A 549,323-nucleotide genomic window follows, 5' to 3' on the forward strand; every position below is an offset into this window, starting at 1 on the left:
ACAGAAAGGAAATTAAAAGTTTCATTGAAAAATTTCTTTTGTAATGATGTTATTTTGGGAGATTTTTTTCCATTAAGAGGACTATTTGGTGGTGAAGACCCTCTGCTGAAAATGCTTGTAAAGATGCATAGGAGTTGTCCTATCAGAAGTTGTCTGTTTGAATTGATCAGTGAAAGGTAATGAAAAATATTTCTATGACATTTCTTCTGTGAGGAAAAGCTGAGAGAGTTGGGGTTGTTAATCCTGGGGAAGAGAAAACCCCAGGGAGACCTTATATAGGCTTTTCAGTACTTAACAGGAACTTATAAGAAAGAAGGGGACAAACATTTTATTAGGGATTGTAGTGATAGGAAAAGAGGTAATGGTTTTAAACTAGTAGAAGGTCGGTTAAGACTAGATATAAGGAAGTTCTCACAGTGAGAGTGGTGAAACAATGGAGCAGGTTGCCCAGAGAGGTGGTCAGTGCCCCATCTCTGGAAACATTCAAGGTCAGCTGGACAGGGCTCTGCACAACAAGATCTAATTGAAGAGGTCCCTGCTCATTGCAGGTGGATCAGACTAGCTGTCCTCTAATCGTTCCGTTCAACCCAAACTAATTGTAATTCTATGATTCTATGACTGCATGGTAAGGATTGAGGGATTCAGTTTTAAAGTGGGCAACTACTGCAAACAAGCATATAGAGTGCTCTGGGACAAAATTTTGAGATTATACATTTAAGCAAGGGCTGGCAAAGTGTGTTCTTTTCAGTTTGGTGCCAGCTGTTCTCCAGGAAGGGAACTTGGCCTTCCTGGAGGAAAAATCTGATAAACCTCATTTTCCAGTCAGTTAGGATTTGTGTTACCTGGTTAGACTGGAAGACCTGAAGCTCTCTCTTCCTACTTCTCAGCCATATCCCCATGCCTGAAGCCATCTCTTAGCTTGAGCAGATGCTTGGCCCTTTCCCTGCAAGAAAAAAAAAAACAAAACTACTGCCATGGTCTGCCCATTGGCATGGACATGAAGTAGAAAGCTGCTGCCTTTTCCATCTGAAACCTTTGTAGGAGAGTAGCTAATACCACACACCAGTGGCTTTCCACACCATGGAGAGACACCTCTTCACCCAGGAAGGAAAGCCACAGAAGTTGCCTTCATTTTTAGAAGAAGATTCATTTAAAGCATGTTTTAAATTAAATCCCAATCTGCTTGGTATGTCATGTCTCTGATGTAAGGACAGTCAAAAAAGAGCTTTGAAAATGCAAGAGGGTGATATGAGAACTGAAAAAAAAGAGAGCAAAATACTGGGGTCTGCAGACTTGTTTCCATCCAGACACTCTCTTGGTGGATTTTCACCCAAGCATTGATGGTGCTAAGGGGAAGGGGTACCAGAAGGATTTCATTATCCAAACAAACAGGGTGATCCAAATTCTCCAGCTTTGTTCAAACTGGTGGGTAATGTTCAAATAAAATTGAAAGACTGTTATGCACTGGCCATCATGATCTTTTCAAAGTTCAGTCAAATTGCTTTTTAATCAGACAACAGAGTTTTTACTGGTTGCTGAAGCATCTCAAGGCTCACTGTCTATTTCAAGATGACGTTTTACAGGCATGCCTTGCTCTCGTTCTCAAGGTCTCTGAATGCAGCTCTCTGTGCAAGCCTAGCCCAACTGCACCGAGTTTGTAAGTATACAGAAATGAAAGCAACATTTATGATAGCAATGAAGTATTAAAAGAGGAATTAACACCAAGAAAGCCACTGCCCCTCCTTATAGCTCTTCTTTTTGCAGGGTGTGTGGGGAAAGCTTTCTGAGAAGTCAATTTCAAACTCAAAACCAGCTATCATAAGGAGGCTGAACACAGTAACCTAAAGGAAAACAGTTTTACTTTTGCTAACAATGGAGAGATTTCATAACTGTTGCTTCTGAAAGTGACAGTCATCTGACCTTCAAAAAGGCATGCCTAAAATCATCAGAGATCCATTTCCCTGGTACAGCTAAGTGGGTAAATTTTCCAAGCAGGGACTGTTTTTGTTGACTCTAATGTAGTGCAGTAAAGACTGATGACAATTGTGACCCAACATGCATTTAGCACCATACATACACAATTGGATTCTGAGAAAAATGTTTGCTATTAAATGTAACTAATATCTACCTAACCATTTCCCAGCATTAATCAACCTACAGAAAGCATGTCCAGAACACACCACTGATGTCAACAATGTAATATGATTCAAATACATATGAATAAGAATATTCACAATAATATGGTAGAATGAGCTCTTCCATGTGAATCAAAGGGAAAAAAAAGACTTTATTGCAACATCTTCCATGCATTTTGTAACAGGGGTTAATCAGAAGCTTGCTGGCTGTTTTCTGACTGTCCATTGCCAATTTATTTTTCCTCTTCCTTCCAAGGGTGAGGTACTGGCCTCTAACTCCAGACTGCTGTGCTGGACAGACCAGTTAAGATACTTGGCAATTTCCAAGTGACTATCAAATTACTCATGCATATTTTTTACCTAGTTGTAACACATAATCTCTGGGAAACATCCAAAAGAACACAGAAGACTGATAATAAATTTCAGATCCTGTGTGACTAGTTCAAAAATCCAACCCTGGCAGGAATCTAGACTAATTTTCTGATAGTGTTTTCACAGCCTTTTTAACCCAAAGGAACAGGGAGCAGCAAAGCACACATCCCTGCACTTGAGCTGTGTTAGTAGGCTGCCCTATCAGCCTTGGGACTGCCTGCTTCACAGCACCATCAACATAAATGAAAATACTTCTTAATCAAAAGAAAAAAAAAGTTGAACAGGGGATAAACTTCCACTGGGAATGGGAATGGAGTTCAGAAAGAAAGGGATTCATTTTATATTATTGTTACTTTTGCAAATTTTGTTTGGCATTGTCTAACTGCTGCCATTTTTTCACCAGCTTTGGAGGTTTTTTCTAAATTCTTTGTCTTTCCAGAAGCAAAATAGAGAGAAATGAGCAGTTAAGAAGTGAAAACCAACTTTTCTCTTTTTTTTTTCTCCAAAGAAAAACACATCATTCCCAGCAGTTTTTTTTATTTTTCTCAAAAAAATAAAAAGTTGAATGAACCTTGTGGGCAGCTCTTCATACAAGTTTTGGATTTCCCACAAGGAAGAAAACAACAGCTTAGTGCTGTACCTAAAACAATAGGGCACTGAAGAATCTCCCATCCAGCAAATCCACTGCACAGGTCATCAGCGCCTTATGATGTCTCTACCACTAAAGCCTAATTTTCTCATGGGCATGGTGATGCTGAGACTCATGTTTTATTATACTGCTATGAAATTAGACTTCTGCGAGTGAAACATCTGACAGCAAAGAGTGGTGCAGGTTCCAATCCAAATGTTGCTATTATTTCTGCCAAGTGAGAACATAAACATTTTCTTTGAGCCCTCCTCTCTCTGCCCCATTTTTGCTTTTTTGCTGTTTATGAAATTCAGAACTTAATTTTCTGTGTGATCAATATTACATCTCATATTTCCATTTACAGACAGGATGGCCCAGTATGAGCAGCAGCCCCTTTCAGCAAAGAGCAGATGACACATCCTTCCCAGTAGGAAGGGCCTCTCTCCCACCAGGGAAATGGACTGGCTGAAGCAGGTAAGGACACAGGAGCAGCCAACATGTTTTGGGCTTACTGCATTGCCACTGTACCACAGTGTAGAAAACACTGCTGAGGTGTGAGAGAAGTGAGTGCCAACACAGCTGGAAGCCCCATCTCAGCAGGACTTTGTCCTCTGATCAGTCCTGGATGAGTTCCCACGGCCACTTGAGCTGATGCCGAGGGATAGATATGCCATCCTGAATACCCTTGATATGGAGAAGGACTGTCCTCTGACATGTTGCATTGCCATTAAAAGATCTAAAATTTTTAATATGTTGTAGCTACCTCTGAAATTTGAGGACCTAGTCACATTAATTCCACTGCAGACATGGGACAGCTTAAATAAAGCAAACATGGCAGTAGGGAGAGAGGCTGAGTAAAAGAGAAAGACATGTCAAAGATGAACATTAACAAAGAAGACTTCTGCACACAGACTGTGCATCCATCTGGCTTGCTAAGGTGATACATTGTGATGCTCTTGCTTAAGAGTGCCTTTGTCCACTTTAACTTAAACCTGTTCCCAATCAGCTGAAGCAAAGCTGAGGTAAACCTGGATTAAATCAAGAACTGGAATGTACAGAGAAGGACTACTTGGAAACTGTGTCCCAAGGCACACGCTTATTTCAGCTGGATGAAGCATTGATTTATATGATGGGTTTTCAGGATGGAAAGTACATATTAATAGAAAATACATTAAAAGCCATTTAATTGAATGTACAGGACATTTTGGATGACCTTTTTTCAGTTGTTTTTTAGAAAGCATTTCATGAGGCGGCAATCTTTGAAAAATAATAGTACCAAGAAAAATATAAAATGATGGCAATAGCTAATATATCTAGATGAGAATAAAAGCTGCATGCAATCTGAATGGCAGGGGATCAAAAAAAGGACCTTATTTTTTATAATTTTTATGTTAAAAAAGCCCCAGCTGTTTTTATCCTTAATAACCAACACTTCCAATATAATAGAATATGCCAGAAAAATAATATATCCTGGAGTGTTATGGGTGGCTTCTACAGGATTTACAAGACTAAAAAGATCAGATAAATAACTCATCTCCCAACAGCTGGGGAAACAAGACAGACTTTCAGGAGTCCCCAGCTCAGACCCATGATCACTCACACAGATACTCAAAAAGACCATATTGCTCAGGGCCACAGGTTTGGGGTGCCAAATTGCCTGGTCTGAGATGGGCAGCTTTCAGTCAGCTCTGATTTGCAACAATCATGACCTAGGTGTGATAAAATTTAATGGCCTTATTTCATTTGCAAGCATAGTTGTGCTGTCTGGTCAGTTGAGATTGTATTCAGCCTCATTTCAGGGCTGCAAAATATGCTGTTCATATCATTACACCTGCATAGCTATATCTACGTCCCAGACCTGCTTGGTATTATCTTCAGTTCAAAAAATTAAAATCTCAACCATTAGTTATTTCATTTCAAGTTAACATTGTCCAGTGTTACTACCAAATCTAATCTTTTTTATGGATATTTATAAAATTACCTGTGACACACCAGCAGTAGCTTTCAGCATTTCAACTTTCCGTTCCCATGGTACCACTAAAAGGCAGTCATGCGAAAAAGTAAATCATAATTAGGTTGGCCAGACAAAAGTGTGGAGACATCTATAATAGCACAACTGACTTATGTCTTGGTCCTCCTGCCACCGTGCTAGGACAACAATGAGAAGATTCAAAGAATGTAGGTTTTTCTTGTCTTGAGCACTATGCTGTTCCATCAATACTACAAACTTCCATCCAAAGTCCACTCTGACAGTTTTGAAATGAACAAATATACATGACAATAGAGTCTGCTTAATTAAGTGTTCGTGGAAAGGATTTACAAGGGATTTGTTGGCAATTTTAGTCTTAGCTCCCTTCCAAATCCATATGCATACTTCTAGGAGAGGGTACGTAGTTATTCTATTTCCAGCTCCTGAAGCTATGCCACAATTCGTGCTTTGCAAAATTAGAAACTAATGAAGTATGCTGGCATTAGGAGGAGTCCTTGGGAGAAAAAAACAGTAATAAAAGGTTGGTAATTGCTGCTGAACAAGGGACTGATGGATAGCACACCATGCTGCTGCAGGTAGGTCGGCAAAGTGACTCATTAAATAGGCTATATAAAGGGATGAGTAATCAGGAAAAACAGAGTGAAAGAACAAACTGTCTCATATGAGAAAAGCAGCTGTTGACAGAGATCAGCCACTAGGACATGGAAGTAGTAACGAAAAATTTGTTGGAGTAGAATAAAGAAGGGTAATGGAAGAAAGTAATAGAGTAGCAGCTCGTGGTCCCAATTTCCCAAGAACCAGAATCACTCCTTGTAGCTCTGACCATGAGCAGACAAGGCAGAAAATTCTTTAAGTAATGTACTCTGACACATTTTGCATATCCACAGTAGCTTGTGGAGAAAATGGAGGCTGAGAGCAGACCTGCGATGGTACCTAGAGGTTCATCTTTTCTGACACTGAGACAGTGTAGATTTGGAAGTGAAGTGGAACATGTGGTATTTTAAGGCAAATATATTGTCTTTGCTTTTGGATGTTAGAGCATGAAGATCTGTGTGGTCAACAGTCACTACAGAGGACAGTAGAGCTCAGTTTTACTAAAGGGGCTTCTTCCCAGACGCCAGTAAAGCAGACATGTGCTTCAGTCCTCTTTTCCCTAGCAGTGCTCCAAGGAGCATCACTGCTGTGTATTCCCACAGCTGCACAATCAGCAGCAGGGGGAAGATGAAGCTGGTCTCCCCAGTAAAGGGATCCCACTAAGAGCTGGGACAGCCAGCACAAGCTCACAGATCCAGGAGAGCCAGAGCAGTTGTGTCAGTATCTGAGATACAATGTACTGTGACTTTTCTCTTATTTGGGTAGTTATGGTCAATTTACACATTAAATGCAAACCACCTCTCCTCTGTGATTACTGAATGGCAACCAGTTCTAGAGACAGGGAATACACTCTCACTTCAGCCCTCTGATTTGCTGTTTACCCAATTCTTTCAGGTTCTGCTAGATATTTATTAAAGTATTGCCTCAGTAACTTTGTATAATTTGACCGTATAGCCAAACAATGCTTTTGAGTAAATCATGATGCTAGTCATTGGGACTGAACAGGAATGGGATAGATTTGCCTTTGTTCTCAGAGGGGATAAGCCCACCCATTAGGAGAAAGTTTCCTGCTTTATGCTCTTGGCATAAAATGAAACTCCCTATCTGCACTATTCTTGCTTATACCCTGAACCCATAAACACTTTCATTAAATATTTGCAAAGAAAAGGAAACACAGCCAAATCCTACTAAGTTATAATGAACAGCAATCATATTGCAGAACATTTGTCTTTTCTGCATATTCCACTGGGGAGAGGTTGCTTTAAAACTTTCAATATGATTTAAACACAAATGCTTTTTATATAGGTCAGGAAAAATAAATGTAATTTCCCTTCGTTTTGTTTGGTCGAAGTTCTCTGTTCTAGCACTTAATTAATGACTCTGGTGAAATGCTTTAAAACCAGTAACGTTTCTAACCCCAAATGTGTTGCCAAAACTAGTACTTCCTGGTCATTATCTATTTTGGAGTGGATGCTGAACATACATGCATGTGCTGTTAATAAACTCAAGGAAACTATTTTTATGGCTGTGGAAAAAAAGGAAAAAAGGTATTTCTTCTTCAGTACTCATCTCTGTCAGTTATAGCTGTGGGAAATAAAAAAACTGAAATAAGAAATGTGGAAAGCAAAGGAGAGGAGGGGAGGAAAGGCACACAGGGCTGTGCAACATTAACCTACCTGGAACGGTCAGCTTCCACATTTGGCTTTAACACTTTTCTGATGTATCCAACCTTGAAACCCAATCATTCCAAAGACAGCCCACATAAGGACATAAGTGCCCAGAACCAAAAATTAGGCAGAATTGGGTCCAAAACACAAACCTCAAATGTTTACCTAATCCAATGACTGCCTGGGTTTTTGCCAGTAATTTTTCCTATGGCTTTAAGCTTTTGTGTTTCTTACAGGCCAGCCTCTGCCTCAGTCACTGCAGCCCAGAGGGTATGCACACCCAGAGGTCCCCTTAGGTTTGTTTCAAGTTCCCACTACAATCTGACAACACTGCCATCAAACATCTCCCTAGAAAAGGGGTGACACACTTTCAGTTGTGCCACAGCCTGCTGTCCCCTTACCCAGGCAGCATCAAATGCACTGATCCTGCAGGCACTACTGTTAGAAACACTTTCAAATTGTCAGAGCCCCTAATTGCCATACTTCCAAGTTTTCATATTCTTAGACTGTCCTGTCCCCCAGGAAGGACAGACTTCCCATCCTTCTTCTTCAGGTCTTTTGCTAACAGACCTTCAACTCAAGAATGGAGAAAAGTTCATTGATAAGATCATTGAAAAGTTCATTGTCTGGAAGATTTCTCATGGAAGTCCTTGTCACACCATGATATCACTCAAGCACACACACGTACCTGGAGGAGCCTCCATTAGGAAGCACTGCATGGCTCTCAAGAGGTACAGAGGGACTTAAAAATACTCCAAAGGTGTAAAAAAAAAGAATCTTGAGTGTTACTGGCATATCTTTATTCAGAAAAGAAACTGTAAAAGCTTGTCAAGGCTGTGACAATGAAAGATTGGACCTGCATGGCACACAAAGCATGAAATAGCATCAGGCATTCATTTCTTCTGAGTGAGTGGACTAAGTCTGCATCCTGATGCTCATATTGAGGTGGGGTGTGCTGCTGGGCATGACAGCAGTGATAAGGTAAAGACACCACAAGCAGAGATTACAAGGTTTCACTTATAAGTGAGGATAGCAATGATTTTGGTTCTGACACACAAAGAGTTATTCCTGAAATAGCTGGTGAAAGAGCTGATCAGTGCATCAATATCTAAGAGAGACTGAAAGAAGATGTGGTTCTTGAGATCTCAGGTAAAGGTAAAAAAAGGAACATAAGCTAACAAGTAAACCATGAAGCTCCTATCTGAAATATTTAATGGATGCATCACCTATCTTTAAACAGCACAAACACTACTCATTAAATGCTGTTCCACAGACCCCAGCGTCTGACAAAACTAACAGCTGCCCAGGGCTTCTCATTCTGCATTTCTGCTTTCTGCTGGAAAACAATGGTACTGGCTAAACATGTGTCTTGTAAACATTTGTCTGTGGTGTTCTTGCTTTGTATATTTAAACAGCCATGTAAATTTTATGCTTTACTTTTGACAGAGAAAACCTGCAGTGACTTTTACGTTTAATGCATTCTTTCTGAAGTTGTTGCGTCACCTACTACCAATATGCTTATTTTTTTGTTTGAAACCATTAAAATGTGTTAAGAAAACATACGTGCTGCATGTAACCTTCACACTGCTGTTACATGTTTTAGTAGCCAAGAAAGTGATCTATTCCAATTTTTTTTGATCAGTGAGGTTACTCTGCATCACTGGATTTATTTGGCAAGGCCAAGAAAACAGAGTTCAGAAGGCATGGGGATCCCATGCGAAAATTTGCCAGCCTGGGAAGAAAGAAGCCAAGGCAATGCCAAGTCACAAATGCTGAATTTGTTGAAAAGTTGGATCATGTTAGCAGGAGATGCAACACATGGGTGAAGAGAACAGTGCAGAGGCTGTTGAGAGCAACATATGAAGCTTTAGACAACTAATCAGCAAGCTGGCATCTTTATTTTAAGCTAGATGTAAACTTTAGAGGGACTCTTGCTATCGGAAAAAAAAAAGCAAGCCACAAAAAATAATAAAGAAAAAATAATAAAGAAATTAAATAGAGGACTTGCTTTGATCACTGCTCCTTGCTAAAGGAATGTAAGAACTAAAGTTACTACAAATATTTACAAAAATGAGCAGCCAAGGATTGTAAAAGAGGTATTAAAATACTCACTGTTTCAAAAATAGATCCCATATGGATCTCATCAAGCTGACACTCCTAGGAAGAACAGGTAATCCATGCAGTTAGAGAAGAGCTTGAGGGCACTGGGAAGGCAAGAACCTGATAATAAACACAGGCTGGGGTTAAGAGAACCCAACCATCCTACTCATCATGATTCAAAAATTATTTCTCTGCCTTAAAAGCTGAAACTGAAGAAGATTTTTTTTCTCATGAAATTGTTGAAAATCGAATACCTGTCTAGGATGATTAAAAGAGATAAAAAAGCTTTAGTGTGAAATCAGTTTAGCGTTCCTAAGGAAAGCCATTATTAGCTCCAATTGACCTTAAAGCAAGGGTTACTTTTTCCAAAAGTGACCTCACAAACATTTTCTTGGTCTACAAAATGCACAAACACTATCTCCAACTTCAAGCATCCAATCTGCCAAGCACTGGGCAGCACCCAATTTAGGGTGGTGTTGCTACTTTTCTGAATAGAATGGTCAGAAGAGCCATGTCCCGAAGTATGATTTCAATCTGATTCAGAAAAGAATACTGCATAACCCCAGGTAGACTTAGACTAAGTTTGCCAGAGCTTGTGCAGGTCTCATGCAGAAACAGAATCCAAACAAGTAGCAGGTTTTTTCAGCTTCTACTGGAAGAAAAAAGGATAGGTAGGAGTCTCAGTATTAGCTAATAAGATTTTTTTTTTAATTATAGGTATTTACAGGACTTATGGAATTTGCTCTGCTTTGACTGTGCTTAACTTCCTATCTGTAAAGAAGAAGTACATTCTGTTTCTTCCTGAAATGTTTAGAAAAGGGAATGAGGACTTTTAAGACAGGCAGAGCTAAAAAAAAAAAAAATAAAGCTTGAGATTCCTTATGCTGTCTCTAGAGGAAAAGGAAGCTCAAAAGTTGCTGTGTGTGACAAAAGAGCAGGTTAAGTCAGGCAAAATGTTCCAGCATTAATATGGACAGAGGCAGACCTTGTAGTGGAACAGACATGTAAATTCATGTCCCAGACTAGGATTTTCTCCTCCTTCCGCAAACAGGAATAAATGGGCATAGAAAAGCTTATGCTGTGCCCATTTGCATGGGGCATAGGGCAAATAACACAGGAATGAGGCCTGAATAAGATCCCTAGCTAGTAGGCAGGAATTGGAACTTTTAGATGCAGTATTTAAATGTGGATACCTTACTAACAGCCTTAATCCTTAGTCTAGGGGAACAGTGGTATCAGTGATAGCATTATCAAAAGCCAAGCCCGGATGTAGAGCCACAGCTCAAGCGTGTCTGCTGGTTATTGCCTTTGCTGAAAAAAAAACCTCATGAAAACAAAGCAAGCATGTATAAAGGAAGGATCTAAAACATGTTCAGAGGAAACAGCTAGCTCCAAATATTTCCCTGTGCTTGAAGTGTAACCTGGGTCCCACAGGTGCCTTTGGAAAATAACCAGCAAGTCAGAGCAAAAGCTAATGGCTCCCTAAATCCATGCTGTGAGACACTGGCATCTAGTAATTTCCATACTTCTCCTTTCTGATGGCTGGAAGTGAACCACATCTTTCCCAGACACCACACCTTGCTCATCTCCTAAACAAACATAAGGCTCCCGGGAGGAGGACGCAAGCCCCACAGCCCCAGGAGACACCCTGCTCCTCCTGGCTCTCTCCATTACACTGGGGTCTTCCTCAACAGAACCCTTTAACCATGTTGTAGCTCTGCCTGCTCTGGTATCTCTCTCTTGGTGTAGTGAAGACAACCTGTCCTGAGGGTCTGATGTTCAGTTGTTTTTTTTTCCTTTCTAAAACTTATTTCCCTGATGTACCACATTTCCAAGACTCCATGAAAATCACTTTCATATCACAGCAAGAGAGTGTTATTTCTCACTATCACACTCAGATCCTGGGAGAATGCAAAGAATAATGACTGCAAGCTAATCCATAGAGGAAAAAAAAAGAGCCTAGACAGATGTTTTGTAAATGTAACTTAGACTCCTGTTTGCCACTTTTATTTGCTAAGATAATGAATTCCAAGCATTTCTGTCTGCCTTAAAACACCATGTAGAGTTAAAATATGCTCACCAGGAAGATGGACTAAACTTTTGCCAAAATAATAGCACTACCATCAAATACAGATTTTGAGGGAACTTCTTGACCCTGGAAAAAGAATTTGAACTGGTTTCTTCAAAGGCCAGAAAAACATTAACTAGTCTTTGGTCAGCTGCTGAACTGGAAAAGATAAGCCTGAGCTTTTAATGTAATATACTTGGTTTCTTGAATACATGCTGATATGGTCTCTACAGAAATACAAATCAGGGTAGGTTGGTCTTACTATGCAGAAAGCAATATTTCTAAATGAAAGTATGAAGTAAGCAACCCATTGGGGTCAGAAGAGAGGAAAGCAATGGAATAAATTACTGATAAAAGAAAATTATTACAAGCTGCTTAGCTAGACTTCCAGAACACCAGCTGGGGAAGGAAAAATGGCAAAAGAACAAAATTGCTGCATATTTAGCCAGGGATAGAAAAAATAAACACATTAAATAATCACTGTATTTTTATATATTATGCTGATCCCTTGCAGATAACTTGCAAAATTAAGGCCTGAGTTTAGTGCCAAAAAGTCCATATACATTTTTGACACAGAAGCTAGAAGAAACACGGTCTGGCCCATGGATAGTATAAGAAAAACAGAACCAAGCCAAATATTATTTTTCTCTTTATTGCCAGATATTTTAAAGGGGAACTAGAGATTAACTGTGTTCACCATAATAGAAAACATTTACTTTTAGAAGGCGCTTGTCCAAAACCTTTTTAAAAAATTAGAATTTCTTTTAAAATATCTCAAGTTACTACTGAAGAACGTTTGAAACCAAAAAACACCAGTCTTTTCTGAAGATTTAATCAAAATATATATAAAATTAAAGTGTAGTTTTTTCCCTCTACATGGTGGCAAGATTTGATTAAAAGTTTTAGTTGTTATGTGTTCAGCATCTGGCCTAAAATGCAATTATATGAAGATTTGATACTTTGAGCCTATGAATATAAAAATAAATTTCTAGACTTTATGGCTTTCACTGCATTTTCCTGAAGTCCAAAAGCACATATCTGACAACCTCAGATTGCAGTAAAGTTCTGTCTTTACATCTAGCCAAACGACAGAATCCTTGATTCTTGGTAATCTTTAGTAATATTGGACTGTCATTTCTTTATAGGAACAAAAAAGAAAAAGCAACCACAACAACAACAACAGAAAAGGAACAACACCGCCACCAATGACAAAATCAGCCCAGATTTTAGAGTATTTTATAAGAAAATCACTGTTGTTGAAGCCTAAATAAATACATGAAGAGAATACCTGAAGGAAATATCTGTCATTTATAGGAAAGATATATGAAAATATGTAAATCCTATTAACCATAATATATACTTGGAAACCAAGTACCAAGTTTGTGCTGGTGTTTCACTATTATAACACTAAAACTCTCCTTGTATATATTTTAATTAGTGTCCTGCTACCTACAGAACATAATATTCAGTCCACATCTATCTATTTTACTAGGCTGTGTATGAGTTCTGACCTGATATTCCCAGAATCTCCACCGCTTCTGAGGTATTCTCTTACTTAACTGTGTTTATCACTATAAAATAAACCTGAAGCTAACATGAAACATGGTAATACAACACCACTACCAATTCAGCCAGATGTAGCTTTCGAGGGGAAAAAAATCCTGGGACTTGACTTTAAACCACTTGGCTGGCTTTGTTTCAATGCTCACCCACCAGGGCTAGGATGGGTGCGGCCAATGGCGTGATTTCACCATGAGCGAGTCCTGTGGGAGACCCTAGCTCCAGTTATCTATAGCTGGTCACTGCATTGCAATTGCAGTGCTGTTGAATTGCAGCCTTGGACAGGAGGCTGCCTGGGCCTGCAGAGCCTTTATTCCCATTGCAGTGCTATGCTGGAGTGTTCTGGGCAACAGTAAGATAGTACTACCTTGTAAAGGCTTTTATGCAGTAGTGGGTAAATATTTAACTTTTAAAAAGTTCTCTGATGTTTTGAGGTTATAACTTAGCCTCTAGGAAGGAAATCTGCCAGAGTGCTGCAGTTGAAGTTACCTGTTGCTTTTGAGATGCAGCAGGTCAGCTGCACCTGCTGCCCCTCCCGTGTGATCTATGGTATCACAGAAAATCCTCCTGTGGCTCCATATACAGGCACTTGTGCAAACACTGGTTCCTGGGACCCATGATCAAATAGCACACCTGGAAACTTGGCAAGGGTCAGAGACATATAAAACAATGCCAAATTACAGCCTGAAGGCCATAAAACTGAGACACCAAGGAACAATCTGGGTTGTTCCTGCACAGAGTGCAGCAAGCCCTGTTGGGGCTCTGCTGGGGGAAGGAGGTAGGGCTGGCAGATGCAGGGCCATGCTTCCCCAGTCTGGTGGAGCAGTAGCCATGGAGCAGCCTCATACCATGGGAAATATCACAGCACTGGCAATGACAGCCTGGGACTGAAGAGCACAGCACAGGGCATGCAAAGCCAGGTCAGAACATACAGCAAGTGTGAAGATCCTTTCTTTTTTTTCTCTTTTTAAACCAAACAGTTTTACTTTTCATGCAAACATTACAAAATATCAACTCTGAGATTTCATAATAAATATAATCAAGCATCTAAAGCATCCTGCTAACAGAGTTTAGCGCTAAAGATCTCCTTGACCACTAATCACTCCTTACCATCTCCTGGAAATGGCCTTTCGCTGACATGCAAAATAAGCATGCTAAACCACCACAACAAGATCCACACTGAAATGACAGTTTTTGCACACACAAACTAACAGAAATCAAAAACCTAAAACAGATTGCAAATATTCATTTCTTTACAGCAGTGAGAAAACAGGTTTCAGAGAAGAGGAAACAAGTAGATCCAGGCTGTAAGAGATGATAAAAAACTGAACAAAGTGTCTAGTAACCTTGTAATCTATTCATTGGGAGAATTATTTTCATACCCTGCATGAATGATATGCGGCTATTAGGACACTACACTCTCCTCTTCCTCAAACTGCTGTACCTAGGGGACTGCTACTGGATAGAGGAGCAGCTCAAATCTGGTCCAGTTCTTTAGTGAACCAGAGTACTTTACACAACGCCTTGAGGTTTAGCAACATGGAGGGTCAGCTCTGGGAGCTGCTTTTCTTTCTAGGGCATTCAGTTTTCTCCCTTAAAATTTAATCAAAAATAATTTGCCCTTCTGAACAGCAGGAAAGTTTGCTGTTACCAAAGCCATGCAACACTGCCAAGCTTCCGGAGAGGTGAAGGAGGCTCCCAGCCCTCCAATTTAGCCTATTCCTTCTAGGGAGTATGCAGAAGAGCATTCCAACAGCCTACTTGACATCAGAAGGAAAAGCGGTGCATAGTTCCATTGAATTTAATTGAAAAAGAAGGGTGACATAGCAAAAGAAAAGATTATGGGAACATGAAATCATTTTGTTTCTGGTTAGTAAGGGAGGTCTCTCCTTACTGAGTGCTGGGGATCAAAGCATGTCCCAGGCAGATCTTCAGGCTTTGAGAGCTTGGCACCCTGACCGTAGTAACTGTTTTAATGTGATGAACCCTGCATTGAACAATGTAAAAGGAGTATGCTCTTTAAAATATGTAATCTGTGCTATTAGGTGTGCACGCATAGAGCAGGTATGTGTGTGCATGTGCAAACAGTCACTGACAAAGCACCATGGACTCTGATGTCATACTGATGCCAGGGATTGTACCCATCCTGTGGGAGGATATGGGCTTCCAGGAACAAAAATTTCTGAAGTCTTAATATAAAATTATGAGATGACAGGGAATGTCTTCCACATGATACATTGTGCCTTTTTACCAGAGATGATTTTGTGCAAGATATCTCAGTAGATGATTTTGTGCAAGATATTTCAATGTTGCAGAAACCACAGACAATGAGAAAGAGGATGAAAGAGAACTTGTGAAAATGCTGTCTGTAGCATAAGAATGATAAATGTCCTAGGAAGAGATCCTTTAATCACTCCAGAAAACTCTATTATAATCAAGGTGTAGGCAAATAAGAGGCCACTGTATTCAATAGTGAATCAAAAGAACTTTTCTAATGCTAAGAGGATTTGAGAGGGAAATGGGCAAATAAGAACTTTTAAGGCAGATGTGGGACTCTCATTACACATGGTTAACAACTGGCTTTTGCACTGGGAACAAGGACATAATCTAATAAATTTCTTAATCTGGCACTCCAATCAAATATCATTACCAAAGTCAGCATGATTTTTTAATTATATGGTGTGATGTCCTACTTTTAAGGGGAAGAAAGCACTCAAGAATCATAAACGCTTGTGGCCAAAAGAAATTATAGAAATCAGAGGATCCACAAAAAATTTATTAGTAAAGTACACACTCAGCATGAGAATTTGGACATTAGTCTCTGACCTACTATGAGAGAAAGAAAAGAGAGAGAAAGAGAGAGAAAGAGAGAGAAAGATAAAGAGAGAGAAAGAGAGAGAAAGAGAAAAAGAAAAAGATGTCCCTGTGCTTGTGTTGCACTGTTTTGTGCATATCTACAGGGACTAGAACAAAGATGTGTGCCCCAGAAAAATGCTTCCCTATGTCTTAATGACCCTTTCTACAGTCACATCTTGCTCCTTCTCATGCTGTAAGTGCCAACAATCCTTGGCTGGCCTCATGGCTATCCAGAAATTGGTGTTTCAGACATACCCATTAGCACCTTATCTTCTTTATAACCTCTGCTTATGGTACTAACATGCTAACTGTCCAGTCCCAAACTTCCCTAATAGGAGATTGAGACATATTTCCTGATATCAGAGGAACAAAATACATATCTGAAAGATGCAAAGGTCTTTAGCAGCCTGGGGAAAAAACAGTCTGGAGAAAAGACGTGAGCCTCAGATTTCTCTTTGGTTTTCCCAAGACCTGGTTCGGATATATCAGTCTTGTTTATGGTTGAATTAGTTTGGCTAGAAAAAAAACTACCAGAAACCAGAAATAATATATACCAGTGCAGTCAAGAAATAAAGGCAAATTATTTTCCCATATCAAATTCTGGCCTTAAGATGCAACTGAAGCTGGATAAAATTAGGTGGATGTGATACCTAGGTATCTTAAAACTTGCAGCAAATAGCCACAAATGAATGATAGCTCAAAGATTAAAGTTACATTAAAAAGTGCTTCTGTTTCACGTGTCAGGGTGTGCTTCTTTCAACTTGTCTTGTCAACTCCATTTCCATTTCTTGGCTAATACGACAAACTGTATAAACTGACAAAAGCCTTATGACTGATGCAATAGTCACAAAGGTTAGCTGCATAATTTTAACTTTTCATTGTTCACTGTGTCCTTACTGTGTTGCATATTATCTGATACACTGTGATTGCCTCTGGGTGGGGGCAATTATAAATTATATACACATTCTCCAAGTACAAAGTACTCTAAAGGAGCTAGTTAAATTAGCAGCAAAGATATAACAAGCACAGTAGCCATTAATTAAAAGAAGAAGTGTTAGTCGCTGTTCTTATAAAAAAACATCAAATTGTCACCAAACATTTGCAAAATATTCCATTCTCAAATTGCTTTGGCAATTGCATTGGAAAATCTCCAAGTTCAGAGTCTCTGCTAAAGTGGGCAGAGCAGCTGAGCCAAAGCTGCAACAAACTTGAGGTCAGGATATCATCTTTGGACAACTTTTTGCAGAAGGGAACCGCCTGCAGTAGGATTGTACAGCAACCAATTTTCTTTACAGATGAGTATTAGAAGGGGAGTCAAGCAAATGCTGGACTGACTCTGTGACTGCTGCAAGAGACTGAACAACGGGTAATGTTTCTCAACTGGACATGCTAATCCTCCTTACAAAAGCCAGACAAGTGTGCTGAGCATTCATATATTTAGCCTAGGAGTTTGCTTCAGCAACCTTCTTATGGAATAACTGAGACAACCCAGCTGTGTCCTGGCCTGGAGGGAGCCTACTAATAAATTAGAAGTCAACCTTTTATATTTATACAGTGAGATTATAAGTATGCAACTTTTGTTTCCACTAGATATCATGGCAGCTTTGGTAAGTGCATAAGACAAGAAGAACAGAGGTATTTAGCTTACAGGTAAGCAAGCCTGCTCTTAGGCGGGAAGTAACAAATTCATTGAGTTTTAGAGGTGCTTCCCCATTCTTTTTGCTCCCCATACTATATTGGTTTTTTGAATTCAATAAGCCAAGGGCCAATTTTGAAATGTCATGCTATGCAACACGGCAAATATTCCGGGTCAGGGCAGATTATGGCATGGAGCCAAGGTAGTGCAGCACTGGAAGCAGAAGACAGTCAAACCCAGCCTGGATTTGGTCATTTTAATAAACAGAGAAATAAGGAAACCCAGTGTCCTATTCCTTCACAGCTCACAATGGCTCCCTTTGCTGCATCGCCATTCACTATATCCTTCCAGCAGGCCCCAGCTACTACACCACACGGATTTGTTACGACATCCTGCTTCAATCAAACTTATTGTGCCATTTTCAGAGAACCAGGAAGGACAATCTGTAGTCTTTACTGAGCCTAATTGCACCACTTTGCAATCACTGTCATTTAAGGCTTTTTAGCCAATAGGTCATCAAAATAAAATTATTCCAATAACTTGTTCTTTTACCTGCCTGAGATTCACAGAAATAGTAATCAGCATTTAAAAACAATTTCTCTCTCAATACGAAATTGCAGGAAAACATCTGAATTAAGGGGTACATTTGAAAAAACATAGGAGCTTTTCACTGAACAATGGTAATAACAGGAGGCCTTTAAACTCTATTGAAATATAATTAAATGCATGTTCACCTCAAAAACAATTTTAAAGAATTAAGCTTAAAGCCATTCCATAAAGCCCCTTGGAACCTATTATGAATCCTTTCAATAACATTTACAACTATTCAGTTATGGGAATTTGGTTTTTTTCTTGTTGGCTGGGTACATTTCATGAGAGCAAAACTGCCTAGTGCCATTGTGTTAGCTTTGGGGGAAAATACAGTGCTATAAGCAAATGCAAATGCTCTTTTGTTTTCCCCTCATTAGCCAACAGAATAAAAATAAGGGTGTAATTGAACAAGTGACCTCACATTTGGACACACATAGGAAAGAATGAAATGTATGTTATTGTAAGTTCTCTGGAGTTCCCATAAGCAAACCTCTCCAGATATTTCTCTAAATGTCAGATCCTCCTTCATATGAAGTCAGTGGGAGGTTTGCCATTGTCTTCTGTGTCAGCAGGATGGAGCCTCTGGTACTTGTGTTCAGATGTGGTGACTTATCCATGCCCACCAATGTCACTAGAGCTCTGTCTGCTTAGGTTGTTGAAGATCTGGCAAGATTTATTTATGCTCTATCACTATTGAAATCACAGCATGCAGAAATTCAAAAAATAAAACCAGAGAGGGCCAACAAACAAACAAAACTTCTTCATTCAAGGAAGCTCTGAGAACAGTCCAGTGCCTTTGGGAAAGGACTGCACATGAACAGAGCTAAAGAACATGGAAAACATTTAGGTATGGTAGAAGTCAGAGCACGGCACAGAGGATGAGCTTATTTTGCTCACTCCCAGGAGCTCATGAGCTGTTGCTTTCCACAGATGGATATGTGGGAGCTGTAAGGGAGAATGAAGTAATTTCTCCTCCAGCTCACGGGGCCCAGCAGAGTAGGGATGGGAGAAGAAATATGTACATGCTGGGTGTCAGCAAGGGATGAGGAACACCAGCTGGACCCCAGGTGATGGAGGGAGAAATCCAAATTCCTACCAGCAAAACCACTGGACCATGGTAGCAGAGATGGCTAGCAGAGCCAGCACAGGCAGGGAATGGAACTGCATACAAACCTTTCCATCTTGACATTTTTTCCCCTCTTCTGTTCTTTATGACCCAGTCTCTTTGAGTTTTCTCTGTCTAAAAGACAAACCTTTCTAAAATTAAATTTGCAGTTTAAAAGTCCTGACATTTTCCTGCAGAAACTCATTGTAGGGGAGAGCCTTGGCAGATCTGCCCCAAACCTCTGGTCATTGCAATCCTGTCAGAAGAACTAAGACCTCATCTGCGGTGACTCATTAAATTTAAGAGGTTTTGGGGTTTTGGGGGTTTTTTTGAGGTTGTTTGGTTTAATCAAAGCCATTCCCCTTGCTATCACCTAAGCTGGAACATAAACATACTCTTCTTAAAATTACAGTGCATCTTTGTTTGGTTTGAATGTTACTTTTTGGAAAACAAATCCTGCTGAGATTTACGTCTTGCTCAGCCTTTTAATTCAGTGCCAGATGAAAAGCAGACAGGGTGAACTGCTTAAAAAGGACAACAAGTACACTTTATTTTGGAGTCAGCCCACCACAGAGAAAAGACGAAGAAAAAACAGCTGTGATGAGATTCATATTCATAAGGATCCTCCAACAATGTTTGCATTGTCGTAATGCCATCCGCTTAATGAATACGCCCAGCAACCCAGTGAGGTAAAATAAAAGTAATACTCTCAGCTGAAAAATGGAAACAGAGGTGTTAAGTGACTCTCCTGAGGTCACAGGACTTGTATGTGGTGGAGACACCAACCCACGGCCTTCCAGTCCAGGGCTTGACCAGAAGACCATAACTTACCTATTAACTTGTTAATCACTGTATGCACAATCACAGAACCTATGACATGGAAATCCAGGACTTCTGCCACAACAGAATGTGAAGCTGATCACAATTACAGATGTTTCTGATGACCTCTGAACTGGGAAAGAGCTGCTGGCAAGCAGTGGTGCTGAATCCTGGAGCTGCTATCTCCTGTGTGATAACAGGATCAGCATTTGTTGACAGTAATAGAGCCACCCCCTCAGAAACAGTAATTCTTTAGATTTAACTGTGTTATATTTCATTCCATGTAAAACCAAAAGTAGCCGCTGAGAGCTGAAACATAACTTGCTCACTGAACACCATTTGTGATGTTGCTAAGCTGCTGCTGAAGCAATGAGGAGAGATACATGAAGTCCAAGAGCTTCTGGCCAACCACAGGGTGAGAAGGGCCACTCTCTCCACACCAGCCACTGCAGAGGACACCATGTGTGTATGCAGCCGGGATGCTCCATGGTCATTAGCCAGGTAATTCATACATCTCTGCCTAGAGAGGACCATCCATATTCTCTGAAAGTCTGAAGGAACAGAAAAACTTTTCCCTACTCTGGGACTGCTGAAGCTCCTCTAAATCATGGCAGTCAGGGGAAGTCTATGATGGCTGGAAAAAGGGAACTGCAACCCCAGTTTTTTAAAAGGGGCAAGTGGAAGACCCAGGGAACTACAGAGACCGGTCAGTCTCATCTTTGTGCAAGGCAAGATCCTGGAGCAGATTCTCCTGGAAACTCTGCTAGGCACATGGAAACAAAAGGGTGATTGGTAGTAGCCAACATGGTTAGTAACAGCCAACTGATGGCAAATTGTGCCTGGCAGATCTGGTGATACCTTATATATGGGATGATAGCATAGGGGGACGGGGCAGAGCTACTGACATCCCCTCCTGGGCTTACACAAAGTGTTTGACACTGTCCCACACAAACATCCTCATCTCTAAATTGGAGAGACATGGATTTGAGGGTGGATAAAGAACTGGCTGGATGGCCAGTCCCAAGAAGTTGAGGTCAAGGGTCCATGGTCCATGTGGAGACCAGTGAGGAGTGATGTCCCTCAGGGGTCAGTGCTGGGGCCGATACTGCTCAACATCTTTGACAGGGACATGGACAGTGGGATGAAGGGCAGCCTCAGTGAGGTCACTGACAGCACCAGGCTGTGTGGGGCAGTTGACATGCTGGAGGGAAGGGATGGCATCCAGGGGGACCTGGACAGGCTTGAGAGCTGGGCCAGTGCAAACCTCATGGGGGTCAGCAAAGCAAAGTGCAAGGTCCTACAGCTGGGTCATGGCAATCCCAGACACACCAACAGCTTGGGCACAGAAGTGATTGAAGCAGCCCTGCAGTGAAAGATTTGGGGTGATGGTTCATTCAACATTAGCCAGCAGTGTGTGCTCACAGCCCAGAAAGCCAGTTGTGTCCTGGGCTTCATCCAGAGCAACACAGCCAGCAGGGTAAGAAGGGGATTCCGCCCCTCTACACTTTTCTGATGAGACCCGAGCTGGAGTGCTGCACCCAGGCCTGGAGTCCCCAACAAAGGAAGGACAAGGAACTCTCAGAGTCAGACCAGAGGAGGCCGTGAAGCTGATAAGAGGAATAAAAGACTTCCCCTTTGATGACAGCCTTAGAAAATTTTGGCTGTTCAGCCTAGAGAAGATAAAGTTGCATGGAGACCTCATAGCAACCATCCAGTATCTGACAGTGGCCTACAAGGGCAGCCAGAGAGGGACTGTTCATCAGGAGCTGCAGTGATAGGACAAGGAGTAATGGGTAGAAATTGAAATTTACTGACTGTGTTGAGATGCTTGAAAAAATTTCCCAGGAAGGTTATGAGTGCCCCAACCCTGGCAGTGTTAAGGGCCATGCCAGAAAATGTCTTGAGTAGCCTGGTCTGGTGGGAGGTGCTCCTGCTCATGGCAGGGGGAGTTGGGACTAGATGATCTCAAGACCCATTCCTACCCCTTAACATCCTACGAGTCCATGATTCTATGATAACTGTGACCCACTTCCAGAAACATATCTTACCTGTGGTATCGCAGGCAGTGGCCTTCCCTCAAGCTTATGTCCCACCTCCCATAGCTGTACCCTTTCTTGTGCACTCTGGGAACTACTTCCAAAGCAGAGCCAGCTAATCAACTAAACTCACCCAATAGGGTTCTGTGTCCTGACAGAAAAAGGGGAGCCAGTAGACACAGAAGTGGAAATGTTTTCCCCCTCTGCTGAAGGGATTCAAAATAACAACAGAAGTGACCCAAACTAACACCAAGGAAAGCTGATGGAGATGAGTGAAGCCCTTCACTGCACCAGAAGGTACTCAGTACTCTTGATCACAGGGTCAACATGCCAGACCAGCATTTCTAGCTTTGGGGTAAAGGACAGAAAGGCAAAGGAAGAGAATATTAAGGCAAGGATATTGATGTGACAAAGCTGAAATCAGGAAGAGAGACAAAATCATGCATCAGTTTTCCTCAGAGGTACCTCAATGACTTGGCTATGCCTGTGTCATTTATCCATTATATATTTTTTCCCCATTCAGGTGGAGAACGGTCATTAATTGTTAAATGAGGATGTTATGGTTATTGTTAAAATGAGGATGTTTCCTGCTAATTCAGTAACTCCTTGCTAGGCCAATAAATCTTTGGGTTTTGGCCTGACTATATTTGTTTGCAGTATATTTTACCATTGTGTCAACTCACTTTTGGGCACCAGGCAGCTGAGATGGCTTTTTACAAGCAAGATGTGCTGTGTCTGCCCACACAAAGCACAAAGTACACAGGCCACAAAAGGAGTTTCAAGTAAAGAGGTCTGCCACAGCCATCCATCCATGCTCAGATGACAGACCCAGCCTGGAAGGAAAGAGGACTCTTCAATTCCTAAGTGCTCACTGACATTTCTTCTACCTGAGGTATGAAGGAGAGGAAAACAAAAGTCTGCTCATTAAAGCTCAAGTTATTTTAAAAGTAACACCTGCTAGGCACTTCAACCAAAATCACAGATCTTCCTGGAAAGGAAAATAAGTTATATGGCTCAGCATAACAACCCTGAAATGCAGAGATTTCTTGCCTGTGTGTTCCTAATACCATCTTGAAGTAAACTTGAAAAAGAAATTAGCTAAGGTCTCAGTGCCCTTGGATAACTATAATTACAGATTCAGTGCTTTGAAATCTGATGTATGAAGGGTTAATCCAAAACTATATCATATACTGCAGTGCCATCATCGCAATAATTCATAAATAACTGACTTCAGCTTTGCAGGACAATATGGAGGCAGTATTATGAAACCTGTACAGAAATTGACGGTAACATAATTGATATGAAAGGTTTTATTGGAGGTGGGCTGTTGTCTTTAGTGGTACGGTTAAATTTTTCCTCTGTTTTTATCCCTAATTGTGAAGGGTGTTCCTAAATCATCTGAATAAAAGCAGTGTTTCTGTTTCTGGTAGTCAATAGCTCCTAAATGTCTTTACTATTTGGATCTACAGCTGCAAAACTTGCATGTGAATACCTCTAACAACGAATTAATTCAGGATAAGTTTTAGTTGGCCTAAACTCACATCCATCAAATGAAGTTGCCCTGTAAAAAAATTGGTTTGATCATTTCATGCTTGCACCATTAAACACACTGTTACCTAAGTAGACCATCTTACCAATAGTCTTTGAGGTGAATTATACCTTTGTAACCATGCAACAGGACATGTTCTTCCCATCAAATATGTGCCTTTCAAAAGCATAGGCTACTCCACTGCTAGAAGAGTTAGTGTTTAAAAATACTCTTTTGCCCTTTTGCTGTACTTTGAAGATGTTACTCCTTCAAAGCAAAGGCACTCAGTTGCATCAGAAACATAAACATCTGCCAAAAATATGTTTGTAATCAGCATTCAGAGACAGGAAAGCATCCCTATGCAGAAAGGTTAGTTCAGCATGTGTTTAAATTTAAGCACATATTTAAGTCACATGAAAGGAAGTTATACTTGGGCATTTCTCCTTGCACTGGCTGTTGTATCTACTCTCTGCTGGAGAAATCAATGGTTCATCCAATGAACTAAATGCCATGCCTAAATTTCTTAAGAAAATTTGACATACACATTGAAATATTTTCCTAGGCAGGCATTTAAGATTTCAGTATATATACAAGTAAGTTTCAGTATACACACAAGTAAGTTTCTAGATGAAGGTCTAAAATCAGAAAAGATGTATGGAGAAACAAGAATTAATTACCTGTCATTCCCAAAAAAAAGATCTTTCTTTAAAATACAGCCTGTATTTTTCAGGGTATTAACTGTTCTCTGTAGTTCTTGACCAGCTGGGCTTCAGCTGGCAAGATTTAGTTAAGAGTGAATGGCTGCCACTTGATAAAACATTCTCATTCCCCAGCATGAACAAGAAGCGGCCTGCACAATATTGAGTTTGATGCAAATAAAAAGGGCATGCAATTTCAAAGACACCTACTAATTTCTTTTAATTAGTATATTAATAGTTATGACAATTAAATAGCTTATGGGTTTTGATAAAACTAACTTGCCTTCCTTTTGTTAACTGAAGACTCTTTTTCTATCAGCATTATATTTTTCTCTCAGATAAGCACGTGTCAGCTTCATCAGGGGTAGCAATTGTTCTGCTTTGTAAAAATGTCACATGCTCCAATTTTACGGACTAGAATTATACACATCATGCTGTTTAATATAGGACTGTCAGTAACTTCATTTTAGGTTCTGCTTTATAGTGTTGTTTGCTTAGCTCATAATCTTCTGTTAATTTTTTCCTGCCCAAAACATTTATTTCTTTACTTGGTTTGTATTTAATTGCCATAAAGCAATTAAAGAGCTGTAAGAACTCTGTACACAGAGTGATTGATCCACTCCTTCACATACTGTATGTATCTCTTGCTTAACTAAATTTACAGTATTGTTCAGTTCCTCACCATATACTTCTCTATCAAACTTTACAAAGGTTTTCAAATTCTTTTTTCCAATATATTGACCAAAAAGCGAGTAAATTTAAGAACAAAGTGAAATTTGTCTCGTTCTTTTAAAAACTAGAAGGGAGAAAAGACCTATCTTACGCAAATATGACCCCTATGTATGACAACCAGCTAAAAATAGAATGGACCAGTTCATTTCATAGCTTTGATGTTTGCAGAATGAGCATGAGTGAGAAGTTATTTTGGTATTCAGATTAATACCATATTTTCACTTTATTTATCCCAAGGCTCAGAAAGTGAAACAGAAAACATGCACATGCTCAGCACTGTATAGCATCAACCTGAAAACCCAGCACTCATATGATTTATGCAGCTGGAACAGTCTAAAGCTCCTCAACATTTGCCAAAAATATCATGACTAAAAGGACACAGTCCCGATATACCAGGACAGAAATAGTCCTGTATCAGCACCCTCTTCTAACAGCACAGCTTGCACACCTATCTCATAGTGCAAGCACAGATTTAAATACCGTCCCTCACAGAAATGTATTTGTGCCTATTCCCCATCAGGTCTTCTGTGCACAGCACACAACTAATGGAAAGTTATAGCAATTTCTTGCAGCACCATTTTTAGCCCATCAGCATCCCAAAGGTGGTTCAACCCCAGAGGGGTAAAAGCTGAGAGGACATGTAGAGTGTAAGGAGACAAGGAAGTGAAGTGCCAGAAGCGGGCAGCTGACTTCTCACGAAGTACCAAAACCAGACAGAAAGGTGAAAAGCTGATAGGTCAAATTCTTACGAATACAAAAATCTGAACTGCTGTAAGGTTCTATTGGAGACAAATACGGCCTAGCAATTGCCACCTAGGGTCAAGAGTCTCCGCAAGAATCTCTCTCTGCAGACATCTGTGTCTGATTGTTCCAATCTGACTTACAATCATGCTGTTTCTCTGGAAGACAAGCAATTTGTTTTCTCCTTGGAGTTTTGGTCTATATCAAGATAAAAACTCAGCCCATCCTCCTCTACTTCAAAGCTGAGCAGAATAATATTTAACAGGGAAATAATAAAGTAGAAATCTGACTGAAACTAATTTCCAAAGATCACTTTAACTTCATCTGCTGTGACTGATCAGCACTCCTCAAAATGTACACAAGTCTTGTAAGTGGTGTCAAGGAATTTTGCCCGAGCCAGTGCTTCCCAGATGCAGCATCTGGTTTTCAGCTTTCCAGCAAACTTAGAGTTTGGTTTATTAGAGCACAAGGGAGGTCAAGTGACCTGACAGAGGTGTCCCAGTGAGTGGAGCATAGCACTGGGTTTGAACTCAGGTACCACCTGATTTGCAAACATCTACTTTCTTGTTTGGATGCTTCCCATCCATCAACCTTGCTTCTTTCTGCCAACTTCACAGCCAACTAACTCACCAAGCCTTCTTCCCAATCAGGCTACAAACAGGTTTTATTACCATTCATCCAGCATACTGGGTTCAGTAAAACTTCAGTCTGTACTGAAAATGTTTTGAGTGCACAAGAGTGGGGGAACAGCGCCCCCACAAAAGCCCTTCTTCTGACCCACTCTCCCCACCCAGCATTCTTACATGCTAATGGATAGGAGAGTTTCTGTAGTGCCTAAACCAGGGCTATCCCAAACTGGTCACAGCAAGAAGAGCTACTGCTCCCAAATATGCAGAGTCTGGTGTCAGTCAAAGCCCCACAAAATATTAGAGGAATACATACTTTCCTTCCTCATGGCAGCCTTGGCATCAGCTTAATGTCTCACCTCTCTAAGTTGCTCATCACTGCTCAGCTCTGACATGCATGTGACTGTTCCCTTGCTCCTCATAGCCATAACTGAGTCCATCAGAAGTCTGGCTGAATTGCTTTTGGAATTGATAAGAACTTACAAATCAGTACATTCAAGGGTTAATAAAATAAGATTTTAAATTGGTTTTTTTGTTGTTGTTTTTATTATTAAAAATAATAAGTTGAACAGTAGAATACTCAGACAAAGAAATGCATTTTTGTCTTAAAATGTACAAATCTTTTGTTGCCTTTGCATGAAACATGAAATCAGACAGAGAATCAAAAAAGTTAAAACAAAATCCAAGGCTTCCCATTAAACAACTTTACAGTTTGTATAATTCATAGCATTTCTCCGTGCTTCAGTTCCATCTCTTACAAAGCAGAGCTATTCAAAAATGTCTGCCTTTCCCAAAAAAGTGGGTTTTTCAGGAAATGAGGATGGTATGAGGTGTAATCCTGAAAGTCTATAGGCTTTGAAGCACATCCTCAAAATTGAAACTATAGTCTGTGTGATTTGGGTTTTTTGACTATCTAATTAAGTACTTCATTGTGAGCTGTCCAGCAAGAAAAAGAAACATTAATAAAATATGACCGTTCATGGGCACAAGAAAGAGATACTGTCCTTCACACAGAGCAATGGAACATGAGACTGGGGCAGTCGTTCTTGGCTTCCACCTCTGTCACCTCAGCAGTGTATAGGGCTGGGCTCCAATGCCATCTGGGGAGCTAAACCAGCTCAGAAACCAAACGTACAGATCCACTTTTGCTAAAGAGTTTCTTTGGAACAGGCAGCTCAAGGTAGGACTTTACCAGAAAACAAAAGGACTGTTATTTGCTAAATAACAGCACTGTGCATAGTATGACTTTCTACCCAGCCTGGCTCTTAGGAGGAAAGCTGTCCACCTGGGTGGACAGGTACATACACAGTGAAAGTATCAGTGTCAGCTAAGCTGAAAAACACTGCCTGGGACTACCTCTGTGAGCACTGGATGATTTGGGGTTTATCAAGGAGTGGTATATGGCTCTGGAGGCCTCCTGAAAAGCCACCACAGCTGTTTGTAATGATGCCCTTATATTATTTATAGCTGAGTTCACTTATTTGTCTAAAGCATGTTCTACTAGATGCTGTTTTAAAAATGCTGCAATGCAAAAGCAGAAAAAATATACTGTCATTTCTACATTGCAGTATTACACTAGATTAAGCCTCTAGCAGTGCCTCAGATGGATTCTCTTCCTGCTCCAACTGTCAAACAATTTACACCATCAAAACCTGGTTTTGAACAAGGTATAATGGACAATATCAGAGTGCTCTTTCCTTGTCAATTCAGATTAAAAAATTATTCTCAAGTAACAAATTATTAAGGCATGCAAAGCCTTAGCTCACTCTTTACCTATTGATCACAATTATTTTTTAAAGTAAAAAGAAACCAAAAAAACCTGACAACAGCAAAATTTTTAAAACCCTTTACAATTGTTTGAATAGCTGAGATTTCTTTTGTGGGTTACATCCCAATATCTTGCTCTATTTTATTACAGTCCTGAAAGGTCACAAAGCATTTACCACTTTTTTTAATCTTACCCCACAACATATGCTATAGCTCTCAGGTTGATCCTTCTCATGACCATCCAATTCTCAGTCTCTGTAATTCAGAAGCCAGCAACAGACATCCCTCTCTGTATTGCAACTTGCTCCCATCAGATTATTCAGAACAAAACAATTCCTAAGCTGGACTACATAGCAGGGGGAAAAATGGGAAATTTCATGGCAGCTTTTAAACTACCACATGCCATAACCCTGCACAGAGCAGCAGAGCCACTTTGTTGACCCAAGCTAGGAATGTATGTGGCTGTGGCAGATGGATCTTATTAGCAGCAATGCACAGCTAAAAAAGGGGTTTGTCTCCTCCCTTTGAAACAAGCAAGTTTGAAGTGTAAGACACTTGTAAAGCCTTAGAAGCAGAATATGCCTCAGTATTTGACATTGCTTAGTTTTATATTACAAATAAAATAGTCCCTGTGTCTCTCCAGCCTAGAAAGCAGAAACCTTGCACATGCTTTGGCCTGTATCTCCATGTGAACCACATGATGCACAGCCTCACATTACTTCTGTCTCTCTACTTAAAAAAAAAATTTAAAAAAAAGGTACATTTCTCTTGAGTTCAGCTCTGGAGTTGGAAATACAGATTTTGAGATGAGAAAGAAAAGTTTCTTTTCCTAACTACAGCATATTTTTCTCTGAGGAGGAAGTGAACACTAGCCAAAAGCAAAAATATAATCCATGAGTTCCTGTATTTTAACTGTCTCTCATCTTGAAGCAATAAACAAAGGTTAATCAAATACTTACTAGCTGAGTAAATATTTTTCCTCATATGTATAAACCAACCTAGGTCAGATTCTTGTGTTTTGGCTCAGCATTAGTATGTCTTTTCATGGTTGGCAGATTCAAAATTTTTTTTTTCCATCTCAACTCCATATGCTAAATTGAGATGCTATGCATATATACATATATAAGTATATACACACACTCTATACACATTGTTTTTTACAGACCCTCCAAGAACTGTTTCTTTTTCCTCTAAACAAAGCCCAGAAGCATGCTCGTGAAAGTATCTCTGCAATGACCATTTAACAGAGGTCAGCATGTTCCAGCAAGGTAACACACTCCAGGTGCCTACAAATTAGGTGGAAGGATCTTCCCAGACCACCTTTCAGAGGATGGTGACGTGTCAAAAGTTCCATTTAGGCAACATGCTCCCACCCAGCCCTGCGTAGCTTGCATTTTCACTCCTATTTGGCTTTCAGCAAGCCCAGGTCCTGTATCATTCTTATTGTGTGCCTAACATAACAGAGAGCCCTGCACTGTGGATACTATCAAACATTTCATTTGCTCCAGCTCTATGAAGGTTGTGATTTAAGCCCTCAACTCCATTTGAATCCTTACATCAAATTTCTCCATTGCCTGAAAGCTCTGCTGAAGTCTACAAGGAGCATGACTCCACTTCTCCCCAAAAGCTTTAGAGAAGGAAATGGAGAAGGAACTTTTCTCTGAGTACCTCCCAAAGGAGACCTGTCTGCCAGACAGCAGACACCCTGCCACTGTCCTCCCCGGAGAAAGAACCAAGCTATAATAATGTCAAGTAACATTAGCCAGCATGATTATCATCTATACCTTCCAAAGCACTACTGTTCAATTCTACAAAACTTGTGGCTACATGTTACATTTTAGTGTGGGGAACTGCAAGGAATTATTTTAAAAAATAGATGTTCGGGAACAAAATGAAGGTGAAGGAGGCAGACACTGTATCTGACAGCTGTTTATTGGTAACAAAAAGGCAAAAAAAAATTTCTTTACCCCACTAAAGAGCGCTAGAGAACACAGAGCAAGGGGAAACAAAATGGGAGAGAGGAAAGAGAGATGGGACAGAGGGCAAAGAGGGCGTTACCAGCCGAGGTCGGGGCGTGCTGTCGCTGTGCCGAGGCGGGGCTGTGCACGCTGCCGGCCGGGGCACGGTCCTGCGGCCGCGGGCGGCCGGGCACTGCGTGAGTGCCGCTCGGGCAGAAGGGCCAGGAGGGCCAGGACTGTGGGCAGTCGCGACGAGGATGAGCAGCGGGCTGGATCGCTGGCTCGGACCGCTGGATCGCAGGTGCCTCAGGCAGGGACGCAGAGGCGAAGCAGGCAGGGCGTCGGTCAGGGACACAAGGAGGCAGGACAGACGCGAGGGCGAGCAAGGGCCAGTGAGGGCAGGGGAACCAAAAGGCAGGACTCCAAAAGCAAGTTGGAAAAGCCCCCAAAGGAGTCAAAAGACGAGGGACAGAAGAGCCCGCGGAGCTTGTGACGTCGTTACTTTTTATGCCCCCGGCTCCTCCCCGAGTGTGCCGACTGACAGGAGACCATCGGGCCAGCCCGATGTGCCGCTGCCGTCCATTGGCAGAGACCTTTTTCAGTCTGACTGGAGAGTGTCTCTGGGGTACAGTGCCTTCGGTGTTCCCGTGCTGTCCCCCCGCCTGTCCCGTGTGAGACATGAAATGGTGGCCAGGCAAAGTCCCCCAGAGACAAAGCTTTCCTGCATCTTCTCCTGGCTGCCTCCTGGACATGGCACATGACACATAACACATACCCATTGGGCCTCTGACAGCCGTTGCTGAGGCCTAACAGAGCTCATTGGCTCCTCACACGATGCTTCAAAAGCTTTTCTTTTCAAGCAGGCTTTGTTCCAAGCTCTTTCTGCATTTCACAGGATCGCATATATTGTGGTTGGGCTGAACTGTTTTAAGATAATAGTTCTGCCATAACCTTTCCTTCAGGCAAGTGATCAATTTATGTCCTGAAAAACATATATCAAACATTATTTTTTCCCCCATGTCTGTCTCCTGATCCTCTAAGACTCAACTCAGCTTTTTAAGGACCACAGCCTTGCAAACAAGCTCCATCACTAAACTGTAAGATGATGACCCTGGACTGTACCTGAGCCGGTGACTTTGGATCCAGAAAGAAAAAAGTGGGTGTTACCAGGCCACCCATCCAGTCCCAGTCTGTTGCCCAAGTTTCTCATTAAGCCAATTCAAATACAGGTCCTTCTTCTCATCTCCCTCTGCAGAGGTACTACCCATGGATGCCAGATGGATCTGACACATTGGCATCTAGATCTGACACACTGGTATCTAGGACATGACTCCACAAACCAAGGCTCCCCAAGGGATAGGAGGAATGTTTCCTTTACAGGAGCTAGCTATGCTTGTTTATACTCTGTGAGGACAATGCAAGTTTTGTCTGACAGAAAAATCATTAAAACATTTTAAAATGGAAACTAGACCCTAGATAGTACTCTGGTGCATAGAACATATAATATAAGAGAGATCAGAGGAAATAGATTTATGAGAATCTAATTTTTCTTCCAATATTCACAAATCACTTGGGACTGGGGGGAATATCTTGCACAGTTACCCCATTCCATCCTCCTCCATGGGGCTCAGTGAATGCATTCGCCCCAAGAGACCAAAAGCCAACTTTCCCTGCAGCCGTTTATATGAAATTAACCTTTTGTGGATCCAGGCCAGACCACAAGGAAGCAAGCCACAGCTCTCTGCCCATTTTTTGCCTTCTCCTGGAAAGATATAACATTGCATGCCTTTGTCAGCAGTGGTCTAGCTTGGCTCTATCTCCAGCCTGGGATTTAACACTGGGAAACACTCATGTGACTTCTCCTTACAGAATCTCCACTTGAGCCAGATTTCCCTGAAATTTTCCCCTCTTTATTTATCTAACTATTGGCTTTGTTGTTTTGGAGATATTTATAACCTTTCAATTTCATGCTTTGGGGCCCTAATTGTAGGAAGACATGACTGCAGCTTCTCCGTATAAGAACCAACTTCTGACTGCTGCTGTCTCAGAGGGTCAATTCCACCACTGAGACTGAATATTTTCCCTCCTCTTGTTATTGCTACAAGTTTCTAATTTATTTCAATCTTTAAACATAGACCTATTTTAAAAATCCACATGTACATTAATGATGTTTTAGATATTTCTTTGGGAGTCACTACATCAATCAGCATCTGAATTTCCATGTAAAGCAGTCTGACCTTGCTGGTAAACAGGTCTAGGGTGGAGAACAGCTGACAAAGGGAGAAAATAATCAGATGAAAAGTGTGAGTATCATTTTCTCATCTTCTCCTCACTTTACGTTCTTCTTCTCCCAAGTTCAGTCTCCGCCTCTCTCCTCTTACCTAAAACCCTGTGGTTCTCATTTACAGTTTCTGCAGTTACAACGTTCAAGCAGAGAAGCATGGTTAGGATGGTATCAGCTCTGCTCACCATGGGTGATAAGGGTGAAGAAGACTTTTCCCAAGTTGCTGTCAGGGTTGAGTTTCAGATTTTTGTCCTCTGCAAGGAAGTGCTTCTGCCAGAGGCAGCCTACAACCTCTACTCACACAACACTGCTACTCACCACTTAGGAAGCTGGACAACACTGGCATCTTTCCATGTTTAGTACCTTCCTTAAAACTTGTAAGTGAAATATGTGGGTTTATGTCTCACTGAATCCTTTGAGTAATCTCGTTATTTTTTGTGTGATGGTCACTCTAGGGGAATGAGTGTGGTTGCAGAGGAAATCAGTCCCAGTTATTAACTCAGCTGCCACAGTTCAGAGGGAGAACTTGTTTCTGACTTTTACACAGTCCCTCTGCAAGAACATCCTTTCAACACGAAGATCATTACTAAGGTCACTACTTTGTGTATGAGATCAAGCTGCATTTTCTCCAGTGGTTCCTCCAGCACTTTCTAAGGAAGCTGAGCTGCTATTTGAGGTGTTTTCAGAGAGATAGGTTACCAGAAGGTGTTTGCAGTGGGATAGTACAACATTTTCAAAACAAGTGTCTATTAGCCCATGTTAATAGTACATTCCTAGCAAGCCTGTACCAGTCATGTTATTTCTCTCTCCTTAACAATGGCAAAAATAATTTAACTCTATCAATTTAATAAGCACACAACTATCATACTGTCTGATTTCAGGCTCCAGTTGTGTTTCTTTACCCGTTTCTGGATCCCTTGGCCAGTAAAAATGATGTGTGGTTGTAGGTTTTCCACTGTAGACAGGTCAAAGGCCTCTGGTCTTTAACAACTTGACTTATGCATGGGATTTCCAATTAGCCAGCAACCTGGTGAATCCATACAAGCCCATATGGTGGAGCCTGCAGTGTGTAGTGCAGGGGTGGAGTGTAGATGTGCGCAAGGGAAGTGCCCACTCTGTCATTAGTGCACCCAGGCCACACCCCCCAGGCTTCCAGCAGCTCCTCTGGGAAGGTATCACAGTTTCACTGCCCTGTTACAGGTACAGAGAGGAATCTCCCATCCTCTGCTGTAATTTTCAACAAGACCTGAACAACAAGATGAGGGACATGCTTTTACACCAGCCTAAGCAGGCAAAAAACCAGTACATTTAATGCAGGAATGGCAGGGGTGGCAGGGACTGGTTGTCCTGCCCAGTGGATGGGGACATCTGGCTTTACAGATGTTTTCAAGATTTGTAAAAATTTGAAGATCTGAGTTTTGGAGAAAACACAAAGATAACTTGTACTCTGTCCTTCCTGGGTTCACTGCTCTCTCTATATCCATGAGAAGCTATGATCACAATTCTTGGAATCATGAATCAGTGTGATCATGGGATTCAGGAGCTTCTGGTAATTGGAATGACATAGCTCTTTTTATGTCTGGTGGAACACCTGAGTACATCTGCCTTACTGAGCTCAGCACTGCAGGCTCACTCACTTACAGCAACTCAGAAGACAGATCCACTTCAAGCAAGGAGTCAAGGACACCTGAAAACTATGGTTTGGAAGTCTCATTTTCCTAAGAATCAGGTGACTTTCCATGTATTCCCAGTTTGCTGCCATTGGTATTTGCAGGACAGTAAGAACCACAGGGTCTGGCCTACAGATCATTGTGTGTTTATATCACCAAGCGGCCCTATAAAGATGTATGTTCATTATTGCTCTAAAGCCATTCTCCACCTGCAGCCTCTCTCTGGTCAGATGTCTGTCTTTCTCCTTTCCTAGCTCGGAAAAGAGAAGCCCTTCTCCAAGCCTCTGAGGAGCAGTTAGTAACCAAATTTAGATGTGCAAGAAAAGAATTGGGTCCGAGACACTGACACTAGCTAGTTTCAAAATGTTTTTAGTTATGTGTTCTAAGTTATTTGTAGAGGATCTCCTCTGAGTTTTACTATATGGTTGAGAAGTTTTTCTTCTGTTCTTGCTAATTAAAATGATAGTAAATAGACACTTGTGTACAGTCCTGCCATTACACAGTTTATACCTCTCTCATCTAGATGCTTCTTGGGACATGTTTTAGTTAAAATATTTCTCTGGTAATGATGTGACTCTTCTTTCTACACAATCCCCTCGCATCTTTTTCATTTCATAAACATTTCAGATACCGTTTGCCTTTCAATTTCTTATCTTCATCCCCTAAAATTTCTGTAATATGTCCACTCTAAGGGAGTATATTTTCTGAAGCTACTAGAAGCATTTTCTTTCCAGATACTGGCTCAGAAATGAGCAGTGTTCTTCACTTCAACAAAGTTCTGCATGGTCATTGCATTTCAGCTCCCACTGTGGAGAGTGCTGAAGCCCCAATTTCTTGAGGTTCTAAGTAGGGCATGTGATATGCTGAGAAATGAAATACTTATTTCCTCAGTTTTGTCTCTTGCTCCCTCTTCCTGTCCCCCAGCCTCAAATAGCTCAGCTTTAAGTTATGCCTTGCTTTAGATCCAAACACAGAGGGACAGCTTTCAAAGGGCAGCACTGGTGATACTAATCTGTGCTCAGAATTAATGCATGCACATCTGCCCCACTAAGGTGCCTCAGCACTAGCATACTTCACTTATGTCAAAAGAAAGTTATACAATACAAGATTTGCTGTAATTTAATATAAACCAGTTAGCAGCTTCTAAAGGAATAATCGAGCTCAAAACAGTGTTTAAAGTGAACAGAAACCATAGATCCAAATTGCTTCAAGCAGACACAAACAGTAGAATTCAACTTTGCTCTGCCCGATGTTCAAGATGCCTTTGTTTGGCAATTTAGTTTGTAAACTAACCACTGTTATTTGGCACATTCAGAGAAGTTTTACTCACAAAAAAGAGGACAGCAAGGACTGATGTGATATTAAGGGATACAAACATAGAAAGCAATGAAAATGTCACTATATCCTCTTTGGCCAGCTGTATTTCCAAGTCTTTATTTGATGGAGAAACAACATGTTATTTGTCCTCTGCATACATATGAATTATGAAGTTCTAAAAGTACCAAGTGTGCAATTACAGCTGGATTTTGCATACAAAGGGCAAAGGAGAGTGATGTGGCTTCCTACAGCTTCTCTTGTGCATTTCTGCTGGAATTAAGCCCTTCCAATGAGAAGACTATTGAGTAAAGCAGGAAGAAAGGGTCTGTTTTTGCCAAATAGGAGGTTCTGCCACCACTTTGGAGAAAGATATAGGGGGCTTTGGCTGAGCTGTGCAGCTAGCAGCTATGGCCTACACAGAATGCAAAAACCTACACAGGATGTCAAAACAGCCAGTTCCCAAGGGAGTTTCACTCCCAAGGCAGGAGGCAGCCCCAATGACTTCTTGAGAGCTGGCATGTGTCATCTCTAGTGCACATATCAAAAACTCTTCATCCTGACCCCAAAACACACCTTGTCTTTTAAGGCAGAGCAAAAAAGTAAGCAATGACACTGTTATAAAAACAATGAAGTTGATCTTTTTCAGAAACAGCTGTATGTTATTCTGGTCTGAATGCAGCCATAGTTCACATCTGTTGGACTTAATCCATGCAAAATCTATACATCATGACTGAATCTCGAGAGATCATGTTTCAGCCCTGCAAAACCTATGGATTATGAGTGAATTTCAAAAGACCATGTTTTGCAATTGTGTACACAAACCCACTGGAAAAGGGGTGAATTCAACAAAGACAATCACTACAAGATAGGGAAGGTCTCCTACAGAAATTAGGTCTAGAACAGAAATGTTTTAAGAGTTGACTAGCAGCAATGATACACAGAATGAATGTAAAATAATTAGTAAGGAGGTTAAAAACATACTTAGGTAAGAAAGAGGGAGAACTCAGAAAGCACTTGGCATTGAAGCAAACTGCCCTTTTAAGAGCTCTTGCAGAAAAAAATACACAGTACAGTTATATTTAGAAACTACACTGAAAGTCATCCGCAAAACTGTAATAATAAAAAACCCAAGTGTTTGAATTCATTGGCCTGATTCTCAAAAATGTGTTTCATTGAAAGCTATGAAGAAAGAAGAGCTATTTTAGTAAGCTCTTTGGAGGGTCTTGCTCTTTCCAAATAAATATAATGAGCAAGGGATTATTACAGTTTTGCAATTTGATCATGATGTTCCAGGTACACAGTGAGTATAAAGAAAATGCATGTTAGATTATGCCCAAAGAATTACTCCTAATGAGAGCTGTAAACAGTGTGTTTATTGAAACCCTGAATAAGAGAGGGCAAAATACTCTGTGTGACTCAAACACACACTGCTTGCTACAAAAAAAAAACCCAAAACATCAGCATTATTATGTCTAAAACAAGCCCAGGCACTTGTGTGAAATGCAATAGAACTTGCCCACTCTTGTTAAAGTTGGGATGCCCTGTCCCAAAACACCTGAGAAAATCCCACTGAGATCCAAACCAATCAGATGGCTCCCACACCTATGTGTCCAAGACAGAACTCATGGCCCTGAACTGGGCTTTTGAGGGAGAGGGCATTTCACAGTTTGGTTTCAGGGTTTACCTGCAGAGGCTTCCCACTGCTGCTGGGAAGCTCAGATCAAAACCATATCTCAAATCTGCCATGAGAACCTGAGGGGAGAGGACCTGGAAGCAGCTCAGTCTATCCCAAATAATGGCAGTAAAACTGCTGTGGTAACCTGGCTTTGTACACAGGAGTGTGATAGCAATGGTTCTGTGCCACACAGAACCCTGGGAGTGCCTAGTGTTGCACCACAGTAGCAGCTGCCATTGCCACTGTTACCATCAGGAACCACTCTGAAGTTGCACCAATGCTGAAAGCACTGCCAATGCCACAGTCAAGTCCTGCACTCCCCCTAATAAGAAGAATTAAAATAAGATGAGACTGAACTGGCTGCTCCAGCACAGAAACACCATCTAACTGAGGCTACTAAAATTTGGTATTGCCAAGGGCTGCTGTACAATTTTAATGGAGCTTAGCTGGTTGTTTCTTCCCTCTTCTTTCCCCCCTTTCTGGTCAGCTGTCAGGAGGCAGACCAAGCTTGCTGCACTCAAGGCTGCTCCTCTGGCCAGCCTGCTCCAAGGCTTTTCCACAGGCTACAGTGGGGTCAGTACCTTGTGCTCTGCCTGTGAGCAGACACATGCCTCTTCTGCTGTGAGCATACAGTGTGTGAACACTGGGAGAAATAGGCTATCCTAAGCCTTTTTATGCCCCAACTTGCAGGTTTTTCATAACAGGTTTAAAACATTCAACTCTTTTAACACAAAAAACACCTGGCTAGTCAGGTTTTTTAGCAATCAGTACTTCTCTCTTTTCATGTGCATTTTTCACCTAAATCATTAGCTTTTTGTTGTTGTCATCCTTGCCTTCTCCACTGTTAGCCAGTGCTTTCTGATCCTGACTACTGATCTACAATTTCACAGCTCTGTAGTTTTAGGTCTGTCCTGTGTTACGTTGATGAAGTTTCTGTACCAACCATCCTATCATAACCTAGCACACTCTTCACATTTACAAGGCCAAGGACTAAAGGATTTTAATTTTTTTTTTTTTTTTTGTTTCACTTCTGGAAAACTAAAAACAAAAAACAAACAAACAAACAAAAAAAAAACCAAAACCAAAAAAAAACCCAAAAAACCCACAGAAGTTGCAAGGAGGAGGAATGGAGACACAAGGAGCTCATAATAATAGAGAGGGCAGGGCTGCAATGCCAAGTGCAGTTATAACCTCTTGTAACTGCCTTAATGAGGAGTCAGTTTATTTTTACAAAAAAAGGAATTAAATCTGAATGTCATTATCAAACATGCCACGACTGATACATCCTCTGCGCACCTTTAGAGAGATCTGCCTGTCTAGTTTTGGTAATGGAGAGCAGCCAAGCAGGTCTCTAACTGGGTTGGTCTCATGCCTGGTGGAGCAGCATGACAACTCTTGCAGGGCTTTGTGCCAGCTGGCAGTGCTTCAATCTAATAATCCCATACAGCACTTTCCTACAGTGCACTGCAGGGTGTTGTAAGGCTTCATTAGATAAGTCTTGTAAAGGATTGTGACTGGTTAAATAAAAGGGACTAGTTTAGTTTTAAATATGAGGAGGACATTTTTCACCATGCAAAATTTTTTCAGAGAAGTCAGCTCTCATCCTACCCTCAGCTCTGCTAAAGAGAGGCATCTGCCAAGGGCACTAGTATCAACAGGATTGCCTGGAGTGGCCTGAAAGTAACAGTGACACACAGGTTTCTTTCACATTCAAAGGAACATTTCACTGATTTCTTGAAAGAAATGTTAATTTTCTTCCTTGGCAACAATTTAGCAGCTAAAACTATATGCAAGGGAGTCCTGATTTTTGCCAGAACATTTCATTCAGTTACATTTAAAGCCTTTACAAACAGTCATTTTAAAAAGTAACAAAAAGGAGGTAAGAAGGCTATATTTTAACCTGAGTGAAAACTATTTCCGTTGCAGTTAGCAGAACAACTCACGCTCAACAGCAGTAAGCTTTTACTGCTATATTACATAAATAAATGACAGTTTAAATTAAAACAGTTAATCAACTGCTAGCCATGCAAACCTTCCTGCCCTACATCATGAAGACAATATAACCATAGACAACAAGGACCTTTCTGTCAAGAAAATGAGTTCTGAAAAGGAGAGGAAACCTCCCACTGACTGTGACCCTAGCAAATGGTTCTGCACCATACCTTCAAAAAACCCAAAACCAAAAATTAAAAAAACTATGCCAGATTATTTACTGGAGGTTGATATGACAAATTCAGAGAATAATCTGGTACCACAGAAGAACCCTTCACTGCACTATAATTTAAAGGTTTCAGAAATTAGTCCAGTAAATCACAAGAGTCACTTTTCTAAACCATGTCCCCAGGTACCATATTAACACGTCTTAATGTGGTAACTCCACCACTTCCCAAGGTTGTTCCAATATCTAAGCACCCTTTCAGTAAAGAAATTTTTGCTGATATCCAATTTAAACCTCCCTTTGTACACCTCAAAGCCATGTCCTCAATTTCATGGAGCAAACAGGACTGCCTAGTGCTGAGAATGACATGCCACGCACAGCAAAGCACTATTTTGCAGGTTAGAGGAGTGGCCATGTTCCTCTTCCCATGATTCTCTCCCCTTTTCTGCCATTCATCTCTCTTCCCATGTTTATTGGCTTAATGACTTCTGCCATTAACTGCATGGGCTCTCCAGCTTTTAAGGCTCAGCAACCACTAAAGAGAGCCAAAACTGTTGACTCCTAAAGAAGTTTACAGTAGCTGGTATTTCTGCTGTCTCTGATATTCTTAATGACTTGCTGGTCGAAGAGTGAAGAAACAGCTGTTTGTTAATATTTCTGACCTCCACAGCCACCACACAGCATTTGTCCTTCAGTAGCCAGGATGTCTTTCCCCAAGGCATCCTGGGATGGGTTAAGTCCAGACAAACTGTAAGGTCACCTAAGTAATCCAGGTTTTGGGAACACTCACTCTGCAGCTGAAAACTCTGTCAGAATGTCTCCTTTTTCCTTACTGACACTCAGACTTTTAATTTTACTCCAAGTGCTTTTATTGTGGTTATATGCAGCACAAGCATGTCAAACAAAATAGTCATTACTTAATTACTTGATATCTAAGTTAGAGAGTTTTGTCAAACATCTCAAGTTTTCATAATTATAGACAACTTTATATAAACATCTGGTGGCAGACACGAGGCTTGCATGCTTGAAGGAAGTGCACCACAAATGACAGGAGAATAACCTGGGGTAACAAAATACACACTGTTGCTCATCTAGCTTGCTAATCTTCTGAATATCTTTCTTCTCAACTGATTTTGACAAGCATTTTTTAAATTCAACCAGAAGTCTGTGTATCATTGGAGTGGTTTACTTTGAAACTGTATTACTACTACAGACCAAAGGTTGAGACAATATTTTTATCCTGCCCCTGGTTTGTCAGGGAATTCTGTCATCAACATTATACCATTACCTTTATGCATAAAGCACAGCAAGCAGCGCCCTAACCTGGTACAAAAATGTATACAAGTAATTTTGTATCTATAAATTTTAGTTCACCTTTCTTTTCACTCCCAGAACTCTCTCTTAGGTACAGCAAATGCTAATTTTTTGGCTGGCCAATAAGGGCTTTTCTCTACTATGTAATACCACAGAGAATGCGACTCCAGGCACTTCCTCCAGAAAAAAAAAAAATCAGCCTTTTTTAATTGGCAGAGGAACCTTGTTCTTTTATCTTCTTTCACTTAGATGCTGAAGATCTCTGCCAAATCTGTACCCAGATCTCCTTGTTGAGCCTTCCAAGAGGAGATCTTAGCATGAGTAGGCATAGATGACAAAACTATTCCTGACATCTCCAAGCTCTGGAAAAGCTGTAAATCAAATGGAAAAGAGCTAAATCTTGGTCTCTTTTATGTGCTTTGGTTATCACAGGACATCTACAAGAGCAGTGACCTTCATGGTCCATGATGGTGGAGAAAGTGGATGCCAGTGCAGCAGTGGGTCACTGTGAACTGCTCCCACATTATTCTTTCAGTAGAGAAGCCATCTCGTTTCACCACCAATCATCCTCAGTGGCAGCTGTGTCACTCTGAGAAGCCAGGACACAGGGCATTATGACAAGCTAGTGTTTGCATTATTTTTTGTTTTCTAGAAGCACTAGTAGCAAAATTATTTTCTCAGTCCATTTCATCAGCCTTAAAGTCTTTCTTAGGATATCCTTACTCCCTCTTCTTGTTTGTCTTTTTGATTGTTTGGCGGGTTTTTTTATTTGTTCTTTGTTTTGGTTTTATTTTCAGTAGTATGGATGTTGTCCAGTCTTAATCTATGATTTTATTTTGACTCTGAAAGTTAGTGTCATCTCAGCTCCTCGTATGTGATCCCCCTGCAGTCATCTGTTCTTCTCCTCAATGTGTCTGCTGACATTTTTGTCTTGTAGCACCTGCATCCTATGGAAACCCCTCGTTACTTCTTTATGGTTCAAACCTCCCTCTCCTCAGGTGAACCTTTTCCTATCTTTCCAGTGAGAACAAAAGACAAATATTGCCATACTTGCCAAATTTGGCATCAAATGGACCTCTTATCTTTAGAGGAGGCAGCTATGGAGACTAAGTCCAAGTTTCTACCTGGTGGAGGTGCCCAGGTTCCTGGAAAGGTATTTTTTCCCCAGACTGCTGTGGGCCATGGTATATTCACAAGACTGTCTCTATGTCTAAGCAGGGGGACAAGGAGACAGGAAGTTCCTCATTGCTTCATGTCCTGATTTACTCCTATCCCATCTTACAACTCTAAGTGAAATTAATTCACTTTCTGCAACCTTTGTGATTGTTTACACTTGATAAAATCTGTTAGTATTACAGAAAAATATATATGATCATTCTTTCTAAGCATATGAATGGCAATACACAGCAATATATAGTATTTAATTATGACATATCCAGCTGTTTCTGACATTACATGTTGTCCCAAGGAAGAGGTACAGCTACACAGGCAATTCTCATTTTGCTGTAATCTGTCTCTGGTCACCATAGCAGGTAGCCCCTCTGTTTTGTCAGGTGAAATTCACAGAATCATAGAGTCATAGAATGGTTTGTGTTGGAAGGGATCATCTAGCTCCAACCTCCTGCCCTGGGCAGGGATACCTTTTACTAGATCACATTATTCAGAGACCTTCATCACCTTGTTTCCTTTCCAATTTTTTTCTAATATCTAATGCAAACCTGCCCTCCTTCAGCTTAAGGCCATTCACTACAAAAGTGAATAAGAAACACTATATAATATGTAAGAAAAAGAGTTGAGTATTTCCACTGAGACAAAGTTTTGCCCCTGCAGTTTCTTGTGACACTGAGCTGGTGAAGAGGCTTTGCCACAGGGCTTCCTGCAATTACCTGTCAGTCAGCTTGAACTGCTTCTTAGAACATTGTCCTGAATAAATGAACCTCTAGATTAAATCACTGTGATGGACACATAAGCTCATATTAATAGGAACAATTACAAGAATCCTCATAAACTTTGTATTTTTCCTTATGGGAATTTTGTAATGTTTCAAGGTTTCATTCCATTAGAACTTCATCAGAAATGTGAATCTATGTAACTGTCCCTCCCATTCAGTAAAAAATTGGAAGATTTCGTATAAAATCCAGTAGCCAATTATTTATTCTGTGAAGCTTTCAAAACATACTACCAATTTAAGTTACACTCATGTAGGTAATAATGTTAATCTCCTTTAAAGCATTTCTCTCCTTATTGTAAATTAAATAACCTCCATGTTCAAGAAGTGCCAAATTCATATGCAAGAGCTGATATATGTGATACTTATAGGAGTATATAAGGCAGGTAAGGGCATGAGTGCAGAATGTCATCAAGGAACTAATGACTGCAGAGAATGTAAAATCCTTAGAGAATTTTTCTGGCCTCCATACTGTGAACGACAGAAAGGTTAAATAGCCCCCAGCACTCTCTCTACAAAGAAGGAAGGAAGACCTTCTCAGCCTTTTTTTTTTAATATTTAGCATATCGCACGTCAAAGTATTAAACTATTACCCACTGATCAGTAATTTATTACATTGGTTAATACACCCAACTGATAAACCATCTGTGGCAGAATCCTTATCCTGAGTGTCAAAGCTCTGAAATTCAAAGGAAGCAGGACCACTGAATTCTGATTTCATTAGAAGCCAAGATGACCCACATTCCTTCTGGGTGAAAGTATATAAAAGTGTATAGACTATTAGAGTCTAATCCTATTATTTATATTTAATTTAAAAGTCTTAAAAGTAAAGTGCTCATCTATTGCAACATGTAGAGTCTCCACCTACCTGGTGAAAAATGGGTTTTTTTGCAACAAAGCAGGGGGAAAAAAAATTAAGAAAAGGAACTCTCACTGCTCCAAAACACATCTTTAGGCACAAACATGTTTACCTTTGCTCAGCCTAGCAGCAGACATAATCAGGGCAGCCACCAGAGCAAGTGCTTTTGCCAGAGTGACCTCCTACACGGTGCAGATGTCAAAGTTTCAGCTGCCACTGAATGTACGTAACATGTGGCTGTTAGAAAGCAAAGTGTTCTCTGTCACAGCCATATTACAGCTTGGTATGGAAGGAAAATACTTTAAGCTTCATGTTACACATCTCAGGGGAGAAAAAAACTACACAGTTCTGAAAGGCAAAGCTAAGCTCTCTGGATTTTTTTTCCTTTCTTGTTTAGTCAGTGAACCCTCATGACCCCCTTCCTCCCCCAAATGACTTATTTACACAAACTCAAGCTGCCCAAGAATTAATTTGTGACAGTGAAAAGAGAGGAGATTGTTATACCTTGGGTAAGAACCTCCTGATATGTCAGGGACATGTAAGACAAGTTATCAGTGGTATTTTCAGACTTACATTTTATACTCTTCTTTTGTGAGTTTATTGAGGGTTTTGGAAATGCAGTTTCACATGTCCACACCAAAATCTACAAATCCCTAGCATTTCACATTTCCAGTTGCTGTGAAACTGCATTAAAACACAACAGGAAGAGAAGTCTTGCATTTCAAAGACATGAACCTAAATGCACATCAAGATTTCTTCTTTAATTTGCTTAATTATTGCACCATTTGCAATATTTTCAAAGCCTTGGATTTCAGTAGTGTCATGTCCCCCATGTCACACTGATAAGGAATCTGAGCATGTACCATCCTCAGATCCTGTGACATGTACTATACACTACACCAGGTGAAACTAGTGATTATGTCTACAATCCCTGAATCTTCCGGCTCACAGAGATTTGAAATGTAAAGTGTGTTCCTTGCCTCTGCCCAGCCTCAAGAAAACAAATATCTGAGGATAAATGATTGCCAAGGCAGAGCAGAGACCATTTGAATGAGAGATGCCATTCAAATTTAAAGAAGCATAAAACCCATGAAAAATAGAGAATTATATGCTACTGAAAAGGAGGCAGAGAAATAAAATATATGAGTCTTGAATAAAAATGAAAACCTAATCACATTGCTGAGGCTGTAGATAGGATGTTTCATCCCCTTTTTTGTATTCTGTTCAGTCAGGCAGGCATAAAAATGACATTTCTTGTATTCATGTTTTCAGAATCCTTTTTCAAGCAGATGTTTCTTTTAGCTGCCTGGATCTCAGCTGGCCTTCAGCACAGATGATACCAGATGTTTTGCGTTTAAGGACTGCACTCTGAAAAGGTAAGCCTGGGCAGTATGGCAGGTGTCTGTGTGTGAGTAGTTCACCTTCTTCATCCTCGGGATCTTTCAATGCTATGTGACTTCAGCAGAGGCTGCCAGTGAGCAGGAAAACTGCCTGTTTCGTCAGCTGCTGTTAAACATGTATTGTCCAAGAGCTCTGGGTATGGTTCAAAAGGTCCTGTGCTGATCTCAGGACCCTGGCCCACAGCATCAGAAGTACCCTCTGAGAGCTTTTTTGTGTAGACTTCCAGTCTTGGCACTACACAAGCCTTTGAGCCATCCCATGCTCCTACTAAAGTGAGGTTTCCTCAACAATGAACAGAAGTTAAAACTGAGACCATTTCCTTCCTTTAAGCCTCAGACCACAGGCAATTTTCCCATTCTGTTTTGTCGAGAGCTTAAATCCAAAGAAAGCTGCCTGCCAGAAGCAAAAGGATATTTAGCTATTTAGCTTACCTAGTACCATGTATGAGGCCATCTGGAATGTGCCATACCAAAAGATCCCTGAGACTCAAAATCTTCTCTCTGACAGTGGCCAAAAGTAGGTGCCCATAGAAGGTGGCAGGTAAGGATACACCCATAGGTTGATCCAACTAATGTCACAACATCCGGCACCATGGGGATAATGACCACAGTGAGGTGGGGGTGATTCCTGTATACTGGGTAACCCCAGGTGCATTTATCTGTCATTAACATACTCAGTCTTCAGACATGAACTTGTGCATCTGTGTTACCCTGTAGCACAGAGCTCACGGCTGAGCTATACTTGGGCAGATTAACAGAGAGTGGGTGAAATTGCACATGTCAACAAAGGTGTGTACAAAAGGAAGTTCTTTAAAAACAAAGGAATGAACACTGAAAGGTAAATGGCACTAAGGGAAAAAAAAAAGAAAATTAAGTATCACCTATATTATAGTGTTAATTTCTTACTTCTCTTTGATCCTAACTGAGAGGTACTGGAAATCTAGAAAGGTAACACTTGCATCTTGTGTGACGATGATGGTGATTATTATTACTACTACTGCTACTACTACTACTACAACTCCTACTACAAATATCTGCTTAGCTCAGATCAAAACCCCTGTAATCATACTACACATCTCAACTGCTAAAAAAGTATTTAGTCAACTGGCATCTTGTACATTTTCTTGATGAAAAGATAGTAATTTTTTTTAGGAACATTCAAGTTACAGCATATTGGGGGGGGGAAGAGGTAGACACTCAAGAGAAAAAAAGTGAAAAATGAGAATGGGCTAATCAAAGAAGAGAATGCAAATTCCTAAAGCGTAAGGATATTGATGAAACCTGAAAGTTATCACAGTGGACTTCCTTCTTTTCTGTTCTTAGTGTGCCTGGAGACCTTTATCAGTCCCAGCAACAAAAGGTCAGCAAGTGGAAAGAGGGGCTTTACTGACTTTTAATAAGTGAGTAAAAGAAGAGTGGTCAAGAGACATCTGCCACTCGTAATCCACTTACCAGCCAGGATTTTGGCTTTCAGGAGATTTCTTAGTCTGGACCGACAGAGGAAGGAAAGTGAAGAGGAATTAAAACATGTCTGTTCATTCAATCACTTTGTTATGAATCTAAAGGATTTGACTGAAAGATCTCATCTGGTCCTAGAATTTTCCAGTATAAGTATCTTGATTTGTTTGTGGAAAATTATAGAGCACAGTTCAGAGAGCAGTCAAATTTTCTTGCACATGTCATTTGAGATTGTAATATTGTTTTCAAAACATTTATATCCCTCTGGAGTTTTCCAGCTCCAACCCGCATCTTCATATAATGTGTTATTATTGCTGCTATATCTGAGAGCCCTTAGGAAAACCAAACACAGACTAATACGACCAGAGCCAGTTTGCCTGATTGCAAAGAAGAGCATGTACACATACAGAGAGATGCATGAACAAGGAGCAAAAGTATCCCTGAAAACACATCGTTACTGTCCCTAAGAGGCACTTGGCTATTCAACAAGATTTTTTCACTATTTTCCAGTGTTTAATTACATTACTATGGATGACAGGAAGTCATCCTCCTTCATCCATGTGGGGATATAGAGGTTACTGAAGGGTAGGCTAAAGAGCTGATTGCATTATAGCATTAACACAGTTTTATACCCCATTAATGAACCTTGTTTAAAGAGAATAAAAAATAAACACCTTTGATTATAGATAGGAAAAAGATGTCAATGCTGAAAGATATTCAGTGCTAAGAGGAACTCACACAATTTAGTGGGAGAAAAAATGAGGCAGGGAAACTATATGATGCAGTCTCAATAAATGCTGTTTTAAAACCCACAAATATTTATTTACATAATTTCTGTAAAACTTCTTTACTTGCAAACTGCCACTGAATTAACTAGTTCTAGAAAGAAGCCATATACTTTCACATCAAATACTAAATGTCAAAATAATGGGAGCAGTTGCATAACAATTGCTGTGGCACAGAGGAAAAAAACCCCCTTTTTTGTACACACAGTATAGAGCAGAATGGTTATTTGTATTTAATTTCTATAATATCGTGAAAGGCTTTTAGTGTATAAGGTTTCTGAGTATTTCTCACAGTTCATTAAGAATGCTGTTCTACTTCCTGTGCTTTTCCCAGTGTTTTCCTGACAGCTTTTTTCATTTAGATGGACCTTGATAAAAGACCCGAGGAAAATTTCTTCTAATCAGCACTAGGTCATGAGCCAAATGCAATAACCACTTGGTTAGGAGCTGTGTTCCACGTTCAGCAGGTCAAACTGGAAGCAGGAAGGTACCTTTTTGCCTAACCTGAAGGTTGTGACCAATGCAGCCCTTGTGGCACACCTAGCCCAGGTTAGACTCCGCTCAAAACACTTTTTACTCTTAGGTTGCACAAAGTACCTCTAACCCCCAAGACACCTGGAAAACAAGGGTAATGCCCCAGACTTGCTTCACAGAGGCCTCTCACATGCTAGTAATTTTATCCACCAACTCCCTTATCCATGTTCAACTGCTTATAACCCTGAGGTAAGAAGCAGCTTATTTCAGGCTCCAGGAGTAACATCATGTTGCCTAGAAATGTTTCATGAGGTACAGATTATTTGCTGAATGAAACCACTGTGCTGACCTGTAGCACATACGTGACTATTTCCCCTCACCCTCTTCTGCACAGCACATGCAGCAAAAGTACAGAGTTTAAATTCTATTAAGAAGTTTACTCCAGAAGTGTGATCATTTAATAGGATCATGAAATTGCATAAAATACATAGTGAGATTTAGCATAAGAAAGCATGGAATTTTTTTTTACAGACACACATTTTTCCATGGTTCTTTATTTATTACAAGCTTTAAAGAGGAACGACAGACCTATCTCTATACTGTCTAATAACCAAGTTTATTCTTTATTTAAAAAATCATGTTTGTCAAAGATAAAAGTGCATGCTCAAAGTATCAGAGCACAAAATTACTTGCATATCTAGCTGACAAATCCTGAAAATAAGGAAATAACCCCTGGTAATTCCTAAGTGTTTTGGATTACCCTGGAATAGCACTAAAAGTAACCTGGCAAATGATTTAAGAATGCCTCCAAGTGTAATTATGTGCAGATAGAGGTCATTGGGTAGAATATTCTTGCAGTAGTTTGGAGTTCATAAAACAGTGAGGGTCATATTCTAAGGTACTTTTAATTCCATTCTGTGTAATTGAGGTGCAAAAGTAACAGCATGACAGTATCTGATTTAACTTCGAGGTAACTGTAACACCTCTGATAGGATTTTTCCATTGAACAATGGGACTGGCAGGAAGTATGTGAAGCAAAGGTCAAGGAAAGAAAAAAAGATCTGAGTTTGAAGAACTCAGAAGAAGCATATCTTGAGCTATTTTCTTGTCTTCAAGAAAGGAGGAAGGCAGAAACTTTTGCCAAACTGTAAGGAAGCTTCTTTGTGCTCATCCAAGAGGTTTGTCCTTGTACCTGGAGTGCTTCCCTCCTGAGGTGTATATTGACTGAAGCTCTCTCTAGAAAACAGTTTTGCAAAACCAAGGCTTGACTCATTGTTAAGGGGACCCTGGGAGTTTGTTTCTTTCCTGGCACAGTTCCCTGACTGCTCCTCTTACCTCCTCTTACTGTTTAATCAAGCATATGAAGAAAAATATGCATTTTTTTAAAACAAAAATCCTGCATTGGCATGCAAAGACTCTCCCTTATGCTAGAAAAGCCCTTTGTTACTTGCCTGTGGCATGTCTCAGGGGCTTCAGAGGGGACCTGTTCAGGTCAAGAACCCCTGACAACGCAAGCACCCTGCAAAGGCTGCAGAGGAAGGAGGAGAAATACACAGTGAGCCCACCATCTGAAAGTCCCCTGGTAGTGCCAGTCTCTTCCTCCCTCTCCTCTGATAACCACAGCACAGGAACTGTGCTTGCAGACAATTATGAACCAAAATTGAGTAAAAGTATCAATGAACATGATGTTCACAAATCATCTGAACAAGCTTTATTTATTTGGAAAATCTATTACTTGTCACTGTGATCAAAATTGCAAATGAAGTCACAATTATAGCATTAACTTTCCTTCACAAAGACTAATGAATCAGGGACCTGACATTTAGAATTATATTTACTTTTATTAAGAAATACAAAACCAATGGAATACAGAATTTGCCTTTTTCAAGCCACACAAGTTTCACTAATATTCAGGGTTCTTCTGGAAATAAAATAGGTTAATATCAATTTATTATAAAGGAAAAGAATTCATTCGAGTAAAAATAAGTTCTCTGATAAATTACATGTAAATTATATTTTGTCAGGAAACTAAAACTGACAATCAAATAAAAATACCCTGAATAGTCATTATGGTAGCACAGATGTTCTCCTGCCCACATTTCACTTTGACTTTTTCTATTCAAGCAGCTCTAAAATAGATAATTGAATAAGAAGCTCTAACAGCAGGCTACAGAACCTTTCTTCTGAATACAACTCAGGCTCACAGATCTTCCTTTTCCACCCTTATTCACAAACCTGTTGCTCCTGAGCCACATCTCCTGGATATTGAACATGGGGAATTCTATTAAAAAAAAAAAAAAAAAGAAAAAAAAAGTTTTGAAGAAATATAAGCTCTGCAGCTGTTATGGCACTTTTTTTAGTCACTCTGCACTGCATGCTATTAGCATTTCATGGAACTTGACTAAGGAGTTCAAAATGAGGGCAAATGTGAAGTTCTCAGAAGATCAACTCATTCAACAGCTTGGAGAGAGTAAGTGTTCCAAGAAGTCACATAAAAAGCTGTTGAAAGTGCTGAGTCAACAACAAATTTTGCATACAGAGTCTGCTAACTGGTTTCATGGAAAATTTATGCTTGTGCCTACAAAACCTTGCTTTTACTCCTTGAGAACTACTGAAGAATTTTGTTTTAAACAGGCCTTTGCAGACCTCTGCATCCCTTCTGAAAGCTCCTGAGAGTTTGGTGCAATCACTTGCTTAGGAATTACATGATTATATGATATTGTCAATTTGCTATGCTAACTGAAAAAAAAAAAAAGGCAAAACAAAAAAAGCCACCAAAACAAACAAACAAAAAACCCTCAAAGCATCAGATTCCTCAGCAAAGCAAGAACTGGGAAAATATCATAGGGAATCAACAAAAATGTTTCCAGTGGTCCAGACTGGAAAATGCATTTTTAAAAATTAAACACAGTCAAATATCACAGCCAAGGGTTACTGCCATTATTAATTAGCTTTTTTTTTTGCGCAAACTCCTCCATTCAAGACTATGCGCCGGGAAAATTTCAATTGTCTTACTTAGGGCCCAGGCAAAACATGGCTTTACCAAGTTCTGCCTCTATGTACAAATGGCCCTCCAGTACTGCTTCAGGGTAAAGCATATCAATTTTACTTGAACTCTCAAAAAATTCTGTGACTGACAGGGCAGAACTTCATGCTTCCAATCTAGCAGAGTTTTAAGCATCTAAACCTCTTTGAGATAATAAATATTTGTCTTAAAAGCAACTCATGACATGGTTTTCTGCCCCACCCCATTGCACACTACCCAAGAAAAGCGTGCAGCTCAACATGGACAGTGAAGGGATGGTGAGGATGTAACCCCAGAGCATGACCCACTCTGCACTTGCTCTCCACATCCCAGTCAGGATTAAGCATGTCCACTTTTACCACAGACAGAAAAATTGATATCTGCACTCTCATTCACATGAGATGACAGTGCTCCTTGTCCCATGTTCAATCCAGACCAACACGTGAAAACAGCTCAATTTTGTACATACTGAAGCCACACCACATGAACCAGACCTCTCATCAGGAAGTCAATGTATTTGTGAACCAACCATCCTCAGCATTGACTCACAGTCCACAGAAGTCAACTCTGAAGCCCCAGAAACCCCTTGTGTGGTCCCAGAATCACAGGATGGGCCAGGATGGAAGAGACCACACAGGTCATTTGGTTCAATCTCCTTCTCAAGCAGGGTTATCCTGTTGAGGATAACCTGATGCAATCCTGTGCCAGAGTACATGGCACAGGATTGTATCCAGATGGTTCTTGAATATTTCCACCGAGCTATTCACAGTCCTACAGGGAACTTAGCACAGGAACTCATCTGAGGGCTACAGGCTGGGACTGTATTTCTGAGAGCTATGTTCCATGCATCTGCGATGTTTTTTCCTTATCTGCCAGGGCTTTAAATGAGAAAAATCTCCTTTTCCTGCCTCAGCCATTAGTCATTTTGTGTTTAGATGTCCCTTACAAAAATACTCTCCTATTCATTATTTCTGCTCTTTTTTCCTTTAATTCAAGTAGCTCATTGTGGCTAAATGAAAGCATTTGAGGTCAGCTGACTAAATGGGGTAGCATTTTAGCTGTCAGCACTTCAATTTGGAAAAAAAAGAAAGCTACAGCAATAAAACATTGAAAGGCTAAAATGGGCTGTTCCTAGTACAGAGATTCACTCTGAGCTGTTCTGAGTATTATATATTTCAAAATCTCACTCACAGCTATTTAATTAAATTGGCTTTTTACTTTCCTTCCAAGACATCAAAGTCCCAATATCTGACGTTGAGAAGTAAGTCCTGAGACACCAGCAGGTACCTTCACTGAGGAAAACTCAGCTAAATTGTAAAAATCTCCTTTGGACCCTCCTTACCAGAAAAGCAGAGCAACTGAGGAATGTTCCAGAAAAGAATGAATCTGGTCCAGAAGGCACAATTCTTTTGGAATTATCTAGAAAATGGCTGAGCAACATGTCATGCCAGAGCCTGATGGTACAGTCCCACCTTGCTTATCCTACAGGTCAAATATATAGTTTCCCCCAACTCTGTTATTTGTAGCTTTGTGCTTGTAATAAAAGGATTCGAGAAGGGTTTCTAGAATTGTGAGGCTGTGTTACATTTCCAATCTAAAGGACTTCTAGGGATAGAGGGATAGCTGAAGAATATTTCCTGCTATGTCTGAGAAACATGTGACACAAATGGCTAATGTAAGGATAGCAGGTTCTTATACTTCTTCCTGTGACTGATGTCTTGAGATTTCCAATGCATGGCTGAGGGGCTCATTTCTAGCAGCTACTTGTGAGTACAGAGGATTTTGCAAACAGTGGTCCTCACTGCTTCTTGCCTGTGAGCTGCTATGCTTTTTTTAGTAATTGCCTAAATTAGCCTGATTTTCGGTGCTCTCCACAGCAGCAAGGCTGTCACATGCTGGCTAAAGGTCTCTGATCCCTGTGGCAGATAAGTGACCACTGTGCTGCTTTTCCTCTCACATTTCATTACCAAACTACATCCGGATACCACAGTCCTCAGAACATTTCCTGCCAGAAATTACTGCAGGCTTTCTAGTGTATGTAGGTGTGTGCTTTTCTACCACTCGTTTCAGCCTGTGTGTCATCCAAGAGAGCTAGCAGGGAAGAACATGTGAGAGCTATCTCAGTCTCTCTTTTCTCCTTCTTTAACAACATGGAGCTGATGTGATGAGATGCCATAAAAAGTCAAAAGATGAAGGCAAAGTGGAAAGTAGCTTGTCTCCACTGCACAGTCTTGGAAGCCATCACTCACTGGTGTAGACACTTCCAGAGCCAGAGCTCACACCCTGGCTCTCATATGTGCCTATTTACCATGGGCTTGACTAACTCTTTTTGTGACCCCATTCATACCTTTGGCCTCCCAAACATCCTGTGATGACGAGTTCCCCAGTTTAAGCATGCATTGTGCAGAGAAGGACTTCCTCCTCTTTGTTTTCAACCCACTGTCTGGTATTTCCACTGGGTGTCTCAGACTGTGAGATCCCAGGGAATGAACAGTCATTCCCTGGAACAGTCATTCCCTGATTATTGTCTCTTTATACCATTATCCTCTCTTTATACCATTCATATTTTTTTAGTAAACTTCCTCAATCTTTCTCAGCCCTCAAAACTCCCTCCTATACTGAACACAACCTACCTGTACCACAGAAAAACACTCAGTGTCAGTTCAATTAAGCAAAAGCTCTTACATACTTTTATTTCTGCTTTGTTTACATAATTTTCCAAGTTATTCACTACCCTCAACTAAACCCAAAAATGCTGAAAAATACAAGGCCAGTAGTGCCATGCTTAAATCTTCAACTGAATTAGGATTTCCAAACCAAAGACTGATGAATCCCCATACACACACACACACACACACACACACACACACACACACAAGGATCACACTGGCCCTGTTTGAGAGAAAAGGTCCCAAAGGCTTGTGTAGCTCAGATACCAGAAACCAGCATTGATGCTCCCTTGCTCCAGGACAAAGATTCCAGTCTGGAAAACTGCTTATGAACTATTGCAACCAGAGATCTACACCTGAGCACTTCACCCTCCAGACCTTATTCTAGTGCCTACCAACACATTCAGCACCCTAAATGCTTAGTCCCAGTGGAAAAAAGGCCCCATGACATTTAAAAATCTGTCTCAAAGAAACTGCCCATCAATGGAGAATTAGAGTGGCATCGCCATGGTGGTAAACAGTAACTGAACAATAGTACCCTGGAAGCATCTCACTGCAGCCACAGGGGCAAAATAAAGGTGCATTCCATCAAACAGGAGCAACACGGGAATTCACACAGTTGTAGCATAATGAGGACAGATTCCTAGTTTTATGAGAACAATCACAGATGTTTTAATGCTTGATGTGTATTTAAAACTAAGATTTGTGCCTAGTTCCTTAGTTTCCCTTCTTCAGTTTGAAAGTTGAAAAGTTGTGAATATTATGACCTCAATCTCATTTTCTGGAAACAAGAATCTGATTTGAATCAGATGAACAATTGTCAGAAACCCTGGATAGCTTTATCACGAGAGCAAAACCATGCATGTAGTGTGTGTTTGTATGTATGTATTAAAGATAGGGGAGCAAAATCTATTATGAAAAAATTAAGATGCTTTAAAATATCAAATAGTAAGAAGAAAATACTGTGTTCACTGAACAGGAATTTAGCTCTAAGCAAAAAAGTAACAATTTTAGAACTGTAACTGTGCCATTTTGAACCAAACAAATCAAGGTGATATCCAAACTGTAGTAAAGCTAGGCTGACTGTTTAAACACAGATGAGTAGTACATCTTCTGTTAATTGTTAAAGTGCGGCTCCTTCAGGCACCATAAGATTTCCAGCCAGGAATCCCCAGCTGGTTTATGTCCCATTTTGTACGTTTGCCAGATCATTGCTGTACTCAGCACCACACTTCCTCCTCTCAAGGGCAAATCCTCCCCGAAAATAAGCAGCAGCAAGCCCCTGAACATGCAAGGCTGGTGGCAATGCCATGGGGAGAAGCATCTGGTTCTGCTCCGCCCAGTGCTGGCAGTGCCGTGGGGATGCTGCTGGAGTCCAGGACTGGAGGTGGCAGTCCTAGGAGAGCACCTCCAGCCAGTATGCCTCTTGCCTGCCCGTCTCACAAGTTTGCAGAGCAGCTCTTCCAACATCTCCTCAGAATCAGATGCCACACAGGGAAGGCAAGGACACATGTTAAATCAGCTTCCAGGAGTAAGGAAGGCTCAGTTTCTGCATTCCACCGGATATTAGATTATATTGAAATAGTGTATTGATATCAGGACTGGCAGAAAGTGGAGGAGTGTTTGAAACAGCCCATGTACAGCCACTCTGGGTTCACAGCTGGGTGGGATGCCCTTACTAATACACTGTCTGAGGCAGGGTCTTGTTGTGGAGCTCTGACTACCCCTCTGCTCAGCCAAGCACAGGGTCACAGGTCACAGACAGGTGACAAAGGCAACATCAAATTCCAGTGTATCAGACTCATTGCAACTACCTTAGAATCATATTTTGACACAGTTACAGGCATTTATTTTGCAAGGGATTATCTTATGTTTCACTTCTGCTACTTAAAAACATAGCTGAGGCCATGATGAACACGGCAAAAGAGAGAAGATTGCTATGCAGATCAGATACCCATCATTAACTTAGAGAGTGATAATAAGTGAGGTTAATAGTGCTGCTGAAAGAGGGTTCAATGTGCTGAATGTAGATGAGATCTGTAGCCAAACTTCCTGAAGATTTCACTGGGGATAGGAACCTGCATCACAGCTTCAGACTGGATCCAGCTGAGCACATCACTGGGACTAGGATATCTCCAGGTTCCAACCCTAGACTGCCTCTGCCCTGAAGACTCACTGTGCAAATTCTCCTCTCCATGACAGTTCTATGGCACACACATATACATAATGGAAACTCTTTAAACAATTCATGTTGCTTCCATGCACAGCAGAGTAGATTATTCCCACAGAGATAGTACTTGTGGTGATCTAGCAGACCAAGGTAATGTAAGCGCCAGAGCAATGAGGAGTAAGGAAAGGCGAATATCACAGTCTGCTGATTTATGATTATACTTGTTGATCTTGCTAAAAATTTCTAGAAATGTATGTTATTTAGGCAAATAAACTGTCTTCAAGTCAAAATATTCCTCATATGACAGCAAGTTTAAACAGGCATTATTTAGTATTGTTTGCTTCCCAGTGAATCACTCAGTGAATTTCCAAAAATGCACTAACATTGTGTTGGACCAAAGTAATAACTCCCTGCAAATACCAAGAAAATAAGGTGATTTACAGTTCTGTCCTTCCATCCACTCAGAGAGTACTCCACACTACATGCACTCATGAATTTACCCTCACTGTCTGCGAGGCCAAGGGAGAAAAAAAAAAATGTGGAAAAATTCAGCTATAACACAGAACCCTAACTTACTTGTGAAAACATAATACAAACATATTTTAAAACTGATTTCTTTTTCCACAGGGATTTTCCATTATCATATTTTTCATCATTAATATTAGTTGCAAAATATGCTCCAAGCTGATAAATTTTAGTAGTGAAGAGCCTTAATAAAGCTGATGCTAAGATCAGCATCAGAGTCACCTTGAGTCACCTTAATCCTTCTCCAAAGAGAACATACTGTATCTAGAGTAATACTTCCACAATATGTTTCTAGTTATTCACTGTAAAGCTAATAAAATATTTGTATATGGCATAACACTGCATGAAACAATAAATCTCCAGCAGTTTAAGTAGCAACTACTTCCAAGGAGAAACCATAGTTCTGATGCCTGTGTGTCTGTGAACATCCCAAACATCTTAATATTTAAATGACAAGCACAAGGTTTCAACCAGAAAAAATATCTCAGATGAAAACCTATTCGCCTTCCAGTAGATGCTGGAGGGAGATTTAAATCATTCATACCAAAGTGATCAATATTCTGTATGGCACGTCACAAAGGAATTAGAGAAATCAATTTCATACAGACCTTCCTATTCTGAGCTTTTTTATGAGTCAATGACAGCTGAAGTGTTTGCATCCTCAATGGGGTCTTTCAGCACATACCTCAAACACCGCACAAGACCTCTCTTGGGAGGCATAAAACAAGCTCACTTGTTCTGATGTGCAGACTTCAGAGCAACAACCAGAAAGCATGGCTGCATTACACCTCTCATATGTACATACACATACATCCTTTTTGAATCTAACTTGTATTATGCAGAGCAACATATTTTGCTAGCACTCTGAGCTTAGTTGCATTCATGTGGAATACCCCAGACTCCATAGGAATCACAAAAAGCAAAGGCACAGCTATGTGCTAGACATTTTAAGTCATAGTGGCAGAGACTGAAGGAAGAAAGGAACGCTGTATGAATTGCAAAAGGGTAATATGGCTGTTCTTTTGGTGTATGGTGTATGCAGTAGCTGCATGCATCTTAAAATTAGATGGTTTAGCTGGTGAGCTCTCCAGTCTAGAAGTGTAATTTAGCACAGTAAGCAGCAAATTTAACTGAAGAGATATGCAGGAAAAAATATCGAGAGAGCCCTACTCATGCTCACTGCCTGCAGGAACAACTAACCAATAATCTTGCTAAGAGGTTTCCGCTTCTGTGGTACCCCATCTCTCAGAAAACAATGCCTAATGGGGACCGTTGCCTGTGGGGCAGCCCTGACTGCTCATCAGCATCTCCCACAGGCTGCAGGAGTCTCCTGCTGAGAGACAGCACAAGAGTCGTAGAGATATTTAAATTCTCTATTTTTTACTGAGAGGAAACACCACTCTGCAGCCTCCAGCTCTCTGTGGGTTGGTGTGGTCCTCCTCCTGCCGCTGGCATGCTGCACATATTCCTCTCCTGTGATCTGCTTTTTTCACTGCAGTTTTTGAAGACAGCTTGCTGTGTCCTGGACTAGTTTGCCAATCAAAAGTTCGCTATCACAGTTTTAGAAAATACACTTTTTCGGCTATTCCCTCTTATCAAACACATTAGAGCTAAAGAAGCCCTGTGCCAACTTGGGTGCTTTGTGCAATATCTGGGAAATTTCTAAGATTTAAACCTCAAGATTCTGAAAAAAAATTCTTCTTCTGACTTCACCTGCAACTAGCCCAAAACTCTGCAATAGCTGGATGGTTTGCTGTGTTGGTAATTTTTTGCTCTACTTGCCAGGTTACTCCAGGGCTCTGTAGGAGTAGAAGGAACAGGGCAGGAGGCACTTCAACTCACAGAAAGCTTCAAACAACATCCATGTTGTGTATCCAAACTGTTGTCCAGCACAGGGAGCCACCCCAGTGAGTGCAGCCTGGCTATGCCCTGAGGCAGCCTTGGCCAGGTACCCAGCAGGGCAAACAGCAGCAGTGTTGCACCAGTAATCTCCTTTGCAAACAGCAGACAGGTCCTACTCTCATGTCATTTGGTTCCTCTAAGTGAAGGCTTCAGTTGAATTTATCTTGTCACAGCTGAACCCGCCTTCTGTGCCTGATTTACCATCTTTTTCTACTCAAATTATGGCAGAAAAACGCAATATACAGATGAAAAATTGGTGAAAAGGTTCTCCAGACCCAACAGTAACCAAATCAGGGTGTGTGGGTATCATCTCTACCCCAATGTTTGGTGTTTCCATTGCTGTTTATGCAAACTGCAGGGTTTGGGTATTTTTAAAAGAAACTTGCAGCAAAAGAATATTTGCAAAAATATCATTTTACAGAAAAAAAGCACTCACCAACAACTCAATGACTGCATTCATTCACTCAACAGGAGCTTTATAACATAAGTATTTCTTAGGTAAAGACAAGTGTTTGGGGAAAAACCCTTGCTGATGCTACAGCACTTCACTACAAGAGCCTGACCATCTCATTAACTGGCTAGATGATCCAGTCACTAAAATAAATAAGCTACACTTTTGCAGGGCTAGAAATTCAGGAATCCATACTGCCCTATTATCTTACAGTGAATAAGAGCCTGTAAATTATGCAGACATGTAATTATAAGCCAATCAAAGAGAAAAAAGGATACATTCTAAGGAGTGTATTGTTTTCTTTCTTGTTTTTTTTCCAAAAAATTATTATCCATCAAAAATCCCACATATTCCCCAAGAAGCTCTCCAAAATCACATGCATGAGATGAACCCTCAAACACCATAATCAGTCAGATTAAAGGTTTAAATTCTTTTGCTTCATGAAGTGAGTAAATTAAAGGCTCATCTAGCGGAACACAGATATTCTTGCACAAGAATCACCTACCATCCTTACAATTTGATTATCATTTGATTGCTTTGAAAAAGAGGTGAGGCAAGCTGGATGCCTATCTAATTTAAGCCATCCCCAACACTTGTAAGACACAGTGGCAAATACAAACCTAGACAGAACACGTACTAAAAACCAAGCATACTTGCACTCTGGGCAAGGAACTTTCTTCTGCAGGCAGATATTTCCCCCCCTCCTCTGCCCTGCAGAAAAGAACATTTTTGTCTTTCTCTGCATGCCCAATGTTGTAACTGAGGTAGAGAAAAGGCTAAGGGTAAGTAAATTCTCCATTTTTCCATGGGATATATTTATCTATCCAATACATATCTGATGGTATCACCTCAAATCAACAACTTTAGTCCCAAAGTTCCTACCACACAAATCAAAGGACTAGAGTGATTTTTACTAATTAGGACTGTTCAGACTATCCACCAAAGGGATATATATTTGGACTAGAGCTGGTTTTGAAGTGTTTTATTGTGAAAATTTCACAATGAAGGAAACTTGACTATAACTTACTATAAACAACTCATTTCAGGGAATACGATGTCGCAGAGAACAGGATTATCAGATACTCTGGTGAAAGTAAGATCCTACAAAGTTATTGCCTGTGAATTCAATGTATATTCCTGCTGCTTTTTCTTAATTGGATTTACTACTAGTATGTCAGGTTCTACCTTTTTTCTTCTGTTTTTATCAATCAGGCTCATTAGTTGAAATTCACAGTCAGTCATGTGAATGAGGAGAAGCTAGGGCCTCCTGTACAGAAGAGGATTTAGAAAATGCTTTTTTACTACTTTTTCAGAACTTGGCTCTGAATTCCTCATCCTGAATAAGCTTTTTCCTTCTATTTAACCAGACAAAGCACAGATCCAAGAGATATAGGCTATTTGGGTAGAGATGAGATATGTGTGGTTTCATTTTTGGTTAATCAAAAATTCTTTGGGCGAAGTACTTGAGGCAACATGTGCATGACTAGGAAATGACGGGCAGGCATATAAATATGCATAAGTGTATATTCAGACTTAATTTCTCATATCCTGTGGCTGAACATTACCAGCCATAGGGTGCAGGCGTGGGGAGGGGGAAGAGAGGGAATAAAAATAAAAAGAGCCATGGGTCTGTTTGCTGCATACTATTCAGTATCTCCTCTGCCCTAAAGGAGAGTCATTCAGCCTGCATTCTAGGAATTGCACAATCCAAAGTGAAGAATATTGTATATATTCGAGACCAACAACCCACACTGAAATGTTCTTGTATCTCTTAATAAATAGCAATTATTTGTACACTATCTTCCATAAATAAAAATAAGCCTTCATAATCAGGTTATGTAATGTTATCAAGGTTTGTTGAAAAGAAGTCTTCTGGGAAGTATCAGAAATACACATCCTATCCCTGAATTCTGGGAAATCACTTAAGCCTGATCTAGCTGACATTTGTCTAACAATATATGGAGGCAAATACCTTATGGTTGATAGCATATTGGAAAGACCACGGCAACCTAATTGTTCCAGCAGTGGTCAGAAACAAATTATATTCCAAAACATGTGTTCCTTACCTGCTTGTTTATGGCTATCTGACATGCAGAGCTAAAACCCCTCGCTTCCAGTTAAAAGAAATTTCATTTACAGAGCAAAGGTCATTTGTAGCTCTTAGGGACAAGCAAGTTGAGCGAGCACATCTCTGTCAATTTACTCTCTGGCAGGGTTGCGATGTCCTGGAGGCTACACAAGATTTGATGCAGTAATTGCTGATCAAGCTCTTAGATGGATAGAGAATGCCATTTTGGTTGTGTTTCCTGAAAGATCCTTATGGCTGCCAGGAGGGGAATTTCAGAAGGAAAGACAATAAGATTACTCATTAAAACAATGGATTTGCCATGCTCATTTTAGATTCAGTTGAAGGAGCAATGAAATTCCTTTCTGTATAGTAAAAAATATTTTTGAGCTGCCTTACAAGGCATAAAATTGCAAAAGAGGTCAAGGCTAAGCCATTCCACCTGAGAGTTTCCACATATTGCAAAAGAAAGAAGAGACTGGAATATTAGTTTTGCTGGACTTTGGAGACACAAAGTCAGGTGAAAGGTTTGGAGAGGAAATTGGGGAGAGATGGACTTTCTGAATGTCTAACTTCTTGGAATGAGTCTTTGGATATAGTAAGAGCTGTACCCAGTATGTACTTTTTATCATTTATTAAAATAAAAAAAAAGTAGTTTTCATTAACTGAAAGGATAATACCAATAAGTCAAATTCATAGTCTCAGTCTGCATATAAATGATACATAACTCTGTAAATTCTCTGATACATAACTCTGTAAATTCTCTCTTCTACAGTTCACTCAGGTTTTCAAAAATTCCTGAAGAAGCTGACTAAATTTCCAACACTGCACAAAACAAAAGCTCAGTACATTTAGGAATTTACAGGAAAGTGTCACAATTATGACTACAAAAGACCAACAATGAGCTCACAGGACTCCAGAGACTGTTTTTTCTGACTTTGTCCTGATTCTAAAACTGAGAAGTGGGCAGTGTAAGGACTGAAGAGACAATGAAAAAGAGTCTATAGGTAACTGATTGCTTAAAATTTCTTGAGGATGTGAAGGCAAGGTAAAGCTTCAGTGAGATGGAGGAAATGTCTAATTACACATAACATATACATAAATAAATACATAACTGTTAGGTATTGCATGCACATAATTCTAAGAAAATGTAAACCCATCTTTCAAATCAGGTCTCTGCTTATGTAGCAAAGTATCACATTGTGTGCTCTTGGGAACTGATAAAAGGGATGGAACAGATGAGCAAACCTCTCCTTTTGGTTTTCTGCCACTGGAGCAGACTGGACCATTGCTACAATATGGAGTTCTTTATAAAATAATAAAAATAAGGATTATAAATATTTAAAGAGGTTTATCCAAAGAAAAGTTTAAAAATATTTGATCCAAAGAAACTGCTCATCTTCACTGTTCTCTGTCCACTCTTTTCCCCAAGGCCAGAACACCCACTAGGGCCCATCCATTCTCCTCTTTCTCTGAACTGTTTTGGTTTTTTTTTCCAAGGAATAATGTAGAACATTTATGAAGCGTGGTCTCGCTGTTTGTTTTCATTTTCACTCTAAGCCTGTTATGCTCTTCTCCGAAATCTCGGGCAATTCATTTGCTGTCTATTTCTCCATTTATGAAGTAATGGGTAATTATTGGTTAAGTTCTAGAAATTTTATTTGCACTTTTCATTTCAGGGCTTTGAGGATGAGGTGGGGATTATTTTGAAGGGCTTTTTTCTGTTTGTTTTTAAGACCACAGAATATCTTGAACCTGGACTATTTATTGTTTTTCCAGTAAATCCTTCCATGCTTTTTAGCTGAGCATTATTTTACCTAACTGAGGGGTTGGACTGCTCTATTCTTGAACTAGAACATGCTATCATATTCCCCTTCAGGAGTTTTTATTAATATATTGGGATTAAGTTTGAAGCTAGTTCAGGCAAGGGCACTGAGGCCACTGTTCATTTGCTGTGGCTACAGCTGGTAAGTAGTTATATAGGATTCTTTCTTCCCTCTTTATCAGGAATAGGTATTTATTCTTTCCATATCTCTTAATCATGTAAACAGTAAATTGAACAGATTTACTTGGGGCATTTGCCCCACTGTACTACTGAATACCACCAAACAGCAGACGGTGCACTTACTTGCAAAAACCTGGATAATACACCCGTTCCATGTATGCAAGAATAATAATAATAATAATTAAGTGAATAATAATTTATAGTGGAGTGAATACATATACGAAGCTACTGACAGAGGTCATCACATTAAATGGCATGTCTTCCCCAAATAATAAACCAAATAAACAGTTCAAGGTCCAGATGCCCATAAACCTCAGGACCATTTGAGCTGACTGCTTCTTATATGCAGGAGTTTCACTCCCCATGCATTTTGCATGTGTTAGCTATTCAATTACCCAAAATTTTAGATAGGAATCTCCATAAGCCCTGATATACAAATGCAGTACAATTCAGACCTATGTGGTATCAGTAATCAGTCTATCATAATCCCAAGAGCTGTGCAAGAACATCATCTTCTCAAGAGCAATCATCCACCACCTCAGGAAAAACTTAACACCAACTCTCTCCAAAACATAACAGGATTTAGTCAGCTCTCTGCTGTCTGCACTGGCTTTGGCTTGTTCTTGCTCTAAACCTCTCCCCTTGCCATGAAAGAACCGAGGTAAAGTGAAAAGTGTCCATTTGGTTATCATAAAGATTTGTGATTATTAATATTTGGTCATGTATTGAAGTGCCTTGTGATAGTCAAACTATGCTGCAGACTATTCAATCTGACTTGTATGGACTGAAGTAGTGGTAGCTCAACCACCATAGCTGAACCACAAAAGCCTGCACTGATCATGGAAGTACCATGAATTCTAATGTAAATTATTATTCAAAATAATAACACATGATAATGGTATAATAATATAAATACCATGTATTCATTATAGGTTTAAAATACTCTGACTTGCAATACTTGGTCCATTTTGACTTGGACCTGCCACCGCTTAAGGCAACAGACATTACGTCACAGACCACAGCTGACCATGATGTCAATGACCAAGGTGAATGTCAGCAAATAGTCCACCCTCCGTAAAAGTAGCTAACCACTCTACTCACTGAGCCCTAGGAGGAAGTCTGGTAAGGCCCTCCACGAAACAGGCACGGTCTGATAAAGGCAAAAAGCACAGAGAAGGCTAGAGCAGGATTTTCTTTCTGCTAAGGGTAATGTCTTTCCTCCTCCTGCCAGTCCAAAACCACCTAGCAGAAGACATTTAAGGGCCCCAGACCTGCTGTCCTGCTTCTTTACTCTTACCAGCTCCTGCAGCTCCCAGAACACCTGGGAAGTCAGTCCTGTGAGACTGGGAGCAGCAAGGAGTTCACCATTGGTTTCACTGAACATCATTCACAATACATGAAAGCTCTTCATTTGCAAACAGTCATCACTTCAGATATTAATTAGTTGTAATCTCCCATTTTTACACTGTCTTCTTGTTCAGTCTCAGCACACACACACAGCTGTGGGGTATAGAAATCTCCAGAGAAGTCAGCTGGCAGACTAACATAGAGATCAAATTTACACCTAAGAATGATTGAAGAGATAAGATTGTTGTACTTCCACTGGGAATATCAGGAAGACCTGGAGAAGCTAAAAATGTGAGATCAGAGCCATCAGGGAGCAATAATATAAGCCCAAGAAACTGGAGAAGGAAGGCAGAAGTGGCTTAGGGTGTACTCGAGGCAGTAGATCAAAGAGATGACTACTGAATGAAATAAGTCAGATTGAAAACTAATTTAGTAAAGCAGACAACAAAAAGATTGAAGCAAGTCTGGCTTCCTTTACTATCTGTAGTAGTATCTCTACTGTGTTTACAAAAGTTACCTTGATTATCATGGCAAGCAGGGCACCAGCAGAGATGGTGATGTTGACATGCAGAGTGATTGTATCAGAGGTACTGTTTATTAAATAAAGTTGTATCTTCTGCAACTGACAAGGCACAGCTGTTACTTGCCTGTTCTCTCTCCCTGTTCAAATAATATTTATGAAGGGATTGCAAGAGGAGCTCAGGAGCTTTGAAGCTGAGATGCTTTGCTTCATCCTGTAGGCACAGAGTCAGAGGTCACTCACTGAGGGCACTTGAAGGAAGATGTTGCATAGGACAACAAGCTGGAAAGGGGCCAAGGAGACTTCCGGATGCTTCGCAACATAAAATTGTCTCTAAGATTTAACCTGCTGAGGAGCAGATCCCTGTAAAAGCAAAGATGTTTCATCCAGACCTTTCCAGTTTTGACATACAGTTAGATAAAGCATATCAAGAGATGAAGCAGCAGCCAGTATAAGGGCTCCCTTTTTACTCTGTCAGTAGCACCTGAGGAAGAAGAGGTGAACTGAGATGTTTCTTTTAGTTCTTAAAACCTTCTTTCTTCAGTATCTTGTTCATACCTTGCCCTAATAATCTTTAATTGAGGTACAGAAACATCTCAATTACCTGAAGCCAATTTAAGAAATAAATAATTAAAAAAACATACCATTAAAACAGCTTTCAGTGAACCACAGAATCATATAGGTTGGGAAAGACCTTTAAAGTCATCAAGTCAAACTGCTTTGGTCTAGATTAAATGAGATTTATAACCAGGTCTGGGGTCCACACATCTCCAGCAGCAAAAGGTGAGGCTTTCACTACAGAAAATTCTCTAAGAAAAGAGCCCCACAGTCATCAAAAGCCTGTGAGAGAGAGACCACCCCTTCATGTTAGCTGCCAGGCTAGACAAATGGATCTTGTAGCTCTCTCCATGCATACTTGGTGGAAAACGTGTCTGTGAGACACATGCCCCTAAGTCAGGAAGATGCTTTGCACACCTGGCTAAACAGTGTCCTGGTGAGAACTGCAGCTCTCAGGGGTATTGTCCCAAAAAAATTATTATTTACTTCAGGGCTAAGTGCCACCTGGTCAGATTAATTGCAAACATTGTAGCAAAATGTGAACATTTTGCTACAATGACTGCTCTGAACTGAGGTTCACAAAAGAAGGCAGTCTATAGCATAGGCAGATTGAATAGGAAACACATTTTTCTATCTTACCACATCTTCCTGTCTTCCTCCTCCAGTTCTGTGACATGCACAGTCACACAGATAACCTCCATTTGATATTTTCATCTGTAGAAGTCCAATGAGTTGACTGGCAGGCTTCTCACATGCCAGTTTGTCACAACAAAAAGACAGAAATGGGTGTGTGAGTATTGCTGCATTTCAGCCCCATCAGTCAACTCAGCAGTGATGATGGGACCAAATAAAGTCTATCCACTCATTAAATTCCTGTGGTCTGCTACGTGCCAGGAGTTTGACCACAACTCTCTGGTGTATGTAGATGGCTTCTGTGATTCCCAGGTGGTCTCTCACCAAAATATATCCCAGGCCCAGATCTGGTTAACTTTCAAGAACAAATGACACCAACATAGCCATAGGCTCCAAAGGTGATTATTTCTTTTAAAGTACACAGTTTTTAGCAACAAAGGTCAAAAAATAACCACCACTTGTGGAGTCAGAGGTGAAAAGTCAGAGCAAATCTACCTTGTTTTGTTTGAGAACAATGAAGAAGCAAGGCAGTCTTGCTGCTTTCTTAACCAAAAGTGTACTTTAAAAGTAAGACCTTAAACCCCAATAATTTTCTTTATTTTCAAGTAAGAAGTATTATCACTTTTACCTTTAATTCTTAGCCACTGTGCTCTCTCCCTTCCCTCTTCTGGACAGCTCTGCTCTGACACCCTTCAGGCCCAGATGACTGCAGGACTAAGGAACTAATTCTTACTGTGAAAGCAAGATAAATCTCTGGTTTTATCAAAGCCCTTTTACAATGGAATTTGACACTATTTTATTCTTTGATTCTGCAGAAAAAACCACCTTGAGTCAATACAGAAATTATTAAAGGACCTGGGCACTGATTTGATTTCCAGGCAGGAGAACAAGGTCTCTCTGTTTCGCTACCACACTGCTGGCACAAAAACATACAAAATGTGCAAAGAGGATTCAAGAGGATTCAATAAATCAGTAGAAAGACTTATAGCTTTTTTTTTTAACTTCAAGGGTGAAATATAGGAAAAGGACTACAAAAAGCAGGGAGGGAGAACTAGGAAAAGGCAGCAGATGTTGTAAAATATCTACTTTCATGTTCCCTGTGCACCAGAAATGTGCAGACGTACGTTGGCAGAGCTACAGTCAAGAGTCCACAGTGAGGCTACATCTTACACATCTGGAAGGTATTTGGCAGGGTGTAGAGTTCAAACATTTTCTTCTTCAGCTGACTTCAGACATACCTCTCAGTGACAGGCTGAGCTGGGGATAGCTCAACCAACAGACTCGTTTAAGAAGTCATTCATGGCAGTTCCAGCTCGCCTGCTCCGACTGCTGTCAGGAGCAGGCATGGGGCTGGGCTCTGCTCTCCCCTTGGGCTAAGGAGTGCTAGTAACACTCAGCAATGAGAATGATAATAGAGGAACTGGGAGGAGAGCAGGCAGAAGAAAATGGCACCATAACTCAGCAAAGTCTGGCCTCGTATCAAGAAACAGAATGTACTTGGATGAAATCCAGGGTGTGAGTTAACTGGAGTGCAGAGCAAGCCATTCAGGAAATAAGAAGGTCTGCACTGCACAGAAACATGGAAGGGTCACATTAGAGCTCATGTGCTTTTTTTCAGAAATCTCTCTGTTTTAAAAATAGATAAATACAAATAGAAAGAAAATTTCAGTTTCTCTGCCCTAAAGGAAAGGCCAGCTTAAGCCAGCAGGGAAGGTGAGGCATGTTGCTGTGTCTGGGACTGCCTGACATTGCACTGGCCCAGTATGGGAACTTACAGCAGTCACCAGAGGTTAACTCTGCTTTGGTAAGAATTTTCTCAGCAGGAATGCAGCTGGTATAATCCAGTGCCTGTGAGCTACCTGCTGAGCCTAGTGAGGAGAGAGCAAGTCCCTGGTGCGGTGCATAATTTACATGATGAGCTTTCCAGGTGCAGAACACCTTGCTGTGACAAGCCGGCCTGACAGCTTGCTGTGACCAGCTAACCACTCTGCTAACAAAGCCCTGCTGATGGTGCAGATCATGCAGGTATGGAACAGCTCATGGCAGAGGGAGGCTTTCCCCACCTCACAGCACAGGTTCTGGCTGTGCCACCATGGGAACCAAGCCAGGGACTACACTGATGAGGAAGGACACCTTGTGTGACAAGGAGACAGAGAACAAGCTTTACCCCTGTAAGCTGCCCTTGGACCACCCAGACAATGTTTCCCTCCGGAGTCTCGACTGTGCACAGGAACTCAAAGCAATTCATTGATCTTTTCAATGCTTCACACACTTCAGGCTTGCAATGTAGAGTATGTTACACTCCTCCACTTCTGCTTTCACCTTCTCTGCCCAGAGCAATACTGGAATTACAACATGGAATGAGAGGAGGAATAGGATGACCAGTGTCTAAAAGCAGTGTGCCAAGACACTACCACTGAATAATGCTGTCTGTGGCAGTACAGCACAGTTACTGCAACACCTCCACCTCCAGCTCTCCCACACTCACCTATTTTTATTTTTGCATTCTTTAACAACACACATATTTAGATGCAGGTGATGTCGCACTTCTGCTTAATTCATTCTCCTTTAAAACTTGAAAAGGCAGCAATATTTATTTACTCAAATTGTTGCTAAGATCACAGACACAGACAAAGTAGGCTTGATCCACAAATACAGTAGAGAGATGAGGGAATGGAAGATCCCCATGATGTAACACCTCTGTATGGCCACTGCAGTCTTCTCTAACCACCAATCCAGGTGTCCAGATATGTAGCCCCACTTTAGAAATATCCAGCAGCAGGGGCTTAGAGCAGGGCTTGTTCTCATAGGGTGCTTCTCATCTACCTATCAGCCGAGCCATCAAGCTTGATATTTTCCCTGGGTCAGCATTTCCTAATATTTTTTTAACCTGACTCTACCACCTCTGACCCGCCATGTGCCCCACAGCACAACTGTGCTGACAGCTTCTCCAGAACAAGTATTTACTCCTTCCCCTTCCCTCAGTTACCCATGCCCCCACCACACTCATCCACAGCTCTCCCACTCTAGTGCTGATATGGTGGAGCCACACTATTTCTTTAGCCAACATAATGAGAAGTTCAGTCAGGGATGAAAAAAGCCCAAGAGAAGCACTAAGAAGTTTTATAAAAACTTGAAATTACATCAAGTCAGGACTTTTAAATTGCTGGTTCCACACATCAAAAATACAGCCAAGGTGTGCACTCATGGCATGACAAAAATCAAAACCTGGAACGTTAAAATTTATCTGATTATGAAAACAGGCTGAGAGACGTGGGGCTGTTCAGCCTGGAGAAGACAAGGCTTCAGAGAGACCTTAATGCACTTTGTAACACCTGACAGGAGAAATAAGATAGAGCGCGGCAGTGATAGGACAGGGGAAATGGCTTAAAACTGAAAGAGGGCAGGTTTAGGTTAGATATTAGGAAGAAATTCTTTTGTGTAAGGTTGATGAGACACTGGAACAGATTGCCCAAAGAAGCTGGGGGCATCCCATCCCAGGAAGTACTCAAGATTAGGTTCAATGGGGCCCTGAGCAACCCCTTCTAGTGGAAGGTACTCCTGCCCATGGCAGGGGGCTCAGAACCAGATGATTTTCAAGGTTCCTTCCAAACCAAACCATTCTGTGGATCTGTGACTATGGTGACTGGAAAATCACAGCAGACAGAGACCAAGGTAATTACTCTTTTCCTTACAAATAGCTTTACTATAAAATACATATAAACCATAAATAAAAAATTCACTTCTTTTTTTCAAATTGCTGTGCCTACTTTAGCAATATCAACGTGACATGGTGCTGTGTAGACGAACAGTCTGCAGAGGAGGACTGGTTTAACCACAATGTCCAACTGCTCTGCTTCAGCACAGCAGCTCACCTACCTATCCCAGCCCAACGGAATAGAGGAAAATACTTTTGAAATGGGAAACCACCCACTGAAAACCACCTGAAACACCTGTGTTTGGCTTCTATGTAAATAATCCGAATTCCAAAACAAACTGCAGGTTGTCACCTGATGATTTTTCCTCTAAAAAAAGCAACAGCAGCAGCAAACCAGGGAAGAAGCAGCAATCCTTCAACCTTGCAGGTGTAGAGAGCCAGGTCAGGGTAAACACACAAATACCTAAATCCAAGTTGGTGGCAGGAGCCCTGGGGCAACGATGCAACATGTGTGACTCAGAAATATGTGATCTTTCCCAAAGCCAGGAAAGAGGAGAGGTGGTTTAAGCACTAGATCAGCTGTTTCCCTCAAGACTGCTTCAGAAAAACCATAACCCCAGCAGACTGATGCGCCTGAGCTCTCAGTCGCAGCACAAACAAGAGTTACTCCATCTTGGCAAGGGTGGTGCTAGAAAACATGGGGTATAATGATCTAAGAACATAAAGCAACAAGATCTGTGGACAGAGGGGAATATGTTTTATTAGAATAACTAACACAGTTACAAATATAAAACAGACCATCTTTCATCATGCAAGCTTTCTCTCAGGTCTGAAATGGAAGTGGCTCTCCCCAGGGGAGAACCATGACCCATGGTGACCACAAAGAATCTGAGAAAATAATGGGATACTGAAATTCAGCGGATTATTCATGCATATTTGAAATATTAAGTGGCAGGATGGCTGTTGACTAGCACAGGGGTTGGCCAGAGGAAGAGGGCAGCCAGCTGCCCACCAGGGGCTCCCCAAAGGCTGGTGGGAATCAACCACACTGTGATGAGCAGAGCAGAGTAGACCTTCCTGCAGCTGACCTATGTGCCTGGGATAATAACAGTGGAGGATCAAGCACTGCCCAGGTTTCCAGGCTCCCAGGGTTTTCCCAATATGTCAATGGCAGCAAACAACTTTGCTCACAGCCCTGATGGAAGCCCTGTTAATGAGCAAAGCTGCTTGGCTTGGTGAGGCTGCAAAAGCCTCACTTGTGTTGAGGCTGAGCTGGGAGCCTGTCAGCAGTTACTGCTGCAAAGTGCAGAGCTATGGGGCCCCTTGGGGGTTTTAGAATTCTGCAAAAAAAAGTTTGCAAGAGATGATGTTATTTTTTCCAGCTGTTCACAGAACTTGCCACATCTCTACAGAGCAACTTATTTTTTAAAGAGTATGAAAGCTCTTATAGTCAGCCTCTAGCACACTGAGGGAAATGCTCTCTTCCTGCTGAGATAAAGGTCCAGTGGCACATGAAGAAAGGCCTCTGCTCCCTTAGAAAAATGACAAAACCAAGTGCATTAGTATTGTTCTGGCTGAGCAGAGGCCATTGCAGCTGCCCTGCTTCATTCTGTATTCTCTTTCTTGTCATCTATACAAAGGGAAAGATGATGAAAGCATAGCCCAGACCTGCTCCCACAGTCAAGTCAAACACGAGTATGGAAGAAGAGCTTGTCTCTGATTTTGAATACCTGCTGAGAAAAAGGTCTGCACATGAAAATTGGAAAATACTTGGTCTGGTAGAAATAGATGTAAGTATGTACCATTGGATGATGGGATGAGACTAATTAGAAAAGTGAGGGAGGACAACAGGTGGTAGAATTGAACACATGGAAACTGAAATTTTTGCCATTGACATTAAAGAGCTTCAGACCTACTACTGAATGGTGCTTTCTACCCTTCTGTAGCAAGAAACATCTCAAAATTAGAAAATTATGATACAGTCAGAACTAATATCTACATTTCAAGGAAATGCAGGAATATGGATATTATTTATGCATGAGGAGTCATTGTAAAAGAAGGGGAAAACTATACTTGAGTGGAAGATGAACTGTTGAGTTTCATGGCATAATCTTTATCGGTTGCCTCTTCACAACAGGTTTTCTGCTTTAATGAAATCCCAAGAGCTGATGAAAAAGGAAGGCAGGCTGCCAAAATGAGTGAGGTACTGTCATTGCAGAGTGGCCTGAGTTCCCAGTGCTCAAGCTCACTTGCAAAGCTCAATATGTCAGGCAGGAATTACAGCTCATTGCTGGTTTTCCCTTATAGGTGAACCTCAAATATATATCTGGTGTTAACCAAATTGAAAATAGTACTAAATTCTTTTAAGTCACAGGGCCTTCATGGGAAACCAAAAGACATCAAATGATCTCAAAGTCTATTTTTAATCCTTCACCTCTCTGAGGATGCTATCAGCTGTGATACTTGGTGCCACATCCTCCTCCAAAGGCTAAAACTGCCTCAGACTCAGCTCAGGAAGAAAAGCAAGTGTCTGAAATGCTACCACAGAATGTAACCATCCTTTGGCTTCACAAAAAAAACACAGGGAGAATAGGCCACAGGTTTCTCTGCAGCCTTGTCTGTAGCAGTCAGCACCCTGGATAAGTAAGGCTCATCTTTAGAAGTTTGTAGGCAAGGATTTTCTGCTGACAATGCAGCACAGATGCCATGGCATTGGTACCTGGTACCTAGTTATTTGCCACTGCTGTACTGAGTGATTGCCCCAGAGAAAGACTGAGAAATAGGATATGTTGCTTTTGCACGTTGCCAAGTTGCAGTTTAAGAGAGAAAATGGGTCTGTCTCTGCAGATCTCAAAGATGGAGATGAAATACTTCTCCTGGAATGACAAGATAGTTTTCTCACCGCAGCCAACAAAATAGAGCTGAGAGGTGTGCTGCAGGGTGGAAGTGGGGGGAAGCTACATCAGGCTTCAGTTGCCCTCCAGCTCCAGTTTTGATTCTTCTCCCCTCTAGGGCTCAATGAAATTTAGGACAATGTCCTTATGTACTCAACCCATAGTCACAACATGGCTGGAGTGACTTCCACAGAGAGACACCTTACATGTGATTGCTACTGTCATTTGCTTCACTTCCAGTGTAGATTGGTGCCACACAAATTTGCTCTCTTGCTTCAAACCTGTCCATTCCTGTTTGGAAAGTAACAGACTGAGTGAAGAAGAGGAAGCTTTGTCAAAACTAAGGGTTTCCTTCACCTTTTGAAACAATACTTACACATGCACGAGCACAAAAAAGATAATTAGAGAAAATGCAAGAGAGAAAAAAGATAATTAGAGAAAAAGCAAGTTTTTTATAACCCACATACCACAGATCTCTACCAGTTACCTAACTGGTGCTATAAACTAGCTGCAAAAGGGTTCAGCTCACATAACCCTGGCAAAGTCAGCTCTGCCCTGCCCTACATGGCCCTGGGTCCTTGGTGCCATCCTGCAAGGAGGCACAGGATGTGATATGAAACCCATGGGGCAGCCCAGTGTCCTGCGTATTTTTCTAATTGATGCCAGATATTGGCTGATGGTTTGAAGTTTATATGTACTATGTCTTCCACATAATTTTCCTTCCATTGTCATGAGGAACTGTTTTCATTTAAAGCATGTCTTGCTTAGCTATTGTTTAACCCAATCCTTTGTACTACTACATTTTTCCATGTTAAATCACTTAGGACCATTTTTACTGAAGCAGAGTGGGAATCTGGCTTTTTTACCCCAATTGCTGGCCACCAACTTAGACACAAAGGCCTTGCTTTTTAAAGGCAGCAACAACAGACAGAAAGTTTGCTGTATAAGTACCTGAGGTACCTTGAAGGAGCAGGGACCATAAGTCCTTCTAGGGATGATGAAGCAGGATAACAGCAACACCAAGACCTCATCACTCTTAATGGAAAATCTGTATTTCTTGCATCATTTCTACAATGGACCTTCAACATCATTGTAAGTAATTTCAAACACTCTTGCCATAGGCAGCCCCCTGATTTTTTGTTTCTGCCCTTTTTTGTTTCAGAATCCACAGAAACAGATTAATGGGTGTGACAGGTGATTCTAAAACAAACAGCAACCAAATAAATAGTTTCAGAGGTGACAAAAATTCATTTGTTCATAATTCAGGTTAAATACTGTTAGGCAAACAAAGACAGGTGATAATTTTTAAATGAACTGTGTAAGTATTCCAAAGTAAAATTTTCCTTTTTTATTACATTTTACTGGAAAGAAAAAACAGTACCCAAACTTGTGTGGTTTGTTTTTTTATTTCCTTCTTGGAAGCTGAAACATAGTTCAGTCCAAACTTTTATTACACGGGACTTTCATATTCCTTTCCCACAATTCCTATTGTCTCTGAAGTACTTTTTAATGGATATAATTTCTAACCAAGACGTAGGTTTGTCATTACGTCAACAAATATATAAGACAACAAGAAGGGACCACATCAAATTTTTTTTGCCAGTGTGCTTTATCAAACTGTGGGAAAAATGTGAAGATAAATCAAGAAAGGGTGCACTGACAAAGTTTAATAACATATTTTCACTTGTGAATTATGACTTGATAACTTGATGTTTTCTCTGTAAGGCAATATGAGCTGTGACCCCATTTCTCTTTATCACATTTGCAACCTCACTGAAATCTCTGCAAAAGACAGTCTACCAGAGGTACTGCAGACCACATGGGTCCCTTCCAAAAGGCCACTGCTTTCATCTCCCCACATAGGAGTTTGCCAAATAGAGGCTCAGCTCTTTAGGAGCTGCAGAGAAGGGAGAATATGAAACCAATGAGAAAGGAAAAAAAAAAAAAAAGTTTTAGGAAGCAGAACTTACAGAGAATTACCCTGCCTCATTAGCAATCAACACCTTTTTCTGACGCTCTACTTGAAAAAGACAGACAACAGGACTGTTACAAGCACATGGGAGGCTATAATCTTTACCTGAACTATTACCTACTGATATGGATCTTTCTGAGGGCCTGGTATCTCTCTCTCACCCTACAGCTGACCTACAAAGCTCTGCCATGGTCCACCTCCCTTAGGCAGCTAGATAGAAATCCTATTCCATTAAAACATCTCAAACATTTTATATCAGAATTAAAATCAGACCAACATTTTTGAGAGAAGAAGTGACAATATTGCATTCTGAACCTTTGTTTAAAATAATTACCAGGAAAGCAACAGGCTGAGGTTTAAGTCTTGTTTCTGCCTCATTCAGAAAAGGATCTGAAAACCAGACCTGAGACATAGGCATACCAAGCTCCAGGCTTTGCAGGGAAACCCTGGTGTGCAGACAAGATCCCTTGGTGCAAGTGCTACTTTTGAGGGACCCAGCTTTCAGGGTGCTCTGCAATAAACATGGTGCAAAGGCTACAGGGCATGGTACAGGAAAGGTACAGACAACCTCCAACTTAGCGTCTGTGAAGCTGATTAACTTCAAACTATAGTTATTTGTGTGAGGGAAAACAGACTTTGCACACCACTTCTCTTTTCAAGAAAAATATTTCACTGAAATAACCTGTTTATGGGCTTTAGCTACCAAAGAGAGAAGCCCAACCTCTTGCCTGCAGTGGTAAGTTGGTCAGAGGCTGCGTGGGTGTGAACTCCCATGTTTGAGCTCCTGGGATGCCAGGATGGAAGTGCAGCTGCAAAGGGAATGTACAGTCCAACCTGCAGCCAGCTATCTCTTTCTCTTGCATTACTGTACATCAAGGTTTCAGTTTTCAGACTTCTACAGTGTTAAACTTAAGAGTAACACAGATTTAAATAGCACACAGCACAAGCTTATGAAGAAATAATCAAGCAGTTGCTTGATAGACAGAACAGAAAGCTTAGTAGACCACTAAGTCATAAATCAACAGTACAACATAAATTTGACCTCACTGATGGGAGGTAAACAGGGCACCTGTTTTGTCTCACTAAGTGTCTTCAGCAAAAATTTTTAAGCAAATGGAAGTTGCAATCCCCAAAGAAGGAAAGTGATGCAGGAGAATTAGGTAATTTTCTTCTGGATTTTAGATGCACTAATTTCAAATGCATGTTGTGATGAAACAGGAATTGCATCAGCTCCACACAGTCCCTCTCCATGGGATTCTGTGGGCTGGAGCTGATTCTGTGTAACTGTGAATCAACTAAGCAGCGCTTTCCTGTACCAGCTTTTCTTTAAATTCTCAGGGAGGAGCCTGGGGTTGCAAATAAATAGTTCAGTTAGTACTGATGAAGAAGAGGTGGAAATGACATGCCACAGCTGTCAACTAATCCTGTTCTATTACGGGATTCTTTCTTTCAGGTTTGGCAGCCTGCACTAATCCCATCAAGTCTTTGAGGAAGTGCTCTTTGAGCAGAGCATGGCAACCTGCTGAGCAACATCCGTGGCAGAACAGCTCACAGCTCCTCTGTGTAAAGCTCTGCACACAGCAGAGATAAGTCACACAGGCTCTGCCACTTCAGGAACAGACGTGAGAGCAGAGATCCATACTGTGTTGGATGAAATATTTTTGGGACTCCTGTTGTAGTCCCCTATTGATCACACTCAATGAGCAATTGCAGGCAGTGGGGATAACCCAGAGCAGTGCCAGAGGAACAAAAGGGCAGCTGGAAGTGGAATCTTATTCTTTGGAAGAAGCTAGCAGGTAGAGGCCTGGGGAAGCTGCATACAATTTGACTTAGTTTCTAACCATCTGGTTAAAAATCTGGCTTGTTGGGGCAAATTTGGTTCTCCCCTTTGATCATCTTGATGTGGAAAAACCACAAAATGAGGAAGCTTTCAAATAGAGTTGTGTAAGATCTCTCTCCCATCAGGCAGCAGCACCCTGCTCAAGTTACCACTTTTTGAATAAGTGGTTCTGCAGCATCATCTGTTTTCCCATTGTCTGAACATTCTGTAATCAGTAAAATCAAAACATCCTAATATTATGTATTTTACTGCAATATTCAGTGCTCATCTGGAGTCAGGTTGAGGAGTTTGTTGAAATATTTTAAAATAATTAAAGTGTCTTATGAGAAAAATGCTAAACTATTCTACTGTTCCCCTTCTTTGTGAAATTCTAGGAAAATCAACCTGATTTCATAGAACTGTTCAATTTTAGTGGAAATGCTTGAAATTTCTTTCTCCAGCCGGACATTTCTATGTCCTACAAAAAATGTCTGAAACTCTTTGTCATAAAACTCCAGAGTAATTGCACTAAGCTTGGAAGCTGGAAGCATCAAATTTGAGATGCTTCTTTAATGCATTTGACATAGCCCTTGATCACTTCTTAGAATTTCATTATAGTACATAATAAAATAAGCAGCTCGAAAAAATGTTATCTGACATTATAGTACCTGCTGCAGCTGAAGTACAAAGTTTTCTTTGAGGATTAAGAGGTAGCCAATCCAGTCTACCTTTTTATATGCCCAAACCACTAGATCTCACCTGGAATTTTCAATTTCTCCCATATACCCACTCACACATCTTTTCTTCCCTTTTACAGGCTACATCTTGCTCATCTACCTCTTTACTAAGAAAAACCACCAAAGCCACATTCTCAGCAACACTATTCTTAGCTTTTTGTTTCTCCTGTAGGAATTGCACAGTTCATGTTACCATGAAACCAACTCACAAAAACTTATTTGCCAAATCTAGCTGCAGCTGGAACCAAGTTCTGAACAAGTTGCATTTGACAGATACCTTTGTTCAGACAAACTACATACTACAAAGTCTAGTATTACATTCATCAAAATACACACAAAAATGAGAGTCAACGGGAAGCAGTGACATTTAGAGCTCTGTACAAAGCCACATTAGAAGTGGTGAGATTCGAAACATTCATCCCATGTCAGAGTACAGCCACAATTAATTGCAATAGAAACTCAGAATACATGTTTCTTATCTTTCTCTTTCATGCTGCACCACCATCCTTGAAAATGAGCTGAGACACCTATTGCTGTGGAGGGAAAAGCTGTACCACCTGACCTACCAAGAAAAGTCTGATGCCAGGTTGTCCTCTCTTTCAGTTTGCTCAGTACAAAATGCTTTGAAATATTTGTGTTGTAGACTCATGGAAGGATACAGCTGAAAGTAATTTGAAAATCTATGGACTTCTTACCACTCCTCTGAGGTAGAATCAGCTGCTCCCGTGTCACTTATGTGTCTCTCTATGGCTCTTAAAAACTGGCATCTCATTCCTGCAGTTCACCATCACTACCACCAGAAAGCATTTCCTATATAAAAACTAGAAACTATTTCACTGCTGTTTACAAATTGCCATTCCCTCACTCCACAGCTGTTCTGCAGCAGCAAGACATTATTCTTCCATCTTTCATTCTCCCATTCTTTCTACAGGAAAGCCCTCAGTCTTTCACCGTCAAACATTATTTGCTGCATCCCATACCACTTCTTTATGGATGTTTTTCAGTTGCAGCCCAACTTATATGCTGTTGACACAGCTCCTGAGCTGCTTTGTCACAAGCTCAATGCATCCTTTTAGAGCTCACACTGCTGTCCTTACTGGCACTTTTTCCACATCCCTCTGCAACTGAAAGTTAATGTTGCCTCACATTCACTTTTGAAACTAAGTACATGCCCCAGAATACCTTTCCTCCAAACTCCTGCTCATTTAGCACTTCCCCACCTATGCCCATTGATCTAATAGCTTCTGAGAAGGCAGAGCCGTGGATTATCTTATTTACACCACCATTTGTCAGTCCATATCTTTAATTCACTGAGATTCTTTACATTTCAAAACCCTTCTGAGATATGATCACAGCACTCTAACCTTGGTGTTACCTGCAAATTTGATGAATTGTCTGTACTTCACTAAAATATTGAGTAGCAATGGGCAAAAACCAAACTCAGACAAACCTCTCACAACCATCTTCAGTTTTGATTTATCAGTTTCTCAGCCTTCCTCTTGAGTAGGGCAGTTTTCTTGATAATGAATTCACCTGTACTTCCCCCCTGATTATATAAACACAATCCAGTCTTTGATATCTACCTGTGGTGGGGTAGAAATAAAGATGTCACTAATGCGGGATGAAACTTTCTCAAAAATAAGTCATCATGCCTAATACGAGATAACTGCAAAAATCTGCACCATAGGAGATACCAACCCAAATGAAGAAATCTCCCATTTAAATGCATTGGTAGCCATTGCTTCCACTTTCCTTCTGGCTTTTAGAACATTTCATCTTTAATAATTCCAGGGACAAAAGCACTAAGGTACTCACCGATCTTCTGCACAGTAAGGGACAGAGCCAAAAACCAAGCAAAGGGGAAAGTAAAATGTCAGCCACTGTAGTAAAGTCTAGAGAATAGTCTTTGGGGAAAGCAGCTAGAGTTGTTTTATATTTGCATTGTAAGTAGCATTTCTGGTTCAGTTTAGACTTTTGCACTGTGCCAGGTGTATAAGGCCTGTGTCTCTCACAACTGTTCATCCCTAATTTATAGCATTACAACTCCTTCACATAGGTTATTCCCTGAAGCACTAAACACAATTAAAAACATTAAGAAGATCAGTACACATTTCTAGGGTAATCTTCTGATATTGCTCCACTGGTTGTCTTAACTCTAGTTCTTCCTCATAATATTCTTTTTGTTTGTGTAAAATCTGACAATAATGAATTTAAAAATTACATAATTATTATTTGCAATTGTCTTGAAGATCATTGCTTCTGCAATAGTAATTGAAACTATGAACATTCCCCTGGAGTGAAAACTACACAAAATCTAAGGCTACAAACATGTCATGTTTCTATGATTAATTTATTTTTTGTCATGTATTTTTGATTTCCTTTGGGCAAAGCTTCTGGTCAGTTACAGGTTATAGTGCTGGCCAGGCTGGCTCCTGAATGCTGCACAGGTGCTCCAAGCAAGTACTCCCTAAGCCACCAAGCAATCCAGATAAGATACTCAGGCAAACTTAGTCCCCCTGCATAGTGTTGCCATGGGTAAATTTCAGTACTCATTTACCCATTCAAAAGTTTACCCATTCTTGCTGTCCACACTGCAGTGTTCACCTGTTTCCCACAGTGAAGACTGGGCAAGATGAGGGAGTCAGTCTGTCCTTCCCATTTACTGACACACCACTGATCATTGTCCCAAAGGCTTTACAGTCTGCTTTGAAGAAAGGCATGAAAGAGCATAAACAAACACAGGAAGGACAAATGGAGATCAAAGGCATCTAGGGCAATGAAGATAAGATTGAGTAATGATGCATATCTGCCCTTGCTCAATTCAATGGTTTTAAATCATCTGAAAATCAGCTGACCTTTGAACAGATTCAGGTATAATCACATTGTGTGTGGTTTGATTTTGCTATGTTTAATCAGATTTTTCTTTTTCCTCAGAGGTGTCCCAGCAGAAGTAATTCTAACTGGAAACTACCTGGCCAAGCTTGACCTAGTTCAGAAACATAAATCAAAACAGAACAGGGAAAGTCAAGGAAGGTGTGAAGAAATGAGCCATAAGTTGCCAGCTCAAGGAATGAAGGGAACAGTCACAGAGATCACAGTTAAGAACTGGTGGTCTAAGATACTTGGAGATCTGGAGATACAAACCCAAACACATTTTGTTGAAAAAGCAAATCTTGTGGCAGGGCTTCTTAGCCGCAGGATGGCAGAATTGCCTTTTTTTTTTTTTTTTACCAGGGACATATACAGAGAAACCAGAGATATTAAAGAGACTGATGTCTTTGAATATTGTGTCTGACAGCACAGTACAAGAGTAAGAAGCCTGAGGAAGACTGCACCATGAATTTGCAAGTCCAGTAGGCTACATGGAGCCCACAGAGCTGTGCAGAGCCCTATTGAATAACAAGCTGGAGACAAGGGAAGCTAGGAACTTAGAAAACCCACAATGTAATCCTATCTGCTGTGACCCACTATTTAATAAAATTAAGATTTAACTTTTTCTGTAGTTTCATGTAGATAACTAACACTATCTAATACAGATTCAGCTCAACAGAGCTCTAATATCCTGTCTTGCTGTGAAACTATATTATTCCAAATGCTTGGCTTCATTATTACAGCAGACAGATCACCACTGTTACAGTACCTTTTTATGTATGATGCACAAACCATTGCTACCCTGCTCCCTTTACTATCCTTTTTCAATTTCTCCATGAGGCACAAAGTAACAAGAAACCCTGCTGTTGTAATTTACTCTGCTCAGTATGCTATTTTGCTTAAATATTTTTCTTTCATATGGCATCCCAAAAAATACATAAATATGAAAATATTACTGTGGTTGAAAAATCAAGCTATTTAGGCAATGTTAAATTGGCAGACGTTCAGCATTCTTCAATTACCCCCCCCTTGTACATATGCATTCTGGCATAGCCTTTAATTAACGTGATCTTACCACTTTTTTCTTGTGAAAACACGTTATTAAGTACCCAGGATGAGTGAGGACCCAGTTCAGACCATTCTACCTTCTCCATAATGATTAACAGGCTTATTTTCTATAATCCTCAAAACCCTGCTCTGAAGACAGACTAATTAATTTCTGCCTGTTTTCTCCCATGCCACTACAATACGTGAGTGCTTCAGAAACAACATGTTCATTTTCAAGACAGCCTGGAGAGATGGGCAAGGGGTAAGGAGGTGTGGGAAGCAACAATTTTCACTTTACAAGAAGCAAGGCCTAACTGTGGTCCTCAGTGGGGGGCATACACAAAGACAGTCCCTCCTATATCACCCCAGACTAAAAGCATAAACCACTCACCACAAGCTGAAGCACAGTGCTGGGCTCCATCCAGCACACACTCTGGCTGGTGGCAGAGAAATCGGCATGGGCTGGTGCAAATCCCAGGGCATGTGGCCCCACCAAGCCACTCCAAGGGTTTAAGCAAGTGTGGGTTGCTGCAGGAGAGGGTGTCCACCAGGATTTATGTGCTCAGGATCTGTGATTAAAAATGGCCAAGTGTTTTGGCTGAAGATTTCCAGCAAAATCAGCTTGACTCAGAGATCTGGTGAGGAAGTGCTCAACGCAGGATATTACACTTTGTCAGAATCTGATAATCAAAAGCACCTAATAACCATAACAATAAGCTTTAACCCTTGTAATGAGAAAAAAAAAGTAGCATGTCTGGCCATGTCAAAAAATTAGATTGATTTTGACACTCTGAAAACACAGTTTTGATTGCTATTTATTGCACATCACTTTTGTGTACCCACATAATCCATTAGCAGAGCTGTCAGCAGCTAAAATACAGCTACATTTGCATACCAGCTTGAGGAGATGGACTGGGTGGTCTTGCCTGCTCTGGGCTGCAGATGGGCTGGTACTGCTCTGGCCATGGCCACCCCTACCGAGGGCCACTTCTTACTTTGACTAAAACAAGGGCACAGCCACCAGGGTCACTTTAACAAAAAGAATAACAGAATGAGTCAGATGGGAAGGGACCACATCTTGTCCAGCTTCCCTGCTCAAGCAGGATAATCCCCAAGCACTTGGCACAGGATTGTGTCCAGGCAGTTCTTGAATATTTCCAGTGAGGCAGATGCCACACCCTCTCTGGGTAATCTGTTCCACAGCATGGTCACCTGCACTGTACAGAAGTTCTTTGTCATGTTCAGGTGGAACATATTGATGGGGTCCCCTCTCAGTCATCTCTTCTTGAGGCTGAACAGGCCCAGTTCCCTCTGCCATTCTTCATAAGAAAGATGCTCCAGACCCCACATCATCTCTGTAGCCTCTGCTGGACCCACTCCAGGAGCTCCATGTCTCTGTTGTCCTGAGGACAACAGAGACATGGAGCTGTGTCCAGAATTGGACACAGCATTCCAAGTGTCCATCTCTCCATGATCCTTCTGAAGGGATGAACAGCCCTCTGGAGTACTGGCCACTCTTCCCAGCTTTGTATCATCAGTGACTTTGCTGAGCAGGCATCCACCCCTTCATCCAAGTGATGGATGAAGAAGTTAAACAATTCAGCATTGAACCTTTGGGGACACCACGAGGACAGGCCTCCAACTAGACCCTGTGCTACTGATTGTAACCTTTGGGGATCTGCTGTTCAGCCAGTTCTTGATCCATCTCAGTGTCCACTCATCGAGCCCACACCCCTGAGTTTGTCTATGAGGATGTTGTGAGAGAAGCTATCAAAGCCTTGGCTGAAGCTGAGGTAAACAATATCCACTGCTCTCTACACATCTAGCCAGGCGGTTGTTACATTGCAGAAGGCAATCAGGCTGGTCAAATATGACTTACCTGTAGTGAACCTGTGCATATGTATCCATGTGAACTGAAAAACCTTCTTGCAAGGACACATACAGTTCAGGTCTACATCAGCACCAGAGGCTTTTGATGAAGAAACCAGTCTGTAGGAGTTCAAAGGACTTTACTTTAATCATGACAGGTGAGTACAACAGTGTGTTCACTTGTCCAGTCAGTGGAGAAGTACAGCTGTTAGGACTGTGAGGATGAAAGATCCTGGGAAGCATACTCTTCCAGCTATCATGCATCTAAGGGTCACAGCCTGTCACAATGACTCTCCCTTGGCATGGTGTCATTACTAAAAAGCAGTAACAGTCAGAGACCTGACTGTTTGAGCCAGAGCACAAATCATTTTCTGAACCACTTACATGAGAATTTTACTCAGCTACCGTGAACAGAACAGACATAGCCAGATCTGAAACACAACAGCTAAAAAAAGATTTTCAAAAAACACATACAAAGAAAGCTGGCAGCTCAGGCACACAGACAAGTGATCACCAGAGCCAGCTATATGTGTCAGATCGGTGCCATAGACTAAAGTGCTGCAGGTGAAGCCTTCCCTACTCAATCTGAGAGGCCTTACAGTGAATCACATGAAAAACCTGCACCAAATGATACTAATTCTCTGCTACAGCATGCATGCCTTCAAAGGCATCACAGTGCTGCACCACCACTGCCACTTTTTGCTCTCATAGCCAAAGACTAGAAAGCCTCTGCAACAAACCTTCATATGTCCATCTCTCAGAAACCCCCATGATCACATTCTTTGACTTAGTGGCAGTCACCCCTCTTTTGCAGCCCCTCTCCAGGCAAAGAAGGTGCCTTGAAGACACACAGTTTACTCTTAGAGGGAACAGCGTAGGCTCCAGACAATGCTCCTCCTCTCCTCTTGAAGCATCAGTGAAGCAGTGTTATATCCTTCTCAGTATCAGGAGAAAATAAGACAATCCTCAAATTTAAAAATGTGCTTGCAGGGCTGAATTGAAAACCAAGATTAGATGATTCTCTAAGTCAAAGCCAGGAACAATTCCTGGAGTTCACCCCTTTTGCTTGACATTTGTCACAGTGGCAGATAGACAGAAGTTTTCATTGCTTCCTTGGTATCAATGTGAAGTTTAACACATCCATAATTACAGTACTCTGAGTGGCAATCCCACAATATCAAAAGAAGAATACAAAATCCTAATCTCTGCAGGACCATACTAGCTCATGGCAAACAGCCGTGGGAATAGCACACAACACCCTTTGAGACACAGGTAAGACAAACTTTACAGCAAATACCAGCATATTTTAATCTTGCTCTCAAATGAGCCACGTGAGTGGCATTCATTTGGAGGAATTTATGTAAATACTTATATTCAAACACCAAGCCAATCCATTTGCAAATCTTATCCCATTTTGCTAGCTAGCAGGTGACTGCTTTTGACTCTTAGCAACCACAGGCTCTTGCTGTGCGAAAACAATTATTTTTCTGAAAAGTCCCATAGTGTGCAATAATTTTAAACCTAAAGAGGAAGCAGAAGCTTTCTTTAGTAAGCCCTTTCTGCCAAACTCTCTGAACATGTGTGCCTCTAAAGCAGGCTTTGACAATATAAATATATATTTATATATATATATATATATATATATATATATACACGCATACATACATACATACATACATACATACATATATATATATATATATATATATATCAAGTGACACCAAAAGGTTCTAGTAAAACCTTCAGGCTCTGTTTTTATGAGCTGAGAACAAAGAAAGTTACATTTTGGAGGAAAGTAGAGTTGCAAACCATGGCTACCAATATTCAAATGACAAAAACGTCTGAGAGAATTCCAGATGTCAGCCATGTGTTATGGTTTAACAGTTCAGCTCTGAGTCACAAGCACAAAAACCTGTTATGAAACACATGCCTGCTTGCATATGTGTGTGTGCACACAACAGTGTGGGCTAAAAAAGGAAAAGTCATAATTTGGAGGGCATTAAGAGCACTGGAGAAAAGCAGTTAATCTAAGCTGAGGTGGGAGGAAAATAGCACAGTTTGTCCTATGCCATGGACCAAGGGTGTGATGATTTATAGTTTCAACATTTACAAACTGAAGTTATAAGTGAAGAGAGATTAAACACCCACTTGACAAGCATGTGTAATCCTTTCAAATCCTGAAAATCCAATCACAGCCTGTGTCTTGAATAATCACTAGCCTAAATCACGCACACCCCTGACATGTGAAAATCATGAAAGTTCAAGTAATTTCTAGCCCAGATCTTTCAAATAGCAGCACTTATACTGTGATTTATTAGGTCCTTTTGGCATTTTTTTTTATTCTCACATAAAAGGAGCAAGTATCTGTGGCACCAGTTCTCGCAAGAGATATCACATGCCTCATCTTTTCTGGCAAAGAAACACGATCATTTATTGCTCTGTGAGCTGTTGGTGTCCATGGGCAGGCACCCCTCACTGGTTGATTTCAGCTCTCCCTGACTCTGGGTGGTGGGCCTGCAGGGGACCTAGCAAGCAAGATGTTCCCTCTCTGCCATTCTCCAACTTGGCCACCTGACCAAAGCAAGGACCTGCACGCAAGCAGAATAACATACTTTACCTCACTCATTTTTGACTCCTGAAACTAGTGTAGCCTGTGCCATGCTCCCACACACTTCCATCAGCCTGCTCTCCCTCACTGTCTCCCTCCATCTGGGTGAACCTTCCAGGGGCACAGCTTCAGGAGCTTTGGGATCTGAACCAGCTGCTCTCAGGGAATTTGCACAGCAGTGCAATCTATAAGGAACTGCAGACAGTTTGTCACCCCAAGAATTACACTCTGAACATCCACAGGCAATTGTACACTGCAGGTTTTCATGGCTGATAGGAAATGCCATTTGTATTTGGACATGCTCCTGGCAAGCCTGTGCTCCCACACAGCTAGATGGGTGCATGCAAGCCTGAGCCAGGCAGACCAGCACATCAAGGGCACACATGTGTGGAACACAGTAACTGCATGCTAGGCATGCACAAATAGATACACACTTTTATGAAAATTACACTTTTAAAGCAATGTTTAAATAACCCATGTTAGAGGAATTTAATGACTCTGAAAGGACAAGTGGCATAGTGGCAGTGAAGTGGCTCAAGCAAAATCACTTCAAAGCAGTTCATGTTGCAGACTGGAGAGTGGGAGGAAGAGGAGCGAACTTCAGCTGTAGGACACACAGCAAGGTGGTCCTTGGAAGAGGCGATGGCAGTAGGCTGCCTGCTGTCTGGGGCCACCCAGACACACTTATCAGCCGCTCCAGGTGGTAATCAGATTAAAGAAATTGAAATTATGCTGATTCGGTCTCTGTTTTGGACTTGAAAAGCAAGAGACAGCGCTTGATAAGGGCCCATGTGCTAAAAGTGTACCAAAGGTTTGGGTCTGCCTCAAGGATGTTGCAAAGAGGACAATCCTCTGCTTGGGAGTTCACAAGAGCCCTTTATATTTCCCTCAAACCTCCCTTCACTGTAAAGCACAGGTTTGGGACAGAAAAGTCTGAATGTCAAGCCATACGGTAAAAAAAGCCTAACCAGCATTTGTCAAACACATTTATGCTCCAGTCCTTGTGAATTAAGATTTTACACGGGAATTTGGACAGGTGCAGTGCCACCAGACCTGGCAGTAGCAGCCCGCCGCCTAGACAGCTGACCCTTACGTACCTTGCTGTCATTTCCTGGGCTGGGTCCGCAGCAGGGAGTATCTCAGGCCCCGTGGGGCTGACAGGCAGCGGCCGGCTTCCAGCACCCTCCGCTGAGGCGGGCGAGGGGAGCAGGCCGCCTCCAGCACCCTCCGCTGAGGCGGGCGAGGGCAACAGGTCGCCTTCAGCGCCGGGCAGTTGCCTGGGAAGGAAACCTCTGCCCACTGGCTGCCGGGGTGGCCATGGATTCGGGGCAGGCGCTTGTTGCCAGCAACACCTCATCACAGAGATAGCACTTATCTCCCGGGTGCCAACAGAGAACACCAGCTTCTCACAGCAAGGCCAGCACAGCCCTGAACCACTTGCAGCACAAGCTGCGAGCAAGTCGTGCTCATGATACCCTTCTTCCAAGCATTACAAACATTGCATATAAACCTGGCCCTAACTTTGACAGCTCCTTCTGAAAATCCCCAGACGAATGCCTTTCCCTGAGCTGCTGCTGTTTATAGGGGCTGCAGTGTCAGGGTATGCTCAAAAACAAGGGCAGGAGGTGTTTGGCTCTGTTGGCATGACTTGATCAAAAGACAGGCATGGCACGAGGTTTTCAAACATATATCATAAAGCAACAGCATTTGCATGAATTTTTGTCTGTATTGTGACCCAGTGGAGAATGGGGCTGGTGGGGATAAAGCAGAGAGGGAATGAGTAGATGCTGCGGTGGAAGAAGATGGCACAGACGTAACAAGACTTTAAAAACTTGATTGAAAAGGACAGAAATGTCACAGGAGAGGGTCATCATGATTCAGCAAAGGCAGTCTGCTGCCTCAGAGGGCTGATGATTGCAGACTGGGGCCACAGTCAAGGTCTCATGAGTGTCAAAGAGCTACCCTGAATGTACTCAGGACATGGGGCATTGGAACTTTCCTCAGCCATGGCAAAACAGACCCTCCAGAAGGCTGGGTGCACACTCCAACAGCTGCTCCAGTGTGGGACAAAGCTGCAGTTTCAGGGTATTTACCTCCATCCCCTGGGAGCAATTTTTGCTAGAGGTCTTTTGATGACACAGTCTATCCAAATGTCCATTGAGCTCCAGCTGTTGCTTTTGGAATTTGCCCCTTTTTTGAGTGATAATTTTTCATAAAATTCTACCCACTTCAGAAATACTGCCATGGAAATTAAATTAAAATAAAATAAAATAAAATAAAATAAAATAAAATAAAATAAAATAAAATAAAATAAAATAAAATAAAATAAAATAAAATAAAATAAAATAAAATAATACAATATGCAGTAGCACACTTGTTCACCATGGTTTGCCAAATCCATGTTAGAATAGCTCCATCTCGTGGAAATCAATAGTAGCAGTGGGAGCAAACAATGATCTGGAAAAAAACTGTAGGAAAATATTGACAACTTTCTCCTTGGCCACATGTGCCAGCAGTGGCCTTGATTCCCATCAAAGGGTTTTCCTAGCCCCATTTTTCCCAGAATTTCAGCCCAAGCTGCAGGCTTGAAAAAAGCAAAAAATACCTATTTGCAAATCTAGCATAACTGGCATATTTAATTGGATTTTTGACATATAACTGTATAATATTAACACAGTTACTGTATGATCATGATCAGAGCTCAGGGGCTGTGTGGAGGCTTCAACCTCTGCCACCCAGAGCTCCATCTCAGGTGTCTCCCATAGGGACTCCCTCGCCTCTATCACTCCCTGCTTCCCTCAATTAATTTTCAGCTGCATCCGCATGTCAGCACTTTTTTCTCATCTCTGTCATGTAGTTTTTTTACATGTCTGTACCACTGTAAAGACAGAGGTACACCTTTGTCTGTACCCTTGTGCATGCATTTGTTAAATGAAGGGAACATCTGCACTGCAGAGCTCAAACTCATTTCTGACTGTCCAGTTTAAATACGAAGTTTGTGAGGTTACATTTTAAAATAATAATTACTCCCTCGTTCCTAATGTACTGTTGGATTTATTCTCTTGTTTATCCAGACTCTAAGCTTTACACTCAGACAAAAAAGTCACTTAAAACTGTTATTTAAAAGCCTGTTTAATCTATATCCTGAAGGACAAGAAATGAATTTCAGATTTAAGTGTGTGTCTTTTTGGTTTTGCACTGTTACCACCACTTAGAATCACCTAAGTGATGACAAAATCTTTCAGGCCTAAGAGGTCTAACTAACATCCCATAAACTACATCAACAAGCCACCAGCGCAGATCACTGAACATAGACGTAACAACATTTTCAGGTGAAACTGCACTCACTTGCAAGATGCACAAACACTTAAATAATACTACGAAAATGGATTACCCTGAAGAGAACTCTTCATTGTCTTCTCATGCTCAGGGTACCCCATGGTGCCTTAGCAAACAGTGCCCATTCAGCACATGGGCATGAGATGGAGCTGCAGACAGGCACAGCAGCATGCACTACTGGGGGATCCCATTCAGCTGGCCAGGCTGAGGTCCTGGCTGACAGCAATTTAGAAACAGGACCTTGAAAAGAAAGGCCATGGAAAAGGCTGTTAACTGAAAATCTAGACAAAGTCATGGCTGTGTCTCAAGTAATTGGCTAGATTTTCCCCTGACAGCAAGCAGCCAACTATATCTGTTACAAACTGCAGCTCCCCGAGGTCCCACTCACTGCACAGTGCTGGGTATGATTCCTGCAAGATTGGGTCTGTAGTAATTGCGGCTTAGGTATCTGAAAGAGAGAAGAAGAAAAAGGTAAAACTAAATACAAGGATAATATGAAGGCAAATTTTGGAAATCTCATCAAGGTCATAGGAGTTTTCCCTTCTGCTGTTGTTCACCCCAGTGTCCTCTTCTAGAGTTATTTCCACTTGTGTGTAAAACAGTCAATTTGTACAGTCCTAATGCCCACACCCAGCTTCTGTCATTTAATCAAGCCAGGCAAACCCCATCTAGGGCAGGCTTAGCACTCACAAACAGCAGCATCCTGTTGTTTGTGAGTGCTAAGCCTGAAAGACAGTGTCATTTCTATCACACCAACACATCTGAAACTTCCTCTTTGTTCATTAAAATGGAGTGCCAGTGCCCAACCCCCAGTGTTCCTTTAAGACCCACTCTTCTGTGACCTAAGGAAAATATACATCCCATGGTGCAGTGCAGGCTAACAGAGACGCTTGTCTGCCCCAAGCAGTGCAGCTCAGATCAGGAGAGCAGCGTGACAAACTACAAACCACACACCTTCTGAGAGCACTTCTTTAAATACAGTTTTGTCCCCACAAGATGAAGGTGATGGCTCTGACCAGGCAGAGAAGCACTGTAGGAGAGGGGATGGGGCTGCAGTGCCGACAGCCTACAGATGCTGTGGACGATATCAGGTGAAGGAAAGGGTCAGTTGTTCTCAGCTGTCAACAGCAAAATAAGCAGCAAGTTAAATTAGAGCAAGGAAAATACAGCTACACCAAGAGGAAAAAGCCTGTAATTGACAGCAAGTGTGATGGGCAACAGGCCCCAGTGGAAGAGGAAGCGCTGACTGTCAGCCAGCACCATCCCAGTGAGACTTTGCTGTCACTGCATGCGGGAGGATGGAGCCCAGCCACTGCTCCCTTCCTTTTTGCTAGGGAGATTAGCCATCCCAGGCCTTCCCTGCTATGGGAGTGGCTGTTCAGCTGCTCCCAGTCATCCCAGAAGAGCATGGAGAGCTGAGTACAGTCTCTTGAGAATTCCACTCCTTTCTTTGAAGTTAATGCAGAAAACCAAGAGAAGGCTGATGCATTCCTTTGGAGGAAATTGGTATTTCGGATGGATGGCAATATGCAAAGAACTAACACCCAGACAAGCTGCAGTGTGAAGCTCTGATGTGCTTTCTCTGATGGAAATAAAACCTTGCCAAAGACTGAGTTGCCAAGTGAAACCCTGTTAAAAGACTAATGACCAACCTCCAGACTATTAGCCCTGACTATGCTGTACGACATCCATCCAGAGATTTTTCAGGGGGCTGAGGAGCAAACCAGGATCTGGCAAACTCCACAATTCTAAACATTTGGCAAATTCTTCTCCTTGCACATAGTTTTGGAAACAGGGACTAGGTATTTAGTGTATAAATATAAAAAGAAAACCATAAGAAACTTTACATTAGAGCAGACAGGATTTCAGGAGCGGGTAAGTGGTGGGAGAAATCACCCAGGCCATTGGTTACTTCTGAGGCCAGTGGGCAGAGGGGTCACAGCTGACTAGCTATACCCTCATCTCTAGTCTGGTTGAGTAATAAGAATTTACCCTTTTAAAACTGTCTGATAGAAACAGCTTATTAGCTGTTTCTATTAGACGCCCAGCTGCAAGAACTAAATCCTGAATTTTAGCAAAGAGGTTGGTTTGATCTCACATCAGTCAACGAGTCAACTTGGCAAGAAAGGAAGACCACTGTGAGCCCCATCTCTGACACACGGAAAGGACAAAGGAAGAAATGTTATGCTGTGGCAAAATATATTTATTTTGACATATTCCCGAATGGAGAATGCATTTCACATCCTTAGATCACATTAGTAGTTACCTGGCAGTTGGATGGATGATCATCAGGCAAAGACCATCAGTGTGAAAGATAAGAATACTTGAAGAATTAATTGAAGCAATCAAAACACTGGTGAAACATCACTGCAGGTTCCTAAAACATCTGGCTGAGCATGACCTATGGTTTTTTTTTGTGTTACTGCAGCACTTTCAGGTTTCTCCCATTATTCTTACACACCCTGAGCAGAAGCACAATGCTCCTGTATTTCAGCAGGTGGAGGAGGAGAGGTGGCTCTCACCTTCTCACACAGTCTCACCAGGGGCCACTCTGACCTGAAGGGTCATGGAAACCCTCTCACAGACAGGATGTGGCTGAACATTCCAAACTGGAACATTCCAAACTGGAACATTCCAAATATTTGGATGCAGGTATGGCTCCTCACCAGCATTTCTTCCTTGAAAGCAGCAGAGATTTCTCTCTTATCTTCCTGGAATTCTATATACAACAATGCATGTTGCTTAGCAACAGGGCTTCCTTTTAAGATGCTCTTTTGTAATTTCAAAGCCTCCATGCCAGAAGTTCTTTAAATAGTCTGAACTCACACCAGCTTCATCAGTTTGGCTCTTTTCCTTTATCTCTGCCTGGTTTCCTTTCATTGCAAGGTTAATATCTGTGTCCAGCCAAACCAAAACCAACAGAAATGCAGCTTCCAGTAATCAGTCCAGCTTCTCTGTATAAGAGCTAAGAACTACCTTTTCCCCAAAATCATCCGAAGCAACACCCAATAGAGACCAGTAAGGAAAAGGAAAGCTTACAAGTGTTTTAATTCTGATTTTTTTTTTGCTACTCAAGTCAGAGCTGTTGCAATTAGGAGGTTTCTGTATTTCTTGTTAAAAATCTAGGATTTAAGACTTGTGATTTTACAAAGCCCAGTTTGTCAGGCTCTGTATTGTTTTTAAGAGAAGAATTATAGCTTGTTACGAGTCATTGAAATCTGCATTTTAACTTGGCTTTTTAGTGCCTTTACAGTACTATAAAGTACTCACTCCCATGGGAACCAGGAACACTGAGTATTTTGCTTGCTTAGTATGGAACAGAGGCTGAATTTTTGAGACAGAGAAAAGTCTTATAACTGTTTCAAAGAGTTACAGGGAGCTCCAGCACTGAGATCCTCAAGACACCTTCTAAATTTTTGAAAAATCACAAGCTACTCGAGGAGAGTAACACAGCAGCAGTAACTATACAGAAGCTGAGTCTGCAGGGAGCTGTTCCATTTAAAGAAGAAGCACGGATGAACACAACACCAGTAATTAATCTGTTGCTAATTAAACTTGTCAGCAATTTCTTTCCTACTTAGTGCCTTTGTCCTTATAGACTGTATTTGATAGGACTTTGCATAGTTCCACGTGCCCCAGCCATGGCAAATTCAGCTTTCTGGCCACCAGCAGGGCTCAGGAAGAAGGCACAGGGTCAGGAAGCCCTGTGTCCCCTGCCCTCTAGCAAGCTGCAGTCATCACCTGAAAGTGTGTTCATCCTGTCTGCTAAAACAATAGCACTGCTGCCTCCTCTGAAGTCGGAGGTTCCAGGGCAGTAGTAGTACCCTGGTTAAGCACCTGCACCATCAATCCTTGTGGAAGTTACCACAAATAAAATCCACTGGAGAACAATCCAGCAGTGGAGAGGCCACTAGAGAAGTGCTCACTTTTTTTGTTTGGAATATTTCTACACACAGTCCTCACATCATGTCCATGGTCACTGTCCCTTTCGTCCAATGGGTATCCAGGTCACTATCTGTGCAAGTGGTTTTCTTAAGTAATGAAAATTTTGGATTGAAGCTGGGGTGTGTCTTCAGCAGTAACCTCAATCATCAGTTCCAGAGAAAGAAGCTGGTGGCTTAGTCACCTGCCTAGGAGTGGTGGCAATCAGAGGAAGAGGAATCCCTGGGGCAGGGGCATGCTGCAGCTTGATCCCTGGCTACCCAGAAGATCCACTGGTCAAGCTGATGCCCAGCTGGGAGGGCACCACAGGTGCAGTCCCGCAGCTCTTGTCCCACCTGTGTCCCTACCACCCCCAAGGGCAGGCAAAGGGACATTGCTCACATGCCCAGAGTGTGGGCTGGAGAGCACATCTGGCTGCTGTCTCCTGCCCTTGTTTAGGATTTCAGAAAGATCAATTGCTGCAGCATGAAACAAAGAAGCTTTACATAGTCTGGTAAAGTCTGATATGTTTTACAGCAGCTGTTTTTTCCTGACAGTGATTTATCCTCTTGCTTCATCACGTTGTTTTAGGCTTTTCCTTAGAGTGCAGCCTGCAGCCTGAGCCTGCAGCGCCTGCTGCACTGGCAGCAAGGCCCATGCAGGTTTTCCTGCTGGGAAATGCAGGTTTGAGTTAGATCAGGTGGTCCTGGCCCTCCCCAGCTGCCATGTTTCACCCTTTAGTAGTATCATGGAGCCACAGCAGGGGAATAGTCACAGCCTAAATCCTACAGCTCCAAAGCATATCCTGAGTTCTTAACATCCAGCATTCAAACATTTGGATTCCTATCTCATTTGTAATACCAAAGAAAACAAAAAATGAGGAAAATCTTGAAATCCATACTTGAAGGAAATAGCTGAAAACTATTTTAATCCTTTGATCCTGTGTAGGATTTACGGGTAATTTGAAAGCCTTGCTGTATTGGATTGCCAATCCCTTTCTCTTCAGAGCTATGGAAGGCACAGAGATCAACAAGATTTATCTTTTGAAAAAGAGAGAATTAGCATCTTATAGGGATTCTGAAGATACTAAAATCTTATTAATATATATACACAGCTCAGTGCACTTGGCTGGTTTTTGTTTGTTTGTTTGTGGTTTTTTTTTTTTTTTTAAATAATCTTAGATTGATTCTCACTTATTCCTACAGTCTTTACACATATTTTTCAGGTTCATTCAACCTGCAGCATTCCTTGGCACCTGGGTTTTTTGAAGGTGTGGCACTCAGTGATCTGGCTGGGACACTTTCCTGACATAGGGGCCAGGCGAAGCCTGGGTCTGTGCCCTGGGCTGAGCTGAGGGACGTGCCAGCACTTCACTGCCACAGGAGTGGCACTACTAGGAGTGACACTATATCCCTGATGGGTTTCAGATGAGGGAAGATCCATCACCTGTGGGCAGACACTGTGTGTGACTCAGAGCATTCTGGTGACTTTTGTGAGCTGTTGCTCCTGTCTAGTTCAGGATACCAGTTTAGGATAGGGAACCTGGGGGTGTACCACCTTCTCTGCAGGACTGTTTGGCTGCAGGCCAGACTAACTGGGGTGCCACAGCACTGGAGGGGCAGAGCAAAGGCAGCAGAGTGTGCTCAGCCCTCTGCAGCATGCAGCAGCTCACAAGCATTTAGTGGCAAGTACTGAGGTAAATTATTACTGGTGGTGCTTCCATGCTCCTTAATTTTCCCCATCATCAATAGTAGCAAGAGTTTCAAATAAGTACAGAGAAAATTTAATTAGGAGCAGCAACTTACTCTTGAGAGCACTGTCCCAGCAACCCCTGTAATCTGACAGCCACCCCTGTGATATGACACCACTGAATGCAGTGATGGAGAAAAAAATCTATCCAGCACTTGGGAACAGCAAATACCAGCATGCAGAAGAGGAGCAGAACTGAGCGTGGGAAGTGAATCAGCCTGCAACAGCCCTGTCTGTGGCTGTCACAGAGGATCTGCAACCTGCCTGAGGCCATTGGGGGGGGTATCTGTAGGAAAGGCCCCTGCCAACATCAAAACCCACTCCCACTAGCTATTACCATAAATTTTTACCCCTCTCCATTTTGCTTTAAAAGCAAAAGATGTAAATGAATAATTTAAAGGCCTAAATTAATCAGATAGGTACATATAATGAATAATGTAAAGCTACTAGGAAGTGTCAAAAGGATGGCAACAAAAATGGTGAAAGCCTTGAAGGGAAGCCATATGAGGAGCAGCAGGGGTCACTTGGTTTGTTCAGACTGGAGGAAACTGAGGGAAGACTCATTGCAGTCACAACTTCCTCGTGAGGGGAAGAGGAGGGGCAGGCACTGATCTCTTACCTCTGGTAAGAAGTGGTGGGACACAAGGGAATGGCCTGGAGTTGCGTCAGTAGAGGATTAGGCTGGATATTAGGAAAAGTTTTTTCACCCAGAGGGTGGCTGGGCACTGGAACAGGCTCCCCAGGGAAGTGGTCACAGCACCAGCCTGAGAGAGTTCAAGTGTTTGGACAATGTACTCAGGCACATGGTGTGATCCTTGGGACTGGCCAAGAGTTGGGCTTTAAGATCCTTGTGCATCACATTTCATTTCAGTTGTTATTCTCTGATTCTATGAAATTGAGTTAGGCCCTAGAACTCATTATTTGAATAATATATTTTCCCATTTTCTCAACAGTCCTACTCCTGCCCCCCAGCCCACTTCCCAAAAACAACCAACCAACCAAACAACAACATCAACAAACAACAAAAAAACCCACCCAAAACTTACTGAAACAAAAAACATCTCTGGAGGTATTCCTGCTTTTTTATAGGACACATTAGCTCAATGATGCATAATAATAGGCTTCACTGCACTGCAGAATGAGACAGGATTAGCTTTGGCTGATGCCCTTCTTGATTCAGAGGACTTTTCTTCTAAAATACCTCATTCATTTTAAATTTGAAAGTTTTGATAAGGATGGTCTGAGGAAATATCTATGCCACCAGAGCTCACAGTCTGCAGAAATACAGGTCATGGGGTCCAAGTGTGAGTCCAAGCTGCTTCACCCCAGGAAAGCACAGCAGGGATCACCGGGTATAGAGGTTTGACCCTGGCTGGATTCCAGGCATCCATCACTCCCTCTATCACTCCCCTCCACCCGCTGGACAGGGAGAGAAAATATAACAAAGGCTCGTGAGCTGACATAAGGACAAGAGAGAGCACTCAACAAATACTATTACTGCCTAAACAGATTGAACATGGGGATATTAAATAAATTTATTATCAACTAAATCAGAGCAGGATAATGAGAAGCAAAATAAATCTTAAAAACATCTTCCCTCCCACCACTTGCTCCTACTCAGACTCTGTTTCCTCCCCCTCAATGGCACAGGGAGTGGGGGTTATGGTCAGTTCATCACAGATTGTTCTTGCAGCTGCTCAGGGAGGGGAGTCCTTCCCCTGCTCCAGCATGGGATTCCTCCCACAGGAGACAGTTCTTCATTAATTTCTCCAGTGTAAGCCCGACCCACAGACACAGTTCTTCATGAACTGCTGCAGTGTGGCTCGCTCTTCCATGGGGGGCAGGACTTCAGGCACAGCCTGCTCCAGCATAGATCTCCCACAGGGTAGCAAATCCTTCCAGGAAACCTGCTCCTCTGTGGGCTCCTCTCTCCATTGGTCTGGAGGTCCCTGTCAGGACTCTGCTCCAGCCTAGGCCTCCCACAGGATCACAGCTTTGTCTCAGGCATCTGCCTGCTCTGGCCTGGGTCTCCTCCAGGGGCTGCAGGTGGATCTCTGCCTCCCCTGGAACCTCCATGGGCTGCAGGGGCACAGCTGCCTCACCATTGTCTCACCACGGGCTGCAGAGGAACCTCAGCTCTGGTGCTTGGAGCACCTTCTGTCCCTCCTTCACCAACCATGGTGTCTGCAGGGCTGTTCCTCTCACAGATTGTCACCCTGCTCTTCTCTGGCTGCAATTACATTTGCAGAGTGACTTTTTTTTCATTCTTAAATCTGTTATGACAGAGCCATTTCTAATTGGCTCAGCCTTGGCCAGGGGCACCTCCATCTTGGAGCGTCCTGGCATTGGATCTGCAGGTCATGAAGGAAGCTTCTAGCATCTTCCCACAGAAGCCATCCCTGTAGCATCCCCACTACCAAAACCTGTCTGTGCAAATCCAATACACAGGGACACACCAAGCCTTAGCTTTTGAGCATTAACATGAAAAATGGCAGCTAAACAAGAAGCAAGCATACCAATTAAATTCTTTCAGAACTGTTTGTGACCAGTTGCAGGGCAAGCAGGATTTCCAGCAAACACAGAACTGGCTGGGGAAGTGGCAGACTATTAGTGGAATGTGGAGTCAGCTTCTCAGCTGGTCATTGAGATAAGATATTTACTTTTGCATACCATAAATTAAAGAGGAGGGAATAAAGCCCAGCCAATCAGGTCAGCACAGAAGCATCCTAGTAGCAAACAAATACAGCAGCAGGGCACTGGCTCTGTGGCCTCCCTGTGCCTGCCAGCCCCAACAGCCCACCCAACAGGTTTAGGCAAGTATGCAAAATGGAGCGAGCTCTGCACTTCTGGCAGCTTCCCTCCTGCCTTGTTGACTCCTCTCCTCAGCTCCCTGCAGTAATGAGCTCAGCATGACTCAGGTGAACCCTGAAATCAGCTCCAGCTACCAGCACAGCTGTGGCTTTTATACCCAGCCAAAAGGTATGCACTGATTTTGTGCATATCCTTAGCACCAGAGAAGCTGAGGTGTCTTCACCTTCCTGGGTGCTGACCTTGATGCACTCCACATGGCATCTTGATTACTTGAAGGTTCCCAGATTGAATACAGGATCTGGATTAGCTCTGTCGGGCTGACACACATTTTCTAAACCCAGTAAGTTTACCTCATGCCTTTTTCTCCTAAGTGGTGGAGAAAGAATGCAACTTAAGGCAACAAAACTGTCAAGCTAATATATCAGCCAGTTAAGAAAGGAAAGAAAAAGGTAGACTGAGCTGTTTGGCTGAAGTTGGTGCTCAGTGCTGCCCTGGGCAGTCAGGACCTGGGTTTGGTGAACCAGATCCCCTCCTAGCACCAGAGGGTGGCTGGCTGGCACCAGATCCCCTCCTGCCTGCAGCTGGCAGACACGCACTCATCTTGGAGATGGTTAGAAATATTGTCCCCCTTCAAAAAAGTGATCATTCTCTGTAACCTAAATACAAAAGGAACAGTGTTAATTTTCAGATTAAAGTGTTGCTTTCTAGCTTTACTGTTTGTACTGCAGTAGTTGTGCATCAGCAACACAATGCATTTTGCAAAAGTGTAGGCAGGGATCTTAGAGTCGTAGAATGGTTTAGGCTGGAAAAGATCTGTAAGATCATTGAGCCCACTATAAAGCTAATCCAGCCAAGTCCACCACTGCCATCAGCCCCCAAAGAAGAATTCTGACTGTCAGCTGGTTTACAAGATTTTGTGCCTTTCCTAAATGATGAATCAAATTTTGTTCAACTTAAATTTCCCATTACATGAAATTCTCCTTTAGTTGTGTGCTACTACCTCATGTGCACTATCCTGTGACAGAGACATACCAGTCCACATGAACATGAAGACCAATTTTCCTCAGTTTCCACTTTTTAAAAATCTCAGAAAAGCATCAGTGCACAGTAACCTGACTATATTTAAAACAGGCAAGTTCCTGTTTCACTCCGACACTACTGTTTTGCTCACAGTGAGTTCAGCATGAGCACTTGCTTTCCAGCCAACTCTGCTGGTTTGTCTGACCCTCTGCTCAGCCTCACTTTCGTTCAGAGAAGACAGCACGAGATCATCCAGAGCAGCAACCCACCTCTCTGCACAATGTGCAGTTGTGTGATTTACATCTGCTGATTTTCACAGTGCCCACCTGTGCCAGCTGCAGAACACCCAGCACCGCAGAGGCGACGCACAGGGCGGGGAGTGACAGCCACCATCCCGCTCGGTGATGGGCTGCAGACATCGGGGGTAAACACTTACCTGCTGAAAGTTTCCAGTTCCCACAAGATTTATCTTAGGGGATTCGGGAGGTCTTTATCAGAGGAATAAGACAGATGACTCGGTATATGCTTAGGGACATCAGCCACTGTCCCTCCACCTCCTCACACCTGTGCATCAGGGCACCCTCACACGCTCTCCCACCACGGATGGGGACTTTGGTAGCCCCTCAAAACAGCACTGTACTTCATGCCACAGAGAGCTTGAAGGGTGGTCAATTTCCCAGGGGTGTTTAACAGGTATGAGAGATTGACAGAGGAGAGGTATAAGGATTTTACCTCCTGTACTGTGCTCCTCATACAGGAATTTGTACACAGGGGGGATATGATAATATCTCTATTTGCTATTTGGTTGGTGTGCAATACCACATGAGAATAGTAAGAAAGTGCTTTTCCAGGGACAGAAGAAAAGACTGACCCAATAAGCTTTTCTTATCCTTAATGCTTTCTTTTATCTTTGCTTTTCTTCTCTTTTTTTCTTTTATCTATTTTTTTTCTATTCCAAGTTGGAGACAACAGAAAAAAAAGGCAAGGCTTTTGATTCAGGGAAAGGCAGCCCTATGAAATGCACACCTGGGGCTAATAGCAAATTCCTCAATGAATTAAATCTACAAATCTCTGAGCACTAGAGTTGCACAACAGGATCCCTCTTGGGATAGATTCTCCTCAGTTCACTGGGAGAGCCACTCCACGCCTGAAGCATATGAAGAGAGCTTACTTACTCACTGTTTTATTTGAATGGCAAAACATAGGCACTCTTCTCATTTACAGCAACAGTTAAACTATTTTTATCTGTCTAAACTACACGTGGCAGCAGTCACCTCCATAGCTTCTCCTTTGCTTACCAGTATTGAAAGCACCACCTTTTCTAGGTCTGTATTTTGTCAGTTTTGTAGGTACTGACACCATATCAGTGTTTTAAGGCTGTCCCCAAGTCCGTGTGCTATCACCAGTGTTATCACAGCAGGTACTGGGCTGGCTTTCTGCCCCCGGGTCATGCCAAACATCTACACGTGGGGGGCTCAGCCGAGGGCAGCACTGGCTTATCCCTCCTTGCTGGTGCTGTCCCTGCGTGCTGTCTGCCTGGCACTGAACTCCAGCTGGGATCCAGCATGCCAGAGGGAGCTGGACAATAGAGGAGCTGTGCTCCCCACCCAGATGGGGAATTTTGCTGTGACAGCCCCTCTCCACTTCCTTCTACTCCACCACACTGCTGCTGACATCTTTCTGCCCCTACCTGCCAGGCTGCACTGTCTGCAGCAGTGGAGGTCCACATTGCTTCCCCAACACTCCCTGGCACCCTTCAGTTACAGGATTTGTGCTTAAAGGAAAGGAAGACAATGTTCACCAAACCCAGACTGTAGTTTGCAACAAACACTGCTGCTCTTCCCTTTCTCCTGAGGCTGCTGTGTGCAGGCACAGCCCACCTGCCTCTTCTAAGCCAGAGACAGGCAGAGACGTGGTTTAGTCTCAAATACTCACAGCTGTGCCAGCAGAAAGACCTGAGCTCCATGCACTGCTTCCCAGGGCCCACACACGTGCACCTCAACAAACCCCATCAGACCACGTGCTCCCACCCACAGGGCACACACCTGCACTGTCCTCCCCACGTCATGGCTCCAGCACGTTCTGCTCTGGACACACAACTGCTGCCCTGCTTTCTTCCACTAGCACACTAGCTTTGTGTCAAATTAAAGTGCTCATATTGGCCAGCTGTGCCATACATGTGTTTGTTTCCCCACAAGATCAACATCTGCATGGCTATGAGGCAGGGAATTGCCAGAGCTGCAGGTCCTACACGGCCATGGGTACCCCTCTTAGGCTGGCCCTGGGACCCCCCAGGACAGGACATGCCTCTGTCCTTCAGGAGGGGAGTGGAGGAGGCTGGTGCTGCACTGGCTGTTCCTGTGCTCCCCGTTGCAGTTGGCAGCTGGGACAAGTGCAATGCTATGAGCATTCCCATGCCTCAACAGCGTGGCAGGCCATTTCAGGGGGGCAGTAACCTGGGTCTGGCTGACTTTCATGTAATCAGCAGGCAAAGGCAGGTCAAGCATGCTCAGTGAATTTCTCTGGTATCCACAGAGTTCTATTCTCTGTTTAATAGATGGATTTATTTTCAGATAAAACTGAAAAGCCTTTGTAGACATATTAAGGACTTAGCATATCAGGCATGATCTTTGTATAGTCTGAGCTAAACATTCCTGCTGTCTCCTCACTCCAGTGTGTAACTGAATTAATATCCAGGTAAATTTGGCCACATTCCTTCTAGAAACATTTTCCAGACCTGCTCTTTTCTACTTCCTCTCTGTAAGGTTTACTTAAGACTTGTTTTAGAGTAAGTTTCGTTACAAGACTCATGACATTCACAATTTAAAACTACCTTGTGGGGATCCTTTTTTAAGGATTAATAATTAATCCAGAAGAGTAAGCAATCCTCATACGTGCTAACTTTGATAAGAAAGCAGTGCCAAAGAGACACTTCAAATTAATACAAGAGAGATTCAAGGCATTCTTTTTAAAAACACACTCCCCCAAACCCCAGGGCTATGCGTTGCAAGCCTGTGCTGAGGCTTCCTAGGGTTTTGACTGCTGCATTTTAAATAATTCACAATTTTCTTTGGGTTATTTTGCGGGTTATGCTAGTTTGGGTGGAGGGGGAGATGGATTTTCCAAATGCTGTGTTTTCCTATTTATATTCACAGTACATAACTCTTTCAAATTCACTGTGTATTTTCCACAGATTACAGAAAATAAAAGCTATGCGTGGGAAAGTTTAGGAATGAGAGAGGTTCCTATGACTATTTGTCACAACAAAAGTCCTCAATTTCAGTTTCAATGTGGTCCCTTCCCTCCAGAATTCAATTTCTCTGACCTGAATTCTCTTCTCTGCTTGGACATAACAAGGTATGGAAGGAGAATCCTCACTTCTGCTCATCACAATTGTGAACCCCCTGTCCCTGTCAGAGACAGAGATTTCTGGAGCACACCACAGCAGCATCTTCCTGCCTTCACAGGGAAACCACTACCAGCAGCTTCAGACAGCTGGTGAATTTTTTTGCTAAGCAGAGATCAATCCACTTGGGCAATATCTCAGCTTCTCTTCTAAGGACAATCATTTACAGTCCAGTGGATGAAATATGCATTTTCCAGATATTACCACTTCTAAGACAGTAGTGACAGCAAAGTCACCATAGTAGATTTTCATTAGTTTTTTCTATTGTTCCCTAAAAACTGGAGAAAGACATGTTTGGCTCTTGGAAGTGGCTGGCTTTTTATACAGCAAAAGAGATTTTCCTATTAAGTTAGACATTAAACACTTCATGTCTCCTGACTCTCTGAAATGCCTCCTCATACTCATCATTTCAGGACAGGTTTTTCTTCTCAGCAGAACCCTGTAATTAAATGTGAACTTTAAAGTACCAGGCAAGCATCAGTGAAAGAGACACTTTTACCCTGGTGAGGGCAACAGATAATGGAGTTCAACAGATATGAGGTGCAGTTTTGTGCAATCACATTACCAGGAGAGTTTGTGAGACAGGCCACTAATGCAGTTTTCTATTGTTTTCTCAAGGTGTCAGATCAGCTGGGTGTGTGATGGTGCCTTTCCTGGAAACAGGCAGCTGAAAACAGTAATTCCGACCAGAAACCTGCTCATGTTTCTGTCTGTCACAGCATTTGCTGGCCCACATTCCCTGGAGCATCTTAACACAGACAGGAATAACAAGTATGTGCTTTATTCCAATGACAAATCTTGGCAGCTTAGGTATCTTCATCTTGGGCAGCATCCACATCTGCTGCAGCTTCCTTCCAGCTTTCCCACGCGAAACCTCAAAACACTCAATTTTCTAATGAACAACATACAAGCAATCACAGCAGAAGATGTCCAAGCTCCACAGAAGACCAGCAATGTAACTCTCATCCTTAAAGGCAATGACATTACATACATTGAACCTGGATCTTTTCAGTCATATTTCTACAGTTTGGACTTAGTGGGCTGTGCTGACATCCCTGGAGCCCTGGTGGGAATACAGAACTCCACAGCTCAGCCCTTTTGGCTGGGAATATTTTATGGTGTGGGAAAGGAGCCCTACGTAAGCTCAGATATTTTACAAGGCCTCTGTAGTATCTCTGTCAAGGATCTCTATCTGCACTTACGGCACCTTAGAAATCTAAATGCTGACACATTTCAGAGCTTAACTAGGCTCCAAAAGCTGAACCTAACCCAGCCCCACATCCATGCACTGCCCCCTGGCATCAGTGGCATGAGCTTGCTAGAGGAGGTGGTTCTCAGTGCAAACTGCTTTGAGCAGCTCTGCAACACCAGCTCTGCTGCCTTTGCCTCCCTCACCTGCCTCCACATCAAGGGTAACTCACAGGGGCTGCAGCCAGGCTCTGGCTATTCAGAAAAACTGGCAAAGCTTCAATATCTAGATTTAAGTCAGTCACTTTGAAAGTTCTGATGCTCTAGCAAAGTGCTGAGAGCTTTGAGCAGACTTTGTTACCTGAATCTGAGCCACAACACACACCTCCATCTCCAGGAAATGCTCATTTAGGACAGTGCTAGCCTAGCTGCTGGACTTACCCTTCACTCCTCTCTGTATCAACACCTTAGAGAGCCCTTTCCAAAATCTCCATCTCTAGCAAGTGCTAGAGATGGTCTTTCTTCATCTCACATTAATATTAGCACTCAGCATGTCTTTAAAGGCTTGAAAAACCTCATGTTCTTGGACCTTAGTCAAAATAACTTTGATTTGGGGATCATGCCAAAGGACAAACTGTTCCAACAACTATCCAGTTCAGGGGTGCTAGTATTACCATCCTGCAAACTAACATCAATAGGTAACCAAGTGTTTCACAACCTCAGGAAGTTACAGCACGTTGATCTGAATTACAACAAATTTACTGCATTTAGCACAGATGCATTTTCAAATCTCAAGAGTATCAATCTGTCTTGTGTCCATTACAGAATGCACATTGTACCAGGTGTCCAGCTAGTGCCCCGAGATGGCCGCTTTATAATCAATTTGAGCTACAACCTTCTGGACTGCTCCTGCTCTAAGATTGATTTAATCACCTACTACAAGCAACATCTGGATACAGCTGAAGACCCTGAAGGAACAAGGTGCTCTGAACCCAAACTTCTAGCTGGGTTCAGCTGGCCACCATCTCACGCTCCTGTGGGAAGGATACGTCAGGAATCATTGCAGTTGTCCTGGCTGTTTTATCCTGTAGTGCCATCTTCATTTGGGGTGTTCACTATTTCAAGCAAAATTACCAGCAACTGTGAGTCTAGGATGGGGACACAGAAAATACCTGCAGCAACTTTATTAAGCTGAACGACACCTCAGCTTGGTTTTATTTGTGACATGTATTTTCTTGACTTTTGTAATATCCTCTCTACCTGTATTAAAATTTTTAGAAAAATAATGAAAAATTAGAATAAATAAATTATGACCTGAATCTTGAAAATTAGTTACTTATCTTATAGAGAGGTCCCAGTTCAACTCAGTGGTAGCCCTGTTGTACTTGGAAAATCCAACAGCCAAAATACAAATTTCCTTCTCTTTAAAAAAAGAAAACCTAACCACCACCACTCCCCAAAAAGAAGAAAAAAACCCCAAATAAATATCCCAACCAAAACTCAACCAACCAACCAAAAAAAAAAAAAAACCAAAAAACCAAAACAACAACAAATAAACCAACCAAAATCCCCAACCAAATTCCACCCTCTATCAAATACCCTTGAAAATCAATATTTTATAAGAGCTGGCAGTAGTGGACCCCACTCTGCAAAAAACAAAACAAAACAAAACAAAAACCAAAACAACAACAACAAACCACAAAACAACAAAACAACCACTACCTGTGAAGAGCAGACAGATTTATAGTTATGTAAGACATGCCTGCAGGACTGGCAGAAACAGCATGTATCACCTCTGTGATTTTTTAAAAAATTTTTCTTTAAAATACTTTTGATCCTTAGAGTATTCCTGGCCATTGAAATTCTGTCTATCCATCTTTCAGCCTGAGGCAGGCCCTGCTCCTATGCTCTTTTCTAAACTCCACAGTAAGTAAAGACAGAATGATCTTTCACCATAAAACTGTAGATTTGTGGGTCTAATCTGTTGGTCCAACACTCTGTTTGCTTGCACAGGGCAAAGCCCCTCCATGCTGACAGGTATGAGCCATTCCTTTCCCAGGCTGGAGTGGACTGTTCCTTTCAGCCACAGCCCAGGAGAGAAACCAGAGGCCACAAAGGGGGCAGTGCACTGGACAGCCTCATCCTACACATGCTCCTGGTGTCAGCAGCTACTTCGTGTTGCTTCTGGTGTGAATTCAGAGACAATGATCCCTGCTTCAATTGATATACAACAGCTAGGCAGGAATAAAGATTTATTACTTATATAAAGCCAAATTGTTTTCTCTGCTATCACATGGGAATAAACCCAGAGCAAGGCAGAGTATGTGCATTGGACCAAAGATCTAATGGGAACTTGCTGGGCCTACTCATCTGCCCCGTTCCACCATAAAGTCATTTATGTTTACTTACCATTTCTATAACAGGCTTACCCAGATGGGTAGACACAACTTTGCTGGTGGTACAACCTTCCTGTCTCCTGGAGCATGCACCATGGGGAGGCTGTGCTAGGCTGGAGCTGCCGTTTCTCTCTGAGATGTGGAAGGCCAACTCTCTGCCAACACTTCCCGTGCAGGACTCCACATTCAGCTTCAGCTGCTGTCCAAAGGCATTTCCTCAACATTTTCCTCTCTAACGTGCTGACTAGCTAAAACTTCAAAGATTCCTGCTGGACTAGAGAGTTTTTGCTCATTTCTGATGATACTGCTGACAAAAGCCCCTGACTGATCTTCTCCAGTAAGAAATAACCTCTCATTTGAAATATGCCCCTTTTACTACCTGTTAGCAGATCAGACTCATGCAATATGCATGTTTGCAGCTTTTAGATGCCTTTGCATCACATGCATTACTGCTCTATCCCCCAGTTTCTCCTCCTCCTGCCTTCATAGCTGTGCACTGCCCAAGGGTACCCAGGGAGAGGTCTTCGCTGCTCCTCTCCAGTTGCCTACAAACACTCCCAGATTTATCATACTCAAATGTTGCCTCTGTGTACTGCTGGTCCCTGTTCCCTGTTCCCATGGCTGCTGAAGACTCCTACTGATCCCATGTGCAGGCCCTGTAGTCCAGCTGCCCAACATGAAGCTGCATGGGCTGCCTGCCCTTCTGCAAGGACTCAGCTACACCACAGAACTGCCCCTGAGCAGACCACGCTGCCTGTGCTAAGCACACCCTGACTTGACTTTGGGAGCAAGGCAGGAACATTCCTGAACTCAGCCCAAGGTTCAAGGTGTATTTTCCTCTCACTCTGCAAATCCAGTTGGTTAAATGTGCAACCTCCAGTATCTTAAAAATCCAGCACGACTGCCAGAGCGTGTTCCACCGAAGAGACTTATTTCTCTCTTGAAATGGCTGGTTCAGGAAGGTGTTAAGACAAATACTGGCATCAAAAGGAAGCAAAACACACTCCAGGGGCACAAAAAGAAAATTTAACTATGGGAGATCCACCTATAGTCATGACTTGAGGGAAAACTGCATGTTGTGCTGGAAGGTATTCTGAAATGCCTTCTGTTTGGAGAGACCACGACAGGATTTAACCACCACTAGTTTCTGAAGTGCTATCCTGTGTCATGGTGCAGACTCAGGTGTACACTTACTGTTAAAACTCAAATGTTTGAGAAGGCAGAATGTGTTTCCTGTGCCATGTATATTTGCACACGGAGTATTAAGGCTTTCTTGCAATCTATCCCTTGCCCCCCCCAAACTTGTTTTAGATTACCATATCTTCAGGTGTTCTAATTCTGCACTTTTCTTTACGGCCCACTTTTTTCTGTTCTGTTTGCCTGAAAAAATGTGATTTATAAGACACTGTGCAAACAATGCTGAACAGCATATGCTGTATATTTCAGAACACACAAACCCTAAATACAGGGACTGACTATTCTAAAGGAAAATTTATCTCCGGATGTAATACACTAAAATGTCCTAGATTACATATAAAGACTGTTAAATTCAAAGATTTAATCTTGTGGGATTACTTAGTAAGGATATACATGGAAAGAGGCAATAGATTTTTTCTTACAGAATTGTGTACCTAGTCAAGCTCTGATGTGATGTCTTCTGGCTTTCAGTCATGCCTTTTATCTCTTATTTTTTCCAAATATGGCTATGAAGCAAGCACACAGAGAGAACAAGAGAACTGTCTGAGGTGAATGGTGCCTAACAAAATTTAGCTTGTCACCACCCTAGCTCCTGGACTACACATCCCTGAAAGTCACAGTACAACTCAATACCACAACACAGAATTTACCACTATTTGCAAAGAGAAGGAACTTGAGCACATCTTCATTATTTCACAGACTGGAAAGCACTTAGCTTTATTTCACCAGGACAACCCAAAACTCAGAGCCAAGTTATTTCCTAAACTGTGCTTAATCAAGGTCCCTCAGTAAGACGCAAGTCAATTTTTGAAGGGGCATTTTACTCTGAACAAAATGGTTAAGTGGGCCAATTTCTACATATGTTAATTTCAAAATACGCACCCTGATGTCAATGGAGCATCTTTTAAGAGCTCACTCTCATTCACTGGTCTTATCTGTACCTGGAAAAAGAACAGGTGAAGTCCCTTTCCAAACAATCTATACTATACCTCCCATATCAAACAAATTAGAATTAGGAATTCTTTTACCCTGGTAGCAGAAGACTTTTTTCCCTACCAAATCCCTTGGACATCCTCTTCCCCTTCAGATATGCATTTCTTAGGGCTTGATGTGTTCTAGAACACAACTACTGTAACTGTCTTCTTACTCTGCAGTCCTCTCAGCTCCTCCTGATGCTCCCAAATTTCCCCTTTTGAACTATAACCTTTAGCATTGCTTCCTGTCCATGGTGGTTGGAACTTTAAGGTCCCTTCCAGCCCAAACCATTCTGCGATTCCTACACTGAGTTCATTCAAATGCACCCTTGGCAGGTGCATTGAATGAACTCAGTGTAGGAATCGCAGAATGATTGATCTGGTCATTTCTAATTAACTACTATATTACAGATACAGTCAATGGATAGAAAAACTGTTGCTAGCTCAAGGCAGGCAATGGGACATACATCCATATACCCTCTAGTATCTTCCTGTCCTGCGATCTTTTCCCTCTGGTCTGCCCTCTCAGTTTTGATCCAAATCAAGCTGGATGTCGCTGTGAAGTCTTGCAGGCTATCAAACACTACAATAAGGGGCCTAAGGGGGTTCAGCAAACTGAGAGTTCAGTGCTGAAGAAGGGAGCTCACATTCCCCTTCAGACCATGGAAGCATTACTATCCCAGGCAAGGTGAAAAAGATGACAGGCCATGCCAGATATAACAGTGATAACCCATCTCTCCCAGCTTCCCCCTTAACACAAACTCCACACACCACCCCCCCTTTCCTCTGGCCCGCAGCACTCTGGGGGCTCACTGAGCAGGCAGGATGCTGTGCCTCTCCTGACAGAGACAACTATGCTGTTCACAGTCATGCATAGCACAGCTGGCAGAGGCACGAGACAGTCAACCCCTCAACTCTTGTCATTTGCCTTCCCTCAGCTGCTGCATCCTGCTCTTCTCTCCTCAACCCAGCACCCCGTCAGCACACCGCATTTTCAAGACCACCTGCCTTCTGTTGGGCTGCAGCAAACTGGAAAAGAGGGGGGTGAACTGCAACTTCCCTTCACCTGTATGTTTCAGAGAGAAAAGCAGCAAAAGTGATGCTGTAACACTGCTGCACTTAGTGCTGTACGGAGGAAAAATGAAGAGAAAACAATGCAATAATAAAATGTGAACAATGCAATAATAAAATGTGAATAAAATTCCCAACTGCTGGGCAGCTCTGTCAAGTTAGGAGCAGTGGAAAAGTTAAGAGGTATGTACTTTAATATATACTGCTCCCATAATAGTGCTCCCAACAGTGGAGCAGAGGATCCAGACATGTCCTGAGATGAGATACTCAGCCATGTACACCTCCTCTGTCCCCAGACCAGAGTGCACCTCCTCATGCAAAACCCTCCACCAGCACGTCTTTTTTTTGAGCTGACCCCAAAAAACACCAAAACTGCCAGCCTCTGAGTACAGCAGAGATGTGCCTTACATTACTGCAGTGAAAGCAGTTCAAGAAAAAATGCCAACACAACAATTTCATGCTGAATTTTTATTTCAATTTTATGCAACTGCATAAGTATAAATAACTGTGTTCAATATATAACAATTATGACATCCATAAGGAGTTTCTCAGAGAAAATAAGACTGCAAACACTTTATTGCACAGACCCTAACGATTTTTTTTTAACTTTTAAATTTTTTTGTAAGCTGAGAAATCTACTGCAGGAAGTCTACGAAAGAACACATCAGATTTATAATCACATTAAGACTGACCAAGAAGAACACAGGCAGGAGGACCTCTAACAGCTCACTTATAAGGTAAACACCAACAAACAGTTACTACATAAACACAAGCTTATGCACTGTTACACTTCCAAAATGCAAAGAACTTATTTGTCAGTGATAATACAAAATATTCATAAAGGTATACTGTAAACAAAAGCTAGATGGGTTTTAAAAGAAACAAGAGGATAGCTGAAAAATGCAGAGACTGTAAACTAGGAAGTATCTCCCAGACAGAAATGTTATTTTGAAGTGCATTAGCATTCATTTGTATTAAGCACAGATGAACTGTAAATGTCAAGACCATTTTATTTTTAAGACTTCTCAAAAATGATTATCCACTGCTTACTAGCTCCTTTCTGAATGCATCAAAGGCAGTATTAATGTTCTAGTGCCACATGTAAAATCAGGAGTTGTTTGTGATACTGGATTTTCCTTAAAGGTTTGCTGTAATCCAACTCAACAAATCAGTGTAGTAAAATTTTCAGCAGAGGGAAATGAATTCTGCACACTGTCTGTTGTCACTCAAGTCTCCAAGTCAAGATTACACTGTGCTTTTACAAAAAATTTTCTAGCTTTTGAGACAGAAAGACAAACCATAAGCACTGGTCAAAAATGTAGGGGCCTAGCTCTACTGTGGCTAGAGAAAACAGAAATAAGCAAAACAACCATTCTATTGATCCCCAATTATTAAAACCCATGCGCCTGCAAGGGTATTTCGTAGTGCTTCTGTACATGTTTCAAATTTTACCTTTCATCCCTTCAAAACAAGCTAAATGCTCCACACAAAAATGATCAAAGCACACATTCCACTGTATACAAAATTTAAATAAGGCTTAGCAAAAGTAAAAAGACAGTAACATTCTAGCACCAAATAGCTCCAACAAGTTCCTTTGTTAAAAAATGCTTCTTTTATAATTACAGTATTGAAGTTTTTTTGCATACAAATAAAAAGATTATGTTATGAAATGTATGGAGCTACTCAATGCATTTCAAAATGAATATGAAACCGAGGATTACTTGCTAAAAACAGCAAGTTAGGTCTACAACATAAGGCCCCAGCTATGTATGAAAATGTGTCAGATAGCCTAAACTTTTCTGAGCATATGATACCAAAGTGTATTTTTCCTTTTTACCTTACTTGTCATAAAATAGAATACAGCTACCAGCTGTATGACACTAATTAAACAGACCTATATGCCATAATACTTATCCTCTAAATGTATTAAGAACAGGGATGAACATACTAGTACTACCAGTCATGTGCTTATACTTGAGCCTCACACTGTAAGGGCCTGAATTTAAAAAAGCTCAAGGAACTCGAGAGGATTGCAGCAAAAAACTAAGCACATGGCCTGTGCTTCTGAATTTCAGCCTTGTCTGAGGTGAAAGTCACACGATACAATCCCAACAGACAAGACAAGAACCATCATTTCACCAGAGAACACAACTCTTGCTGGGATGCCCTGATAATGAAGTGGTCTTCTCATTGTTTTAAGGACATCTGCTCTACTCAGACTTTGTGCAGGAGGGAGATGCAGTTACTTCTTTTGTTAGATCTGGTGAAGCAGTCAGCCAAGTACAGTACTATCAAAATCAGATTATTAAAAATACAAGTAAAAACTCACAATAGGTCACTGTATTATTCTGTACTAGTATTTTTAGCCTCTATCTAGGATTTTTAGTTAGTAAAAATGTGGCCTGTTGATTTTATTCCCAGTCAGACCAATGCTTGTGCATGTCCATGCCAGCTCTGAATTTTAGTAATTTGGTTTCATATTCGAGTATGGCAAATACTGGCAAAGCAACTATCTTAAAAAGGGAAAGAGTAAACAACGCAACCAGCAGCAAGGTATATATGCTACATTCAAACCCCAAACACATTGCTAAGTATTTACAGAAGAAGTATTTTCAACAGCTCTAGGCTGTAAAGTATTTTTGTACAAATACTATGTGGTAACAGTTTTACCGGTTACAATTGGAAAGGCATTTTGAAAAAAAGTCCTCTCTTTACATATCCCCTTGTATTGTTTCTTCAGTGACATGAAAGCTTTGCCGCACAAAGACACGACACAGTGCTGGTTTAAAGGCAGTACAACATATTGAAATTGTTTCAGCTAGTGTTGAATAAACACTTGCCAGGTCTTAAGAGTTAGCACGTTTTTTTGTGAGCACTGCTCCGTGAAACTTCCTTTCCTCGACGCTGCCGAGCTGAGTCTTTGTCATCTGAAAGTGCGTTAGGGCGGTCAGGTGTGGCTGCTGACCTAGGTAAATCTTTACCTACATTCTGTTTCCTTGAAGCAGACTGCTGAGTCAGAATAGTATCTTTTCCCTTTACATCCACAGTGTTAACGAAAAGAGGCTTTTCTTGATTTCCCGGTTTCCCCCCAAGGTTTGAAGCAGGGTGGTGGGCTTCTGCTACAATAGTGGCACTGAGCAAGGCCATCAGTGAAACACTCTTAGTCATTTCTGCCTTACTGCTCCCTGTGGAAGAGGTGCTTTTCTTACTTAGTTCCTTGCAAGTTGCAGGAAGCTCTGATGAGCCTGGTTTAACCTTTGCTGAAGATGCTTCACTTTTGGCTGAAGCAGATGAAACAGATACTTCCTGCCTACATTCAGAGAAACTGGATGAACACGTCAGTGGCTTTCCCAGTGTTGCAGCCACACGACAAGAACTTTGCCCACTGGCAGCCGGCAGATGTTTTATTGCAGTCTGCTTGTTTGCATCCTCTGGCTGTTTCTGATTAACTTGTCCCTTCCCTTTTATATCTTGGGAGATTTTGCTACTTGTGGTTGCCTTTTCTGCTCCTTTCCCTCTGACATCACAGGCTGTGAGACAAAGGGTAGGCTCCACTTTGCCACTGTCAAGCTGAATGTAAAGTGCGTCAGTGCATATTTTTCCTTCAGGTCTTTTGTCTGCAGCGATCATCTCATTACTAGGACTCCTCTCTGCCTCTCTGTTCAGTGAGAGACAGTCTTTCACAGTGGAAAACTTTGGAGCAGTGGTTTGTTTTTCACTGAAACGAAGTTGCTTTTGATCAGCAGATTCCCCCAAGCCTGCTGCTTCTTGCTTCTGCATCTGCTTAGAACTCTCTGGGCCTGCTGGTAGTGGGCCCACAGCAGAGGATTTGGGTTTGGTGTCAGGGGCTGTGCTGCTCATTTGGAGGGTGGTGACTGAGCCATGGTCCAAACCTACAGGCCTTTCAGCCTGCACATGTTCAATGTTCATTCTTCTTGAAGAGCCTGGAGCAGGAGGAGGGTGATCTAGGACACTTTTACTGGCATGCTTTCCATCCTTCCGGGAGCTGGCAGACAACTGAGTAACAACTTCTTTTTCTTTTAGGGTTGGAGCACATGGTTTTTGTGACAGTATCTGTTTATCCAAGGACTTAGACTTGGAGGAACTTGTATCAGAGGCTGGCCTGGGTTTATTACTGCTGCTTTCCACACAGGTGGCAGCAGGCTTTGAGTGTTCTTGAATGCCTCCATGAACTTCTATAGTGCTGTGTCTGCTTACTGCCTCTTTCACAGCAGGGGAGCCTGAAGTGTTAAGTTGCTGCCGAGGAACTTGGCTGGACTGCTCTCTCTCACTAGCATGAAGCCTTGTATCAGTGAGTGATTTCTGATCTTTCTTTCCCATATCTTTAGCACTGTCCTTCTGCACAGAAGAAACTGGTGCAGACTTCTCAGTTTTATGATCACAATCTCTTGAGGGTTGCACAGGCCATTTGGATGGAAAAGCGTCACTTTTTGTCTCTGTGACAACTTTCTTAGACTCAGCTTTCTGCTTGGTTATTTCCCTTTCCACAAAACTTTTAGAAACACTGCTGTCATCTTTACCTAACTGTTTCAGTGATTCTCTGCCATCCTTAGGTTGTGTCTTGGGGCCAGCTGACTGTGTTTTTCCTTGCATCTCAGGAGGAATGGCAAAATCAGCACAATTTTTTTCATTGCTCTTGGAACAGGTTGTTATCAGGACATCTGAGACAGAAACCTTCAGAGATGACTCTCTGATCACTTCCACCTTTGCAGGGATGGGTTCACAACCTCTCTGGGATACTGGCTGTTTGACAGGCAACTCTTTCTGTATTTGCTTCTCTTTTCCTACAGCTTTTTCAGGAGTGCTTTGGCCAGCAGCAGGTTTGGAATATGTTTGAGTAGATTTAAAACTCTGGCTTTGAGCAATACAAGACTTTACCTCCATTGAATGGTCTTTTTGTTTTGAAGGGGAGGTATCTTTCTTCTGAACAGCTTCAACAACAGAAATACTGCCTTTAGTGGCCGGACTAGAAACCTTTTTCTCTGTCACTGCTTCTGTAGCCACAGAGATGAGTGGTGGATTTGGACAACTCTTGCCAACTTGTAGAACCTGAGGCTCTGCTATGCTGACTTTGCCAGATTTTGGGTAGCTTAACAACTGCTCTTTCTGAGAGACCATTTCTGCCTTTCCACTACTGCCTTGTGGCACTGTGGGTTTAGGAGATCCCCCATCACTGCTGGTGCTCAGTCCTTCTGGCAGCACACACAAAGGCAGTTCAGTCTTCAAAGCCTGTGGCCCAGAAAGTAATGCAATGTCCAGCGTACCTTCTATTGGCTTCAGACAGGAAACAGACCTCCCATCAAGTTTATATTCTGAAGGACTTTTTCTGACAGGAGCTTCAGAAGAAATAAGGGCTGATTTTTCCACACTCATGTCTGCTCGGCCACTCAAGGTCTTGAGAGGAACAAAAGAAACTGAGTTCATCTGAGGAGCATGCGCGCTGCCAATAAATGCTCTACCATCTGCAACTGCAGTGGAGTCCTGCTGTATGTTTACAGGTCTGCCTGCACTAAGTTGAAGGCATTCATGAACATTAGATGTCATCTTAGGTTTTAGTCCTGGACACACACTCTCATCTTTTTCTTCAATAGACATTTTCTTTCTGAGATAATCAATATTTGCAAGTTTACCATCTAATCTTTCAAATTTGACAAATTCTTTTGTTGGTACAATTTTATCTGTGTTTTCTCCCTTTCCATTAAGTATCTTGTCAGAGTACTGAGGTAGCACATCTTGGAGGGTACATGAAGGGGAAATTCTTTTCGAGTCATAAGAAATATGACTGAGTTCATTAGGGGGAAGCCCATGACACAACATCTGTCCATCTAAAGCAATTCCATCATTTGATCTCAAGTTTGCATTCTTTTGAAGGGTGTCTTTGAGTATGCCACCAGCTGACTGGGTCTCCACAGTAAAAATTTTCGTTTCAAGCTGGTTTGATCTTTCTAATACCCTCTGGAATGCTTTTTTGTCTCTTTCTTCCAGTCTTAAGGTACTGGGATTTTCTGGTTCACTGCTAGGTTCATGTATAGCAGCATTTGCTTTTTCAGCAAAATCTTGCTTTTTCATAACTACCTTGACCTTCAGCTTCTCTCTGTCTAGCTCATCAATGGATTCTTGTCTACCTAATTTTCGGGAGATGGGTCGTTTCAAGCAGCCCTGCTCTGCAGGCCTGACTCGTGTGAGTGATGGCACATCACAAACATTCTCCTCCAAGCTCTGAAGAGTTACTTCTCTTTGAGACAATTCTCTATTCACTTCTTCCTGGGTCACTTCCAGACTGTGTTTTCGTGAACATAAGTGTTTTTTATCACTGCCATAAGAGGGTGCAAGTTTCTCTTCAGACTGGACTCTCTTCAACAGTGGAGATCTTGGTGGCTCTGCACTCTTTGGCCTGACAATATGCCTCACAATAGTTGGAGGTGAGTGCATTTTGCTAGGAAAAGTCTGAGCTATTTTTGTATTTCCAATCGAATGTCCCAGCAACGGCGATGGAGATCGCTGAGGAGATGTTGGCTGGGGTGTCGGAGAAGGTGTCCGTGCCAGAGGAGAAAGGGGAATGCTGCCAGCTGATTTGCGCCTTCCTGATCTGTATCTTTGCCCACCAAGCTTAGGACCCAAGCCATGAAGAGTGCTGGGTCTTATGTGCCCTGAACCAGCTGGAGAATTGGGAGCACTGGAACTAGGGGAGCTACTCTGGGAAGAGTTAGTACCTACAAAAAGAACAAAAAACCAAGCAAACAAATATAAGATTAGCAAGACTTTTTCTATCTTGTCTAAATGTTCAGTGAGAAGTAGAAAAAAAGCCCTATGCTGTCTCCTGCTACAGTATTCCAAAATCTGCAAGGTTTTAAGTGGAAAAGGTTTTAGGCTGCAAAACCTAGATAATTCCAATTACATATGCTGTTTCTCCCTTTCTCTCTCTTCCATCATCCCCTTTAAGTTATCTCTTGCTTTTACTTAAATAGAATAACTAATGCTTTTTGACACTTCAAAGCAATGATCAAGGCTTTCCAGATAATTCACCTTTGCCAAGGGATTGTACAATAGCAGTCAACTCCAGTGCACACTACAATTGAGACAGAAGTTAAAGAGGAAAAAAGGGGCAGGCCTTTAGGAGTCAGAGAGATGTATATTTTAGCACTCAGCTAATCTTTTCAGCAATAAATCTGCATTCGTGAGTGCCATCCTAGTTCTATTATGTAGCAACTTTTATCTCAGTTTCACTCTTTTATCATGTAGCCTCTCTTAGGCAAAATTCTCTCTTTTGCATCAAATTGGGAGTTTTTATTATTCAACTTTCAGCTACTGGACTGAGCTTTAAACTAGGGCAAATTTAAGAGACAATTGCTTTTTAGGTGCTTCTGTATCATAAAAACACCTTTTGTTTTGCATTAGGAATCTGTTTCCCTTTTCCAGACAGAAAACAGTTTTTCTGTGATTATGCTTGTCAGAGCTGACTGCTCTTAGGAGAGTATATCAGATCTGTGAGGGCTCAAAAAATGTGCAGTACTCTTTCAGACCTTTTCCTCTGCTCTCCACTGCTTCACACCCACCTGATGGAAAATCAGGAGTAGAACGGTAGCTTGGGGTAGGAGATCTAGGAGATAAGCTGTGGGTTGGAGACCCAGGCAAGCTCTCCCCTGAAGAAAGTGATCGGTTCAGGCAGGAAAAGCTTCTGCTTGTATGAAGAAGAGGTGAGGGTTGCTTTGCCAGCTTTTTAAAGAGAGATCTTCTCCTTGTGTGAGAAAAACACAGCATTAATCATAAGTTATGGTGCACAGAAGATACTATTACCACAGGAAAAATTCTTGCAAGTTGAAACTGTGAGAATAGTGAATCTATCTTTACATGAAAGCAAACCATACTGCAGACTAGGAAGTTTAGAAAACATCCTGATTCACTAACAGGTAGGACAGACACTGTAACTAATTTTATTCATACTAAAATTTACTATATTTCAGAAGAACATCTATGTCCTTATGAGCATAAATCTTTATTTTCTAAATTTAGCAACCTATCAAAACTGAAGAAATATCTATAAGGTACTAGCAATATATTTATAAAATACACATGAATGTATCATATTAAAAACACTGATAAGCACTAGCAATAAGAAGTTTAATTAAACAATTGCAAAATTATGTAGTTAAGACAAATTAAGATGCAACCTCAGTTATTCACTATTTTTAGAGGTTATTTTAGCTGATCTAGTTTAGGCAAAACAAGATTTGGAAGGCCACAATCTCAGAGAGAAGGTAGAAATATAGAATATGAGAAAAAACTGTATTCACTTCATATTTTAAATTTATTGTTATGTACAGACACACACACAAAGAAATGCCTTCACTGTGAAAGCAAAGGACTGCTCACCTCTCTAAACTCTCCTTCTTCTTGGTCTTCTTACTGCGCCTAACCATTCGGCTCCTGTAGCTGTTCCGCCTGGCAGGTCCTGTCTTGATGGAAGTGTTTTCAAAAGGAGTTGTCATTACTGAGACTTTGTTGCCACTCTGCCAAAATGAAAGAAGATGCCTTAAGTGTGAGTAATACGAGCAACACAAGACAACCTTGCCTTATATCAAATCTACACCATGAATGCAAATGCAATGAGAATCAACTCCAGAATAAGAGGTGTTTCTGCAGGGAACCCAATGCAGACATTGCAATGCATAGTTAGTAAATGAGGGTTGGGAAGTCCTCAAAGTCTGCCATATTTCCCAACTTCTTCCATTCAAGCTCCAAGACAAGGAGTAATTCCAATAATTGCAGCTAGACAGGAGGGCACCAAGGATTAACCAAGACTGAAAACTTCAAGATAGAAGCTTCTACAGGAAAACCTGCTTTTCCCACAAAGAACAGCTGTGACTGCACAGTGGTCCACTCCCATCTCAAGATACCAACTGTTACAATGATGAAACAGAGGAGAAAATTGAAATCTTCATCGGCAATCCCAAACCACATTTTTATCTTGTTCAAAAGGATTAACAAGTATATGATTAACCTAAGCTTTTCAGCACTGATTGCACAAAGAGATGACTAAAAAAAAAAAAGAAAAAAAAGTATTTCCTGCTGTCGTGGGGTGACAGCCTTTATCCCAATATCGTGCCTTATGTCTGGCATGTGTGCCTTTCTTCCCCCCACCCCCCCGGCCATCTTGCAGCGGCGGGGTGGTGGGGGGGGGGGGTGGTGAGGGTGACCGGGCACCTTGGCTTTTGCTTTTGCTGGCTGGCTGCTGCTGCTTAGCTTGCTGGCTGCTGCTGCTTTTGCTTGCTTGCTTTTTGTGCTTTTTTTTTCTTCCCTCTTTCTTACCCTCCCCTGAAGATACCGTACCGGCTCTGGACCTGACCTGGGACGTCCAGGACCCCCTGGAGTCTGCAAGAGACACTCAGCACCCTCCACAACACTGCCTGGTTTTTTTCCTTTTCTTGTGTTGGGGAGTGTTCCTTTGTTACTTGTTATTAAATAGGTTTTATTTTCCACTTTGCTCCTCCGAGGAATTCCTTCCCAAACCCGGTATTGGGGGAGGGGTGGTTGGAGGTTTGTTTTTAGGGGACTCCCTTTCGGAGATTTCCCCTAATTTGTCCTAAACCAGGACACCTGCTAATTTTATGTTTTAAAAATCTCCTGCTCAGCACTTTATACCCCTACAGTGAATTTTCTTTTGAAGAAATTGCAACAGCCCAAATTAATTTATGATACAGCCTAACAAACTAAGTTATGGATAAACAATGATCTCTTGTTTTGCATTTCAGTAGTGAGCAGGGTTGTCATGTTTCTTTTTCTGTATCTGACATAGACAATGAGAGCATAGCTGATTGCCTTAAGTCACAGAACTTTCTCTTACATATTTCTTCAGAATTGGAAAACTTGGAAGTTCCTCCTGGTTTCAGAGAAATAAAATAAAGACTGAAGAAAAAGTGTATTTTTCATCTTTCTTTAGCTTCTTCTATTTTCCCATCACCTCACTGCTTTTCAGTGCTTTTTTTGGACTTCTTTTGAAACTGACTTCTCATTTTGAGCTCTGCACATAACACCATAAATTGTTAATAATATGGGAAGGAAATATACAGCTGTCCAAAGTAATTCTGACATCCAGCATTAGCTTACATTGGAAAGATTACATGATAAATGAGATATGATGAGCTACAGTGAAAAGAAAAGGTTTTTTTTTTCTTTTTGTTTGGTGGTTTATTTGTTTCCATGGAAAAACTATGCCTTTCCAATAGGACAGACTTCAGAAAACTCCACAAGAGAAAAATGTGACAGATTATTCATGGAAGTCCAGCTGCAAGGCGAGAATTTCATTAAATGAAGAAGGTCTGTCAGACATGCCCGGGAATACATGAGACAAAAACCTTTTGGGCCCTAATATGAAAGGCAACCTCTTGTATAGCAGGCAAGGAAATATTTAATATTCTTTGTGCTTACTTTTCCTCACTGATTTCACTTTTAAAGAAGAAAAATGAGAGGTATCATCATTTTCAAAAGCCTGAATTATCTGAGGAAGATGCAGGCATTCGATAACATGCTTGAAAAGGTCAATTTTTTTCAGAGACAGAGACATCTTTGTGTCATTGCCTTGAATTTACTTCAGCTATCTCCGCAACAGTGCTAGTCTATGGCAGAGAAACTAAAACCATAGCATGATATAGGAAAGTTATTGGCCCATCTCCAGATCTATGGCAAGAGCAGCTTAGAGTTTATTCTTCTAAGAACAATAAAATCTAGTAACTAATCTCAAGAAAACCAACATAACCCCACCATCATTGGTGAAAACAGCAATTACTTTAGTATCCCAGCTGTCCAAATTACCTTTAACAACAATTCAATGACTTCTGTATGAACAAGACCATGCACTGGCTCTCCATTGATATGAGTAATCAGGTCTCCAGCTTTTAAACCTGCTTGGTAAGCTGCACTTCCTTCTTCCACATTCTGAAAAAGAGAGAGGAAGAGAATATACACAAAATGAACCCCAAACCAGTTGGCCATGAAGAAACTTACAGATACTAAGTTATATAAAGGAAGAAAAGAAGAAAACTACCTTCAGCTCTTTCACCATCCCCTACTTACTTCAACTTCATACGAGTATCCCCTATTTACTCAAACTTTATATGGGGCCTGGAATGGTTTCAAAGATCACTGAAAAACTGCTGGTTGCTATGGGTATTAAGTAAGCTCTGTAAAACGGAGCTTTCATGCATGGTAAGAAGGGATGGTTCACTACCCACTAAAAAATTTCATAATTAAGTGAAGATTTTTATCATCTGAAAATGAGAAACACTATGTAATTAAGACGAAGGTCACATGCAGTACTCTAATCACAACAAAAATTAACTCCACCATATGGTTAAGGATTGTTTCTGTTTGGTTCAAATTCACCAGGCTTCCCATTAGAGGGGCTGGTGCAGCACAAAAGTGACAAAGGACCAAAACAAACTGAATTGAAAAATATTTCAAAGGTTGTTTAAATAATTTATTATATTTTTAAATGAGTATTTTAAGTCATGAAGACAATACTGAAGACTACAATGGAAACAGAGCTGAACAACAAACTTACAATACTTTAAAAAACCCCAAGGTTTAACTTTTTCTGCAATGTACCATTTTTCCCCTTCCTTTCACTGGTGTGATGTTACACTACGAGCAAGAAGTAATTTTTAAAAATTTATTCAACTATCCACCAAATGTATCCAGTTCTCCAGATTCAATGTTCTTGCTGGATTAACAGGTCTAAGGGGTAAATAATATGAATAAAAAATGAATACTACACTACATCAGCACTGCTAATTCAAAATCTACCATACGTATTTAAAACTAGCAGTGCAAAAAACTTGAAGTCTTTTGGTAAATTTGTGGGGTTTTTTTAGGGTAGCTGAAATAAATAAATAATTAGTAAATAATAAATAAATAGTATTTATATATATACTATTTATGTATGTGTAATTTATACCATATATAAAATTATAATTTGTTACTAACACAAATTATTTTAAAAATGCATATATATGTACCTAAGTATATAATTATTTACAATTAAGGAGGCTGACAACCAAAGAATTGCTTTAGCCTCTGTCCCACTATGTAGTGGAGAGAGGATGAAAAATACATGATTTATTCAAGACAGTCAATCTTTTCCTATGCCATAGAAACCTCAAAAGTATTCACAACTGCAAACAATATGCACATTTCTACACAACAGAAATCAGTGCTTGAGATCAGCTTACGTCTGTCTTGTAAAACAGTGCTGACTTTCATGAATCCCTTAATTGATGTAGTTTAATAAACTCCACCTATTTTTCAACAATTTCTCTTTAAAATCTCCTACATTTGCAAATCCTGACCCCAATAAAAGAGGGTCTGCACCAAGCTTTTGGTTTTCTAAGACATAAAACTCTGAACTCAAGACACTATTTTTCAAAACTGACAATCTTGCCATAAGTTAAGAGAAGTTGCAGAAGTTCAACACCACATGTAGATAATGCTTCTGCCAAAGATGGCTTTGCCTTCCTACAGGCAACACTGCTCTTGTATATAGGCAGAATTTCATTCTGAGAAAAACTGCTTGGCATACATTGTAATTTACACAGTAAGTGTTAACAAAGAGATACCACAGGTACAAAAAAGCAAATCCATCATGACAGTATTCTGTGGCCATGTATCAGCAAGAAAACGTGTATTATCTTACCCAAACAATGTGGTGCACAGTGTAGATATCGCTGTCACCCACATAAACCCTGATTGCTCGGATGGTAAAGCCATACTTTTTCCCTGAACTGTGAATTACAATCGGCTGATGAGGACTTGCAGCAGCAATTGATGAATCACGGCTGGGAGACGAATCTCGGGATGATGAAAGGTCAGACGATAGGGAATGAGGAGACATAGGACTTCCCAAAGGAGAAACACCAAACACATCTGGAAAAAAAAAATTTGCCTATTACACTCAGAGCACACACAAATTTTGTTTGGCTTAATGATATCTTTGCATTAAAATATATCATTGTATTTGTCTAAACCACCTCTCCTCCTCCTCCTCCTCATCTGGTGTTACTATTAGTGAATAAGAAGTTCAACAACCAATATTAGAACTTATTATTTTCTCTGGAGGTGTAAACTGTATTATTTAATGCAATATTTAATGTGTTACATATAGATTCCTTTTTCCTTCTGCAAAGGAAACACACTCATTGCTAACTTTGCAAGAACTATTCTCAGCCTTTCCTAGCAAACACTGACAAAAAGAAAATCAGAGTAGAGTAGCAAATATTATTATGAATACACCCAAAATCATTCCAGAAGTAATCCCGCAATGCTTAATAAATTGCTAGCTGTTTTCTTGGCTTCAATTATATATAAAACCAGATAAAGACAACTCCAATTAAACCACAAGATCTACTGGATACCTAGGGCAGTAACTCAGTGCTTGTAAGAAGGCTCCATTGCTACATTCTGCTAAAGACCACAAGAGTTTCTCGCAAAAATACCAATTCCAACTTTGTTTTATTTTATTGAATGCACTATGTGCTCACGCTTGTGCAAATGTGAATACATTGCAGCAGTTTGGACTTCAGTTCTGAACAACAAGAAAGCAAAGTACCAATCCTTCATACGAAAACACTCAATATTACTGTTATACATCCACTTACAGCATTATTTCTGGCTCCAAATTTTGAGCACTTGATCTAAGTCAGAGTAGTACAAGTAGGAGGCTACATGCTATTTCTATTTTTGTGACACTGCTCTCCTGTTTATCACCTTTTCTTATGGGGGATGAGAGAGAACTAGTCCTATGCTGCTTTAACAAACATCTGTTTTTGTGACCTAGTTAAAACTTAATCTACAACCCTACTGTCAGATGGACCAGGGACTGAGGTTGCATCCTGCTGTGCATACTCAAGATCAAACACCATTAAGACACATTTCTGCCTGTCAAAGAAGGCCTCTCAGCTGTAGTGTGAGCACCATGACTTGCTGACAAGATTGCACTGACTAGTCATGCAAGTGAACAAGAGGGAAAAAAAAGAGTGACGCAGAATCAATTCTGGACTAAACAGAATCTTGCATTTGCATCATAAGCCTTCATAGCATTGCATAAATCATTAACATTTCAACTAAAGGTATTTATCTCTACCTCCTGGGATCATGAGGGACAAAGCACTTGCAGAAAGGGACTTTGTGACTTTTCCAGAGATCTTCTTTTTCTCTGTGCTTTCCAATCGCTGTCGAGCCATATGAGATGCAACTTCACCAGCTGGCTTTGAGGAGTTATCTGTACTGTCCACACTCTCACTTCTTCCATTTATTTGATCTAAGTGTTCTGAGAAACTGCCAACTGTACAAAGAAGAAGGTGTAAAGACATTGAGGGAAAACTGAATATCCTTTTGCTAATGGACCACAGAAAAAATAAACTACTCTCAAGTGTAACTAGTTAAGTGTAAGAAGAGAGTAACATGGTTTGGAGTTACCACTGTGTGCAGCTGCTGTGTTAATGCCAACACCATTACACAGGACCCGGGGGATAGCAAGCAAGACTTGGGATACAGCACAATCAACATCAAGGTTTTAGACATGGGAAGGAGATGGATAACCCTGTGGAAATTTTTTTCTCCATGAACAGAAAGGAGGGAGGGGGAAGAAAATGTGGACTACATGGGAAATTAAGGGCTTGAGAACAGAAGGGTGTATCAGTGATGGTACAGAAGAGAAGTAAGCTGAAAACTGGTAGATGTGTAGAAATAAAACTAAGGCCCTGGAGTCTACTGAAATGCAAGAAGTATTTGAGCAGGGAGACTCTGCTAAAAATTAATTAAGTAGAGAATGGTTTGCAACACTTCCTCCTAGACTTGCAATCACCAAAGTGATTTCCACAAGTCAAAATAAATCCTCTCAATTCTGAAATGTGTACATTGTACTGAAGTCATAATTAAAAACCAGAAAAATATGTAGTACAGAATGTCAGACCTGATCTGATCCCAAACCAGATCCCTGCTGGGATAGCTGTTTTGGAACGCAGTTTTGAAATGCATCACTTCTAAATTTATGAATGCTACTGCCACAAGAAGGTGGTCTGCAACTGTTTTTAACATCATCAGTCAAGACACCCCTGTGAACTACCTGATAGTGTGGAGCTGCTGATTGTACTTGCTGGAGTGGTTACTTCAGGTTCATCTTGCACTATTTCATCGCTCACAAATGCCGACTTTTCCTGTTCCTCCCGGGGTCCTCGTGAGCTGGTGGAATCATCCTGTTCTCCTTCAGCTGATACAGACAATTTTGGAAGCAAACCAGAACTGCGTTGCTGCCGGCTACTGTCAGTCTCAGATGAGATGGATGTCGATATTTGCTGTCTGCATAACAAATAAGCAAACTCTCATTCAGTTAATGAAAGAGGATGCCTGCTATCTGGCAAGCAGGATGTAGATGATTTGCTGTACATCCTTCTACTTACATTTCAGAATATTCTGAACTCCAGCTTAAAGATTCCACAGAAGGCAATGCTACACTTTTTGTTTTGCCTCCTGCATCTTCCTTTTCTTCACCTTGAATTTGAGTGACTCGATCTATACTACTAAAAACCTATTAAAGAAAAAAAAAAACCCAGCAAAAAATTTGAATATCACCGACACGTTTGATATTAAAAACAGATATGCAGGATCTACAGTTCTATGATTTTAAATGCTTATATAGTATTTCAGATTGCAAACTTCAATTTCTTACACCTTTTCAAATTTCCAACACTTTGTTTTATTAAAATGCTTTCTTGGCTCCTCATGTATAGATATACAAACACAGCCTCTTCTCATAACGTATTTATCAGTTTTCTCCTCATTTCAAAGTGCGAACCAAGACAGAAAAGCCAAAACCATGGGCGTTCTTTTCCACTATTTCCTGTCAATTCACCTTCCACTGTATTGCCTGGGCATGTCCACCCTGATCAGCAATAATTAGCTCTCATCTCAGCTGCTAGAGTAATACTACCTTTTGGGCAGTTTTACCTTTGATTCAGAGCATTCAGATCATTTCCCTCAAATCTACATTTCTCCATGACTGTAACACATGCTAACCATTACCTTCTAACACATGCTAACCATTACCTTGCTTTTCCTTTGGTCAAATGTCACTAAATTAATACCTACTACACAGTAGTACTGTAATATTTGTTATACTATCACCTATGAGATACCCAGGACACAACTGGAGCAACATTAAAACTATGCATAAAGAAACCAATGCAAAGAACACATATTAGCATTTAAAAAATGCTTTCTTGACACTTTCTGTTATGCAATGATGAGTTTCTACAGAAAAGATCATATTTATATAATTTTCCATTAGTATCTTAAGGATTTAAAAAGTAACTTTTCTACACAATCTTCCCATATTTTGATTTAATTGTATTCATTGTATTCTTGCTCAATTTCAGTTAACTTCATAGTTTCTTGAGAAAATAAGGCCCTATATATCTCCTCTATATTTAACATTTCCAAAATTTGCAAAAGTAGAACAATACATACTAAGATGACAGAAATTTTTACTTACTTTTGAAAATCTGTGTGAACATGAGGAGAACTGTCTTATCTCTAAATTAAAATCTTCATCATTGGTATCATCTTCTTCCTCAGTTTCCATATGGTGGTATTTCTCAGAACGAGCTACAGACAAGGGCAATAAAACATCTGAATTTATCAGGAAGAATGGATACTATATGTTTTAATATTAAATAAAAATCTAGTTTTACTCTTGAGATTATTTTTACTGAAGTATCAATTCACTGGTGAAACTGCAAACTGCCAGTGACTCTGATAAAGGAGACTTTAAAAGCAGTAAGCACAGTCAAAGACAGTGATTACTTTAAACAAGGTGTTCATCACTTTTTTTTTGATACCATAAAACACCTACTGTCAAAATAACTTGTGTCGTCTTCAGACTCCAACTGTGGAATAAATTCTGCTTTCTGCCTCAGCAGACTATTCCAGTCAAGACTCCTGAAGAACTGATGCTGCTTTACTTCATATGCACCACCTGGAGGAGCCAGAGGAAAACATTGAGCAAACTGTACCAAATCCTCTGACAGTAAATGAACGAAACCCCCAGCCAACAATGCAAATAGTCACGGAAAGGCACTGCTGTACGCATGAACATCTACCACCCACTCCCATTAGAAATTCTAAACCTATCAGAAATAGTCTCTGCCCCTGTTTTCTTGCGGCCATTTCTTTTAAAAGTTTACTGCTTTATCATCTTCTGCTTTTAAGATTTTTATTTTTCCAGATCCACTAATCTGTTAGCTACACATTAGTCAGAATCATCATATGCAGTTCTACAAATATAAATATGTGCACTAGGTGAGTAAGTACAAGTTATAAAGCAAGGCAGAATGATTCTTAATAGTTGCTCAATAAAAATACTATTCCTGACTTAACAGATCCTTTCAGTGTTTTATGACAGCAATACACAATTGTATAGGAAATACCCTATAATTTCTCTTATTTATTACTGCCTGCTCATTAAATGCGCATTAAATTATTACACTAGTTTAAACTTAGAAAACTACTGTAAGAACACAGTGAAATACTGGAAATTTTGCCCTGGGAAGGGGGAAGATGGTATCACTAATAAACATACATCTAATTCTAAAACCTGAAAAAGTACCCTGCAGCAGCAAGACCTGCTGCAAGCTTGTTTCGGGTTTATGTTGCATGGTTTTGCCAGTGGGAAGGCTACAGGGATGGCTTCTGTAAGAAGCTGCTTTCCTCTATATCCAACATAGCCACTGCCAGCTGGCTTCAAGATGGATGCACTGTCAGCCCATCAGCATTATCCTGGATAATGTACTAAAGAAGCGGAAAGACTGCTGCACAACAGCAGCCAGAAGACAAGAGTGAGAACAGGTGAGCAGAAGAATCTGCAGACACCAAAGTCAGTGCAGAAGGAGCTCCAGGCACTGGACCTGAGATTCCCCTGCAGCCCGTGGTGCAGACCATGGCGAGGCAGCTGCATCCATGGAGGACCACAGTGGAGCAGAGATCCACCAGCAGCCCATGAAGGACCCCAGGTGGAGCAAGGTGAGGTGAAGTAGACTGCAATCCCGTGCAAAAGCCTGTGCTGGAGCAGTGCCCTGGTAGGACCTATGGCAGAGAGGAGCCTACACTGCAGCCAGTTGCTGGCAGAACTTGTGACCCCATGGGAACCCATGGCTGGAGCACTCTGTTCCCAAAGACTACACCCTGTGGGAGGGACCCACACTGGAGCAGGCGAATAGTGTGGAGAGGAAGGAGTGGCAGGGGCAGCATGTGAAGCACTGACCACTACCCCCATCTCCCTTCCTCCAGCGCTGCTTAGAGGGAGGAAGTAAAGCAGTTGTGTTAATTGGTGATAAGTTAAACTAACTTCCCTGAGTTTTAGTATGCTTTGCCCATGATGGCAAAGCACCTTATCTCAACCCATGAGCCTTAGGCATGTTTTCTTCTCCCATCCAGCTGAGGTGGGAGGAGACTTGGTGGGTTACCTCCTGGCCAGCAAGGGTCAACTCAGCACATTGATACAGCATGTATGTCAAAGCTATGGAGAAAAAATGAAATCTCCAGGACTGGTCTTTAAGTCAGCATTAGGATTTCTAGACTGGGTTCTTTGCTTTTCATACTGCACCAGGGAAAAATTCAAAGAAGCCAAATCTTTCCAAAGCAGATCAAAATCACATCTCATTATAAGTCACTAGCTAAGCAGTGACTTATTTCTCTGAGCACAGTAATGGGATATTACATAAGAATTGTAATATTCTTGATTGGTATCAGACACTTCAAGCCCAAAGAAGTCTTTTTACTGCCGTTTTCCTTCTTCAAAGTAAGTATAGAATCCATCTCTCTTCTTTCAACTTGCCTTTGCCACTCAGGTCTCCTGAGCAAGTAAATTATGATTTTCACGAAGTGTTATGCAGCTTGCTAATACATATTAAACACACAAGACTGAAATTTGAAACGCATGGTGGAGCCTGGCACAAACCATGGTATTTTTCAGTCTCCATGTGGGACCTGTCACACTGCAGCCTCCATTTCTGTGAGCTGATTCTAGCACTTAGAGATCCTACAACTTTGTTGTGGTTTCTGAACCCCCTGCCTCAAAGAAATAGCTGCCCATTTTCCTTCTTCAGACTGCCACCTGTTAAGAGAGACCAGAGGCTTTAAAGAGCCTCTGAGCACCACAGAATCACCACAGGTGATTCATACTGTGGCACTGGCCATTTAGTATTTAAGGTATCTTTATCTCACCTCATTTCTCCACCAACTGTATAGCAACAGACACAGAATTTGCAATCCACTCCTGATCCAGTCTCTCACATGGCAACAGTCTTCAATTAACACTGTATTTACCAGGAAAATCATCCTGGCAATGAAACAACAATGTCTGGAAAGAGTGTACTTAAAAAAAAGGAATAAAACTAGTTGTGGATTTTCATTTTGCCTTTGGCATTGGTGCCCTCTGCAGCAGATGATGCAGGGCAGCAAGTGGAGAAGCTACTGGGGCATGACACCTTCCTCAGTCTTAACTTGCTCAGCATGGGGCAAGGGACAGCAATAAACTTTGCTGAGTGCCACTTAGTCCAGACCATCAGTCACGGTGAAGTCTAAGGGTTGCTCACAAAGATCCCAGCCATTCGGGCTGCGAGGGACAATGCAGCTCATTCCTATCAGTCACATCCTCATGCCTTAAAGGAAGTTAGAGGAAAACATGTCATTTTGGACAATGTCAACACTACTGAGGGTCTGGGTTATTATCACATTTCCCCTGAGCAGCTGTGATAACACCAGTTATGAACTGATTCCTAAATCCTCTTTTTAATTAGGCCTAAAAATATGTAGCACAATTGGACTCAGTTTTGTGAGCCATTTGCCAAGTACTCTCATGCTTACTCAACCTGCCACTTGGTTTCCTTAGCATCCTCAATGTATTTCTGTTCAAGGGATACAATGTTCCCTGTCAGCAAGATTATACCTCTGTATTTGGGCTCATTTATGCAGGAGGCTTTTTTTTTTTTTTTTTTTTTTTTTTTTTTTTTTGCTGTGTTTACCTAGTGCTTTGCCTAAAAGGATGGCAGTCAGTGACTAGGGTTCCCATACATTAACACTTAAAAATCACACACAATATTCATTACTGCCTCTCACAGAAACTCCCAAATAAATCCTGGTGAATCAACCACCAAATAAACTCTAATTACATACATGCATAGTACCTTCATTAGCCTACGGAAGTGTTAATACTTCCTTAACATTCAGTTTTATTTTAATTCTTTTTCATACAAGGCGGTAGTGCTTGATAAATGAGTATGAGAAGGCTTTTCACCACACAACCTCAGACAGTCATTACTGAATAAGGATTTTGAGTACTCATCACCCATCCTAACACCTGGGGGAATTAATCTGCCAGGCTAAAATACTTCTGAAAAAGGAAGTTGTGTATTGATTCCCCTCCTAGATTTCTGTATTTATTCATTAATTATAATTAATGAAGTTTCTTCATTAATAATACTGTATTAATGAAGAAACCCAATTCACTGACTAACAGGGTCTTTGAGAAATTTCTGTTATATTTATCAAATTAGGAGAAGAATAAATACAAATGAGCCCATGTAAATCCCACAAAAAACAGGACAGATATCATTGTGTTAAGGTCCTATAACTGGTCTTAATCTATAAATTATCATGGCATATGATCATACTACATGCCATGAGAGATGTTTCCCAAGCAAAACAAACCAGTAAGCAAAAGCTCCCAATGCTGAATACAGAAGCTATTTCTAGTACAATAACAATTTAAAATTAATGCCTCCTAACCTGTTCCCAGTCTTTCCAAAGGATTCTGCCTAAGTAGCAGAGTAATCAGATCCTGGGCATCCGGAGGTGGTGCTTCATCCTTTTCAGGCCAGTTGATTTCATCTGAAAAAAAAAAAGGAAGTTGTTTGATATTGCTGAGGTCTGATCCCAGCACAAACTGTATTAATGCTCTCAAAAACAATCTAACAGCAAAGCAGAGTTAAAGCAACTTTCTCCATTTACTCTGCTGCATACCATTTATTTCTGATTTTTATACCCTCTGTACAGACTGCATAAACATACTATGTTCCCTTTCCTTTGGAAGTATCATTTAACACAAAAGTGTTTAGCAGGGGAACACATGAATGCTTGGCTCATGGAAAACTTTCAAAATATTAGCACAATTTGTATGCTCTCTCTTCCCCCACCAAATCAAGGTTTAAATTGTAGTTATGTTCCATGGAAACTGCAGTTAAGATGGAAACTGCTGACCTGACCCAACAGTTGATGCTCACATCTGTGTTCCTTCTCTAATGCTAGTAAACTCCCTGAGGTCAGTATTCCCCTGACTAAGGGTCAAGGTGACAGACTGTACTCTGGCAACATATATGGCAATGAAGATTTTTTCCATAAGTCTCATACTTCCATACACACTCCCTCTACTGACTCTTATATACTACTATGACTTTTGCACTTCATGGCAAGCTGGACTTAAACCCTGTAATCAAGACAGGATACGCTGTGTATGAACATGAACTTTCTAACAGCCTACAAACAGCAAGTTTTGCCTGATTTTTAGTGGAAGCTACCTCCACAAATGTAATATAGTGCAGGTTTAGACAAAACTCTGAAGAAGTTTCTTGGGAGTTTCAAGGGTTTTGGCATCAGACAAACAGCATACTTGGAGCCCCAGAAACAACGAAAGCTGTTAAGGATTTTGTTGTCATTTTATGATCTAGACTTCTTTTATAAAATAATCATAACTGGATAAATAATCATCAGAAACTACATGTGGGTTTAACCTTCCTATTTCAGAGATTAAGGAAAGGTACTGGTAAAACAGACATGAAATGTAACCTGTTTCTAAGACAATATTTTAAATTCTTATCACTTTAGGTATTTAAGTTTACACTGAGGCCTCCCACAGCTGTCCTTGCACAGCCTGAGGGCAGGAAAAGGCAACCTACAATGAAAAAGGAGGCAGCAAGATTTGAAAGAATTTCAAACAGAATGTAGATTTTGCTCATGGAAACTGGAAGAAAAACTCTAGGCTACTGTTTGGTTCTTTAAGACGGCTCTTACAGTCAAATAGAAGGAAATAATTTATTTTAGCACAGGAAACATATCCAAGAGTTCTCCTAGAGATACTAAGAATTATTTCTGTAAGCAAGGATATTTCAAAGAGAAACAACTGACAAATCAACATCAAAACAAGAAACTGAGACAACCAACAGTCTTGTAGGATGAGTGGGAATAGATGATGTTTACAAAAAGACTTCTACAAATAACTTCTATAAGATAAATTGACACATTCAAACAGACGAAGATATTTACAAAGGTCTCAGCTAGACTGTAACACATGACAATATATTTTGCAAAAGGTAAAATTAATGCCAAAAAAAGCCTAATGTACAAATTTTTTCATTAATTTTAAGACTATTCCCTCTCCTTCTCCCAGTCAGGGGGTATGAGGATAAAACCACAGGTGTGTGTGTCTGGAAATGCAATAAAAACTCGAGTTATTTCCACATTTGCCTGCCTACAGCTTCCACTGCATTAAATCTGATTTGGAAAGTAAAGCATGAATATGCACTGCAGCCATGGGGCACCCAGAAAGCAGACAGCATTTGCTGTTTGTGTTAATTAACAAGTTGATTCTTCTTGCCACTCAGGCCTCAGCATACCACATCAGAAAACAACACAGTTATGAATCCATAAACATGTAGGATGTCACATGCATTTTAATAGTGTACAAAGATGTCTGGCTTTCAGCTTCAGAGCTAGAGGAAATAAAGATGATGACAGAAAGTCTCCTTTAGTACAAAAGGGGATTAGTTGCATTCTCACAGAATGAGGAACCAGAGATATATTCTTAGCTATTGGACTTTTTAAGCAGACCATAAAACAGACTGGGAAATACTTAGCAACAGAGGTGCCATTCTGTTAACCTTGTGCCATAAATAGTGACCCTCTACATCTATGCATTTGGGAAATTTATGGAAACAGCAGGTAGGATAGTAAACAATTCTGTTTAATTATCTTTCAGTTTTGTCACAAGACACATAACAATACTTAGGGTCAGTTTGCAGGTTAAGATCCAAAAGGTTATTGAATTTTAAATGGAAGAAGAACAGCTGCTACAGAAATAACATTACACTCCAACAATCACCAATGAAATCATTAACAATCTGTGAACTGAATTAGTTTCTTTCTTTTTCTCATTATTTATTACTTGGAAGACATTTGTTTTAGAGTTTTATTACATCTTTGTTAATTTCTTTTTTGTGCCATGAGGCACAATTTCCCATCCAGGCAAATCATTGTAACTGTTTCTTCTCTGGTATAATTTATTTACCAAACACAGAAATCACTAGTGCATAGTGGCATTACATTTTTTTTAACATAGCTTCTCTTTTTCCAAACCGTGCAGCTTAACCCCTGGACTCTACATTAATGAATTTCTGTACTTAGCAGAGTAAGTTCATTTTTTAATTTAAATAAATTGTTACTGCTTTGATAGGAGATTGTGTAGTCTATCAGTAAAATTGTAATATATTTACTATTACCAGATTTTGCATTTTTTTTAGTGATCCTTACCACTGATTACTTGTCCAAAGAGCTCTTCTGGTGTATCTCCAAAGAATGGCACACATCCAACCAGAAATTCATAAAGAATAATTCCCATAGCCCACCAATCCACTGGTTTTCCATAACCCTGTCTCAGTATCACTTCAGGAGCTATGTATTCAGGTGTGCCACAGACCTAAAAGAAAGGAAACAAGCATAATGGCAAAGCAAGTCTTAACTGAGCTAGATCAAGAATTTATAATTCTTGAAATGTAAATTAATATGAAAACATGGGAAAAATGGAATTTATTTGGGCTTAGTCTGCTGAGCTGGTACAACAACTTACATTTTTAGAACAACCTACCTAGATTAAGAGGCATCATATCAATATTTGTGCATCTGTCATGCAAAGGACAGTTTTTGCTTTGTACACAGGAGTCCTTCATGGCAAGTATCTAACTTAACTTAAAACATATTATTATCCTTATATGAAAGTTGTGATGATATTATCTTAAGTAACTTTTATGGTGAACAGATTGTGAGCAACGGTAATGAGGCATGCTTAAAGGGAAATGGGCCATAGCACAGATTTTAGCACCCTTGGTTGTACAAAGCATGATGAGCTCCACAAGTACTCTGCTGAGACTTCTGAATTCTTTATAAAACAGTTTTCCATTTGTCTCTCCCACAGATTCACTTGCACAGCATAAGGCTGTTTGTCTTACTAATAGATCTTAACGTAAAAAGGAAAAAGCCTAGAATAATCTTCAGGGTACCAGTTAAAGTACCTGATATACTCAATTGGAACACCAATGCAGAAATAACTATGGTTTATTCAGTATTCAGTATGTTGTGCTGGCAAAATATTATTTCATGAGAACACTCAGTGTAGAAATGAAAAAGGTTGTTTCTTACTTGTTTGTCGAGGAATTCCCTGGCATCCTTCTCAATGTGACCCTCGTACAGATTGGTAGTCAAACTCATTAGCCCCACTTTTGACAGGCCGAAGTCTGTAAGCTTTATATGGCCCATGGATGTTACCAACAGACTGAAAACCAGAAAGTTTTTAATGTGATATAATTCAACATCATGTGCTTGTCATTGTCATTATTATTACAATTATAATACTTAGAGGAAAATAGCATTAGCACTGTGGAATTATAAATACAACTTAAAGGTACTTAACTGGTACCTTTAAGAATGAACAGGTTAAAAATCTCTTACATTTGTTACTATTACTATCAGAAGTAAACAAACTTTTCATGTGCAACTGAACAACATCTTACAGAACTACAGAGGTCTTGAGAGCTGAGTGCTTAAAGCTTTGAACAAACAGTTATCATGTGAAAGACCTAAAATAGAATATGTGTCATTCTTGAAGTGAGGTGAGTATTTTCCATCTGTAACAAGCTGTGTCAGTCAAGCATTTGGAAAAAATCCCAGGGTATTAAGTTAGTAACTAATACTAAACTAACTAATACTTCCAGCTATGAAGCTATTGTCAGTCAACACCCATGACTTCAATTATTTTTCTTTTTTCTTAATTGTGAAACAGAAAGAAGATTAATGAAGTTGCAAGGGCCATACTTTGTATTTCAGCTACTTGCTGTAATGTCAATTTACTTGTATAGGAGCAACACTGTACTTTTAAATATTGAAATTAAAACTCTAATGCCTCAAATAATAAAGCAACCCCAAAACTCAAGCAACGGGAGATATTTCTGTATTTGGTGAATTTTGTCTTTCAAACATGCAAATACCTGTAAGTTGATGATATTTTGTATCAGTGTTTTAAGTACACTTTGAAAAAAGATTTCCTAATTGCTAAAATGTGTTTCCCTTCATTCTAACAAGAAGAATAAATGCTTTTTTCTTTTTAGCTACTCTGATTGTCTCTTCCATCTTACAGAAAACTCTTAACAGCTCTTTTGGAAAAAAATGCATTTTTTGTAACCGCAAGTAATAAAATTAAAATATTGTGAAGGAACTGGTAATCTATGTAACATTTACGATAAAAAAAATAATTCCAAGGAAGTTTAAACCTTTTATATCTTATCTAACAATTTCAAACTCCTCTTTCAGTTATATTCTATATACATACTTGTCAGGTTTCAAATCCCTGTGTACAATTCCATAATTATGAAGGTATTCCAAGGCCAGAACAGTCTCTGCAAAGTACATCCTTGCCATGTCTACAGGTAAGGGACCCATATTCTTCATCAAAGTAGCACAGTCTCCACCTGTGTAAACAGTATATGAAAAAAATGTTCCAGATGACTCTAAAAATTCTGAGGTGTATCAGTATAAACCATATACGATGCTAATAGGAACAAAAACTGCAGTCCTAAGATTTTATTTTCTAGTTAGATGATTCAACCAAACTTGAAAGCCTCACAGCTACTCTACTGGAGGTAGTGTGAAGCTGGGAGAGAGCACTACAAGGATTCAGTGGAGAATCAGTAACATACGGCTACTTAAGGAGAAAACAAACAAATAAATTGGGGGGGTCGGGAGTGGTGGAAGCTCACACAACCATACCTCGAGATCCCTTCAGTTCTGCTTCTGTCCACTGTTCTCCTTCAAAACTAGCACCTTTTCCAAAACATTTCCTCTTTCCTGTTTCTTTCTAAAAATAACTACTACAAATCCCCCAACACTTGCTAATGAAAATTTCAGCTTCAGAAAAAAAGCAAACATTCTCACGTGAACTTTGAATGCTTAGCACATTTTTGATTACTATCTATAAGGAACTTACTCTAAGAGCAGTTATTTCCCTTTATAGCTGGAACACAAGTGTTTTGCAAGCTGTTTACCAGGAGATAATGACTGGTGAAAAAAAATGACCACCTTGCTGTTGGATCTGGTTCCTAAATCTGAATTGCCAGAGTATGGAGGACACACAGGGGGCCCCTTCTAATTCATGTACCATATGGGTTATTTTTATTTTGTGGTGTGAAGAAATTCTCTTCTTCCTCTGGAAAACAGAAGAGCAATTTTACCTTCTACATATTCCATGACCATGCATAAATGACGTCTTGTTTCAAAGGAGCAATACATGCTGACAACAAATGGATTTTCTGCAAATGTCAGGATATCACGCTCAACGAAGGCCTGTTGGATCTGGTTTCGGAGGATGAGATTCTGCTTATTAATTTTCTTCATGGCAAATCTTTGTCTGGTTTCTTTGTGTCTCACAAAATAAACCGCACTGAAAAGTTTGAATGGGAAAGAAAAAGAAAGAAGTCTAAATAACTACTAAAAATGCATTTGAAAATACATTTTTCACTCAATTTTTTAAAACTATATCTATTATAAATAAGACTTGTTCTCAATTTAACCTAGTCTTTCACATTAAAGAATGGTTACAAATCTCATTTTGTTTAAAAACCAGTACTTAAACTAAAACAAATGACTCTTCTGCCCTTCCCTCTCCCTCCCAACCAACAGCAAATATAACAGCAGATATAATAGCAAATGCTTTTAGCCCAGGCAGATTTCAGGCATTCCCATCAACAAAGGATTACATACAAAATCCAGCTATGGCACAGTTATAAATCATAGTGACAAATGCTTTTTCTGTAGGTGTGCTGAAGGAAATTATGACTCAGTCCAGGAAATTTTAAAACATATCACAGGTCTCTCATGAAGGTTGCTTAGAAGTTGCTCAAAGGGGTGGCTCCTCATTAGCCAGTGCAAAATCTCCTGTTCTTGTTCAGTCCCTGACATCAGTACTGATCCATATCAGAGGAAGGTCACCAGTAGGTAACCCAAAACAAAGATCACTGTGTTAACTGCATGGTAGTGTGGAGCTGTGGTGTATCTTGACTTGGAGAACTTCCACTGGGGTGTTGGGTACAAGGTTTCCTGTGTTATTTGGTTAGTAAAGTTAATGCAGTGAGGGAAGCAAAGAAAAGGAAACCTCACTTGGGCAGCTCTTCTGTCTTTCGGGTCTAAGGAGAAGGCTATTACCCTACTGTGATACACTCAGAGCTGCACTTCTCCAAATCCCATGAGGCAAATCCTGAACATTTTTGCCTTGCCTGAAATCTACTTTATATCATTTAATGCTTATACCATTTCCAGTACATAACTATCACAGTGTTTATGGAAAGAAAGCACTTAAAGGAGAAAATAGAGGGAGGAAGGACAAAGAAATGAGATTCAATTGTGAAGTTTTTTAAATTCAATTAATTATCCCCATAAGGTCCAACTATCAGCATACAATTATTTATATAAACACAAAAAGTAACACTTGCCTTACTATTTCTATAAAGATCTTCACACATTTACCGAAGTTTTAGGCACTGAAAAAATTAGGACTTCTCCTTTCCTTTGTGAAGGAGGACTTTCTAGACAGCATAGCTTCTCTTACTGATTCTAAAAGCTTTTATTAATCCCTCATTCTTGCCTGAGCATGGGGCAGGTAAAAGACATTACACAATCATGAAAGTAGGTAAAAACTACCTTGGGCAAAACCCATGACAAACCCCACCCTTTGTGCCTCCTACTAAGTCTCACTCCCTTCTGCCCCTCCCAATCTGGAATACAGAGTTATTCATCTCCAGTACTCCTCCCTGCTGACTTCATGCCTTGTGTCCTGCAACTCTTCCTACTGCTCCCCTCATATCCACTTCTCTCTCCAACTCTTATGCTTACAAGCCCCTCCCATGCTTTTCTTTCCCTTGCATTCTGGTTTTCATCTCTCACTTGTTGCTTTCTCCTGTCAGCTTCATAATCTCCTATAATATCTTTTAACTGTTTCAGTCCCTCTCTGCATTCCAGCATGGAGAAAATTATTGCCCGAAGTCTCCATCCTTCAAAAAAACCTAGTTATATGAATGAACTAAGAACTGACTGACGACTTGGCATGCAAATATTCCTCTAGAGTTTCAAACTGGACAGTGTGCAAGATGGCCTCTTAAAAGGCAAAGAGAACCCACAGCATATTATTACTGCATCTTAATAAATCCTCCTTTCAGATCATACACATCTGCAAGATCATTACTAACATATTTTGAAATTATTAAAGAGTAAGTTCCAAGGACTATGTAGTCCTGTAAATATCTGATACATGTTGCCGTATTTTCCCAGCTGTCTAAACTGCATCTTCAGTCTTACAGTCACAAGAAGGTAACCTTCCACTTGGATTCTGCTGTTTCTTAGAAAAAAAGGTGTTAAGCTCAAATGTACTAGACTCATGAGACAACTGCAACACAATAGTCTCTCCTGCTTTTACAGATGCATACACTATTTATGCTACAAAAAGTGCTTCTAAATGATCTTCAGCACACAAAATGTCTAAGATCCTTCACATCCTCTGGTCACAGTAACCCCAGCAAACAACATTTACGCCTTATGAAGAAAACTATACCCTAGCCAGCAGCATGTTGATCTTCAAATGCTACCCATGATCTTCAGTATATTATAAAGACAGTTTCAAATGTAAGGATTCTGTGACACAAAAACAGTGTAGGGAGAGCACCCAGACTGTCTTGTCAATTGGCTGATTGACAGTGGCATGCCCTGTTGCCCTGCAAAGCCACAACCTGAGTGGTACTATTGCATCCTCCGCTGTTTCAAATGAAGAATTTGATTTACTATCTTCCCTCAGTTTTCTGTTTTCATAACAGCAACAAGAATTTCCAAAGCATCCTCTGATTTCACAGTGTGAATTTCAACAGGTACGGAAGTGCTCTGTATTTTACTGATGCTGTAGCTCAACATGGCAAAAAACCCTTATTTTCAAAACAAATAGGAACATTCATAAAGAATAAACATTCCTTTGGCAGTGTCCAAACAGTATCTTATTTCACTTTCAACCTAAATCTCAGTCTCTATAATAACTGTAGTTAGGCACAACTATAGAAAACTGCAAAAGTGGTAAAATGATAAAAACAAGCTAAAATATTTAACTGGGTTCCTGAAGTAGTCCAACTCAAATATCATGCCATCACTCCTATCTTTAAGTCATGATTCCTGTTTTTCTCTAAGTTGAAAAATCTCTAATTACCACAAAAATCCACACAGACAGGTTTCAGGCCTACTTTACAGCTCTCCAATAACTCCAACTTTTAGAGCCATTTTACAACCCTGTCTACATTCAGTGCTTACGGCTAATATAGCTGATACTATTTTTTAATCTGTTGGAAAAGCCTGAACTCCTTGTGGAGACACAGGGACTGTACCTACTGCTTAAAAATTACAGCTGCTGACCAGGAACTTTGTTTTTCATTTTTTACCAGCAATTTCCTGAGAAGAGACTGCTAAATTCTGTTCTACCCTGGAATTATGTCTCATGCAGCCTCCAGTGAAGAGAATCTGCTTGTGAGGCTGTGGTTTGTATTATTTGGTTAAGTTTATAGTTAGTTATTTAAGATTAGAATTTAACAGCAGCACTGCCTTGCCTCTTAACAAAGCAATGCCTGCGACCAGATCAGAGTTATCTGGGGGCAGAAGGAAACGCTACCTAAAGCGCTGCAGCTCTCGGACAACGCACCCCAGCCTTCTCCTTGCAATATTTCAGACTTATCCTAGTCTGCCTAGGAGGAAATGAAAAGCTGGCCATATGACAAAGAGAACATGATGGCTTTGATCCTTCTCTTACAACTGGCATTAGTGCTAGTTGTTCTAATATGTCATCAATTTTGAGTAATTAAACCACCTCTCCATACCTAACAATACCAATGCCTTCTATCTTCATGGAAGCTAGTAAACACAGATTCAAAGTAATGAAACTGCAGTCCAAAATTCTGATGGGTTAACTGTCTTGTGCTATTTTAGTGAACTTACAAAGTCACACTTCCACCTGTCGCCTTCCACTTTTGAATCAGTGGCCGCCAGACTGATGATGAATTAACCTGACTGATGGGGTTTTATTCTACAGCTGGTAACTTTCTTAATCCTGCTCCAAACATAGCTATACATGAGCAAGTACTATCAACAGAATGGAGAAGAGACAGAAGCACTACTCACAAATTACATGCAGCAGCTGCTCAAGATACATTGCTTCCGAGTTTTTTAATTTATCAAGCAACACCATTAGCCAGTATGTCATGTACACACCAACACTACCATCCCTGCAAAACTAAAAAGCATTCCAGAGAGAAGCAAAAGTGGTATCATGTATTTGCTTTAAAATGATAGAGTTATACATTGAAGAGATACTGAACTAACATCACTTGCTTCCCTGAAATCAAATGTAATTTTTATTTTGTTGAATTTTTTCAGAGACCCAGGCTGATGCTAACCTGAAGAGATGAACACTACTACCTGCTACCTCTCACAAGCTGGAATGTGGAAAAAAATGTTCTTGTGACTGCAGTAAAAATTTAAAATTTGGGAAATATGAGTTTTGTCTGGCTGAAGAAAGTCAGATAGACAGCTTGTGAAGCCATTATTGACTTGGCCAGAATCCTACACATTTACTGATTCACAGCTTGTTTAACTTCTTGTACATTCCTAGCCATTCCCAAAAGCCTCATCTACTCATCTACTACACCTCATGTACTATACAGTCATTTAATTGCACTACAGATGAGTTAACCCAATCAATTAAAAGCAGACAACTGCTAAGATAGTTACTCAAGCCTTCACAAACCCAACAGTTTTTATTTAAACTCATCAAATTTAACATATCTGACAAATCGCTGCTATAACATGCCAAGAACAACAATTACCCTGTTAAGTAATCAAAGCTTGCCATTTCACTGATAAAGGCAAAAACACCACAGCAAGGGAAAATAATGTAATAAAATAATGTTTTCTTTAATTAGGTCAGATTTAAGCCCTCCATTATAGCCTCAAAGTAAGTAAAATATTACAACAAAATACTGCAGCTTTGGAAAATCAGAGGACAAAATATGCCCACTGACATATTTTAGAGAATGAATCAATGAAGCACAGGCAGAATTCACATATACTTATATTATTTCAAAAAATTTATTGGCCTGGAAAAACAAAGAAGGGAAAATACAACTGTTGTAGAATAACAACAATTCCTTTTGCTTCAGCTCCTTGTACTTGTAAAGAAACTACAATAAATGCCTTCAGGATAGTTTCTTGCTTTATATTTACAAGAAATAGGTATTACTGGTTTATTACACTCCATTTCATAGATGGGATACACAGCATTTAGGTTATCTTCATGTGTTTTCCTTTAAAGATGACCATGACTTTTGAGTAAATAAACCATCAACTGTATTGTTGCCAACAGCAAAAAGAAAACCCTACTTTAATAAAGACTAGAAGAATGGTGTGTTGATTTTACAGTCTGTCTGACATAGTAGAGGTTTTCAAGAACACAGATAGTTTTGAAAAAATCATATCCTACAGAACTTAAGAGCACAAGCCTCCTCAATTTACAGTGCAGGTGCTAAAATCACTTTTAAATGTGAGTGAACACTTTTAGAAATTTATTGTCTCACATTTCACTGTGTTCCTTTCCCTCTCCATGTATTGGGTTTGTACAACAAGGTTTTGGTAGTGGAAGGACTACAGGAGCCCACAGTGGAGCAGGTTTCCTGGTACAACTTGTGATCCTGGCAGGCGCCCACACAGCAACAGGCTGTGCCTGAAGAACTGTACCTCACAGAAGAGGGACCCCCAGTGCAACGCTCTGAGGAGGGCTGCAGCTCATGGGATGGACTCACACTGAAGAAATTAATAGAGAACTGTCTCCTGTAGGAAGGACCCCACAAAAGCAGAGGAAGGACTCTCCTCCCTGAGCAGCAGCAGGAGCAACATGTGATGAACTCACCATAATCCCTATTCTGTGTGTCCCTGCAGCGCTGCAAGGAGGAGGCAGAGCTGACAAGGATGGAGTTGTGGTGGGGGGGAGGGGTTTAAGGTCTCACTGTACTTCTCATTATTCTGCTCTAATTTTGTTAGCAATAAATTGAATTAATATCCCAAATTTCAGTCTGTTTTGCCTATAATGAGTGATCTTCCCCAGTCTTTATCTCAACCCATGAACCCTTCATTGTGTCTTTCCTCCCATGTCCAGTTGAGAAGAGTGACAGAGCAGCTTTGGCAGTTGCCAGGAATCCAGCCAGAGTCAACCCACTACAGGCTGTTCTCTCATTTTTGATTTTTTCTTCTAAGTAATCATTTAAAAGAAAATTAAAAACCAACAAAATCTACTTTGTTATTACTTCCTTAAAGATGGAAGTAATATCACTCTATTAAAGTGATAAGCTTTTCAATTTCCACTAATACTATGGCATTATAACCTGGCAGCCTACCCCTTTTTTACACTTGCTAATGTGTACCATTCAATTTTCACACATTGCAATGCCGATTTTGTGTTTTACTGGCATTTAAAAGATAATCAATAAGCCTTGATTTTCCCTGCCACAAACACGAAGAACAAACTTTGTGTGCCATAGAAGACCATGGCTTTTAATCTGTTCTTTTCCATCTTTGCAGATGCCTTTTTGTCTCTTTGGTTTCAGGTGGACAGTTGTCTCCAGTCTGTATTTCTTAATGGCTCTTTGAGATTCCTTCTGGCTGTAACACCTACAGAGCAAGAGGTACACGTAGGTCTACTGAACCTCTGCCTTCAGGTGCCAGGCCTCACTCTGCTGATGGCTGTATGCTGAGCTGCAGCTGCTCTTTCCTCTCCCTATCCCTCAGCATCTGAAAACTGCTTGGAACTGAGAAAGGTTCAGTGACTGTTGGCACTTCTTTCTCCGACAAGGGCCTACCACATACAGTTCCTTTTATCCTCCAGTAAGAAAAAGAGACAAAGGGAGGAATGGAGGGGTCTTAACATGCGCCAAGGGAAGGAGAAAGGGGTGCAGCCAGGGAGGGGAGTAGCATCTACTGCTAACTGCTGAGAGGCAGGCTTTTGAGATAACTGGGGTAACTGGGAGAAGTTGAGATATGATAAACAGCAAGTTTGTCTGTGAAGAAGTTCTGAGAAAATTAATTGAGCAGAGCTTGACTAGTGAAAAATTGTATTTGAATATTTATATAATTTTAATACAGATAATACAATTTTGCTTGGGACTTTTGCTGAGTTATGAAAAAATGTCTTGGACACAAGTAGCCTCCATACAAGCTACCATGGTCAACAGTCTAGGCAGTACTAAATGCTTCCTGTTCCAGAGCTCATGGCTACCTTTAACTAAGTTTCATCAGAGAGAGCCCAACAGCCTCAGGCCATTCAGCAGGCCCACAAAACTCCAGTGGGTAGACTGCAAGTGTTTTTTCTCCTATGTCAAAGATCCCCTCACAGAGTGCTCAGTCCTAGCAGCTCGCTGCCACTTCCCACCTCAAGTAGAGTCCATCTAATGGTGTCTGTGCTGGAAGGCAGCACCATCCTCCTCCTCTGCCAGGCTATGACACTGGCACATTTGGCAGTGGGCTCCTCACCTCAAGATGGAAACCTCTCTTTTTTTGAGCCAGTTTACATCCCTCTTGTTCCTGCACATTACACAGAACAGTTCCTGTCTTGACACATTTCTGTGCAGAGGAGGAGCCAAACAAGGATCTAACCAATAGTACAGGATCAGGGGGACTGAAGGGGACTGAAGACAGACACCACCACTACACAGTACTTCCAGAGAATATTATGTGTTTATTCAGAGATACAGAATTTTCTCTTAGTCTTCTAGAGTATCTTCAGATGACTTACATATTGCTAGGCAGTAAGCTGTGTATTCTCCAAGTATCCAGAAACAAACCATGAAATAGCAATTCCTTTAAAGCTAATTGGTTAAAATTTGAGAACTAGAACAGCATCCACAAAGTAAAAAACACTGCTGCCCTACTTCAGGAAAGTAGTTTCTATTGCAACGATACTTCTAGGTCAAGTAAGCACTCATTTTTATCAATCTGTCTCCCTACAGGTGACATATAATTCTCTCTCACATCTGCATAAATACAGTATTATAAAGGTGAGCTTAAATCTGCCCTTTGATTTATTCACATTTCATATCTCGCAAGCTATCTGATTCTGAAAAATCTTCTGATGTACTATTCAGTACTTTAATTTACTGCCGCATAGAGTAATTCATTACTGCCTAGCAAATGTCCTAAAACCTTGTCAACTTAAAATACTAGTAACAAAACAAGAATGCAAAATGAAAAAAGCAGGGTGCAAACTCAGTCCCTCACACAAAGACCCCTGAAATAAGAAACAATGTGAATTTAAGCAAAACCAAAATGCAAAATAGCTGTCACAGTCAGAGATTACTCACCCATAAGCTCCATTACTAATCAGTTTAATTGTTTCAAAATCACTTTCCCGAGGTTTCCTCTGCAGCTTCAGTGAGGTATTAGAGCTCTTCAAAGTAAGAGATGAGAATGAACAAAGTTAATAGAATACTTTTTTTTCAAAAATGGGGAGAAAAACCCAAACAAAAAACCATCTATCACCAGGCTGTCTCACTGATGAACCAGGGTAAAGTTCTGGACAGCCAGCCTCATAGCCAACACAGAGAGGGACCAAGGGGCTCCTGAAACAGCTGCTTTTTCATCAAACACGTATAAGCTGCACTGTAGCAAACTGTCCACTTCTCTCCATGCACAGGCTACCGTCATGAAGGCTTCTGGTAAGTAGTTATTGGCAATTCTTATCTTGAGTCATGAACTTCATGAATTCCACATGGCACTCGCTGGATACTGCCTTACCATTCTAGTAAATCTGACTTTTGTATTACAGCTAGTAGCAACAAACTGCTGATGAGCCCTTCTTCACTCAAATAAACTGGGCACACTTCAAACAATGTTAGGATAGAGTGTGATATAACAGGGAGGATGGTGAAAAGAGACAAAATAAAAGAGAAAAAGATGGAAAATAAAAACGCATTAGATCTACCCCTGAAGAGGTCACTTTATAATTACTTCTTTGTCAGAACTTTTTCAACACCAAGTTGCCCTCAGTACGGCAAAACCTTTTTTCTAGTTTGAGATTTACTTAATCTTAAAGATGGGTGAATTACAATTGGGGTTCAGGGGGAAAAGATGAAGGCATAGGACTCCAAATGCAGACTTCCAAACCCACAAGATCTTTTTCAAATGTCTTTTGAATCTCCAAGAAATTCCATGATCCTTACCCAGGCAGTTTAGTAACAGTTGGAAGTTGAAAGCAGAGCTGGTTAAAACATTTTCAATTAAATGGTTGCTAAAAAAATTCAGCACAAGACTAGCTAATACAATGAACTCCACAGGAAGTGACAGAGAGGACTTAGTAAATAGTTCAGCCTACTTGTCTGCCAGTACAGGATTCTTCCTAATTGCTATTTATGATGATTGTGAGCAGTCCTGTACTTGAAAGTTATGCTTCCTATCACTCCCAACATATGTTTATTGCACAGCTGGAAGATATTTCCAAATATTCCCTCTATAGTTTTCTTTACTGATTTCATCATCTCCCCTATTTACATACCTTTATTATACCACATTATCCTTTCTGAATTTCTTCAGCATTTGCACAACACAAATAACTTCACAATTTTAACTGCTTAGCTGATGCTAAGCCACTTTGCACCTTAGATTCAGTTAGGTATTTGGCCTTAAGCCTTCTAGTTATTTTGTCCTTTCTCCAATTTGTCAGTAAATGCTGCCCAGGTCTAATACAGTATTTCAACTGGAGATTAATTAAAGCAGCAAAAATACCTTCTTTGTCAAATACAAGTGGCACTTTGCCAGATATCCCAGAAAATATCCCAATATAACAAGACATGTACCAGAGAATGATGTTCTTCTGTTATGAACAGGTTGAACAGATCATCCATGCCTGCTAACGTTTGTAAATCCTTGTTAAGTACCACTGAATTACCTAGACATTCCCTAAAACTGCTCTTGTTTTCACTCTCCACTTGCACTGAAAATCAAGACTAAATTGCAGGAACTCCATCTACTCTGTTGACTGACATCCAAGGTGTAAAACCAACTTTTAAAAAGAATTTAAAATAATGGCAGTTAAGCTCACAAAACTTGCATTTCTTTTATCATCCTGAGCAAACATTTAACAAAATATTACTGTAAGATACACATTGTTGTAGGCAAGTGTTTTCAAACACAGATTCAGAAGAATGATACACAACCTTTCCAAATGTAAACTAACTTTCTGAATGCAGGCTATTTGCTAGCATACTCATTTCTTCCTTGTGTCTTCAATGGATCTGTTCAGAATCTCTCAATTTGATCATTAGCTTCCTCTGTGAAAAGACTTGTTTTAAAATCTCTTTAAAATACATTGTTTTATTACACAGCTTACCAATCCTTCCAAAAAGAAAAAGGAATAAATTGATTTACTAGAAAAAAAGAAAGCAGTGGTGGATTTTGTGGTAAAGTTATTGCCACAAGGTGAACACGAACTTTGTGGAAGATGAAAACACTGAGATGTCTACAAAAATAAGTAGAAAGCTTGGTTATACCTTTTGAAAGCTTTCTGCCTGAAGAGCTTCACAGAGTGAGTGTGAGTATTAACCAATATTTATTCAATCTGTTCGCACATACCAGGAGAAACCAGAACAGGAAGGGTTGGGGGAACACACCAGATTTTCCTTGTTCACATTCAGAAAGAGCAGCAACATAAGAGGGAAGCTTACATTTATTGATTCTTCCGCTTCCAGAGTGTCTGCTGTCCCACTGTCACAATTAGCTAGCTGAGCTATTTCTGGAAAGAAAAATTAAAAACTTAATTTAAAACTATGGAAAATACAAAAATAAACAAAGCACAGAAAACATGAGAAGTGACATCTTTCTGGAATACTTAATAGAAAAAAAAAAAAGAACAAAACAAAACAAAAAACAACAACAACCAAAAAAACCCTAAAAAACCTGTAGCACTTGAAGAATAACTTTCAGGGCATCTCCAAGCATATATTAAAAAATCCACACAGGAAATGAAGACTTGCTGTTCAGTGCCTATGTTGTAATCTTCCACTGAAGTAATGAAGATTAGCCATGAAGCAATGAAGACCAGTACTGTTTTCACTGCTGAGACCTGGGAATTCCAAGAGCTGTGTGCAAACGAAGCACTACGGGAAAGACAGCACTAATCTGCTAAAACTCCTGAGGATCTCAGCCTCTGAGGGGTTAACAGTAGGTCCCATCCTTCTTGAGCTCCTTCACAGTTACAGCAAAAGCTTCTAGTTTAGACCTGAGACGGACTCTAAATAGTTTGCTTTTTCTACAAAGAAGTGCTGATAAGCCTACTAGAATAAGTTAAAAGCCATTTTCATGGAAGCTTATCATTCACAGAGTCACTAACACAGAGGAATTCTCTGGGAAAGTAAGATTTTAGAAGCCTACAACTTTATCAGATTGTCCCTGCCACTGTCAACCTGTGCTGCAGAGCTCCTAAGCCCAGCCTGATCTTCAGGGTGGATAGTAACCAAGAATTCATCTGGGTAAAAAAAGCCAAACAGGACAGCCAGTCACTAAAAGACCCCAGCAACCCTACACATATATTATTATAGGATACGAAAGAACACAAGTGCACACTGCTGTTCTTAAGGTGAAGAAGAAAAGGAAAATTTATTTTCTGACACTAACATTTATAGTTTTCTAAAAGTGACAGTGGATTGGAGGGTGACAGTGCCACCTCTCTAATGACACTGGACAAACTAACAGTCTATCAAATTTATTTTATTCTATTAAAGAATGCAAAACAATTAGTTATTTACAGGAAGTGTGTGAGAAAGTTTGTTACAAGAATGTAAACATCAGAAGCCTTAGAAAGTTTTAAATAATCAGGGTGACACATATATTTAATTATATATCCTACATAGCCAAAGATGCAAATTTTATGACAATTATGTGCTGGACATCAGAAATAAGACCATCTAAAATTTGCAAGAATAGTTTTTATCTCAAGACTCTTAACTGAATTTATGACTACAAAATATAACTAAATATTCACAGAGAAGACCTAAACTGGATTTTTCTATATAAAAATAAATTATTTTTACAAGTGAAATGCTCTGCAACACTTATAGCAATTTTTAAAGGCAAATTAACCACATAGATAATTTTCTGTTGGAACAGCTAAAGATTTAAAGAGTAACTCTTATTTGTAACCACTATACACAAACCAAAACAGTAACTGTAAGAAAAAGAAAATATTAGAATGTCACTTTAAAATCCAAACAGATCTTTAAAGCGTTAAAGAAGCTAAAAATATTCCAAAAATTAAATCAATAAACAATGAAAAATATCCCCACTAGAATAAACAAAATCTATGAGAAAAAAAATTATACAGACTGAACCTGAAGTGGATTTTCCAGTCAAAAGTCATGGTTTTGTGAACACGGGGGTTTTAGAATAGAAGTTTTGAGGAAACCTTTACTGTATGGGCGAGAACCAAGCTAGCTGGAATAATACACTTTGCCAGCCTTCTCAACTGAAATTGCTTTCCTAAATTGCAAATTAAAAATTCCTTTTTGAAACAAAACTTCTGCAAAATAACCATTATCTGAGAAATCCATATTATTTGCAAGCAGTAGGTACTAATGGGATGGAACCAAAAGTCAGCTTTCAAAACAGGGAGCTATGGAACCATTTTGCAGTGCCTGAAGAGATTTTTCTGACTCATCTAAATACCATTAAACATCTGTCCTTTTTCTTCCACTGATTTAAACCTTTTCTGAAGACTTATGATTCAAAAAGGTAAAGATGGTAATTTAAAAAACATGGGGAAAAATTTCTCCCCAGGGAACTCTTCAGAAATGCAGCCACCACTCTTTGCTACGTGATGAATCTGTTGTAGTATTGCTATCAGTTTAGTATAAATTTATCTAGCATTATTGCCAAATAGTACAAATAGTACTACCATTTCACTCAAAGAAAGGACACTGCAGTTATGACAGCAAACAAAGGAGGCAAGTAGAGAAAGATCTACAGTAGGTTGCTTTTTCCTGCCAGTGAAAGAAAATCCTTTGCATGAACATTTATGAACATTGAAAACACGAATTAACATATTGGTTGAAAATATACTTCTATGTTACCAGATAAGTAAGTAGTGCAACTGAGATGCACTTTTTTGTTTTGAACACCTTGGTTCTGCTTTTTAAAAATTTCTATTTTTACAGAAAAGGCTTTAAAGTTATAATATAAAGTTATAATATTTTTATAATAATGAATACAGTGCTCCCATTAATTCTCTTTATAAACCATCAATTCCAGGGGATAAATCCATAGTGCCCCTCTTTCATTGTTGCTTAAGTAGCATCCCTATATATATAGACACCCATTAACATCAAAACTAGACCATCTAAGAAGTCATTGCACAGTGATTTATACTGCATATAAATATTACTTTTTCTGGAGTGTGGGAGGAAAGCATTAACACAAATCAGATGGCCTCAATTACCTATTACAAATACTCATACACATTAATATTAAAAAAAACCCACTAAATAGTTCAATTGCTCCAACTGAAATCAATAGTTCAAATCTCCAATTGAACCAAAAATCAGTAATCCATATGTCATACACCCTTCAGTATCTACTGGCAAACCGCACAGAACATTTTTTCCTTCAGAAAAAAAACCCAAACCCCAACATTTCAATTATCATTTGAAAGTTTCAAAGTTTTTTATATTCATTAATATTCAGTTTATGAAATATACAAAGATGTGTCCTAGATGAAGTATGCTCCCATTAAACAAATACTTAGTTAAAGAAAGCAGTATTCCTTATTTATATATAGGTATTTGTTCCTAGACATCTCTTAAAATAAACTGTCCAAAAAAAATTCAAAGTTGTTATTCAACATGGGTAGTGACAGATCCTACTGCTTAGGAACACTTTTATCCAAGTGGCCAGGAAGAGTCAATGAGAAAGATAAGGTTCACCTGGCAGAACCAGAGTCAATAATACAGAACTCTCAAATCACACTCCAAACTAAATCTTGCATACTTCAACAATGAAGAATTGATGAATTGTCAGTTTAGGACAGACCAACAGCTCACTAAATCCAGAAGACAATGCTTTATCCCACAGAGAATTTCAATACTTGTTTTTTTCCAAAACCAAAGGGAAAAAAGTATTTATGTATATTTTCCCAATTTGTCTGCTTTCCTTTGCTGCAGTCCAAATATAAACAAAAAGCATCAAAGCTGTTAATCTGTATCTCAGACAAAAAAACAACACTAAATTTGGATGAGGAAGTTCTCTGAAGATAGGAAGTGGACTAATAATAGGCTTGACCTTCTTCAGGTCTGTTAATACAACATTAATGTCATCTGTAACAATACTCAATCTAACTGAATTAGAACTAACCAAATTCCTGGCATAACTGGCAGTGCTGAACCTCTGATTTAGTTCAGCAGAAGGGTTTTAAAACACAATGATTTATTAACATGTGATCTTACATCATTAAAGCTAGCAAAAAAAAGGTTTATCATAGTTTTTGCTATAATTTTGTGCTATCAAGCCCTTTCCTAGTCCTGGTTGGTAACACAGTAGACAAGCTAATTGGCACCAGCTAGGATCATTTTTCCATTATCACATTTCTGCTAATTTCTTCCAAATTGCAGAACTAGCACTGAATGCAATGAACCAATTTCTATTTGTCACCACTGTTAGAATCTGGTCTCAGGGTGGCAAAGAAGATGATCTGGCTAGGACAGAAAAGTAATTTTAGTCTTTTCAATGCTGTCCTTCAAAGAATCATAGAATGCCTTGGGTTAGAAAAGACCCTGAAGATCATCTTGTTCTAAGCCTTTACCATGGGCAGAGACACAGAATCACAGTACCAGCTGAGCTGGAAGGGACCTAAGAGGATGACAAAGTCCAGCTCCTGGCCCTGCACAGGACCACCCCCAAGAGTCACACCATGTGCCTGACAGTGTTGTTCAATGCTTCTCGAACTCTGTCAAGCTGGTGCTATGACCACTTCCCTGGGGAGCCTGTTTCAGTGTACAGCCCCCTCTGGGTGAAAAACCTTTTCCTGATATCCAACCTAAACCCTCCTGAACCGCCACAACTTCAGCCCATTTCCTTCAGATAGATCCTGTCACTGGTCACCAGAGACTGGTCCTGTCACTGGTCACCAGATCAGCATCTGCCCTTCTCCTTTCTCTTGTGAAGAAGTTGTAACTGCAAGGAGATCTCCCTTGTGTCTTCTCCAGGCTGAACAGACCAAGTGACCTCAGCCCCTCCTCATACAGCTCCTCCTCAAGGCCCTTCACCACCTCCATGCCCTCACTGGACACTCTTCAGTACTGTCCTTCTTACACTGGAGCACCCAAAACTGCCCCCAGCACTCGAGGTGAGGCTTCCCCAATGCAGAGCAGAGCAGGACAATCCCCTCCCTTGCCCAGCTGCTGATGCTGTGCCAGATGCTCACAGGACACAGGTGGCCCTCCTGGCTGACAGGGCACCGCCAGCTCATGTTCAACTTGCCATCAGCCAGGACCCCCCGGACCCCTTTCCATGGCACTGTACATCCAGGGTTGCTCCATCCCAGGTGCTGAATCTGACACTTTCTCCTGTTGAATTTCATATGGTTGATGATTGCCCAGCCCTCTAAGGGCTCGGCAATCATCCCCCCTTTCCAAGGTCTCTCTGCAGGGCCTCTCTGCCTTTGAGAGAGTCAGCAGTTTCTCCTAGTTTTGTATCATCTGCAAAGTGGCTTTGTATTCCTCCCAGTCCTGCACCCAGTCATGTCTGAAGATGCTGAAGAGCACAGAGCCTAAGGTGGAGCCCTGTGGAACCCTGCTAGTAACAGGTCACCACTCTGATGTCACCCCATTCACTGTAACCCTCTGTGCCTGACCCTTTAACCAGCTGCTCTCCCATCATGTGATGTGTTTATCCATCTGTGGGCTGGACATTTTGTCCAGCAGGACACTGTGAGAGACAGTACTGAAAGCTTTACTGAAATCCAAGAAGATGACACCAACTGGTTTCCCTTTACCAGCTAGGTGGGTTACCATGTCACCTTCCACTAGACCACACTGCTCATAACCCCACTCAGTCCAATCTTAAACACTTCCAAGGATGGGGCACCCACCACTTCTTTGGGAAACATGTTCCTGGGTCTCACCACTTTCACAGTAAAGAAAAATTCTGCAGTGACAATACCTCCACTGGAACCCAATTTCTCCCTACAAAAGCCCCCAACATGGACTCAAATAACACAGAAAATTCATGAGACTCCAAGCTGAAGGAATCTGGTAGCACTGAAAGGCAAACAACCATTCAACCAAACATCCTTTGTAACTGTGCTGAGATAACAGTCACCATCAAATTACCCCAGTAAGTTCCAGCTAGAGCTGCAATGAGGAAGTGGCATTGTCAGGCTGGAAGACGATGAGTGGTATCATTGATGCAGTGTATTTTTGAATGATATTTGCAAAAAAAAAAAAAATCCTGTTCAGAAGAGATGGCCTTTTAAATGTGTTTGTTGGAGCTCAGGAGACTACAGCTGAAGTCAGAAAGTGCTTGCTCTGCTACATCTTTACTGTGATCCTTTTCAGGTACACACAGATTATCAGAATGATAGAACACATTGAGAAGGAAGAACCTAGAAACCTATAGCTATAACAGGAGATTCACTTACCTTCCAGAGGATCTTTATTTAAGCCCAGCTGGCTAATAATGTATCGAGGGATGTCTGTTTTAATGCCTTGCCCCTCTTTAGCATGGCCTTCAGCTGCTTCCAAAAGATAGTAAAACTCTTCAGGATCAAATTCCTAGAGGAAAAATAATCATCATCATTTTCTCTGTTGAAACTGGTTCCTTAGGGTCTAACATAAAAAGTTCCTTTGCTTCTTCTAACTCCACATATATGGCATGTTCCTACTAAAAACAGTACCTCTTTATTCTACTAGTAGTCTATTAATAGATTCCAATTCTTACACAGTGTAACACAATGTAAGCAATGGAATTGCATGTCACTACTTTAGAGCAATAATTTACATAAATATTATATTCTTTGCCATCAAAACTTCATGTAATACTGAATGAAATTACCTATAAGCAGCAAAAATAAGATTTCAGAGAGAAGACTATCTTCCTCCATGTGTTTGCTTATAAAAATCCACTACAACTATGTAAATATATTGCACTACACTTTTTACTTAAGTATTAATTTTGAGTATTTCTAATCAATATATATGCATTGTGTTTTATAGAAAATACAATTTAAAAAATCACTAACTTTAGAATGAAGATAAAATTGAAATTTGATTTTAAAAATCTGAGCTTCATTGACCAATTGTTTCAAATTCAGAAATTAAACATTCTCCTGTGGGAGCTAACTATATTACAACTATCATTTTTAACATACCAAAAAGGCAAGCCTCAACAAGGAACAAAAATGAACAAAAGGAACAGAAACTCAAAACGTTATGCCCAAGTCCCTTGGAAATACATTTCTTTTACTAACTTTTATAGAGTATAAAAAGAGAAATACATTGAAAGGAGCAAAGCAGATTAACAAAACAATGTGAACGGGATTTTTTAACACAATTTTTCTTCCTACTGGCATGAATTCATACCAACATATCTGTTCATGGTTATTGCGTTCTTCGAGGTGTTTGTGCCTACAGGTACAATCCTTAACACAATAATAGCCATCACTTATGTAACAAAACAGATTTTTTTCCTTCAGTAGGTCAGCTCTGTCACAAATATCTGTAGAAGCCAGACAGACTGCTGAGATAGCTAATTTCCTGACTGTTTTGCAACCAAACATAACTCCATGGCATTTTAGACTACATGTTGAGTCACAAGGATCCTGTCCTAAATCCTCAGGCTACTCAGGACTTGGGAAGTCACCATCCCAAGTGACTTTCACATCCCAGAAGGCAGCTTGAGAAATTTGGTACCATGCTTCATTTTGCAAGCATCAAAACAGCTACAGCTAAAATGAGGAGCTGCAGCACGTCTGAAATCAAGTATCTTTAGAATTTTCAGTCTTATGGAAACAATCTTAGTTTTACATGTGTCATGAAACAATCTTCAGAATGTACAACCTACTGCAAAGGACTTAACCACAAACCCATGAACTGTCCAACCTGCCTCACTTCAGCCCAAAGTCACAGGATGCTGCAAACCTACCCAAACATCTGAACCAATAACAAAACAGTGCATGCTATTTCAGTCCTAACTCTCCTCATCTTACATGCCATCCCCCGCTGTATCTCTTACATGTTACTCCTTGGCACTAAAACAGGCAACAGGATGATGTTGTGTGCCAAGATTTCTATTTACTTTTGTCATGAAAACATTATCATCTCCTGACCTGCTGCAGTGACAGATAAACAGCTCCTCCTCCTCCTTTTACTAGCAAGACAAGGCAATTTCAAAACAGGTAATTTTAATCATATGAATGTGTGTGTGAGTGTGTTTGTATGTATAACTATCTAAAGAAACACATATACATAGCCAGGTCCAAATAATGAGAAGCAATGAACTTCACTTTCTGATCTTCACTTCCAACTCCATATTTTATTTTCCATGTACAAATGGAAAAAAAATATTTTAATGAATGGCAGTAGCTCTTACCACATATGAAACCATAAAACCTTTATTTGTATGATTATCAAATAAACTGAAATAGGATTTCACATCTATGAACACCTGAGACAAGACCACCATCAGAAAACTTTACTGTATGGTATCTGAAATGTCTAACGACCACAAAGCTGGAATTTTTTTCCTACAATTTTATGAACCTTCTTACAGAGGCTGAAGTTTTCCACACCTAGTATCTATTTCAGACAGATATTCTAAAATACCACACCGTAATATTCAAAAGTTTCCAGAGAGATGCTACAGAAAAAAATACTGTTTCTGTAAGTTTACAATTATGTTTATGATCTAGGCTTAACATCTTCTTGCATGAAAAATGTATTGTTGCTTGACTGTATGCCTAAATTTGTTCAAGCTACCTGTATCTGCAGGGTTGTCACAACCCAGTTTAAGCCTCCTGAATATTCTAAGTGAGAACACTAGAAGCAAGCTGTGCTGGCTTTCTCTGCCACTGCTGCTCTAAAACTCAATTATGAGATATAGTCACATCTGGACTTTGCACTGCTGTTCTTCCAATACCTTCAGCCCAGCACAGGAGGGGTGCATCTCTACTTTAAGGATAAGGCAGAGCAAGTAGCCTAGGATAAAATCCCAGTGGCAGAAAGTGGGAACTAAGTGAATAGAGATTTAGACTAGATCCCATTAAAACTTAGCACTTAGGGAGAATAAACTAGTAGGCAAATAGACCACCAATAGAGAACTTGAATTGGAACCACAAAATCATCATAGTCCAAAGAAACCTTTAAGATAATTCAGTCCAAGCATTCACCCAGCACCACCTCTGTAACCTCTAAACCACTGAACCATCACCCAGCATGAGATCCAAACACCTCTTGAACACCTCCAGGTAACTCTACCACTTCCTACACAATCTATTCAAATGCCTGACCTCTCTAACAGGGGAAAAAAATTTCAAATATGTAATCTGAATCTCCGCTGTCTCAATTTAAGGCTACTTCTGGTACTACTGCAGGTGCTATATGAGAGAACAGCTCGCACCTGGCACCTTCCTTTCAGGGAGCCATAAGAGTGATAAGATGCTCCCTGAGCCTGCTCTTCTTGAGACTAAACAAACCCAGCCCCCTCAGCTGTTCCTAGATACATTTTCTAGACCCTTCATAATTCTTGTCCTTCACTGGACACACTCCAGCACCTCAATTAGAAAGCTAATAGAGAATGATGATGCTGGGAGCAAGGGTTGATGGGAGAAAGCTAGCAAGCCTGTAATGAAAGATGTAAAGTATTATTAAGTAGTCTTGGTCTGACTGCCTACAAGACAAATTTAAGAGCATTTCTGGATATGTGATAACAGAGAAGGATGCAAATCAGAAAGAGAAAACACAAGGATATGAGAAACTGGATGATGTGGAGAAACTTACAAACACTGTAAATAGAGCAGGGAACAACACACCAGACATGGAATGAACTTCTCATGGAGGAGGACTAAGACAAGTTTGGATTCAACAGCAGAAGCAGGACATGCTAAGATGTCCTTCTCTCTAAAGCCTTCCTTTTTGTTTGTTTTTGTAGTTTTGTTAAAATATCTCACATCTCTTTCATGCTGATTCAGAGCACATACCTTTTTTTTACTCTCCTTCTGAACTGCAAATCATGAACAAAAAAGCAACTGGGAACACTGAGACTTGGTGTTTCAAAAACAAAATAGAGGCAGCTCTCAAAATGCCCGTGGCTGAACGAGCCAGGGTGTGAATTAACTGTGCCACAGATGAAGGGACTCAGCACAAAGCCAAAACCAGGTTGGAAATACTTACTAGCTAGCTTACTAACTCAGATTCAGTGTGACGCAAATGCAGTTATGACAATTTCAGGCACAACTTATGTGGAAGCCAACCTGCTGAGTCTAGCAGCAGGCTGGCTTCCACATAAGGCCTGCCAGCCTCAAATAGCTGTATGCAGCATCAACACTGATCTTATATTGGCAAGCAGAGTGGCTCAAAATCAGCTCAGGCTGCCTGCCAGGCCTTTTGGACTCGGGCTGGCTCTGGCATGGTATTTGGGTGTCTACACCATCCTCCTGTGCACACTGTGTTCTGCAAGTGTTTATTAGTTCAACTGAACAACTGAAGTACACTGGCTCCGTGTGTGCAACTTCCCGCACCTGAGCCATCCCAGCTCCCACGGCATGGGCAAGAAGCAGAAACACTCTCACACAGCACACACTAACCCAGTGTGGCAACATCGCTGCTATGCTCATGCATAAATCAATCAACTCTTCTGCTCCTTCTGGTCCCCAGTAAAACACCAACTACCTGTGTATCCAGACAGCCTAACCCCTCTGCTGCTCTTATTGCCAGATCAGGTGCTGCAGAACTGACCTCAAGCTGTTTATAGTTCTGGCAGCTGTTGAGTGCAACAAAATTATGAAACTATTAAGAAATAGTTTCAAAAATCACCAAGCAATTACAGTTCTGGAGCAGTCTTCCCAAGAAATGGAGAAGTATAACAAAGCAACAGAAAAAACCAACTGGTTTTAAACAGCAGTATCGTCAGTTGATGAAAGGGATTCTATACCATAGTATCTGCAATAGCAGGGAATCAAACAAAACTGCAGGAGGGTCCTGCCAGTACACTATATCCAATAAGAGAAGTGGAAAGGATCCCACTAACAATGAAGCCCTACCACACTGTTTGACAAGTTCCTTGACTACTGATTTAGAGAACAGGCTGCACTACTAAGTGTAAAACATTAACTTACTAAGCAAAAACATAGTAAGCATGACCTTACCAGGCATTCCAGTAAGCGAGCAGGACGAGCAATAACTATCAAGATTTTGCGAACAAGTTGTTTAATAAATGCCATTTCTCCACTCTCTGATCGCTCTTGCGCCTAAAAGATAAAAATAAAGTCATATTGAACCAAATCACATTCAGTGATTTTTAAAAAGCAGTGATATTTAGGACATCTGTAGGGTTTGAAGAATATACTTGATACAAACGGGGCATCAATTTCAAGATGCCAGCAGAGATAACAAAGATCTGAGCAACACCAACTTCTGTTCAAATAATCCTAACCTTAAAACTCTAACACTGTAACAACAAAAATGCCTACAATAAACACCTACTTCTTTTTTTTTTCTTGTTTCTTAAGCGTACAGTGTTATTACCACCAGTTTTGCAAATGGATAGTGTATCAATAGAGATCAACACTGATCTATACATGCAGGTTATGCCTCAATTAGTTAACAATGTTATGCCAAAATGAAAACTAACATAAATATTAGTAATAGAAAAATCTATCCCAAATTCATACATACTCTATATAAACGCATATTTATATACTTTATATTTATATATTTATATATTTATATATATATATATATATATATAAATATATATATATATATATTTATATATTTTTCTATAAATAAAACCTTTACTTGCAGAGAGGCTTCATTTAAAGGTACTTGTAGATAGGAAGACAATGAAAAACTGAGTTCTACAAAGATTACAAAAGAGAGAGACGTGCTATAGAAGAATATATATAGAAAATGTACTTCTAGAAGATTTGAAAACATATGCACAGTGGTCTGAGTTGCATTTCAAGTTTCTTTTAAATGCTCCCCTCTAAGAAAAATTACATTATTTAAGGATGCTAGTGAAAGCAAAGCAACAGTATAATTCTCCTGATTAGAATGTACTAATAGCCCTTGCCTTAAATATCAAAGCATTCCCTTGCTCTGAACAATAAAACTCACAGACTTAAGTTTCTCAGTGTCTCTTACTTATTCAAAACCACAAAGTAAATGAAGAAACTAACACATTAAAAATTATTACTATGGAAAAGTACAATAAGTACTTTTCCTATAACACATTACATTTTAGAAAAAAACTCTAGGAAGCTATGCGTATTGCTCATAATGTAAATACCACAATTTTAAACATCACCAAATATATGAGAGGAATTAATTGTGGAGTTTAAAAAGGAAAAGTGTACAAATATCATCTAACCCCTTGCAACAGGTTTCAGAAGTACCTTAACTGGACAGAAGCATAATTCTGAACATTATCAACTTAGCCCAAATAAAACTCTTTTGAAAACAAAACACCTGCCTACTGTAACCACCAACAATTTTAAAGCACCTTTGTAGAGTTTTATGAACACTCAGGTGCCTAGGCGAACAAAAGATTCAATACATATTACATTTAAGGAGGATGAAACAGGAAATCATTCAGGTACACTTGATCTTAAAATTCTAAAAGCTTTGGGTAAACCAAGCTGCTTTGACCTCAAGGGAGTCTTCCCCTAGTTATAGAAACTGCACAGTGTCAAGCAGCAGCAGGAAATGCAGCTTTCTACTGAAGATTACAGCTGGGAATTAACAACAAATGAATCCCATGAAACCAAAGCACAACTAAATGCCCATAACAAACCTGTGCAAAGAAAATGTTTTCATACTGTCATGCTGTTAACAAGAAGCAAGCAGTGGACTCAAATGTTAAGTCTGAATTTTTTAAGGTATGTCTTCAAAGAACAGGAATCTTTTCCATAATATACAATTAACATCATAGAATATGACAAAATGAGTGGCTTAGTGATTTTTTTTTTGCTTTATATGCAGGTTGAAGAATGTGGTGGCATGTTTTTTAGCAGGTTTTGGGAGAGGTGTTAGTGAACACATATTCTAAACTCTACTTAATGTGTAGCCATTTTAAGGTATATATTGTTAACAGTGGCTGAGCGAATCCTGGCTCGGACATGTTTTCTGGTATTCTGACCTTATCAACTGGCCAATTCTGCCTGCACTTTGGCATGACAGAACTATGACCATCTCATAAGAAGGTTATTAGTTTAAAACTTCCTCTTGACTAGTAAGCAAAATCTAAGTATTTTCAATGTTTAAAAAATAGGGTTTCAACTATCCAGAATAAATTTATTGATTTCTTAAATTTTGTTTTGCTGTATGAAGAGAAAAAGTTCAAAAAACAGAAGATTCAGAAATCCTATTTACTGAATAGAAATTAAGAAAAAAGCAGTATAGAAAAACAAGAACAAAAACAAATCCAAACAAAAAAACCAACCAACCAAAAAAGACATATCAAAAAACCCCACAAAAACTCAACCAAACTGCTTGTGTATTCAAAAGAAAGCAAAAGACCAATTAAGACAGGCACAGCATCTTAAGATATCAGCTAGAAAAAATTTAAATAATTTCAAATCTGCTGCTCTATCACATTAATTCTGACCCATAACATACTAGCAAATCCCACACAAATAAATTAGTACATTACATGTTGCACTCATTCTTTTGAAAATGATACATTAAAAAACTACAGAAACTTATGTGACAGCATGTTTGTCAAGTTTCAAGTTCTTAATTAATTTAGCTGATTTTTCTATGAAAGTTTCAACACATTTAGAAAAGACATTTTTGCTGTTAATCAAAATTTCAGCTATGAGAGGAATGTTACAAATAATTAAACAATAAATAATCTCTCATTAATGGAAAGCTAAAGGTTGCTGTCTGCTTTCTCATCACAATAGGGCTGATAAAAGGAAAAGTGTGTATGTTATCTCATTTATTTAAAGTAAATGAAATAGCCAACCCTGTCTGGGGATCATGCACACATTTCTGTAAGCAATCTACAACTTGCACTGCAGGACATAGTCGTTGTTTCTGGAATTTTCACAATCCATCTATTCCACACCAATATGCTAGGGTGCCTTATAGTTTTTGTAGGAGTCATTATGTAGACTTCGACAATACCACTTCGACAATTACTTGAGTAAACAGTTGTAATTCAAGACAATATTAAAAAAAAACTCTAAGGCAAACAGATTTAAACAATTTTTCAGGCAAACATACAGCAGTCTCACAGATCATACCTCCTGTAGTAATTTGTCTAATTTCTGCTGTAATTCAAGGAAGTATCGTGATGTGATGAGGCCCTGGTGAGATTTATCCAAACAATCTCGAGCCAGTTCTGTGATCTGATGGTGGGTAAAACTGAGCACTCCATCTGCCAGAGGAAGGGTGTTCTCTGGAGAATGATTTGTTATAATATCCTGAAGTTTCTCTTCCATCTGAGCTGTAGCCTATAGAAAAGTAGTTGTTCAACACATTAAATCAGCTTTATATGAAACCAACAGCCGTGAAGTTATTTCTGACTCTAGAACATTTCTGTACTGCCAAAGAATTTACCTAGCTAGAATGCATGAAATTACTGAACCAAAAGGCAAGTACACAAAGGCAAAGTGACAGATGACATCTCCCCACATTGCCAGTACAGAAAAGCGACAGCCTTGTTGTTCTACTACACAGTTCCCCACTTTGTCTGCTAATGGTGATTAACTGTGCACTAATTTTGTGATAATCACTAACAGAGCTAAAAGCTTTTAAGTCAAGCCAAAGTAGAAATATATATAAAAGAAAAAAGAGAACTCATAGGGGGTCTACTTTTCTCTGCTAAAATTGCAGACACTAGACAGCAGAATATAGTCACTACTTTCACAAAGGTTATTCCACAAAAATATTTCACTGATCAGAGTTTGAATGAGGCTCATTTGATTAATTAAAAGCACCACAGGCTCACAGGTCCTGCCAAACGTGTCTGCAGGTTCCCAGATGCATTTGTTTTACAGAACCACTGTCTGGTTCTCACAGAATTGCAGATGCTTTAAAAAAACCCTTGAAGATATTATTATTATTATTATTATTATTATTATTATTATTATTATTATTATTATTACACAGTAATCCCCCACACCTTAGTTCTTATCTCAAACAGTAAGATGAGTTTTTTGCACTTCATATGGTTCCTCGATTACTCTGCAAATCCTGACAAATCTTTCTTTATGTTTATATGAAGAAATGCAAAAGAAGTTTCTCTCTTTTTTAGGAACAGTACCTTGTTCTATTTTCCAGGGGTAACTAAAGTCCTAGAAGCAACTGAGGGTATAGTGCTTCAAGCTGTGCACACACACCTGCACCTAGGAACTCATCTGTGTCTCAAGATCTCTAGACAGGAAAGCAAAGCATCCTCCTATCTCATAGTCAAACCCCCACATCTGTGTACTAGTGCATTAGATCACTGCATATAATGCATATACATGCAGGTAAATATAGAAAGAGTCTGGGAAAATGAAGAAATGGACTAAACAAGGCAATCTGCTGGTATATCACAGCAGATGATTCTCAAGACTTAGCACTGGAAACTGCTTTCAGTTTACTAATGCAGTATGCATTTACCCCAAGTACACCATCTATTGAAACCCAATGTATCATCAGATTCCAATCAGCAGAATATTTTACCAGCATGATTAATTTCAAAACCAGTTTGGCAGCATTGCCAAATGAACGTCCAGTTGTCAGCCAGAGTTTTCTTTATCATGATTTTATCGTTTCAGTAAGAGATCAGTGATGCTTTAAGGAAGCCATTACAGGGCTGGATCATCACTTCCCATAACAAGAGCATCACTTGCTTAAAACCTATGTTGCCTATCCACTTAGATACTGGGTATCTTAAATATAATTCATTACCTTAGGGAACCTTTCTTTGTAGACATGGTTCATCATAATTATTTCATTGTCACAGCAAGCAGGAGAACGTCCAGGGCTGCAAGCAAAGCAAATTATCCCTTTACACTTATCCCAGCATGAACTACAGTTAGTTCTTATATTTTTGTATGATTTATTTGCAACAAAAAGTCAGCACAGACTTCACTGGAAAGGTACGGTCTGCAATCAATAGTACACTTAAGTTTCTTTCTGCTATTTCTGTTCAAATCCTCATGATTATTTAATGTACTTGACATCTAACTGCTAACCATGTTATTCTCCTAGTTTGTTCATGTACTTCAAGGCAGATGAAGCCTTGTGAACATTTTATTTTCTTCAGAATGGTAACACAGATCTTTTTAACTGGTCTTACACCTGTACCTTTGAAGATTAGATACCATCAAAACAGCAAGGTCTGACCAAGAACTCTGGTAGCTGCAAGTGAAAAAGTACAAAATGAATTTGTTTGAGTTTTGTTTGTTTTTCTAAATGAATAATTTGAAAAAAATATATCAAAACAATCTATTTTCAATCTGACTAGCAGATAAAGGCAGTAACTTCCTACAAATAATGTCATAAATATGCACGTGTCAAACAAAGCTGGAGCACTGTGCCTGTAAAAAAAAGCACAAGACTTTGAGGAAAAGAATTCATAAAAGATACCCACAAACCTCACAAACCTACAAAATTACTTTTTGCTATGATGAGTCTCACTGTATACTACAAAGCCCTTTAAAAAAATATCAATACAGATTTCCAGGTGTTGGTGATTCTGGCCCATTCAATCTGTCTAGAAGGTCTGGTCTAGTGGAAATGTCCCTGCTCACAGCAGAGGGGTTGAAACAAGATGATCTTTAAGGTCCCTTCCAAGTTAAATCATTCTGTGAATCTAAATCTGCCTTCTGGTATTCTTAAAGATCAAAACTGAACAGTAAACTCTGTCATGGATATCACAACAGCGAGTCCTTGAACTGATACAGGCAGCCTCTTACAGACACGCACAGGCTACTACTGAGAAGAGAGCAGGTACACAAATTCAAAAAAGGAATACTACAATTACATCATTAATGACTAGGTCATCAAGACAGTCTCTGCAGGTTAGCTGCCTTCACATTAAGACCTATCTTTACGATATTTACCACTAAAGTACGTCATGACCAAAACCAGAGCAAGTATTTAAAGGACTATTCTTCATTCAGCCTCAGTTACATATGCATTTCAGCCATTTCAAAAACTAGTACACATCCCCAATGTAAAACACCATTATGCTACCCACAATATGTGAATTTAGATCCAGCCCCTGTTTTCAGATACACAAACTCACCTGAGACTTCGGGACCGAGGGCGCATTGCAGTTGTCCTGCACCTGTTATCACTGGCAATGCTCTCAGTGGTACAGAAATGTTTAGACAAAAAATGTAGTTCATCAGGTGTTGGTTGGTATGGTAACTGGTGTAGCTTCTCTTGGGATGAGCAGGATGACTGAGAGAGCACAAGAAAACAGATACTTCCATCAGAGTGAAAAAAGACCATTTTCAGGAGCATATTTGATGCTCACAAATAATTAATAATGTTATTTAAATTAACAATTATAGTTACTGTTTCTCGTGGCTGACTACCAATTTAAAGAAGAAAACAAATAATTCTCAAACTCATAAGCTAAGTATAGAGTAAATATTAAAAAAAAAGAACCACTTCAGCTCCAGAAGACACACTGCATTTCAAAAATTTAAATTCCCTAAGGCAAAGGTGATGTCTGATGTCAATGATACACAAGAATAGCTAAAATGGAGTCTGCTGAAAATTAATTATTGGAATAGGATGGCCTAAGTATGGTAACCGTAAAGTACAACTTATTGTCACAGTGCCAATTGTAAATCTTCATAATAAAGGTACATTATTTATATTTAAGACATTACTAATGCTCTTATAAATACAATTAAATACTATCTAAAATTTTGCTAAAAAATTAATACACTAATATCTTATAAAAAACTGTACTCTAAAAATAGAGTGAGAGAACTCAACACATTTATCAAGACTGGTTTTTGGCTGACAAAAAGTGAACATAATTACAGCAAAACCATCCATTTAGTATAAAACTGGAAGATATGGATAGGTATGAAAACGGCAGTGCTACCACAATAACCACCTTGCAACATTCCATGTACCGAGCTGCATTACATAAGCCATCCAAATGACCATACTATGTCCTTTAAGGGTTTCCATGCAGGTCTGCCTGAGCCATGTTAGATGCTTGGAGGTAGAACTTTGAACTTTTCTGTGAACCTGGATCTGGTACCCTTTTTAAAGAACACATACATAGTTCAAATCATTAACAATCAGTCTTGCTAATGTGGACTGACAAACATAGAGAAATGTTCTACTGTTTCTGGTACCAAAATCAGTTTCCAAGTCAGCTGATTTGTAAATATTCTTGAATGACTGCACAAAGCTGCTTAGTACCATGCAGACATTCCCTGTATTTTACCTGCAGAAGGCAAAAACTTTGGTATCTTTTTGGAGCTCTTCAGTCTCTAGCTGTATTTCTCAATAAAATTAATTTTTTCTGTGTATCAATTTACATGTGCCCATTACTGCTTATCTGACTTCTCATATTGAACACCAAGGCCCCCGCCTGGGTGCTCTTTTAATGGAGGCAAACACAGTAAAGAATTTCTCTTCTACATCATTTCTAGTGAGGGAAATCAATACACTTCTGTAATGTACAAATATTGCCCCTGCATTGCTAAGATCAGCAGATAATAACCGGGCTGGTAAGCACAGAAACTAGGAAGTAGTTTTAATCTCCTGGCAACTTGTGCAGTCAAGGCTAATATCCTAACTCTTAGAAACAAAAGAAAAGTTTTCTCACACTAGATCTCATTAAGTCATCTCCTAAAAGCAAAAAAGAATAAAACCCACTGGCAGAAAAGGCTAAGAAGGACTGGTCTACATGGGAATGCTGCACCACATCAGAACAAGCTGAAGTTGGCAAGACTGTGTTACCTTGCTTTGCTGCGGGCTAAGAGGCATGCACACCAAGAATTTACCACAGCTCATCAGATAGGTGGTAACTTGTTGACTTACAGTAACTCATGCATGAAATTCTGCCTCAGCACATTACCATGCTATACCATAAATCAGCATACAGCATAGGTAAGGTAAGCTCTTTCTTATCTCACACTGTAGCAGTTAGTTGCAGTTAAACTGTTATGCCACAGCCATGCTCTGTAAAATAAAAGATACTGTAGCACTGGAGAAACTCCCAATATAGAGCATCACAGGTGGCTATTCCTCTAAAATAATTCTCTATCTCTTTGGTTTCAGGGTATTATGGGAAGATCAGTGGGAAAATAACTCATATCACACTTCTCCTCATATAAGGTACCACAGAGTTTAGATCAAACATGACTGAACAGAGGATGTTCCTAATGCTAACCACTCTCAGTTGTATCAGGACCATCACAGGCACAAAGTACATTTTTTGGTGATCTAAATTCTTATTTCAGTACAAATCCAAATTCTTACAACAAAATTCTAAACAAAATAGTTCTCCTAGCATTCTACAATTAATTTCACTCTTAAATGCTCTTAATGCTCTTTTTGGAGCATTAAGAGCATTTAAGAGTTAAAATATTTTTAATATGTTCAACTGTAGTGCATTATGGAAACGTAAGTGTTCTTCTGAAACAGAAATGCAGGTTTGAAAAATATGCAGCTTGCCTCAGTTCAACACTTTTGCGAGGCTTGCTCTCCTGGAAGACATAATCATCTCAACTGCATTGTCTAACTGCCAAGATTTGATCCTACTGTGTTAGAATAAGATATACCAATAGCTTCTTTCCAACTAAATAATCAAGCAGAAGGTATTTTAATTTGATTTTGTTGTGATAACCAGTATTTGTGGTACTTGCACCACTTCTAAACCCAGAGCCTTCCATTAAATTGGTAATTCTATCCATCCCATCACTTTCAATATTAAAAAAACAAACAAACAAAAAAACCTGGGTAACAAACGGTGAGCTACACTCACCTCAGCATAACTGTGGTAACTACAGACACTTTGGCACCTACTTGGACTTTCACTTGCTCATGAAGAACAAACTTGTGGTCTAATGCAATGTGTAAAAATTCTTTCTGCTCGCTGGTTGATACATGTCTAGATTAATGTTAATTTTATTTATTCATCACTGAAAAGGGAGTGTTTCATATGTACATTTACATATGTTGTATGAACTGGCCTCTCATATCCTTTAAGAATAAGTAATGATGTGGAGAAGAGTGAACTGTGCTAGCTCTTCCAGATTATGAAAATGTACATAAAATCAATCATATGGGTACACTCCTAGGTTTGGTTTTGTGATTCACATATATCATCCAGGGGCTAAAAGAAGAAAATTAAAAACATCTCCAAGAAGTGTCACTAGATTTAGAATCCAAAAGCTATCCAAGTGCTTTTGCAGGGCTTATCAGCTATAGCAAAACAGAACAAGAAACTAACCATGAGATACTGCAGAAGCCAAGACAATAAAGGCCAATGTGTTTGTCTCAAACACCAATAGCAGGGTGGCTGTGGCACTAACCAAGGACTTTAGGTAACAAGAGCCAAGGACTGTTGGCATTAACATGCTGTGAGAAAGGACAAGATGTGACTGGACATGAGGCCACACAGAGGTAGGACAGCACTTTTCTGGGACAAAGGTCTTTGATCTACCTCCTGGAGATAAGCACAGCTCAGTACAGCACAGACAGAGAATGGGGTGGAGAAGCAAGCACAGGAGGGAATGGGGGGGAATCAAGACTGCCAAAGATCTCTGAAGCTCTCCAACCCCTTTCCACAAGAATCTGGAAGACTCAGAGTGATCACTAATTTGCATAGAAAGTGAGAAACCCACCTTCAGGGTGGCAACAGCTTCTCTATAAAATGGTACCCCTCCCAAGCCTCAGGCATCCCCGGGATCCTGAAATATCCCAGCAGCTGGACTAATGCTGGAACCAGGACTGTGATCTCTTCCTCCCCACTCACTCCCCCTTTTTCTTCTTTTTTTCTTTCCTTCCCACCCCACCCCTTTATGCAAAACCCACTGACATGTGGTTATAGAGCAGGTCAGAGACTAATACACCCGTTTCTATGCCAAGTGTGTAATTTACAAATATAACACAGTGAGTTTTTGTGGATCATCTGAATTCTGTAATTTCTTTCAACCACAAGTATTTAGCAATCTTGGGTGATTCTTTACTCTTAAGAGTAGGCATCAGTCTAACCCAGGACAGATATTTACGGCATGAATTCTCTACTGCTGATTTCTTCAACAAAATTAAAATGTATTTATTGGAAAAATGGGTTTATTTCCACAAGTAAGAAACTGTTTACTCAATGGTAGGAAAGACATGTAAGTATGTTATTATTTATATATTCTAGTCAGAAATAATCATGGGGTAGGTCAACAATGATGTATTACAGAAATTAGGACATTTAAGTCCATAAATCTATGGACAGTAAATGCAAATACCATGTAAAACTGCTCCATATGCCAGGATGCCTACAGTAGCTAGTAAACTTTAGTGGGCAAGAAAGGATATTAATTAGAATTACCATTTCAAAACTGAAGGTATCAAAGAAATTAATATGGACAGAAAATTAGAAGTGTATTTTGATCTGGTTTTGACACAGCTTTTAATCTCCTTTCTAGCACAAGTCTGTTTCTTTCAATAGTGACAGTGTTTCTACAGCAAATCCTTTATTTGATATAAACTCCTTTAAGTCAATATATTTTAGGTGAAGAGCATATCTGATCTAGTTCCAATAACAGGTATACAAACATGCCCTAATGAAAACTGCTTACAGAATTAATGTGAAACCAAGGAATTTACTTAGCAAAAGTAACATCTACACAGAAAAGAAAGCAGAGGTCAAAATTAGGGCTTTAGAGAACAATTCTTAAGAGATTAGAAATTACTCAATATGGTTTAAGAGAGATAAAATTGTCCTTCCAGAAATCTTTGTGGGCAAAAATAAAATAAGAGTTCATCGTAACACAAAATGGTTGTATTTCACCATTGTACGGAACATGGAACTCTATCGTTTCACAAGAGAAACTGAACAAACCCACTGGAAGTAAGAAGAGAAAGCCTACTTAAATTGTCAAAGAAACGGCTTAAAAAAATCAGTTATTACCCATTCAGTAAAATGTGCTATTCGTAAGAGGTAAAACACCTTTTATAGGCATATAAGGCATAAAACATTGAAGAGCCATAGTTAGATCTACACACACCATCACTTCCACTGCAGTGATGTGCTCTGACTGTCTAAATGTCAACTATTTGCTATTTCCAAAGAAGGCTTTCTCTACAGCTCTATCTCCACAGCCTCTAGGTGTGACTACCAGAACCAAGAGCTCTGCTCCAGGTTGTAACAGTCGTTCCTCTCCAGTACAGAGATGTGCAGATACACAAAGTAGAGGCTGGTATTTCTGCAACAGCAAGCTCCCAAGTCCTGGAGCAGGATCCAAGGCACTGCTGTGGCATACGAGATGCACAGGTATGGCAGGGGCTGACACAAGACTGGCAGAAGCGAGCTTGAGGGGAGCTGGGAGCTGAGCTGAGAGCTGAGCTGAGCCCAGCTGAATACTGACAATGACAGCTGAGCCTAGCAGTCTGGCAGCAGACAGCAAGACATGGACAACCCAGCTTTTTTGGGGATTTGTCCCTCATTGTTTCTTTTTCTGGCCTCAGGTATGGGGAAAGCAAGCCACAGAGAGCAAATGCCAACTTGTCCTTGTGTCTCAGCAGCCACACAGAACTGAGCTGAGGTGCTGAACACCTTTTGTGTGTTAAGCACTTTCTCTTTTGTAAATTTCGTTATCAATACTGTTGCCATTACTGTGCATTTCCTACTCCTTAGCAGTTGGTTTTCTGCTGTTACCTCAAATCATAGTCTCTGCTGTTGTTAAATCAACCCATAGTCTCTGCCTTTATCCCCCTCTCACTGAGCATGGCGGGGAAAATGGGGGTGGCCTAGCCGAAGTTTAATTCCCAGCTGTTTTTTTAAACCTCCACAATCACACTGAAACAACTGGTCCAAAAGGTAAAAATTAGTAAGTTAAACTTATTCTATTATGCATTCCAAAGAATTCCTTTTATTCTGATTACAGCCATCTGAAAGGCTAGGTATCTAACCTATTATCATGCACTAACATCTCACAATTGCCAAAGGAAAAGAAAGGCTAATGTACGATACAACTCATCCTAAGACAGCAGTCTAACCCAGGACAGATGAATCATGTCATTGACAGTTTCTCTTTCTTCTTGTCATCAAGGCAGCCTCAGTTAAGACTTGATCTCTAACTATTATACGGTTAAAATAAGGCAGATCAAAAGGGAGTAGCTGAACACTATTCACTACCAAAAAGTATCTCTAAGCAAAGTACATATTGTGTAAAGTTTTCTTCTACTGGCAGGGAAGTAAAGCAGTTTCCTATCCCATGTTAGTTCTAAGTCTATCAAATAAAACAAAACCTACATTGTCTTCTAAGAGAAGCATGCTATATTTGAGAAGATAAAGCGTGCAAACGATATTTATCAGCACAGCAAAACAGATACTTACAGAAACAGTTGAGCTGGGTGTATTTGTACCATAGCCAGAAGAAGGGAGAGAAGCCAAAGACCAGCGGCGACCATCAGTCCTGGAAATTATGAAATGGAGGTGAGTCAAATGAACACTGCAGTATCCTAATGCAGTAACATCTCCTGAAGTATTACTGCGTAAAACTGCATCCCAAAAGCATGATACAAATAGGGGTTTTAACAAACAGTATACTTTCACAAGGCACCACAGTTAACAAGCATTCACCAAGCATCCTTTGTCAAGGATGAATTATTTTTATTGTGGTTTTCTTTATGATTAAAAATCTATGAGATGAAACAACCACAAAGAGAATGAATAGGTCCACAGAACTGGTATCTAATACAAATGGACAAGAAGTTCAAACTTTTAGGTCTATCACATGAAAATTAATGAGAAGCAAATTAAAAAATTTGTGAACAAATGCAGACCACTGTGCTCTGAACCACAGAATAACCATCACATTTTGATTGATAAAAAGGGTAGTGCATTCTTCAGTGGCATCAGCAGAGGGTATCAGCAAACTAGCAGGCTAATGATTAGGTAAAACCAAACCTAAATGTTACATACATGAATCAGGAAACACAAATCTTCAGGAAAAAATCATGCTCACTCCAAATAAAAAAATAAAATAAATACACAAATTATAACCAAAACACAATTTATGTTCTTCATTGTCTGGGGTGATCTACACAAAGACAACATGGAACTTTAACATTCAAAGTGGCAAACAAAAAACCAACTATGAGAGAATGTTTGGATTTTTGAGAAGGTAGAATTTACCTGTCATTTCGATGCCCATGACTGCAATACAATTGAATCAAATATGTTAAAGAAAAAGTAAAATAATGTATAAATAACAAAACAGGCCAAGTTTTTATTAATAAACAGTATGGCAGTATAGAAAGGAGAACTGAAGACCTGTTTTACAAAGACCATCTCCCAAGTCTGATGGACACAACAAGTAAAATTCTGAAGAACTGAAGCTTAATTGAAGTGTATTTTTGAAGAACTGAAGTCATGTCAAATCAAGCTCTTAAATGTATTGGTGCAGAGGTTGAAGAGGTCCCTTCCTTCAAGCTAATAGTCTAAAAAGCCCCTTGCTTCTTTCCAATATATCCACTAATTCACCCACAAACTACAATCAAAACTCTGGGACTTGTATACATGAAGCTTAAAAAAAGGAACTACAGTACTTTATTAGTATTATAATATGAAGAGCACATGTGCTAGAGACTGCTAATTTGTCAAATACTGAACTCTGGAAAAAACTTCCACCTCTGCCATAATCTTGTTCTTAATTGTCTTCTTTACCCAGGTATGGAAAAGATACCTCCAGATAAAAGTAGTTTTCTAAAAGTAGTTTTCTCTTCATTAGGCTTAGCTGTTCACAATTGAAAGAACTTGGGCAGTATTTAAAAATGGGTGAGACCCATGTATTCTGCATCTGTGAGAAAGAAACTATTTATTAATTGAGAAACTCACAGTGAACAGGGTACTTTAAACACACAGAAAGGTTGTCAAGGGCGCAGACAGGCTACTCCAGTAATTTATCTGGGAGGCTAACATGGCCAAACAGGAGGCATTCATAAGGGATTATGGGAAAAAAGGCCCTACAGCATTTTTCCCTGGACTCTTGCTACACCACTTGCTTCTGTCCTAAAGTATGGCTTTACTGCAGCAGCTCTAGCAGGGCAGCCTGTCACCCACTCACAGGTTCGTAGATGCTGGACTTGTATGTACAACAGAAGCGCTGACTACCAGAGGCACTGTCTATTTCTGGGCACTGATCACCCCACCAGACATGGGCAGAGGAAAGTAAATCTCCAGATTGATTCCAAGGTGCTGGGGAAGGCTGCCTCCAGCCCTGCTGACCAGTTGGAAGCACAGCACAGGGCCATCTCCCTGAAGCAGCTCTCTTTCCTGCAGCTGCTGCATGGCATGGCCCGTGTGTGATGAGAAATGGCTACACTAAGGAAGCAGCTTCACAGAAGGTCTCAAATAATTTCCTTTGCCTCTCTCTCTCTTCCTCACACTGTCTCAGCTTTTTGGTATCCCCAACGACTTGGTGGCAGTGGATAAAAAAGGAGTATCCATACCCCTACACCTCTGCCCCTGCTCCTTCAACCTGCTCTATATCACCCTTGTCCTTTCCCCTCCTTTGTATACCTAATAAATTTACAAAATATAACAGAAAAGGCATAAAGTCAGAAGTCTGCTCTCATTACCCACAGTGCATTTTACTATGAAAATTCATCCTACAACAACTTATACGAAAACAACCACAACAGACATACCAAATTCATAAGGAAAAAAGTTGCATCAAGGCAGTTTTTAACTTCATTGCCATCAAGCATTTTCAACTTAAACACAGGAGAAATCAGTTTCCACAGAAAATTGCTCTAAATGTTTCTTGAATCCCACTGGAGTGGTGAGATATTTTTAAATCAGAGAAATTTTCTTCAGTTAAAGAATCTATTTAAAGCCCATTACAGGGCTCTAGAGAGGTCAAAATCCAAAGGAAACACCGGAAAACAAATCCTTTTTTTCCATTAATTCTGAATCCTAAGGTTTGCAAAAGTATAATGTGTTAAACTTTCTCTTGATTATGGGTGGGGAAGAAAAACTATTTCACAGCTGCTGTATTTCTAAGCAGCTTGATCTTTCACATCTGCTTTCTCCGTTACCATCTATTTCTGGATTTAATGAATCTTTCCAAAAATATGCTCACAAACAAATGTAATCTCTGAAGAGACAGTATCTCCAACAAAAGGAAAACTATCAAGAGGGAGTAGATTCAAAAGAAATATTCAACTTTCTTAATATAATTGAAGAAGCAGGATCATAAACTACTAGAAAGAGTGACAAGATCTACTTTCACAAATTAACTACATCCAGATTTTAAAATTATGCAAGCTTTCACCCCTTTGCAGCTTTAAAAAAAGAAGTTAAGCCATTTTCTTGCATTTACTTTTGAAAATTTTTGTGTGCTACTTTACTGATCTCCCAAAATAAAGTAGCTGAAACTTTACAGGGAAGTTATGTAGCTCAGTGCAAACCCATCAGTTACAGGCCTGACACTGCTCAAACATTCCAATTTCATTTTTTAAATATATATACACCTGGCTAAACATATAAACTGCTTATCTTCATAGACATAAGAGTTAATGAACATATTATTTGCAGTAGGGTGACAATGTGCTAAGTAATGGGGAACCACACTGGCACAAACAGGCAGTCTCCCATGACATGCTATCAACTTTGGTTATGGTTCATTTAATAATAATTTACTTCATAAATCACTTCAATCACTTCAATTCACTTTAGATCTCCAAAAATTCTACTAACACTAATTAATCCTCGCAACACTCCTGTGACAATGCTTATTGTCTCACAGACATTGGTACAGATATTGAAAGAGGTCAATGACAGGTATTCAAGGTATGGTAATGGTATTGCTGCTGTCAGTAAAATCAGGACCTGTATTAGAGTGAACTTATAAGCAATGCACTTCTTATATCATTAAAAAAATATAGGAAGAAACCTTCAAGTAGTTTAAAATTTCTCCACATCTCAGTAGGTAAGATGATAATGTCTGAATCAGATTCATTACAATTAAATCATTATTCTATTTTTTTAAATTAAAAAAGATATGATCACATTGCGTCGCACATTCTAAAGTTTGTTGCCACTGTGGTTTAAAATGGTTTACAAAAATGAGCCAATACGTATTATTCTAAGTGACAGACCTGACAGATGTATTTGCAATCACCTTTTGTATCAGCATACAACATTTCCTGTATCCAAAATGTGTGCTGAATACTACAAACAACCTCTTACCTTCGTGCAAAAGAAAAGTGGGCTGAGGCACTGGGAGAGAAATTCCTAGGGCTATCCTGAGGACTGTTTCCTGTTGAAGATGATACACAAAAAAAATTATTATTAGATGGTGGGGGCGGAGAGAAGTCATTAAAAACATTCAGATGTATTAATGCATGCATTTCCAGTGGGTTAGAAATAATTTCAGAATTTTTTTCTTTCACAGCCTCTCTGACAATAAATTCTGAAACAGAATCATATTTTGACTCATGTTTCATTTATACTGAGTTTTAGTCACTGGATTTTGTAACTCACAGAGAATAGTTCATTAATAGTTCAAATTTTTCAATTTGAAAATCTCAAAACGATAATAAAGAAACCAGCAAATTAGCTTGAAAGAACAGGTTTTCAATGTCTCAAAAAATACTGTTTTTTAAAAATATCATACAAAACAATAAAAGATAGAAAAATCATTATCAAACAGATTTAGCCCATATGTGAAGTCTCTACAGCACTTCCACAGGCTTCCTTGCAATTTTTTTTTTCATTGCTCATTTTTTTTCTATCTCCAAAACAAACAAGCAGGTAAAACACACTGAACTGAACTTTTTTACCTTTAACTGCATTTTGTGAAAAGGTTTCAACTTTGGGGTTTGTTAATCCTTTCTACTAGAACACCTGACCTCCTGTAGACCAGCATGAGTGCAGAAAGGTAGCAGCTGCTGAGAGCTGCTTCTGCCATCTCCACCCCTTAGCCCGTACAGTTACGTATAGAGAAACTCTATTTCTTCCTTTAGAAAGAATAAAAATTACCTCTAAAATAACCCAAAAACCTACAAAATAAACCTCCAAACACACACAAAGACCCCCAAACGCCGAATTAAAAAACCCAAACAACCCCTCCCCAACTCCCCCCTCCCCCCAAAAAGCCAAAAAGGATCCAATTTAAAGTAGTACTGGCATACACCTAACAATCAATCTTTCCTTAAACTTTTCTTTAAAATGACTGTAGCACCAATACATGAAAAGAGAAAAAAAGTAATGCATTTGTTGTAGCATTTTATTTTTGGACATAAATGAGACTGAAACAAAAGCAATTGATAAAAAAATAGCTCCTATGTAGCCAGCTAGAAACAACATGAAACTTCTGAGGGAAAAATTACTACCTATGCGTGAAAAGGCCAGAACAAAAAATTGAGTCCTTTAAGGGCTTCAAGTGGCCTTGACTGCTATTCAAATGTTTGAATTAACATTGCATTTACAACAGTGATGCCCATAACAGATTGCATTAATTCTATAAGGGAAAGCATAATCATTGAGTGATTGGGTAGCAAACACAGCAATCAACGCACATCCCCACACTACCCCCACCCCCCCCATCCCCGTTTTGTCTAGAAGCAGATGCAAGATGCTTTTTGAGCTGTGCTGAGAAGCTTTTGCAGCTGCTCTTTCCACAGCCTCAAGAGACATGGATTCCACTCTCACTGGCCAATACCCCCAAGTTTTTTTTACCCATTAATCTATCACAGCAGAATTATGTTTTTCCTACATTCTCTGCATCCCCTCAAGACCCCAGCTTCTCCATTATCCTTCAGACACTTCTGAGGGCCTCAATAATTTCAAGGTGGAAAGAATTTTCATTCCCTGGATGGGTTGGAGCAGAGGGAATCTGAAGCCACAGATTCCAATCTTTATTTGGGGACTAAAAAAAATTTATTTTTACCCTGCATCAACTGTAAACACCAAATTACTGAGAGCAACAGTTCGTTCAATTTAACAGCTAAGTGGATTTCTTTTTCTGCTACCATAAATTATTTAACAAAGATAAGCAAAAAAAAAAAAATTTGTAACACTGTGCAGATAAAACACAGTCACAAACTTTAACTGCTGCACTAGAAAAACATCAGCTGTGATCCGGAGTGTGTTGTGGCTTAGATAAGCAAAAAAGACAAAGAAGCTACCTTGAACTCTGGCAGAAGAGCACAGAATTAGCCTCAACACACTGAGATAAACAGCTTTTGAAAGGAAACAGTTTCACAAATCAGAATATGGGGCTTTGTAAACCAATTCCTTTTTTTCTCTAGCTGCAGTTATATGGATATAAAGATGTTTTTAGCACACATCAAGGACATACCTTATCGTCTACAAGTTAAAATATACACAAAAACTTCAAAAGAATAAAAAATATTATTAAATAATGCAGCAATTTTATAGCTATCAATGTGAATTTGGATTTGTGGAGTCACAATGCTGCAAACTATGTTGCTAGAATCAACACAGATCACTTCCTTACAGACAAAACCTTAAGAAGTCAAAGTCTTACTCAGGAAGAGCATCAGATCCTGTTATTAGGAAAATCAACTTGCAAGCATTAGTTTCAATAGCAAATCAGCTTTTAAAATAACAAGACTGGTGACGCCATATACATAATACCTGGATACTAAATCCTGAAGGTTTATCTAGAAATTTTAAGAACTCAGACAAACCTGGAAATAAAGAATGAGAATACCCCTAATGACTGCACAAACAGCAAGTGCTATTATCGGTATAAGGTATAGTATTCCTTAGGAGCAAGACAGGTTGGAAGCAGAGTCCCACAGGTGACCTCCATCCATCAAGGCATTCACCCCCCCATCTGCAAGTCACTACCTGGGAGACTTTCAAATAAAACCCAGTGCCAGTTAGCTCTCTGTCCATATGCGCAGGACTTACTGATGAGTCAAAGCCTACAGTTCTTTGAAATCTGCTTGTATTTTATGTTTTAGTGCTACAGTATCTCTGTGTGACTGAGATTACTGCCCTAGTGTCTGATTTAGTAAAGTAAACTGAAGCAGTGGTCAGACATAAGATAATTAACTCCAGCATCCTCTGGGAGACACAATGAATAGGCAATTAATGTAACAAAACAATATTTTGCTTCATAACAATTCACAGGGTGGCTCATTTTGCAAGCACCTATTGTTAAGAAAACTGTATCAAGACAATTAAACTGTGATTGTTTTGCAAGTAGCTTCAAGAAATCCTGTGTCATTGCCACTGAGGGAAGATATTTCAAATTTTTTTACAACAGCATATTACAGTCACTGCATATTATTAATGTACTTTTAATAGGTGCCTACCTACAAAACAAAATGTTTCAGATGCAATGACCTTCTGTTAGTATGGAGATAATTCCAGAATAATGGTAATTGTTATCCCAAATTCCTGACGGATCAAGGACAAATCCAGTTCCAATTTTTAAAAAATGTATCACAGTACATCAGTGCCCCATTAATACAACAATGCATTGTACATTCCTCTGTGTCAGTTTACATGGTGATGAGCCCCGACTGTGAACTGAGTAATATACAAGACATCATTCACCTGCAGTTACAACAGCGCTGACTTTCTTACCATAACAAACAACATCAGTCAGCAGAACATACAGCTGGGCAGTAGAATCATTCTGAATACTTCTGCATGTGCTTTCCAAAAAGTGAGGAACTCAGGCTACTATTTTCATGTGAGGAGCTCAGGCTATTTAAAAATCTGGATTAACTATACCTGAAATCAGCCCCTATGGTAAGGAAGGTCTGTATAATCCTGAAATCCATCTACAAGAAAGCTCTACATGTTCCAACCATTATTTAAATGCTGAGAGTGCTTTTTTTACAGGATTTAATTTCTATCTGCATGTAACTTACCGTTTAGAGTTTCTTCTGTCCTTAAACTAGAAGAAGATTATTTGAAATTTACATAACCATTAATTGCACCCAAAAGAAAGGCTCAATAAAAAGTTCTGATTAAGCAAATCTGTTTTTGTAATTCTAAATGTGACAGTAGTCAGAGTAATTGATATACTGCATTAGTTTTCTTTCAAAATCTGACATTCAGAACCCTGCTTTACATCCCAGCTTCTAGCATTTCCATACTTCACCACAAAAACACCCTACGGGGCCTCATTTATTTACAAGCATAGTCTTTCTTTTCCTTAAAATATATGGTGCAAACAGCTTTGTTGATTACTATGCTTCAATGTTGCTAACTAAAGTGCATCTCTCAAACAGCATTATCTGATGCAGTGAGCCCTGACATAGTGAGACCAGACTATGAACAGCCACCACTTCATCAATCGCTACCTAAAAGCCTGAAAAATCCTAGAAATAGGATTACAAGGGGAGGTAAAACCTTCTTGAACTTTTAATTTTGCTTTAGGGAATTGCATCATGTAATCCCACTTGTGAAAGTCTGATGTCTCAAAGCATTTTGGGACACGTGTGCTAAGGAAAGGAGCAGGTCAGACCTTACCCGACAAGGCAGCGCTCTGCCCTGTACAACCCCAGCCCCCTAGAGCCTGTATCCCCCCCCCCCAACAAAGACATCACTCATTAGCACAGTGGAGGCAATCCCCCTCTGGAGCCCCTAGCCCAGCTCCTGAGTGGCCAAATGACTGGAAATCCCACCTGGGGAAAGGGCCCAGGAAGGACAGGGGTATTAAAGGCTGAACACAAGGCCATTGCATTGTCTATACCTCACCTCCTTGGGGAAGTTCTCCCTGAACACTGCTGGAACACAGGGGTTGGGCTCTTCTGTATCTTTTCTGTCTTTCCCTCCTTCTCCTTCTTCTAATTACCCCTTCTTAGAATTTCTGAGTGACTTAAAATCAATCATGCTTAGTATTTGCTTAGTTTAATGGGCCAAGTCAACACTTTGAGAAGTTGTTCTCTGCTGACTGAATGTTGCACTAAACCTTTCGCCCAAGTTCTTTGATATTCTTAAGTTGCCAGTGAAGTTGTTTTTTTGACCTCTTAAGAATATCTTGTCAGTATTTCTATTGCACATGCAACTTGGGGTACATGAACAACCGTAAGTCATTTAAAAATTTCACTGAGCAAATTGTTTGGGGCCTTATATCTATTTATCCAATCTCCTAAAGAAAGCCGGGTTTGTCCCGGCCATACTTGGGTGAACAATTCTTTAAGACCCATCATGTTCCAGTATACAGGACCAGCATGAGTTTCTCTTCCTACTGCATGAAGGGGTCAGGGGGAAAAAAGGCAATTCTGACTGGTTTAGATGACAATACCATCTCTTCTAGTCTTCCATTATTAAGGAAAGCAAGCAATATCTTTCAGTCTTACACAGAAATCTCCCACATTCTATCCCATCAGCCCTTCTCCCCCACATGTTCTCACCTGAATATGTATGCCAATAAACATATGCAATATTCCAGATGAAATCTAACCAGGACATTGTACAGCGGCTGTACAGTGTCCTGGTCAGATTTGCACTGTACAGTAATTTTAAAATCAAAATTACTTCCTTTACACATCTTCTGAGATTTCATTTTCAAAGCTGCACTAGACTGGTCCTTGCAAGCATCATCTTATCCAGAAAATGCAGTCAGATCCTAAGCTAAACTCCTTATAATAGGTGAGTTCACAGTTTATCATTTCTGTTACAAGTCCTCCAGTACAAAATGTTGCATATTGCAATTTCATACTTTTTTATTCCAGTCATTCAGACATTCTCCAATGCTATTTCATACTGGATGTTTTCCAAATTTGTATAAGCTACAGTAATTTTATGCCAGTGCCACTTATAAGAAGAATACAATGTTTGGCCACAAAAACAAAACCTGATGACACGACTGACAACCTCTACTCACACTTTATAATATTCCTCATTTTAGCACAAGCCTCTTTATACCCTTAAATAATTTCCTACTTATCTTACAATCCTTGTTCTAGTCATCTCAGTGGCACCACATGGAATATTCTTAAAATACAGACAAATAAAATTTACAGCATTGCTCCTAACAGCTAAATCTTGCCCCTTCAGCAGATACAATTAAGAAGCACCACCTGTGACTATTAATCATTAGGGATTAGTATCAACCACAAGAAGAAGCTCCTGTGACTTCTGAGGTGGGGACACCTGAATGCCCTGACTTGCTGAGATTATAATCGTTCACTTTTCAGGCTGGGTGCTGCAGATTACCTGCCTACACAGCATCAGACAGTCATCTAGAAAAGCTCATTAATGACATGGGCACCAGGTACCATCCATGATAATGCTGCAACTCTTAGTTTCCCACAATTCTCTATGTATTCAACAGCTCATCAAAAACTTAGAAATACTTTTCAGCAGATTTAACACCTTTCAGCCAAAATACTAAAAGCAAAAGATGTCCAGACCACTAACCTAAGAAAGTTGCTAATGAACCTAAAGATATTACTTAGCATGTTTTCTATTTTTGAAAGAAATAGAAACACTTTATGTAGTGAAAGCTGATACTGTGTGATCTTTATTTGTATGCATAATGCATGACAAGAGGCTTCAGCTGCAAACTAAAGTCTGACTTTCCAGACAGAAATTATCTCGGCAAGCAACTCCAGATCCTGCATAGAGGAAAACTGATTTGCATATATTGTATTAGCAATTAACATACATAACAGAGACATATAATATCTGCTGTACACACTGTCTTTTTTGTATCCTATTTACTATCCTCAGTCTCAGACCTTACACCTCCCTGTGTGCTCCCAATCCTTGGACTACTTACTCCTCTAATAACACTTTAGTGCAGCCCAGAAGCTTTTATGGTCACTGTTGCTTACAAACAAATCTGCCCCTTCCCTGACAGGTGCCACTCATGCACTACTTGCACTCTGCACCAAGTGTGGTGCTGTCTCACTGCCTCTCCCTCCCATCTGGCATGGAATCTGAGTATGACTGGGATGGCAAGGCTAACATTTAAAAAACTTCACATAGTATTCAGTGTTTGTCCAAATCAGATTGCACCTGTAAAGATTAACAACAAAATCCCTTGAAGGAAAAATCTTTTATTATCCCCAGAGTAAGCAATGAAAACTGCAGGGGGAGAGTGGGGGGATAATTCGCCTGAGGTCTCTATGTAAAACTTTCTCATATGGGGCAATTATTATTACCTTAAACTTGGGCCACTGGTCCTCCTCAAAGAACATCTATCTAAACAAGAAAATAGCTGATACCTCCAGTTCAGACTGCATCTGGATGAAAAACAGGACTACAAGGAAGAACATAGGTAGAAAATGCACTTGAAAAACTATGCTTACATTCAAGATGCTCGTCCTCTAAAACAGAGCAATCCTATTTACATCCAATCTAGCTCAAACCCAGTTTATGGTTAAATAGTAGCTACCTGAGCAGATCTGAAGTAATGGCACATTGCTTCCAAAGGTGCTGCAGCCAGACCTCTAAATGACTGGTCTGCAGATACCAAAGACGAAAATGTTCTTGAGCAAAGTCACAGGTACTGGCAGGAGTGGGTATGCAGAGCACTCTAAGAGAGCTCCCCTTTTAGATTCCAGAACACACCTTCACTCACTTTGCTACATTTGACACAGAGGAATCACAGCACTTCTCTGTCCTCAGATACAGGAGGTCTTTGGGGAAAAAAACCCAAGTAGCTTAACCTAGTGGTCCAAATAAAATCATCTCAAGTATGCCATGCTTGAGAGAGAGTTGACTGAGTATCCGTTCTGCTTGGTCGCAACAAGCAATGAATTAATGTTGAAGGGAAAAGCTTGTTAGGGAACCCAAGGGTGTCCTCGCAAAGAATGAAAAGACTCACTTCTGATGCCTCTGGGGCAACGAATTCCCAAGCAATGCCACGTATCTCATCAGGACTACACACAAAGCCAAGGATAACACTAAAGACTATTAAGATGATAACTAAAAGAAATTGATCGTGGGTAGATGTTGAAAAGCGTGACAATTTTCATTCAACTCAACTAGAATAGTCTAGAGTAAAGGGCATGCTGATTTCGGCTTGGATAGAATTTTCTTCTTAGTCTCTGGTTCAGTGCTCTGTTTTGGGTTCAGCATGAGAGCAATGTTGGTAACATGCTGATGTCTTAGCTGCCATGAGCACTGCTTACCCTTAGCCAAGCACCTTCAATGTCCCACTCCCCGTCAGTGACCACGTGCACAAGGCACTGGGAGGGAGCGTGGCCGGGACAGCTGACCTGAACAGGCCAAAGGGATGTTCCACACCACAGAACATCATGTCCAGGATTAAACTGCAGGGAGCTGGCCAGGAGGGGCTGACTGCTGCTGGGGGCTGGGCTGGGCACTGGTCAGCAGCTGGTAAGACCTGTATTGTGGGTCACTTGTTTCTATTGGGTATGATACACCACTCTCTCCTTTTCATTACAATTGTTATTGTTGTTATTATTGTCTTCGGTAGTAATATTGTAATTTTTTTTTGTTTTGTTTCAGTTATAAATCTGCTCTAATCTCAACGCAGGAGTTTTAATTTTTTTTTCTAATTTTTCTACCTGCTGTAGGAGGATGGGTGGGTGAGCAGCTGCATGGTACTTAGTTGTTATTGCAGGTCTCTATCCTTTTGTTGTGCTTTAACCCCAGCTGGCAACTAAGCTAGTACAAACATTAAGAATCTAGTCCACCTAAATAAGAGCAATGAACGGAACTCTTTTCAGTAAGGGCAACAGCAGGCTCTTCCCGGAGATGGATGAAGCACCTGGGAGTAGGGAGTACAAGAGTGGAATCCAGCAGAAGAAAAAGCATATCATGCAATGTGAGGAAGCTAAAGATTTCTAGGACAGGTGATACTACAAGAGTCCTCAATGCCTCAAGTTCCTGGCTTTCTCAACAGTTAGACTGAGTCCCTTAAAAGGCAAGTGATGCAACAATCGGTATTTTCTTTTGACAGTCCAGAGACAAGAAATTGTGCAATGGTCTCACAAAGTTGAATCAGATGTTAGCATCCATGCAAACTGATCCTCAGCCTGCACTCACCTGGGCAGATTGCATGAATGAAAAAGAACTCTAACAACACACAAGAAAAACTTCTCTAGAACATGTGCTCTTCAACGTCCTCCAAATTTTGCATAATCTCACTAGAACATATTTGTCAAAAATGTTCATGCTATTACCACACTTCAGCCAAGAACAGGCTGATGAATAAACCTGTTTTCGGTAAATGCAAGCACTGACACTTTGCTGCGCTTTCAGCTTGCTACATGCTCTTCAAGGACTGAAAATACTTTTGTTTGCCTCTCCCTCTTCTGTTGTTTCCTCTTCCAACAGCAAACATTAGTAACAAATATATGAAGGTTTTAGAGAATCATCTTCAGTCTCTCTGAAACTTAAGCTTGAGGTACATGCTCCAGGCAGATGATCTAGCTGTAAGGTAAAAACTTCCAATTCAAAGAACTTTCTTAAGAGAGTATCAGCTTCAAAAAAGACCCTATAATAATCTATAGCTGGACAGGAGATATACCAGGTTCTCTCAATGGAGTCATGGAGGCCTCTCTGACTTGGAGTAATTCCTCTTTGTTACCTCGTTCTCAGGGGTCCCAGGATGAGGGAAGAGACGAGAAAGTTGACCCTATGTACCAGAAGGCTTGATTTATTATTATATGATATATAACATATAAAAACGATACTAAAAGCATAGAGGAAAGGATCTCACTACAAGGCTAAGCTAAGAATAGAAAGGAATGTATAACAAAGGTCTTCTCCCAGACCGAGCCCGGCCAGACAGGTGATCTGGGAAAAGGCTCTTAATTGCAAACAGCCTAACAAGGCCAATCAGAGATTTCCCTGTTGCATTCCACAGCAGTAGATAAGAATTTTACAGTTTGTTCCTGAGGCCTCTCAGCTTCTCAGGAGGGGAAAAATCTTAAGAAAAGGATTTTTCATAAAACATGTCGGTGACACCTCTCAGCCAAGAAGAATAAACCCAGCAAGCTGTACAGCACACACAGTCTCTTGTCACATCCCTCTACCACACTTCACAAGGAAACAGGCCTTCAGTGCATGCCACCACAAAGAGCAGGAAGGCAATTTGAGTGTGCAGAAGCTAATGCAGTTTAACACTTGGCAGCTCTAACAACAGAGAAATTACAGGATCATGATAAATCCAGCCTCTCAAGTCTGACAGTCTCACAGATTTATAGACATTAAGCACTTGAAACACTGAACTCCTATTGTCTATGTAGAGGAAACTATTTAGCTTATTAAATTTGCATATTTTTTTATTTGTGTGGTAGGATTCCATTCCATACACATTCACAGGGATCTGACCTACAGACTTGTCTAGGCACACTAGCCAGCTGAGCTAAGAGCCAATATTTGTGTGAATATTTACTATAATTAGCCATTTACAGAAGCAAGCTAATAACAGAGCTGGACATGCACATGCAAATATTAACCTCATATATGTGATGAGATTTACTATGAGATTTACTAGTGCAGCTCAAGTGCCTAGCACATTTGCCGTCAGAAGTAGCCAGTAAGAGAACCTACTGTATCCTGTGTAATGGGAGAAGTTGCCAAATTTCTGCAATATGTTTTTGAATAAACAGTATATACTTCTGAGTTTATGGAAAAGAACCACTTACACTTAATCTTTTTACTTATAGAATTGTTTTTCAACTTTCTCAGCTGTAAAACAATAATAATACTGCTCATGTCACAGCAGTATTATTTCTCTTTTATTGTCTGAGAAATCAATTCAAAAGATGAAGCAACTTGCTGATTGCCTGAGTCCACTGCCTGACAGGAATTTTCCACCATTTATCAAATACACAACCTATATCCAAATCCCAGGTAACATGTGCTGGTCACTCCACACTTCAGAGTTCATTAGACATCACTGGTCCAAGGTTTCCATTTCAGAACACATGGTATAGTCATTTACAGCAGCAGACACACTAGAGCAAGCATTGTTACTGCTTTCCTCAAGTCAGCACAGCACAACCAAGGACTTTTTATGGTGATCACAATCTCCTCTCCCAAATGAAAATTTCTCTATTTGGGAGACCCAAAATGGCATTCCAAACATTCCAAAATTTAATTTTTCAGTTTCAAAACAGTCTGCACCATGTTTTACTTTTTTTTAAATGCTCTACTGTCTTGAACTCTACAAATTTTCATGTTGCCTGGATTCCTACCTATGACAGCTGCTTCTGAGAGTGAAAATTACCACCATATTTTCTCTAACAATGTTGCTTCCGTAAGAAAACTGGAGATGCCTTAATATGCTGCAACAATTCATGTGAAGCTCTGCACCATCTTGTTTAGCATTTCCCTGCAAGGAGTTCTCTAGAGTATTCAGAGTCATTGATTACACAAGGATTAGTGTGGTGCTTTCATTTTGGCCTGTAGTTACAGCTAATGCACCCTCAAAAATAAAAAGACAATAAATCTTTGTGTAAATGTGAGGTGATATGCTAAAAATGTTACTTTTAAAAATGAAGGTGATGATTATAAATAAAATATTTATTTATGGACATTCATTCAAACTTTAAGTGTTTCAGATGTTTTAGAAGAAAAACAAAATTATCATCAATTTATTTCCATGCAAAGTGAAGTACAACAACTACCACCAAAGTGCCCAACACTATAAATCCTCGGGAGCAGAAGTTCCAGGAACAGAATGTAACACAGACTCCGCTACCTTTATTATGTGGTGCAAGTTATAGGAAGAGCAATGGTAGGAGGGGGAGAGAAAATCTACCAGAATGCAAGGTGGAGAAATAAAAAACAGCTACATGACATTTTTGGACTGCTCCTGATTATAAGATAGGATTTATGGATCTAAATGTAAACCAGAAATTTGGATAGGATGAAATACAACTTTTTGCTATAACAGTGAAAAGAACAGTAGAGTATGTTTTCCTTCAGTTATAGAGGCACCAAAATAATTTCGTAACACCAGTAGTAGTGTAGTTATAAAATCACCTGTATGAGCTGAGAGCGGTGAGTGAGGCCGAGGCAGAGCTGGAGACTGGCTACTGCCCATCAAACTCTTCCTGTTACTTGTTCTACAGCTGTGGGCAAAAAGAGAGGAAAGAAGACATTAGCATCAGAAATACAGCATGTACCACATATGGGCGTTTTGAGATTCTGCTACTGCGTTCCTTGACTTCCCAGTTTCCTATTAAAAATCAGAGCTATTGTTGTTTTTGTAGGCATGTCCAGGAAGTCAATGATTATAATGGATAATGGGAAAACCAGAAGTTTTCAAAGAAAATACACCATGGATACTTTTCAGGCTTGCACATTTGTTGTTCTGTGCAATGATCAGGATTTCCCTTTAGAGTAATTTACAAAATATTCTTCTCTGACTAAAGCTTATTTCTCTGCCATACACTTTTTATAAAATATAAAAATAAATATAATGTGAAACACAGTCTCAGGTTTACAATCACCATTCAATGACTAAAACTATTCCTTTTTGCACGAACTGTAGCTCGAAATCACATCCCAGAGAGAGAAAGACTTATCAATCTGAGATTGATGCAATAATTATAAATCTAATTATTGCGATAAATTTCACATTTGTGCCTTCTGTCAATGGAACAGATGATAACTAAGAAGATGAATGAATTTTTTTTACTCATACATTTTTCATCTGCAAAGCCACTAATTTCCCATACCACATGATCATTAAACAAGATTAAAAGTAAATTAAGACATTGATTAAACTTGGGAAAGGAGGCATTTTTATTATATTTATTATACAGTTTTTATTATTATTATTATACAGTATTAGCTGGCAGAAGTAGTTTCTTCTTCCCTCATTCTACTATAATGAATATTCTCATAAACATAAATCCTCAGCACTCCAAACACTCATGCAGAAGGAAAATATTATCATGATTTAAGAGACCTTAGCTGTGTATAAACTGGAGGGCATATGCTAATGTTTACAGCACTGCAATCAGAATTTTTCTGAAAATGTTTAGAAAAACTCCAAAACATCTAAAATGGAGAAGGTTTATACACAAAAGCATTTAATTACTAATGCAGACTGCAAGAGAAGCAGATTCAGATCTTATTTGTAGACCTCTCAAAAAATTAATTCTGTAACATTATGATGATCTCTCATTATGTAACAGCCAGAAACCAACACTAATTAGTCTTGATATAGTTAAATCAAGTAAAGTGCAAAAGAATGGATGGAGTTTAATAGCATAAAGAAAAACAGATGCAGAAGTACTCTAAAGTAATACAGAAGACAAGGAAAATAAAGGAAAAAAAAGCAGATTAAAAGTTGAGTATGAAATCAGTATAGATGGTATCTGCAAAATGCAAAAGAAGTCAAATACTAAGACCACCCTCCCCTTCAAAAATGCTTTGTGAAGCAGCAAGAGTGCCGCTTCCGAATTTTTAATAGGCTAATGCAAAGTCCACCTGCACACGGCACAAAGTTTTGCCATATTACATAATTATTATAGTGATTTACCCTTCAAGTGTATCATTACTGTAGACCTTTCTAAGAAAAAAATGTACAAAATTATTGCAAGTTTCACAGAAAAGTCAAAACTTATTTAAAACATATACTGCCATTTTTAAGCTAAACAAAAAGAACTTTTAAAATGTGAAATTATAAACACAAGTTTTTAGTAATCTGTCTAGATTAATTCCTACTTTTTAAATCACAAAATCTGAGCAAATATTTGTATTCCATTAGACAACAAAGTCTCACTTGATTACCCTTCTCTAAATTTTGTCCAGAGTCACTGAATTCCTCTCTTATCAAAGAATGGTTCAAAATTTTCCCTCTGGCTTCATGCAATGTCACCATAGTTTTGCTAACTTTCCTCCCCTTATCTGCTACTCTTGTTTTAAAAGCTTGAATAACTGTTTCTTTGCAATTCTCCTATCTAAAATTGAGCCCAGGAAAACTTCTGGTATTTATTAGACATTCATTAAAAGATACAGTCTGCTTCTATCCATGATGATGTGATGGTATCACTACCAACATCTGTGATGCAGGCTGGGGCTCAGAGTACCCATGATGTGACTTGAAAGCAAGTTTTTCATAGCTGAAGTCTGGAATTTAAAGGACCACCACAAATTCTGGCAGAAGAAAGTAATACATTTAAAGCACAAAAATTTTAGAAACCCTTCACAGATTTTGCTACATGGATGATTCCTTGCACTTGTCACTTGCCCTAACTTGTAGAAATTGAGACTTTTATAACTTTTGCCAGAATTCCTATGCAAATAAACAAATGCCTTGTATTCACTTTTACATTAATATCCTAACTTTACAATTCTCAGTTGAAGGTGCAATATCTTTCACAAATCATTATCAAAAACACCTAATAAAACTTATCTTTGGGTTTGGTTTTTTTTTTGGAGGACGTGTATTTTTAACACTCTGGAGTGTATGATGGCATTACCTTAAATATGAAGATCTTACACAATGAGAAATCTTTCCCTCCTGCTGCCATTTCAAAAACATGTTCTCTACTTGCTCAGATGTGGCTGCAGAGAGAATCTGTCTTCTATCATACTCAAATGAAATGTTATATTGAGAAATAAAAAATAAAAGATATGAAGTTCTCCTCTATTTGCCTTACCAGTAAGGTAAGATGCAACTCACTGCATGGAAGGACAAATCCATCCTAGAGTTCTCACCGTAAATATTGTTTCTCAGCTGTGCTTCACAAAGATTTTGGAAACTACGTAATCCATCCTGTATAATCTGTGAAACACAATTCCTTCCCCAAACAAATGCTATTATAAAAGAGATAATTTTTAGATGAAAAAAAAAATAAACTTCAGGGATCCTTGGAAGTTGATCTAAGCTGCCAGAACTCCACAACTTTGAAGCAGGGTGGCACAAAGGAAGTATCAAAGCATTACTTACTGAACTGTATTTAGCCTTGAAACAGCAATCTTCCTTATACAAAATAATCTCAGAAGTTGAAACTATTTTAAGACAAAATAGTTTTTTCTAGATCTCTGAACACATCAAGTAACTTTCCCCTTCTATTGTTCTCACAAAACTATTCTTCTCCCATTCAAATCTGACAAGATAAACCAACTGATAAGAGGCAGCCCTGAAATAAAGCTTCTTTGTCTGCAGTAAAGTTATAGCCATGCAGGGATTGTAACTTAGGGAAATATAAACCTTGGTAAACCACAGAGCACTAATCTCCAAAATGCAATTCTCTAAGCCTTCAATTTCATGCTGTGATCAGGTTGCATGCCAAGAACAGACTAGCAAGCTAGGCAGCAGGTAAAATGCAAAGCTTAGAACAATTTAAAAAAAAAAAGAAAACCTTTTTACAAGATGAAAAAGAAGAGAAGAGAGCACAGAAAAAAAAAATCTGTCACATTTAACAATAACTAAACTTTGAGGCATGCAGAAAACTTAAGCAGTACAGAAAGTTCACGTCTGTTGCCCTTTGCCTTCTTCTCTGCCCCACAAATATCTTTTCTGGACTTTATTCCTCCTGGGTGACTACCTATCTGGAAGTCATTGACCTTACACTGTATCAGCAGTGCCTTGGACAAATGGCACTACTCCTTATCTTAGAATCCAATTCATAATTTCTTACTTGTTTTCCAAATCCACCCCCCACCCCCCACCCCCACCAAGACAGGTTCTGTCATACCTCCTGTTCCCTGTCACTGACACTCCTGCCCACTCACTCTTCTCCTCCCTATCCTGACTTCTCACCATGTCTCACTGTGGGGGAATTCCTCCTTCACCTCAGCTCCAGTATCACTCCCAATGCACTAACTCCAAGTCACTTCTGCAGCTGCTACAATCAATGTTTCTGATGAAAAGCACTCATGATAAAACAAACAGAAGACACTACATAGAAAGTGGTTTTGCTGAACTTCTATTGTAACAAACCTAGGGTGGACAGCAACTGCTAAAAGACAATCCAGTTGCATCAAGCTTGATTACTTTGCTCCTTAAATAGCCACAGTTCTTCCCATATCAGGCAAAAGCTGTTTTGGTAGAAATTAGGGGAACAGTTAGACTGAAATCAGCAAAGCTCAGGACTCAAGTATGAGTATGGCTTTCAAAATAGAGCTATATTCCACGATCTCCTGGATACATTAAACAGAGCAAAAAGGTGAAGCAGAAATGCAGTGCTTCTAGGACAGACAATACTTCATCCGGAGCTGAAACAGGTTTCATGGTACAGTAATCAAGAAATAGTAACAGTTGTGAAATATGTGCACTGAAATGGAAACTTCTTTCTCTGAATGAGGGCTAAAAGAAGAACAAATTACTGGCAGTGAAGGTTAACCACTTTTATTTATTCAAAAGGTAGGGAAAGCAGGCAATTTTGTCAGAGCCAGGCTTTTCATGGGAAATATGGCATCAGCCTTTATAATTATTTCATGTCACTATCCTCAGTCATTAATATTTACACTTGTAATGAAGATGCATTTGGAGACTAAGCTATTTTGACAGTTCACCACCTCTCACAGGCTATGCTGTGTACAACACTACTCCAAACCATCTTAATTCTGGTCTTTGTGTAATATATAGTGGTTTAGTGGGAGGCAAAGATTGAAATGGGATTTCTCCCATTCTAAGAAGAGGCTACAAACAAATGGTTTTAGTTGCCAATACAAGCACAAAGAAATTAAGTTAGTGCCATACCCAGAATGCAAAGCCTAACCAGGTACACACGAGACACTAATAATGCAAGACCAGCCTTCCTATAAAGGCTCCAGGGATAGAAAAAGGAGTTATAATTTTTCTGGTGTTAGAACTGCATGGCTGAAAACTACCCCAAGCAGGAACATGCTGTCCCCTAGCAAAACTTGAGATGCTGTGACAGTGGTTTTACAGGAAAATTAATTTTAAGTTCTATCTCAGTTATACTTAACTTCCTATGAAGGTAGCTAAGGTACGACTTCATAGTTATTATCTTCAGCAACAACAACACTGAAGAGTCATTGAACAGTGCACACTGAATTTACAAAAATCCAGAACATCTGAAGTGAGAAATTTAGTTTAGTTTGTCTTGGCTATTTTGTCTGGTTGGTTGGGTTTACTTCGTTTTTAAAGAAGAAGCCTTCTGCATTAAAAAGCAGTTCAGTGAGTACTTCCATGTGCTCCAGAACCCAGACAAGTTCTGCGGGGATATTAACTGGAATAAATGCAAAAACCAGCTGCCCTGAAGAGATGACGCACACCGATACTGCAAGCAGCTTCCTTGTCGAAAGTAGCCTTGCAGCTTGCATTTGATGAAGCATCTACAGACTCAGAAAGCCAAACACAGCCCACACTTAGTGCCAGTTCACACCTAGATGCTCTATGCAAGGAAACAAATTGGCCGAGAACATTCCTCACTGAATACTGCAGAATTAGTGACACTGGGACAACTAAGAGACTCCATCCAGAGATAATGACTGCTACCCTGTTCTAACTTACAGCTAGGAAAGACTAATGAAGCAAAGGCTTCCATTTTTGAGAGGTATTTCCTATCTCTCTGAATTAAAATTTCAAGGTGATACAATAACTGAGAGAAGTGTGCAAACCATCTGAATGCAAGTAAAATATAGCATCAGTAACACACACAATTTTCATCTTATTCTTTTAAAGGCTGTCAGTATTTCACATTCATATCAATTTATTGTCTAGCAGTATTTTCTGACATATTTTACCTTGAGTGTATGTCTGCATATACACTCTCCAAATTTGTTATGTGTATACAGATGTGCATATATGCATATACAGACACACATTCATATTCATATGCATAAAATGTATGCATATATATATAAAACATCCTACCTTTACAACATTGCACATACAGTCAAACATTCTACTTACTCTCTTTATATGTACTCTCTCTGTGAGGAATTATTCTACATCAGTCGGTAATGTGCTGTGAAAAACAGGCTACTGGGATTTAAATTTTAAGAGTGATTAGGTGGGAAGAGTTTCAGATTTTCCTCTTTTGTGTGTAAGGTTTAGTTAAGAAAGGTGAGCTTTTAGTCTGAAGAAACGAGAGTGCTGTCAAAATATAATGAAAACAGCACACCAAGATGCAGGTGCTTGCAGCCCTAGTCTGGTGGTCTGTCTCGAACCTTTGCAACACTACGCTGAGTGCTCTGGTTTTGGCTACTGGCCAGATAAACATGGGCAGTAAGGTACAGGTCCTCTCTAAATACTGAGAAATGTGCATGCAACATTCTCCCTATCATTAATATCAATTACCATCAATTCTGATGGCAAGCTACCATGCCATCAGAACTTCACCTTTCCTCAATCATACATAGGAAGAGACTTTTTCTTCATATTTCTAGAAAGGAAAAATCTAAAAAATCTACAGAGAAAATAAAACATAAAATGCAATCAACTAGATGTATGATCACCCTTTGCACAGACTGCCTAAAGGATTCAAATGCATGCAAGACAGCATCACTGCAAAAAACAGACACCAGGAAAAATCGCAGAATTGCAAAAATATCTGCCAAATCTCTAATAACCAGATCTGAGGAAGACTGACACAAAGACTATTTACACTGAGAAGGGCTTCTCAATCTCCTTTGAACCAGAGTCTTACAATACAAATAACAAGGTCATTATGCCTCCTCAACTGAACTTGCTAGCTGGATGTGTTCAGGGTCTTCAGCTTCACTGACTGCTCCCACTTTTACTCTAATCAATTTTGATCCATAATTTTTCTTCTTCTTGCACAGGAGAATCATCAGGAGTTACAAGAAAATTCCAAATTTCTTCTACAGATTTAAAACGGGATACTTCTATCTGTCCTGAACCTTCCTAAACCCACTGATTCACATTTAACTCACATAATTAAATATTCATCTCTACAGTAACAAAAAAAGAGTATTAAGGTAACTACTAACTCCATAGTTGTACAATATTCATAAATAGCTGCACACAAGTTAAAGCCTGTACTACAACCAAAGTGAGTATGCAAAGGAGTGCATACAAAAAGAATGCTCAGCATCACAAACCACCAGGCCACTGAGCAATTCTGTTTTATTATACCCAAAATTACGTTTTTGCATCTTCACATCATATAACCCATCGAGAACATGATGATGGGATCATTTAAATCCCACTGTTTCTTGAATTTATAATTTATTTTATATTCTGAGAGGGGAAATAAACCAAGTTACTAGGTGTCTCCTATCATACTGAGAAATTTAACTAAATTCCTCAATACAAAAATGTTATTCATTCAAAACAGAAGGGTAGTTAGGAAGCTAGCACCAAATGCAGAGGAAAAACATGCAGGGCTGGCCTAAATTGCTGCTAAGCATGATTATCTGCATGCTAAATAATTCAGAACATGCAAAAAAGACCCCACAAACAAACAAACGAAAAACCTACCAAAAATAAAACACACAAACAAACAAACAAACAAACCTAACTGAAAAAAGCCAAAATCAGTAGCCACTGTGAGGGGTTTATACAACAAGCCATATCTTAAAAAAAAAGTAATACATCACACCTATTAAGATCACAGCATCACTGCTTTGGAGGCGTTAACCAAATGAAGTAGTGCCTTGACTTACATAGTAGATAATAGTGCAGAAACTGTTTGCATTAGACAGGAAATACCTATTTACCAGAGGACACACCTACCTAGGCTGCAGACAGAAGGTTCAAAAATGAGGCCTCCCTGGCTTTTGGGCCATCCCCTATGGTTTACATTAACCCTTATCACTTCATATTCCAAATATAATTTCCTGGTGCATCTCCTATGCTGAGAGAATGCAGCCAGAGATTTCCTACCAAGTTGCAGAAGGCTGGGGGCAAGATATTTCTCACTCTGACACACTGCTGGTTGTTAACAGCTTGGGAGAAACTGGGGGAGCAGATGGAGGTGAGTCAGGATCTTGGATGCCATTTCCTCTGGAGCCACCACTTCACCTCAGGCTGGTGTGCTGTATGCAAGGCTATAGTACAGTACTGTCCCAGGCGATGCTTCCACTGGCTCTGTCCTGGGTTCAGGAGCTAGGCTGGAGCCCTGTTGCTACTGCTCACAACACAAGCAGTCAGACTCAGACAAGGGACCCCTGAGCTGAGGGACCACCTCCAGTAGTCTTTCCCACATTTACGTTCAACAAAGCAGTCAATATACTGACAATTTTTACCCAGTCACCCCCTTCAAAAAATAACCCCAAACAAAACCAACAAACAAACAGGTCCTGTTCCAGCCATACTTCCTTTGAACAACTCCCATCCAGACTCAAGAACTAACACAGACAATTGCGCAGGATATTTCAGTACTGCCATGGAGCCAAGCACATACCCTGAGTTTTCTGTAACTCCAGTTGAAACTGAGGCCACCAGAGTTCAGAATTTAAATAAAACTGTGTCCAGATTACAGACCAAAGACCTGTTTGTCCAGTTACCTACCACAGTGAAACCCTGTTCACCTTCTTTCCAGCTTTCTCATTCTGTTTTTCCCTTAGAACTACCTCCTCTTGGGCTTCTTTCCTTCTTACTTCTCAGAACAGCACTGTTTCTAACTTATCATGTTCCAGGCCAGGATGATAAGCCATATAAACCTCTTCATAGCAATGAGCACATTCCTTAAATAGCATGCAGAGAACTTTAAGGAGTGCTTCTCTTGGCTCAAAGTGTCTGCATGGCATCAATACCCAAAACATCTCAATGGGTTAAAGTCTGTCATGTTTTGAAATTGGGTAGTTACATGCAGCCAGCCTAAAAAAGCCTACTTCCTTGGTAGACATCTAAGAGACACTGCAAAAATTACTAATCCATTTTCAGTTGGGGGAAGAAAACAAGAAACTATTTAATTTGCCCTGCTTCTTGCTATGGAAGTTGTGCTTCATCTTCCTTTCAACATCCTCTATTTGTTGATACCCATTAAAAAATTTATGTTGCCAGGATGACTTCTTCCGTAAAAAGAATCAGAAGCTTATTAAAACAGAAATCTACACAGCACCCTTTATCACATGAAACATGGTCTGCATTGCACAGTACTCCAGAGACTCACTCAGGAGAAAAGCCACTAAGAGACATAGTCCTAGAAATACTTTTTCCTATATTATTTTACAGTATTTTTAAGATAGTTTTACGATTTTTGTTCCCCTTTGTTTTCCACACCCTTCCCCCAACTTTTTTTCTCCTAATAGTGTTCAAGTAGTAGAACTAAAGTAATCACATCCAAAAATTCAAGGGTAGGAGATTGGCAGCTGCTTAAAGGAGGCAGATTTTACATGGTTTTACACTCTAATTCAGTAGTTCTTTTCTGGTTTAACCTCTAACTATAATTAAACTTGACTCTTTTCTTCTAGAATTAAATAGAAATTATTCATTTTTTACTCCAGACAGGACAGGACTGCTTCTTTCCTTCTTTAATAAATCTGGTGGCCCCCATTCTCTCAAAACTATGAGGCTGAACATGATGGATTAAATGTGTTGTCTTCAAACCTTTAGCAATACTACCAAAGACTTAAGAAATTAACAGGTAAGACAATGTCAGAGCCAGGCACCTGACTGAACGGAAACTATACAGCTGATCAAACACAGTAGCAGAAGAGTCTGAATTCTTCTATTATGACACCCAGCAGGACAAGAGTCTGAATTCTTTTATTCCTACTTGTGCAGGCTTCCCACTTGGGCAACAAGAAAAACAAAGGAAGGAAAAGCACTTAAGGAGAATAGTCCACAGGAGACACATGCTCCTACTTAGAACATAAAGTTACCTTTTAACCTCTGGAGAACCAGAAGTGAGGATGCATATCTACAGAGTGGAAAGCAGTACAGTGATGAAGCACAGCTGTCTACTGAGCATTTGACATGTGAGGGAAATGAGCTTCATTCCTTCAGCAGTTTATCTTCTTTCTTCATCCAAACATGGGCATTGCCAAAAATTCACAATAAATGCCTAATCTTCAACAACACAGTGTAAATTTCCACCTTTTCTTTAACAGAATCAATGCAAGTAACAGGAAAAGTGGTCCTATTCCTTTTCCCTTCCCAGGTTTTAAAAAACACAAGAGGAAAGTGTCCCCCTTTCTATACAAGAAATATAAACATTTTGCAATTAATATTCTGTCTTGCCTTTTGTTTGTTCATAAGTAGTCGGTAATGCTTAAGCAGTTAATGCACTGGATTTAAGGAAAAAAAAAAGAAAAAACTTTTAAAAAAAATTAAAATCATTATTTAGGGCAAAATACGGGTGTTTGAAATTACTGGTTAGGAGACTGAATATGAACAATTAAGTGGAAGGCATTCAACCTCAAAACTATGTCTGTTCCCACAAGACCTCTGGCAGCACCATCAGTGTCCCACATTTGAGCGTGCAGCTCAGAAATTCAGTTTGCAAACAAAAGATCCTCCTCTATTTAGTGAGACCCACATTCTCCTTTCCACCCACTGACAGCTGACCAAAAGTTTTTTAATTAAATGATAATTAAGCATGTAGAAGCATTATTTTCCCAGGGAAAGGTGAAAAAAAAAAAAAAAGAATTCCATTCACTGCATCCATTCAGCTGTTGGTCTCTGTCAAGCCTGTGGCAGAGGGCATCAATTAATGCCAGCTATGGCAGCTTTCATGAAGAGGGTGTTTGTTCTGCAGGAACCAGACATCTGCAAAGTTATGCTAAAAGGTAAGTGACCAAACACTCCACAGTGTCATGATCTTAAGACACCGCTACACATTATCTGCAGCCAGCAAGGTACCATTCCCCAACAGTCTTATGGAGCAATAATAAATTAAAGTCTGTTTGTGTTGGAGTTTCCAAACACAGTAATATCCTTTTAGTAGCAAAACAATAAATAACTGTTATAAAAAATGGGTATGTCTGATCTAGCTTTCTTCCAGATTAAAACTGAGCTTATGTAACAGACAGAATTATTGATCATTACTTTTCATTTAACAAAGCCTCATGAGAAATTTACCAGAAAAAAAGATAAATATGTGCTGGCACATAGTTGACACAATTTACAAACGTACGTAAATGATTTCTTCTCCCCACAGATTTGTATTAGATATACAATACCCACAATTAAAAAGTTAACTGTGTATCTAAATTGCCATAGTCACAAGAGCAATCTCCCTCCTAAAGACAAAGTTACACCATATATGAAAGTCTTTTACTGGTTCAGAATTTCCCCATTAGAAAATAAAAATTTTTATTTTAACCATGAGAATACAAGCTGCCTTTTTCAACTGCAATGGTGTAGTAAGAAAGCTGTGTCAGCAACATTAACTTGACACTAGCTACAGCTCAAATTATCGTCCCTGTATAAAACACAACACCAAGATTAAATCTGGGAGCAAACTTCAGCTCCACATGGCAATACAGCTACTGAGGAAGGGAACCTATTACACATGCAGATCATCACACTGCATAGTCACAGTGAGGTAATTGGAAACATCTTAATAATCTCTAGAGAGGCAATTTAAACATCTCCAGGCACAGTCACAAGTGGGGATGACACAAGGCCTCTGACATTCACTCACTTTTTTTTTTTTTTAATAGTAATGCTTAATCATCAAGCACCACAGAAGCCAGGAAAGATCAGATTATTTATGTGTTTCAGTGTGCTGCCACAGACGTGCATGATATATACATGAACATTTATTGTATTAAAACTAGTGTGCATGGTACTGAAAAAAGTTTCAATGCTGTATGCTTCATGTTTCAAGTGACTGGATTACTCAGTGAGGTCAGAAACAAATTAGGCCACTGCAAATAAAGTACTGATAAAGCATTCATGTCATGTCATCAAACATCCCTTCCTTCTGATAATGCTGTGCCGCTTTAGTAATCCAAGTCTCTAAATCACAAACAACTGTTCAATTTCAGAAACCCTTTAGCGTATCAAAGATAGGTTTTCTGAAGATCAAAACACCATAGTGCTGGGTTGTGACCTCTCATACAGGCTCTGAGAAAAAACGATGTATTACCCAGGGAAAGGGAAATCCTTCTCTGCAATGATATACTTCAAGCTCCCTGTCACAGCTGGTGTCCAGTACAACTAGAACACAATATGACTTTAAATTTATCCACCCAGTTATGCCTAATGAAAATACGGTGAGTGAAACTGGAAAATTAGTAGCTTCATTCTAGCAAAAATACCCAGTAAACATTCAACACTAGAAGTTTCCAATCAGAGTGAAGCATATCAACATGAATAAATTTGGCCCACAAAATCCATTTACAATACGTCTTAAACAAGATTTCTTACTATGAGTGAGGTTTTGCAGAATAAAAAGGAATTTCCAGAATAAAGTAAGTTTGATTTCTCATTTACATCTCTCCTGACCACTTCAATGGTCAGTAACACCTTATTGTCTCAGAAAAATCCAAGAACACAGCAGCACAACAACAAAATAATAAAATTAACTTGTATACTTTCTATACCAGACTTAAATCTATACATCAATACAAGAACACAGGGAAAAGGCTAAGACCATCTTAAACACATTACAGAGTATATAAGCAATTTATGAAAAGAACTTTTGTATGTACTTTGCCCTGTAAAAACACCCATACCAGTAAAGGACCATTTTCCCACCAAAGCGATGTACTAATTGCTCACAAACAGAAGTAGGTCACAGAAGATTCATGAAAGCAAATGCCTGTGACTCAGTGTAGAAGGAAGAAGAAAGAAAATGAAGCAAGGATATGATCTATAGTGTGTAAATAGGTATGAGCTAATAGTGTGAAGAGGAATAATTCCACAATGAAGATGTGTTTAATTCACCCTGATGTGTCAAGAATGAAATAACACATAAAATGAGTAGTAAAGCAACATCCACTACAGAGACAAAAAAGCAAGTAGTGGTAATTATAGTAAACATTCTAATTTTGAACACATCAGTTAACTTACTGTCCTTAGCCACAACAGCCCACAGCCCATGTGACGTAACTGCTGCAATAGCTCAGTGGCAGATCTAGCAGCGCTACTGGCATCAATGAGAACCACCCGAGATGGTGCAGGAAATACTGCTTGTGGAACCACACAACGCAAGACTGTTAATATCTGATTTTAAACTTAACTGATGAAACAATATCTGCTCCAATACAAGCAGAATTGCTGACAAAGGAGAGGAAACCAAAGTGAGTATATTGCTGCCAAGTCTTAAATTACTTAATGTAGTGTGTGCAGTCTTCAAGTTACATGTTCTGGATTCATACAGTGACTCAAACAGTCCAAGTTTTCAGTGTTTGAGGGTAGGGGTTTATTATTGTTGGGTTTGGTTTTTTGCTTTGTGGTTTGACAGTTTTTCTTGGAAGTTCATGTTTCAAGCTGTACTTTCGCAATGGAGAGATTCAAGATGAACGGTAAGTATCTACAACCAGACAAAATTAACTTCTGCTGAACTCTACACAGCATTAATGAACTCCAAATAAAAAAGGAACACTGGCTGTTACAGTTAAACACTGTAATCCAGTGTACAGTCTTCTTCACACATCAATCTTTTCAAGAATTTTAGAAATTTTATCATGTAGTAATCCTGCAAGAACAGATCTGTATAGGCTTTTAAACTTCTACTAAAATTCCACATTGAAGCAGCAATGTCTGGGGCAGCAAAACATGACAGTAGAAGAAGAAAACTGGAAAGGGAATTTGTCTCAAAGTTGTCAATTCTCTCCCCTCTCAGAGGAGAGCTGAAATCCTACCACAAAAGGCAATTTTACATTAAGTCTTGCTGCACATAAGCAGTTCATTACACAAAAGCTGTTAAGTTGAACAAGAACCATGAAACTTACATGAAAAACTTGGGAAAAAATCACATATTATGCTTCAAGGGGTACATGAAAAAAGTAAAAATGGTATCCATAATGAGAAAATTTCCCCCTTTCCTTAACTATAACTTGAAGTACCACTAGATCACGTCACACCTCACAAATTCTCTAGACATGTTACTATGCCAACAAGTAATTCTTACATGGACAAGCTAAGAGTTTCCACACATTCTGTACTGCCATAAGGCTAGGGTCACCATTACTATTCTGAAATTCACATCCATGATTCCACCACAGAAAGCTGTCTTGCAGATTACCTGTCATCTTAAGCAGCATGACTGGAGAGAAAAGAAAGCTGAACCTACAATTTAAGACAAATTCACTGGTTTTAATAGAGGAATACCACTGAAAACAATTCCACTGTCTGTTTGACATCATGTAGACAGGTTCAAGTAGAACTACAACACCTGACATTCTGTGATCTCATAACCCTCTCAGTAGTAAGAAAGAATGCTCTGAGAGTTGGAACACTAATTCTTTGTTTCCTGTTTTTTATAAAATAGAAGCCCCAAAGCGCTAATTTGGTTCAGTGGTTTAATCAAACATCAGATTTTCAATTAGCATAAGGTCTAGCTCAGTTTTTCAAATAAGCATTACAGATGACCTCAGCCTACATACAGCTTGAAAACCAAATGTAGGCATACCTCTGAAAAACAAATAAATGTCAGGAAAAGCTATTTTCTTAAATGTCTTCAGTATAAAAGAATTGAGACGTGTTGGTATTATCCTTTCTTCAAATCATAACCACAAAAATTACCATCTTGAAGATATAAATTTAATGATAAAGCATAAACAAGTCAATTTTAACATAATATTATGCTTCTTAATCATGTCCCTTCCATAAATCCATAACTAAACATTAAATCAAAATGATTTTTCAATCCTTCAAAAACCTCGAGAAAGTCCGTGCAGGTAGGTAATAGTGCCATACAGGTTCAGGAGGGCTGGACAACTAGCTGGATATACATATGGGTGTGTAACCAATTAAAAAGTGACTGACTGTTTTCTCAATCTAGCTTCTAGAGTTCTGACTTGTTTTTACAGGAATATATAATCTCTTGTCTCACTGTGACTAGCATAAATTTAGCTGATACAGGAAAACAGTGACAATGAAATACTAAAAAATGACCAATAAAAAAAAAAAACAACCCAAGGTTATAACTGGCAAAATGCCATACAATAATTTGGTGAAAAACAAACGCAATCTCATCATCTCTTTCTTCCAAAGTGCTTAATTAGGTTCCACACAAACATTGAAAGCATTTATTGAGTGACTAGGATTCTTTTTTCTTCATTTTACAGAGAAATATAATATCTTGCGTGCCTAATTTTTCTTTACTGTTTCTTTTTTCCCAGAAAATAAACCCAAACACTGAAATAACAGCTTCACACCTCTTTAACATAGGACAGGTACAGTATCATTCTGCAAAAATCTGCTAAACTCCCAAAGTTTCTATAAAACTGAAGCTGGACTAACACTACATTACTGATAGTTCTGTATTTGATATTACAGCTTAGCTACTGAAGCATTTCCCATTCGGAGCTCTAAAAAGAAGTTATAGTAATAACAATAACAGAAAATAATATTCTGTTTTTAAATTCTGACTACCCAGTATGTTATACCAGCCATATTTTTGAAACAGATAATGTAGTCACTCTCTCCAAAGGGCAAATTCTCATCTTCCTATTCACTAATGTCTCCCAGCACACTCTACCACACGTAGAAGAGTAGAACCATGTCCTTCACCAATGTTGGAGACAGGAATCATGCTGCAGCATGATACAAAGCCACACATCACATTCTTTACAAGTCTAGCACAATAGTCCAAATGCCTGCAGCCGCACTGGCTTGCACAGTGACTTTTTCACATCTTGGGCTATGCAGCACTGGACTAACTAGCTGCTGCAGGAAATGATGATCACCTCCGAGTCAGAGCTAAGCACACACCCCAGCATCATGCTACAGGGTACAGTGCTGTTTTGCAGATGAATCTGGGCTGCCAAGCACATGAGATCATTAGAGATCACTGCTTTGAGGAAACGTAAATGTAGTGAAGCACACACACTTGTGAAGAAACTTACTGAACATTCTGAAATCAAATCAACTGAATGTGTTTTCCTCAGTCCAGCAGTCCTGGGCTGCTCCTCAAGATTGCAACCAGCTAATTAAAGAAAAAATCCAACTATTTAGACAGTATATTTGTGTTAAGCAACCCCCTAATTACCTTAAACATTTGTCTTCCAGCGCTTAATTTAAAATCAACAATGTCTTTTGATGGGGAAAACAAGAAGAGAAAAAAACCAAAACCAAACCAACCAACAAAACAAAAAACCCTGCAAAAAATACAACATTCAAAAAACCAAACGAAAACAAAAAACCCACCAAAACACCTTCCCAAACTAATAAAAATAAGTCTGTACACACACTATGTATGTACAATTCACCAATCAAGAGAACTTAGCATTTCTGACAATAAAATGTGATGAGTATAGTTTCAGATTAAATTTAACATTACATAACTATCAAATCACAGACCAAGTATAAAAAGTAGGCAAATCATATTGATAATCTTGTTTAAAGGTAATCACCACTGAGGATGTGAAGAAAAGCGTAGAATTTCACTCCACCTGTTAAGGCGATCAAGTGGTCTGCGGCCACATTAAAGATTAGAGGTCAATTCTTCATATACAAGCAACTAAATCATACCCTCAAGTTACATACGAATGTTGTTTTTAAAAAGTACTCAGTATAGCTCAATATGGTCATTTTATAAATTTTGTGTGCTGGAAGAAGGGAAGGAAAACAAAAATGAGCCTTAAGCATAGAGACTACTGCCTTACAGTGTAACAGAAGGTAACTTCCAGCTAAGTTCAAACATAAAATCAACAGAAATTATTCATACTTTATGTTTGTAATCATACATGCTTGAAAACCTTGGCAATAACAAAATTACCAAGTAAGTACATTAACACTATTGCACGTTTTCTATTCCAGAGTTAACATGCAGAAAATGTGTGAAAAAATAATCTGCAGTTTTGCTTTCTACACATCTTATCTTCTACAAGGACATACGAAAACAGAAAATTGTAGGTGCTCCTATGCATGACCCTACAGCCACGTGATTATTACTCACAGCCAAAAAAACCCCAACTATGCTAGTACAGATAGAAATAATGCTGCTTTTTGGCTGAAAAAATCTTTGGAATAAATGATAGTGGGTTGCAGATGCTTTTACTCAAGATTTTATTTAAAAATAATGACTGGATTATTTTCTTTGTTCTTCAACACTGTACAATGATTTCAGATTTTAGCCTTCTTTCTTTAGGCTGCAATGGAGTGAATTTGATGAAACTCTGAAAAAACAGCCATCTTTGACCAAGACTTCTAAAAGAAAACTATCTTGAGAGATCTGTCATTTCCCATATTTTCTACTTTCAAGAATAAAACCATCTGGGTCCCTCAAGCAACAGAGCCAAGTAAAGTGAAGCATTATTATTTCTTAAATATTCAGAAGCATTATTATTTCTTATATATGCAGTTGTGCTACAAGTCTTCATTGTTCTCCACATCACAGGAACACAACAAAGGACAGCCTCCGCTCTGAAGAGCTTACACAAGCCCAAAAACCCAGGCTCAACACACAGACAAGACAAACATCTCCAACAGGTTAGAACAGGGTGTGGATGAGGTAAGGTGACAGAAAAGGGTGTGCTACAATTTTTGGCCATCAGGAAGAGTAATCACCTCACTACTCATCCGGTCCATTAGCCCATTAGCTAATTTAGGGTTTCTATTTGCATCACAGCAGAAGGATGCCTTAAGAAGAAATGTCCATAAAGCATAAAACCACCACTTCTGCAGCCTTTATTTTTGTTTGGAAAACATCTCCCGTCTTATGAATACCACAGAGGGTTAGAAAAAAAGGAAAAAATGTGACACTGGTCAAAAATCTACTTCAGTATCTTATAGTCATAGTCAAGTCACAAAGACAGGAATAAATTCACCTACTACATGAGTTTCCTTTGTTCTCTAAGGTTTTTATGAGGCAACAATAGCTCTTACTTTTGACAGGACCTGGAAGAATACATTGCCTAATAAAGGCAGAAGCTAGTAAATTAATGGGAGTTGTTATCATAAAAAAAGACAATTAAAAAACAAACGCCTTAAAAGCAAAAAATCTGATACTGCATCTATCTTATCCAAATAACAAAAAGCACCACATTCCTTACAAATCATATTATAATGAATTGCCTTTTAACTACTTGGACTTCAAGTCCTATTCTCATTTGTCCTCATTTATCTTGAGTAGGTGTATTGATAATATTTGCTGCCTTTGCCCTAAGGATAGTTAATGCAAAGTGAAATAATCAACTCACGGTTTATGAGTTTCCTATTTACAGAATCTTGGTATCTATTACAAAAGTGGTTTTATAAAATAATACAAATTTTATAGGAAAATAACAGCACAAATTGTTCAGGTGAACTATCTATAAATGTACAAAAACTAGAATGAAAACTATGTCTCCATCCTTGGTTTTGGTTGTGCAGCATTATGCGCCTTCCTGCTGTGACTTAAAAGAGGTCACTATGGAATGCAAAACAAGGAACTAGTTCTCAAACTCTAATCCTTCCTCTAATATTAAAAATGCCTGCAACTAAAAAATTATGCTTTTTCCATATATACTGGGCAACACACTTTCATAATTCTTTATCTTCTGTTGAATGCATGTTTCATATGCCTATTTATATAAGAACAGCAACACCTTTGTGTAAATTTAAAAAAAAAAAAAAGCTTAATTTGTACTTCAAATAATCGGAAACATGATAGATACTCTTATTCCACAGACATATGCTACCCCAATACCAAAACAATGTTCAGCAAGTCATTTTATTAGGGTACTGGATTTCTAATATGCACTGGATGTTCCTGCCACATGCTCCGGGTTCTTACTGCATATGCTTTACTTCATTCCTACATCTTTTTTTTTTTTTTTTTTTTTTTTGCAATGACCTACCTGATTTACCTACAAGATAAACCTGGGAGCAGCTCTAAATAACTTAGAAGTCTCCATTAACAAGACCAATGGGACACTTTTGCCTCCTGCTTCACTACAATGTTCCTACAACACTCCAGTAGGACACATTCCTTCATAAAACTCTCACAACCTCCCATCTTTTCAGATAGCCTGTCATACCTAAGAGAGAAAAGCAGCACACAACTTCCCCCTCCAAGTCCTTATACACATACTACACTCCCACAGGGAGCCAAGCAGCCCCACCAGACAAAGAGGCCAGACCATGCTGTCAGCTCCTCAGCCAGCTTTCCAGGGCAGGTGTCTTCTAGAAAACACAATGCTATTGTTCCTTCAGCATGACTTGAAGGGAAAATTAATTTTTCCATACCAACTGAGGCAGAAAATGCCAACAATCCTTTGGACTTCTCTTTAGATTGCTTCCTTCTATTAATATCCATCTGGCGACCCTTGTACTGGATTTAGGCAGGCACAGTCACAAAGAATGTACTGAACAATTTCAGTATTTATTGAGAGACTGGCCCAATATCTCAGAGGTTATTACTGAAGTTAGTGTGAAAGACAAGAGCATCAGCAATAAATTAGTAGTGGTAAAAGACAGCTCACTTAAGGAACAAGAAAAAAAAAAAGTTGTCCTGAGCAGTGTTAAATCTTTCAGATTTTGCTAAACTCATCAATGATTAAACAAACAGGTTACCTTATCTGGGAGAGCCAAATTACTAAATCTCTAACACTATTACTCTTTGTCTTGTTTGCTGTAGACTGTCAGAGTAGGTGATCCTACTGGTTTCTTCTTGCCTTATAATTTATGAATCAGAAGAAGGAAACACATGATCGCTAAAAGGTATTAATTTGTAGATAATGCTGAATGCTTAGGTCTGACCCACACAAACAATTTGCATATTTTAAAAAGTAACCTAGTATATTCATATACACTAATATGTTTTGTATTTCCTTTACAGAAAAGAGGGAGAAAAAGAAAATAAGGGTCTTGCTCTTCAAAGATTTGAAGAAGAGTCAGAAGAAATAATGTGAAAATATAATTTTCAAACTTAAGAAAAAAAAAGAAAAACAACCATACAGGAAGAAGTTTCCTTTATCTGTTTAGATATTTTTCCCACAACAGATATCAAAGTCTTGTTTTGATGGTAATATTTTGACATTTGACAAGACAGAATAACACATCAAAGACCAAAGAAAAAACAGACAGAAGTGTATTTCCAAAAAGAACTGTTCTCCAGTTACTCATAGAGATGGGGAGGAAATGCCTCCAAACTCAACAGTTCAATCATCAAAACAAGGCAGAAAGGCCAGGGATGAAGCCAAATCACCAAGCTTTATGTAAGAAAAAAAATTCATAATGCAAGCTTACTTTAACAAAGTGTTGTATGTTTTCTGTGTTCAATATGCGGGTAATGCAAAAGATGCTCTGGTAAGACCTGATGGTGCAGTGAACTGACATAATCATCCTTTTGGTTGGCATGTTCGCAGACAAGGTGAATAGAGCATACTGCACTTGTCTGACTGCTTTTGCTTCTACTGTTACAGCAGTTATGGAAATTCCCTTGACATACCCACGCATAAAAACAAGCTAGACAGGCCTAGAGTCACTGAAAAGGCAAATGTGTAAAACAAACATATACAATCTACTTTTTATAACTCCAAGAGGGTTACCAGTATTAATACAAAGAATATTTGTTAATTACAACTTCTTACTGAACAGCACTGTCTGATGAAGGAGATACTAATCAAGCATTCTCCTTCCAGTTTCCCAAAAAGGGAATTTAAAAAAGCCATGTATTGATTTACATTATGAAAACCATGCTGAAGACAAATTGTGGTAAACAGCAAGACAGCTGTGAAAGAAACATGTCTGATTTATTCATATCATCAGTAATTAACTTCTGTTTCATCAAGGACTGGCTTGTTTGGTTTATGATTGAACTATGCAGAATCTGTAAAGATACATTTATCAACTGGAAATTCTAATACAGATTTTTGCTTTTTCTCAGTCAGCATGGACTGTAATCAACAGGAAACAGCCCATTTCAGAACTTCAATGGAACTTCACTCTGGACGACTAGGATCATTGATATTAACCAATACACTGCTTAATTAAATTACATTTATCTGTAACAAATAATTCTGTCAAGAGAATAACCAGGGAACCTACATATTGTATGGATCCATGTCCTCTGGTTCACTCACAACACTACATCTTCCACAATGCTTCTGTGAAATGTTCATCTCTCATACTCCATTTGCTCCCCAAACTCCCTTTGAGGGCCAGCTTCCCTCACTGTCATTTAGCAATCCCTAGTGCGAGAGATGCTTCAGGGGCCACTGATAAGCCATCTCTGGGAGGCACTGATGGCACTTCTAGGCAGAATGTCACCATTTGGCTGGAATAAGGTCCTGGCCTCCAGTTACACAAACCTCTCTGTGTCCATCAGCCACACCAGTTAAGTTCTAATGTTCCATTAGAGCTCAGTTTGGGTTTGAGGAGGGAAGGTTTCAAGGTTAAAGCACATAAAAAAATATGGTATTCTCAGGACTACTTTTCTTTTGTTTTCTACTGTTGAGGTTTCTTTTATGTATATGAGTATACTTACATTTTATGAGGTATACTTTTATGTAGGAATATCTTTCCAAAACATTCTAGCATCTCATCGTAGAAGTGATAATAACAGTAGCTCCAAAAGGATTTTAAGAGTAGGAACAATTTAAATTAGAAGCCAATTCATTATACTCAGATTTATTAAAGGAAGTTTAAACTACTATAACTATCTTCCCTAGAATAACTTTAGGACTTAGAATCGATGCTTAAAAACATAATTTTTAAGTGTATTTCAAAAACAAAGTAAACACTTCTCACAGAAATCCATGTCTGATGAATAGCTTTAATAAAACAAGCAACTATCATACAAACTCCTCTTTTCCAAGCATGCATGAAAAGAAATTGCCAACAAACCCAACAATAAAAGCACTGCAAGTTGTTTCACATATCAAATCTATCTCCTGTGAGAAATGGGATTCTGTTCATAAGCCTAGTAGAAATGCCATACAGGAATTAAGCCCAGCAGCCCAGGGAGGAAAGCCTTACAAGGCACTGTTCCCAAACGCATGCAAGAAAGCAACCAGGGAAAAATAAAGAAATTTACCTACTACCGCTTCAGTTTTGCATATCTTGAGTGCCTCTTAAAACAACCACAAGTGGTTAGTACCAGCATTCACCAAAGTAACTTTTAATTTATTAGCTCTCTCAAGGTCAGCTTCCACGCCAAACCAATATCCACAGAATTACTTCAAAAAAGTGAATTCTTAAATCCTTCCTCTATTACTTATGGGAAAAAAGACTCAGATTATATGGTATTCCAAAATGTAAACACTACACTAGTTTGAATTAGTCTAGTTGAAATTTTTTTCTAGTTCCAACCCCCTTGCCATGGGCAGGGACACCATATATACTGATACATATGAAAATCAAAAATAAACAAAAATATTGACATTTTCTCTTTGACCTCAAAGCAGGCAAGTTTATGTTCACATATGCTTGCCAAAACCAAAAGATAACAATTTTGTCAGATACATTAAAAACATTAACTAATAGAGGTCCTTATTGACAAAAAAATAAACTGTTTGTTCTACAACCCACCACCTTACTGCCTTGAGAGAAATAATGGTTTTTAAATTCTGGAACACACTCTAGAATACTACAACCAAGCACTAAGAGAATTGATGGTATATACATTTTTATTTGACTAAATTATTTCAGTGCTTAACACTTCACATTGCTTGTTTCAGTAAATCAAGCAGCAAAAGGAATGGTGTTTCTTGAGTCAACACCCTTGACTTTACACAGAACTACCTTAGTCTACCAAACATTTAATAAAATAGATACGTGGTTTTGATTTTTCCATATTTACTTCAATGTTAATAACTATGTTTTAAACCAGTCTAGTTAGAAGAGACAGACTCTTTGACTATATCTATCTATAGACACATTTAAAGCCATTTCCTTAGCTGTAAGTAGTGCCTCATTTGACATAACTTTCAACTTTTTTTTTGAGGGAGGAAAACAAAATTCACCGTGGGTAAATTTTTCCTTGATACCTTATTTTAAATACAGGTTAAAGTCAAATGATAGAGATCAAAAGCTTTAAAATTTCACAACGACCACAGTTAGTGAATTTGCAAAGGTTCAAAGGAAAAAAAGTCCTCTGAAAGGTTCTCAAGAGAAAATCCAGGAGCCATCACTGAATGCAACATGACCTGTTAAAAAAGGCTGAATCAAAGATACATGAATCTGCTGATTCTCCTCAGATATGCATCTCTCTTCATGCCATCCTAGTGTTCCTCCAAACAAATCTAATTCCTACTAAAACTCTTCTAATGACATGTAACATCACAGCCTATAGATAATATGACAATATACACAGAACTACTGCATGAAACAATCAGTTTTCCATAGTTTTCAGTGCGATCCATTTAATACACTTTACTTATAATGTTCAACCTAAACCAGTTATCAATATCTTCATATTCTAAACACAGCAGTACAAAATACTGAGTGATTCCACCTCCACCTCCAACTAACAAAATCATTACCATTCCTGCACAGTAACATGTAACAAATTTACAGAATCACAGAAAGGGGAATGCTGGAACCTGAAGACCACAGTGGCTCATGTGGTCCAGCCTCTCTGCTCAAGCAGGGTAGTCTGAGAGCACATGGCATAGGACTGTGTCCCGGCAGTTCTTCAGTATCTCCAGGGAGGGAAACTCCATACGCTCTCTCTGGGTAATCTGTTCCACAGCATGGTCACCTGCACTGTAAAGAAGTTCTTTGTCATGTTCAGGTGGAACTTCCTGGGCATCAGTAGCTGCCTACCGCCTCTTGTTCTACTGCTCAGCACTTCTGAGAAGAGGCTGATCCATCCTCTTGAAATCTATCCTTTCGATATTTATGAGGTCCCCTCTCAGTTGTCTCTTCTCAAGGCTGAACAGCCCCAGTTCCCCCTGCCATTCCTCACAAGAGAGATGCTCCAGACCCCTCATCACCTTGGTAGCCTCCGCTGGACCCACTCCAGGAGCTCCTTGTCTCTGTTGTGCTGAGGAGCCCAGAACTGGGCACAGCACTCCAGGTGAGGCCTCAGCAGGGCTGAGTACAGAGGCAGGATCACCTCCCTCCACCTGCTGGCAAGGCTCTTCCTAATGCCTCCCAGGGTACCACTGGCCTCCTTGGCCATCAGGACACGCTGCTGGCTCATGGAAAGCTTCTTGTCTACCAGGACCCCCAGAGCTGTCCTTCAGCAGGTCAGCCCCAGGCTTGTTCTTCCTCAGGTGCAGGACACTGCACTTGCCCTTGCTGAATTTCCGATGGTCTTTCTCTGCCCAAAGTCATCAGAAAACTCTCTTGAAATCCACTTTCCTGACCACCATTTCCAGCTTTGACAAAGAGCTACTAGAGGCAAGCCCATCAATCAGCAGGTGCAGCTGCACAAGTTGGTACTCATCTTCTCACTAACAAAAGTTTGAATCTCTCAGAAGAGAGGCACAGCAGAAGAGGCAGCTACTAACAAGTGCATGGGGGAGCTTCTGTGCGCATAAAAAAACATTTGATAAGGATGAGCTGAAGTCTAATACAGCAAGAACTGTGATGACTGCAAAACATCAGTAGCAGATGTAAGCCAAATACAACAGAGTGAATCTCTGTGTGCTGTGCCTAGACCACGTAGCATGTCCAAACCACAGCTCATGAAGGGATGTCTGAACTACTATTCTTTAAATTCTCTGAGTAAGAAAAACAAAGACTGTCTCCTGCCATGTCACAGCAGATATTAACCATGACAGTGGGAAAAAAAAACAAAAACAAAACACCAAAATAATTACGGCTTCTTTCAGCATATTCCAGCATTTTCCTAAGCCTCTTTTTATTTAGTTTATGTATCACCTTTCCTCAGGCTTTCTAAAACAGGACCCTCCAGTCACTTCTTAAGGATCTTGACATAATTCTAATAAAATAACATTTTACCAGTGAAAATGAAGCAAAAAATAGCAGTATGACCAGATGAATCCTTACCAGTCTGGCTGAAGCTAAGAAATAATGTTGGCTCATTCAGACTGTAAGCAGAACTGGATATATATTAATTGCCTGAAGAAAAAGATTGGTCAATTACTCCAACCAAAATAAAAACAACACATGCAATTTGACTGTGAGACTGTAAAACTATCCCCCTAACAGATAGCCTTTACTGTGAATGAAAGGAAACACAATTACCAAGATACATTAACACTTCACTAGGTAGTAGAGAAAACAATGCCATCACTGGTCCAGCGCATTAACTTCTAACAAAACATATTAAATGACAGTATGTTTGGAAGCACATAGAGGCTGCACAGATGTAGTTTTTAATCCCCCCAGTTATGGGATAGCAATCTTCTCTAAATTTACTCAACATCTATTAGAATAATAGCTTCTCTCTTGCATGTAGGAACTAAGGTGAATGAAGGGAACTGAAAGTCAAGAAATGAAGTGAAGCTCTTCAAATTACCACACCCTCAAAGATACCTATAAAAAAAGAACATATACATCAAAAAGAAACTTTTTAAACAAAGTTTGAACTGATGTTTACTCTTATGCAGAAGTAAAATAACTCCACTAGAACCTAATTTCAGCTGACATCAACATAATTAAACATTGGCTTTCTTATATTATCAACAGGACCACTATGAACACCTGTTATTAAATAAAAGAATCCATTTATAATATACTTTTAGTATACTGCATTGACAAAGTTCAAAACCAAGGTCTATAGAAAAACCAACAGCAAGAGTTTACATCGTAATTTTAACATCCCTGTGCATATTTGAACTATCAAGCAAGAGACATTCAAAACACCTGCTTTTACAGGCAGCATGCTGTCCCAAAACTAACAGAAATACAAAGAAGTCTGAATATTCAGTTCTCTCTGTTTCCAGTAAAAGTTATAATTTTCCACTGTTTTTAAGGTTTCGGAAAGGTAATGAACTGTCATAACATATTTGATGACTGATGAATATTTTAATCTCATGTCATGAAAGACTCACTACCATTTCAGTGACTGTAAACAAATAAAATGAAGTTTCCACCAAATCATCTATGAGTCTATTATGGTTCAGAGGCAACTGGGCATGCATTCATGAATTTCATGCCTTTGGGGGAAAAAAAACCCAGTCTGACTCAAAAGAAGAACAATTGCACTGATGTTGTTCCAGTGCAACTACCATAAAAAAAAGCAAGAGAAAAGGACACACACAAAAAAGATCACTGGCATGTTGGATTTGTGAAAGATACACAGAGGAAATCAAACACAAAAAGTGCTAAGCGTCAGAGAGAACCAAATATGTATCATTAAACCGAGCAGAAAGTAGTGATTTTTCCATGAGAAAAGAAGTGTATCTGTACACACTTATCCATCTGTAAATCTAAACAGCAATTTCTATAAGTAGATGTCTACACTAAGGGATCCTCTCTCACTCACTCATGTTCTCTATATGGTGATAGATGTATTTCTTCACTGTAAAAGCACATGGTATTTACAGTCTCAGGGATTTGAATAACAAATGCCTCCAATTTATAATTGAAGATAATTTCTCTACCCGCCAGTCCTGAAAACCCACTCCACTTGAAAGTCAGGCCGTGATACTTCTTATTCAGGTATCACTTCCCAAAGAGCTGCTACAATTGGAAATCAGCTAAGTCAATTGTTGGCAAACTCCTGAAGGAGGCTATCTCTTAATTCTTTACTTTTTAGTACCTCAGAGAGGTATATAATTACATCAACTAAATCTGTACAAAGACACAAAATTAGTAGTATTAGCAGACAATTCTCATTATCCCAGGTGTTAAGAAAGGAGGGTAGTGCTCACAGAAACAACAGGGTCTAGTAGGCCACATAAATCTGGTAGCATAGGTAAAAATAATTGAAGGGGCAGAAGGAACATAACTGAGAGGCAAAAATGCACAAGTGAACAATAAAATTTTTGCTCTTAAATTGGGAAGGAGTCCCAAAGCCAACTGCAGATACAACCAGAAAGAAACACTTCTTCAGAAGTTTTCTTGAGGCACCTAGGCATGCACCAGGCTAGACAAGTTTCGTAGGCAGTGTAACTATTAAGAAAAAACCTCTCTTGAATCAGTGGACCCAAAACTTTCACTTATGCCCAGCAGGAGATTCAGATGACAGGAACTGATCTTCCTTCAAATCTCACTGCTTAACCTACTCTTCAGGCATCTGAAATGCCTGGGAAACTACACAACACATGAGTGGTTACCAGCAGCTGTCTTAGAAAAAAAGGAAGGCATCCTGTGGCAAGTTAAGCTAAGTAAGCAGCTATCTGTCCAGTTTTTACATGCAGCTGCAACTATGGCTGACTCAGCCTGTTAAGATAATGCAGGTGAGACACAGCACAAAACACATAAACCTGGCTTGTACCTTAATTAATCCAAACCCATTTCTACAGCAGTTAGGAGAATCTGTGCTGCCCCTGCTGGGTTTTATGCTTCTGACAGTTCTATTGCTCCTTAAGTTTTATATCTTACATTAATAATTGAATTATGAGTACAGGGGGGCAGAGGGCAGTTCCACCCTTAAGAAGAGAGCTGGAGAAGTATGTGGACAGGCTTCCACAGGAGACATTAACAGAGGAGATTTTGACTTCCCACCACTCAGAAGACAGAACCAGATAGAACCTGACAAAGGAGAGATATCTGGGCCCATTAAGAGTAAGCAGCCTTGAAATTCTGCTGCTGGCTTAACCTCACAGTGCTGTGACACACTGATTTGGGTACAGAGAGGGCATTAAGTATTTAGTATCTCTATAATACATGAAATGTAACTGCATATATGGCATGTACTATTCACTGACATACCATTTATGTGACATGCTGAGGCAATATTCAGTGCCACTTTAAAAAGACTTTCAAGTATTTCAATAAACACAGTACAGCACTGAACATGTCTGAAAAGAAGGCATCCAAATACACAAAACAAACAAACCAAAACTACATATTTATTTCATGCTTCTTGTGAGAACTAGAAAGTTTCTCTCCTCCTCAACCTGCCACACAGCCATACATTTATAAAAGGTATTTGTAGGTCTTCACAGTTACAAACCCTATTTGAGTAAGAACAGGGAAGACAATTTGAATAAAAAACCCTTAACACATCTCAGCAGAAAAATCTATAAGGCCTATTCCAATTCTCAGTTAATGCTGTGTAAGAGTGAAAAATTATTTACAAGACAGGATCATAATGATAAAATAATTCCATATGTCCAGCTACCCCAAGCAGGAGACACAAAGAATAGGTATTTACTGCAGGAATAGTTTTTTCATTGATGTCAAACAGGCCACTTGTTTTTCCTATTTTAAACTTTCTGCCATTAAGCAGAGAATAGTTTTCTTTTGAAAAAAAAAAAATCAGACCATAAGTACTGAAAACTTAGTAAAAGCCAACTTTGCTAAGCCTCTATCCTGCTTGCTTTGTGCCACCTTATTAGCCAGCAGAAGAAACATTTTACGTACATTCTCCAAAGATAAGACATAAGCCAATACCCAAGGTAGTTTCACAGTCAGAAGCTTGTCATGATTTAACACCACACCTAGTATGTCTCAAAATGGCATACGGGGCACTAGTGTACAAAGTTACAAACTTATATACATTTTTTCTTATCTTTGTGATAGGGACATATATTTAACTGAAAGGGCCATCATGGCACAAAAAATGACCATGACATGACATCCTGTCAGTCTTTTGCCCACCGACGGCACAGCCCTTTAACTTTTACTCAGCGTTTAGTATTTCCAAGCCTTTTTCCCGCCCTCCTGACAATAATGAAAATGCTACAAAACCAAAAAAAGCCATTCCTGTACTAACAAATGTTAAGCTAGCCTGTTTTAAAAAAGGTACTTATGCAAACGTGTCTCTTTAAGAACACCAAACAAAAAAGCCTATCTTAAGTTGCCCATATAAAGAATATCTGTTTCCAATAAAATGTGGAATACTTGAGAGCAAGCTGGAAATGTCTTTAAGGGGGGAAAAAAGAGGAGGGTAGAAGAGCTGGACAAAACAAAAGATCTTATAAATGGAAGCAGAGTACTATGAAGCGTCTGATTACAAAAACCACCACCAAGGGCCTCGCAAGGAGGGGCTCTCAGCTCTCACAGCTCCAGACGGGCAGAAGCCAGGAGGCCGCGGGTCCCGACACCTTCCCAGGGCCCTCCTGCCGGGGACCAGGAAATCCAGCGCCCGCTCCCGCGCACCTGGAGCGGCCTGCCTCACCTCTGAGTCCGGCGGAGCCGGCTGCCTCGCCGCAGGTGGGGCAGCGTGAAGTTGGAAACGAGCGTCCAAAAACTGGGATCCGACATATCCATTTCTCTGCGTCTGAAAGCTTAATAATTCAGTGCCATAGTACGACGAGGAAGAAGAGGAAGGGACAGCAGCCCTGGGAAAGAGAGCGAGAAGGCAGCCAGCCTCCGAGGGGGCGGAAGGAGAGCAGAGATAGCAGCAAACCGCACCAACAGAAACTTTTCCGTGCGGCTGCTCAGCGGGTCCCGCCCCGCCCCGGCCATTGGCGGCCGCGCAGAGGCCGCGCCGCTCCGCCCGCCCACCGCGGCTCAGAGCCCCCCGTCCGTGCCTGCTGCTCGGCTCGGCTCGGCTCGGCTCGGCCCGGCCCGGCCCGGCCCGGCCCGCACCCGGCACAACACAGCCTCCGCGGCTCGGCTCGGCCCGGCACGGCACAGCCCCCGCCCTACCCCCACAGAGCCCCTCGCGGGTCGGAGCCGCCCGCCGGCCGCGCTGGAACGGGCTGGGAACTGTAAATTAAGGACCAGTGACTGTCGGGGCAGCGCACAGTGTACGTGTGTCATGGCCGGGGCTTCTGCCTCTCCCGGGAGAACTGACGGTACAGGTACTTAATTACCGTCTGTCACACCGGCTACCTGCCACTCCAGACGTCAGGCGTTTGCCACGGAAAGCTGGGACACCCTCCATTGCCAGCTACCTCTTTTGAGAAAGCTACCCTGAAGCACAGGCTGGCAAGAGAAGCGTACTGAAAGGCTGAGTACCTTTCCCACTCATAACAATGACCTAATCCCTCAGGTACTTTGACTCATTTCTTCCCCTTCTTCCTTCCAACTTTCTTCCTTTGCTTCCTTCTTAGCCATTTGCCAGCTGCCTCCCAACGCAGCTGATTTGCTTTCTTGACTCCCACCATCCAACATTCCACCTTCACTCCTCGTTTTAGCCTCTGCTGACTGCTGTCCTCAGTCTTCACACCTAACTCCAGCACCACTCTCCAGCCCTCTCCTCTGTTCCTCTGCAGCTCTGTCTAGACTAGCATTTTTCCTCACATCTCTGCAGTACACAAATAAAAGCATTTCTAAAATTACTACTCTAGTATCTTGTCATTCCATAATGTTTTAGCTCCAGATGTGAAAACAATAACAATGATGGTCAGGTATAGAAGAAAATACAATGGATTCAAAAACTAGGGGCTTTCTTTCAATGTACTTAAAAATTTCCATTTGCCTTTTTGTTTATCTGAGGGTCACAGAGCAGAGCTGGAAAGGCTCACATGACAATTGGGACAAGACAGCTCTCACTCTACTTAGCACCAAAGGCTTTAGTAAAAATCCCCAGCAAACACCATTTACTGTCATGATACAGAAAACATCAGGGTAACATTGATCAAACACAAAAGAATATCAAACACTTCTTTAAAGACATACTAATTTTAAAGGAGACCATTTCCATGTAAGAAGGGAAAACAGCCTCATCTAGGTCTCAGGTCAGATTTTCTTGTACAAGAATGGCTGAAATGGGTGCAGAAGCTGGTATTTGGGCTGATGTCCATTTGTGCCCTACAGGAGGGCACTTCCCAGCATGACTGCTCTTTTTATACCTCTCCATTAGCACTGAGTATTCACATCTACTGCAGCCTGTAAAAGGAAAACTCTCATCCATTTATTTTCACTTTGAGGCATGCCTGAGCATACTGAGCATGAAGTTTTAAAGGTTCACATGAGGGCAAGCATGGCTGCCAACACTCCTTCCTTAAAACTGCATAAGAAGGAAATTCTCAAATCTCTACATAAGTACCAAGAAACACCTCCTTCTCCATGAACTCCTCAACTTTATCTTCTCTGCAACATACACAAGTTTTTTGCCTGTAATCAGCATATTTGGAGAAAGAACTGTACACAATCATGAAACCAGAGAATTATACATAACTGATGTTGTGAACAGCACTGGCTAAAGATAAAAAACAAAGGCTTCTACCTATCACAAAGGGGAAGTTGCAGTGTCCTCACTGCCCTGCAGGGTCTCCCCTCACCCCATGACTCTACCGAAGAGGCAGTTACGAGTAACAAAAGCAGTTCTCAGGTTCCGTAATTCAGTCAAGCACATCACTTGTGGGGTGATCATGGAACATGGAGTTCAAACTTTATTTCACATTAAGGCCAAAAATTACCAATCTTTTCTGTTCCAAATTCATTATTTCTTTGTGAAAATCTCTACCACTTCATCAAAATTATGTGAAGTCTCAAATTCTGAAACATACCCTTAAAGCTTTTAAAAATTAAGCAAGACTAGCCAATCATAATGTTGGCGAAGACCCACCAGAAAAAAAATAAGATTGCTGCTTGCAAGTAGACAAATTCTGATGGAAAAAAAGTTTAACCCTTCTGTGTACAACCAGACATAATTATACCGAAAGTCTTACACAGATTTCACTATCTGAAAAGCTGGGTTTTTGGAAAAGCACAAAGGCGAAAAAATAGGATAGAAGAAAGGATAAATTCTAGGCAACTGTTTCTGTCCACATATATAGCAACAGAGGGTCATGGTTTTAGGAGTAGTGTTCCCCATCTTAGTGCTCTCACTGAGACTCTACAAATCATAGATACTCACTCCTCTCTCCCCCTCCCCCCCATGCCCCTGTGGCAGGATGGAGACAAGAATTGGAGATACAAAGCATAAAGATCACAGGTTTAGATGAGAAAAATTTACTGGGAACAAGATTAAAAATTAACAGTACCAGCACTAATAATAAAAGTGTACAAAAAAAATAACTATTCACATCTGAGTTCTCACACGGCTGAGAACTGGGGTGTGAGATTACTCCCTCCACCAACCTGAAAGAGACCCTTTCCCCCATCCCCAGAAAGCTACATGAGGTAGCTTCACTTCCTAGCCATGCCCCCTTCTGGCTACTGCAAAATTTACCACTGGCCAGAACCAGGATACATATCAATCAACAGTGAACACTGTTCACTTCAAACAGTGATGGTCAAATCCCTTGCAACTCAGTCTCTAGATCCTGTACAGACTATTCACAAGCAATAGCTTCCCAAATTCCATGAGCTGTAGATCCAAACATAACTTCATCTTGGCTTTCTGTGCACAATTACATGCACACACAGTCCCGCTAATCAGTCTTGTTGTTTGTAGCATGGGCTTGAAAGCAAGGAGACTTTAGTAATTACTTTTCTGAAATACTTGCTGGACACATGCATATTAAGACACTTCAAAGACTTTGACAAATGTATGAAAATGAAGAGAGGAGCTGTAAGAAGTACAACATCATCCCACAACAACCTTAGACAAATTATATGTTTCATAAAGCAAAGCAGAAGCCTTATCCTTTAGGAGCTGAACATGTAAATGGTGGTGAGGACTTTTGCAAAGCCTGTCAATAAACGACATAGTTTCCAAAGTGGTGCCTGTGGTTTGTGACTTTCCATGGCACAGAAATGCCTGATTTCAAAGCACAGATCTCAAGGGAGTGAGGTTTTGCAAGCTTATTAGTATTACAGAGGACATCTAAGAGGACATCTTCTCTCCCAATTTAGTGAGCTGAATCAGCTCAATGAAGGACATCCCAGGACCAGCCCAAATACAAGGGATACAGATGGAATGAAAGGTCAGGCAGAGAGGCAGGGGCAGCAGGACCACTTCTTTTTCAGCAGCTGTCACTAAAATTGAAGCCTTTTTCACTATCAATACTGATAATGCTGCTTGTCCTTTACAAACATGGGATCAAGAGATGTATTTTGTCGTGTTCCGTAAGCCACTGCAATTTACTTACCTCTGCCATGCAGAACTGGACAAAAAAAACCTGACCAATAAATACGATAAGGTCTTAAAAATATGAAAACCCCAAATTATTCGGAACAGATCTATGTCATATTGATAAATGCATAGTTGACAATTAGCTGTAATTTTCTTGCAACAAAATGTTATTGGCATGTTCAGCAACTTTCCTTCAGTATTCAACTAAAACAGAATTCTGCAGCTGTGAAAAAGAAATAAAATAACAAAGTTAAAAACTTGCAAGTATGTTCTTAACAGCATTTACTACTTAAGTTGTCCTCTATACAACCACTTGCAAAACAACAAGCAACTTGCAACTTCATCTCTTAGGAGATGCTTTACTGCAGAACTTGGGTGACAACTTTTATTTATCACAGAGTTACATAAGCTAGCATGTAACAAAACAAGTGATAAGGATCATTAAGTTTTCCCTTTTATATTCACTTGAAATCAAAAAAACATCATATCACTCAAGTCAGAAAGCAGAAAAGATTGCTTTGAAGAAGATTAAATTCCAAAAGCAAACTTATAAAAAGCATCCTTAGCAAAGTCTCATTGGATATATTAGAAAAAAAATTCAAAATGTCAACATTTCCTTCAGTAATTAACAGCAATAAAAATACTTCCCCAGTAACTTTTTAATTGTATAACTCTGATTACTGATTTTAAGTACCACCATAAAATGCTGCTTGGGAAGTTGAAAGTGCATGTTTAAAACCACAATGCCATACCAATACTAAATCAATATTTTGCACATAGTATTCCAATGCAAAAGTTATCTAATCTACCATCTTCATGCTGATGGGTAATTACATTAATAAACACTAGAATTTTTCAAAACATAAGAAAATCTTCAGAAGTCACTGCCCAAAAGCATTACAGAATGCTCAAGTCTCATCAAATTTACAGGACAATGTACACTGAGTGCAGGTCACCAGCAACAATACAGAAAATAAGGAGTTCATTAGTGATACTAAGACTAGTAAAATCTTAAAAGCATAGGCCTCATACTGAAAAATATGAGTAAATTTGTGAACCAGGAAAAAAAACAGGTCACCTTGAGGCACCTTCTCTCTTTTTGTGGGCTAGGAAGATTATGAAATCGCATCTTGTAGCAACAAAGAAATGCTTCTCACTTCATCAACATCTTAGAAGTACGATACATCAGAACTGAGCTAACATATCCCTTGAGAGGAGTTTGTTTTGGTTTAGTTGAGTCTCTTTAGTCAGATAATTATTATCCAATGACTAACAAAGGAACTGGTGAAGTCGCTCATTCAATTATTGCTATTTTCAAAGTGTCTTGAAATAGCTGGAAGTTATTACACTGGCTGAACAAAGCTGTCATGCCATAACACTCCTTGAAAAGGACAAACAGGATACCAGCTGCTTCCAGTACTGAGTTCAGGTATGGTAGTTTACTTAGTATGACATGAGACAGTTTGCCCAAAAGGTGTTTCAAGTGAGATTTCAAGTCTGGTCAATAACCATCTCAGCTGACTATGTATCAAGAAATGTGTAAAATACTCCACCTATCTCCTAACAATATGGTAATAAGTTCACTACACAACAGAAAAAATTTATGCATAAGGGAAACATTAAAACTCACCTAGAGATTTGAAAAGGTAACTGCATATTAAACATTCCTCGTAGATCATGCAGGGTTATGTTTTTCATCTAACACAAGTAAAACTGCTATCAATGAGCTGAAAAAAAATATGATACCCTTTCTAGCAAAAAAGACATAACAGGTAAGTAACCACATGAATAGGTTAAGTTATCATTGGACAAAGCAGCCTTATTTGCATTACAACCGTGCTAGCCATCAAGTCATACCAAAGGACAAAACCACCCCCCAGTCATAATATACATACATATGGCAGAATCTGGAAGGCAGGTATCAGGCAAACTATTTAGATACTATCATAGATAAATAGCCAAATAAGAGGTTTTTTTGTGAGGTATAGATAAAAGAATAAATGTCCCTCAGTTCTACAAGCAGGAAAATCTCTCATGTGACCAAGGAGATGATGTAACTGAGCACTGAAGGGCTCAATGCAGCTAGTTGTGGCATTTCCCAAAGGCTGCAAAAAAGATATGAGGAATTCAAGAAAAAAAAATATAATCTGAAATATAGTGTACAGCTTGAAAAAATTTATTTATTTTACTTGGTCAAGTCTGTTGGAGAACCTTCGTCATTCAGTATGAACTTCCACAACAGAAAGAGATTATAATGAGGAATCAAGAATGTAAGAACAGCAAATTCTGTAATGTCCTCCCCTCACATACAGAGTTATGGGTTCAGACTGCAAGAGGCAGGCAGAAAAGCAGTTTCAAATTCTTTTATCTTATCCATTGTAACACAGGGATTTTCCATCACTGTAAATACTGTATGTTACATGCCTTTCTAACTAAAAAAATAATCACACTTCAAACAAGCATGAGAGGATGGATAAAAAAGCCCTAAGCGGTAGATGAAGTCTACAACCTATTTTATAAAGGCTGTCAACCTAAAAGATCTCACTGGTATATTCAGACCTTAAGATGAACAAATTAATTATTATCACGACAGTTAATTACAATAATTGAACTCTTGCTCCCCCTAGTGGTTGATGTTGATGCTTATTACCCGCTAGTGACTGCACAGGATTTTCGCTGGGATGTTCAGGGTAAAAATAAATTAAAGAAATCACAGTACAAAAGAATATCTTGTGAGTGTACAATACATGTCTGCCAAGCTTCCAAGTTTTCTTAGCTATGTTTATAAATACACATAAACATTATTACTCTAACCAGTTTTGAAGTAATGTGCAAAATATTTCTAAAAACTCTCCCACTGATCTAGCTTATTATAGATCATCCAACATAAACACATTTAGGAAAAGCAATGGCCCCAGCATCTCCCTCCATTTCTGAAAGGTTCTAAAATTATGCACAATATATTTGGAAGTTAAAAATATTGTCAATCATCTGCATCAGGCATCAAAATTCATATCAGGCAACACTATTTTTAATCCAGCATTTTGCTGTCTATAGTGGGATGAGCCAACCATGCTAACAGCTATGTGCCTGTTTATGCTGGCCTAGAGAACTCTCCTTCTGAGTTTATTTAGCAAGCCAGCTAATGAGAAAATGTAGAACCATCTCCCATTTTTATCACTGAATTTTCATTCATCTTGGCATGCAGAGCAGCATTACTAAATTTCAGAAGTGTTCCTTTACATGGTAAGCAAGTCAGAAAACATCTAATAAAAATGCTGTAATTTTCCATGACTTTCATGATGCTTGAACCTTGGTTTCATTACCACAAATGCCAGGTGTGGGGAGACGCATACTGTATTAAAAAGCATTAGTATTATTCTACCCTACTTTGATTGTTCAAGTACCTTTTTGCCAGCACTTAACAGCATCCCAAGAGGATTGCAGCATCTTTTCAAGTCATTAATTAACAATTTTTGTGGCTGCAGTACCACTGTGTGATGTGAAGGCCCCATGTTATCTGACAGATATGTAAGAAGTCATAATGAAGTTTTTCATGGTTCTGGGCACTCGTGTGAGACAATCACCACTTGAGACTTATTTCATTGCATTGGTTTAGACCACTCTACACACTTAGATGTTCTCCTGACATCACACACATCCAGCCATATTTTACCAAGCATCTTTTTAAGTCAACAGCAACAGCCTACGTGGCAAATGGCATTATTAAAGGTCAAGGTGCCATTCCTAAGTATTTCTTAAGAAAACATGGACACAATCATTCTTCTGAAACAGTTACATACTTAGCTATTGCCATCCATTCCGGATAACAGCTGTAGTCAATTAAGCCGTATTTTTTGAGGAAAAAAATACTTATTAATTAAATTGTAGAAAATCCTTTTTTTTTAACAGAAAAGCTTTTTTGGTTTTTCCACTGGAAAGTTAAAATTTTGTTTCTGATATTTTGAAATAAAGTAAATCTGTCTAAATCAGACTTAGAGCACACAATCTTTCTTTACCTTTTAAAGATGTAAATATTCATACATGACTTCTCTTTATTACAGGAAGCAGAGTACACAAAATAGTTTGAAACATACATTAAAAAAAAAAATACCGTTCAGCCCTTTTAAGTTTATCTGGTTTTGTTTCATGTTCATAAATTTCTAATTGTGGAAAACAGAGTCCAAAACCCACAATCTTCAAAAGGCAGTTATGTGGAGCATTTTATTTTGCCACCACAGCTTTTTGGTTTGAAGACTCTCAAACAACATACTCCTCCGAGGGAAATGCTACCCCTTATACAGGGCTGTTTTCTAATGTTCAGTTCTTCCCTGGGACATCCCAGTGCCATACTCACAGATCTGAGTAACAAGACTTCAGTGATTCTCAATTTTTAGTCAAATAAACTAGGAAAATAAATCAAACTCAAGTTTTCTTTGATAGCTTTTAATCCTGATAGGTTTGGGGAAGACATCATCATAACCTGTAACTTTACTCATTCTTAAAACACCTCTTGGGGTACAGGGGCGGTTTAATGGAGGTCAGCACAGCAAAGTTCTCAAGTCTGTTACTCAAAGTCTAAACAAATCTACTCCCGTGATACTGAACTGGAAAGCACTTATTCAATATAAATGCTGAGTTCAGTGAGAGAGAAAACTTCATCTGCTGTAATATTTACATGCTGAATTTTCTAAATGAATCACCCAATTAGCAGGTCTCTCAGAGCAAGGACATTACAGGCTCTTCCCCAGAACTGGCAAGTACTCTGTTTGCTTCCTGTATTTTAAACACACAATTTTCTTTAAATCATTATTTAAATGACAGTGACTAAAAACCAGGTGACAAGAATTCAGAGCTTTGCAATACATATACACCCAAGCATTTTCTGAGTCTTCCCTGCACCCATCTGGCTTCATGCTTCAGTTAATCCATGTGATGGATCTGTTGTCAGCATAACGGTGTGAGATGGAGCACCCCATGTAGTGCAAGCTGGCAAATTGGAACTCAGGTCCACAAGAAGTTGAAATGGAAAACATTATCTTTAAAAGAATATTATGTGGACTGCCCATTAATGCTACCCTTGGTATTTCAATGACCTGACCACACAGCACTGCAAGTTTATAATATCCTTAAATCACTTTACAGTCACCCTTAATGCTCTCCTCCTCAAAAGGCTAAGTAATAAACAATCATAGGTGTGCATCAGCACACACCTCTGGTTTAAATCTGAATTTCTGAACAACCATAATGACACTCAGCACATACTCTTATTGTCTGTGGGGTTTACTAAACAGTTAACTATCAGACATGCAGATGATACAGCCGCCAAACAGACCACGGGAAGCAGTAGAATTAACTACACAGAAAGAAGGGAACTTTACAGAAACAAAATTAAAAGCAAGTATCTAGAATTGCAAGAGTAGTAAAGATTATTTTAGTTAATGGTACTTATAAAAACATGACAGAAATTTCTCAAAATTAGGGACAAAATACTAAAAATTACCTCATGGCTAAGGTGCCTCAGGGACTAAGACCTGGGTGTTATCTAGTTATTTAATCTGTTTGCTCTTCAGTTCTCCACCTGTAAAGCAAAGATATTTCTACTTCTTGGGAATGCAGTGAAGATAATTCCAGAAACACCTCCATCAAATGTTCAGATATTTAAAAAAAAGAGGAAAAACAGAAGTAGACAGTAATAATGAGATCTTCTTTGGGCTGACCACTCTGCAGATTCAGAGGTACTGAATGATTTCTACATTCCTGTCTCCCTATATGGCAAAGACCATATATGCATAAGTTGAAAGGGATTCAGATGAGTCAAGAAATGATCTTAAATCTCTCTGATATGCACATCATGAAGAGTCAGGGAGGACACCATGGTGAGTCACAGAATTTCACCCTCCACTTCCTAAGACAGGCAATCACATTTTGGTTTATTTTTGCTGGACTAAGAGTGCACACCAGCTCTAACAAAGAAGCTAGAGCCAGCACCTGAATTGTTACCAAGACTGTCTAAACTATGTAAACCAAGAAGCAGATGATCAGTACAACCCACATTAGCCGTTTTAGGCCTCCAGCATTCTGAAAAACTCAATCATTGTAGAAATGAGGTGATAAACGGCTCAGCTGTCAAATAACAGTTCAAACCACTAAGTGCCCTAATTTCTCTGACACCAGACAACCTTATTATTCCATTATAAATAACAGAATAATAATTGTATGTAAATTTGTAGAAATATTAATATCCTAACACAAAAGAGACTTGTAAGTACTTACCACTAAAATATATACTCTCCCTATACTAGCAATAAAAAAAATCCAAACCTATCTCAAAACGCCTTCGCCATTCAATCAGCCTCTCCTTTGACCATCTCCAGTCACATCTGGACATGAATTACCATGAATTTTAATGAGCCTGAGCTATGAAAATGTATTACGGTTTGTTTCTTTTAAATCATCATACTCATTTATCTTGGTATTTTGCCTTTCATTTGGCAGAGGGCTTGGATCTTTTTTAAATTATGCGAAAATTTTATTCTGCAAAATTTAGTAATAACCATGCTTAATGTTGACAAAGGATTATCTCAGCTTATTCTATATTCTGTTGTTCCTCAGCATCCACACTTGCACTTCTACATACTCACAAGAGGAGCAGATTTCATCAGTCCAGTGGCAGACGGCATGGGGAGAGCCTAAATGTTCACTTGGCAAAGAAACAGCAGTATGAAGCTGAAGGTGAAGGAGGAACATACCAGGCTGCTCATAATGAAATACTGGCTTCAGCTGACAAATATGTACACCAGCACTTGCCATCATCCCCTTCTCTCAGGTACTACAACAACTTTTAGAAATATTTCTAGGTTTTATCAGCTGGGGAAGTTACACAGCACTTACAACCTTCCCAAAGTCAACAGCATGTGTTCCTACGTACTCACCAACCAGCAACCAGTCTACATGATAAGAACTCTGTCCACTGTTGTGGCTGCACTTCACAGTCCCACAGACATGTCTTTTACAGTAATTTTGTTCTGTGAAAGTTTAGGCTTGTTTCTGTCACCATTTACTTTTTTATCAATTTGAAAAATTGCCTTCCTAGCCAAGCAGTATCATGTCATCTCCCAAGAACCCCTCTTAGGGCAAGAGGGATTTGCATCCAAGAACCCCTCTTGGAGCAAACCCTTCTTTCCTCTTTCAAGGTACACATTTTGGCTGTAAGACACACTAATGGTTTGCTAGGTAACCCTGAAGCTCTAACCTCCCCCATTTTGCTCTGCTGAAGTGTTACTGTGCTCGAGCTGCTAACTGCAAACCACCTTCTCTTTTACAGCCCAACCAGTTTTGGTGGTCTCTTTCTGAAGAGCAGAAAAAGTAGCCTCCATCACTCCTGGCATGAACAAAGGGTGTGCCATGATTCTGCTCTATGACAGCAACTCTTATTGCTACAAAAAAATTTAACAGGTCTGCATCATTCCCTCTCAGTCTGTAATATTAAGAAGCAGTTTGACAGACAGTGCACTGTGGATTTGAGCATCAGACTGCTCTCGGACAAGCTCAGCACATCATCCTGCTTATCAAAGCCACATGTGACAACATACACCCAAGATATACAGAATCATATGAAACTGACATTATTGTCACACTACACAGGGAATGGCTACCACAAACTAACAAACACACTAGTGTGTGAAAGCTGGGTTACCAGGAGATATTCAAGTTCCAACATCAGGTTCCTAAATGCTTTCTGCTTCCCATCACTATGTTCTAGCCCTGGAGGAGCTTCCAATACTTTCTAAGAAAAGTGGTGTCCCAGCAGTAGGTGGAAATGCTTCCTCAGAGATGCTCAGGACTACAATCACTGCATTCACTCCGCGCACTTACAAGAGCCCAGCTGCATCTCATCTCATACCAGGGATGGAGACACTGGGATAGCTGATCAGTCTGTGTTCCCAAACCATGCCATGAGGTATCCCTCTCCCACAACATCCAGGGAAATTGCCCTGCTGTTACTAGCCACTAGAGACTATTTGCTGAACAGCTCTTCTGATAAGGAGCACTGGTCTTCCCTATGCTAACCACTGACACATCTCATGGATAAAAACCAAACTAGCCACAGCTGGCATCAAGGAAAGAACTGTAAAGTCTCAAATACAGCAGTTTAGTGACATTCTCCAGTCTTTTACAGCTGCAAGGCTTTGCCTCTAGAAACCTACACATGTACTTTCTTTCTGAAATGGTTAGTTGCAAGCAAGAGTAGAAACAAGATTTCTGAAAAACAAAAGGACTGAGAAGATTTCTACTTCTGGGGGGCTCAGTCTCATGCTTTTTCATTCCTATTTACCACTTTGTTTCTACAAACATTCATTTTTAAAAGGTTTTCAGAACTCTGCAGCTGTGAATCTATCACTACTATAATACTCAAGAATAAGCAATTACCAAAGCAAAACATCCTAAGGGATCACCAACTTTCAGTGCAAAGCAATTCAGCCAGCACAGCAGTGGAAATAGTTTGTGTTGTGTACAACAATGTATTGGTTTGGAAAGACAGGTGTCTGCTAAGGAAGGCAGGAACCTCCCCTGAAATGGAAAATGTAAACCCCCTCCCTCCGAACTGTTATAAATTTGAAATTAAGGGGGGCTCTCAGGCAAAAATATGGGGCAGGAATAACAGTTCTTTATTAGGGAAGAAAATAAACAATGCAGTAAACTAAAACAACACTGACAGAGTAAGAACACAACCTGACACCCTGGTCAGGATGTTGGTAGCAGTCCCATTGGAATGGTGGCTGCAGTCCTCCTGGAGTGTCAGGTCTGGTTCTGTTGGCGCAGTGATCCTGTAGAAGGGTGTAGTCTTCCTCTGAAGATCCAATGGAAGAGGTAGCTCTTCCTCTGGGAAATCCAGGGGAGAAGCTGTGCTGGTGTGTCAGAATCTCCAGATTATATCTGGGTAGCAATGCTTGGCTCCTCCCTCTGGGCAGAGCATCTCACAATGGGATGTTATAGTTCTTATCAGTCATGCAGTGACATTCAAATAGCCTGTTATCAGCAGATGTCTCCTGAAGGGAGGATTGGGTGTGGAAGAGATAAGGAAAACTGCCCACTTAAAAGAAGACAACTGCCATTCAGATGACAAATAGAATACAATTTGCTTGGTAATCCAGGACAAACAGAAATAATGAAGCCCTCATAAAAGGCCACTGCAGGGACAGCAGTGTGTTTCCAACATACACCTTCTTCTGCATTCCTCACACAAAATCTTTGAGAGTCTCAAAGCATTTCCTCTGCTGGAGCGGTGTGTTGTAGGGAAGGCTGATGCACACAGCGCTGCTTTCTGTTTTGCATCTATTTTTATCAAGGTGCGATAAAATGATGCAGATGCAACATAATGCTGCAGCATTGGCACTGAGCAAGGTTAAGAATTTCCATCTCAAGAATATAGCTGCAGGATTTTTTTCTCTGGGATCTCATACAAGGACCAGCTGAAAATTGTCACTGCACTGCAAAAAGACTGCAGAATTTGTGATTTTTGGTGGAATTACCTCAGGAAACATTTCTGCTGAAAGTGCACCACTGATATCCCTATCATCCCTATCATCATCCGTATCAAAATTTTCAAAGAAAAATATAGGACAATTGGCAGGTTAACCTAGCAATTTCTCCATATCTGCAAGAACCGACTGGCAAGAGATTACAGGAAGTCACATTTTGGACAGTAAGTGGACCTTGAATTCAAGATGTACTAAATGCATTCTTATCAAATCAGATTAGGTCAATTTTGAAGCCATATTACAGAAGTTTGAATTGTACACGCAGGCTGAGGGCAGCACATTTCAGTCATTACTAACAAATATGTCACCTGACAGGCAAAGCGAAGACATAACAGGAACAGTCACACAGTGACTTATGATGGCTGCAAGCAGGTAGCTTGCCTGTACATGAAACTCCGTAGTATGACAGCACAGGAAGAGAGCAGACTGTCCATCTTCCACTACATTTCAAGACACACCTTTAGAGTTATTTTCATATGTGGAATGCAGATCAATTGTTCAAATTGTAACCACCTCCTTGAACTGTGATTTCCTAACACCACAGCATGCAGTAACCAACTCACCTAGTCTCTGTGTGGCCCCAACAGAACTCCCTGTCATACTCCCTCCATTCCAACAATTTTGGATTTAGGTGTGGTATATTTTTTGTAAGTATTAACAACTTACTCTGTGAGGCTTTTTTAATTAAAAATGCAGGGGAAAAAAAATCTAAAGAGTAATGTCGGGTTTTGATTTCAAAATGAGGCTATACCAGATCATTTGTGTTAAGACCTGCATGTTTAAGACCAAAAACATTCATAGATTAGCCAATAACTACTTTACTAAGTAAGCTGAGCAGCTTACTTTAGGTAAAAGTAAGCATTATTATGAGGGAATATCTCAGTGGGAAATACTTCTACAGTATTTTAATTCTCTGTTTTAGGAAGCAGTAAAGCAATTCAAGAACTCTCTATTCAGGTAATTTCTATGACTGCATAACTTTCAAACTTGTAATACATATTTTCAAGCAATATTTTGAGTGAAAAACAAAAACTGTCTTCAGATTCCGCATTCCCACATTACAGCACAACTCTAAAATTACTCTAATTTTCAAATTCAAATTCATGTTACCTCCTCAAATGCATAGAAGGACTAACATACTAAATTCAAAATTCAACATTCAATGGTAAGCATAAAATGCAACCCAAAAGGCCAAAAGATTTAATAAAACTACCACACAAGTACTTTGGAAGGATTTTTATGAGAGTTGAGGGAGAGGAGATCAACAAACTGGCATTTAAAATGATTCAGATGAGCTCTGTGTCTGTAGCTTTCAGTCTACCAGAAAAATAACTGTCACAAAAAACTTTCTGGCTTTCTTAAGATGTACCTTATACATGTACTAAAAAAAACCCAAACAAAACAAAAACCAAACACACACACCACCCCCCCCAAAAAAAACCAAAAAACAAACAAACAAAAAAAAAAAACACACACAAAAAAAAAAACCCCAAACCCACAGGATTAAAGCAAAAATCTCTATTTTTGGTAAGCTTTCTAGAATTCTGTTGTCTGTGCCTATAAACTAGACAGAAGATCCTGTTCCATGCTCTACTTGATCTAAAAAATATATACCTAAATCTTCCTGCAGAACAATATCAAGTAGTACAAGCCCCAAAATAAATTGAAAAAGTTATGTGGATAAGACAAAGCCACATAGAAGAATTAAATTTGTCCTGGGAGCTTTTAAAAATGTACTTAAAGCCGAATCTTCATTATATAAGAAAACTAAGTTTTATGCTCCAGAAGCTTTACAAAACATCATCATAACAATACAGCCTTACTCTCCCTGACTTTGCACCAGAGGGGGGACAAGTAAAATCGCACCTTCTTTAGCACTAGCTCAAAAACCCCACATGGAATCAGAAATTCACATCCCTATATCCCTCTTGGATGAAAATGAATAGTGAAGAACCTCCAGGAGACCCCATGCTCACTGACGACAACTTTGCAGCTCCTGCAGTTCTCAGCTGAACCCTCATTTACACTGGTGCAATGCCATTACATACCAATATGCTTATGCACCTGCAGCAGACTAGCACTCAACAAGAGACTGATGACTCAAAAGCAAAAATCTCCTCCTCCACTGTGACTCCAGAGAACTCAGAAGACAGAAAACTTTTTAAAGTATTTCATAAGCTGAAGCTATAATAGCACACTTGAGCACACAAGAGAAGACATCTGCTGAGTAAGGGGCTGCTTTTATTTAACCAATCCTCAAAACTCACTTCTACATCACAAAAAACTTAAACATGCAATGAAATTGTTTTTTACTTTCCATTTTCAAGTTCCAATGGAAACAGCTCTCCCTCTGACCTGTCATAAGTTTTAATATGGGAAAAATGGGAAAGAGCTGAGGAAAGTGTTTTAGAAGGTTAATTACATAGACACAAAAAGATTTAAGAGAACAGAAAGGACATAAAAATAACTTCAGAGCAGACAGACTACTCTTGGAGGAGAAAGCCAAAGATTAATTTATTTCACCTTGAGGAACTCGTGCTTCTTGGCTGATGTTCATGAATACTAATCAGATTACCTTGAGAGATGAAACAGCAGGTTTTCCTCATTTTAAAGAAAAATCTGAGAAAGAAATTGAGCCAAGTGATTTTTTAATTCATCCACATCAGCCATTCCCAAGAACTTCCCCTTTCAGGGTAACAAATCAACAAATCAATTAGCTTCATCTTTCAGCATAAACTTAAGGTCAATGTAGTTTGTACTGGTATCAGAAAGCAAAGGTGGAAATAAACTTTAAAGAAAAATGTCTGCTTGGGTGTGGAGGTTATGTCACTCAGGAAAGGAGAGAAAGGAGGTATCCTCTGACGTGTACTCCTCACATGTCTTTTATAAAACCTTATGAATCCACGAAGTAGCAGCTCCACAGGAAAATTACAAAGAATTTAAACTACTCTCAGACCAGAAGAGTCCAAATTTAACAGCTAACTCCTCTAAGACAATTTTCCTCTACCTTGAGAGAATCATGTCATGTCTCTGCACAAGTCCCTCCTCCAGCAGGGAGTGAGTACTAGTCCTTCTTTTTCTGCAGTATTTTCTGTCTACACAGACTGTATTGCTTACACCAGATTTAATCATTAGCCAGCACGTATAACAGCTGTCACCTTGGCTGTTGCTCTCAGGTCTGAGTGGGCAGCAGCTGCTGCCAAAGGCAGCGGAGTGCCAGTCCAAGAACGCACTGCCGCTGCGCCCCCCCCGTGCTGAAAAGCGCTCCCCCACTCGCTCCTCGCTCCTAGCAAAGGCCTGCTCTCACTCACCGGGGAGATTCAGCCTGGCGCAGCGACGCGACCACAAGCTAACGGAGAAGAGGGCAAGAATGTGATCATGGCAGCAGGGTCAAGGACCAAATGGGCAGGGCCTCTGTCCTCAGTCTGACTGTGCAAGCCCTGGAGGCAGTTCTGGCCCCACCAGCCCCACGGCCACCCCAAGAGACCCAGCCCTGCCAGCCCACACAGAAAGCAGAACACACCAACACTGTCCACACCACTTTCCTCCTGAAACACAGGAATATTGCTAACTTTAGAAACAAACTATTGCCTTCAGTAATGTAAAAACCAAGTAGCAAACTAAATTCCTACTGTCCATTATATCTTCCATATGTGTGTATATGCCCCACATGCCCACACAGAGACAGAAAACATTTAAAAGCTCTTTAAACATGCTCACTTTCAGAACAATAAAGAAATCACTATAACTAGAAACTTTACTGTTAATTTTTCAACATCAGTCATTCATTTCATTGATGATTTGATAATACATTGATGATTTCATAATACAACCAATACAGTTGTTAGAAAGTAGCAATTTTAAGCCTTCTGTCTTTATCTGATTCTGAGATGCAGAATGTCATGGGGGGGAAAAAGGGGATGCAGAAAGAACTGAAAAAATAGAAGCACACTGACTTTTTATTTCTGTATTCAACAATTTGGTATATAAATTTAGACAGCTTAAATAAAGTTTCTTATAAAATTTAATAATTGAATTTTTATTTGTATAAAATTATATTTTAAAGTCTCATACTAATTCTCCCTTTGTAATAATTCCTCATTCATATTATAGATTCAGATTACATTTAAAGAAAATGCAAGTTTCAACATTTTTTGGTAACTTTCAGATATAAAAACTTAATACTAAATACGTAAAAGTGGCCAAGCTATCTGTGACACTGACATTTGTTTTTCTTTCAATTCAGTACCACAGGATGAGGTTTAATCCATGCCAGTTATACTTCTAATTGCTGCTCTTGGTAATGCATACCTAATCATTACAACATGACCCTATGTAAAATGCAGTGTTTACAGTGGCATTCTCACAAGCTTCCCAAAAAAGCGAAAGGTTGAATAAAAAGATTTTTTCGTGGACAATCATCATTCTGTACTCTTCAAGTTCAAATGCATGCTGTTATATATTTTTTAATTTACTATTGCAATTTTCTTTATCACTTTTACTAGAAGCCACCATAACTTAGCACAGCACTTAGTGCTTCCTCCTGGTCTTTTGCAAATACTTTCCCCACTCCACTCCCCATTACTGTGACAAAGGACTTCAAATTATCCATAGAAAATAAAACCACTAAAGTTATGTTAGAAGAATGAGGATCCTTAATATCTCAGTAGCTGTGCTCAGTTATTTACATCATCTTCCCTCTTTCCTTGCAAATCTGCTGCTTATAATTATTAGTACTAGAACTGCACATACTTTTCCCCCAAACAGCAGTTGGAAATTTTCAGGTGACTCACGTCAAAGATAAAAATGTAATGGAAAATGTGTGCCTATCTTCCTGAGATCTGAAACTCCACTTCATCCCCCACCCTCTCTCAGAAGCAAAGAATGGATAGCTTCGCACTGTACCAGCAGGCAGGTATTCCCATTCACAGGATGTTACTGTTTATTTCAAAAAGATCTTCCTCATCTAGCTGGCAGGAAGCTCCCTTTAGACTACTACTGTATGTGACAAATGTTATAAGCAGAACTTCAAGAAAAACAACCGCCCAAGGAGCAGCTGTGCAAGTCAAAGGCCATGAGGGAGATGAGCCAGCATGTTAGAGAGAAATACCTCAGGAAAACCCTATCCATTCATTCTGGTAAGGCCTGCATGTTAACATTTCTGAATATAAGCAGAAGTAGTGTCACTGAAGTAATTCCTCTCCTCCCACATACGCGAGTACTCTGAGCTAATGGAAATGCTAATTATTTATTTAGCCTAAAAACCAACATATTTCATCTTTCCACTATGCTAGGTCAAGCTTAATAGTAACTAATAACTGAAACATTTGATGTTCAATACACCCGCAGCTACAGATAAATTCAGCACTCTGTTTCAGATTTAATCAGACTTTAAACATTTCCAATCCAGGGAAAAAGTAACCATTCTGGCATCCTTACATGAATTTCAGGACAAAAGAACCAGAGAAAAATCCCTATGAACTTCGACATTTTCCAGCCATATGAGGGGATGAGGCTTCACATTAAGCACTATCAATAATTTCCACACTATTTCTACAAAAAGTATCTGAAAAGTCTGCTTCCAACAGCCTCCATCACAGGATTAAAAGCTCCAGCTTGGCACTGTTGGGAGTCTCTGCCACCCAGAGGGGTAAACAAGGTCTGAGCTCTAAAAACACCGAGGGCTTTGTCTATCACACAGTTTGCACAGCAGCACATCCACACATCTGCAGAGGCCATTCAGCAAGTCATCCAGGTCATATAAAATATAAAATTCGTATACAGCTTTTTTATTCCACAAAAGTGAAATTTTGAAAAAGAGCACATCCTTCATCAAAAGGGAAGTGATTTTTCTGGCTGTATAAAATAAAGACCCAATTAGAAAATGCTAATTTCACCAAGAATTCTATACCAGCTGATGATTTTGCTGATAATTTATCAAACAAACATTATGAAAGTGTTTTCACTGAGGAAAAAAAAAGTGTATTTATTTAAATCGTACTGAAAAATGCACAAATAAGGGATTCTCATACCATGTCTTCCCTAACAAAACAGAATATATAAAGAACTGATATATTTCTTCAGAAACACATCTCAAGTCTTTAGGTTATTGTTCCATTTTTCAGTGTCATGTGAACCCTTGATAGAAGAGCTCTCTCCTATTAATTTGGTTTAAACTTTAAAATATACTGAAGCAGGTTAACACACCAAAGAAACCTCACCTCTGCCACACAATGTTCAAAGTCATACCAAAAAAAGCACAAATATACTTTATTATGTAATTTAAGAAAGTGGTAGTTCTTATTCCTACAGAAACAAGTGAGACCTCTGACCAAAATTAGAAGTGGTTTGGTTTTGGTTTTTTTAATCCATGAGGCATTGATGTCTTATTAGTAACTCATTTTAAAAACTACCTTCCCTATGGAGCAGAATCTGAATGACTGACACCGATGAGATCCCTCACTAGCAACTTCCTGCTCTAAAAAGAAAAGAAGGAAGGAGAAAAAGTTTTCTGCATCAGAAACATCCATCAATTACTATTTATTATAATTTTACATAACATGAAGGACTACAAAGTATTTTTTATCACTTAATGATTTTCTGACCTCATGAAGATAACTACCATTTTGACAAGTGCCAAAAAAAAATTATTCTTATGAACAAACATGGGAGTTGAAGAAAGAAGAGAGTGAAAAGGATGTTGTATGTGGCTGTTTGAGCTTATCTATAATATTACTGAAATAGAAGTGAATCCTCCTGAATAGAAGAAATCCTCCTAGTCCTGAGGACAAAACAGTCCTACCAGTTACTGAATATGACTTTCTGTTCTTCTGAATCACTCAATTCACTAAGCATACTACTAGCCCTCACTTAAGCAAAAAATAACTATGTGTTTCATAGAATCACCCTCATTTCTGAATGTATCCTAAACTTCTCACATAACAGAACACAATCTGAAGTATGATCACAGGAAGCAAACTATAAAATTTCAGATACACTCCTAAGCAGTCAAAGCAACACAGAATTTTACATTAGTATCTTGAGTCTATGTATTAGGTCTCAAAACACAGATTATCCTGGGGTTTCTTCCATAAAATACTTACCTTCAGAACAGCAGCTGGTCAAGTAAAACGTATTTTGGCAGAGACATACTTAATTTTATTTTTCAATTTTCCTTTTGCAATATGTTTTGATCATTAGGTTTTGGATGCAGAAGAAAACATCAACAATGGAAGTTTACTTGCTTACCTCCAAAAATGAAAAGCGAACAGAGGACTGCATGGACTGCAGGGGCTTGTTGGGGTTGGGCTCAGGCTCCTTGGGGTGAGACTGCAAGTTAAAATAATGTCATCTCTAGTGAACAGAAGGTTTAGCAAGAGTTGCATGTTTTAGTGTAGGACTTATGAAAGGAGTTTCGGTTAGAACCAAAACATGACCATCCTCCTGAATGAAGTGATTGACAGTAGCCACACAGGTTTTGACTTAAGATGAAATTGATTCAAATAAAAATAAGTATGAGAACTGGTGTTGATGCATGTGCGTGACTACCTCAGGCTTCTTCCAGGAACAATATTTGTGTATAAAGTCTAAAGAGGGGTGAAACATGGTAACTTTTTTTAGACATCTAACCAAACAGAATATGTAAATTGGATGTTTTTTCCCTCTTAAACAATCTTGGGGGGCAGGGGTTTAAGTTTTTTATATGCAAATCAGATTTAGCAACACAAAAGGAAAACTAGAACTGATGATAAACTTCCATCAACAATATGAAAATTGTAATAAAATTTTCCAGTTTGAGAGTCTAAAATTTGCACACTTACTGAAAATTAGAAGCGCTCCAGTTAGCCTCAATTTCATTATGAAATGTTTCCTCACAAACACTAAGTTCTTCTTCTAGGTAATCAAACACGGATATAAACAATTCATCCATAAAAATTGTTTCTGGAGCATTTGACTTCAAAGGTGTCTTCAAGAAGTTGCCTCAAGTACATCTCCGTTCAAAAGGTTTCTCAAAAAAACAGCCGGCCACTGCCAGATTCAGAGATGCTCTTTTAAAATATACTCATCCTATCATATGCACATTTCCCCATAAAATTCAGAAGAAAGCTTCTTTTAAAAAACATGCTTATAGCATGCCTCTCACTGCATTTTTGCTTTAGCTATCTGTCAGAAAAACCACTCTGTGCAGGCTGAGCAAAGGCAGAAGCTTATGGGGACCTTTTTCAGCTCATCTTCATGAAGATTTGTTCTGCTTTGTACCAGACCCTTGCAGCCAGCCAATGCTAGCACTCCTGTCCTGTCCCCAGTGGAGATGCAGATGGCCAATAGGTTAAACACAGCAAAGGTCCATTTTTTCAATTGTGTAACACTTTGCCAGATATTAATACACTGCCTTCCAAATCTTTCAAGGTGGACATTCAACATTTCAGTAGGAAGAGCACTACTGCTTTTAGAACAGATTACGAATACAATTTCAACATGGTACATTTTTGCAACTTTGTCCTTTTTGAGATGCCTAGGAGAAGACATGAAGTTTGGCAGGGACATGCACACTGAGATAAGGATGGGCCGGCAGGTAATTTCTGACAAGGCAACTGTGTATGAGTATATTCCTCTCAGGCTGCTGGCTGTGCTTTCATAATCTCTGAAGGAGGTGCACAGAAGAGCACTAGCAGCTGAGTACAAGCTAGCTTGGTTTTAACTGCAGACTACCTGTGCTAGCACAACAGTATCTTTGAGCTGACAAGATCCATTAAGAGCCAATGGCTCAATACATCACTCTGAAAATGGCTAAAGTGAACTCAGGTTCACACCAGCCAGCCCGTACAGGCCTCCAGAAAAAGGTGTGGATCAACAGGCAGATTTCAGCTGTTCCACTGGGGCAGTCTCTGTTGCGTTGCACTGCACTGACCTGCATGCAACAACATGCGCTGGATGGATCATTGTTTCTGTATGATCAGTACAGTACAGACTTGTAAAAACTGCTTTTGTATCTCTATGCTTCATCTGCTCCATCTCTTCATCTCCACTGCAGCAGAACTGATAATTTATCCCCAGCTGTCCCTGTTTTGTCCACCCACCAGCTCGGGCCCTGACTGTAGGCTGGGAAGCAATCCTGTGCTGCACAGTCGGTGCTTGCACTGCGCTTCCTGGGGCACTGCAAGGTAAGATGTGGAGGCAGGCCATGCAGACCACCACCAGCCTCCATCAGGATCAGAAGCAGTGAGGGGAAGCTGGAAGTGATCCAAAGATAGTCCAGGTGGAGGGAGAAGAGGGCTGGCACCAACTGGCCAAAAGCACAGGGCTGCAGCAAAGGGAGAACAAGGGGACTACTATGGAGTAACAACTGGGGACAAGGAATCTACTAAAGCCAGATTGTTTAAAAGGAGAGGAAAAAGCCAGCTCTGGCATCTAATAAGAAGAATATATTACCTTCAAAGCCCACACTGAGATCCCTAATTCACCTTGCTATGAACAAATCCTAGAAATACTCTATGACAAAGGGCATTGCCCTTCCTCTACTGCTCACACACAGCAAGTAGAAGTCCTACACTGGCTAGTAGCTAGCTACTCATACTTTTCCTCATTTTTACTACTGTAACTCAGTAATGGCACAGACTCTGAGGACATCCAATATCAGATGTGCTAGTACTATGGATCTAAAAATTCCCACTGAGCGATGATACTGGTGTGTCAATCCAGTTCTTCCACAGAACTCACTCTTCAGCTTTTTTAAGACCTAAGAAAACCTGTTAAAAAAAATTATCACAGTGCCTGACAACCCTGCTTCTTACACTTACTAAATTTGGAATGCTTTATTTTGGATTTAATATTCTTTCAAGGAGCTTTTTTGCAAGTAATGAATATAAAGCAGACAGACTGTACTTGTTTCTCAGGGAGACGACATAATTCTAGTCCCAACATTTAAACTTGACTGAAAGAAAATTCATGAGAATCACAGTGAGAGGAATAAATTGGATTTTTTTCCCCCCCTAGATATGCTCTTCTTTTAATAATTGCAATTAACAGCCTGGGAGACATGATCTAAGTCTGCATTGACTCAACTCTGGCAAATCATGAGAGAATGACTCTATGGAAATCATTATGTGTCAGCAACCAAAATAAGGCATTTTCTTTTCTCTAAAGGTAAATAAAGTTCAAAAAGTAGCAAGTGTGATGATAAAAGTAATTCAAATATATGGAGAAAGGAAATATATCCAGACAACATTTTAGAAAAAAAAAAAAAAAGATCAATACTGAATTTAAAATATAACTATTAATGTTATCAGTATTAAATATTTTGAAAATATGGCAAAGGAAATGGAATTATGTTAGGTTACTGTGAAAAAGGAGGAAGCAAACAATTACTTCATATTATAAAACACAAACATACTTTGAAAAACAAGAATCCTTTTCCATCCTTTGCAGCTAGTGATGTTACTCTCACATGATGATTACATAATTCAGTGAAGATTGATTTAAAAATATTTCAATTGCCACATCTCAAAAGAAGTATAACTATCAAGTATTCATGGAAACCATTTTAATGAGATCTTTGATAAGACCCCTCCTCCAAAACTCATGAGAAATTAGTAATGCTGTTTTTTTCAGAAAAATATCTAGAGCTTAGCCTGCCCACAGCTAAGACACACTATTCTTACCAGAAGATGCCTGATTGAAATCCAGAATTTCTCAGACATTTCAAAAATGTAGTTCTGGGGAACCAGTATGACATTGTTCCTTGGAATAAAGTGCTCTGTCACCTTCAAGTGATTATTAGAATAAACTATTTGCTATGCTCCACACTTACCTATAGCCCTCTCTTTAACACATGGCAGATGCCAGAGATAATACCTTTCATAGCTAAATAACTTTACCGCAGGCATCTGCAGCATTCAGGGTTTTGTTGGGTTTTTTTAATCCAGCAAGAATGGGGCAGTCCCAGGGAATACTAAAGGATCTGACGTAGCTTATCTATTTACCTAGATAAAATTAGCAAGTTCTCATGGCTGTAACATGCATACATACATGCCTGACATGTCAGTGTAGACCACAGGTACGTATGTATAGAAATATATATTTGGCTTTGACCAACATTTCTGGGGTAAATATATGCTGGCTTTTATGAATAAAAGACTACACTTACTATACATTAAAATTACATGTGTTCATTTAGCTACCCTCTAAATAGCTGAAAGCACACAAATTAGTTAATCAGTTTTAAGCAAGTATAAGTAAACACACTGCTAAATTAGGTAAACATACTTACTGCAGAAATTATCACGATTCCTCCAGAATGTCAATACAGGTCATTAGTGCAGTTACGTATGTAAAATATGCCTTGTTCCTGATGAATTTTCACAAGCAGTATTTTTATAATGCTTTAATCTCTTGCAGTGCTCTCTATTATTCAGCACAGAAAGAGGCCTTTCTAAAAGGCAGCACCAGGATAAACAAACAGCAACGGAGAGCTGAAGAGAAAGACAGACACCATGGCCTACTGACAGATTCTTCTCCTACAAGCTGACAGGATATTTCATGCACTGAGATTCAGTAACTTTAAATATGCAGAAACGCTTTCTTTCCAAACACACTGCAATATCCTGGCTCCAGGCTCACACATTTGCCGAAACCAACTGCAATGCATTCAAAACGTGCTCCTTCAACCTGGAGCTGCAGTGCTCCCAGGCTGCCAGCACAAACGTATGTTAAAAGCTCCTGACTGCACAAAAGCCAGCATCATGCAGAAACCATGAAAATATTAAAGACAGACAATACTTACTCCAAGGTCAGCCCTGGAATTTGTAGCCTTTCCCGCTGGGCTTTCATTGCTGTTATGTGCTACCACACTCTATTGTAATCATGACACACATTCACGGGCAGCATTCTGGCGATGACAGAGAGCCAAATGAACCACTATAAAGGAATGGACTAAGGATCTCTTGGGGGCGGGGGGAGGACCGCAAGTTGGGGTCCTTCCACCTCTAGCTGTCACGAAGAGCCGCAGGCTGCCTCTCTCAGGTTAGTGGCAGCGCACGCCGCGCCGCTTTAGTGGAGCGAACGGCACCTTCAGTTGTGCACACCAAGTAATTCATCCCCGGAATTCCGCAGCGGCAGCCACTGCGCCGACACACACACACACACACACACACACACACACACACACACACACAGACACACACACACACAGACACAGACGCACACACACAGACACACACACAGGCACGCACACGTTGCACCTCGGAGGATGCAGCGGTCCCCCTCGCTACGCCAGCCCACCGCACAAAACAGATGCCATGCTTCACACAGTTTCTCTTGGCAAATGTCCAGCGTTCGCCACCCCCTCCAATCCTGCCAAATAGGATTGAGCCATCCTCCTTAAGTCACATTATCCCCTTCCGTGGTAAACAGTTTCTGCAGTAATAGAATAGCAAACTGCTGAAAGAAAAGCAGGCTGTTCTTTAACGGAGAAAATTAATTCCCAAGGCTTTTCAAAACAAATATATTCTTGTAACAGAAAGGTTAATAGAAAAGAAGTCATTGTTTGGTTCTGTCACATCTGCACCTGAATTTTAAAGGGATATCTTCTATAGTTTATATTAAAGGTGAAAGCCAAACCTAGAAACTGTAGAAAAGTCTATTAATTTCAGTATTAAAGATAGGATCACTTAAACCACTACACAACACTTCATATAGACAGTTTAAGATCAGTGCTGCTATGTGGGATTTTGGTTATTATTTGATTCTATTCCTTTTTAGGTACTCTCTCTTATTCTGAGATTACAATTTTAATAAATATATGTTGTGAATTGTTCCATGAGGAGTAGTATTTTTTTCAATGCTCTACAAAAAAGAAGAAAAGTAAAGTACAAGTACTTATTTTTAGTAATTTTAGAGCTAGAATATTTTATCTCACCCACCTACTTTTCCTGTACACAATATAATAAAGGCAACCACATAACTTTATTTTTGCTAGAGCTCTAGACCCGCTCTGTGGATGGACAACTTCTACAGACTAACTAAAAGACAGGACCAGATGAAGCTGCTGCTTTTTGTGTCTTTAGCTTAACTTTGGAAGATATTAGCAAGTTCACAGGTACTAGGTTTTAGAGACAGAGGGAAAATGTCTAGTTATGGAAACTGCTGAACTGGATTTGGTGAACTTGATTGTTTTTTCAACCACACATTAAAAAAGAATAATTAAACTCTCAATTACATCTCTTATATCTCCTACATATTTCTACTGGAAGGTATTTTAAATTTATGTTATTTATTATCTGGAGCCTTCATTTAAAGACATTGAAAACAAGCCAAAAAAATACACAGAGCTATGCATTTGAATTTTTAAAACATAACAAACGCCTGGATTGTGAAGGTTAACTTGAGGTCCCAGCAAGCATCCTGTAAGCAATTTTGGAAAGGAATTTGTAAATTCTCCTACCTCCCAAAAGAAAAGGAATGAAATCGAAGGAGTTGAAAAATACAGTACAAGAATCAACTGTCTAACAGTCAAACAACTTTGACACTGAAGCTGGTGAAGCTGCCATGCTTTTTCATTATTGAGTTGGGAGATAGTCACTTAAGGACAGAAATTCATCAGGAGAGCAGCAGAGTATGGGGTACTACAGCCACAGGTTCCTGGCTCTCTCCTAGCTGCCAGGAACAGGCAGCTCCCTATTCCCCGTGCTCAGCACCTCTCAAACCAAGATCTGTTCCCTTAAAAATCCTTTGATAAAAATATCTTTTCTCTTTGATAAAAATACTTCTTCAGTTGCTGGAAAGTTCTGTTTCTGATAGAGAAAGAAAATTTTGACAGGTAAACTGTGATTGTGTACAGACATTTCACAGGTTTACTTAAGCCTTTAAAGGATGCTCAAAGAGCTTAATGTTGTGGATACCACCCTTTAGTTTGGTGCTTCATTCTGTTAGCTGAGTAAGCACAGCTGTGTATGCACACGTAGCTTGCACCAAAGTACTATATATTGTTCCATAAAACTGTTAACTTTTGGTTGAAGGCACAAAAGAGTAGGAGACAGCAGGAACACCTTGAGGAGGACTGCCAACACCCATGAATCAGGATGTCACTAGAACCATTTCTGTAAACAAACTAGCAAAAGACCTAGCTCTGGAGGTGAAGGTATGCTTCCATCAAGACTGCAATACAAATTTTACACACTACTTCCATAAGGCAAATTTTACTGCTGAAGTGAACAGAAGTCCACAACAAAGGCACTTGTTTTTTTTGTTTTTTTCCTCCACATGCAAAGAAATAGTCTGTCACTACTAAAGACTACTTTGTGAAACACAGCAGTTGAGCATTTAGTGCATTTTACCTGCAGGAAGCCAATACCAGCAGTTTGTCTTGTCTAAAAACAAAACTGAGTGAGACTGACAGTCATATACAGGCACTTAAACATATACAATTGCATCCAAGGGCTATTTTGTGACCATGATAAATCTTTCCTGAGCTGACTTATGCAAGGACCTCACATTACATCATTATTCTAAACTGAGACTGAGCTGTAGCGTGACTTCAAAAATTCTTTTTCAATACATTTTGCATGATCCAGACGGAAGTTCAGAAAATTGTGATTTACTGAAAAAAGAGATGAATCCATTGTACAAGATCAGTTTTTTCTCACTGTTGCAGTCTTACAGTTTTTGCAGGAATAAACAGGATCTGCTTCATGCACCTGGGGGCAAAAAACTGCAGTAATTAAGCTAGATAAAGCCTCACAAGTGAAAGCTGACTTCAAGCTTGATCAAAACATCTGTTTGTTCTTAATTTTGCACCGCTTAGATTTCATCTAACCAACACAGAGTTGAGGAAGGAAGTGAAAGTTAGCAAGAAAGATTACTGTTACTACAAAAGCTGAATGTAGATTAACCTGAAAATACTGGCAGATGTTGCCTACACTGACACAATTTCTGTAAAGAAAATGTCTCATCTAGAAAGAATTCTAACCAAAAAATCACTCAGAGCACTGAAGGGCTGTAAGCATTGTATTTCTTTGCAAATGCAAACCCTGGTCTCCTCTTACCTAGTTCAAGAGCGAATTTAGAAAACAAGATGTAGGAAAACATGGCTCAAATTATTCATTTATGTCTTTACTGAGGTCTCTCTGGTTTAGTAATCTCAGACACCTGGTTAAAACCAAGCAAAACGAGAAAAGCACAGAGAAATATTTATTTCCTTGAAACACAAACCAGAAAGACATTACTTCCATAGCACAGTTATTAATGTTGTATGCTTTCAAACTCCCTCTCTTCTGCAGATGTTGACTATTCTTGCTTTTTCCCCTTAAATAATGGTAACACAATAACACCATTAACAACGCAGGTGCCACTGGCTGTCATTATTCTGTAACATTTAACAACAATTACACTAATACAATTAACAAGTCAATGCATCTGCAGGCCTCTTGGCTAATGCTTTCTAAAGGTATTCTAGGGTTAGTAATCAACTCTCAAAGAATAATGACCTTTCTGTCATAGTCCTTAAACAACAGATTATTTCATCTGAATTTCTGTCATCTAATCTGTTTACCACACCAATTTACACAATCATGCATTTCCAGCAAGCACAGCTGCTTCACAGCTAGCACCACAGTTTATAAAGAAGTTCTACCAGGAATGATGTCTGCATCCCGTGTTGAGTGCAACACTGAAGTTAAGCGCAACACTGTTTCTTGGCATCAGTGAGATGCAAAACACAGCACAAGAGGAATTGAGTGAAAAATACACATGCAATCTCTTTTTACAGTCTTTCAACACAGCATGCCTGGGCATAATATAACTGCAGACAAAAAAATAGCCTGAAATATGAATCTTCCCATTTGCTACATCTGCCTGAAGTCAACAGACTGACCAACACAATGTGTAAAAAGCAAACATGATGCTTTAGCTATCTGCTAGAAAGCACCAGGAAGTATTCTTCATATTGATCTAACTGGCCAGTTTATTCAGGATTGTTTGGCTACTTCCTACTTTTCCCATTAGTATTTGAGATAGGTCACAGCTAAGGAAGCAATACCAGATGGAAAAAACAATCCTTTTCCTTTGATCCCTGTCTGGTATGTCTCACTCACATGCTCAAACTCACAATAATTGCCCAATTTGTAATTGCAAGGAATACTTCATCTTGGCCAGCTAGCAGGAGGTGGGCAGTTTCCCTAGGGAAAGGAGGAAGTGGATACCAATGACAGAAGGTGTCAGCATTCACCCACACCCAAAAATCTCAGTTTGCACAATGGGCTCAGCATGGCATGCAGAAATGAAGTCCTTGTCACCGCAGGGCAGAGGGTAGATTTTGGTAGAACCTGCATGTCCCTGTATCCAATACATGCCCGCATAGAGCACTATGAACTCCCAGGGTACGGGCATGACTGTTGGGTATGCCATGACAGAAGGCCATACTAGACAACTCCTTCCAGCCCTAAGTCCTGTTAACATCGTGGATCTATTGACATTTAAAGGCATATCCATAAATCTGATTCCAGTCAGCAATTTACAATAACACATTTTATTAATGTGTCACTGGAGTATGCAGTAAAAGACAAGGTGATCTTTCAAAACATGACAGAGTCTATTTAGAGCTCTAACTCATACAATTCTGCAAGGGACTTGTTTTAAAATTACAGTTCTAGAAAACACTCTATTAAACTCAAATATATTTTAATAATTTGTTATAAATTAGTTGCGTATTCTGCTGATAGCTTTATGGTATTGTCTGTATTGCTAAAAAACAGAATGGATCAAAAGAATGTATTTATTAGCAACGTTAATTAAACATTAGAAATAACTGAACTGCTGTAAGTTAACCCAGCAACTGGTTGTCACATTGAACATGTCAACTAAAACCACTTATGCTAACACATTGCAGACAAAAGGAATCAGTAAACATCCACCAGCCAAGATTTGGCAAAATCTCTTTGCAACCTCATCCACCTCCATTCCTCCACAGTGAGTTTCAACAGGTACTTTTAAACTTTCCCTACAGCCAGGAAAGTCTCTTTGTGTGTAGAAAAATGCATTTTAGATAAAGCAGGACTCATACTGACTGGTCCTGCAATTTTGATAGCTCAGAAGACATATAAAAACAATTAATGTATGTGGCAAAAGAATGACAGAAAAAGCTCCCTGTTCTTTGTCTAAATATCATCTGAACTATTACTATGGATGACAGCAGTAAGAGGTGTTAGAGGTGTTAGCAATCTGTTAAGGCAGCCTTCCTCATATTCCACCAAGCAGTACCCCATCTCCCTTGAGTAGGCAGCATCATTTTCACACCTGCCTGTGCAAGCTCAAAAACAACACACCAGACAAAATCAATACAATGGCACAGCATGCCCTTTGCCAATGTTTTTTTAATGGAAAACTCCCAGAGCAACTACTTCAGATTTGGCCTATCTCCCACCATATTTCACTCTTATACTGTAGAAATAAAAAAATTTAAAACAAAAATTAGAGAGCAATAAAAATAGTTCAACCAATCAAGTCTCTTGTCAACAGACATTAAATTAATATTAAAACAGTAAAAAGCTTCAGGAATTACATGTTAATAATAATTATGATCTCAGACTGCACTGCCTTTCATGAAAAAAAAAAGCATTAAAAATTAGCGGCAAAAAATGATGTACTTTGTGAAGAGTTCTACATTACACAAGGTTTAAACAGTTGTTCTTTTCAAAGACAAGGCCCTTGTGATACACGGATAACCCAAACCCAGGCTCCTAATGAGCATTTGTTCATTTGGTCTTCATTTAAGCTGCTAACTGATGCCATTTAGTTTTCCTGTATGTATTTTTTCTTCAAAAGAATGAAAACATAAAAAACCTCAAAGACATCTATGGAACTGTTTTTTAAGATCATGATGGTACCTGAATATCTCCTTCAAAAAGTTAAAGCACAAATTCATAATTCCACAGTCCTGCCTACGGCTGGATTCTCCCAAAACCTTACACCAATCTATCAACAACTAATACATACCTACAGAGTTGCCAAGCTCTGTTCTGGCTGGTTGATAACTGATTCCTTGTTAAGATCTTATCATGCACATGAATATATATATGCCTGCAGAAGAGGCATCATAACAATTCTGTAAGGCTAACCCATGTATGCTTCCATATTTTTATTTTTTTTTAATTTACCTTCTGGTTCTCTGTCATTAAACAAATGGGTATGAAAGTGCTCCAAATGGAGGTGAGCAGCTGAAAGAGAGCCATCAGTCTCTCACCAAAAAGAAACAAAAACAAACAAACAAAAACTAAAAAAAACCCCAAACAAAAAACAACAAAACAAAACAAAAAAAACCCCACAAACCAAGAAACCCAAGAAACAAACAAAAAAAATCCTCAAGAAGTTTGAAGCTTGAATCTTTTTTTTTTTTTGATCTGTCTTATGCTTACATAAAGCCCTATATGCATTTCCACAGGGAATTCTGTCATTGCAGACAAGAACAAATTAATAATGTAGTCCATTATGAGACAGTATTTTCTTCCATCAAAGTAGATACTTAGTATATAGAATCAAGTTTCAGCAGAGAGTTTGAGCAAATAATCCCATGGACATAATGACCATTTATAAATAGCGTTAGAAAAGTCAAGCGGTCTTATATTCTTCCCCAAGAGAGGTCCATTATAACTATATTACTCCTATTGCTCCATTCAAATGTTTGTCTCATCTTTCTTAAAACTCATAGGGATTTCACAACACTCCCAGGTACACACTCCTCTGCTGCATTGTTTAGACACTGCTTCAACCATGTCTGGGATTAATCCCCTTGATACAATTCAAACACATTACATCTTACTGTACACCCCAATAACACAGAAAACACTTTTACTTCCTACTCATGGCAGATGTTCCACACACTGGAAGACTTTCATGAACAATCCTCAGCCTTCCCTTCAGTAAAATAAATAACCCCAGCACAGTAAATATTTTTCCATATACCATGTCAAATTTTCCAAGCAGCTGAGAGTTGTCATCTGTTTCCAGCTGATCGACCTCAACACACAGCACGCCAGTATAAGGCCTTTTAAGTTCAGTGTGGGATAGAATAATGCTGCATGCTTTGCAGCTCAAAATATCAGCTTCTCAGCACAAGATACCCACTGCCCTCCAACAGCAACTGTGGTATCTTAAATCTCACAGATCAGTTCTGAAAACTAACTCCTATTCAACTATCTTGCATATCCGCATAATTTTCTGCAGGAGTAGAATTTCTATTTTATTTGGTATATTTTCTCCAGCTTGTCAGAATGATTTTGAAACCCCATACTGTATTTCAACATATTTGCATTCTTCCCAGCTCGTTGTCTGCTGCAAACTTCATGAACATTATCTGTTCTATCACCTAGGTCACTAATGGAAAATAATGACTACAACCAGTCAACCAGAATTATTACACCTGCAGCCCAGTGCTATCTCCTGCTTAGTGTTTCTACCCTATAAGAAGCAAAGCAAAAGGCTCTTGAAAGTGACAATATCCCCAGCCCATGCCTCCACCCCATCAAAACACATTTGCTGGTAAGGCTTACTGGTAAAATTTTGCTCTTTAAAAAAGCCAGGAAAGTTCTGATTTATAGAGAAAGAACCTAAAATCTTTCTTGATTTAGATATATGTGGGTATATTCTTGGTACTTCTGACGGGCATGTCAACCATAAAACCAGCCATATTTTTAAATGCAAATGGAAACATTTTAGATTTCTCCTAGCAGAATCTAGGACAAAAGCATTCACAAAATATGACAATGATCTGTAAAAGCTAATTTTCAGCAGCATTTCAATGATACTAAGAAGAACCACGGAACAGGTGAGGCTGGGTTTCAAGGCCGTATCTACACATGAATATAAACATGGCTGATTTATTCCTGTTTCCATCACATACTGTGTGGAAGTGCGGTATGCATCCCGTCACCTGATGGCGAAGTAGTACCATATAGCAGAGGGGAAAAAAGCATTCCCAAAGTCCATATTCCTTGCACAACTTTTACAAAGGCACAAGAGAGCTTTTCCACTCAGGCTAGAACAGCAGGAACTTGCTTCTTTACAGCAGCACACTCAGCCCTGTGTCAGGAGCATCTGCAACAGCATGTTTGTCTCAAACAGCATGCTTGCCTTCACTGCTCAGGGGCTTGACCACACTAAACATTCATGAGTGAAGCCACTGGGATTTCAGGAAATGTGATTATATGCAATTACACTGCCTTTTGCACTGTGGCAGTCAACACACAATGAATATAAAGTAAGAAACTCCCTGCGTCAGCCTTTTAGACTCACTTGCTCCCTGTGGCAGTTATCTGCTACCCTTTTCAGGCAAGCACGACAATAATGCAGATCCACTTATCCCTAGCACCCTTTCTGACCTTTTCACATGCCTGTGAGATCTGCAGCAACATACCTCATTAAGCCTCACAGGTCTAAGCTTGACCGGCTTGCTAGGAAAAAATGTGATACAGAAGCAGAAACCCTAAAATATTTGGGAGAAAAAAGAAGAGGATAGAGATGGCAGAGCAGAGCAAATAGATGTGTGCTAATGCCAGACTGGCTGTTGCCTTGACTCAGTGAGGAAAGACTCATTAAAGACTACACAGAGGCAGAGCTCTTTGATTAGCCCTCATGGAACAGAAGGGTATTGTGTCAATGCAATATTTTCCTTCTCCAAACCTACAAAAGAAGAGCTCTGTCCTTCCTGCCGCCCATGCTTTTGGCTGCTGTAACCTACTCAGTTTCTGCAAGCTCCAGTCTTTCGGTGAGCCATCAACCCCTCTGCAAAAACCTCTGCATGTGCTGCCTGCCCTTCAACTTACCCCCAGGAGCCATCACCCTTCCTCCCATACACAAAGCATTTGGCAAACAGGTTCTTGGCATGCTTATCCCCATATGAAAACTACAATCACAAAGTGAATTCTGCAAGCCTGAACCTGTATTAGGACCTCTGCCCCAGCTCTCCACTGCTCTATCCCAGAGAACATGCCTGCAAGGAAGGCACTTGGCTTAACACAAAGGCTGAAAAGACAAGGGGAAAACCTCCAGCAAAACAGGGCATGCAAAGGACTGCATTCAGTCAACAGAACTTTGAAAGACAGCAAGCATGATGCATAACTCCCAGGGGGAAGGGAGGCAGCAGATAGTAGGGTGGAAGGAAATCCAGAAGTTTTAGACAGAGACAAAAGTGGTGGTAGGGGCAAGAATGGCCACAGCCACAAACATTATGTTTACAAAAATTAAAAGACACAGCCAGTACAACCTAACTATAGAGCAGGTACACTCCCAGCTATGGCCAACAGAGGCGCTGCTGCCATGATGACTTCTGTCTGCCTTAAAACTTTCAAGTCTGTCTATGGACACATAACTGTAGGTAACAAATACACTGATGTCCTTTATGATAAGCAACAGTACAGGTTTAGAATACTAACAGTAATAAAAAATGTTCAAGTCTGTATTTTCTGGGAAAGAGTTAGGGGAAAAAATACTTCCCTCCTCCTCTGAGACAAAACAGAAATGGTTCACTGGGATTTCATTATTGCTATATATGACATCTGTAGAAAGTCAGCCTATACTTTACATAATGGAATGGCAATGATATCGAAAATTCCAAGGGGAAAATCTGGCAGAATGCCTAACTGAGGATGCAAGGCAGGCAGATCCCTGATGTTCAGCAACTGCCTCTTTTATTCTGAGGGTGATATTTAGAACACAGGTGATACTACTGGCAACAGAGGAAAAAACATATTGTCCAGAAAAAACTGAGTGCTTCTTTTCTTAAGGTAAAAGCAAATATTCATTTGTAGTCCATAACTCACCTTTAACCCCCGTCAAAAAACAAACAAACAAAAAAAAAACAAAGAAACAAACAAAAAAAAAATAAAAGGGGAAAAAACCCCAAAACAAAACAACACAAAAACCAGGCTCTCATACTCTCATTACAATTCTTTAAGCACAGCACAGGTTCATCAAGCCATCATGTACTCCACTCAGAGCCCCACCAAGACTCCAGTCCTACAGACCCTAGGTAAGTGTGTGCACACTAGGAATTGCACAGCCTCAGGAAGCTCCCTCTGTAGATTAAGAAATTATTCAAAACTTTGTAGCATCAGTGGCAAAATAAAATCAATTCATCAATACAGCATACAGCAGCCTAGATCATTGCAATTACAATTCATCTGGACATTGCAACTCCTTTTGTGACTAACATTTTTTTTAACAAATTTCAGACATTCCTTAACTGAAGAAAAACAAATTTCCTGACATTAATAAAACTGGGAAAAAAAAAGTGAACAAGAAGCTGCCTCAGTATGTCTGGTTTTCAAGGTCTAGTATTAGAAATTCAAGCTGTGCTGACTAGCAGTGATGTTCTGCCAGTTTTCTCAATGCATAAGAAAGTTCTCAGGCAGTAGAATAAAACAGGTGGTTATATGGTCATTTGTTCTTTTTGTGTATGTGACACAGTTCAGAAACTTTACTGGAACAAAATCAAAGACAAATAGTTCTACCTGCTGAGAATGCAACTTCTGTTCACAAAACAAGACGACACAGCCAATGCTGATTTAAAAATGTTTATATACATCGATCACATTTGCCAATGCCAGACAACTATTAATCACACAACTACTGCACTCACACACTAAGTTACCCCTAGACCCCACCCTGATACACACAATCTGTGGATTTTATCCACTTACATCCTCTTTTTTGATTTATTACATCACGTGTTAGAAAAAGGAATGATCTGTTTTGATGTAATTCATCGAGTCTCTTTTCAGTGAAAAATTATGTATACTATGTTGAGGGTATTTTAAAGCTTTATAGTACCTTTTTACTGGTAAATTTATGCTCACCCATTTTTGTGTGTGTACATGTGTACATCCTTGGATAGGGAAGTGTAAATGCCATCAAGCATTCCCTGTTTCATAAGAGGATCCGTGTGCTTCACAAACAGCAACACTTAATTCTGATCAAATTAAATCTGTATTTCTGAGTCTGGCTTAACATGAAGCACAAGTATCCTCCTTGGTATTACAGAATCACAGAATATTGTGAGCTAGAAGAGACCCACAAGGATCATCACGTCAACTCTTAATTGAACAGCCCATACAGGGATCAAATCCATAACCTTGGTGTTATTAGTACCATGATCTAACCAACTGAGCTAGGGTTAGGGTTGAAAGTGTTTGGTGAAAATAAACAAATCAGTAAAAATATTCTATCAAGATATAAATAAGCCATCCCCATTGTAGCAGTGTGCAAAAATATACTCCTATTCAGTTTTCCAATGGACTTGCAAAGTGGGATACTAACAGCCAATCAGGCTAAGCTTATATAGAGTCTTTTTGCTGCTGGAGTCAGCCTGAGAGAAAGCTCCCATCTATTCATCCTACCTCCAAACCACCGCATCCTGCTGCCAGAAAGAATCATTTGCACAGTTGGGCAATTTAACATGCTGAAGAAACTGCATGAAGCTAGTTGCAACCTGGATCAATTCTGCTGTGTCCAGAGAAAGAGTTGAGCCAACACAGCCAGGGGGTGCTCCAAGCATGGAGAAGTTCACTTCTCAGCCAACCACAACTCTTTATCTCGGTTTATGCCAACTATGACAAGATTGCTCACCCCTGAAATAGCTCTCCCTGTCCTGCTTAAAGCTGCGTCCTTGGCGTGACATTGGGCCTGAAGCACCATAAGACAGTGTGAGATGTCCCTGCCTGGAACTGTTCAGGACCTCTAGATGTCAATGCAAACTTTCGAAAACAGAGGACTTTTCACATTTTGAAATTCAGTCTTCATGTCAACATTATATAATACACAAATACAGCAGTCAACACAGCCCATGTACATAACTCCACAGCTACTGCTAACCTCAGCAGTGTGAGCCCTTTCAATTAAACACTATTAAAGTAATTTTAAAATACCATTGTCTGGGTTGGCATGGCCAAGTTTTAGTAGCAGGGGAGCTAGAAGGTGGCAACTGGGAGAAGCTGCTAGAAGCTTTCTCTGTGTCTGGCAGATCCAATGCCAGGCGACTGCAAGAGAGACGAGCCGCTCAACAAGGCTGGGCCAATGAAATTATGTTAACAGATCTGTGGTAACAGATTTAAGAAGGAAAATAAAAGTTATCGCACAGGTGTAATTGCAGCCAGAGAAGAGCAGAGCGACAATATGTAGCCACAGCTCTCTTCATAGAGAGCAGGCAGGCGCAACTTCCCAAGGATATTTCCTGCAAAAAGCAGCAAGGAAGATTGTTTACCTGAAGGGATTCAGTAATTCAATGCTGGTGGTGGTTGTTTATGTTAATTAACTAATCATTCGAAGCTGTGTTCTGACTGTCTGGAGACAGTCACAAGTTCTTCTTTAGTATGTTTTTTTTTTATAGTATAGTATCTCTTTAATATAGTATAGTATAATGTAATATAATATAGTTTAATAAAGCAATTGTTCAGCCTTCTGAACCAATGGAGTCAGATGCCAGTCATTCCCAGACGTTGGGGTCACCCTGTTTACAGTAACGATATGTGAGAGGCACAGCTCTGCAGACACCAAGACTGAAGGAGGGAGAGAGAGGAGGTGCTCCAGGCACCACAGCTGAGGTTCCCCTGAGACCATGGTGAGGCAGCTGTGCCCCTGCAGCCCATGGAGGTCCCAGGGGATGCAGAGATCCACCTGCAGCCCCTGGAGGAGACCCAGGCCAGAGCAGGTGGATGCCCTGAGAGGAGGCTGTGAACCTGTGGGAGGTCTGGGCTGGAGCAGGGTCCTGGTAGGACTTGTGACCCTGTGGGCAACCCACACTGGAGCAGACTGTGACTGAAGCATGGCACCTTGTGGAAAGAGACCAACAGTGGAGCAGTTAATGCAAAACTGCTGCTTATGGGATGGACTAACGCTGAAGAAGTTTATGAAGAACTGTCTCCCATGGGGGAGACCCCAGCCTAGAGCAGGGGAAGGACTCCTCTCCCTGAGCAGCAGCAGAAACAATGTGATGAACTGACCATAACCTCCATTCACTGTCTCTCTGTGCCACTGAGACGGGAAAGGCAGAGCCTGAGTGAGAAGGATGGAGTGGTGTGAGAAGGTGTTCTTAGCATTTATTTTACTTCTCATTATCCTGCTTCTTTTAGTAATAAATTCAATCAATATTCCCAATTCAAGTCTGTTTGGCCTGTGACAGTATTTGGTGAGTGATCTCTCCCCGTCTTCACCTTACCTTACACATGAACCCTCCACTGTATTTTCTTGCTTCTGTCCAGTTGCAGAGAGGAATGACAGAGAAGTTTTTGTGGGTGCCAGGCACCCAGCCAGGGTCAACCACTACAACCATCTGCAGAAACCTAAGCACTTCATTAACTGGATATGATTATGCTGACAAGATGCTGTTCTCTACTACACTTTAATAAAGCCTCAGCAACAAAAGCACACTAGCATATCAGTGATCAGCCAAACCAGCATGTATGTGAATGCAACTGAGGTGATTGAGATGCAGTTATTTTTCAGATTTGGAGTAAACTAACTAGTAGCATTCAATGTCAAACATCCTAGCAAGAGTAAGCAAGGTCAAGTTCCAAGAGCCACTTTTTGCTCTGGCTAAAGTGAACACAGTTTAGCCATTAACTTTAACTGAGGTAGTCTTGTACCCACACAGCAGTTTCAGGTTAATATAAAGCACAAAGGACACCAAAAGAATGCAACAAAAATCATTTTCTTTAACTGTTTTTATCTCTGTCACTGACATACTTAAGTAATTAAATAATTAATACATAATAATTAAATTAGTTTTCTATTTTCTTGACTTTTCTTACATAATGGGTTTGCTTAATGTGTACCATAAGATTTCTCATGCATCCAAACCTAAAACAAGAGTCTTTTCCAACACAGCAGATATCCTATTAAGTACAGACTTCTGGTATGCTCTTTGAGCCAGAACAACAAAGCACTTCACTGCACTTTCCCAGCAGTTACAGTTTCAGTTATTCACATATCTAATCTACTATCATTAAAACCTACACAGCACTATCAAGCTGAAATGAACTAACCAGCCTCTTGTGCAAGGGCACAGGGTTTTACCCAAAATTGACACAAATAATCTACAGATCATCTTGTAGTATTATTTTTGAAAGAAAGCAGTAAGTGAAGAGAGTTTGCTTCTTAAGGAATTTTGTGATGTTTTTATCCCACTTTCTCAACAAGTTACCAATACAGAATAAGAAATTAGAGAGATGCAAATAAAAAATACAAGCTTTAAAAGAAACAGCTCAAAACCACTGGAGAGTCAAAGCCAAGGTATAGAAATCTAAGCAAAGCACAACTGAACTCAGCATCTGAGTACATATTATTATAAATAAGTAACAATTTATACAAGAATATATAGTCCTTATTTCCATAATCAAAATAGTAGCTTGACAATCCTATGCATTTAGAAGAACTCATCTATTCTTTTTTTTCTACCTTCTCACCCAGGACTGTTCATGGAGTTCCATAAGCATGACAAGTTTCTTTTATATCATTCACAAGGAAAGCATGTTTCTTCCTTGATTTTTAACAAGAAAAATCTTCAATAGAAAACAAAACCCTGAACTTAAAAACTTTGCATCCCTTTGGAATTCCCTCACAACAGCTTCTCTAAAAGATCAGCATAAAAATGGTGACTGCACAACAGTTTTTCATTTACAAGTTTTATTTCTTTGTATGTATTCTCAGGCAGAAGAACTGCCACATTTAGCCTCCATTCTAACTGCCCTGAAAAGAAAACTAGTCTACTCTAAAACTGTCAAAAATACATACTACAATCTAAGCACAATACCGAAAAACTTCATATACTTACAAACTTCCTCTTCTTGGAAGGCTCAACTCTTTCTGCAACAGAAAAAATTACAATGTATTAGCAATAAAAAAAATTAATTTGAGGTGGTCTTTTTGAGATAATTACCACAATTCTCTCATTCCATCAGTAGCAGAGAGACAAAAGCGGTATATTGGTACACTAAAAGATGTTACATGTACCACTTTCCTTTCTTATTTGAAATATTAACATTAGCATTTGGAAAAATCTATCCCTTTTTTTAGCACCAATATTAAAGTATTTCAAGCAAAAGACAGATCTTATGGAAAAGCCTTACAGTCAGCTATGATGCATTGGTAACCTACTAAAACTTGCAAGACTCACTGACAAAGAAAAACTATGTTCTTCCCAATACTCATATTGGAAAAATATCATTAAAACACGTTTGGTTGTTATTAACAACAAAAGCTGTTAATAACAGGATCACAAGGTGAACAGGTGACCATTGCTACCAAGGTTTCTACACGATATTCTTAAACCCAAGAAAGATTAATTACATAATAGTTTGGTCCACAATAAATAATTATGATTTATTACAATCTTCTGTAAAGTACTAGCATAATGACAGAAACACCCACAGCTTTTGCTAAAAACAGTTAAATACTCAGTCAAACTACAGTTTAACAGTTAAACAACTTTTTATGGTATTGACAAGATAGCCTGCAAGTCAAATGGGAACTGCAAAACAAACATTTTTCTGTTATTTTAGTGTAGAAGAAAGCCACAAGATCCATAAAGCTTTTTCCATCAGAAATAAGGAAAATATATATACCACAAGTATATATTATCATCTATTGCATAAATCATAGAATAGCTGAGGCTGGAAGGCATCTCTGGAGATCCTCTGGTTCAGCCTACTCACAGCAGAGGCAATTGCAACATATTACTCACAACTACTCCCAGCTGGATTTTGAACATCATTTTGAACATTTTGCAACGATGGACACCCATAACCTCTCCAGACAATGTCTTCCATTGTTCAAGTACCCTCATTTCTTTTATTTCTCACATGAACCTGAATGCTACATTAGTTACACATTATCTTTGCAATCATGCCCAGCAGAGAGAATCAACTGCATTCAAACAAAGGGACAACTTGTCTGACCTAGAGGATACACAGTCAAGATACATTTGAAGTTGAAGGACATCATCCTTGTTGAAAGATAAGGTTGCATATGCGTGCCCTGTGGTGACTTTATGATGCTGAATTGTATCCCCATTCGTCTGTTTAGCCCAGAAAGAAGTTTTGCACCTTTAAGATTGGTTTTGAAAGCAAAGTGGATGAAGAGAAGTGTGGAGATGGTTTTCAGACACTGCACTCACTCCTCCACATTCCTGCTCCTGGACTGTGTTGTCTGCTCACAGATGGCACGAGAGAGCTTTCCTTTGCTTTTAGTTAGTTCTTAGCTAGCTGAGGCAGAGGAGTTCCCTGGTCTGTGGTTTTTCTTCTTGGAACTGTTTAAACCGGCTGTGGACTGAATATCCAGAAGAGCACCTGTGGCCCACTGGGCCAAGCCGGAGCTCTGGCATTTCCAGCTCCAGAGGGACTGATAAGAGACTGAGTGAGCTGAGCTACAGCCCACAAAGGAGACTTTCTGAGTTTGTCATCTCTTCAGATTGGCAAGAGGCTTTATTGTTTAATATTGTTAAATTTTTGTGCTGGTGAATGCTTTGCCTGTTAAATAAACAGGTTTTTTCCACTTTTCTCCAAGAAAATCTTCTTCCTGAACCAGCTGGTGGAGGGCCCACTTAAATGTGCTTTCTAGAGGAACCCCTTTTGGAGTTTTTCCTAAACCAGGACAATGAGAAAGTTCAACTTATGTGGTTTGATAAAGCTATAGGTATCAACCAGAAAACACATATGAGAATACAATCAAATGGACAAAAATAGTTCAGCCAGTCACCTTAGATAAAAGGCCATAAGGGAATGAATAATTATGTATTCTTTAGAGAGTTTTAAATGGTGTGCAGTAAATAAAGCCTGGGCTGCTAACTGAATGATAAGGACTAAAATATCAAGTAGCAGCTCAATTCCTGAGTACCGCCCATCCTGTTCACTGAATGAGGAAGGAAAAAATAGTGTGAAACAATGCAATTAGACATCGTAATGCAAAGGCATAGGAGAGCAGGATTAGGGGCCTCGGTAACAAATTCTGGTACTTCCTAGGAAGTTCCAGCAACTGTTCAGAATTTGCATTTTAAAAAAACAACTTTTAGCATAATATGTGCTTACGTACAAAAGACCAGTTACACCTGCATACAATATTGCATTATGAAGCTGAGTAATTCCCCTCAATTTAAAATGCCACATTCATCATGAACAAAATGTTACTGCAAGTTAGAACCCACGTACTTCCCTTTGTGTTTTTTTTCTTTAATATTTACAGTGTCATTGTGTTCTATTTCTAACATGTAACTTTACTTGTAATGGTAGGCACTGTCATACTGTAATAGACAATGCTTGTGGGAAAGCTGCCAAATGGTATGAGCAAGAGTTGTACATGGGTTTGAGTTGCAACATGTACTTTAAATTTGTTTCCTATGAATCTGTGTGGGTTTTTTTTTTGTTTGTTTGTTTGTTTGTTTTATTCAATCAGAGTGTTTTGGCTGTAGTTTATCATTATTACAGCAGCGCAAATAAGAGCCACTGGTTTCTGTAGACACCTGAAGCCACATTAGTCTCTTGGCACATCTCATGCACGCCATGCTGAAAAGAAGTACTGAAATAAAACAAATATCCTTCCTGGATAATATTTCTATCCTCATTTTTTTCCTATCTATTACATCCATGATGTTAAAATGAGAGGTCACTTCTCTCCATGCTTCTCCAGCTGGAATACCTCCAAGAAAAAAAAAGTAACCTAAAATGTAGTAAACTGAAGCATGCTTTTCTCTCTCAGATCACACCAAATTATTACCGCCCCTGCATGATTTTTTTGGTGTTACTTAGGACTCATCTATCCCAAAGATTTTTCCACAGCCTGAAGGAATTAACAGATTATTGGCTGTGTCACTACAGACTTTCTCCCTCCTGAGAAGGCTCACCAACATGATGTTAGCTCTGCAATAGTACAGCACAGCTCCACAACTGGGTCTATGCAAAATAGGTGGGAAAAGCATAAACACACTCCACATGGGGCTTAGGTCTAGCTTATAGCTTAGATTAGAGAAATCATTTATTTCCTAGGTATACAAAATATTATTTGTACTAAAAAGTTAAAGACAACACTTTTACCCTGCCTCTTCCAGCTGTTTTTGTCACAGCCACTTTAAAGAGGGACGAACAAAAAGTCACTCAGTTCTTCAGCCTTGCACCGCTCCAGTTCAGATCTCAGCTGAACTCCAAATGACCTGCATCAGCTTCAGTTTTCTGGTACATCATTGTTTCACTTCTGAAAGCCTCAGCAGAAGACCCAGAAGACCTATCTGCCCTAGTTCCACTGCTCAGCATCCAATGCATGCAGACTGCTGAAGGTAAAACTTATCAGGGTCAGGACCTTCAGATCACATACTTAGCAGGCAAGCACCTAGGGCATTAAAAAGAGAAAAATATGCCTTCACTAGACTCTGCATGGTTCTCAGTCATCAGCTCTGCCCCAGAGGATCCCACTGTGCTCTTCTGCCCTTGCCCTACATGTAATCCTCCTCTGGCTGGTTCAAGTTGGGCTGGTTTTAGGGCTGTTTCATTCCACTGCAATAACATAAAGCAGACTTAATGGACCAGAGGCTCTTGAACTTGAGGCCCTGTGTGTCTCAAAAACTACTGTCACAAAATATAATAAACCTTGCCTCCAGTTTAAGAGATACATGCAAGCTGTGACAAATTGCTGTGATGTAGCATTAAGAACCAGGTATATTGAATGTAATTGCAGCTGTCAATCATTTCAAACTCTCTACTCTGTGCATTTTACTATCAATAACATGTTTTGACAAGAATAATGCTTTTTGATTATTTCAATAATTATGATCCTTCCCCTGGTCCTACACATCTCTAAGATACTTCAGTATGCACAAGTTCAGTACCTTCACACAGTGCAGATATTCAGCCTTATAAACAGATCACACTGAACAAATAAAACACAGTCAACTTTATTCTGGGTCAAAGCCTTCATCCTACTACCCAGAAATATGGTTTAGAAAAAAAAAACAACAACATAAATAGATCTGAAAAAAGAGGTGACTTAGAAAACACTAACTTCTTCACATTCCTTTTAAAGATTACTAGCAAGTTAGAGAAAATTTAATATATTGAATGTTGTCCCCTATATGCAAGGAACAAAAAATGTCATTAATTTATTGCTTGTTACTGGTTCTATTTTAAACAACCAGTAAAAAGTTGCCATATTCATAAACTTCATAACCAAAGACACAGCTCATATTGTTAATACAAGGTTGATTTTGCAATCACAGTAAATCTGCTTCATCTTCCAACAACTGCAATCTTCAAATATTCAAGAAATCTTTCAGAGTTTTGAGTTGCTCATAAAACTGGTCTGGAAAAGTGCACCTTTTCAAAACAAATTTCTGTTATGCATTCTTCAGCTGGTGAGGTGTTAAGTAAAATAAGATTAATACAAGGAGTTCAGGGGTTTTTTTAAACACTGTTGCTCTACCCATCCATCATAAATTGTAAATATCTGACAGCTTTCTGGTAACCTTTGTTAGATCTTAACAGCTTAAAATTGTAACATTATCACTGCATTAGGAACAGCAGGAAAGAAAAAAATCAGTAATGGCACACAATTCACCTTCTTATCATCATCAATGACAGCAAGACTTAGTGCTTTGAGGAACGAATTTGAAGGATTTCTTTCTAAGTAATTACTATGTTTTTGCTGAAGATAAGCTGGGGGATGACAGCAGATCTTGCATTTGGATGTGGCAATAAGAATATAAAACAGTGCAAGTGACAAAGTAAAGTATTGTTTCGATCTATCAGAGAAAGGTATTACACTGTGCAAGAGCTTTTTACAAGCTAATCTTGACCTCTTTAGAAGATTAATATATCAAGTCATTGCACTAATCCATTCTAAATACCTTCTAAGCAAGGCAGTGGCAGGTTATGGTGTTTATTTTATTGCTTCCAACTTTGCCAGCATTTGGCTCTTTTGAATGACAGAGCAGTGATGTCTGTGTGGAGACAGATCAACCACACCAAATGACAAGTGGTAGTGTCTCACACCAAATGTGCATCTTCTGCTCTAAGTTTGTTTCTCTGGCAAAGCTGTCCTTTGTTTCTATGTGTTTCCTGGTTCCAGGAATAATAAGCCTTTGCCTCAGAAATAGTGTTCTATTAACATTAGGGTGGAATTTTAGGAGTGGCTATTTACCCTAAAAATTGTAGTTGAACACAGGATTAACCAATTTTCAAAAATATGGTGAAAATACATTGAGGTCTTTCTTTGTCAGTCAAGGTGTTCTCACTTGGATCTGATTTTCTCTCAAAATAGGTGTAAATAAAAAACTGTTCTTCCTTTCAGATGACCCAAGTGAATTTCTGTTTGCAATACCTCCTTCTCAGCAGTCTGAGTTCCAGACTTCCCCAAGATGCAATTCTATATCCACTTTTCTCAGGAAAACCGTACCAATACCTTCTTCACTAGCAATGTAAGTCAAGATCACGATCTTTCCTTTTCCATACTTGCTGCCAAGGAACCTGGTAGTGTCCATGACTTAGTAAAGTGATGTTCTGCCTTTTAGCTGAAGGCTTACGGATTCTTTCCACTCATTCAGACACAGCCATCAGTTTTTACCAGGGTTTTTGCTTGCTTATTGTGCACTCTCACCAACTGAATCACAGATCATCTCTTCACAAGCATTTTTATGAACAAAAATTGCCACTTCTGCACTGGCAAGTTCTGGAAGATAGTTATTGCTACTCAAGGAAGATTCCATTCCCAGTCGCCTTGTGACAGCAAAACACTCCTTGAGACAAAACACAATGCTTCTTAATTCTTAATCCTGCACATTCTCAACTGCGCATTTCAAAATTTAAAGATGTTATTCTGCATGATAACTTATTCCCCTCACATCCCCAAACTTCAAGTTGCAAATAGCAACACCACCACAGATTGTAATGGGAATATACTGTAGAAGTGAAGAGGCACTTAAGCTCCAACTCGGCCAGAAAAAGCCACATTTTATCTAATTCAATATTGTGTGTTCTGTGCAATTCATTTTTATCCCCTTAGTTAACTTTCCCTGCTTTTGTTACAGGCACTGCTGACTGTATCCTTCAAAGAAGAAACATATCTTTGTGTCAGTTCTGTGTTCTGAGACGTGATGTAAAGCAATATTCAGGTGCTAGGCAAATTATCAATTTAAATGCAAATTAACTGGATCAAAAAGAATGCCAAACTGACTATATATAAAAACCATATAACAAAAAGAAAACCATCCCTTTATCATGTACAAGAGCAATTTGAATAATCTATTTTCCTTCAGATGAACCGGATACAACATTAAGATTTATAATAAACTAGACTCAACTAAGTAAACAGCAGTTAAATGTTTTTTGCTTTGCGTAGTATTCTAGATATTCTCATACAGCATTAAAAACACTGATCCATATGGAAGATGAAACATTTAGGAAGGATTCCATGAGTTAACAGTAAGGATTTTCCTATGAAATACACTATAGTCTGAAGACTCTTCAATTGTGGGATTGGTAATAACATTTAGTAAGCAGAAGAACCTTGTTTACCTTATTAAATACTGTTTAGGGATTCAATACAATAACACTCCCAACTAAATTTTGAAATAAATTAACAGAAAACAAAGAAAAACAATTACACCAGGTTTTTTGTAGTCTTTTTACAGAAGACAAAGAACTACAACAGTTTCTTCAAAGAAAGTAGCAAGAACCTGAAAAGACAGTCAGTCACTCAAAGTAGTTTTGAGTATAATCTTTAAATGTTAGAAAGAGAAAAAATAACCAAACTGACATGGGCAGGGGAAAGAAAAAGAAAGTTAGTAAACAAACAAGTAAATCAGAAGTGCTACAAACATACCATTTATGGGAATAAAATGCATCAACACAGAGAATGAGGCATGCCCAGTTTACCCTAATGGAGTCCGTAATACTTAATGCTTCAGGGACATACCAAATCATCACAAAAAAAAACCCTACCAAATCAGTAACCTCTTGCCCAAATGAGAAGCAGGAATGCATTTAAGAATTACGCAAACTATGCCTAACAATATTATCTCTGCTGGATCTCATGTTCTCCATGAAAAGCAGCAGTGGCAGAACACATTACTGCCACTACCTTATGACAACAATGCAGCACATCTTATTTAAGAGCAGCTACCATAAATAGTAAAAGGTGAAAAATCCCTCTCAATGAGAAGCACAAGCCTTTCTGATAAGAGAGAGCAATTTGACTGTTGTCAACATTAATTCTGTAAATCTCTGCATTCATTTCTAGTGGTGTGATCTTTCCTGATTTCAAATAATTCACATGAAAACATAGTAGAAAAATGTCATTTAAGAGATTGTTGTCCACTGTGTTGCACTTTCAGTTCAATTTAAAAAAATAAATAAATAACCATGTTTCTTTAAGAAAAAACTGTGAAAACTCTGAATGAACTCTCCACCTCCAAGTACACAAAATCATTTAATCTAACACAGTGTTAGAAAATCTATGCTTCATTCTGACCTGCTGTCCTACAGTTTATTTCACCCCTTGGCAAAGTACATCACCACATGACTAATGGATAAAATGCATGGATTGCAAAGTGTTTGAAACACCAACACTCAACAGATTCCAGCTGCCAAGTTCACATGAATATTCCCATCAACAGAGTTTAAAAGTGTTATCATACATTAAGGGAAAAGGAAATGAAAAAGGAAAAGAAAGTCAAACAAGACATAAATCCCAGCTACTGGTACAAGTGTTCACCTGAATAAATATAAACAATTATACAGATAACCAGAACAGGAAAATCCGAAATCCATGGTTTAACTAAAGCCAGTGATTTTTCTAAGTCCTGTTTGAATCTGTAGGTTCTTTCATCAAACAGAAAGCAGAGCTTTTTATATGGGCATACCTACAAAGGATTTTGCCTACTATAAAAAAGCAAAAGAAAAAAACACTACTACAGCACACAGTGGGCCAGCATAAACTTCTTGACAAAATGATTGCTAAAGACTATTATGCCCACAAGAATCTGGATGCCTTCCTTTCCCCAGATGCAAATCATGTTTTGTATTATACAATTCAGAAGCTCCTGATGACTTTTGTTGAAATCAGTAACTAGATGATAAAATTATTAAGCCTGCCTTCAGTATAAGAGATTTGCCTACACTCAGGCTTTGACTGCGAAAGTTTTTGTTAGTCATTTTGCACAGGATAGAAGGGGCAAAAAAAGTCAAAATACATTCGTTCTTTCTTCCAGGACTGATCAGCACTAGCAAAATACCTTAACATGTTCACCATCATCAGCTGGAGGAGACCAAGCCAGAAGAGGATAGTTCACTGGAACTAAGCTTTAAGCTCAGCAGAATTTAATCACGGAGTTTAGTCAAAGCACTACTGTGCCCACAATGCCCACCCTCAAACCTGTAGAGCTGAGCTTTGCAGCTGCTCTTCACACATAAGGGAAATACTTGGGGAAAACCAGAAATAAAGGGCACAAATAATTCACTTTTTCACCCAGAAAAATCATATAGAACAGCAATGACAAAACATTACATTTTCCCTTTCAAAAGACAACTCCTTTGCAGAAAAAGGACACTTTATATTTGCTCTGATTGTGATACCAGATCTTCTGCCCCTTATGCAATTAAAAGTAAGAGAATAAGAGATTTTGCTTAGTGTTGACATTTTAATCAGTTTTTATAAATTCACATTTAATCAGTCCAGCTGATCCCACACAACTTATCAGCAATATACTCCATTGATGTGAAAGAAAGTTTCAAGTTCTCAAGCAAGGGCTACACTGGAAAAAGTGAAACTGTCTGGAGACCAACAAGGTAAATATTAATCCTCTTTCTGAAAATGGGTTAGTCATAATGTGCACTTCATTTTTTCACTTCAAAACATATTTCTCCTAACATTTGATTTTTCAGCTTGTTCAATTTCAGCCGAAGCTTGGTTTCTTACAGAGCTTTAAATGCCCTGAAAAATCTGGAGATCCCCTAAACCAGATCAATCTAAACACAGCTACTCATGGGCCTTTTCTACATGTCCTGCCTTGTCTTGCCTGTTTGCCAGACTTGTTTGCTACTGAACTGCAGAAGGCTATTGTCACTATTCCTCTTCCTATATGGTGGGCAAGAGGACACCACCAGCATGAACTGTTTCACAGATATTCGGTTACTAGTCAACACACACTCCAAAACAAGAAAAATTTATTTCAACCACTCCAAGGATATAACAACAAAAATCCCACAATCCATATTGATATTACATGGATTGCATGATGTTATCCAGGTTCTCTAATTAGCTGCAATCTCAATTTTGAGTATCCACCACAGGAAGACAGGAAAAAATGTAATTTAGGAATTTCAGTGCTCTTTTTAATATTAATTTCTCTATCAGAAAGGGAACATAACACAAACCTTATCAGTCTGCTGTTTTTATTTTTATCTGAAAGCATCAAAATGTGTTCAACAACACACATATCTACTGTATCAATCTCAGGTCTAAAATCTGATGCAGAGAGGAAGCTGATGTCTAGCACCAACTACCTTGAGGCACAACCCCAGCTTCCTAATACTGACAATTTCACTGGAATAATCATTGATAAAACAATACTAATTACTAGGCTAGTGCTGTACCACTGTGTGTGAGAATTTCTGAACTCTTGACATAAAGCACTGTTTCACCCTAGACACAATTTTCAGCTAAAAAACATAGTGGAAAGGCAATCCTTCTTCCATTAAAAAAAGCAAACATGTAACTGTGATAAATACTTCTCCACAATTTATATCGTTACCTGGTCCCTCTGTATGTGCTAGCAATAAAGTCAGGTATATTTTATAGTTTTTATTTGGACTACTAACACTCTAGATCAAATTAGATTAGGACCCAGATAGTCTTTTTGGTTTATTGCCATTTTATAGACAGTTTCATTCCTCTATTTGTCCAATATGGCAAAATGATTGTTTCAAGTGAAACTACAGTAAATCACATCAGCAACTGTATTAAGTTTTGCAAGCATTACATTTCTTAAATTTCCTTTTACCTTTGACTGATAATCCTATTTACACCAGCTTAATAAGGTCTAACAGGATCAGTGAAGGTTACTCGAATTTGTATCTCTGTCAAATATCTTTGTCTGCAAGTTTCTATCATGAAATATCTGCTAATTAACGGGAAGAACTTTCCAAAGGCACAGATTTCTTGTGCAACTAGTTGAAAAGACCCTCACAAAATATAAAGATAAAAGAAGAACAGAAGATACACCTTCAGATTTGTATCTATTCAACATTTAAAAAAAGGAAAGGAAAGCCAACAATAGCTTTTCTCTGCACTTCCTAGATGATTTTAAACCAGAAGGAGACAAGTCAGTCCTAAAGTAAGTCTGCAAGAGGGAATAGTATAAAAGATTCCTCCCAGTTCACATACTGATTTATATGATTAAACTGGTAGGAAAGATGTATCATCTTTCACCTTTTTCCGCAGTCCCATCACCAAAATATCTGAGTCAGGGAAAGCAGCAGTGTATCTTCCATGCTAATTTCATTAATGAATATAATAGAATGTCCTAACAGTTAGGGTTGGATGGCTTCCAGAGATCATGTGGTCTAGTCATCATGTCCAGCTGGTTTTTTAACATCTTCAGGACCTCCCTGGGCAGCCTGTTCCACTGTTCTGCTACCCTCAACATAAAGAAGTCCTGCCTTATGTCAAGGTGAAACTCCTTGTGTCATTTCTCCTTGTCACATCACTGGGCACCACTGAGAAGTCTGGCACCATGCTCTGGGCACCCACCTTTCAGATATTTATATGCATTGATGAGATCCCCTCTCCGTCTTCTCTTCTCTAGACTCAACAGGCCCATCTCTCTCAGTCTCTCCTCATAAGAGAGATGCTCCAGACCCCTCACCATCTTTGTGCCCCTTTGCTGGACGCTCTCCAGGAGCTCCTTGTCTCTCTGGTACTGAGGAGCCCAGAACTGGACAAGCACTCCAGATGTGGCCTCACCAGGGCCCAGTAGAGGGGCAGGATCAGCTCCCTTGACCTGTTGGCCACACTCTTCCCAGTGCAGCCCAGGATCCCACTGGGCCTCCTGGCCACAAGGGCACACTGCTGGCTCTTTGTCACCTTGTGATCCACCAAGGCTCCCAGGTGCTTCTCTGCAGAGCTGCTCTTTAGTGGGGCAGCCCCAGCCTGTGCTGCTACTTGGGGTTATTCCTCCCCAGGTGCAGCACCCTGCACTTGCCCTGGTTGAACCCCATTAGGGTTCTCTCTGTCCAACTCTGCAGCCCACCAAGGCCCAGCCCAAAGGCAGCAGAGCCTTCAGGTGTGTCAGCCACAGCCAGTTTGGATCCTCAGCAAACCTGCTGAGGGTACCTTGGATCCCTTCATCCAGGCCAGGGATAAACAAATTGAGTGAGGCTGGACCAAGTATTGATCCCTGAGGAGCACCACTGACTACAGGCCTCCAACTGGATTCTGCTGCCCTGATCCTGACCCTCTGAGCTCTGCCATTCAGCCAGTCCTTGGTCTACCCCACTGTCCATTCATATAAACCACGCTTCCTGCGCTTATCAACAATAAGTAGGTAAAATAAGTACATGTATAGTGATGTACCTCAGTGCCCAGGAAGCTTATCAGATGACCTTGAATGCTGTCGGGGTCTCTGCTGGTCAGAGTGACCCCAAGATGCGTTACAAAGTCTCTTTTCCCAGCCCAGTGCTTGAAGAAAGAGTCAGAGCTCATCATTTCTCAGTCTCAGGGTTGTTTATTGATTCTTATCTATAAAATTCTTTCTCCTGTCCTGCCAAGGTCCGCTCAGCAAGACAGTCAGAGGCATTCTGCCTGCCCCCAGGGTGGTGTTATGTCTTTACACTACAAACTACAGGTACAATATTTACAATTACTTTCCAATACCTGTCACCTATGTTAGACAGTGAGCAGGACATGCCCAGATTCCTCCATCTTGCCCCCTGAACCCCCATTCTAAAAACCCCAAAATCTACTTTTTCGCCCCATGATAAATTCTCTATCATTCTACTTAAACTTTTGTGGCTTGTAATCCTGCATATAAAGGTAGGTAATTGTTTTTCCAAGGGCTGAATCAAAGGCACAGGGGTCTTGGGCTCTGTGCCAAGGCCTCTGAGCCCCCTGGGCAGGATCTCCAGCCCTCCAGGGCAGCCAGAGGAATTCCCTGAGTTCCCACAGAATGTTATCACATGACACGCACAGGCCATCCAAGGGATCAGACAGCATATATTTAGGAATTGCAGCTCCAGCATGGCCAACCTGATCTCTCATGACCAGGTGACCTGCCCGGGGTGGGGGCGAGGGGTGACAAAAAGCCTGTGGATGTAGTCACCCTTCAGCAAAGTCTTTGGAGTCTACTGTCTCCTGAGGCATTCTGCTGGAGAAGCTGTCAGCCCATATCTTGGACAAGTGCACTCTTCACTGGGTTAAAAACCAGCTGGGTGGCTGGGCCCAGAGCGTGGTGATGAATGGTGCTGATATCTCAGGGGTCAGAAATAACGCTTCACTCAGAGACTTACATGGAATAAGAAGAGGGTTGTAGAACAGGTTTTGGCTTACCCCTGAAACAGGCCTCACAAGGAAGGACACTGAACAAAAGACGACCAGGGCTTTTATACCCTGTGCAAGTCTGGGGCCTTTCTGCTGTTCTCTGTTGTCACCTGGCTCTGCCAGAGCCTCATGCACTTTGTAGTGCAAGGGACATGTGCCAGTTCACAGCCTCTTGTCCTCAGGCTCCAGCTCCAGGGAACTTGAACTCAACCAGCAGCTGCACACTGAGACAACAGGGTAAAAGGCAATTCAGCGGGGGTGGGTGGGGGGGTGACCTTCAACTCAGGGATCAAGAAACTGACTGACTCAAAATGAAGGGAAGAAGGGCAAGATTGAGCATGAGAAGCAAGAGAATAATTCAACCAATAGAACTCAGAATACTATTTAATGCAAGAAGTAGGTAACTTGTAGCCAACATAGTTCACCGAAGTGGACACACAGTGTAAAATTTCCAGAATTGGTGTTAGCTTTGAAGATTTACCAAAAAGCTCTCATCTAAGCACAAATATGAAAGAGACAAATAACTCAGCTCCGTGTGTGACACTGCCCTACTGCATGTCAGCCGACAACAATTTCAGGGACAATGATGCCACACCCAACTGGCAGACAGTCACTAGTGAGCTTCCTGAAGGCTCAGTCAGTACTAGACCCAATGCTGTTTAAATCTTTACTGATGACTTGGATGAGGGGACCAAGTGTACCCTCAGTAAGTTCATGCATAAAACTAAGTTAAGTGGGAGTGCTGATCTGCTGGAGGGCAGGAATGCTCTGCAGAGGGATCTGGGCAGGCTGGATCATGGCTGAGGCCAATGGTGTGAGGTTCAACAAGGCTCAGTGCTGTGTCCTGCCTCTGATTCACAACAGCCCCAGGCAGCTCCACAGGCTGGGGCAGAGTGGCTGGAAAGGAGCTGGCGGTGCTGGTGACAGCAGCTGAACACGAGCCAGGGTGTGCCCAGGTGGCCAAGAAGGCCAATGGCATCCTGGCCTGGATCAGCCATGGTGTGGCCAGCAGGGCCAGGGAAGGGATTGTCCCCTGTACTGGGCACTGGTGAGGCTGCATCTTGAATCTTGTGCTGTTCTGAGCTCCTCAATTCAAGAAAGACATTGAGGTATTGGAGTGTATCCAGGAAAGAGCAACAAAGCTGGTGATGCATCTACAGAGTGGGTCCTGTGAGGAGCCGCTGAGAGAGCCGGAGAACAGGAGGCTCAGGGGTGACTTTATCACTCTCCACAACTGCCTGACAAGCGGGTATAGCCAAGTGGAGGTCAGCCCCTTCTCCCAGGCAACAAGAGACAAGATGAGAGGAAACGGGCCTCAAGCTGCATCAGAGAAGGCTCAAGCTGGACATCAGAAAGAAAGGGGTTGCTAAGCAATGTAAAGGGCTGCCCAAGGAGGTGATGGAATCACCATCCCTGGAGGTGTTCAAAAAATGACTCGCATTACTTGGTCAGCAGGTCAAAGATTTGCACTAACAACCTCAAAGGTCTTTTCTAAACTACATGATTCTGTGAATAACATAGTTCTCTGTGGGAAAAAAAAAAAAAATCTCTCTTTTTGAAGACACAAACCTGACCTAAGTACGGTTGAAATACTTCCCAGTTCTGATGTGATCCGACACTTCCCCAACCCCAGTTCTAGGCAGACATTTCAAAATCTAGATCACAGTTTGGTCCCACTTCACCCCTTTTTTTGTGCCTGTACTATGCATGCCACACCTAATGTGGTCCTATGCTGACTAATTTAACTATATTTTAAGACTGACTTTAAATTTCTGTAACTTTTTTTTGCATACATACTAGCACTTATTCTAGCCAAACTATTTATAATACTATTTCTGCCACAGCTACTTCTATTTTTAATCAACTGGGAAGCATGCAAGCAACACTGAGATGGAGATCACACATCTGAAGTAACAGCTGAAAATATCTAATTATAACTTGGTATTGCCTTGTATAGAACTAAAGTTTTAGTAAGGAGAAAAGGGAGTACTGTGGATATTTTTTTCCCAGTTTGGTGTAGGATGTTACAAAACCTATCTAGTGCAATGACTATTACACTACTGACACATTGACTTGGCCAGGAGAATCATTTTATAAGGAAGACAATTTTAACTTGCCAGGGAGGATCCATCCATAATATTTGACTGTAACGTATCTTCTGTTTCTATTTATACATCTACCAGACTCTCTAACCTTTGGTAAACATAACTTTCTAGCAATCAATTGGCCATCAAATCAGCCTTTTACCAGCTGTTGTCACAGAGTAGTGCTAGGGAATAGTGCTTCATTCTCTGCACTCCTCTCCCTACTACATGATTTCTTTTTTATATGAGCAGATCCTATGATGAACACATTACACTAATATTCTACTCTTACAATAAGACTCTGATTTGTGTTGATTTTATGGTAAAAAGCAGTACAATTTTAGGGGTGTAGGTTTAAAACATACTTTTAAGGTGGAGCCTAAAAAGGCATAAAATAGCAGCCAAACCATCTAGCTATTTATTATTAATAGCCATGTAGAAATCATTATTTTTAATGAGACCTCTCAACTATTTAAGACCTTCAGTATAGGTTTAACAGGTAGAGACATGGCTCTCAACAACAAAGTATTTCTTTACAATTTCAAATCATGAGCCACTAAGAGAAAACAGTTGTAGAAAAATTTTATCAGCTCAAAAAGTACAATAAACTACTGGCTTAAATTTAGAAATTACTTTCTAAGCAAGCAAGTATCAGATTTAAAAAAAAAATTCTGCAGAAATTGTTCAGTGTGAGTTGAGGGAGGACTACTTGGCTGTGTAATTAATTGATAAGGTACTCACACCAGAATGTGTGTAAAAGCAAACTATCTGTGCTGAAATCTCTTCTCCCTTCACAATCAGATTGGAATTTATTTAATTCATTCTTCTACAGTTTTTTTTTCCAAGATAACAAAATTCTTAGAAACCTTCATAATTGTTAGACAGATGTTCCTAATTTACACCTGCAGCCTAATTTGAATACAGCTTTATTTATGTACTGAAACAACAAAAAAAAACTTGAAAATTGTCTGAATGCTTTCCCTTTTAACTCTTTCTCAATTCCATGCTCCCATATCAAATTGTTTTTTATTCAACTGTTAACTTTCACAGCTTTATAAATGCATGTTTTATTTTGTCTTTCAGATCATTACTACTAGAGCACTTTCATTGTCAGGTATACCTGTGTCCACATTTCTTACCCACTAAGAAGCTCCAGCAAACAAATTAACCAGCAACTCTTTATATAAAGCTTCTGTTTCAAGGTACCACCAGATAATGTAAATACATTAATGCAATGTAATACAGGAAAGCTATTTAGAGATTACATCTATATTGCTTCCATGTATATCTGAGAACCAACTCTGCTTTGCAGATCAAGCAGACAGTGTCCCAGTGTCTCAGCATCTTTACACTTCACATTTTTTTAATGGTGTGACTACATCAGTGCACAAGGACAGGGTAACAGGTATCATTTATCTGCACTTCTCTAAGGTCTTTGACACAGTCCTCTGCAACATCCTTCTATCTAAAATGGAGACAGATAGATTTAATGGGTGGGTAGACTGTTATGTGGATAAAGAATTGGCTGGGAAAGTCACATGCAGAGGCAGTGATCAGTGGTTCAGAATCCCAACAGACAGTGACAAGCAATGTTCCTCAGGGGTCCTTAAGCATTATTTAATATCATCCTTAATGACAACAGACAAAGGAATCAAGTAAACCCTTGGCAAAGTTGCAGATTTCTGAAAGCTAAGTGGTGCAGTTGACACACCTGAAGAACAGGAAGCCAACAAGACAGACCTGGACAGGCTGGAGCAGTGGGACCATGGGAATCTCATGAGTTTTAGCAAGACTAAATGCAAGGTCCTGCACCTTCATACACGGAGTTGGGGCAACTCCGTGTATGAAGCTTCAGGATGAACACATTGAGAGGAGCTCTGCTGACAAGAACTTGGGAGTGCTGGTGACTGAGAGGCTGGACATGACCCAGCCATGAACACTCATACCAAAAGAAAGCCAAATGTGTCCTGAGATGCATCCAAAGCAGCGTGCCAGCAGGGCCAGGGAGAGGATTCTGCCCCTCTGCTCTGCTCTGGTGAGACCCCACCTGGAATACTGTGCTTACTTCTGAAGTCCTCAGCACAGTAAAGATACTCACTTGTTGAAATGAGTCCAGAGGAAACCATCCAAATTATGAGATTGGAACTAGTGATCTTAAGGTCCTTTCCAATCCATACCATTCTATGACTGTGTAATTGTTTGAAGTTTAGCTTTCCCTGACTTGCATCAGATCAAACATGAGCTCATAGCGATACAAGTTCACAGTTCAATTCCACTCTCTTTTGACAGGACAGGCCAAGATCCTCTCACCTCAGGAAACATTAGTCTCACTAAGTCAATACAGCATGTTCCTTGCTGCTTTGGGTCACCCAAATCACTGACCCAGAAATGCACTTCATCAGGGTCCAGGACAAGCAGACAAGTGAATCACTGCAATCAGCTGACCACAGATGAAAGATCTTCTGGGCAATTTGTAACTTAAGAGTCGTCTGACTCACACAGCACTGCTGCTGCTCTCATGAGACAACACTGCCTCGCTTCCCAAATACAACCATTCTCCTGTAACCATGAGGTTAGGAGGCAGATGCAGGAAACCCAGGACATGCAGAATTAAACGCCAGAACAAAGCCCAGCAGAATGTATGCACAAACCCAGTATTCCTTTACAAGTTTGTGATGGTTTTGCCCCAAACCCAAACAGCATATCTGATACAGGCAACAGTCCCTGCAAGCTGTGCAGGCTGAGTTCCCACTACATCCTGCCACCTGGGCAAACAGCTGCTGCACAGGAAGGCAAAAGGAATAAAAAGGATCCCACCAGTCTTTACAGTGCCAAGATACAAAACATCATTTTCAAAGTAACAAGTTTGTTTGGTTTTAATTTTTTTCTTTGTTTTTGCAGGGGATTTTGTGTGTGTGTGTGTGTGTGTGTGGTGTGTTTTTTTAAACTAGGAGAGCTGAACCAACAAGCTTAAAGAAAAGCATGTGAGATTTGTTGATGGCAATTTGCCATCTTTGGTCTAAAAGCAGGCAAAGTAGTCCCTGGTTTGGCATAACAAGACCACGAGGCTTCTGTACACCTGTACCACCAGGAACAATGGGCAGTTCTTCCTGAGGCAACAAATGAGTGTGACAAAACAAACAGCTGGAGAAGTTCTGCCAGACTCACCTTTCTACAGCTTCCTACTCTGGAACTACCTGCAAAACTGACTCTCAGCCATAGTCCTCATCTTGATCAGGAGAGATCAGGAGAGCATCCTCACTCCCGCACAGACCAAAAATGAATGATCAAAGATCTGTAGGCCCAAGTGGTAGAGGAGGCTGTCAAAAGGCACTGCAGCAGGCGTGTCTGCAGAGAGACAAGGAGTATGCAGCTTAAGTCATTGGTAGGACTGGGAGATAGGCTGCACTGCTGTTGCCTTTTGAAATTACTGAAGTTCAACTTTCTCAGCCAAGTTACAACTTCATGAAAGTTGTGGGCTTTCTTCACCAGCTGCTTTGCAATTGAATTCCTTGAGGCAGAGTGCTTTCTGGTCAGGTTGTCACAGCAACAACTGGTAAGGGCAATCCTGTCACACAACAGGAAAGATGAGTTCTAATGACACTCCTAATGACTTGCAGCAGTCTGCAGGTGACTGACAGAAAACAGTAGTTCTTCAAGTGCAACAGGAATACAAAGGAAACACACAGTTTGTCTCTCAGAAGTTCTGTGCTAACAGCACTTTCCTACTTTATTTTCATAATGATCTGTATAGTAAATACTGAGGATTTCACACTGCCTGAAGCATGTCTTTGGAACACAGACGAGCCTTTGAAGAACACCATACTTCTCCCCTTTGATAATCAGTGCACTGATTAACAGTGCACTGGCCATACTTTGGCCAGCCAAATCTGCTCAGGGTTTCTCCTCCAACCAGCATGTAATCAGCTGCAGCACCTACTTCAGGACAACTTGTCTTCCTTCCTTTTCTTGAGTAGTCTGAGCCCAAAGAGTAGTAACCCAGTACAGCACCAACAGTCCTGAAAAAAGGTGTGGAAAATCACCATTTCACATTTCTCATGTCCACTTCCAGGACATGTCCCATGTAGAGCAGCAAACTATGCCACCTTGTCCTACAACCACTAGCCAATATCCCTACTCCAAAACTTTATGGTGAGCCGCCAAATCCAGATTCTATATTCCATCAGCTGGGCCCACCTGAATGGGGTCTGGCCACAGGTTAACATATCCCCCAGACTTGGAACCCAGAGAAGTATTAGACACAAGTTATGTCACAAGAGGTTTAGATAGAATATTAGGAGCAATTTCCCCACTGAAAGGATGGTCAGGCAGTGGAACAAGGTTCCCAGGGAAGTGGCAGAATCACCATTCCTGGAAGTGTTTAAAAGATGTGTAGATACAGCCCTTGGAGACATGGTTTAATGGTGAATACGGTGCTGGGTTAACAACTGGACTTGATGAACTTTGAGGCCTTTTCCAACTTTGGTAATTCTATGATTCCATGAGCCCAAAACACATCATTCAAGCCCCTGCATGTGACCTATGCACAAAAGAAGGGAGAAGGCATGCAGGAAGGATAAGGAAACAAAGAAATTAATAGCTCAAACTACCTCAGCCAGACCTGGGATGTCCAGTCCTTTCAGCTGTTGATTTCAAGAGCAAGGGTGCTTGGTGGGTGAGAAGAAAAGCACATACACCTAGGACATGAAGCATGGCATCTATTCTTCACTGAGATATGTGTATCAGAGCAAAGGAAGCGAAGGCATGGCTGGAAGCACAGATGGGTACAGATGCCTGTTAGTTTTATTGGCTTGCCATGTCTAAGTACTGCCCACTCAGTGAAAAGTTACCAAAGAACAGGACTCAGAAGACCACTATTCCAGATTTTCTTTCTTTCTTTTCTTTCCAGTCTCTTGCCTGGACAGCGAGGGAGATTATGTGAGTGACCTGCAGATCACAGAGAACTATGAACTTGCAGTTCTTCTCTTCTCTCCCACTGGCACTGAAGAAGTGCTCCATATTTTTCTCCTCTCTTCTCATCCCCTCCCTCCTCTTTCCTCTATTCTCTTTTCCTTCCTTCTCTCTCCAGACATATTTTAATCAAAACAAAACACTAAACCAGAGCAATGTTCTTACTATGTGCTGAGAAGTTTTTTCTAAGCAGCTGGTCATGCTGAAACTACTGGCAGTCATTGTAGGGGGAGAAGTGGAGCTGATGTGGTCTGTGGTAACAGCCTTCCTGTGGATGCTGGCCTGGTGTTCAGCAGAACTGAGCTGCTGACATGCTCCCAGTGCATCAGGATGTTCTCCCAGCAGCAAAAAAACTAAAGGACAGTGGGTTAGGACTCTAGAAATACCAAGCAAGACCCTTTCTGGTCCTTCTGTCCCAAACAAAACAGAAGAACAGATGCTAAGGTTCTAAGGTTACTCTTAGCTACCACACTGAGGTTTTGACAGCATACCAACCTTTGACAATGTATATTCTGACACACAGAAGGGTACTGGGGCATGGTGAAAAAATTCAGGGAAACTAGGTAAGAGAAGGGAGCAAAACCTAGCACACTTACGTCCACAGAATTGCGCTCCAGTAGACATTTTTCCTTTACGCATTGAGTAGGCTTCAGTAGACATTTTTTCTTTACACATTGAGGCTCTATACATTGCAGAAATTACTTATTTCTAGTAAACAGTAATGCACACAGAAAGTGGCTCGTCAAGAGTATAGGCTGATACGTGTGTGTGTGAGGACAGACAGATTAGATAGATAGACAGACAGACAGACAGACAGATAGATATGGTTTTGGGGGTTTTTTAACTTACTTTTGCTTCTTTAAACCTCAAAAAGCCCTTCCCTAAACCCCCAAAAGGATATCTTAGTATTGATAATGTTGCTACATGCTAAAAGAAATGGTAAAAGCCAACATTACTAATACCTAATGAATTTACACATATAAAAACAGAAGGAATCAGTATGACAACAGTACTGGGAATCCTAATTAAAACATAAGACAAAACATAGAACCAGAGCTTTTCTTTCATAACCAGGACTGCTATCACAGACCTATTTCAACCTGTATCAAAAGTTGTATCTAAATACTGCAATAAATTCTGCAGTATTTCAAATAAAGTGAAAAATGGGATTTCCAGGCAGTGATAGTAATGCATACACAGTTCCGTATTTGCTGAAGTATCACAAAAGAGTAGCAAGAAATAAATACAAGTGAACACTGATGCTCTAAAATGTGCACTATAGTTTATTTTATTAAAAGTTACATAGTAAAATCAACCTTCATGAACCTATCAAGTTTTCTGAGTACATCTCTAAAAAGGTGGAACAGCCTTATGAACTAGCAAGTACTGCTATTGCATCTGCTCATATCATCTTTTGATGCCAGTCTATTTTTTTTATACTGAAACTTCGTATTGCTTCATAGCGCTTGATAATAGTGTTTGATTATTTTCCATTTCCTTGCCAATTTTTCATTCAGTGAAAGTCTTCTGCTGTTTAAGAATAAGACAAATGAACTGTACAAGGATTTACCAAAAGACATGACACAAACTGATAAAAGCGAAGTGGAACTTTTCATACAATTTCTATTACACTTTGCAGATACAAACAAAATCTCCCCACAGCTTTTTAAAGTTAAAAATCAACTGCTGCACTTGAGGAGGAATCAATTCAGTGCTGAAGTTCACCTTTAGAGATAGTGATTATATTACTTGCAGAGGAGTAAAAATAACTAAATCCCCCACCAAGCACACAGAGCTTCTCTTTAGCAACAAATCCTCCGCTGATACAATATTCCATTTTAGAAATGGTCCTTCAAGAAAGGCACTCACTTTTGTAGCTGATGGTTCCACTAGTCTCTGACGGTGGCGAGCTGAGCTGAAATGACTCTTCTGAGGCGTCCCTTCCTGACAGTGAATGAAGAAAGGAGAGGAAGAACAGAGGAAAGGGGGACAATGGATCATGGAGGGGATGGAATGGAAGATGTTGGAGAAGGGAGAGGAAGAGTATTTAACTGAACTGTATTTTCACTAACTTTGAAAAAGCTTTATTACATCAATTTAAGTAATACCACTGTACATGTATCAGAAAGAAAATTAAGCATTTGCTTTAAAAAGCAGCCTCTCAAGTCTTTTCTATATGTATTATTCACACACATTTAATAATGCTGTCTCCTATAAATCCACATATACACACATGTACACATTCCTACTTCACTTTCAGATACACACATTAAAATTTAACATTCATTTCACTTTCCCAAAGTATACACATTATCTTACATTTTCTGTATCAACTTATGTAATTAAACACAGAAACCCAATCCAACTGGATTTATGTTACAACACAAACATCAAAATCTCCTCTAGCAAAATAAGATTTTTTTAGATTCATATTCTCTACCTAGACCTGCAATAATCACCTTAAATTCTAGAGACTTTTACCTTATAGAGATTAATGTCCTTGCCTGAGAAAACTGAGAAAGAACAGGCTCACACAGGTGAAAGTTAAGTATTTTCTCTTAGAAAGCAAAACCTGAAAGAGCATTCATTTGAAAAATAACCTGAAACTGATAATCTTCATTACATGTGCAATACCACAAGAGATTTTTCCCGATATGAGATACTGGTTTCAAATCCTAAACCTCCTTAATATCCAAGAGACAGAAGTGCAACATTTAGTTTCTTCCTCAAGATACTTCAAATACGCTGCGTCAATCTCTCCAGAAACTTTCCAATTTTGAAAACCCCTCATTGCTGTATTAAGTACGAACTCCACAGTCTGTTATTTCAGGTATGTGTCTGAAGGGGAGAAGATATTGGTGAAGAGCCTCATTCTAATCACAGGAAACAGAGGATGAAAATTTAAAAGACTTATTTTTTCTTTCTTATTTTTTTACTTTTTCTTTCAGAACCAATACATGATTCTCCTAAGAGTTTTCCCTGGGAAAAAAAGTCACAGTATTTTAAAAATATAAGACAGACCCGCTCCTATTTCTGAAAAGATATTCACAGGGTTTTTTTAAATGAAAATACAATGCTACTCAAATATTTTTCAAGATCTCAAGACTTGTTTTTCAAAAGCATTTTTACAAAAGCAGTTTTTTACACCTCGTTAACAAAAAGGCTTCTACTTCTGTCATGACACCACACAACAGAACCAGCCCTATAACTCAAAAAGATCCAGTGGAAATAATCAAAGATTACAGCCACCATAGGAGGATAACATCATAATTCACCAATTCCACAACAGCAGTAGTGCAAACTAGCTCTAATCAATAAAACTAGCATTCCAGAAAAAGTAGTTATCAAACACTTGCCTAACACTTGGTTACACTTGCAGAAGACTGTTCTGCTGATGGCAATATAGTTCAGTAACGTTCCATTACTGTTGTAAGGGACTAAAATCAGCTGTAAGTACAATGACCAGAAGGTAAAGAAGAAGGTAAGAAGACCTTTACACTTCTTTAACAATTTCTTTTAAAAATTCTCAAAGCCCTCGCCATTGTAATCTAACATCAAATTTTATATTATTACCAACGGATGCTTGAAAAGGGTATCCTTTCTGTCACAGTTTAGAAACAATGGTAGAGTCAGCTTAACCTGAACATTAGTTAGCTAAAGTGCTGAACTTCAGAGGCTCTGCTTTCTCCCATATTATGGTTATTAGCTAATCTAACATGGGATGTACTTAATGGAGAAACATGGAATTCTTCTTCCCTTATTCAGTTTTCTTTCTTTCCTGTCTTTCCTTCAGAATGCTTTCCAGAAGCAGTTGGAGAGCTGGCACAAACACAGTTAACACATAGAAAAAAACCCAATATAGCACCAATACCATTTCAGAAGCAAAAATGTATACCTAAATTGATGTGATTACTCCTATGAAAAAGGAAACTCTGAGTTCAGACTATTAAATGTTTATGTAGGTTGTGCCTTCAATCATGCCAGCCAGTACAACATCCTGAACCAGTCTATATTAACAGTTCACTTTTTAGCCCAAAACAGTCAGGGTAGACCTCATGCAATACCATTCCATGGAGGGATGATAGTTTATCGTCAGGATATGAGAAGGTTCAACTAAGATCAACATGAGATTAAAAAAAGCTGGAAAGAAGCTGGTTCCTTCACTATGGAAAAATTTAGATATAGAGCATTTGAAGACACTAGAGACATTATATGCATACAGATTTTGCATCGTAATGTCATGTTCCTTAGTATTGCATTTCAGCTGATAAAAACAGAAACATTCTGCCAATGTCAGCAGTAGGTACTGTTCCATACAGGATTGTCTAATAAGGGCAGACAAACCAGAGTCAATGTCACAGAGACAGTAATCTTTACCTTGGGGGGGGGGGGGGGGGGGGGGAGAAAAAACCAAAAAGAAAACCAAAAAAACCCCAATAACAACAACAAAAACCTACATGTTGAAAAGACTTAAGCATTCACAGTCACTGCAGTTATTACCAGTAAAGTATATAAAATGGATCCATGATACCCTTGAAGGATGAATGTCCTTTAGAGAGGAAGCAGTAAGTTGCAGTTAGAAGTTGATATAATAAAACTACTGTCAGAAAACTAAATCCTTGCAAAAGCCAACATGATTCATGTCAACAAGGACAGCTAAAGGAAAAACTGAAAGATCCTAAATAATTCTGTGGTAAGGTATTTTAGTATTTTAGTTAGATGGCATGCAGAAAATTGGCATGGGAGCAGAAAGAGACAGAGACTTATTTCATTTAACAGGTGAGTAATCCAAGAAATAATCTTGTGGGAAACACTCATCTTGGGGTAAGAAAAAACAAAACAAAACAAAAAAACCCACATAAAACCAAAATCACACACCCCACAAAACAAAAAAAGCAACACAGACCGGAGCAACAAGTATTGCACGTAGTTTATTTCTGAAGTCAGAGAGGCCTGAAAATAGCTGTGAGGAGAAAATATGCTTTTGGCTGAAGAGGCTGGTAGCTAATTCAGCTATGTATAGGCTCCAATACTGATACCAGAAGCAGTTTCCATTAAGAGCAGCTACCATTCACTGTGTGACAGCGCTCATGAAAACAGCAGTATCAAGAGAAAAGCAAGAATAGCAAGTGACACAAGCATGTAGTCTTATCTGAAGAGATTTCTACCTCCAGACTGAAGTGATCACAGATCTCTTTTTTTCCTCTCTAATTTTATTAGCTGCCAGAGCAAGATCTGAAAAACAAGTGGGAAAAACTTCCACACAGAGGAGTTGAATTCATCAATATACACCACAGCTGGTCTCTGAGAGATCTGCAAGTATTTAGCACTGAAGTAAAAATAATTCACAGACACAACTCCATCCACATCAAGCTGGGCAAATTCTTATGCTGACAAGGCTATTTTGATGTTTTTACATTAATGAGTGTCATACTGAAGAATACCTCCTCACACGCCCTCAAACCATGTTCATTCTAAACATGCTTCATCCCACAAAATTAGCCCTGGGCTATCTCAAGATACATCTGCACCAAAGTCCCATCAAGTCCCTGACACACCTTTAAGTGTCTTATAGAGGTGACTAATATATAGAGGTGTCCTATAGAGATGACTGAGCATCCTGATATTTGAGTTTAGCAATAGCTACAGCAAAACTTATGGCCAAGACCTGCTGTCATAGCTAAGATTGTATCTAAACTTTTTGTTACTTTCATTACATGGCAATCTACCTCCTGTTGTATAGTGTCTCACACTAGATGCAGCTGTTCTATTCAACTACCAAACCACTACACTGTATATTTTTAACTGCTCTGAAGATTCCTTTTTTCTTTCTTTCTACTGCAATATTAAAATGTTACTCTGCTGTAATTCATCTGTTTAGGAGGGCTATGTAAATACAGCTGTGAGGGTACATCAAAAATACAAGAAAGGACAAAGCAAATAAGAAAATTAGGAACAAAAATTATGTGTTAGAATGTGATGTGTTTAGTCTGATTTTTGTTTTTCTTTCTTTCTTGCCTCAAAAGCACCAAAATATCAGCAACAAAGAATGCCATTCAACTTCTGATAGCTCAATAGTTTTAGGATATAGCAAAGGAAGCAGTAAATATTGTGGGATGGCTACACAATCAAGTCATTTCACACTACTAAAACCTTTAACAGAAGCACTGCAACACTAATTTACCATATAACCCAGTTATGTTTTTATTAATTATATGACACCATTCAGAAAGTCAGCATGCTACATCAGCATTAGTATTTCTTCCTACGCACAGCCTCCTGTCACATTACCTGCTGAACAGATCTGTGAACAACACCAAGGCCATCTCTATCAGATATCTGCTTGGTAAAAGCTACTGGTGATTAGACTGGGTCCATCCAGATATCATGATAATTTCATACTTAATCCTTGAAGTGTGTTAGTAGATAAAATTCTGACATCTTTGTTTTATTTTATTACATTCTATCTGTTATAAAGTCATGTCTTATCTGCTGTAAGGTCACCAGTAGCCTTGCAGTCTTGTACAAGTAAGTTTCTCTGTGTTTCAACTTACCAAAGAGATAATGAAATGCTATTCCTCTTTTAGCAATAACATGAGAGGAAAAGGAAAGGAAAAAGGAAAGAGGAAAAAATAAAAGATCTAGGGAGACTCAAAAGGTAAATTATTCAAATTTTCAGTGTCACAGGTGCAGATGGTTAATTAGCTTTTCATAATCAAGAAGAAGGGAAAAAGTAGCCCTTACAGGCACTGAGGGCCTTTTTCTCTTAAAGATTAACTCAACTTATTAGAACAATTTGATACTTCATAAAAGATAGAGGTAGAAGGAATATGCAGAGAGGGAGGGAGGCTGTACACATTCTGTTCCCACAAAAATTCACAAAAATAGACAGCAGAACACATTCTGCATAAATGCTATGATACTGAAAATTCACTGACACCTAAAGGGTATACAATGTGGAAAAGCTGAATTACTCAAGGTGACATGCAAATAATGAAACAGATTGATGATGAAACTATGAGAATCAATTTAGGCAAAGACAAACCAGCAGGTGTTCAGAAGCTTAGAACTTACCCTTCTGATAAAATAGTATAATCCAAAAATGTCTCCAAGCCCTTGTACTGGTACAAGAGGTAGCAAACAACGCAGTATAATCCTGCATCGCAGTCTCCATGACTTCAAAGTACGCTGAATTCAAATTACTCATTTTTGTAAAACAGAGCAGCAGACAGTAGGCAAATCAGTGTGCCAAGTGTGGAGGCAGGACCATGTTATAAATTACAACACACAGTCCTTTTCTCTCAGCTTTAGATTCAAGCAAGTGTGAAATGGTTTGGGATTTACTGGGCGGGGGGGGGGGGATACCAATGATTTGGCTTGGTTTTTAACTACTAAGATATTCATTTCTTGCTGATGTCCACTGCCCCAAAATTTGAATTTCAGTGTAATACTTAACTAGGCTCTGAGCCAAGCTTTATAGGCTGATCAGGAAAGCTCTTTCTGCTTCAGAGGCATCTCACAGCAGAGAAAAAGCATAGTTAAGTAAGAAAAATTTCTACACAGTTACGGAATTTAAAAAACAGTCATAACTGTTTGTCAGTTATCTGACAAACAACGTCACATTATGGCACAACTGACAATCCTTACAGCCAAGGCAAGATATCGTGTCACTAAAAAGCAACACACATGTGCAGTTTCAATTTTGAACAGTAAGAAAACAAACCCTTGAAATCTCTCCAAAACAGAACACAAACCAAAGGCTAGGAATGCATCTTGCAGCAATTAAGCTGTTAGCAACAGAAAGTATTGGAAGATGAAAAAATCATCTCAGGTAAATTTCTGTATCCGACTCTTGCAGCACAGCAGCAGATGTTAAATACTGAGTAACAAAAATGTGTAACTAACATGTTTGCTGAAATTGCTTGGCAGTCTAACACATCAGTGTGCCAGACACTCTCCCATGAGCACTCCTAGTTATGGCACTCCTCTCTTCTCCCTAACCACATCCAGTTCTAAGCAGACAATCATTACAGCATTTGAACTAAGAACATTGGGCCATTTTGAAGGAGAAAAGGGCAAGAACTAATTTTTGACAGGATCCTCATTGATTACTGCATTTCCTCAGTGATACTAGAGAGAACACACATGAAAAATGGGTGCTTTAAATAAGACCTTTTTTTATAGAATAGCTCCTTTGCAGAAACTCATCCATTTAAAAGTGACTAAATCTTCCCAGTGTATCTCCTGAGAGCCTGAAGACAGGAAGACACACTTGACAAACCTGTAAGCCAGACCAGCATTACTGGATTCAACATCGGAAGAGGTTAGTATTGATTTGTCAGATGGCCTTCACAACAGAAAGAAATAATATTGAAATAATTGAAGGTGTCTTTAGGGTGAAACAGGCAATTAAAAAGCATACACTACTACATTTTGCAGCAGTGCTAAAAAACTAACTCTTAAAGTAAAGGAAGCAGCATAAGGTGCTACAGGAACCATTAAGGGACATCAGCCCTAAGCATACACAAATAAATACACAGGAACAGAAATGTAGAAAACAAAATGCATGCACAAAAAAGGTGGTTGTTTTCTTGTTATTCTACTCTAAAACCCCTGAACATAGACAAAAAAATCAGTTCCAAAGTCTTCTCATAAATGCTCAAAAATATTCCAGTCCTGAGCTGCAATCTGAATCAGACAGCAGACAGCATTTTGCTGTGACCATAAGGAGAATGTAAGAAAGAATGCCAGAAGACAAAAAGGAGAAAAACAAAGTTGGCACTACTGGTTAGACAAATTGCAAGCAAAATAAAACAAATTCCAAAGACTCATGAAAAAAATATGTGCTGAAATATGAGGAGTAAAGCAATGTAAAGTCCTAAGACCAAGAAAGACAACCACTATTTTTTAAGTGAAGAAACTTAACAGTCAGTTAAGATGCTGCTCCAGTCTAGCAGGCACTAGTCTCTTCAGAAGATCACAGTCATATGCAATGAGGTCTTTGCAGTTACCTCATAGAAATACATTTGTTAAGGATTAAATCTCTTATCATGACCACAAAACAAAGCACATACTGCACAGTAATAGCCCCTTCTCAAGTCGCCTGAGGAGGGGCCATTACTGAGGTTGAGATGTGATATGCTCAACCTCAAATCTTCTCTGCTGCCAACCAACCCAAAAAATTTGTAGATTTTGTCTACCGTGTCCTAAAAACAATTTTGAACTGTTGCCTCCAGACAGCAGCAAATACTCATGACTAAAGTAACAAATATAAAAATGCTCTTATGCTTGAATTTTAAAGCCTTCCATTTATCATTGTCAGTCTACTAATACACCATACTTGACCACTGCTTTGCTCACACCCAATTATCTGTGATACTCTTCAATGTTAAAACACAAATACACCACTCTGTCTTGAAAAACTGAAAGAGACCAGCAGATGAATATAGAATCAGAGTAACATGAAATGTAGCTCTTACTCTCATCATAAACATTTGCTCTAATTTTTCATTTATATTATTCTATCCTTATTGAACTTCTCAACACTTACTAAAATCTCAAAAAAAAAAAAAAAAAGTAATTTAAAACTAAAAAGCTGGATTCCCAAGGGGCATTGAAGTCCTAAAATCAATTTTCCACTCATAACCTAAATTTTCCAGCCATGCCGATGAGTGTTGTATTCATAAAACATAAGAGTTTGGGGAATACTTCCAGGTTCTTCTGCACACAAATTCTGACTGCTGAATTCCCCTAATGTATCTGTAGAACTTGGGTACATACCACTAGGCTTTTTTAAAGCAATTGAAATGGTATTCTTCTAGTGGCATAATTTAAAGCAAAGTGGTAAAATACCTTAAAAAACCCTTTTCACATCAAAAGAACTCAGAAGTTAAAGCAAGCACACACTTCATACACTTAGCACATTTTCCTTACTTTTCATATAGAAACAGAAAGTTACACTGAGGGACAGGAGAGGAATCTATATTAGCTGACAAACATCTTCAGATATGTTTCTGTATTTGATAGAACATGATTTATCTGTAGAGAATGCCAAAAATATTCAACTACACAAAACACATGCAGAAACATGCACACTTCAAGCTGTAGCTTTCTAGGACTAAATACTATCAGAAGACATGACATTATTTCCACAAAACGTATCAATGCACTTTAGTCAATTCTACAGGGCAGATATTCTGAACTACTTCCAGGTTCCAGACAGCTGAAAGTGAAATTCAGAAAAACATGTATTGTTGCATAACAGAAACTACCAGCTACCGCAAGCCCATGTTCTAACCACGGACCATCTACTAGTTTAATTAGATTGTAAGCTTGATTGCTAGAATATTTTCTTCAGATTTGATCACTTGCAACATTTTCTTTTACAGAACCCAGACAAGGACAGAACTTTTTACATTGTGCTGCTAAAACTAGATCTCCTATTTCTGATACTAAAGCTTAAACTTCTAATATTTTTCAATGTGCATGTTCATTGCTTTGAAATAATGCCTGGGTTGGGGAGGATAAGCAGATGTCACAGAAGTGTTACTTAATATCTTTATGTAATTAAGCCAAGCATATACAAACAAAACAAAGGAATTTCAAAAAGGACAAAGTACTCCAAATAAAACATGCACTGTAAAAACTTGGAATTTAGCTTCTAAAGTCTCTGAAGAGCTTGTTTTTTATCAAAGGCACAAACAGCGAGTGCAAGTATCCTTTTTGTCTCTAATCCCAGCTGTTGTATGCCACTGAGAAGCACTAAACTTTAGACCTAAAATCAAGGGAGACTTGAATGAAGGGGCACAGGGAATACAAGAGGAACACAAATTACAAACTGAGACAAGGTAATTGAATAAGATTGTAGAAAGCAAAAGTTGTTGACAGAAGGCAATGATGTTCTGATTTACATTGGATGAAGCAAGGATCTGACAGAGTATAAATTCAGCATTGAAGAAGTTAGGCCTACATGTATAGGGAAAAACGTAAAGCCAAGAAAACAAGATCAAAAACAATTATGAAATTGCAGAATTGAATGTTCTGCTTTGAAATCACAGCAGTAACTTATTTTTATGTTATTTTAATGTTCAAATGAATAACTGGTACTGTTACAAGCAATTTGAAGCCAATATTGCCTCAATCTCAATAGAAGGAATTATTAGCATCTCAAAGCCTGTGGGCAATTTTGAGAAAACTGATAACTTAACAAATCTAAAACTTTTGACTTTTATAGTAAATGTAGCTTATCAGTTGGTTAAAGCAAATCTAAAGTTATCATGTGAAATATGACACATGAACCAGCATCACAATCAATACTGCATCAATTTCAAAAGATTTGAAAATTTTTGAAAATAATCTTTTCCTTACAAAAGATTTGAAAAGAAAATACAGACAATTACTAGTTTCATTAGTTGTGACAAAGTAAGTAAAACCATTAGTCAAACCAAGGACATTTCACAGAACTTTACAAAATAATCCTGTTTCAATAAGCTACTGTCCTTCATGCAGCTATTATTCCGACTGTTACCAACAAAACAGGGAAAGAAAAAAACAAATTTAAATTGGAGATAAGCCAAGTGACACAGAAATAGGAGCTAACAAGTACACAGAGGATGCCAAAGCTGCTTGATTTTATGACCCTTAGAACACAACTGAGATCAGTTCAAATCATTATAAACCCTAACACTGAGCTCACCAAAGGATTTGACACAAAGAAATATTAAGTTTATGTTTCACCTTCTAAACCTAATACAAAACAGTCAGTCAGCTCTGTGACATACTGCAGACTTTATCAAGAAATGTTGCTACAATTATCAGAAGGCAATAGTAAGAAGTGTGATATGGGCTACAGGCACCGAGTTTGGTCCCACGCCAAATATTTTAGCTCGGAATGCAGCATGGTGCTCTCTTTTCCTTTTTTGATATTGCACTCTGAAATAAAGTGACCACAATATACAGAAAAGCAAAGACAGAGTGAAAGGTGGGGGTTGTTAATCAGAATGATTAACCCTTTCTGAAAAGCTTGCACAGCTCAAATAGCAAAACATGTCTGACACAAAGTGCTTTAGAGAACCTGACGAACATGTAACAATGCATGAATGTCTGGAAAGTAAAGGTGAATAAACTGATCAAGAGATTGTACACTCTATTAGGCCTGCACAAGTGACAGCTAAGATGGAGAGGAAATATGTTCTTTATCTCTGTATCTCTTCTCTCAGAAGGCTGGTCTTTCGCTTTCTAATGGCAGCTATCATTGCCTATCACTATTTAAGCCAAGAAACCATCTATTTTAACTTCGGGTATCTCTTAGTACCTACCTAAGATGCCCTGTTTTCTATAACAGTGTATAGAACGACTCAAAAATAAATATGGCTCTATCCAGAAAGAGAAAAACAAAAAAACAAAACAAAAAAACACCTAAAAATTTAGGGTTTTTTTACATCTTACATGTATGTATGTTGCTCATACAATGCACTCATAAAATGAAAGAACAAGTGTCACAATTTAAGTAGTTCTGAGTAGCTCAATTACTCCAAAATTTTTGAGGTTTTAGTAAATGTACAGATGTTTAGTTGGCAAGTGTGGCCCCTTTCAGGCAGGTCTGGGCACATCTACTAAGCAGGGCATTAATGCAGTGCGCAGACACACAGCTACTCCCATACAACACCAGAAGTGTTATATCTGTCTGCTTCTTAACTGAGTCCACTGCAAACTGCAACGTTTGTTTGTTTGTTTGTTTTAAATCCTTCTCTGGTTCCATGCCCTCCATAAAATTTTTCTTACACACACACACTGAGAGGCAGAGATATACATCGGACCTGATTCACAGCTACACAACTCCTCTTTGATACTGCAAAATCATTTCCACTAATATAGAAACACCAGCAGAAACAATGGGTAAGGTCTCTTGCCTAGAGAACAACACTGACACACACATGTATGTATTCAAACCAGTGAAAAATAAGAACCCTTCCAGAACCTCATCTGCAAGACTGACTTTCACACCCTTTTTTCTTCACTTTGCAAGAGACACCAGGCCAAATTCCAACTAATGATCTTCAACTTTTATCTTTTTTATTCTCAACAGACCACCCAAACACAAACTGCATTTAGAAAACAGATAGTTACAGCCTACCTCTCTCCTTTCCTCTCCTATAGAGTGTGGCTTCCAAGTCTTCCAAGATACCCTTTTACGTCACACATCAATTTTCAGTATTTCAGAAAGAATTCTTTTCATTAAACCTTCTACTCCAAAGGAATCTCACCTGCTTAGGAGTTGTGAATAAGGCCTTTTTTTCATTAAGTTCTTTCCATTCTTTCTGATTTCTCAGTAAATGCATTTCCAGTTGAGTCAATAAGCAAGCACTTAGAAAAGTCTCTAAGGTATGACTTTTTGCAAAGGTCTCAACAACTTATGTACCCCATTTCAAAACATCTATCTATAAAAATAACTGTTTTCCTGTACTGAAGACAGAAGAAAGGAGTAGTCAAGGCTACATATTGACTGTACCCCTTGCCATCTTTTCCAGAAACACATAAAATTAGTATAAATTGATTTTCTCAAATCCACAAAAATAGCAACTTTCTATTTACATTTTCCTCTACATTACCTACTTCCATTTCTACAGCAGTAAGTCTGAATTCTGTTGATTAAATTATTTTTACCTCATACCCATTCCCCCCTCAAATCAATGCATGCATTAGATTTCCAAGTGGAATTTTCCATGTTGACTATAATCCTATCACTACAAACAATGCAGTGCAGTTACTCTGAATTTAAAGGATTAGATTCCCTATAAAAATTTTCCAGCATTGAAAAAAAAAAAAAGTATATATACCTAGAGAGAAGAAAAGAAATAAACACAGCATTTTCTTTTGACATTTGAGAGGTTTCATGTACAGCTGTTTTCTCTACTGTTGGTCAATTTCTCGGCAAGTCTAATTAAAAAAGCTCATGTAATTACCCAAAGATTTACAAGACACTGTTTACAAGCCACTTAAAGGCAAATTGAAATTAGCAAAAGGAAAAGTGAAGGCCCAAAGCATCTGTCTGACAAAGTGAAAGCTTAATCGGCACTGGAAGTATGACTGAAGTTGGCTGCTTTTGAAAGTAAGGTTTATCTCACATTCCCACATCCTTACAGATTCAGGGAAATATGTGCTACCTTTACCATCCATCATCTGGGTTCAGAGTCATTAGTTTATGGCAATACCAAGTACACTGCTTAGTCAAACAACTACAACACAGGCTGTTAGCAGACTGCAATTAAGAATGTAATTAATAATGTGCAAGAAGTTTTCACCTTTTTCAAATTTATTTGCAAGAAATTGTTATTTCAATCCATACTAAACTGCACTTTAAAAACGTAGAAGTTGAAAGAAATTATCAATTTTATCCTGATGTTTCTCACCAAAAATGTGTTCTTTGCAATTAAACCTTCAGAATCTGCTCACTGAAAAGGAGCATATACTACAGATTCGGATGACTTTATTCTTCTATGAATACAAACACACAACTACACACAAGAAAGTGGTTGATTAAGTAGTTAAGTGTATTCAGGCTGCAACCAATTAAAGGCTCCATTTCTCTCTGAAGCCCCAACAGAAAACCTTTTACATAGCAAGTTGAAACAAGATTTATCCAAGTCTACATATTTACTTAAGTCTTGTATTTTGAGATTCAATTCAAGCTGCTTCCTGGCTTTTTTTTAAACACAGCACGATGGTACAAGGCGCTAAACACAACTACATCAGGTTCCCATCTAAAAGGAAATGGTTTGTGTGTCCTGTAAATCAAGCTTTGAAACAAACTGTGTACAAAGAAAAAAGAAAACCAGCAGTTACACCAACTTTGCTTTTAATTTACTCATACGTTATTTATCATTGTATACTCAGTTTAATTTAAATGCCCCTTCACCTAAGAAAGCACACAGCTTTCAAGCAGATTTACCTGCTTTTAACATTTCTACTTCTAAACAACAGAACTGACAAAGTTACATAAAGTTATCTGACCTTATATTGAAGATCACAAGTATTTCAGAACAGTCTTAACTCACAAAATTTCCTTTTCTTTTCCCCTGTTGTTTTTTGGGGGTCATTATTTTGCTATCTGAATGGGGAGGTGGGTGTTTTGTTGTGGGGGGTTTTGTTTTTTCATCTGGAGGCTTTTTGAGGTGTTTTGGGTTTTTGGGGTTTTTTTTTTATTTTCTTGGGTTTTTTTGTTTATTTCTTTCAGAATATACTCAATAGTCTTTACAAGAGAGCATCAATAACATACGAAAAAGAAGAAGGGGCAAAATACATGGATTACTCTCACAGAAAACAAAGGGTGGAGAGTTATTTAGGGTTGGGTTTTTTTATGGTAAAAACATATACTATGACTATAAAATAACTAAGTCACTATTTTGGAATGTACTATAAATCAAAAGGTCAGCAAAGTAAACAACTCAGACACTTAATATTTATTAACAAAACTTAAAACAGCAGCTACACCCCTTGTCATGTAACCTGCTTTCCAGCTCACAAGCTCATCATACCAGTCTCTAGGCTAGTTGCATGAACACAGATGAAGACAGAGACAAAGCAACAGAAGAACCTAAGGGGAGCGAGAGGACAATATAAAGACAGATTCACTTCAGTGGTTTAATGAATACAACTTCAGTGTAAAAAGCATTCTACCCCTCCCATCTTTTTCTAAATGATAGTATGTAAATTTTAATACTTCTGACCACTAGCTGATTTTCTCCATTCTAGGACCAGAAGCTAAGGACAGTCATAAAGTGCACATCTTCAAAAACCGCATGCGCTGCCAAGTGCAAATAGGCCCCTCTGCTACTTGGATTAGTCACTGTAACTTTCAATAGGAGACTGTAAATAGCTGTAAAATATTTTTGGTATTCATTCAAAATTGTTTAGTTAAAGTTACAGAAAATAAAATAAAAATAACATCTGCAGAACCCAACACATTTCTTTCACACAAAGGTTTAAGTTATAACTTAATCAGACCAGACTGCAGTTCAATTCAAAAGGAAGAAATCCGGTTTACACTACTAAATGCATTAGAGCAGGTTTAAGAGAAGGAAATCCGGTTTCACTACAAAGATATACCTCCTGAAACCTTTATATTCTTTAAAAGCTGTAATCCGCAGTCTCAACCTGCAGCAGAGATTCTCCCCCCTACTTGGCTATCAACTGATAGAAAATATTTAAGATATAAGGACTGACTTAAGGTACTTTTTTATGAAAGTTACTCACTTTCCACAGGCAAGTGTTATCATACAAAAAGTTAAAGTTAGTGGATTCTTTAAAAGGCCCAAGAGAATTTCAGGACTTCCATATGCTACACAACATGTGCTAGAGATTCGACTTGTATACCTCTCTATCTAACAGAAACTGTGGCACTAGATCAGCACCAAGTTGAAAGCACTGATCAAAAAGGGTGTCTTACTAAAAAGTTCAGAACTGTGTAAGTTTCAGCGCATGTTAAAAGCTTTATAGGGGTTTATATTACCTAAGAATAATGATCTTAAATGTATGGAGACTTTCCTTTTCACCCTCCTCCCATTGAAATTGCAGATGTGGAGGAAAACAAAAGAAAGGAAGTACATTCATCGCTGAGAGCTACTTAAGAAAAGGGGCTTTCTGAACAATGGGCCGTAATGATGTAGTTTGAGGTGGTGCTCCATTTTGGTGAAACCTTAAAAAAGTAACTACACCGTCTATTCGGCTATAGTCACATATTCTTTATTAATACACTTTCTGCCAATGGATAGTATATCAGTACCCGCATTTTAATTATTTTAGAGGGTTATGCATTATCCTAGAAGGGTTTACGGTTCGAGTCTTGGGTTCAAACAACATACGGTACCAACACTGTGCCATAATTCTCTCTCTGTTTGGGATACGGCATTTTCTAAAGTTAAGGGACACCAGCGGAAAAGTAAGCCCAAAGCCGCCCGGGAAAGGAAGACGCGCCCGCTCCGCCTTTCAACAAAGTGCGCCGGAGCGCCGAGCCCCGCCAAACTTTCGCCCCCCCGGTAACGCCCGTCCGCTGCCCGGCCCAAAGCGCGGCTGGCGGGGAGAACTACACCTCCGTCTCCGCTCCCGGCTGCCCGGGAAGCTCCCGGGCACGGGCTGCACCGCAGGCTCCGCGGATGAGCCCTCCCCCCGCCCCAGCGCCGGGCAGCCCGGCCGCCGCCGCCGCGCCCCGCCCGCCCGCCCACAGGTGTCCCCCCGCCGCCGCGCCCGCCGGCACCGCGCCCCGCCGCAGGTGAGGAGGGCAACTTCCCAACTGCGGGCAGCGCGCATTGCCCTCGGGCGTGGAGCCGCACCCTGCCCCTACCTGCAGCCCGCGCCTCCGCAGGATGCCCGGCTCGTCCATGCCGGCGCTCCGCCACCCTCACGCCGGGCGGCGCCGCCTGGCCATGCCGGACCGCCCGGACCCCGCTCCGCATCCCCGCAGCTGCCGAGCGCTGACATCACGCCCGCGCCGATTGGCGCCGCCGCCGCACGTGACCGCGCGAGGTGCGCGCCCCGGCAACTTCGGGGCGCAGTCCGGCGGCCGCTCCCGCAGCGCCGCCGTGCCCCCGCTGCCATTCGGCAACCCGGGACGCCAGAGCCACCAAGAACGAGTTTTCCTTTACTTGCAGGATGAAACTGCAGTAGTGCTATAACGGCACCGTGTAAGAAGCCGCGCCCCACTGGATTACCAAGTGCGGCTGCGGAGAACCCGCGGAGAGAGGACGGATTGTCTCAGGGGTGCAGGCACCGCGGCCAGCAGGTCCGGCTGTGACCTTGGGCTTGTCGCTCGAGGGCCTCTCATCAGCTCAGCTAACCCGACTGGTGCAAGGAAAACTCGTCTCCGTCAAAAACTAGGTGCTAAATCCTTAAAAGCTATGTCTCAAAGCACAGATTTTAAGGAGCAAAACGGCAGTGGGAGTTTTCATATCTGCCAAGCTGCTGGTTAAACAGATCAGTGATCCCCCCCCCCACCAAAGGCTGTCACCATAATATCAGCTATTCACCCATTAACAGTCTAAGATGAGGCTATGACAATCACACCTTTAAATCTAGTATGAAAAGAAATATTGATTTCCTGTCATATTGCATCATTTTGAGAGGTAGTCCATGTACATTCCATAACAGTAAAACCTGCCAGGAGCAAAGGCATTTAGAACAAAAAAAAATGAAGGACTGCTGAAAGGATAACGCTAAGCAGTAACAGCTTATCTGAGGAACAGAGAAAGAAAAGGCTGCTGTATTCCCTGCCCCCAACCCTCAACTCTTCCTCATATAACTGAAATGCATTAAAGTTATTGGTTTACAGTTGTTACAATTAAAAATATATCATTTCTGCTATTAAGCTACATTTCTCTGATACTTCCAACTGTATTATCCTAAAAAGCAGTCAATTTTTATCTAAGTTACATAGTAACATTAACTGAACATGTTTCCTCTTCCCTGTCCCTCCATTTCTCCAGCTCCAAATGCATCCATCACATCTGGTCAATGGCTTAAAACTCAGCCATTACAGACTTCAGTAACAGGATTAGAGCAGTACTTCAGTTAAGAAAGGAGACATTCATACTGACCAAAACTCCAGTTCCACAAGAGGGAGACAAGGAAAATCAAACACACTGACAGATTTACAAATCTGTAGGCCAGAACGGGATATGCGACCATCCTGCCTTCCTCTGTAACAAATGCTACTCATCCCTCCTGAATTCATTTTTCAAGAGTAGTATCTCTTTAAGCAGCATGCTAACGCTAATGAAAAGTTTTTTGCTTTACAGAATCAAACTGTAAAGTGACTAGATTCCCTCACCTGCTTGAAACAAAGGGAAAAAATGTTACATTATCTCCTGTGGATTCCACCTAATATTCCTGCTTTCCCTTTTCCATTTCAAAATGCCATCTTTTTTCTTCTTATAACACTTTAAAACTTTGTCCCATTCATTGCATGAGTGGGACAAACTCACACAGAATCTCTTCTGTGTTTCTGTTTCCAAAAACAACACAGGCAAATGAATGACAATCCAAATGCTGTTGCATGCTTCCAGTAAGGGTGGCAAAAAATAATTAACCAAAGACTGTCAAGTTTCAAGGATGAGAGGCAAAATCTTACCATTTGTCTCTCATGACACACTGCAAGTTTCAGCTGCAAAGGCTGTTTGCATTTTTACACCCAATCTTTACACATACTGCACAAGTTTTATTCTAATCACTGAAATACAAAATCTTCCAGTGCTCAATTTATCAGTTCCTTTAGAGGTAAGTAATACTGAAGTATAGTTAGCTTTAGTCCAACGCTCATTTCAGCCTGTGTATTTAACTCTGTATGTATGAATTCAAAGTACCCCATGCCATCTAGCTCAGAGGTCAGTACTGGAACAACAGCCTACGAAAGTCATACTAACAACTAATGTGTCACTGACAGGCACAGATGCAAAAAGTCCACAACCTAACAAAACACCTCAAGTATCACAGAAGCTACAATTTCATAGCAAAACAAATTACAGAAAGGATTACAGGCAGACAGAGAGCACAGATGTACAAGCATGAAGAAACTACCCAACTCCAGAGTGCAAGTGTAACATGTTTTGCAATATCCTGAAGGTCATTGGTACAGCTGCCAAAGTATTACTGGAAGGCAGAAGAAAGAAACAAAGAGAAGACTGCCTTCCAGTGGAAGATGAGTTAAATCCCATATAGAAGAGTATGAAACTATCTTTCAGTGAAAAGTGCATTTACTATCAGTTCTAAAAGTGGCATTTTCCTAGGCCTGTACCACATTTTATAAAGGTGGTATTGGAAGGAACTGAAATGCAGATATTTGCACATAAGAAGGAAAGCATCCACTGAATTTTCTTACAATTTATGAATCTCCTTAGTTATTGCCAAAAGTGCATCTTCATGTTTAAAAATGCACATAGCAAAGAGTTTCTGGAGGCTTTCATTATTTGCCAATTATTATTTCACCATCAAAACCATGGTAGGTAAGATTGTGGTATATTAGAATCTGTGTTTTAGAAGAAAAATCCATGCTCTTGGAAATGTTTAATATAATTATCCTTATATTTATATATACAAAATACAGCAAAATACCTCACACATTCTTTCACATCACTTGTAGCAGAAAGGCACAACTCAGTTGTACATGCACTACAAAATAAAACACATAGAGTGAATGAAAAAAACTTTTTCCCTTCCCCCCATCAGGGAAGGCAAAATTATTTTCAGGAGAACAGTAATCAACCTCCAATTTTGCCAAAATTTTTTCTCCCCTATAAATGAAGTATTTGACCTGATTAAATGTGAAGGATGTTTCAGAATTAATTTAGACACATACTCCTAAGCCCATGTTTATTTAAAGCTGCAAAGAAACATGGTAGAAGATAGTTTTCAGGACAATTACATAAATCTAGTAAGTTTTTATCTTCATTCAACTGCCACTTTTTTGCATTTATCATACAGCTTCACTTTAAAAATAATACTGACTGACAAAACAAGAAAATTTAGAAATTGCTGTAATTACTGAAATCAGCCAATCAACCAGATAAAACCTAAGCATGCAAAACTATATATGAATATGTAACTAGAGTTTTACAATGCAGATTTAATTTAAATTTAATTTTATGCATACACATATCCCATGTGTGGCTGCCACTCTCATACTACACATGGTAATAGCATATGATAAATCATATTAATTATGCACCATGAAAAAACTCATTTGTACTCTGCCCCTAAATCTATCTTTGTCAGGGCTATGTCCTATACCTTAAATACTCTACAGCATCCAGTCACCATCACTGAGTTTTAAAAATAATTATTTTCTTCCTAAATGTGAGAATTCATATGCTTAGAATAGGTAACAAGCAATGAAATAATTGCCTTATATTCTCATAACGTGCTACCCAAAGTAACAGGAACTTTTTTACAGCACAGGTAAAAAGGGCGCTTTTCATCATATTTTTGCCCACTGATAAGCTATTAACTAACTTACTAGAAAAATTAAAGTATGTTAACCACCATAATTTCAAAAGTCAAGGTAAGTGAACTACAACTATAGATAACTGGAAATGATTAACATTACTTCATATGCAGCCTTTTTTTTAAGCACATTAGAGATGAGAGAACTGTTAGAGTATACCACAGCATGTTCCCCTGGATGTTGTAGTTACAATGGGTTTGAAACAAATTCCTGCAAACACTGCTTTTGTGGTTTTGAATGGAGAGCAGCCCCATAGTAATGGACCTGGGGGCCCTGGTCCATGGCAAGCTGAACATGAGCCAGCAGTGCCCTGTCAGCCAGGAGGGCCACCCGTGTCCTGTGGGCATCAGGGACAGCATCAGCAGCTGGGCAAGGGAGGGGACTGTCCTGCTCTGCTCTGCTCTGCACTGGGGCAGCCTCACCTCGAGTGCTGGGGGCAGTTCTGGGTGTTACATTATAAAAAGGACAGAAAGCCATTAGAGAGTGTCCAAAGGAGGGCAACAAAGATGGTGAAGAGTCTGGAGGGAAAGCCAGAGCAGCTGAGGTCTCTTGGTTGACTCACCCTGGAGGAGACTGAGGAGAGAGTCTACAATGTCCTCACAAGAGGAAGCAGAGGGACAAGTACCAATCTCTTCAGTCTCAAGACCACTAACAGGACTTGAGGAAAAGGCATGAAAAAGCTATCAGGGAGGGCTTAGGTTGGATATTAGAAAAACTTTCCTCACCCAGAGGGTGGCTGGGCACTGGAACAGTCTCCCCCAGGAAGTGGTCATGGCAAAAGTCTGACAGAGTTCAAGAAGTGTTTGGACAATGCACTCAGGCACATGGTGTGACTCCTGGGGTGTCCTGCACAAGATCAGGAGTTGGATTAAATTATCCTTGTGTGTCCCTTCCCAGCCACATTATTCTGTGCTTCTGTAGTAGTTTAAAGAATAAACTATCAAGGGAAGGCAACATTACAGTTCCAAAAAGGAGCTCAAGTTTATTTTTCTAAATGGTCATAAGAGAAATTGAGCCACCTTTGTGTTCCAAAACAATCATACTCTGCATATGATTAAGAAATAATCTAGATAACATTCCTGTTCTGTAGTAATCTGAAAACAATTTCAGTTCCTAAAGGAATTTTACACTGAATTTTAAACACTCCATGCAGACACAGTAACTTTTTTTTCCTATTACATACACAAAAAATCTCAAAGTACATTACACAGAAGTTTTCAACTGTCCCATATATATCCACACCAAACCATTCATACTGTCACTCCACAATGCTTTGGGGAAAAGGGATTTCATTAGAATCTTACTGGAAACCAGATCATCATCACAGGATGTCACAGAAGCATGAAAGTCCATGTGTGGTGCTGGGAGATGGGAGATGAGTATTTATTTTTTAAATCAATCTGACAGAAGTGAAACAAAAAGGAAGTGAAACAAGATGAAGATTACCTTTAAATAATTTTATACAGACAACATCTAGCCATCTTAAGTAAGTCAAAACCTTATAGTATCACTCTGTACTTTTACACGACCCAAAAGTTTTCTTTAATGCAATGTCTTTAATGTTATCTGAGGAGAAAAGGGCTATGGAAACAATTCTATCCATCTGCCTCTTGTTCCTTCAAGTTCTGGAAGTTTTGTTATCTGTGAACTGTCACTGAAATTGGCTACAGCAACAGAAGTGAGACATTTCATCAAAATTAGCAGTAAAAATTGACAGACCAACACTTAACACCGTCACTGAGATAAGCGACGCTGAAACCTGAAGCTGCATATATCTTCTCAGTCTGTACATCTAGACTAGAAAACAGAACTCTAGCTCTGCAATATATTTTTCAACAATTTTCTCACACAACCACAAGAAAGGCTGTTGTTTCAGAATTAACAGGAAAGCGTATTTGAGATATTCACTCAGTGCAGGAATATAGGCCAGCTTTATCACAAACTACTTGAACGGGGTAATGAAAATCCACCACTCAGTTTTAATTATTTATTTTCCAAGACTTTATTTACCTACAGAAGCTATGCAATGATATCATATGAAGTTGCACATTACTTCAAGAAATTGAGAAAGCAATTCTCACACTTTAGAGTGTTAGGGGCTAAAGCTACCGTGTCTATATTTGAAATTGATAAAGCCAATTTATTAATAATTATTAATATACATTGAAGTTCTCAGAAACTAAGGAATCTAAAAGAATCAAGTTACATCCCCAACATCATAATCAACTACTAACAAGGCCCAGTAATTCATATACAATTTTAAACACTGTGAGCAATACATATTTTTACTATTTAAAGTGGAAAGGTTACACTATTTCATCTATATAGCCATTTATGCTCCTGTATACATTTGCCTAATGTCCCTTCTGAGGGCCTATAAAAAGTACAGAATAAATGCTCCATATGAAACCTTTCAGGGTGCAACATGTTAACCCACTGCTTCCCAGAAGTAAGCAGACATACTCCACCAGCCAAATGTTTTCAAGGCACCTCTGAGTCCCCAGCACTGAGAAGGCATTGCTAGCCTGACAATAAAACCATGAGTTCTCACCAGTTTTTTCCTCTATCCTCCTTCAGTGTAACAATCCTACTCCCACACACAAAGTGCATTACTCCATTTACATCTCTTCTATGCTTCAGAAGTAAGGACTTTTGGGCAATAATCACTGCATGGATTGATAGAGCACCATTTAATTTATGTTCCCCTTCACCACATTACAAGCACACATTCAGGTTAGCCATGCTGGCTTCCTGACTGTCCAAGATGCACTCCAACTACCAGGTCCAGCAACGCATTAAGAGACAGTTTATTATTCTCACTGTATATTACTAAGGATACAGATCACAAGCAGGGAAAATTCAAGATTTCTCAGTCAGCAAAACTCTAATTCTCTTCTTCTAGAGCTGATAAACCTACACAAGTTGCAAACCACAGCAGATGTGTGCAACAATTTATTACATTTAAGGAAGTATGGTTGACTGCCGCTGTTTCTTAATAAAAGAAAACATTACTGATTCTGTTACTTGTGTTTTAAGGTTCTTGAAAACAAAGTACTTAATCCCATGCAAGCAGGTGTGCCTTGCCACAGTCCCCATTACGCAGGCAGGAATGGACACGTTCCATGGAGAGCGTGGCTACACACTGGGTCCTCTCAGCACCTGCCGGACAAAATCGTACTTGTTTCTGGGTTCACCACTCATTCTGAGGGGCTGATTTGTTACCTTATGTAATCAAATCCTCATGAATATATTACAAGAAAAATAACTATTGCAGAAGAAAACCAATTTTTCAAATAAATTACTTAAAGAAGTTAATAAATTCTCCTTTCAGTGATAGAACATATATAAGAAGACAGTTCACAACAGACATGCCAGCTTCATCCATTTTGCCTTTTCCATCAAATACTGTGTTTCTTACTCCATCAAAAGGCATAGCTAGATCACCAATTTAAAAAAGGCAGCCAGCCCTCCAATTCTCTACATCTTCCATAATTATACAATAATATAAAAGAAATTTCTTTCTGAAAAGACAAGCACATCATGAGTACAGTCTGAATCTCTCATGGGTCTCCTTTCAACAAGAACTGAAATACATATATAATGTTCTCCCTTTTTTTCAAAAGTTGCTGAACTATTTGTCTCAGTATCTCCCCAAAGACAGCCTAATTGGCTAATACAGAAGCTACGCCAGTTTTACTCTTAGAATTTGAAGTTCCACACATATAGCTATGTTTACAGAGAACAAATAAAAACACCTCTGAGTTGAGGCTTTTCAGCTCAGTGGAATATTTCACATGCTGTAAATGGAAAAGGAACCAAATTCTTTAAAAAAAACTCATGGCAAAACAGTAATAGCAATTACATTTAGAATAATCCCTGTAAGACATTTAGAAGTTTGATTCTCAAGTGAAATCAGTTGTAGGCAAGCTCTACTCAAACCAAAACTATCAAACTTTGGCAAGGTTTAAGTTCTTGTTTTGAGATCACTCTGAACAATGATGTATCTAGTCTCCTTTATTTTGACGTCCCATTTTCCTTTTTAGAAGCATTTAATCTCAACACTTGCAATAATGTGATGTTTTCTCAATGAGATAATATATTAATGTTCTTTCTCTTAAGGACACATAATCTTTCTTAATGTGTTTTGGCTGTTTCTTCCACTACAAGATTCAATACTTTCCACTACACATGGTCCAGCTGATTCACAAAAACACTCTACTTCATTAGAGAGCAATAGTTAAGCCTTTCAACACTCAAATAAATTCAGAAAATAGTTTACCTCACTGAAGTCTTGACTCCCTGTGGACAGAAGTTCCATTACAAATCAGCAAAGTAAGGAAGTCTGGAATAAAAGGGAATGTTCTCCTAATGATTACTAGTTGCAACTCCATATTTAATAGGTAGAGGACATATAGCAAGCATACCAAAAAGATTTATTCACAGTTACAACTTTCTGGAAAAGCAACTTCATGCTAGGAATGTTTGTTCAGGATATGCTCTTACTGGAAAGAAAACTTTTTATGAGAATAATGAAATACACTGAATGAGATCCAACTTCACTGTAGGCTAGTTCTCTTACTTAACTTGATTTTTTCTCCCTCATAATTCAACTTTGTTTCTTACCACCTTCATCCTCTCTCAATAGACAACTCAACAGATAGCAAAAGGAATCTGTGATTAGCCAAGTGTATATTATTACTATGAAATTATTCCATGCTTACAAAGTCAACCATCATTTCTGAATTTAACTAACCAAATACTGAGTACCTTCCATTGTACCATAAAATTGCAGCTATTCTGCAATGATCAAGAGGTTAAATGCATCCATGAGAGAGTAGCAGTTAACTAATCTCCTGCTGATTATTATACCTTTTACTCAAGTGACATTGGGTCAACTTGAGCACTTATCTAGTTTCTTAATCTCCACAACACCATGAAAGAAAATTCTTGATAGATGCAATGATCTCACTGGATTATTACTTTATTAAAAATCTGATAGAAGTGGATAGATACATATGCACACAATTGGGCATACTGTGATAAAAGAAAAGAAAAAAAAACAAACAATACTTTCTAGCTTTACTGATGTGACAACAGAGTTGATGCTAAAAATCATCAGTCCATTGTGGAAGGGTACAGAAGAGGTGAGCAAATGCAATGACCATGTCATACCAGTGAAGCCAGAACAATTTTAATCACCATTTATCAGAAAAAGGGAGAGACTGCAAGAATACTAACAGGTAAGGTTTGGTAAAAAATATCAAAGTCCACATTCCCATCTGCCTCCACAGGACAAAAGTACATTTTACAGTAACACATCTGGTTTCACATGAATGTACAATGAATTCTGACTAAAAAACAGAGTTACCAATACTCAGCAGCATGTGTCAAAGCCAACTGTGGTGGTCAACCCATTTAAAGTTTCAGGTCAGTAAAACAGCAGTTGCTTTCAAACCTAAAACTGTAAGAGAGCAGAAGTGGCAATGCAACATCCAACACAAAAGTACTCTGTTCTGTGTTCAGAAAAATTCTTGCTAGATACCTTTGCTTTGCGGAACTTAAAAAAAACTTCAATAAATAAATAAATGTGGAGGAATGTTCATTCCCACCAGAGATCTGGAAAAACTACGTTTCCCCACCCAGCTCCAGTGCCTGTAAGTCAGCAGGGTCATTCAACTCAGTTTGAGTCTCTTTGTTTTGAGACTTACAGCTATCATCAGAATCACGGGAGTACTTCAGCTTGAGGAATGAGATATATTGTTCCAAACTGTCTGCTTCCATCCTCTGTTACATTACAGTCACTTTGCAAGTACCACAGGCATGAGAACATGTCAACTTACAGGAAGAAAAATAAAAACATTGCTTCACCAATTTAGAATTGTGTCCTATTTTGTTATCCTTTAACATAGGATGCTGCCCCACAGCAAAAAAAAAAAAAAAAAAAAAAAAAAGCAGAAAGGAATACGTCTTATTAGCTTCCAAACAATCCCATAATTTTAGGCCAAACTTTACTAGGAAGTTCAAAGAATTTTAGTATTTGCATTTTTGTCAACTGAAACTGCCAAAACAGGGATCAAGTTTCATAGCAATAGCAGCGCTAGGAATAAAGATTTTACAATGCCAAAAATTAAGTCTCTTAACAAACAGAATATCACTATTAAAATTCATGTCAGTGGAACAGTATGTTGTCCTCTACCCCATTTTTTAAAAATTAATCAACCTATTCTAATTATACATGAATACCAAATTCTGAAGACTGCTAAGAACAGTCAAAGACATTGTAATTGCCTTATAAGAACACCACACAACACCCTAACCTACAACAATCAACACCACACAGGGAACTCTCACTTTCAGGTTACCAACACCTCTCACTTCAGATCCTGAATGCAGACAGAAGTATAGACAGCAGTTTTCTGACACTCATCACATTATTCCCCATGACCATTTTATCCCCATTTATTTGAAAGAGAGAGCTGTGATTGAAATTAGTTTAAACTTCCATTACATACTTCTGAGATTGGAAATCAGACCAATCAAATTAGATTTGTACATGAGCACACATCTCCTCAAGCAAAGGAAGATCTCCTTGCAACTCATAGTTTACTATTTTCTCATCAAATGGTACAAGTTGTAGATGTATCAGTGTTTCAATTAATATGCTGACAGACAATTCACAGTAGTCTGCTTTTCATGACCAGAGGAAACAGAAGACAGCACGGAACAGGAGACATCATTATGATTAAATCTTCCTCAATCCTTCCAAATGTCAGTCATTTTTCCAGTATCTTCCTTCACTTCATGTCCTTTCCAACCTCTTTATTCCCCCTCTATTTCCACACCTATAAATCTTCTAAGAAGTTGCAGTACCTTTTGATCTAAGGCCAAATAAGTTCATCACTATATTCTTGAGTTTTATCCCTTGTTAATCACAGATTACCATTTTATGCAGTCATCCTCTAAGTAAAGTCCAACAACAAGCTGAGAAAGTTTTATTCCCAGAAAGGCATCTAAACTTCAAACACTATAAATGATTACACATTGATTTCCTCTAGTCATATAGTTTACTGTGAAACACCACTAATCCTTTGTCTCTCATGTGGCAAATTCTACCTGGGTGAAAAGTTCACAGCCTCACTTTGGTAACACTTCCCACTTTTCCCACTTTCTAAGTGATACTGGCAACACAATTCTAGATGACGTTTTAGGATAATCATCACTAACACCACACACAGACAACTGAAATATTACAGCAGACAACGACAAGCCCTTATTCAGAGCCCCTACTAACACACAGTCAGAAGCTTCAGTTCCAGAGATTTAACCCAGCTTACTGATCTCAACCATGTGTGTCCTACACTAGAAGAACAAAGATATCCTCAGCCAACAAAAATTTTAACAGCCCTAGATTCTTGATTATCTAAAACTAGAAACTGGTCCCAGTGAGCCTCTTCACCATTCAGTCCCTCATAGATACAGAAAAGGGTTATATCTACATTCACCTCTAATAAACTGTGCAATATCTCCTTTCAGTTCTCTCTCATGCAGTACATCCTGACAGCTGGAAGCTAACTGAGGCTGATGGGAAGTGACCTACTTCACCACAAAGGAGGTATTTTGGAAAAACACACTGCATATGCTCACAGGACTTTTTAACCTAGGTTAGTCTTCTCTGAGAGATTATTATTTTACTTACTTTTCCCATTATTCTTTACCAATGATAATTTGCAGCACAAGCTGTGTTCTCAGTTCTGAGAAATCACAAGCTCTCTCTGGGAGAAATGTTAACCCAGCTGTCACCACATCTGTATTTTATCCACACCCAAGAATGAGCAAGAAAAGTATAAGAATTGATAAAGTCACTAGTTTTAATCAGAGGACTCAGGAAAGAAATCAGTATCTAGAATTCTGTCAAGCAGCTGAATCTACAGTTTTGTTTTAAATTCAAGTACACCATGACAATTTTGAAAGCAATGATAGAGCCAAGTAGAGATATACTTGTATTTATGGAAGAGAATTTATGTGTTTATGGAAGAGAATATCCAGTCACCAACTTCTTGCATCAGCTCATCAAAACAAAGCATATAGGCATGTCTATGAAGATGCATGTTCATCTCCCTCTTGCTACTACTAATTTAGATATATCTACTGGATTAGAACTGCAATAAAGTATTTGTTAAAAGGCAAATACAGACAAAGTAATATGAAAGCAAATATATATTCATAAGGAAGGAATAAATGGAAAAAAATACGCAAGGGAGAACAGCTTTCTAGTCTTAAAAGTTAAACGCAATTGAAGCACAGACAACCTGCTATCATTACTTGACAATTTTAGCATTTCATAGGAATAAAAACCTCACATTTTAAAATTATTTTCAGTAACTACTCTTAGATCTTAAGCTTATTTTAAGTTAATTAAGAACATGGTTTTCAGCTTCATACAGGGGTTTAGCATTCTTCAGACTCTGTGTTTCTGAAGTCTAGCTAACTATTTTGGGGAGATTTGAGATAACAAACCAAGATTAGCTACTTTGGCAATTTCTATTATATAGTTTTTATGCTTCTCACAACTGCCATCCTTGTACTTGTGCTGCATTAACTGTCAAGAGTATTAATTACCTGCTCACACACAAGCTTTGAAAACCTGAATCCCTGGACAGGAGGAACGAAAACTTAAAGAAACTCAAGTTTCAGATGCAGTTCCCTTTTGCTTTCAAGGAAGTTTATTTAAAAATAAGTTCAGCTACACTTGATATTCATTATATAAACTGAACACAGACAAGTAGCGATTTGAAAAAAATCCACTAATTCCAAAATAAAACATTTAAATAAAAGCCTTTTTTAAATTATGTGGGTTGGCTAAGCACAACTGATACTGTCATTCGCTTATCTAACCAATTAGTGCTTCTAAAGAATGTATTTTATTTGTTCACTATCATTTATTATCTATGCAGTAATTTTGCAGCTTCTCAGACAACAAATGGCTGTCTTACATCTGGGGAATAAAACACACAAAAGGGTGTTGGTGTGCTGTTTGAATACATGCAATTACTGGTAGTTAAGTTCTAATTAGCATAATTAGTTTTGAAACAGTTCCCATAATAACTGTCAACATTATGTCAATTTAGCTGAAGTTAATGGCATATTTAACAAAGACACACTTACTAATTTTCAGTATTATACTATTTAAAAGAGAGGAAGAGGCAAAGCTCTTTCTGAAGAAGTAGTACTGTTTTTCATAGACATTGGACACTTCTTATGTGTTTTCCTTTCAGCAATCCAACTTATAAAGAAGTACTTTATATAATTAGCCCCCTCCAGCTTCCATAAGACCATTCTTGCAAATTAACACTGATAAAATGGCAATAAAAAGCAACCAAAGTACAGATGTTTGCAAATTCAGTCTTCTGTTGTTTTGGGGAAGGCAGTTTGCAGGGGGATGCCTGGTTTGTAGGGGGAAGAAATCAAGAGGTAAATCCTGTAAAATATAAAGTAAGTAGTATGCTAAAAAGTAGCAAATGTTTCCAGTCACACCTAGACCAAACATCCCTTCACTGCTTAGTAAGAAAGGGCATAAGCCATTCACAAAGGCCAGTTTTACTGCTTTTCTAGTTTTGCTGTTACTAGAAATTATTTCCAAGTACTAAAAAATGATCCATTATTAAACTAACAGTCATTTCATTGGCATCTTTCACATTTCCACGAAGAAACCATATGCTTTTCAGAGCCCAATCTACTTCACACTGTATACTCATCTCACACAACAGAAGGAATGGCCAACCTAAGCTCAATACTTGCCATAAAGCTGAAATCACACATCCAGTCTTGACTGAATTTAAAAGCCAAGTGTATAACAATCAACATGTTTCATCTGAGGATCTTTATTATTACGTGAATATTTCATAGAGCAAGTTACCATAAAGTACTCATAAAATATGCTGTCTCAGAAAGCTCTCTGGACTATGGGAAACATTTCTTGTGGCAAAAAGGAATTTTTTTTTATTTATATAAATCAGATAAACAAAAAGAAAGACTTCCTGCTCCTTAAAGCAAGGGATTACTATTTTTTTTAATTAGGAAAAAAGCCACCATACAGCCAAATAAGCAATAAATCAATAAAACCCATAACAGGTGTTTGACAGTAAACAATGACAAAGCCAAATCTGAAAAAAAAAATTCCCAATTAATCTGTGCAAATTAATTTCCTGTCAATACATATTTATCATTATGTATCATAGAGACACTTTATGTTTAGGTTTCTGTTGTTTTTTAATATATGAAGCTAGCTATAAAATGTTAAAATCAAGTATTTCTTCAATCTGTGTCACACAAAATACCTTTATACCTATAAACAGTAATTAATTGCTCAATTTCAGACTTGTTACCATAACTTTAAGCATATCAGCTTATTACAATGAGAACTTAACAAAATTGCCTTTATTTCAATTTATTTTGAAGCATTTTCCAAAAATTCTTCTCACAGTAATAAATGGAAAAGTCAAAACAGTAAGTTTACAAATGACATTTGAAAATACTTATGGAGTGGCAGGGAACTCCATAAGTACTCCTTCTCTACTCCTCCTGGTAGAGAACAGGAGGATGACCCCTAAATTTCAGAAACTGAATGAGGCAGCAACTTCATGTTAACTTCCAGTCATCCTACCCTGAAAAGATGCCTGAAGTCAAGTGAACTGACTGACAGCGTACACTGCAAGGAGTGAGATAAATTAGCTCTACCACAGTTTTCCTGCACTCCTGCAAAACTCAGCATTGAGATGCACAGTGAATCTCCTTCCAGGAGTAACTATTACTGAGCATGGAGAGGAAGAGACTGACCAGACCAACATGACCCATAATACCATACTAAAGCAGAACCCCTCAACCCAGCTTTTCCTTTTGCCTTTCAGCACTGAAGACATTCCGCATCATTTTCTTAATGCTTTTAGTCCAAACTAATTCTCTGTGCAGACTGCCATTGTCTGTTTCACCAACATAGAATCTTTCATGGACAGTTTGAAATGCTCACAACATATATTGAAGAGTAGCACAACTATGACTTAGCTGCCTCTGGACTGTGGGGAGCCCTCACTGCAGCCACAACTTCCTCATGAGGGGAAGAGGAGGGGCAGGCTCTTATCTCTGGTGCCCAGCGACAGAACCCAAGAAAATGGCCTGAAGATGTAATAGAGGAGGTTTAGATTGGACATTAGGAAAAGGTTCTTCACCTAGAGAATGGCTGGGCAATGGAACAGGCTCCCCAGGGAAGTGGTCACAGCACCAGCCTGACAGAGTTCAAGAAGCATTTGGGCAATGCACTCAGGGACATAGTGTGATTTATGGGGTTTTCTCTGCAGGGCCAAGAGCTAGACTTTATGATCCTTTTGGGTCCCTTCCAAATCAGATTATTCTATGATTCTGTGAATTAAGGGTGCACATCAAATCCAATTCACTACCCACTCATCACAAAATCAGCCTTCTCCTATACATCTTTAAACCAGCTCTGTGGGTCTACATGGAAACTGTATTTTTAATTTATAGTCCAACAGCCTATATACTACAGGAGTTAATCATGCATAGCTATTGAACTCTACCTAAAGCAACACCCGCAGCCTATTTTAATCAATATTCTGTCAAAAAAAAAAAAAATCATTTCCCACAGAAAGGTTTTACACCTGTGAACCAGTGTGAGATTTTGTGAATTTTTAATAAAATATTGACAGAACAAGAAAAAAAAAAATACGTTTTTTGTACCCTGTTTGCAATTGCACTAAACACCAGCATGTATCTTTGACCTCTTCACTTGTCATTCTTGTCTATATTGGCTCATAACCACCACTCAGATCCATATCAGCTGAGTATCAACCCACATGAGAATGACCAGTTCTAGTAAAAGAACTAAACAGGTTAATTATTTTTCAGATGAGCAAGACAATACATTTAAAGTAATTTCAACTCAGACCGTGACCAGCTACTTGAAAATTCTTCATAAAAATTACTTCTAAATAAGGGTAAACTCTCTCCTAAGCATGATTAAAAGTAAAAGCTCCAATTACTAGAATCTAACAATAGGCCTCCCAAATTCAACTCTACCAAATCATGGAATCAAGGGGAAGAGAAAAGTATGCAAGGAGAGGGAGTGATCCCTAACTTACAGTCCCTTTTAACCAAAGACCAAAGTCCTCAAAAACCTGACAGCAAAGTATTTTTCAAAGGAGGCTTGAGAAGAGCTCTGCCTATGTGACACTAACATTAACCTCCTTAGGAGGCAAGTCTGATCAGCAGTTCCAGATAAGAAATAAACACTTCTGAGAAACCTGCACCTCCACCCTGTGCACAATCTGCTCAGATCTGCTTAGAGGTTCTTGCCTGCTTTTGCATTAGCATGAAAGAAACTGCAGTCAGGCACAGATAAAAGATGTGGAAAGACAGGAAGGAAGAAGTCTGTGGCAGACAGATATGCCATAAAACTATATAGGTGATGAGTTAAAAGGCCTTAAGGAAGCAAGGCTCACTGAATTTTTCATTAGTCTATTGTTTTATGGCCATTTAAAGTATTTATTGTCGAAATGGTGCTGTATCTTCCTCTTCCTCTAGTTAAAGCATCACAGCAAAACAAAAACACAATATTGCTAGCAGCATGCCCCCTAATAGTTGTGCAGATAGAAACAGACCATCAAACAGCAAGACAGCCCTTTTTAAATTCAGTTAATTTGGAAAAAAAATTTTTTTATTCCCAAATATAGAAAAGAGGAAAAAATGTGGGTTTAATGCAATTTAAATTCATTTCTGACCATTCATCTACTTTCTTTTTCATTTTAATTATACATAATCCAAATACTTCATTCACAATTAACAAAATTCATAGATTGACAGGAATTTAATTCCCTGGAAAATATTAGGGTTCAAAGCATAGAACTTCCAATAGAATTAAGTGTTTGCAGTAAGTGTGGAGTTCAAAAAGCCGTATCTGCCCTAAAGAGCCATAAACAGCACCATCACCACCAAGCAGAAGGCAGGATTAGATTTATAAGTGAAAATTTGTTGCATTTGAAGTGAAATACACTTCAGACAGATCATGGAGAAAACAGCCATCTACCTATCAATATCATATGAAAAAGAGTCATGGTGATATCTCTTCAACATAGGCTGACCATAGCTGGTTTCAACCTGAATACTGTGTTTAAAAAAATCCAAAACAAATCACAAAATAAGCTTCCCCTAGAAAGCAGATATGGATTGACAAAGTTTTATGACCAGCTAAAGACAAGAGATGGGGGAGGCAAAGCATTAATAATTTTTTTCCTTTCTTTATACAAGCAACATATTTACCACAACTCTTTGAAGAAAAGTATAGGCTAGTACACAGGGCCCTGCATTAAATTTCAACACTTCTTAAGATATTAATATACAGAAACACAAAGCAGGGAAACAGATGCTTGAAACCAAAAAGCTGAAAGGTCAAGTGTTTGATGCATCTCTGCCCCTTTCTCCTCCCTTTTACTTTAATCCAAAAGACTTCAATAAACTCTTGCTTCACACATCTGTGTCCTCATGAGGACTAATGTGGAAACAGACATTGACAGAAAAGAAATCTCAGGAGAAAGGACAGTTACCTCCTATAGCATGCCCTTTTTTTAAAGAAAGAAACCATTTAAATGCAAGCAGCTATATTAATGCAACATTCAGCTCAGGCTTTATGCAAAATCCAGTAACCCAATTCAGAGTTACTGCTATCATAAATGTTATTCAGCTGCACTCAACATATTAAGTAATGTTGTGTGTAGGCATGCATTAAGTACTTCAAAAATGCAGCGTAAGGAGGAGAGCTTGGTCTGGAAATAGACTCTGGTTTGATCCCCATCCTCCCACCAACAGACACGGAGGTAAAATTTTTTTGGTACATTTCTAGTATTGAAAAAAAGTTACTCACCAAACTAGCAGTGAGTGAAGGTGCTGACTGTCCAAATGTTTGGTAGCGCATCCGAACAAGATTAGTGGTTTCTATAGGTTGCCACAGCTGCTGTCCAGTTGCATTGGGAAGCAAGTATTTGCCTGTCAAGTTCAGAAAGATTAAGTTAAAATATGAGATGTTGCAATTGAGGGAATGCAATGGACAGTTTACTGTAACACTCTGGCCACTGTGAAACATCATTCACTGCAGCCCTGACCAGAGCAGATTCCAACAGAATTCCTGCTATTCACTTGCTAGTCCTTCACATCATCCTCCCTCTAGATGCAGTTCTCTGTTCTCAAAACTGTATCTTTTTCCTACATAGAAACATATTTAAAGCAACAGGAGATGCAAACATCTAGAAGGCTTGTTCTGAAACTTAAACTCTGAAATAGTCAAAAATGAAAACAAGAAAATATATTAAGAAATATTCCTCTATTTACCCCTTGAAGGAATAGTGCCCCTCTGAGTCTGAAGGACAAAGTGAGATTTATTGGAATAAGACACTTACCACGTGGACAATCACGCAATTTTGTGTGTGAGGACTATTCTGCTTCTATTCCAGAATTCGTCATAATTTACCTAATACATATCACTCAGGATCTTTATCCAGTGTCCCAAGTAAGGGGAGATGACCAAAGTACAGGCCAGCCATTCCTTAGGAGTGCTCTCATGGGGCTCTCAGTGCCTGTGCTCTCCGCTTGGAGGTGTCAGTTTACTGTGGGCAGGAAACTGTGAGCCCAGGGCCACACAGGGCACAGGGCCACGCTCCCCATCCCAGAGTGACACCACTCAGAATTGTCTCCCTACAGGTACTAATGAGGTGGGCCACATCTCCAGCTCATGAAGCCTAAGGTACAAACTAGCAGCAAGGAGAATATTCAAGGAATTGTACTAAGATGACAAGCATGTATTAATACTGTTAATTTCTGCTCATTTTCAGCCGCTGTCAAGAAGCAAGCTATATATACTGGTTTTGGCAATATGTCCACCTTAAGTTCTTACTTACCTCTGCAAACTATGCAAAAGTGAGACAATCACATTACTAAAGCAACTGTCTTCTCTTGGAAGACCAACAATCTGATGCAAAGTAACAATTCAGAATCTTATTTTTAATCAAATCTCAGTTTAAAAACACAATGCAAGATCTTGACTGAACAGATCAAATGAAAAACATCTCCAAACCACATGGGCTAAACATTTGTTTTCTGAAATCATTAAACCCCACCTCATTAATCTTGTCATCTAAGACAGCTATGTTATGGCTTTGTGCCTGACCACTGAGACAGGATGTGTACCCTGGTAAATTGGAACAGGTTTGCCAAGAAATCAAAAGCCTCAGTTTCATAATTTTATTTTAACAGTGGATCCACAGGGAGTTGCTAAGGTCTCTGGGATATTACTATCTTGGAAGCTAGAAGTTCCCAAGCAGCAGCACAGGACAGTCTTTTAACACTTTCCAATCAGTCTTCCAAATGTGCTATTGTTCTTCGTTACATTGGTAAAGCAGAACCCATAAACATTTTTGCACCCCATTTGCTAACAGCCTGCCTGAGACTAGAAGAAAAATGTACAACAAAGCTGCGGTTTCTTGCCCATTTATCTAGGATAACATTTCCTAGAACTGGAAAACCTGAATTAATTTCCCATCTGCTCTCCCTGCTTCTTTCTATAAAATTTTTGTTCCCTTTTTGCATAGGCTCCTATCATGCTCAACTAAAAAGGTGCCATAAAGAGCTTAAGGCATTGATTGCAATATACACATCTTTGATATTCCATTTATGTCAATCCTCAAATATACCAGTGACATACGCAGTCAGAGAGAGCTTTACATCTATCACCGCAAAAGGTTAATTCCTTCTCATCTAGATAGAAAAAAGAGAATTAGGAAGTGACTGCAAAAAACTAAATTATACAAACCTTCCATTTAAATAGGTGTGTTTTACTTCTTTAATGCTTTCTACATAAGAAGAGGTCTATACCTTTTCTTTCCTTCCTTTTTGACTCTACTTGTCAGACACTGGTAACATGAAGTTCTCAGAGAAGGGTGAAATCAAACATTTCCTAGTGCTGCAATCCATAGGTTTCCAGACTTTCAGGAACATCCAGACAGCTCCAAACAAGCCATCATCAAAATGCTTCAGCAACACCTATTCTGTCAAGCAGACATACAATGCACATAACTCCTTCAGAAACTCTGTATTAATCCCCTCCACCATAAGGAAAATGATGCTAAATAATTTTCAACTTCATCACTATAGCATAATATTAGGGCATTTTAGTCTTCACCTGATCCTTCAAAAAAAAAGTTCATTCTATTAAAGTTGTTCTAAAAACTGGGTAACATCATCACTCTTTGGTTAACAAGTGCAGTTTCTCATAGGGTACTGTGGTTTAGGAATGGTATTCCCAAGCTTAGTTTTCCCGGTAAAAAAGAAAATAGTAAGCTGCTCCCCTCCTCCTCTAGTGGGACACACAAAAGGCAGAGATCAATGACTGAAGTAAGGACATTTACTGAAAACAGCAATGAGATAAGAAAATGAACAGCAACAGCAACATCACTAAATACAAAAATGTACACAAAAAGAGGGCTATTTATGTGCAAAAATGCCCAGTGAGTCCAGAACAACAAAAAACAATGGCAGACGGACCCTCTGCCCACCACACTTTCTCCAGGATCAGAAAGAAACCATGTTGTTCTTGGTAGTAAGAGAAAGAAACCCTTTCCCTTACCTCCCCAGCAATGAGATAGGATGGTAATGGGTAACATTTGGGTCTTGGCCTTGCCCACTCAGCACAGCACATGGCAGCCCAAAACTCTTGGGCTCAGCAATCCAGCAAGCTCAGCTGGCCCTGGCAGCCAGGACTATGGCACACACCACCACACCCGGTACTGTAAAGAAAATTAACTCTGTCCTGGCCAGAACTAGGACACAGGGGGTTACAACCAGCCTCAAAATCCTCTATCAGACACTAGACCCCTCCCAGACTGCAGTAATTTTCATTTCGTATGAACCTCACTTGAGCTTCCCAAAAAAAGAAGATGGAAGGCAATCATTTGCATTTAGTACACAAATTAACATTGTTTTAACTAAAAACAAGCCAAAAACATTTAAATAACAAGACAATTTAGTCTAGGAGGAGAAGGATATATGAAAAATAAGTGTTATTATTAATGCTTGTACTTACTTTTTGTTGTAAATGTGCACCAGATCCAAACTATGGAGAGCTAATAGAGTCTGTACCTAACCATATGCAGGGCATTCTAAAAGCCACCTTTACTATCTGCCCTTGACAGTAATCTATATTTTACTCTGTTTTTATCTTGCTCAGACATCTTAAAGAAAGTCTAAGATATCTTGATACAGAGGCTAGAGGAGATGCAATCCTACACGATGAATCTTGTGCTAAGCCCTTCCTTGAACTGTAATATTTTGCCTGACTCACAGGAAAGCAGAGTGGATTCACTCAGTACTATACAGTCAGTATCGCCACTGCAAGAATTCACCAAATATTTCATTATTTTTACTACATGATTACCATCAAGAAATATTTAAACTAATGCTGGGGGTGTGTCTGTTGAAAAGATAAATTGGGCAGTAAACACTATCAAAATTACCAGTGAAATCATGAGCATGTATGATGCTGGAATTATCCTTCCTCCCATCTTTACCCCCAAGAGGAGCCTTGAAGGTACCACAGTTTTCACAAAATACTGAAATTAAGGTAAGCAGTCTGTCTAGAACTCCAATTCTTCTTTTCATAGTACACAGGCCTTTAAACACAGAAATGGCATACAAGAAATATGCTTTCTTAGGAGGCAAAATTAGCCAGGCCTTAGACAAAAAGATGGTAACAGATAAATTTCTTATCTGGGAACACAGCTAGCCTACTGCATTTAACCATCACATTATAAAACAGTCCCTGCCCAAAGTGAGTTAATCACCAACTCTCCCTCAATTCCTCAAACAATAATAAAAAAAATAAGTTAAAAATCCCCTCATACTGTCCACTCCCCCTTTCCCTTAACTTTATAGCACTCCTACACTTTTTTTGCTGTAGTTTCATTCATAATTGTATGCATTTTACTGCTTTTACATTTTCTTTGACAAACCTTGATTTAATACATATCCACACCTCCCCTTATTAAGTGATTTCAATGCCAGTATTACACAAAAAATATGAGCTGAAATACATTATTATTTTCACACTGCATTCATGTCTGCCTTCAATTCTTCAAGCAGCTGCTTTCCTTTTTAAGTCAACTGATTCATGAGGAATTCATGAGGGACTGAGAGGAAGGCTTCAACTCCACCACAACCCTTCCATCTTAATTCAGTGTTCTGGCCCATATACAGCATAGAACACTGCCAGCATCCAGACCACTGATACACAGGTAGTAATGTATACTACTGGTACATTACTGATAGTAACGTATACTGCTTTCATAAGCTATTGATATTGAGTCATCCACTGATAGAGTTCCCCTACTTCTGTCTTCTTCAATTCCAAAATGGTTACTGTTGACTTCCTCCATTTCCTCTGCAGAAGCTTTGCTGGTATCTTTGTCTCCCTTCTTGTGCCTGAAACTATCAGGACAGCCTAAGGCAGCTACACAGGAACTAACAGCATCCCTTCCCATACCTGAATGCTATCCTTGTTAGCCAGCACATTTATCAAAACACATTTTGATGAAGGGTGGTTTAAGCTGACTACGTAATGACAATAATTTAGCAGTATTTATTAATATTAAATCATGATTGGTGAACATAGGTAACACAGTACTGCAGTTCAGTGGCATCTTCCCCTTGAATGTGCCTCTTGTATATCTAGATTCATTTGTAATGAGTATTTCTTGAAGGTCCAAATAGAATCATCGTTAATTCTTACTTCTATTATGTTCAGCAAGCACCTATTTGTTATACGACATATGGTATAAAAAACCACATACACTTACTTACACAAAAATCAGTCACAAAAGGCAAGCTTTGCTTTATCCTGAATAGAAAAATTTTTCCAACTGCTGAAGTTCTACTCTCCTTCCTCTGTCCCTCTCAAATGCGTATCATAATAGGACAGCTGAGAATTACTAAATGAGATAGAATCTAATCTTCCATTTTCAGTTAGAATTTTAAAATAACTTTGTCTCTGACAATTAAGCAATTGCATATTATTAAGAAAATGTTTTGGCACCCAAGTAAGATTTTACCTTTACAGAAGTACTTAGGACACTGTAGATTGCACTGCTAGAAAGTCTGATTTGTAACTAGTCAAAATGCAAAAACTAAATACAGAGGAAGCATCTTGAAAGTTTTTAATATAAGTATTTTTTGTTAAAATAGTAGAAGCAGTTTTCTATTACACTACTGCAAACAGAATACAGGCATGTACTTTTCAAAAAATGTAAGAATCTGAATTTGGGCTGACAGCAGCTACCAACACAATTAGTTCAAAGCAAAGCTGTGCATATGATTACAATGCACCACAGACTTACCAGAAGCTAGCATCAATGTGTTTGTGTTAGCTGCTGTAAAATAGCAGTCTTCAAAACATCCTCTTGCCATCTGGACATCATTAAGGCAAGGGCCAAGTAATACTTACTTCAGTTATTTATCTTGTTAAATCCACTATAGGTATTTATTATACAAGTGCAGAATATTTTAAAAAATACAGAAAGCTAGATACTTCTCCCTCACTGGTTTACTTTAAAATGTCACTGATCTTATCTAAAGAATCTATGCTCTGGACAAGTCAGACTTGCCAAGCACAGTTTTAAGTTGGTTGCTCACTTCACACTGCTTTTTGGGGAGCTTCAGGAGCATGAGCTACCTCAGAGCAACAGCAACAAGCCACAGTAGAAAACTGGACTTTACTGCAGAGTGCTCTTGATCATAAAAATGTTCTGAAAAGAAACACAGATGGGTACTGCTCCCTCTTCTTACCCCTGGCATATCTTCAAACAAAAAAAAAAAAAACCACCCAGAAGAGCTGGGTTCATTGGCAAGTCTTGATGTGAACAGAAGAAAGACTGAAGCCACCACCTGCCACCAGGTCTCCAGAGAAGCAACAGCAGTCCCAACATATCCAAAGCAGCCACTGTTACCAGATGATAAATTGTCTACACCTGGTGAGCTAACACAATGCTTTTTCTCCAAAAACTACTGGCCTATGGTACTGCACAATGTCCACTGTGTAAGAAGGAGAACTGCAATTTTACCAGCCCCTGGGCCCTGCCAGCTCAGACAGGTCAATTGGAACACTGGGATCTACAACCACCAGGGAACACCAGAGAGACCCCCAGGACAGAAGAACATGTGTGTATAGGGGAAGGAAAACATGTTAGTGATTTCAGGGAAATTATCATATTCTGGGATAAACAGGAACTTCCCTGTACTCAGAATGCATGGCTTTGGGAGAAGTTATTCCCCTGTGCATCTGGACAAATAAAGAATGCTTGCTTCTTAATGCTACATGGGTGTTAATAATTTTTGTATTTTACCAAGTTTTGATAACACCACTGCCACTCACAAACTGCCTGAGCAGCAGGAAGTGAAGAGCAAAGCTGGCAGCAACACACCACCACTTTTACCACCACAAAAAAGTGAAGCCCCACTCCAGGTTCAGACACCTGCCAGGTGAAAGGCAGAGCTCTACTTTCAAGGTTTAAGTTAGGACACTTAGCTTTACTGCCTGAAATTGAACTCCTGCAGATATCCCAGCTGTAGAAAATGATAGGGACACTGCAAATTTTAGGGCCTAGTTTCACATCTGGGTGGAATTAAAGCCCATCATTCCCATTAGCCGTTAACCAGAACAGGGTGGATGGATTTGAAGTCATCACTAGGAAACTTTTCAGAATTTTGCCTTATTCTATTGTACCTGCATCAGCAAATTTTACTTAAATTTCAAATCACTAACAAGCAAAAAAAAAAAAAAAAAAAAAAAAAAAATTACCATTTTAATAATGTCTTATTTAAATTACCATTTTAATAATGTCTTATTTATTGCCCAGAACTTAAAGGAGCATGTTTTGCATATTACTCAGCTACACATCATTGAAGTCAATGAACAATGCCACTTTCCCAGTCTGATGCAGGAGGTGAAATTTTCCTTTCAGCCATTTTGTCCCCTAAAGATAACATTATTCAGGTTATCCCATAATTACAACTGACTCAATTACAAATTCTTTTGTTACTATAGAAGAAGCCTTCATAAAAAATCCTATTACACTCACTATAGTTCTTTAACTTTCTGATGTACTATAAATCTTCTAAAATGATCTATATTTATTTCACTTTCTAAAATTAGATGAAGCAGTGGCACCCTCAGGCACATGGTATGATTCTTTGGGCTGTCGTGAGCAGGGCCAGGAGCTGGACTCATTGATCCTTGTGGGTCCCTTCCAACTCAGGATATTGTATGGTTCATTGATTCTGGCTGACAATGCATGAAAAATAAATGTGGCCCACCAAAGGCAGAAATTTGGGGTGAGATTATGAACTTAAAAAAACCCACAAAAAACTGCAGTAGACCTACCTTAAAATTTCACCATTATTGGCAGAATTGGAACTGGAAAAGGACATATCAAGTTTTGAACCACAAACTAGTAGGATGAAGGTTTAGATCTGTTTAGATCTGTATCCAAATATATATATATATATATATATATATATATTTGGATACAGATTAACTACAAAGGCATGCAGAATCAAGCTTGTCTATAAATCCATTAAATCAATAAGTCATCACATCCCAGAAATAATGGTTCATTCTTGGAACAAAATTCTTTCACTGAAAGTTATTTAAAAGACAGTACAAAATTTTGCTCATCAGGAAATTACTCAGAGTTCCCTTGCTAACAGATACTCGATGAAGTTATATTGACTATTTGCAATTTATTACTGAAGTACTGTGACAGCAATATAATAGTTGAAATGCATTTGAGACCACTAGCAAATCTCCCTAACCTCTAATTAGATTTGGAAGATAAGAATAGGCTTGGGGTTTTCAGTTTGGTTTGTTTGGTTGGGTTTTTAAAGTTTTCCATACCAAACATACCTAACTCAATAGCACTGTTAGCCAACCAATAACAACAATAACTACATGATAAAACACCCTACAGACTGAAGTCATAATACATGACACTACTTCCTTACCTCTCAGCTCTAGTGAAATACAACTCAGCAAAATAATTAGTTGGTAATATTTATCAATGAGTTTAGAGACAGAAAACTCTACTGCTTCCTTTTCTTTATCTTAACAATAAATAGGTCCTTTTCTCATAATTCTAACATGCAGTTCCAAAACTTATGAACTGCCAGTCTATTCTATAATACAAACATAATATACAGGTATTTCTGCATCCCTTTCATCCCTTTTTACAGCTTACACCCGCTCTAGAAAAATGTCAAGGTCAAGTTCTGTAACTTTGATAACATAGAAAAAACACACAGGTAAGATTCACACTGCACACATGATTCTACAAAAAGCACACTAAACTACATTCAAGTGATAATGTGACAGAGATCCTTTCAACATATAGTCTATTTTGCAAAAACTGGAATCCTGTACACCAGGAGGTCAGAGACAACTGATACTGGCAGACTTACAACAAAACTGTGCCTAGAACACAAAGGACCTCAAAAACTCACTATTGCTCGATTCAAACATGTGAACAACTGCTTCAGTAGTGGCCAGTACTCTTGGCTCACAATTCTCCACCAGCTCAACATTTGGGGTTTTGCTGATAGAATTTATGGTACAAAATAAACATCTCCCGTTGCACTCTGAAGAACATAACCAGCAACCCATAACTGATATTAAGACAAACATGAAATGATGTGTTAATATGCTATTTTCTCTACAGTACCCACTGTGACCCCTTCTTTTGTCTCATGTATATGTTGTTATGCCCCATAATTAAACCCCTACATGCTTACAGTAATTTTTCAAAAGGTAGAGTTTCCCAATAGAAAATCCTTCTCCTGTTTTCACTGGAAAACATCTATAAATTTTTCCATTCAAGTTGTCAACCTTCATTCTAAGGATTAAGTATAGGAAGTGGTTTTTCCCCTCTTCTCAAATATTTATCTGTACACTCAATTTATGCTAAAGTAACCAACTTGGAGAAAGCAAGTATGTGGTCAAATCATTTGCTTTACAACATCCACTAGAGAGAGACCACAGGGAAAAAAACCAGGAAGACTTAAGCCTCCAGGAGTATAGATCATGTGTACTTGATGTGCAGTTATAGTTTATTTATAAATATGCTGCAGACAGTTTTGCACTAATGAGCTCAAGTACTAGCAGCCTCAAAAAACCTCAACAGGACTGCAGCCTCACAAACGTCAAATTTAGTTAATCGGCTGATTAAATACAAGCATATAGCTAAGTCCAGACAAGTGGACTGGACTTTCTTCTGTGCTTTTACAGTTTCACTGCTAAGCATACTTGAACCAGCTAATTCAACAGCTCTTAGGGTACTTCTTAAGGAGCTATACTCAAACCCCAGAAATTTAACATGAATATTAATTTTCTCCGCTTTTTGTTTTTCTACTATGACAAATGACTCTTAACAATTTTCAAGCTGCTTTTATAAGTGTCCCAATGAGGGTTAAACTCTATTTCTCCCTCCTTCAAAACTGGCAGCTTGCAAACATATCTGCTAATTAGGCACTCTATTGCTATGGTTTGCTTTGATCTCAACAACAATCAACTTCTCATGTTCTGATGATACAAGCACGATTAAGCAGCAATCGAGGAGTTAAAGGCAAAATAATGAGACAGGAATACAATATCTTCTGTTCTCATCTCATTCTATTACATGGTGCAGACTCCAGACACGTCAAAGAATATGGAAATTATCTTGCTAGGCACACAGGGAAGTAAAAATCAACTCTACTATGCAGGCTGACTGAAGCCTTAAATGATGAAGGTAACTGACAATGACAAATGTAACCTAATGTCATCTCAAACACCAGCACACCAAGAACCATCTAAAAATGCCTATTTCATAGCAGAATATATTTACTTCATCTGGAGAAGACAGCTTTGTACTGAATGCATAAAAAAAAAACAAACAAAAACCCCTCCACATTGCATTTCCTCTGCCATGTAATTACAGAATAGATTGCCTCTATCTCTTTCTACTAATTCTGGAATAAGTTTAACACGTGGCATGGTGCTTTAAAGAAACCTTTGAGGAAGGCAATTGAAAAGACTGCCAGATATGCTCTGGGTAGGCAGAATGAATGAATGAAGCATGTTGTGCTTGTGTCATGCACACGTGGCTGCTGAACCTGCCCCACTCTGTAGCCCAGAGCCCAGTGGTGTTAGCCCCCATCTTGGGCTGCTACTCTTCCTCTGCTGCTCTTGGGGAGAGAGCTCAGGCAGCTGCAACTGGAAAGGCTTTCTAAACAAGGTACATCCAGTTCTGACTTGTCACAATGAAAGCCATTTTGAAATACTTCTGCTCTGATATGAGAAGGGAAGAAAATGCAGAAAGTAAAATTTCCTAATTAAGGCACATCTGATAGAGCTTTGGCACTGGCAGTCATTCTTACCCCTTACATTCTACAGCACCCCAGCTTCTGGGGCTGGGGACAGGCCAACAGAGTCCACCAAGACTCTGTATCCCCCCAGAGACAGCTATGAAATCATAGGGCTCTTTATGGAGTGGTGTAATCATGTATTGTATTCATATATTCCTGGGGTAAATATGTACAATTTCTTCTGTAACAGGAAGAAATTTTGATTATGTATACAGTAAATACAGAACACTTCCTTGTATCTACACCAAGAGGCCATCACTAATAGAAATAACCCTATTTTTATATGTTGCCATTAAACTAATCATATCATCACTATGACAAACAGTTGTATATTTTGGGAAGGTCTCATTTCCAAAGACGTTTCAAGGTACAAGTCACATGATTGTATAAGTTCAGTTTTCCCCATTCACCAAGTTGTACCAAATAGCTGACACTGTAAGACTTCATGAGCTAATCTCCATTTTCAACAATATTAATGATAATTTATACAGCCTAATGTTTGTGAAAATTCTGCTACTGCCAATTGCTCCTCTCTATGAACAGGGAAAACCTCCTCTTCCAAGTCCTGCCAGCACATGCCAACCTATGGGTAAGAGAACAGCTTGATTTTCATGGTCCATAAAGCTGTTGATCTTTCTGCTAATTAGTGTTAGCAGAATGATGAATCTCTGAAGCAAAAAACAGACTGAGAATTCCCAAATTCATTTCAAATCAACCACAGATTAATTATACAGGAATAACAACAATTGCTGAGTGTATTTGGATGACTGATGACTCAGATTTGGAAAGCTGATCAAAGCAAGAACATTAAAGAAAAAGTACATAAATCACAAGGGTTTTTTTTGTTTCAGCTCTTCATGATCTGTAGACAATACATGATCAGAAGAACACGAAATAATTTTACTAACATAGAGTGCTTTAGGATTCTAGATTAAAGATTCTATAAAATGAAATTAGTATGTATTATGTTACCTGTACTTGTGTAAGATCAATACAAGCCTAGTAGATAACAGCCCTACCACGGTTAGACAATTAGCCCACCAGGAAGTCTTTTCCAAGTAGTTATTGATGAGATAACAGCAGGTGAGATAAAAAGTTCAAACTATGGGTAGCTAAAATGTATTTTTTTCTTTATATATAACAGCAGAGCTTATCAGAATGGTATGAAACAACTGAGTTAGTTAGCTGCACTACTCTCCAAAATATTGTATCTTCCCAGAAATATGTTCTCATATCTTTCAGAAGTAGAAAGGGAGTTAGCAATCTCCAAATGCTGCACAGCAACTGAGAACCCAGGACTGCACTGCCCATCTTGGGGCAAAGTGAGGAGCAGCAGCAGGACATGAAAGTCAGGGCAATTTGTTTTGCTTGTCCAAGAGATTTGCTAGGTTAACCCTCTCCACGGTAAAAGCTCATTTAATTTCCAATCCTTTCACATTACCTTCTGCTGTGGATTCTTTTTAAGCATCTCTGAACACAACAAACTAAAATCTGTAGACAATTTAAGCCAAAAACCCGCTGACTATAGACAGCCCTTTGAAGTTTGTGGAGATCAAGACAACCAGCCACCACAGAAAAGCAGCTTTTTAATTAAACGTCTTTTCTCCTGATTCAAAACAAGTTTTAAAGTCCCAGTCTGTGTACCGTTAGAAATCCTTAAGAAAGCAATCTAAGGCTACAGAAAGAGGCATTTAAATACATGTGTATTAAACATGTCTACTGTCCCAAGAATAACAGAGTTGATCTCACCTACCGTATTTTCCTCTCAATCACTTACCTTCCCTGTCCAGCACACCGCCAATGCCCCTGCATCCAGAGGACACCAGTATCCCTCCGAGACAATCCTCTTTTCCCTCTCTATCTGACCTAGGGCTGTGAAACAAGCAGCTGCAGCTCAGCTTCGTGACAGGGCTTATCCTGCAGTTCAACAACCTGTGCAAGGACTGTGTTTAACTCTTTCTGTGACACAAGCAAAACTTTTAAAGACACAGTTTACTTCCCAGACAAGGGCTGTGGCAAGCACGGTTATGGGCATGTGTTCATGCAGGGAAGGGGGAATCTGAAGCAGGAGAGAAGTCAGAACACAGCAGAAGAGGAAAAGGCAAATACTGATTATAGTGTAAAGTGACCATGTTATCCAAAACTTTATAACCTGTAGAAAATATGACTTTTCAAGTTAAAAGATGAATTGGTCATAAATTACATTCAAGTTCTTTTACTCTGAGATTGTTTTATCTCATGAATGCTTATGTTTAGTAACCACAGTTATGAAATACTATTTTTCATCTTGTCTTTCTATTAAACAAAACTGTTAGCACTTCACAACAACAACTACTAAGGGAGATCTGCTAGACTAATAGCAGGCCACACTTTATTTTCATTCCAAGCTTAGTCTCCGTTTTTCCATAAGTCTTCCTCCTTGGCAATGAAGATTAAGGAAAGCAATAATGTTGTAACAATTATATTTGAAGGGGTTTTTCCAAAATATAGTAGTATGGCGTCTGCAGGAACCACTACTCATTTCTTTTATTGGACAAACATTAATTCGTGGCTGTGTAGCAATTTTCTACAGAATGCAATAGTAGACTTATTCTCAAAAGCATTGATTTCATTTTACTTCTACTTTGAAAAACATTCTTTGCTTGTCACTGAAAACATGTGGTTGCTGGATTGCTAAAAACTATACAACTCAGGGAAACAATTTTGGCTCTAGTTTCCCTGAAGCTGTGTCAAAAATAATTTCAGTTTCTATCCTACCTCCGCAGATTTCCAGCCCTCTTCTCCCTGATCATCATGATCAGTGCATTATGATGTACTGGTGACCCAGTACATCATTCCCAATTTTTCTCGTATTCATATATAAAGAGTTTTGTAATTTACTTAGCTAATTCAGTATAGCAGCTTCCCAGAAACTGTAATCTTTCAGGTTTTGCAAGTCTCATTCAATATACTGCAACAATATAGATTTTATTTCTTCTTGCATGTTGCGCATAACATTATTCCATCCTACAAAGTTCATTTATTTGGGATCTATTCCCAGAGGTAAAATCCCTATATATTTACCTCTGTTAGTATTCAGCCCTACAGGAATTGAACTATTTTGTTTTATATGAACAAATAAATTTTGTTTTGTTTGTTTTCATTGTTAATGCTGCTTTTGTTCTATGGCTCAATAATACTGTTTTTAACAGCCAAAGGAAAGGGAGAGTAAAATACAAAGTGCAATTCACCTTCCTAAGATCTACAGTAAGAAACACGCATCAGCACAACAATATTCTGCAAATTTGCAAGGTAGGAGTCTTGTCTCTTGCTTCACTTACTCCCACCTACTGTATTTTAGGAGTTGCACATTTTTTAACTACAGAGGCAGAGACTGAACTGAAAATAATTTCAAAGATATTTTTCGGAACTATTTTCCAATGAACTAATACCCACTGTTAAACTAGCACTTAAAGGCATATTAAAAGTAACAAAAAAGAAGAAAGAATAAAGGGATACAGTAACCAATAATAGTGATGGTAAATATCAAGCACTTTGTCAGATTACAGGCCTCCAAATATTTTTTCCACCTTTATGGAGCAGGAATATTTTTTCAAAAACATTAAGACTTAAATAGAAATTTGGGAGGAAATGTGTGAGCATAGAAGTTATTCCTCACCAAGCACATGTCAGCTCACCATTTTAAAAGAAGCATTTATTGTGCGCCACTTTTTTTTTTTTTTTAATGATACTGTCATTCTTGTAGGTTCAAGCCACAGTGGCAAACCACTCTTAAACATTAAACAAATCTTAAAAAAACCCCCAAAACTTTAGTATGTTAAAAAACAGACATAAATACATGACCAAAGCAACATTGTATTAACTTCAGATTACTGAATATTTGAAACAACTCTAGGAATTAGTTCTCTATCTGCAGTGGTTTCTTCAAAACAGTTTTTAAAAAATCCCTAAAGAATATAAAGAACTTTCTGTCATCAGAAGGAGTTTGATTAACTTAATCAGTATCATGAAAGCTGTTAAGATATTTAAATTATTTTAAGATACCAAAGCCCTAGGGTATTCAGGTTCATTTAAAGTGCATTGGTAATAAACCAGTTTAACATCATTGCACTCTATATTCCCAAATCCTGACATGAAACCCTGCACAACAGATTGCATGCGGACAAAAAGCATATCCATTTCCCTTTACAAAGGCCTCAAGCAATAATTCAAGCATAGAGATAAAGACTAGAGACTACGGCAGCCGAGCACAATTGCTATGTTTGTTTTTTGATTAGGCTGTCTTCTTCCTCTTTATCTGCACGGCTTATATGGCAAAGATCAGTTTTTAAAGACCACCATTCCACTTTAAAATTAGACAAAAACACAATTAAAGAACCACACCAGCTCCTGCTAAAAAAATAACTGTGCTGGCAGTTCCTAGTCTCACTAAAACAGTAGTTTCGTTTACACTCCAAGCTTTCAAAGCTGTAACACTCCAGAGCTGCCAGAGAGCTTAATGAAATGGCTACCAAAATTGACACTTGTCTGCTGCAGGTCACTTATTTTTCATGAAAGCCCATATGGATCACAAATACTTTTACACTGTTTCTGAAAGCTTCATAATTCATGATAAAAATGAAGTTGCAAAGGAAATAACAGATCTTACCCTAGTGACACTAATAACCAGAGCAACAAATATGTGATGATAGGATACAAGAAATTCCTGTAGTAGCATATGTTTTTTCTTCATGTAAAGTGTGAGACAGTTTAATTTTTTTAATTCTTTAAGTTCCTTAAGACAAAATTATTTGTCACTTACCAGAAGCCACATAAGTGATTTTAAGGTGGTGAATACAAAGAGAGGTATTGTTATAACTTCTTGGAGCTTCTTCACGGGAAAGAGGTAAGAGAGAAATGAGAAAAGCAAATACTCTAAAAGTACTTTTCAGACATGTACTGCAGAAGAGTCAGCTCTATCCACTGTGGAACCAGTTTTCATCCCCAGATGATAACAACTCTGAACAATTCACAGAATTTAGAGAAAGAAGTGGTGCTTTTACTTTCTCAAGTAAACACCATTTCAACTTCTTCTAACCTAAATTTCATGTACTTGACTCCAGTATCAATCAACATCACTTGGACAGATAAAACAACTTCCTCACGAGGGGAAGAGGAAGGGCAGGCACGGATCTCTCATCTCCGGTGAGCAGTGACAGGACCTGAGGGAACGGCCTGAAGCCAAAACAGGGGAGGTTTAGGTTGGGTATCAGGAAAAGGTTTTTCACCCAGGGGAGGTCAGGCACTGGAACAGGCTCCCCAGAGAAGTGATCACAGCACCAATCTTGACACAGTTCAAGATGTGTTTGGGTGATGCTCTCAGGCACATGGTGACTCCTGGAAATGGTGCTGTGCAGGACCAGAAGCTGGACTTTATGATCCTTGTGGGTCCCTTCCAACTCTGCATATTCTGTTATTCTGTGAAAACTCTATCTTCCAGTAAATTTGCTGAAATCTATTGACCCTCTCACTGAGTACAACAAATTCCTCTATTACTCATTATGCAATTTAGTAAAATATTTGATTCAAATTCCAGTGAATTTAATTTGTTTTTAAATACACAAAGTCCCTATTTTTTTCTATTTTATTTGCTCCATAATCAAAAGCAATCACTCTTCAGTGACCATCACTGCCACAGGGGTACCAGTCACAGCTACAATACCAGCACCTAGTATCTAGAAGATGCCACCAGGGCAGGGAGGACCTAAGCCCTCCTTAAGCATCCTGCTACCTCTTCATGGCTCCATGGAGGAGAAGCTGCAGTCCTCAGCTTGTGGCTAGCTGGTAATGCTGTTCCTCCTCTATGAGTATTCTACCACATTAATGATGCCAAATTGTATCTTCTTAAATGAAATCAAGTCTAAAGGCACCATCCATGCACTTCAACTACTAGAGGAAACAAAATATATAGGTGATCCTATGGATGGATGCACATGAATCAGCAAGATAAATGCCACAGTCATGCAAATATCAAGACAGGGATAATTTCCAGGCTGTGCTTGGCCACCTATCAGCAGCCCTAGAGGCAGAACGTCAAACATGACTGATCTCACTAACAGTCAGGGAAGCCACATGGAAGAGACTTATGGAAACTCCAGGTGGAGCTCACACATCCCCCAAAGATTTCAGCCAAAAGGCTAACACCAAGTGTCAAGGTGCCACCAGCTCCTTGTGCTAGCCCAAGTGACACTACACATACCCCAAACTCACCAGTCAGAGCTCCTCCAAGGCTTCCTCTCCTGAGCTGTCTCCCATCTTCACTCAACTGCCTCTTAAATTTAGGAGACTTTCCAAGGCCAGAAGACACTTCAGGACTGCTGGATTTTCGGAAAGGCATAGGTGGAGGTGACAATATGTGATCAAGCTGCAAAGAAACAGAAAAAAATACATACCTATACTGTTTAAATGCTTATCTTCATTGAAAGAAAAATGTACGTTACCTTCAACAAAAGATTATGACATCATTTGGGGAAAAAAGATCCCAACATCTTATGGTAAATAATTTGTTAACTGAAAAGAGAACTTTTTCAAGTGTCAGATTTGTGTCTGGCTGTGTAAGAAAGCCATCCTTCTCTTGAACAGTTAACTCCACCTTCAACCACTCTCACGCAAAGAGCACTGTGCACAGAGGTTCCCTCTGTGACACTGACTGGCTCTTCACAGGTTTTTCTTCGACAAGTTTTCCCCCGCCCATGTCAGCAGTCACTAGATGGCACTGCACCACCAACAAACTGTAAACCACTGCCCAGTCCAGGGAAATAATAACAAAAAGATTTATCAACGCCAGTGAGGAAAAAAAATTAAATTATCCTGTTTATAAAAGGCACATTCATTTACGCTGACTTTGAAGTTAAACGGAAATACAGATCCTCATTCTTCAGACTGGGTTCCTGTCATCATAGCCACAAAACATTTTAGCTGCCTGGTCTTGACAATACGTCTAATGTCTCACCATTTGATTACATCCACTAAAACAAGACAAATGCATGTGAGCAAATACCAAGAAAGTACGAAAAAGGAGGATATGCAGGAATACAAAGTATATAAAGTTTACGAACATCCTTCTCCCGTAAGTGCTGCAGTGGCATGGTGTCATCATTTTGAAAAACAACACAAATTTTTTTTCTGTAACATTTAAACCTTAATTCTCACTACAATTTTTTAGGAAGCCAAGCATGTCTGAGTGTTATATTTTTACAGTTAATGTACTGAGACTTGTCAGACAGAGAATCTGTGCATCACCTGCATACTTGGCTCTTTCATCCTTTTTGTCCACTGAAAGGAATGAGTCAAGGTCACAAGAAACACTGACGAAGCTGCACAGCAAAGCCCATTTTTGCTTACAGTAAATCCCACAGCAATGTATTGTCTTCCCTACAAAGCATCTTGAATCCCATGCTTAGTTCCCTATTTACTTTGTATTTCAGGTTAGTTATTGTTCTGGGGTTTGTTTTAAAGGTTTCTTTAATCAAATCTGCAGTGCATTGGAAATGTACATACACTCCTCAAGAAATGCAACTGACTTCTTAATCTGCTTCTTCAGTATATTAAGACTTATTCATGTTCACAACAGACACTGAAGTATTTGATTAACTCACAACACATGCCTTTAGCTATTTCCTAAATTAAGTGGTTTTGGGGTCACAAAGAATATTTACTTGACCATTGTAACTATTCATCCTCCACAAACACAGGCATGCCACAAATATTTGTATTTACAACTTCTAAGATACCTCACAAGATGAATTTAAAAATTAAATACTAATTACTCTTTTAAGAAGGAAGCAACTGACAACAGCTAACTTCTAAAAAAACCACCATTTTGAGAGTCTTTCATGTAAGTCTAAAAGCAAATACTCAAGCTGCTTACTGACTGATGGATCCCAGAGATTGTTTAGACTTCTAGACTCCAAATTAGTCCACGCATCTGAAGATGACAAAATCCCATCAAGGCTTTAGGTGAGTTCCCAGCAAAAATTCATGCTCTTCCTTGAAACAGGTTCAAACTTCAAGGTAACCAGCCACATTTTAAATATCTTTTTTTCCTGAGCTAAGGTTGATCAAGATTTAAACCACAGAAGGACAAAAACAATCAATTCATGCACTAAGCTCCCTACACATTAGCACTTAAGCCAACATAACAGAATTTTGCATCTTCCACTCTCTCATCTTTTCCCCTTTTAACCAGATAGTCAAACTTTACGATTGTTCAAGTCACTCCCACAATGAACAGACTTGTGCATTACACAACATGCAGTCTGATTTAAAGTCATTATTTCCAATTAAGGCTGTGCTCCCTTTTCACAGCTTTCTGGGTTTCAGAAGAAACTTTAAGACAGCACTATAGTCCAGACCAGCACAATACCATCTAAGTCTTCAACTCAAAATTAAGAGGCTATCCCAGCTGCAGGAAAATATGATGTTTGAGAGCTATGACAGTTTAAATATTAGCCCCCATTAGCTCATAGTCTTAATAGCAATGCCCTGCCAGCATTCTCTCACAAAGATACCCTCTTCTTGCTGAGTGACTTTATTACACCAAAAGACATTTTTAAGATACAAGACTAAAAAAAAAAAAAACAACACGGAAGTACAAGATTTAGTATTTTCATATTTTCTCTTGCCTCACAGAAACAATTACACATATATCAACAAAGCATTTCTGGAAGCTATCCAAAGACTCACTTTTGCTTCCAAAGGCCCAAAATAATCTGAGAATATGTAAAATGTGTATTTGACAGGAGTCTTTACATTCTAACTGATATTGCTGTAAACCAGGAAGAGTAGACAAGGCTATACCCTGTAACAGCCTTGACAAACAACTCTGGATGCCTGGGAAATACGAGAGAAAACGGACCGCAGAAAGTATTCAGGCTCACAAGATCCCTTCCTGTGCCAGCCTCTAGAAAGTAACATGTACTAGAACTAGAGGGGTTTACAGCCCCCATCTAGACCTGATTTCAAGCAAAAGCATTTGTAGCAGATGAGGCTCTCTGCCCTCAATGGAACTGCCTTTCCTTCCTGACAGGCCAAGCATTCAAGTCCAAGGAAACCAACAGAAAACATTAGATCCTACTTCCTTGGAACACAAAACTGGTTCTGAAGATGCATAACATGTTACATATTCAAATCCTACAAAGTGGTTATTTCAGTCAATCTACTCAGTAAGAAGATTACATGGAATTTAAACAAATAACTAATAGCAAGACCTATTCTAACTTGTTAATACTTATTTGAAAGACCTCCTGGAAACCTGAACACCATGAAAGTTCAGGCTTTCAGTGTCTAATCTAATCTTTCAGTGTCTAATCTTATCAGATTATAATATTGCTGTCCACAGGACAACATTAAAGCAGCTATCTAGAAGACAGATGAAATTCTACCAAAGAGATTTTAAATAATTTTAATTAATCTGCTTCTGCCCAGTACTCACTTTTGCTCATCCACAAGCATCACTGTATTGGTATTTACTTAATACTTACTAGCTATATGTTCATGTGTTGATGTTGCATGGCATGCAAACACAACAGGACAACTAAGGTTAGACTGGTTCCCCTTTTTTATCAGTCACATTCGCAAGTTGCAGGGAATACAATAGCTATATCCTTGCAGGAAGCTTCCAACAGACACATATTCATGTTACATCTTGAGTATCTGGCTATCTCATGCTCTGCTCACTGTCTTATTGCTGCACTCAGGCTGCACCATACCCTTCTCTCAACACCCTTTGAAAACAAATGTTAGTGACCTCAGGAGCACTGGGATAACAGAGAGCAGGTTTTTTTAAGCTAAAAAGAGGGGAACAATAAAAAATTAAAACTGTGAAAACAAATGTATTTGAGTTCCCTGTATTTAAAGTACAAGGGGGGTTAAGTTAGCCTTAGAGTTTATACAGGCTGCTTAGAAAGGGATTTTTAATCAGTGCACATCTCGCCATCAGTTTCTGCCTCTTAATATTCACACTGCATGGATAGTTAACTTATTTAAAAGCCTCCCACTCCCAACATTAAATAATACTCTTTCAATAAAGGCACTTTGAAGACAGAAAACACACAGCAAACACCAACCTAAGACGAACATACTGTTCTACAATATTTACTTCTTCCAATGCATTTTTCCATACATTTTATGAAAAAAATCTGCCTGCTTATGTCATAGCTACAATGAATTTCTACAAAAGCACTGTAAAATTTAGGAGCCAATGACTTTCACAAAACACTACTTGCTCCCCTCATACCTATGAACCTTACACAAAGGAACAGAGTGTATTATTAGAGATATCAAAATATCCTTACCATAGACTTCTACACATAGATTTAGAGATCCTGTAGAAACAGGGATGGAATTTTGAGCAAAAGTCTCCTCCAGTTATACAGGAATCAATTTCTTCTCAAATATTTTTTTTCTGTATTTTCAAGCTAATATTTTTCTGTGTGAATAGAATCAGATACAGTCCTCTGAAGAAAATTATTCCCATACTGTACTATGGGATTTTAACAGCTCACCTGCTCAGAAAGGATTATACTAATATTTTTTAAAACCTCAGTAGCATTAAATCCACCCATCTACCATCATGTATTTATTCTAAAACTAGAATGAATTCTCTGCTTTATAATTATATCATCAAATAGTCACATCAAGTACATCAGCCCACACGTCCTTATGAAAATTAAGGACATGACAAGTGATTCAAAATAAGACCTTGCATCAGTGTTCAGGAGCACAATTTGGGCCAAGTACATAATGAGGAGTGAGGCAGTCAGAAAGAAAATGCATTTCAGAAATTCATGGTACCAGGTAAATGAAGCTAAGAGAATACAATCATACTGATAAACCAGGATAAGGAAAATAAGCTGTTCTGGGCTGCTGAAATGTATTGCAACATGGAGTGTCTTTTTCCAACAAAAATTAAATTGAAATGAGAACTGAACTTGTCCAACCAGCTCCACTTTTTTATCAACATTCGCTACGGTTTCACTGTCCAAACTACTTCCCTCCCACCCTCCCTCAAATGCTCCACAGGCAGTATTTCTGGTCAAGTATTCAGTCTCAAAAGTATGAACAAAGGTGTTCTATTAAGCAATTCCATTTCTTCCTCCTGAATGCAGCACAATTTTTTCCTACCTCAGGTCACGCTCTGTATGAATATTCAGTCCTAAGGTTTCCACAGAAGGGCTGCGCACTGTCACCCATTTTATATCTCCCCCAGACAAGCAACAATCCAAAAAAAGAGATGCACTCTCACATGTAGTGTATCAAAGGCAGAAAATACCCAATGTAGTTTTACTGTTTAGGGGTTTTTTTCATTATTAACCCAAAGTCCCCAAAGAAAACTACTTTAATAAGTACATGGTCAAGAAATATGCCAAATCACAGATGTTTAAAGAAGTGAGAAAGTAGCAGGCTCCAGTCCTATGCAGGTAAATGTATAGAAGCTTAGCTGATGTTGAAGAGAGATTAATTCACTAAAAAATTCTCATTGTGAAGTTAAATGCTTAACAGGAATATGGCTTCATAAACCTTACAAATCCCTTCTGTCTCTTACATCTTCAAACACGAGCTATGCCAGAAGCAAGCATGCTAAGACCCACCTCTAGTTCAACAATGATTAACCCTTTATGCTCCTAGTAGTCTGCTTTGATATAAATCAGTCTGTTTCTTCATGTTATTTACACTGGGTTCCTCTCAGCATGATGCCTCTCTGTCTTGCTTCTTTGCAAGCACTTTAAGCACAGTTGCTGGAACTCAATAGCCCAGTAAGGCACTTTTTTTTTTTTTTAATGCAGGCTATACAAACTTATTTCAGCTGGGCATAGGGGAGAGGGAGAGGTATATTCTTATCATTTAAATACTCTCTCTAAGTCTAATTACATTTGGCACAGATACACGAGTTTTGATTAGCTGCACTGACATAGAGAGCAACAGTGAATATAATCTTATTAACAGATAGGATCATACTTTCCAAAAGCATCTTAGAATTCATTTAAAAATACACTTTTATAAATTAAGAGAATAGTGCAATTTAGTTACTCCAGATGCTTGACAAGAACCCAGCGGAATCATGTTAGACTTGAAGAGGAAGTCTGTCTTAAGCATCATCACAAGCAGAAGTGCAACCAAATTTCCATGGAAGTCCTGCAGTGACTCATGTCTGCAGTACACAGGAATCCACTGCTTTTGGTCACATCATCATCAGCTGCAGAAGAATTCTGCTTGTGAGTACAATCTGACAAATCTAGGGTTGCCTGTGAAGCGCCACAAACCTGTACAAATACATCAATGGAACGAGACTATCAACAGTTCCTTTTAAACAGCGGATGGTTGAAATACTCCACATTCCCTTTACCCACAAGGAATATTAATCCACCTTAGTTTTGAGTAAGGTTAGCAGAACTTTGCAACTATTCTGAATATTCACAGTTCTCAGAGCAACCTCTGCAGAACAAAGAACCACAAATAACTTACTGCACAAAGATAAAAGAAAACTTCTCCAAAAACTAGCACCACTTCCAAGAAGACATGGATAATGAAGGTTAAGAGAGGATACAAAGAAAGACTCAACAGGCCACAAGGATTTCAATGGACAAGAAAAGATTCCAATTCTTGCCCCGTTTCCCCGCAATTCCACAAAACCAAGCAGGTATTTTTTCTACCACCATAGATCAAGAAGAAAGATCACTATTTATCCCATGTATCTTAAATTCAGCATTGTCTCTCCATGGGAAAGGTCTTGTTCAGTTTAGGCTAAAAGACCTCACTATTTCTACAGCCTAGTGGCATCTGTCATTCTAGTCTAAACTTCAAGCCTTGGATTATCTCACTTCCCCCCATGACCCCCAGTTTCCTTGTTAGGACAGTGACACCAGTCTGTCAGCTATGGCAGGGACAGAAAGTAAGATCCTAGGCTCACTGTGGATCTAAAAGGATTAGAGACAGAAAAGGTCTTGTTTAGAGGGAAAATTGCTTATCATTCATATAGCAACACTTGATTTACACATGAATGTAACGTGCAACTGGCACTGCAAGGATGTCCTTACCAAGGTAAAAAGAAACCCACAGTAAAACTCAGCAATTCACAAAGCATTACTTCTAACCATTGCACTTACTGATTTTACATCCCACATATATGCAGAAACACACTTAAAACTAAAATCACTATTCAAAATTGTCCAGTTTATTATGTTGAACACATGATGTTGCATAAAGAGCAGCAGCAAAAAAAGCCATGTGTCTTCCTATGGCATCTTAGCTATTATATCCTAAGTAGTAAAGAAACATTTTAAGAATTCTGCTAAGGATCAACAGAGACATAACCACATTATCTTGCTACCCACCCACTCATTCTAGAAACGCAAATCTGCATTTAAAACAATTGCATTTTTCTTGAAAAACAAATCTGATGCCTAGTCAATTAAAAGCCAATAAATACAACTCAAGACAAATCTGAGTATCAGCTATGGCTATGTTAAAAAATAATCAGGTTGCATCCAATCCTCTTTCAGAAACGTATTTACACATGATTGCACAGAAAATGAAGCACAGTATTCTGCAAGGCCAAAAAGTAGCCTATAAATATGCATGCACACTGCTGTCTGAGCCAATTATTACTTTACCCTTGTTAAGATGGAACAGTTTTGTTACAATATGACAGAGTCCTTCAGTTCTTGAAAGCCTCCTGTGTGCTGCATCTGTACACACAGACTCAGAGATAGACTGCTCCCTTTCCAGGAAACAAAGGAAGCAACAGTATTTGTATTGAAAGCACTGCCTCCAATAATTCAGCCTGCCCTCAGTCTCCCTGAATACACACCCAGCTTTAACAAACACCAAAAGATTAAGAAATAACAGATTTGGCACACCTCATATAAGGCCCTAAAAACAAAAGCAGAAACCAGAACACAGTTGTAAAAAAATATAATTCAACCCATAGTTAAAAGAGATCACATAGAGCACTTTACTTACGGGTAACATCAACTCTTTTTTTTATTTTATTCTGACAGTCATACAGGTATTTTCTCAGGAATGCACATGATGTGCTAAGGCCTTTTGCTTCTTACAAAAAACCATCATTTCCAAACTAGGAAAAACTGTCAGCGCTCTAAAAAAAGTTAAGTCAAAGCATCACAAACAGAATGCTAGCCAGGATAAGGCTACAGCAGCTCAACAGGTCAGTCCTACTCGGAAGGACACAGAGGGACCAGATCCAACACAGCAGAGTCTGTGAGGAAGTCTGTTTGAGAAGTTAACAAAAAAAAAAGGCATGAAAACAGAGAGCAGTGTCCCAGGCATCTGCCAAACCCGCTCAGCTCTGCTGCAAAGGTATCATCTAGAAAAAGAAAGTCCCACTTTTTGCAGTGGTATAGCTCCTCTAAGCACAGCCTGGGCATCAGGAAACATGCTCATGTTTAACCTTTGTTTCCACAGTTTTTAAAAGGGATCTGACAAAGACAAAAAAAGCAAATCTACCCTTAGCTGCCCAGATGTGCAGCAGAGTGTGCCACTGCTATGCAGCAGGAAGGATACTCCCTTCCTGCCCCTGTCCTGATGGCCATCTTGTCAGGAAAAAGCATTTCATGGTGTTGAAATCTGCCATCACTGCTGCCACATCTGCCTGTTGTAAAAGACCCAGAGAGTAGGCAGGACCCAGCAAGAGAAAGCTGGCAGAAGCACTCCTGATTCAGTCTGGGGGAAATCAAGGACACAACCCAACCACAAACATGGTGGCTCCTGCAGCCCGGGGCAAAGGGACAAGAGCTGGAAACCTGCAGCAGAAGAAAAACCACACACATCCCCCCCACACACACAGTTTCAGGCACAAGGCACTGGAGGTTTACAGAGCAGGCGTCAACACAGCAGTCCTGACCCTTCCAGCGAGCCCACAGACACTGAGGAGCAGCAGCAGCTGGCCCCCACTGCACCCCACAAAGAAACTGCTTGGCAGGGCAGGGAACAGCCAGTTGCAAAAATCACATCTTCCTAACACTACACAAAGACTTCAGAGGGTTGTTTTGTTTTCACTGGTTTATCTACTTTAAAAAGTCAGAGAGAAGACTACTGAGTTTTCAGTTAAACATTAGGACCCATCAAATTTAAACAAAAGTTATTAACACTGTGACAAAGTACTACTATTTTTGGATAAAGCCACCTCTTTGGCAGCTTTTTGTTCTTCAGTTTTCTATGGTTGTATTCATTTTTTTATTATCATATGCAGAGCCATTAGTAGCATTAGCTATGCACTACTCTCTGCTCTACATAAAGATATTAAACTAGCCACACTGAATATTTCCTTAATTTCTCAATGAAAGCAGGAATTAGCTACACAGCAAACTGAAAAGAACTTTGATATTTTAGACATTACAGGCAGCATTTTCACCCTTAATTATTTTAATAATCCTTTTTACGGGTCAAGAAATCCATGACAAATTCATGGAAATAAGTATTTATACTCTGTGCATGTGAAGGCATCCATATCCACACCTTTTTCAAACCCCTCCTATACTTTGCTCTTATGTAGACTTTTAAGAAAGATTTTTTTTTCTGGCTCTTTAACTAGCAGGATGGAAATTTAGTAAAACTAACCTTCAAAGTCACCTGCAATTGACAAAAAAATTTAAATACATAAGGAATAAGCCTATTCATCTTCATCAGCTGTTGGCACCATCATCATTTGTCTCATGGAAAAAAATAATCCAGAGGAGAATATATGTACTCTGGAAAGAGGTGGTGTGTTGTGGGTTTTTTTGTTATACCGTGAATACTAATGAAGCAAGAGCAGTTTACTTCTTTATAAAATCTATTTCCATTCACATTCACCAATGAGCTCCTAGACTACCTATAAAGGTTTCATTTATTCTATCACACTGGAAGCCTCAGAAAACTAATTGTTTATTCAAGTCTATCTGCTCCATCCATGCTCAATTAGGTTTCACTTTTCCCTCAGTTACAGCAAAATTAAAAATAAAAATGCAAGCTGAAACATTCCGGGTTCCACTGGCCAGCTCCCTATAACAAACCACTCTGGAAAACCATTGTTTCAAGCACAGCAAGAGCTTCTTGACCATAAGGCAGCTTTTGAGGGACCTTCTTAGCAACTTACAAAATTCCTATTCATTAACTTACTCCTCTGACTAATGGAAAACACATTTGAAATGCAGCTTTCTAGTAAGAATTGTGTTAAGAACTAGTAAGCAATGTTACGTATAACAGGGCATTCCAGCCACAGCAATTCACAAGTAAATCATAAAAATGGGTGATATAATCTTCATACATAATAAATAAAAAATTATTTTCAATTTATTATTCTTTATTTAGACCACTAAAATATTAAATAATCCATTTTGCCACATAAATCCTCAAATTCAACATCTTCTACATCAGTTTCATTAGGAATAACATATAAAAGGAAAACACAACACATTTATGCCAAGCAGGTACAAGACAAAAGAGAGAAACCCATGATGAAATAAGCTTGGAGTAAAAGGTTCTCAGCATGTAATGGAGCTGAAGTTGATCCATAAATCAATGCAAGATGAAAGCAAGATTATTTATGTGAAAGGATTGCATTGTTAATTTACAGTCTGATTGAGAAAAGAAACGTTTTACTTGATCAATGCACCACTGATGTGCATGTGTGAACTTGAACACAAATTAGTAATAATTACCGGTAGGTGTATCTTCTTGTATTTTTTAATTAAGCTTAACTAGCAGCAGAAGCACATCCAGAAAATGCAGGTTTTTCCTGAGTTTGCCTTTAACACGCTCCTAAGTTTTTAAATAATGCAGCCTTGCCACAAGAGACCTTGCAGACAAGGGCTTTTTGATCTCTTTCTTTCCCGTTCAGTGCTGAGAAAGGCAGCACACGCCGTTACCAAACAATAGCTACCATGAAAAACCCTTTTCCTGAACTCATATGAAAGTGAACTAGAATAAGGCATTTATTGGATAGCTTTATAGTTTTGCCCTCATCATCTAACACAGAATTCAGAGACTGGGATGCTTCTCCTTTAGCCTCACTAGCAAAATTAGCAGAAAAAATAACAGAAGGGTAAGAATATCTGGGCACAAGGATGCGCAAAATAATTTGCATTTGGCAGAGATTTGTCGTTAAGGACAATACTCAAGAACCATGTTTGTAATTTTAAGTGCTTCCACTGTATTTCAAATCATCTCTAAGCTGCCATTTGTCAGTCTCAGACAATTTACCCAGGTCTATCATTACCAGGAGGGATTATTAACACTACTTGGCCTAAGAAAGATTTTTATTCTTTTTTAGCCTGATGACTTTAAATAGTACTGCAATTAGGAAAAACCATGAAGACCATGTGAGAATGTAACCAGACAGGTGACACTGGATCATTTTAAATACTCCACCCTTCTATTTAATTCTTTGTGTAATCTAAGCAAGTAACTGTGCATGCATTCTAAAGAGCCCCATTGTAAAACCTACACTTATTAAGTAGATTTACCCTTATTTGCTCTGTCTTTTTTATCCAGGCTTTTCCAGTTAAACAAGCAGCTATTTAGAACAATTTTATTGATGGCTGAGAAAAGGAAAGAACTCTACTTAGATTTTAAAAAATCTAAAAGATTTTTTTATCCTATATTAAGTCCCGTTAGGCAAAGAAATGATAGCAGAATGTATCATACATTTTATCTGAAAGAACAGACATTAGTATATATGTGTAGGGAACCACAAAATAGACATGTTAAAAAGTGTCCAAATCTAAACAACAACTGCATTCTTTACAAACTGTTTAAAGTTGCTATGGTTTATTCACCCTCATACAGAAAATCTAAACTTAACAGCAAAAGAAGATGTATGGCATTTAGAGATTTATTTATAGATCATATCACCTCAGAAATTTACACATGGGTCTTTTGAAGTTCAGAATGACTTAAAACTCTCTAAATTACAAGGATTAGTCGTACACTAAATTATAGCAGTTGATTGGTATCACCATGAATCTCGTAAGTAATTAAATGAAAGTTTTGTTTCAATGTCTACATTGAAGGACTTAGCCCAGAAGCATTACAGTATCTGCAAGACGGTTATAACCTCTGAACAAGAAGGGTCTTATAACAATATTTTCCTAAAATAATCTGATTTAATAAAAAATAAAGTACAATCCTACCCATGATGTTTCACACTGTGTTAAGATCTTAGTTCAACTTTCTTTGCACTTTCCACTAGCAAAGAAGGATCACTGTCAAAAGAGGGACAGCAACCACCTTCTGATACCAAGGACTACTCGATATCTCTTGCTGGTAAGGCAGCTGCACTTTTAATAGACTTGTAAATCAGTTTTGCGCACATTCATTTCAAGCACCACACCTCATCCTGTACTCTCAGGATTTCATCTTCTTATTCGAAATAATGAATCCCCACATCTTTCATAAAACAAAGTAAGTTGTCAACATCAATGACAAAAAATTTAAATCACACATAATCCTTTAATCTGTGTACAGTTACAGAGATTATCAACCAGAGCAATTCCAGACTAGTGGCTTCATAATACAGAAGCAATTTTACTATTTCAAAGTCTGAAAAACAAACTATATTTATTAGAGGGCAAAGATACTGCCTTGTCTGGGTTTTAGAAACTTGTCTGTTTAGAAACCCAAAGTTTCTAAAATACATAAAATGTTCATTTTTCAAATCTGTGCTCTTATTTTCAAGTACTGAAAGCCAGCACAAAGGATGAAAAGGCTAATAAAATCCTGAGATACAGAATTAAAGTTGTCTGGAAACCAACCATTTTTTCATTTAAACAGTTGACATGTTGTCACAAAACATGTCATACAAACAAAGAAGGTCCAAGACAACTTCTTTCTTAAACTACAGTCTAATTTTTCAGGCTCTCTCAAGCACTAGAAGCAATTTGGAATAATCCAACCAGATATCAGGATCACTTCTATACATAGAAACAGAATCTCCTTTAGATATATCTTTATCACCTACAGTACAGTTTCACTTCATTTTAGTTGGTTTCTTTGATTCTGATAGATAGCAGTAATTCACTAAAACATAGCCTGAAATTCAAATAAAACAATCTTGCTAAGCCATACTAACGAGATTCCACTAGGAAAAACATGCTGTGCTAAAAGCTTTGAAATTTATGACTTATGTGACTACATAACACTGTGGGAGTTAACCCAGTTTTTCAGTGATGTTCAACTGCTGTATTAACTGGACGTCTTTTATTAAATAACTTTTAAATTTAGTATTAAAGCTGTATTAACTGGACATCCTTAATACTAAATTTAAAAGTAATTTAACAAACTATTTCACAAAAAAGAAAAACATTAAATCATCTTAAGCTAATATTAAGGTTATTATTATTATATTTTACTTTATTTCAATTATTAAACCATTCTTACCTCAACACATGTGTTTTACTTTTCTCCAATTCTCCCCCCAGTCCCAGTGGGAAAGTGTGAAGTGAGTGAGCAGCTGTGTGGTACTCAGTGATCAGCTGGGGTTAAACCATGAGTGATGCATACTCCACTTGGAATTTAGCATAAAAACACAGGTAAAGCACAGCAACTGGGATACAAAAACTGGTTTCTTAGCCACCTCATCTTTATTTTCATAGCAACTACAAAAAATTATTGATAACAATAAGTAGTTTATGGACAAGAGGACAAGCAACTTTGAATCTCAAAGCTACGCCACACAGCTTTGAGATTCGAACTTCAGCAATCACTAAGCTTCCTCTGGCTAGCATTTGGATGTTTTCTTACCTATCTGGAAAAGACAGACCATATTTTGCACGATGATGATGATAACGATGATAATGTTTAAGTATCTAATTGATTTCAAAGAATATAGCTTTAACATTTGGCTTTGTGAAGACTACAAGCATCAAATCAATCACCAGCGTACCTTATCAAAGTCACTCAGGAGGGAGTAATGCTATGCAACATTTCTGCAGCACATTCCTCCCCAGGAAGGTCAATATCAAACACTTCAAAGCCCTTTCTCTGAATCCCAAATGTAACACAAACCAAGGTATCCAGATCTCAATTAGGACTACTGCCTCCACAGCCCTTTCCAATCCAGGGAACATAGGATCCAGAATTCATTCCTCTAACAAGTAAATACTGAGCTGTCCAAAGACAATGAAATCAGTAACCTTCCAACAAAGAAAATGGATAGAAAATATATACATGCTTGCTCTTATTTATAACATCATGTAGGAACTAGAGCAAATAGCATATCTGTTTAATAAGAAATGCAATCACTCTAAATTATCCTTTATGTTTTGGCTGTTAACTTAGATTCCCAAGCTGTTCTCTCCCTCGTAATACTACTGCTTCATCTATTTTTGCAGATGCAAAGGTGCTGAACTATATGCATGCAACAAGATTTAGGGTGCTGCACCACATTTGTTCACGCCCCATATAAAGACTATCAATTAAATTATCTTTCCTACAGTCTCACCTCTTACACTGCCAGCATACCAGGAGGTCACACAAGAATAACATGAAACAATGGACTCTCCATGAATAACTGCTGAAGAATGTGAAGGACTGTAAATCTATTTCAGACTACTACCATGCTGTAGTTTCAAATACACACTATAGCCTCCTTAAGAAATACAGTGCTGTTAGAAATCCTGACCCAAGCAGCAAACCAAAACTAACATATATATTTTCTCTGTAACAGCATTTCACAAAAATAGTAATCTTTATAAATCCCTAAAATCTTAGCTCAGTCTGCTGGTTCAAATTTTCCATACTCATACCTTCCCCAAAGTGGCAGGCAGGGGAAAAACTTCCCAGGTGCCTGGAGGAAGAAAAGAGGAATCAGAAAGAAGAGCATCCTTTACCTGCTTGCCTGACTCAAGCTCATCTGTCTCCCTTTACAGGCATCTCAGCTTCAGTCAGGACTCACTATTACATCCATGTTCTTTGGCACATTTCTTCACTAGTAGCCACTATGTTGCCACACTGGAAGCTACTTCCCCTAACTGCAGAAGTTAAATTAATTTACAAGTCTAAGTACAAGAAAGGAAGCAGCTCAAGGCCACTGTTAGGCAAAGAAGAATCAAGAATGAAGCAATGCAAACCTCCTAATGTTTAATAATTTTTTCATACTTTCATATTACCATTTGAGTCCTCATTGTTCTCTAGTTTGTATTGCAGATATGCTTCTCTTTACTGCTCTCATAAGATGACTGGCACCGCCGGGTGTTTTATCTCCGGAACAATGACCTCCAGGTATGCAGCTCATTATGCACTGCCTGTAAATCACTTACCTTTAGAATTAAGCATAAAACAGAAATCTGATCTCAGATTTCTGTCTCATTCTCCTCATTTAGTTAAGGTTCTGGAAATATTCAGGAACACACTGCTGAAAGATACCCTGAGATGTTCAACCTTTGAGGCTGCAGTCCCTCCCAGCCAACAGAGGGATGTATGTCCTCACTACAGCAGTACGTGTAGTTAGCATCACTACTAAGACAATGGTCCTCTAAGACAGCCAACAGTCCAATTGCAAAAGTGTTGATGTGGACAGAAAAATCTCAAAGTGCCTGATCAGCAAAATGTCTGCATTAAATTCAGCACTATAACCTTTCTTAAACTCAGAGCTTAAGGGTCTTAAGACTATCTCAGTCAATAAAATTCTCCTCTGCCTCTATCTAAAAGACAACTGGCCAAACAACAGCAAGTTCTTCCCTCTGGTTCCATCTTGTAAAGCCATCTGACTCCAGAAAAGGAAAGGATTCCAGCTTCTCCAGACCAGATGAAAGAGTAAAGAAAAACAGGCAATTGGACATGAGTTTATTGGACCTTACCAGTCGCTGAGCCTATACATGTTCACTAAGTCACTTACCACAACTGAGGTTAATAGATAAAGGCAGACCTTTCCCTCCCTTTTAACTGTCTCACAGCAAAGCAGCAAAACCAAGCCCAGGCAGTACACTGACTGGACAGCTGCATCCCCCCAAGATATACCGATTTGAAGGAATGAAAGAAACAAAGGATAAAATGCTCAGCTTACCCACTCATTTCCTACTCTCATTTTAAGCCAGTATTTCACATCAGGATAAATGCTGCATTGTATGATGTGTCAAAAAGGCAGCTCAAGGAGGCACATATTCATCCCCAGGCTATGGATTACAGTAGACTCTGTTCCACCAGAACTTAGCAGTACCTCTCTGCATTCCTCCCCAAAAAAAAAACATGTAGTGCAAACAGAAGGGAGACAGCAGTATTGCTATCAGGTCCTACCTCAACATCTCACTAAGAGTCTTCAGAACATTATGTAAGGGAAAATTCAGATCATAGTAAGTAGAAGATAATCCTTAAGTACAGTACCAAATATAATGAGGGGGTTTGGTACATGAAAAAAAGACCCTTAAAATTCAACAAGGCTCTTTTCCCATATCTTGAAGGCATGTCTTTCTTACTTTCATTGTCAAAGTCCTAAATCCAAGTCAGAAGAAATTTGCAAGGTTTTAGGAAAAAAAAAATGTTTCTTAAACTTTACTCTTACCAATTTTTAGAGAGTTCCCCTGAAGTTCTACTAGGGAAGAAGAACTGTTGCACTTTCATATTCCAAGACAGCTGAAGACAGCCTGCCATTTAGACAGCAAATTCCATGGGCAGTCTCCCTCCTAGGTTCACAGCAGTTTAAAGGCCACAACATTTAGAGCTTCATTTATTAAGAAACCGCTCAGCCAGTATTTTGAGATATGCCATCAGGCATACAAAGATCAACTCTCTGAACAGACCAAGCTTTACTGTTAGGGATTCCACCAACCAAAAAGTACAGTACACTTTGAGAGCTTTTTTTAACTTCACATTACAGTCAAGAAAAGAATTTTAAGAATAGAAAAATTATATTGATCAAGTGTGCAGGTCTACTAACATGACCTCATGTTTGTTTCACTATCATACAGGCTTAAGTAGTGCCAATGGTTTACCTCTACATATTCAGAGACCAGAAATAAATTTTAGCTAGCAAAGAACATAGAACAAATGACCATTGCCAAGCCATGGTCCAAACATGGTGAAAACTGAAGATCAGTATTCTATCTTGTAGCTGTGAAGTGCAAACATAAAAGTCTCACAAATCATCTTTAAATATTAAGACTCAACTTTTTCATTAAATTATTTGATCCCGCTTTTATTGTTTTGAAACACTGTATTTATGCAACCAGAGTCAACCCTTTTTGGGGAAGATCTCCCTGTCTCTCTCTCTCTCTTGCCTCATGAAAAATTAATTCCCCAATAGTTCCTATCCTAGCAGCCTGCCTGAAAGAGCAGAGAAGCTGAAAGCTCTTTTGCTATCAACTGCAAGCTCATTCATGAGTCAGGCTGTTTGCCTTCCAGGTAAGTATGAACCTGCTCACTTCAACCCCTGCTCAAAAATCTTAAGAGAGGAAAGCCCATATCATCCAGATGACACAAAGCTCCTGAAATCCGTATACAGAAGCCCATACTGCAGACAATTTAACATGGTGCCCAGAAACTTATCAGAATAGGCCACTAAAGCATCACTACCTCAAAACAACACTACCCATTTATCATCAGGACCCTAATTGATAGAATAAGGTACCCAGGCCTTACCATTTGACTTCAGTCATATTCAGTTAAAAAAAAAATTGGACAAGCAAATACCTAGGAATTGTATGTCAGGACCTTATGCCAACATTTTTAAACAACAGGACCACTACAATTGCCTGAGCTTAGGGTCACAGTTACTAGCTCACATAGCACTGCTTGAGTTACAAAGGTGGTTTACAGCTCATAATCATGACTCTTGCATCCATCACCTTTTGTGTTAACAGCCAACACACTGAAATGTGCCGCCACACTGGGCAGGGCAAGCACCTAAAGAGAAACAAAGCATCAACGACACAAAGAAATGTTCCTTATGAGAGAGCATTTTCTTCCAACCTTCAAAACCCCTCTCCCTTTATGCTGCAAAGAGCTGGAATTCTTTGACCATAACTCAAAATTTTGAATTTAGTTGTACAAAATTAAATAGCCAACATGGAAGACCTGAAATGCCCAAGGTGAAAGGATTCTAATATAGATCTAAAAACTTACAAATATATATTCCTATACTAGAAATCTATTTGGTATTGAAGCCTCAAGCAAACAAAAATTTAAAAAAATCCCAAAATCCCACATTGCTCTCAAAATCAAGTAACTTTTTGCTCAAGAAATTATATCCTGACGTCTTATGCAAAAAGATGGAAGGAAGATTAGCCCAGAAAGTATTATTTTTAAATCTTAAAAAAAAGCCTGTACCTTGTTGATGCGCAACATAAAGCAGAATTAAGCAGAGAAGTATTTTTCATTCTACTATATTCAGTATTTTTCTTCTACTTCAATCAGTATTTCCTTGTTTCAGATCAAAGTCAAAGAAAAAACACAGCCCCTGGAAGCAGTTAATTTGCATACACACTGAAAAAGATAATCATTTACATCATAAACTCCCTAAAAATGGCCTAGATTTGTGCATGATGCTTAAGTACCTTTAGCACATCTTCACTATTACATCATCTGATCTGAATTTTAATCGTGGAAATGGTAAAATTATTCATTATTTGAAAACATGGCCACACTTGCAGATTAATGCAGTTAGTTAATCATCCCCTACCTATTCCCTCAGATACACACACACACACATACACACACACATATGTAGGTGTGTGTAGATAGATAGATAGATAGATAGATAGATAGATAGATAGATAGATAGATAGATAGATAGATAGATAGAGATAGATAGATAGATAGATAGATCGATAGTAGATCGATAGATCGATAGATAGCTAGATAGATCGATAGATCGATAGATAGATAGATAGATAGTAGATAGCTCGATAGATAGATAGATCGATAGATGGATAGATTGATCCTGGTAGAAGTGGCCATTCTGTTGTTAAGAAGGAATGGGGGAGGGGCAGGACTGGCTGTATAAAATTTTACTTAAAAATGTATACACCTCAAATACATAGTAAGACATATAGAGCCAGAATGGGTTAAGGAAAAAAAAAAATACACCTTTGCAGATCACGTAAGACAGTGACTCACAGAGAGAGAGCAGGTTTCCAACCACTGTTACTAGCACTACTGAAGCTAATGTGCATCTAGGGGATATGTCTTCCTTTGCATTTCCCATTCTATAACATTATGGATTTATAAAAGCAATGTCCCAGAAAGAAAGATCAATGTATGACAGCTCTCTTTGATCTCTGGGTTTACTTACTTCTGCAAGTGAGATCAGATGTTAAAAGCCACAGGAATTTACCACTTTGAAGTATTTTAACTTTTCATTAACTGGAACAGTAGTACCCGATTACCAGACAATTCAGAAGCTAGAGCTTATTTTATTTTGCAGACTTAAGCTTGTTGCCCAACTAATGGGAAATGCAGTACTTAATTTAATTTTCAGGAATGTGATTTCTTAGTACTGTTGGAGCTGTGGGAAAGAAAGGGATATTTTAAGATAGTTGACCTGTTTTGCTCTGGAATGAACACTGCAACATCCCCACTCAAATTCCAAGAAAACCCACTAAGAGATAAATATATTTTTCTTTTCATGTTTATTCAGCTGACAAGCATGACCCTGAGCACTGATCAAATTAATAAAGGCCACTTTACCCTTTCTCGAACAAATTAAGATTTTCTAATGATTACAGGAAAGGAAGATGGAACTGTTTAGTCTGAGTAAAAAGGTAGGTTTTAATACTGGCATTTTTTAAGGTCCTTAAAATAACAACAAAGGATAAATACAGTGGAAGCACCTAACAAATGTGCAGCTTTTTTTAAACAATTAATCTGAAAGTACATCTATTACTTTGTAGATTATATGGTACGAACTCAGTTTCCTGAATGGAAAATACGCATTTATATCATGTACATTTTTGAATATTTATTTTAAATATGTAAAGTGTGACTTGAAGCCAAAATATTATTAAGTTGCAATTTTTATCATTGCTTAGCACTTTGGAGGCATTCTATGTATGATTTATTATTTTTATGTAAGATTTCATGACAGTATCCAGAATTGGCATGATGGCAGAGAAAGCTAAAAATTGAAAATTAACAACTATACTCTGGATAAAAGCTTTCTCTAAGAAAGGAAATACAAGAACTTCACTGGATAACTACTAATCTGGACAAGAAGGCAGGAAGGTTTTTGTTTCCTTCCTTTTTGGGGAAAAAATTGGAAATCCAAAGAATGAGAAAATTACTTGCCATGTTGTTTTTCTAAATAACTTTAACAATTTTAATAACTTTAGTAATTATTTGCAATGTTGTTTTTTAAGTAAGTAGTGCTATAGTTCTGGTCTTAGACTGTTTCATTTTGCGTGCACAGACTGAGGGGGAAGAGAAAGAATCACCCATGAAATATATGTGCTTAGATTGGTAACCAGAGAAACAAATAAAACAAAAACAAAAACAAAACAAACAAACAACCAACATAGTACCATAGTAGTTCTCTTTTCTGATTTGCTTATGAAAACAATCCACACACTACAGGACTGCAAGATAAAACTGCAACACTGACAGCACTAGTGACACAAGGACAAATTAGGGGAGTATGGCACCACTGAGAACATCTACCAAGAAATAGCTGCACAACAACAGACAAATTATTATACAATTGCCTGCCTATTTATACTTAGTTTCTAATTCTGTCCATCTAATTTTGATGTAATAAACAATCCAAGATTTCGGTTTTATCATCTGGACACCCACACACATGCTAAGGAAAGGAACTGACTTCATTTTAAATTGGTCATTTCTTTACTACCAAAACCAAATTTTTTCACCAGATAAAATCTTACTGTTTATTAAATTTACTTGCTCCATGAAGAAGCTGGATCTGAAGCAATGGAGCCTCCTGAGAGGGAATAAGGAAATGCAGTACCAAAAAGAGGTTTCCAGAAAGAAAGCCTGCTGGCTCACACAGGACGAGCTTGAAAACAAAGCACCAGCTCATGGAAGAAGGAACTTATTTGACCAAAAGAGAGAAAACCGCCATGCCACTGAAGGGCTTAACTAGAGTATCAAACTGCAAAGAAGCAGTAACTGAACCCTGAAAAATCCTGAAATTCCCAGAAAAACAAAAAAGCCAAAGAGATACCAGGAAAAGCAAATTACAAAAGTCATGACAAGAGCCGGAATATTTACCTGGGGAGCTTCTACTAGAGGAAGCATGGGGAATCCAGCTGAAGTAACAAAAAAGTGGCAAAAGGGCTCTGTTTACAAGGAAACACAGGGGTAGTACCAAAGCATATGACAATGAGTTATCGGAATTTGTGTAGTTTAATCCTAGAAACACAACCCTGCTTTACAGATGTCTCCTAATGCATGTCAAGCCCATGTGCACTCACCAAAAACCAGGAGTGGTAAGACACACATCTCCATGTGCCAAGGGCACTGCTTTTCCCAGATTCTGACCATTTGACCACTGACTGATTTTCAAACACCTACATCATTAACAAACAAACAGGACTATAATTACATTCAAGCTTTTAAGTGACGGCCACAAAGAATGCATAATTAGGTATTCCTTACATGCACTTATGATGTTTCCATTTTCTGAAGTCTTTATATACCACAATTATGTCTTGGGGAAAGTCCATTTTGTCTCAAAAGAATAACAAGTGTAATTCATTATTTATCATGGCTGTATTACTTAAAAGAATTTATTTTCATTTTCTGAATGGTGATCAGGTAGTACAGACTGAAACACCAGTTGTTCTCATGTGTTACAAAACTGTCCTTCCCAAGTTACTATGAAGTCTAAGAGAAAATACCATCTTTTCCTGCCACACCTTCAGAAGCAGAGGGTGAGGTGGTAAGGAAGACCAAAACCTTTCTGCATGGATTATTTCTTCACCCCAACTCTGTCCTCTTCTTATTATTCGTAAGAAAATCTGCATTTCCAGCCTGTGTCAAATAAAGGAAACATAAAGGCAGCACGGTTTGATGTGGCATAAGAAAGGCATAGCAGTGACAGCAGCAGGAAAAGACAAAATTACAAAGTTTAAAAAAAAAAAAAAACAAAAGGGAAAAAAAATCAGGTCAGGAAGTAAGTAGTAAGTCTCAGTCATCTGGCCCTGCCTTCTACTCCTACATCTTTGCCATCACTCAACCATAGTGCAGCAAAAGCAATTATCAAAAAAAACCCACTCAAGACTGACTCAATTAAAATTGCCCATTGCCTTTCCTAGATACATTCTAATGACCCCTTAAGCAGAGAAAATTTTGAAGCTTCTGTGAACCATCTCCCCTAGGGCAATTTCCCCAGCGCACAGTACAGTTCAGCCATAGCCAAGCGCTACACCAGGCCCTGTTCCACAACCAGGGCTGGGGGGAGTGATGAGGGAGCCCTCCTCTGTCCATGGAACCATCACAGTGGCACTTCCTAGTGAAACAAGGCTTGGGATAGCGATGTGGGCGAACTTCAAATACACCATACAAAACTTGCAAGTTACCAGGCAACTACAGCATGATGAATGTTTCCTTTTGAAGCTTAGCTGAGAGGAGATACCATGGACAAGCACCTTTCCAGGCAGACCCCCACCCACTGCTTACCGTTTTATAACAGCTTTTCAATTTGAAAGTAGTTCTTCCAAATACACATTTAGGACAAAACTGAAATAACCACTGAAAATGTCAAAATTTTCCTCATGTCAAAAACTGAAAGTTCACCCTCTTCCTAAGTGCTGATGATTAACTTCTTACCAAGATGGCTTCTAGAACAGCTATGGCAACATCTTAAATTACTTACCTCTCATGGCAGACTCCTGTAAACAAAGTGAGAGGAGCAATAACTTTGGTTTTGATTTTCTGGCGTTTTCTTTTGTTTGACTTTCTGTGTTGGTGGGTTTTGGTGTTTTGGGGGGTTTGGGAGGGGAATGAGAGTTGTTGGGTTTTGGGGCAGCAGGAACGGTTTGGGGTTTGGGGGGCTTTTCTTTGCTTTTTCTTCTGTAAAGGAGCAAAGCAGGAAGGAAGGAAATAAAGAAACTCACAAAGTGAGGGTCAGCATGTCAGTAGGGAAAAAAAATCCCTGGTTTGATCAAAGAAAGCACTAAAAGCTACCACAAGTGCTCCACTAAAGGCTTTTTAAACTCTTTGGTTACATACTATTTACTCAGACATCAACTACTTGTAAACAGACTGCTTCAGGCTAATCAGGAATGTTCCTTGATGTTAGCTAGTGACCCACTGTATTACCCTTTGCTAGTCTGTTTATTTTACAGAACAGAGATACAGAATAAAAGAGATGAGAAAAACATTTTCTTCAAGTCATGGATTTTGTCTACATTGACTAAATCATTAGGAAAGAAATTTGCAAGACCTTTCTTACTGAATAACGCCGTAAAAATCAAGAAAATGTGGTACAAAGATAATACAGGCGATGTTCAGTAATTTTGTTTTTGTCCTTTCATGCAGCATTTATAAGTTTCCCATAAAGACAATGATCATGCTTAATGACGAGATGTTTTTTGTTGTTTGAAGACACAGAACCTTCTCCAGAAATACTACATTACTTAGCAATGTTACTCAAGATAGAAAGCAAGGCCTAAAAACACGAGTAGAACACATGACATGCTTGCAGCCAAGACAAAACAATACCTCCCGAGATAAAAATAGTTCGAAGCTAGCTGCACTTTTACAAGTGAATTTATTCCTTAACAGACCCAGCGTGTGTCATGTTTTAAAAAAATCCACTGACAGTTCAGCTTATGAACACTATAAAACATCCAGGTAATTTCATTAGTATACTGGAAAGACAACAAGCTTGTCTGCATCTCTGCTTAGCAGAACCCACTATTTCCTAAAATTTACTACTAAGGTGTCACATGAATGATGCGGATTTATCAGATGCAGCTTCCCAGCTCTCTTGAGCTCCAGTCACAATAATGAAACACTTTCTGTTCTCTCTGATGTGTAACAAACTATGGCAAAATCAAAACATTAAACTATTATGAGAAATATCAAATCAATACTCTGATTCTAGTGATATTTGCTTTTAATCACATACACAACTTAAAAGCCAACATGGGGAATGGTATGAAAATGCAGATATTACAACATGAAAATTCATGAAAATTACCTTCTCCCCTCATAAGATTAGGATAATCAAACTGACTTCAAGCACAAGTTATTTGTCAGTATTCCAGGGTAAAGAATTGGAGTTTTTTACAAAAATCTTGGATGTTATAGTCCAATGTCTCTTGCAACTTTTTATCAACTCTATAATAAAGCAGAAAACGTTTTTTCTCTTTATTTTCTATGAAATAATTGTAATTGTCAGCAATATAAGTGTAACTAATACTTTAATAATGTCTTTGGCATTCCTTCCACCAATGCAACAGAACACAAATATTTAAAATTGCACAAGTGAATTTTCTTAATCTCATAAAATTATTATCTTTTACCAGGAGGACTACAACCAAAATATTTCTAAAATTTGACTGCAAAAAATAAAAATGCAATATATGCAAATTAATCAAGACCCTAATTAATGAAAAAAGTAAGTATTCTCTGGTTAGATTTTATGTCCTTTAACTGTAAGCCCTTAAAAGCAAGTTTATTATGCATTATTAAATATTGAGAGCAAATCTTACAAAAACACAGAATTACCTAGGTTGGAAAATATCTTTGAGATCAACAAGTCCAATCTATGACCCTAACACCACCTTGTCAACTCGACTATGGCACTAAGATTTTTTTTAAACACCTCCAGGGATGGTAACACCACCACCTCCCTGGGAAGCCCATTCCAATGTCCAATCTCTCTTTCTATCAAGAACTACTCTCTGATGTCTAACCTAAACCTCCCTTGGTGCAGCTTAAGACTGGCTCCTCTTGTCCTGTGCTGGGGCTTGGGAGAAGACACCAACCCCCACCTGGCTACTGCCTCCTTTCAGGCAGGGGTACGGAGTCATAAGGTCTCCCCTGAGCCTCCTTTTCTCCAGGACAAACAATCCCAGCTCCCTCAGCTGCTCCTCACAGGACTTGTGCTCCAGACCCTTCACCAGCCTTGCTGCCCTTCACTGGCCATGCTCCAGCACCTCAACATTCTCCCTACAAACTGAGGGGCCCAGAGCTGGACACAGGATTCAAGGTGTGCCCTCACCAGTGCCAAGTACAGGGGGACAATCCCAGGACAATCCCTGCCCTGGCCCTGCTGGCCACACCATGGCTGATCCAGGCCAGGATGCCATTGGCCTTCTAGGCCACCTGGGCACACCCTGGCTCATGTTCAGCTGCTGTCACCAGCACCCCAGGTCCCTTTCTGCCTGGCCCCTGTCCAGCCCCTCTGTCCCCAGCCTGCAGCACTGCCGGGGATTGCTGGGGCCAGAGTGCAGGACCTGGTACTTGGTCTTGTTAACCCTCAGATTGCTGGACTCGGCCCATCTATCCAGCCTGTCCTGGTCTCTCTGCAGAGCCCTCCTACCCTCCAGCAGATCAACTCTCTCACCCTGCTTGGTGTCATCTGCTAATCTGCTGTGGCAGACTCAATCACACTCATTCAGATAATTAGAAAATATATTAAACAGGACTGGATCCCTGTGGAACTCCACTGGTGACTGGAAACCCACTGGATGCAGCACCATTCACCAACACTCTCTCGGCCTGGCCATCCAGCCAGTTCCTAACCCAGCGAAGAGTGCTCCGGTCCAAGACCTGGGCTGATAGCCTCTCCAGCAGAATGCTTCAGTAGAAAGTATCAAAGCCTTTGCCAAAGTCCAGGTAGACAATATCCACATCCTTCCTTGCATCCACCAGGCAGCTCACCCAGTCATAAAATGAGACCAGGCTAGGTCAGGCAGAACCTGACCTTGCTAAACCCTTGCTGGCTGTGTCTGATCCCTTACAGCTGTCCTGTAGGTACTGACAAGGCACCTCAAAATGATCTGTTCCACAACTTTGCTGGACACTGAGGTCAGGCTGACTGGCCTGGATTTCCCCAGATCCTTCTTCCAGCCCCTCTTATGTATGGGTGTCACAGTGTCCAACTTCCAGTCATCCCTAACCCTCCCTTGTCAGCCAGGACTGATACTAGATGGTGGAGAGAGGCTTGGTGAGCTCTTCTGCCACCTCCCTCAGTACCCTTGGGTGGATCCCAGGTGAAACTTAATAGGTCATTTAGATACATGTATGTATAGATTGGCATTAAAAGGCAATCACAAAGCAGAATAAATCCAACCATAACAAAGGGGGCTAGAAACAGAGATTCATTTGAAGTCATGAAGCCACCTGCACCAGTCTGTGGAATCCCTTAAGAAACATTCACCAGAAGCACCCAAGATTATTTTAAATTTAAAGCCAGTCATGATTAACAAGCAAACATTTGCTGCTGTACACCTCTGCTCTGTACAACCAGCAACACTTCCAGAGTATCACTCCTGCTTATGAAAGACACCCTGCAATGAGGCTAGGATGGAGATGTGTAAATTAAAGAAGTCAAAAGTCCCTACTGGTATAGAAGTCACACTTAGGAGAAAAAGCTAACAAATAATCATCTCAACTTTGTTACAGCCTACTAAGAATCAACTCAGATCTCTTTTTGCTGTTTTTAACATAAGCAACTTTGCTTTTCTTGCAGTATATTACCATAGGTAATATACTTGCAGTATATTACCATAGCTGATTTCCTTCTAAAAACAAACAGATAAAATATTTCTTAATACTGAATAGTATTCACTCCCTGATTAGCATAGCTTTTCTGGAAAAAGAAGCAATTGTCTTATGAGAATTCTGTCAGAAAGAGCAATGCATGGCAACAACATGTATCTTCTCACCAAAACAGGAAATTCTGCAAGCTGACATTTAGAAACAAATATTATTTTTCCTCTATAGAGTCTGGCAAATAGCCATAACGTGACTCATACTGATACCGATGCACCCAATTATAGAACACAAACTAGGAGGAAAAAGTAAACCAAAAGTAAACCAAATCAACTCCAGTAATACGTGTACCATGCAATGAAGGACTTTTTCTTGTTCTTGCATATTTTATTGTAAGGGGTGTGGAAGGGAGTGACAAATCAAGGCACTCTAGAAGGAACAGATTCACCTTCCATTCTTTGTGACTGAGTAAGAATTACAACTCTCTCCATTTATATTTAATTACTCAATTTTTGCTGTACACACAATCTACTATGCTATTTTACAACACATTGAAGCTAAATATTTGATTTCTGACAAGGTTTGAAAATGTTTTGTAAGGATTGGCATCAGTTTTACACAAAACAACTAAATAACATTTTCTTTATCTTGAGTTGCTTCATTTTTTTTTTCTGGTTTTTAGTCCCAAGTTTTAGAGCCTCAAAATGTTAAATTTCTCAGGAATAGTAATTAGCCATTGGTAATTTTTGCTCATGTAAAATAAAAATGTATAAAGAAGGGACTTTTAAATAATTAAACTCCCTTCCTCAGCAATAAAAGAAATAACTGATTCCCAAATATATTTAATTGAACCTACTGCTGTTTCAAATTCAATTTTTCTTTAATTGGTAACTGTAGTACATATGAATTATTAACCAGCAATCCCTAAGAACAGGATATAAAATAAAAAGAGAAAAGGCTTCCAATGTAGTTGGAAGATAAACTTGCTTTTTTCAAGACACTCTGTAGAATTCTCCTGCTGTGCTGCTTTTTTTATTACCATCTACCTGAAGTACTGCTGGAAGGTTTCCTCTAAGGAGCCCAAGAAATCAGCTTGAGGATGACGGTATTACGGGACTTGCCTTCTCTGAAATGCTAAGAGATTTTTAGAAGGGCTACAGGCACACGAATCTGTACTGTGACTTCTAAAGAAGCTCAAGAGCAAGCAAGAAGTTTTTAGAGGCACCTCCTCTACCATGTAATTGTGCAGCCAAGAGCTGTTTCCCCATTAACCCATTAAGACAAGAATGAGTCAGAGATAATTCCAAGAAGCCACATGGAAAACACGGAAAACACCAGCTGTGCAAAGCACATAGTATGTCTGCCTATGCAACACTCTAGAACGGCAAACAACAACTCTTCCACTACATTTTTATGTTATGTTCTTAAGATGTCTACAGTTATTTCAGCTTTCCTGCATTTAAACACTCACCAATGTGAGTGTTTAAATGCACACTCACCAGCAAAATTATGTTAACTGCAGTCAGCACTACAGGCATTTCAATGCTCTTCCAAATCTGATGATGCTCATTATTTACTCCGAAACGCTGATGAATAGAAAGCCTACTTTGGCAGTCGCCAGCCCTTGCTTCAGAAATACACCAGCCTTCTTTGTACAGCCTGAACACCAAGTGATTCAGGAACTTCTCACACCACTGGGGCATTTTTTATTTCTGTTTTTCAAACTGAAGTCCACTGGATAAGAGGAGCTGCCACTTCAGCTCTGCTGGCTGTGGATCACTTCAGCTGAGATTGCAAAAGTCTACGAAGAACATGCAAAAAGGACGTTAGTGGCAAAAGGACTGCTCCATAGGTCCAACAATACCTTAACTATCCTAACACAATACAACACACAGAACTCTACCCTGCTCCCAAAAAGGTGTTTATTCTGTTCTTTGGAAGAGTTCCCCAGGCAAAGAAATGCACACATAAGAAAAGCTGAGCCCTAGACAAGTGCATAAGCTTATTGTTCATCTCCTCACCAAACACGCATCCTCAGAACATCAATATATCCTCTAAGCAGCAGTACTACCAGTACCTTCAACTGCTGCCATTATAGATCCTCAGCAGTTCACTTGGTTAACACTGCATACCACACCAAAGAAGGTACGACATATGGTACTACACAACAATGTGAACAAAAAGATGCTTTTTCCTAGCTCTTTATTTAAAAATAATGCAGGAAAACTGTAGTAAAAACACAAGAAGCAGAAGCAAAGCAGGTTTTGCTAAGTAGAGGTTTATCACCTGCAGGGGAGAGCTCACAACTGCTTCCCAGAGAGACTTGGGAGCTGTTGCATTAAGCTGAAGCATTACAAATGTGCTGTGCTAAGAGAGCTGCCTACCGGAGGGGAAGCCAAAACTCAGCACTGGTCCAGCCAGGCACCAAAGTCAACCAAAATAGTTGCCAGCATTCCCAGCAAGCAGAGCAGCAGAAAGAAACAAGGCAGTGCCTGGGCAATAGGCACAGCATGAAATCACACTTGACGAACACCCACCCCCGGTACAGAAGAAAGTACCCACCATGCTCACATCTATTTTTAAAAAATACTTCTCCTAATAAGGAGGAGAAAGAAGCATAGTCATCCTGCATATCAAGTGAAAACATTTTTAATTAGATAAAATGCTGAAATGTTTAAGTTCAAGACATCAAATTGGCTTCCTATCTTAAGCAGCAAGTTTCCTGTGAGGAGATGCCTCTTCCTTTCTTATTTCCTCTGAGAAATGTTCCTCAACTTCTACTTAAAGCAACAGGAAATTGTTGAATATTTAGGTACATCTTATCTAACTATTTTTGCTAGTTCAGATTGGACACAATTATGTAGGAATGCAGCAGTTACTGATGTACCACCAGAGAGCACTAACCCAGGGAAGCTGTGCAGCAGCAGCCCTTTTTAGTCAACAACGGAACAGAGCAAATGATTTGATTAGTCATTAGTTAATAAAATAACCATGTGAACACATGGCCCCACAAGCATAGTACTCTAAAGGATTTAGAGTACTATGCTTGTAGGAGCCTGTTAGGAGAGTTAGGAGCCTATTCCCATACTTCACTTCTCCAAAAATAAATGGCAAGTTTGAATGTCACTATGATCCCTGTTACAGGTCTTCTGTGCGGACACAGAAGACAAAGGCACATGAACCTGGGAAGGCAAGGACAGGACAGTCAATGCAGTGCCTTTAAGAAGAGTGACAGGCTCTAAAACTGCTCTTCTTTGAACAGAACTTTGGCAATTCAATTACAGAAGTGTCATTTGACTTTAAATGTAGAGGCATCCTCCAGAACAGAAGAAAATCACTTTATGTTTGACAGTAAAAAGCCACTCCACTGGAGAGTTTTGAATTTGGAAGAGAAAAGAAATATAATGAAAGCATGGCCACTCCACAGGAGACTGAACCTACTTTTTCCATTCAAGAAACTACAATGTGATTTCAGAAGTTCTGAGTAACAGGGAAAAAAGGATGTCTTCTGAGGGCAAATTCTTCAAACTCACATATCTAAGCTTTTGATATGACTCCACATTCAGCTATAATCAGCACTAATATTTTATAGAGAATTAAATTTATACAGACTAATTTCTAGTCTTTTCTAAGGATGAGAATGGAGTTATAGTTTTTCCTTTGCATAATGCTCATGTAGGATAATATTTCTAAAGGGACAGTTTTCACTATAATTGACAAAACCATGAAGCCTTGTAACCATCCTTTTACAGAATGTACAGATATATACTTTAAAGCCAAAAAAGAAAAAAAAAGGCATCTACATGTGTGAATCAGTGTGTCATTTTCTAGTCTGAATCACTGTGTTACAAAATTGCAACCAAATGTTTTCCTGAAATTCTATCATCAGGTAGGAATTAGACACTGGTCACTTAAGTACCTTTCATCTTAATTTTATAATCCTTGAGGGATCCATGGGTAAAACCCTAACAACATCCTGCATGCTTTTTTCAGTGTCAGTTATTTAATAAGCATTGTGCCTTCAAGGTAAAAACCACATTAATATTTTCACTGAGCACAACAACCATCCTGTGATTTCATCTTCCTAGAGAAACTCTGTATCCTGTATCATTTACCCCAAGCACTATGGTAAGTTACTTAGCACTGCTAAAAATTCAAAAGGTTGCATTTAACTGCTGGACAGTAAGCACTGAACAGTATTCTGGCATGTGACCACATATTGAGCCCAACTAAGCATCACAGAAATTGTCTTGCTTGATTCAATATAAAGTTGTAACTTGGACTGAATTTTTGCCAGCTTTATTAAAACATGGGGGTTTAGAAACCTATTCAATCTCTGAAGAAAAAAAAAAAACATGCTCAGTGTTACAATAAGAGGCTGTAACAAAATAAATCAAATCAGCTGTATGAGCTCATAAAACTCAAGTTTCTTAAAGACACCTGAACATGTTCAGACTAAAGACAGATATTCCAAAATTAGTCTGTTAGATAAGAGGCCTAAGACACAAGAGTGGTAAGACACAAGAGTGGTGAAGGAAAGGGAAGGAAAAAAAATGCTTTTTTACTGCATCACTTCATGAGCTCTTAACTTGTAAATATGCCCATTGCCTATAGCAGTGTCTCAATTACACAAAATAAAATCTTATCACCAAGCCCATTGTGAAGGATTTCCAAACTTTCTGAAATTTCTACAGTAACTAAACTAAATGTATAACACATTACCATGGCACAATATCACATGGGGGATGTACCAGGCTATTGGCCTGGTCTACTCACAATTTGAAGGGTGAAGCAATCTCATTTACCATCTATTCCTTCAACTAACCAGTCACTGAAGCATATGTTTTAAAATTCTTTTACAAGTTCTCACTTCTCCCTAGTTTAGACAGCACAGGGAATATATAGAAAATCCCTATTTGCATGTCTCTGCTTTCCCTCAGTACTAAAATTTATTTCCAGCATTTAGACTTTGAGAGTATTGAGGCTTCTCTCATCCTCCTTCTCTCCTTTCATAGTTAGAGGACAGGCTTGATTTTTGCACTTTTCAGCTTTGGTTTCTTCCCTTCCTCATCTAGTTTCTTCCCTTCCTCATCCAGCTGCACAGCAGAAGTCCACTTCTCTTCTCACTGCCATTTTCTTTGAGCTCCACTCAAGAAAAGCTGCCCAAGAAACACCTGCACTGCCCACCTTCACCACATCAGGAGTTGCAAACAGGCAGGCCACTTTCTCATTCTGCTTGTTCAATGACCCGTCAGCGCCCCAGGGACAAAGACTTTAATGTCAGAACATAGAGAGGAAGGTGACAGGTGAGACTACAGTTCAAAGCATTGCATGCATTTACATCAGACTCCCCACACCTAACAGCAGATCTACACATAAACAGCTCTCCAAATGACTCCAGTCACACTGTGTTTGTGCCCCCATGTACACTGTTTCAGAAAAGACTATATTCAGCTTCCCCTTCTGTTTACAAGTTTGATTCCAATTATAAGACATCTTTGCTTGGCTTAGAATTCTTTCAAATTAAAGAAATGGCAAGGGGTGGGGACACAGCCAGGTCTTCATATGTCGCAGGTCATCTTAATATGCAGGAGACTCGCATTAATTAATTTACTAATATTCCACGCAGATGAGCAGACAAACTCCTTGGTTTTACTTGTCTGAACAGAACGTGTCAAATCCTGTATATGCTATAGCTGAAACAAATCATAGCAGTAACTCAAATGTTACAGAACCGAATAGCACCTAAAGTTAACATAAAATTCTGTACCAACACAGTGCTAGGACAGCTCGCAAAACTGAATGAGGAGGTCATTTGTTAAGTTCAACATCCCATGTTCACTCAAACAAGACTGCTTTTTAAAAATAAAATAATTTCACATACTGTAGCTCAAGCCCACAGAAGTACTGAGGACCAAAAGCTCCACACAGAACACACTACCAACTGACAGAAGTCATCCTATAGCAACACCTTCAGGTTTGCTGAATTCAATATTGGACATTAACTCTTTAATGGTGTACACTTTCCAAACACACAAATTAAAATAGAAAGAGATTCTGCTGACAAGACAAAGTCAAGGCAACTTCAACGTATAGGTGGAACCAGATGATCTTCATGGTCCCTTCCAACACAAATCATGTCAGGATTCTATACTTTCTTGTCCCGTATAGTATTTAAGTCAAACCTGAGTCACTGACTCTTAAATTTTACCTCCTTTAAGCTACAGGCACAAAAGTTCAGCCCAGGCCTACATCCTAACAAGCACTAAAACTTAAATGGTTCCTTCACATATCTGTATCCTCTGAAAATATGGTCCTTTCTATCTACATGTCCACAAATTTTCCAAATTCATACATATTTCCATTAGTGACATTTAAAACAGCCTCTCCTTCCAGTGTTAGTGAACATGCAATGGACTTGGATGTTTGTCTTTTGACATGTTCTCAGTATTAGGAAAATATCTTTATTACTCTAGTAACCACCATTTTATCTCTACAAATAAAGATGACAAACAATTTGATCAGAAGACAAAACAATTTCTGGGTATAGTTGAATTTCTAAGAGCTAATCTGATGACAGCTACAGTAAAATCCACATTAGAAACTTCAGAATCAAAGAAGGATTTTCTCCTGTTTCAGGGAAATGCGTAATCCTAATTATCTCTTTACACAATCGTTAAGCAATAAATAGATTAAAGAATTTACTACAAACTTAATTCTTCACGCCTTCTTTAACAAGGCTTTCCAAGAGACGGAATCAAAATCTTTCTTCATTTCAGTAGCAGTAAGACAGAATTCACTTGAAAAAGAAATTTAAAAAGAAAAATATATATTCAGGGTTTATTTTCTCTTTACTGCTAGAAAATAATTTGCATTGGTAACGCAAATCACTGTCACTGGTGTTATTTCACATTTAGCATGACAGAAGAGCATGACATTGAAGCAAAGGATCTTTTCTTTCTCCCATTCCCTGTCTCTCTATTTGCATTAGGCAAATACTGCCTACTGAGAAAGAACTGAAAGTAATACGCATTTTACAAGGCAACTCTATTTCAGTACACTGCGGTGCAGAATAACACTAAATCACGGTAGGTTTTGGCTTCACAATTAAATCCTACAGACAAGACACCAACATTCCTGAAAACTATCTCAATACTAGCAAAAGGTTTACTAAGGCAGATTTTATTAATTCCTTTAGAAAATTTATATATACAACATTTCTACAAGGAAAATTTAGATTTAGAGCATATACAGGTTGTCTGTGGCAAAAGGTGCATGGCCAAACAGATGTCAAGAGATCAATTTTTCTGACCAGTTCTGTAAGACTTGTTTCCACATGGATTTTTCACAGAAGGAGGAGAATGACAAAACTGAACTGAACAGTTTCCTGACATAATATGAATTTGTCTAAATCAAGGAGGTGACAGCATCACAAACGCCATGATGGCAGTAACAGCATTTGCCAATTACTCCCTCCTGCAGTCTTAGCCTCATTCTTGGAAATACGTTAAAAATATTTTTTCCCCAATAATTATATTAAATCAGCAACTTCTTCTACCATGAACTTGCCTTAATCTAAATTATTAGGAGTTAAAGACAATAAATCAAGTACTTTTTGAAGTGGGCTCAGAAGTACAGTTTCATTCACAATTGCAGTGAATTTCTATCACTATATTACAGTTTTATTCTGCTACAATCCCTTGACCTCATCCCCTTAGCCTGAAAGCAGAACATTTGATTAAAAAAGAAGATAACTGAATTGAATCATATAAGACAGAATTAAAGAAGCCTGAAAGTTAACCTAGGTAGGTTTTTTGTGTTTTTTATTAGTAGAAGTTTGCATCAACAAGATCCTATATTTCATTCAGGCTTTTTACTAAGAATTTTAAAACTAGTTTCTTTGGCCTTTCACAGCTTACTCTCTATTATTAGTAGAATTTACAGGTGCCCAGCTAGGAGCTGCAGTACATATTTAAAGCATTGCCATGACAATTTGCTTAGCTTTGCATCATAATTATTACCTGAAAAAATAACTACCCCTAAGGTGAAACAATTCTGCCTGTTAATTTTGTACATAAGTTTCTAAGCTGTGTGCAGACTTCAGTTGTGCAAGAGGTATGTGACAAGCTCACAGATCAATTCAGCTTGCTAGAATGAATATATTTGTAAATGTTACTCAGGCTTGTGGGTTGTTCTTAAAAAATACAAATTACCTGCGAAACACAGCATTAGCAGATTATATAGATGATACCTTTTGAACAATCCCAATTATTTCATACTGAGCAACCATTTCCAGATGGAAAAAAGGAGTAGCGGAAGGATTCCTAAGCTTTGATATGCAGCCAAAGGCACAAGAGGAGTGCGTGCTTCCCATGCACGGACACGTACATGGCTGAGGTCAACTACAGAACTATTAGTTTATAAACCTCAGCTGTGAGTCCTTGTAGATGTGGGTGTTCACCTTCTCAATGTTTACTGCTTGGAACTAACATGATGAAGCCACAGTAGCAGTGTTACAAAGTGGGCATTCACAGCCTTAAACCCTACTGCAAAGACCAGAACCCTCTGTTCTCTGACTTGACGCCACACCCTCCCAGCCACAAATTAAAGCAGTTCTTCACACCAAAGACTTCTTCACCCTGTGTTATCAGATGCTCTTGTGGTAATTTCCCATACCAGCTTGATCAAAGATTACTCCCCAGAGAAACACATTTTGGAAACTATGACCTCAGCCCTGCCAGGCTGTCCAATCTTTTTGACAACTTCCAGACACTGTATAATTTAAGCAGACAGTATACATGTTATGAGCTATACTAAGACTGAAGTTCACATTTAAAGGCCTTCTAGGCTTGCACAAAAGGCTTCAGAATACTAGAATACATCAAGTCCCCCTTTGCTGACCTAGTGAACATTTCACTGGATGTTGCACATAGAGCAGCTACGAATACAGTTACAGTCTAGGCATACAGCAATACGGCCCCAAGGACCAAGCAGAACATCCAGGATTTCAGTATCATCTAAATTAAGCAAAACCAATTAATGCAAAACCAGGCCTGTCACCACCCTACCACAGGCAGCAACAGTGCCCAACTAGGGCACAGACAGAGGTGCATTGGATATTTTCTGAAAGAAGAAATTCTTCCAGATGCAGAAAAAACCTCAACTCATTATACTCAAAGCCTGCTGCTGCAAACATCTAGGCTTTATTTATCAACAGAATAAATACATTAATAATAAATAACAGAGTTTTGGAAACTACTCCAGAACAGAACATAGAGTCTTTATTGGCGCAACAAGATCTACATAGAATAATATCCAGGAGTTAGCTTCATTCCTTTTGCTTTTAGTCTGATCCAGTCCATGAAGCAATTGCTGTAGCTTTCCTTTCATTAAGGATGTTCAAGATACAATGTCAACACTAATAACTAAAATTCTGCAAGCAACAGTACACACTCCTTACATAGGAAGTCTTCTAGCAACATCAGCCAACTAAAAAACTTCATAGTTCAACATTTCTAAAGCTGAATGGGCTATTTTTGTGTGTGCAGGTTTTGTATTTAATCACATGACAAGACTTACATGTTGGAGGCAAAAGAGATTAAAACGCTAGTTGATTCTCTGATTACCCCAACATAAAAATGAATCTTTTTGTGTTTATTCTTTCACTAATCCCAATGACTATACTCTTGTATTTCTGAATGTGAAAGAGCAGGACAGCTGATTTAAAGAGAGGTGTACTGAATTTTATGGAAATTCAGTAACCAGGCATTATACTGTACATACGCTGTCTTCTGATTTTAGCTGTGAGTTCTTATTATCTCTAAAAATGACAAAAGAAACAGAGGAATCACTTTCATCTCAAAAAAAACAAGCCCAAATGTCTACTTAATCGATAAATGCACAATATTACCTCAGAGAGTGAGTGAGAACTTCATGACAACTACACCTCCTAGCACAATACAGCAGACGAATTTTTACGTTGGACCTGTCAATGCAATAATTATTTTCCCCAAAATACAACACTATCCTCCGGCACAGAAATAGGGTTTTTTCCTGATCTGCAATTCTGTAAACAAGATGGAGCAACTTGTAGTGGACTAATATACATTCCTTTGGAAAAAGATACCAACAGACAGAAAGACACATTCACAAAGTAATTCATAAAGTCATTTACGGTTTAGCATTATGACAAGAAATAACACCCGCCAATAAGCACCAGGCTTGCTTCCAAAGAGCAACACCTTTCCACAAGTGAAGGGTAACGTTCCATTCAAGCATTGTAACCCCAATCCCACGCAGACAAAAACTGCGAAAGTCCCCAGGTCTCGGTCAGGCTCCTTAACAAAACAAGGAAACAATGGATTATGTTTACAGAGGACAGGCAACAAGCAGCCGAAGGGCTGAGAGTGCTGTGCCACAGCACCATGGATCAGTGGGCACAAGGCACTGCGAGGAACACCACAGAACAAAATCGAACTCACGAGTACGATACGCACTAAGGGAACACCTTCGGCAGGTAAATAACACTTGAGGCAGCCTGTATGGAACATGAACAAAAATTATAATTGACGTAAGCAGCAGTGTGAGCCACATGAGAATTATGCTAAAAAGATTCAGCTACTCCTAAGTCAACAACTCATGCAGTTGTGTCAACAGAATATTCTGAAAGTACCTAAAAAGCAATTTAGGTACACACTGACACACTATTTCAAAAGCTATGTCTGAAATGCAGAACTCAATATAGATCAGACTGCAAGCCCTCTAAAAATTATAGTAAAAATTTTGATTTACACTGAAGTTTTCACTATGTGGGAACTGAAATTTTTTTTAAAAGTGGAACTGAAGCAAGCTGTTATAAACAAAAAAAAAGGTTACCCATTTTTTTAAAAAAAAGTTGTAGAATTACAAGTTTAACCTGTTCTGCCAGAGGGGAGTTCTTTGTTAGCTTCATCTTGTAATCACCTGTTAAAAGTCGGTCGTTAACTCCCTATTGTTGGGAATTCCTCTCTTCTTACCACCCTGCCTGTGGCCAGGAGGATGGCATCCCCCCAGACGGTGAAAGGAGGGGACCTTGGAGTTGACACGCAAATAACCTCAGACCCAAAATGCAATGAGAGAGGACCCCCACCACACTTACCTAAAAAAAACCCAAAAGCAATGAGCCAAAACGAATTAAGAGATCAAAGTAGTGTCTGGACATCAGGGGCGAGGTCCGGAGCCGGTAGAGACGCTGAAAACCTTAGTGGCCCCTCACCGTAACCTAAGAAGATGTTGGTTGGAGCCAGGACCCTAGATGGCAAACTCATAAACCATGATCCAAGGGGATTAACCCCCTCCAATTACCCTCATGAGGACGGAACTCCCAGCTCTCCCCCCTATAGACAAAGTTGCACCCTGCTTCTCCAGGCCACTTCTGGGAGTTATGATGGCGAGACCGTGGACCTGTGGGGCTTCCCAACCTCGAGCTGATCGCTTTTAATAAAAGCATTAAAAGGAGAAAGGTCTCCTGCCCTGTTATTTCAAAGCTATCAGACAAAGACTTTCATTAGTGCTGCAATCAAGTGTCAATATATTTGTAGTACGATAACAACTCACAAGGCATGTGCAACAATCCATTTTAGTTATGAAGACCCAGGCTAAACATCTGCTGTTATAAATTCACTTGGGGGCCAGTGGAGAATTGAATCAAGCTGGACTACATAAATTTAAAGCAGAGAGGTATCAGAGAGCTTATTTCTCATTTACACTGCTAGATCAGCAGCAAAGACTTGCAGATACAAACCTGCAAAAATTCTGCCTTCCACTACTCCTTGTTGTGTGAGTCTTCAAAAACCGAAGGGGAAAAAAAAAAAAAACAAACTACAAATTAAATTACATCGCCCACAAAGGGGGTTCTGAGGAAATTATCTGACCAGCATTCATCTTTACCTTATTTATAACACTAACTGAAAAGCTTTATCATATATTACCTAGGCATGGCATGCTTGGTATCTTTCTCAAAGGTTTCTGATAGAGTTGCCTGAAAGCATAATACCTAAGTTTTCATAATGATTTTCTCTATTTATGTGACCAGATTACCTCTTAGCCAGTGGTCAAGTACACATAATTTTAAATAAAAATTGTTGTTCCTAGTTTCTGCTAGACTAGAAAGTGGGAGTTCTCCAATATATTTAGAAGCATTACTTCTATAAAGTACTAGAATATCTCAAATTTAAAAAGCTGCATGCTTGTTAAGGTAGGGTTGCAGTTTGCTTAAAGATCAAATAGTTAACCTATAAATATATATAAACAGGTTATAAACATATGCACATAACATTTAACTATTTTGGAGCAGCAGCCAGTCAGTGAAGCAAGATGTCTGCAGAATGGCATGTGTTAAAGAAATTAGAAGCAAGAGACAACTAAGCTGCATTACTTTACAAAAATTGCATGCTTTGATGTTTATTCTACCCACTCCTGGATATTAAAGCTCACTACACAGAAATCTCAGTAAACTTCTTTTTCAGTAGCTGTTTTTTTAATTGTCTTCTCTCCCCTCCATCATAAAGCCTCCCACCATTAGAATGGCAAACACACAATGATTATTAACAAATAATCATCAAAAGAAGAAAAAAAATAAATCACATCTACTCATATTCTACTTCAACAACACGGAAGCAGTCCCCTAATCTAACTTTGAATATAGACTGCTTTCTGTATGTAGATCTAGCCTTCCTTCGTATCAAACATACCTAATATTAAATATCAGACACGTGTGTAACACATTAAATCATTAATTCTAACACTACAATAGCTAACAAATCATTAAGAGTTCACATAGAATGGAAGAGAAACAGGATACCAAATTTACCTTTTGATATTAACAAGCAAGAAGGGGAGCACATTTGTGAGGTAGCACCACTTGGAATACCCATTTTTTCTAACTGAAGAAGATAAATGTGTTAACAAAGTGGTCGTGACATTTCTGGTATCACGTGCTGCTGCAGAGAGATCAACAATGCATGAACTTCAACTTGTCAGATCAAGAGAAGCCAATTTTCAAGTGCTACAGCTCAAAATATGCACATCTTAAAAATACAGCTTAAATACTTAGTGTTAACACAAACTCCCAGACCTCCTGCCTTTGTTCATCTAGTGTAATCCATCATGCAAGCAATCTAGTTCACTTCCATTTGGTTACACTGCCTGTAGGGTTATTCCACGTATATAGTAGACTCTGGACTAAACTATTCCTAGGTGCCCAAAACCCACGTATCTTCTTCTCCACGTGACATCCTCTGGTGAATACCTAGAAACCTTTTTATCAAATTCTAACTTCCTAACAAAATAATATGAAACAGCATAACAATGCAAGATGGGAAAAAAGCCAAAAAAAAAAGTTAATTTCTTGCACTAGTGGAAATCCAAGGTCTAAACAGGTAACTAACAGTGGAAGACTGAAGTCTTACTGATGCCTGCTCTTAGGCTTTAAAAGATGAATATTTTAATATTGTCCCTGTTGTGTTTGAGAAGCCTGCAAGTAGCAGCATACCTTGAAACACTTCAGCTTTGAAATTACTTACTTCAGAAATCAAAAAACACAGAGGTATATTTCCACCCCTGCCCCCAAGTGACTTAATGACCTAACAAATTACTTATAGGCAGATGCAATATGGCAACAAGTACAATGGCTTAGAATATTTAACAGCAATCTAATGTAGTGCATCATCAAACAGAGAAGGAAAACTAAGAACAGCAAATCACACAATTTCCTCTGGCCTAACAATTAATCTAGACAAATATTTTAAAAGTTATTTTGCTAACATTTGTCTGTAGGAAAACAGATCATGGTATTCTAACCATGGTTTCTTGACCTTTTTCTATCCCAACAAAAAAGGAAAGTAATTATAGCTTTGAAAACTTGTCAGCATAAATTGCTTCATGGTGTCATATGGGACAAGCTTTTTCAGCAGCCACGTCTATGTATGTTTACAATCTTCCATTTTAAAGCTCTTACAGCATTTAAAAATCAGCCTTTTCATTCACTGATCCAGTATCAACCTAATGCCTGTACTTGAATAATCCATCAGTATGTGATCTAAAGCAAATGGCCAAGATTCTCCTATCCAGACTCAATACCCTGCATCTCAATTTAAGATGTTACCAAGTCTGAAAGAAGCTTCTGATCATCATTCCTCTAATAAGGGAGAAGTCTGAAAGGTGAACAGAAATCTCTGCCTGAGTCTGTAGGAGGCTGTGATGAACAAAATCAAGAGGTTATATGTAATACATTTTCTGTCTTCATTTGGAAAGCTGTCCTGGAACCCAGGGGAAAGCAAACACAGATTCCTGCAGGTTTATCTAACACCCATCCAAGACACACATAGAGAGAAACTGAATATCCAGTAAAGATTTTATGACCTCCACAGTTATTCACTAGTGGTGATAGCCTGGACATGCTGGCTCATCACCATTACTGTCAGGGTAGGCTAATGACAGATTCATGACACACCGTCCACAGCTCATTTTCCTCTGTACAGGAGAAGCTCCACTATAGTGGTCCTCTCTACCAGGATATACACTGATGTGTTTTAAAATGAGAGAATAGGATGTTATCCAGAGATTAATCACGTTTCCAAGCTCCAGGATTTTTGCATGCATTCCTGAGCCCTCCACAACCTGAACCTGGACTTGGATTTCTAAGCAGCATTTACAACGGACTTGCTGTGAAGGTAAGAGATAGAAGACTCATTAGATAAATAACTGAAACATGCATTCCACATACACTAACAGACTGAACTGTTAACGGATAATGGCCCAAAATAACAACTCAAAATATTCCCCTTTTGTGAACATGCTGGGGTGGTTTGTTTGAAATGGAGGCAGTGAACTTTTGGGTGTGTAATGGCTAAACCTCTGAGCTGATAAGACAGCGAGTGAATGACGCTATGAGTGAGTTAGGAGCCAGATCCCATGGAGACAGACGGTACCTCTTGTCATCCTAACCTGCCATCCTTTTGCACAAACCACTGGGTTGTGGGGCTCTCCCTACTTCACCTGGGAAAATATCAGGCCATTTTCCAGGGGCCTGAGGGTGTTCATGTCTGTTAAAGGGCCATAATGGGACTCAACGATATAATGGGACTCAACACACTGGTGTGATGGGCAGCTGTACTGACTTAGAAGGTGCCAAGGACTGCCGAAGTGTCCCATGATCCACAATGCAACATCATCCAGTGCAAAGCTCCTGCCCTAAGGGAGGTACCTATGCATTCCCACCTGACCCTGAGTGAACATAAACCAAATTTATTTTGTGTTCTGGGGATTTTCATGGGGATTATTTTTCCCCAAGAATTCGCCCACCAACTGACTGATCTGGTTTGCAAAGAACTCTTCAACCAATCAGACCCGAAGTAACCAAGAGCACTCTGCAGTAACCAAGTTTCAGCGCAGGGTCTACAAGTGGTGAGATCCTCACACTCTCGTCCTTTATCTCTTCCCTTCTTTAACCCTGCACCTATCCTTGGGTGATGTTGTTGTGCTTTCACACCATAGATCCTTCATACTGTATTGCCTTCATGTTTTTATATTACTATAAACAATAAAATGGCTACATATATGTTTTCCTCTGTAATCAAACTGCTTTATAAAAACCCCTAAAAATGTGTACTTGCAAACACTGACCATCTAGTGTCATTTCACTCTAATCCACCCCAAGGGATCAATTAACAAGAATCTGGGTTACCTTCACCTTTTGCAGCGAGCTGTAACATTTTATTGGTGTCAGAGACAGGATCCCTTGCATGTGGTGCAGTGACCAGTATGGTCCAAAGCCATTGCAGGGTTTTCTTCTGGCAATAAATCTAACCAACCTCCCAGGGGTGGTAGGGAAAAGGACATTGACCCTCAGTGGGTTGCTGAAGGGTATTATTGCTGAGGGTGAGGTGGCAGATGTCCTCTCATGGCAGGTTATTAACATAGCCATCAACTTCCCTTTAAGGAAGGAAGGAAAAAAGGAAACAATATAATATAAGGAAACAAGTGCCACGATCCAAAAACCTAGGTGACATATGTATGTCACTGGCAAAGTCTTAATCTAAGGATACTGAATAAAGACAGCTGAAAAAGAAAACTAATGTGTTTGGGCAAGCAGAGAACAGTAATACAAGGAATAAAAGCAAACACTCAGTCAATGGACATCAGTATACTTTCTCAAACAGTGAGACAAATTTGGCAACATAATCAGTCTGAGAGCTCTTAAATTGTATAAGCAGTCTCTTTCTTTCTGCTTCTTCTTTTACGGGCATTCTCTTTGCAATGCAAAAGAAAAGGTCCTGGAAAAATCTTCAGTTCAGCTGCTTGGGCTTGGATAGATATTGGACAGATGCCCAATATCTCATATAACCAAAGTGTCTTCTCAACTAAACCAACTTGAACAGATGAAACTGAGCAATCAGCTTTCCCTTTCCTCCTAAAGTCATGAGGCCATCACACAAATGCCTGGTCAACAATCCTTATAGGAGAATTTTATGAAATCCCGCAATTAGGTCACAAAAACCAGACAGTTCTTCCCCCTCTTCTCTTTACTAAATGCAGTCAAAAAACAGTGGTACAATAGTAAATACTCTTCCAGTAACAGAAACCCAAAATAGCAGCTATACCAGAGTACTGATACTCAGTAGAAGCAAAGGTTCAGCAGGTTCTTGAAGGAGCAGCCCAATAATGTCACTATTTAGAGTCAGCTTAATATCATTCTCACAGTGGGCTTTTAGTGAACAAACATTTTTACTACACATCATCCTTATGCTTAATAAGACTTTGTCCTTACAAATCAAGACAGTTACTGGTATGATTAAAAATTTGGATGTTCCATTTAGACATTAGTACCTAGGAAGGCATTAGACATAAGTAGCCAGAGGAAAAAAGAGCAGCAGGGATGTCAATATATGCATTGCTACCTGGAACTAAAACTTGACTGACTTGCATTCAAAATTTATCATCCTCTTCTAGAACAGTGACTACAGAAAATAAATATATTCCTCCTTGGTCTACACACCACAAAAACACTCTAGGAGAAAGTGTTTTGGTTCAGACTGTGAAACTAAAGGAGAAAGAACAAGGACTCACTAGAAGCATATTGCCTCTATGAAAAAATTTCTATGCCTGGTAGCTCTTTAGCAGGTTAAATGACTAATATAGAAGTGACATGCTAATCCACATTCTGGAAAATAATTACACAGTACAAAAGAAAGCTTCAAAAATTAATCAAGAAACCCCCAAAAACAGAGAGGCCCCAAAAAAGCTAAACCCAGAATCCTTATAAGATTCCCGTGCTTCACTTTTTTTCAGGTTTCTCAAACAAATACACAGACTCACAGCTCTAAAGAGTTTCAAAGCAAAATGTCTGCTAGCATCAGCGTTTCTTCCCCTCAAGGATCTACTTCTATGTTCTGGATATGTATGTAAGAACTTGCTACTTACATCACAGATAAACCAGCTGTGTTCATGGAAATCTTTAAATTAGGTCACTCCAAATAAGCAATCTATTCTTTTCCCTCTTTGCTTTTAAGCAGTCAAGCTACACCTTGCTTTATTTCTGAAAGCAGTTCACCTGTACCATTATCTTTGGAAGAAAGGCAACCAGCTTCAGCATCCAATGGAACACACACACCACTGCAACTGAAACCTCATTATAATAATGTTATTGCTTAGCAAATGCTTACATAGTTTTTCTAAAGAAACTAGCATTAGTGGCCCAATGAAAATAAAAGTAGCAGCAACTAGTGTGGAGAAAAAAAAAATTAAAGGGAAGAAAAAAAGCCTTGTCTACAAAACCAATTCTGTACACTTTTAAACCTATACCAGGGCTATAATACAGCTGATAAATCAGCCATGCTAGCAAGTGCTCGAGGCTGAAGCCAGGCACAGAGTAACAAAATGAAGGTAGCAAATCACAACTCCAGGTGCATGGGCACACACATTCATCATGCCACAGAAACGTGGAATCAAACCATCAAACTGGACAACCTTAGGCCAGTGAGCTGCACACCACCACAGGTAACCTAAACACTCCTCCTGTACTGCAGGTTCCTTAACTTACCACTGTAACATTCTTTCAAATCTGCCCTTGTCCTCCTGCAGAAAGGCAATTTATAACAAAGACAACAATGGAAAAGGAGATGGCTTTCTTGTATTTTTCCTAAGAGCACACCTGTTGAGAGAACAGACTACCTTAACCCAATTAGTTACAGCATTCTCAATCTTCTGCATAAAACTGCAGCACAATTCTGGCCTCCATGCAACTCAAATCTAAACTCATAAACATATTTATTAAAAAGGATGATTGATTTAAGATGAAAAAAAGGTTTTAAACCCTTGACAATAAGATGAATGAATAACTAATGAATTTAGCCTCAGAACAGGTAAACCTGAAGCTTTTGCCACATTAAGGCCTTTTCTTGGCAATTTTTCTTCATAAAGCTAAAATTACTGTAAAAAAAAGTTTAAATTAATACTAGGTTCCCCTGCCACATCTCCTACTCTTAAAATACTTATAATATCCACTTCTGACAAATTCAACATGTTTTTACAGAGATTTTTTGAAGTAAAAATGTACACTACAAAGACTGATTTGATTTTTAAAGATCATGTACTATGATCTAGTATGTAGTTTTGTCCCCTTGTAGAAAGGGGACGAGATTACATAGTAAATGAAGGATCCCCCTAAAAAAAAAAAAATATATAAAATTATCTAACAGTCTTACCTTTCACACAGTAAACCCACTTTGGAAATGTTACAAATGTAACACTCTGTATTATGAAATCAGTATCAGTATTATGTTTACACTTAGCACCTTTCAAATGACAGATTTTTCTTCTTACATAATGACAGCTGACAGACATACCTTGTAGTGCTACAGAGATAGCTGTTCAAGTTCCATACCTGAACCCACCTAAGTTCAGCTCAATAGAACTCAGCCAACAGCAGTATCCACCTCCCTATACACATTCAAGGACTTTGGGGGTGGAAGAGGGAAGCTAGAAAAACCTTTTACTCAAAACCTAAGGGATGTTCTAAAAATACTGTTGCATAAAGAAATAAGGTACAACTCTTCCTTAAAGAAGCAGTGACATGACTGCATATCTATTGCAAATAACAAAACATGTATGGATCCACATCTTGTTTTGATGACTAAACTGGATTCATTTGGAAACGAACATCAATGGCTGCTTCCAACAGCTCTTCAGACAAGACATCACCTTGTTCGAACTTTACTAGTCATAAGATTTGCAGATATTACTACAAGTTCAAATTAATTTCTGGGCATTATTACATGGCCAGATCACTGGGTATATTTAGAGAAAAAATAAGTTTCCAACTGAGAAACCAAGAGCCCATTGAAGTATTAAATGCCTTTAACTGTAAAGCCAGCATGAGATTATAGAGCTCTATTCAGAAAAGGAAAAAAACTGTATTTGTAAACCAAGCAGATTTCAGTTGCCAACATGTGTCAGCCAAAACTGCATGCAGCTACACCTACCTAAATGTACGTAACAACACTTTTCAAACCCTTTCCTTCTTTGAAAGTTTTTAAAATGCAATATACACATAAGCTACAGACTATGGAGGCCTTGGCCAGCTGCTAGCCAACCAATCCAGCCACCCTCTTACTCCCCTCCCCAAAAACCCATGGGAGAAAATAAGATGGAGAAGTTCGTAACTCATAAACTAAGGAGTTTATGAGAGATCTCATAAATTCTTGGTAATTAAATTAACTGTCTAATGAGAAACAAAGGCTAATTAAAAGCTTTTTGAAGTTCAACTTTACTTCTTCATTTCTAACTCCCCTACCTCTTTCCTCACAAGCAGTGAAGGGGACTGGGAATGGGTGTGGGAGTGACTGTCTAACAACTCCTCTCCTCACACTTTTGCCCTGATCCTCACAAAGGACACCCCTACAGCCTTCCACTGCCAGCACCTGGCCACCTGCGACCAGTTCAACTGCACTTTTGGAAAGCGCCTGAAGAGGACCTCATGTGAAAAGACACTGAAACTCACCAAACACAGGGTGAGATTTACACAGGGACTCAGGAGCCCCACACCTGTATTCCAGATTTAGAGAGCCAAGGAAGGCAGACAGCTCACCATTTTGCCAGGCAAAAGAGATTTTTCTTTTTCCTTAGAGACACTCCCAGCAAACTGGGTTGGCAGCCATCAAGACCAAACTGCAGACACCCTTCAGTCACTAACACCACAGGACAGGAAAGGGGAGAGAAAAACAGTCCTTGATTCCATTTGACAGTTTCAGCTGGATACTAAATGGCCTCAAAAGTAGCACCATTACACATCTATGTGTAACTGAGAGCCAAGCAATGAAGGCTCAACGCACTTGTGTTACCTCCATCCAACATTGAGTTTTCCTCATGATATTTTACATGACCTTTTATTTCATGCCCACACAACCACAAAAAAAACCACTTGACTTAAGAGCCAATATGGAAGAACACAACATGCATGATGAGTACAATAAGTAAACAAGACAATGATTGTTTTGATGAAGTCTTATTATAAAAGCTCTCCAAGTGCTCCAGTGGATAGTCACATATAGAGATGGGCTGCAACTACAAGCACTTAGGAGCTGTGCTGAAGCAATCACCAATGTATACTACACCACTCAAAGCACTTCAGAAGGCTGCCTTCTATGTCTCCTGCAAATGCAGACACCAGAATTATTTTAACTGCTATGTCTGCAGGGAAAAAACCCTTCAAAGTCAATTTCCACACACATATTTTTACTCATATTATCTGGATCTTTAAAGTATATGCATATGCTCACATAAATTTGGCAGCAACAAAACAGTCATAACTATCCAAACACTAAAGGAAATCATTTCAGCCATACCATACATTTTCATACACAGATGTTTGTCAATATAGGCTCTATTATAAAAAAAAACCTTATTATAAAGATTTCTACATCAAGTACCACTAATCCACTGAAGTATCATTAATCCAATGAAGACCAACTATATCCTACACACATGTATTAAAACAGTGTAGTTTTTAGCGGAGTCCTTAAGTCTTAGGATCTAGCTTTATATCTAGAGTAAACACCAATCTTTCGTTCTGAAAATGTCTTCTGCCCACAGGTTTATTGAAGCAGCTTAACTGGCTTTATTTGGTCCATCCAAAAAGAGACACTGCACAGTTACGAAAACTAAGCTGCAGGAGGCATCTCTTAGCAGTACCATTAGAAATGAAAAGAGATCCAAACATTCTACTTGTCCACACCTAGTAAAGTATAGGGAAGTGTTCATTTATGTATGTTTAACTTCTTAAAGGATTAAAATCACAGAGTGGTATTGCTTTGTCTCCTAGGAAACAGGCAAATTTATTTAAAAGCAACTATACCTAAACACAGGGAAGACACTGCCAAAGGTTAACCACACATAACAAGAAAGTTCCTATCTAAAAAAAATTAAGGCAGATATAAAACACAGCCTCGGACAGTTAAGACATCTTGGAGGTGGATTACCAACTTCAAACCTTAACAGAGAGGATTAACACACTAACCACCTGTTAATTCTCTCATGAAAGCATATTACCTCAGCAATAGCCAATGAAGACAGAGGGATTCGTGACTAATGAAAAACACCACACCCAGTCAGAAATTTCAACTGAAATTATTGTGTTTACAGTATCACTGAAGCTGCAACTGCAGCTCTTGCAGACACATTCAGCTTAAGTTTAGCCAGTAAAAACAGTTCATGCATCTGCTGCCTAAAGCTCAAAACTTACCAGAAATACCTGGCCAGGCACTAACCACGAACTTTAGGTAGCTGATCTGGGGGCAGCACCATCAATACCCAAGTCAGCAAGGATTCTACTGCTCTTTAACAAACCCTGAAACATACCTAGGCTCCTGTACAACTGGCAGTGTATGAGGTCATCCAATCTTGGGATCAGACTAGTGCTGATCTGAAGTAATTTCCCTCAAAATACATACAATGTGTACTGCCCTCAACAACATTTCACAGCAAAAATCCATTACCCTTGCTTTGTGATACCTGCTTATGTAGGTATGGTTCTGTTTCTTCATTTGTTTTGTACAAACATATTTCTGCAGAAAGTCTATCTTCGTATCAGACAACTGTACGATCCTTTCCGCAGAAGCTGTACACTTTAAGTTTTAATGCCAAAATAACTTTTCTACAACACAACTTAATAAAGTTCCCAAAGGAAAAGAACAAAAGGAAAGGTATTAACTTAATTAGAAGGTCACTAGCATTAAAAATATGTGGTTTTTTTTAATAATAGCATCAGGAAGATTTCAATAACTGCAACTAAGTATAGCTGAGATACTAGCAGACCTATACTATGAAAAACATTCCCAACTTGTCCTGGAGTAAAGCCCGGGTCCTCAGAGATGTTTAGTTTGCTAATTCCAATTCTGTCTTTGTTTTTCACCGACAGATCTATGACTTAATATATCTACATCTGTCATCTACAGTTTCTGCAATTCACTTTTTCCTAATTTAATGTCAAAACAACATACTGCTTATGAGTGTCATACTACTTATGAGTATTGGGAAAGTATACCTGGAATGAAAATGCTTTAGCTCCCACTGCTATAAAACCTGTCTCTACCTGCTTGTAAGTTATAAGCTATTCCTTTGTTGTGCACAAGATATAATGCCAGTTTCTGGCACAGCTGCTCTCCTGAGGTGAGGTAATGCAGACTGTAACAGCAGGGCTTGCAGCTCCCTCTTTTCAGCAGTTAGCAACATTCCAAAGTTCAGATGTGCTTTTCTTCACCCTCAAATAAGCTTAAGCTGAAGTGCCTGATAGTATGGCTTTAGGTTTTTGCATATTTTTAACATATTTTTTTCCTTAAATTTGTGTCCAATGGTTCTTTTAACACAATGCACACATTCTCCATGGCATTCAAAAATTTTTATGCTTCTGATGCTAATACTATCAGAAGCATAAAAATTATTGAACACCATGGAGAATGTTTTCCCCAAGTATACATCATTATACCCTAAGTGAATCTCTCTCCTCAAAAATCTTTACCCTACTTTAGGGTAAAGACTGTAGGACTACAGCTGTCTTAATGTAACCCTTGAAGTTTCAGTTGCCTCAGTTTTCAGTCACTAGTTATTTCCTCTGACAAGAGCTTAAAAACATGCATGCTGAGTTTGGGTGGCACCAAATCAGGGGAGACCACAAAAACAGTTGCCAGGAGGGAAGGTAATATTCAGCACGGTGATACTATTGTAAACCAGTAGGAATATTCTTTAATTCACATCTTCCATCGACTCCAGCCACTAGCCCAGCCTGTCAAGTGCACCACTAAACCATGCCCCTAATACTACATCAACACATCTTCTGTTGCTCCACACAACTACCTTAACACATACTCAGTGTGAGCATATATACATCCTCTCAGCAGAACTCAGCAACCCTGAACCCACACCATAATTCCAATACATGGTTTGTGGTTCAGAAAACTCAGGAGCGCAATGAAACTCAAGCAAGTTCCATGACGGTCACTGCTGTGCAATGGCAAGTAAGTGATATGCCCGAGGTCATCTCCTTGCTGCTTCAGCTGTAACTTAGAACCACATTTTCTGAATGTATGTACAGCCAATTCAATATGCAGTACTCTGCTTGTTACAGAGATGTTCCAACAAAATTATTGACATATTTAACTTTGGAGTGTGTTCTCCAGTGGAGTAATGTGTTAATAACAGCAGTATTTGAACAAGTGAGAAGGGGGAAGAAAGCACTGATAGCAAGTTAAAACTCAACCAGAAGCTTTACATTAGCCCAGATACTCATCAAAGCTATGAAGATGCAGTTGAGCTTAAGGATTTCCCTGTGACCTTTTGTAAACAATCTCTTCTGCTAGGTAGGTAATGTAACAAAATACATTAGGTACAATTCTCCCTGCTCTTCCCTGCCATGTACTAGGCACAAACCCAGAAACACAGTATGAAAGTCACCTGAGGCATTTTTGTTATATGGCCCGAATAACAGCTTTACAATGAAAGCACCCATTGAGCCATAGCTACAGCATTATTACATTCTAGTGAAAGTTTCCTGAGGTAACAATGAAAATCAAATTAGCAGTTTAGTGCAGTAGTTCATCTGCTTCATTCACCCACAGCTCTTTTCCTCACGATTGTAAGGCTGTTAAAAACAATGGAATCATTAATAGTCCAAGTGCAATTAATTATACAGTCCCACTAGCATGGCAGCATGGCCTAATAACAGAAGTTTGTCACTTGGTGTAGAAGCACCACCCCCTAAAAATTAAAAATACATTCATCCCATCCCGTAATCAATTATTTTCACACACACACTTAGCAATTTTGCAACAGCGTTTTCGTAGCTTCTTTTGTGGTTGGGTTTTTTTTTGCTTTTCCTGAAGGTCACTTCCAGAGCTGTTTGATCAAAAAGAAGAGAAAAAACATTCCTCTTTTTCTGGTGTAAGACTATTCATGTTATCTGTGTGCCTGAGGGCCACTCAGGACTGGAGTGGGGCTTCCTCCATCGCTGAGTGGCTGCTTGTGGGAATGCTGAGCAGGCGTGTGGCTTGTGCTTGAGGGGCACGAGGTCTGAGGCAGGGCTTCCTCCGTCTCTGAGTAGTGGGCTGGTTCAAAGAGACCCCTCGTGAGCATGGTGAACAGGGGAGTGGCACGGCAGTTTGTGAGGCAGCTCGCACAGGCAGGGCATGCAGGCATGGTTGTAGGGTTTCCTGCTAGTAAGGTGTACTGTGTGTTGTTTGTGGTGTTTCTGTTGGTTGGCAGGTTTTAGGGCTTCTGGTAGTAACAGTCTGTATGCAATCGGAAGCTGCAGTTAGTACAAGTATATGTAATCAGATGGTCTGATCTCCAAAAAGGTATGTCCAGAACCATTCCTGTGCTGACTGTTTGAGCTTATCAGTAGTCTCAGGGTGTGTTGTGGAGGAAGCTTGCCTGCAGTGTGAACAGGTGAATGATCTCCTTTTGCTAGTGGTTGAGCTTAGGGAGGAAGTTGAAAGACTAAGGAGTATCAGGGGAAAGTGAAAGGGAGATAAGCTGGTGGAGTTCAGTCCTTACATCCTTGAGGGAAGCCCACCAAGAGTCAGAGGACTCCCACGCCTCCCTCTGTCAGAGAACAGAAGGCCACCTAGTAGATGAAGGGGAGTGGAAGTGGGTACCTACTTGAGGAGGTAATAATAAAAATTCCTCCCCACCCCCACTCCCAAGCCAGGTGACACTTAGGTATAAACCCCTGGAAAGTCAGCCAGATGATTTAGAAGAAAATTATCTGCACAGTGAGCCTCCCAACTATGATTCATCTGTCAGAGGGATCACCACCTGTAACATCAAAAAGGAAAGAAGGTAATCGTGGTGGGTGATTCCCTTCTGAGGGGAACAGAGGGCCCCACATGCTGACTGCATGCACCCCCAGAGAGGTCTGCTGCCTAACTGGGGCTGGGGTATGGGATATCACTGAGAGACTCCCTGGGCTAATTCAGCCCTCTGATTACTACCCACGGCTGATACTCCAGGCTGGCAGTGATTCAACTGAAAAGAGAAGTGTCAGGACCATTAAAAGTGACTTTAGGGCACGGGGTCAAGGGGTTGACATGGCAGGAGCACAGGTATAGTGTTCTGCTCAGTGCCTTTGGTGGCTGAGAAAAATGATGAAAAGAACAGGAGAGCCCACACTGTCAACAAGCAGCTCAAGGGCTGGTGTCATCAGCAGAATTTTGGGTTCTTTGATCATGGGGCAACTTTTACAGCACCTGGCCTGCTGTAAAAGATGGGCTCCATCTCTCTGTTGAGGGTAGAAGGTTTTTAGCTGGTGAACTGTCAGAACTCATTGAGAGGTTTGAAGGGGAAAGGGGATGCAGCTGGGCTCTCTGGAAGCAGGCCCAAAGGTGGTAAGCCTGAGTCAGGAGTGAAATCAGCAGCCCAGCTGAGGTGCATATATACCAGTGTGTGCATGTATATATGTAATGGGCAACAAAGAAGAACTGGAGGCCAAGGTGCAACAGCAGAGCTATGATATGGTCACCATCACAGAGACATGGTGGGATGACTCACACAGCTCTGCACTGGATGGCTACAAGCTCTTCAGAAGAGACAGGGAAGGGAGAAGAGGTGGAGGGGTGGCCCTTTATATTAGGCAGGCTTTGGAGGCCAAAGGTATTGAAATTTTTGATGACGAAGTTGAATGCCTATGGGTGAGAATTAGGGGGAAGGCCAACAAGGCAGACTGGGAGTCTGCTACCATCCACCCAACCAGGCAGAAGAGGTGGAAATTCATTCTATAAGCAGCTACAGAATATTTCTGGATCATCAGCCCTAGTTCTTTTTGGTGACTTCAACTTGCCAGACATTTGCTGGGAACTTAATACAGCTGAAAAAAGGGTCCAGGAAATTTTTAGAGTTTGTGGAGGACAACCTTTTGTCATAGCTGGTGGGTGAGCCCACCAGGGAAGGGACTATGTTAGATATATCATTTGCAAATAGAGATAGGTTGGTGGGAGATGTGGTGATTGGAGGCCACTTGGGGCATAATGATCATGAAATTATAAAATTCTCAATATTTGGTGAAGTCAAGAGGAACATTAATAAGACTTTCAGACTGGACATTCGGAGGGCAGACTCTAGCCTATTCGGCAGACTCATTCAGGGAGTTCCTTGGGAAGTAGTCCTTAAAAATAAAGGAGTTCAGTAAGGGCAGGCATGCTTCAAAATGGAGATCTTGGGGGTACAGCAACAGACTGCCCCTGTGTGCCAAAAGACAAGTCGATGAGGCAAATATCCAGCCTGGATGGGCAAGGAGGTTTTGGAGGAACTCAGAAATAAAAAAAAAAATGGATTATCTTCGGAAGGAGGGTGAGGTATCTCAGGTAGTATTTAAAGAGCTGCTAGAGTAGGTAGAAAAAAAATTAGGGAGGCTAAAGCTCAGCTTGAATGGCAACTTAAAATGGCAACTTTTGTAAAAATAATAAAAAATGTTATTATAAATATAATAATGATAAAAGGAAGAGTAAGACTAACATATGTTCTTTATTAGCTGTAGAAGGGAACTTTGTTACTGCAGAAGAGGAGAAGGCAGAGGTGCTTAATGCCTTCTTTTTCTCAGTTTTTAGTGAGAAGACTTGCCTTCAGGATAACTGTCCTCTTGGGTTGCTTGATGATATCAGGAAGCAGAATGGTCTCCTCATTATCCAAGAAGAGGCAGTCAGAGAACTGCTGAGCTGCTTGGATATTCATAAATCCATGGTACCAGATGGGATCCATCCCATGGTGATGAGGCAGCTGGCAGATGAGCTTGCAAAGCCACTCTCCATCATTTACCAGCAGTCCTTGCTTACTGCTGAGGTTCCAGAGGACTGGAAGCTGGCCTATGTGACTGCCATTTATAAAAAGGGTGGGAAGGGGGATCCTGGTAATTTTAGGCCAGTCAACCTGACCGCAGTACCCAGTAAGGGTTATGGAACAGCTTATACTGAGTGTCATCACACAGCACCTACAGGATGGCCAGGGTATCAGACCCAGCCAGCAAGGGTTTAGGAGGGGTAGGTCATGCCTGATCAGCCTGGTCTCCTTTTATGACCAGGTGACCTGCCTGGTGGATGCAGGAAAGGCTGTGGATGTTGTGTACCTAGATTTCAGCAAGGCCTTTGACACTCCCACAGCACACTCCTGGAAAAGCTGGCAGCCCATGGCTTGGACAGGAGCACTCTGCTGGGTTAGGAACTGGCTGGATGGCCGGGCCAGAGAGTGGTGGTGAATGGTGCTGCATCCAGCTGGGGCCAGTCAGCAGTGGTGTCCCTCAGGGTCTGTGCTGGGACCAGCTCTGTTCAATGTCTTTATTGATGACATGGATGAGGGGATTGAGTCTTTTACTAGTGAATTTGCAGATGACGCTAAGCTGGGATTTCGATCTGTTGGAAGGCAAGAGGGCTCTGCAGAGAGACCTGGAGCAGCTGGATGGATGGGCAGAGTCTCAGAGTCCAACAGGATGAAGTTTAACAAGTCCAGTTGTCAAGTCCTGCATTTTGGCCACAACAACCCCATGTAACGTTACAGGCTGGGGACAATGTGGCTGGACAGTGCCCAGGCAGAAAGGGACCCGGGGGTACTGGTGACAGCTGACTGAACAGGAGCCAGCACTGTGCCCTGGTGGCCATACAGGCCAGTGGCATCCTGGCCTGTGTCAGGAATAGTGTGGCCAGCAGGAGCAGGGAGGTCACCCTTCCCTGTACTCAGCACTGGTGAGGCAGCACCTTGAGTGCTGTGCCCAGTTCTGGCCCCTCAGTTTGGGAAGGACATTGAGACACCTGAGCCTGTTCAGAGGAGGCAACAAGGATGGTGAGGGGCTTGGAACACAAACCCTGTGAGGAACGCCTGAGGGAGCTGGGGTAAGTTTAGCCTGGAGAAAAGGAGACTCAGGGGTGACCTTCTACAACTTCCTGAAAGGTGGTTGTAGCCAGGTGGGGGTTGGTCTCTTTTGCCAGGCAGCAACTGAAAGAACGAGAACACAGTCTTAAGCTGCATCAAGGGAAATATAGGTTGGATATTACGAAGAAGTTCTTTTAAAGAAAGGGTGATAAAAGTACTGGAATGGTCTGCCTGGGGATGTGGTGGAGTCACCATCCCTGGAGGTGTTTAAGAAAAGACTGGATGTGGCACTTGGTGCCATGGCTTCGCTGAGGTGTTAGGGCATGGGTTGGATGATCTTTAAGGTCTCTTCCAACCTAGCCATTCTGTGAATTATCCATTATGAAAAAAGTCTTCCATTTATCCCTGGATCCCACTTGAAACTTAAGCTACTCAGTAAAGAAACCTGTGGCAAGGGAGCCGGCTGTTAATACTGCTGAACACTTATGCTTTACCCCTTGAGGTACTTGTAGCTCACTTCTGAACAATGCAAGTTCATCGGCTTAGTTACATTTGTACAGGAGGGTAAGGCATACATCCCGCTGCTCCTTGGCTGGAGCCAGACAGACTTTCAGAGAGAAAGTTTAATGAGGGCACCCCTTCTGGTAGCAAAGTGTAAATAAAACCTTACTTAGCTCAGTAGACCAAAAATTAAGAGAGGTTCCTGGCTTGATTTCAAAGCACAGCTCATTTGCCAACACACTCCCATATTTCTCACTTTTTCAGCTACCTTGTCCTCAAATTTTTGCTTTCACTCTATCACAAAAAAAGAGCTACCAGTATTTTATGACTTTAGGCACCAGTCTCCCACAACTCATATAGCTTAAAACCCAACACCACCCAACTATTATAAAGTTTCAAAAAGAATTTTGAATGCCACAGCTGCAAGAGAAGAACTGAAAAAAAATCTGAAAAATCTATAGGCTGAAGCAACAAATCATAAAACTTAGCAGTAGAACCTTGTGTGTTTTAGACTGCAGAGTATTTCAAACTCACATCACCGTTTTTAAAGGAGCTTAGCAATGGCACAGTACTGCTGGTGATACCATAACATTGAGAAGCTCCCAACATATGCTAGAACACTGCTGCACATTCCAAAAAACAACAACCAAAGAAAACCAAACTAGAAACTAAACAAAAATTTTCTTCCTCCCTTCCTCTTTCCCCATTAAAGAAGCTCTTAAGAAGACTGGTATTTCTCTTAAGACAAAGCCTGAGCAGGTCAGATCCCAGCCAGCAGGAGAACACACAGTTCTGCATTACTGAAATTCTTAATAACAGGCATCTACTCTGTCATAACGGTGTAAGAAAAAACCTCCAGCCTGGTGTCAGAGCAATTTTACTGAAGGAAGATTCAACAAAAAACTGCAGGGATTCTGTTCTCATTACAAATCTTTTCAGAGTCTTTATGCCCCTTATTCCTAAATTTCCCAATTCCGTATTCCAGATGTTTGCTCTAACAGAAAGGCAAATCTTTTTGTCATGCCTTGTACATAAAAGCATCACTAGTTAATGTTTGTCAGCTCTAGGCAGTAACAAAAAAAGTAAGATCAGAAACCAAGTATTCCATATATATTAATGCTTCAGTACTGCAACCTTTGAGCACAGTTGTGCTTTGGGAGTGGAGAACAGAGCGCATAATTCGTGACAAAACCAAGAGGCATGCTACCCCATGGTATGAATTGTTACAGAAAAAAGCTACCTAGCTGCTCAGCTTCTTAGCTCAAGGACCTCCTCATTTACACTGTGCTTGACCATGCTTTTATTTTGTGCCTCAAGACTTCAGATTCTCTTATTCCCTTCGACAAGCTCAAGTTTGCACAAGCTGTTACAGCTAGCAAAGAAGCCCCATCATAAGAAGTTCCAGATAGTACAAGAGTAACACACCTTGTAATGTTTACCAACATTCACTTCAAAGCAGCTTCCATCTAGCCAACACACTGTCAAAGGCAGCAGACTATGGTGGACTCAGGCTGTACTCCTTCTACAGAGCTGCAGCTTTTCAAAAAAGATGTTTATTTATATTTGGTTTCACAGTTGGACAGACACTAAGGGATACTGAAGATTAGCCTCAGGACTATGTCCACCAGTCTGAAAAATCTAAAGGGTGCAAAAGGGCCTCTCAACTACTTTTGCAATCTGTTCAGATTTTGAAGACTGTAATTATCAGTTCCACACCCACCTCCTTCCAGAATTTTAAGTATCTAAATAGTTCTGGTGCAAAAAATCAGATATGCAACTCGATGTATGCTTCTTCACTTCTCACTTATTCCAAGTGAGAAGAAAGATAGATGTTCTGGTTATAGGCATATTTATACCCACCAAATTCTTGAGAAGTTCCAGAGAGCTGCAAATATTACTACTGTACATTATTCTCAAACATCAAGCAGCACACAGAGCTGTTTTAGATTAAACCCCCAAACCTGTGTCCATGTCCCAGAGAATTTTTGAGACAATTAGGGGACATAGCAGCAGGCACCTTTAAAGGCCTTTCCTGCACAGGAAAGGTTTAAAGCAGTAGACAAACATACATTTTCTTCATACTGAAAGCAAATCAATGAAGTCTTTTACATGACTCCTGAGACAGCCCTACTTACTAAAATTGTCAAATATTTCACTTTATAGGTAACTTACCACAAATGGAGCTAAAAAAACCAAAAAAAATGCTGTTACCCTGGCTGACAAGATACAGTAACAGTTTTGCAGCTGCTCTAGACTAGATGACTGTTTTATTTAATCCCACCACAATCATTTTAACCCTGAGAAGAATAACATTTTTGATGGCATTACTATTCTTTAGATGAACTAAAGATCACACTCTAGCAATTAGGCTATTCATCTTTAGCTAGCTTTATCATTCGGGGTGCTACAACAGGGAAGAATCTATCACTGTTAAGAGACAAGAATGCCTGAAACAATTAGAGGAAAAATCTGTGGTAAATCCCACATAATCTGTGAATGTCCCACAGTTACTTCTGCAGCAGGATAAGCAGGAATGGAAAGAAGTAACAAAAATACTACTTTCTAGCTAGGTCACAGTGGCATTTTGTCAGAACTACCACCACCTCCATTACATGTAGATACACATGTAACGTTGCCATCACTTCATACACTGCTTATTTTACCCTAAAGTGTTTTGATTTCCACCCCTCTCCCAAACAGCACCACAATTTTGTTGGGGTGAAGATCTGGCACACAAACGGTAATGCTGAAGTGGGCATCTGTTGAAGGATGAATGTGTGAAAGTGTAGTTTCTAGAGCAATACATTCTTTACCAGACACCTCACCTTGCTATGAATACTCTAATGACAAAATCTTAGCTTCTTAGTAATTAATTCTTACCACACAGTCCTCATGAAGCTGCAACAGATTGCAACATGAACAACAAGAAGTCAGATTCAGGAGAAGAGTTAGCCACAACAGAAAAAGGTTTTGTACTCTGTGCAGTGAGATATCTTTTTTAATACACTATACATACTAACTAGATAGTAGGAGAAAATGTACAACAATCAACTTCAAAGTTCCATGGACATTTTTCATGAGAAATCTTATCTTGCCATGTTGCTCATCACTCATCATCTCAATTCTTATAGACTCAAATAGTCACTTCAGTGCCAAACACTGAATTTACAGACCAAGAACTGGAATTATTTGAGAATAAAGTACCATACCTCCCCCCTCCCATTTTTTCTGGGTGGTTTTAGGTTCTAAGGCAGTTTTTTTAAGCATCTATAATAATGAAGAGAACTTACAATAGTAATTCAAAAGTCACTGGCAAATTCAGAAGTTTCTGGATCCATTTCAGACATTTTGTTATATGGCAAAGTACGATTTTGAAAGAATTCTGATCCTTTCTGGTTTGTTACTCTGCTTTGGTAAGCAATGTGTAGTTACTGTGACAAGGTTTATAGAAAGGTGATGGAAAAGACAGACAACTCCAAGACACACAATTTAACCTTCAGATCTTTGACAATACCGTAAGCAAGGAATCCACAGCTTGCCTTTATTCTCCTTTTTAAGAAACAAGGTCCAACCAAGTGAGCTTTCAGCTCCCCTATAAAATACTGACTAAAATTTGAAAGCCACCATCAAAATTATTATCCTCCATGTCCATTACCCTCCACAATGCCAGTCCAGCATTGACTACTCACTGAGAGCAGAAGCAGACAGATTACAACAGAAAACATACAAATCCAGCCCAGCCACAAATCCTCTCTTCATAGTCTGCAAAACACTCTTTCCAGAAAAGAGTTCCGAAGAGAATACAGATAAAATTTAAAAAAAAAACTAACCAACTACATGGCATTAGAAATGCAGTAACCCATCATCTATGCAGTATTGTTCTTGAGTGCCCTTCACCATGCAATCCCATCCTGCCTGCTGTCAGCAGTTAGCCACTCACCTCAGAAGAGCACAGGCAAATAATCTGCTTGAATTCATTTGTGTTTATGTGCTTGCTACCCACAGCACTTCAATGCCCATATGTTCCAGAAGCAAAGCACTTCTCAGATGTTGGTGATAAACCCTTATTTAATTCTCATGTGTCTTAAGATCTCAAAGTAAGACATCAAAAACACTTCAGAAACTGATGACTGTAATCTTGTTAACTATTACTTGTTCCTACCTACATGAAACGAGGGACAGTTTTTCTTCAGGTATTTTGTGGTTTTTTGCTTGTTTTTTTTTTTTAAGGTGAAGTTTATGCAACTGTAGGATGAAGTAATGACAACAGGGAAATAAAAAAAAAGTGACATACCATTTCTTCCCACCCTTTCCTTGCTTGTTTCCCTTCAGGACTTAACTCTTTCAGACATGGTAATCAGAAAAGGAGTTATCATGTTTTCAGTCTAATTTCTGAACATAAAAGAAGCTGAACTACTCTAGATTAAGCTTTCTTCGCTGAGGTGGGGAGACAAACCACTTTTTTATAGAGTAGAAATGTTCATATCGTTCTTCAGGAAAAGACAAAATTCATAATGGACCACAAACTGCAAATTAGTTGTCTGGAGTATGTAAAATACATCAGTGTTTGAGAAACCTCTGAAATAATCTCTCTGTTCTAGCAGATCTGTAAGGTGTAAATCTGAGTATGACACCCTGCTTTTTGACATCATGTTTCAAGACAGATGTAACAAGCTGGAATGAGTACACAGGACAGCAATGAGAATGATCCTGGAAACACATTCTACAGGAGAAGATGAAAGACACTGGGGCTGTTTAGTCTAAAGAAATCCAGGAGGAGACAGGTTAAAGTTGTCAAGGATGTCTTATACAATGTCACAGAAGAAGAAATAGTTCTACTGAAATACTACATGAAGTGGTAACGTGTACGGAAACATCTGCATGTTTTCTAACTATCCATTTATTTAGTTTGGAAACATATGTCATGACTTAGAAGAATTTACTGACAGCTAAAGTAGAAATAGAGGTAGCAGGACAATCTGTTCCACTGCTGTCTGAAGGGTACTGAACAGCTGTGACAACAGATTCAATTCTGCTATGCTGGCAACAGGAACAAGGACAGGGCAAGAGGAGAAATGAAACGTGCAAGCACAGGATCAAACACTGGAGATCTATATAACTAAAAGAACTCAGTAACAGAAAATCACAGAGAACATCAACATTTCAGTATTTGATAGTAATTAAACAGGATGTCAATGTGAAAACAGTATCTTCAAGCACTTCTCTCAATGGGATACTTTCAGCAGGTGGCACACAAAGTAAGCCTGAAATCATCTGTACGTACATCCTGGACCTCAGCCTTGCTTTTTTCCACTGTCCTTAGGGATTTCCATGTGAATAGCTGCTCTCTCAGTTTCAAATTAACCTCTGCACTGTAATATACTGTGGTGTCATTGCACAAAAAAAAAGGTTACTGTATAGGTGGATTTGCCAGGTGGTTCTGCAGGTAGGCAGAAATTCAGCTGCAAACACTGACTACACCAAAATGGAAGGATGGGCAAAATCAAAGCACAAAAAACAGGCAAAAAAAAATCTGGTTTCAGGTAATAAAGGAATCTAGCAGAGGGGCATAAAGAGAACAGAATAATGCTGCATATTCTAAGCAAACTCTCCCACCACAACACTAATTTGAGTTTATGCTCCTATGTCCTAGCACTACTAACTGATGGTGAGATATCAGATTGTCCTTACAGAATTTCAAAATTCCACTATTGCAACGTTGAGTTATTTTTGGGCTTACCTTCTCTATATTGTCAGTTCAAAAAATGTCAGTTTCAAAAAATTTATCTCCAAACCATACAAAGAAATAACAAGTCTTTACCAGAAATTCACTAGTCTGCCAGCAGCTCCAAGTTTAGCTAAGTGAACAGACAGACTCTGTATATTTCTACACGGTATTATGTGGGCTTACCAACTGAGCATTAAACCATCTAGACACCACATAATTGTGGTAAGCATAGCCCCAAGCCCACATGCATCATTCCTGCCGAGAAGCAGGATATCTTAATCACCTAGTACTGTGCTCCATACTAACAGCAGCTATGGAGCTCCTACTCAGTTCAGTGAAAAAGGAAGTTCACATCTACACATATTTTTTTTAAAGAGTGGATATGTCCACATTCACTCTACTCCTATCGTAAGTGCATTTCACTGCAAATACATTCCACTCTTCAGGGGCTCATGCCGTTGAAAGAAGAAAAGAACCTGGTCAGAGTTTGAGTATTTAGGAAAAAAAAAAAGAAGGCAGACACAGAAAGGTATATTTAGTTCCAATTTATCATGCTGTCTTACAGTTGTATCAATTTACAGGATGCACCAGGAAAAGAGGTAAAACAGGAGCTATGTAAACAGCCATTACTGAAGAGGGAAACATACCTGACAACCACAGCTCAGCTAGTTGAAAATAACTTCAACCAGTTTACCATATTCCTCTAAAAATGCAAGGTTTCTCAAAAAAACCTTTGCACATCCAGCCGCATAAAGGCACAGAATAAAAAAACGCCACCTAAGAGCAAACTAAAAAGTTGACCACAATGAAAGACCAAGTAAGGCACACAAGAATCAATGCACCGGAGCAAAGTAAAGCAGCAGTCAGACAGAACAATGCATTTGGCTGGGGTCATGGCTTGAAACAGATTTAAGAAGTGTAAATCATGGAACAAGAACTAAATAAATTTTTTTAAAACCCGTCTCAAGACCCAAAAAGGTTGTTTTACTGTAACATTGTGGGGTGGTGGCTTTGTCTTAAGAGTGCTTAGTAGGTATTGTAGCTAGATCAGGAGAGGAAAGGGAACAACGCGTATCCGCGTATCACGCTATAGATCTATCACCCACAGAGCTCCTCCATGATCCACAGCCTGTCATAAGCTCTCAGCAGGGGATTACTGTAGTGTGGGGGCTTGCCCATCACTTCCTCTGGCATTAAAGAGTTTGCTCTGGAGCAGCGCTTTCCAAAGGTAACACGCTCGGGGACAGGAAGGAAAAAAAAAAACAAAAATAACCAGAAAAACACACACACACACACACACACACACACATAAACAGTATCTCCTAAAACAAAAAATCGGCTCTCCATATCTCCATACAAAAAACCCTAACTCTCAATTATCGGCAGCCAGAGGGCTGGAGCCGGCCGAGCAGAAACAAGGTCTGGGGTTTAGCCAGGGAGACTGACGCGAAGGCGCTGTCCCCAGGTGGGCACGAAGCCGCTCCCGCCGCGGGTCACCTCCGCCTCGCACCCCGCGACGGCCGCGCTGGGCGGCTGCTCCCGGCGCGGCCCCGGAGCACAGGGGCTGAGAAGCAGCCGCCGCCGCCCCGACCCCGCGCACCTCCTCATCCCGCTCCTCCAGCGAGGGATCGTCCTCTGCCCTCCCGCCGGGGATCGCCCGCTCCGGCGAAGCCGTTGCCCCGCCGGGGGCTGTCGCCGCCGCGCCGCCCTCTCCCTCCTCGGAGAGAGTTTCCGAGCCGGAGGAGGAGCCGGAGCAAGAGGAGCCGACGTGGCCGGAGCCCCGCGCCCGTTCCGAAGCCGCCGAAACTTTCTCCGCCATGGCCGGGGGCTCAGAGCCGTGGCGCCCGCATGCCCCGCCAGCGGCAGCCACGCTCCCCCGCCCCGCAGAGCGCAGCGCGGCAGCGGCGCTCCCGGGCCGGGCCGGGCCAGGCACCGCGCTCTGGGCGGCGGGCGGTGCCTGCGGGCGGGCGGGGCGGGCCGGGCCGGGCCGGGCGGAGCCAGTGGTGCGGAGGGCGGGCCCGGAGCGGCAGAGCGCGGCGGGAGGGCTGCAAGTGGCGGGGCTAGGTCTGCCCGGCTAGGGGGGCTGCCTCCCGTCGCGGAAGGAGGCAGGAGTTCGCGGAAAGCGCCGCGCCTCGGGGCTGGCGGCACCCTGCGGGCCCGGTCCTGCTGCCCCCAGTCCGGTGCGGACAGGGCAGCGGGGTCTGCCAGAGCCCGAGATTTGCCGGGATCGACTCGGCGTGGGCACAGCGAGACATGCTCCGCTCCCGGGTTTAAGTATGAGCCGCTATTTTACATTACATAAGGGTTTTCTGCGCCCCTCACTTCCTCTAAAACGGAGCTACCGGCAGTTTATGGCAGCAATTTTTCTGTCTTCGTACTATTTTGCAGATGGCTACAGATGCCTAGTTGTGATCTTGCAGCAAACAGAAGTGCCTTTGAGTGTTTCAAAGGGGCATCGACATTGGGATTTGTGACCAAGCTTTCACTCTCTGAAACCAAAGCAGATGACAAAAGTTAGGCATCTGAAAGCTTTTCCAAATCTTTCTGGATAACTCCTTCATTTTTTTAAGACCTAAATGGCTTTTAAACCCAGTTATCCTGTAAACTTTTAAAATATTGTTTAGATACTATTTTGAAAAAAATCTCCTTTTTTTTTTTTCCTTTCCTGAGAACACAGGTTCCTCAATTAATGTGATAATACTATATATAAATATATAATAGTCTGTACCAGGGCCTTATTTGTTTATTCCTGGACCCCAGATTAATCCAATTGTGAAATCGAAACAGACTAAGAGCTTCTGTAATGAAGAAAGTCCCACAGCATCACTACAGAATAGCTATCTTCTTCATTTCACAGAAAGAGAAACGTGAGCACAGACCAGCTATTGATGTGCTCTAATTAAGACAGTACATAGTTGATGAAAATAGGAACCAGAATGCAAGTCTCCACTTTTTCAGATTTCTAATTTGATGAGTTTATCCAGTATTACTACTATTATTGTTGTTGTTATTGTTATTACTATTATTGTCATCAAATTACTAGTGGAAGGAAAAACAATGATACACAACTCTCCAAATCTCAGTCCTTCTCTGTTTAGAGCAAGCTTTTGATGCTGGATATTACATTGTGAGCTGGTAGCTCTTTGTGGTTTCTAATCAGTATTTAGATCAGACCTTTAAAAGTTAATTTATTGTGGAAGAGGATTATAAGAGTCACTAGGGACAGAATTTGACCCAGAAATTTGCCTATACCAATATTTAATGATAAGGAAATATGAAACACACACACGCAGGCAAAAACTTATTTTGGCTAAATGAATTACACAAATATACTGCTCCAAACCTAGCTAAATAATTTTAACTAACCATTGAAAAGAGTTCCTCTTTGGTACTCCATGTTCTGCACATTAGTTGTTATATCTCCAAAACCAGGACTTATTCATAGTTTGTGAGTCCTTGGTTATAAAGCTAAAGCTTTTTCTGTCAGAATCTGCCTCTGGTGTCATCCTCATAGCAGAACAAGTTGCTTAATTTCCTACCTATTCCTCATAATGTATAAGAAAATTGCCAGGTAGTGAAAAGCAGCGCTGCAGGTCTCTGTCATTTCTTTCTCTTGCTGCCAGAGATGAGACTGGAAAAAAATAGAGCTTAGCCAAAGCACTTCTACACTTCAGTTATTATCAGCTGCCAGAACAGCCCCTGTAATCTGGGGGCAGCAAGGAATACATTAGAATAGTCACTGAACTGCTCTAATTTATGCCATAAATTGAAATCTAAGAAGGCACTCAAAATTTATTATATCACCCCAGAGTTACAAAGACAAGTGATGGTATTGTTCTGCTCTGGCCTCTAGACTATGTCAGATCACGTGCTTTGCTAACATTATCTTACAGGAACAGAAGAGGGATGCTATCTTGCCTATAGTAGCTAAAAGGGTGTTAAAGCTAAAAGCAGCAAAGAAAGAAGCTTACATCATTTTCCATCCCAGGAAAAGCACTGTTGCTTGCACTTCCCCGTCACAAATCAGTGAGGTACTTTGTAGCAAAACACTGAATATCAGGCATGACTTGAGAACCTCATTTTGAAAACATTTGTTGAGAAGAAGTCCATATATAATAAGCTTTGAGCACCTCCTGTCATGCATTGGACTCATTTGGTGGTGAATATGGAGAGAAGGGTGTAGAGTGGTCTGATGTCAGCTATCACAAGTGGCTGGCTCAGTTTTGGATACATTCACCCATTTAGACACTTTTTTCCACCAGTGCATTTTCAAGCAGCCATTCCCCGGTCTTCTTTCTGTCCTCCCCCCAGTACACACAGCAGTCACCCACTCTGTGCAGCTACAGCTGTTCAACATGTGCACTGTTTGCTGCTGTCGTGTCAGTTAGCTGAAAACAAAATACAGGAAAAGAAATAAAATTTATCTCAAAATTCCCTGATTATATACCTTTTTGTTAATGCTTGGGAAGTTCTTACACTGTCTGGGCTTGAAGGACTGAAAGAAGGACAGGCTAATGGATTTATTGACAAGTTTGGCACAAGATACCAAGGTATAGAGGAAACACTGGAGAAAGACGTGAAGAGGTATAGAAAAAAAATTGTCAGCAAATAATAGCTGTACACAAGACAGCAAGAAAAGTCAAATAGGAGAATAATGATTGGCTTTGTAATTGGCACTTCAAGCTAAAGATCAGGATCTTTACCAAGAAATGATAGTGGGGAATCAAAGGAGTAGGTATATTGTAAAAATGACAGGCAAAAAAATAAACATTGCAGTAGTGTATTGAATAAACCAGAGAAGTCAGAGAGAAAGATTAGTGAAGCTTATGAAAAAATTTTAAAAGGTGGTACAATGGTTTCAGCAAGGCAAACATCTGTCCCATATTACAGCTTTAATGATTCAAATACACAAAATAGAACTTTGTAGTAGCTACTGTATCAGTTGCATGACATCAGTTGTCTTCCAATCATTGCCTTTTTGATCTAGGCAATGTTCCATCAAATTCTTTTTTATACTGCTTAGAATATTCTTCTTCCTCTTTGATTCTGAATATTTAGGCAAAAGTGTACCTCTGGTAAGAAACAGTTTTCAAAATACACTGAAATGGGGTTAGCACCTGAGAAAATCCCTAGGCAAAACTGACTGATGTGGCAAACGCAAGGCTCTCCAAATAAGACAGTTATAATATCAGCAGCAACAGCGCTGTGCTTCCCTTTCTGCATAGTCAATGTGCGTTAAACCTGACCTGGAAGAACCACTTCTTTGGATGAATAAGTCTCCATGCTTACTCAGTTCTTGCCCTCCCCGTTGAGACTGCCAACAGCATTGCCAATTAGTGCCAATCCTGAATGCAGATTGTAATACGAATAGGCCTTTCAATATTTAATTCTAGGCTTTTGCACTGGTAGTATATAAATGTTTCATTAGTGCTTTCCTTCCTTTCTGCCATTTTTTTCTCTGAAAAAGAAGCAAAGCTGTCTACCTGAAGTACAAGCAGAAAATGGGCAAACAGAAACTTGTACTTTTAAGTGCTCCTCCCAGCTCTACCAGTAAACTCTGGAATGAGTTCTTTTTCTTGGGAATCCTGATTTATTGAGAATGCATGTTACAGGGTCATAAAGACAACACTCCGTTTTTATGTAATGTGTTTTATCACTACATATTCACTTGCAAGCAATATCCAAGATCAGGAATTCAAAAGCTTTCATTTGGTGGGGTTTAACTCAATGGTTTTAGTGGCGGGAATACTCACCAACACAAACAGCAGTGGTAGTCTGGAAGAGATTAAAAGCACGCATAAAGATGACTGTCACCTCTGGACTGAGACAGGTACCACCAAACATACAGCATAGTTTGGAGATCCATTCTTTTTATCTCTGAAAATCTTAGCGCTTAGGATACTTCAGAGTAAACAGAATCCACTTTGTACCTCCCTAAGAAAATCAGTTCTGAGACTCTCTTTCTTACCATTAAAAAGCCTTTTTGACAACGAATGTGAGGCACAATTTACTTTCCCTAGCACTTGCAGAGCATGAAACAAGGGCATTTGAACATGGTGATTAGATTCAGATCATCTCAAAAGGCATTAACAAGCTAGTCATGTTACATTGTAGATCCTAGCAACAATAGACATATGCATGAACAGAAATATTGCACTCAAATCTGTGGAACACGTAATAAAACTGAGAAAAAATAAAAAAATTTCACCGTTTAAATGAACATGTAATTTACGAGATGTAAAATGGCTTTGCCAGGGAAGTAAGCACAACTAGTATAGGCCTCCAGCTGCTGCAGGTGCCTTTATCAAGACCAATGTGTCACCATCTTGACAGCTAGATATGGACTAAACAGTGTAATTGCTAAAGACACTTTTCCCAGATTACTGGCCCTTGAGAACCTGCATGAGCACTCCATGAATCACTGTCCCAAGACCAGCAGAAAATCACACATTAGATGAAACCACTGGCAGACGTTTATACCCTGACATCCACATTTCTGATACCTTCAGTATTTAAAAAAAAATACACTGCTCAACACAGTACATGTCACAGAGCATTGGGAGGCTGTGCAGGAATGCAGGGAAACACAACGCAGTGAATGATCCCCTTGTCAGGTCTCCCTCAAGGCGTTGCTTTGGGGTTATACCACTATACTAAACATCAGAAGCCCACCCTTAGTTCCAGACAGATTCAGGGAGGCTGTGCGTCTGTGTGCTGGAAGGGACAAATACAAGTTGAACTGTTTTAATCTGACTTCAGATTCAGAAGTGTATTGCCAGCACGTTATGCGGAGTTTCTTCCCCAGTCTGCTGGCAGAGGTGCTCGGTTTCTTGATGGATAACCCTTGAGCAAGGAGTCTTCCATAATTTCTCCCTCACCTTCACAACATCTGTATATCAGGGATGTATACTGACATGCCAGCAGCAGGGAAGAGCAGTAAACATGGCACAGCCCTGTTACCAGCTGGCATACAACAGGAAGGTTACTCATTCTAAGACCTCTTTCCCTAAATTCTGCTTTATTCAAGGTGAATGCTTTAACTCTCATAAAATTATGGGGAAACGGTAGCTTCTCATATTTTAACAAAGATTATCACTCTTGCTTCATAGTGCTGGGACTCGAGAAGTAGAAAGATGCAAATTTCCCACTTCATCATGGCAGTATCCTAGTGCCCAGTCAAGAATGTTATGAAAACCAGTCTTATGAAGATCAAAGAGGCAGGAAGAGATGGTCTAGATTCGGGATGGCAATTGGAGATAACCAAAACTCCAGCTGTAGTTGTAGTAGGGAGAAGGGAGGAGCTCTGAGACTTGCACTGTGGTTGTGTTTCCAGCCTCATGGTCTGAGAAGCATATACAGGTGTGGACTGCTAAATGTGATCTGAACCACGGCTAAATAATGGTTAGAATACATCCTGTGGTCTAGTCTAACCATAATTTTTAATGATGATATTTTTAACTCCCAAACACGATTTAAAATTTTAGCTCAACAGGTGTAAACCTAATTCACACCTGCATCTTTAGAAATTATGCATTTTTCAGACTACATGGGGTATTGGACTTCCCTGGATAAGTTTAGGTGCCCTCAAGTCTACACAGCATCCATTCCATAAATGTTAAGGCTGTGTTTTACAGTGTTATTATGGACTGCAAAGTTTGTGGAAAGAATTCCTTCCCAGCAAGTGTTATCAAGAACCTCTTTGAAAAACATGAAGATGGAAAGTGAATATGAGATCCAGTGATTGTCCTGAATTGTCAAACTCTCCAAAGCTCCATGGCAACAGCTGAGGTAAAAGCAGGTTTGAGGCAGCCCACGAGGTTTCTGTAAGCTCTGCCTGCCCTCATCCCAGGCCTCACAGTTCCTAAATAGAGCAGGCACAGTGTTTGAGGAAAAGCTGTGATTTTCTCTGAGAAATCAGCTATTGTGTGGGAACACTAAAAATGGTGCCACAGTACTTAAATAATATTGTTTGTGCAGACATTCTTTTTCAGAGAATGAGCAAAAATAAGTCCTTGCTGTACATGTAAATAGGATTATTATTCACAGTTTTACTCTCTTCTAATCTCACTTCCATTAAAGTAGAATTATCTTCCAAACTTAAAGTCATGACTCTTAAGCTAGGTAGACATCACATGCCTAACAAGATGGATAAAATTTTTAGCATAAATACCTTGTATAAAGTAAATATTCCAAAGCAAATTTTTACTTGCTCTGTCTACTAGAATTAGAAAACAAAAAGGGCTGTGGGGTTTCTTTTCAAAGTATTGCTTTACCGTATTTTTTTTTTTTTTTACTTGCAAGATTTTAATAGCAAAATGACCTCTTTTGCAGCCTACCTTCTAATTTTGACATAAAATATTATGGCACAGGAATTCATCCTTTATTCTCTTATTCGTACTTTTTCATTGACTATATTTGTGTCCCACCATGTATCAAAACTGAGTTGTGTGTTTCTATGTGGAGTTTGCAGAGGGAAGAAATTCACTGTTTCAACAACCTCCACTGTGATGAAAGATTTACATGAGTGGAAGGCCTGCTAAAGGTGACTGAATTCTCTCTTTACTTTGTTTCTACTAGAAGCTTGCTCCTGTCAAGAGAGATGCATAGCTTTCTGATCTTACATACTTTTGCCTAAGTTTTATGTAAGGCATGAGATAAGGCAAGGTACAAACTCAGTAGATTCTACATCCAGATTTGGCCTTTATTTCATCTGTAGCTTGATTATATCAACAGTACCATTCTGTCAGTTAAATCAACAGAACCATTCTATGTCCATTGGCATACTTTCCTAAAATATTACTTCAACCATAGCTATTTTAATTTTTATTCTATGTTGTGTTTGTTTGATCGGCAGTTTCATCCTAGGACAGCTAGGTCTAAAAATAAATATTTTACAGTAGTGTTTTGGGAGCTGAAGTTGACAAATCCATATTCTTAGATTCATTTACTGCCAAAATTTAAGTGCTGTTTATGTCAGTAACTGCCAGTTTAAAATAAAAACTCGACTGACAGGGATGTGGAAAACTCTCAATTTATCCAAAGCTTGCATGTTTAAAATTCAAACATTTCTCATGTTCCAGATTAGAAGTAGTGATCAACACTTAAAAAAGTAAATGTCTCAATCCAGATTCCTAAATATGTACAAAGGATCTTAAAAGCCGCATAAAGTCTGAAACAAGTTTAATTTTATGTAGGAATCTAATTTGAAGGAGCTAGCTGTGAAAATAATAGACATTATTGCTCAGCTGGCCTTGGCTTCCTCTTCAAGGGGATTCTTCTAGATTCTGCAAACCCACACAGACTGCCATATGTATTAAGGGAAGTCTTTTCTCAGGAAAAAATGAGTAAGTCCTTCAAAATGGGGAAAAGAAGATGATGACGATGATGATGATAGTAATGATAATAATAAATATATTTTGAAAATTATAAGGTCTGTTAAAGTAAGCCAAGCTTTTTATGTATTAATGCAATTTCCACAGTTTATTTAATAATTCAGCAGTTTTGGTGTCAACAACACAGGTCAAATTTGCACCTTCTCAATGTTATTCTCTGTGTTCAAAGCAACGTTCTCTAATTATTTGGGTTTGTGTTTAAAAAAATCTTTGTGTATGCAACATTTCATTTTTCTAACCTGTATATGGTAATAATGTAATAAACTTGAAGTGCTTAAGCAAGCTTGTCTTCATTTACTAAGTGAAACTCATTTACTCCACTAACACTTTCCTCCTTTGTAACTATTAAGTATAATAGCAGAAAGACTGATTCACAGACCAAAGTATTCAGACCAAAAAATCTAGTCATGTACAGAAAAGCTTCCTCTCCGAATCACTGTCCCAGCCTAAGCTTTGCCAACACAAACATTTAAGAAATATATCAAAATTAGGGATATGTATTGTGGTCCACTTTTAGTATTGGTCTTGCCCAATACTTTCATTAACACAAAAGTCTGCCTGGGCTCCTTATAACTTTGCAAAATTGAGCTCATTCAGACTAAAGTTTTCTATAATGCGAATTTAGCTGAGGTTGTGATCAATAATGTGTGTGGGATTTTTGTTGCCATTGTTAGGCTATTTTATTTTCGGGGTGGGTGGATTTGCATTTATTGAATTTTCAACTAAAACAATTCAGCCATTTCAAAAAATACATCAAAAGAAATGAACTGTCTAATCATACTTAAAATTCTCACAGTGACTCAATACAAAGTGCCTGTGTTTTTATGCTTCAGAATAAGAGACAACATTTGGTGGGAGGAACACCTTTCTGTCAGGAATGTGATTTTACCATACTTAGGAGAATGCAGCCTAATTTCATCCCAGAACTACCTTAGTTCATAGAGTAAAAACATTTTTGTGTGTAACTAAAAAAATCATTTACAGTTTGTCTGAAATGAGCCTGATATTCAAACATTTGTAAAAGAATCACAAAGCCTGAGAGAGACTTTTAAAGACACTGGTAAACATTTTTAAATGCTGAAAATGTTGTGGATTGTCTTTCCTGTGGTTTTATTGCACTTGCGACTAAAAACATGTAGTGTAGGGTGTGAAGATTCAAACTGGAGGGAAGTCAAAGAAGCAGGATTACAGGAAGAATGGAATATAAACACCAGAGACTGGAAGAAGAGCTGAGAATGGTTTGGAACAAGAATGTGGAAATGTAAAAAGTGCAATGAGTATGTGCAGAAAATGCTGAACAGAGAAGAGTAGGATCTCAGTGGGGGAGAGCCAAAACTGCTGCAGGCCTTAGGAAGTAGGGATTTGTGACCCCCTGGCCCCTGCCCAGGCACCTGCAGGTGACTCAAGTCTCTGTTCATGCTTCTATCAAACAGCTGGGGTGAAACTTTACAACAGGGTTGAGACCCAACAGCTGTGGGGGTCAAACCCTTTATGTAAGGAGCAGTGCACCTCTTCCCGTTGTTGGGTTGCTCACATTAGGAGGTTCTTGTTTATGGTGTGTTGGCCCTGTCTCACCACCAGCCCCTGGTCACTCCCTCCCTACAGCAGGACTTGGGCAAAAATTGCAGGAACATGAGTAAGGAAGCTTGTGGGTGTAGACACAGGCAGAGAGATGGTTTGCCAATTGCTGTCATGGGCTAAATAGACCAAACTTTGGGTAATTTAACAATTTATTGCCAATTAATGTTTTAAATTCCCGATATGGGAATGGGGATGCAGAGAGAGAAGAAGCAAGCTCTAGAAAACCTTTTCCACTCCACTGGTCTTGGCATCCATCTGCCCTATTCTCACTCTTTTTGTCCCCATGCACTCCTGCCCAGATGGTGGTCTCTCCCCTTTTGTCCATACCTGCTCCTTGAGGGGATGAGGATGGTGGTCTGGATCCAGTAAAGTGGAGCAATGTAGCTGCACAGGAAAGCATCCCAGACTTCAGCAATACCCAGGCTGAGGTCTCCCTGGCAGCCTCAGCATGCCCCTAGTTTGAGGTGATGCTCAAGGATGCGGTGAATATCTTGCCCTGACTGGTCTGAGGAGAAAAGAGGTGATGGCGCAGGTGCCTCTTCAAATTGTGGAAGAAGCAGGAGGAGGTGCTGTGAAACACTGTGCTAGAGGAACAGTGGGGGTTGAGCCTGGCCACAGCTGTGATGGCATGGGGGGAACAGAACAGCATCCTCCTGCAGCAGCTGGAATACAAACACATTCTGCTTTATGTTCCTGCACTGCTTTGTGTTGCTTAATAAAAACCTGACCTTTGCTTTATCACTCTGCCGTACTACATAAAGGTATCATAGAATCATTGAATCATAGAATGTGTGGATTGGAAGGAACTCAAATTATCATCTAGTCCCAACCACCCGTGCCATAGGCAAGGACATCTCCTCTGAGACCAGGTTGCTCAAAGTTCCATCCAACCTGGCTTTGAACACTGCCAGTGATAGGATATGCACAAGGTCAGTGGGCAGCCTGTTCCAGTATGTACCACCCCCACAGTAAAAGAATTTTTCATAATAACTTGCCTAAATTTCCCCTATTTCAGTTTGTATTCAGGTATTTCAAAACCATTTAAATACAAGTTTATAAAGATGTTTGGAAACAAAATAATTTCTAAATCAAAAGCCTGGAGAAATCTAAAGATATTCTTTCTCTTCCTTTGTATTTCTTTTTTAGAGACCAAACTAAATTTTAATCAAAGCTCTTTCAAAGAAATTCAATCATAAAAATAAACTGGCAACTTTTAAATAGCTCTTCACCCTTTGGAAAAATTGGCCCGTTGCATCTTCAGCCAAGGTCACCCACTCAGTGTGTCTCTAGCAGTTGAAACTTCTGTTTACCCTGAATAAAGATAAAACCTACTGCAGTCATAGAACTGTTGTCATAAGAAAATAATTAATATACAAAAGACTCTTGTTTTACAATAAAGAAGTCACAGAAACGAGCAGGCAAAATTTAATAATTCTATGTTCATCAAAAGGACTAAGGTTATGACTTATGTCAGCTCTGAAGATACCCATGAAGCAAGGGAATAAAAGAAATATTTAGGAGGAGCACTGGACATGTAACTTATGACACAATAATGCTTTTTAGTGCAATAAGACATCTGATTGGATGCTGGAAGCTTTGATTATGGCCCATTCAATAAAGTTCTTCCAATATTGCAGGTATACAACACAAAAAAGTCTGAAGTAAACTCATGAGATGCTGAGTAAACTGTCTTAGCCATCCCTTAAACAAAAAAAAAAATTTCTTTTCAATAATGTAATCAACAATTGAGCAAAAACAGATACAGTGTAGCTGTTTTAAAGGTTCATTCAACAGCCACACTTTGTTCATTCAAAAAGAATGTTTCCAAGTTTTCAAAACCATTTATAGCCATTTTGATGTGTTACATTTTTTACTGTCATTGAAATGCATTTACTGTGATAATTAGAACTGATGGCAAATATAGAGGAACTTTATAAGGATATTCAATCACTCTAACACAGATCTAGGTCCTGATGGATTTAGTAATGACTTTTAAAATGAAATTAAAGACAAATCAAATGATTAAATACTTCATCCACTAAAAAAAAATTTAAATCTGTCAGTGACATAAAAGCTAAAGAAGTCTTAGAAAGGATAATATGTACATATCTTTCCACCCTAGATCATGTTAATTTGTTGAATGAAAAATTTATCCAAAGCACATAAGCTATTTTTCAGTTCCTCTGTTATGGTAGGATTTAGGGAGTTAAAGATAATAAGGTCTCTTATCCCTGCAGCATTTTATTCTGACTCCAAGAGGGTTGAAGTCATCATTCTTTTCCGTGGGGAAATTATCCTGCTATTAACCCACCATTATATTTTACATAGCAGAGTTAATACAAACTCACTATAGTTGTGTATAACTAAAGCATAATTCATTAAATTAGTACAAATTTTATGTAAGACAAGCAATGTAAAGTAATCCTTGAACTTTTCTACAATGTTGAAAACAGAGGTTGGAAAGTTTATTGGAGACCAGTGGGCTAGTAGGAGTGGAGAGTGTTTGCCTTTTGCTGACTGTGTGATTTCATCAGGATCTCAGGCTGGCCGGCTGTGATTGTGCACTTCTGCCTCTCTGAGAAGTCTCCATGCAATCATAAGGAGGTGAGTTATACATGTAGGTGTGCCTGCCCTGACAGACTTTGTCATTCATGTAACATCAGCTACTGAAGGCTCATAGAAATATTTGTGCATCTCTATAAAAAAAAAAATAAAACCACTCTTGATGCAACTTGATGCATAATCTGTCTTTTTATATAAAAAATATTTGCTTTGAGTGTTAATTAATTTCTAAGATGTTAAGATGTTACATGTTAAATAATGTGGAGACTGTTTTGCAAATGAATGAATTTCTTATTGCAGCAGTTCTGTTGAACAAATTTTTTTTAGTTTACAAATGTTCTTTTCACAGTCACAGAATTTATCCAGATCTGTAGTTGGATAGATATACTAAAATATGCACAGTCACTGCTTGTCTAACTTGAAATAATTGTTTCGTTTTGATTTGCCAAACTGTTTTTGCCATGTGAATGAGGCAGTATGTTATTTAAAACATGTAAATAGAATCAAGAGATCTAAGATTATACGTTGTCCTTTCTTTCTGTTCTATGGAGAATATGTACACTTGAATAATAACATGCATTTTGGGATAGCATTCAGTTCTGAATACTGTAAAATTTATGTATTAGACCAGAGATTTTAATGTAATATCATACCATATTAATATACAGTATGATTTGAAAACTCAAATCTCAAACAAATTATTACTTAGTCTTCCACAAAAGTTTCTTAGTTCAAGATAATTATGTGGGCTAAAAACTCAAAATAACTTACACCCCCTTAGGTTTAACCACTTCCCTTTTACCAATAAGAAAAGTATGAGAAGATATAAGTGAAAGGATAAGGGTTTGCTAATAAGAAAAACAGCAACAACCAAAATAACAGCAATAACCACTAGATAAAAAGATACTGTGTCTTGTGGACTTATCAGGAACGAAGAAAACCAGATGGTAGAGAAGCCACTCCCTCCAAGATGGTGGCCAGAGTAGCATCTTTAGCATCCTGCATGGGCTGGAAGAAAAAGACAAGATGGTAGCAAAGTCCCTTCTCCAGACCATGCAGCAGAGAGAAAGAACAAAGAAAAAAACCAAGACAGCAACCAAACCTCCATGGCTCTAGGACTCCCTCCCTTCAGTGGGGGATAGTGACAAAAAACACCTGGAAAAGCTGGTTTTGTCCAATGCTGCCAAAAACACCAGAAGAAACGTCCTAGCAATTTGCAAGGCAAACCCCTCCTCAGCACAACCTTCTCCCTGGAGCAAGAAAAGGGGCTTATGAAGCAGTTCTGGTGGCACATGCAGGTGCTGGCATGTCTGGGAAGCTCCAGGCGTGCCTCCCTGCTTGCTTTTGGTCTGAATGGACACAGTTAGTGTCACTGCAGTTCTGAGTCACTGCTGCATTGCAGGGGAGAAGAACCACTCCTGCTGAGCACCAAAAAGAGGCAGGCCCAGCCTGGCAGTTCAGAGTGGCAAAAAAGGTCTGGAACAGTTTTGGACAGCAATATTCAGCTTCTCAGTTTGCCCCCCAGAGACCTGCCAGAGGCAATCCCCTCAGTAGCCCAGAGAGAACAAAAGAAAGCTTATACAAGTCCATTTCCCATTTTCAAAGAGACTTCACCAGCCCTCATCTGTGAACCTGGTGTAAAACACCTAAGTGCTGTTTCCCAGGTTGTTGAGTCTTAAAATGACCTTAAAAACAGACTGCACAGATTAGCATAGTGGAAATACAAAATACACAATTTTGGGGTCACTTGAGGCAAAGCCGCAAGTTGACTAAAGAGTTTTTTGAAAAGAAACAGAATTAAAAATGAAAAGTTAAAGTGTCCCTGAGCTTTAGGATAGCAAGCTTCCAGACCTTCAAGGAGATAGTCAACAGGATGCCTGTGAGATTGTCTTCAGGGGCAAGGGAGTAGAACACAACTGGCAGGTCTTTAAGGAAGTCTTCCATTGAGCAAGAAATTGGGCGAGGAAGGCAAGAGACTGGCATGGCTGAATAGGAAATTGCTGGTCAAAGTCAAACCGGGAGAAAAGAAGCAAATGTATGGTGTACTAGGATGGATAACCTGGCAAGGGCATAGAGAAGTTTGGATCTGTAGGGTTAGGGTAAGGAAGGATGTGCAAAGGCTGGAACTGAACTTGGCAAGGGGCACAAAGGATGGAAGGGCTTCTATGGGTACATTAACCAGAAAAGGAAGGCTAAAGAAGGCCTCTGATAAAAAAAGCTCTTAAATTGGAACCATGGAGGAGAGGGTTGATGTAATTATTAATGTTTTTGCTTCAGTCTTCAATGGTAAACTCTCTTCTCAGACCTTCAAGTGGATGGACAGCAGGATGGAGAGCAGAGTCCCACACACTCTGTAAGAAAAGATCTAGTGTGTGACAACCTGAGGAGCCTGAACATACATAAGCTTAAGGGACCTGACAAGATGCATCCCAGAGTCCTGACGGAGCTGGCTAATGCAATTCCCAAGCCACTCTCCATGACATTTGAAAAGTCACAGCACTCAGGGCAACTCCCAAGTGACTGGAAAAGGGGAAACGTGGTGCCCATCTTTAAAAAGGCAAGAAATTAGGACCCTGGAAACCAATAACCTGTCAGCCTCACCTCTGTGCTTGGGAAGATTATTACATTTCTATTACATTTCACCAGCTTTATTGGCATAAATGGGGCTTTTATTATACTGTTACAAAGCATCCTCTACAATGCAATGCTTCTACCAGCTTAATAGACACACAAGAGAGGTAGAATAGGTGAAGTGCTAAAATATTTTTAGCTAATCAACAAGGTCATTGCAGTGCATGTGTCTTTCTAACTCATATTTATGAAAATAATTTTTAACTCTAATAAATCATGTTTATATTTTGACAGTTCTAGTGAGAAATCACAGTTATTGGAAGAGGAGTGGCTCTCTTCTGCCATATATTTCAAAATTTCTTACAATAAGACCACATCTTTCTCTGGACACAAGATGAATATCCATCTATTTTATGACTGACTAGGTGTTTACACTGCTCACTATCAGGATCAAAATACTTGTCGTCTTGCTTTTCTCTGCCAAAAGAAATTGAAGGCCCACATGAAGATTAAGCAGTGAAGATTACTAGTTCAGATCATGCAACGCCCACAGTTTTATTTGATTCACAGCAGGCTCAGCAGAAACATGGTATTTGGTGTACATATTTTTCACTGAGTTAAGACCAGGCTGGTTGGCTGGGCCCAGAGAGTGTTGGTGAATGGTGCTGCATCCAGCTGGGGATCAGTCACCAGTGGCGTCCCCCAGGGATCTGTGCTGGGCCCAATCCTGTTTAATGTGTTTTCTGATGATCCGAATGAGGGGATTGAGTCTGCCACAGCAGATTAGCAGATGACACCAAGCAGGGTGAGAGAGTTGATCTGCTGGAGGGTAGGAGGGCTCTGCAGAGAGACCAGGACAGGCTGGATAGATGGGCCGAGTCCAGCAATCTGAGGGCTAACAAGACCAAGTGCCAGGTCCTGCACTCTGGCCCCAGCAATCCCCGGCAGTGCTGCAGGCTGGGGACAGAGGGGCTGGACAGGGGCCAGGCAGAAAGGGACCTGGGGTGCTGGTGACAGCGGCTGAACATGAGCCAGGGTGTGCCCAGGTGGCCTAGAAGGCCAATGGCATCCTGGCCTGGATCAGCCATGGTGTGGCCAGCAGGGCCAGGACAGGGATTGTCCTGGGATTGTCCCCCTGTACTTGGCACTGGTGAGGGCACACCTTGAATCCTGTGTCCAGCTCTGGGCCCCTCAGTTTGTAGGGAGAATGTTGAGGTGCTGGAGCATGGCCAGTGAAGGGCAGCAAGGCTGGTGAAGGGTCTGGAGCACAAGTCCTGTGAGGAGCAGCTGAGGGAGCTGGGATTGTTTGTCCTGGAGAAAAGGAGGCTCAGGGGAGACCTTATGACTCCGTACCCCTGCCTGAAAGGAGGCAGTAGCCAGGTGGGGGTTGGTGTCTTCTCCCAAGCCCCAGCACAGGACAAGAGGAGCCAGTCTTAAGCTGCACCAAGGGAGGTTTAGGTTAGACATCAGAGAGTAGTTCTTGATAGAAAGAGAGATTGGACATTGGAATGGGCTTCCCAGGGAGGTGGTGGTGTTACCATCCCTGGAGGTGTTTAAAAAAAGATTGGATGTGGCACTTTAGCACCATAGTCGAGTTGACGAGGTGGTGTTAGGGTCACAGATTGGACTTTGTGGTCTCAAAATTCTTCTCCAACCTAGGTAATTCTGTGATACTCTGATACCACAGGAAAGAAAATTCTTCTTGCATAAGGACCATTAAGCTGTAAAAGATATGAAACAACAGTCAAAATTGTAAATTATTAAGTCTCTTCCAAAAGATAAGCACAAAAAAAGTTATAGAAATCACAGTCACTGGAATGACTACTGACTTTTGGGACATATTTAATTGTTTGTAGTTAATGCCAAAGAAGTATAATAAACAGAGTTTTTTTGGCTTCTGTCGTAATTTGACACTTATGCCAAACAATAAACAGAGCAAGCCGGTTCAATACTGCCAGTAAAAGGTACTGAATTTTACTCTGTTTCAGACTGTACAACTACAGAGGTGGGCACTTTCCTACTGTAGCTGCCTGAGATGGAGAGATGGATGTAGCCCTGTCTTTTGCAGGTACATTAGCTCTTCATGAAGTGCTTAATTTCTTCTGAAGTCAAAGTCCAGGTAGACAAAGTAATATATTGTGGAAAATGAAATATTACCCATGAGATGCACATCTAAAATATATGCATACTTCTGTAATCAGAATTTGGGCCAGAAGCATTGATACATGGTGTTTATCTTAAAATATGCACTTAATGTTTTCATGTTGAATCACAGAGCACTGGAAGTGCTGGTATACAGCTTTTAGTAAAAATGAAACATTGATGAATAGTTGTTACACTGTCTACTTTAATTCTTAAATTTTGATCATTAATTACTCAACTTGCTGGTTTTATGCATGGCAGGGTGAATTATACCTGCACTGGGTAGTACTTATTGTTCAAACTTATAAATTATCCGTGTTCCATAACAGGTAAGAACAATCTTAGTTTTTGGCAAGACAAAGTAACACATAGCAACTACTGACAATGAATTACAGTTTTTTAGAACTTGCTGCTTGGGTGAATTGCAGGCATCTTGTGAATAGCAACTTTTAAGCACATATTACTGGTCAGGGTGGGGTGGTGGGGTGAGGGGGAGGGCGGGAGGAACTTGACACCAAGCTGTGTAGGAGAGTAGATAAAGAACTTTGGCTAATAAAGCATCTTGCTTTTTGGATGTATTCTTTCTACCCTGATTGGTTCCTTCAACACTCTCAAATGAACCCAACTGGAATTTACAGCTTAGCTTATGTGTCCTGTAAAGCTGAATTATGTAGATGTTTTCTCTGTTTATTTAATGTGTAGGTAGCCCCCGGCTCCCATAGAATACAGTGATTTCAGATTGCTTTCCAAATGCTGCACCAGTATCTTTCCTCTCCTCTGATTCTTTGATAAAACAGCTAGAAGGCTAAAACATTAGCTCAGGAATCAAGAAAGGAAGATTACCACCTCAATCAGATGGAAGAAAAATGCTCATGTCCCACCAGTGTATTCCCCTGCCTGCTGTCAATAGGGTACTATTTCCCTCCATGGCCAAAGCTCTTCTGTTAAGCCAGCCAAGACCCAGGAGTACAGTCAGGAAGAGTCAGAAATAGTCTACTTCCACAGCCATGTGGAAGCAGGTATTTAGAGCACCCTACCAACACAAAGCACAATTTTCAGACGCTCCAATAGCTATTTTGCTTTAAACGTTCTTCATGCACAGACCAAGAGTTAGCATACAATATTTTTTTCTTCCATGGGGTGTCACCTACACATTAGTTTTATTTTATAGAGACAGACTTTCGAGAGACTTCTCCAAAATGACAGAAGCAGATCTGCTTCAGGAAAAACACATTAGAAAGATGCAAGGCAGTCTTACATTTTTAAGGGCAGCTTTGGACTGTCAGTCTCAAATGACAATAATTTCCTATATATTACCTCAACAGCCGGAGAAGAAACAGGCTGAAAATATAACTGATTGTCTAGCAGTCAGTGGCTACTTCTACTGAGTTTTCTTTGTACCTAGGAGGTATTTGTGGGAGGTGCTGTACTTTATTATGCACCCTATAGGAAAGCTACACATGTAAATCAGAAGAGCACAGGTTAGTGCAATTGGTGCAACACAGATTGTAGTCACTATTTCAATGTGTATTTGCCTTTCACCCCCAGACTGGCCAGTGGCTTTTCATCCTCTCATTTTCAAATTACTGTGATAGAGTTGAGAGTTTAGTAAGATAAAGATTCAGGGCACTGTAACACCTCACTCTCAAATGTTGACATCTTTGGTGCTAACCCAGGGTAAATATGTGATTCTTATTATTTGACAACATTTTAAAATATTGATGTAATGTTTTCTAACTGCATTGGATTGACTCTATCTATAAAAAGCACATAGCTATTATCCAGATAGCCTAAGTGCAAGCTGATGAGTGAATGTTATTTAATTCTAACCTCCCAAAGTGTTGTTTCCTTTTAAGTCTCCACTTCTGGAATAAAAAACAGAAGTGCTGGTTCTGATTGATAGCTTTGGCCACAAAGAACTAAACTAAAATAATGATTTTTGTTTAACATAGGCCTTACAATGTACCTCTGTTATAATTTCAATATGCTGAAATAAAGAACGCATGGCCCCCTCTTGTATTCAGAAGTTGTCTTAGCACTCCTGCCTGGTCTGACATCTTTCATCATAAAGTCAGACTGAAAGCTTCCTAGAACATGTTATATATACACAGTCCTTTGACAAAACAGGCTAAAATCAGCAGATTGGCTCTATACATGTATACATATGCACATATACACACAAACCTGTTGTTGCTATAAGGTGCCTCTAGCTTAACTACCAGCTTCAATCTACTCTAAAGGCACCTTGAGATCACCAGCAAATCCAGACTGCCTTTATGGCAGGGAAGTTCAGGAGCCTTGTGGCAAGAACTGGTAGAAATCTGTGATAGCCCGTACCTGTATATTACTGTTCTAGTACATGCTAAGGTATAGTTGGGGTCTAAATTTTCTCCATGGCCTTCTCTGAAAGTCACCTCAAGAGGATTTACAGCCCTTTGCAAGCAGAATGAGATTAATGTAAGGTGTCAGCCTGGAACTTAAAAAGCAGTTGATATGCTAAGGTTGTATATCACATTAAACGCAAAAGGGGTATTTGCTTTTGTTGACACTTGAACCTAATGTGTAATTAGGTAATAGATCACTGTTCCCTGATATCAGTCCTATTCTGGTAATGGGTAAGTAATGGTTTTAGAAAGTGTTGATGCCAGAATCTTGAATTCTGTGTAAAAGATTTTGTTGAATTATTTACATTTATTTCTCAGACAGGAGGCAAACTGAATTTAGCCACATAAGCAGCCCCAACCAGAATACCAGTTATATATATCTTTCATATATAAATGTAATCCATACAACTCAGACTGGTTGGAGTGACTGCAGTCACTATTTCTACACAGGTGGGGAACCCCTAAACAAGTCTTGCATAAGTCACCAGTTAGAGAGCAGTGTCATTATAGATACATGTTAAACACATCTGGGGATCAAAAAGGAACAGCCAAAATAAAAGGCAATGCCTCCAAAAGGTTGTACTTCCTCTAACTTTGCCGTTTCTGTAATCTTCAATTTTGGGCTGGGATTATAAAAATGATGAATTCCTGAATTCAGCACAGATGACTCTACTCCCTCTTCCCCCTCACTGCTCCATGTACACAAACAAACCAGTGATACCCACTAATGATGCAACAAGTTAGTAAAGTTGGTTCCAGCTCCTTATTGTGATTTCTTTTTCTGTGGTAAGCAATTAAATGCATGCAGCAAAATTAACCATATCCTGTCCATTCAGGACTACATGTCCTGAATGGACAGGATATGAGAGAGGCGACTACATGTCTCCATAGAGGAGAGAGAGTTACCTGATTTGTAATAATTTATAACAATCAAATAAGCAAATAATAGATACTCTTTCTTTTTCTTTATTAAACTGTTTACTGTGGCATTCAAATTAACAAAGATGCTTATTCAACAAGAAATGAAGACAGAAAGAAACAATTCCAAAAGTGCCAGACTATCAACAAACATTCAGGACTATTGACTTTGATCTAATATATGTTGATTCTGCTTAACTACCCAAACTGGTTTAAGCCAGATTCAGAAACTACAACAGAGCAAGATTTCAGCACCTTTAGTAGGTGGTGCCAAAAGGTCAACTGAATAGACAGGTAAAACAAATAAAATGCAAGACACACAGAGTTTACAGTTTGAATTAAATATCAATAGTGATTGAAAATAAGATGAAAAATTATTAAATTAACCTAATGTAATGATTTAACCCCAGCCCCATCAGTAGGACTGGGGAGAGAACTGAAGGATAGGAAAGCAAAAGCAGCGCAAGCAAGCAAAGCAAAACAAGGAATGTATTCTCTGCTTCCCATGCACATTCCCAACACCAGGAGATGCTTTCCTGGTGTTCAGCATCTCCAGGAAAGTGGGGCCTCATCCCTCAGAGAAACATGAGGAAGATAATTGTCATCTCTCTGAACATCTCCCCTTCCTTCTTCTTTCCCCCACTTTGTATACTGAGTGTGATGTCACATGGTCTGGAATACCCTTTGGTGTGTTGGGGTCACCTGTCCTGGCTGTGTCTGCTGCCAGTCTCCCAAGCACCCTCAGTCTCCTCACCAGCATGTCAGTACAAAAAGCAGAGAAGGTCTTGCACAGCATGACAAAAATATCTCTGTATTATCAACCCTGTGTTCAGCACAAATCTGAAACACAGCCCCATACCAGGCACTGTAAACAAAGTTAACCCTACCCCAGTCAAAATTCAGCACATTCATCAAACCCATTTGCTTTTAGTCTCTTTTCTTATTAAGTCATAGAAAGTTGTGAGTCTAACAAGACTCTAAAAGAAATGCAAGTACCTGGATGAACTCGATCTGCTGGAGCATGTGTAGTTGATCCCCAGTGTTCTGAAACCTGGAGCAATCCAGATTAGAAGAGGTTGCAAAAGATGGTGCGGGTGCAGGCTGCCTTATACTGCAACAGAGGGCACCTACTTTCAGTTCACATTCAGAGGTATACCCTTGTAAGCATGAAATTTCAACAAGAGCTACACCAGAGTTTCTTACACACCACTGTATTGTAGTCTGGTCTTTTGAGAATTTTAAAAGGTACCTTCTGGCAACACATTGACTCCATCAGACTTTTTGCTTAATAAGAATCAAACAACAAAATTACAGCTCTTCATCTGTACTAGCATCCTTTTAGGTACAAACAACTTAACAGAAATTCCTCCTCATATTTGCTTCCCCACTGCTGTGACACATTTTTCCTCAAACTGCTTTGTGAATAATATTCTACAAGTATTGATATATAATTTAATTTATAATTAAACTACTTGGAAAAACAAAAATATCACCAAAAAAAATGTTTCCATTAGTGTTCTTAACTTATATTATTTAGGAAACCTATATTTCATTTTTTGATAATTTACTCTTTATTCCAAATTATAATATATTGCATTATGACACCACAGTTGATTGCTGAAGAAAAGTCCATTATGTCACAAGCATAATATTTTATGATTCCAGAGTAATGAGAATGGGAACAAAAGAAGTTTAACATCAACAATATTGATAGTAAAGATAAAATCAGAAACAAGCAAGTGTAGATATTTAGATATCAGTTGTAGGTAATGTCTTCGTTTGTGCCAGACTGTCTGCCTTAACATTTACCTGAGCTAAAAACAAGTGATGGAAGGAGCTGTACTAAATGACTCAATTTTCTATTTCTAATAAGATTTTTACGCATACAATTAACTTGATAGTGGCAACTGAAGTCAGGAATCTAATCTATGTCAAATAATTAGTGAGATTTTAGAAGCCTGTGGTTTAGAATAGAATAAGCTTTCATCATAAAAACATTACTTAATTCTCTTGCAAGTTAAATGAGAAAAATGAAATCTTGTGTAGAACTCTTACACATATATTCTTTGAGCAAATTCTGGATTTCAACTCCTTGGCTAAGACTACAAAATCTGTAGTGAAACAAAGAGTCTTGTTTATTTGCTGTCAGAAGGTCCTCCACATTTTGAGGTATAATCAGCAGACCGATCAATTATTAATTGTAGTTTTGTCAATCTCTTTCACCTTTTATCTTACCTAATATTTATTTTTTATTCTTACATCTATATTTAAATTTGACTCAGTGATTGTCTTCAGCCTCTCTAAGCTCCTGTCTTCTTGCTAAGTGGGGTGTTTTTCTGGCTACTGTGCAAAAGCATTGAAAATACTTTATATTCATATTTACTTTAATTTCCATGTATCACCATCCAATATTTTACGAGTGCTCTGAGACAAATCTCTTTAACATTTAAAGAGTACCAGCTATTCAATATCTTCTTTCCAGCTTGCTTAGTAATATAACCTTTATTTTCCTTTAACTGGAGTCCTGACAAAGACTTTATGTACAAGGGAAAGCTCAGCTACAGCTGCCATTCAACCCCACATTTTTCAGGGACGTGTTCTAATTATCAATGTGTTTAAAATGGTTACAGAATGATGATAGCAAAGCATTTGCTTTTGCTAGTTGCTGATTTCTACCCAAAAGCCTTTCTGAGAAACCTAGTAGCACAGGGTTTCATTTTTCTCTAGCATACTATAATGGATAATGTTCAAATGCATTTCTTCCCACAGCTTTTCCCTGCTGTATTGTATTTCGCCTTTGTTGTATAGGCACAGCTGAGCCTGAGTTACTATTGGTTTAGCTTCAGCGTGCTTTGAGATTATTCTCACGTGGTTTAGTGTAATTATTTCCTGATTTTCCTGTTATGTATTTAAACCAGAAACTGAATTTATCTAATCTTTCCTGTTTTTTTTTTTTACCTGAAAATCAGATAAAATAGCTTAAAGTTTTAGAAACTGTATATGGAAATATACATTTATATAATAAAACCCCCCTAGCCCTTCAGTTAACTAAACAAAAACCGAGAAACCAGGAAATAAAAAAAAAATAATAAGTTACTTAAAAAGAATTGTTCTTTCTCATATTCTATTAATGGTTTGAAGTGTACGATTTCTTTGCTGGCATTTTTTTATATTTGGGGTGTTCTTAATTTCATTTTTTGTTAGTGGATTTTAAGCTTTCCTGCTCCATATAGAAATCTTTCTTTGTATGTCATCTGGTTCAGTATCATATTACTTTGTTTACTTAATCTGTAAGTACGAACCTGTGTAACTTTCCTGTTAAGTCATTTTCTGTATTTCATCTCTGGTACTTTTTGAAGGATATTATATTATTTCATTTTAAGAAACAGTCTACTAAGTGATAACATGGTCTAATATATTTTACCCAGCTAGGAGTCAAGTTTTCTTTTCCTGATTCCTGGAGTGGTTTATCACAGTCAGTAAGACTATGTCTTTTACTTTCTTTTGTCTTTACCCTTTAAGTTCAAATTTTTTGAGGGAAAATTATTTACTTGTGCAATGTGACTTAGATCCTGGGTAACCTCTAAAAACACTTACACATATTATTCAAAATAATTTAGCAGGAAGAATAAGATACATCCCAGTTGCTGATCATAAATTTTCACATACAAACCATTTAATTTTCTGTTTCTTTATAAGGAATAAGAGAATAAGGAGGAAGAAGCAAAGAAAGGAAGCCATCTTACCTCCTCCTCTTAAAAGGGACAGGAGACTAATGTTGATCCTTAAAACCCAGTAAAATAGTCAACCACGAGAAGTTCCCATTTTTAGAAATAAGTTGATATGATTTTTGCTTGTTCCTTAACTTCAAACCTCCAATGAAAATCTTAGAAGCAAAGCTTTTGTGATGGAGAAGTTTGCCTGACTATATTACATTAATATAATTCTATACAATAGTAAAAAAAAATAAAAATAAAAAACCTCCTCAAAACCTAACACTAATCACTGTATCATGCCAGAAACAAGATGAACCAGTCACAGTGTCTCATCCCCAGGATGCAGGATCTCCACCCCTGCTTTAAAGCCTTCATTACAACATCCCCTTGTCCCAGCAATGAGCACCAGTATTTCAAAGGCGGCCTCTTGTCTGCCAGAACATTCAAAGTCATAAGGAAAGCCATAAAACATAAACACATATCTGGACTGAATCCAAACAAGAGTCCATCAAACAAAACAAATAGATATGCTTAAAAATGGCACCTCATGCAGGGCTGCAAACAAAGCCATAACTTGTGATAGCAGCAGGTAGGAAAACAGAGGTAACAGCAGGGAGGTGGGAGGAACCTTCTGGAGGTACCATGAAAAATCACCTGTCTATGAAAATTACAGTGTAACAGCGTGCTTCTGAATGTCAGCAAGATTTTTATGCAGGTGGGGATTTACTTTTTCTGCACCTGCTGTCAGTATGCATTAGACCATAAATATCAGCAAACATTGATTAAACATGTTCCCCAAAAGAAAATTAGGCAAAGAAGAAAGGAAAGTGTTGCAGAAACTTCAAATTATCAAAGGAAAATGACTCATCCCACAGCAATTTAAGGCAGGGCCATTGCTGCTTATCAGACTCAATTGTGTTGGAAGTTTTGTAGATTTTTCTTTTTTTAAAGTAATTATAACCTGACTATTTTATTTACCAAATCCACAGATCAGTAGTCATCAACCCCAACAAAACTGTGGAAATCAGATTACTGTTCAGCTGCAGGACGGGGTGGTTCTTACACTATATGTCTTTGGAGAAAAAATGGAAAATAAAGCAAAGAGCAGAAGGCTCTTTTGACCCTGCAATCAACAGGCCAAAATGAGATTCCTCTGCTTCTTATCCAAATGTTTGCTTCTTGGAATTCTTTTGGCACAACACAAACATCAGGAATCCTACTCTGCCTTACACCCTTGCCTCATTACGGAGCCTAAGCAGCAAGAATCTGGTCAGTAATATTTCTGGCAGTGTAGCAGTGAGAAAGGCATGAAAAGATTGGCCATGCATACAGGCTCTTTCTTCTGCTAGAACAAACTTACCCAAAACTAGACCTGTAGTATTCGGTGACCACTTTCTCACCAGTATCATAAATGGTTCACAAATAATTGCAAGGATCATTTTTGGCATGATTTAATCCACATTCCAGCTGTTCTTTTCAACAGCATGAAACACCATAGGTAAAGGTTGCCTCTAACATATTGGAAGGCTTGTTTCTAATTGTTAGCAGCATATTGCAAGAGGGGTTTTGTCATCGAGACATGCCTAGTTACAGATGAGCTTCAATAAATAATAGAAATGTTAACATATTGCTACAATAAATAAAATAATGTGTCATATGGGGCTTGATTAGTAAATGTCTGTGTGACTCCAGACAATCTGGAATTTGAAGGCATTTGTAAGGAAAAGACTTGCTCTTTTTCCCAAGGATGTAGGTTCTGTTGCCCCTGCAGTGATGCCCACCTTAGCTGTATGTCAGAGCCAGGCAGTGCAGCTGAATACACTCTTCTGTGCTAGGACTGGTGCTCCACATGTCAAACTATAACCTGTTAACTGTCCACAAACATCGTGAGATTTTAATATCTCACGATGTTTGTGGGTATTTGGCCAGGATCATTTGGTGATCCTGGGCAAATGAACTAGCCATTTACAGCTGTGTATGCCTGACTTTCCAGCAATCACTGACTTCTCCTCAGGCCGAGCTTTAACTATCATCATGAGTAATTCTGACATAGTTTTCATCCATCTCAGCTGAGTCATAACAAAGCAATAGCAAGGCTGTAAATTCTTTAAACTCCACAGAGAAGGTTCCTTCTAGCTCACATATAAATGTGGGAAAAATATTTAACCCTAAAGAAAATTAACTAGAAATTTTGGGGAGAAAAGCTCTCCATGTAGGGAGTTCCTAGTAAAATGGGAAGAAAAAAAGGAATTTGTATTTTGACTTTTCAACCTTATTATGTACTGATGAATTGTGTAACTTTTAAATCAAGTTTGTAATTCCCTGCAAAGCTGACTAATGTACTATGGCTCTTCATAATGTAAAAGACAGAGTGTTAGGTAAGCATTTCAATTTGCAATATTTTAATGTCTTTTGACACTACATTCTGAACATGAAGCCTACCTATCACCAATTTTTCAGCTCTGTCTTCTCATATGCAGGCACCTTTTACACACCAATCATTTTGAAGCTCTGTTTCCAGAGAGCAGGAAGAATAGTAGTATTTAGCATAGTAATTATTCTTTTAGCCAGGCCATTTTTCTCCTGAGAATAGGATGTTGAGCACTTGCTGCAATTCTGTTACTAGAGTATGTCACAGACAAGCACATGGCCTTCCTAGGCTTATTCAGGCTAAAAGTCTTTGGATAAGCCTTTAGAAGGAAATGGATAATATAAATTGATGCACTGAAATTGATTTTATTTTAATTCACCCAAGTCAGCACTAAGAATATATTCTGCTTTTCTTTTTGCATGATGAAAGCTTTTATAGGCAATATTGCAAGGTTCCAGTAACTAGATGTTATTGGGGAGATTACCTCTGTATTGAAATGAAAGGCATTAATTTCAGTTTTCACAATAATATTAAGTAGTTTAATGGTTAAGAATTTGACCATCAATTTAGGTAGAAACAGAATAAATCCAGTTCCTTTTGTTTGCATTTTTTCAGTTCTGTTTTTCTGTTAGTGTATTGGTAGTACTCTAAAGCAGGATTTACATAAATATTGAAATGCCATTGCCCAGATGCCAGGAGATACAATCCAGCTAAGTGTAACTTTTTTTAAACCATATTTTGAAGTAAAAAAATATGAAGAGTTTATAAGAACTATTGATCTTCTCCTTAAACAGACAGAGGGAATTTGAATGTATACACTATATTCCAAGCAAAAAGAGCCAGTACTCAGAAATTCTCACCAGCCCTGCAAGACCCTGCTAGCTTTGACAGTAGTTGTAAACTCATCACTGCTCAAGATAGCTGATCAATTCTCATAGCAAGAGGCTTTTCAAATAAAGTCAGAACTGATTTTTCTAAGCACACCTGGTTTAAAATAATAATAGCCCTTGTGACAAGCGTCATAACTCCTGTGTTCTGGAGGCAACTGAGGATGCCTGAGGGCACAGCAAGAGGGGAATACATGGAGTCCTCAGGTCCATACCTTACTGAGCATGCAGGGTACTCTCATCACAGGGTTACACTGCCTTTATCCTCCGATAGGAATCTACTCCTTCTGCTCATTAATGACTAAACTTGTCAAATTCCTGCAAGCTGAGAAGGAGGAGCACAAGAGGATTTTAAAGCACTTTTGTCTCCCATGGAGCCCTATATTTCACACATTCACAGTGCAATGCTCCCTGCTTCTCACTCTTGCTACAAGATCCATGGCCAACAACAAGGAGGGAAAGTTTTGTCCTTCAAAGAGAGTTGGGAAGCCCTTTGTGCCATCCTGCTCCCTAGCACCTGAAGACAGTAATAGAGGGACCAATGACCTGGACAAATAATTTTGAAGCCTGTGCTTGTTTTCACTGAGGTAGAGTGGATTTTCTTCATAGTAGCATGAACTATGTTTTGGATTTTTACTGGAAGGTGTGTTGGTAATGCAAGGATGTTTTACCAATTGCTGAGCAGCATCAAGGCCTTTTCGGCTCTTACCCCACACCACCTTACCACCACCACAGAGGCTGGGAGTGCACAAGAGATTGGAAGAGGGCACAAGCTGGGACCTGAACTCAACACAGAATGTCCCAGACTATTTGCCATCATGCTTAGCATATAAAGGTGTGTGAGAAAAATGAAAGAGGGGACATTTAGAGAGATGGCATTTGTCTTCACAAGTCACCGTTATATGTGATGGGGACCTGATTTCCTGGAGAGTGTCAAACATCGGCCTGCCCATGGGAAGCAGTGAATGAATTTTCTCTCGTGCTTTACTTGTGTGAGCAGCTTTTGCTTTATACCAATTAAACTGCTTTTATCTCAAGCCAAAACACTTCTTCCTTTCACCCTCCCAATTCTCTCCCTCATCCTGCCCAGGGGAATGAGTGAGCAGCTGAGTGGGACTTAGTTGCTGGCCAGGGTGAAATTAGGCATCAGAGCCCTAGTTCACATTGTTATTGGTAATAAAGATTCATTAATCTATACACAAAAATGACATTTTAAGATAGCTCAGGACAATGAATTCTGTGTAGTTCAGTGTTTCATCATATTTCACTATTATAAAACATGAAAAGTAGAAGAGAAGAATTAACTGAAAAATGCAGTGTAAGAAGACTCAAAAGAAGATAATGGAAAACGAAAGGAAAGGAAGGGAAGAGAAATTTGATCTGCTTACAGATATTTGTACTTTTTAAATCCAGCCCTAGAAAGTGGGAAGGGAAAGGAGGTTTAGGTCAGAGAGATATAAATCCAAGTGAGAAGAGGAAGGAAGCTTTAATGAGGAGAGACGAGAGCAAGGAGGCAAACGTCATCTGCCATAAAGGGAGCCATGGCCCACAAAGGGACAGAGGAGAGGTATTCTGAAGCTGATTTACTAGAGGTTAGCCCTAAAAGCTGGGGACTAAGCTGACAATTTCCTAAACTAAGTCACTTATGCATCTAGGAAGGATTTTGTTACCTGTACCTGTCTTTAAATGCTTTTCTTTTGCACCTCAAATTTCTGTAAATCCAGACAAGAGACAATAAAGTGCAGGTGTCAGTGCATCAAACTGTAATCCCAAGGAAGATTAAGGGCTCTCTGGCACTGTGATGGGCTGTATTGGTTATCTCACGTTAGTAGTGTCCCTTGGAGTTGCTACACATGACCATGAGTGTGCTTGTACCTACAATAATGATGTTTAATTCCTAACCTAAGATTCCCCAGATTCATCTCTCTGAGATAGCCGGTCCCTGCTGTGGACTGGGACAGAGAGAGTGAAAATGCTGGGACCTGAGATTCTTCCTGACCTACCAAAACAGCAAAACCCAGGAACTCACTGCTGGTTTCCTCAAGTGCTGAGGATGGTGAAATCATCATGGCAAGGTGCTGATCTCTGTTCTTCAGTCCTGAAAGTCCTTGGAAAACAGAAGGAATACAGCCATGATCCCAACTGGGTGTAACCACTATGGTATAATGTGTTACGTTGTATGTTTGGAAGCACTTCTCTCAGCAGTGCTTCTGGTTCAAGGATCAAATGAGGAGACAGAAAAGACACCTGTCCCTCCATCCTCCACAGTACCCAGCCTGGTACAGGTTGCACAGGAAGGTTATAATTTGTTTTCTCAATCCTGTTCACAGTCTGTGCATCTCACAAGCAGCAAGAGGGAAGCAACACAGCCATCCAGCAAGTTCCATGTGCTGCACACCAAGAGGCATGGGAGCGGCAGGCCTTGTCTACTAATAACTCACTTGGGTTGTGTGTGATGCATAACGACTTGGAGCAGACATATCTGCAAGAAGTGCTTGGTATAGAAGGGCACAGATGTGGATAAGGTAGTTTACAGCACTGGTGAGCTCCTGCCAAAATATGGCATAAACATGACTGTCCCAAGAATGAAAGTGGATGTATGGAAATTAAGTCAAGAGTCCTTAAAGAGAAGGTTATAGCAGAGCTCAGCTTTGCTGTGGTCAGGAATGCTCAGGATTAGTAAATGGAGAGCACAGACAGATGTTGTTATGTAAACAGATATTCTCTGGAACTTGGACTCATTTTCCTCACCACCACATTCCTCTGAGGTCTCATCTGCCTCAAATGAATCTAGAGAGACTCCCTGTACTGAGAGTTGTAGGACACATGCAAGAATGTCCTGCCATAGCTCCTTCCCACAGCAGCAGATCCAGTGGGTTGTGGAGGCTTTTGATGTTTCATGTGCAAAAACAGGCTGGTGCCTTTCAAAAGCCAAGCATTTCTGTGTAGCCACAAGAGCAAAACTGATGCAAGCAGCACCTGTGTGCTTGTTTCTGCTGGACCAATAGCAAAATACATCCCTAGCCATGTGTTCAATGCAATAGAGTTACTCCATTTTATGATGTTTGCTCAGTATTTGCAAATTTGTACATCCTAATAGAACATTTGCACTATTAGGAAAGTGACATTTGTTGCCATTGAACAAGTTATTTGGAGACTTTTCATTTCCCATTTTTATAAAGCCCTGCCTGCTGTACTCTACATTAAAAATCCTGTACAGACACAAGAGCTTAAATAAAAACTCACCCATACAGGCGAGCCATGACCTCTTCCTTGCAGTCCCTGCCCTCTGACATAGAAAGGCTCTAGCACTGAAGTAGCTGGTTCCATAAACACACACAATTTTCATAGTGCATTTGGAGAGTTTGGAACAGTACTTCAAATGAGACTGGCTCCTTTAGAGAATTTGTTTTGCACACCACTAGCCCCAAGGTGCGTGCAGTCACTGACAGACCTTCCACAGCAGCTTTGTATCCACTGCTCCGTGTAACATTAATGAAAGTTTGTGAGGCTAGTTAGGACAATAAGGCACAGCCCAGCAGGCTGTGCCATGCTGCCAGCGCTGCCCTGCCCCCCCAAATTGTGACAAGCAACTTAAGGGGTTGTGCTAAGTATATATCTAAATCAAGCATCTCACTTCACAGGAACTGGATGGCCTTCTTCACTAAGGCTTTCCGTTTCCTAAGAATCAGAAAGAGCTGGCTGAAAAGCATAGTATGCAGTATTTGTGTACGATATCAACTCAGCTTACACAGGAAACACATTCTGTGATTTCACCCTTCAGCTCCTTCAGTGTCACCTTTAAAATTTCAGTAAAAACCACGCTGAAGGTATGTGCTTCCCCTGATTGTAAAGTGTATTTATTGTTTTGTGTTGGAAGAAGACAAAAAATGGGTGCACATCTGCTACTTCTCAAAAAATAAATTGTCATAAATTCTTCCTTGGAAAGACCAGAGAAAGCACAAAATCTCTCTTTTCCTTGCAGTGTTGGCTACCCTAATATGACCCTCAGAGACCTCTTCTAAATATCTAGGGACCAAACATAGTCCTATACTTCAAGTAGTCTTCTAAACAGTAGAAAATATGGAGATAAAACATTATCAAATCTGATTAACAGCATTTTACATACATTTCTCCCAGGTGTAATTAATTGCAGAAAGGACAAGTTGATTAATACAATTGTCAGTAATTCTAATCAGGTGATATTACAGAAGCACGAACATGAATCAGCACTCTATGCTGATAAGTTATTTCATTAGAGACCAAATGTTTCTGCCTCTGCATAAAATCTATTATAAGACATTTTAGCATTCTTTTTAAAAGATTTTGGGGCTCTTAGCAACCTGATCTAATGTGTGGCATCCTTGGAGCTAGATGATCTTTAAGGTCCCTTCCAACCCAATCCACTCTAATGATTCTATGATCCTATGATTTTCACTTTCAGGAGGCTATAGGAGAGCTCTGCTTATAAGCTTAATTAATTCTTTCAACTGAAGTAAGTTCATAACTGATAAAAATTTGGAACACGTAATCCAAAATCCTCTGATATAATTTTGGAAGTAACAAAAGTGCAAAACAACCTCTTGTTGAACCTGTACATTTGCAGAGGTTCTTTCAAAAGGTGTGACTGCAGGCTGTATTGCAAAAAAAAATTATAATAAAAGTCACCTATCTGCACAAACCCCATTTGAGTTTAATTGAACTGAGAGTAGATACACAAGCAGAAAATTTTCTAGTCTGCAGGAGCTACTGATACAAACTGCTTTTTTAAACTAAAGTGATGCATGCACACATACAACTTCAGATACTGAAGTGTCTCTGCTTGTGCCCCAACACATAAATTTATATGACTTCATTGTAGACCAAGTTCTGGGGTACTCAGAGATTCCCATTAAAACAAAAAATAAGATAAAAATTTTATTTGCTCCTTTTGCATATCAGCCCTTTCTTTTTACTTAGGAACTCAGAAATCAGAAACTTACACTTCTGATTCACAGTTAGAAGACTCTTGCAAAAACTTGGTTAAAACTCTCAGTGGTGGTAAATTCCACCAGATTTTCTTCTCACTGGCTGTTTGCATGAAGTAGTGGTGCCAGACACCCTCTCCATCTCATCTTCTATTTACCAAAAATGTCATTCCCTTCATTCCTTTCTGTCCAAAGTCATGTCTTGCTCTTGTTTTTTGTGCTCTGATAATTTAACTAATCCTGCCAAATAAAAACGCCCATTAATCCATCCTACCCTTCTATATTCTCATAGTTCTTATTCTCTCATTTTGGACTGCAAACTCAGGGGGACACTGGTTGTATTTTTACAGAAAGCATCATTTTATCATTTGTTCCTACAAATGCCACAGACAACAATATGTTTTTGCTGACACTAAGATCAAAGTTAGGTGCTGTCTCCCTCAGATCTTGACTAGCCCTTAAACATGCAGAAAACCATTTAGGGTAGAATAGCACTCAGAGCAATTTAAGTACCTTAGACCTGCTATCCATTCCTAATTACCAGAATGGGATTTAAAGTGTGCAGATGTAAATTGAGTGTACAAAAACCCATCTGGAGTACACTGTTCACTAGTTTAATAAATGCAACATTAAAAATCACATAAATCCCTAAGTACCATAAATCAAAAATGCCATGCCTAATGGGACAGATAAAATGACTGTAGTACTCCTTCCAGTATTTTTGTAAGATATATATATGTGTATGCAGAAATCAAATTTTAGACTGTTTGGAAACATGTTTTTAAGGCTTTACACTTTCTTCTTTGAAAAATTTTTCTCTGTTCCTCTACCCTAACTAATGTTACTATGGACCAAGGAGGGGTTCCTTCTAGGAAATACAGTTTTACTTTAAGCACAGCAACTAATACCATAAACTCAACGTATATAACTAGTATCTGGTAATGAGAACTGAGTACTTACTTCAGCTAAGCGTTACCGCATATGGAAAGCAAAGCTAATACTTGAAATGTGCTGAGAAGAGAGCAGAATTGTAGGCTGAAGTTTGACTTTTGAGGAGTAAGTACTTTGTATCAGAAAACTCCACCGCTCTTGAAGAAAAAAAGAAATGAAGCCAAGGCTGGTGACCACAACTGAGTTCAAAGGCAGAGGGATAGGGCACAGTTTGGGTGAACAACAGGGGACAGTAACCCTGCAACAGGTTTTAAGACATGCTTTTCTGAATTCTCTACTACCACCTTCAGTCAAATTTGACTTTAAATTGAATTCAAAGGCACGATCTGACTGATAAAAATATTTTTTAATAGATCTTTTCATCATGATCTCAAAAGGCATTTGATGTATCTGTCATACATATGAACTAAATTGTGTGTTCTGAGCAGCACATTTACCACTAAAATAAGCATTCTAGGCCCAGTCAATCATCCTCAAGATAAAATGGTACATTTTGAGGAATTGCTGACAAAATCACAAAAAAACAAGTAAATATGGTTTAACACAGATGTTATCTAGCAGGAAACCAAGGAAATACCGTATTTATGACTGTTTGCTCAAAATTATTTTGTCCTGAGGCATATGTGCTCTTTAATTATCCAATCACACGCACTGTTTCCAATAGCAATCTTAACTCTGGTTTTTTTATCTTTTGGGTATGGGTTGTCAACAGCAATAAGAGCCTATTAATAAGTTTGTGATGTAAATGTATAAAACACTGAAACGGGTTATGCAACATGAAAGGATGCAGGTATTGTCTGTTTGTGTTTAAAGTCCTGGGAGTGGGGAGCTTGAAAGGGTTTGTAGAGCTGGCTTATGCCTTTTCACCATTGTCCTTAGTCAAATAACTTCAGCTGCAGTATTGCTGAGGTTACATGTACTCATATGAATGTAAATAACTATATAAACAGAAAAGGTTTTTCTTGATTTCCATTCTTTCTATTTAAAAAAATCACTTGGTGCAATTTATCATTTAATCTGGTCACCCAAAATGAGGGTTTAAGCCTTTTTTAAGCTTTGCTGCCAGAAAAGATCCCTAAATACATGAAGAACATTCTGATTGCCCTAAAATGTCAACATGTCTTTAGCTTCAAAGGATAGCTGGAATATTTAGCTATTTTCTACTGAAATCTACCATCTAAAATGCAAGCTCTCATATCATTATTAAATAAGAAATTCTTACCAAACATAATAAACCAAACATATTAATCTCTTTCACACTTATGCATACATCAGATGCTTGATCCCAAAAATGTTTATTGTGGTCAACAGAAGTAGTCCCCTCACTTCATCAGGTGTCTTGCTCAGATGAATCACTATATTCATCTTACTTAATTTGCCCTCTTTTCAGTATCATTCACAATATTTTACATTTCATCCATGGCTACTATAGCTCTGTTGTAAACCATGGAGTCATATCTCATTTTCCCACCATTTTCACAAGCATTTACCCCATCTCCATATCCTGGGTTTCAAAAACGCCTCAAGGGGTATCAGACAGAAGAAATATTGTTGTAGGCTTGACGTGTTTGCCTTTTTTTCATTGCCATCACATGGGAAAACAAACACATTCCATGCTGAAATTAATCAAATTCAGCAATCTTTCAGCAGTAGTGCTCTAGCATCTTCTTTCACTGCTTCATCAATCACAAATAAATCATGGTAGCTGGTGAGGCACTGGAGGATTGACATGGCAGTGTGTCAATAGCTGTAACTGAAGTATTGTTGTTGCCTGGTAAATTATTAGCAGAGGGGATTTTTGACTGAGCATCAATTCCTCAGAAGTTTGGAGCCATTAGGGCACATCTTTCAAAGCTTATTGGCCTCAGAAGACTATAACCACAGTTTAACTTCAGCAAGGGTCTAACATTTGGACTGGGCTATCCATATCTATGTCCAGATCCAGGCCACATTCATTGATGGGCTGTCTCTCAGCATGCAGCTGGGGAACCATCACCAAATAGACAAGTTACTAATGCAGTTCCCCAAGGAACCTATGGCCCTAGGACAGGTCACATTTTTTAATCAATGACTTGGAAAAAACCGAAGTCATTACAGACAACATTTCCAATAGTCACAGAGACTGATGGAAGGCCAAATAAGAGAACACGTCCTTAACCCCATGTAATTTTAATGCCCGGAAGCTAGGCACAGACAGCACATTTAATAAAGCTAAATGTAAAATCACACAGTGTCCAAGTGATGATTGATGACTGATCTCCTCTGTGCCCATTAGCACCCCTATGTGATTACTCGCTGTCATTTTTGGCTTGCAACAACAGCCAGTATTGAGCCATATGCACTCGTACAGTTATGGAAGGTATGACTGACAGAAGATAGGTTTTCTGAGTCCTATAGATTCATTGAGTGAAAAGGCTTTATGCAGAACTGAGAGACAGGGCTACTCAGCTAGAAATAGTTCAAGGAGAGATTTATTTGGAGCTAGTCATTAGCAAGTCATGTTAAGGTCATGCCGAAGCCATCAGTGCCTGAATGATCAATTAAGATGTGAAATGATCAGCTACTCAAAGCAAGGCTGATTATGTATAATTACCCCATAGAAGTTTCCTTAAAATGTAGGGAGTGTACAAAATGAAAGATCCTTGTCATGTGGCCAGGTCACACTGATTGCCGGAAACAAAGTAGAAGGGAAAAAATTAGGCCTCAGAATGAGCAGGGATGTGTGGCTGTTCTATTTCTGTAATTGAACCATCTACCAGGGATTTCACAGAAATATACTTGAATTTTCTATCACCCTAGCATGGCTGAAGCTGAGGACATTTCCATGATATCTGCTGAATACCCACTGGACACCCAGACATGCAGTTTTTTGATCTGTGAGAATATACACTTTGCAGTACCTAACAAAACATGGCTTCTGCATTTCCATCTGGGATTATGCAATAGTTAGGAATGAGAGAAAGTGCATTTTCACATTTCAGAAGGGATCTGTATGAGAATAAAAATCTTCTGGTGACATTCACCAGTTAATTGAGCCTTTACTGGGAGGGTAGTAGTAAAAAACATTCCTGATTCTCCCCGGAAATATGCAGTAGTACATCTAAACTCAAAGAACGTAGGTGTGAAATACCTAGAGAAATGCAGTTTGGGTAGCAATAATTGAGTGAGAGTTCCAACAGCCAAAGAGAAGCATTAAATATTGAAAAACTTGGCCTGTTTTTATAGACTGCAATGGATCAATCCATTTCAACTGAGCACAGAGAAGGCTCATGGGCAACTTGATTGTACTGTGCAGCTACTCATGTGCACTACAGTAACAGAATCATAGGGAGCCTATCAGCCCATCAGACAAATATATCACAAGATAAAATAGCTGGAAGCTGAAGGGAGGCAGTACAAATCAATAATAAAATGTTATCTTTGTTTTAAATGAATTATTAATTTAGGAATGATTGCAAGGATTGGGTTTTGACCTATCACTGATGACTTTTAATTTAAATTTTGGTGTTTTACTGGGAAAGACACTGTAGTTAAACAAGAATTTGTTTATTTAGTAATACAGGCTGTGCTGTGGAGCTCAAGCTACATACCTACAGGTTGTTCCATTCTAAGCCTGAAAACTAATCTTCTGTGTCTTCACTGGTGTTTGGTTTCTTTTTGGTTTTGATAAACAGGAAAAAGTGGGAAACAGAAATTCTAAATTATTTCTAACACACCACTGAAAAGTGATCATATTTCTGCTGCCAAATCTTGACATTTGTTGAAGAGTTTGATCCTCAAATGCTTTGAATTTACAGAGGAGTTTGTTTATTTGTTTGTTTGCTTTTCCTGAGTGAAAATGTTTCTGTTTCTGCAAACACAGGCTTCACTAAGAAAACTGTCATTTCTTCTTATCATAAAACACAAGGCCATGTGGACAACCCTGCTCTGTATCCATTCCATCAGGCTTTGTTTCTCTGCTCCACTACCTTGATTTTAATGAAACCTGTCCTTGTGCTTCTGCTTGCTTTGAATTAGTTATTCTTCACCCAGTCAGATTGATTGGCTTTTTTATCTCATGACTGCCCAAGTATGGAACAAGCTTCTTTCACAGCCATCTATACCACTTACAAATTGCTTTCTGGTTTATTTCCATTTATTCTTGTAAACACCAAAGCACATGAGACTGAAGTCTTCAAACTTTACCGATCCATCACTTTACTTAAGAAAATTCTGCTGATTTCCATTATTATTCCCTCAAAGTAAAGACCTCTGTTTTTCATTTTACTGTGCAACTTATGCAAAGCAGGATCCTCTTTGAGCTATGTTGATATTGAGGGATAAACTCTGCTTTGTTTTTTTTTCACTGCATCTTATCATTGGGGAAAAATAGTCTGTAATCACTCTATCGTATGAAGTATACTAGTCTTTTTTGCTTAATTTAATCAAATTCACAGTATGTGTTGTGGATTGTTTTCAAATCTGTTAAAATATTACATCATATAGTATATTTAAATACTTGACAACATTAATGGCAGGACTTTGATTTCTAGTAACTTTATATCTAAAGGAGATTTTATGGTATTAAATACCATAAATATCTTCACATTTTATATTTTATCATATGAAGGGATCAGCTGGGATCCCTAAGAATTAATCAGCATTTAAAAATGAGGACCAGGAATTTTAGTATTTTTTAATATAAATTTATCTCACACAATTAAAGCTAGTACATTTGATTTTCTAGTTCTTGTGTCTTTGTTAAATTCCATTCCTATATCAGAACTGTAGCATTTTTCACATCCCCCCATTGTGATGTATTTTACATCCAATAATTCTCTGGAGACACAAGACTGAAGGGAAACCTTGAGATGTCATTAAGTCTATTATTGCTTTGCTCCGGAAAGAACAATTATACCAGTGTCATTTCTGACAGGTGTTCCACTAGTTGGTTCTTAAGGACTTTAAAAGATGGAGATTCCACCAATTCTCTTGGCAATTTATTGCAGTACTTCACTTTCCTACCAATTAAGCTGTAGTTTATACCCATTACTTTCAGGCACAGAACATAGAAGAATGGATTATTCCCTCTCTTTGCCAACACCTTTTATGTATTTGAAGGTTGTTTGTTCCAGTCATCCTTTCCTTTCCAGGTTAAATAGCCCAATTTGTACAATCATTTTTCATAGGTCACATTTTTAGTCTACTGAACCTTCCCATTTTTCTCTACTGAATTCTCTCCAACTGGTCCACCTATAATTGGAAAATTGCTCTGAGTGAAGCCTTTAAATGCTGAATCAATAGGAAAAATTTCTTCATGTCTTGCAGGCTACACTTGAGGTAATAAATTCCATTTGATCCCAAAGAGCTCTGGACTGTTTTTCATCAGTATGACATTCTTGAATCATGTTGAGCGTATCTACAGTTATGGCCAGTTTTAACCCCTGTGTCCTCTTCTATAGAACTGCTCTTTAAATTACTTTTATCCATCCTGTCTACAAAACAGACAATGACTGCTTAATGTACATGCACCCATTGAGCAGCATCTGATTATTTTCAGATTACATCTCCAATTTGTCAAGATCCATTTAAATTGTTATACCATTCTCAGTATGTCGCAGTGAGGGAAGCTCGGGACACCTCAATATGAGAATCAACAAGCTTCATTTATTGATTAGAACATCAGACATTTAAGCACAACGCGTAATAAGCTCATGCATGTTCTGTAAGCTAAGCAATCTATCGGTTATTCTTACTTCTTCATTCTTTACAACTTACATCTCCCTTTTCTCATGCTCTGCTCTCAGCTACATCATCTTGCTATCAGACCACAGCTATACTCAAGGCCACTGCGGCCTTGCAGGTGCAGAGACTCAGATTAGCTGAGTCGAGTACTTTTCCAATTCTCAGCTATCCAGAGCATGTCTACGTGGCTTTTGTTATGTAACTATCATCCCTCTACATCAGTATACTCATCGCTAGCTTGGCTCCATCTGCAAATTAGATAACCATACTCTGCACTCCATCATCCCATTTTTTACAAAACCATTGAACAGGAAAAGGGTTAGAAATAAGTACTACTCTATAAATCCTTCTATTCTGACAGTGACCAATTGATAAACACTCTTTCAGTATTCTTTTCAAATTCAATTTCTAGTTTTCGATCTAGATTCCTCTAGATAAGAAGTCACTATGTTCCTTTAGCTAGCATGGGACATACTAACATGGAGAATCCCAGAAGTCTTTCCAAAATCAAAGTGCAGTGTGTCTGCCCTTGGTCCAAATACTATTTTCCTGCCACTGAAGGAAATTCAGCAAATTGTAAATATCACATATAATTGGTGCATAACAGAATGCAAAGCCTGACTTAGTGAAATCCTTCCAATGGATTGTGATCCCATACTGTGTTTTTCTTCCCACAGAGGAGTTGCCTACTCCCAAAATTTATTGTTTTTCCTGTAGTGCACTGCAAAATGTCTTGGGAATCTGAAGCACTTTGCATGCCTTGATTAATAGTAGGGATGTTTGTGCTGCACTGCTTTTAACTTCTCAAAATGAAAACAAAAATATCACTAATTTGGAAAGAAAATAGGTAGCAAACAGTACATAGCAGATGGTTTAAAAAAACTGATAAGGGAAGCTAAAGGTGACAGAAGGCTTTTTGGATGGCAGGGCTGAGACCAATAAAAAATCATGTCTGAAGTCTGTTTTGAAAGAAATGGAAATTTTATAAATGGCACAGGCTCATTGGTCAACAGAGATGGTAGATTTATTCACAATAGTACAGGAACAGAAATGTTTATGAAATAATTCCATGCTGTATTTAAAATAAAGTGAGATCACAAAAGGATGATTCTTTTATGATGAAGTACTTTCTAGCCTATTTGTGACAAAAGACATTAAACAGCTACTGCATTTAATAATATTTAAAATGTCAGGCTGGGGATATTTGCTTCTAATTCCTAAAATCACCATTTGATAAACTCTCTGGCTCACTTATGTTAACACTTACTGAATTCTGGATTTTCTATGAAATTCCAGAAGACTGAAAAAATTACAATGTCTTGCCAATAGTTCAAAAGGGCAGAACAAATGCAGGAGAGGAAGATCTACTAAAAAAGCAACATATGGTTTAAATAGATAAAGTTTTGTAGTGTAACACATTTCCAACATTTCCATTGATCAAAATTACTTTAAAAATATAAAGGGATCTGATTTTTTGCCCGGTTAAAACAGATGGCAGGCACTGCAGTGTTTCCAGTCTCCAGCTTCAAGTTTTGAGGGAGGCTCAAAATGAGTTAAAACAAAAAAGTAATCGAGCTGTCTCTTGTAAACAATTATTCATACCAAGCAACTTGTCACAGCTCCATCAGTTGTATGAGGTGTAGACCAGGATTAGTCAGTATGTGTTTGGCAGAAGTTACAATACTCTACCAAATTACAGAAAATGCATATCCTCCTGCTGATCTATACTTGGTTATGTATTGCATTCTCATGTTTATGCTTTTGTGTACATTACCATTCATCAGATGCCTTCAAGATAATGTGCTCCACATAAGCAATCATTTTGTTTTATCATCAGGTTTTGTGCTCCTACCTATACAGAGATGTGTTCCAGGAATCTCTGCTGGTCAGAATGACCCCAAGACACGTCAAATGTCTCTTTTCCCAGCCCGGCAGTTGAAGAAAGAGTCAAGATTCCTCGGCTGTGGTTTTCAAGGTTGTTAATTTTCTGCTTGTCTATACCATTCTTCCTCTGGCCTGCCGAGGTCAGTTCAGCAGGTCAGTCAGAGGCACACTGACCGCCCTTCGGCTGGTGTCAACATTTTATACTACAAACTACTTTACTTACAGTTATTTTCCAGTACCTATCACCTATGTCAGACAGTGTGTTCCTACCTTAAACCAATCCAAAAGTGCCAACATCACCCAGGAGATGGAGGCTAGGAAGAAGGAGAAAGAAGGACAAGACACACTCAAATCCCTCCATCTTGCCTCCTAAATCCCCATTCTTAAAACCCCAAAGTTCTACTTTTCACCCTGTGATAACCTAACTACCATTCTACTTAAACTTTCTTGACTTGTAATTCTTCATACAAAGGTGGTAATTTGCTCCATGGGTTAAAATCAAAGTCACAGGTGTCTTGGGCTCTGTGCCAAGGTCTCTGAGCCCCCTAGCAGGGGCTTGAGCCATCCAGGACAGGCAGAGAGATGTCCTGGGTTCCGACAATATGTAAATTTAAAATTTCTCTATTATTGTCAGAAGAACCTGATTATATCAGGGTTTGCATGACAAAGCTGATGGACAAGGCCCTTGTCCTCAAGAAGTCAATTGAAATGCTCCAAACCAATACCAGAGACATCAAAAATGACCATTCCTGAAACTTTGGTAATCAGCTTTGATAGATAGTCTTAAGATGCTCAGCTAGCTAACCTTCGAGTTCAGCTGGAAATAGGACAGGACTAGACATCAGGAGTTAAAGCAAAGTCCAACCCAAAATACTTTCAAAACCAAACACAAACAACTCAGAAATCAAATCCAGCTATTGAGCATTCAGCTCAAAGGTCTTAGATGAGAGATTTTGTTCATTTAGTGTGTGGCTGATAGCTTTACTTGCCATCAATTTTTGATTTTTTTTAATCCATACATTATGTCTCTTGTAACTAGCTGTTTCATCCCTCAAAGACTGTGTCATAAGCATCTAGCTTCATACATCTTGACAAAAACACATCCTTGGAGTACTGGGCAAGAACACTGAGACTTCAATTCATCTCACCCTAGAAGCACTTCTACAGCATGATTCATCTAGTCCCAAAGTAAGCATCTAGACTAGGTCAGATGAATCAAGTCTTAGCCCCCTATTTCTTTACCTTTCCCCTAAAAAATGGGCAGCCCACCAGATGTCAGAGTCTTCATTTCGGATATCCATTGGGAGGAGAGAAAATTCTAAAACCTATGCTTTATGACGTAGAAACAGGCTGTGTGGTTTTGTTTTATCATCATTTCCTCATCTCTAACAATCCTAATATGTATAAGCAAACCATTAGTTTTCTAGATCTGTTTGCCAGAACTTTCCTCACAGTTACCTATTTTAAACGTCAGAAGATTGGTTCAGTGTACTAGTGTCCGTATACCTTCCCCAAATCCCAAAACTTTGAGCAGTTGTTTACTAACCACGACCAGAATCTCTAGACACCTGGATAAATAGGTCTATTAATTGCAAAGATTGCAGATTCAAGTCAAAGTGGATCAACATTTATGCATTTTACAGGTTTCTGTACAAGATAAAATCTAATTTCTCCACACTGGCATCTAAACCATTTTTGACTGCATTCTATATTCCCTTTTAAGTCTCACTGTCCTCATAGTCATAAATGAAGGACATAATACTTTGTTTCACTTGTAAATGTCAAGCAGTGTAGTATTATCATCTGTGTTACCAGTAACACTAATAACACTGCAGACTAGACTGCTCTGTCTTCATCAAAGGCTATGCATCAGTTGAGACACTGTGCTGATGATAACCTGAGTCAGCTATCAGGGAAAAGGGCTCTGTAATATGTAGGTCACCACCAGGGTTCATTTCAGCAAACACCTGCAAATTGCACTTCACCAGAAAAAAAATTCACATCGGCAAAAACAAAAGCAAAGTGCAGAGAAGATATATGAATGTATTTATATCCTCATGCCCTACCCATGCACACAAGAAGCTCTTGATAGCTTTTTGAATATCTGTATAATCCCAGGCTTCCCAAAATTTTAGATTATTTTTGCATTGATTTTTTCAGCAGCTTCCAAGCCACTGAAATGGCTTCCAAGTCACATTTTCACTCTGCCTATTAAAGCAGTATGAACATGTTGATGTCTACGCCAGCAGTGAAGGACACTGCGAAACAAGACCTGGAGTTGAACTCCAAACACAGGTACACTGAAAAGAAATTCCTGAATATTAGCAGAGTAAAAAACTTATCTATTAGTTCTCATTTAACATCTGCCCTGGACACAGAGGTGGAGGGAAGAGTCCTCTAAGTGACCAGTTAGATTCACCAGCCCTTCAGACAAAGGCTTACCTCATTGTCTGTGCAGTAATAAATTAATCTAAAATATTCCAATTTAAAAAAATAAATTAATTTTAAGCTTAATTGCAATTATTTGGGATTTTTTTCCTCACTGTAGTTAGTGGAGTGGGAAGTTTATGAAAAAGAGAAGTGTTGCTCCACACTGAAATCTTATTAGCTCACTGTGCAGCACATACTTACAACTAGTACGTTTAAATAATGCATCCCACTTATGATTGTCTGCCTTGGCTGCTGCCTTGGTATTTTCCTTCTATTTTTCTTATTCAAGGAGGATTCATTCGGGGCACCCACTTGTTTATACATACTGATATTACACACTTTCATATAAATTAATGTCTATTAAATTATTTTTGCGTATTAATTGAATCTTCCCCGCTGGAATCACCATGCTTTATTTTTTTCATAAGCAGATAAATAAAAGAAATATCTTGAGAAATATCTTATCACCATCTGGATAAATGTCAGCTATATCCCTACCTAGAGGGTTTGGCGTTTATTTCTCAAGAGGGCAGGTGTTGGTTTAGCTTTCCTTGCCTACAGTTTGCACAGCTGAATAATTTAAAAAGGACTCAGTGCTGAAAGATAAAATGAAGATGGAGTATATTGTTTCTGGCTACAATCCCCTGTGCTGTAGGTGGCATTTTCTGCAAATACATCTTGAAGTAGAATTGCTAGCAAAACCAGAGATTTGAATCATCATAATTAAGGCTGTGTCAAATGGGATTTTTCTTTGAAAAAGAATACATACATAAATAATACTAAGTGCATAAGCCACCAGTATATATTTAATCTATGTATCAGTTGCATCACTAAATGAATGGTCATTCAGTGAGTTCACTAAAATTCCTGCATCCTAAATATCAGCCCAAAGCAGCAGCTGTAGAGAAATGTGCTATGAAAAATATTCTGTGTAAACATTTATTGCCTTTGAAAAATACTGTATTTCCCCATAATTAATAAGCTGGCAAAAAGTGTGAAATTCCATCATTACAATCAGAGTTATACATAGGAGGTCTGACATTGCTGAGATTCCATTAAAATGGATGCAGTGTAAGCATATAATACAGGGCTTTGTCAAAATCAAAGGGTTTGCAGCATAACTAAGAGAAACAGAAGTTTGGAAAGGTCAAAGTGAAGAAAGAATTTGCCCAGGGCCACACATAATTAAGTGTTAAAGCTCTAAATTGATTCAGGATGCCTGCACCAACTGAATGATGTGCTGTCTTCGTGTTTGATAGTGTAGGGGAAAGTGTGTCTTTTGAAGAAAGACCATGATTGTGCACCATGTGCTAACCTCTGAATTTGTCTAATAGGGGTTTGGTCTCAATTTTGTGTGCAACTCAACCCTGATTTTTTTCTGTGCAAAATTCTTGGTCAAAATAGGCTGCATGTGTGCAGCTGCACACTGTTGTTCTTCAGCCTGTGTCTTCCCAAAGTGTATGTAGTGCTTTATTAACAATGACAGTAGTTTGTAATTGAATATTCAGATAAATTCTGCATGAGGTCAAAATGGTTTATCTACAATCAATCTCCAATTGATTTGCCTGCACAGCAAAAGTATTTGCATATCTCCTCAAACACTGAGCTAAGACACACTGAACAGCATGGTGAAGCATCCCTCAAGAGCCAGTAGTTACAGAGGGGTCAAGGTGAGGGTCAATACAATATCCACTACAGCAGCAGAGAAGTCATCAGTTTGAATTTATTCTCATCTGAGGGACAACCTAATTTGCTCTTGTATATTGAGAGAGGGGAGAAAAGGGGAAGAAAGAAGGAATAGGTGGAAATGATGAAAATGTCAAGGAAAATAGACTTAGGGAAAGAGAGAAGATGCAGAAGAAACTGCAACTGTAAATAAAGCAGGAAAAGGAATCCCTCCAGAAGCAATATAATGTTCAGCAATGTCAAGTACAAGCAGCCTAGTTGCCCTTCTCTCTGAGCACTTTTCCTGCCTTCATCTCCAAAATGCACAGCTCATGATGAAACTTTGAGAGGCCTCATGACACCATCCAAATACCTCTGTACCTGAACAAATATCAGCTATTTCTGTGACCATGTCAGTCCTGACAGGTATTTATCTAACTGTCCTTAATGATGTCCCCAAATAGAGGCTGAACATCAGTGTCTGGCTTAGAGCTTAACAAACCATTTCCAGTGTCTAACTCAATGGTTTGAAATCTTTTTGTTGCAAAAATACCTTTAGACATTACCTGTTGCAGCTGTAGATCAAGTCAAATGAAACCACACACCACACATTACTTTTCTTAATTACCCGTCACAAATATTTTGAGACATCCACACAGCAATTTTTGCAATATGTGAAGACTAAGCCCAGCTAATTTAACCAATTTTTTTCTTAAGTAATGTATTCTAGACCATTCAGCATTTGAATCCTTTTGAATCATCTGTAGTCTCAAACATTTTACTTCAAACATTTTACTAGACTGAGACAATACTCCAGTGGGATAGAGCAGTCCAGCTGTGGCATAGCTGGTCTCAAGAAAAGAAGAAATATAATTTTGCACATCCCCACAGTCTGGAGTTTACTTTATTCACTGCAGAATATCTGGGTTTGGGTTTCTTTGGCAGCCAGGGAAAATATTGTTGACTTGTATTCGGTTTGTGATCCACAAAGCTAACATCATATAAAGATCTGCTACTGAAATAGTTGCTCTCCTCTTATTTGTGCAGCTGATTATTCCTGCCTAAATGCAGTTCCTTATATCTATCCCCAGTGAATAGCATCCTATTTATTTCAGACCATACCTTCAATTTGTCAAGATCACTTTAAATTCCAATCCTGTCTTCCAACATACTCTCAGTCCCTTGCAGATTAGTGTCATTAGCAAATCTAATAAGCATGTTCTCATTCCTTTCATTTTTGGCAATCCCCTGAGATTACAGCACAGTTATGACCTTGTTAAATTGTAGGGATAAGATACATACTTTTCTGCAACACTTTAAAGCAGCAACCATCAATCAAACAGACTTTGAGGATATTTGTTCTCAAGAATTCTATACAGGTCTCCAGGAAGACAGGGTAAGTCTACACTGCCTTTAAAAGAAATCCCAAGGCCAAAGTCAAAGTGTTTTGTTTGCCTCCATTACTGAGCCTCCCTCACAGCCCCAAACTTGCTCAGACACCTATTCATGCTCAGGTACTATTCTCATACCGGTGATGTCCCATCATCAAGTGGATGAGCATGTCCAGGGCTCCTCCACTTCAGAATACACATCAGCTGCCTTTGAAGTGTTTTGCAAAGGCTTCCTTAGCAATGGGGAAGGTGCAACAATTGAGATGTGTCAGGGAGCCAAGTCTCTAACAGAGCAAAAGAATTTTCCCCACACCACAAGAAGGGTTGTGATTGGTTGTGCCTGTAGAAGTCACCAAAGATGCCAGATGTGACCCACTCTTGAGTTCCCATTTGCGCTAGTGCTGGGAAAGAACTTGTCTAGCTGCCAGGAAAACACAAAGCCTGAAGTTCAGGGAAGCACTTCTGCCTCAGCACTCCAATCTTGTGTTTGGTTTTGGACTCCTCACTGCAAGAAAGATATTGAGATGCTGTAGTATGTCCACAGAAGAGCAATGGAGCGGGTGAAAGGTCTAGACAGTGACTCATATGGGGAGAAGTTGAGGGAGATGGGGCTGTTTAGTCTGGAGAAAAGGAGGCAGATCAGGGGTGAACCTCATTGGTCTTCACAACTACATGAAAGGAGGCTGTAGCCAGATGGGTTGTAGCCAGTTCTTTTCTCCCAAATAACAAGCAATAAGATGAGAAGAAATGGGTCAAGTTGTGCAGGGGGAGGGTTAGATTACATGTCAGGAAAAATTCCTCCACAGAAAAGACTGTCAATCATTGGAACAGGCTGCCCAGGGAAATTGTTTAGTCCCAATCCCTCGAGGTTTTAAAAGATGTGCAGACTTGGCACTGGGAGACATGGTCTGGTGGTGGGATTGGCAGCACTGCATTAGTGGTTGGACTTGATAATCTTCAAGGTCTTTTCCAACCTAAATGACTCAATGATTCTACAATTAGGATTTAATCCAACTCTGATGCCAGCAGCAAGCTGTGGGTATGGTCTGCCACCAGCTCTGACAGAAAATGACTGGAACACGCCCTGCCAGTGGCCTCTTCTCATAAGAGCAATGGACAATCAGAGAGTTTCAACAAAGTAATATCTTAAGATAGCCTTTCTACACAGGAATGTCAGCTTTTTAGGTAGTTAAAGGCTGGCTAATATTACTGCTCAGTGCTACAGGCAGTCTAGGTTTTGCTAAAATACTATTCTATTAATACTAAAATTACTTCCTCTTCCTCTTCTTCTTCTAGTAATACTAAAATTCCTTCTTCTTCTGGACATGAAAATGTTTCACTCTTCCAAAAAGCTAATCCCCAGTAATTTTTCTTCAGCTGCTATAATTCCTAGATTTAGATAAATTTTATCTCAGATGGACTTTAATTCATTGAAAGATGTCTGTTATATTTAGGCTTTTGTGTCCTTAGTTGATGCTTATTTAAAGCAAAGGAACACACAAGTTTATTTACAAATTGCAAGCTTGAAACTGTGCCAAACACCTCCATTTACTTCATCTACTTCATTTAACAAAAGGTCTGAGAAAAATTAAAATAATGGAGGGGAATCAGCCCACAAAAAACTGAAGTATTTATTTGTGAGATTCTCTAACTCTCAACGCCACGATGTGAACCATGAAAATGCTGAAGTGTATCTGGTAACATGAGGAAAAACTTCACAGAACAAGTGAATGGTGTAGTCACTTGCTCATCATGTTCAAATAAACATGCTTGAGAACATCTGTTCTAAGCTAAATGTGCTGCAAATAGACTTGCTCTAAATTGCTGAGGTTAAGCTAATTAGACATTTAGTTGTCCATCCCCCGCTTTTGTTTTCCAGTTAATCAACTGAGCAATGTCAAGGGTCAGAAAAACTCACTCATACATACTCTGGCGGAGGGAACAGACGGCTCTTGTTAGGCTCCTGATAGAGGAAATTAGCAGATGACTTTTTGATAGAGGGAGCTGGATTTCCTTTGCTGGAACTAGAATGAACTCAGCATTAATAGATCTTCTCATGGAAAGACCCATCATAATTAGTGATCATCATTTATCATCCTCAGAATTTCACCAACAGGTTCTAATCACTACTTTCCTCAATTGCTCACAGAAAAACAGATGTATGTTAAAAGTGTTGAATACAGGAGACCACTTTATGCCTGGTAGAAGGTATAGAGTGCCTGTGGCATATTTAGACAATTAATTTTACTTTTTGTCATACTTAAAATAAGAAAAAATTTGTGCCTATTTTGCTCTTTAAATCATGGCAGTGTAAAGGCATAGTTTTTGAAAGAAATTGAAGAACTACTCCTAAAGTGTGCAGAAACTCTGGGGGGAAATTGCTTATAATTCCCTTCATTTGTATTTTCCTTCTCTTCCTCCACATCTCCCATATTCCAAAATCTTTTCTGACACAGGATATATTTCTCATCATATATTTATTATGTGAGATTATCTGCTCTCTCCTCAATCTATTTCAGCTCTATCCAGCTGGCAAGAGATGTTGAAGAGGTGCAGATGAGGGCTACAAGACTCCCAGGCATCCTTCTGTATGCCATACTGGATACTGGGATACTCCTGTACCTGCATCATCTGAAGAAAATCAGAGTTGGCACACCAGACATGACACCCAGTAAAGCCATTTTCTCTTTCTGTTATCTCACTTTCTGAGACTATAACACAAAGATGACATTCCTCACTGCTAAGGAAAACCAAACTCCCTGAGCTGCTGGAGTTGAAGGGGACTTTTGGGTCATCTTGTCCAAAGTCCTGGACTGGATCCCAACTTCTCAATTCTTTAATCCAACAAACAGGAAAGAGAAAGGAAAAAAAAAAAAAACCCACCCACTTTATTGGGGTGATAGATCTGTTTGTTACACATTATTTAAAATTATGAAAGAGGAGATATTTATCCATTTATCCCTCCTATCTCATGTAACTTCCTTTATTCTTTATCCTCTGTACAGTAGAAACAGCTGTGTGCAAAAGTCAGGTGGGCAAAGGAAACGGGGCCAGCTCCATAAATCCTCAGGGCCAGCTCCTGTTAAATCCTCACTTATCCCTTCAGCCACAGGGGTACAGTGAATACAATAAAATGAGTAAGAAGGGTGCAAAGTTCATAGATAGGTTTATATATGTTTTTATGACCAATAAAAACTTCCCCAATAATGAGCAAGTTAATGATTACATTATCTTTAGACTGGGGTGCCTAACTGCCTACTAGACTGAACAGTGAGTTCTAGAAGGAGTTTATAATGTACTAAATGTGTTTATTATGAAAATCAGTGAGTAGAACCTTTTTTAAATTGAGACATGGGTGTCAACAGTCTCTCTTCTCACCCTTCATGTCATACTGCCAGTGTGCAGGAGGTTTGGTTACGTCAGGTACTTTGACCTCTAACTCTTTTACTAAGGATTTTATACCAGATGGTTAGATAATATGCTTTACATGCCCTGCCTCGTGTATTCCTCTTCATTTTAGCAGCTTATTATGAGCTTGTAGTTCTTTTATTCCTAGTATTCTTTTATGCATATATTGTCTTGGATTATCAATTTATGTCATTCATTGCCAGTACTTTTATTTTAAACAAAATTATTTTGATCCTTCACAGAATATGTACACAGAGATTTCCTGCTACATAGCACAAGCTAGGAAAAGCAAATGGACATACTTTATTTCAAAAAGTAATAAAGAACAACATAATTCAGAGATCATTGCCTGACTGTCTTTACATTTTGATGTGCTTGAATCTTGTCTGATTAGCAAAAACAAGATTAAATATGCTTCCAAATTGAAACAGGATGGAAGTTTGTATGTATGGTGTCACCACCTCGTCTCACTCTATAGAGGAAAAATATGTCTGAAGTTATTTGGATGCAATAACATTTAATGCCCATGTGCTTGTTCTAATGAATTCATTATTTCCTTTGCACTCAGTTTTAGCAGTGATATTGTGTTAGAACGCAAAATCTGTATTTTCATTTAATTTCCTGCAGGCTTTTTTGTTTGGCTCATTTATCTTTCCTTATCCCTTGAAACCATCTATAGTAATTCAGTTCACTGCAGCTAGACCTTTTGACAGAGCCAGATATAATCAGTTCCAGGCACTGCTGATTCCAAAGTCAGCTAACAACTAACTCATGATTCTTACAATTTTATGTTTTTAGGTTAATGGAGACTTTTGGACAGCATTTCTTTCTCTTTTGTCCTGTCATCCATTCTCTTTCCTTTCCACTAAATCACAGTTTGAGTAGTGGTACAAAATCAAATCACGCAGAGATACAACAAAAAAAAATTTGAGTTGTTATTCCCAGTCCTAGTTAATGTCTCTCAAAATATTTCCTTCCATAGTACAGTAGTGTCTCTGAATATATCAATATGGAAAATTTGTTATTTAAAACATTTTAAAATATAAGAAAAACTCATGTAAATACAATATCCATTTCCTAACTGACAGGTGGCAACCATTTCTTGATATGGAGGGTCACCCCCCTGCCCCTCCTGCCTTGTCTGTGCCTTCTGACCAGCCTGCAACCATTGATAGCCACACTCCTGCCATAGGATTCATCCCACTAGCATTCAGTAATGGTAACTGTCTTCAAGGTGTACTTCCAAACTAAAACAGCAAAACATACCTTCAAACATTAAATGCAAACAAAATGCTTTTTTCTGATTTTGACCATTCAAAATTTCTATGAAATCTTCAGTATATTTTTGGCCTGATAATTGCTACCAATTATCAAGAAAAGAATGAAATAAAGCCACAAGATCTTTTTTGTCTTTGTTATGATACTTGTGTGCATCATTATCTGCTCTACATTTCTCCAATACTTCCTCTCATTTTCAACAAGGATAAATTACTTGTCCTCATGCTCAAGGCTCCTCTTGGACAACCACAATCCTATTTCCATTCTGTGTTAAGAAGCTAACTGCTGTCACCAAAGGGCCATATTGTCTTCCCAGTCATTAAATGTTTTATTCTTTCCTTTTTATTTCCTTGTACTTGATAGAAATTCACTAAACATGCTGCAGAAATACCAAGTCACCGCCCTACAGATTCCTTCTTCCAGCTTTAACCCCTTCACCTGGCTCTATCCATACAGTTTTGACATGTGTTTATCTCTAGGCCACCTGGGATAGTTCCTGTCTTTTCTTCTTTGCTCGGGCAATACAGAAGAGAATAAAGTGCAAATCCCTGTAGGGGACCCCATGTACAATTTGTAAAGTCAAAATGAAAGGAACTATAACTGTATTCCAGCAGCCTGCACTTACCTTGTGGAGTATTTGAAGTCTCAGATACCCTGCTTAATTAATATGGTATGTCTATAAATTTTCTCTGGATTTCTTAAGGATTTTCCCTGATGCATTAGAAAGAAATGTGCTTGGATTGACAACAACTAACTGTTCATAATAATTTTTTTTCATTCTTTATTTTTGCCTGTTGGACACTGTAAACAATTTGTATCATGAAGGTTAAAATTTTGTAACCAAACAATTTGAAAGGGCTACCTGCTTAACTATGAGATTTTGCAGCTAGGGAGACAAATTATATTCTAGTCCACATCCCCTTGTAAAATAGATGTCATTTAGGAGAAGCCCTTAAAAAGAGATTTCTTAATTGGAAAAACATCATTTTCAGTCACAAGTGGCTGAGCTGAAGTGTGTCCTCAGAATATCAATATGAGCTGAAGCTATTAAAATGTCATGGTTAACCTTTTTTAAAAACCTAATTTAATTAGAAAAATAACAATTAGGGTATTCTTGACAGTTAGAAACACCTGCCTCAAATGAGCAACATGTAAACTCTCAATTTCAATGGCAACTACTGGAAAAGCAGTACATGAACAATGAGATTGAGTTAGAAAATTCTGTGATTAACTTACTGGTTTTGTTATTGGAAGAATTTTGTGGACCATGCTGGAGGGCAGGCACAATTTACTTCCTGATCACACCTAGTAAAATGTTTTTGCACATGTCAGCAGCTCTTACGCATAATAGAAAAAAAATAAAATTAGACCAATCAATGTTCCTACACAGTATAAGTTTCCTTGCTTTTTCTGAAATCATGAAAGCAGAGACCCCACGAACTGAAGGAAAGCAGCAGCATGGCACCCTACAGGATATTTTTTCATTAAACCTGCATGAGTTAGAGCCTTGCTCTACCTAGCATTTTGCAGGTACATTTTCACTCAGACAAAAATAATTATATCTCATGTCAGACGTGGAGACAAGTTTTCTTTTAGTGCAGGGTCTGTTGGAATAAAAGCAGTCCTAGTAAATGGAACTAGATTACCTGAGGCAGACTGTGGCCCTAGGATATAACTATGCAGGCATCCTAACATAAGAGATATGTGGAGGTCAGCTGATGAAATATCTTGGAAAGCTTGTTTGATGGCTTATACTTGGATATTAATCTCCAAAATAATCTCCCACCAGATGTGGGACAGGAGAATCTCTGTTCTTCAGACAACAGAGGAGTCTTGCAACATAATCCTTAGGATCAACAATTTTAGGAAGATGCTTTAATACTTTGGAAAACAATTCTGCTTATGGGCCAGTGGGATTGCCAAATTTAGTGTGCATGGGATGGTGCAGCCTCCAATAGCAGTTAATTTACCTGAAAAGTGTCCTTTGACAACCTTCTTGGTCTTTTAGCTGGATTGGTGCTACAATTTGGAGTTCTCCTGAGTGGATGTCATGCATCTAGTCATGGGGCCCTTTTCAGTAATGACTGTTTTGGCACCCCATATTCCCTGACAGAGGATCAGGCCTTTATTGGGTTCTTCATACTCATGGGAGAATAAATCTCACGCAAACCTTTTCCCCCACAATTCCCATTTTCCAGTTCAAAGGTTTAATGAGATTTCACCAGGAGGGGAATCACTGGAAGAACCAGCAAATTTACATTGCAGAGATTTGGATCCTGGTCTAAACCCTATGAAAATATCTGCCCAGCTCTGCTGTGGAGGACGGTGTCACTCATTCAATTATAAAACAAGGAAGGGCATAGGCTGGGTTGGACTAATCTAAGCTAGCAGAGCTAAGAGTGTCTCTCAACCTCTGTGTCCACTGACTTCCCTTCATACAACACAGCTGGTACAGGAATTTCTTCACTGTATTTCTGTGTACTGTAAAATCTCACGAGCATTGCCTGTTGTCTGTTCTTGTCGACCACCTCCTTCCAATTCTTTCTCATTTCAGCAGGCTCCAGACAATTACAAAATGCTGGTAGCAGATGAGTTAAAAAATAAAATGCAATTATATTTTTAAATCTCTGCACAGAGATGTGTACTGTGCATTTTGTCTTCAGGTAGAGAAAGATTAATAAAAAGGACTAATAGAAAAGATATGCTAACGTACAGCTTTGAGAGTGCTCTCAGCCTTCCCTGAAGCTGAGATTTCAAGGAATAAATTTGACTCAAATCAGGCTATGGAGACATGTCAGGAAGTCATATCTCTCTTAAGCCATGATTGCATACTCACCTCTGTAACAATTGTTACAGATTGTGACTAATTTTTCAGCTATCTTTAAACTGATTTAGAAGTGTTATATGAAAGAAATTGGAGTAAAAGAGGTTTTTAATTCTAGCCTTCTGTTACATAGCAAAACAATATACTCAGGACTGCCTGCATTTCCTTCAATTCCAATGCCTCTTGGGAAAGCCTTGAATATCAGTGCTGCCCATTTCCCTGGTTCACACCGTGTCTTTTTGAGCAGGTCACTTTTGCAGGTCAGTGGCCATTTACAATGTGTCCAGGTGTGCAGGCACTACCCTGACCTCTTCTGCTCTCTGCTGGCCTCCCAGCATGGGCAGCAGTGCCAGCAGGGGCTCCTTCACCCACCCAGCTTGTGGGAACAGTGGTTCCTCATTTGATCAAGCTGGGTAGAACCAAGAGTGACCCTGACTGGCACTTGTCCATGGTGTTGCATATCTGAAGTAGCTTACAGCAACTATAAGCTGCTCTGTGCTGTTAATTTCTCCACTCCTACTCCATAATGTTCATAAAATAATGAAATGACTTGGGTTGGAAGGAAAATTGAAGACCATCTAGTTCCAAGGCCACCACCAACGTCAGGAATGTCGCCCACCAGACCATGTTGCTCTGTCCTGAAATTCATTTTATAGTGGCATTTTTTTTAATATCCTGACTTTTAAAGTGGATTCCGATCACACATATATCTTTAGTGTTTCATAATCTTAATTCTGTTGCCTTGACAGCCGTTGCTATATCTAGCCCTAGTCCAGGCTGGATCTCATTTCTGAGTTGTATGAAATGGTTGCGTAAAACACAAGCACATTACAATCTTCCAAAATCAGCTGCCCCCCAACAGTAAAGAGAAATGCAATTTCAAAATACAGCCTTTGCTAGGGGGCACCTGTGCTAGGAATGACTGAAGGCAAGGAGCAAGTTTGAAAAGGAGCAAAGAGTAGAGTTGAAAGGTGAGAAGGGAACAAGGGTGGTGCGGCACACTTCTAATGTCAAAATAACCCGTGTAGCTGATCTTGCAGCCAAAAAGTCGTGAGGAACACTTGACTGCTCTAGGGCATTACATGTTCCCAAGGAGCAGCTGCAGCTAGAGAAGGGGAGCTCTCTTATCAGGGACTGTTGCTGTAGCTCAGTGAAATTTCTAGAAGAATTTCCTCTGTCTTCCCCCAGCTGACCTGCCATTGCCAGTTATCATGCTCCTCCTGCTGGCTGTGTGCTGGGATATATGGTCAGACTGCTAAATTGTTCTTTCAAACAAGGGCAAGGCGAGGCATTACTAACCATAAACTGGCATAGCAGACTGATATGAACTGATATATCAATTCAAGACAGATGAAGTGTGGCTCTTAGAGCAGATAAATGCATCAATGCTTCCTCAGTGTACGAATGTCTTCTACCAAATGCATCTAGGAAAACTTACTTTTCTTCCTCTGCTTTCTGAATTTCACCTTCTTTTCTCTGTATGCCTCTTTGGGCAAGTTGCAAAATGCAGCCATGGAAAACAGAGTCCTTAGCTCTTCCTAAGTTTTTTTCTAAGACTGTGGTACTACCATAATCTCTATTTCTAGGTATCATGGTCTCTCTGGGGATTGCAATATTTTCAAGTCTGTCTTGGTATTTTATTTAGTAAACAGGATAAAGATAAAATATATTCACTGTTCACTCAGTTATCAATCTTGGAATCTCTTAGTCACCTCCAGTTCTTGCTGCAGACATTCCATCATATTAATGCTGCAGAAGACAGATTTAGTAGAAAATGTACTAAGCCCTCCCCACACAATTAGTTTCAGCAACAGCAGTTCTTGTTGTCCCAGTTAGACATATGCTTAAACTCCTTTGTTCATCTGATTCCTCTGTGCAGCAGTTCCCTCTCCACCTGATGTTGCTCCCCTAATCCTCTCAAGACCATTCTTTCATCTTTCTTTATTGCAAAGTGCAAGGCTTCAAAAGCCTTGTAGATCACTTGAGCACCTTGTGCCACTGACTGCATATGGATAAAGGATAGTGGCAAATTACCAGGGTAAAAAATGTAGTTGTGAGACTACACAGCCTAGAGCAAGATGCAACTTGGCATTGTTCATAAAGGAAAGATATATTTTACTTGGAGGTAATGTCTCTTGTGCTTCTACCCCGGAGACAGCTCACATTACTTAGCCAAAACTTGCTTTGTTTACATTTCTTACTCCTGGGATTATGAAGATTTGGACATTGAAAGCTGCTCTTAACAAAATGCTATTCACAGAAGTTCTGATGCACAAACACACACAGTTCGTGAGCACTTTATGCAGTTATTTACACTGTACACTGATTCAGACAAAACAGGTTTTTGAACAGGAATATCCTGAAAGAAGACCTATTTTTTTCTTAGTAGAGTGTTAGATAGCTAACTGCCAGGTGAGTGATTTCTTTTAAAGTGTGTGTATCAGATGGGGAGAATGCAAGCATCTTCTTATCTTTGCCTAGTCATGGAAATGAGGCTGTGGCAAGTCCTGGCAAGAGCACAAAACTCCACTGCTAGGAAAGGAAATATAGAACTGGAGTCAGTGGATTTTAAGAAGCAGCATAGACCTACAAAACTCCTACAACTGCTGCTTTGGTGTCACATTGGAAATTATTAAAATGGCATCAGCACAGAGGAGCCCAAGAAAAGGACTAGACTCTATCATTAGGAGGGTCATGGAAATAGTGAACAGAAGCAGCTACTACTTTATTTCCACTCTTGTGAAAAGTAAAGATCACAGTAGCAACAGGGAATGCCATGCACAGAAATAACATTTGCAGTGATAAGGGTGTTTTTAAAACAGATCTAAGAGAGGCATGTGGATTCCTTTATTAAAAAGAACTAAATCCATACCATTTTTTTTAAATGTTTCATTTAAAGTATATGAACACCTGCTTGTTACAATGAGTTGGGTTTTTTCTACATTGTGAGTCATATACAAGATATTTTCTCTCCTTGTTACATGATTTCCTGCTTCAATCTACTTTTTGAATTAGCTAATATAACAAGCTGCAGGATAAGTACTTGAACACAAGGGGTTTTTTTGCAGCTGAAGACTAATTCATAATAATACATATAGAATCTGCACCAGTTTGCACTGCAGGGCCCTGGAAAATAGCATCTTCCAGAAATGCTAGCATAGTGCAGCTCTCAATATCTAGTAAATTTCATTGTGATTTTAAGGAGGAAATTCCCCATAGCTTTCTGAAAGAATATATATAATGAATACAACACATTATTTACATAAAAATTTATTCTGCTCCTAGATGACATGGGTTTCAAAATTAGATTTGCCTATATAACTCCTTTCCTTCATTGATAATCAGAGAGTATCACAGCCATTCTCTTCAATTTATTTATCACAATGGTGGAGGAGGAAAGTTCTAGTATGGAGTAATCTCCGCTCCACAGGATCAGTTAGGGAAATTCATTCAAGGGAAAGAAAGAAAGAAAAAGGGATTATGCCATATGCACATAAATTAGAGATAAGACAAATTAGAGATACTACTTACACTTGAGAATTTGCTAAACAGAATATGGAGCCCGCTGACTTTTTTTTTTTTTTTTTTTTTTTTTTTGAGATGTAAGCTAGGTTGCGTGACACTGAAAGAATCTTGGTTCATTAAGCAGAAGTAGCCAAGAATTATAAAATACAATTTTATTTACTGCATTATTCGTCTTGGAACCCGTACAGTTTAATACCTTCATCAATGACATAATGCATCAAAAGAGACATGACCAGCAGGTAAAAGGAGGTGACTCTGTCCCTTTACTCCACTCTGGTGAGACCACTCCTGGAGTTCTGAATCCAGCCCTGGGACTCCAGAACAGGAAAAATGTGGATCTGTTGGAGCAGATCTGCTGAAGGGCCACAAAAATGATCAGAGGACTGGAGCACCTTTCCTTTGAAGACAGGCTGAGAGAGCTGAGCTTGCTCAGCCTGAAGAAGAAAAGACTCTGGGAACACCTTCTGTGGCCTTCTGTTCTTAGCAGGGTACTTATAAGAAAGATGAGGACAGGTTTTTTATAGTACAGCCTGTTGCAAAAGTCAGGGGGTAATGGTTTTAAATTACAAGAGTGTAGATTCAGGCTAGATATAACAAAAACCATTTTTATTATGAAGGTGATGAAACACTGGTCCAGAAAGATGGTGGATGCCCCATTCCTGGAAACATTCAAGGTTGGGTTGGACAGGGCTGTGAGCCATCTGACCTAGATGATGTGCCTGCTCAGTGTGACCCTTCCAACCCAACCCATTCTATGACTCTGTGGTTATGAACCTGTTTATTTGCAGTCAAAGATGGGATTACAGCTGCTTCAGGTACCAAATTGAACTGACCTATGGTTCCATGGAGCTCAGCTGTGGTGCCATATGGAACGTTAGCAGTGTCATCCCAATCCAAGTTATGCTTGGATATATGCAAGTTATGTCAGGGGTACCTCAGCTTCCACTTATTTAAATAATCTGCTTGCAGAAGCTCTTTTCGATAATTCAGTAATGAACTTTTAAGTTCAGAACTAATTCCACGTCTCTTCTACAAAACACATCAGTGCACATTGGTACTCTACGAACTTTGGAAGGACCTGAGCACATGTTTTTATGTCTCCTGAGCTGTGTCCAGCCCTTCTGCTTTGATCACATGAAGTCCAGAGAATATGGCTCAGGGTTGTTAACAGTGTGAAACTTCCAAAGGCAGAGTATGGCACAACAATGATAGCAAGTCCAGCTGGTGTCACTTGTTTCCCTGAGGAAGTCTCAGTTGTGGAGATCTGAGCCACCAGGCCGTGCATCCCTGGAGGGGTGCCTCAGCAAGATAAATCTTTTCTAAGATGGTGAGTGTGGTATGCTTCACTCTGCCTAATGTAGGCAGTACAGAGAAGGATTTAAAATTATCAGCATTTCTGGTGCACTCATTTGGTCATGCAACATATTTAATTAAAATTTGTGTTTTAAACTGGACTGCAGGTTTACTGAAATTTTACAGAAAATTGATTTTTTTTTCCCCTAGATAGCAGTTAAGAATTAGTGACTGGAGCCTACCAGCTACATGCTTTATGATGTTTTTCTAGTGTATGTCTCCGAACTAATATTGCAGTGTTTTTTTATAACAAATTGATTTCCTCTCTTGCCAAGTATGAAAGGTACATGAATCAGCTACAACAAATTAAAATATATTTTTAAATTTCCAGAGCAGGTGTAAAAGTTTAACAGGGTAATGTATTGTATAGTAGACATGGGGGTTTTTTAAAAGCAAATACCCTAATATTTTTTATCTATTTAAGTGGCACTGCAAATTTTATTTAAATTACATCAAAAGTTACAGAGAGAAAAGTGACCCTCCATGGATGGTTGCATTACAAATATAATTATGATCTTCACAGAATGTAAAGCAAGTTATTAATCAGATTCATCTGATTAATCTGACTCAAATTAATTGATCTGACTATTAACCATACTTTTCTGACTGGATGAAAGTTAGACAAAAAACTATGACCTCAGAGAATGAAGATGAAGACACTTGTTCATCTTCCGCAAAAGAAGTCAAATGATGTGCCTTAGCTTAAGCATCACTCAGGTAACCATCACTGCATGCACACAAGGGACTTACTCATTCCCTGCCTCAGCTATTATTTCTGAGCAAGCTGTTGATTTAACACTACATGAAGAAGGCAAGACTAATATTCAGCAACTGTGATGTAAATTAGCTGAATCTTTCTGAAAGTGTAATGATTGCAGAATCTCTTTTGTTTTATTCCAGCAATTATCAATAACCTGGCTGCATCACAAAGCTGTGTTTTCAGTGCATTTGTGTGTGTTAGCTGGATAAGGCTGCAGGAGCAAGCAGAACTGCAAATAATTGGGTCAGGGTGCTTCCTTGACAGTGTTTCTCTGAATTAATTAAGTACAGTGAATAAAACTGTATCAATGGCAGTAATACATGAAGGCTCCTTTACTTGTTTGCATCACCTTGTTTTCAGCTGTATTTGTCAAGGTTCAGGTGCCTGCTCGCATACAAATATGCAAAATTACAGAAGACACTGGTCACATCCACAGCAATAATCCACAGGCAGCAATATGACTACACATGTAAAATATTCCATCTATTTTGTGCTAGTGAAAGAGCCATTGAGCACAGAAATGTGCACAGGCTTAGCACTTTCTCAAGATCACATCACTCTGAGCTGAGTCGTTCTCTGTGCTGCTCTGTCAATGGCCTGTGAACTGCCACCCTCCTGAAGCAGGTCAGGATGCACAGCTGCAAATTTTGTGAAGGAAAAAAGCCCAACGCATTCACATTCCCATGCAGTTAGCTGTTTTCAACCATCTGCTGGTGAACAATATGAAGAACCAATTCTCAAATTCTGTCCATACCTCTCCAAGGTGCTTGCAATTAAAATAATGAAATCATTATGTTTGCAATTAAAATAACAAAATCATTATGTTCTTGCCAATAGCATCATTTAATTTCCCTTTTTTTGCAGTTACTTAACTCTTGCTTCTTTTTTTTCTACCAAATGCAACACAAGATAATCTGTGAGGGCTGGGGGATTTACACAGAAAATATTTCCTTTTAGCAGAACAAATCAAGGGCAAATATTGCACTCTTTCACTGGTACACAGAAACCACCCTGTCAGTCCTGCAATATGTTGTGTTGCTCAGGAAGGTAGGATGTATGCAGGAGAAAGAGGACAAACAGCATCTGAGGCATAAAGAGGTAGAGGAACTTAAAGCAGGAAGAACACAAGAATTTGCATTTTTAGAATAAATTAAGTTCTTAACACATATCTTATCTAGCCTTGGAATTTGCACAGTTTGGGCATACAGCAGTTTGATGGGCCAGGTTCTTTGTGCTGGTGTGTCACCTGTCAGGGATGGGGTGCCACAGCAAAGACATCTTTGTTGTACAGCAGGAAGGTACCGTGTGACTCCCAAAAGGCATCAATGCTCATGTGGACTATTCCTCTGGATAAAGAAGGGATAAATCACACACAGAAGCAAAAACACATGTCAGTCTGAGACAACTCGGTCTGGTCACTGGGATGTGCTAACATCAATGGGAGAAGTTTCTCAGATGTTGTAACTATGAAGCAGAAGGTCATATTTTGCTCTGAGGGCAACTTCAAAAGGAACAAAAATGCTGGGGTTTTTTTTGTTCTTTCAGTAAAAGAAATGGGTTTAAACAGAAAAAAAGATGAATTTTCCACTGGAGAAATAACAGTGACAGTCAAGTGAATCTTAGAAAGACAAAGAATTCTCTTGGACACCTGTGTTTCTCTGGGTTTACAGAATACGACTGTATGTGGCTCTGAAAGCAGGAGCAGAGGCTGCTCCATTCAAACTAAGTGGGGCAGGTAGTGGTAGACAGAGGGGAGTTATTCCTTCTGAAATAAACTCCACAGCTAGAAACCCAGCACAAGCTCTTTCTGTGACTGATTTTAGATTTAGCTTCAAAGTGTAAAATCAATTTCTTTAGTATCATCCAACAGATGTATGCATCATTTAAGTAAAACAAACAGGTAATTATTTTTTTCAGTATCACACTGTTCTGACCCCTTGCAACCTTTAAGACAGAATTAATCAAGCTGTAATCCATGGACTGGCATAGCCCACAAAGCATCACAGAGTTTTCCTTTTTGTTTTAATGAAAAGCAAAAAACTAAGACAGCATGCACTTATTCCCATATAGCAGATATATGGCCCTGCCTGTGGCAAGTATAGTCAATGTTCAGCTCTCAAATTCATTGTGGTTCACTCCCCACAAAATATTCAAAAGCAGTCTCCAATTTTCCACTGAAATTTAGAATTGATGGACAAAGGTATTTTCAAAGTTAATAATTGACAAAGCAAAAATATTAAAGACAACCAAAAGCTCACTTACCTTGCCTGAAAGAAAGGTGACATTTCAAGAGACCTGTACAGTAACACAACAATCCTATTGGCTTGCACTTTTCACTCTAACACAGCTTGGTACCAACATGTGCAGACACATTACATTACATTTACATTTGTTCTCTCACTCTCTCTGCAGACCACCTAGCCTTTGTTGCAACCACAGAAGAATAGAGAACATTTTACTCAAATAAATGCAAATAAATACTCAAATCCTTTTGTAACTAAATAACAAAGTCAATAAATGAATCATCTTGATTCACATTACATGTTTCCTGTATTTTTTAATTCATAAGTATAATTGTAAAATTATTTTAAGTAACTTTAATTTTAAAATTCTCTTTTGTGTCTTTATCTTAGACTCTGGGGAAAAGATAAAATTGTGAATCTGAATATTTTAGATATCTGATTTTTTATAGATAAAAATTAGAATATATATTTTGATAAGGATAAAAATCTTTGCAAACGTATTTGCCAATTTCACAACAGTAGGTAAAGATGAGCTTCATATTAAAGATTTGCCTTTCATCTGAAAGTCATCATTTTGGTGGGGCTGATCTCTATATTCTCTTTTTTTTTTTGTGAAATTTTATTTCTTAAAATAACAGCCTTCTTTCTGAGATGTTTGTGTATCATTACCCTGGTAATCTTGCTTTGAGATTTCACACTATGCATTTGAAAACTAATTCTAATCTGTCTTTTGATATTCTTCTTTTCCACTACTCAAACAAGCTTTTGATTGCCCCAGCTCAACACTGAGGGGACTAATGCTGAAGGGAAAACCATCTGATCTCCCACAACGTCATGCAGCAAACCACATGCACCTCTCTAGCAGCAGCCTCCACTGAGGAGGCGAGGAAGTGGTCATAACACCTCATTGTTAACACTTTCTAGCCATTATCTGCATACTATTTTTAATCTGTACTTTCTGTCAAAGCACAGTTTTTAGAAAGGGAAGCTGTAAATCTGTTCAGATCTCAGGGCCCTGTGCACAAATATTGTTTGGAAACAGAAGTTAATGCCTTTTTGTTTCCTTATTTGTAGCTTCTGGTTGCTGCCTTTATAATGCAAAATGTTCTTCTCCAAGCAAGTTTTTTTCGGGTTTTTTGGTTTGTTTTTTTTTTTTGTTTTTGTTTTTTTTTTTTTAACAGCTGATTATATGTTTCATTGCTGTGTCTTTGATTTCACAGATTCTTTGTGATTTGGCTTAATAGGAGGTACTGTAGTTTCACAGTGAACTTTCAATAAACCTGTCAGAATGCTGCTCAAAAATGTATTTTCTATTTTCTTCTTGCCTATTGTCAAAATCTTGGTTGATAACAACATACACTCAGGAGCTCCTTTGTAGTTTTTAAGGAAATTTTGTTCTCTTTATAGAAGTGCTGCATACTGGGAACATGATATGCTTACTGTTGACTCCTTAAACCATAGAAAGGGAAGAAGTAGAAAGTAATCTAGCACAGATTTAAGCAGTATCAGCTTCCTTGCGCTGTTCTTTTGTTACAGTTAGGATTCAGTCTCAGCAGGAGCTTATACACAAAGAGATGATGCACTTGACACAAAAGTTTTCCATACTAGCATTGCTGAGTAGGGGTGAACAGCTTTTTCACTCTTTTCTGTTTCATTGTAACTCCCTCTGCCATTAGAAATTCCTTCACAGACTTTCAACAGCATGTGAATAGTCATTCACAATAAAAACAAAGACTAAATTAATCTGCTTCCCACATTTCTGGATTACTTTCCTTTGCCAAAGGAGTATCATGGCGAGCACATACTTTAGGCTGCACTGTGCACAGATGCTTGCCACGTACCTGTGAGCAGTGATGCCACGCAGCAGGATGGGCTGGCATGGGCACAGCTGCTCACCACAGCAGCAAGTCCTCACATTCTCTGCTGGAAGACATCATGGGCATGAAGCAGCAATCAGTCTGTAGCAGTCATTTATGACACCCCAGCATCTTATTTGGGCTATCCTTGTTTAAGTCAGCCTCCCTGAAAAAGAAGAATTGTTAGGCATCAGAACAAAGACAAGAAGTTGTTACAGAGCACTTGGTAATGAACTTGGTTGTAATGTAAGCTATTTATGGGGTTAGAATTTGCTTGTCTCTTTTACCTTATGTAAGATGTTAAAATAATTTTCTTCCCCTTTTTGAAGATGCATTAAGATACTACGTCTAGTCCATAATGTAGAGCTCAAATCTGCAAGTATTCCTTGCCATAGAAGTCCATTCCAGGTGTAGGGGATCTCATTCTATCCGTGCTTATGTGCAGGACTGGCCCACAAAGCTAACTAACACAGCACGTAACAAAAGTTAGGCAAAGACAGTCAATCAGCATCCAAAAAGCTATTTTGCTTTTAACATATCTGCTGAGACAATTCCACATCAATCCTTACACGGATATTTGATTTGTAGCATCAAATCAGCGCCTCAACTCTCATCAGCAAAGGAATATGAAGGGAAGAAAAAAGCCAGCAGAAACAAGAGAAAGAAAAATAAACAAATATATCCACAGAAACAGAGAGGAAGTTTATATCCCTTACATATAGAACTCAAGGAAGCAGAATTTCAGCACTTCCTTTCTATTACAGACTTTTGATTTAGAACACATTTCTGTGAATTTATCATTCACAGTTGCTATGGAAAATCTTTGATGCTTTTCCAGGGTAAGGAGCAGATGAAAATGAGAGTGCCACAACTCAAGTAATTTGATTGGAAGTTCACTGGGCCAGTGCTTCTTTTCCCCTGTCTACCTGAAGACTATCTGTAATGCTTATGAGCACTGTGCAAATATTAACAAATCAGCTGAGGATTCCTGAGCTGGCTGGAAAATGACGAACAATGCAAATAAGCAGCAGGAGAGGTGGAAAATGCATGCAAATCAACCTATACTTTCTAGTCTATAGGTCCCAAGCCTCATTACCTTTGAAACTTCTGCTTGCACATAAGCATCACTTTAGCTTCTTTCTCAAATATGGAAGCTGGGTCTGCTACCCACAATTTAATGAGCCTCAAGGAGATCAAAAGAAGCCAGTGAGAGAAATTTCAATTGTCATCTTACAATAATTTATTTCTGTATTTGTTTATTTATGAAGCTTTATCTTATAATTATTTTTCTTCCTCTTTTATAGATATATTTTTATAGATGTCTAGGAAGGAATAGCACTGCTGTTTATTTGAGGGAGGAGGAAAAGCACTAATGCACTTCTTATAATCAAAGATGAATGTACTGCTGCTTATAATATACTGCTTTTCATCTTCTATACACTCTGCAAACATGTGTGTATTAAACCTTAAAATATTAGGTACATGAGATAAAGTCATCTTCATTTTCTTTGTGGAAAAATCTGTGGAAAGAATTTTACTGCTCTGTGTATGAGAAGACTACATTGAAGTTCAAAATTAATACATCTGAGTGGGGATATGAAGCACAGTCAAACTAAATGATCAGAGCAATCAGAGCCTTACTCTTATTACTCCCTGTCAGAGAAAACTGCAATTATAAAATAAGGGATTCTAGAGGGAGGTTTTCTTCCTAAGAGGAGACGAGGTTGAACTATGGAATACATATATATTTTTAAACTACTCTTGGCAAAAGAAAATCTCATAAAATATTCCTATCATGTGACAAAGAATAAAAAATGAGTAGGTAATCTCAGTAAAATTTCCTTGAATGTGTATGGGATCAGCCATTACCTATAGATACAAATGCTGCTTTTTCTTCTGCAGGGCTTTTGTTCCTTCAGTAGAAGGAATGGCTATTCACTTTTCATTTTGTTATTTCCTTTTCCAGCACGCACTTCCATCCTGCCCTTGGCACCAAATATTTGATTGAAGAAACACCAAAAACCTCAGAGTATTCCCAGGAGATCAGCAGCACTGTGAGTTTAAGGAAGCTCTGCCTTACAGAGCTCTGCCGTGGGCCGTGTGTCAGAGCTCAGCATCAGCAGCTCTAGCAGAGATCCCTGCTACTGAGACCTTCACAGATGCTAAAGGCAGAGGTAGTTACACACTGTGTGCTGATTAATCCTCTTTCTGGTTGCTCACAGTTACGATCTGACTCCACATCCTTCCTTCCTGAAGAAAGAGCCGACAATCACTGAGGTGGGGAACTGAGCAGAGTTGCTGGAAGACCTCTGATACACCTCTCAAAATCAGTTAGGTCACTGTACTCAAAATCTGCTTTCTCTGTGCCCTCCCACACTGCTTAAGGAAATCACAACTCAATCTGAAAGAGAAACCACACTTTATAAATGTTGATCCCCCTCATGTTTGCTCGAAAATTCACAGGATGGTAGGACAAAGCTGTTGTTTGCAGCTTCATTGGCAGCCTTAATTTTAACACTTCTGTATGTGTTGTATGTGCCCATACAAAAGTATTCTAAAAGCAAGTACTGTTGGGTTGGCTTTTTCTTTGACTACTCGAGGTGTTGATGAGAATTCCACTGAGTACATTCTCTCTGAGTACAGGAAACCTGGTTTTCTGGCAGGAAAACCAGATAAAACACAATCATTATTTTAATCCTGAGACTAAAGTAGCTCCTCTCAAGTGTAAACATGTAGAATTTAGCAGCTTGTACACACCAAGATTATTTCACCCATGCTGTACATAAAATAAAGTCTATCCAATTAAAATTGGAAATTTGAAGGTTTATGTGTTCCGTTTAGAAGACAGAAGTATGTTCCAAAACAAATCCAAACGTAAAATGACCTCACACTTAGGTCGTTGCAAAAAGGTATAGCAATAAAGCAGTGTACATATGAAATATGCACAGTGTTTTCCCTTTGATGCCCGTCTGGGGACCAGTAGTGACAATCCCTGGCATTCAGTGACACCTAGTGGTGTTTTCTCGAGTGGGAGAAGCCCGGTCAGTCTTGGCTCGTTCAATGTTACACGGCTACAGAAGAATAGCTTCTCCCAATGCCCAGCGGCAGATTTCCTCCCTGCCTTCCCTACTCTCTCGAGAAGTGCAGAAGGACTTCCAACCGAGGATTACACCTTTTATGAATGAAAAAACAGTTTCCTAAAATATGGGAATGGGAGAAAAATACCTTCCACACATTGATTAAACTCCACGAGCTGTCTGGAAGAGGGCTTCAGCATCCTCGGAAATCACGGTGCGGAGACACAGCACAGCACATTCCTCTGGAGTCTGCACTGGGACTCACATGGTGCTGGGCTTTGGGTGCAAAACTGTGGTCAGTCAGTATTGGTTTTCAGGATAGTGCAACAGGCTTCTTTAACCATTCCAGTGTTCTCAGCAAGTTTTTAAATATTCTGCTGGTGCCTTTCACTTGTGCTAGTCTTTCCTGTGATCTTTGCCTCACATAATGTCCTGTTCCATCCTGGCATCCAGTGAATGTTTATTCATAGTAAAAATAAATCTTTCTTGCCAGAATGAAGCTCCTTTTCCAGCAGGTGTCACTGTGAGGTAATACACACAAAATCCAGACCCCTAACTGGGGTGTGGGGACACCTGGATGGGACAGAGGACCCCCCTACCCTGGGTTGGTGAAGAGTCCAGTGCCCTCAGAGCAAGGAATATTGGCACACACTCCACAGACTGACAAAATAAGTGTGTTTGAAGATGCAGCCACAGGCCTGCTGGGGGATCCAGTGCCTGGCTGGGGGATGCTTGTTGGATTTGCCACCTCTGGGCCCTGCCCTTGGCCTCCAGCAGCTCCATGAGCATCATGGGTGGAGGGGGCTGCTCAAAACACATCATTTATTTTGGCTATGAAATACCTGGCGTTGTACACAGGATGAATCCTTGCAGGCTTCAGTAGCAAAGCCTGCTTTTTCAGTCTTGGGCTTCTGCTGTGTCATGAAATCCTTAATTTGACAGCTGTGGGACTGATTTTCCAGAGCAATAGGACACTCAAGGCCTTGACTGTGTAGCTGTCCCAGGCATCAGGAAGCCAGATTTGAAAATGTCAGCATAATTTAATGTTTTGTTGCAGCCAATTGAAAAATTCCATTGGCTGCAGAACTCCAGCTCAGGTTTGATAGCTTTATTAACCTCCATAGTGTTTTTATGTTTTATTGTTGAAGCAATTCAGTATCTATATGTCCGAGAAATTCAGTCATAATAGCCTTTATGAGCAATTAAATTATGTAAATTATTGCATTATTGTTATACCATATAAACCACAAGTAGACTTAGATATAGAGATGGATGAGGAATTTTTGACTGCACTCTTTCTCTGAAAAATGTTATCACATAAGAACATTTTGTGGCAGTGTACCAGCTTTGCCTAACCTTCCTTCTTAAAAGGGGAGTGAAGGAGGACAAAAAACTGACAATATCCAAAAGCTGAAGAGGAAGGCACCCTGCTGGCTCTCTATCACCTGCCCTCTGCTTTGACTCTTGGCTGTCACTTTTCAGAGTGCCAGAACTGTCAGGCTCCTCTGACCTGCAGTGTTCTTTCATTTTAAGTTTTTCATAAGAACTTTCAAATATCCTTTTTTTTTTTTGTATTGGTTATTAAAAAACAGAGAACATTTCTGTTGGTATAAATAACATTCTATTTGTGTCTACTTTGAGAATAAATATAGTTTTATCTAAGGAAATATGTAGTAGAAAAGTGCAGGAGTTTGTTTCTTTCTAGTTCAAAAAATTATTTTCTAGTAGATGTTACGGGAAGAGAAGTTAATGAAATAGTTTTTCATCAAAAAGGGAACTACTGTCAAGAAGTTCTTCAACCCATAGTATATGGGTACTGGGTTACAGAAAATAGGCTGCTGCAGATAAGAAATTTCAGATGAGCACAAAGTATTTAAACTATAATCTGACTATAATATTCAAAACACTGCTTTTTCCTGTAATTACAGGATAAGGAATTATAGCCTGCTACATGCAAAGGTAGTCAAGTGCCTTTATTTACCAGCAGCTCTTGAAATTCTACAGCTTCACTGTGCAGTGATGTCTGAAAAGCCATTCTCAAACAAAAAAAGTTCTGGCACTTGTAAGTAACTTAGAAATGTCTCACTATATTGTTCCCTTTTGAAATGGGTTAATAACAATCAGGAAAATGTTGTTGGTTTGATTTGCACATTTGAACCTACAGCATATATCAAATCTTCCACCTTATACCTCTACTTTCACAAAGAAAACAATGGCTCCATCTAAGTCCCTAGAGCCTCAGAAAAGATATTTCAACAAAAGTATCAGAATCTCCTTAAACTTTGAGATTTGTCCTTTAAAGCATTGAAGGTGATGTGAGAGAAAATATTTCTCTGAGTCTTTTGATCTCTGAAGATAAACTTCCTTGAGATGAACAGACTAACTAGTACAGGAGGCACATCAACTTCTTCTGGGCTTCACTATAATTTTCATTTTTAAATTACTTAAATTGAAAAACCCCTCTGCTTTAAATAAGTTGTAGGAAAGTTATGTAAAGAAATGTGACCTTTCTTGGATTTTTTCCCTCTATTAACTGCTTCTTTTTTGTGATGAGCTTATCCAGTACCATAAGTAAGAACTTGATGTACAAAGATGTACAAAGCCTACTCAACCCTACTCAGAAACTTATCAGAGTTTCAGATCTGTGATGCGTGTGTTATTTTTTTCTTACTCTTCATGATTCAGAAACTCAGTTAAGCAAAAAGGCATTACTGGATCTGTGTCACCATGAGGCAGAGCCAAGTTTAAGCAGCCTCCACAGAACTCAGGTTTTGGATGGAAAAAAATAGTTAAGGGGAAGATAGAGGGACAAGATCTACTTTCCCCCAAAGCAGCCTCACTAGAGAAGGGCTGATAACTGTATAATTGCATGGACTTTGGCAACAACAGCCCCAGCTCCACCATAACTGGTGTGCAGTGCCAGGCCCATGGCTTTTTACAGCAACCTTCCATTCACTGTGCCTCTCCTGGGCCCTCAACAGAAACAGAGTCAGTTTGCATTGGGTACTAGGAAAAAACTCTTCACTGTGAGGATGATGAGACACTTGAATAAGATGTCCAGAAAAGGTGTGGATGCTCCATCCCAGGAAGCATTTAAGGCCAGACTGGATGGGGCTTTGAGCAACCTGGACTAGTGGAAGATGTCCCTGCCCATGGTGGAGGGGTGGGAACCAGATGGTCTTTAAGATCCATTCCAATCCAAACCACTCTATAATTCTATGGCCATATGATTCTGATTCTATGACTATGGGCATTGCTTAAGTCATGGTTAGTGTTTATGCTGATGATTTCTTACTCAGTGAAAAATTCTAGATACTTCAATAACCGCAGAATGGAAGGGACTGAGGAAGACAGTGGCAGAGGGCCATCAAGAGCTGTTACAAAACCTTGGACATATGTTGGATCTTGCATTTCACTGCCTATCCATGCTTATTAAAAGATAGCATTAAAGGCCATTACACCCAGAAAAAATTATTGAATTGTGAACGCCTCTTGTGCTAAGCATTTGTGATGTCACTTGTAATGCAGTATAATAAAAATAAGGAAACCCAAGTTTTCTTTATTGAGCTGTGTGATGGAATGATTGCATGTAAGGGTGCTTCAAATTCTTTTTATCATCTGGAGAGTCTGCTATGTTTAAAGAGAATATTGCTGATCTCTGAACTGTCATTAAACATGGAACAAGGGTCATTGCCACAATGACTCCAAAGACAAGAGATTCAACATAAAGGAGTCTTGAAAAATTGTATTGCACTGTAATGAAAGGAACTTCCTTTTCTTCTAGATGAGAAGAGCAGAAATTCCTTTGTGGGTATTCCTTTAAAATTCTGCCTCCAAATTATTCCAAAATACAAAACAAAATAGACTCTCAAATACTTTATCACAAATAGCTCTCAGAGATGCACAGTTATGGGAAAAAAAGCTTTCCCTCAGGAGTACTGCCAATCAAAACCAATACATTTCAAGTTGGAGCCTAACCAGTTTACAAACATGCTGATTGCAAATGCCTTCAACAGTACTGGAACTGGCGGCTCAGAATCTCTCTCCCTTCATTTAAGAGCCTGAGGCAGAAGGGATAAATTACATAAAACTGTTCTCTGTTTATTGCAATATTGTTTCTTCCTGTATGAAAGAGTTCTTTCATTTTGTTTCACTTCTAGAAAAGTGAATTTACAGCTAAGAATGGAATTAATTCTCCTATTTCTTTTACTACCAAAGTGATGCTCACAGTAAATTGGGTCAAATAAAACAGTTTTTCTCTTCTGCATAGCTTCTGCAAAACAAGGTCTTGTCAAAACAAGCCATCTCTATCTTTCCTCCATTCAGAGTCGATGTGTCTCCTTCCCACGGCAGAGCAAGCTCCTGTGGTAGGTGGGGCATGACACCACAAGGCTGTTTACATGACACAACACTTACAGACTGCCAGCACCTGCTTTTCCCAGATGTCAGGAACACTCCCTTCTTCAAGGCCCTGCTTTGGTGAAAGACAAGGTGATACGTGGAGAGACCAAACTGTATTCACATTCCTCTAATGATCCCAAAGCCAAAGCAAACCCCTCAAATGAATGTATCTCAAGTATGGCCAGCCTTTGTCCTGAACCACTGTAAACCATGTGACCTCAAGAGGCAGCATTTGCTTTGCCTGTGTATACACATGCCTGTGTGTACAGCCATGTGTGACAGAGAATAGGATCCTTTAGTACTTGCACTGTTTTACTGGGAAAAGGTATCTCTTTTCTGTGCTTCCTTTATGTTTTGTATCAATCTACCTCTAGGCATTCGGAGAGAATTGAAAGATCAAGCAAGACATGCACAGACATCCCAGCTCACTGCTTGCTCTTGCCCTTGCTTTGCCAATTGCCCAAGTCTGGGAGCTCAAAACTACAATTAAGCCTTTTCCCTTGGCTGCAGTTCCACACCCTCTGCAGCAATCCTTTCTGTAACCTGGAAGGCCTGTCCTTGACATATTTCTCACATCCTCCTCAGCTGAGTGCTGAAGTCTACATACTGATCACTACTGTCTCACTGCTGAGAGCCCGTGCCTGAGGAGGAAACTGAGCTCTAAACCATGGATCTCTATGTATTATGTAAATTGGGAAGAGGCCACAAAGATTAGATACAAACTTCCCTAATTTCAGAGCTGCTTATACCCTCCTCAGTTCTGTGTACTCTTTGGCACGTAATTTCACTCTAAACGTGATTCCTGTTTTCCCTTCATGCTCCTTCCACAAACTTTCCACCTTCATGAAAGAAGGGAACTTACATCATGATAATTTTGCAGACTTTTGCTTTCATGAAGCCACTTTCACCATGTCCACTACCACATAGTTTTAAGTCTCATGCTGAGAACCCATTTAAGTAAATCTGTCAATATTTGACAGATTTAGGTTAATTTCTTTTCCACAAAAAAAAAAAAAAAAAAAAAAAAAAAAAAAAAAAAAAAAAAAAAAAAAAATAAAGTTTTAATTAAACATTCTTAACTGAAGAGACCTAAGAAAGTTTTGCATTTTTCAAAACAGGGGAGGGAAATTTGCAGAGGTCATTTTGGCATTACGGCATCATAAGGAATCATCAGTAGCTTTGCTTGAAATGATTCATTTTTTTGTCAAAGGCATCCCTTAGAATCTTTATGTTTCATTTTTTTTAAATCATGACTGGTATTGGTTAAACAGCAGGGCCATGCCTGCACCTGTGTTTTAGGGTTCTGCATCTCCACCACAGAGATGCATGCTTCAAAATTCCCCATGCCAGCCCTCCTTCCCCTCCAAGTCTCTGTGGCACACTTGCAGACTTAGAACTTCCCAGTGCCATTCTCCTCCTCAGCACCCAATTCAGCCACTAGGACAGAAAGGCCTAAAACTGTTAAAATTGAACACACCTGCCATTTTGGACTCAGGCTTCCACACTCCATGGCTAACCACTGAAACACACTTCAACAACTCAGAAATAGAAGTGTGACTATTTGTGGTCAGTGGGAGGGCTTCGCCTGACAACACCCTCAGCCAAAGAGACATAAAATAGGGGCAACATAAGCAACCGCCTAAGCAGCTGTTTCTCTTTCCATTAGCAGCAAAATCTCAGAGAATCAAACTGTACAGAGAGAGACTAATGAGATAAGAGGGGAAATGGAACTTTTCTTTGTGTAATAATAGACTGGAAAATAATGATTTGTTTAAATCTAGCAAAACGCAGGCTGATAATCACTATGGGAGATGAAAGAAAATATTTCAGAGTAAAGAAGGGACTCGCAACAGTGATTGCTAAATTCAGGAACAAACTCTTGTATGAGATATGAGATTAAAAAAAAAAAAATCTACCCTTAAGATTGAACAAGTTCAGTTCACATAAGAAATTGCAAGAAGAATGCTAGCAGAGAAGAAGCTTCAGGCCACCATGAAACCCCTGGTATTTCTGTGTTCCTAGCAGCAAACTTCAGCTAGAGGCCAAGAGTGAATGGGAATATTCACACTGTATTACGAATAAACTAGGAAATCCACAAGCTGACAGAGTTTATGGAGGTCATAGTTTAAAGAAGCCATAATCACAGTTGTGCAAGTAATCCACAGGCAGGCGAATAAAAATTAGCAGCTGCAAAGATGTTTAGCTCAGACCTTATGCAGGCAAAGCATAAATCAGAATTTCTCAGCTGTTAGAAGTATATCTTAACTACTAGGATAGTTACATGTTTTGCATAGGAGCACTCTTTGGAGGCTCTTGCTGTGCTGTGATGCTTCAGATTAATAGTTAAAAAGCTTAAATGAGATGTGGCTCACAAGACATAAATCCTCATTCAAGAGGCTTTTGTATATCAATTGTTATTGATGTAAAGCAAGAATAATCTTAATAGGGGGTTCAAAACAGGCCATGCCAGGAAGTCCTAAAGAACAGTGGTTAGTCTCACGAGCAAGGTCCTCCTATAGTCAAACCAAGTTTAAGGCATCCCACCTTCTGAGGAATTGTTGGAATCACGGAACTCTGAAAGATACAGGGGCTAATGAGAATCATGACACTGTTATTTCAGTTTGGCAAATCTAGCCCCTCACTAGCTTTCTGTTCTACATGTGAGCAGCAAATAGCTATTTGTGAATTACTTTTAGATGACTGAAACTATTTTTGATAGATAATTGAATGATGCCTCAAAAAAATTTCCTCCAGGTTATCTAGTGCATAATAATGGCTGAGGAAAAAAATAAAGTGGCCAAGAGTAGTAAAGACACAAGTGGGTATACATGCAGACTCTCAGAGCTCAGTTAACCATAATTACCATTTTTAAATCACGTTTTTCTAAGCCAGGGAACATGCTTGAAAACACTTAAATTAAGAAAAGCTAATGATTTGGCAGACCAGTTATGCCAGATAAAACTCTGAGACAAAAATTACAATGCAGAAAATCTGAAATTATCAGGGCAAATACATTTATTTTCACTAAGGTGGAAATGGTAGGATAAAATACCATGAACACAGAATACTACCCTTAAAAAAATTCATATTTTGCCTTGTGCTAGGTGAGCTTCTTCATGCTGCTTTCCTGGACTTTCTTCAAACATGCTTTCTACAATAGTTGTGTTTCACTGGCAAGCATTCCTTTGTCCAGGAGTAATCCCAGGGGGAAAAGGAAAAGGAAAGGTAACTAAGATAAATATATATATATCTCCTTGCCTCAGAGATTAAAACACATTAAAACACATTTTAAAAGGCATTAAAAAATAGCCAAACAAAAACACATAAAAACAAACAATTCAGCCTTCCTGCAAACTTCAAAAATAAAGATTGCTCCCAAAACTGTGTATAGGGAGAGCACAGACAAGCTTTTGTCAAATTCTCTCTGGTTTCACATCACATATCCCAGAGTAATTCCCTGTAGCAGTTGCAAGCCCAGGAGGTAAACAAAACAGGATAGTAGGGAAGAAGGCTTATATTCTTTGTCATCCACTTGTGCAATTAAAAAACTTATAAGCATTTAACAAAGTCTTAAATGTGATGAATGTAAATTGAAGCGGATTCTCACACTGTATTTTCACAGCAGTCAGAGGCTACTAAAACTGATGAATAAGATGCGCTCCAAGGTGATCTAGCAGAAGTAAAGATCTTCTTTGCAAGTCAAACTCCGATACTTAAGACTCGGGTCCTGCACACAGCTCAGCCACCATGTAAGTGAACTCTGTTTTCAGACCACTAGTCTGAGCTACCACAGTGATAATTTTGTCCCATCATCCCACAAGCAAGCCTGTAGCACTAACTGTGATGCTGTAGTAACAAGAGGTTACCAGTCTCATCCAATCATACCACCTTGACTCTCATAAATATTCTAGCTGATGCACGAGGCAAAACCCTGCACCACACCACTGTCAATGATGTGGTTTTGGTGAGACTCCAGATCTAGTCTAGCATAAGCAGAATTTAGTCTACATTTGTCTTAATTCTATTTTGTTTCTTCAAAGGAATCTTCACCCCAATATATAAATCTCTGTGATCTTTTTGCGTTCTGTGTTGGGTCTAGTCTATCCAGGCACATTTATGCTTCATCTTCATCATGTCATTGGAAATTTTTAAATCTCCAAGGCAGATCTCTCATTGGCACTTTTTTATGGCCTCTGCCTAGCTGATGTGTTGGGTAAAAAAATGTGGTTTTCATTAAGATAACATAGAATTGTTTGAAAGGTAAGCTGTTTCATATTGTAACTTGAACTCAGAAAGGCTGAAAGTGTGCATGGTGGAGACCCTCCCTACCACAACAAATTACCCCCAGGGGCCATAGCTGATGGCTGAATGGGAATTTTTTTTTCCCCGAAGAACCTATGAGGTTTGCTCACTGAATTCAGATGTTTATGTGTTTCTCTGGAAAACAAAGCAAATCTGTAAAAATCTGTCAGACATTTAGATACCTGAAGGTCTGCCTATTGGAAACAAGTATGTGAGAATTCACTTTTAAAAATTGTATTACTCTACTTTAGATCCATAAAGGAAAGATACACAATCTCAGTATGTACTACTAAGCAGCAAAAACTGAATTTGAAATTGCTACAATATTGAATTTGCGACAACATGCCTGAAAGAGATCCCCTCGGGTCAATTGGAGCTGTTTATCAAAGAAACAGCAAGCTACCAAAACCACATACTTTCAACCACATTCAACCAGGAGACCTCACCAGTTTGTACTTCAGACAAGGTAAGACTTCAAGTAGAAATGCAATATGCCTTTCCTGGTGTAGTATCTCTGCAGTATGCCTTCTGCTTCAGCTGCCCACCAGGACCTGAATGCACTTCAACAAATTTGCTGGTTACACATAGCACAAGCTGTCTTGGGACATTCTTAAAACTCCCAGCTGAGAAGATTTCAGACCCTTTTTGGTTCATTAGCATTCATGGGCACATGGCTGACCTGCAAAAAAAGCACTCAGAAGTTCATGGCTTGACCAGTCCTCCCAAGATGTGCTACAAGAGCTGCAGCTCCACAGGAGCAGAGCAGGAGGAAGGGGCACCTGGCATTTTCCTGGCTGAGCCTGCCTGCCTTCAGAGATTGTTTTCCCTTTGAAGAGCAAGAATTAACAGATCGTGTTGGGGAAGGGAACTGAGAAGGATGTGGGGTTTTGATTATTTTACATTGTCTAATCCAGTCTAAATGGAAAGGTTCATTGATTTCAAGTCTACGATCTGGGGAGACCAGGAGCCTGCTGTGTCTTTTACTGCAGAACTTATATAAGGAAATGACAGGGAAAAGCTCATGGAGAACCTCATCTAGAATGATGCACAAACCTGGGTCTGAAAAAACAGCTAGGTCAAAGTGATGAAAAGCTGGAAGCATCCTACAGTCATTGTGCACTTTAAAACATATCACAGAAGATGGCATAACTTATCCTCATCTGAATTAACAGGAAAACTTTAGGCATTTACAATTCTGACAGAAGTTCATAGTGGTGAAAAAGCTGATATATTAAACATACGAAAAAGTGGTTCTAGCAAATTTTACCTCAAATATTATAATTTATCTTTTGCTGTACATTAAATATATAGTAACTCGATAGCTAAGCTGTAGTAAAAAACTTGGCCTCACCCAAATGTGAAATTCCAGTTTTCAATATTATATCTCCTCTGCTATTTGGACTAGTAATATAATTTCTGTGCTTGTCAGAATTACCTTTTTTTCTTCAAATGACTATAGCATTTATACTGAGACCTAGACCTCCAGCAAAGATGACATGGACTTCCTTCATTGGGTTTATTTCTCTCCAATATGTTCTGTCCTAATTCTGTGCACACTAAATCCAGTCCTGCTCTTGCTTTGAGTTACTTACATGGTTTTCATTGAGGACAGGTTGTTTTGAATGTGACTATGCTGAGAACAGCAAACCAATACAGATAGCTGTTAAAGTTTTCTCCATCTCTTGACTTCTACACTATTCTGAGTCTCTAGATCCTCAACCCCACTGTCAATATCTGTCACATGTGACTTGCATTTTTACTTTATCAGTTTCTCCTTATGATCTTCAATTGACACTATCCTCTTGGCTATTCCTTGATGGAAGTATTCCAAGGCCAATTTTTGGATCTCGCAGATAACAGGGCTGTGATCCTGCAGACATACATTCTATCCGCTACCCCTCAGCATTTTGGAGCTTACTCCCAAGACCAATGAATTTGTGACTAGGAAGCCCCCTACAGCACTCAGAATTCCTTGATCACTTGCCTTTCATGACTGTACCCTTCATAAAATCTGATAAGGTGTGGTTGTTGCATTAGTCACCCACTCCTACTGCTGACCATGCTGAGAAGTATGCCTCTTTCTTTAGGAAAGTGATTAATTTTAGGCAGATTTCTTCTTTCTATTCAATACTCAACCTGAAATTTACCATGGTTGCCAAGATAAGTTAATAATTTGCCTATCTCCAGGTAAGTCTGGATCCAATCTCTGATAGCAGCTGTCTAAGCCCAGAAGGGAAATTTTCCACAGTAGAAAAATTTTCTGAAAATTTCCCTTTACTGCTGTAAGAGTAACAGCTGTTACGTCTCTGCTGGCTTCTGTGTTCAGAATGTTCTCTGAATTAATGGTGTGGAGCAAACATCTGATTTACAGCTATGGTGACTTTTGTCTGTATTAGGGTCCCAGTGCAGGTACCAGCAAATGTAGATACAGCATCTTTGAGGTAGGGAAATTACACTGAAAGATAAAAGTCAGAAAGTGAAGACAAGTTGCCACTATTATTTCTACAATATACAAGAATTCATATTAGACTCAGTCAAATGCCTTGACTTCCTTTTTACTGATATGAATATCTCTAATTTGCAGTGACAGGGTTTTTAAGAGAGTTAGAAGTACCTAATTCAGTTTGCACTGCTGATAATGCAGACACCATCAAAAATCTCACTGTGAGTGCTTACAAAAACCAGGGTGAAAAATTCCTGTTTTCCAGAAGGATTTCTAGGATCTTGTAAGTAAAATTAATAACACAGAGCTCAAGTGTTCTTCCCATTGTCATCGATAAACTTGTTACTTGTGTTCAGCCAGTAGCAGGATAGGTGTTAGAATGAATAGGAAGTTTGAAAAGGAAGTGTGAAAATAGACTGAAGACAGTGTAATGTTGATAGTAATCATTATGCTTCTTTACAGAGAAGATGAAGAACTCTCTGCTGGCAGCTATCTTTTTACTTGTTAGAGGTGAGTTTTCACATACAGCACAGCTTACTGCCGCTTATGAACAGTAAAAATCCTTACTGCTACTCAAGGATGAGGCTGTACGAACGCAATCATGACCAAATTAAATTCTGTGAGTAGGAGAAGCAACCACCAGCAACATTTTTCCTGTTTCTTTTGCGGTTCTCTTGACCAACAATTCCTTTTTTCTTTTCTCTCTTTTCTTTTTCTCCCCCCCCCCCCCATCCCGCCGTCTTTGTGCCCCCCAGATTCCTGCCGCTGCACAGACTGGGACTCTCCGTTCTGCCGGCAGCTGCCAGGTGGGTGGAACGCCGGGCTCCCGGCGCCGTGCCGGGCTCCGGCGGGCGCTGGGCGCTGCTCGGGGCTCCAGCAGCATCGCCCCCAAAAGCACGCCCGCCTTTCCCAGAGGGAAAGCCCTGCCCGAGCAGCACGGACAGATGTGTGAGGGCAGGGCGCCCGGGCTAACCCGCACGCTGTGAGTGAGAGCGCAGCCAGCGCTTCTCAAATTGCTGCCGTTCCAAAAGACCACGGATCCTCTCATGTTTATGTGCGATGGATATCTCTGCTTTCCATTCAGCTGGGAAATTACTGATGATGCCGGGAAGGAACAGTACAACACATTTTGATAGAGAGTATTACAGAGCAGTGGGTGGTCGTCTGATGTACTTTGTGCTGGATTTATTGTGGGCAGGAACATCCTACTTGCTAACAGACACAGCAGAGATGACAGGTTCTTGAGTACACAGTGACACTGGGCAAGACATCTGCAGGAGGACTATGTTCTTCTGAAATTAGCCACGGATAATTTTCTAGTCCTTGCAATTAACTTGCCAGACTAAGCTCCACTAAATCATTAGTGAGAAAACCAGATGCTCAGGAAGAAAAACAGAAAGTTCTAGAGTGAAAAAAATTAAAGGTAGGTGGTGTGGGGTTTGTTTGTTGGTTTGAGGTTTTTTTACGTGAAGAAACCCAACTGCGTTTTCTTTAGAGCAAAGAAATTTTCTTCTTTCTTTGCATAACTCTTGGAGCACAGTCATGATACAGCTCTGGGACTATGCTAGGTCTGGGAAGAATTAATAATATACCTGTTAAGGTCGAGCAGCACAGTGGAACAAAGAAAGCACTAGAATCAAAATTGATGTGCATGTGCATAATATTCACAATCAGGAAAAGTGAAAATAAAATGTGCATTCATTATATTCATCTGGACAAAGCAATGTAGAACTTCAGTATATTGGGAGTGGGAGGATGCTTTGGGGTGTTAGCCAAGATAATACACTATTTCCAAACATGAAATCTACTATTTTTCCTTTGTCTGCTTTAATACCATAATCTAGCAGAGACAGACCAGGGGGATTTTGCAAAGAGCATGAGGAATAACCACTGCTCCTCCATAAGCAGAGACAGGTCTGCAATATGGCAGACACCATGTGGATCTGAGTTAATGGAGCTCTTATTTCAAATAGTGTCAGAAACAGTATATTACCAATGTATTGACATGAAGTATTACACCAGGTCCAAAAAGATTTGGGTTTCAGGTGTTTCTTCAAAACAACAATAAACACCAAGGGACTGTAAGGTTTAATTCAGAGTAAAACAAGAGAAGGATGAGAGAGCTGTTGCTGTTTTCCCTGCTGTTGACAGACACTATGTTCATGGGTGAGGAGGCCAAGATGCCGTGTGGTGGCCAGACTAAAAAAACAAAGAATTCTCCAATGTTTCACATGGCTATGGAAATAAGGAAGACATGATCTCCACCTTCCTGAAAGGAACCTCTACACACCTGAACTGATGCGGCATAGTTTATTAAAAAAGCATTATTCATTTCGTATTAGAGAAAAGAAGTGTCATAGGTGAGGGTATTAATGTCAGTACTATAATCACTTGACACACTTCTTTTTCCAAAACGCCTTTTAACTTCAATATTCATTTGTCATCTCAATGATTAAAAGAATGCCAAGGATACTTTGTAACTCAGGTTGTAGGAAGAAATGAGGAAAAGAGAACTGATCTTTTAACTCATAACCTAGGTTATGAGATATCATAACTGTGCTACAGCACCAGCTCCAGACATTCATATTTACCTATCACATAGCAAAACATTTCTCATTCAAGATTTATAGGCCTATTGGCAGCTTGTTAGAGCTAACAGGTATGAAGGACGTGTGACTCTACTCATTGGGAAAAATTCTCCTTAAGCACCCCATTACTGCTGAAATCCGTGTCTAGTTTTCTGAACCACAACAGCAACAACAAAATTGGAGTCCTTTTCAAAGGACTTTGAGACACCATGACTGATTCTTCTGAACTAATAACTCAGACAGTAAGACACAAAGCAAAAGAACACAGTCATATTTTATCATTAACACTTTTGTTAAGAGATTTTTGAAATACAGACATAAATTTAATCACTAAAGACAAAAATTAGTTCCTTCAATAAAGTCATCAGTGCTTATTTTCACATCAACTGAAAAAAGGTTATGTTCAGTTGCAAAAATAAAAAAATCCCCATATTTCTCTTTAAAAAATTAATAACAGGTAATTTTATACATAAACTTATACCCCTCCTGTTTTATAATGCATTCTTTATAAAGTTGGCAGTCTAAAAGTAATATTGCTTTTATCCAGCAATAATGTGTTGTTCTGAACTTCAGATAGAGATTGATGGTTTTGACTGGGGTCTAGTCAACAAGTTCTAGCCTGGTTTGTATTTGGTTTCATTACTGATAGTCCCTTTGAGTCAGTTAATTGTTACCTGTGATAGGTTTTTTCCAGTGCACATGTTTTCATCTTTCAGATTGGGACAATGAATTGGTGTGTTACAAAGAATTAAGTGAAGATCTAACCTGTACCTGGCTGCCAGTACCTAGTGCTGCAAATACATTTAATTATACTGTATACTTAAAATGGTAAGTCTGAAAAATTATCTCAAAAAAAAAAAAAGCTCTTATTGCTGTTAGATGTGGTTCCAATCTGCTGGAGTTTTGTTCCCGTGTACTTCACCATTTTAGAGGTTGTTACACAAGGCTAGTCAATATCTTGCATCACTTCTCATCACTATCTATTGATTTGTAAGAGCTTGGTTAGAGAGTAGAAGGTTGATTTTGGCTAGACATCACAAAAACTTTTCTATTCCTCCCCTCCTCAGCCCAACAGGGCAGAGAAAATATGACAAAGGATCAGGAGTCAAGATAAGAACAGGAAAAGATTTCTCAACAATTACTGCCATGGACAAAACAGACCTGACCTGGGAAAATGAAATTAATTTATTAACATTCAGATCAGAGTAGAGTAATGAGAAATACTGCTAAAACTTGGAACACCTTCCCCTTGTCTGTCCCCCTGTCCCACTCTTTTCTTCTTACTGGGCTTAACTGAATTCTCTGCCTCCTCCACCCCAGCATTGTGAGGGATGGGAAATGGGATTGTGGTCAGTCCCTCACATGTGTCTGACACTTCTTTTCTCTTCTGACTCTTCCTCTGGTCCAGCATGGGAATCCTCCCACAAGGGGCATGAACTCCCACAGTCCATCATTAACTCCTGCAGCATGAATTTCTTCATTAACTGCTCCAGTGTAGGTCCCTTCCATGGGGTGCCAACCCCCAAGAGCAGCCTGCTCCAGAGCAGGTCCCTCATGGGTTCACTAGCCCTGCAATCCTGCTGCAGTGTGAGCTGCTCCCACATGCTCTCATTCCTCTCTGCCAGCTGCTGTTGTGCAGCAGGTTTTTCCCTCTTTTAGATGCATTATCCCGGAGGCACTACCCCCATGGATGATAGGCTCAGCCTTGGCCAGCAGCAGGTGTGTCCTAAGTCAGCTAGGACTGGCTTTGTTGTACATGAGGAAAGCTTGCTGCAGCTACTCATGGAAGCCACCTCTGTAGCAATCTGCTCCCCTGCTCCCAAAACCTTTTCATGCAAACCCAATACAGAGTCATTATACATCTTTCCATACCTCCAACATCCTTTAAATCATTATTGACAAAGCTCAGCTCACTCAATTACATTTATTTGTAGATATTGACTTTTATTGACTATTCAACATAGATGTATTTAAGGTAAAAGAAAAACAAACCTAAAATATTCAAACAAAGAGACACATACTAAGTTTTATTTTATGTATTATGTATTTTGCTGTAGCACGTACCCAAGGAGATGTCAGATGTAGCATACTTTCTGGTAATTCTGAATTATCAAGCAGAGGTTTAACAGATGGAATGAATCTGTGGGGTTAATTTTGAACTGATTACCTCAAATACAGTATCTTCAGTTGCAGCTGCATTACAAAATTGAATTTCCTCATTTTATATCTAGATATTTGGAATCTCTCATGAGATTAGGGGCATGTTCAGAAATAGAAATGTGAGATCAGAAGACATGATCTTTGCCATGAGACCTTACCATGGGGTACATGGAGTACAACACTGTATACCGTAGGTAAATTCTGATATTCATTGCTGATTGTTTGGCCACATAACCACCCCTTGTCATTAAAAATGAGCTGTGGTTAGAAACATCTCCTAAAGCTAAGAAAATGTCACCACACTGGGAAATTCCCCAGGGTGATCATCTTCACATTGCACAGGAGCAAAGCAGCCACCTCAAGGCTGAGATTACTCCCCTCCTCACCTTTGATATTTTCTCACTGGTGGTAGCAGCAGCCACCAATTTGCAATAAGCAAAATCTACTGCATTGCTGTCCTGCCTCTAGGAACTTCACGGAATACCAATTTTTTTGGAAGGGCAGAAACATCTATGAAACAGCTCTGTTTCTGAAGAGATGTTATCAGTTGAAATATTTTTAAGCTACTTGCTGTTAAAGTCATAAGCCAAAACCAGACTGTGCTGTTCCCAGGCTGTAGGGTTGATGTCATGAACAGACAAGGCAGATAAAAGAATGAAAGAGGATGTCAGTGGGGGAAGAGGGAGGCAATTCCCTGGCAGAGGTGGTGATGTTTCCAAGTCAGAGTCAGGACTTTAATCTCAATCTCCTAAATTTCCACCCGGTGGTCTTGAAGAAAAAGTTACTATCTCCTCCTCTATTGGGTTAAAAGGAAAGAAAAAACCCCACATGTGAAGGGCTTTTACCTTGCCTAGAAGAGGTTATCACCCCTTCCTGAAAGTAACATCAGTTTGATGTTGTAATAGTTCCTTGTCCTCACTCCATGTGATTAAGCTGTCAGGAAGAAAAAGATTAAAGATAAACACTCCCACAGAAAAGTTCCAACCAAGAATTCAAAATCATGCTTTGAAATTTTAATGGCTGATTCACAACAACCCTGAAGCAGAAGACAGGAAAACGTTCAAGTAGATTTTCTCAGGCATTAAATATTGAATCATGATGTGTGTAATTTAATACTTGAAATGCATAGCTAGGCAATCAGTATGCGAGTCCCTCTCATAAAGAACACTGAACTTGCAAATTTCAACCTTGGAAAAATCTGTCCTGTGTGTGGCAGAGACTAGATGAGAGAGACAGGGAAAAAAGTAGCCAGCAAAGTTATATGTAAGGCATTAAAACCCTTGTACTTCCTGCGCTGTGTATATTAGGTGTACCAGGAGAAATCTACAGGGCTGGGGACTCAGGTGACATTTAAATATCTCCGTCAAACTCTGAAAAATTGCAGGAACAGAAGTCAGAAGATAGGCATATAACTCATAAGAGACTTTTCATAACTTTATGGTAATTTAGATTCATGTAACTGGGAAATTTTGCTGTTCAAAAGGAATTTGGGCACCCCTTTTATAAGAGGCAAAGCTTTATGAAGTAATTTCTAACCTAATTTTATACTTTCAAAATGCTCTGTTAATACAAAATCCGCTGTAAATACAAAAGAAGGTCATACAGATCTTGTTGTATCATGCTATGCCTCAAAAGTTTAAGGAATTTGACAGTTCTCTACCATACAAGAATTTGCATATTTAAATTTGCTAGGGTTACTGAGGTGCATGAATTCATCTTGCTGTTTCAAGCTGCTCAAGGTGAAACTTCAAGATTTACAGATGTGGAATTATGTGTAGAGGTATCTGAAAGATATCAATTGCTATAATTCTGCTTTCTTGGGCAGGGAGGAAAAAATAACTATAATCCAATAAAATGTTTTTCATTCTGCTTCCTTTTCTCTGAAGGAACAAAATACAAAAACCTTTTCAACGAAACACATCATCACCTTCCATCACAATAGAACGAAAGAATCTCTACATTGAGAGATTTGCAACCGTTTGGATAGCAGTGAATTATGGCCATGACACCTGTGCAAAAGGAAAGAACATCTCAGTTTTACCAAGCAAAGCAGGTACAGCATCTTCATAAGTTGTGTTGCTTCAGTGCCCAGCTAAAGCTGTATTCTGTAAAGGTTATTTCCAAAATTTCAGCTCCCAAACACTCCTGTTATTTTTACTGATTCAGAGACCTAAGTTGCAGTTTGACTTCCTTGAATGAAGTTCATAACAGAAGCCTATGACATTTTGTGGGAGGAGGGTTTTACTTGAAATATTTTGCTGGAATATTTAATATCCATATCCAGAAAAATATATAGTAATATTTGTGTACCATACTTAACCAGCTTTCTATGCTCTCTTTTATGGTTTTCTGAATTTCTTTGTATTGGTTCACAAAGATCAGATTGGCACAGCACTGTGTACCTAAGGAATCCTTGATGTAGGGCATTAGAATTTTGAGAAACATTTTCAAAATTCAACTCTTTTCTAAGGCCACTTTTCCATGACACAGTGCTAAAAGAAAGTTATGAAAAAAACAGCCCTATTTATTAGGCCCTTTAAATGTTTGTTTAAAGATTCCCTACCTATCTGGTAACTGATGTTAAGAGCTTCTCAAAACTTCACACGCTCAGACTAATCATGGTCCAAGAAAAACCAATGATTCTCCACTGGGAGTTACTACCACTACAACCCAAATTATCAATAGTGTAACTTTTACTGAAGACTTTTGGACACATTGTGTTTATTGGAGAGGAAAATGGAAGTATATTTGCACTTACTGAAATTTAAAGATATTCTGGATATTTTTATACAACTCATGATTACAGGTACTCTTGATATTTTGATTTTGCCTTTCAGCCTCACTCAGAATAGTAACTGCTTAGAAAAAGAGTGTTCCTGAAATCAGTAGAAGCATTCACAAAAGAAAGGCAAGAGGAACGACTGTATTTTGTTGATGTCATAAAGATTTAGTAATTATTCATTTAAATGGTGTTTTGAAGTCTCACAGCATTCAGTATTGTTTGCCAAGTATTTTAATTTTTATAGACCACACTCAGCAGATGTAATTACCAAAGATTTCCTGCCTCTCTTGTGTTTTAAACAACTGTATCTCCCCATTTTAGGAAAGTGCTTGTCACCATCTAACATAAATGCTTATCAGATCACAAACCAATTGATAATAAAGTGGGACCTGCCCACAGCTGATACACCATACGAGCTGAGATACAGAGAGGCACTCACAGAATCTGCTCCGTGGACCCTGGTAAGTACTTCCAGATGACAATCTCATGAAGTATTAGGTGCTCCAATATCAGCTCAGCTGCACGTATTATATGCAGCACAAGGACTGCAAGATGGCATAGCAAGGAGCCATTTTGTAGGCAGATCACACTATGGCACCTTGGTTTGCTTCCAACAAATCATGACATGTTTGGGAAAGAGGGAATAGTAGCTTTAAACAAAGTAAAATAGAATAGCTTGTTATCTGGTTCATTAACCTACCAGTGAGACACTATAACTACCAGTGATGCAAAAGCTGAATATCAGAACTGCCATTTAAACTCAGACCCAAATCATACTTCCAGTGATTTACAATGTTGCTCTTTTAGCTGCTATCATTACATTTTCAAACAGATTAGAGATCAGGTGGCTTTGTTTTTTAAGGTAATAATTCATACTTTACACACTTTTGGTTAGTGTAAGTATTCCAGATTTTCTTCTTTGAAAAGAAGAGAAATAATTTCCCTGTGATACAGTCATAGGATGGTTTGGGTTGGAAGGTTCCAACCAGCCTGGTTCCAACCAGCCCTGTCATGTGCAGAGCCACACTCTAGTAGAGGAGGATGCCCCATGCAAACTGGCCTTGAACACCTCCAGAGATGGAACATCCACAACTTCCCTGTTCCAGTGCCTCACCATCCTCACAGTGAAGAATATCTTCCTAATACCTAATCTAAACCTACTCTCTTTCAGTCTACACCCATTGCCCCTTGTCTTGTCACCACATGCTCTTGTGATCGGTCTTGTCCCATCTTTCCATAAGTTCTCTTGAGGTACTGGAAGGCAATAATAATGCCTCTCCAAAGCCTTCTCTTTTTCAGACTGAACAATCCCAATTCTCTCAGCCTTTCGTCACAGGAGAGGTATTCCATCCCACTGATTTGGTGGCCCTCCTCTGGATTCATTACAACAGGTCCATGTCCTGCCTGTGTTGGGAACCCTGTCCCTGAAAATTGGGAAATAAACTCTCCATCATATTTGTTAGACTACAGGAAGCCAACATTATTTCATTAGCAGTGCTGAATGTGTGGCTAATTCTCTTCAAAGCATACATGCCCAGTAACCTCAGAGACCAGGTTATATTCCTGAAACTATTGTATTTTCATATTTCCTGAAAACATGCATATATGCTGATTATTTCCACTTGTTTGGGTATGGTTCCAGATCTCCTGTCAAATCTTTTCTCCTTGGGATTATCTCAAATACGTCATCAGGTCATTATGTACTTCTCTTATGATTCTTTGCTCTGATACACAGTCCTTGATCTCAAAACTGAGATATTAGTTAGTACATATTAAATCACCGATAGAAGTAAACAAGAAAGGATTAACAGGAACAAGTTTATTAGTCACAGATGTAGGGAATTAGCACAAGGCCACCTCAATCTCTGGTATTTGTATTAAGCACTGCATGTACAAAACTAAGCACTAACAATTAATTTAGGGGTCATGCTCTATTGTGCTAAATTTAAAAGAATTTCCAGCACCTTCTTCCACTGCTGCATAGATGTCTTCTTACAGGACTATTCAGTAACAACCCCAGAGCTGATGCAGTGTTCCAGCTGGGGTCTCAGCAGAGCAGAGCAGAGGGGCAGAATCCCCTCCCTGCCCTGCTGCCCACACTGCTCTGGATGCAGCCCAGGACTCGTGTGGCTCTCTGGGCTGTGAGTGCCCATGGCTGGAGCATGTCCAGCCTCTCAGCCAGCAGCACCCCCAAGCCCTTCTGGGCAGGGCTGCTGGGATATGTGCATCCCCTAGCCTGACCCTGGGTTGCTCTGACCCTGGTTCAGCAGCAGCTGGTCTTGAGGTTCCTATGGTCCACCTCTGGAGCCTGTCCAGGTCTCTCTGGACGGCATCCCACCCTGCAGGCACTGCTCAGCCTGGGGTCATCTGCAAACTCACAGAGCACTTGGTCCCTCTAAGTCATTCCTGAAGATATTAAATAACATTGGTCGCACCCACTATGGACCCTGATGGACACATCTTGTCACTGATGTCCACTGGGATTCTGAGCCACTGTCCACTACCCCCTGGATGTCACCATCCAATTACTTCCCAATCCATATCACAGTTTACTTATCAAATCCATCGCTATCCAGTTAGGAGCCTCTTTGCTTCCTTTATAATACAAAAATCTCCCTTGTTCTTCCTTTTGTCTCAGGAGACTGTTCCCATTTCTCTTGTAGCTGAGTGCTGGTTTTTTTAGCCACTTCAGAAGAGGTACTTTGAGAAGCCCATGTAAGAAATGTTTCATCTCAGTACAAAGAACATTTAGGTCTTGGAAAGGTCCCCTCGTTCACTTGCATACAAGTCCTAGACCATCCTAGGGCAGGCAGTTACCCAAGCATAGCCCACCCAGAAGCACAATAGGTAGACAATCACATGCAGATAGTCTGGCACGTGGCATGTGGAAGAACAGAAGGTTAAGAGCAGTATGAATGCATGCCCTACAGGTTTTGGAGACAGGGGAGATGGAAGATTCACATGAGTGCTGTGGGACACTAGTGCAGACATCCACACTGGGTGACACAAAGGAGTGAAGACTACAGGTCACGAATATTCATGATCTCCCAGGTCCCAGCTGATGCTGAATTTAGGCTGTAATCTCTTCCAAACAATATAAACATAGGCTAAGCTTGCAGATGAGTAAATGAGTATGTCCATATAATGTATTTACAGGGAATGCCCCGACTAAGGCAGGAATGATGCCTCTGACTCCATGTTCTCAGAAGGCTAATTTATTACTTTATAATACTATATTACATTAAAGAATACTACACTAAAGAATACAGAAAGGATACTTACTGAATGCTAAAAAGATAATAATAAAAAACTCGTGACTCTTTCCAGAGTCTTGACACAGCTGGCACTGATTGGCCAAGGAGTCAAAACAACTCACAGCAGAATCCAATGAAAACAATCTCAAAAACACATTCCACCCAGGAGAAGCAAATGAGACAAGAATTGTTTTTCTTTTCTCTGAGGCTTCTCAGCTTCCCAAGAGAAAAATCCTGGGGGAAGGGATTTTTTCAGAGAATGTGAATGCCACAGCCATACATGCACAGAGGATGTATAAAGCTAGTGTTTATCAAGAGTAGGATAAATGTATATGTACTGTAATTTAACATTTGGGTTTCAAATGCATTCCACTTCCCTCTTGTTTGGAGTCTTTCTGTAATATTGTGGGGAGTGGGATTCTTTTGCAACCAAGCAAAAAATGATATGAAGTTGTCACAGACAGAGCAATACCCTTCCCTCCTGAGAAGAAAGTTATGGTTATTGATATAAAACAGAAATCTAGCCAAGTTTGACAGTAAATGTGACAGGGGTTTAACAGGAGTAGATGGCAAAGAACGCTTGATTACTTCACAGAGAATAGAGTCGGACAGAACTGTGAGGAAGACATTTTAAATGGGTCATGATAGGTAAAAAAGGCTCCTTTTGCATTCTAAAATGCTTCTCAGAGCCCCTGCAAGTCTAGTTGCTTCTGGATCCAGACTTAGACCCAGATCTGGTCAACACTTTATGTCTAAAGAATTGTATGTGCACAATCAATCCTTTGTATTACTTAACTGACATTTAAAATTTTCAGTGTATTAATTTCCAATTCACTTATCAAGTATCTGATGAGATGAATACTCTCTCATCCCTGAGGAGTAATCTTCAGAAGTTAAGAAGTGTCCTTACTCAAGACATCCTGTTGTATAGCCCACTGCTGTGCAGGAGAGCTGCAGAGGCTGTGAGCTATCCACTATTTAAAGGGTAAGATGAGACACTTAAAGACATACATGCATGCTCTCTTCAAATATTAGTTTCTTCCAAAGTTAACTTGAGTTGAATCTTAGCCAGCACTATGAGTAGGTGGATGAACTGTTAAAATCAGTCTTTCATATTGTTATCTTGTCTTTCATGTTGTTATCTGTCTGCCCCGAATCAACTTTGAGTCAGATGCTGGTCAAGACACATCTAATATGATTGCTGATACTGGTTATCACTTAATCAGGATTACAAGAAATAAAGGTCAGGATGGAGGGGAAGTGGAGGAGAGGGAGGTGAGCACACTCCCACAGAAGTTAATTAATTAATTTTTTAAAAAATAAAGCACTGCAGAAATTCAAAGAGAAAAGCTGCTCACCTTACAGTGGGGCTTTGTTTTGGGGGGGTTTTAGGGAAGAGTTGAAGGGATAACAACAGTTTCCTACCATATTTTATCTTATTTTCTCAGTATTTTTCAGCTCAGGCTTTTCCTTAGACATGGGTGGTGTCTTTTTTTCAAGGAAAACTCAATTCCCTGAACAGTTACCGGGGCTCCAGTGCCATCACCAGCTGCAGATGCAAATCTCTTCTGCAGTGCCAAGGCATACAGGCAGCCACACATTCACTCCAGTCCTGCTGTTTAAGACAACAGCCATGTGGATCTCTTTAGACACAATGACATTTTTAAAAATAAGAGCTTTTTTTAATGTTTCATTTTCCCTTGACTTCTTGTTCTTGAGCATGCTAACAAGGCTCAGAGTTCAGTAAATTTGGTTTTTTTCAGTATATGTAATGTCTAATTGATTTTAAAAGCAATATTTAGACCAGGTTACTTATTGTCTTGAGTAAGCAGAACAAGTTCATGAAAAAGAGGGTGTTGCCTTGAAAGAATGAGAATACCTTGACTAAAATAGGCAATAATTCCTGTTGGATGACAGGAACCGCTACTTTCAGCTGAGCCAGAAGACTGATCTTGGGCTGAGAAAACAACTAATATAAGATAATTTTATTGTTGTTACATAAATGATTTTTTTTTTTAGGTGCCTGTAGGAAGCAATGTTTTCAATGTCACCATTTCAAATTTAAATGCTATGTCTTCATACATTGTTCAGCTCAGATGCATAACCAAGGATGGTCTCAACTGTGTTTGCATTTGGGGCAAAGAGGTTTTGGTCCCTCACAGTAAGTAAAATGTGGTTTTATCCTACTGGTAGTAAGTATGAATGGAAAGGCTTTTCCAAATTCTGTGTCATATGGAGTAGGATTTTCAGATACTCTTGAAAATATGAACATCAGAATTATTCATTTGAGTGAAAATCTCCATCTTTTTCCATGTTTACCAGAACTCATGAACAAGCCAAGAATATCATATAATGTAACTACACAAGTGTCTCCAGGAAGAAGAAGTGTTCTTCTGAAGTGGGAGGTAAGGTTCACTTTGAGTCTGGGTACCTTTTAGTATGCATATGCTATTTATTTCTTGCATTGCAGGGAAAAACATTGGATATTGAATACTTGCTGCAGAATTCACTGCATCTCTATGCTGATGGTTAGGAGCTAGAATCTAACAGGGAAAAATTATATCAATTTATATTCTTGAAAAATTACTAAAACTTCCCTTCTTTTCCAGGGAAAAAGCATGTTTTTATTTTAAGAGCTTCCATCTTCATCTGAAATTCCTCACAAGATATATGTATCTGCCTTTTAAAATAGTAAATGTCTTCCTGTCTATTTTACTCCAAAAGCATCCAATTATTTAATTAAGATAACCCAGCCTCACAGCTTCATGGTATCTACACACTATTAATTTTGTGCCAGAAACAACTGACAATCTTGATTTTAGAAATAATCCTTGAAGTATTCACAGGCCTTCATGTATCAAGTTTCTGTCTATATTGCAGTAATTTCCATTTCTGTGCACTCATATTCCAATCTCTTATTAAGATTAGTGCAGTAAAATAATGACTGAACCACCACCAGGAATTGCTACCAATGGATATTTAACACGTTCCAAATTTGTAGCATAATTGCTAGCATTTGTCTTTAAAGATACTACATACCTAATCAAGCCCTAGAAGATGAGGATATCCAGAGGCATAAATTTCAATTAAACATCTCTCATTAACTTTCAAGTTCCTGAAAATGAGGAATATGTTCCACTGAAATGCAGAGAATGTTACAGCTGCTTCACTGCTGTTATTACTAATTGCATACACATAACTAAGATCTCAATTAAGGAAAATTCTTAATCGTGTACTTAAATCCTCTCAGTTTAAGCATGCTCTTAATTTTAAGGAAATGCTTTGCTTTATTGATTCCTAATGACCTAATTAAAACAGTGTGATTTTATCCCCATCATTGAAGGCTACATTTTGTTTATAAAATTGAATTCCTCTTGATTTTCTGCACAGGACATAGCAGTATTTATAGAATAATAATGTTTTTCCTCTTGCTAGGTAGCACAAAGCGAGAATGTCCTTGGATATTATGTTAATGTGGAAAGAATACCCAATAGCTGCAGCCAACAACCAAATCACATCTCTCTCAAAGACAGAATAATTCTTGTTAATCTCTCCATGGCTTACTATAGACTTAATATTTCTGCCTACAATGAAGCAGGAGAATCTCCAGGAGCTATCTACATTGTCCCAGAATTCTCTGTAACAGGTATTTACCTTATCACCTACTCACCATAATGGTGGGGAAGTTTTATCTCTAAGGCTACTTTTTCAAAGACTTTGGGATAGGTGAAAGCATTCTCTTGAATATATATTAAGCTAATATTTTTACATGCTGGGAGACAGAATTGTTTCTTAAGATACTTCAGTAGAAGTTAACAGACTAGCAATTTAATATTCATTTTAGCACTGCTTTCTTGGTCAAGCTAAAGAAAGTACCATGTATTGGATCTACTTAGGAAAGTGGTGAATTTTACTTCGGAAAATGGTTTATGGACTGTCATCCACATCAAGTAGGTGCCAGCAGTGTAAAAACATTCACAGAACTATGTGCAAGTCTAAGTTCTGGAGCTAAATAACTATTAAGAGACCAGCTACTGTCCTTTATTTCAGTATTACTCTAACTGGCACATAGGAAAAGGAATAGATAGGATGTACATGTCCCATTCTAATGAAGATGTAAGCTTTTCTGAGGCCTAAATAGACAGTTTTTTAATTTAAAAAATAAAACTTATAAAACTTCAAATGTCTTTCTTATAATATAAAACAGTTTCATGTGTTACAGTCTTGAGGTGAATTTATTGCAATATAAGAAGAACCTCTCTTACAAAGTAAGATTTTTTTAAATTCAGCTATAGCATTAATAAATAAGTGTGCAGGTACTCTAGTTGATCTTCTGATAGGTGCAAATGATTGCTTATCCAGAATTTTCTAACACTCCCCTATGCTGTTCTCCTTTTCCTTGCAAAGAGGTAACACCTTGATTTTGCCCATACATTTCAGTCCCTTAGCTCTCTTCTGATAAAATATATCTTACCAGTTCAAGCCATGTTTTGACTGACAATTACTTGTCTACTGAACCTCTGAGCCTGTATTTCGTGGCTCTCTCCAGATTCCTGTTTCTGTTTGATTGTACTTTAGTGCAGCTTCTCTGTATCTACCAATTATTACTGAGAGGATACTTGCATTAAATGCATTCTTCTCGGCATACACAACCTTTTGTTAGCTAGTACAGTAAATTTCTTTACAGAATGACAAAATCAATTATTTTGGAAAACGCCTCTGAAATCATTGAATCCAGCTTATGGCCTAACATTACCCTGTCCACTTGACTGTGGTACTAAAGTGACACATCATCTACTCTTTCCTTTAGCCTCTCCAGGGACAGTGACTCTACCACCACCCTGCACAGCCCATTCCAATGCCCAAACTCTCTTTCTGTGAAGAAATTCCTTCTAATGTTGAGTCTAAACCTCCCCTGGAACAGCTTAAGACTATGTCTCTTGTCCTATGGCTTATTGCTGGCTCATTGTTATGTCTCTTGTCCTATGCTCATTGCTTTCTCCAGGATGTACAACCCCAGCTGTCTCAGACAGCCCCAGCTCCCTCAGACAACCACAGCCCCCTCACAATTAATTTGCCTTTCTTGTACTCATTTCCAGACAGGAGATCTAATGGAGAATATTTATGTCTCTCACAAGGTCCACTTCTTACCTCAAAATGGCAGGTTGCCCTTTTCCCTCCTTAGTGTCAGTCAGAAGGTCTTTCCTAGTTTGGTGGCTTGTCTTTTAAAACATCAACATCTTCAAGGTCCTTTCAGAAAATTCAAAATATGAAAATGAAATATGAAAATATGAAATATGAAATCATCTAGCTATGATCTATCATTAACCCCTTCTCCTCTACCCCTGCTAAGGCAAGCACTATCTCAGAGTTACTCCATGTGTAGCAGCTGCTAGTGCTCACAGGAGGTTTTTAGCAGCACCTGACATCTTTCTCCCGAGGCTTGGAACTGCCACTTAATTTCAAGCAATCAGAAATCAGGAAAGTCTTGTACAGCAATCCACACTGTAATTCCCAGATACCACTACAAAGCAGTAAATGCTAAGTTTCTTCTATTGAAATACTGTTGTAAACCTTACTATGATAAGTAAGTAATTTGCTATGCTGCTATATTTGCTTAATGAATAATCTTCAAAAACAGAGGAAAGGGGAGAAAGAAAGAAAGAACAATAGGGGAGAAAATTGCTTTCCTGCTTGTTGACCTTTAATTGTGTTTTTGTTCACAGACTTGCCTGGTCAAATCCATGTCAAAAGCCAGGGAGCAAATGCAGTTGTCACATGGACTCCAGAATACAAACCAAAATGTTTTGTGGTTGACTGGGGCACTAGTAAAGAGAATATGCAGATGAAAATAATAACTACTGCTACTGAAAATTTCACATTAGGTAACAGCAACCACTGCACCTCCTATGGAAGCACCCTTTCATTTATTGGTTCTTTTTGGCTGGGCAGAGCAGGATTTTTGCTCTGTTTTTAAGGGCAAACTGAAGATCCACCCAGATAAGTACAGCTCTTAATATTTGTCCAGTACTGAGTCACCAGTTAATGCTTAGCAACATTAAGGCAGATAAAAAGAAGAGTTTTCATTAGGGCTCTTCTGGATACTGTTGGGCAAGAAATGCAGCTAAGCTACTGGTACAATATCTCTCCTTGCCTACATTCCAGGCAGACCTATATATTACTGGCTTTAAAAAAACTTTTCATCTTGTACCTAGGTAAGCTTATCTTTCAATATAAACTGCTCTGTTACAGACTACCTAAGATTAATTTCTATTTTTATACCAGAGTCTATACTTGTGAAAGCCTAGGTTTTTAACTCCAGTATTCTGCTTACCATGCTACACATGATGGAACAGACATTGAAAATTTTGATTAAAGTCATGTGGGTAACCTTTGCAAGGGCCATTCAGCGCTGGTTTTTATGTACAATAGATAACATTTAGCTTCAGAGTTCTACAAAGTCTTCTAGAGAGTGCACTGTTTACCTTTATCCTTCTGCAACATCTGTAGTGCCACATTACATCTAGGTTTTTTGCTTGGTTTATATATTCTAGCTGAGTGGGAAATACCTAGCATTGAAATAAGATAACCACAGTCATTTTAGTTATAATTTCTCCTTCAGCAGCTAAAGCCTCCCATAGGGAGACTATAAACACACCTGTCATCTTCTAAAAGAAAACCCATGTTTTGTCCCATTCTGGGTTTGAAATAGTTTACATAAAGCATCTAGAGACACTGAAGAAGGATGTGCATATTTCGTACTCAATGGAAAGCACTATACACTTATCCTATGCTATGAGTCTCAGAAAGCAAGAACTATACAGAAAATCTCTGAAGCTGTTGCCTTTCCTCTTCTTCTTTGTAATTTACAACTTCTCTGTAGACCTTGACATACCCTTTTTTGTTTTCCAGACAATTTTCAGCCATATAAGTTGTACAAAATAATGGTGCATACATCTGATGTGTGTCAGTGTGAAAGTTTCATAAGACATGAAAAGACTTTTGGAGTGACCCACTTTTACTTCGTTGAAGGAGGTATTCTTCCCCTTTGTGTAACCCCACCCCTCTATACTTCTTCTTGTTTCCTATTTGTAGCAGCAAAAGGAAGACTACACAAAATTTCTTTTCCGGGTGACTGAACAGCTTTCTCCAGTTAGCATTTCCTTTATTCTTAGCAGTCATGTCCTGTCAGTGAACCAGGAATGACCTGAATGCTGTTCCTTACTGGCATGTCCACAGAAATATTCTTATTATGTGTGACATTACCAAAAATAACAGAAAGATGGTCTCAGACCTGTGTGGCTCAAATTCAATTTAGATGAGATTTTCCAATCCCAGTTTCATAGTGTCTCGTATTGCAAGCTGAAATGAGTACTGCTGTTGCTATTGGAGTAAAATATTCACGATGAGACAGTCACAATTTCTACCTACTTTGGTATTGTTTAAGGTGAGGGGTTTTTACTCTATGTGACTTTGCCTTTCTCCTGCACCCTTTACATTGCATTTATAGCATCTAGAATTTGACAAGAACTCTCTTGGAAATAGCTAGGATTCGGTCTTGTATGTCCATTGCACAGGCAGGGCTCAAATATCTGTTTTTTTCAAGTTCCCAGGACTGGTCCCGCTAATGTGACAATTCTGAATATCACAAAGCATTCTGCACTTGTGAAGTGGACTGAAATAGCTGCAGAAGACCGTTTGGGCTTTCTCCAGGGATACAGGATCAGTTACACAGATTCATCAAGGAAAAAGTCGCCAGGTAAGTCACCACTGCCAGAGCAAAGCAGCAGCTCAGGGTCATGAAAGAAAAGCTTCATTCAGACCATTAAGTCTACTGTGTTATTTATGATTTCTGTGCAAATTGAGTGCTCTGCTCTCAAAGGTCAGCTCCTGGTTCAACTCTTAATGCTCTAGATGCTCCCATGAACATTTAGAATTTTCTAGTTTTTATCTCAAATTAAATATTGCTATTTCCTTTAAAACTACATTTCTAAGACTACAGCAGAATTCTCTATGAACACTTCAAGGAAGACATACACTTTCACTATTACGATTTCAGTCACAAATTAATATTATGTTACCTGTTTCCAAATTTAATTTTGGAAACATTTTATTAAATTGGTAGTTTATATGTCTAAGTTTGGATAACCTTAGAGGTCTTTTCCAACCTTAACGAACTACAAATTATGAAACTTCTACACATAGGAACAAATTAATAGCTGTGAATTCAAACCAGTTGAGTTTTCAATTTTAAAAAATCCCTATATTGTTTTGATAAACATTTTTTTCTGGTCTAGAGTGGAAAATATCTTTGCCATAAGTAATAATACATAAACTTTGTACGTACTGGCTTTCAAATAAAATTGAAGACATGCTGGGAAGACAAATATCAAGTAAGAGCTGCCAAAGGGAGATAGCAAGAGTTCTATAATACATGTTGACCTATGCCTTTAGAGAATCATAAAAGGTCTTCTGGAGATTCTATTCCACTTCAAATACCTATCTGAAATCACAAGAGGAGGCAGAATGGGAACATCCAGGGCTGAAGTTAATTTATTTTTTTTTCCTCTACCTTAACCAGTCAAGCCAGCAGTGACATGGCACCCAATTGCCATTTTTCCAGGCAGGAAGTATAATTTTACTGGAGAATTTGGGGGAAGGAAAGCTACAGCATCACATCCTCTTCTATGAAGATTTTAAATCCACAGTGGCAAACTTGAGGAGTAATTTCTGTCCCAAAGGCATCCTTACAACCTAGCAGTTTGTACATTATTCTGGCCAAGGGAAAAGGCACTGCACCACCAGAAAGGACAGGCTGAGTTGAAAGCCCCACAAAGCAGGTAAAGCAGAAAGCACAGCCCTGTTTCTGTACTGAATGATGAGTAATAGCATTGGCATAAATCAAGCTAAACAACTCCTGACAACTGGGGTGAGAGTAAAGTATATGATAAGGGCTAGTCCTAATGTTAACTCTTACAGTTGACATAAGAAGAACTGTTCAGCATGTTAGATAAATTTTCCTCTCATGAAGTACAAGCAGCCTTCTGTATTCATCACCTGTGATGGTTTGACCCTGGCTGGATGCCAGAGCCCCTCTATCCCCTCTGCAAGTGGACAGGGGACAGAAAATGTAGAAAACATTCATGGATTGAGATAAGGACTAGGAGAGATCACACATTACCACATGAGCAAAACAGACTTGACTTGGGAAAATTAATGGAATTTATTGCTGATGAAATTCAGAGGAGGATAATGACAAGTAAAACAAACCTTTAAAATACCTTTCTCCTCCTCCTTCCCAGGCTCTATCTCTTCCCCACCAGCAGCACAGGGACACATAGACAGAGCTACAGTCAGTTCATCACAGATTGTTTCTGCCATTGCTCAGGGAGAAAGAGTCCTTCTCCTGCTCGGGCATGGGTTGCCTCCCATGTGAGACAGTTCTCCCATGAACTTCTCCTGCATGAGTCCATCACATGGACTATAATTCTTCACTAACTGCTCCAGCATCCACAGTGTTTACTCTTCCTACAGTATGAAGTCCTTCAGGCACAGCCTGCTCTAGTGTGGATCTCCCACAGGGTCACGAGTCCTTCCAGGAAACCTGCTCCTCTGTGGGCTCCTCTCTCCATTGGTCTGGAGGTCCCTGTCAGGACTCTGCTCCAGCCTAGGCCTCCCACAGGATCACAGCTTTGTCTCAGGCATCCACCTGCTCTGGCCTGGGTCTCCTCCAGGGGCTGCAGGTGGATCTCTGCCTCCCCTGGAACCTCCATGGGCTGCAGGGGCACAGCTGCCTCACCATGGTCTCACCACGGGCTGCAGAGGAACCTCAGCTCTGGTGCTTGGAGCACCTTCTGTCCCTCCTTCACCAACGGTGGGGTCTGCAGGGCTGTTCCTCTCACAGATTGTCACCCTGCTCTTCTCTGGCTGCAATTACATTTGCAGAGTGACTTTTTTTTCATTCTTAAATCTGTTATGACAGAACCATTTCTAATTGGCTCAGCCTTGGCCAGCAGCACATCCGTCCTGGGGCCAGCTGGGATTGGCTCTGTTGGACATGGGAAGCTTCTGGCACCTTCTCACAGAAGCCACACCTGCAGCACCCCTGCTACCAAAACCTGGCCATACAAACCCAACACAGCCTTGGTGTGTTAAAAGCTCATGCTTTTAACCTCTGGATTTAAAATGTACATAAATATTTTGGGGAAATCTTGTGCCCATCCAAGAACATCTGCACAGTCTGGTTTCCTCCAGATGAGGGTCAGGGCAATGAAATTTTGCCATTTGCTCAGTCAGCTGCACTGACACATGCTCAGCCGTAAGAGTCCATCCATTCATCTCCTCCTCAAACCTCTTGTGTTTCAGCTGTTACTCTTAATGCTTCTATCACAAGTTACCATCTCACTGGACTGAAGGAAAAGACCACCTATCGTGTGCAGATTTCAGGATTCACTAATGCTGGAGAAGGAGCTCTGACTCTTTCACAACCTTTCAGCACTCCAAAATACGGTACTGTGGAACGTTTATGCATTTGCATTACCCAGAATGAATCTCTGCTTTATGTTCTCTCAATGTTCACTCACAAGGCTTATTAGTCAATCCTCAGTTACTGAGAGCAAACACAAAAAATTGTTCCTCTGCAAGACATAAACTTTGTGTCGCAGAACAAAGTATTTAATTACCTGTATATTACCTGTATTTCATTACTTAGTATACAGGAAACTTAGCTAGGGTTCTTCATCTCTGAAACCTTTTCTGACCTTTTTGTCCTAGCTATGTGCACATATCTTTATTTACTGACAATTACTCTCCTGATGTCATCAGATGAAATTTCTGCCTGTGACTAGTAGTGCTCAATCATCTACTTTTGGCAAAATCTTGAGCAATCGTGTAAAATTGGCTTCCTGGGCCATTAACTGCAAAGATAAAACATTAAGTACCTTTCAGTTGCTCCCAGTGTGGGTGAACACTAACCAGAGTATCTTTTGCTTTCTGATAATTTAAGTACATTCTAAGTAACAGGTCCTTTAGGTCACTGACAAAAGTTTGCTTTTCTCAGAAGTGCCTGGGTAGGCTAAGACCAATACAGTTACATTTTAAAAGTCTAAAAACTTAAAATCATAAAAGGTTAGCTAAACTTAGTCTTTCAAACATTTTTAACACCTCATCAGTTAAACTAAAACTAACACTGCAACAGACTTCTTTTTTTGTCTGACCACAGCTTCCCTTAATGAAGATTTCAAAATAGAAAAATAAAAGAACATGCTAAGATGGTATCAGGAACTTGTGATATTCAGAAACAGAAGTATGCAAATGGTTTCTCCCCACAGCAGCTTTTTTGTTTTAAGAGAAGAAGGTATAAAACCATACAACTAAATAGTCAAAAATGTAAAGCAGAGATTAAAAAAAAAAAAAAGAAATTTAAAATCTTCCTTGAAATCAATAGGATTTGCACCCCTCCTTCCCCCCACTGAAAACTTTCTCCTGTCAACAGAAAACATTAAAGTCTCTCCCTGGAGCTTTTCCTCAAGACTTTATTTCACTCATCCTATCAAGTACGTGTTTGGAAATTATCCAATTTTTCAGTAAAATAACAAAAAGGCAGAGTGAAATTAACAACATTTTAAAAATCAAGTGATTACAGTGAATTTAAACATTACATTTACTATTTTTTCTGTTCCCAAACATTTCACAGGTTATTTAGTTTTATTCCATTAGAAGTATCTCAGGTTTCTTTGCTATAAAAAACAAATTTCAGCAGCAAAGCAATTTGCAGCTTTTCAAATTGGTTTTGAACTTTAGGTAGCTGTTTGGTAAAAAAAAAAAAAAAAAAAAAAAAAAAGACAATTGTTGGGGGATGGGTATTAAAAGAAAAAGCAAGTGGCTTTTTTTTTTTTTTTTTTTTTTGCAAATATGGGTTGTCAATATCAGTAACACAATCATGAACTGACCACACTCTACAGGCACTATTTTCAAACTTTTGATGTCTCCTATAATGCAGGAGACATCAAAAATCTATAACAAAGACCTCTACACTGACTCACTCTTAACATCACAGTCAGTTTTGGTTCCTGTGTTCGCCTGAGCATTTTATCAGCCTTCATCAACCTCTCAAACACTTTCTCTCTAGGTAGGTGGGCTCTCGATAGAAAGTATCTCAAGCAAGTATTAAGAGGCAATAAGAGACATAGGTTTCCTTCACGGATTAACAAAGGACTGATTACAGATAAAGTGGTCTTAATGATCTTAAAAGTTAAAGCATGGACGCCATCTAAATATACAAGCTGTGTTATTGCTACAGGACCAGACATGACCTCTCAAAACAACCCTAAAACAAAATGAAACACAACCAAATAAAAAACTCACAAACAAACAAACAAAACCACCAGAAAACAAAAACCAAAACCAACCAACCAAAAAAATCCCCAAACACTACTAGTAAATCCTGAAATCGTTAAAAAGCCACTTTCACTCAATTTCACTCAATTTTTTTAACTTTCTTATTGAGTCAGATGTGCATGAGGGTCCTGACCTGTTAAAGTTAGAGCTCACATAACAGCATGGGGACTTAAAAAAACCACTTGACAGGTTGGAGAGATGGACAAAGAACCATCTGAAATTCAGCAAGGGCCAGTGCACTTGGGGAGGAACAATCGCAGGCACCAGCACAGGCTGGGGCTGACCTGCTGGGGAGCAGCTCTGTGGAGAAGGACCTGGGGGTCCTGGTGGACAAGAAGCTTTCCATGAGCCAGCAGCGTGTCCTGATGGCCAGGGAGGCCAGTGGTACCCTGGGAGGCATTAGGAAGAGCCTTGCCAGCAGGTGGAGGGAGGTGATCCTGCCCCTGTACTCAGCCCTGCTGAGACCTCACCTGGAGTGCTGTGCCCAGTTCTGGGCTCCTCAGCACAACAGAGACAAAGAGCTCCTGGAGTGGGTCCAGCAAAGGGTTGCAGAGGTGTTTAGGGAACTGGAACACCTTACTAGTGAGGAAAGGCTTAGAGAGCTGGGCCTTTTTACCATGGAGAAGAGGCAACAGACAGGGGACCTTATCCATATATACAAATACCCTAAGGGCAAATGTCAGGAAAATGGGACCAGACTCTTTTCTGTGGTGCCCAGTGACACAACAAGAGGCAATTAACATAAACTGAAATGCAGGAATTTCCACCTGAAAATGATGAAGAACTTCTTTACTGTGAGGGTGACAGAGTACAGGAGCAGATTGCCCAGAGAGGCTGGGGAGTCTTCTTCCCTAGAGATACTCAAAACCTGCCTGGGTGCAATCCTGTCCCACCTGCTTTGGGTGAACCTGCCTTAGCAGGGGATTAGAATAGATGAGCTTCAGAGATCCCTTCCAATCCCAGCCATTCTGTGATTCTATGATATTGCTCATATCTTAAAAATACAAACCTGAAAAGCCCACATTCCCCTGACAATACCAGCTTTAGGTTTAAATAGATTTTACTTAAATTCCAGAACATGTGTAAACTTGGCTTTGACTTCTGTTTGAAATATCTTTCTCATGAAGTTAATAAGGTCTTTCTGTACCTAATGCCATAAATCTGAATCAAGCTTTCTGTTTCCCATCAGATAAAGGAGAACTTGAAAGTTTTGTGATTGGCCTTTGTTTCACCATGATACTCATTCTGGTTTTTGCACCTCTCACTTGTTCTCTGGTGATTAAAAGGTAAGAACAGAATATTGGCTGGAGTTGTTAGCAGCATTCTTGTTTTGCTTAGCTCTGAGTTTCACAACACGGGGCCTTTTTTGTCATTAAAAGCAACACAACTCAAGAAACACACAACACAAAAGCCACCACAGTAATCTCACAGTGAGAGAAATTACAAGCCATTATAAGCTGATTAAAATGGTAAAACAAGTTCGTAAAAAATCTGTACTTTTTAGCTTTTGATTCCTTTATCTGACTACCTCCTGTCACAAACACTCTTAGAAAGAGCCAGGACATATGGGACATATGCTACAGATATGTAGATAAAGCATGCAATTGATAATCTTTCTCTAAGATATTTCTTGCAAACACATTTGGATATTAAATTTATAAAGTATGCATATAACAACATGACAAGGAGCAATAAATGAGTAGGAACAGGAGAGAATAACAAGGGTGACTATAAAATCTGGCAATGGTCCTCTTATTTTATGAATTGTTTTCTGCAACAATAAAGTATTCACCCCCACATAATAATCTAAAGTACAATATCAGGGGCATACACTATGACTAAAAGGTTTGCATAGTAATGGGTTCTAATAATAATTTTCTGACAAACCTAATTGCATACAACCACTCATGTTACTATTTGGTGTCCTGGAACACTACCTTCCCTTTTTCTCCTCTTCACAAAGCACCAGCCTCAGAAGATGAAAGCACAACTGCCAAAGGACAGAGAGCACAACTTGTGGCTGGGGAGCCACACAGCATGACACAGCCAGCTTTAGATTTAAACTCTTGTCCTTGTCACAAGGACAAGGCCTGGGAAACAGGCTTTGCATTTTCATTGTATTTTAAGTTGCACTGTGTCTCACACAACAGTTTTGACAGGAACTTCTGAGATCTACTTAGTTTTGACCTAAAGCAAACTTTATTGTGTTCAACATATGACCACACTTCATTGTCTGGGCCCAATAAGCAAGAGGAAAGGGGAAAAAAAAAACAAACCAAAACACAAAAAAAACAGGCAGCACCTAGGAGCCCAGTGCAGCACTGCAAAATCGTGCTTAAATTTGTACATTTGTAGTAATATTGAACACTGTGAACTGAGATAAAGGGTCCCAGTGATGCCCTCATCACTGGGATTTGTAAGAAAGGAGTCACCAGCCAGCCAAACACCCATCTTCACAGGATCAGCAGGAGATTCAGTAACTTTACAGCCACAGTTTTCACCTCCAACCACAGCCTAAGCAGAGGCAAAGTACCCTAAAGATAATGAAGTCTAGCTTTAATTTCAAAACTGAAAAATACCAAAGCCAACACTAAGGCAGAGTGATAGACTACCTAAAGTCTCAGCCTTTTTTACAGCTTTGTGGAAACTTCTTTAATGGACGTGAGATACTGTATGTAATAGCTCCCAGAATGAGCCAAACTCCAAACAAGCAGGAAAGAGCAGGAGTTGTATTGTCTCCTTAGAGCTTCCTCCAGACTACCAGTGCCATTGCACAGGGGCTGAATCAACAGTATCTTGCTCTTTGTTTTCAGGGGAAAGAAAACTTTTAAATCAAAGCCCAGGAGCAAATACTTACTGAAATAAGCTTCGTGCTGTATCTGCCAAAACCCCCAAGGAAAATGGAGGATTTGTGGAAATGATAAAAAATTAGATGTATATAAATATTAGATATATAGATTGAAAGCACAGAAAGAGAGAACACTGCCATTAAACAAGGATGCTAATCATCATTAACTCAGTATTTCAGTGTAGACTAGCAAGTTTGGTCTTCAGCTTTTAATTAGCATTACACTTTAAATTCTCTGTAGAACACCTTTTTTTTATGGTTACAAAAATGTTAATATGTTATGTATGAACAGTAATTAATTTAAATGCATAAGAAATGTCAGTCATCTAACCTGATGTTAAATGTAAAATACTTCTTTGCAGGCTGAAAATATCATATTGGCGCAGTGTACCCACCCCAGGAAACAGCACTGCACTCCAAGACATGGTAAGTACTCTTCTGACAGCATGAAAAAAATACGCAGAGGAGATCTTTGATTAATCTATAGTGCTAGTTATCTGTCTTTTCACACTTTACTCAAGAAAATGCCCAATATCCTGCTTGGAAGCTAGAGAAATATTCAAAATATAGGATGGGGGATAGTTGCTATTTAGGCATAGGCTGTATACACTTTTCAATTTTATAAAAGTCTCAGACTTTTTTTGAGTACATTGTAAAGCATTTTTAAAGACATGATCCTTAAAAGAACAAATCAAAGCTGAATGGAGGTAGATGGAGTCTAAAGAGAGAAATTCAAGGTTTTTTTGGCCATCTGGACCAAATTTCATTGGACAAGCCAATCAAACCTGAAGCATCTTCATTATTTTCCTTACTATAAAATAAAGTGCTATCAAGTCTAACCATTAACCAGTCAGTTTTCACCAACTTGAACTGATTATTAAGTACAAGTTGTTCAAAATACAAAGTAGTGAATTGTGGCCTAATTCCAGAGAAGTCTTATGACAGAGGCCATGCAACACAGTGTTTTCTGAAGTCTACTCCTCAGCTTGCCTCCAAAGCAATCCAGAGGCTCTGACTGGCAGCTGGCAGCTGTCTGAGGAGCACCTACCAGTCCACAGGCACCAAGGTTCAGCAGCATGCTCACATCTTGCTCACAGCTTTTCCATTTATTTTGGTAAGTATACCTGAATTTCAGCACTAAATAAGCAGGAAAATCAGCAGTTAGGAAAAAACACAGCTAATAGAATCAGTGCTGGAGACCACATTATCCACTTTTGCCTATTAGTGGACTTATTTGTATCTTCGCCTTCTTGCCTTCCCACTTTTAACAAGATTTCTGCTGCAGTTTTGGTGACATCTGATACTAAAAGTCCTCCTTTTAGAAGACCTAAATTTGTCTCTTAAGTCTCAAATTACCTATGATTGTGTTTTTGTAGCAGAAATTAGTACTGCTTTCCTTTATAAATCTCTTTTTCTGGAGGACTTGAACCTAATTTGGCACTTGACAATCTAGTAATTCCTATCATGAGCTTTAACTAGCAGATGTCTATCTCATCAAATTTCGGGCATTGGCTAGGTAGTTATCTACTGTCCAGAACTGGGATACAGAGTGAAGTAATCATAAGCAGTATTTCAGAAGACTCTGATAGTCTGCTGATAATCAGAAGTTTTGCTGAACATCAATATTGCTTCCTGAAGCAGAGCAAGTATGGATTTTCATATTCCAGATCAGGACTTCCTCACTTGCTTTCTTCCTTTCTTCCACCTAAGTGTAGATAAAGAAGTGATGAGTTCAGAGCTAGGCATCAGGTAGCCATTTTGCAATGAAGAATTGCAAGTGAAACGCACTGAGACTGCATGCTGCAGAAAGGACAAGTAGCTTTTATGAACCACAGTGCCATTTTGACATAAAATGCATAAAGACAAAATATAAGAATTTAAAATGCCTTTAACTTTTCCTCTGCCTTTCCTGCAGAGGCAAAGCAACTGTCAAAAAAAATGAAGTCTGTATTAACAGACTGGTATTAATGCCTGATAGAGAATATTGTAATGTTGACAACATGTCAGACCCAGAAATATCAGATTCCAGATTATGGTTTGGGGAGAAAGCAGAAAAAGCACTATGTCAGGAGACAGCACAAGAAACAGTTTATCAGATATATTGTCTAGAATTAATTTGGTATTCTGAACAATTAATGAACTGTGGAGAAGGGTATTCCCCAAATAGGTATGGCAAAACAGGGGCAGGGAGCAAATCTTGCTATATTCTGTATATTCACTTGATTTCTAGTTGTTCCAAGACTGAACCACATCAGTTTAGTTGAGCAACTTAACAACTCTTGACAAAAATAATCAAAAATAGACAGAAAGATGACTTGTTGTCCAGTAATCCAGGGGATTACATAACAAAATATCAATCATACATCCCATGGTACAGAGCAGCAGGAGGGACTGAAGACACTCTCATTAGAGAGACCAGGAAAATGAACTATGGGGAAATAAATCTCAGTCAGTCCCTCAAACCAGTCTCCTGATCTTCGTATAGAGCCAAGATTCTTCCAAGATGCTTCTTCTTTGCCTGTTGCCTCTTTCAGACAGAATCCTAGTATTGCTATATTGTTTAGAAAAGACTTCCACGATCATCAAGTCTATTAACCAGCAGCATTGTGTTCACCACTGATCCATGCCTCCAGGTGACACGTGTAGACTTTTTCCAAACACTTTGAGGGATGGTGAATCCACCACATTCCTGGACAGTCTGACCACTCTTTTAGAGAATGAATTCTTCCTAATATGCAATCTAAACCTTTCCAGGTGTAACTTGAAGCATTTTCCTCTCAATGTGTCACTTGTTACCAAGGCAAAGAGACCAACCCCCACCTGGCTACATCCTCCTTTCAGGCAGTTGTAGGGAGTGATAAGGTCATCCCTGAGCCTCCTTTTCTCCAGGACAAACAATCCCACCTCTCTCAACTGCTCCCCACAGGACTTGTGCTCCAGACCCTGCCCCAGCTCTGTTGCCCTTCTCTGGACACACTCCTCATAGTCCTTCCTATACTGAGAGCCCAGCACTGGACAGGATTCAAGGTGGCCTCACCGGTGCCAAGTGCAGGAGGACAATCCCTGCCCTGGCCCTGCTGGCCACACCATTGCTGATCCAGGCCAGGATGCCATTGGCCTTCTTGGCCACCTGGGCACACCCTGGCTCGTGTTCAGCTGCTGTCACCAGCAGCCCCAGCTCCTTTTCAGCCTCTCTGCCCCAGCCTGTGGAGCTGCCTGGGGTTGTTGTGAGCCAGGGGCAGGACCCAGAACTGGGTCTTGTGGAACCTCACACCATTGGCCCCAGCCATGATCCAGCCTGCCCAGATCCCTCTGCAGAGCCTTCCTGCCCTCCAGCAGATCAGCACTCCCACCCAGCCTGGTGTCACCTGTGAACTGACTGGGGGTGCACTCCATGAGATCATTGGTGAAGATATTAAACAGGACTGGCCCCAGTACTGAGCCCTGGGGAACAGCACTGGTGACTGAACAGCAGCTGGATGTAACTCCACTCACCAGCACTTCTGAGCCTGGCCATCCAAGCGGTTTTTTACCCAGTGAACAGTGTAACTGCCCAAGTCAGGAGCAGCCCATTTTTCCAGGTGAATTTAGTAGGAAATGGTATCACTTGCTTTACTAAAGTCCAGGTAGATATAAAACCTATTTCAAATTTGGTAGCTTTGGAATTTGGGCTGCTCTTCATTAAAAAATAGGATAATGAACTTACATATCATACAGATCTTTATTAAAGCAGAATAACCATGCAGTGATATCTACTTATCCCATTACAAGAGAAAAAGAGAAATATTGTATTTGGTATTCCTGAGACTTCAAAGAACAACATTCTCATTTCTCAGTCAGATCACAACTTGTAAGAAGAAAGAAAATAAAAAATAATGCACACTTACTTATTTCTTACAAAAAAGCCCAGTGTAAACAAGTCTAGAGCTGGTGGGGACAGGGAGGTGGGGGGGAGGAAAGAAAAATGTCTAATAGCTACAGCAGCCTGCTCATAATTTAAAAGCCATTATGGCAAACACAGAATAATCTAGGAGGAAAATAAGGAAGCTTTGTTTTACCAACTGTTCTCCATTTAACCATCCAGAATTTGCAAAAAAGTTGTTACCTCAGGTATACTCAGATCACAACATGGCATGAAGTTTAATAACAAACTGTTCATAGCAGCTGACAGCTTAATTTTGTCTGGCTGCTGTTCAAGTTGCTGCCTTTTTATAGCAATATATTCGCTAAATTTTTTGAAAGCTGTGTTCTCAGAACAGCACATCATGAGGCTTACATTTTATCATCACTGCTTTTGGTCTCAAGTAAACATAAAAGCAAGAAAAACTGATTAAATACTATGGGACCAGAGAAGATGGTCCTTTAAATTAGGTATTTTCAATCATATTTCTAAAACCAAAGATGAGCTAAAATGGATTAACTGGCATATTATTCTTTTTTCTGACTTTCTCTCACAGACTAATTGGAAACATGTTTCAAGGTCACTGCTTCAGGCCCTGTCAGACAATGATACCACCAGCCTTTTCATCATAGAGCACGAATCAAAGGTTCCTCTGACGCTAGACCTCTCCACAGATGGTGGAGAAGACAACAAGCATGACACCTGCCAGTCAGAGAAACCTAGCAATAACACAGTTATGAGCCCAAGGCATGAACAAATCCCTGCAGAAGCAGTTACAAGTGAAGAAGACACCATTTCCACGGAAGTACCACTCTTGAGTGACTATGCCAGCATGGAGTTTAGTCAGAAAGCCCTGATGAGTCTGGCAGTGAGCACACCTGAAAAAACTGCTCATCCTCATCTGAAAATGGAACTAAGCAGCAAGCCAGCACAAACTGTGCAGAAGGTTTTGTTTGCTTCCCAGGACTACCTCAAACAAAGCCAGGTAGTACTTCTGCCATCTGGACCAAATTTCATGGGACAAGCCAACTAACTAAACCTGAAGCATCTTCATTATTTTCCTTACCATAAAATGAAGTTCCAAATCTTGTTGTACTTCAGTGGGACCACCAGGACCATATGGGACAGTAAGCTTGTGACAATAGTTATCTCCACTATAGTAAGTTTCCTTGGCGAAATAGATTGATTGTATTATTAGATTAGCTATTTCACCACAGTCATCCTGAGGAAAGTCCCACCATCTTCACACAGGCAAAACTTTTAGGGACTTACATGAAAAATCTTTCAGTAAAGTACCTCTTGCTTGGTATTTTGTTCCAGGGCATTCAGGAGCCATTCAAGGCTTCCACTCTAAGCACAATGTCATTGTAGATATCAGAAAAATTCTCTACTCAATATGACCAGCTTCAGATCTGATTTTCAGATCCAGTAAGTTTCTTCACCAAAAATAAATTAGAGCAAAAGTATCTACCACTTCAAAGATGATCTCCAGTTGGTCAAAGCTGGTCACAAAAATTAGTGCAAATCTTTCAAATTAGAAATCAAAAGTTTGTTTATTGATCTTTGTAAAACACCACTAGTGCTTTACATTCCAGAATTTTACACCTTTAGTCATTGTAGATAAATAGTGCTGTGTAAGTAAAGATGATAATAAGTTTCATTAACAGTATTGGAGTTGTTACTTGTATTAAATTAAGGCTATTTCCTCCTACAATTACCCACACATTCAGATAAACCCATCCATAATTTGTGATGAGGTGTAGCTGCAGATACGTTTCACACTGCAATGACAATAACTGTTAGACTTCAGGAGCTGAACAGATATTTCAAGTACCCATACCTCCAAAGATTGCATGGAAGAGGAGCCACTGGAATACAGGGGATAAAAGGGTCTTTCTCAATATGCTTTCTATGCAACTCCATCATGTATCTCCACAATGCAAGGAGTCTGAACCATTTTCAGGCTTCCAAGAGTTTCTCAGTCATGAACTCTCCAAGCATTAATGGTCTGCACTTATTGTAGAAGATCCAGTTTATTGCTGTTGTCTCAAGTTTAAGGAGCATTTTATTAAAATTGCTTTGTGGAGAAAGAAATGTATCAACTGTATTGTAAGCACCAGAAAATCCATAGATGGACATTTTTAAAAAGTTTCTCATTAAAAATGAAGGATGATTGGCCTTCACACAAATATTTCCACCCATACTAGGCAGTAAGAATTATAGAATAGCCATGCTCTCAAAAACTCAGAGAAACTCCATATCCCCACTTCATTGATTCAGTGAGAATCCTTAACAGAAAACCTAGTTTATTAATTTTCTTATTTATATTCACTCTCTCTTTAACTATATCTCTCTAAATCTGTTAAGACTGCCAGGAACAAACCTGTATTTCACTGTGGGTTATGCACTGTATTTTTTCTTAGCACTTAAAATTCATTGTTCTCCCACAAAGTAATGTGGACTCATAGCTGTTAAAACTTGCAATTAAAACAAGGGGTAAGAGAAGCACTGCCTAGACATTGCACAACTTTGGACAGTCTTTTAAATATCTTTCTTCTTTTCTGAACTTTAATCTGGTGACTTTGCCTGATTTGAATTTAGGAGAATGCAAATGATCCTGCTATTAGGGGAGATATTTTTACTTGTAATTTCAAGTAGTGGTATTGAAATGCTATTACAGACAATGAAGTCCTGATATATAATCTTTATCAAGTAGTCATAATTTGTCCCTTTCCAGAATATAAGAATTACCCATGCTTCTTACTTACAGCATTTCTTTCATTTCTGGTCAAAGAAACTTATTTTCCTGGTGCATACCTTCAATAGCTTTACTCATCCCTGTAAACACCAAATTCTTCTTTTCATACTGTGTACCTAACAAACTAATACATACTATTCTGCTATGGATAAAATATGTATAAAGTAAGCCAAAGCCTTGTAAGCAGTTCCAGTATATGAAACAGTCTTGACACATGAAGCTCAACAGACAGCTTGGGCTTTTAACCTGGTGACTATCAACTCCACTCTACCAGCCATTGTCTGACATCTTACTACAGAAAATTCATATAGCAGAACAGGAGAGTTGTACTTGAACCACCCATGGATATTAAATAGAAGGTATATATGCATTCTACTTTCAGTTATAAAGTTCACAATATATGTAATTCTTAATTGATTTCATTAGAGCAATATTTGCAAAATGGCCATAAACAGTACATTTGGGAGGATAAGAGATACATTAAAAATTCTGGTGTGGAGATTAGAAATAAATTCAAAACTTGTCCCATCATGATGTATACTTTGAGAGCAAAGAAAGAACCTTTTATGTGGAGAGAAATAGAAAAGCACATTTACTAAATAGTTTCATGAAGCCAAAAAGGAGGTTTAGTTGGAATAATGTGCTTACTTTGTGACATAGGTTTAGGAGAAATACAATGTTCAGGTCTTCAGGTTCAGGAAATAGATGTTTGTGGTATGTGGTTTTGGTTGGCTCTTCTGTGGAGATTTTTAGTTCAGTTAGAAGGGTCCTACAACAATCATCTAGTTGTATTCCCTGGCCACTTCAGGGAGTTTAAGAAACAGTGACTGCAGAAGCCTTCTTACACAAGATAGTTTATTCCATGTGCTATAGTACTGTTCAAGTGGTTAGTGTAGTGTTCTTAGCATCAATATTCTTAGCTTCAATATATGTTATGTTGAGTGAAACTGCAGATATGAAGGCTCGGGACCACAAAAAACAATCTGCTGTGCTAGAAATGGCCATTCCCATCACTCATCCTCAGAGACCCCTCCAGTACTTCACAGAATCATGGGATCACTGAGGTTGGAAAAGACTTTTAGGATTGAGTCCAACTGCAAACCCACCATATTAATACTGCCAAGCCCACCACTAAACCACGTCCTTAAGTGCCTCCTGGGAGGATGACTTAACCATTCCCTGGGTAGTGTGTATCAAGGCTTGACAACTCTTCCTGTGAAGAAATGTTTCCAGATATTCAATCTAAACCTCCCCTGGTGCAACTTGGGGCCGTATCCTCTCATTCTGTCACTTGTTACCTGTGAGAATATACTGACCCTCATCGCACTGCAACATCTTCTCAGGCAGTTGTAGAGAGTGATAAGATCCCTTCCCTGAGCCTCCTCTCCAGGCTAAACATCCCCAGCTCCCTCAGCCACCTCTTGTAAGACCTATGCTCTAACTTCTTTCCACAAAGCTTTCCCCAAGCAAAGGGGTATGCTTATTACTTCACCAGAATGAGCCCATTAAGGATGTAGTCTGGATTTGTTGAAGTGGCAGACACAGGAAGGACAAAGAAAAGTTCTGAAGAATGATAGGCAAAGCTCAGCCAGCACTGCAAGGAAAACAAATTAAATGGGTTCAGGTCCTTACTGGAGACACTGGAGCCTAGGTAAGTTAAAGAGTAGTAAACATGCTGAAAATTTATAGGCTGCAGCCAGTTTTTCATAGATTCATAGTTTTTCATAGATTACTAACACAGAAGTGGATAACAGAACAATAAACAAAAACAAAACAGAACAATATGTATTCTCTGGCCTTTCCCAAACAGTAATTTGGGGATGGGCCCAGAGAGTGTTGGTGAATGGTGCTGCATCCAGCTGGGGATCAGTCACCAGTGGCGTCCCCCAGGGATCTGTGCTGGGCCCAATCCTGTTTAATGTGTTTTCTGATGATCCGAATGAGGGGATTGAGTCTGCCACAGCAGATTAGCAGATGACACCAAGCAGGGTGTGAGAGTTGATCTGCTGGAGGGTAGGAGGGCTCTGCAGAGAGACCAGGACAGGCTGGATAGATGGGCCGAGTCCAGCAATCTGAGGGCTAACAAGACCAAGTGCCAGGTCCTGCACTCTGGCCCCAGCAATCCCCGGCAGTGCTGCAGGCTGGGGACAGAGGGGCTGGACAGGGGCCAGGCAGAAAGGGACCTGGGGTGCTGGTGACAGCAGCTGAACATGAGCCAGGGTGTGCCCAGGTGGCCTAGAAGGCCAATGGCATCCTGGCCTGGATCAGCCATGGTGTGGCCAGCAGGAGCAGGGCAGGGATTGTCCTGGGATTGTCCCCCAGTTCTTGGCACTGGTGAGGGCACACCTTGAATCCTGTGTCCAGTTCTGGGCCCCTCAATTTAGAGAGGATGGTGAGATGCTCAGACATGTCCAGAGAAGGACAAGAGGGCTGTGGAAGAGTCTGGAGCACAAGTCCTGTGAGGAGCAGCTGAGGGAGATGGAGGTGTTTATCCTGGAAAAAAGGAATCTCAAGGGAGACCTCAGTGCTCCCAACAACTGCCTGAAATGAGGGTGCAGTCAGGTGGGGGTTGGCCTCTTTTACCAGACAACCACTGACAGGACACAGCCTCAAGCTGTGCCAGAGGAGTTTAGGCTAGACACTAGAAGTGATTGGGCCATAGAATAGGCTGCCGAGGGAGGTGGTGGAGTCACCATCCCTCAAGGTGTTTGAAAAAAGGGACTCAGTGCCATGGTTTATTTCATAAGGTATGTTAGGTCATAGGCTGAACTTGCTCTCCAAGGTTTTCTTCAACCTATTTGATTCTGTATAATCTGTAATTGCTACTGTTAAACTTTGCTGGTAGTGGTTCAAGCCAAGGTACTGAGCAATCAGCAGTCATTTGCTTTCTTCTGAGTTCTAATTAAATAACCATTCTGGCATTAATTTCATATGAGTGTGTACTGGGTACCATCAGAATTAGGATCCATAGGATGCAATAATGCCTTTTTGGCATTACAGCTGTGGTTGCATGTTTAGTATCTGGTGGTTTAGTGGGTTACACAGTCTTGAAATTAACTTGGCCACTGTGACTTCTGTATATTATTTTTAAGTGCTACCTACTCACTTTTGGAAAGGAAGCCACATGTTTCTGCAACTTTTAATTATCACAGCTGTGTCAAAGAAGCTGTAATTGCCAATGCCCACACAACATACTAGGCAAAGACTGCATTGTAGCTTTTCAACACAACAAGGGTGAGAACCTCATTACTTATAAAGAAATAGCATTTAGTCACATTGAAGTTCTAACTAGTTGTGCTGGGTCATATGAATGTTCTTCCAATGCTGCAAAGCATTTATTGAAAACTAACATTACTATTAAGGATCCCACTATGAAGAATACACATTTCCACTAATAACTAAGAGATTTTGTAAATGTTGAGAAAATCTCGAGCTCTAAAACCAACTAAATCATCCAGTAGCATGTAATTCTATTATCTTTATTTCAATATTATTCAACCTTCATCAGAAGACCCTCTGGATTTCACAAAATAAGTAAGAAAAGGAAAGGTGTGGTAGTACACTTGAATTCACCATATATAGGCTGTATCTCCATTGGAATGCTTGAGGAGTCCGCAGTTCCAAAAAGGGTTGTGTGTGTACTCATAAATCCATTATACAATTGCTTTTAAGCCATTTGCTCTAAGAATATTTCTTACTCTAACATTTTTTAAGCATAAGGCTTTCTCCTCTCTGTTTCCATATTTGTCTATTTGCAGGTGCAGGGTCACAGTGAACTTTTTAAAGTCCTCAATCCACCAAATATTTTACTGACAAACAGTCAACCTGTTTTGCTTGTAATACAGTATGTGACTAATTTTCTGCTCTCCAGACCTGATGAAAAGGTATGCTGAACCTAAGACACAGAAATAACACTGGAGACCCAGTCACAAGCATAAAAGAATATATTTCTTCAACTTGAAAGGACAGTTATGTTTTGGATTTGTTTATTGTTTGGTTTTTTGAGTGGGTTGTTTAGTTTGGTATTTTTTTAATAATACTGGTTGGTTATTTAAAAGCTTCAAAGAGCAAAATGTATGGATGCAGAGAACAAGTTATATTTCTTCTTACACCCCTCCATTTGCATTGTCTGTCCTTCCAGCAGCCCAATATGTTTTGTAAAGGCAACCAGCCGTGCTGCTCAGGTGGCCCAGTTTTGCACACTGGCATCATGAAACTCTGCCTAATGCCATGTTACTGAATCCAACCTTACAGTTCCCATTCCTTTTCTTCACTGGCAAAACTCTCACTGAAGTCATAAACGGCATTGCAGCAAAGACTACAGAGTTTTGATTTACCTAATTTTCTCCTTAGATTAAATAAAAGCACCTTCCTGCTGTCGGACATTCTAATTTACTTTCCCACCTCCAAAAGTAATAGTTCAAACAATATGTTTCAACAATTAATTAAGTTTTAAAGGCAAACCTCCAACATGCATCAGCCTTAGTCCTCGAGTGTTGGTCCAAAGCACGAGGTAATGAAATGGGCATAAAATCTAAGTCAAAACAAACCTCTTCAGATATGATTGAAGGCCCAGCCACCTGTATATGGAGTTATCTCCTATTCATGTGTAAGTAGGTACATCACTTTCCAGTGCATTTTGGCAGATTACAACTGCATTAGAGTACAAAGTTAGCAGTGGTAGAGCACTAAAAATAGTGGTGCTTTGCAGTAGGCTTGCTGTAACAAAGGCTGTAGCACACTCAGTGTCTCTAAATATGCAGTATTTCAAACACCACCTGAAATCTTACAATGATAGCTCAGGAGGGGATGCTCCACTACTGAATTTTACACTGCAGTGCAGCATAGCCTAATTTCCAGAACATGCTCTTCCTACATCAGCTGTCACACTTGTACTTTCTAAAATTCTAGAACTGATTCTGGCTTAAATATTTTTGTTTCTACACTGTAATCCCCTCAACACTCCTTCAGGGGCTTGAAGCTTTCTTGGAGGTTTCTCTCTTGGGTCACACAATTAGGCTGTTTATTTATCTTTATTGCTGTTCTCAGCAATAAAGATAACGCTTTCGAAATAATGTACTACTACAGCAAACCCAAGACTGTGATCTGGCAATTCTTGGTAAATGACAGACAGAACCATGTTTAAAAAGGAGGATTTCTGGCTTGATTCAAAGTATTGTGCTGGAAAGGATGTCTTTTTAACAGCAGCACAGTGATCCAAAACCAAGAACACCATGAGCTTTCTGAAAAGCTTGTTTAAAGGTTATAAATTCAGAGTGGTAAAGCTAAGTTTCTGTACAAGCGCTAAATCAGAATCCTGCCCAAGCACCCATCTAACAGCAGGGCCTCATTGCAAATTACTTTCATTCCTCTAACATTGCAACCACTACAGTCATTAATTCTTCATTATTTACGTATCTGGTCTTCCAATCTGTCTGTGATACTTCAGTTCATAGTTCATGATATATAAGTTCACACCTTCATAATACAAAAGGGAATGTGGAGACTGGACTGTAAAGAGTACTCACCCTGTTCCCAAACCCAAAACTCCTCCTCCACCCAAACATTGTCACAGTTTCCAAGTAGCTAAGCACCAAGCAGCAGCAAGTTTACATGGTATAAATAATCATCATACCCAGAGATGTTAGATCACTAATGTCACGCACTTTGTATCTCAAAGATATCTTTATATCTACAAGTCAGCAGGCTTGGACAGTTACTCCTCACCTCTTTATAACAGGAGAGATCAGGAATGAGGCTTGACTGCTTTTATGTAGCTCTTGAAAACTATGATCTGGAAGGCTGACACAGCTTCTAATAATTCTTGCCTTTATGGTCTTCATTGATCTCTAGTTGTCTCTCTTGATTACTCTCCATTTGCAGCTATAAGCTGCTGTTGGAATAGTTACAGATCTGACAGAAGAAAATTATTTTAAAAAGTAGTAGGATTTATATGTTTTATTATCACCTACTGAATTACAACAGTTCTTACAATTATAAATAATTTTCCAAGGTAAAAATGATCAAAAGGAATCTGATTTACTAGAATGAATTAACTTACCCAATATTGGCTACCATTTTTTATTGAGCCATAAAAGCACCACAAATGCCCATTTCTAACATATTCAATGCAATGCAATGACCCAGGTCTAACACTTTCCTCGAGATTCTGCAGTACACTTCCAGTTAATTAATTCAGTATTGATGCACTTTAAACAGAGTGGAGTACTCCAAGTTCTGATATAAAATTAGCAGAGTGATGAACAGAGTATTACAGTGACTTACTGTGTGTCCCACATTATCTGAAAAATGGCCCTATAAAGCAGCCTCCAACTCCCCCAGTCTCAAACCGTAATACATAGCTATCATCTATCCATCCTCTTTGGAACCAAACACAACAAAACAAATGTATCACAATTTTGAGGATCTTAGTGAATTAAACTTTCTCCTCATTGACACAAATGAAATTTCGATAATCAGTTAAAACATTTGCATTTAATATTACCATGGGTAACTGTCACAATGATAAATAGAGGCCAGCCCTGCTCCTCTGTCGTGTACAATTTTGAACCATTGCAAAGTTATCTCAATGTGTTTCTCAGATCTGTTTTTCCCTGCTTTCACAGAGAGGAAGAGCATGGTGAAATGCACTTCTCAAGACCACACACATGGTAAACAAATCACCCGTGGGGATTAAATCAGTGGGAGCTAAGCCAGCCATGAGTCTCATAACAGACACGACCGACCTCAAAAATCACAAGATTAGATCACTAGTAGGCAAGTTAGGCTGTTGAGCAGCACATCTCAAACTTTTGCTCCCTAATCATTGCTATTTAAACTTTTACAAATTATACAAAGCAATTGAGAAACTTAGGCATTGAGAAGTAAATTTGGCTAGGAAATCATCCATGGCAATAAAATGATATAGTTAGTGTCAGAAGTTCTGCTTGAACTCCTGATTCCCACTTGACATAGTTTTCCATACAGTCACATTTACTAACTTACTGTTTGCAAGAGAAACACCTTCTCTGGTGAAACTTTTGTAGTTCTTGTTCAAAGAAAATCCCCTCCTCAGAGATGGGATTCAGAAGGCTCTTCTGTAACTAAACAGTGATGATATATTCAGTTACCTAACCCCTTACCACCTTTCCTGTAACACTCTTGTCAGTATCAGCACAACAGACTTAGTTTCAAAGCACTTGACTCTGGAGAAGCTAAAACCTATTACAGAAAAGAAAAGGGGAAAAAAAAAGGAGAAAAATTACACAGTCATGTGTTGTATCTCATCTAAACTTAGTGGAAGTGAGTTTATGACACCATTAGAATTTTGGGCCATGGTTTATTTATGAAAAGAACAACAAGGTACTAGCATTTGATGTTTCCTTATGTGTAACATTTTCATAGTTGCTTCATTAATGCAAAGATATACTCTACCAACATAGCACAAGTTTGGTTACCTAGTAATTAAACTTAGAATACCTACATTATTAATATTAATATCAAACATCAAACTTCAAGAATGAAAATAGTACTTTTTGCTGCTGTGGTGCTTAGGTTCCTCAAGTATACCTGAATCCAGACTATCCAGTGATGGGTGTGATATGTGTGTAACAAATCAGACACAGCTCCCGTATGCTACATAAACTGTGAATGTTAAATTCCTCTCTTGATTTTTCTGGGCCAAATAATTCATTCCTTTGATTGTTATGTAAATGATGGCTTTTCAAAGTAGCAATTTCTAAATGACCCATGATTTACTCATCAGTGCAGCAGCAGCTCTAAATCTCTGCACTAAGGAAAGAACAGAGCAACGATTTCTAAGAAAGCCAGTTAACTGGCACCCTCATTAAGGCTATCAAGAACTGCATGAAAGGGAGATGAAATTATTCTTTTATCATTGCTGGCAAACCTTTCAGGCCAAAAATGACATACATAGCCTTTTCAATGGAAAAAGAATGATTCCATTAGCAACTACTATAGAATACACTTCATAGCCCAAAAATTTCTGATCTCACATCAAATTTGGCACTAGATGAACATAAAAAATGTAACAAATTTAAAAGAAAAGGTATAAGCTAAAACTTTCCAGAATAGTACAAATAGCTAAAATCTAATTTTTGCTGTCCATGTTCTCCTGTATTAAGTTCAACAATCTTAAAACTGTCTTGTCATGACAATAAAAAAATTTTGCCCTCTTGGATAGTAAGAGATCACATGTTCAGAAAACAAGCTTAAGTTGGTATACCTTCTCAACTGTAGTATTTAAACAATACAGAATTGAAGTGTTAACAGCCACATCTCCTCAAATTAGAGGGAAAGTATCTGCCTCCATATAATGAGCAGTTTATTAAGCTGTATTACATTGAAGACAATACAAAAGAAATCCTTGTCCTAACATGCTCATATCTTGCAATAGGACTTACCTACAAATGAGGCAGTCTTGAACTTAAAAGTGTGGTTCTCTTACATTAAAAAAATCCTTTTGTACAATGTTTTTAGTTTTCAATATAATTTTAATTACAGTTTTTAACATAGAAAAATAAAGCTAAACTACAAGCTGAAAACTTCTGTTTATGTATTAGCAAATAAAATTAAATTTCAGATTCTCTTTAGGCTCTAGCACTTAATGATATCTACATATATTCAATTCTCCACACTCCAGTCTCTGATGAGAAAACTACATCTCTCTGAACTATCTACTGATTGACATGATTTTAGCCACTTACAGATTTTAGCATTTATGCCACTAAGTCAAATTTTCACTTTCAAAATTGTAACATCAAAGGTATTTGATTGATATTTTTTATTGATATTTGATTGCTATAAAATGGAAATTACCAAGTGGCATATGTCCCAAATAATGATTCAGAATTCACATCTTTAAGATTGTTTTACTGCTACAATGCTATTATCACACTAGCATTTCCAAAATTCAATATTATTTTGTCTAGATTTTTTTCCTCTCTACCTATACATGAGCTCTGATCTTCTTTTACTACAAAAGTGACACAGAGATGCTTCCAACCTAGAAGCAGACAATATACATACCATTATGACATTACTGTTTGCAACAGTCATACTCATCAATGAAAAATAACTAAATTAGGACTGGCAAACATATACAATAATTTATAATATACATAGCACAACTTACTTATTATCTCATCCTTAGAACAACAACAATAAAAAAATCACTTACTTCCCTAAACTAGTAACTATTACAAGATAGCAGTACAAGGTAAGGGCACAAGACAGAAGCTACTATGTAACAGATCAGAAGCATTTCAACATAACTTCAGGTTATTGTCTTATATGTCACTGGGTGAGTGAACACCAGCATGCAATGCAAAGCATGCTACAGACTATGAATTTAACTTCATTCTAGCAGCATAAATGGCACTGAAGTGTCCACAGCTCATTTTAGAATCCAAGCTGTGCATTGGTTGCTGTCAGCCTGCTAACATAAAGCTAGTTCCAATGTATGTACCTGAAACTACCATAAAAAAATTAGCAGGTGATTACCTAATAGTCAAAACCCACATCACACCCATTTACCAAGTATTCTTCAGGTATTTCTAACCACGTGCTTTTATAATCCTTAATCCCCAATTTCAACATATGAAAAATAAGAATTCTTTATATACCATACTACTAATTGGAGTTTGCAAACAAAATTCTATGCCTCACACCTGTGTAAATCCATTAACTTTGAAATCATCTAAGCCACAGCCACCTCTATTTTGAGTTTGACATCCTGTTTGATCCACCAAATTCTCTTCCACTACCTTCTTTTTTCAGAATGCAATCCAGAACCCTCTTGGGAAATAGCTATGGGCACTAACGGACTCTTATGCTTATGTGCTTTATGTGATCTTAGCCAAATGGAAATGTATAATTACTCTTCTGAGCAATTTACATTCAGCATTGTTACATTTACTCTTCAGCAACTTACATTCATTCATTGTTTTACATGTAGTTTAATCTGAATCAGCAAGTAAGTGCTGATTCAGATTAAACTACACGTAAAACAATACAGCTACCAAGAACCACACTTCCCAAAACGTCTACCCAAGTTAACCCCATTTACAAAGTGCAAAACAGCAGCAGTTCAGCACACAAGCTTGTTAATGATGAATGCAATGGACTTCCCATGGAAGATGGACATTTTCAGTGGATGATGCACTCAGTCCTGTAGGAAGGAGCAGGCTGGAACTTTATTACTCTGCTATGTTACCAACTGGTAAGTGTACTACCTTCCGCAGAGATAAGTATTTTATAAACTAATAGTTCTCCAGGGGTGGCTTTTTAGGAACACCTGGTAAGATGGACAGATCATAACTACCTCACAGATCTGCACAGTATTTACAAAACAAGTCCAGAAAATAAAAAGTATCTTTCAAATTATTTACAAGAAAATATGGCTTGAGGAGGGGAAGAAATATGTGTTTGGTGGCTGTTTGCATTGGTTGTTTTTTTTTTCCTTAACAAAAAACCAACCAACAAAACCAACTGAACAAAAACCCTAAAAACCCCAAGACACTTTTTGTAAGGGAACCATAATATACAATATAATAAAGTGCTGCATATAGCCCCACACAGGTGGTAAGATACTTAGTAAGTTAAAGCTGCCATAACTATTAACTTCCAAAGGCACATTTCTCAGCTAAGCATATACAATCCTTTACATATTTTATAACTGATACATCATACAACTATACTATTTCAGGATTAAAAACTCAAGAAACCAAACTAATACGAGTTCAAACATGATACACTGACAGAATTCTAGTTCTTCCCAACAGAGAAATTTAGCTTTTCAAAGAAAACATAAATAATAACGTATATGTTTTAGCTAATCGCCACATTTAAAATGAAAGAAGCTGTATGAGTAAATCCAGATAGTCTAAAAATATTCCTTTAATAAGTATGTACCAGCAGAAACATCCCTCTAAAATACTTACTTTATTAGTGAAATGGTACCAAAGATAACAAGTATACAAACAATCTCTTTGCGCTATGCTACTTACACATCATAAATAAGACAGCTGTTGTTGCAAGACACAATCTTTCACAGTCTTCCTGTAAGCATACAATTTTTTATTCTTTTATCAGAATTAGCTGTTTACCAGCCAACAGCATGTGGCTTAAACATCACAAAAATGGCTGTTCTATACTTTACATGGTAAAGCATTTTCTGTTGTCTTAAATGTACACAGTGGCAAGAACATTAAATCTTATAGAAAATGAGTGATTAAGCAGCTTCACAATCAAACTGGATTCCATTACGTTAAGAGTTGGGCAAAGTTTTCATTCCCTGTAATACACTTCCCTTCCACTGAAAAAACTAACTATGCAGAGGAAAAGTAAAACAAGTAGAAAGCAAATAGCCAATACACTTAGTTTTTTATTTTAACTGAAAGAAATAACACTTCCCGTGAGGTAAGGCAATTAATAATTTGATTGCATTAAGTTGTAGTAAAAATAATCTATGTAATTTTAGCTATAATTATGTCTTAAAGGTGTAACTTATCAGAAATCTCATATAACCGATTAAATTACTTCAAAGAACAAAAGCTATGTCTTGCCAAGACAAAAACACTTGTTTTGTGATTCTCTTCTTGCATGCTTTCTCCACAAAAAATGATAAAAGAATTTCTACTATCTAAGCTCTGCGTAAATTAGAACTTTCTTCCTCAAATTATTTATCCCCCATTTCTTTGCATGCCATTCCTTTTACATTGCCCAACAGGGTATCAGAGAAAATAACAGAGAGGTAACAATTAAGGCCATCCAAATGTATATTATATGTCTTAAGAGCTTTCTTTGATGCAGGTGATCAGAGCACACTTTGTATTCAGCTACTACGTTTGTACAGTGGTGGTCCCCAAATTACATCTTTTCTCTTATTTATAAATCTCTTCTAAGAATAAAAAATAAAAGTAAAATGGAGCTTCACTATTTTAACAAGTGAATCAAACAACCATTCTGGCAAGTCACTTGCATTTTCGTCTACAGTATGGTGGTGGCAACGTAGCAAGAGAGATCATATAAGATTTAGCTAAAAATGTGTAACAGCACATATACATTTCTAGAAAATACCACATTTTAAGAAGGCACTAAAGCTTCTGCTTGTGCTCCCATATTATTTAACAAAAAGGAAAACTTTATTTTCTTAATGGCACCTGTACTATTTTCAGCTGAACAGACACAACTGCAGTACATTGCAAAACAAAGCTGTAAGTTCTGGTATCATCATATAGATGTGCTCACTTCTCTACGGACAAAGAAACAACAAAACAAAACAGCCCCAAATAACCCTGTAAGCTAACCTAATGTCTATAACATGGCAATGTTCCTTCTAGGAACAGAAAAAGCTCATGCATTGTTCAAATACCTTAAAGAAATATTAATTTCAGGGATATTAGTAAGAAATTATTTTAAATAATAAACCCTAAGTATCTCAAGCAGTGAGCAAAAGAAAAACATACTAATCTGAGTATTTAACATAAGAACAGTAAAACCATGTTTATGCTTAAACCCCTTTCCCTACAGTTGTCATTGACAAGGAAAGGAAGTATGTATATTTATGCACCATTTTCAAGCATATCAAACAGCACACATAAAAGTTTTTGTGGATTTTTTTAACCTACAGGGCAAAACAATACAAAAATCATCAACTAGCAGTATTTTAAACAACCTTCAATGCATATCTTCAGCTTTTTTGGGGAAGTACAGGTTTACATATTTCAGTTTCTAGTTATTTGTAACAGCTTATAGCAAAACTTAACATAAATCATTTTACAAGTACAGCCATCATGGAAATGCATGGATTTTTCAGAGATGAATAGTTCTGATGGCATCTGCCTTTTCACGGTATTAACTACTGGTCTGTGCTCTCCTGCTTTACAGCAAGAAGACAACAAAGCTATCACATGAACTGGAGGAGCTACTAGTACTATCAACATGTTCAGGTTGATTGCTTTGACATTTTCTTCCTCATTCTGGGAAATAAAATGCTTTGGATTTCATTCCTTAGTTGAATTAGAAGTCCATTCTTTGTTTTAAACTTCTTCCATTTTAATTGAGAGATTTTCCTCATTTGGTTGACAATTCCCGTTCTGTTGTAGCTTGACTTCATCTGTCCTTTGTGTATCTCTATTGTCTACTTCTTTGTCAGTTTCAGAATTCTGATCTTCTTTATTGTTATCTTTGTCCTACCAAAGATAAAATTATTTGACAGCAAAATAATATTCTTAGCATTACAGGCTATGACTTCCAACCAACTCTCATTAATTTTATTGTTTCAATTTTTATGTGTGTATCTTGTGTCTGCAAATTTTAAAACAGAGGTGTGAGGTTCTTTGCCCCCCCCTTTTTTAAATACACTTTCTCTTCAGATGGCTGAAGTTCGGCACTTGTAACAACCCGTCACCCAAGAAATTATGTCAGAATGATCTGTCTTTATTAACTAAAATAAAGTCATATATAAGGTTATAGAACAAGCAGCACTATGGAACGTATGAGAAGCAGCTCCAGAAATTAAGACTTCGCTAACATTTTTAAATACAACAGGATTAAATTTTTTCTTTCTCATTTTTTTGTCAGGTATCTGATGCATTTTTAGAGTTCTTGGGTAAGATACTTCCTCAAGCATTTGAACAGTCACCTAAACCAGCTGTTTTGTAACAGCTGAGTAATTTTGAGCACAACTAACTACTCTTTAAAGGTATGCTGCTATTCAAATTTTAAGAGTAAAAAATTTGAAGATATTTCTTTTCTTAATTGCAGTACTTTCTGTTTTGCAGGGGAAAATCCTATACCACACTTTCACAACTCTTCAACTTTATTCCTACAGAATCCCATGTACCAATTCAATGAGAGTTTGAACAGTATAGTGAGAGTTTATTTTAAAAGTAATTTCTTCAGTTTCACAGTCAAGCTACCCCTGAATACTGCTTGTTAGCCAATAGTCTGCCTGCTCCTAAAAGTAGGAAGCTAGGCAAGTCCTAACATAGGGCACCCAACATAAAAGAGAAACAAGGTGTTTCTGTAACCTAAGCAGACAAACTCCTACAGGTCAAATGAAGATCAGATATGTAGACTTAAACTGGCTTTAACTGGCAGCACTAATTTGGTAAGGAACAGAAGAAATAGAAGAGAGGAGTAAAACAAAGAAAAAGCAGAGAGAGAATTTCAGTAATGGCTTCACTACCACTTCATTCTGCTGATCACTTGGGCACACAAACTTACCTTCAAAGTAGTGGTGCTTTTGTCAGATTTCTCCTTTCCCTCTTTTTCTTTACTACTTTTTTTCTTGGAAGTGGAGCGTTCTCTTTCTCTTCTTTCATTATTTGTATCTCTTTCTCTTTTTTTTTCTTTCTTGTTTCTGTTTTATGAATTTTTTAGTAAAAAAATTAAATTTAAAATTTGATCAAAATTAAAATTTGATCCAATTACAACAAACTTCATACCATTTGACTGCAAACTAAACACCCAGCATAGACTTTCAAAAAACCTCCCAAAATTTAACTGAAAATCCCTTTGCAAAGACAATGGCATTTTTTTGGCTGAAGAGAGCTAAACAGTTCATATGACCACCACACACTGTATTTGCAAAAAAAAATTTAATCTGTATCAGATGAAGGAATTTTATTGATTTGAAGAAATTTGCAATGCTGATTGATTTGAAACTATGCCATTGAAAGAACACCAGAGCTCAAACTGGTTTAAGTTCTGAGTTAGTTTTAAATTAAAACTGAATCATACTAACCGACTGAAATAATCTGAAATCATTAGCGCAAAGGCAGTAAAACAGTGAAATTACTATAAATTCTTCCTTCTTTATTAATCAATAACTTCCGTATTTACATCAAACTGACCTTCTTGGAGATGGAGTTCGTGAAGACTTTCTTTTTGCTGTTTTTGATGTTTTAGGAGATTTGGAGGGACTTCTGCTCTTCCTTTTACGCCTTTCTCTATGGGACCAAGAAATTCAGCATTATCAAAACCCAAAAATAATAAACTCAAAAGAGATAGAAAGCTCTTACAATGATCTAAACATATCCACTGAATGTAGAAGTCTATATTACTAACAAAATATGAACTGTACAAACTAAAAAAATTTGTTTGTGTCAGTTTAGTGGTAAAGGCAAGGCCAATGTAGGAAAAAAAAGATGCGCCCTTTCAAAAAATTTTTTAAATCCTTATATGCTTGATAACAATGGAAACACAATCAAGTCAGTAATATTGTATCAGTTAAGAGTTTCTTCAGTCAGGAAAGTAACTCAACTGAATGAGGAGCCATATTAAGACAAAAGATATAACTTGAGTAATATAAATTTCAAACATAACATTACAACCTGAAGATCACTGCAACTTCAGTTTAACCTGACTGAAATTTAATTCCTAAATGTATGAGCTAGAATTAGTTGCTTTACAAGAAAATAGTATAAAATGAAGCTCAAGCTGCTGACAAAGTCAGAATTAAAAAAATCTATTGTTTCTTTAGTGGTCTTTGCTTAGCAAACAGAATGTCATCATTCTGTACCATATGGAAGAGCCTGAAGTGTTTTACAACATACAACATACATATGTTTTACATAGCTAAATGGAGTTTCTAAAGTTGCCATTATGGAGTCTGATCTTGAATACAACAAAACATGAAATAACTGGTCATTTATACTGAGGGACATGTTAAATTAAAGCAAAAACCGAGTCAGTACAGCTTCATTTAACATAAATACAGAAGGCATCTGTCAAATAACACTACTTTTTCCCTGTCAACTCTTTGTAAAGCAGGAATAGCAGATTAGAAGAACAACTGAAGAAAAAGAGTGAAGTTTAAAACTTCTAGATACAGCACAAAAGCTACATTTATTTTTATACAAAACAGCTTTTGCAATTTGTGAATATTTAAATCATCAATATTTAGAAAAGCGAAGAAATCAACATTTATTAGACAAGTAACAAAAGGACACTTAAATTATAGTCAGTATCACTATATGGATTGGTAGTCTGACCTATCAGAGTACCAATCCATACAGGGATACTCCATGTACCAGCTACTGTGACTGTCCTGATTTCAGCCAGGATAATGCTTTTTCTAGTAACTGGAACAGTGCTGTGTTTTGGATTCAGTAGGAGAATGATGTTGATAATACACTGATGTTTTAATTGTTACTTATCCTAAAATAAAGGACATTTGTTTCCCATGCTCTGCCAGCAAGCAGGTACAGAAGACACTGCAAGGGAGTATGGCCAGGAGAGCAGACCCAACTGACCAAAAATCAGTAAGGGGTGAGTGACTGTGTAGTGCATCACTTGCTTCTCTTCAGCTTTATCCCTCTCTGGCCTTTCCCTTACAATTATCACTATTATTATAATTATTTTGTTTTGTTTCAATTACTAATGTGTTCTTTCCTCAACTCTCAAAACAGAGCCTGGCAGAGCATGATGAGGTTGAACAAGGAAAGGATTGGTGAGGAAACAAAAGAAGTCCAAAAAGAACTGTCATGGTTTAACCCCAGATGACAACTAAATCCTGAATGGCTTTGTTCATTCCCTGACTTCTTCTGCCCCCATTTGCCCATCAACCTCCATTGCCCCAGCCAACAAGGGGATGAGAATAAGCAGAAAAAAAGAAAAACTCCAGCACTGTACCAGCTGCTAGTAAGAAATTTAACTCTCTTTCAATCAAAACCAATACAGTGACCTCCTGAAGCTGCACAGTACAAGATTTCAAAAGTATTTTGTTCAGCAAGCTTTTAATTTATCTTTACTAAACCAAAAATATAAAATAGCCTCAAATTTGTTTAGTAAATACCAGTCACTAATCAGCTGTTCACTAGTTAGCATGCATTTTGAACATCTCCACATTGATCATCACCTTTATTTAATTTAGGATACTGGAAATTGATTATTCTCTCTCAGTGCTGTCACTTCAGCTACACCGAATACATTCTCACTTAATTTTGCTTTCCAGCATACGTACCTGCAAATCAAGTACTTCAGCAACTGTGTTAAAACTAGAAACTGCTTATTCATTACATTTTATTTTCAGTTTCTGCTTTTCTTATTTCAAGCTGAAGAATCATAACCGTGTCTCACTGCATCTGTTCCCATCTCTATTACATTTGTATATAAAAAGATTTTTGTGCACCCATTTCATTAATGTCTTACACAATACTAACAGCAAAATTTAAGAGAAACAAGTTCTGAATACTTTGATAGTGATCCCGTGTCTCTTAATTATACACGGAAATAACATTCTGCATGTCATCTGATGCTACTGGCTCTGCAAGCCTGTAAGGTAGTTCCTTTTCCAACTGATTTCACTTCCCCTGGCCTGTTTCTTTTTTCAGCCAGCAATCACAAATAACCATCTCATTTCCTGTACCTGTGAGAAAAGCAAGTCAGCAAAGCAAGGTCAGCTGCCACCTAGATCTTAGAAGGTTCTGTATGTACTATTTCACCTTCACCTCTTCTCCAAAAAGATGACTATTTGCCCAGCATTTTACGTTTACACTTATATTTCACGTTTTACATGATCAGCAGTCAACTGCTGTACTGAAATTCAGGCAACTAAAACACCTATCTGTTGAATGATCTTCATTGGAAAGGTCTGCAACCATTTCAACTATGCAATGTCCATCACCAAAGAAAGAACCCTAATCTAACCCAATCTACTGAGAATTGCTTTTCAGAGAGCAATGACATTACTGAGGTTGGAAGAACCCTCTGAAGATCACTTAGTCCAAACTATCCCTTCCCCACCTCACAAGAGGGTCAATCAGAGTATATTATTCAGGGCCATATCCAGTCAGATTTTTGGTTGGAACAGACAATCCCTTGAGGCAACTGGTTAGAGTCTGCCAAGCAAAACCATAACTTCAACACTAGGAAATAAACCCCTTTATTTCTCACAGCTCAAAAGTGCCTGTCACCTCTTAATTGTCACAGGCCTCTGCTGGCTGTCTTCTTCTTGCTCTTATCAGATATTCATACATATTGGTAATATGCTCCTCAGCTTTCTCTTTTCCAGGCTAAACAATCCCAGACTCCTCAATATTCCCTTGTATGAAGGAAGCTCCAAGTCCTTTATCAGCTTCACGGCCCTTTACTGGACTCACTCCAATACATCTGCATGTCTATTGTAATGGGAAGCCCAGAACAGGATTCTAGCTGCGTCCTCACTAGAAGAGGCAAAGAATTACCTCTCTTGACCTACTCACAACATTGGTGGCTTCCTTGGCTGCAAGTCCCCTCGCAGCCAGCAAGTCCCCATTGAATAGTGCAATGGCATTATTCCTGCCTAGGTGTAGGACTTTTCCTTTCTCTTTGTCCAAGTCCATGTGATGACTATTAGTCCATTTCTCCCATCTGCTAGGGTTTCTCTAATGGCACATCAGCCTCCCCCCACAGCTGGTTCTCTGTTGTTTACAAAGCTACAGAGGATACACTCTGTCCCACTGTCTAAGTCCCTGAAAACATTTCACTAGTATTGGCCTCTGCATTGATATTCTAAGGATAGCTGTATCTGAAAAAAAATTGTAAATCCATAATAAAAAGTGTCCAGCTTCAAAAGAACACTACTTTTGTTTAACAATATCTGTATTATATCAAAGTACAGTTTTGTACTTCGACTTCACTAGAAGAAATGCACTAATTTTCACAAGAATTCCTTGTTCAAGTATATGACGTTGGAGCCTTCCCACAGTGCTTTCTTAGCTAGTAGGGGGAGCAAAATTATTGCAATATAGAATATGAGTTTTTGTTAACACCCATCTAACTACACTTGCTATTTGGCACTAGAAACCTGGGTTTCCACCAAGGCTCCTAGGTTTCACAATCCGTATCAATAAGATACGGATTGTGAAACCCTTCCATATTTTTATGCATTTATCCAATTCAAAACTCTAAGGCCTATGGACTGAAAAAAATGGTTTCAAAGCTGAGAGCAGTATCTCTATATGGGTCTTCCACTCATTTAAACAGGAAGCTGCATATGCTTAATGAAGAAACAATATTTTACCCATAAACCTCACAACACAAGCACAATATCCAGAAACCATTACACCCCTTTTTTTGCTTGCTATGAACCCTGAACTGATGAATTTGGAGGACTAGAGGAGTTCTGCTTTTGTATAGTAAAACTATTACAATAGGTAGAACTTGTACAATTTGTTCAGCATTTCATTATCTCAAGGTTACAGATATAATTTGGTTTTTAAATCTGATTCAATACTACTGAACTCCCTAATTCCTGGTATAACAGTAAGGACCTTATCCAATGCTTCTAAACTTAACTTAGCTGCAATGCTTTTAGAATATGCCTGAGCCTGCTTACAGAATTTGTTTATAATCTCACAGCCTCTTTCTGCTGCAACAAATTTATCCTGTGTCAAATTTATCACAGTCTTCCTGAGAGTTAAGCTCCCCTCAGAGCCAAAACGAAGGGCCACATAAACTTTGTTTTCCGGCTTACTGTCAGCGGTACAAAGGAATGTTACTTTTAACTCGCACCCGGCCATCAGATAAACAATGTATCTGTCTCTTGCAATTAAGATACATTCACCTCTTGAAAGGCTAGCCAAGCCAACTTACACATTTACTTCTGGCAGTTCAGCCATCCAGCCAAAGTGAAGCAAGTATTAGAAAACAACTGTTGGCAAGATTGACAGACCAAAATGCTGCAGAATATAAGTAACGAAAGAACTATGTAACAGTGACTCAAACTTTCATCAGGGCAAAGATAATGCATGTCATGTTGGTCAGAACCTTTGGCTGTCTAAAACACACAACATACAAGATCATCTCATTACTGTCCTCAAGGTTTATACAATATGGTTATGTGAAAGTCCAGTACCAGCAGCCCAACAAGAAACTGTTATATCAGGCACCATATAGAGCTGTTTATAACAGATGTTACTTTAAAGGAAAATCTACAAAACAGAAATAATACAAATTTATTTAGTAAGACCTATGGTGACATCAATATATAAAAATCAGGATGGCGTCTCACTGATCTGACAAAAAAAAAGTCAAAAAAAAAAAAAATCCCCAAAAAAACAGCATGAAAAATTCTAAACAAACCTGCTGGAGCTACGAGATCTTCTTGAAGAGCTATAGCTTCTTGGGGGTGTTCTGGATCTCTTATCTTTCTTCTTTTTATCATCTCTCTCTTTTTCTCGCTCCTTCTCCTTATCCCCATCTTTTTCCTTTTCTTTGTCTCTGTCCTTTTCTTTATCCCCTCCTTTGTCCTTATCTCCCTCCTTCTCCTTAATCTTCTCTCTGTCCTTCTCTCCTTCTTTCTCAGTATCTTCTTTTTCTTTGTTATGATCTACCTCTTCCTTGTCTTTTTCCTTATCTTTATCTTTTTCCTTTTCCTTGTCCCTATCTTTATCCTTGTCCCTGTCTTTGTCTCGAGCTCTCTCTTTATCTTTGCTTCGCTCTTTCTCTCTCTCCTTGTCCTTCTCCCTACTTCTCTCTTTATCTCGCTCTCTTTCCCTATCTTTGTCTCGATCCCTATCCTTCTCCTTGTCTCGGTCTCTGTCTTTCTCTTTTTCTTTGGCCTTTTCTTTTTCTTTGATCTTTTCTTTGTCTCTTTTCTTGTCCCTGTGAAAAGCCAAACACAAACCCATTAATTCATCTTTGAACTTTCCAATTAAAATTATAACTAACTTTTTAATATACATCAAGATAAAGTGCACATTTCTGTTGAAAAATAGTAATTCTTCAATATTTTAGTTTTTCACCCCTGTTCACAGTAAGGGAAAGCTATACATAGCTAGAAAATAAACAGCTGTATACAGATAGGAAAAATTTGGAAACTAAACCAGAGGAGGGGAGGGCAAAACCAAATCAAACCACTATCTTCCAAGTGATGCTACTATGTTTGGAGAGAATAGGTCTGCTCACTTCACAGTTATGTAACTATACATACATAAATTTTAAATATTTTGTCAGGAGTGAGACAAACTCTACAATCTGTAAATCCACTCTTTACTAAAAATGTATCCACATAAAATGGGCTTCAGATTAATCACTGCCAAATGAATAATGACAGCCTACTGACAGAAGTCTTCATATTCTACATTTTTCTTTCACACAGATATCCTTTAACTGCTTGGCAGTCCAACACTACTTAATACACAGAAATAAAAAGATAACATGGACAAAATGTCACTGGATTCCCTTACAAGGCAAATATAAGATCAAAACTTAAGACAATTCAACCATCTGTAATGTCACTAGGAATTTGAGAATTACTGGAAAATGCTAATACAGTAAAAACAGAGGAAAGGAAATAGCTTCTTTGGGACAGAAGTATGACAGATGTTCATAAAAAGAACAGTGAGGAGAATTCCATCTGATATTCAAGTTATCAAGTCAAACAAAACTAATTACTAAGAACTTTGGTTGGAAAATTACATTTTAGTATAGGACTATTTGAAATGCAAGACTCCATCTTTTCCCTCTAGTACAGAGACACATAATGAAAGAACAAATGTTCAGAGAGAGAAACAGGAGAAAGAGGTAGAGGAAAAATTGATTAGCAGGCCTTATTGTGTCAAGAAGAACCACACTGACAGAAGTTACCTGATACTGGTATCTATTCTATATTTTTACAGATTCTAAAAGAGACTCCTTCACAGATGAAAGGTCCTAAGCACTCAAACTTTCCTCAAACTGAAGTGCTGTTTGGCTGTATCTCCTTTTCAACTGCAAATAAACAGCAGACTGTTGTATACTCTACAGACTGACAACTTTGATTCCCATTGGGTTCTGTCAATTACTTCATTAGGAGTCTCAGAGATGGAATGTAGCACACAGTCCCCATAATACCCGCCTTACAGCCTCCCAAGAAGTATCTTCTAGTTAATCTATCAGAGATTTCACTGGACTTTCCCTTTCCAGTGAGCAGATGTCTCAAGAAGCTCCCGAAAGCAGAAACAGAGAATCAAAAGGAACCACCAATAAAACCCAGCCAGCTATGCAGTCTAGTTTTTCTTCCACATAGGTCCACAGATCTGCAGCTCTCTTTCCCACAAAAATTACCTCACAGAACAAGAGGCAGCTGCACAACCTAAGTACATATCTCCCTTTAAATAAATCAAGGGAATTACAGAAATGAAACCAAGAACACAGCAAGACTTCTATTCATGAAGCTATTTTCACAGGCACTTTTGGTTTGAGCTTATTCACTACTTCATCCCTAAAAAAATTACACTGTGATCTTGTTAAAATGTCACAGTCTAATAATTAGATGATCAGACATAAAAACTAATAAACTAGATAAACACACACGTACTACATCCTGAAACATATATATGCCATACAACTGACACATGCATTTGTTCCTGCTGCTATACAAGAAAAGTCAAAGATGAAAATAAAAGATTATATACAAGAACTTTATACAAACTCTCACAATACAGGATCAAAGTCAGTCTGAATTCAACCTTCTCACAGATACATATCAAACAAGCACTATCCATTTTTAGTGGGTTCACAAGCTCTACAGGATATTCCTTAACTACTGGTTTTAGTCTGACAAAATTACTCTTTTCAGTCAGCTTCGATGTTAGTACCAATGCAGATGAGACAATCGAAGTTCAGGTGTCTCAATGTGATCATTTAACCCCTGGAGGCACCCTACAGACTACAAGAAAGATAGTTAACTATCCTAGCTGAGACCACTATACTCACTATTCAAATTTATTTTCTGTCTTTTTGTCTCACAGATGAGACTCCACTCTTTATGGTAATCTAAAAAGTTTATTTTTTTCCAAAAACTGTATTCTGTGTTAAGAGTACCATGTTGTGGAACAGAGCTCACCGAGAACGAGAGCGACTTCTTGATTTCCGTCTTTCCGTAGATCTAGACCGTTTTTTCAGAGGACTTCGGGATCTGCGTCTGTCCTTGTGTCTTGAGAGAGATCTGTTGCCAGATCTACTTCTAAATTAAGAATACCAGAAGAAGAATATTTTAATATGGAAACTTCATAAAAATGAAGTCAACCAACAAAACTACAGTAGACGTGTTGTGTCACCACAAAGTATTATCTGACACCTTCAAGCATGACAGCTTCATAACACAGTGTCTGCAAACGTTTTTGCAAACATGGATACTTTATGCTTCACTGTATGTAAGATGCTCTACTTTCAAACCATTTAAGTTATACCAGTGTTTCATAATAATCTCCATAAATCCCAAAACCAGAAGTTACTATAATTTACAACAGTTGTCTTGACAAAATGACACTGCATAAAATCTGATTGGCAATTTCTAGTAGACTGTAATAAACACTTCATTTCCTTTCCAGGCCCAGGCACTTACTGAAGCCTTAGTCATCAAAGAAAGAGGACTTTAGCTGCCACAAATCTCTTTTTGCTCTGTTCTCCATCTTTATAATTTAAATTCATAAAGTCAAGTTACCTTTCCAGATAAAAGGAACTGTCAGCATGGACTTCAGTTGTAATTAAAGTGCAGATACTCTGATTTTTAAAAAAAGTCTTATCCAGATTTGATGAACAGCACTTGAAATTTCTTTTCCAAAATACTCCCTAATTTCTGGAAGACCCTTTTCCCCAGGGAAACAAAAATAAAATCTGCATTTGCACGTTAAGTTTTACAAAACCACATCATTGGATACTTTGCCTCACAAGGCACCACAAAGTTTAACTTACCCTAGACAGAAAGATCATATATATTACAGAATAAAACCTGAAGAACTGTGAGGTACAAAAAGTAACAACTGCACCTACCTTCTACATCTTGAGGCACACAGCTGAATGATGCCTCAGGATTTTAGCTGTTATATTTTTCATATATTTGTAATCCTGCAATTCCTTAGTGTATAACTCTATATAGAATGTTAGCTACTGCTCTCCCATTTTGATCAGACAAAGCAATTCCTCTCCAGGCCTGACAATCAAGGACACCTTACTTTCTCAGGCCCCGAGAAATGTAAACAAAAGTGAGTTAGGGGGAGAGCAAACTTGGGATAAATTACTTCATTACTTGAAGCTGCAATTGAAAGATTAATCCCCAATATGCAAATGAACCAAACTTATAAAAGTGTGAAAACCCGTGACTCACTTTGGGTCCACTTTGGGTGTAGCTCCTAGGGGGGGGGGCCTTCGTCTGCCCTAAATGTATGTGGAGGCCCTTCAATAAATATAACCGCTTTTTATTCCCGTAAGTTTGTCTGACCTCTGCATGGCATTAGTATACCAAGAATAGGGGAAGTAATTTTTTAGCTACAGCTTTGTTCTCTATATCAGCAGAGAAATACAAATCAACTGCAAGTGCAATTTATTGCAACTGAATCAAAGCACAATCTTCAACAAATTTTATGTCACAGAGATGAAAATGATGTTATATAAAAGAGTAAAACAGGGAAGCAGAAAGGATAAATTATTTTTTTGGATGAAGCTGCCTCAACAGGTCAGACTGACTTTTTTCAGCATGTTCTCAAAACTGGCAGTATCAATATTAAACAATTTAACAAAATGTAGTAAAATATAATAATTATCATTTGTTTAAGGAATAGGTTTTCCACATTTAAAGATAGAAAAGCTTATCTTCTAAAATTCGACTTGGTTTCTGCCAATACAAGAAAATACTGAAATTACTGATTGTTGAACAAAACCAGTTTGTTTTTCAGTTATGCCTTGAGTTAGGGACATGGCAGAGAAGCAAGCAATAAGGAAGTGACCAAAGTGTCCTTCTTGCATAAAAAAGGCACTTGACATCTTGAAGTCACTAGAAAACACATTCTGTGGTTCCCTGCTGTTGCAAAACTTGTATCACATTTATTTAATAGTATAATTGATGATAATTCCCTCTCACCAGATTTTCTGTATTTAAAAGTATCCTAGTAGCCTTGTTTGAAGACATGAATGAAAGGATGCCTCAGAGCTGTTGCTGCAGTATGGACAACACCCACCTTTTAAAAGTGTAAGCAATCAAATAACAATCCAAATTTTGGTGGTTTTTTTTTTTATCTTCAACATAGCCAAGTATCTTTAGAGTGATTTACCTAAGTTCTCAGAATATACTCCTGACATTGAAAGAATGTGGACCATTTTGGGAAGCCTTTATAATTCTCACAGAACAAGCCTGTTTCATTTACAGAAAAAAAATCTTAATCTTCAAGAATGATCTAATAATTTTCTGTTTCAGAACTGAATAAATTTAGCAAAGCAAACAAAACCTGAAAAATGAGAAATTGCTCCTGAAGCCTTTTCCATATGCTTTTTAAAAACATTTACAGGACAAAATTAACTCAATGCTTAGAAGTTAAGGACAAAAACCAGCCAAAAAACCAGCCTGTTCAGGTGTTACCAGTAAGTTATATGCTTCATCCACAAAATGCAGGTTTCTCTTTAAAATACAGGTCACAAAATGACCTGTATTTGGCTACACAGCCTGATGTATAAAAACATAAAATGTACAAAACCCCACAGAACACATTATTTTACATGACACGGGAAGTGTCTTGTAGAATGTTTAAACTGAAAGTAACTCAATAAATATTCAGAGTTTAGAGGAAAAGAGTATCTATTCAGAGACAGAGTTTCTGGTTATGCTGATCTTCTGGGCGCAAGTTAGTAATCTCTACAGCAATACTTGTCTATAACTAAAAAATACCAGTACCCAGGCACCTTGCAAAAAATCCAAATATGATCTTGGTCTGAAACAAAAAGCATACCCACCTGTGTTTTGAGTGTGATCTTTTCCTTCTAGATCGGGATTTTGAGCTAGACCTGGATTCTGAACGAGAATGGGAACGAGATCGACCGCCTTTTCTTTCACTGCTCTTTCCAGACTCTGAGAGGAAAAAACCACTTTGCAGTGTAAGCTCAGAACATTTAAAGATCCCAGTTAACAATCTGGCACAAGTGGAATGTACCACATATATTGCAAGGGGCCTACTCTCTGCACATCTTCCTTCTTTGCAAATATCCTTCAGAAACATCCAAGAAAGTCATTGCATATACTCGTTGAGTGCAGCCATCCTGCAGCAGTACACATAAACCAGATAATTATAAACAGCTAGATCTACTATGAATGGGATTTATGTTGCTGCCACAATGCACAAGATAATAACACGTCCTCCTTTTGCTCAATTTATTTAATATAATTACCTTCTTATTTTTTTAATAGCTTGAGAAGAACAGAGTAAATTTAAAGGGTGTAATTTTGAAAACAAGCAGAAAATATAAGTATTACTGTCTGTATTTTTAGATATTTCTAACACAGTACAAATACTGAAGTTTTATTTCTCACTGTTTCGTAGGAGGAAAGGAAGAACAGAACTGGCTGAAAAGTCTGACCGAAGGCCAGAAAGTCAACAGAAACCTAAACAGTGAGCTCACCACAGTTCAGAGTCTAATTGTTATCCTGTTGCTTAACAGTGATAAAGTGCTAGAGTTATTTTCTCTCTAAACAAAAAACTCAACAGAAAATAACTCCCCCCAAAAAACCCTGAAGACTCCACACTATCTAACACAAGACAATATTTGGGTTTGTTAATAAGAAGAATAGCAAAAGTTGCTGACGAAAAGAAGCAGAAAGTTTACAAAGTTGAGATTTTTTTTATGCTGTGAAATCAGTTTAAGCCAGCATAAATCACCACTGGAATGTCTGTCTAACCTTTCAACACAACACCACCTTCCTCCCTGAGTTGGCATCTCAGTGTTAACAGGGAAACAATCTGGATGAAAAGAAGTCCTTTACAGTATGTTAATATTTATCCCAGATTTATCCTCTGACCCCATTTGCTTTAAGGATGTATACAGCCCTTAAGCATGAAAAAGAAATCAAATTCACTTGCTGTTTATAGATAAGGAAAGCATAATATTACTGCTTTCAGAACCATGCTAGCTCATGCTCATCGTAAAACTATGTCACTAATGGGCGCTAAAAGACAACAAAAAATAGAAAGCATATTCTTTTAAACATCTTCAAGTGCTCTTAATTTAAGTAAGTAGGGATTTAGTAGTAAATTTGCATGTTTGAAAACATTCAGTGAACATGTATCTGAAGACAAGAGATGCTAAAATAAAAAGCTTCATTCCACTGCTTAGATGCATGAACAGAATTTTGATTACTTTGGTTTTTTCCCTAACATGTACTGACTGAATACCTCTGGATACTCTTCTCTTGTGTCTGAAAATGCTCTTGAAATGTGTACTAAGGTAAACACAGAATGTGCCTGTTCAGTAATTATTAATTAACACAATATACCTACCTGGCTCAATAGCAGCAGATATAAAAGACTGGGCTTCCCTTACTCTCTTCATCACTTCTTCAAGCTCCTTGGCAGCAGCTTGTGGTGTCATTTCAGGAGGCTTCACTATTGCATTATTGGAGTGATTTATCCTAAATTAAAGTAAAATAAAAACCTTTCATTCTTAAATATTTGAACAGGGCAAATGAAAAACAAGTAAAGAAAGCATCTCAACTTTGTATAAAATTAAAAACTTAAAAGTTTAGCAAAACACCCATCTGTTCCAAGTATCTGAAGTATCTTTTATTACTTTGAAATCTTACAGCTTTTAAAGAAAGGCAGCACAGTATTCTTATGTTACAGTATTTTTAGAAGTCCAGGAAATTACTTGCCTTTTTCAGATCAAATCTTTACATTAACACCTACTAACTATATACACATCATACCGAAAACTTAATTAGTACTATGGACTTCAAAGTTTTTTTTTCACTACTAAAGCTTACACTACCTCAAGATTAATATAAACGTATTTTACTCAATGCTAAATGTTCTATTCAGAGAAATTTATGCCAAACTGTGAAACTGGAGTTGATAAAAATGTTTTGGTTTGTTAACAAAAGGTCTGCATACTGAAGAAAATATTAGTTACAGCTTTTTGCTACACTTAAGTCATAAATGTGTGTATGATACAAAGAAATCTCTCATTCAACAGTAATATGGATAATTAATTTCTTACTTTAGTGGCCGGTCTCCAAACATAACTCCATTAAAGGCAAGAGCTCGAGGTACAGAATTTTGGTCTGCAAATTCCACAAAAGCAAATCGTGTTGGTTGTGTCTCATCACCTGCCATTCGCACAAATTTGACTTCTCCAACTTGCTTAAAAAATTCAAGCAGCTGATCTGCTGTTGTAGTCTAGAAAGAGTTGAAGAGCTCAGCTGAAGTAAACTATACAATGAAAACCACTATGTAATATATTGGGTAGTCTAGGAGCCACAGATTTTTGGAATGATTATCTCAGCATTATTACAAAGGTGACATGAATTTGGGAATGCTACATTTTAAAGACTTAAAGATGTGTATATTTTCTTCCATTAAGCTAAAGAATATTCTACAATTTTAATAGTACAGTCACAAGCCCTTACTCCTTCACCTAAGTGAAAACAAAAAAAGAAATTCACATTGGACTTTGCACTTTTTAGGCAACTAATCTGAAGTAACTGATAAGAAATGTCCTTATACCTGTTTCCAGGCTACTTATTGTGACTTTTGATCAAATAAAGCAAAAAAATCCAAACAATATTAAAGGACTTAGATTTATGTGGCTTTCTTCTAGCTTCCAGTTTGTTTTATGACAATTAATAGTACTTTTACACTCAGTTGGTGTTTAAGAAGTTAAAAACCCCAAAATGTAATACATACATTGCTATCAGTCAAAAGCAAATATTTTTCAATTAATCTGATCACTTTTCAAAAAACCAAGCTGCTGATTGAAAGATATTTATGCGAATTTCGCAACTTCCAGTAGGACACATCATTCCTTCTTATGGAACCTAAGCAACTACACTGTGATGTGGGGATGGCTACCATGATCTCATGACTTCTGAGGATTGCTCATCTAACACAAGCAAACTGTACACTTAATCAAGACACAACTAGAAGTAGGTTTCTTCAACTGATCTACACTGGATTCTCTGGTATTCTGCCAAAGCCTGGTCTAATCTGACTGACACGTGAACCTTCAAAGTTCAAAACATTGTGGATAAAAAAATTTTAGAGGGTTTTGTTTAAATTCATGTTGTCATTAACTAATGGAAACTCTTTTAACATAAAAGATTAGAATTCACAGATAATATTTTCACACCTTCTGTTTGTATTTCCCCAACAAAGAAGCAAAAAAAAAAAAAAAGATACCTGGGAATTCAAGTTTCCAACATAGACCGTTCTCCTGATTTCATCAATTTTAGATGGATCCACATTTCCCATAATTGGTGGTTGTGGTATTTCTCCCAGTGCCGTAATGCTAGGATCCAATGCTGCTGCTGGTATAGCCCCTAAAGTACCAAGTGAAACACCAAGCTGGAAAATATAAGCATAGAATACACTTTGCAGCCAAACACTGGTGAAAGATATTCCACTTCTTAATACTTGTTTGCCTGGATGCACTTCTGCAAAACCATATCTAATGAATACAAGCAATATTTTGGAGGTCACAGCGCAACAGGTTTTTTTTTTTTAAAGAAGAAAAATCTACCCAGAAATAAGCTTCCATAGTTAAAATATTCCATGGGTTATCAGTTAACATCTTACAAAACAGATCTGGCCTGGGATATATATTAATCACAAAACATACAGGCTCTAATGCTTAAGAGTCAAATAAATTGAGTAAGACCTTTTCAGACACTGCTAGTATTCTAATTTTTTTTGAAACAAGTATTTGGACTACATAAGGAATGGCTGAGATCTTTCTCAGAAAGGAAAGAAGGTAACTTCCAGTGCTCAAGATCAAAGGACACATAAGCGTCTTCTGGACAAATAAATCACCCAAGACAAAATTAATTACAGTTGAAACTCTAAGAATGTTCTAAGTTCTTCCACTCATACTTAGAAAATGTGAAAAGTATACAGCTCTCATCTTTGGAACTGGAAATGCAAAACTCTCCTGTGAAATGTTATAAAAAGTCACTTAAAAATCACTACAAAATCTGTCCATTGAGTTCCTGGCTTGAATTTTCTCTATCCAAAAAGCAACTTCCTTTCAAGAAATGAATTTTCTAAGAAGTGTGGGGAATTCTTAATAAGCTATCAGTACCTTCTTTTATGTAACAAAGGAAAATACTACTCAATTTTAACCTTCAATTTTCCTTCAATAAACCACAGCAACTCACTGATGTCAAAAAAGGCTTACAGAGGCAAAAGCGAATGGAGGAAAAATAGCATAACCAAACTCCTCTACTTTCATAGTGAAAACACTGTTAGACAGTTTAACAGTCAAAAATATCTACTGCACCTTTTAACATTCTGAAGAACCAGCGTCAATGTAACTTAGGTTTCAATAAATTTTTTGTCAGTGGTTGTCACCAACATGTTCTATGAAAAATCCTTTCCTTAGGATTTTTCCTTCCTGAGAAACTGAGAGGCCTCAGGAACAAACTGTAAACAATTCTTATCTGCTGCTGTGGAATGCACCAGGTGGATCTGTGATTGGTCTCATCTGGTTGTTTTCAATTAAGGGCCAATCACAGTTCACCTGCCCAGACTGTCTCGGTTAGAGACAAGCCTTTGTTGTTCATTCCTTTTCTATTCTTAGCTTACCCTTCTAATGAAATCCTTTCTTCTATTCTTTTAGTATAGTTTTAATATATTATCTATCATAAAATAATAAATCAAGCTTTCTGATACATGGAGTCAACTTTCTCGTCTCTTCCCTCATCCTGGGACCCTTGTGAACAATATCACAAGTGGTAACTACTACTGGACCAAATCAATGACCCTACAGGGAAGGATGGCAATTAAAAAAGAACAAAACAAAACCAGTATGTACCCACTATTTTGGAAAACAGTAATGGGAAAGAAAAACCCTGGGAAGGTAGCACATGGATATCTTCTGATCAATCCTCAGGAGAGTCAAAAAGAGTCAACACAGCTAAACCCTCACTGCAACATCCTTTGACCAGATAGTCCTCATTTCCTGTCCACAGAAAAGGCTACAGAGAACAGAGGAAACAGAAAATTATACAGACACTGAACTTCACTTACTGTAGTCAAGGGAGTTGGCGTAGGTATGGGAAGCAACCCTGCACCAGGCATCAGACTTGTCATAGTAGGAGCAGGCGCCAGTAGAGACAGGGCTTTGGCTTCATCTGGGATTTTACCTGAAGAAGCAAATGAAAGCATTACACAGAGTTGGAACACTAGCCAGATGTTACTCTTTCTATGATTTTACAATTACCCTTGCATTTAAAAATGTAATAAATAACAATGAATCTATCTACCAGATCCTTACAAAGAAACAAATAACTTAAGTTTTTCCTTTTACCCTGCTCTATTAGGAAAAACAAAAGTGAGCAAAACTTCAAAGACTAGCAATCTCATTAATGGATTATTATTTTAAAAACTGAATAATGTATATAATTATTTAACACTTTGAGCTATGGGTCACCTGTACTGGAAACTTAACGTTCATGAACCAAACGATATCAAGCATGGACGCTTTCCCAGGGCGGTGTTTTCGCGGTGATCGAAAGTTGTTTTACACATGACAACCGTTCGTGTTGGCTGCATCACTAATAGCACACAGAACATCAGATACAGAAAAGAAGAACATTTTTTAAAGTTTAATCCCCAGAAATGGCAAATAACCAAATCAGTAAAAGAAAGAAAACCAAAAAAAAAGAAAAAAAAAAAAAAAAAAGGAAAAAAAAAAAGGAAAAAAGAAAAAAACCAAAGTATGTGCTGACTGAAATTTGTGCTTTTCTTTAGTCCTCTGGTGCTACCTATTTAGAATGTAAAAATAAATAAAACATAAAATAATAAACTACTGAACTACTGTGACTGCACAGAATATACACTACAAGTGAAGTTGAAGGTGGAGGAAGGAAGAGTAGAAGAAACTTAAGATTTGTACTCTCATATTCTTGTCATCACCTCAGTTTACCTGAAACTGGTAAGTTAACTCTTAATTTACTGAGATTGAAGAAAACCATTATTTCAGCTTGATCAGGCTAAACTAGCTCTATTTTGCCAACGTAAGTACTTCCTGCTATTTTAACCTGATTATAGTCTTCCTGTAATGCCAAAAGTAAGTAATAACTAATCTGAATTAAATGTTTGTTTCAATGAATGTTAGCCATGATTAGACTACTAAATAAACCCCAAAATATCTCCAAAACCATTAAATGTTAAATAATTATGATTACAATTAAATGTACATTTTAAATTTGAAATGGAAAGGGAATAAAACTGGCACAAACATTAAACACCAAACTAAAAAACTTGTGAAGGAAGTTCTAACTACTGGTATTTATGATCTGTTCAAAATTACTGGCATAACTGTACATATGCTAACCGAGTCCTTTGGTATTACCTCATGGATCTTAATAGAAGTAAATGCTCTTATTTCAACATTGTTTAAATAGTCAAGTAATACATAAAAAGTGTGCCAGTGGTCCTGCCTTATAACTGCATGTTTTAACTATAAAACATCTAAATCCAAAATTCGAAAATTAATATTCTTATCGAAAAGGAAAATTCAAGGTAGGTTTTAAAACGCCACACAGGTTTAGCAATCTGAGTTTCAACTGACACCACAGAAAACATACTAATTTAAAAAATTAAAAGAAACAAGTGCTGCAAACCTGCTCTACAGATCTGCAGGAAAGTCTGGGTTACAGCTGGATATGACTGAATGACAAAACAAATCTAAAGGAAACTTAATTTATATGTTGCATGGGTGGAACAGAACAGATAAAATACAGTACCCTTTTTTTTTTTCATGCTTCCTGTTTACATTTAGTTTATTTATGTTAAATTTTGAGACACCTTGCAACTCAACATGTAAGAAACCAGTTGATTTTGCTAACTAAGAGAGAAAAATAGGAAAATTATTAGCACTTAGCAGTTAAATGTGCAATAATGACTTCCAGGACTTTTTTAAAAAACATGCATGAAACTAAGCCACCATCACAATGTTCAGCACTCTTAACAGATCCCATTTTGAAGTCGGGCATGCAGTGAGAGGTGTACCTGATTTGCCTGACTGCTCAAAAGTATCAGGTATTTTGCATACCCTGCCTAGTATGTAGGCCTGCTAACAGGCTTTTGCATATACAGTTCCAGCAGATGTGCATGCAAATTAGGCACAGAATTATGTAGCAGTTCTTCTGAAAATCAAAGTATTAAAAAGTATTTTTTCAAATGCGTCAGAACCAGAACTTATCCTGAACACTTGGCATCTTGCAATTAAACAGCTACCCATGCAGGTTTCTATGGATCAAGAGACATGACATAATTAAATCCAATGGCAGAAACAGCTCTGATAGCGGTGTGCCTGCATGCTAACTGAGATCCTTGATCAGTACTGTACATAAGTATATGCCTAATTTAAGTATGCACTTACATACAGCCAATTCAATACACATTTAACTAGGTAAACTTATAAAATGCTTAAGCATTTAGCCCTTTTAAACAGGAGCTCAGTTAGGCACATATAACTAAGACAGACAATGACTCAAGTTCACAAAGTGACTTCAGTAGAAGCCTAAACTTTTAAGTATATGGATTACAGCACTGAAATAACTGAAATAATTAATTTGCTGAAACATTGTTTAAGAAATCCACTGAACATTTCAGGTAAGTTCACCAGTATAGCAGCTCACAGAATGAACAGCATGCATATGTAAATTGTAAAGTTTGCAGCATTATTTCCAAATGAATACTCTGGTCTTTCAACAATGTTAAGTTCTATTTTAAATACAAAAATCAAGTTGGTCAGTTCCCCACCACAAAGAAAGATTCATTTATTTTGTTCTCAAGAATGAGAAAGGGTCTATTTCTACTGACAGAACCCTGAAAATCTGCCTGTATATTCAACAACACTGTCTCTTCAGAATAACTTTTCCAGTTTTTAAATCCAGGTCAAGTTTTAAAAGAATTCTACAGAACACTATTATGGAGGAACAAAAATAAATCTGCGGTATATTGAGTATCTACCTTCATATTCTTTAAATAGTTTTGAAAAACAAATTAACATGTGAGTCCAAATAACTTAATGAGTCAAAAGCTTTAAATTTTGTAGTTTCACCTCTGTGATTGTATTTGTAAAGGAAATACAAGCCCACTGAATACATCAAAACATGCAGGTTATGATACAGCAGTTTAGGACAATTTAGTTTAAAAATAATACTTTCATTTTTAGAACACGGTATTTAAAATCTGAGTAAGAATGAGGTGAAGATACTTATTTTCTAATGAGGGAGCAGCCAAAATAATTATGCCATATCTATACCACACCCTTAGACAGATTTCTTAGAAGCTCTTCTGTTTAGTAAACTATAGGTTCTATGATCATTTATTGATTCTTCCCTTTGCAAAAGAATCTGGAAACAAATTTACATTCTCTCAGTGTTGGTAAAATGCACGGCTGTGGTTGCTACTTTTTTGTACCATTAGTCTAAAGAGCCCTAGACAACCTAGTCCATACTAGAACCCATTTTGCTGAAGGCTAAACAGAATCATCTGCATCAAAAAAGTACTAATGACAGTATTTTTATTCCTCAAGCACTCAAAATTAAATAATTTCCAACTCTTTGTAGTGAACCTACAGAGTTAACCTTCACATCCAAAAGTGCTCCTGCAATGAGTTTGCTTGTTTTAAAAAACAGTGAAGAGTTCACAGTCTACTTTAAACATTAGAAAAGGTCATTATTTTCCTGTTATTTTACATCAAGGGAACATGTATTATTAGAAATAAAATAATTTCTATTATATCCAACTCATAAATCTTAGTGGATTTAGCAGGAGGGAATAAAAAGATTACAGTTACAGGCAATTACAATTGTCACAGCCAAATCCAACAAAGACCACAAATCAAAGCTCTTCCCAGCTGCAGTGCAGAGTCTGGTGAAAGGAGTGAAACCAAGAGATGGCAGTGCAGCTGGCTGGGAAGAGCAGTGCCTGAGGCCTAGACACACCACTTTGTCCACCACCACTTCTGTTTCACAAGAAGAACATCCTTCAAGGATCAGTCACTCCAGCATGAACTGCCGGGACTTCTGAGACTCTGGGATGACTGGAAACGCCCCCCCCCCCTTTTTTTTTTCTGACTTAAGTGGGTTTTTTGAAACATCTTCCTGAAATAATCACCACTAGAGCATGTGAGAGTGCAACACACACACACACACACACAAAGAGAACTGATTCAATCTTCCCACAAGTAACAGTGTTAAAAGACAAGGTGTCTCACATAACACACTCCAACCAAAACTTCAGGCTACATTTGTACTTATGAGTGGTAAATAGTTTTTTCTGAAAGCTACAGAAAAAAAAAAGATGAAATCTTACTACCACTGACCTCACTGGAGCAAGGTTTCATCAGAAGTAAACGAATATTTCACAACATTCAATATTCATAAAAGTTCAATTTCAGAAATAATTATTTTAAACTCATCATGTTAGACATAAATAAGCCTTCTTTTAAATAGCTGGTGCAACATAAAATAAACACTCTGCTGAGGGAAAGTAGCAGAGAATTATTATGACTTCACTTTCTAAAGTTGCTTTCTCCAGAAGTAAGAGTTTTGACTGTCCTTTTCCAAGATAAACTCATAAAGCACAACATATGAAAGAATATATCTCGAAACACTATTCCTGTCTTCTGACACAATGTACTCATCTGCTGAATTTAGATACTTAAACAAATTCCAAATCAAATTCATCCTTAGTTCAGAGCACTGAAAACGAATCATATTCTAAATTCTACGTATACCATCCACCATTCATAAGCAGCTTCAAGTCAACTTCAAAATCAAACACCGTGAACCCTTTACAAACATCATTTTACAGAACTGAAGTACCAGTTCACAAGTACAAGGGAAAGAGATTTAACAGAACAAAACAAAAAAGGGACAAAATAAAATAAAAATAAAAGAAACAAAGGAAAGAAAGCAAAATAAAATAAAAACAGAGACAGGGCGTCCATCTTCAGCAGGTCAGACTTCGATCTCATTTCCCCCATGAAGGTTTCACTTGGCGGCAGGTTTAGTGGCATGGCAAACAATGCCTAACTCAGGCAAGTGTAACAGGTCTGCCTTGGCCAGTCTAGTCATCTAATAATGCACAAATATCACACAGAGAAAACATACAAAACCAAATTAATAGTCAAAATCCATCTACCAGATAATGTGGACATAAAATTTAGAAAGACTAGGGTGGCATCTTTGTTTAGCTTTCAACCTTTGCATTTTCAAAGCATATTTAAAGAAAAACCTACCAATATACACACACAGAAAGTTGTATTTTCACAGCTTAATAGTCTTACTTCATTTACAATAACATTTTTGTTAAATTGTTCATCAAATGTCACATACTTTACATTGATTTCATTCTGCAGTGATTTCTTCCATGATTTACCACTCTTTAAATACACTCCAAATTTCTGGGTTTTTTCTATTTTTTTGAACCAGGTTTTTAGATTTCCATTTTACCTCTCCTCTGTTTCACTTCACACATTAAAAGTTTTATTACTGGCAATGCTGGTCAATAGTATAATTTTACCTCCTGGTAGGATAAAGAGCCATCACTACTTTTAAAACCCATGATCCAGTGCACTGACTCCATTAGCAATGCATCATATGATACACAGTGAAAAAACCTTTGTGCCATGGTCTCCAAAGCCATACTTATTCCACACAATAATAAACTAATCAGAAAGTTAAATTTGTATAAATTCACATCTTTTTGTAAATGAGTGATTCTGATACAAAAAGTTGCAGTGAACAGCATTCTGACATCAAAAAAGCAACCTCAAAACCCAATCACCTTGTTCACCTAATTATGCATAGATTTTTGTGGAGTCCAGAATGATTCTGAACAGTGATCATATTTTCTCAGAAATGCCTGATCAGCCAGTTATGGATACAGCTGGAAAAAGATTTCTCAGAATTTTGACTTACTTTCCTTTCAATCACTATCTACCACAAAAGACACAGGAAAATGTAGCTTTACCTGCCTATTGCCATATCATGCCAGGCAGTGATCTGATCTCATCACAAGAAAAACACCAGGAAGTGTTGTTCCCTCATTAAGAAGCCACCTTCCCTCTTGGGCAATACTGAACCAGTGTTAAGATCTTATTGATGAAATATAAAACCAAGATTCTGAATAATCTTTAGTCTATTTATTTAGGGGCAATTCTTTAACTGGAGACTCTGGTGCCCTTAGCCTCTACACACTTTCCAGTGCATACAGCAATATTCTCTTTGTGGTTTAAGACCAAGTTAAAAATATGAAAACAAAGAGTCCCCAAAACAAGACAAGAAAGGAACTAAAAACCTAGGTTTTACAAAGATAATTGTATGTGCTGTATGACCTGCCTAAGAAAGTTACAAGAATAGGCAGTACACTATAGCTCAATATGGCCTTTAGTGAAAGTACCTTTATAATTTGTGAAATTTTTGAGACTTGTCAGTTTGTTAAGAATGTCCCAGATGAGTATCATAGCAGCACTCATCTCACACTATCTAGATCATGATGCAGCAAACACATGGCAACATGGTACTCTGGGACCATTGTTAACAAACTGCAAGAAGTCAGTACTATTTTTTGGAACCTGACTCTTGCAGTTAGAGATGTTAGTAACAGGTATTTCTTGATCTGCTGCAGTTTACAGTTCAATCACTCTACATAGCTTCTCATGGCCAAACAGTTGCCAAATTGAAAGTATAGTCAGATTCACTCCATCAGCTGGAATGATTCCATTAAAAAGAGGCAAATGGTCCAGCACCAGTCAGAGGCTAAATTCCACAGTGATTCCAATGAAGTCAATGGGGCTCTGCCTAAATCCATTGATATGCCTGCCACAGGATTACCCTGCTTCATGCAATTTATTCAAATCTAGGATGCTTCTACTAACAACACTAATTGTCAACACATCTGCAAGAGCATGGCCTCAAAGCTAGGGGAAGGAACATCTGTCAATGTAGTATTCATCAAGAATTTTATCTCATAAAAACTTTTAATGTAACTACATTACATTAGTAATGTTTTTAGGAACATTTTATGATGGGAGCATTCTGGACAGATCACTGCATATTTAAACAGATACCCAAAACAAAAAAGGAGTACCAGTATACATAAGGAAATTTTTTTACGGCACATGAAGTAACATTTTCAACTGTAACAAGAAGGAAAAATGTTGGTTTAAAAATTAAACTACAGATAAACATTTATATTCAAACAGTATTTTGAATGCTAAGTATCTTGGATTAGATGACTCTAAAATGGCCAAATGAGTATACCACATCTGTAAGACAAAACTGGGATTCACTCTAAAAATGGAGAAATAATCAGTATCTTTAAAAAAGCACAAATCAGCAAAAAAATCTCTACAGCAAAGGTGATACATTAAGATTCAAACTGCAATGTTAAGTGTGTCAGGAAATTGCCTGATCTTCTCAGAGCTCCATTGACTTCAGTGAGAACTCTGTGTGTGAACACACTTGCCTACACAAACCATAGTGAAAGGAATTATTTTCCTTTCTTTTCCTTCAAAATACATAATAACTACAGAAACCTGAGTTATCACAACTTAAACTAACTATCTTTTTGCTAATGCTGAATTTCAATTAAACATGTATAATTGGGGCTTGTTTCATTCAATTTTCAATTTTATTTCAAGGCCTTTTTTTCCCAAAAAGCAATAAAATAAAATGAAACAACAACAGAGCATCACCTTACATAGAAAGCTGTAAACAATTAACAAACACAACAAAGACCAACAATACAGAAGAATGCCTAAAATACCAACCTTCTGCGCAGGGCACAACTATCAAAGCTCTGTCAATAAAAACCGTGTTAGTTAGATGCTGGGCCACACCAACACTCGATGCTTCACGAAACTTAATATAACATACTTTGGAGGAAAAAGCAAGAGGTGCATTGCTGTAAGATAAAAGGAAAAAACAACAATTAGTTATAATTGTATGCATGTATTTTTAACTATTACTCCTTAGGAAAAAAAAAAAGTTTTTTCCTAGAAAAGGAAGCCTGAAGTATAGAACTTGCCACTTACGGTATCAGTGAAAAAAGATGGAGCACGTTTTTAATGAAAACTTACATAAGCCAAAATCACTAATTAGCAAGACTAATTTTCTTCTATTATCTGGCTATACAACACTGAATAGTACATTTCAAATTACTATTTTAAGGAGGATATTTACTTGACAATTACAATTGCCAAGGAAATATTTTATAGTTTATCTTTTTTTCCCTGAAAATAATTTTTTTTAGGAAAGACAAACAACAAACCATGCCATTTTTTGGTGGGCCCTTCAGATATTAGCCTGTAATAACAAATATTCTCTCTCTGGCTTTCACAAAAGTAGTTTTATTAATTCTTACAAAGATAAAAACCATTCTTGAGAGGGCTTTCAAATACTGGGTCTTAGCTGACTAACGTAACAAAATCCATTTGCCTAAGTTTGACACAATGCAGCATGGACTAACATTGCAGGAAGGAGGAGCAACTCACCATTTGGCTACAAAAAAATTTGTAATTCACTTTTCCATTACACTGTATGCCAAGAGAGAACATGTAAACATTGCAATCTTGATCAAAACAGTGTAAGTTTGCATTAAAAATTGATTCCCTAGTCAAGGTTTGTAGCCTTTATATTAGCAGCTTCTTTCTTTACGTGAAGGAAGTACAGGTAAATACTCAAAGAGAGAATGCAGTATTGTTGGAAGATCAGCAATTTTCATTTGAAATCATGGAAAAATGTTGCATAGACTGTTTCACCCTGATCCTGTCTCAACCAAAATGGAAACACTTGTCAAATTTCTGGAAGCACCAGCAGCAGTTCAAGTTTAACACAGCCCATCTTGGAGTCCCCTCGAATTCCAAGGACGTTGTTTCCCCAGTTATCCTATGAAATTCTATTAGATTTCAGGATTTAAATAGAAATCAAAAGTTTTAGACACATGATCTCATCATATTAATTATAAAAATAAACCAAAAATGTAAGCCTGAGGCAGGCAGACTACTATGTTTCTGGCTAGCAGGACAGCAGCACAAATGTATAATATCTAGAGATGGCTAAATTCAGAATGGCATTCAGAAACATCTATGATGGAAAATTCTGTAAGAAAAGACAACACGGGGGAGGAACTGAACAGGGAGTGGGAGACACATAAACATGAAAGTCAACTTCATACAATTCAGAGAAACATTACAAGATATCTACATTTCTTCTGCTCACTTTTATTTATTTGCAGTGGGAAATGCTTTTACCATTTCAAGTTTCCACATTCAGGAAGGAAATAACTGCATAGAACAGCTTCTGAGCCAGCTGTAAGATCTTGGTTGAGATCAGTGTCCAGCACCAGAGGTGACAGCCAGCTGTGACTTTTTCAGTACTCTAAAGATACTTTGAGCACCACATGGACTTCTATGGCCACAGGTAGTTTTTTATTTGCTTTGGTTTGGTGGGGGAGAGGACTCAAAGGGAAGGGAGGAGCTTGAGTCTTGGAGTTTCTTATCACTGTATGGTGTTTGCTTGTTTCTTTTTATATACATCCCTCAGTGTTATAGCCCAAATGGCTGAGGTCCCCACTGAAGGTTCTAGGGTCCACACTGCTGAAGACTTCTAGTATCTCCTTTTTTTCCTTTTTTATTTTCATTGCCAACTCAAAAATATAATTCTGCTCTACGCAGTTTTAGATACACCTCCCCCAATAATCCCTATAAATGTTAACATCTATAAGGCCTGCACTATCAAGTGTGTTTTTGTAAGATTTACTCTCCTGTATTCCCTGATTTAGAACACAAAAGCTATGTGAACAGTATGTTAAAAAATATTAGATGTCTGAACACTTGTGCAAATGAGGCCCTACAAAGACTTCTTGATACCAAGTGTGTTCCAGAGGTTAGAAAGGAGAAATTCTCTACAAGGTGATGCCCTCTACTAAAAATTTATCAAAGTTGCCTCAAGGGAAACTATTAGGATCTAAGAGATCTCAAATTTTAGAAGGTTTAACTGTGATCAAGTCCTCTCCTTTTATGAAGGGGGCCTCAAAAGTCTTCCCATCAACCTTATTAAGAAGACTTTTTGCTAAAACAGTTAAGTCCTATTCTAACTCCTTCTGTTGCCTTTTTTTTGCTAGCCTTTACTGAGGTTGAATTGAGGGAGACTCATGATCTTTTCCCTAGGTTACACAGCCTTAATGTCAAACAGCAACTCATAGACCTCTGATTCAAAGTTACTAAAATTCAGTTAGTCTCTTTAGAAAAAAAAAAATTAAGAGGAAATAAATATCTAAATAGTATTTAGACATTTCTAACATTTTTGTTTCACTTTGTAGGAAGACAGCAACATTAATCTCCTAATAAAAAGAATCAACCAAAGTATTTCCTAAGAAAGACCTATTCAGAAATCTACAGTAATTAAAAAAAAGGCTATGAAACATTTCTCTAACTGTCCATATTTTCTCAAGTGGGGCAGGAAGGTGGGGTGTGTGAGGGATGGAGGACATGACAGAAATTAATAACTTATTAAAATAGAATATTATGGAATAATTGTGACGATCAGTTTAAATAAGGCTCTGTGTGTTTTGCCTCAGAAGCCTCACCTACACTGCTGTCACTGCAGTATATAACAATTCTATTTATTGGACTATACAGATGACAACCCCTTTAGATGAGATGTCCCTTAAGTGAAGGTGGCCCATCCACCTGTGTCAGAATGGATAAAGTATACAAGTGAGAGTGACTTGGCTGGCAGCCCTCAATTCTAAACTAGGCTTTGCCCAAATACTCTGGTGCATGAACAGAACACTATTAGGCTCCAGACTAGAGGGGGCCCCAAACCCCATTGGTAAGGTCTGGGATGGCATGTGTCTCCACCTCTCAAGGCCTGCTGGGCTGCAACCAGAGGAGAGTTCCTGGTGTCAGAACACGGAGGCCAATCCAGTCTCACCCTTGACTAGGGAAGGGTTATGACAAACCAGCCCATCACCCAGCTTTTTGTTAAATCAAAAGTTTATTCACCAACAGAGTTCTAGCTTCCAAGACCACTCCAGACTATTCAGTAGCAAGCAGTATTACACAGCAGGTCTTTCCACACCCTAACAGAGACAGTTTGTGACTGCTTTCAAACAACTCATTCTACCAAAACCCAATTGCTGCTCAGTAAGTTTTTCAACATATAACTGCTCAAAAACCCTTTTAAGGTCACACCTGAAGGCTCATTGCTACACATGTAATTTTGAAGCCTACTCTGAAAGGCAGACTTCAGCTGGGTTACACTGTCTGTGCATGTCTGGAACTAAGAATCCAATTACAGGTGTCACTGGTCTCCTGCTAAACAGAAAACACTACTAGGCTATGGCATGGCATACTGTACTCTAGCACACTGGAGTACATACCCAAGGCAAAAGACCTGTTACATCCTGCAAACCATCTTCAGTTTTTTACTGTACTGGAAACTGATAGTGATCCATGTTTTCTTTGGGACACCTTTGCTTCCAATTCACTTGTCAATCAAATACTATTTTATGAATTTATCACAATGTTATTTAAATACATTTTTGGAAAGTCAACAGAAAGGCATTGAAGCTCCATAGGCATACTTAGTTTTCTCCTAAGGTATCAATTTGGAAGTCAGTTCAAATGTCCATAAGCATGAGGCAAGGAAAATCATACTTCTAACAAGTATGCATAAATAATGGTAAATAAAACCAAGAGTAAAGCAGGTAATCACAATCCTGCATCCTACCTCTGAAAAATGAATAATCAGCATTATAACCTTGACATTCCCAAGTTATTCCCTACTATGGTATTGAATTTTGGTATTTTATGTGTATATACACCCTGGCAAAATTGTACATTGGCACAGACATTATTTGTGTATGAATGTCAAGAAAGTCCCCATTTCCCTTAAAACCCGTTATATAACCTAGTGAAAGGCAAGAACAACAGCTGTAACAAAAAACCAGATTCAGTTACGAGAAAACCAAAAATGTAAAGAAGCACCCATGGAACAAGTCCAGGACAAAGCCCTAGAAAACTGTATAAAAATCCACCATATAGCTATCAGTACGGCATATCTTATTTTAGGCATATCTTTACATATTAAGTATTTATTTTTTCTGAATGGTTGGTTTTATGTAGCTACATAACATCTGACATATAGTCAGATGTTATGTAGCTACATAAAAACTAATAAACACCAACTTTTTTGGCTGTTTTCTCTTGCAAATCGCAGTTTTGTTAGCCTGAGCATTTTTGTATCAAAGCTCACATATCGGGATGCTAATAATGCCCTCTCCACTATTTCAATTAATTTTTCTAAGAAAACACAAAGTTTTATAAGGCACATTTATTATTCGCTTCCCAGTACAACTGCTGCCTCGAGAGAAAAAAAAAAAATAAATCATCCGCTCCCCTTTACTGCTGACCATCGTCTTCTCGAGAGATGCACCACTGCTATTTTTCAAGCCCCTCTATCTCCCACCTGAGCGCACCCCTCTCACACCGCCGACGCCAAGCGAACAGCTATAATTTAGGGAGAAATGTGGCGCCTGGGATTAATTTACTACACAAGTCTTACTAGGGGCAACTCCGAAGCAGAGCAGGTTCCCTCCTCTGCCTGCTGCAAAACCTCAGCTACTCTGGCTTCTGTTCGAACGGCCCCTTCTCGGAGCACAGCGCCCTTCCAACAGAAGGGAGAAAAAAGAAAAATAATAAAGGCTGTCGGGCGAGGGAGGGCCTGGAACTCTCCGGTCTAGCTCGCCTGCACCCAGCGTGGGCGAGGAGACAGACAAGCCACAGAAAGCGGGTTTTTAGGAAAGAGGGAGAATGGCCGGCGCCGCCATCTTAAGTGCGGGCGCAGCTCCTTCTCTGCAGCTCCGACCATACAAAGGGGAGGGACCACGTGACGCCACCCTGGTGCCCGCACTCAAAATGGCGCCTCTGGCCTCCTGCCCCTGCCCTTCCCGCCACCCCCCGGCCCCTCCGCGCCTCTCCCTCATCCCTAAGCTCCGTCGCTGCGGAGGGCGACACTATCCCCCACTTACTCCGGGGGATAGAGACGCAGCTCCTCGATATCTCCCAGGAAGCCGAAGAGCGTCCGCATCTGCTCGCTGGTCACGGCCGAGGAGAGGTTGGTGACCTGGATGACGGACGTGGGGCCCAGGGGGAAGCCCAACGGGACCCCGATACCGCCGCTGTTCATCATGGCGGCGCCTGCCCAGCCTTACCGCGCGCACCCGGGGGCGCGGGGCCGCCCACCAAGAGGGGCGCGCGCCACCGGCCGGAGCGGCCCCGCGGGCGGGCGCTCTAGCGGTACACTCGATTGCTCCCAGAAGAGTTGGGGGAGGGACTGGCGGCCCCTGCCGGCGAGGCCTCCGGCCCGCCCGCAGCGTGGAGATCGCTCGCTTCCCCAGGCACCGTTTCCTCAGGAGCCACCTCATACGGAGCCGGCTGGGCCTCCGTGCGTAGGGCGGGACCGGCGCGGAGTCCGGGCCCCGCCCAGGAAGAGGCGCGGCCCGTGAGGGGCCGCCCCTGCCGCGCTCTATTGCGCGTGCGCGGCGGCCGCTGCTGACGCGCTCCCGGCCAGGGGCTGCCGTGGCGACCCCGTGGGCGGCTCGGACCCTGCGGGGGCGAGGTCCGGGGAAATGAGATTTGCCATTTAATTGCGCGCTTGGTGGCCGCGTTTAGTGAGGGACACTTTGATCACCCTAGGGAACAGACCTCTGAACACACCCTCTGTCTAAACAGGAAGGGCTTATAATAAAACGGGTTGGAAATAGTCCTGTTATAAATTGGCTGCAACGCTATCCCAATTAAGTCGACCTTGTCTGGAGTTGTAATTCAAGTTCTCCGTAAAAACTACCTTGGCTGGAGAAAATGAGCCTGAGCGCTTAACGTGTGGGCTATCATTACTGAGGATCAAATTGCATTCTTTCCTAGTGGTACGGAGCTGTGCGTCCTGGCACTGAAAGGTTTAAGGTTTCTGGCAGTTTCTAAGACTTTCCATTCCCCAACTAAGAAGAGATTGAAATATTTTTTAATCTATCTGGCTTGAAAAATGCTGCAAATTTGTGACAGTTCCCTGAGCAAGTAGGTCAGTTGTTACAGAATCTCCATAGATAAGTCTGGGTAGTGCTTCCTTTATTGATGCTTAATATATTACAGAAATGTAATTCCAAGCAAGTGTCAGAGATGCACTTGATATAAATACGTTCATGCATACGTTTCAGATAGAGCTTTTTTCAAAATCATTATCAGTGCGCTCATATTCTCTTTCTGAATGAAATCCAAATTCCAAAAGTACAAAAATCCTTTTAAAATCCCCTTTTTCAGCTATTCTGGCAGATTCTAGTTAGCTTAAGTTGAGAGAACTTTAACTGGAGCTTCCAGATGTTTTGTTATATATTCTGGAAAATGAAACAGATACTATTATTCTACGTATAAGAACCTTACATAAAATTTTGTTATGTTTTCGCTAGTACTTCTTTCCCAAACATGGTTAGGAGAGATGTAGATGCTACTTCTGCTATGAATATTCTTATCCTTTCTCCTTGCATCTCTCAGTGAAGGGTCCAAGATAAAAATGAACTCTAAAATTCACAAAGAAGAGCCTTGTGATGTTAGAACTGACTAGGATACCCTCCTTCAGATAACGCCTATAACAGTACATACAAAATTCTGAGCTACTGGTCTCCTCTCTGAAAACAAAGCAAGCAAAACAGTGTTTAAATTTTGTAATTATCAGTCCCTGACACAGTACAAAATTAGCTTGGAAAATAAATGAATTTGTATTTCGAGAAGAATAGGCAAAAACAACACAACAATCCCAGACCCCCAAAAATCTAATGCTGAAAGCTTTGGATCACACATGCTGCCACTAAAAGGCTGGAAGCAAATAATGTCTATTTTAGTCAAACCATTCAAATTTAAAAGTGTTAAGGAACGACTCTCTCTCCTATAATAAAAACCCTCAGAGCTGTTGAGAAAGAAAAAGTTAAATAAAAAGAGTGTACATGCAGAAAGGGAATCGTTGTACAAGCAGTGTCCAAACATCATCTCTCTAAGCAATGGCTAACAGACCTGCATCTTACAAATTGCTGTAGGCCTAGAGAAAACTTTAGCTGTATAAGTGAATTAATACGTGTACAAGTTACTTTTCAATTTTGCTCAGCTGTTTTTACTTGTTATTAACTGTATTTGTGCATGTACATAAAGCTTCCTTAAGTAAATTGTTTCACTTCCACCTTGATTGTCAGGTTAAGTAGCAAAACACAAGGCATCATGCCGGCTCTTTTGAGGCAAACTTCAATTCCAGGTTACCTAAATGTAAAATGGTTAAATAAGAGTTATATATATCTATATATATATATATATATATATATAAATGTTAAATAAGAGTGACTATTAACCATTTGTCTAAGACTGTATTTTGATCTTTCCATGAGGATTAAAAAGCATTTACTGGGTAATGTTAATTGCAGGTACCAGTAGAAAAATACTGGCAATTCAGAAGGAAGTTACAGTAAAAGCTGTTTTAGAGGATCAGGAAGAAAGTCTTTTCATTACAAGAAGTCACCTTCTAGGCAGACTGTAGGTGGTCTGATAGAGGTGGACATCTCTGGTATTTGCTGCGCTTGCAGGGGGAGAGAATTTAAATCACACGAGGTAAAAGAAGGAAGCATTAGAAAGGTTTCATTAGCTTTCCTTAAATAGAACCTTAAAGACTTCAAAAATAATGTTGGCCACAGTGCTAACAATTACTTGATAAAAAAGAAGTAATTCTAAGTTTTAAGCAGTTTAGGAGAAGTGAAATTTAACTTCGGATTCAACAACTCCTCTATCACTGGTAAAACTTGCCTCTGGAAATCTAAAGCCCTGGAAACTAATGAGAAAGCTTGAGCAAAGAAGATGTACCCGTGGCTGAGGAGAACCAGGTTAAAGGAATGGTTCACAAGGTAACAGGACGTGATGGGATGTTTCTGTGAGCGTTGAGGGATCTAGCCAGTGTACTGTGTGACCACTTCTAGTTATCTTTCAAAGTCATAGTGTTTGGGGAAGGGAATGTCATCCATAGATTCCGCATGGACAGGAAACGAGCATTGGTAAAATTAGAGGGAAATCAGCCCCACCTCAGTATCTGGGAAGGTGATGGAGCAAATTCCCCTGACAGCCATTTTCAAGCTTGCTGACAACAAGAAGAAGACTGGGAGTTGTGAATGCGGATTTATAAAGAGAAAACTGTGCCTGACCACCTGGTAGTCTTCTGCTGAAATGACTGGCTCATGAGCGTGGAGAGAGCAGCTAATACTGTTTATCTTGACTTTCTCAAGGCTTTTGTACCTTTGTCCCATAATATCCCTAAAGGATTTTTCTTTGACTGCTCTTTTGAAAGCAGTACTAGAATGCCACTAAAAGCCAATATATTTGTATAGCCTGTGCTACCTAAGTTTTTTTTCATACACAGTAACTTCACACCGCTTTCCTCGTTGTATAACCAAGATGCAGTGTTTTGTGTAGATTAGTGGTGCAGAACACAGGAGACCAATTTCTCTTCTACAACATGAATGTTCCTTCTCTTGTGAATTAATCAAGAGGCATAATCTTCAAATGCCAGTCTCCTGCTACTCATGGTAGACTGCAGGTTCTAACTACTGCTAATGACACTCCTCTGTTCTGTTTGTGTTTACGCTCATGTTCCAGTTTCACAGACACATGTTTGTCAGATTAACTTGAATTAACTTTCGAATACAGACAAATCAGAAAATGTTAACTTCAGAACATTTCAAAAACAACAGACTTTATTCTAAACTCCAGCACATCCACGTGCTTCCCAAGTACAAGAAGTAGCTTTCATCCCCTTTCCATTGTTATATCTTTAAGGTTTATCAGGTAACTGCTCTCATTTTTATGCATGCCTTAGCATAATTTATGGAGGTTTTTTTTAAGAAGACTCATGTAGAACAGAAAAACATCTTACAGAAAACAAACTCTTAGTTCTGTGTAGTAATGTCCAATCCACCACATCTGTAATCCCAAAAGTTCTGTAAAATCATTTAAAAAGAAAGTATAAAACCAATTTATATACCTACCCAGAAAAATTATGAAAATATTTTTCCCAGATAAAATTTCTATTTTCCCAGATTCAAGTTTACACATCTAGAAATATTAAAATCCTGCCAGTGATGAGGTTCACAGATGAATGCTACATGGTCAGCGTAAGCAGCTGAAACCAGTTTAAACTTGCTGCCTCTGGATGGCAGTCAGCTGTACAAGTTAGCACTGGTAAACCAAAACAGCTGTGAGATTTCTGCATCTGCTTTTTATCTGTTTTACAGCAAACACATGAAAAAAATTAGGATTGCTGCATTGAGCATAGCAGTTTCAATTAGAAGAGTCACATTAGCAGCTCTAGGAGTGTGTTTTACAATGGCATTCTTCTTCCCACAAAATTGCTTGTATCAAAAATGGATTATCTCTTCTTGACTTACAATTATTTTTAAACTTACTTCAAAATAAGATGAGGGGGTTAGCTGACATCCTGAGATAGTGTTGCTGACTCTGAATCTCCAAGCACATATCAACAAAGGAGGAGTATCTCTACCACTGAGAGACTGAGGGAAAATGCGCAAAAGCAGTTAAGATTTGAGAATCTTAATCTGAAAAAAAATTCTGCATCCAGTTACCTTTCAGGGCAGCATTTCTACTTATGAAATTTGTTCATAAGTAGAAATGCTGTTCTACAGAGAACACTTCTTGGATTACAGAAGCATTTTTTTCTTCAAAAGGGGATTTCAGGAAACTGTTTTTAAAAGCTATATAAAGTCTACATGTCAGTAGATAAACTAATAGTTCTATGATATACTTTTAATCTTTTAATACCCATATGTGTGACTATGTATGTGTAGGGGAATGAAAAGAAAATGTAAAAACTCAACTTATTTTCTTTCTTTTTTTTAATTTTAATTAAACTGGGTATCTGCTAGGAGATCTGCTACTTGCTGTTTTTTCTGGTAGGACATGCAACTGGAACTGTTTGGGTAGGTGCCCATTGAAATGAAAAAAGGCATCTTTCTTCTTTGCCGTGAAGTTATCCTGCTGGGAATCACAGTATGTAATTCTACATAAGGGGATAATGTTTTTAAACCTCAAAAACCCCTCGCTGAACAAGGTAATTTAAAGGTGTTGGATAGAAAATTCCGAATTCACTTGGATGAATTTCTTCTCCTTTCCATTCACATTTTGTAGGAGCAGGGCAAGAAGTTTTCTTCGTGGCATAAGAATATAATAGAATCTTTGTAATTGTGAAGTTTGAAAACTGGAGTAAAATTTGGTGCAGATAAACATTAATGTTTTACTTCCAGCTTTTTTTTGAAAGTGGCATAAAATAGGAGGTGTTACAAAACAAAGTGAGTTTGGTAAGTAGTAACTCTGAAAAAGATTATTGGTGTCTTCGAATTTCTTAAAATATAAGCACATAATGATTCAATCTATAACAAATTAACTACATTTGCAATTAAATAACATCACACATTGTTTACTGCGGGGTCAGGAAATCACCCAGTGTGTTTTCATAAAATTAAAATGCAGCAGAAAAAAAATTGTTTAGATGCTTTATCTGTTTGGAGGTTTTCAGCATGGTTTCTAACCCTTGCATGCATCAACTCGCACCTCATCATTCATTGCTCATGCCAGATAGCAAATGAGGCAATTTTACATGATTATTTCATTTTTCCAGGACTTAGTATTATGTCAGCTAACCAGCTGTTACTATCTATTTCAATACTTATTAGAAAACCTCAGTTTCTCTGTAGTGAAGCCATAGTTTCAGCTGAAGTAGTTTTTGGCAGAAACATTCTTAGCAAAAAATATCTTCTCCATATTCAAAACCAGTTGTTGCTTATTCTGCTGTAAGTGGAGGTTTTTGCAGATGAAAATAAATCAAATATGCTAACACACTGATGTTAAGAGCCATGACACAATACTTAAAAATCCTGTATTTTGCCAGTGCATACTTATAATTCAGTAGAAAGCTTTTACCCATTTTTTGGGAGTTTTTTAATGTTGGTTTTTTCCTCCAAAATTTCCTTCATAAATTACCAACATTAGCAGTTGAATGAGAATTTCTCCATAGAGCATCTGGTTCATCTGCTAACACTTTGCCTATTAAAAGACAGTCCATGAAAGTTTTGTCCTAGTCAGTATTTCCACATCTGGCAAACGAGTGAATATTTTGCCACAGTTTTTTTTAATTACTTTGAACAATAGTAAAGCATAAACATTTCAGCCATTTGCAGCATCCAGCCATGCCTCACGAAATGGATGCAGCGCAGAGCCACACTCCCCCTTGTGTTATGCAGCTGCAAAAATAGATGTTGCAGACTACTGCTATAAGAAATTTAATTCCTGGTGCTCTAATGATTGGGCCATGCAGAATACTTCGTTACTTCAGCAATGTGACTTTTCATGAGGAAATTTTCTTGGCCATCTCAGGAACCTTACCAACCTTGTCATATATTTTCTCGCACGTTCCAAGTGCACCTCTGAGGCTTTTAATCAGGTATTAATCTGAGGGGCTGGAAGTGTCCTGACTCAAGTATTGCAAGCTATATGTTAACTGAATCTTTGACAGCTCAGTAATGCTTATCCACACTTGCAAATTACTTTCCGTAGGCACAGCGTCCTGAGCACAGAATTTCTGATGTAGTTTAAAACACTAGATTTAGTGCTTTTTCATGTTTTCTCTTCCTTTAAGCCAAACAGCTGCTATTTTTTCCCTACTTAATGCATATCTCTAATACAAAGCAATAGTTCAAATAGTTCAGATTGCAGAACTGAAGTACAAGTCACATTCTCACAGACAATATTCAGGAAATGCAAACAGAAGGGAGCAAAGAGCTGGAAATCAGGGAGTCCCACAGAGAAGAGGGTCTGAACTGCAAGGAAGGGTGATGCTGTCTTGAAATGAGGCTTTCAGACAGCAGTAGAAGAGACCAGATGCTCGAAGGAACCCTCTGAGAAACTTGAGGGACCTGCTGCTGCCAGGTTCAAGGCAAGGGAGTCACTGGGGCCTGGGGACACTGGCAGTTTGTAGCAAGTGCGGTCAGCAGCCCTTGGTGCAGCATGCCTGGAGCCTTTGTTGCAGCTGCCCTTGCTTGGAGATGGTGATCCTCCCACCCTTCAGCTGGTGCTAGGAGGAGGTTTGTTGGATCAGAGGGAGCAACTAGGGTCCTCCCCATGACCTTTCGTGCAAGACCTGTGCTGCTAAGCAGAGGAATTTTGGAACTCAGCAACCTGTGCAGCTTGGGGAGAGACAGGACCTCTTCAGACCTTACAACTTCAAGAGCCTTGGGGCCCACAGTGCAGACCCAGGCAGTCTGTCTTTAGCAGAACTACAGTGGAATACCAGTAGAAAGTAATAGCTGGAAACTGGTGGCTTCCAGCACTGCATGTAAGGCTTCTACTTGTAGTGCAGTTGTAATGGTGTAGCAGAGCTACAGTTTCAAGGCAGTCTCATTGCTTTCGTAATAGAATCTTCCGTACACATTCCAAAATTCAATATAATGCATGGCAGCAGTGATGCCATACCAAAAAATACATTTTCTCCCTGAAAAAGTACCTTCAGGCAGAAAAACAGAAGTTAGACCCACTATTCTCAGATGCTTGATGAAAAAAGTAAACTGTTATGAAATCATGTCCAAATAGGGAGCAGATATAGAAAACCTAAAATAACCAGGGGCCTAACACTCCAGGGTCATCAGGGACCATAACCTGTTAATAGTGAGAATCAGTTTTCTGTAAGAGGAAATAGAACATAGTATTAGGTGTATAGCAGATCCACATATACAAGGACAAAAAGATGAAACAATTTTTGTTACCACATTGTTTTGTGATTTTCAAGAAAACTGGATGTAAAGCCAAATTTAGCTCTCCTCTGAAATTCTGTGCCTACCTGTTTAATTTCTTTACTGCATTACCCTTGTACACCTTTTCAGAGTGCTTTCAGCATTCTCTTAATTTT

The 549,323-nt window shown here is 39.2% G+C and overlaps 4 protein-coding genes across 9 annotated transcripts; 2 read left to right on the top strand and 2 right to left on the bottom strand.

The window, feature by feature from the left end:
• Positions 1 to 30,464: 30,464 nt before the first annotated feature.
• Positions 30,465 to 103,474, top strand: CD180 (CD180 molecule). Its single transcript, XM_050987365.1, is given in 10 exon segments — positions 30,465 to 30,878; positions 100,928 to 100,989; positions 100,991 to 101,046; positions 101,049 to 101,091; positions 101,759 to 101,884; positions 101,886 to 101,977; positions 101,980 to 102,754; positions 102,756 to 102,837; positions 102,840 to 103,335; positions 103,338 to 103,474. Coding segments are annotated over 10 exon segments (2,283 nt in total).
• Positions 103,475 to 108,421: 4,947 nt separating this feature from the next.
• Positions 108,422 to 387,449, bottom strand: MAST4 (microtubule associated serine/threonine kinase family member 4). Of its 5 annotated transcripts, XM_030236869.2 has the most exons (30): positions 387,231 to 387,449; positions 324,613 to 324,766; positions 307,793 to 307,914; positions 274,740 to 274,814; positions 253,076 to 253,107; positions 183,774 to 183,862; positions 172,065 to 172,134; positions 168,207 to 168,285; positions 161,922 to 162,079; positions 160,580 to 160,655; positions 158,926 to 159,135; positions 155,827 to 155,928; positions 151,105 to 151,237; positions 145,145 to 145,212; positions 142,787 to 142,872; positions 134,588 to 134,796; positions 133,690 to 133,828; positions 132,504 to 132,636; positions 131,619 to 131,784; positions 128,823 to 128,924; positions 124,891 to 125,013; positions 124,531 to 124,643; positions 123,440 to 123,567; positions 123,106 to 123,338; positions 122,122 to 122,322; positions 120,676 to 120,905; positions 118,800 to 118,922; positions 116,361 to 116,497; positions 115,544 to 115,725; positions 108,422 to 114,700 (listed from the first exon to the last, which is right to left on the bottom strand). In XM_030236869.2, the coding sequence occupies exons 1-30, from the start codon at positions 387,447 to 387,449 to the stop codon at positions 110,820 to 110,822; spliced, it is 7,773 nt and encodes a 2,590-aa protein (XP_030092729.2). In that variant the 3' UTR covers positions 108,422 to 110,819. The 5 variants fall into 5 exon arrangements, with proteins under 5 accessions (XP_030092729.2, XP_050842487.1, XP_050842488.1 ...); XM_050986530.1 differs by lacking the exons at positions 274,740 to 274,814; positions 307,793 to 307,914; positions 324,613 to 324,766; positions 387,231 to 387,449 and adding an exon at positions 290,212 to 290,342; XM_050986531.1 differs by lacking the exons at positions 274,740 to 274,814; positions 307,793 to 307,914; positions 324,613 to 324,766; positions 387,231 to 387,449 and adding an exon at positions 271,068 to 271,084.
• Positions 387,450 to 465,080: 77,631 nt separating this feature from the next.
• Positions 465,081 to 497,256, top strand: LOC108963288 (granulocyte colony-stimulating factor receptor-like). The gene is made up of 15 exons (XM_030237180.2): positions 465,081 to 465,146; positions 465,392 to 465,442; positions 467,941 to 468,052; positions 471,271 to 471,437; positions 472,488 to 472,627; positions 477,440 to 477,581; positions 477,743 to 477,825; positions 478,856 to 479,066; positions 481,147 to 481,305; positions 482,333 to 482,455; positions 483,027 to 483,179; positions 485,786 to 485,929; positions 489,009 to 489,105; positions 491,030 to 491,093; positions 495,125 to 497,256. The coding sequence occupies exons 1-15, from the start codon at positions 465,104 to 465,106 to the stop codon at positions 495,599 to 495,601; spliced, it is 2,166 nt and encodes a 721-aa protein (XP_030093040.1). The 5' UTR covers positions 465,081 to 465,103; the 3' UTR covers positions 495,602 to 497,256.
• Positions 497,257 to 508,269: 11,013 nt separating this feature from the next.
• Positions 508,270 to 541,781, bottom strand: SREK1 (splicing regulatory glutamic acid and lysine rich protein 1). 2 transcript variants are annotated; one of them, XM_009098168.4, is made up of 12 exons: positions 541,351 to 541,781; positions 536,087 to 536,220; positions 528,322 to 528,437; positions 526,477 to 526,641; positions 525,299 to 525,477; positions 524,584 to 524,714; positions 523,046 to 523,160; positions 520,164 to 520,283; positions 517,418 to 517,939; positions 512,206 to 512,301; positions 511,577 to 511,712; positions 508,270 to 510,540 (listed from the first exon to the last, which is right to left on the bottom strand). In XM_009098168.4, the coding sequence occupies exons 1-12, from the start codon at positions 541,509 to 541,511 to the stop codon at positions 510,388 to 510,390; spliced, it is 2,028 nt and encodes a 675-aa protein (XP_009096416.1). In that variant the 5' UTR covers positions 541,512 to 541,781; the 3' UTR covers positions 508,270 to 510,387. The 2 variants fall into 2 exon arrangements, with proteins under 2 accessions (XP_009096416.1, XP_050842497.1); XM_050986540.1 differs by lacking the exon at positions 541,351 to 541,781 and adding an exon at positions 528,725 to 528,848 and having other exon boundaries at positions 536,087 to 536,196.
• Positions 541,782 to 549,323: the final 7,542 nt, after the last annotated feature.

This window comes from Serinus canaria, chromosome Z (genome assembly GCF_022539315.1).
Source record: "Serinus canaria isolate serCan28SL12 chromosome Z, serCan2020, whole genome shotgun sequence".
In the NCBI taxonomy this organism is placed as follows: domain Eukaryota; kingdom Metazoa; phylum Chordata; class Aves; order Passeriformes; family Fringillidae; genus Serinus; species Serinus canaria.

Coding starts and splice junctions, on each gene's coding strand:
- SREK1 (XM_009098168.4), bottom strand. CDS start 541,511: ATGATGAACAGCGGCGGTATCGGGGTCCCGTTGGGCTTCCCCCTGGGC. Junction 520,284..523,045: donor AGATCACACTCAAAACACAG/GTGGGTATGCTT, acceptor TTCTTAATTTAG/AAGTAGATCTGGCAACAGAT. Junction 510,541..511,576: donor AAAGCACCACTACTTTGAAG/GTAAGTTTGTGT, acceptor TATCTTTGGTAG/GACAAAGATAACAATAAAGA.
- LOC108963288 (XM_030237180.2), top strand. CDS start 465,104: ATGAAGAACTCTCTGCTGGCAGCTATCTTTTTACTTGTTAGAG. Junction 471,438..472,487: donor AGTTTTACCAAGCAAAGCAG/GTACAGCATCTT, acceptor TCCCCATTTTAG/GAAAGTGCTTGTCACCATCT. Junction 489,106..491,029: donor TGTTCTCTGGTGATTAAAAG/GTAAGAACAGAA, acceptor ACTTCTTTGCAG/GCTGAAAATATCATATTGGC.
- MAST4 (XM_030236869.2), bottom strand. CDS start 387,449: ATGGCGGAGAAAGTTTCGGCGGCTTCGGAACGGGCGCGGGGCTCCGGC. Junction 134,797..142,786: donor ATTAGTAATGGAGCTTATGG/GTGAGTAATCTC, acceptor CAAACTTTTCAG/TGCGGTTTATTTTGTGAGAC. Junction 128,925..131,618: donor CTTTGGACAAGTAATCAGTG/GTAAGGATCACT, acceptor TTTTTTTTTCAG/ATGAAATCAACTGGCCTGAA.